Source organism: Urocampus carinirostris, chromosome 7 (genome assembly GCF_059441175.1).
Source record: "Urocampus carinirostris isolate Australia breed hairy pipefish chromosome 7, RoL_Ucar_1.0, whole genome shotgun sequence".
Lineage (NCBI taxonomy): Eukaryota > Metazoa > Chordata > Actinopteri > Syngnathiformes > Syngnathidae > Urocampus > Urocampus carinirostris.
The window spans coordinates 16380042-16871852 of NC_142355.1; the positions used below are offsets into that span (position 1 = coordinate 16380042).

The following is a 491811-nucleotide window of genomic DNA, read 5'->3' on the forward strand; positions in this document are numbered from 1 at the left end:
CAAGAAATGTGCATTACATGAGCCTCATCTAGAGGGAGCTGACGTATATGCCACAGGTAGCCAAAAGGCTTGCTGGGCAAGAATTTTGAGGAAAATTCTTTGAATCTCTGTAGTTTGTATTCATCCTTGTGTTTTTGGTTGCACTATACAGTACAGCGACAGCTAGTGGTCAAATAATACACATTAAAAACCGTCCCCTGAACACTTTCTTTTTTATTATATTTATTAGGTTACAAAAGCAGATCCGCCCAAAATAGTGTGAAAATCAAAGAACAGCACCATGATTGGCCGATAGTGACAATCACGTAAACAGTGGGTAATAAACAACAAATAACAGTGAGGCATATCTATCAACCAGGACATTTTTGCCGTAAAAAGTAAGTTTTTATGCATTTTACGCCATTTAAAGCATAGAAGAAAATCTGTACAAAAAAAAATCTGATTTGCTTATTATGGGTACAATCCAGTGTGCATCGAATATCAAAAAAACGGCAAATTAAATGAGTTTGTTGCAGTGGCCTCCATTCTGTGTCACTTTCTCATCTTAAACTAATGATGGATCAGTCATGAACATTACGTCTCAAAGATCTGGCTCTTTGACATGAACGATAATACCTGGCTCCCCATTAACGAAGAGCTGGCTACCTTTGAGATGCTCTCCCTCTCTTTTACTCTCTCTGTCCCTCTCTAAAAGCCCCCCGTGACTGGTCAATATGATTGGCTTATTTCTGTGTCTGTCTGCTTTGCGCATTGAGGAAAGGAGGGATTGGCGACATTCTTGAGTTTAATGCGGAGGAAAAAAAAATAAAGTATGGTATGCAAAAAAAATAAACAAGTCAAAGCAGAAAAATGAGCCAAATTTGGACTTTAGCAATATTGTTGGCTCCAAAGCAGCGTGCTTTGTTTATCAATGGAAGAAGAAGTCAAATCAGTCCTTCAAAGCTTAGACACATTGTAGATGGCAATCTTCACTAAAAGACAGTTGACCTTTTCTTTTATTCACACATTTTAATTGATAGTTTTTTTGTTTGTTTTTTTGTCGGGGGTTCCGTGTTTAAATTGGTTAAATTTTTCATTTTTATTTCATAGTTTACTTATAGCATAGTTGATATTTACATTTTGGGACAGACAACTCGCTCGCTCATTCACACCTAGGGACAATTTGGACCGGTCAATCCACCTGAAATGCATGTCTTTGGAATGTGGGAGGAAACCCGAGTGCCCGGAGGAAACCCACACAAGCACGGGGAGAACATACAAACTCCGCACAGGAGGTTCCCAAGACCTTAGAACTGTGCCTGCACACGCGCAAACCACTGCGCCACCGTGCTGCCCACATGTGTGGTCTAATAGTCAAAATAATGAAATGGCATCCTATGCAATCTCCTTTGCAAGAGTCCAATATTAAAAAAATAATAAATTTATCAGACGCCAAGTGACAAAATGGCCGCCCATAGAGATCGTTATTCAGTTTTGGATGACGATAGACTGTACATGGAACGAGAGGAGTTTGCCCTTAAAAGTGTTGAAATGTGTGTGTGGATGGCAGTTGGTCCATCACTCAGCCGTTACCAGCTTGCTTCTCAGAACAAACATATTCCCTGTTGTTGGTGGGCACCAGTCATAGGGGTTGGGTGGTTAAACATCACCGCCGCCACTTGCTCGGCATTGGCATTAATCTGGCATGGAAGGACGAGAGACCTGACAAGCCTGCCACAAAAATAAGAGGCATTGAGAGGCCTGTCCGGGTCGGACAAACGCATTCCCAAAGTCAAAAAGAGCAGTCGCTCAGTCAGCCGGCGCGTACTCACGCAGCTCGGGCCTGTCAGCTCCTATCGTGCGGGCCTGCCCGACCCAACATAGAAGGAAGTGAATGGCAACTGGAAGCCGAAGAGCCGATTTAGATGATAGAACATGAGCGCCCGCTGAGTCTTGCGCCCCCGCCAATCTCGTCCGCGTGCGAGCACGTCGCCCTCGGGTGCTGGAGATTTCGGCCCTCAGAGACAAACGTTCATCCCTTTTGACATCGGCTGCGAATGAACAAGTGTGACAGGGACGTGATGGGGGAGGGCGGTCATGATGGTGGGGGTCTCCGACAGACATTAAAGATGTTTTGTTTTTGCAAGGCCAACTGAAAAAGTCGGCGAAAATGCTGAGTGGAGGTCCTGCTTGAGTGACATGCGTTGTGACTTTTTTAAGAGGGGGCTAACAATGTGTTTTTTGGGGGTGAAATTGACTTTGGAATTGTGCACAGTATTCAGGTTGCCCACGAAAGCACTTTGCCCTCAGGACAAGTACAAACTATTACTTTGCTCGCTTTTTGTCTAAGTTTGCGGTTAGTTTTACTACCCAGAGCCGTAAAGAGATTAATTTCAAAAACAAGGCAATACAGATGCTGCCCTACTTACTAACAAAATTGTGTCGTAACTTAAATTTGTTAGTAATTTTCTTCGGTGCTATATTTTGTATGTTTAAGGTTTATATAAGTATGTTTAAGGTTTGTATACGTCACCTGTATTGTTTTGTATTAAAAAAAAAAAATCATAAAAAAATATGCTCTATAAAGATAAATAAAGTTGAGTTTAACCTACTTTTGGAAGATAAACTTCAACAGTTAGGCGACTTCCTCCTCCGTGGTAAAAAGTGGCCTGAAAAAGGCGATCCAACCGTTTTCTCAACCGCATCATGCTTTCTTATTCCACTTTCATTTCAAAAGAAACGGCTCGCCTCTTCCTTACACTTTAAACCAACCACATTGATTGTATGCACTAGATATTTAAACAATAAAAACGTCAAAGTTCATAGCACGCTAGAGTTACAGTACACGTAGCATGTTTACACGCAATTCAGGAAGTAGAAGCAGGATTTTTTGTTCAGGGGCGATGCCGGGTGACCATTCACAGCGCCACACGGCGGAAAGAAGCACTATTCCGAAAAAGTGGCAACCAACACAAAATCTAACTTACAGCAACGTCCGGATATTTTATGACATCCCAAAAAATGTTTGCATCGACCGTTTTTTTTTGTAAGTCGAATGGTCCTAAGTAGGGAAGCGTCTGTAATCAGCTTTTTCTTTTGATTGATTCGTCACTTTTATTCTGACAAGACACTTTGGCATGATCCGATTTTTTCTTCTTTCCCTACCCACTTTGTCTTGTTTATCTGTCTCCTCCCCCATCCACTTCTTTGGTGAGGGCAATGCAAGGATTTTTCTAAAATTTAGGAATTAACTTCCTGCTCACCACGTCATCACTTCTAGCGGGAATTGTTCTTTCCTTTTGTTTTCAAAACACCAACATTGGACCTGGTTACATCAGTCGTGTTTGATTTGACAAAGAAATAAATATACTGCCCAACGAGTACTGCGCTTGTTTGTTCTTCCTTGCCCTTACTGAACGACATTTCCTGTACCCCAGTAGGGGTCTAAACATGGGTAAAGTTTCACATTAGGACATTGAAGGGTTTAAAACTGAGGTTTCAAGGTGGGTCACTCTTTTATATAAAGACTATGGTTTTGAATTAGGGTTTTGTCTCAGCTAAAACTATAAATTAGGATTTTGAGCCAGGGTTAGGACTTTACGTAAGGGTACTAGTTTAAAGAACAGTTTAAAGCAGTTTAAAGGGTTTTGGATTAGCCTTTATAAACCAGGATAGGGTTTGAAAGTAGGGTTTGATTAAGGGTTTTGATTAGCGAATTAGGGTTTCGGATTTATAGTAGGGATTTAAACAACAATTATAGTTTGGTGGTATATTCAGAACAATATTTAGGATCTCAAATTACTTCGTAAAGCCATTGGGTACGGTTATATGCACGTGAATTATATGACTGGGATCAGATTTCAGATTTTTAGACCAAGAGGAATGAAAAACCCAGTAAACATGTGCGTTGGTAAATGATCAAAAAATGTAATTCGAAAGGACTAACACTTTCATACACACTATTTGCAGTCGGACTAAGACCATAATAAGATCATGGTGGGCTTTTAAGTCTTCAAATCACCGGAATAACGTGTATCGTTTGAATGAAATTGAAATATTGTTTTTAACGTATCATTAGGTTTTCATATGACGCTCTTCAGTCTCTGTTAGGGTTCTGAATAATGGTTATTGTTGTAAGCTCGCGTTTCAAGTATAAGTTTGAAAACCTGAGTCAGGGTTAAAAAGGTTTTTGGGTTTTATAGTCAGGTTCAAAGCCTCGTTTGGGTTTTCTGAGCAAGGTTCTAAAATACAGATTCAAGTGCCACAGTTAGAGTCTTAACTTTTATGTGTGTGGGCTTCAGACAAAGCTTAGGATTTCCACTGAAAGTATAGGATGAGATTTAAAAAAAAGCCTGCTGCCTTGGTAAGTGAATGAAGTGCTCTCTAACTTGTTGACCGCCTACACTATTTATGTGCTTTATTACACTCAGTCAGAGCCAGGGCCACATTTGCACTTGTTGTGTTTATCTTGATGTCACCTTTGCATACACACATACGAGGAGATTTCATTATTAACAAAGACTGAAACAGGTGCTAAACTTCCCCACCTCCCATTAATTATTGCTCTTTAATTTCCACACGTGCACGCACACAAACAGGCAGGCCGATTCAAAGCCATAAAGCTTTCGGCGGCAGCAGCTGATGCATGGCAGCATGTTGACACACACTAACCGTGATATATAAGAGTGGATGAATCTCTAATTAAGCTTTGGCAGGGCCCCGCACACTTCCCTCACAGCGGCACACTTCATTATCTGCCCCAAAACAAACTGCGCTGTCGTAGACACGCACCAAGCGGTGGTTTCGCAAAAAAAAAAATCACTTCAGAAAATTGCATCTGTTTGCTCAGCAGTATTTATTTGTGCATTTATTTATCTACTGTTGACAAGCCCTTTGTGTTAAAACTTTTAGTTTCAGGTTAAACATTTTAGACCATAGGTGAATTCCAATAATAATGATAACAAGAGACCACCAGACCAAACTCATTGATTTGCATATATAAATTAATAAATAAGTACCGTATTTTCCGCACTATAAGGCGCACCGGGTTATAGGGCGCACCCCGAAAAAATAGTTTTTGGTCCTATATTTGACATACATAAGACGCACCAGATTATAAGGCGCTACAATGGGAACGTCGACAAAACAGTCAGATAGTTCAGTCAAACTTATTACCCCCTTAACATTCCGAAAGCTTGCAAAGAAACAAATACGTGTCGTAGACACGGGTGGATGCGGTGTCCGTACGATGTCACTCAAATGCATCGTTCCAAATATCATTTCGAAGGTTAAAGTCTTGGGATTCAAGAAATGACAACCATTCCTTAGTTTCTATTTTCTTTTTCGCTCACAACTTTACTGTGCATATGACAATAAACACTTGGAATTGAGTTTAATTTAAAAAAAGACCCATCACAGAAACATCGACATCACTCTGAAACTACTACTGGGAAAATATAAAGCCGGAGTAGCTCACCGAAGTCGTTGCGTTCAATAATAATGTGCAACCATGGTCCTCTTATATCCGTGAGTGTAGTAAATCCAGGAGATATTATTATAATATTTTCAAATACAGAATGGTAAAACATGTTTTCTTTATGCCGTAGACAACCAGACTTGCTATTTACATTCATCTTTTTCGGCCAATTGCAGGCTTTGTTTTGCCCCTTAGCCTATACAAGCCTGTAAATGATAAAAATGATCCGCCCCCTTTACCTCCGAATAACTTTAGCCAATAGTGATCGATTCAAATGATGATTGACACATCTTTTTCGGCCAATTGCAAGCTTTGTTTTGCCTCTTAGCCTATACGAGCCTGTAAATGATAAAAAGGATCCGCCCCCTTTACCTCCGAATAACTTTAGCCAATAGTGATCGATTCAACTGATGATTGACACATCTTTTTCGGCCAATTGCAGGCTTTGTTTTGCCCCTTAGGCTATACGAGCCTGTAAATGATAAAAAGGATCCGCCTCCTTTACCTCCGAATAACTTTAGCCAATAGTGATTGATTCAAATGATGATTGACACATTGGTTAGCCAATGAAACGCCGGTACATAAATCCCAGCATACACAGCGGACTGCTCGCGTTTGGGGGAAAATCTAGTCGGCGGCTGCTTGGATTAGTTGCAAGACTTTGCAACTTAATATTGATCCATAAATAAGGCGCATGGTCAGCTTTTGAAAAAAATAAAGGCTTTTAGGTGCGCCTTATAGTGCGGAAAATACGGTAATAACTAAATTGCCGACTACAGACCGTACGAAATTAAAAGCTGGATGCACATATTCAGGGAAGATGCTCAACTTTTATTTTTGGAAAAACCGCACTGGATTTAAATCACAGACGTAAACAGCCATACAATTTAACTCATTCACTTCCATTTCTTAAATTTTAAGAACATTAGCGGGGAAACGTCTCAAATTATTTCCCCCCCATTTTATTAACACTCCACTTATTGAAACATAAATATTTTGTTTGTTTGTTTGTACATGATTCAATTGTTTGTTTGTTTGTACATGATTCAAATTGAATCGTTTCTTGTACATGATTCAATTGTTTGTTTGTTTGTACATGATTCAAATTGAATCGTTTCTCCGGCGCCGTCACGAATGGCAGCCACTCTAGCAGCTCCTGTGTTATTTTCGATTGTTCTCAGCTGCTGGAAAAGTGAATTTCCCTTCGGGGATGAATAAATATCTATCTATCTATCTATCTATCTATCTATCTATCTATCTATCTATCTATCTATCTATCTATCTATCTATCTATCTATCTATCTATCTATCTATCTATCTATCTATCTATCTATCTATCTATCTATCTATCTATCTATCTATCTATCTATCTATCTATCTATCTATCTATCTATCTATCTATCTATCTATCTATCTATCTATCTATCTATCTATCTATCTATCTATCTATCTATCTATCTATCTATCATACAGAATAGAAACACATTGTAACACGACTAAGAGAATTGTTTGCGATAATAATGATAACAATAGACCACCAGATCAAACTCATTGATTTGCATATATAAATGACTAAATAAGTAATAAATAAATTTCCGACTACAGACCTCACGAAATTAAAAGCTGGATGCACATATCTAGGGAAGATGCTCAACTTTTATTTTGGGAAAAAATGCACTGGATTTAAATCAGACTGAAACAGCCATACAATTTAACTCATTCACTTCCATTTCTTACATTTTAAAAACATTAGCAGGGAAACGTCTCATACAGAAAAGAAACACATTGTAACACGACTCAGAGAATTGTTTGTGAACTGTGCTGTCAATCTTAATCAACTAGCACAGCAGTCAATGATAATTGAATTTGCATTAACTTATATGTAGGAGTACGACAAAATTATATTGAAAGCAAAACTCAATGTACTGTACTGACTAAAATTCTGAAGCCCGTACGATCACAACAGCCTCTTAACATGCCGAGCCATTCTTCTGATCTTAAGTTCTCCGATCCCTTGAACACATGACAAAATCTCAGATTTTGAAGATACATTTTTGGAACATGAAGTTCAAAGATTTTCTGCAATTTAATCGAAGATGTTTGAACTTTCAGGTATATTTTTAACGTGTTAATTTTGCAAAAACCTTCCACATATTCATTCATAAAAGTACTTTGAAAATCAAAAAATGCAACATGCTTTGTAACCTGGAGTTGACCAATGTGCAAATGTGAGAGGATTATGAAACAACCACAGTTGGTGACAAAGAAGGGGTTATGGGACGGGTCAAGAATCTTGACCTGTGATGATAGTTCTGGTGACAGATGCCATGTCAATTTTTTAATGGTTGTCTTTTAATAAGCTGTGAGTCACTGTAAACACACACACTGGATCACTGTCACTCGTCTCTGACGCAACCCGCCAACCTATCTGTCAATCAGCTCGACCACTGCATCTCTACTTAAAGGGGTAGTGTGTATTATTTGGCCACTTTGGCACTGTATCGTTTTGTGCAACCAAAATCAAGTGCTGAAAAGCGCAAGGGAGAATAAAAATTACAGAGACTCGAAGTCTCCAACCCGAAACACTTTTCTTCTTATGTTTTTGTCAAACCTTTCACCAAGGTTTTGTTTTTTTGGGTACCTGTAGCAGCAAGATGTAGGACAATTATGTTAGCTCCCTCAAGTGAGGCTCATGTCAAATGAATGCAAATTTCTTGACCTACGAGTATTTAAAATAAAATCTTGTTTATATAATGGTTCATGTTTTTTTTGCTTATTGTATTATTTTTTCAATATAATTTATGAATGAAGTGACTTAACCACTTAGGAGGTGCTAAATTACTCTCACTGTCCATTCTAGGCATGTTAAATAGACTATTCCAAAATATGTGCAACCACATAATCTCATCTCATCTCATTAGCCGTACCGCTTATCCTCATTAGGGTCCCGGGGGGGCTGGAGCCCATCCCAGCCATCACCGGGCAGTGGGCAGGGGACACCCTGAACTGGTTGCCAGCCAGTCGCAGGCAACCACATAATGTATTTCTGATTTACCAAAGTCTGTTTACTAACAAAGCAAAAATTCAAATATGCTTTGTCAATTTTTCAGGTTTCTATGTTTTTAACTATGGCACATGTGTCAAACTCATGGCCCGCGGGTCGAAAGTGGCTCGCTACATCATTTTATGTGGCCCGCAAGAGCTTAACATTTATTTGACCAAAGACTACATTTCCAGCAATGCTTGTTGACCACAATTTCAACATAGTGACGATTCAGGTACAGCTCCACTTCACGGAAATGTCAATCAGAGGGATTAAGAAATAAATGATCACACAAAATGTTGATCAAGATTTTGTCATATTGATATATTTAGTTTGTGACATATAATATATGTGTTGCGATATTCTTTAACAGGACTAATTTTGTGTGTAAGAGATAAATTGATTGTTAATTTAAATGAAGGAGTGGTTACAATTATTTTACCAATCAATTTCATTTAGGACATTGTGTGTGAAAATGAGTTTTGGACGCCTAAACTAAGGGTTTTAACTTAGGGTGAATGTTTATTTTGGGGGAACCCGTTACCTAAATAATGTCGGTAAAATGCAATATTGCTGACATCCCAAAACAAAGCACACAATGCTATTTTTTTTTTAAATATAATGGGTTTATGACAGCTGATGTCATGTCCAGCATGGTCGCCGTGGCGACCTGCTGGCCCCGCCCCCTTGGCACCGGCTGTAGCAGATTTTTCTAATTTGCGTGTGTGCTTCTTAAGGGCGGGTTTTGGGGATTGCCGGTTGCGGGTTCATTGCATTACTTTGCATTATTCTGTTCTGTTTGACTTCAGGAAACCTGTACTTGCCCATTCTGAGTAAAAGCCTGTTTTGTGAGTATTCCTAGTCTGAGTTCCTGTTTGCCTGTAAGCCTGTTTTTGTTTTTTGTCCCTGAGTGTTGGACGACTTTTATTTGCTTAATAAAAGTAACTAATCGTTAATGCGAATGAGCTCACCCTTCCTGCCTCCTGCCTCCAATCTGGTCCGATCCTCTGACAGAATGAACCCGCCAAGTCGTGAACTCAGCGAACGATCCCAACACAATTTGGGGAGAGCTGGAGGACGCTGTTTGGCAAGCCCCCAGTGAGGTCACCATTTTTTTCTGACACCTGTCTTCTTGTCTTTTTGTGTAGTTTGTTCATTTTCATGAAAACAAGCATATGGACTAACAAACAAAAACCTTGCGAGTTTTAGGATTCAAACTGTAGATGGAGTGAGCTTCGGTTCCTCAATTTGGAGTACAGTGAGTCTGAAAATAAATATGCCCATATTTTTTATAATTCCTGATTGGGAAACAAGTTCTGATTCCAAACAAGTCATCAAACATGTGATTGGGCCCAGTGTCCTATCATGTGATAAGGGCCCGGTCACACAGCCGTTTGCGTCTGTATCGCGGGTAAAATTTTGCGTTTTTTTTTTTTTGCCAGTGGTTGCCCGCGATGGAAAATGCGCAAAATTGGCCAACCCGCTGTTCATCGGTGGTATGCCCGCAAAACAGACGCCGGCGACTGTTCCGCTTCCTCATCGCGTCATTTCCGCGTCATTTTCTCGTGTGGACCACGGGTATAAAAGCTCCCGAGCCGGCGTTATGCCGAGAAATGTATCCCCTCGCTACTACGACCACTTTTACCTCGTTTTATCTCACTTTTATTTCACTTTTAGGGAATTTAATGGCGAACATATAACCAAAACCACTTCGTCTTGCATTTGTTGGGAATGTAATACAACTTAAACCATTCCGTCTTTGTATTTGTTGTGAATGTAATCGAACGGTAATGCACGCCGTATACAAATCACTTTTGAGCAGGTAACATGTTTATTTTGCCTTTTTCTATTCAAATCGCTCGTATTGAAACTGTTATGCACTCTACCATATAGCTTATTTCTGCATAATAAGCTTTACGGTAGAGTGCATAACAGATCTCAAAAGTGATTTATATACGGTGTGCATTAGCGTTCGATTACGTTCACAACAAAAACAAAGACGGAATGGTTTATGTTGTATTACATTCCCAACAAATGCAAGACGAAGTGGATTTGGTTATATGTTCGCCATTACATTCCCTAAAAGTGAGATAAAACGAGGTAAAAGTGGTTGTAGTAGCGAGGGGATGCAAATCTCGACAGGGATGCATTTCTCGGCATAACACCGGGCTGTAGAAATCATAACCGCTCAAGACACAGTCCCGTGAAGATCAAGATTTCAAGCTATGGCACCGAAGAAGCCAATATGTTATTATTGTAATAGTTTTTCATTTTTATTTTATTATCTTGTTATGAAATGAAAAGAAATGTCAAGAAATAAAAATGGATTAAGAAGAGGTCACTACGGTGACAGGGATCCATGTCCACCCCTTGACGTCTCGAGCACAACTGACGTGTGCTCGGCAAATCGCGCTGTATATACGCGGAGAAAGGCGTTTGAAAGTCACACGCGTAACACGCTAATTTCACGTAATAACACCGCGATACAGGCGCAGAACATGCTATGACCGTGCTCCACCCACGATTACCCGCTGAAATTTCGCATCCTACCCATGTGTAACCACGCCCTGGCCGCGGCCAGAGCACGTCGTTCCGCGTCATTTCCGCGTCATTAGCTCGTGTGCCGCCCGCGGTTAACACGTGGTCTAAAGTTTTGAGCAGCTGCCAACCGCGTGTGAATTTCCGACCGCGTGTAAAGCACTGCTGTATCTCGTCTGTATGGCGATCTCAAAGCGTCCAACAGCGTCTGCGTCACAGGCAGAAATTTTTGGCCGTGATTCAGACGCAAACGGCTGTGTAACCGGGCCCTTAGATGAAGAAATCACTATTTTCATTGAATAGTTCAATGCAGTAAAACAACACATGTAGATATATCATGAATGTATTTCATCACTGGCATATATATCTTTTATCTTATGTACAGAAAAGTAAAGCTCTTATGGGATGAATATGATTTTTTTACAAGGAATGAACAAAACAAATTAATTAAAAACTGTTTTAATGTAAAGTGTAAATTTATCACAATTTAAATTAATGACATTTATTTTAAATGTATTTTCAATTCACTGAAAAGTCAAAAAAAGCAAAGAAGCATTCAACATTTTCCCCAATTTATAAGAACTGTGTTAGTGATGCAACTGTTAACATTAAACAAGTCAAAAGAAAAACAAAATCTGCAATACAGCATTTTTCAACTCATCATATATTTACTTTACCTCCACATGCATGTTAATGCAGTCAGGTTTTTTTGTTTTTCCACTACTTGGCTCCAGGCCTATTCTCTCACAACCCTGATCTTTATTTTACATCATTGTTTGACCACCCCAACTGTACTGAATCGACACAGTATAACAAACCAGAAGGAGGACTAGCAAGGAACCACGGAGGGAGGGGCTTCCTTAAGAAAAGCTAAATGCTGAGTCTTGCTAATTTCCAGCCAAAGAAAGCGTCTCTCCAAAGAATTACCTCTTAATTAGCTCTTAATTAGCATAATTATGTGCGCTAACAGTGTCTCAACAGAATAGCGGTTGTCAGGAGGCTTGAGCCATCTGTAAGGGCAGAGGATTAATACATCATCTTTTTACACGCTATCTCAAAGTGCTCTTCATTAATCAGTGTTGCCATTATAGTGCAGAATGTTGCCGTTTCGTATTAAGCGCCATAAGAAAGCTACCGTCAAAGCCGCCAGGGCTCTAATTGGGCCTCTCGTGAGTCTTGAACACTTGACGGGAACCAGCGTCGGGCGTTACGCGTTACGATTAACTTTTACTTTTCTCTGTAACGAGCACTGTAATGCATTATTAATAACTTTTTGTAGCTCAACTGCCATTGCAACATGGTGCGTTACTCTGCTACATTTTTTTAAAAGCAGACCACAGATCACAATGTATTTAATCATTACTTTTTCGCTCTAGAAGTAGTTGTCTGGTCACAAGGTTTTGAAAGGGTGGAAGTGCTTCTATGTACGTACAAATACAACTAAGTACAGTTACGGTAACGCCATCTCAAGTACAGAGTACGAGGATGCATAATTTCTCCCTACTCTTATTCTGATATTGTCTGTACCGTAAATATTCACATCCAAGCTGTATTTACAACTGTAAAATAAAATACTAAAATCAAGGGTTAGTCAGTTTATACGCACATATTTGGTTGTGTCAACAGTACTGAATTGTAGGCAGTGAGTGGGGAGGTTGCGTGGCCTATACAGGAATAACAAAATCAATGGGGCAAATGTGAAAGCCGCTACTTTTTTCCCAAACTTTCAACCCTGCGGCTTATTCAGTGATGCGGCCAATTTATGTAATTTTTCTAACGGCCGCCAGCGGCGCTCGAGTACAAAAGGTAAGACTTAGACTGCAACTTCTAAGCTTGTGCACAAATTAAATTAGCGTAGACATATCCTTGTCATGCAAATTGCAAAAAGAAAGGTACATGACGCAACTTTCAAGCTAAACGCAATCGAGCAGTCCGATATAGAAGGAAACAGAGCTACCGCACACAATCTTTACTTTGCGAGCGTGATGCTAGCGTGTTATTGAATTAGGGTGCGTGGGACAAAGTCTCTTTCCCATACTGAAGAAAGACGACTTTAATGATGTCAGTTATAAGGAGGAAGATGAGAGGGGGGGGATTTTTTAAGGGTTATTGTTCTATTTTCTTTATTAATTATCCATTATCCGTTATCGGTCAGTTCATAATACGCTACAAAGCCAAGGAGCCGGTACTCTTACTCTCAGCCAAAAGGCGAAGCTAAGGTCCTAACCTTAAAGCCTTGCTGCGATCATTGCGAATGCACCGTTCCCAGAGGTACTGCAATACCAGGCTTACAACAAGTACGGTATGTTTTTTTAACAGAGCTGTTTACTGTATTGCGAGCGTGTTGCTAGTAGTGTTTTGCTACCCTTCACAGGCACGGTTTGAATGAAAGTTATAATATTATTGTTAAAGCTTTGAAAACTCTCTCGGTGTACCGTCTTTCTTTGTAAATATGTGTAGCCATGTATAATATGTATTTGCAACTGTATATTTTTGAAATGTATTTATTTTAGAAACGTATTCTGATATGTTTTGTAGGAGCAAATGAGAAGGAAGGGGTGGGGCAAGTGGAGTAAAGGTAAGACGTGTGTGTGGACGCGGCAGACAATAGTGGATGTATATTTTTCCCACCCTTACCTTTGGAAGTATACACTTTTTTCCTTGGATTACTTTCAACTGGCACCTGGAGTCTGCAGGTCCGCATTAAATCTTTAGTACCGGTATCATTTCCCGTTCATTTAGCCGGCTGTGTTTTTTGGACTGTATTGGGCATGGGCTAATTTCGTGTTTTTATTACGTTTTTCAATAAGGGCGCATGCGGCTAATATACAGGTGCGGCTTGTGTATGTATAAAATCGGTTTTCCTCCCGAAATGTGGTGGGTGCGGCGGTTGCGGCTTATAATCAGGTGCACTCTATAGTCCGGAACTTACGGTAGTTTATAGTTAAATAGTGTGGGAATTAACAGCATGCTTGTCAAAAAAACAGTACAATTAAAAAGGAAAAGGACATTTTCGAGGATTTGAACCCGAGACATAAAATGGATTTGGAATGTCTCAGCTGTGTTAGTTCTCAAAATGGCACCAGCTAAGAAATATGAAGGGTTCACCGCTTCCACAGGTTGGCGTAGTCAAGTCAAGTTAAGTCAAGTCATATTTATTTGTATAGCCCTTAATCACAAAGAGTCTCAAAGGGCTGCTCAGACTACAGATTATTGCGAACCACAGACTATTATTACACCATCCCCCGATCCAAATCCTACATGAGGGCAAGGAAAAACTCCAAAACCTCAACTTGAGGAAAATGAAGCAACCTTGAGAAGGGACCGCAATGGATGTTGCAATAATAAATAATGAACAGATATCGTCAACATAAAATATAGGCTATTTATATGCTATAGAATAGAAGTGTGTTTTAAGCTTAGATTTACACATTTCCACTGTACGCATTTTCTTCTATTGCTTTTATTATGTGGCTATTTTTAAGCAGTTTTTGGGGGCTGGCTTCAATGTGAGTGTATACAGCAATTGTAACTAGATTTTTTTTTAGAGAAGGGGCCTCCAAACCCTTTTTAATCTGAAAGCAACTTTTTGTTACAAATTAGCGCAAAGGACATCCAGTTTTTATGCATTTGTATAATAACAAATTATCATGTTATTACTGTGCTGTTACTATGTTCTCTATCTTCTGACAGATTTCAACCAATTTTCCACGGGTCTGAGTGTTCACAGCGGTGAGCAACGCTTGAAACAAGAGTGCGCAACAGCAATCCCAAGTGTGGCAACTAAGTCATTATCAAACATGTCCAAAACTTGAACACGTTTCATTTTGCTGAGTTCCCAGCAATGCAAAAAAAAAAATTCACTTTTGAATGAATTGACTAATGTATTATTGCAAAGGTTGTACGGCCTACAAACGTCATTTGTTTTTACAATTCTTTCACAAGATTTCCATTTCTTTTTTTTCCTGCTATCTTTTGTCGCATAATACTAACATTTTTGGGGGCTTATTTAGACAGTTACACGATACACAACTGTATTTAATCACATTTTTGAGTGGAACTACAATGTTGGCAACAAGATTGACCTGGTATAATTGGAAATTATTTGAATGCAACACAAACTTTTTCTTCTTTTTCCCTGTTTTTTTCTTTTTTTTATTCCTTTAAAAAAATCTCATTGTGTTTATTTTTTCCTGTTACTTTTTTTATTTTTTGTCAAGTCTAATCGTTTTTATTTAATTGTGTATTTCTCTGTCTTCTATGTTACAAATAATCCTGATGTGCTTGACTTGTATTACAACTCGTTTTTCTGCTGTTTTGTACCGAAAGCTATGACATCGTTTGTAATTGCTATCTATGGGCGAACTTTGAACCGGAAACGTATGTGTGACGTCATTGATACTTTCTGCGCATGCGCACGTTTTGAACAAAACCGGGTTGCACCACGAGAAACACGTGAGACGCTAAAACTTTTTTGAATTCGTCTACCACTGCGCAGTTAATAAATTCTAAAACTACATTTTGCCTCTCTTATTGATCACTTGGGGTTAACCTACGAAAATATTAACCCTAACATTTTTGGTACCGAAACCCGGGACGATAAGTAGTATTTTGAAGTTGAAAACGAAAAAAAAAAAAACCAATCCAGTTTACCACGTGGTCTAGAACAAAGGAAACTTTTTTTCGAGATCAACTTCGAAGTCAGCGGCATCGTCAACGAACCAGGATCAAGTGATCGGTAAGAGATGCATTTTAATATAAAAATTTGGAATAATTCTAAGAACGAAGCCATTTTTATAGAAAGATAAAATAGAATATGACCCAGAAGAGTGATCGTAGTGTTAGACGGGCGCCATATGTGGGCTTGAGAAGCCATTACAAACCTTAGCTAAGTAAATACCCATAAGGCATCAGAATAAAATACGAAGTATTTTAAATACTCAAACTTTTTGTTTGAGACGGAATGGATGATTGCCTCGGGACGGGAAATGTCAATGCTAACCCATGTTTGGGACGATATGGAAAAAAGAGAAAAAATAAAAATGTTAAAAAAAAAAAATACGGAGGAGGGGTACAGAAACGACCCTCCAACTTTTTTCCATGGTCGCTTTGTCGGAAACAAAGGACCAGATCCCTCTGTGGTCATATAAAATAAAGTTTAAGTAAACTGCATGGCTTAATTAAAAAGTGTACACGGTTTAAAATTAAATTAATTTTTTTGTGTGGGCCCACTCTGTCTTGTCAAATGTTTTATGTTTGTTCAATGTGTAAATGTTTGTAGTCTTTCCTGTATTCTTTTTTTTCTTGTTTTATGTTTGTTTGTACTGTTTTTTTAATCGGCCCACGTAACTGAAAAGAAAAGAAAAATGGAAAAATACGAAGAAAAGTGCCGCAAACGAGAAAGCGCGCGCATTTTCAAAAGAAAAAAAAAAGGGAAGCGAAGCGCACATTGCAACGAGAGAAACGTCGTTTTTTAACAGTAAGACCGTTTAAAATATGTTGTTTTTGGGTGGAACCGAGAGAGCACTGCGTTAGGAATCGAAAACGTTCGTTTTTTGGGAAATCGGCGTTTGACGCTAAGGGTGTTCAACATAACGCCTGCGGGCTTAAGGGGTTCCAAAAAATATTTTTTTTTCGGTCCGAATTTTTTTTTTGTTTTTTCAATTGGAAAACGATAAATTTAGGTGTGCTAAGTTTAGAAAACTTATGTTTGAGTTATTTTAGATGCGTTAAAAGAAGTTAATGCCAGAATAACACTTACCAAAGATACAATAACAAAAATAAAGATAGAATATTCCGGTTTTCAGTTCTAAATTAGAAAATTAAGGACTGTAAAGACGGGGGAAGTTATTGCCAAATTAATACAAAACTAAAAAAAAAAAATTTTTTTTATTCGATGAATTTTTTCTTTTTATAAAACCAGGGTTGTTGTATTTTTGTTTTTCTCTTTTTAGTTAAAGGAAGAAAATGGGTCAGACCAATAGAGATAAAAGGTGTTTTGTACAAAATTATCGAAATAGAGCGAATAATTATTTTCAATGAATATGGAGAGAAAATTCATTGAGGGGAATAAAAATGATAAAATGACTCGTAGATCAATACACGTCATTTTTATCATTTAGGCTGGTAACCTGAAAAGGGTGTTAGAAAGGGCAGAAGAAAAAAGTGTTATGTAGGGAATGTATTGTTGGCAAAGCATGTAAGGAAGTTGTTAGATGGGGCGGCAGTGGCTCAGGAGGTAGAGGACTCGTCTTGGGATCAAGAGATCGCAGTTCGAATCCTGGCTCCTCCGTGTTACATGTCGAAATGTACTTGGGTAAGACACTGAACCCCTAGTACCCCCAATAAGCAGGTTAGCGCCTTTCATGGCTGCACGGCCGCTATTGGGAAATGTGAAGCACAATGTAAAGCGCTTTGGGAAGTCTTGACTTTAAAAGCGCTATATAAATGCATTTCATTTCATTAGATGGACAGTAAAAGTTCGAAGTTCTGAAAAAAGGTTTTAAAGGAAGTAGGCACGAAGATTAGATTGAAGGCTGAATTAGTTCACGAAAAGATGAGGAAAGGAAGAGACACAAGATGTGGACTGATCAGAGCGAGAAAAGAAGGATATTGCAAGTAGATAAGAGTTGGTAAAAGGAAGTGAAAAAAAAAAAAGGGTAAAGAAAGTGAATCGTTAAGGGAAAGAGCAAGTGGAATACAAGTAAGAGGAAGAAGGAATGTAAAAGGGAAAAGTTATTTAAAGAAAAAAATAATTCGCTGAAAATTGGATATGAAAAACTTGAGACAAAAGTATGAAAAACATCACATTAGTGTTTTTGGAGTTCCTCACAGTCTTGAAAAACACTATATATATGCAAACCATTTATAATAAGAATATACCTTTACCGACATAGTTACAAAATGGGTTAACATATTGTGACTGACAATGAGAATTGGCATTACACTCCATCTACAAAGTAAGATAAAGGAGCAGAGAAGGTAAGGTTATAGTTATAATTGATACAATATTTACACAAAAATTAATTGCGTGTAAGACGTTACATGCAGTTGAGGTTTGTGTAATATGCATTTGGTGAATAGTCATCATAGTGTAAAAAATTTGTCAGCATTGTGCAAAACATGTGACAGTATTATTATAGATAAGCTATACAAATTAACGGAAAATATTTGAAGGATGAAAATCTATTTGAAGGCAAATGAACATAGATATGCTATCGAACACTACACTATTTCGTTGCCATAATGGGAATTATTATAGACTAGAATATTGTTGGGGAACTATCGTGAAAACACTGCAAAGTATCTAAGGTAAAGTTTGATTTTACAGTAAAAGTGTTGCACTAACAAGGTTTTGAGTTCTAGAATTTTGGTTCTTGTCTCATTTGGACTCAACAACTCGCTGAGGAGAAAATGGGAGGAAGAGCGATCAGCGAAAGGTAGCACTATTAACGATGATGAAGATATTACATGTGATGAAAATGGTAAGTGAAAAATTTTTATGATATAAAGGAATATGTCATCAATAAAGGTGTTACAGGTGAGAACCAGAAAAGTTTTGTGTTCATATTCGGCCGGTATGAACGATAACTATGAAGCGTAGATCTCATCCTATCAGGTACACCGCTTGTCCTCAATGGGGTATCAAGAATGTTGGAGTCCATCACAGCGACCGTCGAGCAGCGATTGGAGGGCACCCTGAACTGGTTGCAAGCCAATTGCAGGGCACACAAAGATAGACAATTCACTAGCTTATTCACACGTAGGGAAGCTTTGGACCAGCCAGTCCACATGAAATGCATGTTTTTGAATGAGGTAAGTAATCCGGATAGCCGGACTGAAATAATGAGATCATGCAGGCTCCACACCAGAGCCCTGTGGCTGACTTGGAACACACACACCTGTTCCCAGGTCCTTAGTAATGCAGCACACGTGCTGGCCAATGCGCCACCGTGCTACACACACATATATTATATATATATGAAACAATTTTAATACTGAACTATCAATAATGATAATATAATAGGGATTTTGAATTCCCTGTACTAGCTTGTTAAAAGATTTATAGATCTTGGGAGAGATCTAATAACCCTGAAATTTAGTGATACGAAGATCGAACTTATGAATCGGTGACAACAGGGGTCAGCAATAAATGATTGGTGAAAAATTAATGCCATTGATTGCGAAAAACTAATGGAATGGTAGCTGTACGTACGTAGTGTGGTTGCACAGCAGCTTTTTATTGGTCGGGACAAAATCGGGCTTGTTGATTGGCTCGCGTTTTGCCTCAAGCACGTACGTCGTGGATGAACATACGCACACGTTGTACACCACTACTACTACGCTGTATGGATTGTAATCTTCGCACGGTTATGGGACCGAAGGAAAAAAAATGGTTAGATTAGATTAGAGGGATCAGTTTGTTCGGCCATATTGACACGGCTAGTATGCCATTAAATTACTAATTAATGGCTAGAAATCCAATAAATACCCATTAATTGGCCTTGCCGAAAAAGAAAAAAAACCAAAAAATTAATTTTAATTTTTTCGCACTTGGATATTGATTTTTTTTCCAAAAATCAATTGCTGATGACCCCTGGGTGACAAATATAGTAGATATCTGCGTATTCTTTCAGTTTTGATCATCGAACTATTAATTTATTTTCTGCATTTGTTGATGGTAATTGTAAATAACAGGCTTGTCTTCTTTTTTTTTCCACTTTTCTGCTTTCTGTGCTCTCTTTAACATCTTAGTAGTACATAATTGGTGACATCAATCATCAAACCAAATGAGCCGTAAAAGCAAGCTCTCTTTGATGCATTGAACAAGGAAAAAAGCCGTTTGTCTAATAAAAAGACTGACCTTCGCGCGACAAGAATTACCAACAACAATGACGTAATCTCGAAGCGATGAGATCTCGTTAGCTAAGATCGGCGTGCAGGAAAATAAAACTCGTATAACAAAAACTCGTACAGAAAATAACAAAATAACGATTAGGTTTTAATGCGATAAATCTTTGTTAAAGAGTAACTAAACTAAATGATAATGACAATTTAAAGGGAAAAAAGTTGCGTCCCCAGCATAAATGACGTGGGGAAATGAAAACAATGAGTGTTTAATACAAGATAACTATACAGAATAGTTTAAAAAGAATATTTGAGTAACCGAACTAATCACTTTTTGTTGAAGATGCGAATAGCAAAGGGTAATAACTTTAAGACATGTAGTTTTGCTCCTGATAAAGCAGGGACGAAAAAAACAATGAAGATGACTGAAAAAAAAAAACGTCCATAATTTTAGTGTTCATCTTCTCGTTCGTAAATGGACAAATTCAAAAGAGGCGTAATATGTAGAGGTTATTTCCTTAGTTATTCTCGTATTCAATAATAGATTACTCTGAATAGGTCATTTGAACCATTTCAAATAATCAAAATTTTGAAAGTTTGAAAATGACGACAAATTAACACAAAAAAGAATTGGAGACTAGAAATCATAACGTAGCTGAAGCTATTTCAGTCACTGAATCTATTTTTTTTCTTTTAAACAGGAAAAAGAGAAACAAGTAGCAATAGTTGGACCATATCGTTAATTTGTTTAGCTTTAATCACCTCGAAAGGATACTTAGAACGAAGACTAGTGCGTAGAAACGAAGATTGTTGCGCAAAATAAAAGATAATGAATAAACAAAATAGATACACTCAACAAGATAATTCATAAGGGACAAGTATGTATGGCTCTATATTGGATCAATAACAAAAGATTGATTATGATTACAGAGAGAACAAAATACAATTAGAAAACTTATGACATTAAGTTCGATTTGGCATTTTTGAGAAATTTTTTTTTTTCAGATCTTTTGAGATTTTTGATATTTAGTGTGAGAATTTGGAATTTTGACAAATTTAGCCCAAAGGAAATTGGGAGGACAATTGATTACACACTGAATTTTTTTAGAATGAGTATTACAATTGACAAATGTGTAACAAATGCTGACTTTTGGTTAAGTTAAAAGGAAACGGTTTCTATGGAAGAGCATTTTTAGAACACAATGAGAAACTGATCAATTTTGAAGAGGATAACGGATTAGTTGATTTCGAGACAATTCGGGCTAAATTAAGAATAATTGCATGGGAAATAAATGGATAGAAATTAATTAAACCAAGATAATGTCTACGAGTACTTAAATTTAGAGAAAAATTTAAGACATTGAATAATGCGGCCAATTTATTAAAAAATCCCACTACATAAGCACAATGGAATTAACGAGACTCTTAAGTGTCTGAATTCCACCAAAAGACTCTTTTTGAAAGTCCATTTACTCTTCAAAGGACATACCACCCTGTCAAAAAGAAATCATGGACAAAAATCATTTGCTGAAAGAGCCAAAGACATCAGTCATGCATTATCTGCGCCGCTTATCAACAGCGAGGCCAAGGGAGTGAGATGGAGCACATCCCAACTACGCTCAACAACGACATCATGGGAGTGTTGGGGGCACATCCCAGCTGCTTTTCAGACAGCTAACAGGAGATTCCTGCAGTCGTTGCCAGTGGAACTGACAGAAAAGTCAATAAAGTCATTTTGTGTTTGACATGGACACATTTTTGAAAAACTATTTTTGATGGGCCAAAAGCAACATTCAACTGGTGAATGAAATGTGGAATAAGCAAATCAAAAGACTGAAAGACAACAACATTCAAGAACACGTCTGCTTGAAGTTTTATAGAGTCTTGTTAATACAAAGTGTAAATGTATTTGAGGAAGATTGATAAATTAATCTTGCAAATTTATAAATGTGTCTGATTTCACTCCTATTCAAAGATTGTGAACTTAGGTTTTAACTCAGGGGGGAAGAATTGAGACATTCAGTAAAAAATAAGTTAAAACCTCGTTTTTTCCGAAATTGACGAAAAATTGTCTTCTGAATATGCTCTCCATATAACGTTTTTTTGAGATTCAAATTACGAAATTTGGACGAATAGAAAAATATTACACAAAAGAAATGTTGTAATATAACAAATTTACAATGTTTATCAAATTGATCAACAAAAATCGATTTAAATAACCATACACCATTAGAAAATCGCCCACATTGAGAACATTTTGGGATGGTATTTTTCATTTTTGGCAAAATCATTCACTTTGAGTGTGAATTACCTGCTTTCTTTGCAAAATACTGTTATTTTGAACCAATTTACTTACTGAAAAGATAATACATAGGTTATGATTTTTACAAAAGGCAAAACAAAGAGTGAATCATAACAATAAAAACGTCTTTTCTTGGGTTAAATTGATAATTTAACAATCTATCCTGGTCATCTGCCTCGAGGGGAATGGCCAACAGCAAAATAACACATTGAAAATCAAAAGAAAATGCAAATAAAAGGTGCATACAAATTTTTTTCTCAAATGTGATCAATCTACAAAAGAGAACACTCAAATCAAGGTAAATGATTCTGACAAGGATGATGGTTAGACTGATTCAGTGACTAGATTTAGTGAAAAAGCAAAATTTGAAATTTAGACCTGACAATTTAAAAAATAAATTGTTTATCTTCGAGTTAGCATTTTGGGATAGAACGCTCAAAATGGATAGGGCATCTTATAGTGGGGATTTTGATTTCACTTAAAATAAATATAAAGACAACTTGAGAAAATATACAAATCTATAAATGAATTTTTTTTAATTAGCTTTGAGCCATGAAGTCTCAAGAGGGGGGGGGAAGAAATAAGAATAGTACATTCTATTAATAAAAATTTTTTTAATTAAGTCCTGACTATCCTTTTTCCTATCTATAGCTTTCCCGGAATATTCAGTTCTATGATATTCATTATGCTTCTCTCATCCATACAGGGGATGGTGACCCCTGCTGAACAGATGACTGAGTTCTGTCTGCCCAGGGAGCTTCGAACCTAACTTTTCTTCCCAAGGGCAGCTGTCAGGACTCTGGGGAGTGTTCCAGCACTCGCGCCATCAACTGTGTCTCCACACACGTCCGCCTCGACGCAGGAGGCTGTTGTCATCTCAGGGAAGAAGCTAACTTGCCAGATCCGAAAAGAGGAGCAATCCAATGTGGACAACTGGATGGTGTCATCTCATCTACAAGCGACACATCATCACGCCAGGAGGTCATCACCATGACGACGGAACTCTGAGGACCCGGCGCTCAAAGGACAGAGAAAATGCCCCCCGTGCCAAAGCCCCCCTCGGGTCCCATCCCCCTTCACAGACCCCTCCAAGCAGGGTCCACTCGAGCGCCTGAGCCAGCAGGCCTTTGTCATCGAGTTCTTCAACGATAACCCTCACCAAACCGGAGCGACGCAAAGGTGGTGATCGCCCGGCGTCTATTCATGGCCATGTGGCCCCGACCCAGCAGGTCACCGTGCCGCTCAAAGGCCCCGGGGGCCATGGAGTCATCCAGAGATCCAGTTCTCTAAAATGGGAACATGCTGGTGCTGAGACCTCTCGCTCAACTTCAGCCATCTATGTTCGTCCTTTCGGCAGTGTCGGAAAGAAGTCCTACCGTTAAAGACCATATACATTTTGCTAGTAATAAAAGGTGTGGGGATCCTTATGGTGCCCATGCTGATGATAAACTGCATCAAAAGCTGCCAATAGTGCCCTAATCTATTCTTCCGAAAGAATAGGCATTATATTCTATAATGATATCTAGAGAAATGGTCGTAAAAGTACCAAAATGAGAATTCTAACATCTAAGGGAGGAAATAAGATAAGGTTCAATTTCTTCTTGCGTAACGTTGAAAATTTTGGACTTTGCGGACTGCTTTGTTTTATTGGTATCAGTTCCCATACACCGAATTTTAATGGACTTAGACAGCATTGTCTAAAAGAACTCATCCCTACCAACAAAGGGAAACCTCTCTATTGCACACGCGAAGATCTGAGTGGGTAAGCTAATCGAGTCCCGCTCACCAAGTCATTCAGGCCCTGTGAAGACCAACGCACAGGCAGGGTTTTTTGTTTTGTGTTTTTTGTATTATGGTTTTTGTTCGTTTTATCTGTGATTCTTATAGTTAACTATCGCGCATTACTACGTTTTCTAGCATAAGAAACACTCTCGACCTCACGAAAATGAGGTGGGAGGAGGGGAATTTTTCTCCTTTACGAAGGTTTTTCGCCCCTCCACGAAACTACTAACCTGTCGTTTTTCTTAATGATGTGTTAACTTGAAAATCTATGGTATTATCACTGATATCCTTCGAAATCCACAACAGGGGGGAAATGTCAAGTCTAATCGTTTTTATTTAATTGTGTATTTCTCTGTCTTCTATGTTACAAATAATCCTGATGTGCTTGACTTGTATTACAACTCGTTTTTCTGCTGTTTTGTACCGAAAGCTATGACATCGTTTGTAATTGCTATCTATGGGCGAACTTTGAACCGGAAACGTATGTGTGACGTCATTGATACTTTCTGCGCATGCGCACGTTTTGAACAAAACCGGGTTGCACCACGAGAAACACGTGAGACGCTAAAACTTTTTTGAATTCGTCTACCACTGCGCAGTTAATAAATTCTAAAACTACATTTTGCCTCTCTTATTGATCACTTGGGGTTAACCTACGAAAATATTAACCCTAACATTTTTGTTCTCTATTTACTTTTTTTTCTTTATTTCCTTTTTTCTGGCTTTTTTCAGATTTTTTCCTTATTTTTTCTCTTCCTTTTGTTTCTTTTTTTTCTCAGCTTTTCACGACTTTTTCATTTTGGTATATTTTTCATTTTTGTTCTATTCCCCCTTCCTTTAAGTCATTTTATGCATAATTTTACATAATAATTGGTCATATCGGGATGAAAGAAGCAAAAACAACCTGAAGAGCCGTTTAGAACCAGAAAGAGCCGGTTCCTTTTAGTGAGCCGAGCTGAAGAAGTCGGTTCTCGAAAAACTCTACTGACTTTACTCAACTTCGTTCTACTTCGACCTTGACTTCAAAATACCGCATTTAGAACACAACGTCAGGGGAACCCTTGTATTTTTACCTTCATGCACTGTAACTTTGACTTAATTAGCTTTTTAATTAGTAATTTCGAGCCCGGATTTTTGTGAGCTGGCTAGATTTTCTTGTGCGCGGAAAAGCTCTGGGTAGTGCGCAATTGCGCACACACGCAGCTTAGAGGGAACATTGCGCTGGATAGATTTTCTTGCGCGCTGAGAACGTGCAGGCAGTGCGAGATTGCGCGCGCGCTCAGCTTAGAGGGAACATTGATTTCAACTGTGTTTCACAGCTAATTAGCTAAAGTCTTATCGCGCACTATTGAGATTCCCATGCTGCTCATCAAAATTAATTATCAGATTTTCCGTATTAATTTGTGTATAACACACACCCCTAATTTTTAATGAGCTATCGGGATACAAATTTAGTTTTTCTTTTTCTCTGCTCAAACTAAACATTGTAAGTGACAAAGGTTGAATACGTGCAGCCATGATTAAAATCATTTATTGGCAACTTCAAATATGTTCAAAATAACCCGATAAAAGTTACAATGTATCTATTTGATGTCCTTTAAAGTCAAATTCATCATCCAACCGAGAGAGTTTTTTCAATTGTCATGCTTTCTTTCTGTTTTCTCCATTCCCTCTGATACCGTGAATGAAAGTGGTGTGATAATGAGATGTTTTTATATATTGTACTCTGTATCATGGCTTAGTGGTTAAAGCTCTATCACTGCCGCAACCAGGGTTCGATTCCTGTTGCACTCACTGTTTTATGATTATGGTCAGCGAAAAAATTGCACTAATTTGGTAATACACCACTCTAAAACTTATACACAAATAAACACGGCAGTTCAAAATTGATTGCACTTGTGCCAAAAGTTAAGCTTTTTGGCAATCACGCTCAAAGCTGTTCTTGTTTCTTCTCGTACTTTCATTCCATGTGAACAATCAATGTCTTGACGGATAATAAGCATGGCACATCTCACCTTCCCCAATTGGGAGGCCTGACACAATCGTTGTTGGCCGCTGCCATCTCCATCCTGCACACAAATCTACACACAAATCCCTGCTGGCATACACAAAGGTGTGGTCCGGTCACATACACACCCCTCAGTGGCGATCTATAAGAGCCCGGAGCCTTGGCCGACCTTGAGACATGCCACTTTGGCCTTGCCAAAAGCGTTTTTGTGCATGTGTGCATGTCTGTACATTTGTATGTTTGTTTATGTGACACACGTCACTCCGATTTCACAGCATTCTTAAATGCAACACTTAAAAAGTAAATATGTTTTTTCAGATTTGAAGAAATTACACACGCATACACACACGCACACACACACACACACGTTGGCGGCTCTCAAGGGCATTAGCATTATCGATGAGCTCACCCCATCACCTCAGACATGGGCTCTTAAAAGAGAATAATTTCATGCAAATGAGATATTGATGAGTTAATGATTAATTGGCCGCCCGGCCGTGTTAATATGCAATAGCTGTCGCGTAATATGCATTTCTAATGACTCTGTCTCGGCGTGTTCAAACAAATAGGCTACTTTGATCACCGGGCTTTTTCACCATGTTCGCTCCTCGAGAGGAGGCTTCAGCCCGGGGGGCCCGTCTAAGCTGGAAGAGGGAACGGGAAACTTATGATATGCAGATGTGTGCTTATTATAACTTTGATGAATGATAAAACACTGTTTGTGTAATTACAATGTTTTAAAAGGGCTCTTTCAGGTGGGTCAGGGCCATACCTAGTGGCCACGATCCACCAAATGATCCATCAAACGAATTACAACTGAAGGCAAACATTTTAGAGATGATTTGTTCATGTAGGAGTGAGTGTGTCTCTCTTGTAAACCATTTTATCTGTCTGAAAGTTTTTTTATCCCAAGTGTGTGACTGCAAACCTTCTTTTACTTGTTTCACAGTCCACTGATATTTTTCAAATTATTATCGTGGTGTTCTAATATTGAAACGGGTCACTGCCTACATTTAGTCATGATTGTATGATTTATTTCATTTATAACGTCTTTATCTATTTCCATCTGTTTTCTGCACCATTTATCCTCCTTTTTTCAGCCTCTGGACCGCCATTTTAGTGTAAGAATACTGGTAGCCATTTTGTCCTTGCGCTCAAGAACTGTCCGTAGCAATTGTCTGTGACTCACTTGTACCCAAAATATTCTGAAAATAAAACATTCGAAGAATCTACTCATTGCACCAGGAATCGTCTTGGAGTTGTGCGGAAAAACAATTCAGACACGGTTCGGTTAAGGGAAAGTCAGCGTGTATGGCAGGGGGTCGGGAACCTATGGCTCGCGAGCCATATATGGCTCTTTCTATGAGTACCTGTGGCTCGGAGACAAATTTGATTGCATGCAAATTTTCTCCATCTTGTCCAAAATGTAAGCTACTAATCCTGTTCAGGTACACACAAAGCCAAACCAAAGCTGATATTCAAGCAGTGCTTGGCAGAATATATAGGGCACGTTTTTTACTACAATTTACAGTCAAGGTGTCACACGAAAAAAAAAAAAAAAAAAAAAAAAAAAAATCGTTCTGGCTGTACATCGCTAAAGAATCCGTTATATAAAACCTCACTATATTATCTCTCTTCAGTGTTCAGCTACCTTATGATGAATCCACAGAACACACTGTAAATACGCCAAAACACCGGAAGAGAACTTAAAGTTTTTTGATTGGGTGAGTGGGAGGGATGGGTGGAGCTATGCAAAAAGTGCAAGCACTCCCTCCCATCTCTCGCCCTACGCCGTCTGCACCATAGATAAGCACATCAGGCTCCCTGTTTACAGAATGTTGTGACGTTTTTACAAAATAACTGCTTGCATCTGGTTTTGAAACCAATATGTATGAAAAAAAAAGGGTCAAAATGAGTTTAACCGATCTTGAGTAATTGCAAGAAAGACAAGTTTAAAGTGGTATGTTTGTTGATTTTGGGACACGGGTTTTGGCATTATTCTCTTTTCATTATTTTTATCAAATCATCAAAAATAAATGTGCTGAAGACTAAGCTTTTGTCTAGGGCGCGGGTTTAGCAATTTAGTAAATTTGTCTCATAATATATGGTGTGGCTCGTTCCCAAAATAAAATTAATATATTTTGCTTTTATGGCTCTTTGAGTCAAAAAGGTTCCCGACCCCTGGTGTATGGCAACAGTATCTGGAACACCAGAGACATCGTTATTAGGCGGGCGAAATGTCAGAACCAGAACAGGCAGTAGACCCAAACGTGTAATGTTTCACACAAAGTTTTATTGAGTAATCGGGAAGTCAGGCACGGAGAAATAAACAACAGCGATCGGGTGCTCGCTGGGCAGCAGATGCAGGAAGCCCTTGAGACCAGAGTTTAGTCGGAGGACGGAAACAAGTCGAGCAGCCGGGACAGGAGATTGTTGCCTGGTTGGAGGACGGAAAGAAGTCGGGCAGCTGGGACAGGAGATAGGAGCGTGGCTGGAGAACGGAATCAAGTGAGGTAACCGGAGACGATCGGGAAGCCAGAGACGGACAAGCAGGAAACAGGACAGGATGGAACAGACAGGAGCCAGAGTCAAAAAGTGCTTGCCTTGCATGTGCGGAGGTTCGCTGACGTACTGACAAGGAGTGAATGAGAGTGATGTGTTTAAATAGGAGGGAAACCAATCAGGAAATGAGCAGTAGCTGGGGCTAAAAGAGTGGGTACAGGTGAGGGCAATGGGCAAATCATGACACGAAAGTTCAGTGATCCAGTAAACCCAAGCAGCGAAGGCAACAGTCCAAGAACTTTGTCTGGTGGCAGTAATGAAAGGGCATGCAAGAGTTCGATACACTGGAATAACAAAGAGCTGAGACAAGAGTGCTTGGGACCCGACGAGCATGAAGACAAACTAGCACAGAGCCAAGGAGAGTGTTTAAATAGCGACGAGGGAGTGTCTCGATCGGCGGGGAAACTTTCCTGTACTTTTTATAACCCACATTCTCACTACCCAGAGTTAAACAACTGAATCAAAATCATAAATACAACCCTAACTGAAATTACCCAGAAAGTGGATAAAGTCGCAATAACACAGCTATTGTATAATTATCCGTATTAAAATGCCTGGCGGTTGGTCCTAGGCTGCATGTAGCCCAAGAGGCTTAACTGAATAGGACTAGCAAAAAAGTTACTCCAACCCAAAATGAATATATCCAAACCACAAACTGAATCTTAATTTACCAAATCCTAAACGAGACCACTGTCAGAATTTTAGAACAGCAATCAACGTGGATCTTTTTTTCTTAGATATCTTTTGCTTCTCTTTTTCATCCTACTTTCTTCAATATTTTCCCAAGAAAAGTGACATTTAATTCTATAATATAAAAGGCAAGATTTTTTTGAGTATTTCCTAAAATTTAACTTAGCCAAAAACTTATAAATGTTCATTGCAAGCAGAAAAAAATAAAAATAAAAACCTACTCCCCCAAAATTGTTGCATCATATTGCCTACTTTGCACTATGCTTATTGTGTGTGCATTTTGAAAAACACTCATCCTAAGTTGACACAAACAAGAAGAATGAAGAAACATGAGCGCAGCAATAAGTTTCATAGCTGTGATAAATCCTTCGCTCACAGAATGCACTTTCTTTCCTGCATTGGCTACTTTTTTATTTGATATTTGCAACAATGAATAAACGGACAAACATGGGCCCATTTGAGGATGTTTTGATAAAGAACTTTTGGCAGGAGCCGATTTGTTTCTCTTTTGTGATTCGGTTTACTTTCGGACGGATGGACAGGCAGACGTTAAACGGCATTGAGAATTACAGCCTGAGAGTAGTGTGGTTACATCAACAAGATGAATGTGGAAACAATCTCCAAAAGCATTTGAAACATTTTTACGAGCCGGTGCTGAAAAGCCGACATTAATGGAAATATGGGCCTGAAAGCGGAGCCCATTTCCAGTGGTAACCAGAAAACGGGGCTGGAAATGGCTTGATGGATGGAACACGAGACTCGAAGAAACGTCCGAGTCGTAATAACAGAACGGCAGTGCTGCAAAACGAGTGCTTCTTGGGTGCCGGAGGCTTGGCAAAGCTCTTTTTGTATGTGATCCGGATACAGATGCTGAAAATTATTACTGATAACTGACTGCTAAATGTCCCTTCTGATTACCAGAGTTCTGAACAAGATTAAACTGAGTGCTGTCTAGTACTATTGGTTAAATAGCAGGCATGTATCGATAGCCAAACGTCACAGTAAGAAATCAAAATAAGATAACTAACACATTATTGTGGGAAGATTAGTGACATAAAACAGCTAACAATGTATGAAAAATGTACAAGACATTATTAATCCCTCGCTATAGCGCGGTTCACCTTCCGCAATCTCGCTGCTTCACAGGTTTTCATCATGCATTGTGTTCTGCATTCTGATTGGCTGAACAATCCCTAAGAAAGTGGGTATTGGTGAAACAATAATCAATAAATGCTTACAGGTATAATATACAGTTTTGCTAAATGCATGCTTTGTCCTGTAAAAAGGGTTTGTTCTTTGGTTTGGTATCATACCCTTGTATGGTATTCTATGGTATTTTATAATAGATATTATACATATTAATTTTTGTCTTTTAGGAACGTAAACCCCGGGTTGAACAAGTGTTCACTCTATTGTTAGTAGCTGTGTTCTGGGTATTATATATAAAAACACAAAAAATCTATTTGATAGAAACATAATTGATTGAATTTATAATCACATTAAAAAACAGCAACTTCTACCCCATTTTCAGGACATTTTCCCAATTTTAAGTATGACCTCTCTAATTTAAGTGTATTTGCACACGTTTTGTTTATGCACATGTTCACCAGTAAATATAATCAGGAGCCTTTTCATGTTTATACTTTATCATGTTCATATTTTCATGTAATAAATATTATGAACAATAATAAAAATGATGTAAAAATGGGGGACCTAACACGTATAACTAGTAAACTTGTGATAATATTTAAAACAATCACTTGTTCTTTAAGTACCATTTTTTATCAAACATTTTTTCACGATATTTTTAACTTTTTTAATTTAGTGTAATAAAATACATTCCCTAAAAATGCCTATTGCGTTTAACTTACTGACCCTTTGCACGTGACGTCACGTTGTTTCCTCTGGCTGAATGAGAACTTTGATGGACGGCAGGAAGCACTTGAGCGCACAGGAGTTGAATAGATACAGTAGTTAAATTGAAAAAAAATACCAATAACCACGACAAAAGAAAAGAATCCCCACTCTACCATGGTGATTTATTCCTGTGCGGTGGGCAAGCTTCTGAGCCCGATTTGGAATTTTATTCCTTTTGATGTAGACAGATAACGGCAATGTTTATCTGCAGTCAAACGGAGGGATTGGTGTTGCACTGAGACTCAATACTGGCAGGCTGGCTGCCCTTGAGTTTTCTAAGATTTGCAGCAAACCTTTTTTTACATGGTACGTTTGATGTGTTTTCCAGCGATCTTAATTTAAGTGGGTACAAGTCATGTCAAAGACAGTTAATATAACAAGTTAGTTAGTGTTGATTAGCTAACTTATCATATTGTTAGTGCCTTACTGTTCCCATTTCTTACTATGAGCTGCTTTTATTGTGATTAACTAGGAATTCAAAACAGTAATTTTCGGAATATCACATGTAATTAAAACTGTTATGTGCTCTATCATAAAGCTTATTACGCTGAAATAAACTGTCAAATTACCAACGGCTAAAATGCGAGAACTTTTAGAAAAAAAAAACTGCCATTTTTCCAAAATAAATATTTTCCACATGCTCAAAAGTGATTTCTATACAATTTAAAAATGCCCTGTGCTTTATTGTTATATTACCGACCCCAAAAATTTAGATAAGGGGTCAATTAAGTAAGGTTTGCACGAGGGAGACATTTTATGCTGGGTGTGTATTATAACAAAGCGCAGCAACGCATTCCAGCTACGAAGAACTGGTAAGCATCCAGACTTTTATAAGCTTTTAGATCAGCATTGATGAATGTGGATACTCCATTTACAATGTAGTAGTACAGATCGTGTGTACTGCAGTCAGGCAGACTGGAATTTGTTTAGATGTGAAAGAAAAAGAGAGTATGGCTCTGTAGCTAGCGTATCTAATGTTATCTTCAGTTTCTCTAAACATCTCCCTTTGTGCTTTCTGACAAGGTGAGCCACTTCATCTGACAGCTGCAGAATTTTCGTTTGACTAGTCATTGCCAATGTTGTTACATCGTATAGCCGTTTTTGTTGTTGTCTACTGTTTACTGCCCTCGTCCACTGTTTACAACGGGCTACTACCGTCCGTCTGTCAGGACCAGAACAGGAAACAAAACCCACTCATGTAACGTTACTCACAGTTTTATTGGGGAAAAGAGAAAGGAGCGCACACTCGATCCGGGGATCTTTGGTCACGGGGAGTAGGTTGCTCAGCCGCGGAAGTGGGACTTCGGTGGCGAGTGATGGCGGTGCCGGGAACGGAAAAAGTCGAAATCAAACAGATTGTGGTGGGAGAAAAACAAGAGCAAAAACACAGGACAGGCAAAAAAAAAGGGCGTGGTGTGTAAAAACGGAGATTCGCAGACGGACCGACAAAAGGCGACAGTCAGGACAGCATTTAAATACTGACAGGGAACCAATCCGTCAACGAGCTTTAGCTGGCGCCCACGGGCGGGGCCAATTGGGCGCCATAGCAACCATGACAGAAGCTGGCGCCACACGGCGGGGGCAAATTGGGCGCCATGGTAACCGTGACACGTCATGGTGTTGTCACGTGGCTAAGTCACGTGGTTACGTCACGTGTGTGCAAAAAGGTCAGTAGTGAATAATCTTACTCAATTTATAACTACATTTTTTTACTACACTATTACTATATTTATATATTTTTACTACCAAGGTTAAAAAAAAACTCACAATATGTAAAACATTCTTCCAACTAACTCATTTGACAGTTTTTCTTATTTTAAGTGTTATTTTACTTAAAATATGTGATACAAATAAAGTTGTAATATCACTAATTTTTTTTTATTTTATTTCAATAGAAAAACATTTTTAATTTTTTATTAAAAAAAAATCCTGATGGAGCAAGAACTTATACAAGATAAAAAAATACCACAGTTTAACATAATTAGTTAACAGTAATTGTATATTCAAAAAGTAATGATAAATAAAAATGGAACAATACAGACCTGAACAATCCCTCGCCAAGTTAGGAATGCTTGACTTAAGTTTCTATACTCCGCCATCCCACAAATTCCAATTTACAATCCTCACTTCAAAACAGATTTATGTCAGATCTCAGGGTTCCAATATTTTTAAAAACAAGTCTCAACAAAGAACTACTAGAAGAAAAATTTGATAACCAAGTTTATTTCTTTCACCGCTGGTGTTGCACGCACATCACAATTAACTAATTTGCTTGCATTAACGGTTTTAGACAAAAAATATTTATTTCAACTGGGCTTTTAGCGAAAATATTTTCTCAAATATCTATTGGACCTCAAAATGTTGTGCCGCACGTACATAAATCCTTCCTCCAAGTCTGGCATGCTTTTAAGTGCAATGTTCATGCATGTGCCGGTCAGGTCTGATCAAGGTAAAGATCCATTAGGTTAGTATGCAAATGTATGTATGCAAGGGCCATTGATTGGGGTGAGTGGGGCTGTTTTTAAGGCGCACTGATGCTGATGAGCAGGGAAGGCTTGGCGTGACCTGTCTGGGTTGAAGTCAATATAGTGTCACGTTACTGCACAACTCAATCACTTACAATCTAGAGTGGGACAGGTAATAATGTCATTTCCTGTTGTGAGTGCCCACAACTACACCAATGTGAATGTGACCTCTACAAACCAGTAGGAGGGCGGAAATCTCATGGTTAAGATTTCTCTTTCAAGAGTTTGACGTCTATGTAGAACTGGGTTCTATTCTGAATGAGATAAACATCCATCCATCCATTATCTGCACCGCTTATCCTCAGTAAGGTTACTGGTGCCGATCTCAGCCATTTTCAGGCAGTGGGCATGGGACACCCTAAACTAGTTGCCAGCCAGTCGCAGGGTGCACAGAGGCGGACAACTAACTCCTTCATTCACACCAAGGGACAATTTGGATTGGCCAATTAACATGATATGCATATTTTTGTAATGCGGGAGGAAACCGGAGTGCCCGGAGGGAACCCAGGAAGGCACGGGGAGAACATGCAAACCCCACACAGGAGGATTCGATCCCATGACCTCAGATCTGTGCCGCCGAGATAATTCAGAAGTGAAAGCGGAATAGGAAGTTGTGCTACAAATGCAGGACTGTTTTACATGATGTCCTGGGCTACTCAATTCACTCTAAAAAACATATTGTTCGAAAATAACACAATTTAAATCAATCATATATAGTTTATAGTAAATGTTTTCCACACATAGAAAAAATGCCCACATAGGTAGTTTAATCTATGATCTGTTTATTTTGTTCCAAGCAGATTTAAAACGGCTTTTGGAAAAATTAACTCCAACATTCAAGTCATATTAAAATGAACTTGCCCAAAAACATCAATCAATTTAAAACCAATCTATTATTGTGTTAAAGTGTCCAAAAATATCTCTTAGTGCAAAAATCTACATACCCTTGTCCAATCTCACGAGAGGGGTGACCAACAGAAAGACAAACACATGCAAAAACAAAAAAAATAATAAAAGGGAAAAAGTAGCAAAAAACACACACAAAACATTTTTGGACCGTGGCCAACCCAAATGCCCAAACTCCCAAACAAGTTAAGCACCTCGGCACCTAAGTTGGTCATGCTTTCGTCCCTCCAGATGAAACAGGACACAAGAAAGCGACCATGTCACTCGGATCAGGGTGACACACAGCACACTCTTCTGTTCAACAGCAGGGCCCGATAGCTTTCACTGGTTTACCCCTGCCGCATCATACAGGTGCCTTGCCCATCACTTATAACACATCTAGATACCCCACCATCCTTTTACAACACCTCTCCACTCATTCCTGTCACCAACAATGCAAAAATGATCAAGTTAAAATGTAGTCTTTTGTTCAAAATAACTACCAAAAACATTTTCATTATTTAAAACAAACGTAAAAAAAATGTGTTAAAAAAACACATAAATAATTCGATTTTTTCTTCGAACTATTCTACAAAACCTGTTTGTTGTTTTGAAACAAACTAAAAATGTTCAGTTCAATTTAAATGAAAAAGGTTGTTTTTTACAAAATAACAAAAAGTAAAATTAAAAACCCCCCACAAAAAACTTATCTTTGTTTAAAAATAAATGATTCCTTTAAAAAATATTTTGGGTCAAAATCTGAGTGTTTTTGTTGAAAATAATCATTTTAAACCCGCATCATTTGATTTCACAAACAACCCCAAATTGTAAATTGTTTCGGAAAGTGTTATAATTGAGTCTTTTGTTTAAAATACCCAGCAGTAGAGAGCGAACATACCGAGAAGGAGAACTCAAAGAGGAGGATTGAGACAGAGACCTACCTCTAAGTTACATTACTTTGGCATTCATAACAGTGAACAAAGGTTAGAATGGGTAGACTCGTTCACCACCAGTCCCAAAATCTATCCGTCTGTCTGTCTATCTACCGGTATCTACCAAAACATATCACCCAAGAACACACTCATATTCTTCAAACATTCATTCCACTTCACTCTTAACAACCTGACACATAACATTAAGCCCCAAAGAACAAAAAGAAGTGAGTTGCCGTGCCATGCAACCCTTCATCAGCAGAGAGGTCTAACAGCATACAATGGTTTACCCCCACCGTATCATATGGTTCGATCCCACTTCGGAGCCCCCCTCTGGCCCAAGCAGGCCACCCAGGAGCCCAGGTTAGCCAGTTCGAGGTAAGTCGGTTATTTTTTAATTATTCTTCGCCATTCACATCTGTCCTAGCACACACCGTTGCATGAAAAATAGTCCAAAAATAGATCCTTTGATTAGATTGCAAAAATGTTCCATGGCTTGTTTCCTTCAGGTGTCAGTAACATCTTCCATATTGGGCCCAATGACTTGACCCAACTTGCTGCCCTCTTTTGATTGACATTTCCTATATCTCTGTCAAAGTGTCACATACGGCACTGACCTGATTTTAACGATTCCAACTCTGACTCCGCGATGAGTCGAAACTCTCTGAGGACGGGTTGCTCATATGTGCACGCCGTGCCAGAGTGCATTATGGGCAGGGGTTCTTAAAGCATGTACCGTGATAGCACCTGACAGCTCCCGCACCCCTCTGTGCTGTGCGCGGGCCTTTATGGCTTCATTCGGAGTGACAGCGTAGATTAGGGGTGTAATCCTCGTCGAGCAACATGGAATCTACTATGAGCGCTTGGCTTCGTTACACACAAACACACAAAAAACATGCACACACATGAGACCTGCGAGTCATTGAAACAGAGACAAAAAACAAGTTTGTTAGTAGCTGATTGAGAAAATGTTTTCTTTGAACAGTTTCCTGTTAGAGTATACTTGCAGTGGAACCATTCGACCTTCTTCTTGATGTGACCTTATTTTTGGGGTAAAAATTAACAACAACTTTTGAAGTGTTTTCAGACCAGGAGTCTCAAGCTCAATTTGCTTGGGGGCCAAGGGTTTGTAAGTCAAAATAAACCAACACTGGAATCAAACATATATTTGAGCATGCAGAATCAAATGAACTATACTGTATGAATTAATGTTAAAAGTGTTTAGAAGGGGCAAAGATAAGCTTTGACTTTTTCTTATAAGTCCTTTTTTCTTTCTGTTTTGGATGAACAGGGGAAAAAGGGTCCATCAATCAATCAAATGTCACACAAATTTGAATAAAAACTATAAATTGAATATCAACAATAAATTATTTTCTTATCATCCCCTAAAACTTTTTACATAAGCTTGTGTAAATGCTTAGAACTCAACAATTTCAGCTAAAAACAGAGAACATAGAATTTAAAAAGTTAATACAGTAATCCCTCGGTTATCGCGGTTAATGAGGACCAAGACTACCCGCGAAAACTAAAAATCCGCGAAGTAGTGGCGCCCCTTCAAAAATGCTTAAAAAAAACGTATACAGGTATACAGTATACCCCCCTGTATACAGTACACTATATAGAGTTTGGGTAGAGAGAGAGAGAGAGTGAAATTCATGTTATAACAAAAAAAAAATCTGTAAAATATGTATGTACACGGAATAGGACTGCGGCAAAACCACTACGAACCATTCAGTATGATTGTATTAACCGCTCTCAACCACGCAGTTTATTTCGCTTGAAAATAAAAACAGTGAAAATGTGATATTTGATGAGTGTTTGTGAAGCGTTTTGGGAAACAACAGTTAAAAAAATGGACTGTGCTCATTTTAATGAAAGTGAAAGACAAAACAAAACCGGCTTAAAGGCAATCAAAATTACAAACTAGGCATTTACTCAGAACAAACAGGCATGAACAGGTTTTCCTCAAGGTTAAGCAATGGTCTGGCAACGGGCAGTCCCAAAAGGCCAAAAGGAGCGTTTAAGTACTCCACAAGCAATCAATTCAATGCGTCTCAGCCGGTGTCAAGGGGCGGGGCCAGCTGGGTGCCATGACGACCGTGCAGGACATGACACAATCGAAACTCATTGGATGCAACGGGAATCGAACCTGAGCCGCACCTGTGGGAGCATTGATTCCACAAGTGATATAGATGATATATGAAAAGGACTTCATATATCACTATTTTGACGGTGTCGAGGGACAAAGGTTAGAAAATTGAGAAAACAGAAAGTGGTCCTGAAATATATAAATAAACTCAAAATAGCACGATGGGGGAAACAACTCTTTGGTGTATCTGATGATGAATCAGGCTTCGAAGGACAATAAATGAATACCATTGTCACTTACAATGCTTAATTTAGCTAAGAAAAAGAAGCATACATTATACACAGATAAATACAGCATTATTAGAGCACGAATATTTTTGAATAACATGATTTGTTTCAAATAACAACCAAGACATACTGACTCCAAATATTTAGTTTTGTTTCTGCGTAATGAACTAGTTAACATTATGTACTCAAAGAAAGTTGACTGTATTTGTCTTTTTTTAACCCCAAAAGAAATATCTGAGGTGGCAGAAAAATAATAGCGGTGTTTTCGCTGTTCCCGGATGTGTCGAGGAAAAACACTTAGAGGGACGCTTTGATCTGGCTTTTAATTAGCTCGCATTCCCCTCTAGTATTCTTCTTTTCTGTATTTGCAAGAAAGCGCGGGAACAGTGCTCACAAAGAGGGCCCTCTTATGCCGATATCAGCGTTTTCTTAACTTTACCTCTCGACTTCTTTTTTTCCTTTCTTTTATTTTCCAAGTGTCTTTTGTGTCGGTGCCCCTGTCGTTCTCCGCAGCAGTGATAAACTCATCATGTTTCCGGATCAATATTAATTTCACAGTCTTGCGAATCAATGACGGCAGGGAGGAAGAGGCTCCTTTGCATGGAGTGCTTCTCTCTCGTCTGCTGCCAATCTTGGTGATGAGAGGCGACAGGAAGGGCCACGCCGGAGCCGGCGGGGAGGCCTCAAACTTTCTCATTAGGGCCCCTCAGCAAGAACCTCTCACTTTGCCCCGGTGTGTGAATGCATGGGCCGGTTTTTCGGAAGGTTTGAATATTTTCGCTAAAATTGAACAGTGAGTGTTATACATACGAGCAAACACTTTTTTATTAATGTATAACACACACTCGTGTATAACACGCACCTCTATTTTTCATTAAAAATATGTATAAAATGTTTTCACTTTTATCTCGGCTCAAACTAAGCATTGTAAGTGATAATGTCAAAAACCGGAACAGCATCAGGACCCAAACGCGTGACGTTCTCACACAAGCTTTTTATTTTACGGAAAATGGGGAGTCATGCACGTAAGGCAGCAGTCTGGCGAGAAATGATAGGAAGCCAGTGGCCGACGAGATCGATACCAATTGCCCAAGTTGATATTGGACAGATGAGGTCGATACCGGAGAGGACGGGACAGACAGGATAGATAATTAAACAGTATATTGAAAAAAAACAGGACAAACTAGACAGGAACGAAAACTAAAGAGAATAATAAACAGGACAATAATAGATGGGAACGAGACTTGAAACCGATATCAAACAAGACAAAAATAAACGGGAACAATACCGGACAGGGAATGCCAACAGGAAAACAGGACCGAGTCAAAACCCACGTTTTGCGGGGCAGAGGTGCGTTGACGGACTGACAAAGGAAAAATGAGAGCACTGAGCTTAAAAAGACGGAAAGCCAATCCGTCAATTAGCCGCAGCTGGCGCCACACGGGCGGGTCCAATTGGGTGCCATGGCAACCGGGACGGATAAACGTTGAATACCTGCAGCCAAGCAAAAAGTAATTTATTGACAACGGTGAACACAATATCAAACTAAAAAAAATAAAATAAGCATTCAATATCCTGTCTGATTATTAACAAATACACCTAGGAGTAGTTTCCCTCATTGTGCTTTCCTGGTTTCATTTTAATGTTCAGGACAACTTCTGTTCCCTCTTATTTGTCTCTGGTACAGTGAATTTTGGCTAGATGCTCCATTTTTGAGAATCTCAGGATGATCAGCAACTTTGAGCACGAAAGAGGTGTCTATTTCAGGACATTACCGCTTTGCAGTCCGAGCTGGAATCAACGCATACCAATATTTATTTAAAAAATATGGATAGAGTGAATTGAAATTTTATTTCAATTGGTAATTGGTAATTACTCTAAACAGCAATGCTTAACTCACGTTTTAGTGTGGGCGAGCCAAGGAAAGAAATGAAGGGGTGCCTCGCCTCTTCCCACACGCCATTGATAATTACCATATTTATTATGGAACATCCACGCAAGTGATTTGGATATTAGCACTAAAAATAAACGTGTCTTGTCCAGAATGCAGGAACACAGAATGTAGAATTGTTTATTTAAAGCAGGGTTTAGAGGACAGGGAATCCAGAGGCAGCAGTTGTGGTTGAAAAGGAGGCAAGGGTTTGGTGGACTGGGCACAAACAAAGCTATGTCAAGAAGGCTTGGACTTTGGTCAAAAAGGCTATGAACTAGCACCAAGCCCCAAAACAGGAGTGCTTAAATAGTAAGCAGGAGAGGTGATTTGGAAGCAACCAGGGCAAGTGACCCAAGGTGTGAGTGGAAGAAAACCATACCTGACATCCAGACTGTGACATCATGTGATGTAGTTGTATTAAATGTTTTGCAATTGTGGTCAGCAATATTTTTTACTCATCAGACACTGACCAAATACCGTAATATAATTCAGCAAGACCTCATGCATAATTGTGTATATCTTTTTTAATTAAAAAAAATCCACATTCTGGCATATTTTCAAGTGGGAATGTTGTAACCTTTGCTAGCAGTATTTAATTGATTAAAACCATCATGGTTAGCACAGAAGGATACAAATCTCAAGTCCTAGCCACTAGACCAACCACATTTTAGATGATATATAAAAAGGAATTCGTTATCACACTTTTTTTCATAAATCAGATACGAGAGTTCTCGGTTGGTTTGGAGACATTGACAGGGTGGATGAGGAGCGAATGTTGAAGAGGATCTACAGAGCAGAAGTAAATGGAAGGAGACCAAGAGGAAGGCTGGGATTGACGTGGATGGATGGTGTCATGAGTGCAATGCAGGAAGGAAGTCTAAATATATTGAAAGCTAGAGCTCTTGTTGGTGACAGTAATGAGTGGAGAGGTGTTGTGAAAGGGATGTTTAGACATGTTCTAAGGGATGGGCAGGGCACCTGCATGATGCGGCAGGGGTAAACCAGTGAAATTTGTCGGGCTCTGCTGTTGAACAGAAGAGTGTGCTGTGTCACCCTGACCCGAGTGACATGGCCGCTTTCTTGTGTCTCGTTTCATCTGGAGGTACGAAGGCATGACCAACTCGGGTGCCGAGGTGCTTAACTTGTTTGGGTGTTTGGGCATTTGGGTTGGCCATAATCCAAAATTTTTGTGTGAATGTTTTTCGCTACTTTTCCCCTTTTTTTCTTTTCTTTGTTTTTGTATATGTGTTTGTCTTGCTGTCGGTCCCCTTTCTCAAGGGATATGACCAGCATAGATAGATAGATAGATAGAGAGATAGATAGATGATAGATAAGAGATAGATAGATAGATAGATAGATAGATAGATAGATAGATAGATAGATAGATAGATAGATAGATAGATAGATAGATAGATAGATAGATAGATAGATAGATAGATAGATAGATAGATAGATAGATAGATAGATAGATAGATAGATAGATAGATAGATAGATAGATAGATAGATAGATAGATAGATAGATAGACAGATAAGAATGTTAGAGAATGAAGAAAATAAAGTAGTCCTGAAAGATAAAAGATAACGCAAAAATTCACATTTGTGTATCTGATAATGTATAGGACTTTGAAGGACATTAGATATATATAGTATAAATATTACGTTAGTATTGTATTCAGTTTATATTATGAATACAATTTTTTACTCATGGGTGCACGTACTTAACAATGTTTGTCACTTACAATGCTTAGAAATTAAAACAAATTTGATACAGATTTTTAACACAAAAGTGGGGCTGCACAATATACATGAGTGCGCATTACACACCAAAAAATATGGTAATGATAAATGACAAATGTTCACGATGTGAATGTACATGTTAATTGCTTGATAATATTTTGTTCACTGCACCTAAATCACAAATCTTTGTTTTTCAAAGACACTATTGAGCCCAGGCATGCACATGGATGGCTTTTTGTGACATTGCGTCACAACGAACAGCATCTTTTCAGTTCACTGTCGGCACGCTCACCTTGCTCACCAATGTTCACAAAATACGTCAAGTAGCTAACTTACGGGTAACCGCTACGTGCACCGAGCCCAATTTGCAGGACACGTGCGCATATAAGAAGCAGGAAGAGAACGTGACGAGGTAGACAGGTGAAATGATGGCAGTGTGAGCAAGACAGGGAAAACCAAATCCAAGAATAGTGGTGCATAGTAGACTTTTCAGAAACTGAATACTCCCTCGGGATGCATTTCGACACCCCCCAGAAAGCCCTTGGTTTGGCGCTGCCACAGATACCGCCACAGCCTCGGTGACTGCCGAGCCGTCAACAAATTAGGAACCGCTATTGTTGCGGTGACAACAAGGCTCGGCGCTCACCACAGGGAGAAGAGCGCTGACGGAATTCCAGAATTCTCCTAATCATGAACGGCTGTCAGGTATAGCACCTGTCCTGACACCCCTGCTTAAAACCTGTCTCCCAGGCATAAGATAATTACAAGTGCCAGCAGAGGAAACTGAGCGAAGAGAATGGACTCTTTCTGTGTGAGGACTGAGGAGATGGAGCCAGGGAGGTTTTTTTTTCAAGACAAGTTGCCATTGAAGTGGCAAGAGAGTGTTCAAAGGCAGAAATGGAGTGTGGGGAGGTGTCTGGGGTGTCCCCCCGCACCCCTTTAAGCCACACCGAGGGGGCTGAGGAATGGATGGGTGGTCCCCAGGTAGCGCTGCAGGGGACAGGTGAGGGACTGAGCTGTCAATGGACCCACATTCATACCATCCCACACAGACACAGACTTCTGAGTGGGCCAGTGTTGCATGGAGCGACTTAACCACTAGCAGTCTGTGGAGAAGCTGTTTCAGTTCTTCCTGTTTTTAACCCTTGTGAAAGTTGCCCCAAAGTTTGAGAAGTTTAGTCAAATAACGGCTCGAAGAAGTTACGATGAACGGAATGAGATTTTTTTTTTTAGCATTGCAGTCTGTTACGATCTGGAAAGTCCCCTTCCACCAGAGGGCCCCAACTGGCTTTGGAACTGTCCACAGGTGTGTCCAATCTGCACACACCTTTACCTAACTCTTTATACACAACTGTTTGGACCCCATACCATGTTTGGGTTGTGTCATTTTCATTTCTCCATCTCTGTTTTCATGCAATTTTCATTTCCGTCTCTGTTTCTGGTTTTCTTTGTCACTTGAGTCCTTGCAAGTTCCAGGTTTGCTTTTTGTTTCTGGTTACTTGTTTGATCATTTTGGTAGTTGCTAATTTCCCACTTGTTCATTTGGTACCCTGATGTTGGTTTTGTTAATAAATATCGTCCTTGTGTGTGGAGATTGGACACACCTGTGGTCAGTTCCAAAGCCTGTTGGGGCCCTGTGTTGGAAGGAGGCTTACTAGACCCTAACAGAGTCTGCAATACATACTCTTTGAGAGTTAAAGTTCCCCAAACACCAATATTTCTCGTAAAAATAAATGTTTAATCTCATTAATCAGTGTCCCTTATCTGAGTGCCTATCATAGCTGCAGTCTAAATGGGAAAAACGCATGGACATATTAGCTAGCAAAGACACGTAGCATGAAACAAGAATAAAATAACTGTTTATTATGTGACATTAATTTTATCATCACCATGTGATGTTGGTTGTAAAATTAATGTAGGTCACAGTCAATGAATCTGATTATATTTATGTGAGTGGCAATGAGTATCCTGACTGGAAGTATTGACTGAACTATTACAAAAATAAAAGCACAATTTAATGGTTTAAACTGCAAAAGAAGCCAGTGTGCTCAATATTGGTCACTACTGCTCACAACTTGTCATGTTCGGGTTGTCTGGTCTGTACCGCTCCCCCGAGTAGTTCCCTTAACAAGTAAACAGAGAAAGGCGGTGCGCTAAGGCTAGCACGAGGCAACTCGTGCTTTCGTTCGGTTACAGCTTGACATTTCTCAAGCGGCGGCGGGCTTTCGTTCAAACGAACGCTCCTGTCACAGCGGCCACGGGAGGCCTGAATTATTCAAATTATCCTAATTCCTCCCGGCTGGCTTTTCGGCACTCTGCCACTCATCATTTGTCTTTTCATTGTTGCCAATTTACAGGCCATCCCTCCCATTAATGATGCCAACTGCTCTAAAACGGAGGACTCGGGCGGCTGGGTTTTTTTTACAAGCTGCTGTCTCTGTTATAAACGTATGATTTACACACTTTCCGCCGCACGCTCGGATTGTTAAACAGGCTTTGTTTTATGAAATTTTTAAACGTACATATGTGGCTTTATTTGCCTGTCGCTAGTAAGCATATTTTGGGAGGGGAGCTTTGAAATATATCTACATCTGCTTCCTGTGCAGGCGGGCATAAAAGCCCTGGATTGACTTTCCGCATTTACCGATGGGATCGTTTTCTTTTTACGCTCAGCAAGTGGTAGCAAAACACTTTTCTTGAGGTATTGACGGAGTGCGAAGAACAATAAAGATGAAAACATCGGTGATGACGCCGCAGAATGGAACTTGCCCTTTTAACGACTTACCTCCAGACATAATGCGTGCGTTGCAGTCATAAACATTTAAAGTTGGTAAATGGTCCGTTGCCGTGTGTCAGTCGCCGTAATGAATAGCAGGAAGTGGCGATTTTCCTTCTCTTGCATATTGTGAATTGATTGTTTTCTTTTTAAGTGGATGCTGTCATAAGGGCCACAATGTGTTTAGCTTATATAGCTATAATTATCATTATTATTATTATTATTTTTAAATAACAGGGGTCACCGACATTTTTTGAAGCTGAGAGCACAAAGGACTACACGATTGATGAATATTTCTAAAATGACAACTTATTATGTGATTGCTATGTTCTTACTTTTTTCTTACCAGGTTTTAGTTAAAATAGACTACTGGACTGTCTCAGAAAATTAGAATATTGTGATAAAGTTCTTTATTTTCTGTAATGCAATTAAAAAAACAAAAATGTCATACATTCTGGATTCATTACACATCAACTGAACTATTACAAGCCTTTTATTATTTGAATATTGCTGAATTTGGCTTACAGCTGAAAAAAACTCAAAAATCCTATCTCAAAATATTAGAATACTTCCTCAGACTAAGTAAAAAAAAAAATTTTTAACAGCAAAACTAAATCAAACATTTGAAAATGTCCATTGATGCACTCAGTACTTGGTTGGGAATCCTTTTGCACGGATTACTGCATCAATCCGGCGTGGCATGGAGGCAATCAGCCTGTGGCATTGCTGAGGTGTTATTGATGCCCAGGATGCTTCGATAGCGGCCTTCAGCTCATTTGCATTTGTAGGTCTGGTGTCTTTCATCTTCTTCTTAACTATACAGTGGCTCAGGAGGTAAAGCGCTCGTCTTGGGATCAAGAGATCGCAGTTCGAATCCCGGCTCCTCCGTGTTACATGTCAAAATGTCCTTGGGTAAGACACTGAACCCCTAATACCCCCAATAAGCAGGTTAGCGCCTTACATGGCTGCACGGCCGCTATTGGGAAATGTGAAGCACATTGTAAAGCGCTTTGGGAAGTCTTGACTTGAAAAGCGCTATATAAATGCAAATCATTTCATTTCATTTCATTTCATTTCATTACCCCACAAATTCTCGATGGGGTTCAGGTCAGGGGAATTAGCAGGCCAATCAAGGACAGTGATGCCATGGTCAGTGCAGCAGTTACTGGTGGTTTTGGCACTGTGGGCAGGTGCCAGATCATGCTGGAAAATGAAATCCTCATCTCCATAGAGCTTTTCAGCAGATGGAAGCATGTAGTGCTCTAAAATCTTTTGGTACACAGTTGCATTTACTCTGGACTTGATGAAACACAGTGGACCAACACCAGCAGCTGACATGGCTCCCCAAACCATTGCTGACTGTGGGAACTTCACACTGGATTTCAAGCAACTTGGATTTTGCTCCTCTCCAGCCTTTCTCCAGACTCTGGCGCCTTGACTTCCAAATGAAATGCAAAACTTGCTTTCGTCTGAAAAGAGGACTTTGGACCACTCTGCAACTGTCCAGTGCTTCTTCTCCATAGCCCAAGTCAGACGCTTCTTTCGTTGTCTTGAGTTCAGAAGTGGCTTGACCATGGGAATACGGCTATTGTAGCCCATTTCCCGGGCACGTCTGTGAACTGTGGCTTTTGATACCTGGACTCCAGCTTCAGCCCACTGTCTTTGAAGCTCCCTCAAATTCTGGAAGCGGCTCTTCTTCACAATTTTGTTAAGGCTGCGGTCATCTTTTTTGGTTGTGCAGCGTTTCCGGCCACATTTTTCCCTTCCAACAGACTTTTTGTGGATATGCTTTGAAACTGCACTCTGTGAACAGCCTGCTCTTTGAGAAATTTCTTTTTGTGTCTTACCCTCCTGATGGAGGGTATCAATGATGGTCCTCTGGACAGCAGTCAGATCAGCAGTCTTCCCCATACTTGTGATTTAGTTTACTGAACCAAGCTGAGTGTTTTTAAGGCTCAGGAAACCCTCGCAAGGTGTTTCGAGTTAATTAGATGATTCAGGTGATTAGTTGAATAGCCTACTTGTATACTTTTTCATGATATTCTAATATTTTGAGATAGGATTTTTGAGTTTTCTTAAGCTTTAAGCCAAATTCAGCAATATTAAAATAATAAAAGGCTTGAAATAGTTCAGTTGATGTGTAATGAATCCAGAATGTATGACACTTTTGTTTTTTTAATTGCATTACAGAAAATAAAGAACTTTATCACAATATTCTAATTTTCTGAGACAGTCCAGTAAGTCAACCAGTAAAACATCATGACAGTTAGAAATCAAACGTCTTGGAAATTCCCAGTGACCCATCCCTGGTGAGCTATTTTTACAATTCTTTTGCTGGCTTCTCAGGTGTTCTTAGGGGTAATCTGGTGCCCCGAATACCACAATGGAGACCCCTGTTACAGACAATATGCTTATTATTTCATACAATGCAAGAACCCAAGTAAAGAAATTCAGGGGAAAATATATAAAAATAAGAAAAAACAAAAATATTGATTAAATTGTGGTCATTCTAAGATAATTCCACTCGTTTTAAAAGTTATTTTTCTCATTTTTTTCCCTTTCTAATTTTCTGAACAGTATGGAATAGTAAATGTTGAGAGACAAAAAAATAGGAAAAATATCAACAAAACAAGAGTAACGTTTTCTCAATGTTTTTCTCATATTTTCGCAGTTTACTAACATTGGATTACAATAATTAATAAATTAGAGTTACAATTTTGTTATTTTAGGAACACATAGAAATCTATATAATATATAAATAAAATCTTCACCATTAGCAGATTTTTCTTTTACATTTTTTTAAATTTAAACATACCTTGTTTTCTTGTTGAATAAGAAAATTAATCTGTAAAAGCACAAATGTGTAGCTGAAAACAAAAGATAGGCTCAATCAAATATTTTTTCATCTAATTATTTAAAGTCGATACCGAGTCTGCCATCCACTGTATCAGACAATGTTGTTCTTTCTAAAAAATTGTTTACGTTGTACTGTATATTAACCCATTTTTCTAAAAAATCACTACAAATAATCTTTAAAGGTGTTGTCGGGAATCTGCAACTCTGTTACTCTCTGTTGTCATCCCCTGGCTTAAAGTCATGATCGCAGCCTAAGTCAGCTTTATACACACACACACACATATATATATATATATATATATATATATATATATATATATATATATATATATATATATATATATATATATATATATATATATATATATATATAATGGGCTAGGATGATTAGGCAAACCAAGGTTTTGGGTTGCCGTTACAATTGTATTTGAAGCAGACCTTCTCTTACTTTCACCATTTTCATGGTACACTAACAAAAAACTGCTATGTTGAGCACAAAGTCACTATCCATCCCAAACCCCCAAGCGTTGCTACCAGTGAGATCAAAAAATGATAAAAAAGGCACAGATACCTAATAGAGAAAATATTTTAGTCTCAACCTTTTAAGGACACCTCAGACAACGTACTTCACCTGTAAAATAAGTTTAATTTTCCGTCAATGGGATACAATTGTTCAATTAAACTTTTTTCCTAACAAAAGATTGAATCTGTTATAATAGCAACCTTTAAAAAATACATGATTAAAAATAGAAAATAAAAATAGTGGTCTGAGTGCTTTAAATGAAATAGAATCCATTTACCTTTTAAACATACCGAGTGCTAAACCATCCTTATTTTTGCATCCAAGTCACTGTTTTCATTCTTATATGGGTTTAATCATAATCAGCATTGCAGACGTATGGACACAATAATAGAAGAGAGAGACAGACATTTATCAATCACCAGGAGAGGAAGTGAGCGCGAACAGCTCGGACAAACAGTGATGGAACCACCGGACTATCTTTAATGAGGAATCCCATATGAAGGTCTGGATTAACTGTATTTAAGCCCCCATCAAACAGACAATAACAGAGCAGTCTAATCCCCACGTCCCTCACCTCCTTTTCCCTAGATTAGCTCCTGGCCTTGCAGTCGGCCTGTCGGGTTCTCCTCCACAATGACCTCTGCTGGAGTTTAGAAGCGGCTCCATCACAGCTTCTCAAAGGCTGTCATGACAAGTGACAAGACTGGGGATGAGTTTAGTAAGACATATACAATATTTTCCAAACTATAATGCGCACCCGAAACAACCAACTGTCCAGATATATGAAAGTGCGCCTTATACACTGCTAAATACCGTGGATTAGATTTGAAATCCATGCTGTATATAGATTTTACAGTATACTACTATTGGTACAATGATTGATCCATCGACAAATATCACTGACCAAAAAATGCAAAACATTGTATTCGACGGGAATCGAACTTAGGTCGCGGAGGGTTGAGCACAGACACTTAGTCAATAGCTGACCAGTGATACAATTCTCATAGGAAAAGGGATTACACTGTATCTCATATTCACGTTATTCGGTGGCCTTGGGGGTAGGGCGCCCGCCCCGAGACTGGGAGGTTGCTGGTTCAAGCCTTGGCCGAGTCATACCTAAGACTTACAACATTGGCACCCATTGCCTCCCTGCTTAGCGCTCGGCATTAAGGGTTGGAATTGGGGGGTTGGGTCACCTAATGACTCCCAATGCATCAGTTGGGTTGAGCGAGGGGGCTGGGAATCCTCTGTATCAATCTCCCAGAAAGAGTCAGAAATGTGAATGTGTTCTTGACTCTAGCCACCTCCCACTAGGGGGATATGGCTCCAGTATGTATACATTATTTTGACAGCGTTGTCCTAAAAGATATACATAAACGCAAAGTCTGATTCATCCTCACATAAACCAAAGAGTTGTTTTCTTCCTCGTGTTTTTTTTTGCATTTAATTATATCTTTCAGGATGACTTTCTGTTTTTCCATTCTCTAACATTTTTTTCTGGCACCTTGATTAAAAAAAACTATGATGATGAGATAATGTATAATACTTTCTCATACGTCATCTGTGTCACTAGTGGTCGGGTTTCTGCGCTCTCACCCCTGCGACCCAGGGTTTGATTGCTGTTGTATGAAATGTTTTGCGAAATTGATTTGCGTCATTTTTCAATTGATTAATTATTGCTCAAGCATATACTGTAGTAAGATGGTAACTCTTCCTGTAGTGTTAATTCAATGCACCCTATAGTCCATTGCATCTTATATGTATGAAAAATATATGACAATGTATTTTTAGGCTGCACCTTATTATTCTTATAAGCCTTATAATGTGGAAAATATGGTATTTTTAATAGACATATGGATATACGTTATACCCAGAGCTGTTTCAAGACTGACCCAACATCATACCCAGTATGGAAATTGAACAGGAAAGGTACCGCTTGACTTTGAAGCCCTCAATTGTACTACAAACCCAGTAATTAGTACGTGAGATAGGCCTTTGTAATTACCGCTAAGTGTGAGCACCCAGGAGTAAACAAATATGTTCATCAAGCAAATGAGGGATTAACAGGTATATGCTCACTTCGCTCCTTAACCCAACTGAATCACCGGGGGGAACCAGGCCGGTGAACTGAAAAAATAAGTACAGTAATCCCTCGTTTTTTTGCAGCGATTCTGTTCTACTTTCAAAAAAGGACCTGCAATAGTCAAAGCCTGCAACGTACAAAACTTTTGTATTCCTTTTATTAAATATTCTGTTGTGCACTGAACACAGAAGAATTATTACTCTGTTATTACTCTCTTGATACACTCTTCAAGCACATTTGTTTTATTATATACATATTATATTATACTATACACTATGTATATAAATATATATGCATGCAACAAGTAAAAATGTGAAATAAGGAGGCAAGTGCTTATTCATTTTTATTTAATTTATTAAATGTCAGACGTTTTTCAAAGTTTTGGGTCTCAGGCAAAGTTGGAGGATTCCATAGTGTTTCTTTGTCGCTTTTATTTTGAATTACCCTCAAACCTAGCGAATCATGTCCTGTATCAAACACGCGATACACCTGCTCTGCGGGGCTTCATACGTCACCATGTATTCTATTAAAACATTCATCAACTCTTGGTTCACAACTACTTGTTCACAGTCTTGTTCATCACAGTGTTACCGAACCCTTGCCTGCCCTTCTGGTTCTTGATTACTGCCTGCTGGATTCTTAGATCTCCACCATAGCCTGCTGGATCACCTGCCTCTCGGACCACTACTTCTGCCTCTGGTGTTGTAGATACTGTAGCCTAGATACCTGACTTCTCTCGTACCAAACCCTGTCCGTTTTCTGTGTTGTGCTTCTTCACCCCCTGAGCGGGACCCTGAAAGGATTTTATTGGTCATGATAACCGTCGGTCAATCCGTCATCTTTTCGCCAATTCGTGTGGGCATCCACTCATCTGTCAGTCTGGCATTTATATCCATTTATCCGCGTCTGTCCATTTATCCCTCCAGCTGTCAGTCAACTGTCCGACCACACGTCAATCATCTATACGTCCCTACACAAATTACTCTGTCCATCCAATCACTCATTCATTCATCCATCTGCTCACCTACACATAGATCCATCAGGATGTGCCTTCTCATCCATCCATCCATCCATCCATCCATCCATCCATCCATCCATCCATCCATCCATCCATCCATCCATCCATCCATCCGGTGTACCCATTTTTGTGGCATACTGTACATGTTAAAAGTCCATTCTGACATTCAACCATGCTTCCTTTCCTTAAGCCAATAGCTGAAAGAAACTAAATGAGGATTGGGCAAAATTTTTTGAGTGATGGGCCACATTTTGTTAAAACAAATGGCAGAGAGGCCAAGCCAAGAGGAAAAAAATATGGATTGATTTACTGGGTCTCTCTGCAATCCATAAGATATTAGATTTTTCTCATACTTATTTATTGAATAAATATACATCAAGACATCTCCATATACATATTTACTTTTGATTATTTATTTTTGATTGATAATTAATACACCATCTCATCAAATTTTAATTGAAAGTTAAGCGTTATTTTATGCTAACTTTAAAACTAAATTTACTAACATGCATAAAAATGTCAATATGCATAAGTGTTGTTTGTAATGGCATTTGATAATTACCTTGAATAATGAAATCAATTTCGAGAAAACAAAGCATATGCAGGAAAAATAGATTATTTGTACCCTGGTACAGTAAACATTATTGTGAAAAAATGTTTTTTATGGACAGGCACACAGACAAGCTCTGGGGACAAGAGTGGCACAAAAAACTAGCAAGAGTGGCACAAAAAACTAGCTTATCAAAGTAATACTTATATATATATATATATATATATATATATATATATATATATATATATATATATATATATATATATATATATATATATAAAAACTAGCTTATCAAAGTAATACTTATATATATATATACGATTACACCTATTACTGGGCAGCACGGCGACGCAGTGGTTAGCGCGTGAGCGGCACAGTTCTAAGGTCTTGGGTGGGTTCAAATCTAGCTACCGGACTTACTGTGCAGAGTTTGTATGTTCTCCCCGTGCTTGCGTGGGTTTCCTCCGGGCACTCCGGTTTCCTCCCACATTCCAAAGACAAGCATTTCAGGTGGATTGGCTGGTCCAAATTGTCCTTAGGTGTGAATGAGCGAGCGAGTTGTCTGTCCCTGTGTTCCCTGCGATTGGCTGGCAACCAGTTCAGGGTGTCCACTGCCCGATGATTGCTCGGATGGGCTCCAGCACCCCCGCGACCCTACTGGGGATAAGCGGTGCAGTTAATGAGATAATGAGACACCTATTACTACTCTTCTATTGTTCACATAAAAAACAGTAACTTTTTAAAGTTAATACTTAGGTTTCGAATATGACTCACCAGTCATTGTGATTCCAGGATATTTGAAATCTAACTGGTGAAGGTGAATAGACATTTTGAAGTCTTGCCGCGTGTTCCTTCCCTGGATTAGGCCTAGAATTAGGACTTAGAAAAAATAGAGCTGGAGAGAAGCAATGCAGTTGAGGACATTTATTAATATAGTTTCAAAATAAAGATAAAACGGATGAACCTAACAACTAAAATGAATGATGTGATCTCAAAGCAATGCTGTGATGTTCAAATAATAAACTGAATATAGCTGAAAAACGTATGTTAAAGTGACAACATACTCAGTGACCTATTCTCATAATCTAACACTGGCAGGACGTTATAGTGGTATACTGATCCTGTTTTATCTCAACTTTTAATAATTACGACTCATTAATAACATAGTAACAACATAATAATAACATGTAAACTTGTCATTTTAGAACTATAACAATTAATGCTCATTAGGAAAAAGGAGCTTTCAGCTTCAAAAAGGTTAGTGACCCTTCTCCAAATTTATTTTTTAACATCATCATCATGAAACAGACAAAAGCGGACAACAGGATTGTATGATAGGTGTCACCAACTTCTTCATTGACTTGAAAGCTATTGTGTCCTGTAAACAAGTTTCCTTTTGCTGATGGAGTCTATGTGTTGCAAATTTGGGACCTTCATTTTGATCCAAACCTCCGCTGACCATCTCCTCAATGGTTTGAGCTGTGATTTCTCTCCCAATTAAAGCGAACGTGATTGAAGACTGACCTGTTTTAAGTACAGCCTCAGGGTCCAAGAGTTGTTATTTTTTCTGCAGTGCTAGACCAAACACTTTAGCCGGATGTTCAAACCTGTGACATCCCCTCTGGCCACAAGCATCAGAGTCTGCTGACCTGTTCACCGGCATTGATGGTGTACCTGAGCATCGGAGGTGAAATATGAGGCCTTTGTAGTGACCTCTATTTTACTTCACTCTTCTACCACTAGAAAATATTCTACATGAACTCCATCCAAGTACGTTTCTAAGGGTGGGCGGATCGATACAAATATTGATATTATCGATACTGGGCGAGTACTTGAATTGGATCGATACTTTTGTACTAAGATAGTACAATTAGAACGATAATGTTAGCAGTGTGTGGGCAGCATGGAGGCGCAGTGGTTAGCGCGTGTGCAGCACAGTTCTGAGGTCATGAGATCGAATCTCCTGTGTGGGGTTTGCATGTTCTGCATGCGCTCATTAAATGGCTGCGTTTATGTATTGACTATTGTGATTTTTGTTGTAAAAATGTTGTTTTTGGGGTATTTTATTTTGTATACTTATAATGGTTTACAGGGATTACATTTACATACAGGTTTACATTACAAGGTTTACACTTTGCACTATTGTAATAAACGCTCACAAAAAAAAATTAAGGGTACACAATTTGCAGGACTCCCAAAAGCAGACATTGATGTAAGACTGACGATGAATTAAACCACTTTTCTTTGAGTCTTTTTTAATATAATATGTTGTTTTTAATGAAAGGAACAATAAAAAATATATATATTGATAATAATAACAATAATAAAAACAATAATAATAACAACAACAATGATAATAATAATAATAATAATAATAACAATAATAATAATAATAATAATCATAATAATAAAATCAATAATATTTATTTTATATACATATTATAAAAATAAACAAATGTATAGTAACTTGTAAAAGTAATAATGATGACAAGTGTTTGGAAAATGACTGAATGATAACAATAATAATTATAGCAACAACAACAATAATAATAATAATAATAATAATAATAATAATAAAAAAGGTATTTTATTTAGATTTTAGTCTACTATATGGGGAAAAAGTTCTTTGATAACCAGGACTTGGCTCCCTTAGGTCCATCCTCGCTATTGGGTGTAATGAGAAAGAGCGCTAGAGTAGACTAAAATAAATGTGCGGACTTCAAAATACAAACTATTTCACATTCATTGAAATTATCATATGATAAATAATAGTTTATCCCATGTGACCGCTCAAAACCCCTCCTGTGTTTTTTTTCGCCTCAAAACAAAACTATGTATATTTAATTTTCATTGTAGCATGCCTCAAAAGTCCCTCCAGTGTAAAGTACTTTCAGCTGACCTATTGTGGTATTTTTTTCTACATCATGTCAAAAAGTAGTAATGTGTTACATCAGCCCCAATCATTTCAGAATTCTCTAAATGGTCCAACTGGAGCAAGCTTGTGGCGCGTACACCGCAATTCTCTAATGTTGTACCGTTGCCAAAAACAGTAAAGCAGCCCCCTGTTGATATCAGTTATTAATATTTAACAGTGCACTATTAAAGTTTAAGGCGGTTGAGATGGAGCTTGGGCGGGGGATAGAAGAGGCTACTTCATGATCACTGGCCATGCAGCACTCTAAAACACGTGCACTAAAGCAGCCCCTGACAGTGTTACTGTGTGGATTTAGAGTGGCGGGGGCAATAGTGCATGAGACCACGCAGGTGTGTGTGTTTTTGTGTCCGCGTCTGTGTGCATGTGTTTGTGGGAGTACAGCAATGACGACAACGAAGCCTAACAGCTTAATCGCACGGCTCCAGGATTCTGTTGTACACTATTGGTTCAAAAATTGTCCAGAAAAAAAGACCCAACATGGCGTTCAGTCTAAGGGGTGGTGAGTGTTATTTAGCGCTCTGAGTGGTGAAAAAAAATCATTTGTTAACGGAAATATACATAAATATATCCCTCGCTGTATTACGGTTTAATTTTCGCAGTATTGATAGTTAACTGAATTTCATTGGGCACTGCGTTCTGATTGGCTAAACAGTCAACCCGCCCCTTTTCTGCCTGTGTCTGGCATTCCATCAATAATATTACCTTCTAAGTTGTACACGAACGTAAAGTGGCTTGACCAACCAATGCGCAAATCTTTTTCAATGTCGATATTCTCAAAAAGCCATCTGTCAACAAAATGCTGTGGACTCAAAAAAAGTACCAAAAGAGGGATCGCCCACAAAGTTGGACTTCTCCACATGCTAGGAAGGTAAAAGCATTTTTGCGCCACATTTTTGTTTTCTCAGTCACGTCGACAAGATGGCAACAAAATATAATCGGAAGTAAAGTGGATAGTTTTGAAACGCTCAGAATTCTTAATTAATTTTTGATATGGCCTGACAAAGAAGACTGCCAAAATATAATGAAAATATGTCGTCACACAGGGCAGCACGGCGGCGCAGTGGTTAGCGCTTGTGCGGCACAGTTCATGTCATGGGAACCTGTCGTGGGTTCAAATCCAGCTCCAGACTTCCTGTGTGGAGTTTGTATGTTCTCCCCGTGCTTGCGTGGGTTTCCTCCGGGCACTCCGGTTTCCTCCCACGTTCCAAAAAACATGCATTTCAGGTGAATTGGCCGGTCCAAATTGTCCATAGGTGTGAATGAGCGAGTGAGTTGTCTGTCCCCGTGTGCCCTGCGATTGGCTGGCAACCAGTTCAGGGTGTCCCCTGCCCACTGCCCGGAGATGGCTGGGATGGGCTCCAGCCCCCCCGCGACCCTAATGAGGATAAGCGGTACGGCTGATGAGATGAGATGAGATGTCGTCACACCTAATAGCAATTCGGACCGGTCAATTAACCTGACATGCATGTTTCTTTTGGAATCTGGGAGGAAACTGGAGTGCCCGGAGGAAACCCACGCAGACACGGGGAGAACAATCATACTCCACAAAGGGAGGCTGCGGTAGCTGGACTTGAAAACTGAACCCCTGCACCGTGGAGCTGCGTACAAACCACCCAGCCGCCATGATGCCCCAAAGTGGTAAGTATGAAATTAAAAACAAAATAAATGGTTATACAAATATAATGATAAAATACATACAATTATGGTCGCAAACGAACCATTTGAGGAAATGGACCTGAGGGAGGCTAACCCACACTGATGGAAATAGCAGCAGATGGCCTCAGGAAGGTATTTTCAGCCATCAAACCACACACAACCTAAATATAATAATGACATACTTCAATCCTACAAAATAATGTCAAAATATAATAAGCTAGGGACGCCATAACCTGCGGGCTCTACCGTACCTGAAAAAATAATAACAACACTACTTGTTGTGAGCAAGTTAGTTATCATTGTCATTATTATAAAGTAACAAGTTGTGTTTTGAGCACCGGTTGGGGAATAAGATAACGTTTTTGTCACTTCCACATTGTTTTTTTCTGACATTTTGAGGGAAATAAGTCAAATCAAGGTTAGGATAGAAAGAAACGTTGCTGCGTTTGAGGAACTAAAATAAAAGTCGGCTGGCTGAATGTGAGCATGAAAAATAAAGTGGCCTGCCCGCTGACCTATATCATCCATTATGTGTGGCGATTATAAGAATAGATCTGCCTTATGGCTGGCCATTGAAACAGAAAACAATAGCTCACTGTCAAGGTGTGTTGTAACTAAGGGCTGACCAGCTTTATTACACAACTGCACTCCCAATTGCTTACATGCCACCCGCCATCAGGTTTTAGTTTTATTACTGTAAATTCCTGATGACAGAGTGCACCTGATTAAAAGCCATGAATGCAAACTAAAGGAAAATACTCAGCTTTGTTTCTGTACAAGTAGCACAGGATTTTTAAGCTGCAGGCTTTAACTTCCATGAAAAAGTACTCATTCACGTCCCTTTCTCATATTAAAAAAAAATAACGCGGCTACCCTAAACTATAGCGTATGTTTGTAACAAAAACGTAACTCATCGCCGGCCGCGAGGAACCAAGAGCTCAGGCGGGACTCGCCCTCCCGCTTGAAAGTAAAAAAAAAAACAATGGGAGTAGTGGTATTTCACTGGCGAACACACACGCCCACCCTCCCACTTACATTATCCCCCTCATATCCATTCACAGTGCCAGACTAGAGTCAAGCTCAAGGACTGTAATCACCAAAATACCTTTGTTGTTTATGTGTAATACTAATCTAAAAAGAGATCATGAAAACACAACACTAGTTACTAAATAAGAAGTGGTAAAAGATAATTTTTGGCTGACAATTATAAGACTTGACAACAGCCTAATATGACAGCACAGTTTTCTGCCTGTTAGAAAAATATACCGGACAATTAGTCATCTTTTAGCAGAATTAAAAAAGCTTACACTACTTTTTAGAAAGATTCCAAGCATTTATGTTTGATGATTTGTTTTTAATGTAGTATCAGCAATATTTGACAGCATATTCAAGGGGGACCCTGCCCATTGTGAAAAGTCAGCTGGGATCGGCCCAGCACCCCTGCTGTGACCATCAGCTGCTGTGATGATCGGCTCAGAATAAGGATGGATAGCAATATTTGGTCTTCTTTCTATCACTTTGTGCACGGGAGATGGGAGAGCTTTGGATCAGTTGCATGGCTCTGCATGTGTTTAGGCTAGTGCGATTATTTAGTACAGTACATTGGACTTCGTTTTATGAATGTCTTGTAGCACTCCTGCGTTTATGTTAATGCCAATTTAAATAAAATTGGCTCCTGCGCTAGTTGATTAAGAATGACAGTTGCGGATAAAGTCTTCAAATGAGTGTCTCAATTGCGGATCAATGTGTTACTTACCTGTTCTCAACATTTCCCCGCTGATACTGCAAACCCTCTTCTCTTGGCTGTGGTTTCGCTAAACGGTGGGTAGGGACGTTGGAAATCTCCTTCATCCATTTATGCGTGTCACTATTTCAATGACGAAGCTAACAAAGAGAGTCATAGTTACTCCCGCAGTTTACCTGCGCTTTATTTTTATTTTTGTACTTTAACATTTAAAGCACTGGGCAGAAATCACATAATATCAACACCCGCCCTTCAGCACTCCCGATGGTTTGTTTTAGTGTAACATTTAAGGCCAGCTGCCAGAACCTGGCGCCGCAGACTCCAGGCTCTCACGGGACAAGACTTTCGCGACCGTCTGCCTTACGAAGAAAAAAAGAAAGAATAAGCTGCAACGATTATACGCCACAGTGTTTAACATTTAGAAAAGTTAGCAGCCTGCAGTCTGGAATTTAGGGTGGTCATTAATCTGCATCCTTTTAAAGTTCATCTCACCTTAACAAATGAATACAGATTTCCTATGAGAGGTCCCAACTTCAATTAAAAATCAAAAATGTTGCGACCTGGTCAATGATCTTGTATCACAGGCTCGTTCTTTTCTCATTCAAATGAAAGAAAGTCGTGTCCCTTCCAAAACTGCTTTATGTCATTGTGCTTCGCATGCATTATGCATTAATGCAAATTAAAATGTCCTGCCTTTGGAATATAGAAGAGAACCCAAATCTTACCTAAAATTTGTCTTTTAATGAAATTCCAACCTCAACCCAAATGCAAATATTGTGTAATTCTGTCCAGGAATTAAACTTGGTTGAACTGCTGTATCTTAATAGCTGATCTCAGGCCAGCACGGCTCCTATTAAGTTCGTCAGTCGCAGCGCTCCAACGCAATCACAGCTTTGCTTTCTCTTGCGTGGATTTTTCTGGTCTACAGCTTGAAATTCACTCACATACTCAGCGCACTGCATGCTGCAACATGTTTCTGTGTTCATAATGAATTATGCTTAGTTCCTTACAACTAATGATTTGTCTTAAGTATCGTTATTAAAAAATTCCACTACATGGGTGTTGAATGCTCTTTCCGTTATTTGAAACAGATAATGCAAACGGTTTTGGGGTAGAGATGTGAGATTATCAATAACATATTTTAATATCAGATACATTTCTAGTGGTGTTCAATGGTTTCACTTCGAGACACTTAATAATGTATATTTTTTACTTATATCAATAGCTGAAAATGTAATGCTTCTCTGGACCGATACTGTAAACAGATCTTATATTCTGTGTGTGTATTTTCATATAAATATGTATATTTTTGTATCATAAACACCATACAGTGAACCCTTCTCTATCGTGGGGGTTTTGTTAAAAATAAAAAAACGTGTTAAGTGAAATCCGTGAAGTTAAAATCTTTATTTCTTTACAATTAATTCAAATTAAATACTGTAAAATACATTAAACCAGTGAACACAACATTTTACAGACTCAAGCCTCTGTTTACCACATAAAAGTATTGCCTGAGGGTGGGCATTCCATTTGCCTCTAGGGTTGTAGGGACACCATTTTTTGTGATGTGTGTTGGGCAAGTACAGCCTAGTCTTGCCTATTAAGGATATCAGAATGTAAAACACAATAAAAAATCAAAATCCGTAAAGTAAAGCGAGATTGTGAAAGGTGCACCGCGTTATAGAAAGGGATAATTGTCTACTGCAAATGTACTTTTGGCAGAAAAAAATATTTAATGTAGTATTTTTTATTATTCTATTATGTTTTAAAAACGTTTTTCCAAGATAATAAAAAAATAATACTTAAAATATGTAATATTGTCTGATGTTGCAGACGATTTCAGTTTTTTTTGCTTGTTTTCACGTAATAATTTACAAATTTTAATAAAAAAAGAGAGAAATGATCTGGTAAGTGCATTTTCATTTAATTTTACTTATTCTAATTTTTAGTCTTTTACGATCGAAAGGTTTTTTTTAAACCCCGCACAATTAATGTTTCTTGTCTTTATTATTATACAGTTGACAGCAAAATTACATGGCTCTTGTAAACAGGTTTCGAAATAATAGTGTCAGCTCAGAATATTATTGAGAGTATACAAGGGAAAGTGGCTTCATGCTGTCCACTGCCAACATTTGCAAACATAGCAATCATACAAGTCTTTCTCCCAGCGGGGCTGCCGTAAAGCCCGACCCTTCTTACGCTTAGTCATGCTTCCTTGTCTTAGCTTTCGGGAGACTTTCGTTTTACTTTTTATCCCCCTCTCTCCACTGCGCTCCTCATCGATGTTGAATGTTGTTTCATGGGGTCATTTGTGGGTCTGCTACACTTTGTGTCTACACTATATATTTATACTATGTGCTATATTCAAAGTGCGGATGGTAAATGCAAACAAAATAATTTGCCTGTGAGAGGACCACTTCCCCCAGTGTAGTATAAGTGTAGTTACACTTTAGTCTAAGACAATAAAAAAAAATTCCGAAGATCAAACGCTATACGCCCCCCACTATTTGAGAACCTCTGGTTTAGGTGAATGTGTAACATTTGTGGACTAGTATTTCAAGGCTGGAATCAGTTTTTAGTATTTCCATCGTTTCAGTCATTTTCAGATGAGACATTAAAATATCCACGGCATTTATGTTACAATAAGGATCCATGTGACATGAGTGGAATATTTTGCAGGCGCACAGCATTTCCTTATCAGCTCATTTGTATGAGAGAAGAAGAGCTTCTAGCACAGACATGTAAAGACGACTAAAGCTTCACTAATGAACGTATCGCTCCTATCAAGATGTGTGTGCGTACCTGTTGCGACGGTGTGTGTGAATCACCTCGACACAACACAGCTTGTAATATTTTGAATATCCTGTAGGACGAGACTCAAATAATTGCAAAAGTAGCAAAAAATGTTGATGAAACTCTTTATTGTATTTAATATGAAATAAAAACGTGATTATGGAGATATTATGGACTATGCAGGTGTTCCTAATATTTCGGCTGGTGAGAAACCAGTGGTGCTTTCACTCCATTTCAGCTCCAAGTGACTGGAGGTAACAGCCAGTGATAACTAGTAATTACATCCATTTAAAATGTGCATTATTTTACCTCTGCATTAAATAAACTAGTGAGGCAGAAAATTGTCCAGTTTTATCCTCTCTCTTATAAACACACATTTTCTTACAGAAGAGCCACTTAGATTTCTTTTCCCCATCCTTCAGCGCGGCTAAATATTCCCTCGGAGTTTTCCCATATTAATTGTGAAAGTGGTGGACGGACGATGAACAAAAAGTAGACGGACAAACTGTCGGATGTCACAGTCAAGTACTCCGGTGCGGAATTAATCTCTCTTCTTCATTGCAGGGCAGCGTGTACCATTGAACTTTGATAGAGGATTCATCATTTCGAACTAAGACGACTTAAAAAATATTATTTCCACCTTTTGCCACAAAGGGGACAAGATTTGCCGGTTGAAAATACATTTGAATGGACACCTGGTTCCTATTCAACAGGGGAACCTGCTCCTAATTCGAGTCGGGGGTCTCGTCCCTTTACCGAAGGTGTGCGCTTATTGTGTGTGAGTGGCACAAAGGCCGATAGGAGTCTTTAGAAAAGAGCAAAGCTCCTGGCAGATTAGACACCATTAGCATTTAAGGTACTGTCATAAATTCCTGCCCAAAGTGGAGGGGCGAGGCGGGACAAATGAAGCAGGATTAATAGGGCCCCCCGAGTCCCACTGATAGCGAGGATTGGGAGGCAGGGTCACCTTGGGGGGAAGAGGGTGCCAAATGAGGGTTAAGAAAAAAGGTAAGACGGACTCAGACATGGGAAAGACGCATGGAAATATCAAGCAGAGTTGGAATTGGATCAGGGACAGGACAAGCGTCATAGTTGAAAGGTGAGAGACTTGAAGGGAAGACCCGAGGAGGTCCTGCTCAAACCTGACCTATAGTCAAGTAGTGAGGTCATCAGTAGAATGAGGTCAAACCTTGCACCTGATATAAGGGTTTCATGGTTCACTGGTTTCCCTAAAGTGCTTTTTTATTTCTATTTTTCTCAGCACTTAGTGGAGTAAAATCAACTATCGGCCAAGCACTGGTGCAAATATCCACCTTCATTCACTTCAAGTGACCAACACTTATAATACTGGGATACTGCTTCTGTACGAAAATTGCACTTACCCTGTCCTTCTATAAGAACTCTGATACTCTCTGGTCTTAACCCAAATGGTCTCCAGTTAGTGTTTATCTGCCGAAGGTCTACCTGGCAAATGAGTCCAGACAGCCATAATGAGATCCAGTAAACGTCGGCCTTTCTACGTGGCGGCGTAGCTTGTCAGCAGGCTCCTTGTATTGCACTGTACAGAGTTACAGTAAAAGGATCCATCTGTCAGAGCTTAAGGAGTTTTCCAACACTACATTGACCTTGAGTGCTCAACATTGATTTCCAGTACAGCTTCTCGAACGGTGCTGCAAACCCTGCCGAGCACCGCAGGACCCTGATTGGGAACAGATTTCCCAAATTCTGATAGCGCACCACCTGCCCAGGATGATGGATAGTCCTCCCGGAGCCCATCAATTCTCACCTGCCGCCGAGGAGGTGACACCTGGGCCAGATTTATCATCATATACGACATCAGGCCGGGCAGCCAATTGGGAAGGGTCGTGCTAAATGTTAGCCCCGCCCTCCAGGTCGTCCATTCTATTCAAATATGAGTGTAAGTTTGAGTTGTGACAAGTGGGGGTGAAGGATCATGAAATGACTGGCTAGATGCGTAAAGATCCACAAACAAATCAAATGAACTGATATTGGATTCTTCCCACTAGTTCAAGAGTACGTAAGTACTAAGCATTAAAAAGGACAGTTTCTTCAGTATTGGCCTAAATAGAACACATAGGTCAATACTTAAGTTAGTTTGTCATAACTCAAGCAGTCATACAGTACTCATTGAAACAAACTCTTGTATGAATCTTCTATGTAGCTTGTGTTTAGTAATTCGTGGCTGCTGACGTCTTGTGTTTTCTTCTTCATGGCCACTTTCTTTTCAAATTTTATTCTTACCCTTTTCTTCGCACCATCAGTTAGAGTTTTCATATGACGAGAAGTGAATCATTCTTAAAATGAAAACACGTACAAGTCATGAATCTTGTTTATTCCTTCAATTTTCAAAAAACCTTGAATGGAAACACCTACAAGTCAAAAATCTTTGTACTGGGGGAAAACTTATTAAAAAAACACACTTTTCACATGGTCACACTTGAGAAACATTCTTGAGTCATTCAAAACGGACATTTTACACACTTGAATATTCATCCATCCATTTTCTGCACCTTTTATCATAACTAGGGTCATGGGGGACACTTGAATATGTACTTCTAAATATGCAGTGTTTCCAGTACTGGGCATTGTTGCACACAAGTTTGCATTTGGGGCACCATAGACTTATTATATGCAGAACAGCAATTCACCTGTTAATGATTTTTCTTTATAAACAGTTGTAAAAATCAAATAAATGTAAAAATCTTATCTTGGCCATGTATTTTTGCGACCTCTTGCATGGGACACTCTAGGCCAGAGGTTGTCAAAAAGGTCCTCAGGGGGGTCGCATGTCTGGCATTTTTAGAGTTATCAGGACATGCAGGATACGCGGCCCTCAAGGACCGGGATGCCCACCTCTGATTCAGGCAGTCGCCTTGCTTGGTTACTACCAACAACTAAGGACTCCCTGCAGAGTATTTGGATGCATTAAATAATAGCATGTTTGTTATTTTCTCACTATTGCGTTGCACAGAACTATAAATAATCTGGCGAACATGAATGAGTTAATCCAATTAATACCATCCCTGTTTTCTGCTGGTAATTTTACGATGAACTGAAAACTATGGTTATTTAAAGCAATGCTTGAGCATCTATTGCTCAATTCCACCATCAAAATTAGTGGGTTTCATCAAACATGGAGGCTAACTCGTTGAGCATTGCAACAAAAGGACCTGACAGCATGAGGATTTTTTTAAATATAGTGTTTCCTTTCTACCACAGTCGTCTCCTTACCCTCTTCTTTTACTCTTTCAGTCCTCCTCCCTCTCTGAAATTCTTCCAGCCCTTACTTGGCGGAGCGACAGCGGTTTCTCCGAGGCTCACCAGGCGCAGTAGTTTAGCCCAGTGTAATCCAGCCAACCCTATTTCATTAGCCACGCGGACTAAAGAGCTTAACGCCACATCCCCAGTAGTGGGAGTGGGAGCACAACACAAACTCCTCAGAAAACACAGCAGCTCATCCAGCGTTTAGGATTCCTCTCTCTCCCCCAAGCCTCGCCTTTCCATCTCGCAAAGCAGCCCGGGATGGATTAGAGATGGCATCAATGGGATGAGACGTATTACCAATCGATTTAGACGGAGCGGGGCATTGTTATCCTGAGTGGAAAACTTTGGATCTGGCCAACGTTCGCGCGCCAAACGCAGCTGATTTGGAGATGAAGTCGCGGGAATGACTCGTCCGCTTTCTCCCCCTTTGCTTCTGCGTGCATTTAATCACCAAAGTCATTGAGGACCGTTTTGCAGTCTGTCTGTATTGTCTTGGATAAACATGTCGGGTTTAAGAGGCTGCAAAGTAGCTTTCTTCTGATCTGGGTGAAAGGAGGATAAACATGCAGATTGCGAGAAACCTGATCAGTCTTAATGGTGGTGGTTTAGGCTTTTGTCTTAAATTGATGCCTTCTCCCCTGCACCAAAAACACTATTCTACTGATTAGATGGTGAGCCACAAAAATAAAGCAGGCCTGGGATGTTTAGTGAAGTTGCTGTTAAATAATATAAATGATAAACCTGATGATCGGAAGGCAAGTTTGAAATAGTTGATTATTTGTACAGGTTTAATAAATTCAATCTGCAAAAAGAGGCTAAGGGGGGTTGGTGGGGGTGTAAGGTGGTGGGACAACCTGTCAGCAAAGGGCAGAAGGTGCAAGGGACACGCTAAGAGGATGCCGCCATATTTCTTCATGAGGGGTCGACAGTGACAGAGGAGCGACAAAATGAATGAGCTGTCAAAAGAAATGAGAACAAATAGTTGCTGTGTTCCGTAAAGCGCGGGCCCTTCAAGCAACACTAAGCCGTTTTTACTGTTAACACTTTTTGTATATTAAAAATATCCGCTCTGAAAGGAAGTTTGAGGTTTAACACAATAAACTAGATATGTGTCTTAACCTCAGGTCTCAGTGTTAAAGTACTGCATTTTTGATGCTTAAGTCCTCCAAAAAGAAAAATCTTTGAGTTGACTTACTCTGCAAGAGCACAATCATCTTTTGAATCAGGGGTGTTGGACATAGCAATTATCTGACCAATACACACTTTTTGGTCTCAAACGACATACATCTGAAACCTTTGTTTTTCGTTTTTCAACAGGCATTTTTTTCCGTGGACTTTATCTTGTAAAATAAAATGTGCGCCAAATTTGGGGTTCATCACTTTTATGAGCCCGATAATAAGTGCCTTGTTCCTTTCTTTGTTACAGATAGAACCAGATCCTGGATAAAGATGGACAGTGTGTAGAACCAGTGCTTTTTTGCATTGAGAAGAGACAGCTGAGGATGTTTGGGCATCTGCTTTTTAGTGCACCCTGGACCTTCTATGAATGGATGTTCTGGGCATGATCCACAGATAAGAGGTCTTGAGGATTACCCAGGACACGCTGGAGACAGTATGTCCCTCGAATGGCCTAGAAGTTCTTCTGGATCCCACTGGCTCTGAAAAAGGAAGTCTGAATGTATAGATGCATTGATTTATGGCTGGTTCTATGGATGAATGGATGTATGTAAGGAGGTATGGATGTATGGATATATGTATGGATGGGTGGGCCTTATTTAAAGATTTATATGTGTCTCACAATCTTATTTATTATGAATGACTCAAAAGGGCTCAGGTCAATGGATAAATCGGTACACAGTGTCCATTACCTGTACGACAACAGTCTTCATTTTAAACAATATTTTTTGGGGGTAGTCATCTTTTGGCTATCTATCTAAAACCCTCTGCATATACTGTTTTTTTAAAAGTACCTCTAACCAGGAATGCTCAAAATACATTGTGCTGTAAGAGGTATAATGTAATTTCGAAGCCACACTTGGCTCTCATTTTCTATTCGCGTGTTTTCTATAATGCCAGATTTCACCAACTGGACCTGCCTCTGCCTCATCATTAGCAGCAGCCCCATGTTGAGGAGAGAGTAACCTGAACTATGCGTCCCGAGGGCCCATTCTTTTACTTCCTGCTGTAGGAATAAGCGGCCTATTGATTAGTTATCAGGCTGTAATTGGGCTGCGATCTCCCTCGCCCTCAGATATCCTCTTGATATATGACACTCCTGACAACTGGAGAGGCGGGCGGTGAGTGGGTGGCGTCCGCCCGCCTGCCAACACTTTACTCAACAAAATGTCTTCCTGACCACACAGCGCTGCTTGTACCCAGGTTTCCTTTTTGAGGAAGGCTTTTCGGACATACTGCCAAGCAAAGATCAATCAATCTTTCAAATTATACAACCAACAAGGAGTCTACGGGGACCTTCGTCTCTCTGTAAAAGTTTGACTGGCTGCAATTTTTCTCATTGGAATAAACTCTGAAATAGCAATTAGACTTTTAAGATGAAAACGGTGCGGCTTACTGAGGAAGAAACTTATATAAGCCGACCGTAAGTACACCATTCGCATGTGGATAATTGCCTGTGAGGGATTTCAATACAAATTGAGGCTCAGGAAGCGGATAAGCAACAGGAAGGGTGTCTCTGCTCCTTGTGTAAGCATCCACATGTACTGTGAGTGTGCAAAGAAGCGTGACTAACTCTTACTAAGTCTGTTTGTGATTTTTTTTTTCTTTTTACCAAAAGCCACAAAATACTTTGCACTCCTTTTTCACGTTAGGGTTTGGTTACTCCCTGTGTTGCACGTCTTCCCTTCAGTATGGAACTGTTCAAATCCTCAACGTTGAGAGGTTTTAATTGTGTGGCAGCTTCATTAAAGAATGCAAGTGGAAGCGAACAGCCCCCTGGGTTCTCCAGTTAGATCCAACGTGCCTAACCCCTTCTTGAACGGCTGGATTAACACCAATCTCCCAGTTACTTGACTTACTACCACTCCGCGTCACATTTGATAAACATTTCGTTTCTATGCTTGATATTGCCTTTAATAAACGCACGGCTGTCACACGACCCCTGTTCATCATCGTTTGACATCCAAAAGACAGGACAGCGCCTGCTATCGGGCGTTAATCTATTAAGTAGAATCTTTTTGTAAGGAGTGCTCTCAAATATGCAGAGAATACCTGCATTCCACCAAGAAAACAGGGTAAACACATTTCTATGAGGTAAGTTTTGCTTTTTGTGGGCATTGTGTTCCAAAAAGGACCCATGGTAGTTGAAACCCAAGATGTACAAAAATAAATTTATTTATAAGATACTCTTTTATACATTGAAACAAAAGAACAAACCTCATTTAAAGGGTCAATAATTTGTTTGAAAAATAAAATGACTGTACTTTATTCATTCATTTTTTAAAGTAACTTCTGTTCTGTCAAGTCACATCATTTTTATTTGTATAGCCCTTAATCACAAAGAGTCTCAAAGGGCTGCACAGGTTATTGCACGGACTATTATTTCAGACTATTATTACACCATCCCCTGATCTAGAACTAACATGAGGGCAAGGAAAAACTCAAAAACCCTCAACATGAGAAAAATGAAGGAACCTTGAGAAGGGACCGCACATATGGTATCCCCCTTTCAGAATTACCAGACAGCAAAGGATATTGCAATTACAAATAATACAGAGATATTGTCCACAAAAAGTATAGGTTATTCATATGCTATAGAGTAGAAGTGTGTTTTTGTACCAGCTGAAGACTCTTGATTCTGGACTTCGGGAGACCGGAGAGTAGTGCATTGCAGTAATCGAGACAAGAGGTAACAAACGCGTGAATTATAATCTCCGCATCCGACTGAGACAGCTGTCAAATTATAATTTTAAAGATAATCTTGCTGCTATACATTATTGCCCTATACATGTGGATGTTATGGGGAAATAGAAAATGTGGCATACAAACGCTTTCACCTCCCTTTATAATGTCGAGAAGTCCAACTTTATCGTCTATAGAAAGCATCTTTCTCTGCCTTGTGTGTCTCTTTCAATGGGTCCAGAGTGTTTTGTTGACATGATATCTTTGAGGGGAAACTAAACTGAAAAAGATTGGCACAAACGTAATATAGGTTCGTCAAGCTGTTTTACGCACATGTGGAACTTTATTGACACACAGGAAGACACACGCAGAGAACGGGCGTCGAAATAATAATAGGAATGCAGAACACAATGTACGATTAAAATCCTCCAAGTAGCAAAAAAGGCAAAACCTGGGATTACTGTAAAGACATTTTTGTATATTGTTTCTGATTGGGCCCATAAGAACTTGCACTGCATGTAAACCTTTGTAAATTTGTATGTACTAAAGCAGTGGTTGGGAACATATGGCTCCCGAGCTGAATAGGCTAAGAAAAAAATTCAATGCATGCAATTATGGTCGGATTATATTCACGAGAGTCCAATAAATCCAACAGCGTAAAATATTTACTCCAAAACACACAATTTTGCCTATGAATAAAAACCAAAAATCCGCCTAAAAGTATTCTTGCATTGCTTGAAGATTCTTGTTGTAATACGTCTGTTTTGCTTCATGACTCCCCTTTTAAAATAAACAGATTTATCAGATGAATTCCGGTATAACTGTTAGCTTCTGATCTTTTGAGTGTCACCACTCCTGGCCAATTGTAAGCTTTTTTTTACGGTCGTCAGCCTGCATTAAAAAAAAAGGTCACGACCAATTCGGTTTAAAAAATCTTTAACCAATAGTGAATTATTGAAATGTGGATTGACACAATGGTTGGCCATTGAAATGAAATTAAATAATTGTACACAATCTTACGAGCTCTATTGAAATCAACCCGGTATCCGTTCTTGAGCACAATTTAAAAAAAATGTAAAACCATTCACAACTCTTTTACAATGTCTAAAATTTGGCCAAGAATGCAAAGTTTTTATGACACCTTTTGGAAACACTAAGACCTACGATTAAAAAAATGTGTAAAATACAGGGAGGTTGTAGACTGGATTGCTTTAATTGTGACCAAATTTTAGCAGATACAAAATCATACTTACTCTCAAATATCCCTGACGGAGAGAGACTGTTCACAAACTCTACATCGTCATATGAATGTCTGTCTCGTGGACCTTGGGTTTCATATTGGATTTATTTCTGGTGCTGGCATGCTGGGTGACGCATGTTGGGGGTTGTTAATGAGGCCGATAATGGAGCCAGACAAAGATTAGCTCAGCTCACTCGCTCTTAATTGATCTTCGCTTGTGCTTGTTTGTGTTCGCTAACTGGCAATGTCGAGTCCACAAAAAATGCATTCCGTTTTATTTTCAGGAAATGTTAAATCATTTGGCCTTTTTTTTTGGTACAAAATCAGCAAAATCTGTTTTGAAATACAACAGCCATGCTTAAACAATGACACATTTTTCACATGTCGGTGATGTTTACCTCCTGTGAAGGACAATAAGCAGATGTGAAGATGAGAGTTTGACACATGCAAGTCTGCTAAGAAACATGGACCTACAGTATAAAGCCGGTGTGACTTAACCAAAAGTGCTGCGAAATTCTACTCATGACAGACTTACCTATAAATATGGTGTGGATAGTCCAGTGAATGCAACCATGTAAAATGTTTACACCAAAACACACGATAATGTCGAAAGATTGTCATGGACCGGGGCAGGAAACAGGAAGGAGAACCCAATAGCGTAACGTACTCACAATTTATTAGGGAGAGGAGGAATGCGTGCACACTCGATCCGGGGATCGATGGTCGCGGAAGAGGATTAAAATCCAAACAAAAGAGTGGTCAAAGTCAAACAAATCGGGCCAAAAATAGAACAGGCTCAAACGCAGGCAAATTCACAGAACTAGGCGTTACACAGAGTTTAACAGGAGTCTTGCAGAAGTATCACAGACGCTCAGAAAACTAACGGCTCAAAGGACCGCGTTTAAATACTCCCAAGGAACAATCAGTCAACGCGTCTCAGCCGGTGTCCATGGGCCGGGCCAATTGGGCACCGAGGCAACCGCGAAAGAACCCGGCGCCACCCGGCTGGGACCAGCTGGGCGCCATGGCAACCGTGACACGGATAAAAAAAATCTGCCTAAAAGCATTACTGCTTCGTTAGACAATCCTTGTTGTAATACTTCTGTTTAGCTCCATAACTTCTTGATTGACTTCTGGAATGAGAAGTCAAACATTTATAACTCTATCGAAATGTCTAAAAATTCATGGTTACAAGTTTTTAAGGCTGTAACAGACCTTCTCCAAATGGTCACTTCCGTGTAACGCCTAGAAGTAACAATAGAAATATGTGTAAAGTACAACATTTAGTTTTTCAGATTGTGATCAAATTTGACAAGGTGCAAGGTATTTTCTCACCTGTTTTGCAGCTACGATGCCCATATTACACTTATCTGAAGGCTTTTGATTGAAAAAAAAGAACAGTAATCATAAGACAGTAAAAACTTTGTATTTATTTGTGTTTTAACTCAGATTACTCAATTTTAGTAGCACTTTTAGAGATTATTTTAGTTTAGGAAAATGTGTCCTTGAAAAGCTGAAAGTTACATAGTTTACACATTAGGTATGTGTTAACAATGGCCAACTGAGTTTATAGGCATGTTTTTTTGTGTAACTTCTGCCAAAGCTGTTCGGGGTGGTACACATTAGGTAAGAGGAATGGGGAGTGTGTGGAGTGCTGGTCCCGAGTTTTCTTTTGTATGTACTCTAAAATTTGTGTGATAAAGCTGATCTGATTACAAGCCACACCCAGTACAGTTTAAAAAAAGCAAAAAATATTTTGTACATATATAAGCCGCACCTGACCATTATCCGAATGTGTCCACATTGAAACATGACATATTTACAAAGAAAGCTGGTACACAGAAAGAGTTTTAATAATATACCATACCTCAGTGATTTTCAACCACTGTGCCGCGACACACTAGTGTACCGTGAGAGATTGTCAGGGTTGCCGTGAGAAATTATCCTAAGTCACTTTTTAAATTTTAAATTTTATAAAGCATTTATGAATCATTTTCTGCAAATATTATGTTGTTGCCAAGTGTCTGTGCTGTAAAAACTGGGGGTATTATACATTATATTGTAATTAAACATACTGTTCAGTGTCATTTTATAACATTTTTGGTTAGTTGTGTGCCGCAAAATATTTCCAATGTAAAAAACAAACTGGCTCAAAAAAGGTTGAAAACACTGCCATACCTTAACCCATTAACGTTCCGACGGCCCTCCGGTGGGCCGCCGGACATTGGATTAAGAAATAAGTGTCGGTACAATGTCACAAGTCACTGAAATACGCCACATATCATTGAAAACCTTAAACTCTTGGGATTTGAGTTACGATGACTATTTCAACATATGAACATCAGTCTGAAACAAGATACCGGACAAATATAAAGCCGGCATAACTCACCATTTTGTCCCCTTGCCCTCTTCAACTTCTGTAAATGTTCGCCAAAACGGCTTTGTTGCATCTAGGACAATCCATAGATTTCAACTGTGGAAAATATTTACTCTAAAACACACGGTAATGCCGACAGATGAATAAGAATCCGCCTTAAACATTTTTGCTTTCATTCTTCTTGTAATCCGTTCGTTTTGCCACATTGTTTCTTTTTACAAGTAAACAGACTGGTAAAATGATTCCCAATATGGTAGTTAGCGCTTTCCTTTTCATTGACACCTTTTCCATGATGAGGGTCTGTTCATGCTAGTTTTATTAATGCACAAAGCATGAAGTTAATTTAAACTAGTGTCTTCCTCGACACGTATATTCCACCTGTCTCACTCTAACTCTTACTGCTCGGGCGCCCCTGTCAGCCGTTACAAAAATGCATAAATTATCTGCATCATTGCATAAGCTGCAGAGTTGAAAGACTGGAGGAAAAGTCCCGGCTTATAGTTCGGATTTTACTGTATTTCTCCGTTTATCCTGAAAATGGTGAAAGTAAGAAGAGGCCGTACTCAAGATCAGTTCAAATGCCTACCAAAACCCCAAGAAATGAATGTACTTGCACACAAAGTATGAATGAGCTTACAGAAGCTGAAAGACAACACAAACCGGGAGATTTCAGCCGCGAGTAAAAAAGTTCCAAATTCCGTACAGTTCCTGTGAAAAATTTTGCTTTGTTTTTTGATGTTACTTAGGATCAAGAATGAATGAACATTTTGTTAATTTAAGTCCCATTTTTGGTCTTAGTGAAAAATAAATCTTTACCCATTTTTTTATTACGTGGCTTGAGGAATACTTTTGCGATGTAGTAAAATGTGAGAAAATAGTACTTACAATTAGCAAAGTCTAATGCCTATTAGGCAATTTCTTTTTTTCATGCAGCTTATTTATCTTTCCTTTCAGAAATTAGATTTCTGTCCTCTGTATTAAATATCTACCTCACATTATGATAAAATTTGGGTTAAGCCTGGGGTCTCAAACTCGTGACCCAGGGGTCCATTGCGACCAGTGGTATCACAGTTATAGGCCTCTGACTTAATATGGAAGTATAAAGGTACAATGTGTATTAGTTAACACTTTGGAGTGGTAGAAAAAAACATTTAAAAATAGAATGTTTGTTTAAAAAATAAGCAAACATACATTAACTGCTATAAACATGCAATTTTTACAATTCTTGTCGGTCAAGAAATTTGCATTTATTTGAGATTTCATGAGCAACGCCCCCCCAAAAAAGGAAAAAAACTATAACCTTGCGAAAGGCTGGACAAAAACAAGAAAAAGACAAAATGATGTGGTTTGGTCACTTTGAGTCTTTTTATTCTTCCTTGTGCTTTTTAGCACCCGCTTTTGGTTCCACTACATGATAAGTTGGTATTTTAAAAATGCATATCACACTGCGTGCTCTTTGCACTAATTAGTTACAAAAAGTAGCTCTCATCTTGAAAAAGGTCGATGGCCCCTGCAGCAACATCTAGTGGTCAAATAATACACATTGTCCCTTTCATGTCAGCCAATGCAAGTTATGGATTCATTTATGACTGATTGATTATTTTATATTCACATTTATTCCTGAATATTCTTAAAATATTTTTGGAACTTATTTTGATCCAGCATGGCGGGGTAGTGGTTAGCACGTGTGCGGCACAGTTCTGAGGTCATGAGATCAAACCTCCTGTGTGGAGTTTGCATGTTCTCTCCGTGCTTGCATGGATCTCCCTCGGGCACTCCGGTTTCCTCCCATTTTCCAAAAACATGCATATTTGGTTAATTAGCCCGTCTAAATTGTCCCTAGGTGTGAATGAGCGAGTGAATTGTCTGTCCCTGTGTGCCCTGTGACTGTCTGGCAACCAATTCAGGGTGTCCCCTGCCCACTGCCCGAAGATAGCTGGGATGGGCTCCAGCACCCCCGCAACCCTACTGAGGATAAGCGGTGCAGATAATGGACAGATGGATGGAACTAATTTTGTGAAGAAAATTGTATAAATAACATTTGAGGATGGGCAGCACGGCGGCGCAGTGGTTAGCGCGTGTGCGGCACAGTTCTGAGTTCTTTGAACCCGTGTGGAGTTTGCATGTTCTCCCTGTGCTTGTGTGGGTTTCCTCCGGGCACTCCGGTTTCCTCCCATTTTCCAAAAACATGCATGTTTAGTTAATTAGCCGGTCTAAATTGTCCCTAGGTGTGAATGAGCGGGCAAATTGTCTGTCCCTGTGTGCCCTGTGACTGGCTGACAACCAGTTCAGGGTGTCCCCTGCCCACTGCTTGAAGATAGCTGGGATGGGCTCCAGCACCCCCGCTACCCTACTGAGGATAAGCGGTTCAGATAATGGATGGATGGATATTTGAGGACAGTGGAATGTTTTTCTTGTGGTAAATGCGATTTTGCCCAACATCAACCAGACCTTAGTTCTGAAGCCCTCAAGTCAATTGAATATAAGACCACTGGACAACCGAGAAAGTAATAAAAATGAGTTATCTTTCTCTTGAAACTTTCATAATTTACTGGAATTAACACAAGTATGTAATGCATGTCTGAGTCGAGAACATCAATTCATTTTTGATATTATTTGCTAGAGTCTTTTTCTGAAATTGTCCTGGCTTTAGAACAGTCAGCCCCATGTTGTTCACCGTAGTAAATCCAACAGCCGCCTGCATACTTCCACATTCTATTACAAAAGACACATTTAGTTAAGACCCTCGCTCATTCTGCACGCCGCTAATTAAATGTGTCTCAGATGAGCCCGCTGAGCCCACTTGTCTGCGTGTCCCCCCGCCCTCCACCCCCGGCCCTCATTTGGAGTGCCACCAGAGTTTAATATACGGCATTAAGCGGCGGATTGAGAATTAATATGGAGCCAACCTCCCTGTCAGAGCGCAACGAGCGATTAGAAGACATAATCTACGTCGCGCAGAAATCCTTTAGTTTTGTCGGGCGGGGCTCGCATTTAAAAAGTCTGTTTTCTGACTTGCGTGAGCTTCCCCCAAAATGCAGAGCATTCAGAAAAATTGAGCAACTTGGTGCCAAAATGTTCAATATTTAATAACGTCGTGTTTACCTTGACACATTGCTCTCTAATAAGTCCCAATTTTATTTTACTTTTTTTGCAGCGTTAGTGTGGCTCCAGACTCCTGCAAACAAGGTAGGTAACCGTGCACCTTGAGGGGAAGCCTGCAGGCAAACAGAAGCAATAAAGGCAAGGAGGCCAGCAAATGTGGCACTTACGAGGAAGCTTTTAATGGATGTAACAATTAGGAACGTCACCGTTGCACTAAATCACAGCGAGGTCCAGGAGTAGGGTCATCATTATCAGTGTTCTCCTGGAAGGTCAAGCTAAGTCTCATTAGCGCGCACCTACACACACACACACACACACAGACGTGGTGGGTTCAAAGTTGCGCACCAGAAATAGTTGGACAAGTCTTCAAAGTCAGGAAGCTCCAACCGCCATTTCCTGTCTGCTTACTTTTCCATTTTAACCGACAACAGCTCAAGATTCAGATTTGATGAGTCGGCAGGAATAATAAATCGGCCGGGACACTTTACGGCACTTCTAATGTTGTGATACTTCATCTTTTAATGCGATACGAAAGCGGTCGAGCCAAATATCGACCATGCGCCTTCAACACTGACAAGAGTGCAAAGAATAAACACGTCTCTGGTTTTATATTTTGTCGGGGCTCATTAGTACTGGAATCTTAGATGTATCTTCAACATCATGTGATTATATATTTACGCTACTGAGAAATACTTGGGTGAAATTTCTAATTGATACCGAAAATTTAAAGGGACATCTGTATTATTTAATGCCGACTAGGGGTAAAAAAAAACACATGCACATGCATTTTAGTTTTTTTTTTCTTCAGTACATAAAAACTAGAATAGATAAATACGTGTTGTTCTATTTGCAGACAAGTTTGCTCATTGTATGTATATTTTTCCCCTATTTTACAATATTTTACTCAGTTTATGAATACATTCTTTTACAGACAGAAATTGAAAACATTGAAAAAAAAAGTATTGAAATTGGGCACATTAAGAAAAATTCTACCTTAGATGAGCAACATATCTACAAACATAACAAAAAAGAATAAGTATTAAGTATCAGGAAATATTTTTGTCTCATTTGAGAAAAGGGTTAGCTTTTTTTTTTTCTGGAATTTCTTAGTGTGCATGAGAAAAATATGAATTGGGTAAAAAAAACATTGCATCAACAAAATTGTCTGAAGACTGAACAAGAACGTTTTACTTGGATTGGTAATTTGGTTTTAGTTTTTTTCCTGTTTTTTTAAATTACCCTAGTTTTTAAGGAAAAATAGGAAAGTTAGGAAACAAAATGTGTCACAAAGAACCCATTAATCTTCTTGTAAAGGCACATTGTGTATTATTTAGTGCCTCCTTGTGGCTAAAAACTTCAATAAAAAAAACAATATTGATTTAAAACAAATGCAAAAATACATGAACTATCGTACAAACGTGAATTTTTCAAAGTACTTATGGGTCAGGAGCTGACAAGTTTGCCCGACATCTTGCTGCTAAGGGTAGCCGAAAAATCCCAAATACTTCAGATGGACTGGGCAAAAAACACTCTTATGTAAAATGGTAAGGTTTGGTCACTTTTCGTCTCTGCGGTTTGTTTTCTTCCTTGTGCTTTGTAGCACTTGTTTTTGGTTGAACCACGATACGGGGACATCTAGTGTTCAAATAATACACAACGTCTCTTTGACATAAGTGCAGCCCATGCATATTTTGTAATATTTTTTTTACTTATAGAATGGTTTATTTGCATATGGATTTTTAACGGGACACAGTGTAATATTTAGCCCACCTAGTGATAAATGTCATTCATTAAAAAAACGATATGAATAATAAGCAAAAATAGTCAAGTCAAGTCATGTTCGTTTGAATAGCCCGTAATCACGAGTTTCAAAGGGCTGCACAGACCACAGATTATTGCAAACTACAGACTATTATGACACCATCCCCTGATTTAAAACCTACATGAGGGCAAGGAAACTCTCCAAAGCCTCAACATGAGTAAAAGGAAGAAACTTTGAGAAGGGACCGCACATGAGGTAATCCTTAAACTATCATATATATGTAGGTATCATTTAATATATTCTTAATTATATTTTTTTGTGAGGCACAGTTTCACCTGCCTTGCCTGACTTCATGTCACTGCTAGAAATATGCAATGATGTCTAATAAGTTTCAACTCTAGTAGACAGACAAAATAAAGAGAAAAGGCATCAATGGATTTTGAACTCGCAAGGACAGTGAGAGAACCCTTCAGATAAGGAATTTCAAACTGTCCAAAGGGTCTCCCCTGGGCCCTCTCTTTTAATTAATGGCCAAGGTTACTGAAAAAAAGGTTGTGCGAATCAAAGGACACCAACATGAGTGGCCGATAGCGACAATGATATAATAGTCAAAACAATGAACAGCAATGAATAATATTTGTCGGTAAAACGAACTGGTATCTTGTGAAATCTCCTTTACAGGTGTGCAATATATATATAAAAAAAAACAGAATCCATTTATTAATATCCTCTCACTGAAAAATCATATTTACATTGAGCTTTCCTATTAAGGTCTCTGACTGAGTGGTGCCCAATTTAAGGTAAAATTTGGCCGATTTTAATCATAGCTCTCATCGTGTAAAGACAGTTTCAGGTTTGTTCAAACCCACTAAACGAACCTGTCAAGTACTTGTTCAAACATTTATATAAATAAGCGCAAAGTACAAATCTGTGGGTAAAAACTGCTAGCTTAGAGGAGCACACAGCGCTCTGCATACTCGTACAAGGCTCATTCACCTTTACGGCTTGTTAATAAACAAGTGAACGGGACACTACATTGTGCCATTAGGTTCTAATGACTAAATATAAACACATAAAATACAGTATGTGTGGCCTTGTTTCTATTACCGGGGTGGATTTACATCGCGCCATCAGATGGGACGCCTTATCTGTTTAATATTTATTCCGAGGCGACCCTGTCGTACGCTCTGATGAATAAAACACGATGTTTATCCTCCCCTGTTTAACGTTAAATCCTCATGAACAGTCACAGGGACCAGGAGAATATTTACTTGCGTGGGGACACCGGGGAGTTGGATTATCTGCAGGCGGCTTTGTAGTTTTCTGAAGCGTCCCCTCCCTCTGCACAGCATGTTCTGCGGAGAGCGCTCTTATGTTTACTCTCCGGCCCCTCTGTGTATCGGATTCCTTATTGTTTGCTCTCGGGATGCGCTGTGGGAGTTGACACAGGAAGATAGTGGCTTTAATATGAGGCTGTTTTCATCACATGCTCCAAGTGAAGATCTTTTCAATGGCATGAAAGGGAAATGACAGTCCATCAAATTGTTTTGGAAAATGTGTATAGTGGTGACCAGAATTTTAGCTTCCTTGAATGTATTGTTGTGTATTGTTACCCAATGCAACATCTATTGCAGCCTGGTCATCCTGGGAGGAGGAATTGCCTCTTGTGTGCCTGCTTCCCAAGGTTTCTTGTTTTCTTCATGCTTAAGTTTTTTGAGTTTTTCCTTGCCTGCATGCTGGTTTCAGATCAAGGGAGGGTGTAACTGGGGCATATGCAGTCCTTTGAGACATTTTGTGATTAAAATTGTTAAAATAAACGTGATTTGACCTGACTTGACTGAGAAATCATTAGTTTATTCTCTTCTTAATACGGGACACCTGCAAAGGAGATTCCCAAGGATACCAGTTCGTTATTTTCACTAAGATTCCTCACGGTTGCTCATTGTTTTGCCGTTATGCACTGTTACATCAGTGTCTTTCAAATGGGGGGTCAAAAGTGAGCTAAAAGTGGGTCCTAGACAGACCTCTTTTAGGTGAGTCACGGGCCTTTGCTCTGGTAAAATAATGCTAAGAAGAAAAAGAAAAGTAGCCCCCATCCCATTTTTAACGTTCACTTTTCTGCCCTCCACACACAGCAATAATTGTAAGAGGGTATACATTCATTTAAGACAAATAAAAAACAAAGAGAGAGCCGCCAAACGTGACATGCATTTGTTCTCTCAGCCCCCGGTCTAAGCAAAAGTCGACTGGGGATAATGGATTGAGGCCAGTGGAGTTCATTCTAGACAGGCCGCAATGGCATGCTTCAACGTCCACAACCGGAAAAATACGCTCTGCCTGCCCCTGATCTCAGCACTAGGCGTCTGGGGATAATGGCAAAAATGACAAAAGCGCATTTGACCGGTGGCAGCTCGCAGGAACATGGGATTGGGAATAATGAACTGCAGCCACACAAGTGCAATTCGTTTTAGGCGGGAATAACGGCATAAAAGGGCCAGTCCCAACAAAATTGCGCTCTGCCAGTCCCCACTCGCAGCCATATGCTATTGAAGATACTAAATGGCAGCCACAAAAGTGCAGTTCACTTTTTTGTGGACGGAAAAGCAGAATGAGTCAGTTGTTGCCCTTTTTCATTTCATGTTCACGCATATTGAGTCTGTTAAAAATGACTGAAGCAACTGAAGTGAGGTATTTTTGGATTTCATGAAAATTCCAATGGGCAGCACGGCGGCGCAGTGGTTACCGCGTGTCACAGTTCTAAGGTCTTGGGAACCTCCTGTATGGGTTCAAGTCCAGCTACCGGACTTTCTGTGCGGAGTTTGTATGTTCTCCCCGTGCTTGCGTGGGTTTCCTCCGGGCACTCCGGTTTCCTCCCACATTCTAAAGACATGCATTTCAGGTGGATTGGCCGGTCCAAATTGTCCCTGGGTGTGAATGAGCGAGCGAGTTGTCTGTCCCTGTGTGTCCTGCGATTGGCTGGCAACCAGTTCAGGGTGTCCCCTGCCCACTGCCCGATGATTGCTGGGATAGGCTCCAGCACCCCCGCGACCCTACTGAGGATAAGCGGTGCAGCTAATGAGATGAGATGAGATGAGATGAAAAATCCAGCTAATTGAACATTAAAATGAATACTATTGCTTGAAGTCATTTTGGTTTTGTTGTCTAAAGATACTTGAAACTATACAGAATTCTACCTTCTCTGGTTTAAACTGCACAATCCGATCATTCAATACATTTGAGAAGTGGACATTGAGGGTGGGATGGTGGTTCCTGAAAACAGACCAGTTGAGAACCACTGGTTTACATCATTATCACTATTAGCCAGTCATTTTGCTGTCCTTGATAGTCACACCAGAGGTCACAAACTCAATGTTTTCAGAATTTCTTGAGCCCTTTATTTTTCTAATGACTGTTCCTTGTACTTGTCAGAAAAAAAAACATTCACACACATGACCAGTTTCTTCTGAAATGCACTTTATTTTGGAAGATGCAAAACACATAACAATTTAACTTCATATTTAAAGGCTGGGGTAGAGATTTGAACCTTTACCCTCAGAAGTGAAGCAGTCTCCACCCTCAACAAGCATGCAAATGATGAAAATATATGCCCAGGGACTTATTTTGTTTTTTTCTGTTGCTGCTAAATGTTTTTACACTACTTTACATTGCACTATTGTTAGGATGCACTATTTTGTTATTGCACTATGTTTATAACTTTGGCCAGTCTCCAGGCATTATGTTAGAAATACTTGTGCCTATTTAGCCATACATTCTTTTAACTTTTTTTCCTCCTAAAGGTCCCTTTTATAGGTTTACCCTGGAGATTCTAATGTCCTCACATAAAATGTCTCACCACATTGACAATAAAGACAATTCAGATAAATCCCAATTACATAGTTACATGTTCTTTGTATTATTAAAACATTTTCCCATTTTAAAGTCTTTATTTTTCGTTTTTCTCCACTACATATCAAGGTCTTGCTTATAGGCAAAATATATCAAGTTTGTCAGCGCCCGTGACAATGACTCATTTGTACCAAGAGGCGGCGACATTGGTTTCTAAGAGCTATAACGCAGTTCGACCGGGGCGCACACCTCTTTGCCTCTGCTCTGCTTTTTGTTTGCCAATGTGTCCTGTAATTTGAGTTTCTGGAACTGAAATAAACCTTGTGATTTGGTATTTAACTTTTCTTCAACTGAGTCTTCTATTGAAGTGTTGGCAAGATTCAAGATGGTCTTCATTGACATTCACTTTAAAATGCCAAAGACATTTTCTTTGCAACCCCGGTGTAAACTGTTTGTAAAACAAGTTTAAAAAAAGATACAATAAAACAAAATACGTCTTTTCTTAAAATACACTACTATGTACATATACTCCGTGCATATAAATGTGTGGTTGAGTTTTGTGCGTTAACTTCCAGATGCAAGGTGAAATATTAGACATAAATATTAAAAGTGTCACTTTATGTCAGTTTTGCAGACTTTCATGCTCTGAAGAGAACCTGCAGGTTAGAAAAAGCTTTCCTCAATTTTAGTTGATGACGTCACGCTGTTTATAAAAGGACCAGGGATTCAAAATTCGAGATAAAAACAAAACAAAAAAATATCTATCACTCCCTGGGTGGAGTTTTCTTTTTCCCTCCACCCTTCTAGCATTCACGTTGGTCTCCTCTCCTGCTCCTCCTCCTCCAGTGGCGGGCAACGGGACGCATACGTGCGCCTCCTCAAATTGGTGCGCTAATCCTAAAAGGAGCCATGAAGTGTTAAATGGCAGAAAGCGGCAGCGAAGCATTCACATTTACGCACGCCGGGAGAGAGGCAGGGAACACCGCTGCTGCTCCACCGAAGGGGTGGCCAAACAAGGAAGAAAGGAAAAAAAACACACCCTCAAAACTTGCAAAGAAAAGCGTCTTTCCGCGCAAGTAGTGCGAGGAGCGCTGTGCGAGTTCGCACTTTTCTTTTTCATTTCTCCGCTTGAAATAAATAAAGAAATCAAGCTGGCTCAGTGCGTGTCTCAACAGCATACTTTGACAGGTGCTCCTCACCCTCTTTGGAGGACTGTCAACAGTAGCAAGAGGATGGCATCAGAGCTGGCAATGAGCAACTCCGACCTGCCCACCAGTCCCCTGGCCATGGAATATGTTAATGACTTCGATCTGATGAAGTTTGAAGTGAAAAAGGAGCCGCTGGAGCCCGATCGCAGCATCAGCCAGTGCAGCCGCCTGGTCGCCGGGGGATCGTTGTCTTCCACCCCGATGAGCACGCCCTGCAGCTCGGTCCCCCCTTCTCCAAGCTTCTCGGCGCCCAGTCCGGGATCGGGGAGCAGTGAGCAGAAAGCGCATTTGGAGGATTTCTACTGGATGAGCGGCTACCAACAGCAGCTCAACCCCGAAGCTCTGGGCTTTAGCCCGGAGGACGCTGTGGAGGCGCTGATCAGCAGCAGCCACCCGCTCCAGGGCTTCGACGGTTATGGCAGAGGGCAGCAGTTCGCAGGGGGCGCGGCACCGGCGGGTGCCATGGCCGGGGAGGAGATGGGTTCAGCGGCTGCGGTGGTGTCCGCGGTCATCGCTGCTGCAGCCGCGCAAACCGGTGCGCCACACCACCACCACCATCACCACCACCACGCGGGGGCACACCACCCGTCCTCCGCGTCCCAGTCCGGCGGCGGCGGAGGCACAGGAGGGAACAATACCAGCACCTCCAACAACAACCACCACCACCATCACCACCACCACCTGCGCCTGGACGATCGCTTCTCGGACGAGCAGCTGGTAACCATGTCGGTACGGGAGCTCAACCGGCAGCTCCGCGGGGTCAGCAAGGAGGAGGTCATCCGTCTTAAGCAGAAGAGGAGGACGCTAAAGAACCGAGGCTATGCCCAGTCGTGCCGCTACAAGCGAGTGCAGCAGAGGCATGTCCTGGAGGGCGAGAAGACGCAACTCATCCAGCAGGTGGACCACCTTAAGCAGGAGATCTCCCGGCTGGCCAGGGAGAGGGACGCCTACAAGGAGAAGTACGAGAAGCTCATCACCACCGGCTTCAGAGAAAACGGGGGCTCCGCCAGTGACCACAACCCCTCGTCCCCGGAGTTTTTCATGTGAGTCTCCGGCCGCAAACAAACTTTAAAAAAAAGTTTTTTTTTCCTTTTTAACAATGCGCGCGTGCGGTTGGTTTGTGCGTAAAATTGCGCATAGTTTGTGGACTTTGGAATTTGTTTTGGCTAATAATGATCATCATCGCCTGTCATCCGTCATACAGACGCTTGGCTTTTATTCATTTTCCTGCTTTTTGTTTTATTTTCCCATTTTAACAACAGCCATGAAAACATCCAAACCATAATGCGCACGTTTTTACCTGCAAAAAGGAACTGTAAAGTCACATCAACCACGTGTGGTTGGTTTTTGCGTAAAACTGCACATGAGAAAGTTGGTGGACTTTGGAATTGGAAGCTTTTGAATTGTAATGATCACACCACTTGTCAAATGTTATGCAGACTTTTAGCTTTTATTATTTTACCTGCTTTCTGTGTCATTTTTCTCATTTTAACAACCCCCGAGAAAACATCCACACTAGTCCGCAAGTTCGGAGCATTATGCGGTTCACGGTTCACTTAAGAATGGGTGATGTGGTGTGTCTCGTGCAAGTACAACCTGGCGGCGCCCATCCCTCTCCAGGCCGGTTTTCGGGTAGGGGTTTGGTAACTGCAAAGTCACGCATGCTGATCATTGTATTTTTCTTTTCTTGTTTTCTTTTTTTAATGTGGATGTTTTCATCGCCCTTTATGGAATCTGGACGATATCCATGCGTTTTCTGGACCCATTTGACGATGACAATGAAATAATTTAAGAGGTGTTTTTTCCATGTGATGATCATCACTGTTTGTCATCTGTCACGCAGACGATTCCTGCTTTGTTTTTTTAAATTCTTTCTCGTGTTAACAACCTTAAACTAATGCACAAGTTTGAAACATTTATGTGAAGAAAAACAAAACAACAACTGAAAAGTCATGCATGCTGGTCATGTATTTTTACTTTTGTTATTTTTTATGTACGTTCTCGTCGCACTTCATGGAAACTGGACGATGTCCACGCGTCTTCTGGACCCCGAAACACATTTTTCGCGTCCCATTTGATGATGACATTGAAATAAATCAAGTGCTATATGCAGGAATGCGTCGACGGCGCCTCATTCTTTATTTGTTTTAAATAATCGAAGGGATTTAGGGCAACAGGTGGGCGGAATTGTTTCAAAACGATTTTTAAAAATGTGTTTCCAGCGCAGAATTACTTTTGTACCCTTTGTAAAACAATCCGTGATGCGCTTCAAGTGTGCATTAGTCATTTGATGTCCTCTTTGTGGCCTCGGTGTACTATGGCGACAACACACATTGAAAATGAACTTTAATAAATGCACAATTCATTCAAATATTCTCTCCTGAAGATTTTATTTTAAGTTCTTTGATTTGAAATGAGGAAAAGTGTGTATGCAGGGTGGGACTGTACCACTACGTTGTGTTGTTTTGTCTGGTGGGTTCAGTAAGAAGAAATAACAAACATAAATATTACAAATGATATGATTGAAAATTTAAAGGGAAGTAAAATCCGCATCCAAGAGGAAAAGGCCGCGTGCATTTTGCGCACAAATTCAGCACCGTGAAACAAGCGTTGTGTGTCTTATATTTGAGTCATTTTACATTTTATTTTGTGCGAGCTAATTTTCTAGGAATCTGTGTGGAGACCTTTTTAAGGCGCAGTTGTTAAAATTATTTTATTTTAATATCTTAAAAAGGGTGTCCTTCACTTGTTGCACACAGATATCTAAAACATTTCTCGATGATCCAAAACACAATATTGCACTAAATGAATACGGGTGTTATTTCTGGTCCGAGCTAAAGCTGCGTTGTGCGTTTGTGATCCTCTTAATGATTGATTTCTGAGTACGCTTGCACGTTTTACCTCGACTTTACGTCCACTTGATGCGTTTTCTGTGTTCACAGACGTGGAGAAAATTATTCAAAAAACCCGATTTAGTTTGGATCCGATGCAAATTTATATTTATGTATATGTTAAATGTAAATTAATTAAAAAAAACCTATAATATAAAATCTCCGGAACAAATAACGAAAAGCAAATAGTTTTCTATTGCCTATACCACACCTAACGATATTTGTTTTTAAAATTGGGGTTATTTTGGTATAATACACTCTTCATTGGGGGGGAACGACGCCCATAAACGCTACACGAGACGTTCAAAGTCGTCACACCTGCAGACTAACACAGCTTAAAAATGACAAAGCTGTTGCACGAGGTTACCATGCATGCAGAATGTGTAGGTGTGTTCTTCAAATGTGTGCACTCATGAACGTTGCATGATGGCGAAAACCTTTGAACGCACAGCTTTTGCGAACATTTATTTTTGCTCCATCTCCCACCGCACACACGCTTGCACGCTTGGTGACCTGCAACCTCAGGTGATGCTTTTTGTCAAGAAGCCATGAAGCGTTTTTGAGTGGAAAATCCTGAAAAATGATGTTTGCGAAATACTTTTAGCAAAGTGTGTTTCCACAAATTTCAAGCTCCTCCTATCTTTTTAGATCTAAATCATTTTCATTTAACGTATTTATTCGTGTATAACGTCCACTCCTATTTGTTTTAATGACAAATCTGTATACAATTTTGCTCCTCTTTTTCTTAACTCTAACTGAGCAGTGTAAATCACAAATTATCGCCAGGGGACTCAATCCTGGATTACAGCGCTCACTGCCGATTCTGAACCACTGGACCACTAAGTTTATAGATGACACTAGAAAAACCTTTGGACTTTATCTCATCATCACACTATTTTGAATCAATACCACGATGCTAAATTTGTGAACCCATGATTAAAATCATTCATTGACACTGGTTCGGACTTTGAGAGACATTAAAAAAATAACACTGGGAAATAATTTTGTTTTTTGTTCATAGTTTACATTGTCAATTAATTACATTAATCATGGCCACACGTTTTCAACATGGTGCGGTAAAGATAGATAGAAGCTGAAGTCTATTCCTATGTAATCTATAACCCTAGTAGTAATAAAATACGGCACTCACCGCTGCGATTCGGGTTCGATTTCCGTTGCATCAAATGTTGTGCAAATGTAGTCAGCGATATTTTTCAAAAGAATAATAATTGCCCAAGTACGGCAATGTACTGATGTAAAACCTTGTGCATTACCCAAAATTTTGAGTTATTTTTGGAATAAAAATAAATGTTGATATACATGAATACATATGTTAAACACACTAAAACTTGGACATTCCTTTGCTTCTACCATGCACCGGTTTACTAACAATGCTGATTCTGAGTGTGTTTGGGTATCGGTCTATAGTTCACTTCCTGTGATAAAGAAGCGGCAAGCGGGCACAGGAAGAAAAACACACAACGACACCAGCATCAAGTGCATCGTCCGCATTTTTAATCCCCTCGATATGAAGACAAATTCCATTCTCCTCCTTGCCACGTATCGACTCGTCGCTCACGTTGCAGTCCACCCTGTGATGAAGTTATTAAAAATAATGCAGTTGTCCCCTCTCACCGCACTTTTCAGGTCAACTATGGGAAATCACTTTGAAACATATCAGTATCGACACGTCAATGATGGCGGTGTTGCTAACTTCCATGCTTCAGACTTGACAGCAGCAAAATTCAACCATTTTTCGGATTGCACGCTGACCAGTTGTCTGTGTCTTTGATTGACCTTGCGGGGGACAAGCGAGCTCTCAGTGCATTGTAAAGCTTGTTCCGTGTATAAGTTAGATCATCCCAAACATTTTCACCAAGTACATGTCGTTGTTGTCCATGGTGGAAAGAGTTTTGCATAGTTGTACTTTTTTTTAAATATAGTTTAGCAGTTTTTATGCACAGTACAACAACAACCAACCAAAAAAAAAACATTTGCATTCAATCATATGCCCAAAGGGAGTAGGCCAAAACAGAATATATTTTGAAAGGTTTCTTTCAATATCTTTGGAAGTAAAAACAATCAAACTGATTCTCTTCTTCTGTTTTTACATTCCAAAAATAACCCATGATAAACAAAATCCTGCACAATTTTCAATGTTTTCAAAGCTCATCTTATAATTGTATATTAAATTGTATTTACTATATATTTAGGGACACAAGTACGTAAATTCGTCTGATGTTGCCTATCAAGGGTTGTTTTTGGGACGTAACTTGTGCGAAAAACTGGGGATTGCTATAATTACACAGAATCTAAATATTGATTAAAATGCAATACATATTCAAAGAAACATTTTAAAATAGATCTTTTTTATATACTGTTGATGCCTTCTTGTCACAAGGAAGCGTCAGCCCAAAGGTTCGCACGGTAAATGTCGTAGTTATCGTCTACAGTCAAGAGTTTTGCATATTTTTACTCTTTTTTTTCTGCATGAATGTCGATACACCCGACCCGTTGTAGCGAGCCGATGCAGCCGCAGCCAACAGAGGGCGCCGCCATTTTACCAATGTTATAAGTCTTAGGTATGACTCGGCCGAGGCGCGAACCAGCGACCTCCCAGTCTCAAAGCAGGCGCCCTACCATCTAGGCTACTGAGCTGGTTTTTAAGGTCTACCATGTTTGGTGAACAGTACAAGAACATCAACAACAAAAAAGTGACCAAAAAACCCATTTGCATGCAATCATCTGCACAAGCGGAGTAGGTCGAAGCAGGACCTTTTAAATTTGACCCACGTTACCATTTATCTTACAGGACAGACTCACCCAGAGCAAGAATTAAACTTAAACTATCATTAGATATAATTCTTTGGGATTTATATTAATTAGGAACAGTCATCATTTTAATCATTTAATAAATTAATACATCTTTGAGTGGTATAGTGGCTCCACAAAGTTGAGCAAACATATTGAACTTTAAAGTTGTAGAATCGCCTTAGATGATGTGTCTCTGATCTGTAAAAAAGACAAGACCCGTTGACTATTTTCGGGTGCTTGATTCTTATTTTTACTTTGAATACTGATTGAGGTTTTACCATATAATCCACGTTTAACATTTTAAAAACAGTGTGTATGTTCAGTGTAACTGGGATTGAGTGGCTTTCTTATAAATATAAGTACATGTCTTTAAGGTGTGTCTATATGTATTCCCCTAATGACAATACAATTAAGTATACATAATTTTTCTTTCTTCCTGGGAATAAAAGCAGATTCGCTATGTCAAAACCTCCGATATTTTATCATAATCACTCAAAACCTTTACGTTCAAAGCGATTTGTTTTGATTCTCGAGTTCAAGTAACGATGTAAGTCTCCGCCAATTATTTGAAACATGACAATTACGTCTTTACTGTAATTTTCAGGACAAATTTTTATGTGAGATGAGCGGATTATTTTTGATAGTCTGAATGCAATTTGATGATAACATAAACTCTCCAAAAGTTAACCTGAAGTTTTGTTCTGTCCCTAAAAAGTCTGTTTTTCTGAACCAGAATAATCCCACTGAGACAATGACCGAAGTTCTCAGCGATAGTCGTGTCATAAAAACAACAGTCTTGGGCATGTGTGTGTTTGGTACACCACTGCTGTAAAAAAATAGAGCATTTTAGATCAGATTTATGTTTTGGGTGCAAGAAGTACTTAGTCCTCACTTTATTGTTTACTCAAATGAATGCCTAAAAATGCACAAAAATCTACTTGCATGCAAATTTACAGTTCAAATGTTTTGATAGTCAAAGTAATCGAAACATACTCTTCTGACTATAAGCTGCTACATTTTTTCTTCGGTTTTCAAATATGTGCCTTATACAAAGATGCATTTGTATAATGCAAGTTTAAATTGATGGTCAAATGATCGTATTTTCTCTTGGATCTCTAATCTGGCAAAATCTTTGCTGTATTAAAAGATACTGAAAATAATCTTTTCGGATTTTTAGATATGTGCACATTAACAGTTCTAAATCTTTCTGTACAAGCAGTAAAGATACATTATTCATCATCAATATTGGTGTGCAGCTTGATTCTATTGTTTTCTCAGTTTCTTTTTTAATATAAAACGGGTGAGGCTTATACAAAACTGCAGTATATAGTTCAGGAAATACGGTACCAGAATACTGTTTACTAACTTATACTTGCTTTAGTGAATATATATTTAATTGTCATTATTTCTCTGGCTCCTGTAAAAACTGCGCTTACGTGCCTCGTGTTACTCGGTTTTGCTATAAAGTTTAATTTTAGCTAGGTTTCAACTAGCAACACATTTCATGCAGGCAGTACTGGTAGTTAATATTTTCTTCTATTTATGACGTTTTGCCCCGCTTTGTGATGGTCACACATCACATGCATCCGTACATATTTTGAAAAACAGAGTGAACATACAGTAGTAACAGAAAAATACCTTCAGAAAAGTTTAAAGTACCAAAAGTATGTACTAAAATACTTTGTTAGATATTACCCAACTGGTTATTCACTATGATTCGGCCTATTCAATTTTTTTGCTCATCATACAGTCCGTAGTTCTTTTCTAAGACCAACGCGTCGGAAAAAAAAAAAAACACAGGGAAGTGGTGGTGGTGATGTGTGGACCGGGCGGTGAGGTTTGTTTCTGGTGATGCAGAGTCAAATTTTAATATGAATTAACCTGCAGTATATCTTATTCTTCATTTCATTGGCAGAGCAAAAAAGCAATAATTAAAATGTAGCATTAAAAACCAAAACATTTTATTGTCTTACTTTAACTTATACATTCTGTTTTATTTGCTGCTTCTTGAATAAAAAAAAACAATAAATAGGCAAAACTCCATTGTGAAAAAAAATTCATACCACAAGAAAAAAAATATTGGATGCCTTGACTTGCTATTTACTTGCTACTCTCTTGCTATATTGCAGTTTACTTTTCCTGGTTTTGCTACTTTGCGGATCTTTATTCTGCATTGTGTTCTTCGTTTTGATTGGCCGTATTCTGCGTTCTGCATTCTGATTGGCTAACCAGTCACTCTGCCTCTTCCCTACTAATTTAAACACTTACGTAGAACAGCTTGCCGACTTTGCATTATATTGTAAGTTGTAAGTTTGAAGCATATTCACAAAAAAAAAAAAAATTGCCACACCTGTGGTGTTCTCTCTTTCTCTCGCTCTCTCTCAAGCAAAAGCGAGAGATCAGGGGCTGAAAGAGAAAGAGAGACAGCTCATGTGCGTCAATTTTATTCAAATAAGGCCTACTGTCCTTTTAAACATTCGTATTAAGACGGTGTCCTGAAAATATGATCCCTCGGGCCTCAATTGTCCCCCAAGCTGCGAGTTTGAGTCCCCTGAATTAGCATTCAATGACTCGTGAGGTCTCCATTGACTCGCAGGCCAGCGAATGTACTTAGTGTTTTGGACCGCACGTAGCGAACATGAAGGAAGGAAGGAGGCGGGGCGTCAAGCGTTTGCCTACACGGATGGCGCCGGAGGCCAGCCGGAGCCTTTTGCATGTTTCTAGCTGCATCTCAATGAAGCCGAAGCGCCCATTTGTGTGTCTCCCTGCCAGTCAAACAGACATTGATCTGAAAAGCGAAGCAAGGTGACCCGCCCGCGATGTTGTGCAGGTTTTCAAACGGTCCCCTCTCGCCCTCCCTTTCCCCCTTCCTTCATTTGCACATGGGAAAGGCCTTGACCCCACACGCTGCTGCCTTGTTGCACGCGGGCCCGCCGCCCTACCTATCAATCCGTGTGTGCGGACGTTTGGAGAAAATACAAACATGCAGAGCAGGTGTGAAGGAAAGGCAAATATTCTATGCAGCTTTATCTCACAGGAATATTAACTATTTTACTCACACCCTGAGACTCTTAAGACGTCAAACCTTTATTTCCACTCATTTTTACGCATGTATAACCCTACTCGTGCATACCATGCCCCAACTTTTGATTAGAAATTGGTATATATTTTTGTTGTACTTTTTCTTGGCTCAAACTAAGCATTTTAAATCACTATTCCGCAGTGTTTTCGATACCAAAGACTGCTCTAATGTCTGAGGATATTCTAGCAGCCCATTCCAATAATAACATCCATGCATCCATTATCTGGACCGCTTATCCTCAGGGTCGCGGGGGTGCTGGAGCCCATGCCAGCTATCTTCGGGCAGTGGGCAGGGGACACCCTGAACTGGTTGCCAGCCAGTCGCAGGACACACAGGGACAGACAATTTACTCGCTCATTCACACCTAGGGACAATTTGGACAAGCCAATTTACCTGACATGCATGTTTTTGGAATGTTGGAGGAAACCGGAGTGCCCGGAGGAAACCCACGCAAGCCCGGGGAGAACATGCAAACTCCACACAGGAAGGTTCGATCTCATGACCTCAGAACTGTGCCGCACACGCGCTAACTACTGCGCCGCTGTGCTGCCCTTTGATAACCTAATGATAACAAAAATATAAATAATAATAATGAGCCTAAATCCCCCATGTAATCACGAGACCACTAGACATGTAGATGATAATTTGGTTTTATTTCGTTGTCTCACTATTTTTAGTCACTCTCCAGGAAGATAAACTGCTCACGATGAAGGAACAAACTCCTTGGTGTATCCTGACAACTAATCAGAATTTGAAGGTCAATAAATAAATACATTGTCAATTTTAATTTGGTTTTGTGTTCATAGCTTACGTTGTCAATAAATGATTTTAATCATTGCCCCATGTGTTAACAAACGTGGTACTGGGTAAAAATAGAGTGATGATGAGATACTAACACAAGCCTTTTCCCATGTCATCAACATCCCTAGTAGTTGAGTGGTTCAAATTTGACGCACTCACCAACGATTCCTGGTTCGATTCCCGTTGCATCGAATTTCAGCTCGATCGGCTACTTTGAGCTTGAAAGAGACATCGTATGCAGAACGTTTCCTTTTCACTGCCCGGGTTGCTGTCCATCGAGACCCAATACAGTAATACCTTGCTGTATCACGGTTTACTTACCGCAAATTTGTTACGTTGTGTATTTTCATCATGCCATTCTGATAGGCTTAACACACGACTTTCTGTAGCCAACAAAATGGACTTCTCCACATGCTAAACTTGCTCGCAGGCCACATCTGGGTCTATGGGGCTCCGTATTGGCCTCCTGCTTTCTCAAAAATGTTTGATAATCTAAAAATGTTTTGTTTCTGTAGAACAGAACCAGAAAGTAAATGCAGTTTTCCAAAATTCACGCATGGGATATCATGTCAAGTATAGTGGAATTGTCTATTCCCTGTGCCGCTTATCCTCACTAGGGTTGCGGGGTGCTGGAGCCCACCCCAGTTATCTTCAGGCAGACCTCAAACTGGTTACCAGCCAATTATCCCTAAAAAATGTACACTGACTTTCCTTTCTGAATATATATAATTTATTCTGTTATTTCCTGTTTTGAACTTCCTTTGTAAATTCCAACTTTCTTTTTAAACACTGTATACCAAGGCTGCAAGAGAATTTCATTGGCATTTTATTTCGATGACAAGAAAGAATATCTTAAATCTTTTTCCATACAGCAATAAAACGCAAAGATTAATTCTCAAGAGTTAATTTGACTGCACAGAAGTTATCGGTAAAAAACTAAAACAAAACAAAAAATTACAAAGTACAGTACTTTTATTTGTTGAACAAATACTTGATCTGGAAAATTGGATTTGTTCTTGAATAAGACAAAAAATAATTAAATAATTAAATAAATTATACGAACACAAGTTTCTTCTTCTTGGGTTTTGACTGCTGCAGGGCGTTTTCAGAACGTAACCCTAGCGGAAAACATGGGTGTCCAAACTTTTCAGAAAGTTGCCCAGATTTGATAGGCTGAAAATGTTTGAGGACCTACCATTTAGTCTAACATTCTTTGATAGTATTTAATAAATTCAGCCTCCGGGAAAGGTTTACAATGCCCTGCTATCAGCGTCGCTACCTCATAGCCCGCCTTTGTAGCATTTTCATTCGACTCTAAGGGCCATGTGAAAAAGCACTGCTGTGCTGTAAAAACAGCTTCCAGTTGCTTTACCTTTTCACAGTGTCTGTTTCCCGTTTGCTTACTGTAGACAGCATGTTTTGTCTTGCAGTGCTTCTTGATATTATGTTCCTTGAAAACAGCCGTAATCACTTGGCAAATTAGTCAGATGCAATTGTTTTGGATTTTGGTGAAAAATACTCGAAATTCTAATTGTCCTGAAAGTGACGTCCCTCACACTTAACTTTCCTTTATTTATGTCACCATGATGGTAATAGGGTGGGTTAACATTCTCACAGAAAACCAACCGCAAGCTGGCCGAAAAGCCACTGCCATCATCTGGTGAAATTGTGAAATTTTTTGGGGGTACAAATTGATATTTTTAATGCGACCTACATTACTGATGGGCCACATATAATTAATTTTATGACAGATGCGGTGGGCCAGTAAAAATTTGATCATGGGCTGTAACTGGCCTCGGGCCGGATGTTGGACATGGTGCCGTATATCATTAAAAATACGAAGAAGACTGAATTGATAATTTATAACTATGAGATCAGGGGTCTCTAACTGTTTTCAAGCCAAAAGCTACTTTTCGTATTAATTATCGCAAAGGGCACCAAGTTTTATGTGGATTTATAAAATAATTTACTATGTTATTTGTTATTACTATGTTGCTACTATGTTATTACCTGGTTAAATATTAGCAGTAGGGTTAAATTGACTCGGTTAACCACTTTTAGCAGAAAATCACAATAACCCAGCACTGGTGAACTATTTTTTATAACAGGTCCGCTGGAACCTCAGTTTTTCTTAGGGGTCACCCTTTTGCCCACGGGCCCTACAATGGAGACCCCTGCTCTAGATACTGGTATTTGCGCCAAACAGGAGTGCTTAATTCACGTTATAGCTTGGGCGAGGCGACGAAGGAAATAAGAAAAGTGCTTTGCCTTTGCGCACAAATCCTCGCAAATTCAACTGAACTCTCATTTGCCGTCGTTTGATGTGATACTTTGCTCTTTAATCTCATTTCCTGTCTCTTCTACATTGCAGGACGTCAAGAAAATTCCTCCATCTGTGATAGAGAATTTGGACTTCATCGTCCCTTTACCCTCAGTTAGAGGTAACTTAATTTAAAGAATGAATACTGTGAACTACATGCTATTGCAGGGGATGGCAAACTACGGCCCACAGGCCAAATATGGCCCGTCAGGCTTTTTCCCCTTCAAATGAAAATGTTAAAGAAAATGATGATACTATTGTGTTGAATGGAAACAATACGATTGATTGACTGTGTCCCCAACCTTAAAATAACTGTCTACATTGTGTTACTTGTTTATCATCTGTGATATTCAAAATTTTGAAATATAATGCTAAACATTTATTGATTTTTTTGTATTGCATACCTGTCAACCTCCACGGCTCGATGCCCTTACAAACTGTCATATTTTCCCTTACAATATACCAAACAATCTTACACCATATTTTTTTTCAAACGTTTTTATTTATGTAGTTTAACATGTTATATTGTACATGTGTTTCGTTATATCATATATATTGTTAATTAACATTTTGTTGTGAGATACTGAGTTGCTCGAGATGAATGAGGTTTATTATAAAAAAAAGTTCAAACATTAAATAGCTTGGGCGTTCACTGTAGAAGGAAAAAATACAGGCAAATATAATTAAGTAGAATAATACATTTTCTTATTCAAATTATTAATTCATTTTCTGCATTAAATTATTGTTGGTAATATACTGATTAAAGGGATAACCACAAACCTGTCTTTTTTCATTTTTTCCTTTTATAATTCCTTTTTTAACGTTTTTTTTAACTTCTTTATACAACATAGTACTGTAATTCGTAATATAATGCATCAAAGCAAGTGAGCCGGCTCTCTTTAATGAGTTGAGCCAAAAAAGCCGGTTCTCTAGAAAGAGACGGACTTCCTTTCACTACACAACTACCACATAAAATCCGAGGCAGCAGACGCATGTACACAGTAGCATCAAACCGCTCGCTTCGTTTGCAATGGAAAAAAAAAGATACCGAGATAGAGGCCAGCTACCGCGGCGAACTCGATTGATTTGCCGTTTCGTGATAGTAGGTGTATACCGGATGGTACCCATCATTGACAAATTTGCGTTTTTCCGTACAGATTTTCTTGTACGTCGTACACTTCTTAAAATGCATAACAGACGTACTTCGTATGGCAAAAATGTACATGTTGACAGGTATTTTATTGTCTTTGCTATCAACGTTGTATGCAGAGATTGAAGAAATTAAACATGTAACAAGTATTTCAAAGACAAAAAAAAGTATATAAAACTTATCAGGATAAAAGGAAACACATATAAATATTTACAAGGTAGTGGTTAGAGACTGGACTAAATTAGACCACATACTTATCGTGCAATATTCAAAGAATCAGAGAAAATAGTGTATTGTAACAACGGTGCTAAAAAAACAGAACTTCTGAGTTAGCTGTACTGCATTTGGAGTTTTTTAATGCATATTATCAAATTGAGTGCTTTAAGAATTGACATAATGTTAAAAAACAATGACAATTTGTATAAAATCGATATATTTGGTACCACTGTGGTTTAGAGTGTCCCCAAGACTCAAATAGCTGTCTTCATTGTTGTTTTATTTTGCTTTTTTTTGTCATTGGTTTTATTTATTAAGATATTCATCAAATAGAATAAAGAAAATAACACAACTTCTAAGGTTACGATATTGCATTTTGAGTTTTTCAATGCATATTTTGTGCAAATTCTGTGCTCTAAAAACGGCTATACATTATTACTTTGTTCCAGGTTGATCAAATGGTTTATTTATAGACCAAAGAAAATAAATGTAACATGTCCTTGTACATGTCTAAATCTTTGGTGATTCATAGATGCATATTGCCACTGCTATACCAGAATGACTTTTTTCTCCCTATTTTTGACATTTTATTTTTATTTTTAACCGAGTGTTACGAGCAAGAAAAACAAATTAGCCCCAAAATACTGATAGCCCTATCTTGAATGTTTCCCTCCGGTATTGCAGAGGTATCGGATTCAAGACCGTATCATTAGATACAAAAATCTAATTGCCCTGTGCTATTGCATATAGTAATGTAATTGTTCTTTATATATCAACAACACATTTAAATATAAAATGTAAATGGTCTGCATTTATATCGCGTTTTCCAAGTCAATGAAGACCTTCTTTACAATGTGCTTCACACTTTCCCATTTACACACACTAACTAACCAATAGCAGCAGCAGCCATGCAAGGCAAGTACCTGCTCATCAGGGACAATGGGGATTCAGTATCTTGCCCTTCGACATATAACTCGGAGGAGCCGGGAAATTGAACCCAAAACTGGTCAATTGAGTGCAATACATTTAATGCAATGCAAATTTTTGACATCAGACTCCCCGAGCATTTTGCACTTTCTCAGCGGGTGACCACACCCTTTCCTCTTTCACTGACATGAAGCGCTTGATTGACAGGAGGGGGTCTGACATACGCGGAGCTCAAGGGGGATGAGGCCGGGAACTTTTCACTTCATGTGCTGACCTCGTGAACCTCCTTCACCCCACTGGGTCGCCTCAGAGGAGGCAGCCACGCTGTGTTTATTTTTGTTATATTTATAAAGTGGATCTGACGTGCATGGCAGATAGAGGGGCTGAGTGATTCGAGCAATCGGAACTGGTTTTAAACACGTCGGAGAGCCCACCTATAGCTAGTCAAGTCGAGTCAAGTCATGTTAATTTGTATGGCCCCTAATCACAAGGACTCTCAAAGGGTTTCCGGACCAAAGATCTATTATGACGCCATCCCCTGATCTAAAACCTACATGAGGGGAGGGAAAAACTCAAAAACCTCAACATGAGTAAAATGAGAAACCTTGAGAAAGGACCGCACATTTTCGCTCTCTCTATTTCTCGATTTATTTTCTTCCGTTTCTATTTCGTTCTCTTTATTTTCTCTCTGACTTTTCTCATTTTCCTGCATTCTCTCTTTCTCTATGTCTTTGTCTTTGTCTTTCTCATTTTTGTTTCTCTTTTGCTCTCTCACTCCTTCCTTTTCTCTTTTTCTCTACGCCCCTTTCTAATAGTTTCCTCTCTTCCAATGGATTTTACAATCCCTTGTTTATAGCAGGGCTTAGGTTCCAAAATGAAACTGTGATAGCCGAAATCTTATTATACACCAAAATACTTTAGTATACACTGAAACAGGGGCGGCAGTAGCTCAGGAGGTAGAGCGCTCGTCTTGGGATCAAGAGATCGCAGTTCGAATCCCGGCTCCTCCGTGTTACATGTCGAAGTGTCCTTGGGTAAGACACTGAACCCCGAATGCCCCCAATAAGCATGTTGGCAGCCTTGCATGGCTGCATGGCCGCTATTGGTGTGTGAGTGTGGGTGAATGGGTAAATGTAAAGCGCTTTGGGAAGACTTCATCGACTTAAAAGCGCTATATAAATGCAGATCATAAACAAAAAAAACAAAAACACAAAAACATCTGTTTGGTCGTGAAACCGTGAAAAATTATAGATCCATATGTGTTTGGCTTCACATTAAATCATATAACTATTGTAGTACCAAAAATGAGCTGATGGAGGTAGCACAAAACTGCAACAACAAGCAACTTGGGAGCTGCGTGCGGCTCTTTGGTGCTCCTCAGTGGCTTCTTGGCACTTTAAAATGAAAACTGTTTGATTATGAAAAATTATGAAAAATTGAAAATGTTTTTTGTAGTGGGACAAACATAACACAAAACTTCTTAAGGTTTTCCAATGAACATAGATGTATACAGTATATGTATACAATGTGCATTGCCTTCCTTTTAAGGCGTATTTAAAGGTTTTTATGTTTTGCAGCCCCAAACATATGTTGTTGTTTGCTTTTTTGGCTACAATATGGTTCTTTTGGCATTTTGGGTTGGCAACCCCATTCCCCAGAAGAGTATTTGATTTTATATTTGTTTATAAATTGATTAATTTCATCAAATTGGTTTTGGAACATTCACAATTAAGGCACTAAATTTGATTTTTGGTAGTATTAGTTTAGTATTTTATATCTTCTATTTTTTTTATATCTGTAGTGTTTTTTTAGTAGTAATTATCTACATTTTGTATCGTAGTATTTTGGTAGAATTTCCATAGTAGTATATTTGTAGTATTTCTGTAGTATTTTTTTACATTATAAATGCAGTTGCATTTTGGTAGTATAACTAAAGTTGTATTTGTGTGGCATTTCTGTAATAGGAAATTTGTAGTGTTTCTGTAGAAGGATTTTTTTCCTGTAGTAGAATTTTGTATTATACGAGTACTGTAGTAGGGTTTCTATAATATTTCATTTTCACCTATGGCAAAACACATCTTTGCACTTTTGTTTTCACTTATCCAAAATGTTTTTTTTTTTTTGCACACGTGTAAGCCCATTATCCACCGTTCTTACTTTAAAACCGAATCTGAAATAGAAAAACAGGTGAGTATAAACACCCTGTAGTATTATAGTACAGTTTTTAAATTAATTATTATTCTCTTTTGTGCATGATGTTTTATCTTTTTTGGTAATATGTTGATTGAAGCCAAAAGAGTAATTTTATTGAGCTGGGCTGGAAAAAGAGCTGGAATTCCTATCACTAGTGAAGGGTCATCCAGAAAAACCAAAGTATTTTTAGAGGGGAAATCAAATCTAAAATACTGTCCGATTGTCGGATCAGTTGGGGTCGTAAATATTTCGCCGGTATGAGATTTACAAAAGCCGCAAGACTGTCATTTTCCCCTTGACCACAGAGAAGGAGGATCTTATTTTGGTCTATTTTTGGTCTGACGCACAACTCTTGGGTCAGTCCGATTGGGGGACAGTAGGGAGAATGAAGGAGGTCAGACAGACCGGCAGAGAAACCAGAGGCAGTCGGTGACCTTCTGCTTCTGTAAAAATCGAAGGTTTTATTTAAAGGCTTGGTCAATGTGCTGGATGCTGAAGAAGGTATCAGCCTTGCAGCCGGCCGACTCATCAGCACTGCTGTAATACAACTCTTGCTCAAAAATGCAAGCACACAAACACACACAGACGCACACAGTGGACACATAAGGTTTTACAGAGCAGCTGAGAGGCTGGACGCAGGAAATTACAGGATCAGCACAAACTAAGTTTACAGTGCAGCAGGAAGAAGACTTGGCTCTTCCCTGATCAACACAATATACTCCGTCAGTCTTAAAAGGTTTTTGTGGCAACGGATTAGCTATGGGCGTAACACTGAAGACATTTTTTTGTGGGTATGAAATACAGTAAGCCTGTTTTGTGTCATTTTACTTGAGGGTCAGATTTCAAACTCAAATTCTCTCTTAAATTATTTTTAAAATCTGAAAATATTGCTATTTGTTGCTTTTTTCTTTTACTTTTGTCACATTTCTTGGCAAAAACAAGAGACATTTTCACTCATTAAATCAGGGGTGTCAAAGTCAAATGGGCAGACGGACAAATAATATAATTTAGTACGAGCCAAAGGCCGGAATGATTGATTGTTGAAAATGAAAGAAGCCTTTACTGTTAGTTGCTAATGTTGTGCTTGTCACAGCTAATGACTCCTTAAAGAAATGCTAGACCATACTAAAGTTAACAGCTGACCGCTAAAGCTAATATGTGCTGTTCAACCAATAATCAAAGAAAAATGATAGTTAAAATAAGAAAAATGATTTATTTTTATTGCATTTTTTTTCAATTTCCCAATGGTTTAATTAAACAATACAATGCTTGTTGTTAATGCTAGATACAGCTTGACCAAAGCTAATGCTTGATCAAGAAAAATAATTGCTAGTGTTCCGCAACAATGTTAGCAATCTACAAGGACGTTGTCATCTCCTACAAGTGACTGAGACAATCTAGATCTGAAATGGACAAGTCAAGATAGAACTAAAACTAAATGCTTTTATTTTTATTCACAAAGATATTTTAATTTTTGATGTACAAAACTTGTAATACCGTGTAGGCAATTTGAAATGCTTAAAAATGTATAAAACAAGGGGAAAACATATAAGGTCACAGCTATGAACCCCTTTTCTATTCGCTTTTTTCTTTCCAACAGAGCTCCCCTCTCATACTACCTAAGAAACTGAAACTTATATCTCAGATCCCCACATTTTGTGTTGTAGCAGGACAATTACACAATGTGGAAAAAACTCTACCGGCCTGAAAAAAGCTATTGTGTTCTTTTGAGAAACGAGCTGCTATAATTAGCGTGCAGCAGACAGAGCACATCATCATTCAGCGTGTTCACGTTTTGCATGCGACAGCATGGTCAGGTTAGGGGCCAGGGAAGCGGCGAGGGACGGAATGTGGGATAGCCGGCTCCGACATTTACCTGAATCAGCACTTTCGGGTCTGCTGGGTTGCAGACGGGTCACACTAATGCCAAATGTAAACAAATGCAAATATTTATTCAAAGAATAGAAACCTTAAGACATTGTTAAAGTGGCATTGAGTTTGGTTGTTTTTTTCCTGCCAGTGGTAAATTAAATAAATTAATTTAAAAAGTCAAGTCAGATTAAATTGTATATTCCTTTATCACGAAAAGTCTCAAAGGGCTGTACAGAGCACAACAACAACCAAATAACTACTATAATATAGCATTAGCTATTTGAAATATTTTTGTGGGAACGGGAATATTTTAGTGTGGCAAAAAAACGCTGCGATGAACGGATCCTAAGGAAAATTTTGGAGAACGGCGGATTCCAGACCTTGGGGGACCTGAGGAAGCAGTGGGCTGAGTTTGAAGCGTGTCTGTTTGTGATTGATATATATCATGAAAAAAGCTAATGCTAAAGCGGAAGTGATGAGCTCTTACAATAACATTAGTTAGTATGGCTCTAAAACTGCCCTTTTTGTTTTAAAAGTTAATTTAAGGCATGTTGGTTGTATTGTATTGTATTTATTTAGGCTATTGTAAAGGGCTAAATCAGTATAGTAGAAACCTTTATTATTTTTTACAGTTATTAATCAATGAAAATAAATGTGCGTATTGTTTACTGTTCTTAGTAAAAGGGGGAACAAAACGACAAATCATATTTAATTTGCATTGTAGCCAATAGATGATTGTGCCACTAATTAAATGCAGTTGAAAAAAATAAAATACACAAAAATATTTAAAGAGATGGTACGGTTTGGTCACTAAGTTTCTTTCATCTGTATTATTCTTCGTGCTTTTTAGTTCTCCTTTTTGGTTGCACTACACAGCAACAACTTGCAGTCAAATAAAACACACTATCCTTTGAAAAACTTATACATTGAAGGTGAGGCACAAAACCTTTTTACATGCTCAAACTTGTTGTACGAATGAAATTATTGTTTAATCTGGGAATGAGTTATTGTGTAGTGCGATTCCCAAGGACATTTTTTAATATTAATGTGCACTGTAAGAAGTGTTGGTTCCTGGGAAATCGTGTTTTATTTTCACGTTTTGTTTTAATATTAGGCGGGACGGCGGCTGAGGTAGTTAGCGGGTCTCGGCACAGTTCCGAGGTCATTTTTTAATGAACTATTTATAGGAACACAAAGCTCACCTAGAGAGAGAGAGCTGACATCTTTTTGATATGGGTACCCCCCCCCCCAAAAAAAAAAAAAACCTTGTGAAAGGCAAGAAGTGAGAAGAAAAATTGTACTGTTTGGTCACTAGCTGTAGTTTGTAATCTTTCTTGTGCTTTGTCGCACTCATTTTTGCTTGGACTACTCAATACAGAGACATCCACTTGTCGAATATTACACAGCGTTCCTTTAATGTGATCTGTGTATTTACATGGAAAATCAATTATTTAAATAATAAACTAATCATTCTCAACTCTCAGTAATATTATAATTATAACACAGTGACAACAAATAATTAAAATATTGGCAGTTGTTGATTTAGAAAATATGTAGTAAGATTTTTGGCCAAAACTTTAGCGAACACTTTTTAGTTTGAAGCGACGTTTAAGTGAAAACATTGCGTTTCTTGCCTCCTTTATATGTAAAAGCTCCTCATTATTAAGCCTGTACCGAGTTGTTCTTGTTAGTGTTCGACATTTATTTAACTATCAGCAGTTTTAAAGATACACAAGACACAAGCAGAACAACTGTGTGTATATATTGTAATCATTTTTTAAGCGCTTTTTCTTCTTTTGAAAGCTGCGCCCTGGAGCCACACCTCCAAACATCGGCTTCTCTTTTCAACTTATGTTAATATACAACCATCTCTCCGAGGTTTTCACTTGTTTGCCCCGATTGTGTTGTTTTATTCAAACGTAATTAGTTGTAAAGATGTTACCACCTCGTGTGTGTGTGTGCCTGTGAGCCACTGCTGTCCTCGGGTTGCGACAGGGCCCTCGCAGCATGATTGCGTGTTGAAAGTGGTGCGATCTCATGTTTTCTTCACGTATTGCTGGGGGTTTTCAGCCTGCGGCCTTCCTCCCGCCTGGAGCATCCTACTTGCACAATTCGGTCCCCTTGCGTCACTACAGCAGCTCATGATATCCAACATGTTTTATATGTAGGAGAGGGGTCTCAAACTCAATTTACCATATTTTCCTCACTATAATGCGGTCCAGATCATAAACATAGCCCAAAAAAGTCTTTTGTCATATATTTTTCATATATGAGACACACTGGATTTCAAGGTTCATGAATTAAACAGCAGTAAGAGATACCTTACCTATTTCTGTATAACCTTTGTAGATTTTATATACTTTCATTATATATTAGTGCAGTAATTAATCAGTCAAAACATGTCAATAACAAAGATCGCTACACATTGCATCCAACGGGAATCAAACCTAAACCACAGTACTGAGAGGGCTGAAACCTAACCACTAATCCACAAGTACAGATAAGTGGCACACTAATGGTAGAGATATACTACAAGGCATTCGATTTTATTTCATTCTGACTACTCATGGTGCTAGAAATGAATTTTAGAGAATGAAGAAAACAAGAAATCGTCCTGATACAGGTAAATTAAAAAAAAGCACGATGACGGAAACAACTCTTCAGTTTATCGGATTACAAATAGGACTTTGCATTTATTTATGTATTTTAAGACAACTTTCTCCGTTCTCTAACATTCATTTCAGGCACTGTAAATAAAGGTCTGATCATGAAATAAAACCTACCGGTAATTTATTTTCATATATTATCTCTATCCCTGGTGCTCTTATGGTCATAATACACAGGTTGGATTGTCGATGAATGCACTGTTTTGCGATTCTGGTCAGCTCTGTTTTTGATTGATCAATCGTTGCACAAATATGGCGATGTACTGTAAAACCTCACGAAGTATGGCACCCGAATAAATACTGTATACATTTCCAATTGTATCCACATATAAGGCGCACTTTTAAATTTCTGGTCAATTTGGGGTTTTGAGGTGTCCCTTTTAGTTCGAATAATACAGAACTGGGGGGCTGACAGAGCTAGGGTCTGGAGGTGGCTGGGCCGGATCACACATTAAATTGTTCTTAAATATATTAAAATATATTAGGAATAATTGTGAAAATAAACCGATTATCCAGTAACAAATAAATCAATAATTTCTGTGGGCTCCACTTCCCATATTTTCCGCATCTCTTTTCATCAGTGTGTCAATAAACGGTTTTAAGGTAGTATAATACTACCATATTTGCGCAATAATTGATTAACCACAAAACATTGTATGCAAAAGAAATCAAACTCAAATGGCGGAGGTGATAATATCGAATGGTAACCACTTGACCACCAGTGATATAGAAAATATATCAAAGGCTTTCGCAATTGTCTCATTGTCACACTATTTTTACAAAAAAAAAAAACGAATGTTAGAAAAAAGAAAGCGCTCATAAATATATAAATAATTGCAAATCAACATCAAGGTCCAAAAAAAGAAGCATACACATACAAAAAGAGCATGAAAATACATAAGATTAAATAACAGCAAGAGAAAAATCAATGCGTAATGTCAAAAAAGAAAGGTAAATGGAGATTTTCACAATACAAATGATTGTGATGGTTGTGTTTCTTTTTCAATCTTATTGAGAAAACAAAAAAATCCAGTTTATATGTTATGTTTTCCCTTTCCCCCAAAACGTATGTGTATATACTTGGGATCATGTGATTACACAGATACCTCGTCTAATTGAATTCCATTGCAATGCTGCTGAGATGTTAACACGGGACAATGCTAACAGTTCCGGGGATGTGTTTTTCACAGCAGAAAACGAGCACTAAGCTCACTCCTGTAACATGATTTATTCAAAGCGCCAAACTGTGTCTTGTGTAGGCCCTAAAGGATTCCATTTTTATGGCCGTCAGCAGCAGTACTTCTCATACACACACATGCAGATTATCTATTGGGGTGACGCCTTTGGGCAGACACAGCGCGAGCGTCTTCTCTCACGTCTCGTCTTAACCGTCTCGCAATGTTCGGACACCACCCCCCCTCAGATGCACTGGCAACGACCTTTAATAGCGCATTTTTCCCGGGCCAGGGCCGAAACGGGATGCATCTTCTCCTTGTTAGCTTGATATATAACAGGGTTGCTTTGAAAGTGCTGAATTTAAGATTTGGGCCTCTATTTTCAGTCAGATGATAATACCTTGTTGTGGCTGGGGTAGGCAGCTAGCTAATACAGACATATAAATAAAAACGAAGGCGGCTCACAAGGGTAGGAAACACTCTCTTTTACCAACCCTTAACCTACACAATCCGTTCCATCACATTCTAATGAGAGCCATACGGCATATGGGAGGAAGGAAAAAAAACCTGAACAAAAAGTACAGTCTTATTAACTCACGGCTGGAGGAATAATAGAAGTCCTTTGGGGGAACAGCGCAGGCAACATATTGGCGACGAGGATGACTTGGATCGGAATTTCACAACCCCCTGCTTTGCTTGAAACCCCGGGTGAGCCTACGATGTTGTACTCCACGTGGATTCAGATGTTCGAAAATTACCTGCTAGCATTGACTGCTAACGAAATGCCGGACAAACGAAAGCGCGCACTACTGCTGCACTGTTTAGGCACAGAAGGGCAGAGAATTTTTCTTTCCCTTCCTGACACTGGCACTTCTTACAAATCCGCCTGTGATGCGCTAGAAATTTTCTTTGTACCGAAGATTAATGTCGTTGCTCAGCGTACCAAGTTCCGTCAGCGTGCTCAGAGACCGGGCGAGACCACTGCTCAGTTCATTGCCGCATTGAGGGAATTAATTGCTAACTGTGACTTTGGCACGTTTGCTGATGATATGATCAGGGATCAATTCATTGAGAAGATGTCCTCTTCGAGAATCAGAGAGCGCTTGCTGCTGGAAACGGACTTAAAGCTTGACAAAGCGATCGCTATTGCTACACAAGTCGAATCTGCTATTTCAGAAGCTAATGCTATTACTCATGTGCACGTGTCCGACACTCCTGTGAAGTTTGTGCAACAAAGAGATAAAAGGAATCAGAGCAGTACACATACACAGCGCTCGAGAGATAAAAGGAATCAACACAAAACCTGCTACCGTTGTGGATCCAACTCTCATCTAGCAAATGACCCCAAATGCCCTGCTAAAAATGCAAAATGCAACCAATGTGGAAAAATTGGACATTTTAGTAAAGTGTGCCGCAGCGCAATTCCTACTCGATCAGTAAGAGAAGTTACTGTCCCAGAACTTACTGTGTGTCATGTAGCCCCTACAGCTGCAGTCCCAAAGCGCCTTACGTGTACAGTTGCTCTCCATGCGAATGATGAACAGTCAATTACTACTGACCTGCTTGTGGACACTGGTTCAGCAGTTTCAATTCTGCCAGAGAGAATTTACAGACAGTCATTCATGCACTTGCCTCTCTCAAAGCCTACTGTGCGTCTGGTGACCTACATGAAGAAGCCAATTCCAGTGTTGGGCTGTCTTCAACTTACTGCTACATACTGCAACCAGAGTGCACATACTGACTTCTACATAGTTCCTGACGGTACTCCACTACTGGGAATGGACCTGTTCACTGCACTTCGCCTCCACATACAAGATGGGCAGATTGCAACACCTGCCGCATCGGAGATGAGTTACACTGTCAACACTACAAATGCTCTAGGCGTTGCTACAGGTTTTATACACAAAGTTAAAGTGCGGTGGCTGGACCCTTTTGAGCTACCACTGTCAGTGGCTTGGTGAACCTTGAGTGTCCTTTCGCAATGATTCCAGGTTTGCGGATGCGAACCGCAGAGCCAATCTGGAAGCTGGGTGATTTTGCACCGCGACGTTTGTCGGTGTATCGTTTGGACTTCCGTTGTTTGTTTTGTATGTTTTGTAGCATGTTGCCTTTGTCAGCAGTGGGACGCATGGAGTGAAGACCTGTGATGTGAAGCTTTGTATTCAGTGGTCTACCATGCAACAGTTCAGCGGGGGATACTGAAGTCACAGCATGTGGTGTGGCTCTGTAAGTCTGTAAAAACTCAGTGAAGAAGGCTTTCAGTGGTTTACCTTCGATGTTGGCTGTTTGTAGACAGTCCTTGAAGACTCTGTTGAAACGCTCAATTTCACCGTTGGCTTGGGGGTAGTACACAGAGCTGCGACGGTGTGTGATGTTCCTGTCACTAAGGAATGCTTCAAACTCGGTCGACACGAACTGAGGGCCATTGTCAGTAACAATTTCCTGTGGATTACCTTCTCTGCTAAACACAATGGAAAGAAAAGTCATAACAGAGGCAGAAGTAACATTTGAGCAGAAGGCAATCTCAGGCCATCGGCTGTAATAGTCAATGAGGGTGATGGCGAAGCGGCAATCAGCAGGCGCAGAGTGAATAGGACCAACAATGTCCACCGCAACTTTTTCCCAGGCAGCAGTTGGGGTAGGCACAGGCTGTAATGGTGCAGTACGCGTGGTTGCGGTTTTGTCATGCTGCAAGCAGGTGGTGCATGATTTGATGGCGAGCTCAACGTGAGAATCCATTCCAGGCCACCAGTACAAGTCTCTCAGTCTTTGTTTTGTGCGAACTATCCCTTGGTGTGTAGCATGAGCAAGTTGGATCATTTTTCCCTGTAGCTGTTGTGGTATCACAACACGATGAGTGCCACGCACAATGACACTGTTCTGCAAGGCAAGCTCATTTTGCACACGGAAGTATGGCACGATGAGGGGGTCAAGGCCTTTTGCAGTACGAGGCCATCCCTTCTGCATGTACTGTCGCACCTTCTGTAGCACTGGACATTCCTCACATGCACTGGAGAGCTCATCAGCAGTGACTGCAGCAAAATCAGGAGACACAGCAGCCACCATCTCCAACTCCATCTCCTCGTGGTCGTCTGTGATGGGTAGAGGCAAACGTGACAAGCAATCTGCAGTAACATTCTCATGTCCCGGTTTGTATTCGATTGTGTAGTTAAAACACAGCAGTCGGGCAGACCAGCGAGCTACCCTCATACCTGCACGTCCAAGGCCTTTGGATGTGAGTAGAGTGGTCAAAGGGCTATGATCAGTCCGTAAAGTGAAGTGATGGCCCCAGAGGTAAGTACGCCACTTTTCAGTCGCCCAGACGCATGCCAAAGCCTCTTTTTCGACTGTTGAGTAATTTCGCTCGCATGCAGTCAGCGTCCTGGAAGCAAATGCAATGGTCTGCTCTATGTCACCTTTCATTTGTGTCAACGCAGCACCGATGCCATAGTCTGATGCATCTGTTGTCACGACAGTTGGCAGGGAAGGGTCGAACAAGGCGAGTGCAGAGCTAGTAGCGATGATCTCCTTCACTTTGGAAAAGTTTGCTTGCACCTCTTCAGACCAGTGAAATGTAGCAGACTGTCTGAGTAGAGCACGGAGGGGTTCCACAAGCATGGCGTAGTTGGGGATGAACTTTGAGTACCACGCAGTCAGGCCTAGGAAAGATCGCAGAGATTGAGCGTCGTGTGGAGGTGGAGCTTCAACCACAGCCCGTACATGGCCAGGATCTGGATGTATACCAGAGGCAGAGATGAGATGCCCAAGGAAGGACAACTCTGTTTTCCTGAAGTGGCATTTTGCAGCATTGAGCTTCAGCCCACTCTCCTGTAAACGTTTGAGGACATCGTTCAATCTGGCGTCATGTATTTCAGGCGTCTCCCCACTAACAATGATGTCGTCCAAATAGCACTGTACACCCTTTTGACCAGCCAGGATCTGAGACATCATGCGTTGAAAGGCACTGGGTGCTGATGCCAGGCCGAAAGGCACTCGTGTGAAACGAAACAGTCCATCTTGTGTTATAAACGCTGTAAGATCTCTGCTGCTTGGATGTAGCTGCACTTGGTGGTATGCATTTTGTAGGTCAATCGTGGAAAACATTGTAGCGCCACGGAGCTCAGTGAACACTTCCTCAATGTGTGGCAGCGGATGACTGTCGATCACCACAGCCTTGTTTGGTTCACGTAAGTCCACACACACACGAAGGCCACCTGTTTTCTTGCTCACGACCACCAGAGGCGACACCCAGGCAGACGCGTCGACTCTCTCGATGATGCCATCATTTTCCAGTTTTTCCAGCTCCTCTGACACCTTGTCACGCACGGCATATGGGAGTCTGCGTAGCTTTTGCTGGACTGGAGGGACGTCTGCACGCACTTTAACTTTGTGTATAAAACCTGTAGCAACGCCTAGAGCATTTGTAGTGTTGACAGTGTAACTCATCTCCGATGCGGCAGGTGTTGCAATCTGCCCATCTTGTATGTGGAGGCGAAGTGCAGTGAACAGGTCCATTCCCAGTAGTGGAGTACTGTCAGGAACTATGTAGAAGTCAGTATGTGCACTCTGGTTGCAGTATGTAGCAGTAAGTTGAAGACAGCCCAACACTGGAATTGGCTTCTTCATGTAGGTCACCAGACGCACAGTAGGCTTTGAGAGAGGCAAGTGCATGAATGACTGTCTGTAAATTCTCTCTGGCAGAATTGAAACTGCTGAACCAGTGTCCACAAGCAGGTCAGTAGTAATTGACTGTTCATCATTCGCATGGAGAGCAACTGTACACGTAAGGCGCTTTGGGACTGCAGCTGTAGGGGCTACATGACACACAGTAAGTTCTGGGACAGTAACTTCTCTTACTGATCGAGTAGGAATTGCGCTGCGGCACACTTTACTAAAATGTCCAATTTTCCCACATTGGTTGCATTTTGCATTTTTAGCAGGGCATTTGGGGTCATTTGCTAGATGAGAGTTGGATCCACAACGGTAGCAGGTTTTGTGTTGATTCCTGTTATCTCTCGAGCGCTGTGTATGTGTACTGCTCTGATTCCTTTTATCTCTTTGTTGCACAAACTTCACAGGAGTGTCGGACACGTGCACATGAGTAATAGCATTAGCTTCTGAAATAGCAGATTCGACTTGTGTAGCAATAGCGATCGCTTTGTCAAGCTTTAAGTCCGTTTCCAGCAGCAAGCGCTCTCTGATTCTCGAAGAGGACATCTTCTCAATGAATTGATCCCTGATCATATCATCAGCAAACGTGCCAAAGTCACAGTTAGCAATTAATTCCCTCAATGCGGCAATGAACTGAGCAGTGGTCTCGCCCGGTCTCTGAGCACGCTGACGGAACTTGGTACGCTGAGCAACGACATTAATCTTCGGTACAAAGAAAATTTCTAGCGCATCACAGGCGGATTTGTAAGAAGTGCCAGTGTCAGGAAGGGAAAGGAAAATTCTCTGCCCTTCTGTGCCTAAACAGTGCAGCAGTAGTGCGCGCTTTCGTTTGTCCGGCATTTCGTTAGCAGTCAATGCTAGCAGGTAATTTTCGAACATCTGAATCCACGTGGAGTACAACATCGTAGGCTCACCCGGGGTTTCAAGCAAAGCAGGGGGTTGTGAAATTCCGATCCAAGTCATCCTCGTCGCCAATATGTTGTGTATGTAGTCGGGTTGCAGTCGGATTCAGAGACAGGCACGGACGGTACAGTCATAGAGTGTTTACTCAACTTCTTCTTCGGTAGTTCTCTAGCACAAGTACAAGGCTGCGCATAAGTATACAGTGACACCGCAGGAAGGGGAGTGTATTACACGACACCACAATGGAGTAGGCAGATTGGCAGGCAGGAACGGTTTGAACTGCAACGATCTGACAACTACGATTGTAAAGGCAAAACCTCACCAAGTTATGCGCAAGGTGTCCTTTAAGTTTCAGTTCAACAGCGGCACTGGGATTACATTGCTAAATTGATGCAGTGTACCAGAGGTCAAATCATGAAGTAGCTAGCGAATTATATTTTAGGGGAGATGAACATTGATCTCAAAAATTTGCGCCTGACTCTGTCCACAGTTTTAAAACCTATCTAATGAATTACCATGGTCCGCACTGATATCTAGCTTTTATATTTTGGCAGGGGGCACAAACTATCATATAACAAGCTGTGAAAGACCCATGGTCCCAGAGTTCGAGACCCCTGATCTACACCCTTGTGTGTAATTTCCCATCCCTAGAATTAGAATTAAACACAACTGACCACTATTAGAGGGATTCCCCCCATTTCAGAATAGCTGTTTGACAATAAATTGATGTTAGATTAAATTTTGACTTTTTGTCGTTGAGATTGTAGGGTACCCATGTAGACGATTTGATTCTCTCTCTGGTAAATTCAATAATCTGTGGTTTCCTTTGCATGACTGCGGTCTGTGTCGTTCTCATCCCAAATGTCATGCCGGCAGCGGAACAGTCTCGTCTTATAATTTTCTGCCCGTATTTATCACAGGCTGTCGTTTGGCAGTCACGTGAATGCGTGAACCACTAGTGAATGGCAATTAAGGCTGATAAATCACTCATTTACAGGAAGGGGGAGGAGGACAGAGGAAACGAGAGAGGAGTGCGAGACTGAGGAAGGCAAAGATTAATGAACATCTTTCAGTCCTTTGCAGATATTTTATTTGTTCGTTTACGCCGTCATGTGTGCAAGAGCAGAATGATGGGAGTAGCAGCTCTGCTTTACTGCTTTTGTGACACAGTAGGCTTTGCATGCATGCATGAACATTCATAGATATTAAAATGAGTTTGGCTGAAGCATCTCCCCCGACTATAAACAGGAGAGTAAAAACAGTCAGGGCACAGCATGAAGGGCAAGAATCAAATGCACCATCTTTTATTCTTTTTGTCAACGTCGTTCCGTCCCTTTTTCTACGTGACGCCCAGTGTTGGGCGCATTACTGAAATACAGTATTTTTTTTATAGTGAATTGTTTCTCGATTTTTAAAAGTAATTCCGTTACCCGCTCGATTACTGACACCCAAAAGTAGCACGTTACAGACGCTGCCCTACTTACGAACAATATAGGTTCCGGAAGATCGTTCGTAAATTGAATTTGTTCGTAAGTTGCTTCAGTGCTATATTTTGTATGTTTAAGGTTTGTATAAGTATCTTTAAGGCTTGTATAAGAAACCTGTATTGTTTTATACTAAAAAAACAAGCATTTCATCAAATATATATGATCTATAAAAATAAATAAGTGAAGTTTAACTTACTTTTGGGAGATGCGCTTCAAGAGGTCCTCCTCCGTGGTAAAAAGTGGCCGAAAAAAGCCTTCCGACCATTTTCTCAACGACATCAAGCTTCTTTATCCCACTTTCATTTCAAATGAAAAGGCTTGCCTCTTATTTACACTTTACACCAACCATATTGAATGGATGCACGAGATATTGAACAATAAAAATGTCAAAAGTTCTTGGCACGCTGGAGATAGTGTAGGCGTAGAATGTGAGGTGTGCATGAATGATGTCAGTAGGGCGACGAATGTCGAGAGAGTTGCTGCGAGAGTGTAAGGGAGTGCGAGAGTTTAGTTTTGGAGAGAGTTTGGTGTGTTTACAATAGACGGGTGGTGACGGTTGTCGCTCTCCAAAGAGGAGCAATCCATTACCAACACAAAACGACACGCTACATTGGTGGCAGAGGTGGGATTAAGAGCAGGTGAAGGAGAGATGTATAAATACGAACTAGGAAGAGGAAGCAGATTTTTTTACTTCAGGGCGGATGCTGGGTGAGCTCTCACAGTGCCACACGCCGGTAGTGGCGGAAAGAAGCACGACAGTAATGTCCTGTACTCGGAAAAAGGTGCACACAATACAAAATCCAACTTACAGCAATGTCCAACATGCCCCCAAAAATCTTCGTATCCACCAATTTACGTAAGTCGAATGGTCGTAAGTAAGGGAGCGTCTGTATCCTGAAAGTAACTTTCTAGTTACAGATTACTGTATACACTCGCTTCGAAACTGACCCCCGAAAAATGCTTTAAAATAGCCACATAATAAAATAAATGAAGGGAAATGTGTACACTGTTCACAAACCTGTGGAAGCAGTAAACCCTTCATTTTTCTTAGCATGTTCGATCTTGAGAGCTTGCAAACAAACACTTAGTTAAGACCCTCCAAATACATTTTGTCTCTGGGTTCCAAACCACTCAGAGAGCTCCTTCTCCATTTCTGTGTAAGTTTTCTTTTTTTATTGGGGCATGGTGTATAGCAAGACTAATTTTACAAATGAAAATTTCAAAATTCAGTACACTTATCCCATAAATTCTGTGCTCTTGTTTGCCAAATTGTACAAGCAACACCCCTTTCCTCACATGCTCACTACCATTCACTCTCTGTGACACTCAACCAAATATGTACGTATAATATGGCACCCTGATATCAGTATTTTATTTTGTAGTTGTTAAATCGGCTTAGATATATGTGCATACAGTAGGGGAAATATTTCATCAAGGAGAAATTCAGTGTCCTCTTACTGTGTCCTTGAAACTGCACCTTTGTAACTGCATTTTTTTACTGGCACATTAAAGGAAGTTATAATAGTTAGCGATTAGAGGATGTTGTCTGTTATGATGTGCTTTTAATGAATAAGAGTGTAACACACTATGTTGTAACGACAGTTGAGTTACACAATTATATGAATAAAGCGCAACAATATTTGTTTCAGAGAAAAGTTCCTGGAACGCATTCCTTTGTAGCGCGTTAGTCCCAACAATGCTTACACGGAACCAACACTTCACTAAACGTGTCATACAAGTCTGCTGTAGAACCATTGTTCCCCTTTGAGAGTTACATTAAATCTAGACATTGGAGATTCCAACAAGACAACCAAAATGACGCTAGGCTAACTGTTAGTTTAGGCAAAACATCTGCAAAGTCAGGCCGCAGAAAAAACGTACATCACCGCATTACGCGTGTAAACGCGTCCTTATCGACGTACGCCGCTCTACTGAAAATCGACTTCTCAGAGACAGATAGGCCAAAGGTCAAGTACAGGTTCGGCTGCTTTAGTCCACGAGAAGGTCGGAGGTCAGCATGAGAAGGTCAGAGGTGGGCTTGTGATCGGTTTATCGCCAATCGGGTCACCGGCGACAGCTTCATAGATCAAAACTCATTTGCATTCAACACATTTCAGCCCCCACCTCATTTGTTTGCATTCCTCCGCTGCAGTAACCACTCTCCTTTGAATAATTACGTGTTCTTTTCATGTTCTATTAGCACTCCTTTTCCCTTGTGCTGTTTTTCCAACTTCAAAGTGAAAGCTAAAATAGGGCGATCATTGCAATTTAATTACTACATATCCCTTTGTGAGTACGTTTGTTTGCATGGAGATCTGCTGGCCTTTGCAGTTTTTTTTTGGTCCCAGAATTTCCTTGCCCCGCATTCCCCAGTGTCGTCTCCTCCATGTATTTTTAGCGAGATGCCACGTAGTTTATTTGAATAGATAAGAAAGGCAATTCCCAAATAAGGGGGTATTTCCTGTCGCATCTCAGTCTCTTCATAATAACCCCCAGCAACACGCTGCATCCCCTTGACTCAAACACGCACAGTGTACAATATTGCAAAGTCGGCATTTTATTTCCCGCTCTCAGGGGTAAAAGGTTTTTCATAAATGAAAATAAATACTTTTCTTAATGTAGAGAAAGAAGAGGAGGTGGCAGAGATGTGATAGCTTAATGAATGCAAATGAGTTTTTTTATTTTCCGAGGGGTGTGTATAGTCACACTATAATGTCCAAGTTAGTGCTAAATTGAATTTATATCAAAAAACGGTATTACAATTAGGATTTACTATTATTGATAACAACCGAGTGAACATTGCTTACAATGAGATTAGACGTGGCACTGTGGGATAAACATGTTATAAAGACTTAAAAGAAAAAAAAAAGAGAAAAGCATGTTAGGATAAATTATTTAAGATAGCTACAATATAGTGCTTGGAGATGGGCCTAAATTGTGAATGCATCAGAAAAATACTGCAATGAAAAATAGTGTTGTGACATTTAGCATGAACATAATTCGTAAATAAGATACAAACAAGATACTATTTTACATTTGTTTGCGCTTGTTTAGGGTGGTGATGGCCCTGGGGAAGAAACTGTCTCTGAGCCTCCATCCATCCATTATCTGCACCGCTTATCCTCAGTAGGGTCACGGGGTTGCTGGGGCCCATCCCAGCTATCTTCGGGCAGTGGGCAGGGGACACCCTGAACTGATTGCCAGCCAGTCGCAGGGCACACAGGGACAGACAATTCGCTCGCTCATTCACACCTCGGGACAATGTGGACTGGCCAGTTAACCTATGCATGTTTTTGGAATGGGGGAGGAAACTGGAGTGCCTAGAGGAAACCCACGCAAGCACAGGGAGAACATGCAAAGTCCACTCAGGAGGTTCAATCTCATGACCTCAGAACTGTGCCGCACACGCGCTAACCACTGTGCCGCTGTCCTGCCCGTCTCTGAGCCTGTTAGTCCTTGATCAAAAGAACTTGTGCCTACCAGATGGCAACAGGTCAAAGACGTGGTGGCCGGGTTGAGAGGAATCGTTTACCATGTATTTAAACTGGGCAGAGAGCAAATAATGATTTTCTGGGCTGTGTTGTGATGACCCTGCAAGGTTTTTTTCTGTCTGCTGCCATGCTCCCAGTATACAACACTGTGATACATGCGGTAATCTCTCAATGTATGGTGGTTTACATTTAACGCTTTCGCTACTTCGAGGATTTTCATAGTGCATTGTGTTTCACATTCTGGGTGGCTAAACTATTGCCTCACCCCTTTTCTGCCTGTGTCTACCTGTCTGACAATAACATTGCGGTTTAAGTTGTACACGAACGCAAAATAGCTTGACCAACCTACATTACGTGCACGCAAATCTTTTTCACATTTGGGTTTCTCTGAAATCTGTCATGTCAACAACACGCTCTGGCAGAGGCCCCCCAAAGCAGAGAAAGATACTTTTTGTCTCCAAGAAAGTTGGACCTTTTCACATGCTAAAGTAAAGTAGAATTAAATTTGTACCCAATGTTTTTGCCTCTCAATCACATCCACAGTTTTGAAACATTCAGCATTTATTTTTAATAATTTTTTAATATGGCCTGTAAAACAAAAATGTCAAAAACATAATTATAATGTATCGTCACACTAATAACTAAAGTGCAAAACTTACTTTTTTGGCCCGAATTGAGATTTTTGCATGACTAAGATTCTCATAGAAAACTTCTTCATCTGCACAAGTAGTGCAATATAATAAAAAATATTATTTTTAAAATGGTAATTTGGAGGTTCAAAAGTAATTAAAAAAAAGAGGATTTTTTTTTTAATATGACATGCTTTTATTTGTTTTTTGAATGTTGTATACACGCCACATATTTGTCTGCAAATAATGTCCAAATGATGCCGAAAAATATAATCTGGAGTAAAGTGGATCAGTCTTCGAATTAATAGTGCAGTATAACAGCAAAATTCCTTCCAAAATAATAATTTGATAATACAGAAGTTGTTTGCAAGAAAATGGTACAGTACTTATATTTGTCAAACACCTTTTTGAGCCTGTAAATTGAGTATGATAGAGTTTTAGTAAAGAAATCAACCTAAATCAATTTTGACTATCACGGGACCCGCGAAAAATAATGGATTACTGCATATGCATTGTATTCCTTTGGACATATAGAAAAATAACCTCAATTAATAATTTGTTTTCGGTTAATTTTTTTCCCCTCATTCTAATGTTCCATTCTGCTGTTTTTGGATATGATTTGAAAGTGACCCCGCCTTGGTGTTGCATCCACACTAAGGTCACGTATGTTCTTACTTCTCTTTGTTCCCTCCCCACATTTCATTCAACAAAGCTCCGACAGCTCCATAACTATAACTCTCTTTTCCTCCTCCCTTTTGTGTCCTACTCTTTGGTCCGCCACTAAACGACTCTGTCAGAAATAAAGAGCACTTATCTTATCTGCTGCCTCCACTTGCCGCCGCCCGAGTCACGCCTCTCCGGTCGACGTGTTTCAGTGCGAGCATATTATTTTCTATGGACACTTTTTTTGATGGGATGCTTCAGATAGAGTGGCGCAGAGACTCTTGATATTGTCTTGTCTTTTTCACTTAATTGTCACAGACATCCATCCATTTTCTCGAGCCCCCGTCCTAGCATGTCCCTACAAACTTTGAGGCGGAACCTGGCATGTGGCGTCCATCAACGTGTCACAAAGGAGAAAAATGAAATGCTTGAAAAGTACTGCAATTGGGAGTTTATGTTACAAATTTGGTTGAACAAAGCCTTGACATTCAAACTTTTAATAAATACAACATATTGTGAAACCTTTGCTGTAGTTTGCAAAATTCTCCGCAGTTGAAATGGTGTCAGGTATGTGCTGAATCCCATTTAAATGACAACTTTTACAAAAAGAGTTGGACTACGGATATAAAAGAACTGCAAATAATGATTATGACATGTATTCAGAGAGAAAAATATAGTCATTTGTCGGCACCTAATGATATCAAGTCAAGTCATGGCCCTTAATCACAATGAGTCTCAAAAGGCTGCACAGACCACAGACTATTGCAAACTACGGATTGTTATGACACCATCCCCTGATCTAAAACCTCCGTGAGGGCGAGGAAAAACTCAAAAACCTCAACATGAGTAAAATGAAGAAACCGTGAGAAGGGACCGTACATGAGGTAATTCTTCTAGGATGACCGGGCTGCAGTAATTGTTGCAATAACAAACAATACACAGAAATTGTCAACATGAAATGTAGGTCATTCATAAGTTATAGAATATAAGTGTGTTTTAAGCCTGGATTTGAACAGTTCCACTGAGGTTGCTGATCGAATCTTAGAGGGCAGAGAATTTCGCAGCACCGGGGCCCTTATGAATAGAACCTGCGGATCTCTTATTGCCTCTTGGGATCACTAGCAGACCAGTATTTTCAGAGCGAAGGCTCTGGACAGGACCATACAGGGAAATCCAATTGATGCATGTTAAAGTTAGTCGGCCAATCACTGGAAGATGGAAAAATACTTGAACAATAACATGCTTTTAAGATAACAGTACTAGTACTAGTGTACTCGAGCACACTGGTAAAAAAAATCACTGACTTAGATGACTATCTAATGGAAGACCATTATCATTTTGATCGTCCTCATTTTTTCTTTCTCAGTGCCTAGCCATTATTGATTTTTTGAGGCCAATACCAACACTTATTTTTGACTGGGATTGCCAAACAATCAGCTTATTTACTTTAAAATTTCAAAATGCATGCACCACCTCTAATAGTGGTCAACTAGAAATGCACTGGCTTGGTTCTAGAATGGATTGTCTTGTGATCGTAGTTAAAAACTTTCTAAACACTTGATAGATACTCATTTTTTTGTTTGATCATTTGTTTGTCCCCAAAATACAAATCGCTGGCAAAATTTTCCTTTATTTGCTATTATTCATGTTCAGTCATCCTTTATTTTTGCCGGGGTTGCTTGTACTTGTACTGTACGGGTGCCACCAGGGTGTTCCTGTCCAAGACACACCACAGGAAATGGTACCCCTACAACCCTGGCCGTTAAGGGAAACCCACTTTATAAAAAAAAAAAAAAAAATATATATATATATATATATATATATAAATAACTTCTTTACTCTCATATTATCATTTCTAAGATGATATTATGCCTATACTGTGGATCCAGGACACTATCCACTGTTTTATAGAAGATATTTTGTCACAATTCGTTTTTTTTAATCCAATATGGTCCACGACTCATAAACTGTCCAGCCCTGGTTTAATTTGTATGCAAAAACAGACATCAGTTGGGCTCTAAAGCAGGGGTCTCCAAAGTGGTGGCCACAGGGAACAGGTAGACCTCTGAGCTCACCTAGCGGACTGGTTTTGAAATTATATTATCAGTCATTGGGATTTTCTAGGAAATCTGATTTCTAACTGGCATGATGTTTAGTCGTTGACTGAGCCCATTTTAACCTCTAATAATAACAATCAATAATAACATAGCAATAATATGGTCAGTACATAGTAATAATATGGTATCTAAGGAACACATATCAAACTGGTAGCCCTCCATGCTAATGAGTTACAGAAAGAAGCTCTCATCTTGAAAAGATTGGTGGCCTTTACCCAAAAGTGTGCTTTCCAACGAGTGCGGTGTGGACTTTTGATAATTCGGGTACATTTATTGGACTTTTCATTGCCTCACCTGCTTGAATTTCCACGCGCACTTAAAGGCGGCCCCTTTGTGTGAAGAAAAAACAAAAATGAGAGCAGAGGGAGGATGCGCTGGAGACGTGCAGATGAAAAGTGTGATAATTCTCTTGCTTCCCTGAGGCCTCTCCCAGCCCTGCGGGCCCCCTATAGGTCCCCTGGCACGTGCCAGAGCAGAAAGCCGGGGCCTGCTAATTGGCCCCTGTGATAACACCACCAGAGAAAAAAAATGGGGGAGAAAATACGCGAGTGGATGTTTGTGTTATAGAATCGCAACATATAAGTAATAATTTATAGGTTTGTAATACTCCTTTGAAGGGTGTTAGACTTGCAAGCAGTGATGAGTTTTCTCGCGATTGAAGTCGGAAAAGCCGCTGAAAGACAATTAAAAGCGTACGAGCGCCAGTTCAAAGCGCCGCTTCAGTCTGTAAACAGCTTGTTTCTCTCTAATTGTTTCATTATCTCCGTGTGCTTATTAAATGTAGCGTAATTGTTAATTACCAAGGCAGCTTCTGTAAAGGATTTGTCTTGAGTATCAAAACAAATTAATTAAACGCAACCGGCGCCATGATAGCAGCAGGTATGTGTGAGTTGGCTTACTCATCTTTCGAAGGCCTCGAATGAGATCTGCAGCTATGTATGGTGACGAAGATAGTACTCAGATACTTTGAAGACTGTCTTCATAGGTATCCTGTTAAACTTTGCCTTGATCCTTAAGTAAATGTATCCCATTTTCACTCACAGCCAGTATTGATACTAACACTTTACAAAAGACCGCATTACTGGAACGCAATAACTTTTCTCGGTATTGTATTTTAAATGCAATATTGTGATTTAACTTATTACTTATTAATAGGCGATTACGGATTATAAAGTCCTCTAAACGGCTTACTGTTCCTGCTTTGCTCTCGGTGTAACAAAGAACCCTCAATTTGCTAACCACTTTATTGAGGGTTTGCGTGTCTATATTTACCTGTAAATTACAACTGAATACTAATACCATGGTGCCATCACAAGAACATAGTAACCCTCATGTTGTGTTAGGAATTGGTACCACCCCCAGTTGTTAGCGGGTCGATGTTTACCCGGGTCTAACTCAGTCCTGAACACCAAAAAGATAGGAGCAATGCTCATTATAGTTAATACAAAATCCTTAAAAACATTATATGCATCCATTATTTATAATAAAAATATATTCCCATTGTAATTTAATTGAAACACTGGAGACCCTAATACAACAGAAGGGTTCATTTCTCCTCATGCAGATATTCTTCATACCCCATCTACTGTACTTGAATCCAAGCTGTATTTAAAAAAATAAACTAAAATATTGAAGTAAGGAGATCGGTTTATATGCTATTATCTTGTTGTGTGCCACCAGTAGCGAATAGTAGGCAACGCCTAGGAAATGGGGTGTGGCTTATACAGGAACCAGCAACAAGAAGAAACAAACCAACTGGAAATCAATGGGAAAACATAAGCACAGAGTTTACGGAAAATGAGTCCTGATTTGTCTTTTTTGGGGGTAAACTCATTTTTGTAATACACCATGCCTAGAGGGAAAAAGGTCTTAGACAGTACCCTGAAATGGAAAGGGAGAGTTGGAGTGGTTGAAGCCAGGAGACTAAATGGATTTGGAGTGTCTCACCTAAGTGTTCGTTTGCAAGCTCTCAGGTTTGAAATCCCACGCACACCTATATGTGGTCCTTTAAATTCTAACAGTCATGATGTTCAATGGTTGACTGTAATTTTTTTTTAACCTTTAATAATTATGACCTGGTAATCACATCACTATATCATAGTAATAACATAGTAATAAAAAAGTAATAAGAAATTAATACCATGTTATTTTAAAAATCAAACTGGTAGCCGTTTGTGTTAATCAGTGACAAAACATGCTTATTCTTGCAGGGCAACGTTTCTCTATATTATCATGTGGCCATTTAAAAGCAATTGCCATTTATGCGAGTATATGTGGTAATTTGGTACTAGATATTTACTTTCGAAGCCATCTGCTCCTTTTTCTGTGTCAGTAATCTAGGGTGTAGCTGAGTTGCTTTTAAAATAAAGTGACAAGTAACTGTTACAGATTACCATTTTTCAGTAACACGGTGAAGGATAAGAATCTCTTCTTTAACTGAGTCAAATTAAAACCAAAAGTTGCTCGGATCTGGTCTGATTATCTTGATAAGTGCAGCTCATTTAACAATCCCAGTGTGTTTCGGCTTTGACATTTCACAAAGCGTCTCACTTGTCTGGTCCCCATCGTTTCTCTTCTGGGAGGATACGGTGCACGCCAACAGCTGCATACCCCCCCTACCCGCCTACCTGCCGCCGCCTCAGCCATCACCGTCCCAACCCGAAGCTGACACGCACTGAATAGACTGTCACCGATGTTATATAGTACCTCCATAAAGGCCGCCATCAAACTGTTACTACCTCTTCAGGCTCGGTCCACTGCACCAACATCACAAACAAATCCGCGTTTTAAGGCGTCTGCGCACGTGATGTAGTGCACACACATAACCTACCCCCCTCTTTTTCTGATATGATCATACACGCCGGGTTACCTTGTGTGTGACTCCTGAATGGCTAATCTCACAAGGCCTTTCTTCATAAGGCTTGCTCAAATCCTTATGGGAAGTTTTTGTTTCAAGGTGGAGTGCGTTGTGTCCTTAAAAAGTTAAAAGTAGAATACGTGCCCTCTTAACTGCTTAACGTTCGCCTAAAATTTGCCTAAAATCCAAATCCAAGACATACCCAAAGTAAATTGAATGCTGCACTTGAACCCTTTGGGCAATATGGACAGTTATGAACTATTTTGAATTATAACCCACTGAGATGTTGTCTCAAACTAAAATAATCACTGCAAGTGCTATTAACATTCTTATCAGACTACATTTTACAACAAATGCCTGCAGGAGAGTGTAGCATAAGCATCTTAGCTGAAAAACAGCTGGGACAATAGCACTAAGCCTTGCCTGGTCCCAGGTAAAATTTGATTACAATTTGAAAAACCTGACATTGTATTTTATTCATAAAGAATTTCAAAGCGTTTCCAAAAGTGGCCAATAGGAGACCTGTTTACAGCCCTAAAAAAAACTAAAAAAAACAATTTAATTAATTCCCTGGAAAGTTTTGTTCACTTGGAGGAACTCATTAAGCCTGGAAAGTGAAAAAAAATGCAAACCAACATGTTTTCAATGATTTTTTTAATGATTTAAATGTCTTTCTGCTTATTATGTTTTTACCTGAATATGTTAACGTCACTGTTAGATGTGATATCTGTTATAAAAAAAGGAAATAAAGTGTCTTTAAACTTCTGCAAAAAAACCCAGGTGCTCTATTTGAATTTGGTATTCTTCGTATTGCCTTGAACAGTGCACCCGTATCTTTTATTTAAGAAAAATAATGACGGGATGGGTTTCCTCAACGTTCTCAGGTTGACCGACAGTTGTCTGTAAATACAGCTGCAGTGGGTACTTTGCAAGTGCCGCCTGGCCTTTGCAATATCCAGTGTCCATATTTAAAACTGCAAGTTATTTTTGTCTCACAGGACACATAAAATGATCTAGCAGGACACTCATGACCTGGTGTGCATCTGTGCATTCCACGGCTCTGCAGTGTTCAATTTCCTCTGTGATTGGATATCAAATTAGCTCACTGATTGGATATTGAAGGTGGGAAGATTGATGAGAGGATCCAGCGAAGCTTTCTTCTACAGACCCTATTACTCACACTTAAAAAACAAACACATACACACAAACGCGTGCACACTCACAGATAGTACATGAGTTTGTGCATTTGCATGGTTTTGCTTACAAACTTTTAACACGGCTTTCACTTTTCCAGCAAATAAAAATTCTGACATGGGACCCTTTCATTTCCACATTTTGGGACCGGAGCTTTGGTAGAGAAACTAAAACAAATAGTAATATTATTCCATTTTGGCGCAAAAGAACACATTTTTCATCGATAAAATCTCCATGATTACCGTATGTAAAAAACACTTTAAAAATGTACAGTTCTTGAGTCCAGTTTTAGTTTGTTAGCATTCAAATTGTAAATATAGGTTATAATGTAGCCTAAGTTAAAAGTTTACATTTGTTTCTAATTAAAGTGTCATGAATCATTTTTTTTTTTCTGGTGGTTTCAGCAAGTAGTACGAGTACGGTAAATATTTCTGGTGACTAATTAATTTTTTAATGAAATAAATGATATAAACAATTTTTTTCTTCAAATTTTATTAGATTTTTTTTTTAATTGATTAAAGTGTTTTGAATCAAAATAAATGTTTGTGGCAATCACGCCTAAAGATGTAGTATGAGTAAATACCTTCAGAAAGTCGTTTAGACGTTATTGTTTATTTCTTTTATTTTTGATTACATTTTTCTTCTAATTCAGTCATATTTATAGTTTGTTTTTCTTCTGACATCCTCTGCAAAAATATTTACCGGTAGAGCAGATGTTCTTTAGAATTATTTGAATTTTTTTCACATAATGCATAACTGGACAATTTCCTTTGGCACATCAGACACGATTCATGGCACGCTAGTCACTGGTGTCATGGCCTGCAGGCAAAATGTGGCCTGTCATATCAGTTTATGTGCCCTAAGAGACAATGCTGAGAGAAGTGCAATAGAAAAATAAGCTGCATCGTGTCAAACAATGACTTACAGTTTTCAATATGTCCACGGGATGTCGCCAAAGCCAGGTATTACTCGCAAAGCACCCACTGTAGCTGTATATGCTGACGACCATTTATCAATGAGAAAACCAATCTTGATGTTATTTAGCTTAACATACAAGTCAAGGACTACCTGCTTAAGACAATATGAAAAAAAAAATAAAGTAACTGGGTTTCATTGCAGAAAAACATAAGAAACTTGAATTCATTTCTCTAATAGATATGAACAGTTCCCGTATTTAGGTAAACATAAAACAAGTAGTAAGCAGAAAGACTTAGAAATCATTAAACCAATCATTTTAATAGTGTTTGCATGTTATTTTTATAACTTCTCAGTCTGCATGAATTTCCTTGTGTTAAATCATCTGTAATGGAAATGAATTCAATTGTTTATTTGTTTTAAAAAAACAAACAAAAAAAACACAGTTGATATACACTACACAAGATTAAATCTAAGTGAAGGAAAAAACATATTAGGAAAACCCTACCTCAATAATCGTTTTATAATCAAATCTTACCTCTGAATTATCCTTCAATTGTGAGCCTCCGTAAAGACCCCCAACCCTCCAGCGATTGCACACTTTTTATCCCATTCATTTACTAGTCCGGCCCCCATGAGAATGTTTTATTCTACTACAAGGCCCAGAGCCAAAATGAGTTTGAGACCCCTCCACTAGTGTGTCACATCACACGAGTTGAGAAACACTGCTCAAGGATACAAACTGTGTAATTTTTATCCTGAGAAGATACACTAAATAAAACAAAAAATCCATTTTCCATGAAAATGACCCCTGTTGCAAACAAAGAAACAGAAAACCGGTCCCGTGTGACCTGGATGGTGTACCGCAGAGGAAGTGGTGACCACCCCCCCCGAGAAAGTGCCGCATACAAATCTGAAGCGGATGTGTGAAAAGCTTTGCGCTGATTTATGCTGTGTTTCATCCCACAATAAAGATTATGGATGACGCTATTGATTTCGGCCCGGCAGTGGCCATGACTGGACTGGCCGGGAGAAAAGACAATTTGGCTCATTACTATTCACGGAAAGAAGGAAGCTTTTCCTGCGTGGTGCGTTTGTGTGCATGTGTCTTTGTGTGTCTACAACTTAGATCACCTTGTGCATTAGCGCCACGACTCTTCTCTCCTTTTGTGTTGAAGTTCCTTTTAGGCGAGTGACACGAGCAGTCAGAATGGAGGCATGAAAGTATCGACTCTGCTTTGATTGAAAACTCCAAAGCGTACATGGGCACATGGGACATAGTTAGAAGCCCATTGGCTAAAACAATAGGGACTCCTGATCAAACACGATTACTTTGATAATGTTAGGTACATTTATCTCACTCATTGCTCTTATGATTGTGTAATTTAGAACGGTGCTGGGAGTAAATTGTGGCAGATTTAATACATTGGTTCTTTGTCCTAAGCACAAACTAAGGTTTTGGAAATAGGAAGCAATATTCAACATAATCTTTGGGATTTGGATTCTAAGCAAGCATTTAAAATACAACTATTACAAGGTGCTGTATATTTAGATTACATATGTGAGCTGCAATAGCTTTAATGGTCTATAAAAAAATGGATCAAGAGTGCTTTGACCAAAAACTACATTTCCCACAATGCCAGTTGACTATGATACCTACGACGTGACGGATCGGTGCCACTACACTCCCGTGTTTTCGTATCAATGCCAAAAATTGAAATCAGGAAATGTACCAAAATGTCCCAAAATATTTTGTTATCTTTAGTTTATAACAACTGTACGTGAAGCTACATTTTTTTCAATGCAAATCTAATGTTTGTGACTCGAATAAGTAACATATTCAGAAGTATTTGACATCAACCTGCAATCAATTATTTTTTTGCATACTGTTACCATTAAATACCGGAAAATATGGTGGATATAATTAGAAATGCATAGTGACAATGAAATCATACTGCAGACCGTAACTGTTCTGCTTTTGAGAAACGTATAAAGTGGTCTTCGAGCGCATCCTGTGGTTAAAGTTGTAATTGTTTGTTGCTTAAGGGGGAAAAAAAGACAAGCACTGAACTTCGACAGCAGTTCAGAAGCCAAGTTTCAAATGCTCATTACAGATCCTCTTTTGTTGCTACTTCGGACAACAATTGTCCGTGTGCTTGATATGTCTTGTGATGACTACAATACGATTATTGTTTATGGTATTGTTTTGTAAAAGAATATAGTAAAAAAAATAAATCAGAATTATTGTTAAAGGGTGCTACATATGGTAACTGTTCTGCCTTAGAGAAACATAGTGTTATTCAAGTGCCTTCCTACAATACAATGTTAATTGTTGTTAACTAAAACAAATTTTAGCTGTAAAACCAGATGTTATAATAATGATGTACTATATTTTATGTGAAATACACTATTCTAATTTAAATGCATGTACATATTTTCAAGCAACCATAGCTATTGCTGTAGTTTTAATTAAATGCACCATATAGTTCAGTGCACTTTATATATGAAGAAAGTGCCTAATAATCTGGTGCGCCTTATCATGTGAAAAGAAGGATAAACTATCTTTTTTTCTCTACCTATTACGAAAATTGAATATATATTTTCAGTATAGCTGGTTGAATATAGCCAAATGACGCATGTATTATCATTTGTTACCATGCACTACCAGTCACCTCAGAAAGCAGACAATTGCAAAACCCAGCAGAAAAAAAAAGCATCACAATGCACGGCTCATAAGACTTTGGCTATTATTAGCTGCAATATTAACAAAATGCTTTTTTTTGCCGCCAATTTTTAGAGGACAATGGTGCCAAAGTCTGCTCCTTTTAATTAATAATCTCCCCTTTTTTCCAGCGGTTTTGTCACAGCAACATCAACAACACACCCACAAATACTTTTCAGTTCTCACACACACGAGTTTGTTTTGGGTGGAAACAGGAAGTATGGGAAAAGAAGAAGCGGGTAATATCAGCAGGCTATCTATCCTCTATTCCACTGGTGCAAAGCCAATCCTCTTTGGAAATAACAAATGCATAAAGGAGCCACAACACAAATATATCTGCCTGGCTCAGATAGATAGGGCTATGCTAGACTTTAATACCCTTATGTAAACCAGTAACAATCAAGCCCTAACACACACCCCCACATCACCACTAAGGGGACAATAAGGAACAAGCTCTCTCTCTCTCTCTCTCTCTCTCTCTCTCTCTCTCTCTCTCTCTCTCTCTCTCTCTCTCTCTCTCTCTCTCTCTCTCTCTCTCTCTCTCTCTCTCTCTCTCTCTCGGATATGAACGCTAATGACTGAATTGTGTGTTTGGGTTTGTTCGCATAAGCTTGTGTGTGTATGTGTTAGCAGTTGAACTGTTTTTTCCAGCAGATATCGAACAACGTGCTTGTTCAGATTGTCGAGCTCGTAGAACTTTTTAGGTGTGGTCCATGGCCGGACCCCAGGTACTTAGGCCTTGCCCCTCATTTTGTCCCACCCAGCCTCTGATTTGTCTTAAGACAGGGTTGTCAAAGTCATTTTAGCTCGGGAATACAATGTAGAAAAAACATTTTCACACGGGCCGGACTGGTGAATTAATGGCATAAAAAGGGTGCCTGAGCTAGAGGGCTGGATGTCTTTTTGTAAGCTCACAATGAAATTATGATTCAGGGATGTAAGAGTTGATATTAAAACAATAGCTTTATTTGTTTCCCTCACCATGTTTTTTTTGTTCACTATAATGTAATCCCTTGTAGTGCAACTGCATTTGACAAACAGCAACAAACAATAAACAAAAAGCAAAACAACAATTACATTCATCCATCCTTCCATCCCTCCGTCCATCCATCCATCTATCCATCCATCTGTCCATCCATTCATCCATTCATCCATTCATCCATCCATCCATCCATCCTTCCATCCATCCATCCATCCATCCATCCATCCATCCATCCATCCATCCATCCATCCATCCATCCATCCATCCATCCATCCATCCATCCATCCCAGTTGACTTCAGGCTGTGGGAAGGGGACACCCAGAGCTGGTTGCCAGCCAATCACAGGGCACACAGACAGACAGACAACTCACTTTGTCATTCACACTGAGGGACAATTTTGACCAGCCAATTAACTTGACATGCGTGTTTTTGGAATGTGGGAGGAAACCGGAGTGCACAGGGAGAACATGCAAACTGCACAGGAAGGCTCGAAGCTGGATTTGATCCCATGACCTCAGCACTGTGCCGCGGATGCCCTAACCACAAATGCACCGTGCTGCCCAATTGAATTCATTTTCACTCTAAATTAATGAACTCGGGGAAACTCATCTAGACTGGAAAGCTTTGCACAAAGAAAAAAAATATAGAAACTGTATCATATAAAAAAAGGGTTTCATTGTCTTACCATAATTTATAGATGTAGACTATGCAATGCTCCTTTTGACGAAAACCATCAGTAGATAGGTACTCCCCCATTATGAAATTAAGTGGATGCAGATGGAAAAAAGTGACTTGTTTGACTTGCTGTTAGCTTGCTAATACCGTCACTCTTCCTGTTGTTTGGTCCTGAAGTGTGCACCACGTGAGAATTCTTGGTGTCACTATTTCTCTTTTCCATGAGGCAAATGAACTGTGTGTCTCACTCTTTTTGCAGATGCTCAAATTGGTAGAGGTAAGATCAGGCAAAAAAAAATCCAGCCCGACCCAAACCTGTAATGGTTGCCATGGCGCCCAATTGGCCCCCACCGTGTTGCGCCAGCTTCTGTCACAGTTGCCATGGCGCCCAATTGGCCCCGCCCGAGGGCGCCAGCTGAAACTCGTTGACAAATTGGCTCCCTGTCAATATTTAAACGCTGTCCTGTCAGTAGCCTTTTGTAGGTGCATCTGCAAAACTTTGTTTTGACACGTCAAGCCCTTTTTCACCAGTCCTGAGTTTGTGCTCTTGTTTTCCTTCCGGCCATCGATCTGTTTTTCCCCGTTCTTGACTCGGCTTTTGCTTGCCACGGAAATACCGCTTCCGCATCTGAGCAACCTACTCCCTGCGACCAACGATCTCCGGATCGAGTGTGGGCTCCTTTCTCCTTTCCCCAATAAAACTGTAACGTTACGCGAGTGGGTCCTGTTTCCTTTTCTGGTCCTGACAAAACCAGGCTAAGACCGATGACCTTGATTTGAGAGACCGAGACAGAAGAAAACCAGAGCTATTATATTTTAATGTGAGGCCTCTGGAGGAGAGCTGATTTTGGCCGACTCCGACCCCTAGTAGCGCACCCGTTTCTTTAAATGAGCACGCCACCAACTGCGTCGGTGAGCCCGCCTATGAGCGTGGTACTGTGCGCTCGGATGCGGGGTGCGCTGCATGAGAAGGGGACATAATCCATTGCGCGGATGCTCCATAAAAAATGAAAAGAAACAAAGAACAATGAATGGTGGATAATAACAAATGAAAAAGAGAGTAGCCCGGCCCCAACCCAAACGTAATGATTGACATTTTAAGGCCTGACCCGACCAGCATCTTTGGTCAAGCTCGGGCCGGGCAAGGGCTTAATATCTTACCTCTAGCACAGTAATGAGTTATATACTTATTGCAGTCAGAATATTCATATTATATTGTGGAAATTCGGCGATTCTGAAAAGGTCATCCAACAATTCAATGATAAAAAACTTTAACACTGATTGAATATAACTGTTAAATACATTTTACATTTCAATTCACTGCACCGCACGTCACTGCCTCAGTCTATTACGAAGCCCTCTATGACGAAGCCTCATAGTTCACTAAGATCAATTTTGATCACACTTAAAAAACCTTTATCCTATAGCATGGTGCTACATTAGAGGTGAAGCGGCATTAAAACAGGCCCCAAATCCACTGAAGAAACGCAATGCCGCAGTGCAATCTTTGCCCTATACGACCCTTGCTTGGAAGACATCAAATATTTATACGACATTATCCGCCATCATATAGCCTGTAAGTAAAGCAAACATTCCCAGAGACTTTCTATTGCATTAGCCAATTGTTGCTACAGATTTATCGTCTTTTATCCGCCACGTTTCTTGAGGATCACTCAACTGGTCGCGCCGAGAGCCCGCCGGGTAAACGATCGTAAACCACACGTGCCATCACAAATACTATTCTGAGATCCCGCCTGGGGAGTTGGTGACAGTTTTTTTGATCCGCAGACTGAAAAGGGCGGAGTGCGAGGAAGTACCAAGAGTGAGCCTTAATTCTACGCGGCAGACACTTGAATGGCTGCTGTTGTTCCGAGGGCTGTTTTATGGAGCAGAAACAGCCGGCTGCCGTGTGTTGTTTTCCCCGTGATTGATTGTGCAGGCCCCGGGGCTGTTCGCAAGCGCGACGCGTTTTGTTTGAGTATTTACTGGAATGTTGGGAGGATAAAACTCAGCCGACGCGTGGCGGCAGACTGAGAGTAAGGCGGCAAAAACCCACACACGGAGATAAATAGGGACGCTCGAGGAGGGCGGTGGGGCGAGGATAATGTCGACAACACAAGGACGTGCTTACGCAACCAGGAATTGATACTGTAGCGCCAGATGAGTTTGTCACCTTATTTGGCCAATGAATAACGTTTTAACACATTTAATTGAGTAACAACTTGTGCTTGTGAGTTTTGGACTGTGCCGTATGCGTCGAGTTTTGGACTGTGCCGGTATGCGTCGATAACTTACAGCAAGGACATGGACCGAGCCATAATGTTTAGTTGATTTTTGCATTTGGGAGATGGAATAAGAGCTCTCTTTGTCCACTCCAGGCATCGGCCCGGTATTGCAGTACCTCCGGGAACGGTGCATTCGCACTGATCACTGCTTGGCCTTGTGGCTAGGACCTTGACTCAGCCTCTTGGCTGGTAGCAAGTGTCTCGGCCTCTTGGCTTTGTAGTGTATTCTGATTTGACCGATAACAGATAATGGATAATTGATAAAGAATATAGAACAATAAACCTCTACAGAACCCCTGTTAGAATTAAACATGTGTCTTGTGGTATGCATCTTGAGCACAAAATGAGCAGTACCATATTTTGTAGTGTTTTGCCCAGGCTTGGGGAATAACAGAATACATGTAACGGCATTACGTAATCAAGATACAAACATTTGTATTGTTAAAGTTACATAAAAAAGACGTAATCAAGTTACTACTACATTAAATTAAAATTAAGATTACTTTGCAGGATTACAATTGTATCTAAAACTATGTGTACATAAATATGTTTAATATAACTTCATATTATTCATTTTAAATCCACATTTTTTAAATTAAAAGTTTCGATATATTTTATATTTTGTTTGATTTTTGTCAGGACCAGAACGGAAACAGGACCCACTGGCGTAACGTTTCTCACAAGTTTTATTAGAAGAAAGGGAAAGGGTTGCACCCACGATCCGGGAATTGCTGGACGCGGGAAGCAGGTCGCTCCGAACGCGGAAGTGGATCTTTCGTAGCGACTGATGGCAATTTCAGGGGCAGAAAACTGGTCAGTAGCCGTGACTGGGAGAGCAAGATGTGGTCGGGATCGGAAACAAGTCATATGACGGGACGGGAGAGCAAACGCGGTCAAGATCCAAATCGGATTGTTATTCGGGGCGGGAGAGCAGACGTGGTCAAGATCAAAACAGGCCGTAGCGGTAGACAAACAGAAACAAAAACGGGGCAGGCGCGAGTCAGGGTCGATTTTTTTTTTTTTTTTTTTTACATCTAATATTGTTCTTCCAACTTTTAAAAATCTCTGTCATTACCTATATTTTATGTTTATAATGTTTGTGCATTGTCGGTACAGTCCTTTAAGATTTCTTCTGATTAAGGGCTTTACAAATATACACGACTTGAAATTACTTATACATCATTTGCTGAATTGTGTCTATCATCATTTCAATCATCTATACTAGAGAGACAAATAGAGATGAAGCTTAAACACAACATGCACATGGACCATATAAAGGCCCTTGTCAGATAGCCCAAATTGCATATTTGTCAAACTATGTTGCAGGTATGTATATATTGTACTTCTCCTTCAATATGCTGTACAACTCATTTTGTTCAATTGGCGTGAGCCTGCAGTTTTGTGAGGGCAGCTCTGTTGCGCTAGTGATGCGTTTGGGGACATTTAGTAAACATGATCTATTGTCTTCTTTTTGTATTTTGCAATTAATTGATGCTTAAATCAAAATACTATCACTATATTATTAAATGGTGAGGATATTTTACTTTAGTTTGACCTAAAAATTGTCGAATGAAACACACCCCTAAAAATATAAAGTAAGACCTGTCAAAAGCATTGACATGCACATCTTTCTTGCGTCCTCTCCAACCTCTGACTCAGCGCTAAGTAGATCAAGTGGTTGAGGTGTCTCGCTTGACTGGGGACACAACTTGATCTCACCTGTGTTCCTTTTTGGACAAGCTCAACTGTGTGGGGCTGTCAGGGGTGAGTAGGATGAGCCTTCCATTATCCTGATGGAGAACAGCCACGACCTTCAGTTCGTGTCTTTTACGCTTTCATTCATATTTTTTCCACGTCGGCCTCACTACAGAAGTCGTCGCTCGTCTTAGAAGTGACGACGTGTGTGTCCGTACTCACTGAATACTTCATTAGGTACAACTTTGCCATCTATCCATCCATCCATTTCCTTGAGTGCTTGTCCTCATTAACGTGAAGTGTAGCCAATCCCAGCTGAGACTTGTGTTAGGAGCCTAGCATCTGGTGCATGTCAGTCCCAACGCCTGGCAGTGATCGACTTGACGCAGATCTTTTGTTCTGTGTCTGAATTTTGCCCAATGTATTCATTTGACTTTGGATACGTTGTGAGAGGAAAACTTTGCATATGAAACCCCTGAGGAAAAATGAAGTCTGACTTGCCAAATGATGTTGTACTCACTTTAAAGAAGCGGGACAGAATTTTGACAGAACTTTTTTACTCCTGCTTGTGTAATCATTGTAGCCTCTGCCAGATACTTCATGATACGAGTGCAAGTATGTGCATTTTTTAGACACGCTCTAAAAAATAACTCTTGCCTTTTCATCTTTCTGGGGCACAGTGGAAAAAACATAAGGGCTCTTTGAACTCAGTTGGGCATTGCTGACACATACTTAAAAGAGAAAATTTTTAACTTTAAATTTTTATGGACACCTTAGCGAAACCGCCCCACCTTTAGGACAGTCAAGGGTGAATAGATTCAACATTTCAGTTAGTTTGATCGAGCTGTTTCCTGCATGTTATTTTCGAAACACCCCAAAATGTTAAAATAAGTCTACCTTTTATAACACAAAAATTGGCAAGTCTAAGACAAAACCAACCTCATTCATTTTTTTAAATTTCAACCAAAAGTAAAAAAAGTTTGATAATGACAAAAAAAACAAACAATGCCTTTTCATGGTTTATCTATATCACTGGTGTTTCAGTGGTTAGGATTGTGTGCTGTCACAGCCGGTACCAAGGTTCAATACAAGTTCCATCCATTGTTTTGCAATTGTACATAGCAATAGATTTAGACTTGCACAAATACAGTACGATCTTGTGTACACCTAAAGTTTGAATACTTTTTTTTAGATTAGAAAAGGACGTCATACACAAATATCTATCTATCTATCTATCTATCTATCTATCTACCTACCCTGGTCATATCCCTCAAGAGGGGTGACCGACAGCAAGACTAACACATACACAAAAACAAATAAAATAAAAAGGGAAAAAGTAGCATGAAACACACGAACGCGCAAACACCCAAACAACACCCAAACACCTCGGCACCCAAATTGGTCATGCTTTTGTCCCTCCAGATGAAACGGGACACGAGAAAGCGGCCAGGTTGACACAACACACTCTTTTGTTCACTTGTTTACCACTGCCGCATCATACATATGCCCTGCCCATTCCTTAGGACGTGTCCAAACATCCCATTATCCTTCAACAACACCTCTCCACTCATTCCTATCACCAACAAGAGTTTGAGCTTCCACGAGATTTAGACATCTTTCCTCATGTCCACTCATAACACCATCCTTCCACGTCCATCGCGGCCTTCCTCTTGGTCTCCTTCCATACTGTTCCAGACTGTTCAGGACGGGTTCTTGAGTTCATTTGGTTGAAGTCTGCACCAGCATCCACAATCTATGCGGTCCAAATTGAGTGGGAGTCCGTAGGAGAGGAAACAAGAGGCGGATGATGTTAGCCAGATTTACTTCGATGCACGGATTAAAAGAAGCTCAGTACGTGATTACCAGAATTGTCTTCTTAAACAGCGTTAAGCTTCAAAATCTGCTGCCAAATGTGGAAATTTGGGGCACATGTGTTTCGGGGTTCCAAAATGTTCACACATAAAAAAGCAATGAACTTCACACACAGGCTTTTTTTCTGTGGGCGTTTTCTATTCTATGAGATGAATGGCAAATTCTTTTCAATTCAATTTTTCTAAGTTTGCCCTCTGCTTGCTCCACTTCCCACTCCATCCTTAAACTGTCACCATCCATGCTGGTGTGTGTGTTTAGCAAACATGTGTATGTGTGTGTGTTTCTGATTCTCCCTTTTCACCGTCAATCTGATTTGTTGTACAGCACATTCTCATTGGCTAATAAAGGTCATGACATTGATCAGGATTGGCGAGGGCATGCAAATGAGGTACAACTTCACAAAGATACCCGCTGATGACGCCGCGTATATAAACAGACTTAAAAACAATTGAATGAAATTGTCCTTATTGCCATTGATATTGCATGCAACCAGATTAGGCATAGCATTCCAGGGTAAACATTTAACATAGAGAAATAAGATTAGGTCAGGTTAAATAAGCAAACATATTTAGAAAGTAGTGCTTAGAGACTGGCCCAAGTTATAATAATAGTGCAATTGTAACAGTAGAGCATTAAAAAGTGGCGCATAAGCATTTAAGAGCAACAAACACAATTTAGCAGTAAAGTAACATCTTAATAATATTTATCTTTTTTTCATAACATTTATTATAGTTTCTGTTATTTTTGCCATTGTATCATTTTTATTATTGTTTTGTATACTTGTATATTGCATATATTTTAAATGGAAACAGCCTCTACTTTTACTAATACTGATACAAAAAATAGCTTCTGGCAGCATGTGTTAGAGCAGGGGGTGGCAAACCTGGTCCCCAAGAGCCGCATGTCCTGCATGTTTTTGGAGTTTCTCTGTTCAAATACAGGTGAGTCCAATCACCTGGGTTTTTATCAAGCTCCCACACAGCTTGCAAACAATCTTAAAATTTGCATCGCCTGAGTTGGAGAAGAGAAACCTCCAAAACATGCAGGACATGCGACTCTTAAAGACTGGGTTGGCCACCCCTGTGTTAGAGTGTCACACTGAAATCTGGCCCAGGGGTAAGATTAAACCAAATGTAAAAAAAGAAAGGTCCACAAATGAAGAGGAAGTACATGAGAGGCTGTTGTATTTCTCGGCCCCAATAGAAACTGAGAGCAAGTTAGGAAATTTCTTCCCTTTCCCAGGCTGGCCGTTGCCGATAGTGACACCCATAGCAACTCCTCTCCCACCTTTCTGTGTTGGGGTTACAGATATCAGTCTATTGTAATTTGAGGCTGCTTTGGTGATCTGATTAAGGTTATTTTTCTGGTTAGAATACTCAAAATACAATCATTAGGCAAAATTCTGAAGACAAATGTTTTGTCATCTTTCATCATTTTGAGAAATAAATGGACCAGTCATTCCTTTATTAGATATTTTTTGTGTTCTGTGAAATTCAGCGGGAGGGAATCTTGAAAGTTGCCATGATCCCTGCAACAAAAATGTAGAAAAGTATGAAAGGACCATAACTGCAAATAATAAAAACTAAGTAATGATATTGTTATGTACTGAAGTGGGAAATGGCTAAAAAAGGGCTGGCAAAAGTTAGCATTAACGCTACAGTTATTGCAAACAGTGCTGACTTGATGGATGGCAATTACAGCCAAACCATTTAGGACTTTCTCTACCACTTCTTCTCGCTCTTAATTGCTTTTGAGCTCTTCCAGTTGATGTTCCAGCTGCCCAGAAATCCAAGTATGAGCTCTTGTATATTAGCTTTATCCTACCAACAAGTAAAAGGGTCACTATCGCTTTTTAACTGGCTGCATCATCCCTCTCTCGTTCTCTCGCTCTCTCAGATAAGCGAGGTGAGCAACACCAGCTGCACCGCTGCGTTTTAGGTCCATCACCTTTGGCAACAGAGCTTGTCTCGTGTCTTTTGGCCCTAAATCAGCTGTCTATCTCCATGTGTGAAAGCTCTCTCCTCCTCCACCACTCCATTACTCACCCCATCCGTCTCGTCTCTCTCTCTTGCACTCCCTCGCTTGCTCGCTTTCGCATAACTCTTTAGGGTTTTCACCATAGCTAACTTGCTTTTTCCACCCTTCATTTTTATGTGAGCGTTTATGGTTATGCTCTGTCTTTTCTTTTTTCATTTCCGTGTACGCCTCTTTCTGCTATTTGCTAAACTTTTACATCCATATCTAGGACAGGTGAGATTGACCCCCAACAGACGTGAACCATGTTTATTTCATTTGGGATTTTCTGAAGCATATTTTGTGCTAATGAAGTTGTGTCATCATTTTAACAAGACTGCAAGTGATATCTCTCGGGATGGTGTGGACGCACAATGCCTAATCACGGATAAGTATAATAAGATGGTAGTCCTTTTTAAGAGCAGGGTTTGGTACACAGATATGCAGGCAACGAGGCAACAGTATCCAAAACACCAGATGCAAACAAACGCGATCCAATAAACGAGCGAGGCCCTGTGATCCAATCAATGAACCAGACCTACCAGCATTTGTACAAGTCAGCTCTGAAAATACTATTCTAAGGTATTGTCCAACACACGCCACTGTTAAACAACACACATATTTTACTCAGATAATTTGTTGGTCCCTTTTAATTAATCCAAGCAGTAAAGGTGACACAAATTCATCGGGTGATACTTGTAACGTGGGAGAACACTGAAAACCCATTAGAAGCTGAAAGAGAGACAACAGACAGAGAAACAAAACCCAGTGTGCAGGATTGGATACGTTTTTTTTTTACAAAACTGACAGATTACATCGTGTTTCATTGAGACTATCATGAATTATGTGATCTTGAATCAAGCTTTCTTTAGTTTTGCCCAGGTCACAGTCTTGGTTAGCATTTTTGTAAATGTTCTAGACCAAGCTCCATCTTTTTGGGTACTGCATCTTCAGCTCATGGTGAAAAAAATGTGGACTGTGGTATATATTAATATATAGGCCAATTTTAGAACTATAAATATGTGTACATACTGAAACAAGAGGGTCGGCTTATTCGTGAATAAAACATTACAAGTACAAGGGGGCATAAGACAGGCATAGGCACCCAAGCCACCCAATGGCAAATGGCCCCCACGTTGTCCTTAAGCTTCCCCTTCGCTCCATCTCTTCCTCCTGTTCCCGATTGTGTTTGAGGGGATCACATCTCATTTTAATTTGATTTAGTGCATTTTATTGGCTTTTTTACCCCAAAAAATAGGTCCCAAGAAAGTAAAAAAATCATATTTTTACCTTTATCACCTATACAATAATCTTTATTAACTACATATCTAAATAACTATCATTTTTTAAGTACACTCTTTATTAAAATTTTGTTTAAGCATTTATTTAATATGTGGCTAGATTAAAAAAAGTTTTAGAGGGTCGGCTTATATGTGCTGCAGGTTTACAGTATAAGCAACTATATAGGGCACATTCTCGACTCCCGATAAACAGAATAATTGACTAGATGTTAAATGTAAAAACTGCATTTTTTGGGGGGGGTAAATTCTACAAATATGAGCTGAGTTATATACCGTAAATTCCGGACTATAGAGCGCACCTGATTATAAGCCGCACCCAACACATTTTAGGAGGAAAACCGATTTTGTATTTACACAAGGGGGGGGGGTTCTGTGACTGATTATGCATTCAACCTTTTTGAGGATACGTCTTGAATCTTTTCGCCCAGTGGAAATGTTTCACGTCATTTGGGGAGGCTCAATGTCGAAGAAAAGCTTAAGGGGAGAACTGACTCTTACTTGTGACAAAGAAGGGTCAACAGTGTATAAAAAAGGTCCACTTAGAATCATGTTTCTTTGAATACCTTGGGAAGTAAAAAGTCAAACTGATTCTTTTCTTTTTATTTTTGCATTTCAATCAAGGTTTAGATTGTGTGTAAATACATGAAAGTGGAGAGCTGGCGGATAAAAAGAAAGCAAACAAAGCGAGTCTTTGCCCCTCTCAATCACGTTGCGATGGAGATACAGAGAAATCTCAAAGCGCCAGCGCGCTTCTTCTAATGCCGCCAGCCAAACAGAAGGTGTTCCTAACCCGCATATCTCTATTTTTTTCCAGCGCTATTGCGCTCAGCGGAAAGTTTGGCGTTAATTCGCATCCCCGTTATTAGACTTTCCGCCCACGCTGATATGCAACCGTGTTTATCTCCGCTGGTGAACATAATGAGCTCAAAGACCGAAGATGCTCCCAAGAGTGAAGCTTTATCGTTGCTTCTCCGCTCTGCCGCTATTTTGTCTATCATGCTCCAGTGTGCAACTTCTCCCCTTCCCCCTGGTTTGGTTTTTCCACAATAAATATGGCGGTTAAACTGAGCTTTACTTTGAGTCGATCATGATTGGGGAAACCAAGTACAACTATTTAGAAAAAACAAAACAAAACAAAAAAACGGTTTTTATTCATTAAGCACCATGCACATAAAAATCTATTGAAATGGGGAGTAGCGATATAAGGTATTTTGCAGTGATATGTGGTGAGGTTTTGGTCTGGTGAGGCACAGACGAATTTACAAATTAATGGACCTACATCGTATTCATTATTTGATTGGCAGAGTAAGGAAGTAATATGTAATAGTATAAGATATTTTTTTAGTGTTGTTGTCTTGGAACTATTGGCAATACATGTTTAAAACAATTATCCAAATCAATATACTCCTTAGCTTATTTTACAATCAGGAACCAAACATTTACTGTGAACTTTAAACGTTTTTTAATTAAAAAATAGTATAAGTATTGATGAGTTCGATGGAGTAAAATAAAAAAATACAAATATAAATGCAAAACGAAATACCTTTAAATCCTATATTAATTTGTTTTACTTTAATATATGGAGATTTGGGCTTGCCAAACTTTTTTAATTTCAGAGCTACTGTTTTGTTTTTGAAATGCATCTCTAAAATAACAATTTAGGTTATAGCTCTGTCATGAATATGGTATTATTATGTTATTACCAGGTTTTGATTATTAAAAGTACGATTTAAATTAGCCAAGTCACAAAATCCTTGGATTTAAAAACACAGATCATGTCTATGATTTCTCATGCTAGGTAGAAATTAAAATTTCCTAGAAAATAATAAAATTACTGTTGAGCTGTTTTCTGAACCAGTGAACAGGCGACTCAGGTTCTCCTGATCGAGAGTAGTTTTATTTTCAAATTATGTTTTTACATTCATTTAAGTGGTTTGCAAATCATACTCATTTTAGCTTTTATAAATGCAGGCAGGCTGAGGTCTTCTTTGTGGGAAATAAGAAACATTTTAAAAGAAGGGGCAATTATTTATTCCCCTTTTATACATCAAAATGATTTTAATTTTTGTCCTAGTTTTCATTAAATGTGAAGAAAAAAATCCATTCAACATTCAAAGTTTAGAGGAAAAAAGTGATGAACAAATTTTGGCGCCTTCCTCTGAAATAGTTCTTATTTCCTATTATGCTATTAAACGTATTATGAGTAGGGGAATACAAAATATACAAAGTAAAAAATATTGAGTTACGTTTGGGGCAGTAATGCACCCATATGATGGTGCCAACTGGCATTAAACTTGAAGAAGAAGAAGGAGATATGTTTTTTTCACAAGACAGTCACTATATGCTATTTGATGAGCTGGCTCACATTGCACAGTGTCTGCATGCTAATGCTAACAAAGTGCAAGTCCATACGTCATTGGCTGCCGACGCCTGTGTCCTCTGGTGGCAGGCATCTGCACAAACAGGAAATTCCATGACATCAGCAATATTTCCAGTCTCTATCGAGCCAACAGATTATACAATGAACAATCCTTCGCATCGCTAACGCCGCCTTTTACAATAATGGCCCATAAATTAATACAGTCTGCTCAGCAGTAAATACTATTATGCTGCTCATGTTTACTTAGGCCTGTGTATAAATGGCCCAATCGGTGCGTGATTATGGCCAGGCTGCTGCCATTTACTGTCCCGTTTGTCAATCAGAGGGGACACGGTGGGAACCTCTGCATGTTAATGAAGAATGTCAAGGCCTATTGCCATCTATCCAGCTATCTAGCTATCTATCCTACCCAGCAAAACGGTTCTAAAAACATTAAAAACACATTGAAATGACAGTACGGTTCTGTTTATTGAGAAACTCATTTGGAATGGAAATTGAAAGTTGACAAAAATTCTTTAGATTACTTTTTTAGGCATATAAATGGCTAAACACGTCCCATGTAAAGTTCTCTGCTTTTTGAATGAACCCAATGTCCAAAATATAAGGTGCTGGGTTAGATCTACTGTATATTTAACATATGTAATATTAAAATGTGTAATTATATGGGCGTGCCAAACCTTTTAAAGTTCAGAGCTACTTTTTTTGTGATTGAAATGCATCTCTAAAATAGCAGTTAAGGTTATAACTTGAAATGTAAATGAAATGTGCAATTGATTATACAGTCATTATTGTTTTCATTATTGTTGTTATTGTCTTCATTTATGATCTTTTATTTTTTACGTCACGTATATCTCCTTAACCAACTTAGTCATAATTTGTGCACTTCATAAGTATTCACATAATTGAGTGTAGTTATTTACTTTTTTGATATAATCACGACTTCTCAATATATCTATTTATTCAGTCTGTGCGTTAGATCAAGTGGTGTTTATAGTTTGCAGTTGGAGGAGTCCTTCATAACTTACAAAAAATGGGATGTGTGGAATACAAAGTTTTCGATTTGGCATAGCCTGCCCTCCTGCTATAAAAGTGACCGTCATCCACTTCAATATCACATATGTGAAACCCGTCCAGTCTTGTTCTGTGCATCAAATTGCCTGCAGTATTTTGTTTCATTAAAATCTCAGCGAAACTGCTCAACTTTACTGCTTGCATCTATCTATCTATCTATCTATCTATCTATCTATCTATCTATCTATCTATCTATCTATCTATCTATCTATCTATCTATCTATCTATCTATCTATCTATCTATCTATCTATCTATCTATCTATCTATCTATCTATCTATCTATCTATCTATCTATCTATCTATCTATCTATCTATCTATCTATCTATCTATCTATCTATCTATCTATCTATCTATCTATCTATCTATCTATCTATCTATCGATCGATCGATCTATCTATCTATCTATCTATCTATCTATCTATCTATCTATCTATCTATCTATCTATCTATCTATCTATCTATCTATCTATCTATCTATCTATCTATCTATCTATCTATCTATCTATCTATCTATCTATCTATCTATCTATCTATCTATCTATCTATCTATCTATCTATCTATCTATCTATCTATCCATCCATCTGTCCGTCCGCCCATTTGCCTACCTGTCTGTCTGTCTATCTGTCTATCCCTTTCTTTCTCTCTTTTTCTCCCGACCAACAAAACAACCAAACTAACTACCTAAAGACCGACCGATCTAAAGACCGACCTACCTACTCACCTAAAGACCAACTGAGAGACAGCCCTAGCTACCTACCTACCTACCTACCTACCTACCTACCTACCTACCTACCTACCTACTTACCTACTTACCTACTTACCTACTTACCTACTTACCTACCTTTCCTACCTCCCACACCCTGTCAATTTTCTCCCTACTTCTCTTTTTCTCTCTCTATTTCACTCTCTCTTTCTATTGATCATTTTATTAAATGGCCGGCTATTTTTTTCAGCTAGAAATTGAACTAGCTAGTTGCCTGAGCACGATGGCATGTAAAAATCATTAAAATGTATATACAAACAGCCAGAACTGCTCCCTGCTGACAACTAGATGTATAAACAAGCAATGAAATGGTAGGTATATGAAAAGGAGAGATTTGTCAAAACATGTCGCTCAAACTCAAGAAAATTTGAGCTAAAGACGAAAGCCCGGCCTCACATTTGACTCTTTTGCCCCAGATCTACAAAAGATCCGATCCCTGGGCTTATTAAGGTGTAATTCACCTCTATGTCTGTGTTATCTGGGCCTTGTATTATCACCTGATCATTTCCACACAGCGGAGGGCAAGGTGAGTAGGGGTCCGGGTGTGTGGTGGGGTTCGTGGATGGTGGTCTCTATTCCCTATGAAATGTACACGAGGGTTGATTCCGGCGGTGTTAATGGCTTTTTAAATGTCAGGAAAAGACGGGGAATGATAAAAGAGAGATGTGTTATCCACTGTCTTCATGATCAGCGGCGCCACCGCCTTCACCTCGCCCGCCTTCGTGTTTCAAGGTGTTGTGTGTGCGTGCGTGGAGCAGAGGGCCAACTTGCGGTCGAGCTGATGTCAGCGTGATTTATGGACCAATCAGATGAGCTGTGAGGGAGGAAGAAGAGAAAGTGGGAGTGGGCAGACAAGACCGTTTGTCGCTTTATTGTTGTGTTGTGTCTGACTGAGGCAGCAAAGAAGAAATATTCTGCATATACATTTACCAACAGTACATATTCCTTTATATTGACAAGTATTTGCATGTTAGAAATTAAGCACTTTGACTTTTAGACGAGAATTTATTTTAGGATAGGGTTGAAAGTTAAATATTTTCTCTATTAAGTATGCAACTATTAAGTGTTCAACTGAGTTCAAGGAACCCTGCTTTCTTTTTCACTACGCCTATTGCTTTTATCATACTTTTAGCAAAGCTGTTCAGGCCGAAACACATTGAGTAGGAGGAATAGGGGATTGGGGGAATTCTGGGGAGTTACATCATGGTCGTCACCACATGTGTTTTGTTTGTATTTGTTGTTGTATGACTGAGGATACATCATTTGCTCTAAATTAGCTCGAAAGGCAACATTACGCACTAGAAAATACTAAAATCATCCACACCGAGCTATAATGGCATCAAGTTAACCTGTGAAGTTGTGTACAGCTTAACTGTTTTCAGTAGAAAAACAATCATTTAGTGAATAATGATACGCATTCCTCGAATAGTCAAGTGCTGTACACACAACCTGCAAAGCACGGCGGATGAGTGGTTAGCGCGTCCGAGGCACAGTTCTGAGGTCATGGGATCAAACCTTCCTGTGTGGAGTTTGCATGTTCTCCCCAAGCTTGTGTGGGTATCCTCCGGGCACTCCGGTTTCCTCCCACATTCCAAAAACTTGCTTATCAGGTTAATTTGCTGGTCCAAATTGTCCCTGGGTGTGAATGCGCAAGTATACCATTCGCGCTCTTGTTTTTCAAATTTACGGCTACAGAAAAGAAGAGTCATGGTGGGCAAAACCATCTTAAAATTTGGGAGGGTAAAATTACCCCAGATGGGAAAACTCTTCTCATCTGTCTCTGTGTGCCCTGCAACTGGCTGGCAACCAGTTCAGGGTGTCGCCTGCCCACTGCCCGAAGATAGCCGGGATGGGCTCTAGCACCCCCGCGACCCTGCTGAGGATAAGCGGTGCAGGTAATGGATCGATGGATGGATGTTACTTTTGGTGCACACCAGCGTCAACAAAAAAAAAAAAGACGACAAAAATAATGTTTTTTTTAAACAAGAATAGCAAAAACCGTATTTTTTTGTCAGAACATACACATGAATTACCCAAAGTTATTTCCAACTGGCCTTGTAACTCAGTATCAACCCTGCTAGTTGCCCATACGTATACACAGTTACCCAAAATACGCTTATTTACCAGATCAATGCACGTTTGTTTGGGCAGTGCGGTCTTTGTGTTGCATTCATTATGATTCAAATCCCTCCTTTGGTGTCATTTTTGTGGCCTCGCATTCTTGTCCACATTACCAGTTAGATTTTAGTTTTCAGTCAACAAGCACATACTGCAATAATAACACAAGCCAGAGGTGGCAGCCACGACTAAAAAAGTTCCAAAACCCATAAAGCTCATTTAATTAAAGTATTACGCATTTAGCATATAACAGTACTTACATGTAGTATTAATCCATAACCAAAAGCAACTGATAATAATTCAAGAGTCATTAAAGTAGTTGTATAATTGCTAACTTGTATTTTCCTGCTTGACTATATTATACTGCCCTCTATAATAATCTATAATTACGGTATTCTATCCTCATCTGCCTTTATCCACAAATTAAACTGCTAACATTTATATTGTGAATTTTTTCTTGAGTGGTTTCTACAGAATAAACTAACAGCAAATTGTTAATAGCAAAATAAAATCATAAAATATAAAGGCAAAAGTAGATTTTTCTTTTAATTGGTTTGAGTTATGGTTGTTTCTACAGAAACAATCTAAGGTCATAAAAAATGAGCAAAAATTCTATTTTTTTAGGTTTGGATTGAATTTTAAATTGAATTTGTGATATTTTTTGTTGTTGCTGAAGTTATCAAATTCCATGATTTTTTTAAGATCAAATATTCATAACAATTAAATGAGATTGAATTGGATTGTCTTTTATTGTGGTTATTATTAAAATCTTATTTATTTTTATTTCTTTCATTATTTATTTTCTTATCTTAATAATTAAATTTGGGTTCTATAAATAAGAAAAAAAAACAATATGTACTGTAATCCCTTGCTATACCACAGTTTACCTTCTAAGGTTCTGCTACTTTTTTACGGATTTCCATTCTGGGATGTCACTGGAAAATAGAAAAGAAAAAAAAAATTTTTGTGCAAAAGGTGTTTGATAGTTAAAACAAATCCATTATATATTTTGGTATCAATCAAAATCCTGCCAAAGTTAAAAAACATTTTTGGGATGTCCCACATTCACTTGTGAGCCTTTTTTCCTTGATGGAAATTGAAACAAATACTTCTGGAAATGAAACGTTTGCAGAACTTTCTTTTAGCTTCCCGCGTCACGTTAAGAGGGTCCGAAACACGTCAGTCGAACTTTGTAGAAATAATTTGAGCGCCCATCTGCACGTTTGTTTTCTATGATGGTGCTCTCGACGGGGGTCGAGTGATGTCACAGCAGACTGCATTTTAATGGAGAAGGGAGCAATTAGAGGGGGTGCGGGGCGAGAGGTGCAAAGGTTGACGCGCAAGAAAGCGCACACACACGCGCACAGTCTCATTAAGAAAGACGAGTTAATTAATTGCAGGGTGATTCACGGTTCCCGTAATTAATCTGGTAGGTATGAGGGTGTTTTATGGTGCGCACATTCACACTAGAAACATGGCTGCCCTTGCACAGAAATCACTTAAACGAACTGTGGTGTTAACATATTTGCAGTGGAGGTTACAGCACGACACTTACGTGTTAGGAAGGAAAATGTTCCTGGAACTCAGTTACATTTCTCTTTATCAAGTACTGTTACGCGTTCAGTTGAATTTTGTAACTCAACTGTCGTCACAACATGGTGCGATCATTACCTCTTCTCCCTTTGCTCACGATGTACTAAACAACTCACAGTACCGGCAACGCATGGATTGTGTGGGCATATTTACCCATAAAGTACTACTTAATACAGTTACGGTGGCATCATTTCAAGCACAGAGAGTGTATAGTTTCTCCTAATTGAGATATTCTCCCTACCGTACATACTTACATCGAAGCCGTATATACAAGTATAAAATACAATTCTGAAATCAGAAGGACAATTCATATGCGCATATTCAGTTGTGTGTTACCAGTAGCGAATGGTAGCAGCATGTGGGGAAGGAATTTTTGTCTTTTTATTTGTAAAATAATTTTTGTAATACACCCCATACGAAGAGGAGAAATAAAATAAAATGTATTGGACAGTACTCAGAAATAAAGAAGGAAATTGTTTTTATCTTTTTCAACCACCCCCTTCTACATCTTCCTCTGCATCCAGTGTTATGTCTCTCCGTGAATTTCAATGTTTTGTTTAAAGAATTGTGTCTAATCCCTATTCTTGTTATCACTCTTCTTTTTTTAAGCCTTGCTTCTCTAACGTTCTTTTTTTTTTTTTTTTAATTTTATAAGGGTGTTATCGTCTGCACTCTCCGTCCCACATTTTCTGTCATTTATTATTTACTCTTCTCTGAACAACATATTTTGTTTCTGTTTTACTAATGATTACTTGCATTTCAACCCCATTAGCTCTCAGTGACCTTTTTTTGTCAACTTGTCTGCCCTTTAATTCCCTTACACCCCTACTTGCCATGGCACACAACAGATTATAATCTGCCCCCATTTGTATTCTTGTGGTGGTGTTCACAATCTGGCATAGAATAGACTGCCTACTACTGGAATGAAATGAACTGATGCAGAATCTGAAATTCTTAGCGCGTATTGATGTGCTTTTATTTGTACCCACTTTACTGCGGCCAGCATGCACACCTAGTCCATCAATTGTTCTTTTACCTATACCCACTCCTTTTCCTGGCACTGTCATCCCAAATCCTGAAGCACTTCCTGTCCGGATTTTTGAGGCTGTTTAAGAACTTTCACAAATTATACTTTTGGATTTTAACATAGCTAAACATTTTATTTTTTTCTGTTATTTTTTTCTTCCAAAGATGTTGCAACAATCATCACTTCAAGAAAAGAACAACTTAAAAGGGATGACTTATAAGTCTTATAAGACACCCGTCCCCAAAATAACTTTGGATGCTTCTGCTATCTTCTATCAATCATATAAACATATTATCATATCCTAAATCATTATAACAACGATTTGTTTATCCATTTAAAAAAATCTTACATTGTTTGAATCAAAATAAATATAGCACAGTACAGAATTTGTTTTCTTTTCCCATCCCTCTCTTCTTTACTCTCTAACAACAATATAATGTGTAAAACCTGACAAAAATCCAAAGCCATAGCACAAGGGAGTGAAGAAAAAAAGATTCTGGAGCAATTGTGAGAAGCATCCTTTATTGTGGGACTCCGGAAGAAGACTCCGTCCCCTTTTTAATTTCCAGTAGAGACATGTCCACTTTTGGACACACTCATCACCCCACAGCCTTTTCTAGATGGGTTTCTGTCAGACATATCCAGAGTCCTTTTGTGGACAGTCTTATGGTATTTTTTTTGCCTACTTTTGCAAAATGATCACTGGTGTTTTCCTCATTCTCCCAGCTGCTCTGTAGTACCTCTCTCATTGGGTAATGAATTGTATTTTCTTTCAAATGTACCCATGAAAAAATGAAATGATCTGCATTTATATAGCGCTTTTCAAGTCAATGACTTCCCAAATCGCTTTACAATGTGCTCCACATTTCCCAATAGCGGCCTTGCAGCCATGTAAGGCGCTAACCTGCTTATTAGGGTATTCGGGGTTCAGTGTCTTACCCAAGGACACTTCGACATGTAACACGGACAAGTCGGGATTCGAACTGGGATCCCTTGATCCCAAAACGAGCGCTCTACCTCCTGAGCTACTGCCGCCCATAAGTTGGTGACCCTACAATTGACGTTTCTTTTTGCTTCTTCTTAGCATTTTTGGTTCTTCTCACCACTAGCTTTAAGCTGCATGGTCTTGCAAGTGGCATCAGAAAGTCATAGTACCATTTTACTTTTTTGAATTTTTATTTTATTTGCAATACAAGTTTTCGATACAAATCTCCCCAAATGTATCCTGCTTTATAATTCTCCTTTTATGCCTCCCTTGCCCATAATGCTTTGCACCGGTGGGAGTGTCGCATTCGGAGATTGAAGTAAAAAAAAGATGAATGAGCGATGAGGTGGCGGCATAAATCCCCACCTGTTAGCTGCCTGCCACCTTGTTCCGTTTCCCTCCATCCCTCACTTCCTCTCTTCACTGACACGCAATGAGATATTGCTATGATTTCTCCATGTTTGCATATATGATCTTAAATTATTCCAATCCGATGCCATAAGGCTTATTTACAAGGCAGCTCTGGTCGTCCGCCAGTGAGCCCATTTAGTGCATTGTGGGGGGATAGAGAGAGAAAGAGAGGGAGAAAGAGAAAGAGAGGGAGAGAGAGAGAGAGAGAAAGAGAGAGACTGCAACCACATCCACAACAGTAATGTGGAGCCGCAAGTGGTCGCAGTGTTTCTCGATAAGGACATTATGAGCGCGCAGTTTATTGTGCTGTTTGCAAATAACACCTTAATCAAATGCGTCAATCATAACTTCTGCCAAGCATGTGACTGACAAGTCAGTAGAGAGTAGCTGAATGAAAAAGCAATACTAAGCCCTCAGTATGGGGTACAACTCGATTATTCGGAGATTATGTATTGGATTTGGGATATTATCCAATTCCATGATTTAAAGACATGACATGGATCACATCAATTATTATGTTCTACTCAGTGAGAGTTTTGTGAAAAAGGTGGTCAAAATTGAAGCCAAGATGACAAGTTCTGCACTTTGTAAATCCTTTTTTTTTTTACAAATAACTTTTGTACTGTCAAATGATAGTTAAAAATAATCTTGCTACTATATTGCAATATTGATTGGTCATCTGAAAAATGATTAGTTGACCGACTTGGGCACTTTTGCAGATAAAGCAGCTTCTTTGGAAACGTGGCATAGGCAAATATCTCAATTTGGCCAAAAGGTGAGTTATGCACTCATGCTTTTAGTATGAAGGTATATTATAATTATTATTGTTGGCAATAGAAAGCATCTTCCTCTGCCTTTACGTGTTTTTGTGGTAGTGATGTGTCATTCCCAAACAGCTTTATCAGCCGCCTCCCCACCTACCGGGAGCCGGCTCCCTTCAAGACACTTTTTTAAAATCGTTCTTGTTTTTTTTCTATTGAAAGCTTAGGTGATCGGTCAATATACGTGGTGAGTGCTATAGGAAGGTCATAAAAAGTTAAAAAGAAACGCTTCCGAGCAGGAAATTTAGCCAAATTTTGACTTAAATGAATGACACTCGTTTGTTTTCCAGGCGTTCTGTGTAGTTTCACTGTACGTTGTTTAAAAGTTAAACTGTAAACGGTTAAAAGTAATTTTTTTCATAATGTATGGCACTGAAGAGTTAATAATTTGCATTCCTTGTCAGAGATTCCGTGTTAGTTGACTTTAATGTTACATAACATAAAAAGTTGAATGTTTATTTTAATGTTTTAAAGTTTATTTTTAAGGGAGAACCATAGAGGGAAATGGACTGATTTACAAGTCAGAATACTTTTAGGCAGCCATTTTTTTTAATCTTTCGCCATATTTGTGTGTTTCAAAGTAAATATTTTACTCGGTTGGATTAATTGTATGTAACCAGACCATGTTTGTCTATGATTGTTTCATGAATGGAATATCACAGCTCTTTTGGGTGAGTTAAACCAGCTTGATAATTTTCGTGTATCTTGTTTTAGACTGATTGTGATGTTTCGTTGATGAGTACATTTGGAAATGGTCATCATCGCTTTCCAATTATATGTGGCATGACGTATTTCAGTGACTGGTGACAGTCGCAACGTTAAGGGGTTAAATGAGCGTAAAGTTTTCTGTGAAAAAGTGATGGTCATTATGCCATGGCATAATAATATGTTGTTCAAATGAATGATTAGTTCATTTTGTGCTCAATACAATCTAACTGATCTTACTGAGACGAGCTGAAAAAGCTGGTTCACTAAAAAGAGCTAGGGATCCCATCACTATTTTGTGGGTCCAAAGCCCTTTGTTGACATGATAGCTTTTAGAAAAACTTGAAATTGAAAAAGATTTGTGCTTGAATGTAGGTTTGTCAATGTGTCTACATACATATACAACTTGGGACGCAAAGTTATTGATGCACAAGCAGACACAGGCAGAACAGGGGCTGGGCAACTATGTAGACAGTCACAATGCAGAACACAAGTTGCAAAACAGCAAAAAATAAACCACAATACACAGAGGGATTACTGTACTGGCATATTCATATTGAAATACACACACTGACATGCACATATGTGCACATGCTCTTTTCAGCCCAGCGGCGGCCTTAACCAGACGTGTTATGTCCTCGTCGATCCCTTATATGCACATGACAGATGTATTCACATAACAGTTTTGATAGCTATTGATTGGCACGTCCCGAGTCAGTTAAGAAGCGGAGAAAAATGAGATCCTGGAATCAACAAGAAGAGGACGATAGGCTTTTTTGCAACGGCTCACAGACTGGGGCACAAACAAGCCGATTGAAAATGTGTGTGGGTGCGCGAACATGTGTGTGTGTATGACCTTGGCGTGGCCCGGTGGTAAAGTGGGACATGAGGCGAGTCGGCGTGTGAGCAGCCAAGCGTTGGGGGCCCGGCAGATTAGCAGACTTTATTACAGCCACCAAGCGCCGGCCTGACAAATACTCTTATTTCATTCGGCCCTCTTTTACCTCGGCCTCGCTCTTTCTCATTTCCTCACTCACCTTTTATTTACCACCCCCTCTCGCCCATTCCGTACTCCCAAAACTCCGCCACTTCCTCACCCTTTCACCCATACCCGTGTTTCTCCGAGCACCTTAGCACCTCGCTCACGGACTTGGGTCAATTTCCGCACTTTCTCATTGTATCCCTCCTCCGTTCCACAACCTCTATGCTCCCCCTTCCCCCTCTTTTCCCGGCTCCCACTCTATGTTGTGATGAATCTGTGGACAGGGGCTAATAATTGTACTTCAGCCCAAGTGCTCATTTTTCTTAGTGTTTGAAAGGCCTGACAGGCAGGAGCTCTTTTTTTGACTCCCCCCTCCACACACACACATTCTCCCCGCCCCTTTCAAGCACTCTACAAGCAACCCCTTTGCCATCATGGCCTTCCGCCCCGCCTCATGCCGTCCCTTTTTCGCTTTTCTTCCCAATTGTCGGGGAAAATAACTCAGGGTTTACAAGGTCATGCTGTCTCCTGTGGAGGACACTATGGGGATTTGAGGATTTCCTCAACAGAGCCGTGACTTCTGTACGTCAAATAAATGAATGCAAACACTTGCGGGTTTATAGCTGGTGTGGGAAGACCAGCGGTGGGGAGAAAGGTGAACAGCTCGAATGCTAAAGTGACAAATTGTAAGGCTTTGGAAGGTTCTGCTTTATTTTTTGTTGCTTTAAGTGTTCTCCTGATCAATCAAAGAAGTGCTGTCACAAGTACAATCGTAAAATCACTTTGGGATAAAGCTTTAAACTGGCTTCACCATTAAAGTTGAAGTACCTTTAAAGCTTTACCTTACTGGTTAAAGTTGCTTTATAGCATGGGTCTAAAACTCAATTGACTGGGGGCCCGCTGGAGTTAAGGTCTGGGTGAGGTTAAATACATATATATATATATATATATATATATATATATATATATATATATATATATATATATATATATATATATATATTTATAAAAAACAATAAAGATATGTAATAGTAGGAAAATCGTTCTGTAACAAAAGAAATAAAACAATACAGAATATAATAAAGACTTAAATATATATATTGAAAAATCAAATGAACAAACTCACTCAAAGTCACGTGCATTGTGCATCCTCCACACCACTGAATCCCTTTTTTTTTGCATTGTTAATTTAGGTGAAATATTTTGCAAACAGATTGCAAAAAAAGGGATTAATCTTATCAGTTTCTTTGTTAAAACGTATATTGCCTGCAATGGGCCGAGCTAGAAAGTCGATAGCCAATCCTAGGCAAAAGTAAAGCAATCTTAGAACGTTAGCGTGTAATTTTTAAGCCCTGCTAAATTAATTAGCAAGGAGGTATCATCCATATCAAACTCACTCAGGCCCCTTGAATAAAAAAAACCTGTTAAGGTGGTCAGCGAAAAACGTCGTGCTGGCCGCAAATGGCCAGCGGGCCGAGAGTTTGAGATCCCCACTTTAGAGTCTTAACTGAAGAGTTAAAGAAGCTTTCGCTTTATAGTTAAAGCGGTTTCAAAGCCTAAATTTTAAATCAAGCTGCGTTGCTTTGACTCAAGAGTTACACTCAACAGTTAAAACTTACAAACTTAACTGAAGAGTTAGTGGTGCTTTATAGCTTTGAGTAAATGTTTGATTTGATTTAAAGGGTCAGGGTGTATTATTTGAAACCACTAGATGTCACTGTATTGTGTCATGCAACCAAAATATGAGTACTAAAAGATTACGGAGACTCAAAGAGACCAAAAAGCACCTATTTTAAAATAATGCTTTATTAAAGAAACTCTTGTTTTTGTCCAGCTTTTCAGAGGTTTTTGGTTCTTTGGGCACCCGTAGCAGCAAGGCTCTTGTTATGTTGAACAAATGCAAATTTTCAAACCCACGTGAATTTTTGTTTATATGTCAGTTTATGTATTTTAGTTAATTTGTTAAATCACTTTTGTTTATCTTTTAATGAAAAACATGTTATTCTTGCCAATAGGAGACACTAAATAATACACACAACAAAGATAAAGTGATCACAATTGGTTTGATGCCATTCAGTGACATGTAGTCAGGGGATGCATGAGAGGATGAGACTAACTTATCACCTTGGGAATTGAAAATTAAAATTATATTCATTAGTTCTATTTATTCAGTTTTAAAAGCATTTTCATTTATCTTCACAATTTTTAGATTTTCCTCTTCACAAATTGCTGAATTTGTACTTTGTATCATGAATATTATTAATACAATTTGTATGTCATGCATTACTGTGCTGAGCGTCTGCAGGTGCAGATTGAGGCACACAATTCTCTTGCCTCATGGCAGAGACCAATGATTATTATTTGGCGCACACCTCACCCCAAGACAATATAATTCATGATAGTATTAGCAAGTTGATAGCAAGTCGCATGGACTTTCTTCAAATCAAGTTAGTTATCTAATGATACTTTTCATTCAAAAGGAACAGCTCATAGACCTCATTTATTAGTTAATGCAAGATAATAAAACTTTGTTTTCTATGCTAGAGTTTATATTACTTTCTTGATCTGCCACTCTAAAGATGAATAAGATATAGGTTTGTTTATACAGTGGCTTGCGAAACTAGTTGGCCCTCTTGATCTTTGTAACCTTTTGCCACAATTTCAGACTTCAAACAAAAAGATACTGTAAATACAAACACAACTATTCAACAGGAGCTGTATTTAAAACAAGAGGCGGCAAGCAGACCAGAGAGAACACAAACTAATTAACTATATGTGTGAAAAGGGGGGCTAGCAACGTGACAAACGGCGGGCCATTTCCGTGTCGTCTGTGCGCGAGGCTTAAATGCACAAAGCGTTCGGCTGGGTGATGATGCCTTGCTGTGCTTTTTAGCTCAGTGGCAGTGCAAAGTGTGAAAGGGAAAACATAAGTATGATCATTAGAAGGTACTTGTCTTTACAGACAAAACAAAATCATGGTCCTCGTTATAATTTGTTAAAGCTTTCATAAATAAAGAGTTGTGCGTGTTACTGAGAAACAGTGAATCATGTTTTGACAATGTATGTGTATTGTTTGTTAATGGTACATCCATTGCAACCTGGTCATCCTTTTTATTTTATATTTTATTTTATATTTTATTCATCCATCCAACCATTATCTGCACCGCTTATCCTCAGTGGGGTCGCGGGGGTGCTGCAGCACATCCCAGCCATCTTCGGGCAGTGGGCAGGGAACACCCTGAACTGGTTGCCAGCCAATCGCAGGGCACACAGGGACAGACAACTCGCTCGCTCATTTACACCTAGGGACAATTTGGACCGGCCAATTAACCTGACATGCATGTTCTTGGAATGTGGGAGGAAACCTGAGTGCCCGGAGGAAACCCACGCAAGCACAGGGAGAACCTGCAAACTCTGCACAGGAAGGTCGGTAGCTGGATTTGAACCCATGACCTCAGAACTGTGCCGCATACGCGCTAACCACCACGCCGCCGTGCTGCCCTTTTATATTTTATATTATACTTTAATTATTTCATATTTTATTTTTATTTTCATTGTTTGTTAATGAAGGCGCCACGGCGGCGCAGTGGTTAGCGCGTGTGCGGCACGGTTCTGAGGTCATGAGATCGAACCTCCTGTGGGGAGTTTGCCTATTCTCCCCGTGCTTGCGCGGTTTTCCTCCGGGCACTCCGGTTTCCTCCCACATTCCAAAAACATGTCAGGTTAATTGGCCGCTCCAAATTGTCCCTCGGTATGAACGAGCGAGCGAATTCTCTGTACCTGTGTGCCCTGCGACTGGCTGGCAACCGGTTCAGGGTGTCCCCTACCCACTGCCCGAGGATAGCTGGGATGGGTTCCAGCACCCCCGCAACCCTACTGAGGATAAGCGGTGCAGATAATGGATGGATGGATGGATGGATGATTTAAAAGAAAAAAAAAATTCAAAAAAAATTATTTAACTAGAAAACTCACAGTTGCAATAGACATTTTCAATATTCTAACAGCTGTAAGTTATAATAAGCAATATTAAAATAGACTTGCAATATTGAAGTTGATATGTGTTGGATGCATATTGTTTGACTTTTTAAGTTTTTTGTTAAAATATGAAAACTAAATTCCTATCACAATATTATAATTTCTGTGACAGTTCTGTTGACGTTCACTCATAATTCATATAGGTATTGGAAATTTTGTAGTGAGGAGTGTCTCGGAAAGCATATCTACAGACCAGATAATAGCTATTCCTTGCTGATTAGCATAACTGCAAAATTAATTTCATTTTCAAAAATCACATGCACTTTAAATTGCATTCTTTATGTCTGTTGAAATAGATGAATGAATAAATAAATAGCAGCATGATGAGAGGATTATACAGTAGCTCTTGATGAAAATGTATCAGCAGTTTTAATCACAAACACACAAGAGGTGGGAAAAGAGAAGGGTGGGCGAGCGAGGGGGGAGGAAGAAAGGCAGGGACTTTATTACCGGCTGTAGTTAGATGGTAAATTTCCTCCTGGCAGATATTTATTGAGTTAGTCGAGTCTAGAGAGAGCTTTAACATTGATTGTGATCATTAAATATATCCGCCGCAAATGGCGGGACGGCGTTTCCTTCAGTCAATGGAGCCGACAGGGGCCCGAACAAAAGCATAATCAAATCAATCCTCTCATAATTATTCCTTGAGAGGTGAAATTAATCACGAGGAGAAATAAAAACAATAATGGAAAATGAAACGGTCGCTCGTAAACAATTACGGACCAAATAGAAATGAACTCGGTGAAGGGGAGAAAAGAAATTAGGGAAAACGCCACTGTTGGTTTTTGCTTCGTGGTGCCTATATTATGTTCTACACAAAAGTGCTAGTGTGAGAGTGTAATCTCAACCGCGGGTTTCTTAATATGCTACAAGACGTTTCATATATGTACTTTAACGCAGTCAAAGTCAAATTTGCTATTTAGAATAAAAAAAAAAGAAAATATAGACAAAAGTAGCTGTCCTTTGATTAACTCAATCATACACTTGTACAAAAGCGAGCTAGCCTAAAGGGACACTGCGTCGTAGTGCCTCCTAGCCCCAAAACATTATGAAGATTGCCTCGGAAAGTGTTTTCATAGAGCGCTATTGCTAGCTGATTAGCATAACTGCAAAAGTAGTTTCATTTCCCAAGATTACATGCACCTTAACGTCATAAGTTAAAATAATTTCCTTTATGCTTTGTGAAAGGGAAAACAATCCTGTTTATTTAGTTTTACATCTCTAAACCTAAATAATAGCGATACATCATGATTGTTTTTTTGTTTACATACTGTGTGTACGAGGAATTAATAATTTTCGGGGGGTATTCTTTGTACATTCATACCATATACAACAAAACAAATCCCATACTCAAAATACATCTCATCTCATCTCATTAGCTGCACCGCTTATCCTCAGTAGGGTCGCGGGGATGCTGGAGCCCATCCCAGCAATCATCGGGCAGTGGGCAGGGGACACCCTAAACTGGTTGCCAGCCAATCGCAGGGCACACAGGGACAGACAACTCATTCGCTCATTCACACCTAGGGACAATTTGGACCTGAAACGCATGTTTTTGGAATGTGGGAGGAAACCGGAGTGCCCGGAGGAAACCCACGCAAGCACGGGGAGAACATACAAACTCCGCACAGGAAGTCTGGAGCTGGATTTGAACCCACGACAGGTTCCCATGACATGAACTGTGCCGCACAAGCGCTAACCACTGCGCCGCCATGCTGCCCCACTCAAAATACATACATACATTTAATAAATATTTCCATTAAAATGAGGAAATTATTTCTTAATAGGACAAAATGATCTGGTCTACATTAGATGATTTTCACTTGTTGTTTTTCAATCGTATCTGTCTCCCAAAATTGTTATGATAACTATTGGGAATCTGTATTGCAAATAATTTATAATACTGCCCCCTGGTGGCCAATGAAAAGACACCAAAGGGAGTAGCACAATGCCCATTTAATATAAGACAGTAGTTTTGATGTTAATATTCATTTTTGTACAGAATTCCCACTGTATACTGTTTTCCTGTCAAAAATATTAAAGCGTTTTTGTGTATCAAGGGACTGCAACACATTATTTGCATCCCCTTTCAATCCAGATATACAAAAAGCTTGGAAACCTTGGACCGGTGGGGGTGGGGAGGAGTTCAAATGATCAAGGTCCCCCACCTCACTACTCCCCTGCTAAGAGGAAGTGTAGCATATTGATCAGCTATCAGGACCATTCCGATACGAGCTGATCGATGAAACTTGTTGTGGAAGCCAGGCAGGCTCCTCCCTCTGCACTCAAGGAACTCGTCTCCGTTCGTTTGATACGAGGGGGGCTCCCGGGGGTCTGGTTCGATTTTCGAATGCCTTGAGGCGTACAGGAGGATGTTTTTTGTGGAGAACATCAGTTGCACCGAAAAATGAAGTTATTTTTCTTCCTCTGCTTGTTTGTTAACATCAGGGTTGTGAGATGAGTAAAACAAGCACTGGACCTGAGATAAGAGGTTTTATCATAACTGAATATTTCAGGCACAAATGACCAAAACACAATGCCTTGCAGGATTTAGTGTGCTGTCAAATTGCCTGACAATTACCTGTATACTGTAAGGGCGGGCCATGACAGAAAACAATTTTAGAGATAGTGGAAAAAAAAGTGCAAACAATTGGGACTAGTATCTGGCTAAAAGAGGCGAGAGTACAAGAGTTGGAGGACATTTTGATTTGTTGGCTGTATTGTTTTGAACAATTTTTCAGGAGGACAAAAAGGATTTTACCCTTATTTTTATATCTGCCAAAATCTGATACCTCAGCAATACATGAGGAAAAACACATATTGTAGGCAGGCGGTCACCAACTTTCTTGAACCTGAGAGCTATTGTTTTGTTAGTGATTAGCTCGAAGGGCTGCCACTTTAAAATGCATTTCTAAAATAGACTTATTTTATTACTATGTCGGTACAAAGTTATTATGTTATTACCAGGTTGCAACTTTTAAAAGTAGGGTCAAAAACTTTTTTTCAAGACACTGATCACGTTATTTATTTCTCGTGCCAGTTAGAAATCAAATATCCTAGTAAATCTCTATTATCCATCACTGGTTACAGGCTCGAGACCCCGGCTGTAGACGTAAGCAATGTTTTTTCATACCATCGCTGTTTTAAAAAAAAAAAAAACAATCTTGTCTTTTTGTCTTAGCATTCTATTCATGCAAGATAATAAATGACAAAATTGACACATTTTTGAGAATAGCAGCAACAAATAAACATGCAGACATGTACATTTTATTTTCATATATCTATACATGTAACTATACATCTATACATATAACTATATATATATATATATATATATATATATATAACTATATATATATATATATATATATATATATATATATATATATATATTAAAATACATCCTACGGCGCCTGATTTAAAAAAAAAAAAGCGGCAGGTATTGAAAAATGAAGCCAGTGTTTTGAAAGTTCGGGCTAGTGGGAACAAAAGTGGCACAAAATCCACATGCTTTTTGGTCGTAGAAGACAACTACTTTAGAATAATTTTCTAAATACTATCATCATATTTGTAGACCTGCGATTGGCTGGCAACCAGTTCAGGGTGTCCCCAGCCCACTGCCCGGAGATAGCTGGGATGGGCTCTAGCACCCCCGCGACCCTACTGAGGATAAGCGGTGCAGATAATGGATGGATGGATGGATATTTGTAGACATTTGCGGGCCACATTGTTTGCCCACCGCTGCAGTGATAGTTACGGTGCAATTCAGCACCACGGACAGCTACTTTAAGAGTTCAGTAGTTTGAATCCATCAAAAACCGTTTTTCTTTTTTTGGGTGCAACTACACAAAATAGACAGTGAAGGAAAAGTAAACACGTGTGCTAAGTCACCTGTACGGTGGAGTGCACCCTTGATAGGGGCAGAGGGTGGGTGGGGGTTCGTTTGGGTCAGGACACTCCTGTTATCGCCTTCCTTCTGTGAGTACAAGCGTAGCATGTGTCCAAACATGTGTTCTTTTTATTAAGGAATTATAACTTTAATAACAATAAAAAAGGGACTGTGTGCGCATCTGTGAGATCATCTGTCTCATCTGTTCCCTTTTTATTATACATTTTCATATTTTTGTATTGTCCCTCTGTGAACACTGATAAATAATTAGTTTTTTCAAAGTCGTTATATAGAATAACACTATTTAGTGTAAATGTTTTATTGCTGTACAAGAAATAGTGTTGGCCTCCTCATTGTTTGTTTACTACCAATAAAATAAAAAAATCCCCCGGATACAAAATGCTAAACATGCTTTCCTTTAAAAGCGAAACACACACAGCAGGAAAAATACAAACTTAATATTTTCATTGTGTCTTTATTCAAATTTCTATTTTGTCTCTCTTTTCTTTTGCAGATTTATCTCCAGTGTAAAGTTCAACTGACAGCACCCGGACTGCCGTGAAGCACAAGGTCCCAAAAAGCAACCCAACTAACGGACGGCCTGACTTTGACCCTTTTTGACCTCAGTCGCCCCGCCCAATCCCTGCCACTTAATATATAAAAAAAAAAAAAACACACACATAAAAAGAGCCGAGAAAGAAAATAAACAGAAAAAACATATCCAAAATTCCTTTTTCACAAGAAAAGCCTAGAAATTGAAATAAAGTCATACCGGAGAGTACTTTATAAATAGTTTGATTCATATGTATGAATTAAAAAAAAATGGAGGAAAAGAGATGTCCACACCCCTTTAGCACATGTGCACGCATCAGGATGTTGTATATATTGTAAAGACAAATAAAAAGGAATATTATTAAAAAAAAGAAAAAGGACATAAAAATGACAAGAGTGGAATTATAATATATAGAATCATACTTCTTTGTGTGTTAGTAAACCCGTGAGTTTTTGGATAAAAAAATATCAGGGCCACATTGAAAATAAAATGTATATAATTATTATTACTATTATTTCATTAGAGGATATTACAAGAAAAATAAATAATGTGGGGACAAAATTAAAATTTGCTTTAAATTTTGTGTGAAAAACCTTACCCATGTTCAATTTGTTTTCAATCTTGTATCTTGCGTTTATAAAACTACAAAAACATTCCCTTTTTAAAAAAATGTCTGTATTTCCTTTACAAAATTGCCAATTTTACTTTATAATGCACTTTGCTTTCATAATGATACATTTTTCCTGTTTTTATTAAGTATTCAGGATTGTTTTATTTACTAATTAATTTTAATATGAACTCTCACACTATGATATTTAGCTTGTGGTATTAATTTTTGCCAGAAATAGCCCAAATTAAATGTCTTAAAAGTGCGACTAAAATAATGTTCTTGTATTGCATGTTTATATTGGAGCAGGGGAAAGATTGGGCCTTAAAAATCCAGCAAGACCCAACCCAGACATGTGGTTATTTAAGCCCGACCCAGCCCGAGCTCGACCAATGAACTTGATTTGCAGGACTGGAAATGTTATACTTTATTTGTGAGGACTAAATAGGAAAGGTGGTTTATTAAATTGAAGCCTGTTTTTGTTAAAAAATCCCAGTTAAACATTTTTATATTTACATCTTTTAGATATCTGTGTGTGCAGAGATTACTATAACCGACAATTTTCTATCATTGCCAGATTTTTTTAAGTGATGACAAGACAATATAAAGGTCGTATGTCATTTTAATGGGTTAAAAATTGGGTCATGAACCACAGTAGTGCTGCCTTCAGAATCTAGCACGGCACTTTATCAGAGAAAAGGATGAGAGACAAAGATAAACAATTACTGGTTGATTAAAAACTAGTCAGCAAAAGAGAAGACCGGCCCGACCCGAATGTAATGATTGACAGTTCAAGCTAAAATTCGGGTCAGGTTTGGCTCTGAGTCGGGCTTCGGGTTAAGAATTTACCAATGCATTGAAGTTGGCTTTTTTTTTTGCATTTTTACCCCATTACAAAATTAAAATAAATATAATAATCTTACGAATGTCATACATTTGATTTGAATGCAACAAATAATATTTAATCAGAAAAGGACTTCTTCACTCTCTTCACTCTCTTACATTCCATGGAAAGTAAGACTCAGACTTTAAGTCTCAAAATTCATTTTCGGGGGGTTGCTTTTCGATGTGGCCCTAATATTACTTCGAATATTTGTGATACAGATTTTTTTTTTTTAAAGAAAAATTCAGAAAAAAGAACCACAACCCAAGTGTAAATCTCCCCTCTTTCTGCCTAGTCGTGAACATGTTAAACCCCCTCCCAACACACTCATTGTATCATATCCACACATACTGCAGCGCTTTTAGGCAGCTTTATCAAACAAGTCCCCCTCCCGAACCAAGAGTGACCCGCAGATCCTCAGATGGCCCGGACCTGGCTGGAACTGGCACCTTGCACGGCCAAGCGCTCGCTGAGCTCCCACAAACTGGCGGCAGCTTCGGGGTCCTGCGCCTGGGCGGAAGGCTCGCAGCGGAAGCAGTTGTTGAAGTACATTCCCCCCAGGCCTTCCAGCTCCGGGGCCACAGCGCAGTAAATGCTGGTGGCGGCACCTTGTTGCTGCAGAAAGAAGGAGCAGACCCACACGTGAACTCTTGTGGCAGAGGCCTCTCATGTACATATATTTATACACATATATTTATTTATCTATGTCTCTCTGGGTGTTGATGGGACCATGCGAACAAGAACTCTAATGATGGAAGTTTATGTGTACAGTGAACCGTACGCACATTTTTTTCGGAAGCTGTTTTTTTGTGATGTTTCATACAAGAACGTTGCTTTTGTGCCATCTTGTGGCAGCTCGCCAATCCATTTAATTTGGCGATTTGTGGTTATGTCTTGTCACTGAATCTGATGTTGTAAATACATTACCGTTAAAAAGTTTGGGGTCACTCAATTGTGTGTTTTTTCATGGAAAAGTTACACTTTTATTCATCAAATGAGTTGTCATATGCATGTGTTATTTTGTCCGTATTAATCTCTTCCTTTTGTCGGCCAGTCCCAAATTTGGCATTTCCTTTGCAAATTTGTCTTGAAGTCCAGCATTTTGGAGTCACTTCTTCACTGTAGATTTTAAAATGGTGTTTTGCAGTTCAGGACCTGTAAGGAGTCTTCTTCTCAGACTAAACTCCAAATGTCTTTCTCTTTTTCTTGGCTGTTCTGCGATTTCTCTTTTTACTCTTGTTGAGGAGTTTTTGGAGAGTAGTACACACTGTTGTAAGAGATCTTCAGTGTCTTGGCAATCTCTCACATAGAATAGCCTTTATTTCTCAGAACAAGAATAGCCTGTAGAGTTTTAAAAAATCCATGCTCTATATACTTATCCATCTCAAAGGAATGTCAGTGTTATAGCTTCAATAACCAGCTAAATGGCTCTTAGCTTTGCTAACATAATGGCACAAGGGTTTTCTAATCATCGATTAACCTTCTAACACAAGTAAAAAACACAAAGTACGATAAGAACACTGGAGTGCTGGTTACTGGAAATGGGTCTCTATACGCCGTTGTAGATATTCCGTTAAAAAACTAACATATGTACTTAGTCATATACCACGTAGACAATGTATGGAGTATATTTTTGACTAGTTTCATGTTATCTTCATTGAAAAAGAAATTTCTAAGCGCCCCAAACTTTGGAACGGTACTACATGTATATTTTTCACGAATAATTAACACACGGTAACATCATAATTCTGAGGTTCCACATTCTCAGCTCAGCTAAAATATCTCCCCTAGCTTGCAGGTTTCGTCCAGGTATTCTGCTTCATTCATATGTTCCACACAAACATCGGTGTTGTGCCACCAAAGATTTGTTTATCGTGTGAAAGCGAGTGCGAATGTTTCAAAGGAGGGCCTGTGATTGGCCGGCTTCCAGTCCAAGGTGTACTTCTAATTATGTCACTCCGCGTACGATGAGACCAACTCGATTCAAATGTTTATCTAGGTTCTTGAACAGTGTTACTCCACATTTTGTGAGCCATAGCACACTTTGTGAAATCTTGAGGCACGTAGCCCTTTGATAGTGTTATAGTTTTTCTTTTGGAGCATGTATTAATATTAAAGATTTCGGGCAGAAATGAGGTAAAGGACACTGGCTTGTAGGGTGCAAAGACCAAAATGGCTGAAAATAACTTTGATAGTAAATCAACATGATTGGTTAATAGTAACAACAACTTATACAGTGAAAAATAGTCAAAACAATGAACAACAGTGAGAAATAATAGTCCAAATAAAGACAATCTCCTATGCAGATGTCTAATATTAAAAACACAATAAACTTATTAGGTACACTAATGTGGGACGCTACATTAGTTGAAAAACAATGGTTCCAAAAAATGTTCGGATGCAAAATGTGACAAATAGGGCTCTGGAATGGAGCCTTGTGGGATGCCACAGTTTAGTGGAGCTGTATGAGATAAATACTGGTCTCACTGAACATTGAATACCGAATGAAATACAATATTGAAACGTGCTAAGTATATGCGATTGCACTTTATCCATTGTAATTATTTGTTTTGCAATCCTTTTTCGTAATCACAATTATTCTGGCGGAAGACCAGTCTAGGTTAAAGCCCACTTCATTACCAATGACAACCAAGCTGGACAGTTAAATACCAATGAGAAGACATTAAAAACGGATAGATGGAAATAATACAGTTTAAGTTGTTGAAAAGGAATGTGAGTTGAAATGTGTACACACTTTACACAAAGTCTCTTTTCATCAGTAAGTCTTTCAAGCCAAGTTTGCAAGCATCAAAACCTAAAGTGAAGACGGAAAGTCGTCGTTTATGCTTTAGCTGGTCACTCGCTGCCTAATTACAAGGGATATTCAAGTCTGATCTGTGACATTTTAAAACCAGGATGTCAGACGGTATTACACACGTTAGCCAACACATTCCATAAAACGGAATAAATGAAATCAAAGGAATGAAAAGCTGTTGGGACGGCTTTCACCAATGCGGAGGCTGGATGCGTGAAATGTTTTCGATTTGAAAGCAGTAAGAGTCAAATGAGGGAAGCAATTTGGCAATGAGAAGTGCAGATTTCAACTTGCTCTTCTAGATTGCAGTATACTCAGATGTAATACTTGAACCATCACAAAACCTCAAATGAAATGAACGTATTTTTCCAAATCAAACTGATAATGCCATTTTACTAAATAGAACATGGGCGTTATTTCATGATTTAGTCCGCCTGATTAAACTATTAAAAATAAATTGGACTTTTACCTCCTGCTGTACTTAATGTGTTATTGTCAGCAAATATTCATTGAATTTTTTAACTTTTTCTCGCAATTTTTATGATAATAATTTTTTAGTTAATTTTTGTTGGAAGTACTGCAATCATGTATAATGCACATTTACTTAAACCAAAACAAAAAAACGTAAAGTTTGGGTGCAAGTCATATACAAAGTTTTACCGTATATTTCCATAGTGATACAATGATTGATGAATCGGAAATGATCACTGACGCCAATCGCAAAACATTGGATGCAACGGGAATTGAATCCAGGTCACGGCGGTGAAAGCACCAAATCCTTACCACTAGTCCAGTATTGATAAAGATGACATAGAAAAAGGCATTCGACTTTATCTCATTATCACACCATTTTCATCCACGGTACCAGGGACGAATAATGAAGCATTGAGAAAATAGAAAATTGTATTAAAATACATAAATAAACAGAAAATAAGCATGATCAAGAGAAATAACACTTTGGTGTACTTGATGATGATTTAAGACAATAAATAAATACATTGCAAATTTTATGTTGGTATTATGTTCATATTTTACGAAGTCAATAAAATAATTTAATCATGGCTGCACGTATTCAACAAAGTGTGTTACTTACAATGCTTTTTTTGAGCTGAGAAAAAGTGAAACAAAATTTCGTTACAATTTTTAATCAAAAGTTTACACGAAGAAATACAGTATGTTACGATATATTTAATATATAAAACAAATCTACAATAATGTCTCAGATAGATTTACATCCAAACACATGGCCCGCACACACAAGACAACTGTATGAACACAGCTGTGCTTACATACGCGAAATGCTAATAGAAAAAAATAAGAAAGATTCCAAGATTTGTCATCAAGGAAGCTGCAAGCTAGTGCTGGAAGTAAACTTGGGCGACGGTGTTTGAAGAAAAAGCCCGGCGCCTGATGCTAACCTGCCAGCCGGCCGATAACTGGAGCCCGGCGTGGCGTCTCATGTATCAAAGGCGCAACAAATGCCAAGCAGTGTCTCTCTGAGCTGGAAGGTTCACACAGATGCTCCCCGCCTCCGCTAGCTTCTACGTTGCATGACTTTGAGTCCAGCTACTAAACACTGGCCACACAAGAAGATGGAAATTAGGGAAACTTGCTGATGCTTTTCTCTGGCTTTGAATCCAGGGATAGACAAAGTAGTCTTTTATCTGACATATCAAGACTCATTCAATATTTGATCAAAACATTTAGCTGTATTTACCAATAAGACATTTGTTAATTAGCATGTATTACTAAATATGTGTTTTCTGTTTAAAATCATACATCACTGAAAAGTCCACCCATTTACAGAAGTCTAAATGTCGATCTATTTCTGTATGTAAAATGAGAAAAAACAAAAAAATAAAACAAAAAAAGTCAAAAATTAAAACAATGTTAACATCACATGTCAGAAAAGGAGTAGGTAGACGCATAATGTGCCAGCCGAGGTCACAATAACCAACAATTTTCCATTATTGACGGATAGTTTTAAGAGTTGACAGGAAAATGTTAAACCCGTCCATCATTTTGACGGCTTGAAAATCGGGCCATAAACCAAAGCAGCAGTACGTCCTTTAGATTCTAGCACAGCATTTTGAGAGAGAGAGAGGCAGCAAAAAGAACAATAACGGCCGGACAAATATGTTTTTGTTTGTTTCATTTCTTTGTTTTTTTTTGTTTTTTTTTTTGTATCCATACATCGTTTTAGAATTTTTTTTTTGAAATATATATTCATTTAAAAACGTCAGAGAGAGAGAAGCCCCGTCTGACATTTTAGGTTAATCTCGGGCCAGGCTCGGATTTAGTCTTAAGGTCTTGGTGAGGTGAGCTATTTGGGAGGGGTCTTAAATTCACTTTATTTATTGGCCGCCACTGCTTAGTTCTAGTTGAAGTTGGGCTAAGAAAAGTTCTAATAAAATCATTCTACTGTTCTCAAATACCTCTAAAAAATTCTGCATGATATGAGACCAAAAAGTAAGAAAACATTAAGAGTTATTATGAAAATAAACCAATCAATAAGTAATAAATAAATGCAATCCAAAGTTCGCATTAGCCTGCACTTATTCTACATGAAAGGTACAGTGAGTACTTTTTGACCACTAGATGTCACTGTATTTTCTATATTGGAACTGAAAAAGAGTGTGAAAAGGTGTCAAAAATAATGCAAACTAGAGACTAAAGATGAGCAAACAGCAATATTTTCTCATAATTTTTTGCGGTGAGGTTTTGTGTTTTTTCAGGAATGTTTTTATCAGGATTCTTTTTGGAACATCCGGTTTGGCCCAATCTTTATCAAGACTCTAGCTCCAGCAGCCCCTAAGTAAATTAAGTTGGAAAAGCCCTGCTTTAATGAAATACAGTATGTATGTTTTAAAGCAGGTGGTGATATAAAAAAAAACAGCAAACAGTGTGACATACACAATAATAATATTAATCAAAATACAAATTTAGAGAAAGTTAAATTAGGTTCTCTCGATAAAATGTAAGTTCACCTAGGAACAAAAAGACATTTAAGTACCGTACATAGTTAACATTTAAAAATCACCCTTCCCCCAATTCCATCTCAAATGTTTCCACAAACCGCGTGAGCCAAAAGCGTGTGCCATGAAGCCGATAGGCCACCACGGGTCCATTCTTCTTCTTCCTCTTAATGTGATATTAATGATAATGCGGGAACCACTCGCAAGCTACGTTAATCAACTGAACTAACTTCATTACCCGATTTGAACTGCTGTGCAATTGGCAATTTACGAGAAGCTTTGAGAGAAGGTAAACAACCCAGACTCTTGATTGTTTCAAGTCATTGTTGCGGTGGTTGGAATCGGAACCAAAACGTTGAATTTTCAATATTCAGAACATGAAATAACACTTATCCAAATTCAACTGCATCTCTCTGGGACTCAATCTGAGATGTGATCCGAGTCTTCCAAGGACAAAGGCGGCGAAGATTTAGGTCCAAGTTAGCAAGGAGATGCCATCCATTCCGGACAACATTTGATTAAACGCCGCATATGCAATGTTAAGGAAGAAACTCAACTTTGTTTTCGTACAAGCCGCACCAGGTTTTAAGTCATAAATAGGAACTCCCTCACGTCCATTTCCTAAATTTAGAAATCAGCAGCGTCTATAATGAAAACACAATGTGCCACAATAAAGATTCGTTTGCGGACTTACCTGGCATTGACGTATATGCAGGAGTCAAATCATTATACATAAATGCTTGGAATCATTCTAACAAGTAATCAAGTCAAGTCATGTTTATTTATGACACCCTTAATCACACGGAGTCTCCAAGGGCTGCACAGACCACAGATTATTGCAAACTACAGACTATTATGACACCATCCCCTGATCTAAAACCTATATAAGGGCAAGGAAAAACTCAAAAGCCTCAAAATGAGAAGAAATCTTGAGAAGGGACCGCACATGAGGTAAACCCCCTTCCAGGATGACCAGGCTGCAACAGATGTTACAATATCAAATAAAACATTGATATTACGGGCTAAGTGAATAATTTCAGTCTGGCAGCAGGTGACCAATTATCTGGTATATTTGTCCTATTGGGCCCAAAACTGACTTCATATTAGGCTGTTATCAGTCCGATAACTGTCAGCCTGATAATTATCGTTAAGTCAAGTCACATTTCTTTGTATAGCCCTCAGTCCCAAAAAATCTCAAAGGACTACACAGGCCCGATTTAAAACAACCCGACTTGAACTGCTGAGATCTGTACTCTCATTTGTTAGTAAGTAGTATCAGTATGTATAATGACTTTTATTTAATGTAGTAGTAGCAATACTTGGCCCCTTCACTAACACTTTTTTAATGTGCGCAAGGGATGGGAGAGCTTCGTATCTGCTGCATCACTTCATAATTACATACTGTTGGTGGGGACAAAACAATAATTGCTCGATATTGGTGTGTACACATCACCTCAATCTATGCCAAATCTACCCCCGTGCAAGTGAGAAAAAAAGCCCCTTGTACAGGAAAAATGAGCAAAACTCTTTAACAAGCGTATTCAAAAGCAAGTATCTGGATATCTGCGTAATTGTGTGTGTGTAAGCTGTATTTTTTTATTTATTTTTTTTTGCCGTGCTCTCTTGTGTCACTACTAGCATGTGAACCCCCCTCCACAATTGTCTTTTTTCCATCTGTAGCAATGCCATTGACCTGGATGTAAATAAAACCGAGACTGTAGAGCAGTCTGTGTTTGTACATAGAAGTTGACTTCATGTATATTTCAAATGATAACAATAATTATCATACTGGCTATGCATGTTGAATACCTAGCAATTATTTCAGGTACTTTTATAAATTCCCCAAATTCTTAAATGGCATGTCCATGAAAAGAAAAAAAAAGTGGGAAAAAAGTAGAAAACAGAAAATATAAGATAAAAAAAATAGATATTGTCAGGCCATAATCTCTATTCTAGGACATTGTGTGTGTACAAGTCTTCCTGTTTTCTTCCTCCTGTGGGTGCTGGTGTGTTCCCGCTCACTATGTATTTCCGGGGCTGAACGGGGTTGGGGGCCAAAGACAAAAGGGGGGCCCAAATGTTGGATGGGAAGGGTCACGTGAGCATACGTTTAGGATTGCGGACAATGTTGCTCACATCCATTCAATTGGGATGCCGTTTGGATTGTGCTTCTAGGTATACAAACTGGTTTTGTTTTCTATGTATTTTATTTTTCTTCTCCCCCGAACTGTGGTGTTTAAACATAGATGGAGGTGTCTGATTTTTAATCTGTGCTAAAGATATTTTACATTTAATAAATAACCATTGAAATCATACATGAGTGTTTTTTCTGAAATGATTATTGAATATAAACTTGGACTGGGGAGTGTTTTCATTGCAAACGATTTTTACATGTGTTGAGTGTGGATAAGTTTAAAACAAATCATCAATTGGAAAAATACCATCTTCCACATTTTGGTTTAAGCAATGGATGAATAAAGCATTCATCCATCGATCCATTATCTGCACCGCTTATCCTCAGTAGGGTCGCGGGGGTGCTGGAGCCCATCCCAGCTATCCTCGGGCAGTGGGTACGGGACACCCTGAACTCGTTCCCCGCCAGGCCCAGGGCACACAGGGACAGACAATTCGCTCGCTTATTCACACCTAGGGACAATTTGGACCGACCAATTAACCTAACATGCATGTTATTGGAATGTGGGAGGAAACCGGAGTGCCGGGAGGAAACCCACACAAGCACGGGGAGAACACGCAAACTCCACACAGGAGGTTCGATCTCATGACCTCAGAACTGTGCCGCATTATTATAAAATACGTTCTGAATATTGATTTCAAATCACTGATTTAATCAACTGTTTTAATGTAATGAATTATTATTACAAAAGTAAAATTTGTCCACTGAGTAATTGTACCACTCTGTAAATAATGTGATTAGGTCAAACAGAGAAAACAAAATGCACCGTAAAAGTTCACTTTAGCAACTATACTGTAATCAATATGAGAAAAAAGTCCAGTTTGAAAATTGAGTAAAATTTACCGGTAATTAAGCGAACTAAATTACATTTTCACGTGCTAATTGTAACCTTGAATGATAGTTTTCCATAAAATATATAATATACACTTGCATATAACCCAAATTTAGATAAATAAAATTAACTTCTGAAAAAATCAAAACATTGAAAGTAAACCAAAAATAGACATATTTGTGTGGTTTGAAGCCCAGAAAAAAATGGACATGGAGTGTCATTTTGCAAACTGTCAATACAAAAAAATCTGAAGAGCTTCACTGCTTCCACAGGTTGGCGTGCAATTTTTTTCTATTTGTTTTAGTATGTAGCTGTTTTACAGCTTTTTTAGGTGTTGACTTATATATGATGTAGAGCACTTAAAATAAGAAACCTAAAATAGGCAATAATGTAATGTAAAAAATATAGAGGATGGATATTAGCACCTGTACATGAATACATGCATTTCAGAAGTGGGGCCTTGTGGTTAAACATCGAACTCAGTTTATCTGCATCTCAGTTTACTTTTTGCTTATTTTGCAACAATTAATAATAAGCAAAGACAAGTGGCTATTTTTTTCCCAAATGAGAGGGCGTTAGAGAAAGTAGTGTGTAGAAAAACTGTACAAAGATTGTACTACGAAATTGTGATTTCAAAGTGGAAATATGTGAAAATGCTTACCAAATTACAACTGAGCAGCATTCTGGAGCAGATTGTGATGGAGCAAAAAGTGTCTTTAAAATAAATGTTGGTGTGTGTTTTGCTGTAACCTTTGCAAGCTGACAGCTCAGTTCAGCTGTAGCAAGACCTTTGGCTGACAACCACCCCCCCACTTATATAAACAAGTTGTCCCTCCATTCAGCTTGGTCAGTGGAGCAAGAGGTGAGCAGATTAGAACCTTTCTTGCACTCGTGCAAACACAGCGCCGCTCTCACACCACCGAACTGCATTTAAGATGTGAGAAGTGAGTACTAACTTCAGGTAATCATTTTTTTTGCAATAACTATGAACTTCAGTGACTAGAAAAATAAAGAAAGGAAACATACATCAACACAGCCCAATAGAACATTGGCTGCTCGCACCTGTGTAATAATATAAACCCGAACGCAATGATTGACATTTCGGGCCGGGGCTTAGGCATATAATCTTACCTCTATTTTGAGTACTGTTTATTAGTTAAAATTGATCAAAATCATCTCGGCTGACGAATAAAATCGAGATATTATTTTTCTGCTGTATCACTCAACCTTATTTCCAAGAGTCTGTATCTTTATTTTAGCACAGGCTTCTCCCTGCGTCCCACAGGCAGAGGTAGTCTGAGTTCCACTGCAGAGCTGTATCAGCTTTGCTAAATGCGTAGTCCAAATAAAAGGTCAACTTTTAATAGAAACAGAACAAATCACCAACCGCACTGAAGCAGTCGACGCGAGCGCCCAACCTTTACAGGAGCAGGTAATCGGACTGATCCTCGCAAATTGACCATCACGGCTCTCCCCGGTGATTAAGCCCCTGCTGGTCATCGGTGGGTGCTAAACTCTAATTCATAGCCTCCATTAGCTCGCTGGATGTGGCTAATACTCACCCACAGGCATTGTGTTCCCCTCGGGGGGCATTAGGGACAGGATGGAGACTGTGGCCCTTCCTCCCCCCTGCCACTCATCATATTGCCAGCTCGGGCTTTTCTTTTTCTCCATCAGACAAAGTCAATCCAACGGTATAATTTATGGACTACCCACTCAGTGCTAAGATAAGTTAAGTATTATCCACTAGACTTACCCTGAAATAGATTACTAGGATAGGAGAGACTGATGGATGATTTATAAGTTCTATGAATTGACCGATACAGACCAGCTAATACAGACTGATACAAAAAAAATAATAATACAAAAATTCCCCTTACTAATGGACAAAGCAAGACTGAACAAGTCTGGAGATACGATGAAACGACCTGAGAAAACTAGTGAGACCAACCAATGGACTGATGGGACAACTTGGACCAACAAGTCAAGACCGACTTATGAATCGGGGGAATACTATCAGCAGTGTTGAGCGATACTGGGAATTCTAGGTATCAAACCAATCCAAGTCAATACATTGATCAATTCTCATCCAATACCGAAACTTTTTGCTTTGAAATGTCATGATCATTGAATAAATGAAACTTCTCTCCTAATGATAAACACAGCACAAAAATCTTAGGCACTAAAATTTTTGGATTTTTTTTTAATTAAATGACAACATTTATCACTTTAAAATTTATCAAAAACTACATATACTTATATATAAATAGTTCAATAATAATTGTTCTAAAACAAAAAAGAGTCAAATAAAGCATCAATGTGACAAAAATATAAATACTGTATAACAATGTCAACTTGAGAACTAAAATAACTTTCATTTCACAATATTTTCAAATAAAGTCAGTAATGCAAATAAAGTTTAAATTGTCTCTCATTGAACAGGTTGCCAAAGTTGCCACAATGGATTAACAGTAGCATGTTAATATTTTGGTTGCAGCTCTTCGCTCTCTGCAGGTTGACTTTTTTATTCATGTGTTTAGGTAAATCTGCGGTGTTGCAACAGTAGCAGATCATTTTACTACACAATATAATTGCGTCATTGGCCTTTTCTGTATTTGATAAAACAGTCCACACCACGCTGTGCTTTCTGTTTGCTTCTGTCATTTTGAGCTTTTGGTAAGGGAGAGCACAAAGATCTAGCCCTCTTGTCTGCCTAACAGGCAGGATCCAAAAGCAGGCCAGGTAAGGAGAGGAGCTAAAAGTGTGCCTGTCAGTCACATATAATGCTGGGTGGGAAAGAGAATAACTGTGTTACAAACGTAAAAAAGTCACGATTTGAGAAAATTGGTGGAGGAATGAAGTATCGATCCAAGGACAATAGTACCAATCAAATACAAGTACTTGCTTAGTATCCATTATATTGATATTTGGAACGATCCGTCCATTTTTTCCCAAAAGACCAGGACAGGGTGACCAGTATTTTACTACACAACACACTGTGAAACTGACTGTGAAAAGCCTACTGACCCACAAAATGGTTATCATCTGACTATCCAAGCAGGCCTGACAACTGACGGAATAGAACAGAGCCGAAACTGACACAGGCAAATTTATCAAACGGAGCGGATAAACTTAACAAGACAAGACTAACAACCAAAACGACAATTAAAGAAAAACCTGTGTACTGAAAGATTGGCCTCGAGACGAATGGGTGCCACAAGCCTGTACTTGCCCAAGACTAACCACAGGAAATTGTGCCCCGATGACCCTAGTGGTTAAGGGATCCAAACAAACAAACAAACAAACTGAAAGACTAAGGCCCCGGCTCAATAGTTCGAACAAATAAGAGAATAACGTAATAGTGAGGTCAAACGATTGACAAGCCAATCAACTGGGGCCAACTTACCAGTAGCCTGACTACCTGAGATGCAGTGAGTCTAATTGGGATGAACAGCAGGGTTCCAGACATCAAGACAAAATGACGGACACCTGACATAATAATAATCCAGGCGAAGGAACTGGGATTGGCAAACTGATCAACAGAAACAGGCATTCACATTATGTAATAATATACCCACACTATTACAGAAATACTTCTCCTTGAAGAAAGTGTTGTTTTTCCATTAATAGATGTTTGCAATTTATTGTATTTTAATCCAGTTATACCTAAACAAATTTCAGTTCCACTGTATGAAAAATCCTTTTTTTTTGTTGGGTGGGGGGTAAAGTTAGCCTACTGTTGCTAGGATATAAACTTTAAGTTACTGGTGGTGGCTAAATAATACAACATTCTTCAATTAGTTTTCACATTATGTGTATTTTTAAATCAAGGAAATGTATCTGGAAAATGCAAGGTTAAAGACAGAGCCATAAGAAAATATTGCTTTAGTTATCTGATAGTATTAGTATAAAAATATGAGGAATTGAATAGGTTCAATAAGGTAATTACATGCATCATTTTAAAAATGTTCAATATTTCAATCAGTCTAGCTAGCCCTTGGCTTGTAGTCACATATTTATTTGGCCTTTCGTCCATTTAACTTCGATACCCCTGGAATAGACAGTGGTAAATCCAACCCATCTCTTAAGAGAAAACTTAGTTTAAACTCTTATATTTTCTCAAATGAAATTGGAAACTATAGAGAGAGGGCAGTAGTGCACCCTGCTTGTTCCCCCTTTTAAGCCGCAAATGACACCAACAGAGTGGAAGCCGGCTGCTTACATGGAACGTCTGCATCGATGGCAAAAAAGGTGAAGGTGAGGAAAGCTCAAAGTTAAGAAGAGGCGCTATGGGACCAGGCCCGGCACGGAGGAGACAGGGGGGCGGGGATATGACTCGCTAGGCTATAGGACGTGAAGCATCCAAGGGGAAAATGACAGCCAGCCCGAAGGACTTGCGCAGCCACTGTGAAACAATCTCATTTTTATCCGGCGACGACAGGACTTCCGAAGTGATCTGCACAACCTAATTATTTTGGCCTAATAAAAGCAACATATGCTAAGACAATAAAAAGCCTTATTGGACAGCTATTCATTAAAGGGGAGCAGTAAAAGGTGCAGGGACTCGGGTGCAGGGATTACCTTTTTAAAAGGGCTTTTCTTCTCGGTAAGGCGTGAGAACAGCCGTACGGGAGCGCGGCCCGTCATAAAACACGTGAATTATACATGAACGCGCCCGTCTGCTTTATTGGATGTGATGCGCTCACCTGATTGACTTTCTTGGATACAGTACCATGGATGGAGAACACTTTCCAAGACTGGCGTGCACCACTAGACGGCACTCTTTTTGAGCAGAATTTAACATTTCTTAGTCACTCTGGGACTTTGTGTGATGCAAAGGCAGGTTCAGATTTGGAAGGGGCAATTCTGAGTTGTAGAAAAATCAGAGTTGGGGCAAGTAATATATTGCTTCAAACCCTGAAATAATAATAGAATTCAGAATACAGTGGAACCTCGGTTTTCGAACGCCTCTCAGTTCGAACAAATCGGTTCTCGACCCAAAATTTCGAGAAATTCTTGCTTCAATTTTCGTTAAAAAAATTGGGGTTCGAACGCCGGTATGCTAGGGTGCGATGCTGAGCGGCGTACGGGTGTAGATCGTGTAGATTTCCCCCACCCCTCGTGAAGAACTGTTATGACGTGCGCGCGCACTTGTTTTCGCTTTTAATATCGGTGAACGGAGTGTTTTAGCCCCTAATTATGCCTCGGAAGAAGGTCGGTGCAAGCAGCAAAGTTGCTACAGGTGAAAAAAAGAAGGCTAGTGCGTGCAACTATTGCATTTAAGAAAGAAATAATATCAAAATATGAAGAAGGTGTGCGAGTTTCCCTTCTTTCAAGGGAATAGAGCATGGCTTCTGCAGACCTTCACAAAGGTAAGAAATCCTATTCATAATTCTTTTCTTTATCCTTTAACCGCTCACCACTTTTTGTGGAGACCCGGATGCTAAATGGCATGTAAACGACTTGATTTTTTTAGTTGTACACGTTCATGTTAGGGTAATCTTTCGTACGGAAGATTACGCTAACGCGAACGTACGATTAGCCTGGGTTAGCTTCATGTTTACGTTCATGGTAAGCATTCAGGGTGTTGGAACGGATTAAAACGATTTTACATTACTTTTAATGGGAAAAACGATTTTCGGTGATCGGACAAATCGGTTTTCGAACAGGGTTCTGGAACGGATTTTGGTCGAGAACCGAGGTTCCACTGTATATGAAAATATACCTGGTCACAACAATATATACCTGTGGTAGCCATTCTTTTTTATGCTGAAAGCTACTGTGCTTCTGTGGTATTGATTGGCCCGAAATACAACCATTTTTTTCTAAAACAACTAAAATAAAGACTTGCGCGCATGTAATGTAGATATGTCAATCCATTTTACGTAAGTGTACAACTTAAATTTCACAATAAAATGGGTTTTCCCAGGATCGAGTATTAGTGTGTCAGACACATGCCGTTGCCCGTCAATGCCAAGATCCAGTATATCTCTGAAGAGCGGGATGACTCTACACTGAAAAACACTGCGACCAGATGATGAAGGTGATGTACCTGAGTCGGAACTAGAAGCTTCTCCAGCTACTGGTAACTGTGGAAACCAGTACTATCTGTTTTAAGTGGGGGAACAAACCCTTAACCGAAAAACTGAGAAATAGTTCCTCCAGGACAGCCACGTTATTGACACATAGGAAGACATAGGCAAAAAAGGTGCGAGTGCCTTTTTAGCCAATTAGAATGCAGAACACAAGACACGATGAAAAGTAGTGAAACCGCGAAAAGTAATCGCATTTTTTGAAATAAGCATAACTATCTGCCAAAGGGGGCCTTAAAAAAAGATATATGACAACTAAAAATTAAGTTATAATCACATAATAACACAATTAATTTTCATTTCAGTTTCCGGGTTGTATTTAGTTTTAGCGCAAGCTCCACTGCGGCTCCCGTTTATGGCGGCTAATCCCAGTCGTCCTCCCTCCGCTTTCTCCTCCTTCAGTCACCAAGTGGAGGTCAGCAGAGGGGTGTTCTGTTTTAAATAAGGAGGCAGCACCGGCCCATTAAACTCTGATAGTAATGATATTAATTTGGCAGGAAGGTGTCATTTTCACAGGAGAGCAACTAGCTGAAGAAGTGTCGTTCCGTGCGTGCAACGTTGTGGGCGTGCACGCGTGTACGCACACGCATGCAAACGGTGAGAACGTGTCACAGCAGAGCGGCTAGCAGTAACATTATGAGAGAGTGTGAGAGATGTGCTAATGGCGCAGATTAGTATGCCCTTGGTCACCACGGCCACGGTGGAGTGACTGGAGCGGTGACTTATTGCTGACGTGGAAAACCTGCACGGGCCCGCGGGCTAATTCTGGATCGCTGAACTCTGCTTTCAAAGCGGCTTGTAGAGGACAGTGAAAGCAGCATAGGTTATCATTGCCTGCCCTCTCTCCTCCCTGATGGACATCTGCTCCACTCAGAGCTAAGCAAACAGAATGAGGAGCAGCTTCCTAACAAGAGCTGTTACTATGCTGAACCCTCATCTACAGCTTATATATCATTGAATTATTGCTGTTTTATTCTTTTGCACATTTTTACCTTTGTAATTTATTTTGCTTGTATTAAAAGGGGAATCCCTCAAATTGTGTTAGACTTGTATAATAGACAGTTGTGGCAAGCGCCCTCTTCTATGCGGCAGCGTGTTGGGGAGGCAGCGTCAAGAAGAAGGATGCCTCTCGTCTCAATAAACTGCCGAGGAAAGCGAGCTCTGTTGTGGGCATAGAGCTGGACAGCCTGACAACAGTACCTGAGAGACGGGCGCTGGAAAAGCTGCGGTCAATCATGGACAATCCATCGCATCCACTACACAGCATTATCTCCAGACAGAAGAGCAGTTTCAGCGACAGACTGCTGTCACTGTCTTGTACTACGGACAGACTGAAGAGATCTTTTCTTCCTCATGCCATGAGGCTCTTTAACATTACCCGGCAGAGTAAAAGCCCACATTAAACCACACCCCCTACATTGCATATTACCGAATTTTATTGCAATATATATTCTGTGTAGCACTACTTAGATATTCTATATAACACGCTACAGTGGGCATTTGCACGTCACATTGGGTATTTGTATATTGTATTCTTTTTGATTTATTATTGTATTGTTCTCAGCTCAGGGATGCTGCTGGAAATGTGAATTTCCGTGCGGGGATGAATAAAGTATCTATCTATCTATCTATCTATCTAATGGCCATGCATTCATTCATAAAAAAGGGGCAGACTCTAAAAATGCAACTCAACATACAAATCATCCCTTGCTCCATTCCGACTCATACTGCTACTCCTACGGTTTTGGGTCAATGTTGCGCCTTAAGCATGTAATTTTTATTCATAAAATAGATACCGTAAATTCCGGACTATAGAGCGCACCTGATTATAAGCCACACCCACCACATTTTAGGAGGAAAACCGATTTTGTACTTACACAGCCCGCACCTGTTTATAAGCCGCATGCGCCCACACTAAAACATGTAACACATTCACAAAATTAGCCCAAACCTGGCTTTGAGTCCCGCGATTGTAACTGATTATAAAGTACACACTCCACAAACCACAGCCGGCAAAATGAACAGAAAATGATACCGGTACTTAAGATTTGATGCAGCCCTGCAGAGTCCGGGTACCCGTTGAAACTAATCCAAGGAAAAAAAGTCTATATTTTCAAAGGTAAGGGTGAGAAAAATATATATCCACTATTGTCCGCCGCGACAACAGGTCTCACTCACCTTTACCCCACTTCCCGTCAGCCCACGTTTACTCCGCCCCTCTTTTTTAATTCACAAAACAAATCAGATTAAGTGTCTCGAATAAATACGTTACAAAAATATACAGGTGCAAATACATATTATACATCGGTTACACATATTTACAAAGAAAGACGGTACACCGAGAGAGTTTTCAAAGCTTTAATTATAATATAATAACTTTCATCCCAAACCGTGCCTGTGAAGTGTAGCAAAACGCTACTAGGAACACGCTCGCAATACAGTAAACGGGTTTGTAAAAAAAAAAAACATACCGTACTTGTAGAAGCCACGGTAAAATGTCCTCATCTTCCTCCTTATAACTGTCGTCATCAAAGTCGTCTTCCCCAGTATGGGAAAGAGCCTTTGTCATATAGACGTCGTCCCACGCTCCCTTATTCAAAAACACGCTAGCAACACGCTCGCAAAGTGAAGTTTACGTGCAGTAGCTCTGTTTCCTTCTTTTTCGGACTGCTTTTAGCTTGAAAGTTACGTCATGTGCCTTTCTTTTTGCAATTTGCATGATAAAGATATGTCTACGCTAATTTAATTTGTGCACAAGCTAAGAAGTCGCAGTCTTCCTCGGCGCATATAGTCCACCGGTCTAAATCTTACCTTTTGTACTCGAGCGCCGTTGCCGGCTGTTAGAAAAATGACATAAATTGGCCGCATCACTGAATAAGCCGCAGGGTTGAAGGTTTGGGAAAAAAGTAGCGGCTTATAGTCCGGAATTTACGGTATATATTTTCCTTTATGCAGGGCCAAGGTATCAGATTGAGATTCTGTATCGCCAGATACGAAAATAAAATTGAATCAATCCTTTTTGCCATCTGACTCAGCCGCTGTGTAAATGTTTTACTCAACGTGGCCGCGACTCAAAAAGTTTTGCCCACCCCCATTTTACACTAAAGCGTGACGGTGTGACCCCGTTTTGCCACTCTTGACCGGGAGAATGCGCACCGGCATAAATTAACGGTGATGCGGCATGCTTTAATTATGCCGCTGTCAGAACGGCCTCGCTGCTCAAATTCATTTTAATAAAGCTCGTCTCCAAGGTTACCGACCACAGGGGGGTAGGGAAAAAAGGTGGGTTCACCTTTGGTGTCAGCCCCTATAGATCACTACAGTGTATATATATATATATATATATATATATATATATATATATATATATGATTGAGATTTATTATCCTGACATACAATTTGAATACAATGTATTTGATTGGCCTTGATCTCTAACACAGAATTAGATTTGAATTCTAATTTGGTGGACACATGCAAATAATACATATAGTTAAGTAAAACAAGCACTTGTTGTTGATATTTATTTTTTATTGTGTATTTTAGTTTATTTGAAGAAAAGTACTTGTCACCCAAAAAAAATACAAAAAGGATGATACATCTGTGTTGTAGCTAGAATACTTGGTCTCCTCCCTATCATGTCAAATGTGCAAGGGATGGGAGAGCTTAAGACCGGTAGCATGGTTCAGATTTTGTACAGGCTATTGTAATTGTATGGGCTTCTGAATTTTAGTAGGTACAGTGCATTTGTGTTTTTTGTTGCACTCCTGGGTATATCTTTATGCCAATGCAATTAATATTGACTGCTGCGCTAGTTAATTAAGACTGACAATTGTGGACACGGTCGACACTATGTAACTTTTTTGTACTAGATATTTTCCAACTGTTTTTATTAAAAGTGTAATAATTGGACATCAAATTATTACTGTTTAAGCCTGTGGTTTAAAATCTGATGTGTGTTGTACTAAAATAAGGTTGACTTTCTTCCCTAAATATGCGCATGAGGCAGTTAATCTGGTGTGCTCAGCATTCTGGAATTCAGAGTAATTCATTTATGGGAAAATATGATCACTAGGATATGGTGAAAAATGATTTACATACTGTATAAGGCCAATCGAATGCAGGGGTACGTAAAAAGGGGATATGAGAAAATAAGGGGTACAAATGATAGCAGAAGTTTGTACAAGGGTAGCAAGAGGGTTTTAAGGAGAGGGTGAGGTTGTGTCTCTCTTGGGCAGATGGTGGTGTGTGTTCTCATTTGTATTGCTTGACTATGTGTGAGAAGACCAAACCTCTGGGTCAGAGCTACTGCAATGAAACATGTCCGCCATTAGCACAGATTGGAAAATAAACCTTGGACACTTGAGGTGGAAGAGGCCTAAGCAATTTTAGGAGCAGTAATTTATATTTACCACCCAAAACGGAATTGCTGCCTTGTTAAATAGATTAATTCATTTCAATACACGATTCAGTTGTGAGTGTGTTACTACTTTAGAAATGAGATCAAATGGCTTAACAATTAATAACATTCATGATGACTTCATCACAATGTGAATGGAGTGAGTTCCTGTTTTATAATGAAAATCCAAAGTTGGATTTGACGAAATCACAAACAAATCTCAAAATGTCCAACCAAGAAATAAAGAAATAGGTGGATTTGGTGTTAATACATTGCATTGTTTTGTCCAATTAGATTTCATCATGTGTATTTATGTCAAACTCGAGAAAGGACAAAATATATACCCGGATGGTTTCTTGGACCAATTTCATTTTGAACTGAAACTCACAGGGGTGGTAAGGTGGCCCTTGAGGATGTCAGCCAAGTGTAATTCGCTAATTGGTACCGGCAAGAGTAATATACTGTGATAACTCAGTACCCAAACAACTCTGTAAAAGAACAAATCAGTATTCGACCCGGAGGTTTATAAAAAAAAAAAAAAAACATTCTTCAGTAGTCGAATGTAAACTCGTAACCTGATCAAACGTATGGTCGAGTGAGATGAGCGACCATCTTGGCTACGCTAGCCTGATCAGGTAGCATAATTTCAAAATAGATAGTCATTAATTGGATACATACAGTTTGGTAATTATGAAATTGACTTTACTGTATTATTTTTTCCAAACAAGGGTCATAGAAAACATAATAATTGTATTGTTATTATATTTTTATTAATATCTGTGTTTAAGAGAAAGCAAATTATTTTCAACATTTGAGTATATTAAAACACTAGCAGTAAAACTATTTTAAGTGACATATAATCCGTTTTAATGTTAAAACATAACTACTTAAATGAACACAAAAATTGTGCTGTTAGGTCATTTCAAGTCTCCATTGTTTGTATTTTTTGTTGTGCTTTTTAGCACTCCTTTTTGGTTACGTGACACAGTATTAGAACATATAATGATCAATAACACACATTATTCCTTTACCTAACATGAATATAAAACTGAAACAACCCTAACTGAGGGCCAATTTTTTCAGCATCCCTAATTTCAAAATTCCAAACAAGACCTTAAATCTAAGGGAGGTTCATCTTTTTAAAGTTTAAGCCGTCACCTGCCTCGCTCTCTCTGTACGCTTCCCTCAGACGCTCTATCCATCAAAGAGAACATTTAGTTAATTGAATGATTAATAAATTCAGCCAGGTCACACTATTTCACCATGCTGCTGGCTTTGGATAGGAATGTCTGTCAAACGACTGACGTCGTATATCAACAATGTGGACTTTAAAAGCAACAGGAAGAAGTAATGGGGGCTTGTAAAATCTGACAGTGAAAGGCAAAACCTGTTTCGATCAAAGCAGGGCTCCCCTTTTTATATCAGTTTTAAGGAATCCACATAGATAGGTATATAAAGAAAATAAAACCCCCCAAAAAATTTAAATATTGAGCATTTGAAATAAATACACCGGAATGAATCGCTTCTGGCTTCATGCTTTTAACGGACGACTAAAGGGCAGCCAAAATGGGTATCCGACACCACGAGTACCAATAACTTAAAAGACATTGGTATCAGCACCGATACTGATATTAGTCCTCATCCATCTCTTATTTTTTCTATCCTTAAGTGTTACTAGAGGGCCTCCGAAATTAGTAGTGGACACCACGCTGAGTACCAATTACTTAAATAAGGTTGGCGTCAGCAGCCACTCCAGCAGCTCCCGTGTTATTTTCGATTGTTCTCGATTGTTCTCAGCTCAGGGATGCTGCTGGAAATGTGAATTTCCCTTCGGGGATGAACAAAGTATCTATCTATCTATCTATCTATCTATCTATCTATCTAATGATCCTGTCACAAGCCAGAAACAGAGACAAGACCCAATAGCGTTCGTTAAACTCAGTTTTATTGAAATAGAGAGCAGTGCTTGCTTCCACGATCCAATGATCGTCGGACACGGGTGACTGATGGCAGGAACGCGGAAGTGGCACTTCTGTGTCAAGCGAGTATAACCGTAGGCAGCAGGAATACAGATCACTAGCTAGAGAAAGGGCGGTATCAAGTCCAGAAAAGAGGTCCGAAACAGGTATCGGGCAGGAAACAGGGCAAAACAGGTTGTTGGTCGGGATGGCAGAACAGGACAGAAACGGGTCCAGAAACGGTCCAGAAACAGGTCGGCAACAGGTATCAGGCAGGAAAAAACAAGACAGGAAAATGTCGGAAGGTATAAGCTTGCCTAGCTGGGAGCATAGGTTCGCAAACGGTCTGTCGGCTTCCTCTTTTTAAAAAGAGTTTTTGAACCAATCAGCGCTCGGGGCTGTTGGCGCCAAATGGGCAGTCGCAGGTGCCCTGAATCAGCAATCATGACAGATCATGGTATCACAACTTGCCCGTTATTTATATTATGTTAAAGGATGGATGTCAAACTCAGTTTGGCTCTGGGGCAGGATCTGTTCTGAAGCGGGCCAGATCAGACAAAGAATGTCGACTCCAATTTTGTTGTTGTGTTTTTCATGCGTCATCATTAAACATCAATTAGTAACCGACTTTACATATCATAGACAAGGTAAATTTTCTAAAAAAAAAATAAATAAATAAAATTATTTAGAAATAATGGGGAAATATTTTCACCTTTGGCATTCAATGGGTTAACTGGTTAATATTAACAGTTGAGTGAAAGCAGTTTTACACCTGAACCAACTCATCACACTATCAAAACTATACACAGCCCACTAGCGGCCGGTGAGAGCGTTTGGTTTGGATTAGTTAAAAAAAAATTAGAACTTCTGATAGAATTTACCTAAAGACTTGCTTCTTATTTGACATAATGAGAAATGAATGGCAGGCCGGATTCAATGATTCAACATTCTGGATCCAGCCCACGGGTTCTATGTTTGACATAGCTTTATTAAGTTAGTAAAGGGCCTTCCAGACTCTATCGGCCACCACCATGATTACCAATACTTTAAAAGAGGTTGGTATGAGACCCGATATCGATACTGGTATTGGTTCTTGCCTATCCCTGGTAGCTTGGCCCCACCCCCTCGCTCAAAATGGGCAAAGACATTCTGAGAAAATGACGAATTTCCAAAAGTTATTTTTTTACTTACGGAAATTTAGGTGTCTATATTTATTTGGTCACAATATTTGCCCAGACTCAGACTGGTGTGTTAAATTCTACTTGTTCCTCCCTCATTCTCATGCTTTGCTTGTTTTTCCAGGCCTTCCCTTTTTACTTTTCCTCTGTTCTTGTTAATGACAATAATTCAAAACATGAGCATCAGTGTTTTTCAACCACATTGCCTAGAAACACAAGTGTGCCGTGAGAAATTTTGTAGTGTGCCGCGGGAAATTTCCCAATTTTATCTTTCATAGTATCTTTGCTTTCCTTCTTAGATCATCCATATCTCTAGGTGGCAGCAGATACATAACTACAGCAATATTATTTAACATGTATTACCTCGGTCATGGTGACCACAAATAAGATAAACTTATAAGGTCAGTTTAGACAACTTTAACTTATTTCAAAAAAGAAGAAGTCCTTTTTAAACATGTTTAACAAATGGCAAGCCTAAGTGTGCCTTGGCTCAAAACATGTTAAAACACAGTGCAATAAGTGGATTCTTTTTAAGTAATTGTGATTTTTATCTAAGTTTATATCTCAGAAAATAAAATATTTGAATCGTCTCACAATCACATATTTTCCAATTGTGGCATTTCACTATGGCTAAAAGAAAGCTATTTATTGGATAAACGTAAAAAGGCAACAGAGTAGCAGTGAATCTTTTAGCGCTAACAAGTCCTTCAAATGATAGTGTCCTAACACTTGCGCTTAGCGACAGCAACCTTTCCTCCTTTAATAAAGACGAGCATTGACAGGACAAGTTGCTCAACATAAACCTTTCCTTCACCTCCTGCCGCCCCCTTTCCCCAAATCCAGTTAGACGAGAACACCATCGCCTTGTAACCGTCCCCGCGTCCTACCTCGTCCGCCTACACGGCCGTCTAATCAGAGGTGTCAGGCCGTGCCGGTCCCTGACGTTTGTCCGCCTTTCATCCGGCACCTTCAAACGGCATGAACGCGCTTTCATAACGCCGGGTGAGTGACGGTTTGCTCCGGAATTTGGAGACGGCAGCCGGATTGGGTCGGGCACTTTGTTCTCTTCAAACGCATGACCAGGCAATGCAGGGAATTCCCCCCAAAACGTTGTTTACTGTATTTTCGGGACCACAAGCAGCTACTTTTTTGTACATTTTAAACACTGCAGTTTACCTCAAGATGCAGCTTAATATTTTATTTTTTCTCGAGGTGGTAGCTCCCCCCCGTCCCTGCGGCACGGTGTGTACTGGCAAGTCCCCTCGGCCAGCGCCAAGCAGCTGGCTTAGAACTAGTACGGACCAGGGAAAATGACTGTCTAATTAAAACAAAGCATTGCAAGGGCCCACGGTAGGTGATGATGTGATTTCTGCCCAGAGCGCTGAATGTCAAAGAGAAAAAATTCAAGGAATCACAGGTAGGCAGCGGAGGTAACTTTGTAAAGAAAAGTATTACATTGTGCGATTAAGACACTTGCTTGCAGCTGTCAATATAAATCATCTTGCGCGGGAGTCACTATTAATTAAACTGCCATTCTGGCATTAACATATATGCAGGAGGGCAACACAAACGTTCTAAAAATAAAAGTCATTGTATTTTAGTGAAAGAAGCCCGTACAATCACAACAGCCTGTACACATACTGAGCCATGCGACTGATCATAAGCTCTCCCGTCCCTTGCGCCAAATGTATAAAGAGGAGACCAAGTATTATTACTACTACTACAACATAAAAAAATAATCATACATGTGAACACGACATACTAACTTAGGAGAGATAGGTTCACAAAATATCATCAGGCTGCTTCCTATGACGTCACCGTTTTCAGCCTGATGGGAAAAATACAACCCGTTAGTTAGTTCCCTGCGGCCACACTAACATATTCAATTATCCAACACTACTTGTTAAAAATATTCCAAGCATTTCTGTATAATCTTTTTAATGTAGTATTAGCAATACTTGGTCTCCTCTTTATCACATTCTCATGAGTGCAAGGGGTGGGAGAGCTTAAGATCAGTCACATGTCTACAGGCTGTTGTGGTTGTAGGGGTTTCTTCATTTAATCAGTACAGTAAATTAAGTTGTGTTTCTTCCTATGTATATAAATGCCAATTCAATAAAAAATTGAGTGCTGCGCTAGTTGATTAAGAATGACAGCTGCGGAAGAGGTCTGCAAAGAGTGGCTTACTCAGGGCACTCTGAGTTACTTTTCTGTACTAGACATTTCCCCGCTGATTTAAAAAAAAATAAGAACATGAATGAGTTCATTTGTATAGCTGTTTAAGCCTGCGCCTTTAATCTAGAGCGCTCTGTAGTCCGTAATTTACAGTATATCATAATTTTCAAGCTGAAATAAGTTCCAGTTAACACTTTTTTTCTCTTATGCTCCACGCCAATTTTAGGCTGATATGAAACACACAAAAACACATTGGGGGGGCTTTTGAGGACGGATGGCACCTGCATACTGTAGGAGGGGGCACACAAATAGGATTGTTGTGTGTGTGTACGTGTAGCAATTGCGTCCATAAATCGGATTGTGTAGGAAGCGGGGTGACTTAAATGGGATTGTAATGCAGCAGTGAGGATGGAGAAATAGGATATGGGGGTAAGAGCTGTGTTCTCACTAGTTCCAATTCCCCCCAGCAACATACAGATTCTTTGGGACTAGTCCTGCAGCTTGAAGGTGTGTGCGTGCATTTGTGTGCATTAAGTCCATTAACGTGGAGGCTAATCTCGAGGCGCCAGTCTCCCCAGGCAGCGGATGACCTCCCCCCCCCCTACCAGGTTCAAGCGTGTTTGTCCTCCCTCCCGCTTTTGACCGTGTTCAGTATTACGCCCCCTTTCCTCATTTAACCGAACCCAACCTGTCGTTTTGTTACCTATGCCAAGGTGGTGATACTTGGAAATGTTTTTAAAATGATTTGATAGGTGGGTAATGTTCTTTGGAACAAGCTCATGAACTATAATGTTAATAAAAAAAATTAGGTTCAGGCCAATGCTCCTGCTGTGGTCAGGGAAAGGTATTAGCTCACACAAATCAAAGCACTGAAGGGGCCAAAGGTGCCTTAGGGAGGTACGGATTTATCAATCTACATTTGCCCTTTTCCCATTGAGCCAGGTCCACGGTGAAATCGCCTGATTCCGTGCCGCTGGTGGAAGATTTTCAGAGGCGCTCCTCAAAGTTATTCCTTAATAGAGGAGCAATACGTGCATATCATTGGCTACGTTTACTTGCAGGGAATAGACCAACTGAGATCAGAAGTTGGATTTGGAGCAATCAAATTAATTATTTCCATGACAGAGGAACATCCACAGACACATGGCATTTGCACATATTCTGAGAAAAAAGTGCGAGAAACCTCCCAGATGTCGTTTCTGCGTTTAAAATGAAATAAAGGATGATGTAATTGGTGTTGCTCACAAAAATCAACAAAATACCGCACTTGTTTTATTCCTAGCTGCAAAAGTGTGCTCCATTGCTGCATGCTTACACTGTATATGGACGGATACAACTGTGGCTTCCACTTTATATGAATGTATAAACATGTAGCATTTCTGCCAGAAAATCAAACAAAACTTTCCCTGAAAAAAATCAGGCTTTTTATCCAGCAAACCATTTGTCTCTGTACTGAAAGTACACAGTTCTTTGTATCACAGAAAATATGCCAGATGAGGGAAAGCGTATTTGCACAAGAACCTGCAAAAGCAAGCGGACTGCTGAATTGCCTATACATTGAGGAGTAATCGGAAACTGGACGGACAAACCCAACCATTTTAATCTGACATGAATGACCTATATTTTCTTTTGACAATCTCTGTGTATTATTTGTCACCATAACATCCATTGCAGCCTGGTCATCCTGGAAAGAGGGATTACCTCATGTGCGATCGTCTCTCAAGGTTTCTTCATTTTCATCATGCTGAGGTATTTGAGTTTTTCCTTGCCCTCATGTAGGTTTTAGATCAGGGGATGGTGTAATAATAGTCTGTACTTTGCAATAGTCCGTGCAGCCCTTTGAGACTCCTTGTGATTAAGGGTGATACAAATAAGCATGACTTGACTTGACTATTCACATTTGGATTAAGACCTTAATTTCTTGTCTACATGGCTTTAGAAAACCAGAATACTGGCAATAGTCTTACTGTTATCTGATTGGCTTACTGTATTTGCAGGTGTTGTATTTTAATACCCTGCACTGGTCTGGTCCTTTTAGACACCATTTAACCCAAACATAGACATCTGAAATTGGTCTGTGTCCACCACAACCAAGATGGAGAAAACAAGGTCCAAAAATAGTTGTTTACCTTGTCTAAAGGGGCGGCAGTAGCTCAGGAGGTAGTGCGATCGTTTTAGGATTAAGGGATCCCAGTTCGAATCCCGGCTTGTCCGTGTTACATGTCGAAGTGTCCTTGGGTAAGACACTGAACCCCCAATACCCCCAATAAGCAGGTTAGCGCCTTACATGGCTGCACAGATCACGGCCGCTATTGGGAAATATGAAGCACAATGTAAAGCGCTTTGGGAAGTCATTGACTTGAAAAGCGCTATATAAATGCAGATCATTTCATTTCATCATAAAATTGGGGTGAAATTCAAAATAGACTACATTGTTTTGTTTTATAGTATTTTCATGAATTTAAAGATAACGCAAAACCGACGTTTCGGGTCATTCTTTTTCTGGATAAGTGATCATGTCTTTCCATAGTATCTATTTATTTCAACACAATGTTATATGTTTTCCTCTACCCCAAAGAGTCAAAATAAAACTTGAAACAACCCTGAAAAAAATAATGTAAAATTCAAACAATTTGGGTGGTATAAAATAAAAACCATCAACAACTAAGATCTATTTAGCACACCTTTCTGAATGTTTAAATGACCTTGGATTTAGCCTTTTTATACAAAATCAAATCTTTTTGGTTGGTTTTGTACAATATAACTGAAAGTCAAATTGGCGCAAAAGGTATTTTTGTCTTCATTTTTCTGGCCCTTATTTAAAGAAAGTACACTCACTTTATTTCAAAGCATAAATTGTGGCTAGAGGAACATGAATACATTCCTGATCAGCTTCAAAGAAAGACGTGTGAACCCTACGATCCCGAACAATGCTTTTGCATCATTTACATTCAAAACGGCACCCTGGCAAAACAACACCACCGCCTCGTCATTGTTATCAGTTTAAATGTGTTGAACATTTTCTAATAGGGGCCCTGAATTATGATGCTTTGATTTGTCTTCATAATTTACAAGATCTCTCGTGTGATTCATTGATCAATTACTCAAAGAGCTACCACTGTCCAAACATTTATCCCACTCTTTAAACACGCCGTTTGGAAGTAAATCCATCACGGGATCCTTGAAGTGCGTTTTTAGCGTGCGATATGTTTTAATTCGGCATAAGCAGACAGCGCTGGGGCCCGGGCAGGTTAGTCCCTATCAGCGCGTGTTTATCTTAATTCCCCTCAGTCTCTTTAAGTCCGCCATCCATTACCTGTCTGCGGAGGTGGAAGCATGCAAGCGAGGGCAGAAGCAGGGAATGCACCATTTAAAACACGGCGTTGTGTGTATTTGCGTTGCTTAGTGACCGTGAAAAATCGCAAGTTTGCAACCACCGATATGCTTTAAGAGCAGGATGCTTTAGGCGGGGGCGGCCCGCCGTGACCTTGGCGATGTAAACAACTGAGGCGCTGCATCAAACTTCCTGCTTATCATATCACCAGTTGAGCTGCACGTTTGGTACACAATCTTGGATTGCTTGGCTTTGACCGAACGATGTTCCGCTCAATCTAGTTTCTTGCTACCTTTAAACTATGATACTAGCCTTTGACGCTATTAAGTGCTAAGGCTAAATTTAAGACCTGAAATGTATCGTTCTAAACCAGGGAGGTCAAACTCATTGTTCCTCAGTGGGCCACACGGTAAGAAAAAACATTAATAAATATCAAAAAGTATAGAAAAGTATGGAGAAGTAAAACATAAAAAGTATGAAAAGTTACTATAAAGTACAGAAAAGAATGGAAAATGTACAAAAACGGAAAAAAAAGTATGAACAATTGCTCAGAAGTACTGGAAAGTATGAAAAAGAACTGAAAAGTATGATGTCCTAAAAAGTACAAAAAGTATCACCCCAAAACGTTCTAAAAGTATCAAAACAAACAAAGATTTTGAAAAATAATTCATGAAAAGTACTCAAAAGTACTGTAAAGTATGGCAAAAGTACAACTATTAAAAATTATGAAAATGTAGTCAAAAGATTAGAACAAATATGAAAACTTAAAGTATAAAAAAATTTAAATTATGAAATAGAACTGACAATATATGAAAACATATATATGTATGAAAACATATATATATATATATATATATATATATATATATATATATATATGTATGAAAACATATATATATATATATATATATATATATATATACATATATTTATTTGCCCAACCTTTAACACGTTTTTTGGGTTTTGGGGTAACCTTAGCAAGAAGCGGGACAATGATGTAAGCTCCGGGCTTAAGTTGTAAGTTGGGCTAATGTTATTTAAAATAAATAAAAATTTCTCAATCTACGAGTAATTTATTTTTACTTGTTATTCTAATTAACATTGTTACATTAAAAGAATAGTTGTTTTTTTTACAACACTAGAATGCGTTAAATAATATACAATATAATTAAAGGCTCTTATGATATCTTTAATTTTAGGTTCCTGATTGGTAAATGGCCACCAAAGGGCAGTCAAATCTGTTATTGGCTACCAATATCTGACAAAAAGTTGGTATCCTTACAAATACCTGGTATTGATACATGTCAGTTTAAAATAATGACAAAAAAACTCTGAATTTTCATTAAATATGTAAATGTACCAGTAGCCAATGCAAGGACAATTATAATGCCCCCCTCACATATACACACATAGTAAATGATGTTTTTTTTCGGGGCAGGTGGGTGTTTGACCCCCCCGAGCACTGTTTATCTTTTGGGTCACGTCCCGCTTTCCGAGTGCTGACCACTGACCTCGGCCTGTCAGCCGGCAGAAAGAAGCCCAGGGCTGACAGCTCCCAAAGCCCACTGACCCTCAATGTAAGAAAGGGAGAAAGAGGGGGATTGCATGAAGCTGTTGACATCAATTGGAAGGGGGCGATGACACTTTACCTGTAATAACCCCCCACAACCCACGAAGGAAATACAAACATGAAAATGGCTTCGTCTAGAGGTTACAAAAACCTATTTCTGATCATCTGACAGCTGCTGGCTTCTTCATGTGTGACAAGATGACATTATAACCATCCATCATATCTATTGACATGATCTACAACTGTTTTTATCAAATAATAAGCCATGGCACACGACAGGTAACATTCGACTTATGACTTGCTCGACTTAGATCCACCCATACTTCAACCACGGCTGGCGGACAATCATCCAGCAGATCTCACTTTTTTATCCAATGTATGGCACCACAGTATACACAGCTCGGTAGCCTACATGGTAGGGCGCCCGCTTCAAGACTGGGAGGTCGCTGGTTCAAGACTCGGCCGAGTCATACATAAGACTTACAAAATTGGTACTCATTGTCTCCCTGCTTCGCGCTCAGCATTAAGGGTTGGAATTGGGGGGTTTGGTCACCTAATGACTCCCAACACAGCAGTTGGGTCTAAAATGGCGGTGCCCTGTTTGGCTGCGGCTGCATCGGCTCGCTACAGTTTAACTGTAAGGGTCAGGTGTATCGACATTTCGTTCCGTGTGCATGGTTACAAAGAATGACCATAAAAGTAAAATCTATTCTATTCTATTCTATAAAGCAAAAAAAAAAAAAAAGTACTGCACTATACTTGCTTTTGTCAAACACATACTTGAGTCTGTAAATATGGTTTGTTCTTGGGTTTCAATTTGTAATAGAATATTAAATAAATGAATTTAAAAAAGCTTTCTACTTCGCAGGTTGTGACTATCACAGGTCTTTTTTGGAATGCAACCATCGCGAAAAACGAGGGATTCCTGTTCTAATTTTTCTATACATGTTACAAGTTAAAGGTTCAACATTGGAATTTCTGTGTTATTACTACTTATTACGAGTTATTGTATTCCATAATTAATTTAATTTCTTTTGTATTGTCATTCTTTGTAACAATGTACACAGAACGAAATGTCGATACACCTGACCCGTTGTAGCGAGTCGATGCAGCCACAGCCAACAGAGGGCGCCGCCATTATACCAATTAGGTATGTCTCGGCCGAGGCGCGAACCAGCGACCTCCCAGTCTCAAAGCGGGCACACTACCATCTATGCTGCAGCTGTCTGCCCTCTCCAACACCTCTGTGTGTGGCACTCTGTCCCTCCACGTGATGCCAAGAATCTTCTGAAGACAACTTACAGTGAGAGTCTACAGGCTTCTTAAAGTGGCACCTAGATAGTCAATGCCTCACATACTCGCATACTGATCTGGCATCTCCATTGTGACACAACACAGATTTAGGTGGCTGGAGCACGTTATGCGAATGCCCAGCTACAGCCTACGATGTGGAATCCTCTATAATCTGTTACACCTTGGCCAACGCACTTCTGGTGGGCCGAAGAAGTGGTTCAAAGACCATATGAAGAACTTTCTGGAGCGATGCCAGATGAACCCTTCTTCATTGGAGGAACTTGGTTCTGCCGAGAGCTCTGGCGCTTTCACTGCTCATATGGAGTGCACTGTATGGAGGAACAGCACAAGCAACACCGTGCAGCAAAGCGGGAAAAGAGGAATGCTCGCCAGCCCCCAATTAGCCCCCCCCCCACCCCCGCCCTCCTATGTTTCCCCTAGCATCTCCTCCAAATGTTCCGTCTTAAACCGCACCTTTGAATACAAGATTGGACTCGTCAAACACCAGCAGACTTACAAATAAAAGAAGCTGTTCATCATCAAGTCGATGGATAATCAAGAGAGAGAGAGACGAGTGAGTGAGTGACAGTTAACTCATCAAAATTCATCTAAGAAATTGGTCGACTCTAAAAGTTCATCCTCAGGAGCCATGATGAATGGACTTTTACTTGGTCTGTAACAAGTAAAGCTTTACCAAGAGTCAATTTAAAAAAAAAATACCCAAAATGTTTTCATAGGAAATCCAACTCATTACACAAATGACACAATATGGTGACAGCAACTCGAAGGGAAGTCAAGGTCCTCAATTTGGGGGCTAGCTACACACCCTCGGCTGCAAACACAGCAGACTGTCGGCTCTTCCTTTCCAAGTTCATGCACCGCTGATCTAAGTACATAATGAAGTGTGACATATCAAGCCAAGTCGCTAATGGGCTGTGAAGTCATTACCCAACTCAACACTCACACTCATGCGCACGAGTTGAAAAAAAAATGAAAAAAAAACCTTTGCTAGTGTGTCAATGTTGCAGTAGTAGTGTAAAACAGAAAATACCTCGCAGGAATGTGACTGACATGTTGGACACTTATCACCAACTGAGTGAGTCAAAATAGACATCTGAAAAACACGTATCACAAGTCCTCTGATGTATGTCCAATCAATTACAACAATGTGTATTCTTACTTTATGGAGTAACTAAAGTGGTTAAGAAAATGTAACAGTATGTATAGATGGATGAATTTGTACTGCGATGTCTGTAATTTGGGCAGCACTGTCGCGCAGTGCTTAGCGCGTGTGCGGCACAGTTCTGAGATCATGACATCGAACCTTCCTGTGTGGAGTTTGCATGTTCTCCCCGTGTTTGCGTGGGTTTTTTGCGGCCACTCCAGTTCCCTCCCACATTCCAAAAACATGCATTGTCCCTAGGTGTGAATAAGCGAGTGAATTGTCTGTCTCTGTGTGCCCTGCGACTGGCTGGAAACCAGTTCAGGGTGTCCCCTGCCCACTGCCAGAAGATAGCGGGGATGGGCTCCAGCACCCTCGCGGCCCTACTGAGGATAAACAGTGCAGATAATGGATGGATGGATGTTTGTAATTTGTAATTGTTTAAGGTGAAAATAGGCAATTACTCAACAACATGCCAGCTGGAAATCAAATTTCCTAGAAAATGACCCGTGTTTGTTTTTCAGAACCAGTCCGTAGGCTACAAAGGTGGTCTTGCTGGGCACCATGTTAAAGACCCCTGTTAGTTTCCCAACTTTTTATTACTTCAGCCAGGAAAAAATGCATTCTTATTTTTGTTTTGTTAAACTTTTCTTTACATTTTTACTATGTTCAGTAGCATTTTAGATTAAATTATTTGTCTTCAAAGTCAAGTCTGGCTTCTATCACCCAGTTTAATGGGTTCGGTCAATAAAGAAAGAATACATAATTGAGTAAGCAGCAAATAAAATGTGCAAAAACTTTTTGGGACACCTTGTATAAACGTCACATAATGAAAGTTTATGAATGAGTGTGGAATAAACTACAAGGCTCCATTCTGACAAACTGCAAGCCTTGTTAACTCCTACAGTCCGAGCAACTTTTGGGACAAGCTTTTCCATTTTCTGAAGTTATACAATTCAAGCTATTCCACAGCTATGAGATTCAGTTGGTTCATAAGAACAGAAAAGAGAAAACAAGCCGAGCACTAAAAGCTTGTCAGTCCCTCTTAATTATTGTAATTACTGAGCTCAAGCTTCAATGCGAAGGCTTGAGCGTTCCCCTGGCAAAACAACACAAGCTCCTTTACACACACACACACAAACACACACATTTAACTGCTGCATTGCCTTGAAACCTCTCATCCCTCCTCGTTTGGGCTCCCCTCCACCACCAGGATCCCCCCACTCTTCCCATCACAACAGACCCTTCTGCTTCGTCTCACCACAGTCACTCCTCTCCTCCACCCCGTCGCTCCTTCCAACTGGATTAAAAGTACTTTTCATTACCCGTGTGGGAGATATGGCACTTAAAAATCACCCCATTATCATTTTTCACCCGGCAAACAGCGCACACTCTCTCCCGGAGACGTAATTACCACGCCCTGTCATAGCCAGGGAGATGGAAGCTGCTGATTCCCAGCCGAGCCCGGCGTGTGTTTATAAGGAGCCAGGCTGCCCGCTTCCCTTATTGATATTAAAAACGCTGCATAAACGAGCATTTAAAACGGCTGTCAGAAGAGTGGCAAGAGAAGATCCGGTCCAATCAGAAAGTGCGGCGCTGAGTGTCAAATCCTGTCGCCTCCTCGCCACCTTCAAATGGTTGGAATAACCCCAGCTTGGTCGGGACAGCTGAGTGATAGTGTAACCGCCATTTAAAGCAAGTTATAAGTAAACAAAGAAAATTATAATTCATCATATACCATATATATTTGTGTATACCTTGCTTTTTTTCAACTAAATTTGGGTGCAAGTTATACACTATGTTTTACAGTTTGCCGTATTTGCGTAATGATTGATAAGCCGAAAAATATCACTGACTGTGAGGACCAGAACGGAGACAGGACCCACTCGCGTAACGTTTCTCACAGTTTTATTGGGAAGAAGGGAAAGGGGTGCAGACATGATCCGGAGATCGCTGGTCGCGAGGAGTAGGTTGGTCAGACGCGGAAGTGGGACTTCCGTGGCGAGCAATGGCGGTGTCGGGAACAAAAAAATTGGGTCAGTAACCGGGATAGAAGAGCAAAAATGTGGTCGTTATCAGAAAATTGGTCGTTATTCAGGACGGGAGAACAGACGTAGTCAAGATCGAAACAGGTCGTAATTGGGGACGGGAGAGCAGACGTGGTGGAGATCAAACAGATCGTAGCGTGAGAAAAACAGGAGCTAAAACACAGATTCGCAGATGGACCGACCAAAGGGGACTGACAGGACGGAGTTTAGATACTGACAGGGAGCCAATCTGTCAACAAGCTGCACCTGGCGCCACACGGGTGGGGCCAATTGGGCGCCAAGGCAACCATGACAACTGACCACAGTTGCAAAACACTCGATGTATTGGTCGCGGTACAGAGAGCACTAAATCTTAACAACCAGACCACTGGGAAAATAGATGACAAAGTATTCATGTTTTATATCATGATCACACTATTTTTACTTATAGTACGAGAAGAAATGTTGGAGAATGGAGTAAACAAGAGTCGTCAAGAAATATATAAATAATGCAAAAAAGCGAGTCAAACAACTTTTGGTGTGTCTGATGATGAATTTGTCTTTGAAGGATATTATATGAATACATCGTACATTTTATGTTGGTATTGTGTTCATAGTTTAAGTTATCAATAAATGATTCAAATCATGGCCGCGCGTATTCAACACTTTTGTCATTTACAATTCTTAACTTGAGAAAAAGTAAGACAAAATTAATTATCAATTTTAATTCAAAAATTAGGTGTGCGCATTATACAAAAGTGTGTGTTAAACAAGGATAAATATGTCAACTATACTTTTTAATGAAATTTAAGGGCGGCACAGCGGCTGAGTGGTTAGGTTGCAGCCCCACGGTGCGGAGGTTCAGGGTTCAAGTCCAGCTATCGCAGCCTCCATGCGTGGAGTTTGCATGCTTGCGTGGGCACCTCTGTGCACCCCGGTTTCCTCTCACATTCCCAAAATCATGCATGTCAGGTTAATTGGCCGGTCCAAATTTTCCCTCGGTATGAATGAGCGAGTGAATTGTCTGTCCCTGCATGCCCTGTGACCGGCTGGCAACGAGTTCAGGGTGTCTCTGTCCCTGCCCACTGCTCAGAGACAGCTGGGATGGGCTCCAGCACCCCCGCGACCCAACTGAGGATAAGAAGTGCAGATAACGGATGGATGGAAATTGTTTTAATTCACAAACAATGATTTGTAATTCCCCGTTCAATTGTCTGAAAAAAAAACAAAAAAACATCAGAGTGTGTACCGTTAGCACGTCATTGCTTGCTGAACATGCACTCCAGGAGGACAAACGCTAAGAATATCGTAGGAATGCTTTAAAAAACAAATCTTTCATTTCCAAATAGCCATCGTTTTGACTCCACCGGTGACGGTGTTTCCCGAAGGACAAAAAAACTGAACTACACGGGTTATACACTTATGAAAGATACAGGAATGGAGGTTTGTATTAAATAACTGGGGAAAGAGGGGGTGTCATAAATGCCCCCTCAACATCACATGTTACAATGACTCTGACATTTTTTCCTGTATGGGGCCCTCAGACGAAAATAATTAGACAGTTCTGATTCAAATGATAATAGGATTAAAACTGATCACTGACAGCAATTTGAAAATGTCGGGGTTACAACAAGTCCATTTAGCCATGCTAGATGTCAACAGAATATATGACCTTCCATGCATGGTTTTCATCAAGAGCAATATAATGCAACTTTACAATACCCTGCACACTAATAATGACATTCCTCACCAAGACATCAGTGCATTGCTGCCCCTCCACACCCCAACCGTTAAAACCCTCTGACACGGAGCCCGCTTTTGAACTGTCATGTTTCAGACGGGTATGTACGGTTTCGCCTGCAAATAATGCAGTGCCAAACGAGGGACCTGCATGATTAACTGGGTGGCTGTTTGATCACATTTGACTAATTTGTGGCATAAATCTTCAGGCTGGCGGACCCTTCTAGACGCCATTAGTCCTGACACTGAAACTGACACACCCTGACACACAGAATATCACACACCACACACACTACTGGTATTTTATTGTCACTGCATGCTCACTTGGTCTGAAGTGGACAGTTTCCCGCACCATTGGAATATTCTGATACACACTTACTAGGGAATCTGTGCTAGGAAGCTGATTCAATATTTATCTGGATTGAGATCCAATGCAAAAATGTACATATTCACAAGCAGAACTTTTCAATACAATTCGGTTCAGTTTGTAAGCAATACAAGGCTATTCAAATCCATATCTTTTACGCATTTTTCTTCTTCATCTGGGATTTTCTTTGCCCCCCTGCTAAGATGTTGTTAAGTGTGCTACAGTGTTATTTTAATCATAAAGAATGACGAAACTGATTGTTGAACCATAGAGGTACTACTGGCGGATTTTGTATTAATTCGGTTTGAGTTCCAGGGTTATGTAGGGTTACTTTAACTGGATTACTTTCAATTACTTTTGGATTACTCCAAAACCAAATATGCTAATAAAAGACAAAAGAAACCAAATATGAATAAAATTATGACTCACAACTCGTGGTAAGCTTTCTCTCCTAGCTTTGATCTCTTTGATCTCCGGCAAAACTAACATAAAATGCAACAGAAACAAAATGGAAATAGATCCAAACAGCTTGCCAACATCATTTTTGCCTTTCCATGTATTCCGTTACTCCCCAAGCCTGCACAAAATTTTGTAATTTGATTCATTTTAGTTTCTTTTGTCTTTTATTAGCATATTTGGTATTGGAGTAATCCAAAAGTAATTGAAACTAATCCAGTTAAAGTAACCCTACCCAACCCTGGGTTTAACATTGTTGTTAAAGATGTGCTACTCGTGTTCACAAACCGATAGCCGGTTCTTCTGAAATTAGATTTTATACATTGAAGTAAAGTTTATTATTTTCTTATTTTGTCTTCTAGACAATCATTGCAATTATTTCAAACTTTGTAACACAGTAAAATAAAGTAAAATTCCATTCCAAGATTCAAGACGTAAGCTAAAATGATACAACTAGCTTTTAAAAGTTTTTAAGGTAACAAAACAATTCTTAAGACAACAAAATCAACATTGCACAGATCTTAAACACCAAATAAAACGGGCAAATTGCAACCAAGGCCAGGCGGGAATGGTAAACCAAGATCAGCAATTACGGAGGGCTTTCTTGCTAGCAGTTCCTGAATACACGTGTCATGTGACCAAGCTAAATCAATAACCAATTAGTAATCAAAAAATGGAAGTCCAACAATACAAAGCCCAGAATTGTATTTTAAGCAATGACAAAAATATTAACTATGATAAGCCACGATAAATATTTATTCCCAACAATTTCCATTTACAGATGTCTTCTCTATTAAACTAATTTAAAATGACCGCATACTAAAATAAATACATATCCAAGATATCAATAAAACATGTCCCTTAATAACAATATTTATTTCAATGTATTTATTATAAATATGAATTTACCGGTAATACAACTAAAAATAAAACTATTTTAAATGATTTACCATACTTTTAAGCTGTGCTTCGATGGCAGACACAGGTACACCATTTTCATATTTTGCAATGATTCCCTCATTAAATCAAATATTATTTGTAATGTTATTTGCAAATAGCATGTGTAAAGCACGTATCAGGCAATGAATTGAAACATTCAGTGTACACTAAGGAAACAAAATACCCTCCTCTTTTCCCACCCAACAATGATGAACACCAAATACAAAGACACAAACAATGAATAAAATTAATTAAAAACAACAACATAATAATAAAAAAAATACCATTATAGCAAGGCACAAATGAACCATGTGAGGAAAGCGAACTAAGGGAGGCTCATCCACACTGAAAAGAATGGTAGCAGATGGCCGCAGGAGGATTTTAAGCCATCAAACAACAGCCCCCCACATGAGGATACAACTTACATAATTACAACAACTACTGTACAGAATTAAGACATAAAAATGTGAAGTATATCAGAGTAAAAGGTCAAAAGTAAAATAAATCAAACTAATTGAAAATGATCAATTAAAAAAAAAACAGGTCATGAGTCTCCTCTTGAAAAATATAATTATTGGACTTGATCGTTGTTGTCACTGCTTTCCACATTTCCTTATGACTTACTTTCTTGGGAGCCATATTTATTTGCAAAAAAAGGCGGCAAAACGCACTCGATCACGATGAAATGAGATGTGTTCCCTCACTGACATAATCAGCGCTGGTTGACTTGACAGAAAAAAAGATCGGGTCGAGGCAATTCCGTGGGTCATTGGTTGGTTGTTTTGTTCTATTGTGCCGTTATTCTGCTTTCATATAAGATTTTACAGTCTAAACTGTATATGGTAATGAAAATATATCCGGATATCTCAAATAACTTTGTAAGAACTTCCACGGTGAATAGTTTGCGGCTCATTCCGCAGGGTGCCCGAGAGGTGCAAGCGACGCTTTGTGAGTGTGCAAAAAAGGCAGGTGGACCAGATTATAATGCTAAGCAAACATGAGCTCCGAGGCCTAATTATGACACAGGGGAGGCGGCGGCGAGAGAGAGATTGACTACTTTGCAGTGCCGGCGCGGATGCTGAAGGCAGCAAGAAGCAGTCGGGTCATTTGTAAACAGGTAACAAAGCAGGCCAGGTGTGCAAGCATATGTAGCAATGAGGCGAGGGAAGTCAGAGGAGAGCAAAAAGAGAGTGGGAGGAGTACAGGGAGGATCTAATTAGACTGCCCCGCGCCAAACTGCTAAAACGGCCAACTGGGCACAGAGATTTATGACGGGGTTAAATTAGCTTGTCGGCGAGGGTTGCTAGTACCGCCCACACCTGCTCATTGTCACAACAATATTGCAGGAGGATGGCGGTTTATGCAACGTTACAATGTTTAAAAGGTAGGTTTTACCAAGTATGAAACACAAATTTGTCATTAACATAGTGTTCATGCATTACAATTTGTGAAGAAAAAGGTGTCAAGTATTCCATAGGTCGGCAACCACCAGGCCACGGGGAGCAGATTGCACTAAAACCTTTATCTTATTGTACACCAAAAACTATGTATTTGAAGGAAACCAGGGACAACTTCTTCAACACGGAATTTACTGTATTTTCCATACTATAAAGCGCACCAGATAATAAACCGCACCCCCAAAAATGTATCCTTTGTTAAATATTTTTCATAATTAAGGTGCGTTGGTGCACGGTGGCCAGGCAGTTAGCGCGCAGCTTCAAAATGCGGAGGTGAGAGATCAATTCCAGCTACTGCAACCACCCAGTTTGGAGTTTGCATGTTCTCCCTGTGCCTGCATGGGTTTTCTCCGGGCACTCTGGTTTCCTCCCACATACCCATGCGTGTCAGATTAATTGGCTGGTCCAAATTGTCCCTAGGTGTGAGTAAGTGTGTGAACTGTTGTTTGTTTCTGTGTGCCCTGCGACTGGCTGGCAACCAGTTAAGAGTCTCCCCTGCACACTGCCCAATGATAGCTGGTATGGGCAACAGCACCCCTCATGACCCTACTGAGGATAAGCGTTACTGTATTTTCCATACTATAAAGCGCACCAGAAGCCGGAGTGCCCGGAGGAAACCGGTGTCCCCGGAGGAAACCTACGCAAGCACAGGGAGAACATGCAAACTCCACACAGGAAGGTTCGATCTCATGACCTCAGAACTGTGCCGCACACGCGCTAACCACTGCCTGGCCGTGCACTAAAATCATTTTAGCATCAAAGACTTAACATGTTATTCACAAGAAGGAACTTGAAGACCACTCTATGTGTTTCTCAAAGGCAAAACTGTTAGTGTGTGCAGTATAACTTCACAACAATTCAAACAAGAGTACTGGTATGTAATTTTGTTTAAAATGTTCCCATTGAATAAAATCCTCATCCAAATAATTTCATACTTACGGAAAATTATTGTCCAAAGCAAAAAAAAAAGAAAAAAGGATTTGCAATGAGTGTTGGAAAGTTAGTGTCTACACTGCCGTCAAAGGTCTGCGCTTATCTTTTGTCTCCTTTTGGCAACAAACATTTCATAAATTGACCACAAGAAGGCACTCGAAGACCACCCTTAATGTTTCTCACAGGCAGAACAGTTACTGTATGTAGTATCATATGATTGTAACTATGCATTTCTAATATGCACAAAGTGGCACACCCGATGAAAAGGAACACTAAGATTTCTGGGAAATTGGGGTTTTTAAGTGCTCCCCTTTTTGGGGAAAATAAGGTAGTTTTATCGGTATTAGTATTTCTCTACACCATTTATTAATTTGCAAAAGGTAGAGTAGTCTTATTTTGTCTCTCCTTTCAACTCAATGGTGCATTTTCGGCCTAGTGCATTAAGAATTAAAGAAAATAAGGTAAAACGAGGAAAGGAAATTACGAGCTTGGCCAGGAAACAAATTAAACCCGTAAGTCAAGCTATTGCCATATTGTTTTATGTTTTAGTCAAGTGAGTGATTGGGGATGATGCCGGAGAGCGTTTAGCATTAATCAATGAACCTGTGGACAGAAGGCTTCCAGAGCAAGGAGCCTTTGCCTCAATTTGCATCTGTATCCTTGATCAAATCTGCAAGGTAAACAGCTTTAAAACCAGATGGGGGATATTAAACTTGCAGATTGAGCCCGACCCTCCGCCGCACCCCCTCCACTGCCGTCATTCCCTCCACTGGCTCTTTCCCTCCCCGGGCTCGTCTGGAGCTTGGGGCCAGGCTTCGGGTTGCGCGTTTTCAATCCGTCTGCCTAGAACAAGGACGGGGCACGGCGAGGCAGCCCAGAGCAGCCATACTTTCACGGTCCCTTTCCATTTAAATATCCGACTGACAGGGAACATGGTGCCATTAAGGCGTCCCGAGAGCCGGGCACAGGAATAGGAAATGGACAGATAAAACCTCCCTGGGGAGGAAAGGAAGGTGAGGCAAGGGCCAAGGAGCCTCCAAAAGCCTTTAACAAAAGGACAAGCTCTTTGGACAGTTCCGGAACATTGTCCAGACAAAAGACATCTTGCATTATTGATCCCATAAGATCCTTGATCTGAACCTTAATCTAGAAATAAATGCACACTCTCCATACCAACTGTTTCATTGATAAGAATAAGGAACTCTGGTGGTGATTTAGCTTTCGAATGTTTCCAACCTCGACCAAACTAACTGAGTCAGACAGCGTGAGGGTAGCTGAGTCTTGAAGGGTTCAAACCTCGCGGGTTTCTTAAAAACTGCTCTCGCGATTTATGATGACCTAAAAAAATAGTACAGGTACAGTGGAACCTCGGTTCTCGACAATAATCCGTTCCAGAACCCTGTTCGAAAACCGATTTGTTCGATCACCGAAAATCGTTTTCCCATTAAAAGTAATGTAAAATCGTTTTAATCCGTTTCGACACCCTGAATGTTTACCATGAACGTAAACATGAAGCTAACCCAGGCTAATCGTACGTTCGCGTTAGCGTAATCTTCCGCACGAAAGATTACGCTAACATGAACGTGTAAAAATAAAAAAATCAGGTCGTTTACACGTCATTTAGCACCCCGGTCTCCACAAAAAGTGGTGAGCGGTTAAAGGATAAAGAAAAGAATTATGAATAGGACCTTTGTGGTGGTCTGCAGAAGCCATGCTCTATTCCCTCGAAAGAAGGAAAACTCGCACACCTTCTTCATTTCGCTATTATTTCTTTCTTAAATGCTATAGTTGTACGCACTACTCTTCTTTTTTCACCTGTAGCAACTTTGCTGCTTGCACCGACCTTCTTCGGAGGCATAATTAGGGGCTAAAACACTCCGTTCACCGATATTAAAAGCAAAAGCGAAAAGAAGTGCGCGCGCACGTCATAACAGTTCTTCACAAAGGGTGGGGGCAATCTACATCAGCATCGCACCCTAGCGTACCGGCGTTCGAACTCCGATTTTTTGAACGAAAAGGGAAGCAAGAATTTCTCGAAATTTTTGGTCGAGAACCGATTTGTTCGAACTGAGAGGCGTTCGAAAACCGAGGTTCCACTGTACAAGCAGCGAGTGTAAAGTTAAAATTTAATAAAAGGGCTTCACTTCTAAAGCTCTTCTTGGTTGGTTTAAAATGTTTAAGCAGATAACTTGTATTTTTAACAATAGAAGTATTGTTCGACTTATACACTTATACGTTGTCCGAAACAGTTAAGAAGACGCGCACAAGTGAGAACTGACAGAAATGGCAATGAAGTAACTAAAATTAAACAAGTTGTATATTGTATCATTTCCTAAGTATGAGAGAGAGCATAATTAAACACGGAGGTCACAGTTCAAAATTCACCAGAACTCACCATGCCCGATACGGAGGAGGTTGTTTGACTGGACATGAAAAAAGGGCAGGTATGATAAAAGGCTGCCAAATGATAAATAGTGTTTGCCCAGTAAATAAAGGCAAATACTTTGTTTTGCATCACGTGTTTATTGCGATGACACTGGTCTTTTTGAGAAGAATATTCTGGCTAATATGTACAGTACAAAGGAGGTAACACAAATGCCATCACATGACACACCAAAGGTATGTAAATGAGTTTATAACAAGGTATTAATAACCTTATTAACACATTTATATAATCAGTATTATATACTGTACATATCCATGTTTATGACTAAGCTACTTGTTAGATGCACACTGCATTGAAAAAAAAGCTCAAGCTTAATGCGTTTACCGTTATTTCTTATGGGAAACATAAATTCACATCTTGACTTCAACCTCAAACTTGGAATGAATTAAGTTTGAAAGCTAAGGCACCACTTTACTTAACTTAGTTTTACCTAATAGGTGATGATTCAGTTTGATACAGTGTGGCTCAGTTGCCAAATGTCTGATGCAATTCCTTTTTCATGTCATTTCACATACATTTAAACGGAGTTGTCTTCATTGTAATATGGGTTACTTTCATGATATAGCTATGCCTCCTAAAAAGTATATTCATCTCGACATATTTCCAAAGGAAAATGTTCGATTCCATATGAATTTGATTCCCCTGAAATATTTACAAAAAACACAAAAACGCTTGTGTTTTTGTTAGACCCATCACAAAAAAAGGAGCATTGCCAGGTGGTTAGGAAGATAGAAATAAAAGGGCCAGACACCATAAAGGTTCATTTTTCCGAGGATAAATTCAACTTCTTGATCATCACTCCTTGCCAGGAGCAACATTGCCAGGCCCTATCAGGTTCAAGGTGCCGCCTTCCTCTTTAGAGAGCTCATTTGCATCCCGCCGGCTAACAACCAGTGAGGGCATATTCTGAAGGCCTGCAAATCCAATCGGATCGCTCTTCTGTGAAGCCAAAATCGTCACAGACACCAGATTCAGCGGGAGGCGCATCGCGCAGCATCAGACGGATGTTTCCGCTGAGTGGTTGCGACAAAGTCCGGGGCAAGTCGGGTTCACAAGACTTCAGACTGGTTAGCTCGATATGACGTCCAGGTGCAGCGGAGACTAATGCTAAATTTTCCCGTGTTATGACTTGTGCCCTGAGAATGCCATAAGTACATATTGGCCAAGATATGTGAATTGCAGGTTTGGGAGATTCAGTTTTTATATCACACACACCTGCTGAGTCAACTATGTGACCAAGAAGCAGTAGCACACATTCCAGAAGACTTTACAATCCCGTGTTTCCCATACATAGAACAACTGGCGGGCCAACAGAATTTATTTGGTCCCACCAGTTTTCTAAACTTGTATTATCTAAATGTCGTAACTTGTTCTTAAAAATTGCTCTGAATATTCACAAATGTAATATCACCCAGAGTGACTCAGTCAAAAATGTAGGTGTCACATTTGACCCCAATCGGTCCTTCCAAACACACGTTAAGAATATTACCAGAACAGACTTTTCCTATTTTCGCAACAATACTAAAATTCGCCCTATGCTGTCTCAGTCCAATGTGGAGACTATAATTGATGCGTTCGTTTCCTCCCGTCTTGATTACTGTAATGCACTACTCTCTGGTCTCCCGAAGTCCAAAACCAAGAGCCTGCAGATGGTACAAAATGCTGCAGCGAGGCTTTTAACTAAGACAAGAAAGTTTGACCACATTACCCCGATTTTAGCTAACTTGCATTGGCTCCCTATTAGCTTAAGATGTGACTTTAAGGTTCTGTTGGTATTATACAAAATCACGCATGGACTTGCTCCCTCATATCTTTCAGATCTAATTTACCCCTCTGTTGCAGTCTGGAGCCTTCGCTTTGAAAATGCTGGTCTACTAGTGATCCCAAGAGCCAAGAAGAGAACCGCAGGTTCGAGAGCATTCTCCAGTCGGGCCCCGGTGCTGTACAATGCTCGCACCCTCAGATTCGATCTGCAACCTCAGTGGAACTGTTCAAATCTAGGCTTAAAACACACTTCTATTCTATGGCTTATGGATGACCTATATTTCATGTCGACAATATCTTTGTATTATTTGTTATTGCAACATCCATTGCAGCCTAGTCATCCTGGAAGAGGGATTATCCTCATGTTCGGTCTCTTCTCAAGGTTTCTTCATTTTCCTCATGTTGAGGTTTTTGAGTATTTCCTTGCCCTCATGTAGGTTTTAGATCAGGGGATGGTGTAATAATAGTTTGCAATCATCTGTGGTCTGTACAGCCCCTTTGAGCCTCCTTGTGATTAAGGGCTATACAAATAAACATGGCCCGAATATTATTGAGAGGGGTTTTAAAATATATATAAATACAAAGTTAATCAAAATAACTCTTAAAATGAGCAAACGCTCCAAAATAATAAATCTCTGTCAGTCAGAAGAAATTTTGATCCGTTAGCCCCTCCCCTCCTTGATGACATTCGGTTGTGGCTGTGTTTGTCCCACTCCTCCTGCACTGTGATAAGACAACTGTGACATTGACGAGAGTCTCAAAGTTTTTTTTTCTCTCGGCGCCAGAAAAAAAGGTTTAGTATCAAGCATTCCGTGCAGAAAATCTGCCCAGTGCATCGTCGCACTGACGGCGTTCTCAACAAAGCAAAAAATAAATAAATAAAAAAAAAAAATAATGCAGCATTGCCACTCCAAACAGTTAGAAGAACTTGCTAAGAGCAGAACACACTTTGGTGGACACGGGCCCTAATTGCAGTAACTAATTGCTAATTACAATGACCATCGACTTCCATCCTGTCTCAGAAAAATCACAAAAGCAGTGGTACTGATAGCTAATACTGTTTTTACTGAACCACCTATACGAGTATTTCTTTTAATTCAATTCAGAACTCATATCAGTGATTTGGTCTGTTTACTTGGTGATAAGACACCTTAAAATAGTACAGCATGGGAACAACACTAGTTATTTTGAATCTATTTAGATGACGAGCAGATTCATTTTGCATTAAGCTTTTGTCTCACTTACGATGCTTCATTGGTGTGACTTGTTTGTTGTGCCATTGCCTTTCATAGCTAGTGTATTTATAATTCAATAGTTTACAAGAGCACACATACACCATAGATCTAGCAATAGATTGATGCATTTAAAATTAAAACACACAAAATGTTCTTCTAGGAAACTCCCCTTGACTGTGCACACAACAGGATCTCAAAAAACTCTATGAGAAACACAGCATTTTTTAATCAATGTCACAAATTTTACAAAAGTTTATGATAGACTGAATAAAGGAATACTAGAAAAAGAAAGTACTTTAATCTTTCAACCTGAAGTTCAGCTGTGTTCCTTTGTTGACCAAATAAGATGACCTGCTGTCTGTTTCGGCCTTAGCCACAATTAAGACCAAGAGTTAGGGGTCAGGCAGTGCCAGGCAGGCGTGCTGGGGGTGCTGAGTTGGATTCTTAATGGCCTGCCTCACCTACAAGAGGCAATGGATCTCACCTATCCCCGGTCTGTTTTCTGTTACATTTATGTGTGTGTTTGTGTGTGTATTACATCCATTTGATAAGCTTGGAGTAGTGGTAGTAGCAGTCCAGCGAGGGACCAAAGGCCCCCTGTTGTCCTGATTAGTCATTTATCAGGCCTGGCAGTCCCGACCGACCATAATAACTCTTCTCCCCGCACCCCTCCAAGGCAACCTTCTATTACTGCATCCAGCCCTACCTACCGTGATGCTCTCCTTACCCCCAGGTGAGCAAAACCAGCTCGTCCCTGACCCACTCTTGCCTCTGTTGTTTCAAAGCGGAGGTTGCCTTTGCTTTTTTGTCAAGGCCGATATATATTTTAGGGAATCCCTGAAGGAGCTGAATTCGGAATTTCGTGACTGAGTAATAGGTTTTTTTTTTCAATATTGGACATGTGTAAAGATCATTGTCACTATTCATCAATCATGTTGCTGTTCTTTGATATCCAAACCCTTTATGGTGGATCTACTTTTGCAACCTAAGAGAGTTAATAAAAATAAAGGGCTCGTGGTTGGAATTTCTTACCCGAAGGCTTGCTCCCCTGCTCTACGTGCGAGATCAGAATTCATTAATGTCTTCTCTCCTTATTGTACTAAACATTAAACTTATTGCAAAAAAAAAATAATTTGTGTTTTTTTTTCATTTAAAGTTACAGTAACTTATTTTTAGTGTAAGGCAGTGCTTTTTCATTATTTTGTGTGACACTTCTCTCTTCGCCTGTCTCTGCATCGGTTTTAAATATTTTTTCATGGGATCACTTGAGGGCCTGCTCAACTTTGTATCTACACGTCATACTCAATGTTTACAATGAGTGCTGTTTGAACTGTGTGGAGGCTAAATTTAAACTAAACACTCTGCCAATGAGCATGTCACTGCTCCCTAGTGTAGTGGAGGTGCAATTGCACTTTATTCTGAGAAAGGTTAAAAAAAAAGAGTCAAATTTGCCGGAACCCCCCTTGACAGAACCTCGTGTCACCGAAAGGGGTCCAACCCACTATTAAAGAACAACTGGTGTTCAGTAAGTACTTGCGCATCAATAATCTCTTGTGCTCCCTCACCTTTCATGCACCACAAATCCACCAACATTACTTTAGTAACCACCGAATCCCTCCATGCTTATAATAAACGGACATTTTGTTTTGTTATCTAATTTATCTTATTACTGTAACTGTATCCTCCATTACTATTTGAATGTGTGTTTAGTGATCAGGGAGATGTGTTTCAATACCTATTGATTTAACCTTGGTGTTTTTGGAAATCTGGTAACAGATTAGCTTGTTTTCAGGGATTGCTTATTGGAACCATTCACCCGAGATACAAGCAATTCTGCATACCAGCTCTGACCGGGAAAAAAATCATTTTGCATGTAGAGTAGCCACTCTATATATACAATAGGTAGACGGTAAGCCAAAGCTATCGTAACCCCGTTACCTACAACCATTAGTCAAAAGAAGTCATGTTTATTTGTCTAGCCCTTAATCTCAAGAAGTCTCAAAGGGCTCCACAGATCAATGACTGGTACATATTACAGACTAACATTAAATTTAATTTCATTTTTTGACTGAAATGTTGTTGTCACTGTTTATGTGGAATGGTGTATTATTTTTAAGAAAAAGCATGACAAACCCTTTATAGGGGGTGAATTTAAATAATAGGTTTCTGTTGTGTGTAAAAACATTTCATGGCAAAAGGATATTTACAGTAACTGCAAATAAACATGTATTCATTTTTATTTTCTGCTCTCAAAATTTGAACACAACCACAGCGAAATCTGCTTCCATTGTGCAAGAAAGAACAAATAAGAGTTGTGGGCTGAAGATTTTGAATTACTTCATGTCAAGTAAAGAAGTAATACTTCATGCTAGCTGGTACTTCATGCTAGTCAAAAAGCTGTCCTTAGAGGTTTAGTGAAATTAAGCTATTTAGCAGTCGAAGAAAGGGAAGGGAATGGCGTGATGTGAAAATAATGACTGAAGAGGACTTTCTTGTCAAATGGGAGCAACAACCCTTTTAACTCTTCTCCCCCCTCAACTCCGAAACGATTCCACACCCTGCATGTCAACAAGAAGGGATTATAGCACGGCAAACATATTGAGGAGTCCAAAATGAGCAAACGCTCCAAAACCTGACTTCCTTCAGTTGGGAGAAATATGAAAGGATGTTGGGGGTACGTAATCTGGAATATGCAGACTGACGGAGACAAACACATTAAAGGCCTGTCCTGCATTCCTCATGCCTCTTTTTGCTTTCCTCCGATCGCCCTCGTTTTCACATTTATTCTTTAACCTCCTTCACCCAGAGCTCACCCTGGAAGAGGTTGCAAGATAACAGAATTACCGACTTATTAAATGGAAAAACTAACCTAAAAAGCAGTGAAATTGGAGATTTGAAAAAAAAGGTGATTGATAATGTTGTGGAGTGGGGTACACGCAGCAATAACCAAGTCAATATTTGTCCCGCGATTCAATTTAAAGTCGTAAAAATCAGACATCTTATTGAAGATGTTTCTCAAACGTGTTCCTGGTTATTTTAGGCTGAGGTACACACAAACCAACACAAACTCACAATACATTCAATTTTAATCTATTTTTTCCAAACTTCTGATTCATTTTTGAATAACTCAGGTTTTAGACTACTCAAATATTGTACATAGAGCAAAAACCTACCCTTTCGAAGTATGTCGTTTTTGTTGATGTTTCTTGACGATAATTCAATTTTGAGCATGGGTCAGAAAGGAGAATACAAATATAGAGCCGATTTCTGCACTTACAATGTTGGTAAACTCAACGCGTGTGGATTGTACGACTCAGATAAAATAAATGTGTTTTAGTTCCGAAAAAGAAAACTGGTCAACCTATTCTCAATGAAAATTCTGTATGTTCTATATTATAAGTTTTATATGATTTTTAGGATGGAAGAGGTTTTCAGCTAGATGCTAATTTTTGTGTATGAAAAAGACATAGCCTAGGGGAAAACAACAATGTTTTGTGTAAAATTAAACAGAACCATTTTTGCAGACTCCATTTTGTTTGCTTTTTTGTTTGGGCTAAACTCATGAAATATGTGTGATGCAAAGCTACCAAATATTGAAAATGTTTTTTCAGAGAATTGAGATTCTACATAGTTTTCAAAAATCATTTGAAAGCCCCATTTTTAGGTGAAAGTGGTTCTTAGACACTGAAAAAACAAACAATACGCGACTATTAATCACTTAAGTCTACAATTTTGTTATTAATTTAACTGTTTATCTTTTTAATAACCAAAGTATTCTGTGATTTAAGTGTATATAGTAATGGAGAACTGATGTTTCATAAAGTATTAAGAGTATAGAGTACCATCTATAGGAGTAAAAATGAACCAATGTTCATTTTTGTATTTTTTCTGTAGTTTTCACACAGAATGCCTGTTTTGTAATTTGGTTTGGATGGTGTTATGAGTGCACTGCAGGAAAGAGGTCTAAATATAATGGAAGCTAGAGCTCTTGTTGGTGATAGGAAGGAGTGGAGAGGTGTTGTGAAAGGATAGTGGGATTGTGGACGCGTTCTTAAGGATGGGCTGGGCACCCGTATGATGCGGCAGGGGTAAACCAGTGAAAGTTTTCGGGCCCTGCTGTTGGACAAAAGAGTGTGTTGTGTCACCCTGACCCGAGTGACATGGCCGCTTTATGGTGTCCCATTTCATCTGGAGGGACGAAAGCATGACCAACTTAGGTGCCGAGGTGCTTAACTTCTTTGGGCAATTGGGCAATTGGGCAGGAAGGAAGGAAGGAAGGAAGGAAGGAAGGAAGGAAGGAAGGAAGGGAGGGAGGAAGGAAGGAAGGAAGGAAGGAAGGAAGGAAGGAAGAAAGGAAGGAAGGAAGGAAGGAAGGAAGGAAGGAAGGAAGGAAGGAAGGAAGGAAGGAAGGAAGGAAGGAAGGAAGGAAGGAAGGAAGGAGGGAAGGAGGGAAGGAAGGAAGAAAGGAGGAAAGGAAGAAAGGAAGGAAGGAAGTTTTCACACAGAATGCCTGTTTTGTAATTTTCTATAATCTTCAGTAGAACACTATGTAGTATTTGGTAGATCTGATGATGAAGCAGATGAATGCAATTGATCAGTCTGGTGGTTAGGATTTGGCGCTCTTACTGTCGTGAAATGTATTTGATCCCCAATGCCACCATTGTTATGCAATTATGGTCAGCAATGAACATCAACTGATCAATACCTGCTCGTATATGATAATACACCAGTATACATTTCAAATGTTTTCCGTACATAAGGCACACGTTTGAATATCTGGCCAGTTTGGGGTTTTTTGGTGCGCATCATAGTCCTGAAATGACAGTCATAAGAATAACTTCTGAATTTCCGAAAGGTTTGTACACCTTTTTATGACCAAATTTACTTTTAACGGACTCGAGTGTGACGCTAGAGGGCAATGACGCTTCACAGGACAATGCCATACAAACTAATGCCAGCTGTTGTTACACACGTGGGAAGAAGAAATGCAATGGGAAAGCGAAACCACCAGAGAGCAGTGTCGGCGTCACTTTTAAGTTGACCTGTTTTATTTTACACGTGCAATGGGTGGTTTATTAAGTCAGATTGCCGCAAAACATGGCGGCAATTTCAATCACTTCTCTCAAAATGCAACCACTTTTCAAATCTTGAAAACACAACGTTAAAATTGATACATTTTTAAGGATTTCAAGCAATACGAACCCTGTGAAATAATGAAATATTTTTGCATGGGAATTAATTGAAATTATTTTAATGAAATGAGATTAACGTTGAAAAATGCTGCAGATACGACCTACAGTATTTGGTTGTCATATGATTCAGCTGAGGTGCACTGCTGTGTTTTTCCGTGCACGTGAGTGTGTGCGTTGACTGGTGCACTGTTTGTACTGTCAGCCGGCGGAAAAATTATTCCTGGCGGTGACAGCATCGGGGCAGATCAGTGCACACTTACAGAACAACTCACCTGAGGAAAAACTCCCCTCCTTTACTAAGGCCTGGCCTCTTTCTCTTTCTTTACCCATTTAATTCTTCCTTCACTCACTCTCTTCTCGCTTCTCTGACCCAGACACCGTACCCCCTCAGCTACTCCTCTTGCCAGGTCTGTCTCTTTTTGTACAGCGCTTTGTGTAAAGATAACCCTGTAGGGGCCACACGAACACACATACAGATTATGTTTACATGCAAGTAATAGTTCAATTGGGATCAGAATTTGGATTTTTGGAGCCTACCAAATGAAATTTTTCAGTTAGTGGTCCCCAATTTTTTTTTGTACCATGTCTTTCAAGATGTTCACGGTCCAGCCCAAGGACAGCATCAAATATGGTTGTGTTTTTTTTCAAAATAATCATAACTACAATGATAATATTAATAAAAATAACAACATTAACTCATTCAACGCCAGACATTTCAAATGTGAAGAGCCGGTGCCAGCCATTATTCGCCAGTTTGACTCATTTTTGCAGGCCTACACAACATTTGTCCTGTAGGTTTATAGGCATAGGACATATCCAAGAAGGCTTAAAACGCTCATCTTTGATTGGGATAAAAATGTTTCTCGCTTTTACAATTGTTCGGTAAACAACAGTTGAACTTTTTTGAAGATACTCATTTCCAAGAGAACTGAGAAAAATGGCTTTTTATGAAAAGATGCATTTTGAGCAGAACTTCCACGTCGGTGCTTTTATTTGCATCTCTGATATTTAAACAATGCTTTCTATAAAAAAAAAAACTAGGGCATTTTGCTTACAAAATAACATTTTAGTGCAAGAACACTGCATGAGCTTAGCAAGACCCTTTCAGACCCTGACGTTTCCGTTGACGTGGTCACACGATTTTGGTCACTCAGGGGCCACACACCCACTCCCAACTGCTGGGATAGAGGAAGAAAAGAAATATTGAGAATTTGAAGCTCCTCGATGTGTGAACCAAACTTTTATCAATGCCATTCGTGCCATCTAGTGGGGATTTCTCATACTGAAAGCATTCCCAGAGGTTTGATACTTACTGATCAGCTGCGCCTAGGCCTTTATAATATATTCTAAAATAAAACATAAAAAACATATTTTTTACATTTCACGCAGTCAGGGACAATGCTTCTGAAAAAGTATTTAAACGTGATGGCAATGAATGAGTTAGTAATAATACCCAACAGAAATATACTGTGTAGTAATGTGATATATTTGGGTGTCCTCGTAACATCATACTAAAATCAAATGCCATTTGTATTTGTATGTAGAGCTGCTTTGTTTTATTCTTTAATTATTATTTAATACTCGGTGAACAGCAACCTTGGGTGTCCTTAAAGGCGTTTTAAAATACAATTTATTATTGTTATTGTTGTTTATTATTGTTAATATTGTTATACACAAATAACAGACTCAATTGTTGTAGTCACTGTTTTCCACTTTCTTTAATCAGTAACGTTTTTATGATCTATTATGTGTTGCAAAAAAAGGCAGTAAAACGCACTGGATCACAATAAAATTAATTGTGGTGCCTCTCAAACACAATGCGGATGGCACAGGTTGACTTTAGTGAAAGAAAAGATCAGGCAATGGGTGAGCATGAGGTTACGGCAAGGCCATGGGACATTAGGTGTCTTGGGTTGCTCCATTTGTTTTATGCCTTCTAGGTACATTCAATTTCCCCCCTCACAGCAAAAATACCACAGTTGTGTCCACCCTTATATAGTGTAAGTCTATGTTTCTGGCGAGCCGCATAAAACACAACTTGTCGACAGACAACGAAGCAAACCATTGGAGCGAGTAGCAATGAAGCAGTCTTTTGTGTTTTTTTATGTTTTTTTATTTAATATCAAAAGTTAAACGCAGAAACAACATCTATTAGTGCAATAATGCCGCTCGCTCTTTGCATTGTATACAGGGTTATTTGTTTGTGTTAAGTCTTGTCAACAATTCATTTGGATTGTACCCAAAATCCCAATCCTGATCCCGGCCTGACTCTTCCCTGTATGTAAATGTAGTCAAAGACAGGATTAATCACAATGTTGTGTGGACACATGCATCAACAGCAGCGTAAGAGAAGGGCAGGAAAAAGCTCTATTTTCTGCTACTGTGTGCTAATAGATGAGCGCTCCGTTTCCCGCGTTTCCTTTCATAAATCTACTTTCTACTTCGTCATTGCTCTTTCCTCCCAAGTGCAGGATTCCCTCAGTTTGACACGTGTGTATGCTTGTGTGTCGACAGGTCGGTGGAGAAAGAGGGAATTAAGGGAGCTCGGTCCACAGTCGGGGTAATGATGTAGGGACAAGCTGGAGGAGCTCCCAGGAAAACCTCACTCTCCTGAGGTGCCTTTCGCTCTGATTTTGGACCGGAGTGCTTTCGCTCGAGACACACACATACAAGCGCACGCACATACGAACACGGAGACATTGAAACACCTGGCGGATACAGAAAAAGTAAAGAATGATGGATGAAAAAAATCTCTGCTTCATGAACTGCTGCTTATTTTACGTAATAAAAAAATATTACAATGTACCCAAGAGATGTTTTGTTTGTTTCACAACTGAGGAAGCAAATTGAAATAAGGATGGTACAGACCACATTTGTTTTAGGCAAATACAGATACCGCAATCTTAAGGTATTCAAAAAACATAAAATGTACCTTCTGTAAAAAAAAAAAAAAACACTGACATTTTAAGAGTGATATAATTAAACCTCAACACAATTTTCTCCTTAATATTGCTTTTATTTAGTTTTTCTATAATTTCATGTCCTGACGGTTAATGGCTATTATGAAGCAGCCGGTACTGGCATGGGCTAGCAAGGAAAGTACCATTACCTTAAAAAATGCTAGAATTGGCACATACTATAACTGGTATGTGTACTGAAATTTTTGTTATTTTCAAATAATGCTTGAGCTTGATGGAGAGCATACCTTTCCTTCCACTAAGTGTTCGGAAAAACATCCGGGTCGCATGAAAGAAGGATAAAAAAAATCTCTGGAGGAGCAGTTCAATTGAAATTTTGATTACAATACAAAATAAAATAAAACTGAATATTATGGGCTACAGAAGCTTTGAAGGTTTGACAATTGTGATCTCAAGATGGCTGACAACCAAAGTAGCGAAACACAAAAAATAGTGTAAAAATCCTAAAACACCAGATTCACACAAGTTCTTTATCTGACTAAATTGTGCTGGTGGTTCCATAAGACTTAAGACATCCCTCTCAACTGTTACTCAGAACCCCATTTGGAACAATGTAGAGGCTGTATAATGACTGGATATATCGTGGCAACAAGTAAATAATACAAGAACATTTGAATAGTTGGATGATCATAAGACGCATGAATTACCAGTATATTATCAACTTGATTAAAATATTGATGTAATGATTTAAAGTACTAAAACTCATAAATTGATGACAACATGTAGTGACACATTTCAATATTCTAAAAACCAGACATGGGACCAAGTCACACATGTGCAAGTCTCAAGTAAGTCTCAAGTCTTCACCTTCAAGTCCCAAGTAAGTCCCAAGTATTTTTTTCTTGGGCAAGTCAAGTCACAAGTCAAGTCCCGAGTCTTAGATTGCCAAGTCCAAGTCAAGTCACAAGTCATAAAAACAGCGACTCGAGTCGACTCGAGTCCAAGTCACTAAGTCTCAAGTCCCCATGTCTGCTAAAAACCCACAAAGCTCTTTTTGTTTCAATGTTATTCTAGCATAGATATATAATTTGCCGGTATCGTTGGGCTTAAAATTTGTCAAGAAAGGATGGTTTTGTGCAGGGGAATGTGATAAAGGCAGAGTGTCTACTAGCCAAGGTGGTCAAAATGTATTTAAATAGTTCAGTGTAACTGTATATATATATTCCCCACCCAATTTTGAATTTTAGCTTAGTGTATTTTAAACTCTGGAGTGACTTTCAGTCAGGAAAATACAGTACTAGTAAATGATGGGTAAACAATCATATTTAAACTATTCCGCTTTCTGAGTGTTATGCATGTATGGTCGATGTACACTGCAACGGTCATTACTGACGTTGGCAGATTGGTTCTGTGTGGTTGGTTGGCGCTTAGATGTAGAAGGAAAGTGGGGGTCACCATTCTTAAGTAAGCACAAATATCTACGCATAACACTTTCTGAAAGCAAAACAAAGCCTAACAGAGATGGCAAGACAGCGGAGGAGGCTTCCTGGTTTCTTATTTATGTCTTATTATAGCTACAGCGGCACCCGGCCGCAGACACACTCACCGGGGACGGGATGATGAACTACTCGACAAGACAGGTCGCTCACTCCAGGGACGACAGACTCGTCCTACACTTCAGCACTTCCGTACTTCCCGCACCAGCTTGTTGCTATCAAATCTTTTTCTCCCTGCGCACTCCCACTCAAATATTCAGTCAGACAAAAGGTGACCGCAACGAGACGTCCTACAGGTCATTTCCATTGGCAAAGGTTCTGTTTAATAATTGAGCGGTACCATTTTTGACACGGAGATAGAAATGTGGTAGCTTGAGGCTCGATCCAGACGGATGCAGTGGGATGATTGGTCAACAAATAGTTAAAGGAGCTGTATGGAATTTAAATGTTTAATTTAATGCTTAATCTCGTGACTTTTGTAATCATTGCAGCCTCTATAAATCTTCTTATGTTGCACGTGCAAGTACATTAATTTTTTTAGACATACAGTGGAACCTCGGTTTTCGAACGCCTCTCAGTTCGGACAAATCGGTGTCCGACCAAAAATTTCGAGAAATTCTTGCTTCGCTGTTCGGTCAAAAAATCGGAATTCGAATGCCGGTAATGAGTGAGTGTGTACACTAGGGTGCGATGCTGAGCGGCGTACAGGTGTTTTAGCCCCTTATTATGCCTCCGAAGAAAGTGCGTACAACTATTGCATTTAAGAAAGAAATAATAGCCAAATATGAAGAGGTGTGCGAGCGGCTTCTGCTGACCACCACAAAGGTAAGAAATCCTATTCATAAGATTACGATAACGCAAACGTACGATTAGCCTGGGTTAGCTTTAAGTTTACGTTAAACATTCAGGGTGTTGGAACGGAGCCCAACATTGAGGGTGTTGGAACGGAGCCCTCTTTCCAATGAACCGCTCACCACTTGTTGTGGAAACCCGGGTGCTAAATGACTTGTAAACTACCTGATTTTTTTATTTTTACACGTTCATGTTAGGGGAATCTTTCGTGCGGAAGATTACGATAACGCGAACGTACGATTAGCTTGGGTTAGCTTTATGTTTACGTTAAACATTCAAGGCAAACATTCAGTGTGTTGGAACGGATTAAAACGATTGACGTTATTTTTAATGGGAAAAATGATTTCGGTGATCAAACAAATCGGTTTTCGGACAGGGTTCTGGAACGGATTATGGTCGAGAACCGAGGTTCCACTCTACTGTTTTTTTTTTTTCATCTGTCTCGGGGTTTGGGGTGCCCTTTGGACTGTACTTCAAACAGGCATTCTCATATATATTTACAATTTTTATGCCACTCTTAAAAAAAAAAAAAATCGCAGTGAAGAGCATGAAGTTTTTAATTTTTACAGCACTCCCTCCTACCCCCAATTCTGCTGCTCGCCGTGTTCCACCACAAACAGCTTGGCTAAATGTAAGATTAAAGCAGATAGGCACTCAGTGAGAATTGACTTATGGTTAAGCCCTGTCCTCAAATCTGATGAGCCAATCGCAGTGCACGTAACCAACCCAATACAGTCGGAGACTCTCTGCTCTCCCGTCCATTAAAATGCATTGCAGTTAGTCAGTTTTTGTTCACTTTTTTTGTCTTACATTTTAAACTTTGAAAGGCTCAATGGTCATGAGGTACATACAAAATATGATATGAGGTATCCTGAGAGGCTGGGCGATAGGGTGTTGGTGGTCGTCCACAGCACCAACTCAACGTGGATAAAGTTAATAAGGATGTCTATATCTGTTCTAAAGTAAGTCAACATTGTATTTGGCGCAACATATTATCACTCTGCTGGAGAGAAATACAAAGTTATTTATAGCATTAACATTTATAACGTTAGGTTGATGTTAGCTAAGTACATCCCGTCACTTTGTTTACTGGGAGTTCAATGGCCCGTTTTGTGATTGTTATTGTATTTTGGTAGTCATACGTGGCTGAAGAAAATCTTACTAGGCAAGCATAGACTTTTCAACTAGATTAAGATTAATAACGATAGTAGCAAAAACAGAGCCCATTTTAAAGGTTATTTAGTTGATGATATATCACATGTCTTACCCTGCAGTGCATAAACAATGCTGATCGTCTATCTTGTTGTTTAGGACAGTGAAAAAAATGTATGACGTTTATCACGTTCAAATTGTGACCTGTATATTTTTTTCGGAAGCTGAAGCTTTTCATCGATCTCAACAATAAAATTATTTATACAACCTTTCAATGCATAGTTCAGGGCTCTATAGTGACATTGAGATTACAAGTGATATTTCTGGGCCTTAAATGCATTGTCTCTTGCTAAATGCCGCCTATTGAGACACTCGCCATATCGTTCCTCATATAATGTTTGTCTGAATCAGTAAAGGGGGAGGGGCTTAGCTATCAGGCCATCGTTAACACATACTTAATAGAGAAGATATTGTACATAAGGACCCCTCAAACAATGCACACCATCTTGCAAAAATAATAATGCATATTCACTCGTCGTTTTATTTCCAAAAAATAAAGTACCCTTTTTTAACATACTGTTCCTGCAGTGAAAAAAAAAAAAAATAAACAACAGAAAAAAACACATTTTGTTGATACTGTGCAAAAACAGCTAGGACATATTGAATTTATTGCAGTTTTATGTGTGAAGAAAACTTGCATTGTTTTCTTTCATTGCCATTTAAAGGGACAATGCGTATGGACAATGTGCCCACTAGTGGTTAAAAAACAAAAACATATTAAATTATTTGAATAATAGGCAAATATGCATGAATTATTAAATAAACAAGCTTTTTTTTATATCCGTAAATTGAGAAATTGAAATTACATATACATAAAATGAATCTCACCTGGAGGAAGCTGTACACCATTATGCCCTTGTGGGTTAAAAAATAAAAATTAAAAAATTGCAATTGTCAACGTTTGGTGGCATTGAGTCTCCGTAGTTTACATTATTCCCAGTGCTTTTGAGCACTTGTTTTTGGCTGTACTGGACTATAGAGCAACTTCTAATGGTCATAGATAAACACTGTCTTTTTAAAACAAGGACTACACAGAAAACGTTAAGGCGCTAGGGCCATCACAACCCTAAACACGCACACCCTATCTTGCCTTTGTATGAAAAAATCGGTCATCATATCTTATTTATCGCCTATTTTAGGAATTTTGCTGCTGATAAATGTCATCGCACTATTTTTTATTGAACTATTGTCACGGTGCACTCACAACTCTGGCTGTTCTTAAAACACTACCAAAAAAATATTTTTGCCTATTTATCCTGATATTCTTTTATTTAAATTTTCTCTTTTAGGTCTTAATTACATGTTTATCCTGTAGTGCCATATCTGATATTATTGTAGACAATGTTCACTATCTTGTCATAAATAACAATAAAGACCATTTTGATTCCAATATATTACATCTCAACTATACTTGCATAAAACGTTCTTGTTTGAGATGAAATGACAGAAAATGTTGAACTCCTCCCCCGGCCTATCCTATCACAGTTTCTAATTCTCCGGCATCTGCCGTGAGCTGACCTGCAGAAGTGCACGCGAATGTGCTCATTACTTGACTTAATGAGAAGACGGCACCACTGAGACGAGGACATGGACTTGACGGGAAGAGGAAATAAAGTGTCCCACGTTTGCTCTTCGTGCCACAGAGCTTGTAACGAAGCTGTAGTTGTTTTAAAGGAATTACCCTCACACCGACATGTTCTTCCTGTAAGTAAACCTTGTGTGCGTGCGTGTGTGTGTGCCTGGTTGGGGAAAATGAATGTCTATGAGCACAACACAATCCATCATATGATGAAAGCAGAGGTCATTTAGGAAATGATAGCAAGTAAGATATAGGCTTCTCCTTCCACTTCCAACACGCGTGTAAGAGGCCATCAGTTCATTGCATGGCCAAACCTTTCTTCTAATATTCTCTTTGACTTTGGTCCTTTGCTAAGAAAGACCACACACTTGAAGTCCAGATGTTGGTGTCAATTTAGCAGCAGAAAGTCATGTTCTGTTTTTGGTATTACGTAGGAGTGGTAGGTTAAAACAAACATGAATTAGGTCTTTGAGGCGGATTGTGAGCAAAAGAGTCTACATCAGTGGGGCGCATGGTCAAGCCAGGTCATGTCAAGTCATTTTAATTTGTATAGTCCTTAATCACAAAGAGTCTCAAAGGGCTGCACAGACCATAGACTATTGAAAACTACTATTATTACACCATCCCCTGATCTAAAACCTACATGAGGGCAAGGAAAAACTCAAAAACCTCACCATGAAAAAAATGAAGAAACCTTGAGAAAGGACCGCACATGTGGTAATCCCCCTTCCAGGATGACCAGGCTGCAATGGATGTTGCGATAACAAACAAAAACCTAAAAACTAAAATATAAAATAATTAAAGTATAATAGAAAATAAAACATAAAAAGGATGACCAGGTTGCAGTGGATGTAGCATTAACAACAAATAACACACATATTGTCAACCTGAAATACAGGTCATTCATAAGCTATATAATATAAGTGTGTTTTAAGCCTGGATTCCAACATTTCCACTAAGGTGATCAAATCTCAGAGGTCTCGTGAAACAGTGCTTGTGTGCTGTTAAAACAGCCTCCAGTTTCTTCACCTTTTTACATCGCTTGTTTCCAGTTAGCTTTTTGTAGTCGGCATCTTTCTTCGGTGGTGCGTCATGATATTATATTATTTGAAAACAACCACAGTCTCTTGGCAAATTAGGCTAACACAATTTTTTGGGATTTTGGTTAAAACATGTTTCATTTCCACTTGTCCTGGAAGCAGCGGCCCTCACAGTCACCATTCCTTTTTTTATTTATAGTCGCCATGTCAGGAATAAGGTGGCTTAAAATTCTCACAGAAAGCCCACGGAAAAATGGCCAAAGGGCTACTGCTATCATATGGTGAAATGGTGATTTTTATTTTATTTTTTTAAATTGTACATACTGTAGTCAACATTATTGGTGGGACACACATTATTAAATTTATGACAGAGTCCGGGGGCCAGTAAAAATTTAATCACGGGCCAATCTGGCCCCCGGGGCGGACTTTGGATATGTTTGATCTGAATTATATTTTACATTTGATTTTACATTATCAAGAGAGACATAGAAAAGGAGAGAGGAAAAAGAGAGGGGGACACTGAGTGAGAGGAAAAGAGAAACAAATGAGAGGGATAAAAGAAAGAGAGTGACAAAGACATCAAAGCAAAGAAAGAGAAATACAAAGGAGAGCAGAGAGAGAGAGAGAGAGAGAGAGAGAGAGAGAGAGAGAGAGAGAGAGAGAGAGAGAGAGAGAGAGAGAGAGAGAGAGAGAGAGAGAGAGAGAAAGAGAGGATGAAAACATGGATACAATTATTGGAGTCTATCATTTTTGCTTTCGGTTAAAAAACAGCACTTTATCATCAATATAGAACTGTTTTGAATCAGTGCATACTCTTTATCTATATTCTCTGATAATTATTATAATTTAATTGATTGAGTTTTTATATTACAATAGTTGGTGTAAAAATGATTTTTATGTATTCATATCGATCTTTCTGCAGCGCTTAATTATTTCACTTTCCAAATGGAGATTTTTTTCATGAACATACACATTAATTCCTTTCTCATCCTCGTTGACAGATTAATCACACGCGTCAATTATTGACAATAACCTCAATGTACAATGCAAACATCCGTCACTCTGTTCTAAATCATTTCAGCCTTCTAACAGAAACAATCATATTTCCATTGATTACCAATCAACACAAGGACGTATTGATAATGTGCAAACACAAACATGCACACGCATGCACACTAACATGGAATTCAACATTCAAGTCAAGCTTCATGTTGTTTTTCAAGTCGTTCACATTTTGAAATATGGTTCATTTAATTTATGATACCATTAGGTTTTTTTGGGGTTTTTTTTTTAATCGTGTGTACCTTAAGTTGGCCTTCATGTTTCCATTGCTTGTGCCCAGCACATATTTGTTCCAACTAGCAGCTAGCTCGGCCAATGTGGCTACCAGGTCTAAAATAGAATATAATGTATTGTCATTAAAACATCTCCAATGTGCAATGATATTAAAAAGTGACATGATGGTGCAACATAATTTACAATAACATAAAATAGAGATACAATGCCACATTACTAAATAGGTTAAGGGTAATAGTATAAAAATAAACAATATTACAAAAAATACAATCAAATAAATAACTGAAACATCCGTTGTTGTTAATCCCCATTTATAGGAGCTAGAGTCATCGATGCCGATATTAGCAGTGAGCTTCATCAACATGGTTGTTAAAATTGACGGAAATAAAATACGGTTATTAGTAGGGATGCTCGATAACTGTTCTGCATATCTGATAAAATGCTGCATTCGCATTTAAGAGCGCCATTTTAAAGTTCAACGTGGTTCATTCTTTTCAACTCACAATATCTTAACTGCTCAAAGCACTATCCAAAATAAATCTAATTAAATATACAAATGCTGATGCATAGTGGAGAAACTATATAAAGTAAACATAACCTTTGGCCAATTACTGCCATGGACATCTCTCATAGTGGTGTACGTGAGCATCATTTATGGTGGCGATGACTTTCTAGAGGAGTACTGAAAAAAGTGAAAAAATAAAGTAATACGTTGCGTCCTGATAACTATCGGTGCTTAACTAATTGTTATCACTCGCGAGCAAAGCGAATTATGTATAAGGGCACATAGCTCGACAGCCTGACAACAGTAGCTGAGAGACTGGCACTGAAAAAGCTGCGGTTAATCATGGACAACTCATCACATCCACTACACAGCATTATATCCAGACAGAAGAGCAGTTCAGCGACAGACTGCTGTCACTGTCTTGTGCCACGGAAAGAGATATTTTCTTCCTCATGCCATGAGGCTCTTTAACTCCACCCAGCGGAGTAAAGGCCCACATTAAACAACACCCCCTACATTGCATATTACCGTACTTTTATTGCAGTGTGTATTTTATGTAGCACTATTTAAATACTCTATACAACACGCTACAGTGGGTATTAGCCCGTCACATTGGGTATTTGTATATTGTATTCCTTTTGCTTTATTATTGTATTGTTCTCAGCGAAGGGATGCTGCTGGAAATGTGAATTTCCCTGCAGGGATGAATAAAGTATCTATCTATCTATCTATCTATCTATCAAGTATGTATATCTGTTTGTCTGTCTGTAAAAAAATGGGGGGAGGAGTTTAGATGTGACCACCATCTTTCACAGGCAGTCAGCAATCAAGTAGGTCACTCTAGGTGTGAAAATTCCCCAAAAAACTGGCTCAGCACTTTTGATTTTGTTGCTATTTACCAAAAAGACATTCCACTCTTCCAGACCAGAACATCATTCAATTTTGACAGAATGTCTGCAGACAGTTAGATGTAGACGTAAGATCTTAGGCCAGAGCCAGAACCGAAATTCAGGTTCGGGCTGGGCCGTGCCGGGCTTCTCTCTCCCTGCCTTTATTTTTTACACCAGTCATTGTTCTTTCTTTCATTTTCTTTGTTTTAAGGTCTTACTGCTGTTGGGGTCTATGTTCCAATTTCCAACCCGTCTAAATGATGGACAGCCTTAAATGATTTAATCAACTCTTAAGGAATTCCGTCATTGATGGGGAAAATAGTTAATGTAATCTCAACTGAAACAGAAATATGAAATATGTAAATGTTTATACAGTCTCAGGTTTTTGTGTTGCGTGGTGGAAGATCCGCGGGATGGATTCTTGCGCAGCAAAGCCAGCGTTGCCATCCTCGGCACGCTCAAAGGCAGCACTGTCGGACCCAGAGAAGTGGGTTGAATATCAACACCATCTTTTACAGGGAGTCAGGTAGGTTATCCCAGATGTGAAAACTGCCCAAAAAACGGACTCTGTTTTTTTGGTTTTGCTGACTCAGCAACTTTCCCGGAAAGACATTCTGCACTCTCAAGTCAGGGCAATTTAGGCCAGGATTATAATATTTTACGAGCATTTAAACAGGTCACTCTAGAGGTAAATAACGCCGCCAAAAAGGGAAATGCTTCTCAAAAATGGTTTTACATCTCGATGCGAGTGCTGCTCTAATGGGTCACAGCCATTTTTGTTTCTGTTATGGATTTGTTAAGGTTTGATTTGATTAGATTTTTTACGTAACGTCGTCTTTGGCATGAAATTTGACATGACATGAAAAAAATACAATTTTATTTTACCCATCAACATGGTGCTACAAGTAAACAAACTGTGGCGTTTACAGACAAACAAAGGGTGACCTTAAAGTGTTGAGCACCTGTCGTTGCCTGACAGAGTGCGAGGCGGACGGACGAGGTTTTTATCTGCGTGACAGAGTGAAGGATGCACGGCCACGTTCCACTCGGATGCTCTTGTCCTTTTAGTAAATCAGACCTCACTGTTGTCACCTGCTTCAGCCGCGGTCACACATCATTGCTGTCACTCTTACATGATGTCGACCACACACACACACAGAAACAGGCACACACAAAGTGTAGTTTCCCCACACTTAAGGCGATGATATGAAGACAAACCGAATGCTAGGAGTGAATGGACTCTGTGTTGTTTTTGGAGGACCAAGACAATACAGTAATCTCTCGCTGTATCGCGGTTTACTTTTCGCAGTTTTACTTATTTGGGGAGTTGTATTTGGCATTCTGATTAGCTAATCAGTCATCCCGCCCCGTTTCTGCCTGTGTCTGGCTGTACATCAACATTATTAAGGTTGTTATTGTTGCTATTGATATATCATAACTAATATTATTATATTATTACTATTGTTGTTATTATCATTGGTGTATTTAATAGGGAAGATGAAGGGGTAGGGAATATAAGCATCTGCTTCTTACTACCCCTTTTCGAACATATTATGAAACATTACTTTTTTGTTGAGTTATTGTTTTTGTTCTGTTTTTATTTTAATGTTCGAAATAAAGTTTTCATTCATTCATCCATTCATTCATTCAAGGTCCAGGATGTATTTGTATTTTTCAATTTCGAGCTTCTCTAAAGGCCATCATGTCAACAAAATGCTTCGGACCCACAAAAGCACCAAAAGGTAGAGGAAGATGCTTTCTATCGCCCACAAAGTTGAATTCCTTCAAATGCTAAAGGAAGATAAAAACATTTTCACGCCCCATTTTTGTTTTCTCAATAACGTCCATATGATGGCCACAAAATATAATTACGTATACAGTAATAATGGGCAGCAAGGTGGCGCAGTGGTTAGCGTGTGCGGCATAGTTCTGAGGTCATGAGATCGCACCTTCCTGTGTGGAGTTTGGATGTTCTCCCCGTGCTTGCGTGGTTTACCTCCGGCCACTGCGGTTTCCTCCCACATTCCAAAAACATAAATGTCAGGTTAATTAGGCGGTCCAAATTGTCCCTATGTGTGAATGAACGAGTAACCTGTCTGTCTCTGTGTGCCCCGAGATTGCCTGGCATCCAGTTCAGGGTGTCCCCTGCCCGCTGCCCAAACACAGCTGGGATGTTGTGTATGTTGTCTCAACAAATGTTATTCAAACAACTGGAGGAGCTTTTCACCTATTGGTTGATTGATGCACAAATAAATTCAAAGGCCTTCCTCAGTTAGTAGGCAGCCACTAAGCAGCCATCACTATCAACCAAATATAACCATATTTCTACATATGGCCGGATGGATGCTCCATTTTCTAGAAGTGTATAGACTGAATGTAGGTGCCGTGTCTATAATCACCTGGCCTTGTACTGTTTTGCATTTAATGTGGGATAAAATATTCTCTATCAGTCAAGAAATATGGAAGTTATAGACTAAAATTGGTACAGTTGTCCCATTTACACAAAAAAGACAACGCTTGAAAGAATGACTTCAATTGTAGTGACTGTATTCTCCTGCATCAGACATTAATAATCAATCCACATAATCACAAAGACGGGAGAAGGTAAAAAGATCGATAGAGATCGCTCCTGCAAGACGTATCGCTTTACGAATGATTTTCCACCTCTCGCGTACTTTACGCACTTCCCCTTACGCGTCTATAAAGAAGACGAGGAGGATGGAGATACTCGGTTGCTGTTGCGCTACATCACCGGCTGTCATGACATCACCGCCTGTTCGCAAAAGCTGTTGGAGCATTTATTCAATATCCTTGAGAACAGTCCATAAATTGCACTTATTATTGTGCCTTTTCTTTTCCCTAGGAAGACAGTTCAGTGTATGAGTACCAAAAAATAAGTCTTCGCTTAGTATCATGCTGCTTTGGCTCTAAATAAACCTCTGTCCAAATAATACACTAAAATCAAGTAAATGTTTTTATCCCAGTAAACCAAGAACAGGCTCTTTGGCAGCAGTAGAACAGTAAACAAAACTCATATTACGTGCATTTTGTGAAGTACATTCAGTGGTTGTCTGAGAAGTCTTACAAAAGAACTTATTCTCAACAGTTTGACAAATGACGTTTGTCGTTTTTAACATTTTAAAGATTGGCATCAGTTCTTTAAACTCCCTGCATTACATTTTAATTACGTTTGTCAGGCACAGTATGGCATAAATCTCTAGCTCTATGTTGTAGCAAAATATACACGTCTAAAATGTGTAATGCATGTCATCAAAACTGTAACGGTTGGATGCCACTTGAGCCAGACTTTTCAGAAAGTCTCGTTTAACTGTCTAACTATTCTCGTTAAATGTTCATGCATCACTGAGAAACTGCCATGATACACAAAGTCTACTTAGCAAACTTTACAAGTAGTCTTTTTATTTACCATATGTAGGTTCCCATGCTCCCAAACCTGAGAACTTTTGGTACACATACTTTATTTTGACACGGTTATTTCTGTATGTTACCACTTGCGCATGGGCAACTCTCATCAGAGATTTTAATGATGTAAGAAGCCTCACCCTGTTGGATAATTGTGTCTGGCGACAATGGAATTTATTGTCGACTATTCCAATTTTTTATTTTTTTTCATTAACAACGTCGACTAATCGGAGCAGCCTTACCCAGATGTTAATACAAAGACGTGGAGGAAGAAAAATAGTCCTCCTTCGGCAACATTTTTTGATGAGTTTGTTGGGAGAATTAAGATGAGAATTGACTTATGAACAACACACTACTACAGCAAAGTCCCCTGATGACATCGCCATCTGAATTGAGCCTTGAAGAGAGCAATCGGTGTGGTGAAGGTATTGAATTTAGCATCCTGCAGGACACCAAATCACAGACGCCCACCCGCCTTCATCAAGCCCTGCAGGCTCCTCCTCTTCCCCTGGGCTGGCTTCTGTGATTGGAATGAGAGCTAATGGTCCTGAAAGAAGGAGAGGAGCCACTTTTCCACCCTTATCTCTTAACTCCCCCCACACAAATGTATATACACACACTTGCATGCAAAGTGCATGATGCGAAAAAATAATATTGGTTTAATTGTGAAAAAACATCAAAAGAACAAGAAAGGGAATGCGCGGCGCAAGACTCTTTCCCGAGAAAAAAGCGTAAAATGGACGAGGATGTCGACGTTAAAGGGATACAAAGTCATTTAATAGGAAGCTTAAAATAGTCATAAATATTGAATTAATCATTTATAATAGATCTTAAAGTAAGTGCGCTCCTTGAAGTATTAGATGTGCTGGTGGGGCGGAGGAGGGGGCGCTGCCTGATAAGAGACAGAAAATGATAAAATAAAAAGAAACCCCGGAGACATTTCCTCATTCCTTGCGCTAACGTCTCTTCACTAACGCAGATGAATATTCATCTTTAACACAGACAAGAAAGCATTAAAACAGCCAAAGTTAATGTCCACTTAGCATTCTTATTTATCTTCTACATTGGCCAAGATATTCCCTATATTGAATTCACAGTGCAGCACGGTGCCCTAGTGGGAAACATATTTGCTTCAGCGTAGGGAAGTTTCACTTTTGGCTTTTAACTTTTTTAATTTACTGGCATTGAAGCGGACAGTGTGTTTTATTTAGCGCATCCAAGTGGTAGATAAAATACTTCATTCAGTTAAAAAACAATATTAATTGAGTGACTATGCCTGTCTTACACCTTTGTGTTCATTTTTTTATAAGCGGAGGAAAGTGATGAGAAACAAGAGTATCTGTATGGATGTTAGGAGCGGACTGTATGAGAGTGTGATTGTGCAGAGAATTGGAGCCTGAACGCAGATTTGAGAGGGAAATTAAATGTTTTTGTGATGAATTGTTTGAGGAGTATGTTAGGAGTGACAAGATTGGATAGATTAATAAATGAAATTGTGAGAGACAGGACTGGAGTAGTAGTGGAACTAAGCAAGCGAGTGGATAAGAGAGTACTCGGTTGGTTTGGACACATGGAGAGGATAGATGAGGAGCGAATGTTGATCTACAGAGCATAAGTATATAGAAGGAGACCGAGAGGAAGGCCGCGATTGACGTGGATGGATGGCGTTATGAGTGCACTGCAGGAAAAAGGTCTAAATGTAGTGGAAGCTAGAGCTCTTGTTGGTGATAGGAATGAATGGAAAGGTGTTGTGAAAGGATAGTGGGATGTTTAGACGTGTTCTAAGGGATGGGCAGGGCACCTGTATGATGCGGCAGGGGTAAACCAGTGAAAGCTGTCGGGCCCTGCTGTTGAACAGAGTGTGTTGTGTCAGTCTGACCCGAGTGACATAGCCGCTTTTGTTGTGTCCCGTTTTATCTGGAGGGACGATAGCATGACCAACTTGGGTGCCGAGGTGCCTAACTTGTTTGGGTGTTTGGACATTTGGGTTGGCCATGGTCCAAAAAAAATTGTGTGTGTTTTTTTTGCTATTTTTCCCCTTTTAATTTTCTTTGTTATTGTATGTGTTGTCTTGCTGTCGGTCACCCCTCTTGGTGGATACGACCAAGGTAGATAGATAGATAGATTGTTATAAGGACATAAAAGCTGATCCAGCGATTTCAGCATTGTATTTTAAAGTTCTAAATGTGGCTTATTTGTGAGTATTTACAGTATGTTTTTTTTAACATTTAATGTGTTTATTCAAACATTATAATTATTTCAACTTTTTTTATGTAACGGGCCGGATTAAAAAAGCTTATCTGGCTGAGTATAGTCCATTGAATCAGTTATGGCAATTTTCAATGGACAAAACGTAACCTAACTCCGATTTTTTTAGTTGATGTCAATCAGCAGTGCAGGCGTCAATTATTTTTTGTCCTCTGTTCCTCGAGGGTCACGCGGTGAAGTTAAGGACATTGAGGGCTTCTCTCATCTTCTCATCGTTGCTTCTCCTGCTGACTCTGCATCCTGCGCCTGGAAGCGAGCCGGTGACCCAAAACTATTCACTTACTTCCCCAGGAAGCCCCTCTATGCGCATGGTCGTGCAGGCTTGAGATAAAGAGGGAATTAAGGCTGAGCTGGCACCTTCACAGATAGTACACAGCGGTGTGGATGTGTCGAGGAGAGAGAAGTGTTCAATCTGGGCTGTCACCAGGGTTATTTTTTTCTTTATTTTTTGTTGAGGAATATCATTCAGTAGCAAGAAAAATAGTGTTGCGTGTGGAAATATACTCGGACAGGGATGAGCAGTCGGGATTTCCCCCCAAAAATCAATACAAGTATACCAGAACCTCAGCTGACTTGGACAGAGGATTAAATAAATATTGAAACACAGAACAGGAACATAATACAGTATTATTTGTAGTATCATTTTAGTATTCATGACACTCTGTCAAATTGCATATTGTTAAGTTTATTCTGTTTTTAATACTGGAAACCTGCACAGGTCATTGCATAGGAAGCCAGTTTTATAGTTGGACTATTATTCCTCACTACTATTTGTTGTTTTTACTACTACTATGTACTGTTTACATAATTGTCAGATTGGCCAATAATGTTGCTGTTCTTTGAATTCCACACCCTTTGGAGATGACCTGCCTTTGAAACCTTGGAGATTTAATCCAAATAAAGGGCTAAGGAGAGGGCTTTCAGAACAGATTTGGAATTTGGCATTGTGAGAGTTTCTTGTACAGCCTTCTCCAGTTCTCCTTGTGAGTTAAACATTTATTGAGGTCTTCTCTCCTTATTTTAACTGGCTACCATAACTATAAACTTCCATCCATCCATCCATCCATTATCTGCACCGCTTATCCTCAGTAGAATCGCGGGGTTGCTGGAGCCCATCCCAGCTATCTTCGGGCAGTGGGCAGGGAACACCCTGAACTTGTTGCCAGCCAGTCGCAGGGCACACAGGGACGGACAATTCGCCCGCTCATTCACACATAAGGACAATTTGGACCAGCCAATTAACATGACATGCATGTTTTTGGAATGTGGGAGGAAACCGGAGTGCCCGGTGGAGACCCACGCAAGCACGGGGAGAACATGCAAACTCCACACGGGAGCCTGTATTTCCTCTCACTATGTGATAATAAAAATGGTTTATTTATTTTCAGTTTTCATTTAATCAATATTATTAATGAATTAAAGTGTAATACTGTGGGGAATATATATATATATATATATATATATATATATATATATATATATATAAAAAGAAAAAAAAAAATATATATATATATATATATATATATATATATATAAAATCTTACTACATTTCAATGAGGTTTTAATATACAAGATATTGTTTAGTGGTGGACTAAAATCAACACCCGATTTATTTTACGGCTAATTGCACTTGTGTCTGTAGTAGGTACCCATATTGGCTGCCCTCTGGTGGCTGTTTAGGGATCAGGAAAATATTTCAAGAATAGTAAACTGCTATTTTTTCATGCAATTTTAAAGGAATACATTGCTTGGATTTATTCAGCATGTGTAGATATGAGTAGGCACCTGAAATATGTGTACTATATTTAGTATGAGTCAGAAATTGGTATTTTTACTAAGAATAGATTGACGTTGCCAATGTCGCAATATGACTTACAGTATTTAAACATGGATAACAGAGTGTTTTTTAACCTAAAAAATTAACTCAAAGTTTGGGTGTGCGTTACACATGAGGTTTTTTCAACAATGATTGATAATTTGATGAATATAGCTGAACACAATCGCGAAACATTGGAAGCAACAGGAACAGAACCCGGATTGCGACAGAGAGTTTGCCAAATCCTCATCAGAAGATGACATATGACAATGCATTATATTTTATCTTGTTATCACACACTTTTAATTCACAGTACCAGAGACAAATGTTAGATGAAAGGGAAACAGAAGGTTGTCCTGGAAGATATAAAGGCAGACAAAAGCACTATCAGGGAAGCAACTCTCACATTAAATAAATATATTGTAAACTTTATGAGGGTATCGTGTTCATAGTTTATTTTGTTCATGAATGATTTGAATCATGGCAGCACTTATTCAACAACTGTTGTCACTTACAATTCTTAGTTTGATCTAAGAAAATGTTAAACAAAATGTAATACCGATTTTAATCAAAAATTAGGGGAGAGCGTTCTACATGGATAAATACAAACATTTGTGTTGTCTTTGTCAGATATTAGCATTGGATGTTGGGTCAATATCAGTCCCTTACTGAATGATTGAACGGCTGGATCACTGAATGGCTAGATGGATGGATGGATGGATAAATGGATAAATAAATGAATTGATGGATGAATAGCTAGATGGATGGCTATCTAACTGTATAGTATATAAGCTGGATGGCTGCATAGCTGGACGGACGACTGGTGGACAGACAGACACAAAATAATTGTATTGTTCCTATTTTTTTACCAAAACAGCCAGGCACTAACCACCATGATTGTATTTTATCTGTATTTCTCTTTACATATTTTAGTACAATGTAGTGCTCGTAGCATACATGTTTTATAACTTATATATACTTATATAACTGACAATCAAGAGACAGATTAAGGTTTATGTACAAGTAATCTATTCCAAACACCAATCCCCATCTTCTTCGGATAAAATTCAATATCTGACAATACATACGTTGCTATCTGTATTGTATCAGAAGTTTTTTTTTTTTTAATGACAACGAAAACCTGTTGCGCCCATGACCTCACGTCAAGAAACTTGTATGTAACACGAGGCAAAATGAAGAATATCTATTTGAGGTGGTGGGCTCCTTTCAGCTCATCGATATGACCGAGTGCCACGGGGCCCGGGGGGCCACTGGGGGGTTAATAAGGCAGCGGGGATAATACAAGCGTTGGCAGCAAATTGTGTCGCGAAGGCGCACACACAGCGGGGGAGAAGGACACCGACTGCTCAGTATGCAGCCGTGACATTGTCCACATCTGATACGGGACATTAGCCCCAACTCCTTCCATACACGGCTGCCCTTCACTTTATATTACTTTATGTTAATAGAAAAATATTACATACAGCGTCGTTTGTCTTTGTTAGCGTGCCACCCCGGACGCTGATTTAAATGCATGTGTTTACCTCTTACAGACAGGTGAAGACAGGGGGCAGGGCAGGTGACTGACTATGTGGGTGTCTGCGTGTTTTTGTGCAAGTGTGTGTTTGTTTGTATGATGAGATGGTACACACATACGCACCTCATTCTGATTTATTGATCCGGCCCACCCCCTTCCTGGGACTCAACTGGGACACACACAGATTTTTAAATTGTCCAACAGTTTCGCTTGGTGTCTAAATTGGGCTGGTTTTTTTTTTAAGAAAAATAATACTTGAATTTGTACAATTCTCTGTTAAAGGATATGGCATGATATTTTGCACGTGAATTATTGAATTATATTCTTCTTTTACAAGAAATCCTGATAGACAATTGCTACTATTATCTTCTTTTAGGTGTCTATAGTAGCGTGTGAACAAGAGTACCATAGTGCGAGTGAGAGAGTAAAGCAGTATGAATGAGTATAGTTGTGTTTGTGCATGGTTATGACGGTCTGTATGATATTATAGTTGTGCATGTGTGAGAGTTATGTTAAACATGAGAGCAAGTAAAAGTGTAGCGTACATGTTTTATAACGTTGATATAAAGGAGGTAGAGCGCCCGTCTTGGGATCAAGGGATCCCAGTTCGAATCCCGGCTCGTCCGTGTTACATGTCGAAGTGTCCTTGGGTAAGACACTGAACCCCTAATACCCCCAATAAGCAGGTTAGCGTCTTACATGGCTGCAATACAAGGCCCCTATTGGTAAATGTGGAGCACATTGTAAAGCGCTTTGGGAAGTCATTGACTTGAAAAGCGCTATATAAATGCAGATCATTTCATTTCATTTCAAATGGCTTCTCATTTAAAAGGCTTTAAATCAAAATATACATTCCTCTAATAATAACAATACAGTGAAATGAAATCCTGGATTCAAATGCAGTAGAATTATAACCTAACCACAGAGGTTAATTCCATCTGGACCATCTCACCTCAAAAGATTCGAGGTCACAGAGCCCTGCCCATCTTTACGTTCGCGTCTCATCTTGTGTGTGTTGGCTATTCGCACATTCTTCCGGAGTCGTCATGAGGACTGCCATCAATCCATAAGTCAATGGATCAATGTTGAGCCGCGACAGAGCCTGAAAGCTCTCAGCCATATCGACCTGTCATTTCAAACCGCAATGATCAGTGGTCTTTTCATGCAAAACGTCACCCAGACATCCGTCAAAGCCACACTTCCACGATATCAACTCCCATCGCAGCGATTATTTTGACCAACACTGGTGGTTGTTGGGCACGTATACATCACATCGGAGGTTGCGAAGGGGGCCGTGGAGCCGAGCCATCGATCTACCCTGAGAATAAATGTGCCACCATTGTCATGCATGTAAACAGGCTGGCTTTGCTCTGGACCATTCTGCAGTCTGTCATGTCTAATCTCGTATCGGACACTGTTAAAAGACTGGTGTCACTCTATCGGCTAAACGAACGGAGGTGTGTTATACAAGTGAGCGTGGTCTTACTATATATTGCTCAATCCACTTTACGGCTTATTATGAGGGTGCAGATTGATTATAGGCCTCGACACAGTCTTTAATTATAGAGGCGAGCGACACAGTTATTACAGACTGGCATGGTGACATCATGTAGCGTAGGCTAGTAACTGAGCTTATGACATTTGCTTAACAAGAGGAGCTAAGAAGGGTCAAGGCATAAAGAAGATTTGAAGACTTAGGATCATGGGGTGTGATATTCCATGCAATGCAAACACATTCGAGGAATAATATCATCATGTACAGATTTTAATCTAATCAGGATGTAGAATAGTTTGATATGTTTTCTTGACAACTACTATCTTGTGTAATTTAATTTTCAGTCTGATAAAAGCACTGATCATGCAAGTCTCATCAGATATTATAAGAGGATTTACAGTACATAATGTATCCAGTAAAAAGGAAGAAAATTACTCAATATACTAGCCAGATAATTTCGTATATAAGATTTTACAAAAATAAATAAGCCAAATCGATTAAATGTCTGCTCCTCGGTGAGCCAAAGTCACATGTACACATCAATTGTCCTTGAAAAAATAATCTAGAATTAAATCACAAACCCCAAGAGAGATTTCCCAAACCTAGGGTAAATTCATAAACAAATAAGAAAGCTTGATGCGGTTGAGAAAATGGTTGGATCGCTTTTTCTCGGCCGCTTTCTAACACGGGGAAGGACCTCTTGAAGCTCTTAATCCGAAAGTAGGTTACACTTAACTTTATTTATCTTTACAGAACATATTATTTTATGAAATGTTTATATTTTAGAACAAAAAAGGTTACTTATAAAAGCCTTAAACATACTTTTAGAAACCTTAAACATACAAAACATAGCACTGAAGCAACTTACGAAGAAATTCAGTTTACGAATGATTGCCTGGAATCTCGTTAGTAAGTAGGGCAGCGTCTGTATTGCCTGCTTGACACAAGATTGACCTGCGATTGATACTTTAAATCGCAAGCCACTCATTGCCGGCGGTGAACAAAAGCTCAAACACGGCACCACAATTCAGTCTTTTTATTAGAAGTGTCACTGGATTAACGGTCAAACATTTGCACCTTTGAGAGATTCGCGCTCACGTCCCGTCTCATTTAGACTCTCACGAGCCGCTCTGTGCAAACAGGAAGACGATAGAGGATGTTGCACACAGAGGAGGAGGGCACAGCTCATTATTTTCAATTAGGGTCAAGTTGGGAGCACTTGGCTGGTGAAAATTGGCGGGGGGAGTTATGTGGGACGATGGCCATTTGCAGCTATCCCAACAAAGGGAGAACGCATGCTACCATATTAATCATTTAGAGCAGCCATATTCAAAGTCCGGCCCGAGGGCCAATTACAGCTTATGTTCAAATTTTTACTGGTCCGTGGCCTCCGTCATAAAATTAATAAAATGTGGCCTTACAGTAATGTCGAACGCAGCATAACATATTTTTTACAAAAAACAAAAACAAAAAAAAAAACACCCTTTTACCCGATGATGGCAGTAGCCATTCGGTCACCTTGCCTTGGCTTTCTGTGAGAAGTTTGTCCCACTCCATTTCCGACATGGCGACTGTAGATTTAAAAAAGAAGGTTGAATACGAGGGCTGCAGCTTCCAGGAAAATTGGAGTATTTTTTTTTTTAACAAAAACAAGTGCGTCTGACGCATCTGCCAAGAGACTATGGCTGTGTTTACAGATAGTAATACCAAGAGGCAATGCCAGACAAAACATGCTGACTCCAAAAAGCGAACTGGAGATGAGCACTGTGAAAAGGTGAAACAACTCAAAGCTGTTTTAACGGCATAGCAGCGCTTTTTTACAAGACCCTGCAAGTTAAACAAAAATGCTACAAAAGCAAGATACGAGGTTGCAACGCTGACCGCCTAGCACTGCAAACCTTTCATGGAGGGCAAATTTATTAAAGACTGTTCAACAAATGCAAGACTGAATAGTCAGCCCCACCAACTTTTATATTACTACATCTGGTCTCTTTTCTAAAATATTCTGATACGCCTGATTCAGATTAAAAGCAAAAATGTTGGAATTGCTTGGAAGAAAAGCGCACAATGGAGCAGCAAAATAAATTGAGCTTGCTCTTCTGTCTGACACTTTTGTCCCTGCAGTAGGATATCTGCCGTCCTCAACTGTTATGTTATGCTTATGACCGATGCAGATGATTGATTTTGATGGAATACAATGCTTTGAATGAAAGAATGAATAAATTAAACTTTATTTCGAACATGATAAAAACAAAAAAAACCAAGAAAGTCAAAAGAACAAAACCCCAAAAAATTTTTAGTGCACATGTCCAAAAAAGAATAGGAAAAAGCATTTGTTTAGTCAATCCTACCCCTTTCAACATCCTTAATAACTGTGTTTTACAGCTAGAACTCTTGTGTATTTCCATGTAACAAACGCCTCATCAATGTACTCATTTATATTGGTTCTGTGGATGCACAGTCACTTCATCATTATCCCCATTATCATCATCACCACCACATCACTATTTTTACCATCATTATTATCAACATTGCTGCCTCCATACATTTCAGCATACCAAACAATAAGAGTATCATTTATTATAATAATAACTCACATGCATGCTCATGGTGACAACAGACTAGTTTGTGGTGTGTGTTGTCCATCTTTCTACCTGTTGCTATAGGGGGTCCTCCCCCAGGCAACAGGACTACCTATTGCTATGTGTCCTGATCTGACCTAGATTTACTCCTCTCTGTACTTTGACAATATCGTTTTGGACATTGTTTGAGCTCATCCTGTAATTTATTCCAAAGTTTCAATCCACATACAGACACACACGGATGCACTTTTCCTAGTGGTTCTCACCATTTGGATCTCAAAGTTACTACATCCCCTCAAGTTATAGCTTCCTTCTTCTAGTGTGAAAGATGTTTGGATATTCTCCAAGTGCATCTTTGTTCACATTGAATAGTAGTTTTGGAGTGGAAAACTTCTCTAGATCAAACAGTTTTAATAATTTGGACAGTAGAAATAGAATATTGGTATGTTCACAATATCATGCCTCGGTATAATTCTTATTGCACGTTTTTGGAGTATAAAAGGGGATGGGGTGAACTTTTATAATTATTTCCCCAAACTTCTACACTGTATGTCAATAAATATGGCAAAACTAGAGAACAAATATAATAAATACAGTGCACTATAGTTTTAAAATAATGTGGCTTTATTAATAATTAAAATGCTTTTAGATACCTTAGTTTGTATGTGTCTGATGTGTGATTTCCAATTCAATTTACTGTCTATTGTAATTCCTAAGAATTTAATTTCTGAAATCCTTTAAATTTGATATCTGCTGATTTGCAGATTGGAAATGACCTGACAAGAGGTCTCAAACGATCCATTTCTGTCATGTTTGCACATCCAGGTAGACTTAAGATCTTTATTAAACTGTGATTTATAAAAATGATAATAAATGTCTTAAAAAAAACCAAACATGTAGTAGTTTTCTGAGAAACAACTACACCTTAAACATCTCCAAAAAGACCCACTAAAGCAAATTAATTGTCAATCAACTCAATGCTAATTCAGTTAATGAAATACAGATTTTGATCAAACTTGGTCGAAAGGTAATAAGGGAGAGAATTAGAGACCCCGAAAAGCTCAAATCATGAGGGATATGCAAGTCTTAAATAATTTTCTCCCCTATACGAGATCCTCTGTGAGCGCTCTTCTAAATCTGATAATCCACTTTTGCGGATAAATTCAAGCCCGGTGTCCCAAGAGTCCAGATTAAGATAAAGATATTGCTCAGGCAAGAAATCGTTCTTGTATTTACTCACGATGGGCAGCTACTGCTTCAACTTTATAATAGTTAATCTATAACATTTAATAATAATATCTAAATACAGCTCGGTGGCTTTAGGGGTAGGGCGCCCGCCCCGAGACTGGGAGGTTGCTGGTTCAAGCCTCGGCTGGGTCATACCTAAGACTTACAACATTGGTACTCATTGCCTCCCTGCTTGGCGCTCGGCATTAGGGGTTGGAATTGGGGGGTTTGGTCTTTTTTTTTTTTTTCTTTAGTGGACTAATAATAAAATTGTAAATAGAACGTAATAATGTATTCCACTTAAAATGTGTCTCCTTACAGAAGTTACTTAAGATCATTGAGGTTTATTTTGAGCGTCATTTTTTTTAACAATGGTTTCAAAAGGTGTGAGCAGATATATTTTGCCAAAATATCACTAAATACAACAAACAAGAATGATACAGATGTATTTGTATATGTATTTGTCACGGTTGCCATGGCGCCCAATTGGCCCCGCCGGTGTGGCGCCAACTGCGGCTGGTTGACAGATTGGCTTCTCTGCTATTTAAACCCAGTACTGCCACTTTCTTTTGGTCAGTCCGACTGCGAATCTCCAAATATACTAGGCAAGCCTTTTTCGACCCTGACTCCCGCCTGTCCCGTTTTTGCTCCCGTTTGTCTCCGGCTACGACCTGTTTTGATCCTGACCATGTCTGCTCTTCCGTCCCGGCTTACGACCCCTTTTGTCCCCGACTACGTCTACTCTCCCGTTCTGGCTTACGACTCGTTTCTGACCCCGACCACGTCTTGCTCCTATTCATAATTCTTTTCTTTATCCTTTAACCGCTCACCACTTTTTGTGGAGACCCGGGTGCTAAATGACGTGTAAACGATCTGATTTTTTTATTTTTACACGTTCATGTTAGCGTAATCTTTCGTACGGAAGACTACCCTAACGCGAACATACGATTAGCCTGGGTTAGCTTCATGTTTACGTTCATGGTAAACATTCAGGGTGTTGGAACGGATTAAAACAATTTTACATTACTTTTAATGGGAAAAACGATTTCGGTGATCGAACAAATCGGTTTTCGAACAGGGTTCTGGAACGGATTATGGTCGACAACCGAGGTTCCACTGTAGTTACATAACGTGGAGTGTGCATTATCTCAGAAAATACTATATATATATATATATATATATATATATATATATATATATATATATATATATATATATATATATATATGTACACATATTATGCCAAAAAAAGGGTTGTTTTCTCACATTTCGTATGGTTTAGAATTTCGAAATCCCTTTAAAGGTAGAATAGCACTATAGCGCTCTGGTACACTGTATTTCACTCCCAGCTTTATAACGTTAAAAAAGTGGATTTTATCTCAGATATACTTGTGAAAAGAGCCACACCTGGCTCACGAGCCATATGTTAGTGACCCCTGATATAAACAGACGATTAGGATTGGAACCAAACCCCGGTTGGTCCTGCGGGAAACAAACACCCGCATATTCTACCAGTCACATCGCGGGAGCGGAGTGCGGAGAGACGGTGGCGAGAGAGCGCAAGAAGTGCTTTAGCGTAATAGGAGGAAATGTTGCCGTTTCATGCGGAATTGATGAAGTCTAGTCAGAGCGTTCGCTTCTCTCCCCTGGAGCGTCCCTGGCCGCCTAAATGAAAGGAGCCGCCGGTCGATAGAGCTGCCGGGGAGGCCCTACCGCCCGCTCAGGAACTCACAAGAGAGGCGCGCTAGCCGAGTACAAGGCGGTCCTGATCCCAATTAGCATGCTGATGCTATTTGTTCACATGACATTTATGGTCACAGGCCGCTACAGGGAGATTCAATAGAGGAGCTGCATGTGAAATTCTGCCATAACTTCATTTAACAATAGTCTTTCCTTACTATATTCAATTTCCTTTGCCTATTGTGGTTTTATTGTATGCATGAAACAGTGGGGGATACGGAGTAAGCCCTGCACAAATGTTTAGATGACTTTTTTATTCAATAAATGAAAACCTTTCTTTGGAGACAAAATCTAAATGACTGAAAAGCAGGATATACTTGGGCTTTCTTGATATGTTTCAGACGCAACCAGAATTTTATCAACTGTAATTACTATAAACTATAAACCACACCCAATACATTCTGAAGCCATGTTAATTTGTACAGCTCTAAATGAAAAGAAGTCTTAAGGGCAGCGCAGACAACTATTACAACTTCCCCTGTTCTGAAACCGCCATGAGGGCAAGGACAAACTCAGAAAGAAGCAACCTTGAGGGGCTGCACATGAAAATCCCCCTCGAGTATGAGGACAACATCACCCATGAGCTAGAGAATATAAGTTTGTCTTCAGCATAAATTTAAACACTCCCACTGAGGTTTGAGGGGGGTATCTCAGAGGCAAATAACACACACAAAAATCTTTGGACCATGGCCAACTCAAATGCCCAAACACCCAAACAAGTTAAGCACCTAGACACCCAAGTTGGTCATGCTTTTGTCCCACCAGATCAAACGGGACACAGGCCATGTCACTCAGGTCAGGGTGTTCAACAGCAGGGCCCGGCAGCTTTCACTGGTTTACCCCTGCCGCATCATACAGTTGCCCTGCCCATCCCTTATAACACGTCCAAACATCCTACTATCCTTTCACAACTGTTTTAAATATATTAATAATATAATGGGGCAGCAGTAGCTCAGGAGGTAGAGCGCTCGTCTTGGGATCAAGAGATCGCAGTTCGAAGTGTCCTTGGGTAAGACACTGAACCCCTATTGCCCCCAATAAGCAGGTTGGCGCCTTGCATGGCTGCACGGCCGCTATTGGTGTGTGAGTGTGGGTGAATGGGTAAATGTGAAGCACATTGTAAAGCACTTTGGGAAGTCTTTATTGACTTGAAAAGCGCTATATAAATACAGATCATTTCATTTCATTTCAAGGGGGAAATAAATCCCAAAATGTTTAAATTGAATGAGAGAGATATTTAACACTGAATAAATATAACTGTTTTTAATATTTTTATTTCTAGATTTACATGACAGGTGAGGCTGTTCCTCCCCTGACACATACTAGCAATAAAAAAAGGTTTGTACATATGAGTGGGCTCATTATTCATCTTCATGATTATAATATTTAAGTCTCATTCTTTTGCAATATCTTTATTTCACACCCTTTTCTCCAGGAATACTTGTTCAAAGCTATCGCTTCCCGCGGTGATCAAGCTCGCCCTCTAAAGTTAGATGAGAGCGTCGGGCAAATGATGTAAGAGGTCTTACATGTAATAAAGTCGGCGTTGAGGCTGATGTAAACGCTTGTTCCAATAAAGGCGGCGGCGCAACGGCAGATGTAAAGTGCTTGTTATAATCAGCCTCAAAACTGGTGTCTGCCCGCACGTTTTTCGCACGTTGGAGCGGATGCACATGAAAGCGGAAGATGGGGAATAGGAAATGGGGGGTCACCTCTGCAGCCTGATTACAAACTGGAATATTGAAGAGCATCACGCACACAAAGCAGAAATATCGCAGTTGAGATACGAAAAATCTGATTAAAAAGTTCCAAGTGATATCGAATTGTGTGTAAATCACAACAATGACAAGGCAAACCTATTATTATTCACTTTGTTCCTTTTAAGTAGATTTTTCTTATTATATTTTTGTGTTAATTTAAAGTTTTTTTTTTAATGTTTCTCTATTTCATTTTAACTGTTATTTTCGAATGTAACTATTGCTATACATTGTTGTTTTTAAACAGAAGACCAATAATACTTAAATAACAAAAACAACTATTGGTTGAATGTGGCAGACAGCCTTTAGCATTTTAAACTTTACTTATTTTATTTTAAATTGTTTTTTTAGTTTTTTATGGTTTAAACATGTGTTTCTGTTTCATTTTAAACGTTACTATTCTAATGTAATTTTATTTTCAAATAATTTCTTTTGGCAAGAAAAATAATAACATTCTATGATTGGCAGACAACCTCATTTTAAATGAAATTTTACATTTTTTTAACTTTTTGTCAAATAATTGAATAATATTGAATTAAAAAAAACACACACACGCACACACACACACACACACACACACACACACACACACACACACACACACACACACACACACATATATATATATATATATATATATGGCAGCACGGCGGCACAGTGGTTAACGCGTGTGCGGCACAGTTCTGAGGTTATGAGATCAAACAGTCTGTGTGGAGTTTGCATGTTCTCCCCGTGCTTGTGTGGGTTTCCTTAAAATAAATTGCTTGTTATAAAGATCTATATTGTTTAATTATATTTTTACCACTGGGAGGTCCCAAATTAAACCTTTAAATTCTAAAATAAAAATAAAGAATGGCACTCCGGTTTCCTCCCACATTCCAAAAACATGCATGTTATGTTGATTGGCTGGTCCAAATTGTTGCTGGGTGTGAATGAGCGAGCAAATTGTCTGTCCCTGTGTGCCCTGCGACTGGCTGGCAACCAGTTCAGGGTGTCCCCTGCCCACTGCCCGAAGACAGCAGGGATGGGCTCCAGCACCCCTGCGATCCTACTGAGGCTAAGCGGTGCAGATAATGGATGGATATATATATATATATATATATACATATATATATATAATGTGCATTCCATGAAGTACATTCAGTTGTCAACTGCAAAGTCAGAAACAAAAGTACCTAACAATTTCAAAAAGTATCAAATCAAATGGTTATGCAAACTGACACTTATCATTTGTTGTATTTTAACAACTGGCGTTTAGATTGAACGCATTTACTTTTAAATACAATTGTCAAGACCGGTCTGACATAACGAATGTTACTGAAATATTACCGAGGCAGGCCAGACACTGTTTCGTTTAACTGTCTGACCTATTTCCTCTAAATGTTTGTGCATTACCTATATACTGCCAGGATCCGCAGGGTCTTCTTTGCATATTTTGCAAGTAGAATTTTTATTTGCCATATATGGGCTAAAAAGCTCTCTAAAATAAGTTTTGTTACGTGCACTTGATTCGTACGCCGTCATTTTTGCATGTTAATGCTCAAGACAGACACTATTATGATGAGGGACTCTCAGCAGAGATTATAATCATGTAAAGTACCTCACGCTGTTGGAAAAACATGTCTGCTGAGAATAGTCGACAGTGGAATTTATTGTCGACTATTTTTATTGGTGATTTTTGTCGAGGACGTCGACTAATCTTTGCAGCCCTGACATGCAGAAAAAGAACGACATGTATAAACAACCCCAATGTGACCTCAAGAGGAGTATGCTTAAAATTAAAGTACTGTCCAGCTGTTAAGTAAGGGGAAAATAATGACAGTAAAAATAAAAGCTTTCTCAAGGAGCCACTTGAAAGGGAACAAAAAGGTATGTACCTTAACATATAAGAACTAGTGTTGCTGCAACAATTGAACAGGTTCTTATGTCACCCGCTACCTCAAGTGCCTTGATGTTCCTAATGTACGCCTCATGTAAGTGCGTCTCAAAAGGCGGCTAAGTTACGCTCTTCTCTCAGCCTGATAAGCGCCTGCCTTCAATTACACAAAGTGAATGTAGCCGGGCTCTAATCTGCATGTTGGCGGAAGGATAACGAGGTTCTTTCTGTGACCGCTGTATGAGGCCTCGTGTACAAAAGATAGGGATCACTGAGCACCGTTACCGGGTCGGCAGTAGTTCTCACCAGTATGAGGCGATTGGAAAATCGCTGCAAATGAAAGGCTACTACTTGACATTTAATGTATAACTATTAGGTGATTTTTGACTATAAAAAGCCACTAGAGCCATGAGTGGCTGATACGTTCGGGCCAGCCCAATATGATCCATTGTAAAAGGACATCATTTAACCCGGTGTTTCTTAAATAGTGGGCCACACCCCCCCCTAGGGTGCAAGGCTGCATCAATAGGGGTGCCCTTTTTCATCTTTCTTGGGCTTTGGGTTGGCATTTGAACTGTATTTGGACTGTATTTGAAGCAGGCCTTTTCTTAAGTTCACCATTTTCACGCTACACTAACAAAAACACAAAAAAATGCAGGGATGAGCATGACGTCACTCTACCGAATGTGTTCCCTGAGATTCGATCTGCAACCTCAGTGGAAATGTTTAAATTGAAGCTTAAAACACCCTTCTATTCTATAGCATATGAATAACCTATATTCAGGGTTGGGTAGGGTTACTTTAACTTGATTACTTTCAATTACTTTTGGACTACTCCAATACCAAATATGCTAATAAAAGACAAAAGAAACTAAATATGAATTACTAAATTTTGTGCAGGCTTGGCGAGTAACGGAATACATGGAACGGCAAAAATGATGTTGGCAAGCTGTTTGGATTTATTTTCATTTTGTTTCTGTCGGTAGTACACGGTAACACCATAATGTTTGAGGTTATAACTCCTCGAGTCAGAATCAAGTCTAGCGTGTTCCCATTTTTATGGGTTGGCAAATCAACCAGTTGATTAAAGCCAAATGCATCAATTAGAGACCTAAACGCAATAGTAAGTGAATTGAGTGGGGAGTTCATATGAATGTTAAAGTCTCCCATAATTATAATTTTGTCTGCATAGGTTACAAGTTCAGACAAAAGTTCAGCAAATTCGTCTAAGAAAGTTGTGTATGGCCCAGGTGCACGATAGATAGTTATTACATAAATTGACAATAGAGAGGACCGCATCACAAGAGCCTCAAACGCCTTGTAATTATTAGAGGTACGTGGATTAAATTTTAGCGTTTTTTCAGAAATGAGCGCGACACCGCCACCCTTTTTTGACGTGCGTGCTACATGGCTACTCTCGTAGTCTGGGGGAGAAGCATAATTTAGTGCTAAGTACTCATCCGGGCGTAACCAAGTTTCACAAAGACCCATACAGTTAAGTTTATAATCACGAATAATGTTATCAACAAGTAAAGCTTTTGGAGCAAGCGATCTAATATTTAACAGACCAAATTTCAGCTTTGCTGAATCATTTGACTTAGCTGAACTCTTTGTAGTCTTTGTCGAAATCTTCAAAAGCTGCCGCTCTTGTGGCTTTTCGTGTGGGTTGTCCGGCGAGGGATGAATGGTGGAATTAGTTACATCCTCGCGTCCTTCCTCACGTCCATCTTCCTGCTTAGACTTCGCACGCTTCACACATCTGCCTGCACGGCAACCACGCTTCTGTTTTCTTTCCTTACGGCGCCGTCGTCGTTTATTAAGCGGAATAGCCGTCCACAAGGATGCCGGGTCTCTTTTAAGTTCGCTCGGTATATCATAGGCGTTATAAAAAGTGCCCGAAAAGTCGAAATTTAGACGCCCACCCAACCGAATAAGTTCGTCCCTACTGTAAGTATTTTTGGCCACACATGTGTCCAAAAGTGAAAGCAAAAAAGACAAGAGAACGGCAATAAATAGAAGATTAGCTGGACAACGAGCCGCAAGCATGTATCCATGCGCCGCCATGTTGAAATCACGTCCTAAAAGACGCACGCCTTGGTTTACTGATGAAACTAGAACCCTTAAACAAGAATGCAGGAAATTGGAAAGAAAATGGCGCGCTACCAAGCATGAGGTTTTCCATCAAACCTGGTGTGACAGCTTGTTAAAGTATAAAGCGGCCCTTGCCTCTGCCAAATCGGCCTACCTTTCGAAGGTGATTGCGTCTCAAAAGAACAACCCCAAAGCCCTTTTTGACACTGTAGCATCGCTTACAAGGCAACAGACTATTGCAGATAGTTCGACACACTCTGCTCAGGACTTAATGGTCTTCTTTACTAAGAAGATTCAATGCATACAGGAAGAAATTGCTAAAGAAATTATTAATACCACACATATTAAAGGACTGAAATTTACAGATGCACGACAGGGTGGCTGCCTTGGGAAAATGGCCGGTTTTAGTGAACTGTCACTTGATGATCTCAAACAGGTGGTAAATGCGGCCAAACCGACAACTTGCCAGTTCGACCCGCTCCCAGGTTCACTTATTAAAAGTCTTTTTGGCGTCCTTGGACCTTCAGTTCTAAATATTATAAACATATCACTCTCCTCAGGTGTAGTTCCAGCAGCTTTTAAGTCCGCCGTTATTAAACCCACACTGAAACGACCCAACCTTGATCCAGAAATATTAAGTAATTACAGACCTGTGTCAAACCTACCTTTCCTCTCTAAAGTACTCGAAAAAGTAGTGGCACAGCAGCTGAATGCTTTCATATCCGAGAATAACCTTTTTGAATCCATGCAATCAGGATTCAGGGCTAACCACTCTACTGAGACAGCTCTGATCAAGGTAACAAATGATCTCCTAATGTCAATGGATTCTGGCGCTTCATCACTTTTGCTGCTGCTGGATCTTAGTGCTGCTTTTGACACAGTGCACCACAATATCCTACTAGAACGGTTGGAAAAATGGATTGGTCTCTCAGGAACCGTCCTCTCGTGGTTCAGATCCTACCTCAGATAGGACGCACTGTGTTAAATATGGTGAAATGACAACTGAGCCCTTTAATGTTACCTGCGGTGTTCCGCAGGGTTCAGTGCTTGGCCCCCTTCTTTTCAACATTTACATGCTTCCATTAGGTGACATTATTCGCAAGTACAACATCAGCTTCCACTGCTACGCAGACGACACTCAACTCTATCTTCCGTTGGAGGAATCTTCCACACTAAACTGTGGAAATTTGGAGGCCTGCCTCACTGAGATAAAAGAGTGGATGTCACTCAATTTCTTGCGTCTTAACTCTGAAAAGACCGAAATGTTAGTCATTGGTCCATCTAAATGCCGTGACTTATTCTCAAAAACTGCTGTGAACATTGACAAATGTCACATCACACAGAGTGACTCAGTTAAAAATTTAGGTGTCATATTTGACCCTGATCTAACCTTTGAGATTACTAAATTACTAGAACCGCTTTCTTCCATCTTCGTAACATTGCCAAAAATCCGTTCAATACTGTCTCAGTCTGATGCGGAAACTATAATTCATGCATTTGTTACCTCCCGTCTCGATTATTGTAATGCACTACTCTCCGGTCTCCCGAAGTCCAGAATCAAGTCTCTTCAGCTAGTACAAAATGCCGCAGCGAGGCTTTAAACTAGGACAAAAAAGTACGATCACATAACACCGATTTTGGCTAACTTGCACTGGCTTCCAGTGAGCCAAAGATGTGACTTCAAGGTTCTCTTAGTATTGTACAAAATCATACATGGACTAGCTCCCTCTTATCTTTCAGATCTGATCTGCCCCTATGTCCCGGTCCGAAGCCTACGATCTGAGAGTGCCGGTCTTCTGGTGATCCCGAGAGCAAAGAAGTGTTCTGCTGGATCGAGAGCGTTCTCCATCCGGGCACCGGTGCTGTGGAATGCTCTTCCCCCTGAGATCCGATCTGCAACCTCAGTGGAAATGTTTAAATCTAAACTTAAAACTCACTTCTACTCCATTGCATATGAATAATAACCTACTCTTCTTGTCGGCTGAAAAATAGTCTGTGTAACATAGTGTACTAATCTGTGAAGCCCTTAGAGACTTATTGTGATTAAGGGCTATACAAATAAAAATGACTTGACTTGACTTGACATGTTAGTTTTGCAGGAGATCAAGGAGATCAAAGCCAGGAGAGAAAGCTTACCACGTGGTGTGAGTCACAATTTTATTCATATTTAGTTTCTTTTGTCTTTTATTAGCATATTTGGTATTGGAGTTATCCAAAAGTCATTGAAAGTAATCCAGTTAAAGTAACCCTACCCAACCCTGCCTATATTTTATGTTGACAATATCAGGGGATGGTAACATAATAGTCTGTAGTTTGCAATAGTGTTTGATCTGTACAGCCCTTTGAGACTCTTTGTGATTAAAGGCTATACAATTAAACATGACTTGACTTGACTTCTACCCCAGACAGCTCTTATAAAGATAAAATATATAAGCATAAGGGCACAGTGGCGAAAAAATGCTTTTTGAACTCATTGGTCATTGTTAACACATACTTAATAGATAAAATATTCCGCTTTTAACTTTTTTTAAGAACACCTCAAATGACCAACAGCACCTTTAATACATTAAAAAGTCAATTCAGATGTAATCACAATTCCCATTTTCTAAAATGGGTTCATTAATAAGGTTGATCTAATTTGGGCTCGTTCAACGATGTTTCTAATCATTTGTGTTGACTTATTTGACCTGGCTTGCAGCGCCTAGGAAAAATAAGACGAAGCAGGAATGGAATCCATCTCACAGCAGTGACATATCTACAGTTTGAGATCAAACCAACCCCCTCCCTCATTCCAAATGTTATAACAGGCAACACAAATAACACCCTGTGACAAGATGACTCTCTTGCCGAACTTACAGACTAAATGCTGAATGGCCTTTTTCTGCCCTTATTTCCGAGGCTTGAAGGCGAGCTCATACAGTGTATTGATCCAAAGACAAGCTGCCTTGACTGATGACTGGGAGGAAATGCTGGCATTCAGGGCATCTTTGTGAGCTTACTTGCGTGAGGGGAGAAGGGGGAAAAGGGGGGGACGAGGCGGTTATTAGTGTGATGAAGCCGTACAGGAAATCAATGGCGTATTGAAAGGAGAAAAATGCCCGGCCCACGGGTGGCTGCACACCGAGGCCTTCGTGGGAACACACTTAAAAAGTAGACAAATAGTAGGGAATGGCGTCCAGTGTTTGGAGTAATGTGTTACAAAGGGACGCATTCCTGGAACACAATTACTTTCCTCGGTAACGAGTACTGTAATGCGTTATTATTGTATTTTTTTAAAACAACTGACGTAACATCATGACTCGTTATTCTGAGACTTTTGAAAAACATCACGGATCACAATGTTTACTGTTCTTTATCCATTCCTTCTTTACTCTTGAAGTAGCATACGACCTTGAATGCATCAGAAACAAAACACATTTAAAAGGGTTGGCATGTTTACATGTACGCACAAATTACAACCAAATACAGTTATGGTGGCGCCATCTCAGGCACAAAGTAAGAGAGAGCGTAATTTCGCCCTGGTGATATTCTCCCTACCGTATGTACAGACGCTCTCCTACTTACGACCATTCGACTTATGATAAAGGGTAGATACAATCATTTTTTCAGGATGCCGAAAAGTATCCGGACATTGCTGTAAGTTAGATTTTGTATTGTGCACCTTCTTCCAAATTCAGGACAGTACATTAGTGCTTCTTTCCACCGCTACCGGCATGTGGCGCTGTGAAAGGTCACCCAGCATTCACCCGGTAGAAAAAAAAAAATCTGCTTCCTCTTACTAGTTCGTGTCTTAACATTCTATACGGTCTGTACTGTGTCTATACTATCTCCAGCACGCTAGGAACTTTGACATTTTTATTGTTTAGTATCTCGTGCATCCATTCAATATGGTTGGTGTAAAGTATAAAGAAGAGGCGAGCCATTTCTTTTGAAACAAAAGTGGAATAAAAAGGCTTGATGTGGTTGAGAAAATGGTTGGATCGCTTTTTTTCAGGCACTCTCTAGCACGGAAGAGGACCTCTTGAAGCTTGTCTTCCAAAAGCAAGTCACACTTAACTTTATTTATCTTTATAGAGCATATTATTTTATTAATTTGTTTAAAAAAAACAGTATACGTTACTTATACAATCCTTAAATATACTTATATAAACCTTAAACATACATTCCAAACATAATATAGCAGTGAAGCAACTTGTGAATAAATTCAACTTACGAACGATCGTCTGTAAGTAGGACAGTATTTGTACTCCAAGCCTTATTTACAACTTTAAAATGAAAAAAAATAAAAACTGAACAGGAGGTGTCAAATTTTATGTGCATATTTGGTTACATCCCGCGTGGCTTATACAGGAACAAAAGAATCAATGGGACAAATGTGAGCAAATCATTTAGGGTAGAAAAGTGCTGAATTTTGGTATTTTTATTTGTAAAGTTATTTTCTAATACACCATGCCCAAGGACATGATCCAAAAATGGAGAAGTTAATCTTTGAATGGTTTAAAGACAAGAGACAAAATGGATAGGTTGTATTTTGGCTGTGTTAGTTTCAAACTCTCACGACTACACAAGCCAAGAAATATAAATAGTTCACCGCTTCTGGAGGTTGGTATACACGTTGTTTTCTATTCTTTTATTATGTGGCTTTTAAGCAGTTTCAGGGGATTGGCTACAATGTATACAGACATTTGCAATTAGACGGTAACTTTCAGAGTATCACGCTCCTTTTTAAATGAAGTAACTGGTAACAACTAACAGTGTGGCAGGTAAGTCAGTTGTTGTTTGCCGATAAAACAGCGCTTGTGGCTGATTCTGAGGAAACATTGAGAAGGTTGTTAACGGAGTTTGGAAGAGTATGTGATAGGCGTAAGTTATGTGTCAATGTTGGGAAGAGTAAGGTGATGAAGTGTTCACGAGATGGAGTGGGCATGACGTTAGAAATCAGGTTGCATGGACAGGTGCTGGAAGAAATTGAAAGCTTTAGGTACTTGGGTTGTGATGTGGCTGCAGTTGGTGGAATAGAGTGTGAGGTATTGCACAGAGTGAATCAAGGAAGCAAGGTTTTGGGTGTTCTGAGGAGAGTGATGAACAACAAGAGTATGAGTATGGATGTTAAGAGGGGACTGTATGAGAGTGTGATTGTGCCGACTGTGTTGTATGGTGCAGAGACTTGGAGCCTGAACGCAGATTTAAGAAGGAAGTTGAATGTTTTTGAGATGAAGTGTTTGAGGACTATGTTAGGAGTGACAATATTGGATAGACTGAGAAATTAAATTGTGATAGACAGAACTGGAGTAGTCGTGGAACTGAGCAAGCGTGTTGATAAGAGAGTACTCGGTTGGTTTGGACACAAGGAGAGGATGGATGAGGAGTGAATGTTGAAGAGGATCTACAGAGCAGAAGTCAATGGACGGAGACCGGGAGGAAGGCCGCAATTGACGTGGATGGATGGTGTTAGAAAGGAGTGGAGAGGTGTTGTGAAAAGATAGTGGGATTGTGGACGCGTTCTTAAGGATGGGCTGGGCATCCGTATGATGCGGCAGGGGTAAACCAGTGAAAGCTGTCGGGCCCTGCTGTTGAACAAAATTGTGACCCGAGTGACATGGCCACTTTCTGGTGTCCCATTTCATTTGGAGGGACGAAAGCATGACCAACTTGGGTGCCGAGGTGCCTAACTTGTTTGGGTGTTTGGGCAATTGGGTTGGCCATGATCCAAAAATGTTTGTGTGGGTTTTTTTGCTATTTATTTTCCTTTTATTTTCTTTGTTATTGTATGTGTGTGTCTTGCTGTCGGTCACCCCTCTTGAGGGATATGACCAAGGTAGATAGATAGATTGATAGATAGAACTAGTAACTAATTACTTTTTTTAAGTAACACACCCAACACTGCCAGGGGCAAAGATAAAAATAAAATGAAACAAAACAAAGTCAAGTTAGGAACGAGGGCCAATTAGAAGAAGGGCCGAAGCGGGCAGTGCAAATTTAAAGAGTCTCTCCCAGTTTTGTTTGAGATATTTTATGCATGTTTACGCCTGGGTGTAGGTTTCGCCGCCGTGTTCTGTACTTTAAAAGGCGCAGTGTGCAGGCCGAGTAAATAATGCATGGAAGGGGCCGGGAGGAGAGGAGGGGCCCTGGTAGATAAGGCCGCTCGGGCTGAAACGTCAGGCAAAAAAAAAAAAAAAAAAAATTCAATCCCAGCGCTCCAAGATACACGCGTCGGTCCGTCTCTTGATCTACACTCGGACCACATTAATTGTTAATAGAGCTTGGGCCCTCGTTGCTTACTAAAGATTATTCCACTGTTTATTCGGATCAATAGAGTGATGCCAGACCCATAGGGCCCCTATGGAGTTGTTGGGGGACCATTGAAGCCAAAACCGGGGACCGTGTCATTTTCTTTTTTGGCTGTGGCTTGGGTAGTATTAAATTCAGAATAAATTGGTGTTAAATTTTTATAATTTTCACACTTTTTATGAGGGCCAAATGCAATTAGGATCCACAGAAAATATATCAGTAAAATTATGTCAAATACCAATCCAAAATGTTTGTCAGCGTGTAAAAGGACAGCATGTACAAGAGGCAGAACAACTTAATTCATTAAAAGAACGATATTGATTTAAATAATAACCAAAAATACAAGTGCATTACTTAAATACTCGAGCATCACAGAGAGGGAACTGACTTAATTGTCCACCTTTTTGCTGTTAATGGTACCCTAAAAAACCTTGGAAAAATCTGGGCAATGAATTTACAAGAAAAATGGTGCGATTTGGTCACTTTAAGTCGCCGTAGTTTTTATTTTTCCTTGAGCTTTTTAGCATTCATTTGAGGTTGCACGACAAAATACAGTTACATCTACTGGTCAAAAATACAAACCGTACCTTTTAAAGATTTTTTTTTTTTCAGAAATGTTTAAGGGCTGTTTTTTTTTCGGAGAATGTACTTCGAATAACTGGATAAAATGAACACATGTTATTTATTTCGATAAATGTTTAATGTTATTCGGGTATTGAGTATTTTGCATTGTAATTGATGCACAATAAAGAAGATCAAATACATAATCTTGGGCAGTTGCTTTTTTTAAGGATTATTTTTCTTTCGATGAAAAAAACATTTGTAAAATATAGAAACATATTTTTCTTTTTATTTCAGTAATATTTTGGGCGATTTTCTTTTTTTAAATGAACAAAATCATCTGGTAACAGCTATTTTTGGTTGTTTTCTCATTTGAGAATTTTTTTAAATTAAATAATAAAGTTGAATAATAATAAATTCATTAAATTAATAATAATGTAAAATAGTTTTTATTCAAGTTCTTTATGAATTATTCTGTATTTTATAAACTATTTCAAAATCCTAAATAATTTGTAATTCGTTTGATGTTGTGTGTATCTTTCTGAAAAAGGGATATCCTGAATTGTCATCCAATATGGGACATGTCTTTCAATAAAATATTCTGCAAAGCTGCCATATAATGCAATACAACGCATTAGATCACAATAAAATGAGATGTGGTCCCGCTAAAACACTATCGGGACAGCACCAATTAACTGGACAAAAAGCAGTGTAATGTGTATAATTATACATATATATTCCTAGGGCATTCTGACACACTATGACTTTAAATAAAAGCAGTACAAGGCATTAAACAAACATGTTTAGGAATTTGCAGAAGGGATGTTAATTCCACTGACCAATTGGTAGACAGAGGTGCTCCAGAAGACCATCAGTCAGCAGCCCTAAGCTACTCAGCAGCTATTAAAATGGTAATCTATACCTCAAGTCTGTATGTCTCTGGGTGTGCATGTGAGAAAGACAACACAGTGTAAGCCTGTAACACTCATTAACAGAGACACACAATTATGTGGTCGCACACTTATGTTTGTGTTCAAGCGGCATATGATGTTCACAGAGTAATTAATCATAAAAGGCAGAGAAGGAGGAGGAGATGAGGGGAAAGGCTGAGTGGGGGGATGCAAAAACATTATGAGTCTGGCTAATTGTCTAATTTTTCTACAGAGAGCCCCCAACAAGGAATTGGAAAATAAACTGGGTTGGCTGGTGAAGCTAAGCAAAACTCTTTAAAAGACGGAAACATGTTCATTGAAGCACTTTCTATTGCCTCTGCTAATTGACTGACTAGGAGGGGCCCGAATGATATTTAAGCACATGTGCACCCCTAACAATCGTCAAGGAGGATTAGTTGCCATTGTTTAATTGTTCGTTTTTAAAATAAATAAAAAGTTGAATGATGATGGGAGGACAGTTACTGGAACATAACCAACTAGGACACACATAAACGCACAACATGTAAATGTGGCAACAATTGCACATGCTGCAAATCGCGTGGCTTTAGAACAACAGGAAAGGAAAAAAGAAAAAAAAACAATCAGCGCGGATCAGAGGAATTAGTGCCGGGGCTGGATTTACAACAAGTCTTCAATTCCAATTTACAGCCCCCATTTGATTTTATTGACTGTCTGTTTCCATATACAGTATTCCATCAATTTTCACTGTTATTCATTCCATAACCATCCGTATTGTCGTATCTAGGCATATAAGCCTACATTGCATATAAGCTGACCACAAAGTATAAATAAAAGGTTTACTTGAACAACAATACTTATTTGAATGTGTGGATCAGGGGTCACCAATCTTTTTTAAGGTTGGAGCTTTTGTTAATGAATGGCGCAAAAGGCTACAGGTTTGAGTTATCATTATCATGTTATTACCAGTTTTTAATTATCAAAAGCAGGGATGAAATAAGCTCAGCAAACCACTGTAACATGATGCCAGTTGCAAATCAAATTTTCCTAGGATATCACAATAACCCATCACTGGTGAACAATGGTTGGCTTCCATGTTCATGACTCTTGTTGTAGATAATAAATACCAGTAATAAAGATAAAAAGATGGGATCGGGCGAGAGGGGAGCATGACGGCACTGCTGTGGTCTGTATCTATTTTGTGTTATGTGCATGTAAGCAGACTCCCTAAAATTAGTATTGCATTTTTGGGTTTTAAAATTTGGCTTTTATGCAAGTATAAGTGGTGAGTGAAATACTGCAAGCTGAGAACCATTTATACTGTAGAGCACTGGTACTCAACTGGTCTAACTTCAGGACCCACAATCGCACCCTAATGACAAGCGACGACCCAAATCAAGAAAAAAAAATCCACTACTCGCATTTATTGAATGAAAATCTTTGGCAGTTTAAACCGGAGAGTAGAATATATTCACATTAAAAACATGACCAGCGAAATAAAAATAAAAAAACTTCCCTTTAATTCCCAATTAGCTGTATTTTTAATGAAATCCAAAACGCTTTCTTTCACTGGCTTTGCTTTCAAAAAATTATAAGCCATATATCATATATTCTCCGCTGTATCTTTGTTTGGCCATGCTCGCCATTAATTTATTGGTCTTTTTCTGCGGTGTTAAATAGTGGGTGTCAACTCGCAGTTACAGGGAATCATTGCCATCTATTGTTCAGGAGTTTGAATGACACTCAGTTTTTCTTTTTTTCATTAGAATGTCTCTGCCAAAACCAGCGACCCACTGTAAATTTGTTGACAACCCACTTTAGGGTTTTGACCCACCAGTTAAAAAACACTACTATCGATTATACTAGTTAACAGTGTGATGCATTACAAAATCATTTTTTGTACCCATTACTGCGCAAGTACGGTTTTCCTCATCTGTGATGTGTTGATGCCACAAAGTATTGAGGAATTGTAGTACATAGTGAAATTATACACAAACACCGGCTTACTCGTTGAAAATAGGAAAATAAGTATTGGTTGAGTTCTTCTAGACATTTTCAATTTCGTAATTCTCTGACAGCAAACATGCCACAGTTGTATCCAATCATATCTATTGTAAATCCATGCTTCTGACAAGCCACGCGAGCATATCTTTTAAACACAGACAAAGACAAAGCAATGGAAAGTGGATGCATGAAACCCAGTCATGGTTATAATGGGTGATTGATCTGGTTGATATAGTCCTTTATTTAATCTAAACTCTGTAAATGGCCTATTTTTAAAATGATGTTGCTCATTCTTGACACCCCGAGTTGATCGTCCCCCGTCAACTTGTTTTTAAGCGTAGGAGAAGTTAAAACTTGTTTTCAGTGTTGAAAACCTTCACATTTTTTGTTGAGTGTCAACAAAGTGAATGCTCCGTTTTAGCGTTGAAGGTGATGCTTGTTTTTAGGTTTACTCAACGCTCAATGTATCACAACACACACATGTGAAACTATATGTATTTTAAATGTAAGGTCACTTTGGAGTAAACTTCACAGGAAAAATAAATAATGGTCCAGAAAACATGGTATTACGACATCCGATCTATAAATTAAAACTGCAACAGAAGACACCTGATAAAAATCCGATTTGTATCAACGTCTGGAATAGGCCTGATTCAAACCCAAAGCTATCTAATCCCATGCAATGTTTGCCTTTGGAGCAACATGACATACATCCTACTTTAACTACGAGGAACAAATCCAGCCTTAATCCTCTAATGCTGCAGGACAAATGAGACCGGAGCCTTTGGAGTGACAAATCAGCCAACTTGTTAGCCTCCCGCTCACCCGTGCACGCTTCTGCTCACGGTAGCACTTTACTTTCAATCTATCAGCGGGATAAAGTAACGCGGTTAAAAAGTGCGAAAACATTTCCGAGTCACCCGCACTACTTGGGTAAAAAGCTTTGTAACTCCGCCTCCCCTACTAAAATTAATTGCGTCTTACTGAGGACATTGAGTGCACATGACAGTGAAAGTCAAAGAGGTAGGAGAGCATCGCCCCGGTCCTCTTTTGTTCGGTAAATGACTAAATATTTAATGTTCCGGGGCTCTTAAGATTAAAGGTAACATGTTGTCAGTAATAGCGGAGGGACTTCAAAGGGTGTAAATTATGCATTTCTTCCTTTAGCGGAGAAATCAAAGCAGGTAATGAAGATTAAAGTTTGCGCGGCCACATTCTCTGCGCTCTCCGCGAAGGTTAATCTATTCCGAGTGCAGGTTATCTGATTAAAGAATCATTGTGTTCGTTTTATCGGTTCCAGTCAAAGCGCCCAATGGCGGACGTTACGGACGTCGTGACAAGGTGCTGAAACCGTCGAAAAGTGGAAATGGGAAAAGTGGTGTCACTCAAAACTCCTTCACACATATCTGTCAACTTTAAGGGATGAAAACTGGTCTTAAAAATGCAGAATGAATGAAGATATCGTGCAATTGAGCATCAGGGCTATAGGGTGGATATTGATACAGGTTTAATTTAATTACGTTTTTTTAACTTGAATTCATTATATTCTCATCTCATCTCATCAGCCGTACCGCATATCCTCATTAGGGTCGCGGGGGGCTGGAGCCCATCCCAGCCATCTCCGGGCTGTGGGCAGGGGACACCCTGAACTGGTTGCCAGCCAATCGCAGGGCACACAGGGACAGATAACTCATTCGCTCATTCACACCTATGGACAATTTGGACCGGCCAATTCACCTGAAATGCATGTTTTTGGAGGAGTGCCCGGAGGAAATCCACGCAAGCACGGGGAGAACATACAAACTCCGCACAGGAAGTCTGGAGCTGGATTTGAACCCACGACAGGTTCCCATGACATGAACTGTGCCGCACAAGCGCTAACCACTGCGCCGCCGTGCTGCCTCATTATATTCTTATTTATTTAAAAGATCATGATAACTATTTAAAGGGAACTGTCGTGTCCAGCATGGTCGCCATGGCGACCGGCTGGCCCCGCCCCCTGGGCACCGGCTGTAGTAGATCAGCTAATTTGCGTGTGTGCTACTTAAGGTTGGGTTGTGGGTTTTTGCGGGTGCTGGTTCATTACATTTTCTGTTCTGCATTTATCTGTTGCACATTGCACATTGCTCTCTGCACTATGGTAATTACAGCGTTATTGTTACAGTGTTAATGTTACTGTGTACCTGACTTGTTAACCTGACTGCCCATTTTGCACATCTGGTTAGCTACTCTTCTTGCACTATCGGCACTATGGTAAAATACTATACGTAGCCAATTACAATACAACTTTATTTATATCTGTACATTCAAGGAAACTGTGGGGGTCAGATGCATCGACATTTCGTTCTGTATACACGTGTACTAGAATGACAATAAAGTAGATCTGAATCTGAATCTGAATCTGAATCTGTTCTGTTTGTCCTTGAGGAAACCTGTGTTTGCACATTCTGAGTTAAAGCCTGTTTTGTTAGTATTCCTAGTCCGAGTTCCTGTTTGCCTGTAAAGCCTGTTTTTGTTTGTTTTGTCCCTGAGAGTTGGACGACTTTTATTTTGCTAAATAAAAGTTCTGATCGTCAACGCAAATGAGTTCTCCCTTCCTGCCTCCTGCCTCTGTTCTGGTCCGGTCTTGTGACAGGAACTATGTAATATTTGACCGCAAAATGTGTTTTTCTAGTGCAACCAAAAACAAGTGCTACATAACAAGGAATGATAAAAACTACAGACTCAAAGTGAACAAACCGCAACATTTTTCTTCTTTTCTGCCCACCCTTTCACCAGGTTTTTGTTTTTTCGGGGGTATCTGTAGCAGCAAAATGGCAATCAAGTCAACTCCCTCTAGGTGGGCCTCATGTTATGTATGAAAAACAAAATTGCTTGTTATAAAGATCAATATTGTTTAATGATATTTTTACCACTGGGAGGTCCCAAATTAAACCTTTAAATTCTCAATAAAAATAAAGTATGGCACTCCGGTTTCCTCCCACGTTCCAAAAACATGCATGTCAGGTTAATTGGCCGGTCCTTATTGTCCCTAGGTGTCAATGACAGAGTGAGTTATCTGTCTCTGTGTACCCTGCGACTGGCTGGCAACCGGTTCAGGGTATCCCCTGCCCACTGCCAGACGACAGCTGTGATGGGCTGCAGCTACTCCCGTGACCCTAATGAGGATAAGGAGTGAATATAATGGATAGACATTATTAAATCAATTTATGGGTTTAGGAAGTGAGACATCATTAGTTAATGTTCAGTGATTTATCAATCATAGCGCAGTTGGACGGATACACTTACAGTACATACTATACATTATAGGTAAGAAGGGGCCTAAAATAATCAGACAGATTAACATGATTTGATATACGAGCCCAAAATAAACCCGAAGCTTTAATTTTCCGCCAAAGTAAACACGAAGCTTTACTATGTGCGTTTCGGCTGAACTACGCAGCTTGGGGTTTACTTAGGGCCAAGTCCCTCAAATCAAGTGTGCACTGCAAGTGCAGCGCTTAAATAAACGGTTTGGCCCCGAAGTGCGCATCTCCGCGGTGCATAGCGGACAAAAGTGAAACTGAACAAAATGAAATTCATTATATTAAAAGGTGCAAATAGTGAAAGATTTGACCAAAAAGAAGAAAGAAAGTTTGTAAAGCTTGTAAGCAGAAATGACATCTGACGTGAGGGTAGTGGAAGAAGGAAGCCGTGCGTCTTTTACCCCAACACAGAGGATGGATATTTCTTTGGATTTAGTGATTTTAAGTTCAAATGATAGTTTGTTAAACATTTTCTTTATCTAAAGAATTACTTGAGTAAAAGTAAGTGCATGCTTTGCAGATCCTCCACAAAGGAAAAAAAAACAGGAGGGAGAAGCCTGACCGGCCCGACTTAATGGTTGAAATTTTAAGCCAGAATCCGGCCTGGATTTCAGGCCAGGTTTGGGCCCAGGCCCAAGATCTTACCTCTACTATGCATTCACATCGCCAGTAAGTGAGAATTGAACTCTTAACTCACGTTTCCTCGAAACTCCTCTGCATTGTGATGTATGAGAAGAATATTTTCGCACAGTATTTGACGTGTTGTCAAAATGTCGAATTGATGATTGCCCTCAGGGCTACACATTCGCCACATCTGCCCATTCTAGAAATTGACATTACCAAAGTGTTTTTTTGGGAGAGCAGACGAAAGTCGCTTGGCCTCATTTCACACTTGACTTCTGAGCAGCTAAAATCTATTAAGCCATCCTGCTATGCACCTTTGACGGACCCCCGATAGAAGTGTCGGGCCAATTAGCCTAGCAAGGAGTGCTAATGGTGGCATTCCATTAAGTTCAATTGTCGCTCTAATGCCCATTTGAAAGAAGTCAAACTAGGGCCGGCGCTACGTCACCGAGGCTAACGGTAACACAGTAAAGCGCAGGTCAAAGTGACTTGGCGAAATTTATTTTCGAGTGGACAATTCATAGATGTTTGACATTTTAAGTGCTTGCATAAAAAGAGTCGAATCTCCGTAGTTGGGCCAAACCGATTAAACGGCCAACAAATAAGTTTGTTTTCTTTAAAAAATATCAAACGTTAATGAAGAACACTTACGTTTCCAACACTGAGAAATATCCCAGGATGCATCGTACTGTTTGCCAAAAAGAAGCACAAGTGATTTTTGTGGTTTTAAATCATTTTTGTATAATTAAATGGCACAAGGAGTTTACTGTCAAATTAGATAATCACACACGAGGTACAGTGGGGTAAAGAAATACTGTGTCAACCACCAATTGAGCAAGTTTTCTTACTTGAAAGAAAGCCTTGTAATTGGTGACATGGGTAAACCTCAACCATGGCACACAGAATGTGGGGGAAAAAAACAAAATCACACTCTTTGATTTTTACTTAATTTATTTCCAAATAAGAATGGAAAATAAGCATTTGGTTTCTGGCTGTCAGAGAGAGAGAACTCCATCTAACAAGGCTCCGCTTGTTACTTGTATTTATGGCAACTGCTGTAACGCATCATTGGTATAAAAGACACCTGTAAACAACCTCAAGCACTCACACTCCAAACTCAACTTTGCCTAAGACCAAAGAACTCTCAAAGGACACTAGAGAGAAAATTATAGACCTGCACCAGGCTGGGAAGACTAGTTCTGCAAAACGCATGGTGTCAATCCCAGAACCTCACGGGAGGACCTAGTAAATGACGTACAAGGAGCTGGGACGACAGTAAAAAGGTTACTATCAGTAACACAATGCGCTGCCAGGGACTCAAATCCCCCAACTAAAGCCAGTGGACGTGCAGACCTATCTGCAATTCGCTAGACAGCATTTGGAAGATCTGGAATCTAGATGACTGCAAGAATTGGTAGAAACACAGGTTCTCGTGTTTGGGGGAGAAATAATACTGGATTGCATCCGAAGAACACAATACCCACCGTGAAGAATTTGGGTGGAAATAACATGCTTTAGGGCTGTTTTTCTGAAAAGAGACCAGGACGACTAATCTGTGTAAAGAAACCAATGAATAGGGCCATGTATCAAGAAATTTTGAATGAAAATCTTCTATTAAGGGCATGACAGTGCTCCCAAACACACAGTCAGGACAACGAAGGTGTGGCTTCAAGGTCCTGTCGAGGCCTAGCTAATCCCCAGATCTCAACCACATAGAAAATCTGGGGAGGAAGTTGAAAGTCCGTTTTACCCAACAACAGCCCTAAAACATCAACGCTTTAAAAGAGATTTCCAAGGAGGAATTGGCCATAATACCAGCAACAATGCATGAAAAAATTGAGATGAGTTAGAGAAAATGTTTGTCCTCAGTTATTGACAACCAACATTACATATCAAAGTATTGAGATTAACATTTGGTATCTACCAAATACATATTTTCCATCATTGTTTGCTAAAAAAAAATTTAAAAAACAATGTGTTTTTCTGGTTTTTTTTTTCACATTCTGTCTCTCATGGTTGAGGTTCACCCATGTTGACAATTACAAGTCTCTCAAAGCTTTCCAGGTGGGAGAACCTGCACATTCAGTGGTTGATGAAATACATATTGGCCCCACTGTATGTAAATACAAAATGTGCTCTTTTTTTTAAAGAATTATTAATTATTTTGTCAATTCAAGTTACCTGCTAAATACCAACAGTAGATGAGTAGATTTAAATTCATTTATTGATTGGGTAAAAATATAATTTAATATGCTGGGCCTGTTATTAAAGAAAAAAAACCTCAGGATATAAGTGACAAAATGGGAGAAAAAATAATTTCACACGGCATGTTTTTAATTTTGAATATCTGTCGATCAATTGCTAATCTGTATTTTCTTTTCCAAAAATCTGTATCAACCTAATTTCACTAAGGCGGTACTCCGAAGTGCCTGCTGGCCCATCAAGTGTGAAATTAAACAACTAAGTACGGTCTTAAAGTTAGCAGTGGAACTAATTGTTTGAACTACTGTATTGCTTGATTCTTATTTTATGAAGAGCCTGTCCATAGATTTGAATTGTGAAGTGGGTTAGGGGGGAAAGGGGTTGGGTGCTATCATTTTCAAATCATTTTTCTCCTTTTCCAGACCATTTGCTGTGAGGATCAATAGCAGCATTTCCTCTTTCGTTCTTGGCGGCTGCAAACGAACCCGACAACAACTTACTAGTAAAAGCAGTGTTCCTGCGTCTCGGATGCAAAGCCAACAAAGCTCTTTGGAATTCTATTGGAATCAGATTCCCTTTTAACTGGCCATAGACGTATTGATCAGCACGATAGAACACACTCTTTCAAATGAAGAGGAGCTTGTGTCGGAGGAGAAAGACGAGAGAGGTGGGGGTAAATAAGATCTTCGTTGCAACTCGCAGTCTGCAGTCAGTAGGGAATCTTTAATCCAGTGATGAGTCTCGGTACTTGTGTGAACTTTGTTGCTTCTGTTTTATAAAAAGAAAGAAGTGTTTTCCAAATATTGACACAGCCCAACCGTGGGAGTTGCAACGAGGGACTGACTGATGTTCACAGATCAAAACTATCAAAAAAGAGAAGACTCTTCTTTCACAAAAAATAATCCAGGAGTCAAATAAAGTAGTTAGAATTGTCCTAAATGTCCAACCATCCATCTATCCATTATCAGCACCGCTTATCATCAGTAGGGTCGCGGGGGTTCTGGAGCCCATCCCAGGCGTCTTCGGGCAGCGGGCAGGGGACACCGTGAACTGGTTGCCAGCCAGTCGCAGGGCACACAGGGACAGAAAACTCTCTCGCTCATTCACAGCTAGGGACAATTTGGACTGGCCAATTAATCTGACATGCATGTTTTTGGAATGTAAGAGGAAAGCGGAGTGCCTGGAGAAAACCCGCGCAAGCACGGGGAGAACATGTAAACTCCGCAAAGGAAAGCTGGTCGCGGGATTTGAACCCATGACCCCAGAAGCACTCATCCGCCGTGCTGCCCTGTCCTATATGTCATTGAGAAAACCATATTCAACATTAATACCTACAAAATTTGAAGATATTCTTATGGAGATATATTTTCTTTTTCATGTACTTTATTGAGATGGTGTCAGAAAAAATACATATATACCGGTTGCATTAAAAAATGGGTACTCATATCTTATTTAATCAATTATTATCAATTATTATTAGTTTTTGTAACTGGTAAATGTTACTGCAACACTTTTCCATCGTGATATTGTGACGAAACATTGTTTTCATTGCACTCATATAACAATTTAGACCAGTCTCCAATCACTACCTTGTAAATATGTTTGCCTGATTATCCTGAAATTCTTTTATCCTATTGTTCCTCTTTTCAGTCTTTATTACGCATCTATCCCAGGGTGCCATGTCTTATCTTGTTGCAAACAATGTTCACTATGTTGTTATCAATGAAAATAAAGACTATTCTATTCTGGAAAATAACTATCTCACATAATGTATTCAAAATTATGGTATGGCCACAAGAGGGGTATTTCATACACAAAATGAATGACGATACTAACACATGTTCACAGCCCAGATATGGACACACACAAATTCCATTACACAAAGCATATGCACTGGCAGTCGTCAAAGGGTCCCTCCACTCTAAACGCTTTCCATGCGACAGCTGAATTAAATCCAAAACATATTAGGTCCAAAATCAATTCCCTAGGTTGTGTGCCCATCCCCTTGCACAAGGCCCGCTCTTCACTCTCTCCATCCCACAGCACACAGCCCTGCACTGATGATAAATATTCATTTTTTTTACAGCGGTGGTAAAAAAAGCTGCGATGGGCAAAATGAGAGCGCCTGACCAACAAACACGGACCGGAGCACATGCACCACACAAATATCAAGTATACATTCTGTGATCCTTAACATGTATTATTCACAGAGGAGTAAACTTTGTGTGCTTTTAAAACTTATGGATCATAAAATACAACAAAACAACATGAATCCTTTCAACCCCACCTCAAAAGACACACCAGGTTTTGCTGTCATTTGCTTTTAATCAATAAAAATACTAGGTCACACCAATGTTCCCTCTAATTTTCCACAGGTCTGAGCGTTCACACAAATTCGGTGAGCAACGCTTGAAACAACAGTGAGCAACCATATTCCCAAGTGTGGCAAGATAATTACTGTAATTAGCAAACATGTCCAAAACTTCAAGGAAGGAAGGAAGTTACATTTTGCTGAGTTTCCGGCAATGCAAAATTACTTTTCTCTTTTGAATGAATTGACTCATTTACTATTGCAAAGGTTGTACGGCCTACAAACATCGTTTGTTCTTACAATTCTTTCACAAGATATCCATTTCTTTATATTTCCTGATATATTTTGTCGCATAATATTAACATTTTTGGGGGCTTATTTAGTCGGTTGTAAAATAGAGAACTGTACTTAATCACATTTTTTAGTGGTAGTACAATGTTGGCAACAAGATTGACTTGATATAATTGGAAATTATTTGAATGCAACACAAACTTTTCCTTCTTTTTTCCGTGTTTTCTTTCTACTTTTTTTAAAATTCCTTTAAAAAAATCTCATTGTGTTTATTTTTTCCGAGCTGTTACTTTTTTCTTTTTGTTCTATTCCCCCCTTCCTTTAAGTCATTTTGTGCATAATTTTACATAATATTTGGTCATGTTGGGATTAAAGAAGCAAAAACAACCTGAAGAGACGTTTAGGACCCGAAATAGCCAGTTCCCTTTAGTGAGCCGAGCCGAAGAAGCCGGTTCACGACAAACTCTACTAACTTTACTCAACTTCGTTCTACTTCGACTCGACCTCAAAATACCGCATTTAGGACACAACGTCAGGGGAACCCGTGTATTTTTACCTTCATGCACTGTAACTTTGACTCAAATCGCTTCTTAATTAGTAATTTTGAGCCCTCATTTATGTGCGCTGGCTAGATTTTCTTGTGCGCTGAAAATGTGCGAGCAGTGCGCAATTTCGCACGCGCGCAGCTTAGAGGGAACACTGGGTCACACTATAATTATCAGGCCATAGTTATCGGCCAAAAACATGCATGACAATGAGCCAGGGTTTTGAAAGGTCAAGTCAAGTCATGTTTTTTTGTGACGCCCTTAATGACCAGGAGTCTCAAAGGGCTGCACAGATCGAAGTTTATTGCAAACTACAGACTATTATGGCACCATCCCCTGATCTAAAACCTACATGAGGGCAAGGGAAAACTCAAAAACCTCAACATGAGGAAAATGAAGAAACCGCACATGAGGTAATCCCCTTTCCAGGATGACCAGGCTGCAATGCAATTTTGCATTAACAAACATTAAAATGATATAAAAACTGTTTGCAATGCAATACTATTCAGAATCTTTGAAATTTATATTTACTTCACTGTTTTTAGGGGGTAGTACATGTTTTTATTACTATTTACAAAAAAAAAATGAAATAAATCATCAATTCAGCTTAATCTAAGTTTTGACCTTGATATTTTAGATTAATTAAATGTAACATATCAAATTCTAAAGAATCTAAATCAAATCAAATGTAATTATTGTGAATGGGAATGGAAAGGTTTAGCATTCCATGGAGGTTAGACCCCTTCTATAAAAACATTCAACTGCATTTGCAACTGTTTTAAAATAATCTCAGGTAGGAAAACAAATGTAAAGAACTGTGAACCCAGCCGGAATGTGCTCACATGGCTTATGTGACGACCACCCTATAAAATCAATTGGAACTTGGAAAATTTGCTTTAGCCCACTTCCCCACTCTCTTTGGGGCGTAGTGGTCCATCAAAACAATAGAACACGGGTTAATACATGCACTACTGGTTACCAAAGGGGTGCAACATGCATCCAGTATTTATTTAAAACAAACACAAAAATGTGCACTATTTCAAACAAACAACATATACACAAGCATAAATATTTATATACTCTCCAAACCAATGAATTTACAATTCATTATCCTTTCAGGTGACGATTGAAAGAGTTCTTATGTGCGGTGTTTTAAATTAAAATGGCTGTTTTCGGAAAAATGTCCAAAACCAAAAACGAAAGCTGTTTAGTGTTGCTTAAATACGCTGTGTATTTGGCCCTAGTGATTATACAGAAGCAATGGAAATACATTTTGCAGTACTTCAGAGCTGTTAACAACTGCTGTCATGCTCGTTCACTCCTGGTCAAACCGTCAGCGAACCTCAGCACTTTTGACTCTGGCTCCCGTTTCCCTGTTTCCTGTATTGATCCCCGATCCAAGCTCTGTTCTCCTGTTCTGGCTACCCGTATCCTGCCTGATTCCGTTTCCTGTATCGATCCCCGATACCTGGCTTCCCAGTCGTCCCGGCTACCCGACTTGTTCCTATCCATGACCACGCTCTGTCTCCGGTCCCGGCTGCATGACTTTTTCCGTCTCTCGTCCCTATATACGATCACCTTCCTTTCTCCGGTCCCGGCTACCCGACTCATTGCAAAAATGTCAGACAAACAAACTAGCAATACGACAATAGGCACTGTCGGTTCGAATTTCGATTTCCGGGGAAGAACAAAATCATGCCAAAGTGCTGTAAAATCCGTCCACTTGCCTCACTTCATGACAGACTAAAAAAATAAATTATTGAGAAGCTCTGGGAAAAAAAAGTGTTTGAAGAGTCAGACTCTTTTTTCTGGTACTCACCACGTTGCATCAGGGGCCACGGAGGGACGGGTAATGAAGGGAGGTCGGGAAGTTTTTCATGAAAATCTGACCGCGTAAGCACTTGGGGCAAAAAGACGATGTTTAATTTGGGTTTGTGGGAAAACGGGGAAAAAAGTTTTTCTCAGCGCGACACAATAACGTCACACTTCAGCGAGCAAACAGGTCACGGCGGCTTTTTTTGTGCGTCAGCCAACAATAATGCTCCTGTCGCCTGTAAATAAAATCGTTTTCTTGGTATTTACATGGGAGAATCCAATTATTGGGTGAGTCCACCCGAAACTTGACTTTTAAGATACTTGTAAGGAATTTGGTAATCTTACAAAATCACACGCGAGGAAATAAGAATAGGAATGAATCTAATGCAGACGGTAAACGGTTAACTGGAAAAAAAAACTCAACACTTCTGAGAGCATAAGTAATATGAAAATCAGCCACTTTAAATACTTTACTAGCATACAATTAGGTTAGAAAATATAAAAAAGGGGGGATCAAAAAATATAATAATTTACAAATAATGTTTTCTTGATTAACTTAACTAAAAACACAAATAAAATATTAATTTAGCAAAATTATCATTCTGGAAAAAAAAATAAACATTTTTAATCGGGTATTTTCTAATTAGAGTAGGGTACATTATCATAGTATTGTTGTTGTTACTGTACACAAGAATTATTACCTGAAAATTACCTAAAATTCTCTTTAAAAATAATTATCAAAGAGAATAATGTTATTCCTTATACTTTATCAAAAAATATTGCTTTGTCAATTGAAGTTTCACTTTTCTTATTAAACTAAAGAAACAAGATACAGATAAAATGAAAGGGTGAGACTGTATTATTTATTTATTCTATCTATGTATTTTTGCTGTGCAATTAATATATATAAAACCTAACGTGGCAAAACAATTACCACACATACTTTTTTTAACCACTGTATTCGTTCGAGTATAGTTGAGTAAAAACATGTTGTGCTTTTTTATTTTTTTTACCTAAACAATAACTCAAAGTGCAGGAGGTTGCTGGTTCGAGCCTAAGATGGGTCATACCTAAGACTTACAACATTGGTACCCATTGCCTCCCTGCTTAGCGCTCAGCATTAGGGGTTGAAATTGGGGGGTTTGGTCACCTAAAGACTCCCGAAAAGATGTTGCAACACATCAGGTGGGTTGAGCAAGGGGGCTGGGAATGCCCTCCTCTGCATTAATCTCCCAGAAAGAGTCAAAATGTGAATGCAACTCTAGCCACCTCCCACTAGGGGGATATGGCACCTATATTTTATCTATCTATCTATCTATCTATCTATATATATGTATATATAACCCAGGTCACAGCAGTGAGAGTCCCAAATCCTAAGCACTAAAACACTTGTGATATAAATGACATACACAAAAGCATTACATTTTATCTCATCATCACCCTATTTTCATTCAGGATACCAGAGATGAATGTTAGAGAAAACAGAAAGATATAAACGCAAAAAAAAGCACAAGGGAAATTAGAGATAAGTGTTTGTTTAAAAAAATACGCTTTATACACAAATAAGTAATGTATAAATTCCCTCACTCATCGTCTTCCATTTTCTTACATTTCTGTAAAAGCTCCAAAGAGCCACTAAGATTGTGTTAAAGAGCTCCATGTGGTCTAGAGCTGCAGGTTGCAGACCCCCAGGTTAGTATAATATGAGAAGGCACAAAATAATTTGCTCAAATGTTTGACCACATTTGGAGAATGTGGTCAAGGTTCCTTCACCTTAAGGCAAGTTAAATTCAAGACATTTTTATTGGTTTTTATGGCTTTTGAGATCAAATTCAAGACCAAATCGACAAAAAACAACCACAATGTAAACAAACAAACAAAAAACACAAAGAGTTTTTGCACACATTACATTGTGTCTCATACATGTTACCTAGCACAGGTTTGAGCCATGGTGAAAAATGTTTGTCAGACAGCCACTTTCCCATGGTCCAAAGTAAACGCCCAAAGTTGCTGTGTATTACGGGTAGACCTAAGACACGTGTTTGCTTTGAAAAGCCCAGACTTTTGAAAACTGGATTCAAAATATTTGAACGCCAATTAAGGCCTTATTTTTAGAATAATAAATTAAATGTATTTTAAGACTTTTCAAGGATCCGCGGGAACCCTGTTGGTTGGATTGGTGGTGGTAAGACAACCTTTGACCATTCTCCACCATACACAGACCTCATTCCACCTCAGTAAAACCTGAATGGGGGACACAATTGATTCTTTTTTTAACTCCCTGCTCCATTTTCCCACCACGCCTGACACAGGGAGAGGATTTTTTTGCTCATCTGCCCTTCCTTGTGTACTTCATATCAGGGGCGAAGACTTATAGAAAAGGGAAGGCAAAAAAAAAAATAGGGAGGGAGGGGATCTTTATCAGAAAGCGAATTAACGCTCAAAGTGCTCCATTTGGAAGGTATATAAGGCCAATCCATTAAAAGGGCCTTCAGAAAAGAGCCGGCACGGAGGACACCTTGAGAACGAACAGAAGACCTTGCTGAAACAGCACTCTACGCATCGAGAGGGTGCGTGTGTCGAGGTGTGCGTGTGTGGCTTCATAATCACCTGATAAATAAGCTTTGTTGCCTCAAGAAGACAGATATCAGATGAACAAACTGCAAGTCTAATTAGTCGCAGCAAAAAAGAAACTGTACGAGCCATGTGTGTAAACCATTACAATTAGTCTTAACTGCTTCATCTTAATTATGGCAACCCGATATGTTTACTTGATATTTTACAAAGCAAAAGTTGAAGAGCCTGCATTTGCAGGGACCCACTGAACGCAACACATGATGATAATCAGGGAACCGGCTGATCGGCAAATCTATAAAGTGAAATTGACCATTGATGACATAAAGCCATAATGGGGCGCCCTTTCGTTGGGTGTCATTGACAGTGTTAGGACTAAGGACGCTCCCCTACTTACATAGATATTAACAATTTTTTCAGGATTTCAAAAAATATCCGGACATTGCTGTAAGTTAGATTTTGAATTGTGCACCTTTTTCCAGTACAGGACAGTACTGTGGTGCTTATTTCCTCCACTACCGGCGTGTGGCGCTGTGAGAGCTCACTCAGCATCCATCCCGAAGAAGAAATCTGGCTTTGTCTTCCTGCCACAGTCCCAGTTCATTTGTAAACATACTGTACTGTATCTCCAGCGCGCTAAGAACGTTGACATTTTTATCGTTTAATATCTCTTGCATCCATTCAATATGGTGGGTGTAAAGTGTAAGGAAGAGGCGAGCCATTTCATTTGAAATGAAAGTAAAATAAGGAAGCTTGATGCGGTTGTGATCGCTTTTTTATGCCACTTTTTACCACAGAGGAGTAAGTAGCCTAACTCGTGAAGTCCATCTTCCAAAAGTAAGTTAAACTTCACTTTATTTATCTTTATAGAGCATATTATTCTATTAAATATTATTTTTCAGTACAAAACAGTACAGGTTACTTCTACAAGCCTTAAACATTAATATATAAACCTTAAACATAATTACATAAACCCTAAACATACATTCCATACAAAATATAGCAATGAAGCAACTTACAAACAAATTCAACTTACGAATGATTTTCCGGAACATATCTTGTTTGTAAGTAGGGGAGTGTCTGTAATGCATTACTTCCTGGAACACAACTACTTTGTTCGATAATGCGTTAATACAATTTTGTATAGCCCCACTCGTCACTACCTTGTGCATTATTACGTTCCATAGCTACTTCATAAATTTTCTTTTGAGTACTCGTTTCACTTACGTTGTCTCATACATTCTTCGATACTATAGATTAAATACCTGAAGGGTGTTTATATTTACCTACAAAATACAATTGAATACCGTTATGATGGTTCTGTCTCAATCATCCTGTATGAGGACACTGAATATTGCCTCATATAGAAATTATCACTAGAGCATGGCTGATACAAAAGTAACTGAATTACTTTTTGAATTAAGTAACCCGTAACTGGAACTAACACTGGCCATTTACAGTTATGCACCTTCGAGGACCTTTGTGATTGAAATAGGCAGTGCTAAAACCTGATCCATTTCTGCTGTAGAAATCGAGCCAGTCAGTTACTGTACTGGCTAACTCCGGCAAATTGTATATTTTCACGTACATCCCCACTTCACATACAAGAACCTCTATATCTGCTACAAAATGGCTACATAATACTCAAAATATCAACAAAACATGTACCTAAACTACAATAATTATTTAAAGGTGTGGATAAGAAACATGAACATACTGGTAATAGGTGCTGTGATTTACGATCTGGTGTCAATATTGTCACACTCATCACTCAAGAGCAGAGGGACGTTGGCGACCAGATGATGAAGGTGATGTATCCAAGTCAGATCAGGAGGCTTCTTCATCTACTCTACTGGTATCCATTAAAACCGGTACTATCTGTTTCATTTGTGGGAGCTAACCCCTACCCAAAAAACGGCCTGGAGAGGGATGGGTGCCAGCAAGCTGTACTTTCCCAAGACACTCAGCAGGAAGGGGTATCCCAATGACCCAGTCGGTTAGAGGATGTGCGAATAAAGATATGAATGAAACAATTTTTAACCTTTTATTGTACCTCTGAGCAGCACTTTGATGGCAGACGATCATAATTACATTTCTAGTTTATAGTTCAAGTCATGTTTATTTGCATAGCCCTTAATCACAAAAGTCTCAAAAGGCTGCAGGGATCAATGACTGGTACAGACAGCAGACTATTATTCTACATGAATTTTTTGACTCGAACATTGATGTTGCTGTTTTCGACATTTCCTTATCATTAACTTTCCCGGGAAGCATTACAATCCACAAAAATGGCAATAACACGCACAAAATGTGATGTGGTACCTGCTGGGTCTCGCAAACCTAAACTCTGTAGACCCACCGGCATTTTGGCCAAATTGCTCAATAAATAACCTCAATTAAACACAAAATTTGTAGGCTAATCTGCTTTCATGGCTCTCAAATGGTTTATTTGTTATAGTAACTGCTTAACATAGGCTAACTTAACACTCCATAGTTTGATGCTCAATTTTGATTTTAGGGGTGAAAAACAATGATTTGGTGAGATCGTTTATATTACCAACTAACTTGTATGCGACTTGATCTTCCTGTGTGAACGCGCCACAACTGTCACACATGCACACACATGACGTCAAAGGCAATGCACTCATGTTTGCAGAAGTCCTCATGGATGTTAACAGAGGAGCAAAAATATTAACTAAATCAAAAACCTTTACCCAAGAAAGAAGAAAATGATAGGATTTGAATGTAATTATTATTATCTACCACTAGAGGATACTATCGCTTGAGGAAATTAACCCGAACAATGCAATGCCGGCCGTTCCGTTAGTAACAAAAAAAATCACCTTCCACGAATGTGTGATTTAATTACACCCCGTATTTTTGGCCGCCATGGTTGTTGATTTTTCTGCTTCCTCCCTCCTGGTTAAACAGTGATGTTTGACGCCTATTAATGATTTTGAGGCCGCATGAATGTCTCTACACAGCAAACACATTCAAAAATATCGGATATATATCGGCTTGAGGACCAAGTATGAAGGTGGCCGGGGTCTGGACAGACTTTAACAGATGGTATTCATGCCGCGCCTGTGCAAAAAAAAATAAAATCAGATTTTCCTGCAGTGTGAACCAAGCATTGGTTTATTGTTCTTTGGAAATCTAAGTCAACCAGCGTCAGCGAATGTAGTGTGTCCGACTTTTGGAGTTTCCGCTCGAACGGCCCTAGGAGCATCAACACACACACACAAACACACCATTAATCTTCAGCAGACACTGTCCTCTGCAACCTGACATAGGTGAGGGAGGGGGGGTAGTCTGCGGTCAAAGTTCACACGAGTGTCCCCTGATGAATAAAGGGGTGGAGGGGACCACCCCACACTCACTATATGTGAAGCCATTGCGTATTAGTGCGAGGTAGATCGAAAATTCATGCGACAGCAGAAGGCGACGATGAAGAGCCCGGCAGGTGGACTTTAACTGCTTGCGCCAAGTCTTGTTTTTCTAAACGTGAAGACGAAGTGAAAAAAAAAAATCGGCAATCTGTTGTTTGGGCTTTAATGTCGCCAGATGTGTCTCCCTTCCTTCCTCTCGCCACGAAAATACACATATAATCTAACTTTATTAGCCCCTTTCCTAAATCATTTCATGAGCGTCCACCGATAAACGAAGGTGATCCTTTTCGATTCTCGCAAACCGTTTATTCCGTATGGGAAATGTTGACGTTTATTAAACGCCGTCTTTCCCGAAGTGACTTAGAGAAAAGCGAGCTAGCGTAAGGTGTTTATTTTGACGAGCTCCCATATGCGTCTGACAGTTGCTGTGCGATGCTTTACGAGCACGTGAACCAAAACGGAGATTGATGTGCATTTCCTTTATGCAAATGTCAACATATGTGCGGAGGTTTTCCGTTCGAGCCAGAGTTTAGTCCAAAGCTATACTGTTTTCAAGGTGCTTTCCACATATTTATCATAGAAACTTTTTTTAATGCCGACTGTTACCCTCTCTTAGTTTTCAGAATTATTTTCAGTTTTTATTGCAATAAAAGGAAACATAATGATAATGACAACTAATTCACTAGAAAACGAAACATCTGCAAACAAATGTTCCGCACGACTAAGAGATTACGAAATCAATAAACACTTGAGCAATATTTGTAACGAACAAACTGACTACCTCACTAGCTTGGAATTAACTCTTTATGTGCAAATAGCTAAATGAATGAATATAGATAGACAGACGGACGGACGGACGGACGGACGGACGGACGGACGGACGGACGGACGGACGGACGGACGGACAGACAGACAGACAGACAGACAGACAGACAGACAGACAGACAGACAGACAGACAGACAGACAGACAGACAGATGGATAACACTGTTTTTATGTTTTTTCTTATTTAAAAAAATACCACTTTTTTGAGAAAATAAGAAAATAATAAATCACAATTATGACATATGATAGATGATATGTCACCTAAAAGTAAAAAAAAAAGTCACAACTTAGTAAAAAATAAATAAAATTAGAAACATTCTCTTCCGTTGTCGTAATAAGGGGACTATATTTCTATATTTAGGACTGTACAATCATTTTTATTATTTAAAAACAGAAAAAAATTCAAAATACTGAAAATTACAAAAAAAATAAATTCTATCTATCTATCTACCTTGGTCATATCCCTCAAGAGCGGTGACCGACAGCAAGACAAACACAGACAATAAAAAAGAAAATAAAAGGGAAAAAAATAGCAAAAAAAAACACACACAAAAATTTTTGGACCATGGCCAACTCAATTGCCCAAAAACCCAAACAAGTGAGGCATCTCGGCACCCTAATTGGTCATACTTTCGTCCCTCCAGATGAAACAGGACACCAGAAAGCAGCCATGTCACTCGGGTCAGGGTGACACAACACACTTTTTTGTTCAACAGCAGGGCCCGACAGCTTTCACTGGTTTACCCCTGCCGCATCATACGGGTGCCCAGCCCATCCTTAAGAACGCGTCCACAATGCCACTATCCTTTCAAAACACCTCTCCACTCCTTTCTATCACCAACAAGAGCTCTAGCTTCAAAAAAAAAAAAGGACAGCAAAAAAATGAAAAAATGCATATTAAAGTTAGCAAATGTGCCTAGCTCTGGCTGTGTAATAATGAAACAACTAATTGACAGACAAAAGCAAGGTAATGTATTAAATTGGAAATGCAATGAAAATTAGGTTTCAAAAACGTTTATTTTTTCAAAATGATTTAATAAATTGACATACAAAATAATGACTTCCCTGGATTCTATTAAAACATTCCACAAGACCAGGAGATTCCAAATATGGTGCCCACAGGCTAACCCTAACCTGAAAGACCATTTGAGTACCTTGCGCACATATTCCCGAATTATATCATGGGTTTTCTAGTAAATTAAATTTCTAACTAGCTTGATGTTTCATGATTGGCTGAGCCCATTTCTAAATATAACAATTACAACTTGGTAATAACATTGTAAAAACAAGGTAACAACATGTTATTTTAGAAACGCATCTCAAAGTAGTAGACCTTTGAGGTGTAGCGTTTTACGCTAATCAGGAACTGAAAGTAACTCTCAGTTTTTAAAGGTTTGGTGACTTCTGCACGATACTTTTGGACATATATATATATATATATATATATACAGTGCATCCGGAAAGTATTCACAGCGCTTCACTTTTTCCACATTTGTTATGTTACAGCCTTATTCCAAATTGTATTAATTTAATCTCTTATCCCCAAATTCTACACAAAATACTCCATTATGACAATGTGAAAACGTTTTTATTTACTTTTTTTGAATTTATTAAAAGTAGAAAACTAAGAAATCACATTTACATAAGTATTCACAGCCTTTGCTTAATACTTTGTTGATCCACCTTTGGCAGCAAATACAGCCTAAAGTCTTTTTGAATATGATCCCACAAGTTTAGCACACCTATCTTTAGGCAGTTTTGCCCATTCTTCTTTGCAATAAGTCTCAAGCTCAATCAGGTTGGATGGGAGACGTTTGTGCACAGCCATTTTCAGATCTCTCCAGAGATGTTCGATCGGATTTAAGTCTGGACTCTGGCTGGGCCACTCCAGGACATTCACGGAGTGGTTCTGAAGCCAATCTTTTGAGATCTTGGCTGTGTGCTCTGGGTCGTTGTCCTGCTGAAAAATGAACCTTCGCCCCAGCCTGAGGTCAAGAGCGCTCTGGAGCAGGTTTTCATTCAGGATATCTCTATATATTGCTGCAATCATTTTCCCTTCTATCCTGACTAGTCTGCCAGTTCCTGCTACTGAAAAACATCCCTACAGCATGATGCTGCCACCACCATGCTTCACATGGTATTGGCCTGGTGATGAGCGGTGCCTGGTTTCCTCCAAAAATGGCGCCTGGCATTCACACCAAAGAGTTCAATCTTTTGTCTCATTAGACTTTTGTTTCTCATGGTCTGAGAGTCATTCAGGTGCTTTTTGGCAAATTCCAGACGGGCTTCCATGTTCCTTTTACTAAGGAGTGGCTTTCGTCTGGCCACTCTACCATACAGGCCTGATTGGTGAATTGCTGCAGAGATGGTTGTCCTTCTGGAAGGCTCTCCTCTCTCCACAGAGGAACGCTGGAGCTCTGACAGGGTGACCATCGGGTTCTTGGTCACCTCCCTGACTAAGGCCCTTCTTCCCTGATCGCTCAGTTTAGGAGGCCGGCCAGCTCTAGGAAGAGTCCTGGTGGTTCCAAATGTCCTTCATTTACGAATGATGGAGGCCACTGTGCTCATTGGGACCTTCAAAGCAGCAGATTTTTTTTCTGTATCCTTACCCAGATTTGTGCCTCAAGACAATCCTGTCTCGCAGGTCTACAGACAGTTCTTTTGACTTCATGCCTGGTGTTTGTGCTCTGACACGCACACTCAACTGTGGGACCTTATATAGACAGGTGTGTGCCTTTCCAAATCATGTCTAATCAACTGAATTTACTGCAGGTGGACTCCAATTAAGCTGTAGAAATATCTCAAGGATGATCATTGGAAAAAAGATGCACCTGAGCTCAATTTGAGCTTCATGGCAAAGGCTGTGAATACTTATGTAAATGTGATTTCTTAGTTTTCTATTTTAAAAAAAAACTTTTTCACATCGTCATAATGGGGTATTTTGTGTAGAATTTTGAGATAAGAGATTCAATTAATACAATTTGGAATGAGGCTGTAACATAACAAAATGTGGAAAAAGTGAAGCGCTGTGAATACTTTCCGGATGCACTGTATATATATATATATATATATATATATATATATATATATATATATATATATATATATATATATATATATATATATGATTTATTTAATTGTGTGATGAAACAATCTCGAGGTGAGTTGCTATTTAACTGCAAAACCTTGGTGAAATGAAAGTCCATTTGCGTATTAGCAACCCAAAAAAAAACCCGGTTAGGCTAGAAAGTATAACGCTGTGAATTTTTGTAACCTTATTTCAATTTGATGATGGAAGAAAGGAGTAGAACTACTCCCCTAAGAGTTTACCTGCCTCCCACCTCTCCTCCCAGAGGGAAAACCCCTTTGTCTGGAGTGCCAACCAAAAATAGCGTCTCGACTAGAGATGGTCGACACCACATTTTTTAAGACTGATACCACTAGTGATATTTAAATATTGAATAGTAATTAAATTTGAAACCACATAGCGATACTGTTAGTATACCTGCACAAAAATAATGACAGTTTATACTGACAAGCTAAATGGAAATGAGACTCCATTTAACTTTGACTTAATCAGATCATGGCTAATCGTAGCAGTGCTGACTGGAAATGTTTCTGGAATTTATTTAAAGGTGTAAATTATTTAAAACACCCTGAACTGGTTGCCAGCAGGTCGCAGGGTACACAGAGACAGACAACTCACTCTCTCATTCACATCTAGGGACTATTTGGAATGGCGGCAGTGGCTCAGGAGGTAGAGCGCTTGTCTTGGGATCAAGAGATCGCAGTTCGAATCCCGGCTCCTCCGTGTTACATGTCGAAGTGTCCTTGGGTACGACACTGAACCCCTAATACCCCCAATAAGCAGGTTAGCGCCTTGGGAAATGTGAAGCACAATGTAAAGCACTTTGGAAAGTCTTGACTTGAAAAGCGCTATATAAATGCAGATCATTTCATTTCATAATTACCTGACATGCATCTTTTTGGAATGTGGGAGGACACCAAAGTGCTCAGAGGAGACCCACTTAAGCACGTGGAGAACATGCAAACTCCGCACAAAAAGGCTGGTAGCTAGATTTGATCCCATGACTTCGTGATGTGCCGCAGAAGCACTAACTACTCAGCCGCCGTGATGCCTGTCATGGTATCCGTGTTTCTTTAATTTCAGGTTCCATGATTATTAAAAGGCCACTTGAAGGCAGACAATACTAGTATTTCAAGTACAGATACTTAAAAAAAAGCTAGTATGGCCAACGATACTGATACCTGGAAAGGATTCTTTTCTGTTCATGATAGCGAGTTCAACTTCATCAATATGTGACCCACTCCCATTTATCAAAGACACAAATTTGAACACAACCGAAGCAAAGGCCGCGTCGATCCCATCGGTAATCTGTTGGTATCTGGTCTTCTGTGCAGCCGCTCATTTCTAATGCATGAGCTAGCTGGAGAAACCACGACGGGCGCTAGTGGACGGCGCAACACTTTCATATTCTAATAAGCTCGGCGTTAATACACACATACGCAGAAAAGGCCAGAATTGCATTTCCGAAACGCTCTCTATCAAAGGGGCACAGAGTAAACACAGAGTCCGTCTTTCTTTAAACTCGGAAAAAAAATGGACACACACGGAGGCACGTCCACATTAACACACACACGGAAAGCTCAGAGGGATTACAGTCTGCTGACAACAGCAGTCGATTACGCGCGAAGACGGACATGAAACGCGCGGAAAGTTCTTAGAGAAACTTCTCACTTGCACGGAGATGTGTGGAAACTCAAAAGCGCCTCACTCTGTTTGGGAAATCATCCGACTATTTGGTCTGCGTGTTTCATTAATGTGGGAAATTTAAGTTTATGTGAGTAGTCATGAATGTGGTTGGATCCAGAAGGACGGTCACTGAAGAGATGACTCTGTCCCGTCTTTGGTGAAAGTGCATGATGGAGAAGATATGACAGTCAATCATATGAAGAACAAATTGTGCCATATGAATATTTTTTTTTTTTTTTGGTGTATTTCATCATGTGTTTTGGCATGGTTTTGTCGGGTTTTTGTGAGGTATTTTATCCTGTTCTTTGTCATGTATTTCGTTGTGTATTTCTTCATGTAATTTGTCGTGTATTTCGTCGTGTATTTCGTCGTCTGTACTGTCTCGTGTTTTGTCATGTATTTTGTCGTGTATCGTGCTATGTATTTTTTTGTGTTTTTCGGCATGTATTTTGTTTTGTTTTTTGTTGTGTTTTTTGTCAGGGAATTTTGTCTATTTTTTATGATGTGTTATGTCGTATATTTTGTGGTGTATTTGTCATGTATTTCGTCGTGTATTTACTCATGTACTATGTCGTGTACTTCGTCGTGTGTTTTGTCATGTATTTTGTCATATTTTTGTCGTTTTTTTTTGTCGTGTATGGCGCCATGTATTTAGTTGTGTATCTTTTTTGTATTTTGTCATGTTTTGTGTCGTGTATTTTGTCATAATATTTGGAAATTTGTTTATCATGTATATTATTGTGCATTTTTTTGGGCCATGTATTTTGTCATGTATTTTTTGTTTTTCTTTTTCCAATAATTAATTGATCATGCATTTTAGAGTGTTTAATCGTCATGTATTTTGTGTTTTTCTTTTCTCAGTAATTAAGTAGTGATGTATTTTGTCGTGCTTTTGTCAGGGAATTTCCTCTATTTTTTTATCATGAATTTTGTCATGTATTTAGTTGAATTCAAAGCACAAATCCGGGACAAATTCTACGGCAATATACACAGATAAATACACAAAGAAATACATGACAAAATACCGGTACATGACAAAGTACATGAGAAAATACACAACAAAATACGAGACAAATTACACGAGAAAATACATGAACAGATAAATACATAAATAAATAACCAAGTAAATGACAAAATGCATAAATATAAGAATACATTGTATTAATGTCATATACCTAGATATCGTGTGATTTATTTATGTGTTTATTTATTTATATGACAAATATTTGTAGATATTTATCCGTTTATACCTTTCGTTATACAAAAGGCAGAATCTCCATGCAGTAATGCACTCTAAAGAGTAATGCAAGTATGTATGCATTGATTAAATGACAGTTTCCATTCAGGTGTACTATTAAAGCTGGTCTTCTTTTCTCGTTTCTTCCTTTGACCCCTGCCCCACCCATGGAATAATATCCAATAATGAGAGAGGTGGCCGACCCGAGGGGAGGTACAGGACGAGCTCCCCATTAGATGACGGGCGATCCGTGTTATTAATTTGAGCAGCCGACATGGAGGAGGAATATATAATTGCATTTAAATGTTGCATATTCTGAGCACTTTCTTGTCTTGCTTGCAAATCCCTCGAGCATTATTTACATTTGTTAAAAAGTAGTAGATTCGGTAATCAAATTGAATTTTTAAAAAAGTCTGCATATTTGAATTGTTTTATATAAGGACATTGTTTTCTTCTTTATTTTGGTATTTCGTGAGAGTAATGCTAAGGGAAGAGAAAATGTTATTGCCTGAACCATAATTGAGACCTGCTTTTAGGCAGTCTAAAATCGAGTCCAATGTAGGTTATCAATATGCCTAATTTGTGGGAAAAGTGAAAAATAATACCGGAAAATTCCCACAGACCCCCCAAATTCACAAACATGGCAAACTCGACTTATTCTTGCCTGGTTGAAATCCACCACCTGAACCAAAATGTAGACTTGCTTTCGGGAAGTCTAAAATCCAGTATACTGTAGGTTATCGCTATGTCAGACGTGGGGGAAAAAGTGGAAACAAAATATGCCAGAGATTCTCACAGGCACACTAGACCTCCCGAATTCACAGACATTAAAAACTACTTTTGTTGACTGGATAATATCCACCAGCTGTCATCTGAACCCAAATTTAGACCTGCTTCAGGCAGTCTAAAATTCAGTCAAGTCACACTTATTTGTATAGCTCTTAATCAGAAAATGTCTAAAAGGACTGCACAGGTTACATTTGCTTCATCCCCTGATCTTAAACCAACATGTGGGCAAGGAAAAACTCAATACCTCAGCATGAAGGCATTAGAAACCTTGAGAAGGGGCCACTCATGATGCAATCCCCTTTCCAGGATGACCAGGGTGCAATAGATTTAGCATTGGGTAACATGCAGTCTACTGTAGGTCATCCATATGTCAGATGTGGGAAAAGCTAAATAAATATATATAATATAAATTCCCAAAAGGCACCGCAGACCTCCCAAGTTTATCAATATAGTAAACCAGACTTCTTTTTGACTACATAAAATCAACCAAACCTTAATTTACCACTTGAGCAAAATCCAGTCTACTGCAGGTCATCAAAAAGTCAGATGAGCAGGAAAAATGAAAAAAAATATATACCAGAATTGTTCACAAATCAAAACAGACTTCCAGAGTTCACAAACATAACTGACTAGATTTTGTTGTGCCTGAATTAAATTATCTGATAAGTTTAAGCTTTAGTAGACACCCAAAATAAGGAAAATGAACCACTAAAGAAGACATCAATACATAAAACACACACAGCTCGTTTTAGGTCCCATATTTTTGATTTATTGTGAAGGGTTTTCAAAGACGTTTGGACCGCATCGTGTGGTCTCTGAAGTTGTTGGCAGGTGAGTGGCCAGTTTCGAAAGGGGGGCTGACCCATCAAAAACAGTATTTCCTTGTAGGGGACCACGGTTATATATAAGGTTTTTGCGTACACAGGCGGTAGAATGAGCTGACCTTTGGGGCCTGTTGTACATGGGTACTTCTGATCAAAAGTTTAAGTTTAGGTGAATGACCCTCAAGGGCACTCAACCAGGGGAGTTATAAGATTAGGACTCTCAGATATTAGGTAGAAGACTTCAGCTGACCCCCTAGGTTGCTGTGACTGTCCTAGCTTTGCACTTTCTTGTCAACAAGCATTCTGGCACACATTATCCCACTCTAAGGACAGAAATGATACGTTTAAACTTTGGGAGACATCAATGGATTTTGAACAAAGGGGCCAGTTACAGTTTGTGATCAAATTATTACTGGCCTTCGTCCTCTGTCATAAAATTAATAATATGTAATATTCTGCCAGTAATGTTGACCGCAGTATAAAATCAATTTGGACCCCAAAAAATTCACTATTCCACCAGATGATGGCAGTAGCCCTTTTTCGACATGGTAACTGTAAATAATACCGTAAAAAAAGAGAGTTGACTATGAGAAAGTGGAAATTTGAGTATTTTTTTGCCAAAATCCAAAACAAATACATCTGCCTAGTTTCCAAGGAGATTGTGGCTGTTTTCAAAGAATATAATATCAAGAGGCACTGCCTGACCAAACATGCTGAATACAAAAAGCTTACTGGAAACAAATGCTGTAAAAAGGTGAAGCAACAGGAAGCTGTTTTAACATCACAGCAGCGCTTTTTCACAAAACGGTATCTGTGTATTGTTTGTTGCTGCCCTTACAACATCCATTTCAGCCTGGTCATTCTGTGAAAGGGACTGCATCATGTGTGGCCCCTTCTCAAGGTTTCTTTATTTCCTCACACTGAGGTTTTGAGTTTTCCCTGCCTCCATGTAGGTTTTAGATCAGGGGATCGTGTAATCGTAGTCTGTACAGTCCTTTGAGACTTCTTGTGATTGAGGGCTATACAAATGAACAAGACTTGACTTGAACAAGCAGAGAGAACAGGAGAGGACCAAAACCTCAGATAAGGAATTCCAATCAAGCCTAAAAGACCTCCCCTGAGCCCTTTCTTTGTAATCAATCACCTAGGTTACAAAAGCAGATCCACCCTAATGGGTATAGAAATCAAAGCAATATGATGGGCCAATCGAGACAAGAAGGTAAACGGTGCAAAATAGTCAAAACCGGTCAATATATTGGATGTGAAGGAAAAGTAAAGAAAAACTACCAGAAAACCCAAAAGGCTACAACAGGGTCAGCCAAGTTCTCCAACACAGCAGACGAGACAATTTTACCCTGACACAATTGGGCCAAATGTGTTAATATGAACATAATTGTGTTATTGTTCATGTGATTTATAATGGTCAAAGCAAAATCAGGTCAGGTGATTGCAACCATTGCAAGCTATCGCTGTCATCCATGTGTCGAATTCCAACCGTCTTTTTGTCATTCTGTTGGGCTCAAGGACCAGAATAGAACTCAGAGCTGCGTTGTTTACGTCAAACACAATACCTCCTCGGTCTGGAAGGGGGGAGGAAAGACATAAGCATCTGTTTTTGTTTGCATTTGATTCCAAAACATCAAATTGAATCAATCTTTTAATACGCCGCCTTGTATACACACAGCAGAGGAACTGCTTGAATAAATATCAAGAATGAAAATGGATTTCTCCTCGTTGACTATTATCTGTGAGGTTTATTTATGAATACCCACCCGGCATCCCCAAAAAAAAAGAAAGAAAGACATGAGGAAAATGGAGAGAAAATAAAATACAGATAATGCGTTAAGGCTTTTTTTCCCTTTCCCCCATTTTAAGTGAAATAATACATATTGGGATTTACATCACATTTACATTTTTATCAAAATCAAGTCGGTCACCGGGTGTTCCCGGTGCCGGTTGCTAGGGCGTAAATAAGAAGTGTAACATTGCGCTAACACAGGGGTTCGGGTACCTTTTTGACTCAGAGAGTAATAAAAGGAAAATATTATGATTTTATTTCGTGAAAGAGCCTCGGCATATATTTTGAGACAAACTTCAACAAAACCGCTAAATCCGCTCCCCAGACAAAAGCTTATTCTTCAGCTCATTTGATTTCACTGAGCGACATTTGATGATTAGAATATATGAAATAAGAATAATGACAGCGCAACACTTTCAAAACTTGTCTCCCTCCCGAAAGTGCTTAAGATTGTTGAGGCTCCTTTTGACCTTCATTGTTTTCATAACTAATGGTTTCAAAACAAGATGCAAGCAGTTATTTTGTTAAAACGTCACCAAATTCTGCAAACGAGGATCCTGACGCGAATACTTTTGGCGCAGACGGCGCAGGGCATGAGACAGGAGGCAGTGCTTGCCCTCTTTGCATAGCTCCACCCATCCCTACCGCTCACCTAATCAAATTGCTATGGTGCGGTCCTGGCCTACTTACAGTTTGTTATGTGAGTTTTCATTGTAAAGTGTCTCAACAGTAAACACAGATTAATTTAATGAGCTTCCATTTAAGAATTGCTTACCAATGTACAGCTAACACAGGTTTTTGGTGTAAAACCTTGAAGGTAAACTGTAGTTAGAACTGTGCCCTATATTTACTGGACAGTACCGCAATGACCTTCAGCGTTGATTCATCTTCGCATGCACCAAGATAGACTCTGCTCACCCATATTTGGAGCGACATGTATAGTATATCCACTGAAACAATTTTGTCCCTGATCCATACATACTCATGATAAGGTGCTAGCCTGTGCTAGTGTGTGCTAGTGTATCAGCCTGTGATTGATAAACATGAGTTACCGTCCATAAACAGATGGGTTCTGACTACAATGCAAAAGCGTGTTTTTTTTTCCCTATGAACGCTTCTTCAAATTTGTGTCTTTGAATGAACAAGATCTTGTAATGGGTTTAAGTGTTGTTTTTGAGTCGTGTTTTATTTTACGAATCTGAGGAGATTGAGAAAATCTCATTACCTCATCTCATTAGCTGCACCGCTTATCCTCAGTAGGGTCGCGGGGGTGCTGGAGCCCATCCCAGCAATCATCGGGTAGTGCCGCAGGGGACACCCTGAACTGGTTGCCAGCCAATTGCAGGGCACACAGGGACAGACAACTCGCTCGCTCATTCACACCTAGGGACAATTTGGACCGGCCAATCCACCTGAAATGCATGTCTTTGGAATGTGGGAGGAAACCGGAGTGCCCGGAGAAAACCCACGCAAGCACGGGGAGAACATACAAACTCCGCACAGGGAGGCTGGTAGCTGGATTTGAACCCACACAGGATGTTCCAAAGACCTTAGAACTGTGCCGCACACGCGCTAACCACTGCGCCGCCGTGCTGCCCTGACATTGAGAAAATATTTAACCTAAATACCTTTCTCGAGATGAGCAATATACAGAGTATTATTTAACTTATTTTTTCCTCATTTATCCGTAATTTTAATTAATGCATAACTAAAGAATAATACTGTAATACCTTGCGCTTTGTACTTACAAGCCTCAATGCATAACAGGTTAAACAATATTCCGTGATCCATTATCCATGATTGCATGTTGTCGCGTCGGGGGCAGGATTTCAGGATTGGCAGTCTTTTTTTTTTGCTGTTTTGTCCGGGGAAAAAAAAACTACACTCTGTAACCCCGATCCATTTCCCCTATCGCATGATAACGCAAGTGGTTACTGGCAAATGGCACTAAAATGAAATGCCACGGTCCGTTATTCCTGGTTTACTATTGGTGAAGGCATGTTTTTCCCGTTTTGGGCAGCTAAGGATGCAACTGTGACCCGCCCAAGATGAACTGCACTGGTTTGGCTGCAATCCACCATCTTCAGTCGACTTTTACAGTAAGTAGGCGCAAGTGAGCAAGTTTGTGTCTGTGGCCGTCTTTTTATCCTTGCGGCAAAAACCCTTTATCCCCAATCAGTTTTTTTGCATGTCGTGGGGGTTCTGGGGTCCGTTAACTGAAAAAATGAGGAATTACAGTACTGAGACATATTACAAATTAAAATATAAAAACAACGGAAAAAAACATTCTTGTGTGAGTAACTTCACGTTCTACTTTTTTTAGAGAAGCATTCCATTAAAATATATTGATTTAATGTGAAATACAAGAAAAGATCAAATCTGCGTTTATTTGTATTTTAATTGGTCAAAAAATATGTTCTTATTTTACATGGCATGAGGCTTACCTAAAGGAAATCAACATGATTGTCTGCCATTTGTGGCTGCAGGTACCCCAAAAAACTCAAAACCTTCTGAAAGGCTGGGCAAAAAAATTAGAAGAAAAATGGTACGGTTTGGTCACTTTTAGTCTCTGTAGTTTGCACAGGGTTCAAACACCTTTTTAATGGCCAAATTATAGCACTTTTTAAGGACTTTTTTTTAAAATTATAATCAAAAACTGTTATATTCTGTAACAAAAAAAACAACCCTTTTTACAGGCTCAGGCATTTGTCTGAAAGCCAATTTTCCAATTTCTCCAGTACATTTAAAAGAAGAAATTCGGTCTAAAGTCATATATTTTTGAGACCCACACATTTGTCAGTGATTTACATACGGAAATTTATCAAGAAATACGAGTAAAGATTCTGAGTAAATCGTAAATATATTTGTTTTTGAGACAAATGTCCTCCCAACATAGGTGTGGGGTAAAAGTTACGATATGTAGCTTACATTTTCAGTTGCAGGAACTTCTTCCCATTACACTTTACCACTGGGAAACACGACCTTCATTTTTTTGCATGGCCCATCATGGATAATTTAATCCTTGCATTAATACACATTTCATAGTCCTCTGTTATGGTGTAACATGTCCTGTCGGGCTCGCCCCATAGGGGGCAATGACGCTTTAAAGGACAATGCCATACAAGCTATTATTAATCATGAGGGAAAAACCTTTTTATGGCAGCGAAACCACCAGAGAGCAGCGTCTGAATCATTTTTAAGCACATTTGTTAAGACACATGGTAACAATTCCAAACATTAACAAATTTTTACTTTAGCATCCTTGAAAACACACCTTCAAAATTAAAGCATTTACAAGGATTTCAAGCACCCGTACTAACCCTGTGTGTATTCTCCTTGTGCTTTCTAGCACTCATTTAGGATTGCACTACACAATACTGCAACAACTAGTGGTCAAGTGTTGCACACCGTCCCTTTAAACCCAGCTCTAGGCAAATAATTGCAGAACACATAATACATGATCTTTTTTTTGGGGGGGGGGGGTTCTTTTCATAATCAATGAGGTATGTGGGGGGTTCCGTTAATCAATGAGTATGTGTGTGTGTTTAAAGATCACCTTTGAGCGTGAAGATGCTGTTGTCAACAAACCCCGCGTGTCTGTAATCCTCATCTCAGATTTTACGAGACAACCTCCAACCCGAGAAGATCCGATACGACTTTCTAGTCTGTGCACGATCTACCGTGTGCATGTGTGTGTGCACGCGAGCTAGACGGGTTTATAGGAGTCATTTATCCTGCTCAGCGGGCTAGTGTAGTGTGGAATGGTGGCCTGAGTGCCAGGCGTAGCTTATTGTTGTGTAGCCTTTATGGGCTACATTAAGTACAGCTGAGTGAGGGTGCTGGGAAGGAGGACATACAGTACAATACCCCGAGCTCACACATGTCATACACACCCAGATTAACTGCGTCCCCGGGCGGCCCCCTACATGTTCTCCCAGAAGAGACAGGAGCCAAGCAACCTGCCCGGTGTAGGAATGGAAGATTTTCAAGTAAAACGAGCATCGATGATAAAACTGACATTCTTTAAGATGTAAACTGCGATTAACATCATGAATGAATTTTTGCTCAGCTTTATGCTGACTCAACAATTAACTTTAATGTTTTGTTTTTTTAATGTAGAAAACATGTGACAATGTGAAACTGGTTTTAAGCGGACAAACCACACATGCCTGTCATGAAAACATAGTTTTTAGTACACATATGCAGTAGTTGTCAAGACCAGAACGGAAACAGGACCCAATTGTGTAGCGTTTAGCACAAGTTTTAATGAGGGAAAGAGGAAGGGCCGTGCCCACGATCCGGTGTTCGCTGTACGCGGGTAGCAAGTTGCTCTCGTACTCGGATTGTGATCCGAACACGGAAGTGGATCTTCCGTAGCGAGCGATAGCGTTGTCAGGGATGGAAAAACTGGTCGGTAGGCGGGACTGGGAGAGCAAGGCGTGGTCGGGGTCGGAAACGAGTCGTAAGCCAGAACGGGAGAGTAGATGTAGTCGGGGACAAAAAGAGGTCGTAAGCCGGGACGAGAGAGCAGACGTGGATAGGATCAAAACAGGTCGTAGCCGGAGACAGACGGGAGCAAAAGCGGAACAGGTGGGAGTCAAGGTCGAAAAAGGCTTGCCTAGCATACACTGAGGTTCGCAGACGGACTGACCGCAGGGGACTGACAGGACTGGGTTCAAATAGTAACAGGAAGCTGATCAGAACCCGCCGCGGTTGTCGCCAAATGGGCAGGCACCGGTGATTCCCATCAGTAATCATGACACTAGTCCCTTACTGTTTACCTCACAGTTGACTTTTGACAGATTTGCATTGTGAATTGTGTTCTGCATTTTGATTGGATAAACAGTCAACCGCGCTCATTAGTTATTTGTAAAAAGATAAATGAAAAAAAAATAATACAGTACTTTTAATTCTCAGACAAATGCTTGAGCCTGTAAAATGGGTTCTTCTTTGGTTACAGAGTATAATAGAAAAAAAAAGTTTGCCTATCATGGGTTCTTTTTGGAACGTAATTTTGAAAATTCAAGAGATTGCTGTATTGTGTTTTACAACAATATTTAAAACAATTTAGTATTGATGGGTGAGTACAATTCCAGGTATCGGTCCTGATACTAGGCCTAAGGTATCGGTGCCTGTGGTAGTAAATAAAACCAGTATTGGATGCCATCCAGTGGCTATTTAACCAGGAACCTGAAATTAAAGAAATGGCAAATTGGCATTTAATAAATGCAATAATATGAACAGGATTTAAACCCATCCATTGTTTACGTTCCCTTTCTTTCGTTTTCTTTTATACAAAACCAGAAATGTGTACTAAAAACAATAATATGACATAGGTATGACGTACACATTAAGTTTCCCAAATTGTCCCCACACATCAGGGTCCAGTTGTTTTCCCCCGTATATTCGGTGGAAGTGAATGTCCTTAAGCGAACCAGAAATTAACTCTAAATGTAATCAAAAAAAGAAAACAAATACGGTAGTTTGGAGAAAAGGAAAAAAACCAAACCAGTCAAATAAGCCAGCAACTGAGCAATTATCGAGGTATAAAAAAAATGACTAAAATAAATTTGCAAATAGATAGACAAATAGATAGACAGATAGACAGATAGATAGATAGATAGATAGATAGATATAGATAGATAGATAGATAGATAGATAGATAGATAGATAGATAGATAGATAGATAGATAGATAGATAGATAGATAGATAGATAGATAGATAGATAGATACTTTACTCATCCCTGCAGGGAAATTCACATTTCCAGCAGCATCCCTTCGCTGAGAACAATAAAATAATAAAGTAAAAGGAATACAATATACAAATACCCAATATGACGTGCTAATACCCACTGTAGCGTGTTGTATAGAGTATTTAAATAGTGCTACATAAAATACACACTGCAATAAAAGTCCGGTAATATACAATGTAGGGGGTGTGGTTTAATGTGGGCCTTTACTCCGCCGGGTGGAGTTAAAGAGCCTCAAATAAATACGATATACAACTTCAGCATTCAACACCATCATCCCACAACATCTGGTAGACAAAATGAGACTCCTGGGTTTCAACACCCCCCTGCGGAACTGGCTGCTGGACTTCCTCAGTGACAGACCCCAATCAGTGCGGATAGGTCAGAACATCTCAGATGTCATCTACCTCAGCACGGGCTCCCCCCAAGGCTTTGTCCTGAGCCCCTTGCTGTTCACCTTGATGACACACGACTGCGTCCCTAGGTCCGCCACAAACCACATCGTGAAGTATGCTGACGACACAACAGTGGTGGGCCTCATCAGGGACGACAACGACCTGGCCTACAGAGAGGAGGTGGAGCAGTTGGTGGGCTGGTGCAGGGACAACAGCCTGGTCCTGAATGTTGACAAAACTAAAGAGATCATTGTCGACTTTAGGAAAAACCAGCCGAACCATGCCCCACTTTGCATCAACAACAAGGCTGTGGAGGTTGTCAGCAGTATCAAGTTCCTAGGGGTGCACATTACAAACAAACTCACCTGGTCCGTGAACACTGCATCACTGGTTAAGAGGGCACAGCAGCGCCTGTACTTCCTGCGAAGGATGAGGAGAGCCCACCTGCCCCGACCTTCCCTCATCGCATTCTACAGGGGCACCATAGAGAGTATCCTGACCAGCTGTATCTCTGCGTGGTGTGGAGGCTGCAGCGCTACCGACTGGGGTAGTGTGAGGAGGGTAACGAGGACAGCAGAGAAAATAATCGGGACTACACTTCCCTCCATTCAGGACATTGGCCAGAAGCGCTGCCTATCCCATGCTAAGAACATTATCGGGGACCCCTCTCACCCCCATCATGGACTGTTCACTCTGCTAGCCTCTGGGAAGAGGTACTGCAGTGTGCGGTGCAGGACCACCAGGTTCCGCAGTAGTCTAGTCCCCCTGGCCATTAGACTGTTAAATGGTCAATCTAACATATAGTTAACCTAAATCTAAACGGCTGCTAATCTGACTTTTTGCACTACTGGCAGTTCTTTATAGCTTGCCACTCCTTGCACATTTGCTCTCTGCACTATTGTACTTACAGCGTTATTGTTACAGTGTTAATGTTACTGTTTACCTGACTTGTTAACCTGACTGCCCATTTTGCACATCTGGTTAGCTACTCCTCTTGCACTATCGGCACTATGGTAAAATACTATACGTAGCCATAATACAATACAACTTTTACTTATATCCGTACATTCAAGGAAACTGTGCGGGTTAGATGTATCGACATTTCGTTCTGTATACATGTGTACTAGAATGACAATAAAGTAGATCTGAATCTGAATCTGAATCTGAACTGATATCAATATGTTGTTTTGGATTGGTATTAATGACTCCTTAAGATTTGGGTATCGGTGTCAGTCAGAAAAAGATGCTGTTTTGAACAACCGTTGAAGAGCTTGAGTAAAATCTGAGGAGCAATGTATAATCGTGGTGGCTTAACTTAGAGGAAAATGTATTGTTGACTAGCTCCCTCAAAAATGAGGAACAATAAAATAAATATGGCCATAGAGTTGCCACGTTTGATTCTCTCACTTCTACACACAAGAAGATGCAGTTTTCCACAAGCATGACTGCCTTTTCTTTATTATTTTTGAAAGCTTCATAAGCTCTTCAGATGTGTTTTCCATTATATTGCCTAATGCCCTCCGCGCTCCCTCCTGGCTTTTACATGATGAGGTGGCTGACATGCTCCGCAAACGCGCCATCCATTACCATATGTACACTGGATGAGACCTAACTTATACTGGCGCATGTTTGGTATGCCCTGTGGAGGTGGGAAAATTCACACACTTGCTCGTACAATAGGATGTTACAAAAAATGTCCCCATCATGAACCAAAAGATGCCGCTTGTGTTAACAACGGGACGCTTTGAAAGTAAATAAAAACGGGAGGATGCTGAATGGTGGGGGGTGCAGGAGTAAAATGGGGGGGCGGAAGGAGGTGTCCCCGCTCCCTACGCTGGGGCAGCGCACGGTCTCTAATTGCCCCTCTAGGTGCCTGTGAGCCAGGGTAAACACACACGGAGATGATTAATAGCCGAGGGTCAGGGCAGAGAGCAAACAGCCGCCGATGCTCACACTTTGCTGTCGTGTGGCCGACAATCGAAGCGCGCCGAGACACTCCGATGAAAATGCAAACACATGCAGAAATACGCAAACACCTAGACACACACTTGCACACAACCTGAGACGGATCCACACAAGCACACATTCGACAAAAAATATTTTTTACCCCACTTAAAGAAAATGTAATTCATTTTAAGCATTTAAAGTCAAGTCAAGTCATTTTTATTTGTATAGCCCATAATCACAAAGAGTCTTATTGCACAGACTATTATTTCAGACTATTATTACACCATCCCCTGATCTGGAACCAACATTTAGGGCAAACTTTAACACTTATTATATATTTTAATTTGTTTCTCTTCTCTCATATGGCAGATGGCAGAGTATTTTTTCTCATTTTAAGTATTGTTTTTGTTAGTTTCTATTTAAAAAATAATTCTTAAAATCTGAAATAGTATTTTTAAATATTATTCTACTAAAAATGGCAATGTTTTAACTTCCATTTTCAAGTAAATGTCGAAAATGAAATTAAAAGTACCTTTTGGTTCTTATTTGACATCTGTATTGCCTTGACATTGTACTATATATATATATATATATATATATATATATATATATATATATATATATATATATATATATGTATATATATATATACACAGTAAGACCTCGGTTATCGCGGTTAATGGGGACCAAAACCACCCGCAATAAGTGAAAATCCGCGAAGTAGCGGCGCACCTTCAAAAAAAACAAACAAACATATATTTATTTATTTCTTTTTAATTATTATTTTTTAGACCCGGTTAATGGGGAACAAAACCACCCGCAAAAAGTGAAGATCTGCGAAGTAGCTACGAGCCTTCAAAAAGAAAAAAAAAAAAAATCTCATCTCATCATCTGCACCGCTTATCCTTATTAGGGTCGCGGGGGGGGCTGGAGCCCATCCCAGCCATCTCCGGGCAGTGGGCAGGGGACACCCTGAACTGGTTGCCAGCTAATCGCAGCTGCAAATCACAGTTCTCGCAGCTAGCTGCGTTCTTCATCGAAGCACGAGCCGAGTGATCCACCGCTAAGAGTCGTACAGCTGGGCGATTTTACGTCCGCCCGGGACGATCGGAGACAAATTCACGACAGGGTTTTTACCGCGGGTGCCGATCGGTCACTCCAGCAAGCGAGCCCCTAACCCGCAGCGCGGGTACTTTCGGGCGCGATACGCACGACACCGACACAGTTACGGGGGTCCTGCGCACGTCCGCCGCCTTTCGCCCTCCGCGCGCGGACCGCCGCCTTTCGCCCACCGCGCGCGGACGGCCGCCTGTCGTCGCGCCGCGCTTCTGGGGTCGTCGGACGAGCGGGCTCCCCACAGTTACGGCGGTAGCCCGATCACGCCCGCCGCCTTTTCTTGCGTCGCACCGTGTGACGCCGCGTTCGCCGAACTCGCTCCGTCGCGCGGCCCGGGAGTGACACACCGCGAAGCTCTGAAGCCGCGAACGTCGAACCGCGAAGTAGCGAGGTCCCACTGTATGTATATATATATATATATATATATATATATATATATATATATATATATATATATATATATATATATATAATATTGCAGTAAGTATATATCCCGCTAGTCGGAGGGGGGCTAGAGTCGAGAACACACTCACATTATTGATTCTAGGAGATTAATACAGAGGAAGGGGTTCCCAGCCCCCTGGCTCAACCTAACCTGTCGTTAGGAGTCATTATATGACCAAACCCACCAATTCCCTAATAACAACCTCAGTGACGAGAGCTAAGCAGGGAGGCAACGGGTACCAATGTTGTAAGTCTCGAACCAGCGACCTCCCAGTCTTGGCGCGGGCACCCTACCACGAAGGCTACATAGCTGATGTTTTCAAATTTGAGAAAATTGGAACAAATCTTAATATTTGATATAGTTGTGTGACATCTCTAATATAGTTGAGAGTTAAACACATTTTAGTTGAATTGTTTACCTTTCCCACAGAAATCCTTCAGATGTTTCTTTCCCACCAATCAATCAGCTTTTTTATCTTTAAAGCAGAGCAGGGTGACATGCGCACAAGTGCTTTGGCTGTGCCAAGAGGCGCACACATGGAATTCAAGTTGACAGCACTTGATTTTGAGACAACAAGGTACAAAGCAGGACAATCCTTCCGCAAAGCAATGCAAAAGATTTGTCATGCGTGTGATGCACCACAATGTGCCATTCCAGTGTCATAGAGGCTGCAGTCAGTGTTTTTCAGGCAATATCATTATCATTATTATTCTTATTATAAATGGACTTTGGCGCCACTCAATACAATGTTTCACTTTGCATACATTTGACTCCAGGCTAATTAAGAGAAAAATACATAAATTCCTGGAAATGCATTGAATTACACCGAGTTTATGATAAGTAAAAGATTATGAATTATAATGTCTATATGTCCAAATAATGTACATAGCATGCTTTGTTTATAGTATGCGCTTGGCTCCTAGATGCAATAACATATTAATCGCAGCACAATGCCATTTTGAACATTCACATGTTTTCACAACCCGTGGGAAACTTGAGTGTTATATTTAAACGCTCTTTCTCCGATTGAAAATCCAAAAAGGATGAAAATGTGCATAATAATTACCTGCATGCCAAGAAGGTTAAGGATTATTTTGCTTGTTCTACTAAACAAATATTTTTTACATAAAAGATTATTGCCAGATTAATAGAAAATAAGAAAAGATATATATTTTAAATTAAGATACATTTTCTCACACCAAGGTGGGTGTTACGGTTCTGTCACTTGCCCACTAATTGCCCTCACCCGCGCTTACTATTTCAGGCCCAGCTGCCACTCGTTCCCGAATTAGCCCTCTCCCAATTTAAGCAAGTCATTCTCGTTCACTCCTTGTCAGTCCGTCAGCGAACCTCAGCGCATGCAAAGCAAGCACTTTTGACTCTGGTTCCCGTTTTGATCCCGACCCATTCCTGTATCCTACGTGATTCCGTCCCCTGTTTCCTGTATCGATCCCCGATCCACGCTCCATTCTCCTGTCTCGGCTACCTGTATCCTGCCTGATTCCGTCCCCTGTTTCCTGTATCGATCCCCGATCCATGCTCCGTTCTCCTTTGAGGATACTCGTATCCTGCCTGATTCCGTCCCCTGTTGCCTGTATCGATCCCCGACCACGCTTTAATCTCCCGTCCTGGCTACCTGACTTGTTCCGATCCACGATCACGCTTCGTTCTCCTGTCCCAGCTACTCGACTTGTCCGGTCCACGACCACGCTCTGCTCTCCGGCCCCGCCCGTTCACCTCGCCATCTGTCATCGGCCGCGGGGGGTTCCTGTTCCACCTGTCCACCGAGCAACAGATCGCTGTTTTTTTTTCCTCTCGCCTTCACTTCCCCTATCTCTTAATAAAGCATTGTGTGAAACATTACGCATTTGGGTCCACTGATAGTTCCGGTCGTGACAGTGGGCAGACAATTTTTGTTTATCTCATTCATTTTAATACAAAATGCATTATAAATTAAATTAAATAGGAAACAAATATAAAACCCTGTCGTGTAGGGCAGCACGGCGGCGCAGTGGTTAGCGCTTGTGCGGCACAGTTCATGTCATGGGAACCTGTCGTGGGTTCAAATCCAGCTCCAGACTTTCTGTGCGGAGTTTGTATGTTCTCCCCGTGCTTGCGTGGGTTTCCTCCGGGCACTCCGGTTTCCTCCCACATTCCAAAAACATGCATTTCAGGTGAATTGGCCGGTCCAAATTGTCCCTAGGTGTGAATGAGCGAATGAGTTGTCTGTCCCCGTGTGCCCTGCAACTGGCTGGCAACCAGTTCAGGGTGTCCCCTGCCCACTGCCCGAAGATGGCTGGGATGGGCTCCAGCCCCCCCGCGACCCAACTGAGGATAAGCGGTACGGCTAATGAGATGAGATGAGACAAATATATACTTTAAATATGTTTTTAAGGCATAAGAATATTGTTTTCACACAATCACAAATCATCGGGCAGTGGGCAGGGGACTGCCCGATGATTGCTGGGATGGGCTCCAGCACCCCCGCGACCCTACTGAGGATAAGCGGTGCAGCTAATGAGATGGGAGATGAGATATATATATATATATATATATATATATATATATATATATGCACATCTCTGATTTGTATATTACTGGAACAAATTGGCCTTGGCCTTAAATATGTCAGATTAATGTGTAACTTCACAAGATGCTTTTCCTTATGGTTTAACAACATATACAGACCTTTGTTCATAATATTTACTTAGGAATTTCTCTCAATATATATACGGACCACCCTATTAGATTTCTGAACCATAATGGATACGGGGCATCTTTTAAATATGTCTGATTGATGTGAAACGTCCCACAAAGCATTTTCTCACAATTTCACACCATATTCAGGCCTTAGCTGACAAAAAATCAAAAGTTCAAAGATAAGGTCCACCCTTATATACACTTATATTACATATAGTAGTAGTATTTGCTTTATACCCTTTTGTTACTAATGTTTCACATGTACATATAGTTTTAGTGTTTTTACATGGTGTAGCGGGACTTAAAACGCATGAGCTCATAACCACAGGTTTCTATCCACTACCATACGAGAATTTCACTGGGTTATTCCCACATCAGCACAGATTCCCATCGTATTCCGGGGTCTACTCTTTTGAGAGGGAACCAAAACTAAACCAAAAACACTGCAGTGAGCTACACTCAGGTGGTCTCCTAACAGATTGCTCAGAGATGCCCATCTTCATACCTGCCTACTTTCTCTTATCTATTTCCAAGACAACACACACAGAGGAAGGGCAATCTGAAAGGAGTCAGTTCGGGCGGCCCTTCATTTTTCATGCAAACGGTAATTTAGTGAGACTGCCTATTGATTGAGCGCCGCTTGTCTCCCAAACAATGCCACTTCAATCAGCGGCCCCTGGGTGGGTGGGGGTGGGGGTTAGCGGTCTCGCAAGTGGGACGGGGAAGGAGGAAGGGCTGCCGATAGCTGCAGTGACTTATTTGAGAGATGGATAAAAAGCAGATACGCTCCCCCTCCCATACCCCCCGCCCCTCTGCTGATTAATGACAGTGGCCAAAGCAGCCCTGGACTATGCATCATGATTTAACCACCCACACACCTACAACACACACATAAAAACAGCATACATGTGCGCTGAGCATTTAAACACTTGCTGCACAGTACAATGTCGAGGCAATACAGATGCCAAATAAGAACCAAAAGGTACATTGAATTTCATTTTCAACATTAACTTGAAAACCAGCCTAATCTCAGAAAATGGTTCAATTATTGTAACTCAATTCTTGCAGAGTTCACACTTTATGTTGTGGATCTTGTTGGAGCTATGAAGGTTGCAGGCTAGCATTATTTTATCATAAAGTCAACCGTGTTTATTGTGAAAGCAGTGTTTCACCAAATATAGGAATGTTTTAGCGGGTCGCCAGAGTTTAACTGGCCCTAATAGTCTTATCAACTTCTATTCTTGAAAATATGATAATACTATACTACTACTGTACTAGATAGATAGATAGATAGATAGATAGATAGATAGATAGATAGATAGATAGATAGATAGATAGATAGATAGATAGATAGATAGATAGATAGATAGATAGATAGATAGATAGATAGATAGATAGATAGATAGATAGATAGATAGATAGATAGATAGATAGATAGATAGATGGATAGATAGGTGGATAAATAGGTGGATAGATAGGTGGATAGATAGGTAGACGGACAGAAGATTTCACATTACAGTGGAACCTCTGTTTTCGAACGCCTCTCAGTTCGAACAAATCGGTTCTCGACCCAAAAGTTCGAGAAATTCTTGCTTCGCTTTTCGTTCAAAAAATCAGAGTTCGAACGCCGGTACGCTAGGGGCGATGCTGATCGGCGTACGGGTGTAGATTGCCCCCACCCCTCGTGAAGAACTGTTGTCACGTGAGCGTGCACTCCTTTTTGCTTTCATTTTTGATATCGGTGAACGGAGTGTTTTAACCCCTAATTATGCCTCGGAAGAAGGTCGGTGCAAGCAGCAAAGTTGCTACAGGTGAAAAAAGGAGAGTAGTGCGTACAACTATTGCATTTAAGAAAGAAATAATAGCAAAATATGAAGAAAATGTGCGAGTTTCCCTTCTTTCGAGGGAATAGAGCATGGCTTCTACAAACCACCACAAAGGTAAGAAATCCTATTCATAAATATTTTCTTTATCCTTAAACCGTTCACCACTTGTTGTGGAGACCCGGGTGCTAAATGAAGTTTAAACGACCTGATTTTTTTATTTTTACACGTTCATGTTAGCGTAATCTTTCGTATGGAAGATTACGCTAACGCAAACGTACGATTAGCCTGGGTTAGCTTCATGTCTACGTTCATGGTAAGATACAGGGTGTTGGAACGGATTAAAACGATTTTACATTACTTTTAATGGGAAAAACAATTTTCAGTGATTAAACAAATCGGTTTTCAAACAGGGTTCTGGAACGGATTATGGTCCAAAACCGAGGTTCCACTGTATGATTGATCGCAAATGCAATGGGATTTATTTGTTCTATGTGTCTGTCAGTCAGCTTCTCCCAAAAGCATTCGGTTAATGCAGTGTTTGTCCCCCTCCGCCTCCACTGATTTTAGACGGCTCGGTAAAACGCAAAATTGACGAATTTTGCGTTTTCCCAGGATGAACATTTTTCAACTGTAGCTGACCAGAAAAAAAGTTTTAGCGCCGAGCATTCCGCCCAAGAAACATGCCTAGCGCCTCGTTGCACCGGTGTTTTCAACAGAGTGAAAGAATGCAGCACTGCCATTGAAGGCATTCATTCATTCATTCATCATCAGCACCACTTATCCTGAGTAGAATTGCGAGGGTGCTGGAGCCCATCTGAGCTCTCCTCGGGCAGTCGGCAGGGGACACCCTGAACTGGTTGCCAGCGAGTAGCAGGGCACACAGAGACAACTCACTCGTTCACACCTAGGGACAATTTGGACCAGCCGATTATCCTGAAATGCATGCTTTTGGAAAGTGGAAACCGGAGAGCTCGGGGTAAGCCCACGCAATCAAGGGGAGAACATGCAAACTCCACACTGGAAGGTTTGATCCCATGACTCAGAACTGTACCGCGGACGCGCTGACCACTCATGGTGCTACTCCATTGCAAGCACATGGAAAAAAAATCCCTCAACAATCTGAGTATTACATTTAAAACAATTTATACTCATTTACTTGATCTGGTCTCTTCACTCGACAATACAATACCTTAAAATATTACAACACCAGCATCGGAATAAAAAAAAAATTGTAATCTATCTGACGAACAGATTTTGTTTTTTGCCTTAAACTCCTGTCTCGTTTACCATGCTTTGTGGGTTTAACTTTTTGTGTTTTTCAAAACCAGTGCATGATTCAAAAGTTTACAAGGGCACACATTAATCACAGACCTAACATCTATATCAATGTCCAAAATTTTGTTCAAGAAGGGCAGGCCCCCAGACCCCCTTAGACCAGGATCGAAGAAAATTCTAATGGGACCACTGGAAAGGAATTCAATTATAACATGCACATAAATTAAAACAAAAAGTTCGATCCAATCCCCTCGAATAGCCAGACAATTCAAAAGGGTGCACTAAAGTCAGGTAATACTTTCCCAAGTTGAGTGCACCAAACCGATCAACCAACATACGCTTACATTGACTTGGGGTCCATTAGCTTTGCTAGACGCGGCAGTGGCGCATCTCAGCCCCTCCCTGCGGCTGCTAAAATATTCATCAGACTCCCTGAGAGCATGTCTGCTAATAGTTATACATGGGGCAGGAGAAAGAAGCCAGAGGGAGGGGAGGGGGACAGCGAAGAGGAGGAGGAGAAATTGGGAAGATGAGCGATGCTCCCTGTGTGCATGTCAGCTAATAGTCAAACATGAAGCGCGCCAGGAGGGAGGCGAGCAAGTAGAAGAGAAAGAAGAAGTGATGAGAGGAATTGTTCAAACGGGTGATGCTCAAACTGGGGTCCGGAGGCCCTTAGGGGTTCAAGGGGCTTTGTTTTAAGGTCTGCAGATTTGATAACATATTGTGTTATATCAACGTACATAGCTGCATGGAAAAACTGAAATGTTTGTATTAGGGTTTAAATATTTTCGAAAAAATTATTTTAAAGTCAAAGAGGACGATATCATGGGTAAAAAAAGTTGTACCGCCCTCTCAAAAAATAAAAACCATGACCCACTGGGGATCAATATGCATAGTTATTACGTGTATTTATGTTTTCACTATATTTTGAAATTATTAATGCAAGAAAATTAATATGAATTCCTCTCTCACTTATTAAATTACATGTTTAGTTATTTGTTTATGAAAAGTTAAAAAGCATTACAGTATAATTTCATATTATTTCCCTTTTTTTAAATAGTGTATATTCTGGAATGAGCAGCGTAACATGACCATATCTTTCATTGTTATTCACTCATTTTATATTATCCATATATTATTTATCTTTACAACAAGAAAGACAGGCTAAAGCAAATTGAATTCATACCTCAGGGTTTTCATAGTTGTCGTAAAAACAATTTTTGGTGGGTAATAATATGAAGATTTGTCACAGACCAGAACGGACACAGGACTCAATAGCGTACGTTTCTCAGTTTTTATTTGAAAAGAGAGGGAGAGTAAGGCTTGCTTGATTGCTTGATCCGAGGACTGATGGAAAACAGGAGCGAGCGAAGCAGGAGTGACACTTTTGGTCGGACGAAGACAGGCGGGAGTAGTAAGTTGTTTGGCTGGGCTGGAGATCAAAGGCGAGGTCGAGTTCGTAATCGGGGTCATAGGCAGGAGGTAGGCAGATAACGAGGCAAAACGGGTCAGGTAACAGGAGGCAGGCAGAACGGGTGTAATCAGGTACAGAAACGGGTCAGTAACGAAGATCAGGCAGGAAAAAGGTTTAGCAGAAACGGAGTCGGACGGGAATGCTCACTGAGTGGAATACAACAGTTCGCAACGATCTGACAATCACTGAGAGGAAGCCGGGGGTTTAAAAAGGGAATGTCCACCAATCAGCTGTCTGGGCTGTTGGCGCCAATCAAGCTGCTGCAGGTGCTCCAAATTGGCAATCACGACAAGATTTAGGTCTTATTTTATAAAGTTTAATTGAAGGGAAGAAGTTGTATATTCAAGTAAAGTAACTTTTTTTTGTTGTCATTAATTTTTCTCTTGCAAAATTTTAACCTCATTGTCATATTACTACCACATGTTAACACAGAATAAAACACATGGAATTGGCCACTACGACTGTACGTTATGTTTCGTTTTCTTCAAAGAGATGCTTTTGGTTTTCTGGACCGCCCTTTTAAAACAAGGGTGTTTGGCTGCCATTTTCTCTTTCCTTAGGTTTCATTTTAACTCATGGACCTCCCAGTACAAAAGTTACTGTCAGCCATTTTGACATGATTTCTGTTATGATTTGTCCATTGCTCTCACCTGAGCCCACTTGTTTAGCCCCAGCTGCTGCTTGTTTCCTGATTGGTTCCCCTCCTATTTAAACACATCACTCTCATTTACTCCTTGTCAGTCCATCTGTGAACCTCAGCGCATGCAAGGCAAGCACTTTTTGACTCTGGCTTCCGTTTTGATCTCGACCTGTTTCCTGTATCGATTCCAGTTCCAAGCTCCATTCTCCTGTCCCGGTTACCCGTATCCTGATTCTGTTTCCTGTACCGATCCCCGATCCAAGCTCCGTTCTCCTGTCCCAGTTACCCGTATCCTGATTCAGTTTCCTGTATCGCTCCCCGATCCAAGTTCCATTATCCTTTACCGGATACCCTTATCCTGATTCTGTTTCCTGTATCGATCCCGATCCAAGCTCCGTTCTCCTGTCCCAGTTACCCGTATCCTGATTCTATTTCCTGTATCGCTCCCCGATCCAAGTTCCATTATCCTTTCCCGGCTACCCTTATCCTGATTCTGTTTTCTGTATCGATCCCCGATCCCTGACTTTCCGCTCGTCCCGGCTACCCGACTTGTTCCGATCTGCGACCACACTTTGTTCGGGAGGGCTTCCCGCTCCTACTGGCCAGCGAGCACCAGATCGCTGTCTTTTTATTCTTGGCCTGACTTCCCCGATCCTTTGATAAACCATTGTGTGAAATGTTATGCATTTGGGTCCCCTGCTTGTACCAGTCGTGACAGATTTCCTACTGACATGAGTCCGACCGACCTATCATCTCGTAACCCGGATATAAAAAAATAACGTGAAGGATGAAAAGTTGTTCCTCTTCATTTTTTTTTCCATAACCAGGTAAATTTATTAAATACATACCATGCTAACGCTGATATTTTTAACTGTATAAATGATTGATCTCTAAATATAATAATTTCAAAATGTTTTAGCAAATTTGTACAATTTGGTCTGTCTTTCCTCAGCGCATGATTTTAACACTTCCAAAATCTCCCAGCTCGAAGATGTAATGGATCCATTTATATAGGACTGTTTTGCAAAAAACAATTGATCACTTGGTAGAGAAGGAACCGATCAGCCACAAAGAGGGTGCACATTGATTTCCACCTTCTCAGCTGCTTGGTCAGCTCAATGTTTTATCTGTTGCATCACTCATGGCTCAAAGACTTTTGAGAACCCGTTTGGGACAGAGATTTTCTCCGAGAAAAATTTCTATCGGGGCCCAAAAACTTCTACAACTGCTTCTTTTAAAAACAGAAGAACACGCCAAACCAAATGAAGAGAGATGAAGCAAAACAGCGAAAGATGGCGAGGAGATGGAATAAAGATGCGTTCTTTTTCATTTGTCTCTGTCAAATCGCATTCCGATTGATTAAAAGCTTCTCTTGTAATTGTCACATCTCACAAGGACCATCTGCGTGGGTGAGTCTGTTCCAACCGACAACCATCAACCAGCGTAACAGTTGTCACTTCAATGGCCGCCAAACACACTGCATCAATCATACAAACATCATTAATGTGCTTTTGGATTTACAAAACCAAAGCTTGGGTGGGCTCCTTCCATCTATCTTTGCATCTTAGCAAGATGTAGCGCACGTTGAGCTTAATACAGAGCCTACCGACATTCTTTTCTCTGGTCATTAAAATGAGAAACGGCCTGTGGTACAGGAGCTGTTCAAATACCATTAAGAAATGGAGACAAATGCAGTGGGATCCCAGCTCGCTACTGCAACCTCGCTACACTAAATCAGACAATGACGAATATTACCGTGATGAAGGCGTGTGCGAATGTGAACGTGCGTGTAAAGTGAGGCACGCTCAAACAGGGCAAACAAACGGCAACGCAGGGTCGAGCGCTGAGAAAGAAAAGAAGGCCCGACGGTGGATTCATGAGTAATTATCCTAATTAATTGTTTCCTGATCACACGTACAGATATACGGCTGATGATTACCTTCAAGAGATGATTAAATGATAGCGTAACGTCGCAGTAGAATATCAGGGCAAAGAATTAATGAGAGTTTGTACTGAGGAGTCAAGTGGAAATGAAGCGCCAATTAAAGATCGAATTAACTTTGATTTAATCAGCTCGTGGCTAATTGTCAGCACCCCAGATGATAAGTTCCCAGTATTTTTTCTCAGGTGTAAAATTATTCAAAATGTATGAGTGAGTTCTAATGCTAATTTGATCATTTTCTACATTGATATCATGTTAAATATACTTGTTTTTGATGTTTAAAAAATAAGGACTGGTGTAAAGCTGGCATTTGTGTTATTTTCCACTGAGTTGTTTTGTTTTTGTCATAGCCAGCAGTGGTCAACCCCTTTGTAATATAAACAATTGTCATCAGTTTTGTAAATCCATAAAAGCATTTCTCTGTACGCACAAGCCCAGAATGTTCTTTTATCTGTTTTTATGGTAAGATGGTCTGCATTTAAATAGCGCTTTTCAAGTCAATGAAGACCTCCCAAAGCGCTTTACTATGTGCTTCACACTTACCCATTCACACACACACTCACACACCAATAGCGGCCATGCAGCCATGCAAGGCGCTGACTTGCTTATTGGGGGCATTAGGGACATTTCGACATATAACACGTGGAGGCAGGAATCGAACCTGCGATCTCTTGATCTCAAGACGAGCGCTATCTGTTTTATTGTAATAAAAACCTCAAAGGAACTGCTCAACTCCAGCACTTCTTTTACCAGTAGAGTCGCACAATCACAATGTTAAACTACATGATGAATGCTGTCTTCCTTTGATATGCAAAGAAGTACCAATACTGAAATAAGTTTTTCACCCCCAAATACTTAGGGTTGATCCCAAAGCTGATGCGGAAAAGCTTCTTCTCATGACCAGTTGATTGCATTACTTAGCCTAATGTAAACCAATCAACGGAGCTAACCTCGCAAGGGGGAGTCGATGCTCATTTAAAAGTGCATCGATTAACAGTTGTGATTATTGATCATGCGGCGAGGCCCCGGACACGACTGACGGATTTGATGGATCGTGATCTCGATGTGAAGATGGAGAAGCAACAAGGTATGCTAATCTAAAACACAAAGATACTGATTTTTGAAGAATACAGCTGTTTACAGTTGAGACTTTCTAACTCGTCAATATTTTTGACATTACAAGTAAACTTTTGCTGTATCGTGGTTTACTTATTGCAGTTTTCGCTACTTCGGGGCTTGTGTTCTGCATTCTGATTGCCTTAACAGTCGTCCCGCACCTTTGTGTCTACACATATGTAAAACAGCTTGACGAACATACGTTATGTATGCTCAAACCTTTTGTCAAGTTCAATTTTCCCTTAAAGCCAAAGTCAACAAAATGCTCTGGATCCACAGAAACATCGGCAGACAAAACGGTAGAAGAAAATACTTTCTATCTCCAACAAAGTTGAACTTTTTCTCCCGCTAAACTTGCCCTGCATCAAATGTTGGTGCTTGCGCTCCAAACTGTTCCCTGGTGCTTTTTAAAAAATGTTTAATAATAGAAAAAAAAATAAACATCCACATGACGCCGACAGAGAGTGAGAAGTAAAGTGGATCGTGTCCTTAATCAATACAGTTGTGCAATATTGCGGCAAGAATAATCCAAAAGTTGTAATTTGACAGTACAAGTTATTTGTAAAAAGAAAACAAAGAGAGGGTAAATTACTTGTATCTGTTAAATAAATACTTGAGCCTGTAATTTGTGTTTGTGTTTTGTTTCAATGTATACAAGAGCACTGGTTCTTAACTAGTCTGACTTGAGGACCCATAATTTCCAAATCAAGAAAAGATTTCCACTTCTCAAATGTATCCTATGAAAGGATTTTGCAGTTTGAATCAGAGATAGTAACCTATATTCAATTTAAAAAAAAAAAAAAAGCAACAACAAGAAAATGTTCAGGTAGCGCATATACTCGCATATAAGCCTGCATTGCATAAAAGTGGCCCCCTAAAACTGCTTTAAAATAACCACATACAACATAAATTCAAGATACAAAAAAGAAGTGTGCACCTAAACATCAATTATTTAATTATTGTCATGATTACTGATGCGAGGCACCTGTGCCCGCTCCTTTGGCACGAACTGCCTCGGACTCCGATTGGCTCCCTGTCACTGTTTAAACCCTCGTCTATCTGTCACCTGTTGTCAGTCCGTCCGCAAACCCTGACTCACTCCTGTTTTGTCTCCCGTCTGTTTCCCGGCTTCGACCCATTTTCTGATCTCGACCACGTTTTTTGCTCTGCTGTCCCGGCTACTGACTTGATTTTTTTCGCTCCAGACACCGCCATCACTCGCCACAGAAGTACCACTTCCGCCTTTAGAGCAACCTGCTCCCTGCGACCAGCAATCACCGGATCGTGTGTGCAATCCTTTTCCTTCTTACCAATAAAACTGAGAGAAACGTACGCGAGTGGGTCCTGTCTCTGTTCTGGTCTTGACAATTATGTAGTTAATAATGCTATTATACTGGTAAACGACTTAAAATATAAAAAAATATTCAGCTATTTGCTGTACTATTCACTGAATAAAATGAGATGTGATCCCTACCAAGTGTGCAAATTGAGTTAACCTGTGAAAAAGATTGAGCAGGGCATTATTGCAATCTACTATTAATGAGTGTATTTGACCCTCTTTCTATCTTCTTCGCAAAGGCCCACCACACACTGAAAACGGGTCTGCGGGCCATTTTCTGGTCCCCGACCCACCACTTGAGACACATTGTAATAGAGTATTTAATAGATGAATAAATAAAGGTTTCTACTTGGTGTGTTTTGACTACTGCAGCTCCTTTTTGGAACGCAACCCACCTGAGGAACGAGGGATTACTGTGTCGGTCAATTCTTGGTTAGGAATGAATATTGTTGGAGAGTTTAAACTTGAAGAGATGATTTAGAGGATCATCATATTATCTGAACATCCCTGTTAGCCTCTTTGAATATTTGCCCTTAACCCCCATCTAATTCCGTTTGCCGCCTGCAACTGTGCCGGTCGCGCCTGCGAAGGAGATAGTAAGCGGTAATATTCAATTATTGTATGCACGGCGTCGCCATGCCGCCCCAAATTGATTTCTTTCAGAACGGGCGGCGTATTCCGGCGGCGACACCAACGCACGCCATGTTTTCCCCGTTGAGCAGGTCCCACGCAAATTACTCCCCCATCTGCTTTCCTTCCCCTTTCGCCGCCGCAGTTATCGTGGCCGCCGCTGGCCCGGCTCCCGCGCACCGACGTTTAATCTCGCTTTAATCTCTTAACATTGTAATGGGAAATGGTTTTGTGTTTTACTATTAGATTGGAGACGGCACTACTGCAGGACTTTGGCGTGTTAGGAGTGGGAGGTGTTTTTCCATTCTTTGTGATTTTCGTTTTCCTTCTTGAATTATCTTGCAGAGAATTCCTATCAGTGTTGTTGCCTGGTACAAACTGAAGCAGGCTATTTGTACTGAGAGTGGACATAAAAGGAGAACAGAGAAGGTAAATTAGGGATTAAAATGAGAAGAGGGTGAACATAAATGGTGTCGACTAATCCAGTTTAGCAAGCATAAAGAGATTTACGTGGCATGTGTTTCTTTTACTTACCTTTTGGAATAGATATTTTGGTAAACATAGTTTGGGGAGCAGATGTCCAAGTATGAACTATACAGAAAAGCAACAGTTTGACCCATTTCCAATACAGTTACCCTCGTTACGTTCAAAAGAGGTCTGACAATAGTAATGGCTGCGAAGTCTCATCTCATCTCATCTCATTAGCCGTACCGCTTATCCTCATTAGGGTCGCGGGGGGGGCTGGAGCCCATCCCAGCCATCTCCAGGCAGTGGGCAGGGGACACCCTGAACTGGTTGCCAATCAATCGCAGGGCACACAGGGACAGACAACTCATTCGCTCATTCACACCTAGGGACAATTTGGACCGGCCAATTCACCTGAAATGTATGTTTTTGGAACGTGGGAGGAAACCGGAGTGCCCGGAAGAAACCCACGCAAGCACGGGGAGAACATACAAACTCCGCACAGGAAGTCTGGAGCTGGATTTGAACCCACGACAGGTTCCCATGACATGAACTGTGCCGCACAAGCGCTAACCACTGCGCCGCCGTGCTGCCTGCGAAGTAGAAACCTTTATTCATTTTTTTTTAAATAATCATTACACATTGAAACCAAAGAACAAACACAATTTACAGGCTCAAGCATTTGTTTGAAGGTGGTGTGCGTAAATTCAAATTATTCTATTGGCTGAACTCATCATTGCAGCCTCTGTCTTGGTCAGATGCGGAGATTAAAATTAATGCGTTTGTTACCTCCCATCTTGATTACAGTAATGCACTACTCTCCGGTCTCCCGAAGTCCAAAATCAAAAGCCTTCAGCTCGTACAAAATGCTGCAGCAAGGCAAGAAAGTTTAATCACATTACCCCTATTTTAGCTAACCTGGATTGGCTCCATCCATCCATCGTTATCTGCACCGCTTATCCTCAGTAGGGTCGCGGGGGTGCTGGAGCTTATCCCAGCCATCTCCGGGCAGTGGGCAGGAGACACCCTGAACTGGTTGCCAGTCAGTCGCAGGGCACACAGAGACAGACAAGTCACTCGCTCATTCACACCTAGGGACAATTTAGACCAGCCAATTAACCTGACATGCATGTCTTTGGAATGTGGGGGGAACCGGAGTTCCTGTAGGAAACCCACGCAAGCACGGGGAGAACATGAGAACTCCGCACAGGAAGGTTGGTAGCTGGATTTGAACCCATGACCTCAGAACTGTGCCGCCGTGCTGCCGCTTGCATTGGCTCCCTGTTAGTTCAAGATGTGATTTTAAGGTTCTGTTGATAGTATACAAAATCATGCATGGACTTTCGCCATCATATCTTTCAGATTTAATTTTTTCCTATGTTCCGGTCAAGAGCCTCCGCTCTGAAAATGCTGGTCTACTAGTGATCCCAAGAGCCAAGAAGAGATCCGCAGGTTCGAGAGTGTTCTCCATTTGGGCCCCAGTTCTGTGGAATGCTCTTCCCCCTGAGATTTGACATGCAACTTCAGTGACTCCGTTTAAATCTAGGCTTAAAACACATATGAATAACCTATATTTTATGTTGACAATATCTGTGTAATACTTGTTATTGCAACATCCATTGCAGCCTGGTCATCCTGAGAGGGTGATTACCTCATGTGCGGTCCCTTCTCAAGGTTCCTTCATTTTCCTCATGTCAAGGTTTTTGAGTTTTTCCTTTCCCTCGTGTAGGTTTTAGATCAGGGGATGGTGTAATAATAGTCTGTGGTTTGCAATAATCTGTGGTCTGTACAGCCTTTTGAGACTCTTTGTGATTAAGGACTATACAAATAAACATGAGTTGTTAAACTCCTCTATGGAGAGTTTACGTTCTTTTCCTTTTTAGACTTGCACAAATAAACTCTTCTTTTTTCATCTTTCTGGGGATTTGAATCGGCATTTGGACTGTATTTGAAACATTCCGTCTCCTACTTCCACCATTTTAATCCTAAAATAAAAAAAGGCAGCGGGCACGTGCGTGAAATTTCTTCCCTTCATCCCCCTGCCTCTTTCCGTCCATTAAAATGGAACAGCGAGGGTAGAAGTAGAATAAAAGCAAGATCAAGTTCTTCTTTAATGAATGAAGTTTTTCACTAGGAAGCATTAATTAATACACTATGACCCTTTAAGAATAACATGACCTATTATTGTTTTCTTCTTTAGTTAACAAAATGACCTATGCTTGGCAAAATATATCAAATATGAGACTTAATTTGGATTTAAAAAAGCTGCCTCGAATTACACCAAGTAAGTCCTAAAAATCCAGCCCAGTTTGACCTGGCCTGAAGGTATATACGCCCGAACCTGCCCAAACCCAACCGATTGATCTGAGGGAACGAGTTCGAAGTAATCCCAAAGCTTTACTTTTGCGTTGAAGTAAACCTTAAGTTTTACTTAGGCACCGTGCATACTTTGGCGCCAAAGTGTGCGTTTCAGCTGAAGTACACAGCTTTTGGTTTTGTTCGGGCCGAGTCCCTCAAATCAAGTGTGCACTCGGAGAGCAGCACCAAAATGCACATTTGGCAAGAAGCAGAAATGGCGTCTGACGTAAGGGACGTAGAGTTGGAAAGAGGAAGCGGCACATCTTTTACCAGGACACCGAGGATGGAAATTTATTTGGATTTTGTGATTTGGAGTTCAACTAATAGTTTGGTAGCATGTTCTTTATGATAGTGTTATCTGAATAACATAACTTCAGCGTTGACATGTACCGTTGAAGTGTGTTAATCAAATAAAAGTACTGTTACTTCAGAAAAATAGGACTCAAGTAAGAGTAAAAAGTAATCATCTAAATAATTACTTGAGTAAAAGTAAGTGCATGCTGTAAAGATCATCCACGAAGAAAGAAAAAAACATCAGAGAGAAGCCCAGCCTGACTTAATGATTTACATTATAAGACCAAACCTGGCCCGGATTTCGAGCCCGGGTCCAGGATCTTACCTCTACTCCGAGTCATGAGTAGAGCAATTCTGAACCAAACAGTTTTTAAGAGTGAATGGGAATTGAAAATCCAAACAAGTTCCACTGGAGCTTCTCGAGTGCACACAGCTGTGAAGGTTTCCTCATTTCAGCTTACAACTTCTTTATAAAAAACTTTGAAGTTGTCAGCAAAGAGAACAAGTGCACCCAATCAATACATCATATGGTTGCGGTCTTTTTTTTTTTCTTTTTTGTCAGGAGTCTGACCCAGCGTAGATTCAAACCCCTTTCCTCTACAGTCATGTATAGCAAGCATTGATTTTCCCATAAAAGCAATGCATTTTCTTTTGATGTAGGTCCACTTATTAGGTTTTAGAGTGAAGCAGAATTGACAATGTTTGATGCTTCAAAGTCAATATTGGCTGCATATGATAAACCTGTAGATAATTAGCATAGTTCAAGAAAACCTAATTTGAATGGCATTTAATGGCACGTCTAAATTTCGAGTAAGCGGTACGGAGTAATTTGGAGGCAATGATAAACAATTTAGAGGTGCCCGGTTTGTTTGCATAATAAATATAAACTATTCCCCCCAGTTGCAAGAACACATAGAAGTGTAAAATGAGATTATCCGTATCCCGTTTGTGGATAGTGTTAGTCAAGGTTGAATCAATAGTGTTTTGAAATCAAGGTTTGTGAGAAATGTATTGGTTCTTTTCTGGTAATTTACTGTGGAGGTTAAGTCGAACTACAATTCAAAATTCAAAATTAAGTAAAATAAAAACATACACACGTCACAATGGAGTACACAATACATCAGACTGACAATGTTCTGGACTTGAGACAAAGGCAAGCAGATGCTCGTTGTATTTTAAGTAGATGCTCATTTTTGGAATTGAAAGTGTTAGAATGCAATGCGTAGCAGCCTGGCAACAAGTAAGACAATTTGGAGAGCCAGTCGGCAAAGCAATATACCTCAAAACTCAATATCTATATACCATCTCACCATTGTTATGGATTTAAGACCGGCTGTAAGTCGGAATGACCAATTTTATGTTGCTTTTTTGAGGCTTATGTGGGAAACGATGTGAATAACTTCAGGAAAAATGAGCCGACATTTAAAACAAAGATTATCCTAATATTTGGTCTGGAGGACAACGCTAGCTTTACACAAATAAATACAAGCTAGTTCTAAAAGCAGGTGAGAAAGCTTTTTTTGTTTTGAGATTAGAAGACAGCAATGTAAGTTGCTGGCATCGAAAGAGACAAAAACAAATTGATGGGTACTCAAAGCAACACAGAGCACAATACATTCAAATGTGCGTCTGTTAAATCATAAAGTTTGTCATGATGGCATACACATCACAGGATAACCTTACAAAGAAAGTGTGAATTTTAGTCCAGAAAATACAGTCTGTCTTCAAACAGTAATACAAGAAAAATAAATAAGTACTGTGTGTGTTTTTTCTTCGCGATCAGGTGCAAAGCTCTGTCCCTGTGAATACATGAGCTGGTGTTAAAAGTAAATACAGGAAAACACACACATACACAACATGCACCTAAAGAGGCTAGCGTGCCCCCCACATGAAAAGCCTCCCTCTCCCCTATTCTAATTAAAGGGACCTCTCTGCCCTGGGCCTGCGTGCGATATTGACACTTAGCTCCGTACAATAAACTTTATTGGCAAGCCCTGCTTGATTACAGCACTAAACTAGAATAACAAGGAATATGGGAGGAGAGGACGTGGATTACGTGCTAAATAGAGATTAGCCGCCCCGTTCAAATATCTGCTGAACTTGCAAAATGAAACAGACAGTTGGACGGAAGTGCCACGAAGTAATAAAAACAATAAAAAACAGCATGAAGTGAAATACAGTAAAGGTGGGAAAGCTGAGCAGGGAGGGGGAACAGAGGAGATATATATATGGAAGGAAAGAGGGATAGATTTCCCGTCATTACTGATCTATGGAAAATCCTATCTATTTCCAGATATACCGTTAATGGCAGGCAGGCCGCGTTTAAAATCGTTGCTGTCCTGAACTCTGCTATCGGCTGCTGCTCCATTTAATATTCATCCTCGGAAGGTCGGTGAGGGAGGTGGAACTTTGGTGTCGGCTACCGTTATGTTTAGAGGCATTCATGGATGCAATACATGTTATCAAAATCTAAACTACTCTCTAAAAAAAAGTCACTTTTGGCCATATGGCACAGATGTACGTTTAAGAGCTCAAACAGACCTGATAAGTGTAATGTGTTTTTAATAGGACACCTACAAAGGAGATTGCATAGGGTGCCTCACTGTTGTTTGATGTTTCAACCATCGTGCGCCATTTACATTATTGTCATTATTGGCTAATCATGTTTCTTTTATTTCATTTCCATACCCTTTAGGGTAGATGTGCTTTGGTAAAGTAGCAGATTCAATAAAAGGAAAGAGCTCTGGGGACGGATTTTAGAACAGGTTGGAATTTCTTGTCTGAGGTTTGGGTACGCCCCTGTTATAAGGAGCTCATAAGGAACTTAACTTACAAGTTGTAATAAGATCAAAATCCATTGATGTCCTTCTTGTTTTGGGTTTCTTCTAAACTTAACAAGGTTGGGTGTGTATTGTTTATCTTTTGTACAAACTATTGGAAATTGGCAGTTCACTTCATAAACTCTCTCAAACTATCTTATGAATTCATCCATTTAATTAAATGTAGAGAGATATTATAATAAGAGTCCCTGAACTAAAGAAATACATGATTTTGGTAATGCTCAGTTAGGAACAAAATGCTTACTGTTATCACCAATATGGTAGTACCTTTTAATCTGTGGGAGCATTTTTGAAGTGTCTTTAGAACACAAATTCACGATCTTGATTTTGTCACCCAAAACACACCTTTTGTACCATAGTGGACAATACAAAACAATACATTTTTAAGATTAATGGTGAAGTGACATATTTATACTTAAAAATAGTCAGGAACCAATCACAGCCCTGTTTTAAGGTATTGGAGCTTGCAATGGCTGATATCGGTATTGGTCCCCCTTTAGTATATCTAATATGAGGATCAATATGTTATAAGAATGGACAATTACGTTATTTGTGTGTGTGTCGGGGGGTGTTCCTACATGTTAAAAGAGTACATCCTTGTTTATTGCCTGGGTTAGGTTTTACATTTATTATGCAATTAAATACTCAGTATACATTGAAACCAAATAAGAAAACACATATTACATGCTTAACCATTTGATTAACAGAAAAAAAAGTACTAAAAAACATTTGTAAGTTATAAGAACGACTGATCTTAAAACTAATCATTTTCATTATCAGGTAAAGAAGAATCAGAGAGACTGCTTAGCCGATCAAAATGCAGAACACAATGCATGATGCAAACTAGTGAAGTAGAAAGACCGTGAACCAAGTTATAGTAGGGTTTAAGATACTTGATCTTAGTAAAAGTCTGGGGGGAAGTGATATCGAACATCCTGAGTATTTTTGTACAGAAAAGTCTTCTAAGGGCAAAAACCAAAAACTTATCATGCTACTTGTAAGCAGCCCAGAAAAAAACACTTGAATGGGGCCATCAAATTGCATTCAGGAATCAATTAGGGCATTTAGCAAAGGAGGTTACACTGTTCAATCACTATAGTGCTTGGATACTTTGTCCCAAAATAGGATTATATAAAAAAATGTACTCTTTGCCAAATATTAAGGGATGTATACTCAGGCTAATGATATACAAATAAATAGACTTATTGCAGTTCCACAAAAGTCTATAGTTACATACCTGTTATAAAAATACAATAAGGTCGCAGATTTTTTTCCTAATGACATGGTCATTATATATATATATATATATATATATATATATATATATATATATATATATATATATATATATATATATATATGTTTTATTATTGCATTTAATTTGTTTATATACAAAAATAAAGAGCGTTGGTAGTGGAAACACATAACTCCAAAGCTGTCTTCTCTTAACAGGGTTCCCACATGTTCCAGTTGAACTACAATGACCCCTACTGGCCAGAAGTGGTCCTCATCTCATTTTCAGATTTGTTGAAAAGACACTAATCAACAAAAAAGTGAGGGGGGGGAAGCAAGGTTGACAGACACTAACCCTGAAATTATGTGTTTTGTTTTATACTATCCATGTCAGATTCTCCTGCTTTATGAGTTTTCATCAGGAATTGGGCAATGGTGTGATGTGACATATTTACCCTACTGACCCTATGACCACCAAGACATCATTACAAGTAAAGAATGCCTAAGTATACGTAAATTTAAATTTACCTCTTATGGCCCATACAATAGTACATGTTCACAATGTGTTTTACTAAACAAGTGAGCGAGTTATAACATGCCTGATGGATTGCCATTGTAAAAGAGACAGTGTGTCATTTTTGTCCAGTAGATACTCGTGTATTTTGCAGCGCAACTGAAAATGAATGCGAAGTAAAACGAATAATACAAACTACAGAGACTTAAAGTGACCATCCCGGAACATCTTTTTCCAATTTATTTTGTCCTGAGCTTCACAAGGTGCTTGGGAGTACTCAGTATAAGCAATGTCAGGGTATTTGGTACAAGCAATGTCAGCTCCCTCGTGGTGTGCCTTGTGTTATGTAAATTCAATCTGAAATTACCTGCCTCCGATTAACACACAACTGCAGTAATACAAAAATACTGAATAAATACTACAAAAATATTACTATGCAAATACATGTACTACAAAAAATACAATAAAATACAACAGATATTCAACAGAAATACAACTACAGCAGTGCTACAAAATACTGCTGATGGATATACTTAAAAAATAATTCTAAAGAAATACAACAACAAAAATACACGTCAGTTATACCACAACATAAAATTACTACGACCAAAATATTATGACAGAAACGCTAAAAAATGTTTACGATGGAAATACTACAAAATACTACTCAGAAATACTAAAAAAATACTGCTGCGGAAATTTCACAGAATAAAACTACAGTAATGCTACAATGTAATGGAAGATCTTATGGAAATCCAACTGTACAAATACTACAAAAAGACTAAAAAAAAACACAAACATCTTCAGAAATACAACGTACATTCGACTATGGAAAAAATGCAAACATAATACTACACATGTAGTACAAGAATACTACGGAAATAGTCCGAGAATTGGACAGCAAAAACAAAAAGGCAAAAAATCAAAATAAATACAAATACAAATACGGTAATACCACAAAACAAAATATATGATTAAGTGCTCAAAACAGTGCCCAAATATATTATTTTCCTTTCATTGTTAAAGTTTCAAAACCAAGTTGATTAAAGTTATATATTCAAAAAGAAATGGAAAAAAAAACATACATAATATATACAGTCCTTAATGTGTATTTATTCATAAATAAAACACTTAGATACATCTTATTTAACCTAATTCTGCCCGATAATCCAAATAGTAGCCCACCTCTGATCTAGAGCAGTAACATGCTTTGGGGCTCACCTTGAAGAACCAGTGACCCCCCACATGCCTTTATTGCGTCTCCAATTAGAAGAGAGCAGAAGGAGAAAGAGAGAAGGAAAAAGCAGGGGAAAGATGTTCGTATTTCATAACTGTGATTCCATAAAGAGCACTGACCCACGTGGCGTTCAGTAACGTTCCCTGCGCCAGACCGAGGAAGGATAACCACTGAAGAAAAAAAAAAATCTGATAAGTAAAATGGGGAATGGCACTGAAACCATTTTCTCCCTGTGAAACATTGTTGAAATCTAATCCAGCCACGACCTCAAAAAATTAAATAATATTTTATTAAAACTCATGACATATAATAATGTATGAAAAAGAGAACGTTTCCCATTTTTTCAGAATTTAAATGGTCATTGGGATTCACGGGATATAACACAGAGCAAATGTTACACAAAGTTTACATTTTTCAATTTAAATGCACAAACTCAGTTGCAGTTTTTTTAATTACAAAAATGAATATCGCAGCTGATTCTGAAACATTTTACAGTGGTACCAGATGTGAAATTTACGTTGTGAACAATTACAGAGCCAATTTGTTTCCCTTTATTTTCTTTAGGGAGGTAAATGGTATCTTCACAGATAATGCAGGATCAAAAAGTTATAAACTTATAGAGAGGAAAAGAAAAAAATGTATTCCAATACTGGTGATATTAATCCAGGGGTGGGCAAACTACAGCCCACGGCCAGAGGCGGCCCATGAGGATTTTCAGTCTGGCTCACCAATAGAAAATAGTAATGATGATGATATTATGTATGTAATGATAAATAAAGTGCTACAAATAGAAAAAAATGATGTTGTGCCAATTTGGTGTCCTTTTTTCTGTCTCCGTCTCATGTGTACGTCAACATTCAAATAGCTTTTTACAGTGTTCTGTACTTGTTTTGTTTTTTTTAAGCATGTATCTATTCTATTTATAATACACCCAGCACTACTGTTGATTAATTGGGTTTAATGAGGTGTATAAATGCAGATACACCTGATTATGTTTTTTTATTTGGATCTTTAAAAAAAAAAAAACATAAATACATTTGGAATACCAGAATGGAGGCAAAGCATTGCGTTGCCAGGTGAAAAGAACATTATCAAATTTAAACCGAGGAAAAAATAAAATGTTCTGAATAGCCTTATTGCATTCAAATTTTAAATGCATATTATCAAATTGTGGGTTTTAAAAATGAATATATTATTTGGCTTTATTTCAGTGTGGTTCAAAACCAATTGGATTAAGTTAATCCATTTATAAACAAATATGAAATTAAACCTTACATGTGCAGTTAAATATCTGCATGTACCTGTATATTAATTCACAGATGAAAATGTGCAAAAAATGGAAAGGTTCGTATTGTCTTTTTTACTGATGTATTATCGAAGTATCATTTTAGAGACTATCGGTTGATACGAGGCAGCACAGTGGTAAGCGCGTGTGCGACAGAGTTTCGAGGTCATGGGTTCAAATCCAGCTACCACCCTTCCAGTGCGGAGTTTGCACGTTCTCCCCGTGCTTGCGTGGGTTCCCTCCTGGCACTCCAGTTTCCTCCCACATTCCAAAAACATGCATGTCAGGTTAACTGGCCGGTCCAAATTGTCCCTAGGTGTGAATGAGCGAGTGAAATGTCTGTCTCTGTGTGCCCTATGACTGGCTGGCAACCAGTTCAAGGTGTCCCCTTCCCACTGCCCGAAGAAAGCTGCAGAAAGCACCCCCGCGACCCTACTGAGGATAAGCGGTTCAGATAATGGATGGATAGATAGATGGATGCTTTATTCAGCCATTGCTTAAAGCAAAATGTGGAAGAGGGTTTCCTCTCTTAATGGTTTCCTGGTTCTCTCTGCAACTGGTGTTGTGAATACACCCATGCTGCTGCTGCTTGCTTCTGTTATGATTTATCAATTGCGCACCCCTGTGTTAGTGTGACACAGGGCTTCAGTATTTCCATAAAATAGGTAGCGCTGTCGAGCCTTTCTTACTACATACCAAACAGGCCAGGACTCTTTAAACCCTTAAAAATGAAATGTAGTGGGGAAAACACAGTTATTTCATGATTATTTACAGTACATAAAGCACAGCATTGATCCTAGCAAATAAAAAACTTGTCAAGTTCTTCATCTTCCCAAGTCACGATTACTTTAACAAATGCAAGTAAGAACAGATTCCGGTTCGCTTTTTTTTTTCTCCCCAGGCTCCAATTGATCCCACTCTGTCTTCATGATCATGTCAGCAATACATCCGATCCATCAGCGCTGCAGCGAGACGGATACGATACGACAGAAACACGGAGAAAAATAAGAGGCTGGTGTCTCCAGCGCTGAGCTGTCATTGATCCCGTCGCCGTCTTTTCCGATACGCTATGGACTTCGCATGGACTTATGCCTTCTTAAGGACAACTGGGACTGCTGGCACAATGCTTCAAAAGAACATTTTGTTTATATGCTCAATAGCGTTAACGTCAATGGAATTATCTGATCGTTAATTTGCTGCCCGGCACAAACTTAATGTGGAGCGGGCGGCTTAGGTCCAATAAGGACATCCGTTTGCCATCACTCAACTCTCACCACATACGTCAATGGAGCTGGGCCTTCGAAAGACATTTCTCACACACGGATTCGCATACATTCGATAATCCTGGAGAGAGACGAGGAAAAAAAAGGGAACTTATTATCTTTACACGTACATCGTGTAATATTTGACCACTAGGTGTCTCTCTATCGCATAATGCGACCAAAAATGAGCCCTACAAAGCCTACAAGAAGCCATCGACCAAATTTTAGCTTGCTCCCTTTAATTCAACTAGCCTTGTTAGCCTAGCCTCGTCAGGATGTCACTCCTGTATTCCCTGAAGTATTGAAGTAAGTTACTCATATTTGTTTCCAATTCATTTATCGCTAGATAAAATAAAAGGCTTGTGTGAGAAACATCACGCGTTTGGGTCCTGATCCAGTTCCGGTTTATGACAATTAAATCTTAATTTTTTTTCCCTCTTTATATGTTTAGATTTGATGCTAAATCTTCCTGAAATTATCTTCTGGTGGATTCACCGTTGAAAAGACATTGATTGAAAACAAGACCAGCTGTTTAGGAAACCTGTGAGTTACTCCAAGCTGCTGTGTTCGAGAAAAAACACTCACACAGTTTACCTGAGATGTATTACAAAAACAAAGACAAAATATATTAACATGTTTATGTGTTCATAAGAAACACTATTTTTGAGTCTGCATGTAACTGTGTCATTCAATGCCCTAACACTAATTTGACCAGAAATAGAACATTGTAACTTTTGTAAATCTCAACAGAACGGCAAAACAGACAAAATGAATGAAAGAATCAATGAATGTCCTTAATTGCAATTATACAAGTACAGCGAAATGTAAAGTCTTCTCTTTTTAGTATAATCAAAATAAATTAAAAATGTATAAAATGATTAAAAAAAAACTTAAAAACAGAATACAGTGGAACCTCGGTTTTCGACAATAATCCGTTCCAGAACCCTGTTCGAAAACCGATTTGTTCGATCACGGAAATCGTTTTTCCCATTACAAATAATGTCAATCGTTTTAATCCATTCCAACACCCTGAATGTTTACCTTGAATGTTTAACGTAAACATGAGGCTAACCCAGGCTAATCGTACGTTTGCGTTATCGTAATCTTCCGTGCGAAAAATTACGCTAACATGAACGTGTAAAAATTAAAAAATTAGCTTGTTTACAAGTCATTTAGCACCCGGGTCTCCACAACAAGTGGTGAGCGGTTCATTGGAAAGGGGGCTGCGTTACAACACCCTGAATGTTGGGCTCCGTTCCAACACCCTGAATGTTTAACGTAAACATAAAGCTAACCCAGGCTAATCGTACGTTCGCGTTATCGTAATCTTCCGTATGAAAGATTACGCTAACATGAACGTGTAAAAATAAAAAAAAAGGATAAAGAAAAGAATTATGAATAGGATTTCTTACCTCTGTGGTGGTCAGCAGAAGGCACAGGTGGACAGTGGGGAGAGGGATGCAGGAGGAAGGAAAATTTTTGTTTGGAAGGATGTTCTTTACTCTTAAAATACCGATCTAATGAAACTTGCTTCTGCCTTCTCACTCCCTTAGCCACATCACTAGATTTCACAGCCTCCTTATTCTTTAGTATCGTACTGATCGTAGATTTAGCCATGCTGTATTCCCTAGCAAGATCAGACACTCGCACACCTCCTTCATATTTTGCTATTATTTCTTTCTTAAATGCAATAGTTGTACGCACTACTTTTCTTTTTTCACCTGTAGCAACTTTGCTGTTTGCACTGACTTTCTTCGGATGCATAATTAGGGGCTAAAACACTTCGTACACCTATATTAAAAGCGAAAGCAAAACGAAGCACGTCCGCACGCGATAACAGTTGGCCAGGAAAAGAACGATCTACACCCGTACGCCGCTCAGCATCGCACCCTAGCGTACGAACTCACGCATTACCGGCGTTCGAACTCCGATTTTTTGACCGAACAGCGAAGCAAGAATTTCTTGAAATTTTGGGTCGGACTACGATTTGTTTCGAACTGAGAGGCGTTCGAAAACCGAGGTTCCCGTGTGTGGTAATGATAAATATAAATGTGTATATTCACATTGGCTGTTGTAGATTATATCGTGCTAACTGACACTGTAGACCAATAACTCAACATTTCACCCACCCTCCAATATCTTTGAGGCAAAAGAAAGAAAGTTGGTAGGAAATACCATAACAAGACAAATTTAGTCACTATACTGTTTGACCAAGATTTTAGCAAATCGGTTCACTTTTATGAATCCACCACTGTTTAGAAAGGTGTGGTTATGTGACTCTCCACCAGCAATTATTATTGTGCACAAAAGGCTTGGATAGGATGGTCATGACTCCATTATATCAGATGCCAAAATGTTAAAAAGACAAACAAATTATACGCAGTTATTTTTGAGTAAAAGGTCAATATAAATTGAGCTTCAAATGCTATGTTCCTGTGGGTCAGGTCCTCACACTATGCTCCAACTTTATATTGGTATATTTATTGTATCTTCATTCTATTCAATCTGACCATTAGACCATCCAATTTCATATATTTTGGGAACTTCTGGAACCTTTTCTTCCGTCTGGACTCAGGATTCTGGCCAAACGTCATATTTAGCAATTGTCGTGAAATTACTAATTTATCATTTAACACTCTTGGAAAGGAGATTCTTGTGTTTGAATAACCCATTATGCTATGGCCCGTTGTTGTTGTTTTTTTTTTACAGTTTTTGACAGAATACAAGATGTGCCAAGTTACTTTAGTTCTTTGTATGTACAGCGCTGAATTGAAAAATGAAGACATGTGCTATTTGAGGCATATGGACTGGTGTGGCTCCATAAAAATAAAAAATAAAAACTATTTTTCAAGGCAGAAGTTATGAAAATGATTACTGGAGTCCAGAAAACAGGTTGTGTTATATTAATTTCATGAAATGTTTGATATAATCTTTAACACGCGCATGCATGGAACAAATCAAGCACATGGAACAGTTGGTGGTAGCCTTTCCTACACCAGCTTGCGTTATTTTGGAATGACAAAAGATATCCGCTTAACGTGAATGCTCAAAGGTTCTTTCTTGAGATATTGTCTGAGTCCAAGTGTGATCGTAAAGATCTATAGCTCTGGGTTGCATGTGATGCAGAAATTAGGACATGGGGAAGCCACTCCCAGCTATTCCAATACCAAATATAATTGATTATTTCATCCAGGTGGCACGCAAATCTCAATCCAGAGAATGTTTGCTAAACATGCGAGTGAGCCCCGCAGCAAGACTCAAGGGATCCGGAGGTTCAAGGGTCAAGTACAGTCAAAGCAGGTAAGCAATTGCCTGAGCCGCTCTAAGTGTAATGACTAATCAATGGTGGAATGCATTAGCCTAATCTAATGGGCCAGGTGGGAGAGGACAACGGTAGACGCATGAAACACGTGATTGAGCACAACATGCAACGGTGACGCAATCAATAACACATAAGAGTGCCCGGACCCCGAGAGGGGACCCCGCTACCAACGCGTTCATTCCGTATGCCTGTGTTAAAATATGGATACTTGGGTGGTCAGGCGAGGACAGCAAAGGAACCGGCCTGTTTTGGTCTGATTGATTGGATTATGAAATGAAATGAGGGAAATCAAAGGAGGTTTTGTTTTTCAATCAGCTGCACCCTCTTCTATTGTTTTTCCCCATCTGCCCCCAAGGAAGAATATAATGATGGAAAACTGGAAATAAATGGTAATGAGCATGTTCTAAGCCAGAATAAATATCAGATATCACTCTGCTATCAGCCTAAAAACATTATCAGATTGTATCCAAAAGCTTTTATATAGACTCACATACAAGTAGTCTATTACAGTTTTTGTGACAACTGATCTATCCAGCAGTGTTTGGTGCGTGATCAAAAACAAGTGTTCGTCTGTCAATGGATAGCCCATATCTGAAATAAGTAAAGATAAAATCAAAGTTGATTAACGCTAACATAAGTCAACTTCAGGAACCAAAATTGTCAAAATTCATCCTCTGTACCCAGCACAAGCGACAAAAAAAAAATCATTATTTATTCTTAGGTTAGATACAATTGGAATGAGGTGACTAAATATCTAGATAGGAATGGAGAGTAAGAGGGTAAGAGAGTAAGAGAGTAAGAGAGTAAGAGAGTAAGAGAGAGAGAGAGAGAGAGAGAGAGAGAGAGAGAGAGAGAGAGAGAGAGAAAGAGTGAGAGGGAGAATGAGAAGGAGAGGGAGAGTGAGAGGGAGAATGAGAGCGAGAGCACAAGAGATAGAGATAGATAAGTATATCAATAAACATTCTCTTGGGGGCCAGACTAGAAGATTAGAAAGAAAGAAAGAAGAGAAAAAGAAAGAAAGAGAGAGAGAAAGAAACAGAGAAAGAGAGATAGAAAGAAATAAAGAAAGGAATAGAGAAAAAAGAGAGAGATAAAGAAATAGAGAAAGAATTAGAGAGGGAATGAGGGAGAAAGAGAGAGATAGAGCAAGCTAGAGCGGGAGGCAGAGGGACTGAGAGAGTGCGAGAGGATTACAAGCACAGCGATTGTGAGATGCACCTGGCTTTGGCAATATCAAATTTAAACCTGCAGCTTATTTTTGTCTTGCGCTTTCTAAGCGTTGTCCCGCGAGCCGGATTCAATCCCTTTGCGGGCCTGAACCGGCCCACGGGCCGCCTGTTTGTCACCTCTGGTTTATTGGATCAGTTGATTGATTGAGATTGTTCGAGAGAGAGAATGACAGCTAGAATGTCAGAGAGATAGAGAGAGAGAGAGAGAGAGATCAGTATAGATTGGTAGATCTAAAGTGAGAAATGGTTTAATAGATCAGTTGATTGACCGAGATTGTTAGAGAGAGAGAGAGAGAGAGAGAGAGAGAGAGAGAGAGAGATAAGTATATCAATAAATAGATTGATCACTAGGTATAAAAATATAAGATATAGATATAAAATGAATCAGTTGATTGATTGAGATTGTTTGAGACAGAGAGAGAGAGGGGGATGAAAGAGTGAAAGGGAGAATGAGAGAGAGAGCGAGAGATAGAGAGATAAAGAGAGAGAGAAAGGGAGAGTGAGAGGGGGAATGAGAGCGAGAGCGCGAGAGATAGAGATAGATAAGTATATCAATAAATAGATTGAAAGATCACTAGATATAAAATGAAAAATGTTTTAATGAATCAGTTGATTGATTGAGATTGTTTGAGACGGAGAGAGAGAGAGAGAGAGAAAGAGAGAGAGAGGGAGAATGGGAGGGAGAGCGAGAGGTAGAGAGAGAGAGGGGGGGAATGGGAGGGAGAGCGAGAGGTAGAGAGAGAGAGAGAGAGGTAGAGAGAGAAAGAGATAAAGGGATAGAGAGAGAGAGAGAGAGAGAGAGAGAGAGAGAGAGAGAGAGAGAGAGAGAGAGAGAGAGAGGCAGAGAGAGAGATGAGAATTAAGGGACAGGAGCCTTTCAGAGTAGAGGACAGGCATGGGTCAATACTTGGTGGCGCATACTGCTGACACCGCATCAAACACGCACACCCCCAAAACGTGACCACACGTGCACATACACAAATAAAGTGACATGCACGTTCATGTACACAAATAAAGTGACGTGCACGTTCATGTACACAAATAAAGTGCCGACAGACAGTCAATCAAAGACAGTAATGAAGTGTGGGCGTGCTAATACACGTTTGGCGCAGTATGACCATGCAAATAAATCACAGGCATAATGACAACCAGGATACAGAATTATACAGAATGATTTTATTTTACAGTCTAATTTCCCCTGCTCCTTAAAACATTGCCTCCGGATGTAGAGTGGCAAATCCCAACAATTGCATTTAGGATTTTAAGGAGCAATTACAGTGGAACCTCGGTTTTCGAACGCCTCTCAGTTCGAACAAATCGGAGTCCGACCAAAAATTTCGAGAAATTCTTGCTTCGCTGTTCAGTCAAAAAATCGGAGTTCGAACGCCGGTAATGCATGAGTGCGTGTAGATCGCTCTTTTCCTGACCAACTGTCATCGCGTGCGGACGTGCTTCGTTTGGCTTCCGCTTTTAATATAGGTGTACGAAGGGTTTTAGCCACTAATTATGCCTCGAAGAAAGTCAGTGCAAGCAGCAAAGTTGCTACAGGTGAAAAAAGAAAAGTAGTGCGTACAACTATTGCATTTAAGAAAGAAATAATAGCAAAATATGAAGGAGGTGTGCGAGTGTCTGATCTTGCCTGCGCCTTCTGCTGACCACCACAAAGGTAAGAGATCCTATTCATAATTCTTTTCTTTATCCTTTTTTTTATTTTTACACGTTCATGTTAGCGTAATCTTTCGTACGGAAGATTACGTTAACGCGAACGTACGATTAGCCTGGGTTACATTTATGTTTGCGTTAAACATTCAAGGTAAACATTCAGGGTGTTGGAACGGAGCCCAACATTTAGGGTGTTGGAACGGAGCCCCCTTTCCAATGAACTGCTCACCACTTGTTGTGGGTGCTAAATGACTTGTAAACGACCTGATTTTTTAATTTTTACACGTTCATGTTAGCGTAATCTTTCGTACGGAAGATTACGTTAACGCGAACGTACGATTAGCCTGGGTTACATTTATGTTTGCGTTAAACATTCGAGGTAAACATTCAGGGTGTTGGAACGGAGCCCCCTTTCCAATGAACTGCTCACAACTTGACCACTTGTTGTGGGTGCTAAATGACTTGTAAACGACCTGATTTTTTTATTTTTACACGTTCATGTTAGCGTAATCTTTCGTACGGAAGATTACGTTCGCCTGGGTAAGCTTTATGTTTACGTTAAACATTTAAGGTAAACATTCAGGGTGTTGGAACGGATTAAAACGATTTACATTATTTCTAATGGGAAAAATGATTTCGGTGATCGAACAAATCGGTTTTCGAACAGGGTTCTGGAACGGATTATGGTCGAGAACCGAGGTTCCACTGTATGTCAAAAGGGTGTCCCGATGAATTTTTCTTGCTTTCATTACGGTACACATATAGCAGACCGGATACAAAATACTGAAATCTATTTTTGGTCGAGCAGATAAGCTGATGGATGACATGGGAAGAATGAAAGAGTAAAAGGTCAAAGGTAGCTAGCAGCTGCTAGCATTAGAGCTGTAGTTGCTTTTGCTGTACAAAGTGCTTCTCAAGCAGTTGAAACAACTACAACAATTAAAGAATATATATAATTTTTGTGTGTTCCTATTAGAAGTAAGAGCTTAACCCGACCCGGTTTCATTTCAAGGCTCAGTTTAAAATGCCAATCGTTATGTTTAGGCTTGGGCCAGTCATGGCCAGGCTTCTCTCTCGCTGACTTTTTTTATCCACCCGTCATTGTTTATTTTTCTTCGTCTTACCGACAAACTGCTGTTGTGGTTTAGGTGTTGCGCGGTAGAGGATTTTCACAATGTATTCAGTCCCGCTCTCGCACAGCCCGCTCAGCGAAGAAAGTCAGACCCAAAGAAGTGGGCAAGCGGAGATAGGGGTTGGTGGGTGATAGTCGACTAAACTCACCCCTCCTCCTCATGAGTCCTCACAGATAAAATATGAAAATTCAGGTTTTCTCCGGGCTCGATCCCTCAAACCAAGGGCTATTGGGTGTACAAGAGGGTGTTATGGGGTGCATTATCAGAGTGTTGTGCCTAGCGGGGGCCTCCTTTCCATCTTCGAAACGAATTAGCGCACTGTGTCTTTATTGAGTGAGGCACGCCGTTTAAGTGAAACTGATGAGAGATGCATGAGCGGCGAGGACTGGCCTATAAGTATGTAGCAAGGGTCACAGGTTAATCCTTATCGATCGGATCCTGCCTGAGCATGGAGCCGCGCGGGAAGACAATGAGAGGGCCGTCGTTGTGGCACCCGAATCAGCCGGCGCGATTGAGAAGGGTAAAGACAAAAAAACGAAGTATCAGTTTTGTCTAAATAGGCAGTTAAACAGCTTCATCTCGGACAGATCGCACAAAGTGACCTTTTAGGCTCTAATGAGATATGATCTTCTCTTCCACGCAGAGGTGGGTAGTAACGCTTTACATTTACTCAGTTACATTTATTTGAGTAGGATTAGGACATTTTGTACAGCTAAGAGTGTTTTTAAATGACTAAACTTTTTATTTTTTACTTGAGTAGATTTGTAGAGAAGAAAGTGTACTTTTACTCCTCTACCTGATGTGTTGTTCGCCGGTTTCCAGGGATTATGTGTTGTTGACTGAGTATTAAAAAAAAGGCTACTATTCTTTTTATTTATTGTATTTTATATCAGTGAACATTTAATAATTTGATTTATGTTTCCTGTCTTTTAATTTAATGTGTGTTTTATTTTTGTATTTAATAGATGTTTTTGTTGTCGTACTAAAAAGTCAATATTGTAAGGGAAATTATGGTTTAAATGTGCCTTTTATACTCATATATTCTTTATATACGTTTATGTTTTTATGTAATAATTAAAATAGGTGTGTCATTTTACGATTTTAAGTTCTGTTTAGAGCAAAGCACCTTCAACGTCAAAAGAATAAGTTCCCAGGCACCAAAAATACGTGTCTCTAATTTAAAAAATAACACTTTAAAGGCCACTAACAGTTTTTCAGGCTACTCCTCTTGCCTCTTGGGCCTTCTAACTATTTATCGAGATGCCCTTCATTTTTAGTGCCAGGAAGCTCACTCGAGAGCTTGCCTCCCTAAATTTACAGATATGCATTGTGTTACAAAGTTTCATTATCCTTGTTGCTCATTTATTATACTCGGACGCAATCTAGGGACCAACATTATACGCTGCATTTAAACATGTAATTCCTGTCTAAACCATTCAGATTTGTTTCCTGTGTTCATAAAATCCTGTTTAAACCAATCAGATGTGTTGCTTCATACTTGTGTTTTCCAATAAATGAGCCTCCTGCCAAAGGCCAAACATGATTATTCCGTGAGTGGATCTTGGAACCACGCGCTTCCGATAGAACTGTGACCACAAACCTAAATCTCTGACCCCAAGTGTGTTCTTTTCTTTATTCTACTACAATCTCAAGTTTTAACCCTGACAAACATTTTCAATTGACATTTTGTTGGATGTTTTTCAGAGATTGTGAGATGCTTGAAGTTTACATCAAAGTTGCTCGGTATAAAAAAGTTCAAAGTTTAACTGAGTTAAACAACAGTTGTACCTGAGTAAAAAAAAAGAAATGCAATTATAATTAAGTAGAATAAAGGATTTTTTCATAATTTGTTGATTCATTTTGGGCATAATGTTACGTTATTGGTAATATACTGATTAAGGGGACCCACCCAAAACCTGTCTTTTTGGTTCTCTCTTTTTTTTCCTCAGCTTTTTTCTTCTTATTTTCACACAGTCTGAAACACACACAAATTTTATGGACTAGCATTTTGTTCTGCTTTTAGATCCCGTTTGAAAAAAAGTATTGGGACTTTAAATGTGCTAATTGTGCATAATTTATTTTTTTGATTTTTACTATTATTTTTGTTGTTATTATTTTCAAAGTACTTGAATTTCCCTTGATTGTTTTAGTCACATTTTAAATTAAAGGTAATTAATTTTTGATTGGGTGGACTTTAATGATCTGATTGAGTGCTTGTTTTGTTCTGTTTTGTTGCTAACCAATTAGCCTTTCCTACAGTTAATGAGTATATGAGTAGTTTTTACACAAGGTACTTTTTTACCTTTACTCAAGTAATTATTCTGATGATTACTTTTTACTTTGTCTAGAGTCATACTTTTCTGAAGTAACAATACTTTTACCTAAGTAACAAATTTGACTACTCTACCCATCATTGCCTTCATGGACGAGATGATGGGGAGTGCCATCCCTCGTTTAAAGGGGAGATATCAAGGTAAATGGGCATTTTAATCTATTGTATACAAATAGTTCTCTGAGCAGCCTGTAACCCATCAAGTGTGAAATTAAACAATCCATTTTTTTGTTTTCTGCCTGATGTCGAAAATAAGCCCGGTTGCGGGTTGCCTTTTCAGTTGTCATCTAAATTATTATGGCCATTATGTAAGAGTTTGATTTTCCAGACTCCGAGCCTCGGTGCCCATCACAAGATCAACAGGTTGGGCGAGTCATTGACTATGTTTACATGCAGATATGAGTGCGACTGGGATCAGAATTCGGATTTTTGGAGCGATCCAACAGAATCATTTACATGCCAAGATACAATCTAATAACCTTTTCTTTGCTGTTTGCGAGCAAACAGATCGGGGGGGAACTTCTGACATTAAAGGTGGGGTGCATCGTTTGAGGTGTCCTTTAAAAAGTTGAAGATTTTCTCTATTAACCCTCAGGCTACATGTTTACGTTTCTTTGTAATTGTTTTAAATATTTTATCTTTAAATTAAAGCCTGATGCTAAATACTATATGTTTTTAGATAGTTCTGATGTCGCTGAACATTTTTAGTGGTTTAAAGTAAAAAGCATAAAATACTTTGCTTCCACAAGGGTTTTAAGGATGAGTTAACAATGACCCACTAAGTTCAAAAAGCCTTTGGGCTTTTTTTCACATGCCTTTCTGCTTCCATATTACTCTTAGAAAAGCTGTTTGGGGCAGAACACATTAGGTAAGAGGATATGCTTTGTCAGCATCTGGTTTTGTTCGTAATAAGCAATTGAAGTTAGATTGCCCTTTGCCTGTGTTGCTGCATCAATTGTGCCCAAAAATCGGTGTATACCACCGAAAATACTACTGCTATTTCGAGATAGATTCCATCCGTTATCCCGTCTGTGGAAGTTTCCAATATGTGTAAGCGTGAATCTATCACATTTTGGGACAGTTATACTATTGCATAACATTTTAAATTTGTCAAAAATGTCCAGAAGAGAATGGAGAAAAATTGGTTTGAATTTCATCCCTAGCGGCAATGCTGACCCCTGTTTGCGTGGAGGCAGTCTCAGCATGTTGGATGATAAGCTACAATAATGTTGTCATCCGGCTCCATTTGTAAATGAGCCCTTCAATGTCGCATCCCCGCGATAGAGGGGTAAAATACTGCACTAATAAGAAACAACTATTAATAATGAGCCTCACCTCTTACCCAATCAGTCCTTTTGCCTTCGTCTCTATCTTTTTCTCCCTCCATCCTCCTCCTCCTCTCAGGCTGCCTCTAATCCTATCATGCGGGCAATAAGTGTATGCACCATGAGCACATTTAATTTCTGCGGTTGGTTTTCAGCGAGCCTAGAGGTGAGCCTTAATAAGGATCAATGGCACTTTATCTGGGACAGCACCCACTTCACAGCATGCAAATTACACAAGCAAGCCTTACGAAAAAAGGAAAAAAAAAGAAATGGATTTAATTAAAAAATGTAGAACCACGGGCTCTGGAAATTCAATTAAAGGATTTATGCAAAGGTTGGCTAGCTTTTTGTGTTGCAGTTCCTGCTTATATAATGAGCTTTTCATATTAAAAATCAATAGGTAATCTGGGCTAGGGCATCGGCTGCTTATGTACATTTTTTTAAATCAATTTGAAAAATAGTCCATCAGCTTGGTGTCACAACAAAGCTCAGAGGGGGAAAGTGGCGATAGAGCATTGCCAGAATTGACGGGGATTCAAGCTCTCTTTAGAGAGCCAGTTCTTTTGGCTCGGCTTACAAAAATGAGGCCGCTATTTCAGCTCCCAAATAGCACTTGCTTTGATCCAAATATTACCAATTATTACGTAAAAGTATGCACAAAATAACATAAAAGGCGTGAAAATAAAGCAAAAAAGACCCCACAAAACAAAAGAATAAAATGAAACAAAAGGTAATGAAAGGAAGAAAAAAGCAAAAGAAATACAAAGGTAGAAAGTAGAGAACAAATGGGAAAAAATATTGTGAAAAGTATGAAAAGAGTAGGAAAAATAGTTAAAGTGAGTGAAAATAGGGAAAATCTAGGACCAAGTGCTAAAAACTATGGGAAAACGTACTGAAACATTAAAAAACAGACAACCGTTTGTAAAAAGTACAGTAGACCAGTGTTCCCTCCAAGCTGCGCGCGTGCACAATTCCGCACTGCTCGCACATTCTCAGCGCACAAGAAAATCTAGCCCGCGCACAAAAATCAGGGCTCAAAATTACTAATTAAGAAGCGACTTAAGTCAAATTCCAGTGCATGAAGGTAAAAATACACGGGTTTCCCTGACGTTGAGTCCTAAATGCAGTATTTTGAAGTCGAGTCGAAGTAGAAAGAAGTTGAGTAAAGTTAGTAGAGTTCGTCGAGAACCGGCTTCTTCGGCTCAGCTCACTAAAAGGAACCGGCTCTTTCGGGTCCTAAACAGCTCTTCAGGTTGTTTTTGCTTCTTTAATCCCAACATGACCAAATATTATGTAAAATTATGCACAACATGACTTAAAGGAAGGGGGGAATAGAACAAAAAAGAAAAAAATACCCAAATGAAAAAGTAGTGAAAAGCTGAGAAAAAAAGAAACAAAAGGAAGAGAAAAAAAAGAAGGAAAAATTTAGAAAAAAGCAAGAAAAAAAGAACATATGGCTTATAGAGTAGAGGAGGGGTCATAGGCGGTGTCGGGGTGGTCGAAAAGGGACCCCAAAGGTGTGAACTGAAATAAGTAGGGGATTGAAAAAAGGCGCTTAGGTCAGTTTGAGTCTTCCTCTGGCCTTCTCTGATTTCCACTCTTAGAGATGGAGTCCCTTGGCAAACAAGAGCCTGACGATCTCTGACCCGAGGCTTCTGGGTAATTTAGCAAAGCCATGACGCCAAGTCTGCGAGGACCAAAACAGGCCCGGCTGGGGAGATGTCTTAATGGTCTCCCCAATGTGTCTGAGAGAGTTGATGAAGGCTCCAAGACTTTCATTAAAAAAACTGATTTAAAAAAAAAGTATTAAATGTTTTCTGACAAGAGGTAAAAAAAAATCCTATTGAAATTGACATTTTAACTTGTTGGTGAAAACTAAAAATAATAGCAAAATTAATATTATTTAAAATAAATGTTTTAAGGATGTTTTACTATATTTTAAACTTTATTTTCTGATTGAATAAAACAAAAGAATTGGGGAAATGAGCAAAAAAAATCAGTAAGGCTAATTTAGCTCATTTTAATTATTATTTTTCACCAAGATTCGAAGCAAATCGGCAGATAATTTAGATCGTTTAAGGTATTATTATTATTATATTTTATTTTTAAATTATTTATTCTTTAAATCCATTTTAAATAATCATACATTAAAGTAAAAGTATTATCTTTAGAAAAAAATATCAATAACCACAGACAATGCTGATTATTATAAGAACTATTTCATACTAAGAATATATATTTCATAAATAGAGAAAAATAGTACATTAAAATAAGCAAATTTATGTGAACAATTTTAAGCCTTTTAACCACCGTATGTATACCATTTATATAGTAAGTAATAATAATCTGTAATGTCGGACTATATTTCAGTGTCCTGGCCCAATAATAGTTATAGCAACAATAAAAAATAAATTAAAAAAAGCTGACATCCACAAATGTGATCACGAGACCACTACAGACGTAGGTGACAGAAGAAAAAGCAATAAATTTTATATCATCATCGCGCTATTTTTACTTATGGTACCAAATTGTCAAATGCTGTTTTGGCTGCACTATTTCCCATTATGTCCCGCTTTTTATCATACAACATGGAAAAATAGTGTGTCGATGAGATACAATTGTTAAGCCAACCACAATCCTAATGGTCTAGTGTTTCGGTTTTGGCACTCTCACCGCCAAGATCTCAGTTTGATTCCCCGTTGCATCCAGTGTTGAGCAAATGCGATTAGCGATATTTGATGACTAATAGATCATTGCTTTATTACGGTGATATACTACCGTAAAACCTGCTGTATGTATAACACACACCAAAATGAGTGTATAAAGGGAAAAATATGGTGCAGAGGCCCCTCGGTACTTTGCGCCTCAGTTATTGCTGGTTCATTCCTTCATTGGTTTTTAAGTTGAATTGATTTTGTCTTTACTGTCATTGATATCAGTTGGTGCATTGTGTTCTGTTAGACAGCACGCCGCGGGGACAGATTAGGGCGGGCACTCTGTGATAGGCTGGTGTGTCAAACCGCCGGGCTGGGTGTGCACAGTCAATGTCTCTGATTTAAAACAAACTGGGAAGTACCTTGACCACTAGCTTTTAAGCGATTGTTAGATAAAAAATATATATATATATCATCAATTTTATTTTTCCCAGACGTAGCAGAAAAACACAACAAAATTGTGATCACCAGCGGGTGCTTCGTGGATTATTATCGGGTTCCAGAAGCGAAACGGGTTGCGTCTGGGAAAAGGCAAGAGCGATGCTGCTGGTTCGGCTTACTGCTGACGACTAGGCTAGCAACTTTTCAAAGCCACTGCTGTGTACCTTGCCAATGCCAGGTCCTTTAGCCGTGAAACCACTAAATTCGGGATGGTTTTATTTTAATCATCACAGAGATCTGTCTCCATTCAATGACACCCAATGCTAGCGCGCAGCTAGCCAGACGCTCTCTAAATTGCTTTGTACACTGAAAGAAGCCCTCCAATTTTGTTTTATTTTCGTATAAGAATAAAACCATTAACTCAACTGCAATTATGTGTTGTGCGTTATTATTTGTAGATCCATATTTGTTCTTTTGTTACCTTCGTACACTTTCATTTGGTAATGACGTCATCTCGAGGTAAATTTAACACTTTGGGGGCTCTTATGAAGGTGTGATGCGACTTTGCGATTTTTTACTTTTCGCTGGTGGTTCTGGTTCCTATTAACCACGAAAACTGAGAAATTAGAATAGAAAAACAAGGCTTTTTTTTCCTGTGCAGCCCACTACCAAGAAACCCACTGGGTTAGTACTGTTTGAGGACCAGTGGTTGCCATCCGCTGCGCTACGGTTCCCAAAAATGGCATCTTTTTCACTAGAGCCAAGATCACGCCTTTTTCACACTCATGTTGTGGAAGCACGCCCTTGCACGAACGGGTACGGAGCGGGCGTGGGGGAGTTACGGGTGGGGGTTATGGGGCTTATCCACTGACCGCATACAGTAGCAGACTGTCAGCATTTGATTGGTTCTTTATTGATCCAGACACGCTTTCCATCACATCAACTCATCCACAATAAACCATTTACACAGTTTCCTTGTGCAATGGAGCACATAAGCAGGCCTCAGGCCATCTCTGCTCACCCACTGCGACTGGTGCGTGCGTGCGTGTGTGTGTTTTCTTTAATGAAATGCTATCTCAGCGGACAATAATCCCTGTAACAGGATTGGGCAGGAACACACATGTCAATAAAGCCAAATGGGATTGTGCGCTTTTATCAATCCCCGCAAAATCTTTCCGTTCACGAGTCTTCTCGCACAAGGTAGAGTAAAAGCCCAGGGAGAAAAAGACTGGGTGAGGCTACCTTCACATAAACACCCTCAAAAAAGTTTGTTGAAGAGGCGGGAAACAGTTCCTAATTATATTACGGCGGAGCATCAAGCACAGCTTCTGCTAGCTGAGTGCAAAACTATTATAAAAAACGCGAACAGATGGAAAAAAATATATTTTCCGTCCAAAGGTATGTGCCCAAAATATTGTCGCCTTTCAGCGGTACCCCCGAAAAAAAAATCACTTTTTTTAAACAATGTTGAATCATCAATGAAAATAAACCATTTCAACAGCTAAATAATTTTATTTTATAAAGTCCTCAATTGAACAAAAGGAGCAACACAGCAAAATGTATGGTTAATTAACTAGTAATAAGACCAACACATAAGACAATTTCCGCAGTTAGCCAGCACAGCAATCAACCACTACATGCAGAGTCTTGGAATCATAGTTAGTGAGAAAATTACCCTATTTTCTAAACAATATGAAACTTCTGATTATAGCCCACCTTCAAAAATTCTGTTTTGTGAGATATTTTTCTTGTTAATTTATTAGGCAAACCAATCTATATGGCACATCAAATTGAAACGACTGTGATGGCTAAGGTAACTTTAAAAAAATGGAAACTTATTTTATAAAACACAAGTTATCATTATGAAATATTGTTTCACGACTAAAATAGATTAAAAAAAATTAGGTGTGCATTATTGTCTAAAAAATACAGAACATTTTTCATTGGGAAATTCACTCTTGAGTTTATGTTGCACCAGCCTAAAACCGCAATTATGTACAATAAATACATACATAGGTCACAATGAAGTACTTGCAACATATGACAGTTGTGAACTGATGCAATTTTTTTTCAGCAGATTCTCATATTTTAACTCACTGTGTGGCACATAATACCGCAGCAACCTGGCAACCCATACGACAATTGGGGCAGCGGCAATCTCCTACTAGACTCTGTAACTAAACACAATCCTACCCTTGTAATAATTTTTCGACCGGTTGGTCAAAACCGATCTCGGTCGTAACCCGGATGTTACCTGTATGCATTATCGGTAAAGTGTATGTAAAGAGTTGAATTGAACTCCGAAACCTTTTTTAACATCGTCACTATAATTGTGTAAGACTGAAAAACAGACAGCACAGTGTCTGAGTGGTAAGCGGAGGTCATGGGATCAAATCCAGCTACCAGCTTTCCTGTGCGGAGTTTGCATGTTCCCTCCGGGCGCTCCGGTTTCCTCCCACATTCCAAAAACATGCATGTTAGGTTAATTGGCTGGTCCAAATTGTCCCTAGGTATGAATGAGCGAGTGAGTTGTCTGTCCCTGTGTGCCCTGCGACTGGCTTGCAACCAGTTCAAGGTGTCTCCTGCCCATTGCCCGAGGATACCTGGGCTAGGCTCCAGCACCCCAGCGACCCTACTGAGGATAAGCGGTGTAGATAAAGCAGGGATAGATGGATAAAAAACTAAAACTGTCCTCCGGGACCGTGGACGACTTATTGACGTCGCCTGGTCAAAAGTTCAGCTTGTGCATATGTAAAAAGGTGGCTTGGTGCCCGAGGCGGACTCCAGGGTGAAATAATCACAACCAAGAAGTGGCAAAAGCCCTGGACAGCCACTGTCCGGCACTCACAGTGCAGACTCCTTTTTTTTAGCATGACGGCGCTGGATGCCATCTCAAGTTACAGCGGCACAGTGGACTTACGGTTGGGTTATAGGCTGGATAAGAAATAGGCCAGATCCCAGCTGCTCTGAGCCTGAGGGTACATCGATCTTCAGGGGGCAATCAGTTTGTCAACAAAATGTCATCGGGTCCGTGTTAGAGCATGGCAACTTCACAAAAGGTTACAGGCTGAATCATAACTGCAGATATTGTCATAATGAAACAGGCGATCATTGTCATATAGTCTACATTAACCGTGTAAGACCCAAAAATAGAAAGACATATAATTATGTTTTTTAACCACTTAGATGAGGGGTCTCAATTTCACAGCCCGGTGGCCAATTGTGCCCCCAAGTATTAAGGTTGAAGGTCTCTGCCTTAATATTAAAGGTAAAGTGATCGCATTGACGACTAGATGGTGCTGTATTCTGTCGTACATCCAAAATCGAGTGCTAAAAATAAGAATATGGACGATAGAAACTCAAAGTGTTCAAACTACAACAATAGTTCAATCTTAAAGGGACAGTCTTTGATTTTGGGCCACTAATGTCCCTTTATTCTGTCATGCAACTTTTTTTTGTTTTTTGTCTAGCCTTTTGGCAGGTTTTCGTTTTGTTATTTCGGACACTCGTAGCACCAAGATGGCCGACATTTACTTCATCTCCCTTTAAATATGGCTCAAGTAATATATAAAAAAATCTTGACCGGAGAGTATTTAAGAAAATGCATATTTACATAATAATTCAAGTATTTTTTCTAATTATTTAAATCAATATTCTTTTTATATTTTTTAACATTAGGAGGCATTAAATAATATACAATGTCCCTTTAAGTACAGCCCCAGCAGACTGTGGATTTTTCTATTCCTTACAGAGTTGTTTATTTCAGAATACAGGGTTTGTACACCTTTTTAATGGCACAATTCTAGAACTAAAGATCGTTTAAAGTTCTCATTTCGACAGTTCCATTAAAAGAAAAAAATAATTTTGTGTGAATCATATTGTTTGCAGAGCCACAAATATATCTGTGGTTTCTTTCATGTGCATTTATCATGAAAAAATAATTTTAGATCTTGAGGAAATCTAGGATATATTTGTTTTGAGACAAATCTTTCTCTAATTAGGTGTTGGGCAAAGATGATGCTAAGTAATATGAAGCTTGCATTATCAGTAGGAGGATGTTTTAACTATTTACCGAAGGAAAACGCTACTTTAATTATTTCCATGGTTAATGATCAATATCCGTAATTGATATCCTTGCGGTAATACACATTTGACAGTACGCTGTTCAGACGTAGTATTCACCTGTCCTCTTGGGCGCGACCAGCTGCAGTTACCGTATTTTCCGCACTATAAGTCGCACCTAAAAGCCTTATTTTTTTTCAAAAGCTGACCATGTGCCTTATAATACAGTGCGCCTTATTTATGGATCAATATTAATTCGCAAAGTCTTGCAACTAACTTGCAGCCGCCAACTAGATTTTCCCCCGAACGTCAAGTAGTCCGCGGTGTATGCTGGGATTTATTTACCGGCGTTTCATTGGCTAACCAATGTGTCAATCATCATTTGAATCGATCACTATTGGCTAAAGTTATTCGGAGGTCAAGGGGCGGATCCTTTTTATCATTTATAGGCTGGCATTGGCTTAAACGGCAAAACAAAGCCTGCATTGGCCAAAAAAGATTTGTCAATCATCAGTTGAATCGATCCCTATTGGCTAAAGTTATTCGGAGGTCAAGGGGCGGATCCTTATCATTTACAGTCTGGCATTGGCTTGAACGGCAAAGCAAAGCCTGCAATTGGCCAAAAAAGATGTGTCAATCATCAGTTGAATCGATCACTATTGGCTAAAGTTATTCGGAGTTCAAGGGGCGGATCCTTATCATTTACAGTCTGGCATTGGCTTGAACGGCAAAGCAAAGCCTGCAATTGGCCAAAAAAGATGTGTCAATCATCAGTTGAATCGATCACTATTGGCTAAAGTTATTCGGAGTTCAAGGGGCGGATCCTTATCATTTACAGTCTGGCATTGGCTTGAACGGCAAAGCAAAGCCTGCAATTGGCCAAAAAAGATGTGTCAATCATCAGTTGAATCGATCACTATTGGCTAAAGTTATTCGGAGGTCAAGGGGCGGATCCTTATCATTTACAGTCTGGCATTGGCTTAAACGGCAAAGCAAAGCTTGCAATTGGCCAAAAAAGATGTGTCAATCATCAGTTGAATCGATCTCTATTGGCTAAAGTTATTCGGAGGTCAAGAGGCGGATCCTTTTTATCATTTACAGGCTGGCATTGGCTTAAACGGCAAAACAAAGCCTGCAATTGGCCGAAAAAGATGAATGTGTATAGCACGTGGTTTGACGGCATACAGAAAGCATTTTTTACTATACTGTATTTGTATTTTTATTCTCCTGGATTTACTACACTCACGGATATAAGAGGACCACGGCTGCACATTATTATGAACACAACGACTTCGGTGAGCTACTCCAGCTATATATCTTGTTTCAGACTGAACTCGATGTTTCTGTGATAAGCGGTGCAGATAATGGATGGAATGGAGTGTCTATTTTCAAATTAAACTCAATTCCAAGTGTTAATTGTCATATGCACAGTAAAGTTGCGAGCGAAAAAGAAAATAGAAACTAAGGAAAGGTTGGCATTTCTTGAATCCCAAGACTTGTGACATCATACGGACACCGCATCCGCACGTGTTCTCGACACGTATTTGCGACTTTGCAAGCTTTGGGAATAATAAGGGGGTAATAAGTTGGACTGAACTATCTGACTGTTTTGTCCACGTTCCCATTATAGCGCCTTATAATCCGGTGCGTCTTATGTATGTCAAAAATAGGACCAAAAACTATTTTTTCGGGGTGCGCCCTATAACCCGGTGAAGAATAATTGCAATGGCAAGACGAAGCCACCAGAGAGCAATGTCGATGTCATTTTTAAGCAGACTTGTTGAGGAACATGGAAACAACTTCAAGCATTTGCAAGAACTTCACTCAAAATTCAAGGACTTTTCATTGCTTGAAAACACAACATTATAATTCAAGCGTTTTCAACGATACCAAGCACCTGCACAAACCCTGATAGTAATACTTTATGTTGTTGTTTTTTTAGATCTGCTATTGTGTAGGCAATTTTTTTTTAAAATGCTTCTTGAGAACAGTGGAATATTTTATGTTTAACCAGATCATCCTATGTGGAAAACATTATTTGTCCCAAACTTACCTGGACCTGAGCTCTGGCAGCCCCCAAGTAAAATGACTTTGAGACCCCAGTGTTATATGTTGTAGGAGGCATTTGGAGATGAAAATGAAATTTGAATGAAAATAACTATTATTTTGTTGGAACTTTTATGAGAACATGTTTATGCTTACTTATTTACTGTATATCCATCGATTATCTGTACCCAGTCGCAGCACACACAGAGACAAACAACACACCCGCTCATTAACACCAGTGGGCCAGGCTTCTATACAAATTTACCACGGAGAATGAGTCCCAACAATACCACTCAATGACTGCTAGTGTTAATGTAAAAAAAAATGCAACCGCAGAAAAATACATTTCTATACTTATAATACTTTTAGCAGTGTCTGAAACTCATGACAAGAAGTTACCGGACACCAGGGCACACAACTCTGAAAAGTTGCCTGCCCAGCCATAAAGTTGCCATCCCCATTTTTCACAACTTGAAACACAATAAGACGACTAATCGAAAGAAAAACCCATTGTTGCAAAGTATTAAGGATTGATAATCAGAATATATAACAGAACAGCACTTTAAAATTAAGTTTATTATAAATCTACTTATGGGGCAGCACGGCGGGATAGTGGTTAGCGCATGTGCGGCACAGTTCAAGTCATGGGAACCTCCTGCGTGGGTTCAAATCTCCCCGTGCTTGCGTGGGTTTCCTCCGGGCACTCCGGTTTCCTCCCACATTCCAAAAACATGCATTTCAGGTGAATTGGCCGGTCCAAATTGTCCCTAGGTGCGAATGAGCGAGTGAGTTGTCTGTCCCTGTGTGCCCTGTGATTGGCTGGCAACCAGTTCAGGGTGTCCCCTGCCTACTGCCCGATGATTGCTGGGATGGGCTCCAGCACCCCCGCGACCCTACTGAGGATAAGCGGTGCAGCTAATGAGATGAGATGAGATGAGACGAGATATATCTACTTATAAGATTCATTGCATGTATATGACATCGCTGTTTTCCATCTGCCATCAGTACGTGCCTGTATTTACTCATCTTCATTCATGCAATGTTTGCGTTGCGTCGTCTGCTACAAGCCACGTGAACTCCTCTTTCCACGATGCTTCCAATGTACATTTACGTTTTGTAGCATCATACATTTTGTTAGCTTCTTTTGAATATTTCTTCCGGGGCTGAGGTTTTGGCTTGATTCCTGGCCATTTCTCATTTTTTCTTATGTTCTCTGTGCGTCTACTTTGGAAAATGATATGCAAATGTACTCCCTTATAAATATGGGAAAGTCTGGAATCATGAAGTTATTCGATGCAGGCTTCTGATTGGTGCCGAGTATGCAAATTGTCAAACTAACCAAAATTCCGAAATTTCCAAACTGGACAAAGATTTCGAAATCGGAATAAAGCAATTGTTTGATTTGAAAAAATATTTTTCTTTTTTTTTTCTTAAAAATGTTGTCGGCCACCCGTGCGGAGACGTTTTGTAAGTTGTATGCCCGACGTGAAAGATGCACACCCTGGGCGTCCGGGCAGACGTTATTTCAGACACTGCTTTTAGGAAAACAAAAAAATGTTGTAATTTTACAACGCTTAAAGGGTTAATAATATATTTGAACACTCCCAAATAACTACCAGCAAACACCTCAGCTCTTGCAACCGTCACAAAACTTTGTAGGGATCGAATAACTCAATTGAAATCCATCAATCAAATTGTAAGCATCAATCGCAAATCAAGAGCGCTGCGATAACGTCCCAGCCTTCATCTCTTAACATACTAGCAGGCGCATGCAAACCAGATCATTTAATACTGATAATGTGCGCCAAGGACACAGGGAAAACTCCCACTCCAAACACGCTGAATTAAAGAAACAGGGGCTCATGGGCCATCTCTGATAAGCAGATCAAGGCGCAGGGAGGGGAACATGATGTTAGCGCCAGATAGTTCGAATGATTAAAATGTCACGCCGCTTTATAGATGCTTTTCTCAGCTCAGCAAAACGGGATCAGCGATGGAGCATCGGTGGAGGAGTGGGATGAGCTCTCCGCTAATAGACAAGTTTCTTTTTTGCTTAAGGAAGTCACAAAACAAGAAAGTTGACAGCTTCCAGATAGGTTATGTGCATGGAAAGGATATATTTTAAAGAAGATGTCCTACTATTGAGATCCTGTGCTGTTTTGAGTATGAAAGCTCATACAAAAGTTACACCCCGGATTAAGGTAACCAATGATCTTCTACTGGCAATGGACTTCGGCGCTTCATCACTGTTGCTGTTGCTGTTGTTGTTGTTGTTAAATCGCTTCAAGTCGTCTAAAGATGATCTTTAGGAACGACATGGAACGCTTCGGTTGTGTTACGAGTTCCGCGAATTGGCCGCTCCGAAAGCGGATGAGGTCAGCTTTGGGTAACTTGTACCGAAGCTGTTGCTGTTGCTGGACCTTAGTGCTGCCTTTGACACTGTGGACCATAATATATTTTTTTTCTATGCACAACTTCATCTTAGTTTTGTGAACGTTTATTGTAAAAAAAAAGTTTAATACGAGCTGATATACTACATTGATTGAAAATTGTAACCATGATTTGCAAAAGGTTCCTCAATCTCCCAGTGTAGTCTGATTACATTTACCGAATAGGAAATTATGACATTGAACAAATAAAATAAGTAACACTGGCTGCTCGGGTACAAAAAGGGGTTTAATAAGTGTCTATTCTCTCGTATGCATTGGTATTGAACATATGTTATAATTTTTCTTTCAATTCCATAATGTTCCTTTTGCGCTGATGACCGTCTCATCTATTTTCACATGACAGGAAATATTATATCGTTAAGAATGAAAAAAAATAAAGAAGTAAAAAGATAAAAATTATTAAATAGTTTTCATTTGACTCTAGAGAAAGTTAGAGTCCGAAATATATAGTAGCCGAGTTCAGATCTTCAAAAAGCCTTGACTTGATAATCAGCAAAATGGTTAGAAGTAATTTGTCAAGAAACTCAAAGTTCAAGAAATAATATTCCAGATAATTCTAAAGGGGGATTGTCGCTGTCATTGCCCTCACTTGGCCCCGCCGTTTGGTGCCAGCTACGGCTCGTTGCCTGATTGGCTTCCCTCCTATTTAAACTTAGTTCTCTCAATCACTCTGCACTTGCAAGATTTTAGTTTTGACTCTGTCCGGTATCCTGCTCGTGTACCCAGTATCCGGTATCGATCCCGCCTCTCTCGTCCTGTCCGGTATCTTGCTCCAGTGTCAGGTATCGACCCCATCTATCACGTCCTGTCCGGTATCTTGCTCCAGTCTCCATTATATGATATCAATCTCGTCTGTCTCCTCCTGCCTGGTATCCTGCACCAGTCTCCAGTATCCGATATCGATCTCGTCTGTCTCCTCCTGCCCGGTATCTTACTCCATTCTCCAGTATTTGATATCGATCCCGCCTGTCTCGTCCGGTCCGGTATCTTCCACCAATCTCCAGTAGCCGGTATTGACCCCGTCTGTCTCATTCTGTCCGGTATCTTGCTCCAGCCTCCAGTATCCGGTATCGATCCCGTCTGTCACCTCCTGCCCGGTATCTTGCTCCAGTCTCCAGTATCCGATATCGATCCCGTCCGTCATGTCCTGTCCAGTATCTTGCTCCAGTCTTCGGTATCCAGTATCGATCCCGTTTGTCTCATCCTGTCCAGTATCTTGCTCCAGTATCCGGTATCGATCCCATCTGTCCCGTCCTGTATCGATCCCATCTGTTCTGTCTGGCCTCGATTTCGTCTGCCTCCGACTTCTCTGTCTCACTTCTTCAGCCCAGCGATCGCCGCATCCCTGGCGTTTGTGTTCACGCGCATGGCTGCCCCATTCCCGTGAAATAAAGCTTGTGTGAAAACGTTACGCGTCTGGGTCCTCCGTCTGTGTGGGTTCTGACAGTTTCTAGAATGTTTGAAGTACAACAAACCACATTCCTGTAAAAAAACATCATATGCTCGGCTTTGAAATTCTTATCATTGTTGCTAATAATCGACTCAGTTGATAATGTTTACAACTAGGGGTGGCCAGGTAAATGCTTATTGAGTAACACAATATTTTTCTTAGAATTTGTCAAGAATCTCATACAATTAGTAGAACTAAGACTCTAGTAATTGTAAAGGGAGGTTGTCGCTGTAATCTTTTTCTGAATGTTTTGAATATCTTAAGTACAACTTGCCAGTTTCCTCTCAAAAAGTAAAATCGATATTTTAGAAATATGTGTAGAACGATCCGTGACACATTAGATCCGCATAAAACAAAGTGGTCCAACGTTTTTTTTACTGTACATCATCCCACCCGTGCTGCTATAAATCAAAGCTATGTTTTAAATGAGAGGCAAGAACACGCATGGGGACTCTCCGTGATTGTTTTTTCAACTCCACATTTTGCTTATGTTTGCATCCCTGAACAATCTCGGCGGATCCCGCAAGTGTACGCGTGCAATTAAAGCGATAGCATCTTCATAGCCTCGCAACCAATAACGGAAATAATATCACTGTTTTATTAAGCCCTTAATGTGGAGGGGGGCAAACTGTGAGGAGCAGAGGGTTTTAAAGAGAGTACACTTCCAGGGGTCTTATCAAGGCCAGATTTAAATAAAAGCAAAGGCTCGTCTTAAGGGTTTGCCAGGGTGCATGTGAGAAGTGTGTGCATGTGTGTGTGTGTGGCCTTTATCAGACACAAGTTTTGGCTAATTGCTGTGTCAGCACACCCCGAATTTTAATTACTAGCCCTACCTTTGCCCTTTAATATTTACTAACATCTACACACCGTTTAATTAGGCTGGTGTGGGGTAAGTCCGGAATCAGAATTAGCATGCGCTCCATTAATTGCTTTTAAAGACAAACCCACTTAGACACAGCGGGAACACACAATTTGACGTCTACTTAAGTTCAATAAAACACTATCAGCCATTTTTTTTTAATTAAAATAATAAGATTTTGGTCAAGGCCAGCAACGGTATGATTTGTTTCCTGAGGTATACAATGCTAACAATAAGAAAAACGTAATATAACAAAATCTGCTGTTTTCACAACAGCGTGAAAGGTTTAAACACAAAAAGTAGTATTTATTTTCTATGTGTCACGCAAAGTTGTGCAGTTTTCTCCCCAAAGTAAGCAAGAAATCCAGACATAATATACAACAATACTCACATGCATATATTATTTATCCTCTTCTGGGTACACATCATTGTAAATTACTGTATATCTGTATACATCATAGTGCCCCCTGGTGGCCCAGGACAACACTAATGGGAAGCCAGGTAAAGTGGAAGAACCCTTGGTTTTCCTTCCTTTCTATTCCATGCTCTCCAAGTACTATCATAAAACAGTACTGTCTTTTTCTAGACTATGAGGCCCAATGGATTATAATACACTAGTGATTTTCTCTTTTTGAAATTCCCAGAAACAGATCGCATTATGAAGCACAAAAAGTTTTTAAAAATGTCTCAATCTTAAGTCCTTTTCAAATCCCAATTTGTGTGTGCAAATGTTTGTGTTTGTGTGTGTGTGGGGGGGGTGGCTTACAGGCTCCGAAACAGGTGAACAATTTTCAAGGGGAATTACCAAAGTTGTACTCTAGGCCTCCGCCAGTATCTTTAGCAATGTTTTGTGCATCCTCAATAAATACCAACAAAATCAATTAACATATGCTTTCATGTGGTCTCTCACGTCCTCTGGTGGCCAAATTGGGTACTGCAACTTCTGACTAATGACTACTCCAAGCAGCTGGTTATAATCTTCTATCGGAACCAACACTTTGATTGATGCGAATGATTCTTGTCAACACATTTTAACAAAACACAGCCCGCAACGCGGATCTGCTCATCTGGGAGAAACTCAAACAAAAAAATAGATGCATCTTGATTTGTTTTGAAAAAAAGTTACAAATATTTCAAAAAAAGGCTGTTTATGCTCAGTACTGCAACACACAGAAAATGACAAAGGCTATCCATGCAACCAATTTTTGTACAAAACAAAAAAGTAGAAAGCTTAATCTGTCCTTGAAAAGGTGTAGAAGTGTATTTGGTGTAAAAGTGTATTTATATTGGCACTAGATGGCTTGCTGTTGCTGCTTCGGTACTCTGTCGCCACCCTGCAATCGTCGCAGGACACAACAGCGAGGACCCTTGCGCTTTTTGGAAAGCAAATCCACACAAGAAACACTCACTTCGATATTGTCTGGCCCCTTATTTACTCCGGAACCAAACTCTGCTCTGACCTCAAAACATAATTCCCGGGCTTCTGAGGGGTACACTAACCTTGAAACCCCCATCAGAAGAAAGTGGTGCTTCTAAAGAACAGACCCTGACTTTAAGTGAACAAGCCGCGATTTCTACAATTTATATTTTCCTCTCAATGACAACTTGTGTGAACATAACGTCTTGACTGTATTCCCATTTTCTGTCATAACAAAGCTCTTAATTAAGTCAAGTCACGTTTATCTGTACAGCCCTTAATTACAAGGAGTCTCAAAGGGGCTGCACAGAACACAGATTATTGCAAACCACAGACTATTATTTCACCATCCCCTGATCTAAAACCTACATGAGGGCAAGAAAAACTCAAAAACCTCAACATGAGGAAAATGAAGAAACCTTAAGAAGGGACCGCACATGAGGTAATCCCCCTTTCAAGATGAAAAGGCTGTAATGGATGTCGCAATAACAAATAATACACAGATATTGTCAACATGAAATATCGGTCATACATAAGCTATAGAATATAAGGCATCAGAAAATATACAATAATCGCTTCTCCTGGTGGGCTAGGGGTACATGCTAGTTCATAGTGTCAGTACTCTGGATTGTGTAGAGAAAGAACACATTTGCAGTAACCCAGTGATGACCGTACACAGGATCAACAAGGGGTAAGGGGTAAAGTCACCCCTGAGTTAAATAAACAGGTATAAGAGTAAAACACAATAGGGAATATCTCTATGAGAAAAGCAGACCTTCTTCCTCACAATGGGAACACGCTGCCCCTCGCTACCCTTTTCCTCTACTGCATCTCACAAACGGCACAAGACAAATAAAACGCTGACTAAGTTGTACAACAGCCAAAGAAACACAAATGGAGCACGTGAGGTGAACTTCAGCACAGGAACGTTGAGAAAGAGCGACTGACATCCGGTACCCGATTTTCACAAAGTGTTGTTTCATTTGGCTCACTCTGGGAAAGATTTCATTAGAAGTAAACAAATGCCAAGTGGTCAAATTTATTGAGAGAGAAGAACGTAAGCTTAATGTTCTCATCTCTCATCTCATTAGCCGTACCGCTTATCCTCAGTTGGGTCGCGGGGGGGCTGGAGCCCATCCCAGCCATCTTCGGGCAGTGGGCAGGGGACACCCTGAACTGGTTGCCAGCCAGTCGCAGGGCACACGGGGACAGACAACTCATTCGCTCATTCACACCTAGGGACAATTTGGACCGGCCATTTCACCTGAAATGCATGTTTTTGGAATGTGGGAGGAAACCGGAGTGCCCGGAGGAAACCCACGCAAGCACGGGGAGAACATACAAACTCCGCACAGAAAGTCTGGAGCTGGATTTGAACCCACGACAGGTTCCCATGACATGAACTGTGCCGCACAAGCGCTAACCACTGCGCCGCCGTGCTGAATAATGTAAACGATTAGTAAAAATACAAGATTAGTGTATATATTTGTTCCTAATTTATTAATTCTAATACCACAGATGAATATATTTATAAATCTAAAATGTATTGATGAAATGTATACATTATGTATAAACTAATTTAAAACTCATTTCAAAATTGTTAGTGATTTTCAAAAAAAAATTACAAAAAAAGTGTTGTATATTAGCATTATCTAGTTTTCACATTATTATTTTTTTTATGTATAAAGTTCCATAATGGTATTATTTGTTTTCCAACATCCTTGACAAGTCCTTACATACATTTTCAATTAAAAAAAAAAAACATATTTTTTAGAATTATCATTTACACATGTATTAGTACAGTCCTTTTTTGGGGCGAAAGTGCATTGGATGTTTCTTGACCCTATTATTGATTGCGCTCACCTTAAACAATGTTTGTGATCCCTGGTGTTAATTGATATGTGATTGTCAGGATGACTGGTTCGGAGTAGCTTGCCTGCTTGCTTGGGATGGATGGGCAGAAAGTTTTAATTCAATTTTTTTCAAAATGTGTTAAATATTTTATTGTTTTGTAACATTTTCATGCAATGGTAATGTTTGGATTTGTTTGTAGACCAAGTGCCAGCATTAAGAACCGCAAATGGCCCTTCGGGCTGGAGTTTGATAACCTTCCAAGTAAATCATTTAATGTTTGTTTTGCAGCTTTTCGAAAAATAAAAACTGTTCATAATGTGCTTGTTTTCATGGGAAAAATAATCGGGGAATGATGAGGGAATAAGTAACTCTATTTTTACTATGAGACACCTGAGAAGAAGTTTGCTAAGAATTCCAGGGTTATTTGTTATTTTGATTATGATTGCGCAGAATTGTTTATTATTTTGTCTCACTTTTGTTTGTTGTTTTGAATGTTTTTTCATATTGTTACCATTGCTGTTTTGATTATTATGCGCCGTTCTCATGATTGTCACCATTGGCTAATCTTGTCGATGTTCTTTGATTTCCAGTCTTTAGGGCTGATCTGCTTTTTAGGGAAATGGTTAAGTACAGGTTGGAAATTTGGTTATTTGACGGTTTTGTATGTCATCTCCTGTTCTCCTTGCACAATCCATCAATGTCTTCTCTCTTTGATTTGGGTATATACTAAACGATAAACTTGTAAATGCCCCTGACTGAACTGCCCCTTTGTGGACCAAATGAAACTCAAATTAAAGAAACTTGGTAACACTGTTTTAGTTCCTACCATTGACTTGGTGAACGGTCTAGCCAGGGTGAACAGGAAGGTCATGAGCCACCAGCTTCGATGAATGGCCGTGTACATCATGTTGCCGGGGTGCACGGCGTTGGACGTCACCCCATGTGGCAAAAGGCGGCGGTGCAACTCGTTGCTGAACAGAACGTTACACAGCTTGGCTCGGTTGTAGGCCAGCATGGACCAGTAGTCCTTCCGAGGGGGCGACAACCGCGCCAGGTCCACTTTACCGCACGAGTCTAACAAGTCGGTGAACCTGAAAGATAGATGAAAGCGGGGTTGTTAAGAATCCGGGCAAAATCCGTCGGCAGATGTGACGCGCGGGCCGCAACACAAATCAAAAGACACGACACGGTGTTCCTTAATTGCCTGTGACGCAGCTGTTAAAATCCAGATGTTTTAACACGCTTCCCCGACCATCGCCCGACTTGGCAAAGCACACACTTCCTACATATTAATATCCGGCATTAGAAGACAACCAATCAAAACATCACATGTTTTCCCGGCGACTTTACAAGCTGGCTGCCGGCTCGTTGTTTACCGTCGGCCTGCACAACATCCTTGCTTGGTTAAATTACAACATCTGCAGGCTTTTTCATTTCATGTGCTGCGACTTCATAACTCCTCGCGTCGGCTTGATAAATCAGTTGCCAGACCGGGAATATTCAAACTTTTTTTCCCTTACCAATCTCTTCGTCGCAGTTGCAAAGTAGACAAAGTTGAACCTCTATTTTATTTTGAGATGGGGATTTAAAATTAATAGATACAGTATATTATGCACCAAATTTTCCAGGCTACAATTCGCAGTTTTTTTTTTAAAGTTTGGCCAGGAGTGAGACTTAGACTTTTGTGCGACATAATTACATACTTTCACATGTTATTTCACAGTAAACCTCAGGTGTGAAATTATCAACACATTATTATAAAATTTTACATGTTACTTTGACACAAAACCAAATGTGTGAAATTATTAACACTTTATTATAGTGTTATTTTCACACTAAACTTTATGTAGGAAAATTTGAACAAATTTGAACACCGTATCACATGTTATTTTCCCAATCAATCACAAGAAAGCTCTCTAGGCCTGTGTTGATAATATCAATATGCCGGTAATTTATAAAAACAACTGAGAAGGCCTAAACAAAAATTGCACCAAAAAAAAAAAAATCATATTCTGCATCACATCTCCATGGCCTAGATTTTTCTTTCCAGCTTTTCTGTGAAAGTCCATGTCTCGCAAGCAGAAGATGGATGTAACAAGCGCTTGCATGAGTCTTATCTTTGATTTCACTGTTCTACAAAATGGCCTTGTCCCTCTAGATGGGTTTAAGTCATTGGACCAATACAAAATGGGAAAATGCAGAGGTTTTTATTTAAAAAAGTGTATATTTTTTAGGTGGTTATTGAATTTGATTAGTTGTAGAATAATGCTAAACATCTTCGCTCTTCAGTTTGTTCAAACTGATGACGGGATAATAAATAACGAATTAAAGGACTAGAAGGCGCAGCTTAAAATTTGCCAGAGATAAACGAGTGAACCTTACAATCCAGTGTGCCTTATGAAAAAGAAAATATGTGCATTTATGTTTTCTACAATGCCAATTTGAAATTAAGTTCAAATAATGTTATCCGATAAATAGATAGACTCATAAATAGAATAATAAAATGTCTAAGAATGTTGCATCTATAGTTGTCCGAGCTCAGGGTGATTTATTCGTACAGCGGAACTACGGAAGCAGCGCTGCAGCTCACATCTATCAGAGGTTATTTCATTAAGGATATCATCTCTCCTTGTATGAAACAGATCTGATGCAGCTGGAGGACAGAGTCAAACCATACTGGGGCCAATTCCACAGTAAGCTCCGTGTGTTGGAAACTGATAAAGTGTCCAGTCATTACACGAGAGTTCATCTCTCCCCAAACCTGGACCCTCGCAGGTCAGTACTTTGGCTGTGTTGGAGGGGCTTAGGGAATACAATATGCCGGCGGGTCAGAGGTCGCAAACGATGCATGTGAGGGGAGGTTAAGTGAATAAACGGCAGATCTCTGGAAAGTGGTAAATGGAGCAAACAAAAATGAGAGCGGATGACTTCAGTGGAGGTAATATACTACTGAAATGAGTTGGGGAGTAGAGAAGATGTCATAGGAGATATTTTCTATGGGCAAGGTTGGAAAGTACCAAATGCTCTCTTTGAAGAAGCTAGCTGCAAAGCACTGAGGAAAAAGGTGTGATTTCCCATTACTACTTATCCCACATATCAATGTATCGCACAATCAAATGGTATCATTTCCAAATCCCAAAACATGTATTATTGTAGATCGTGGGGTATCCAACATGGTGCCCACGGGCATTTCGTTGCCCCCTAAGGACAGCTGGCGTGCCCGCGGACCTGTTGTGAGTATAGCTCACCAGTGCTGGATCATTGTGATTTTGAAGTAACATTATCTTTTTAATTGGTTAACCGAATCTGTTTAATATATTTTCATTAATTAGCCTGTAAAAACATAGTAACAACATAGTGATAATGTGATTTTAGAAATTCAAATAAATAAATGCCAGTACATGGGCTTAAAAACAATCTATTATCAAGCAATTAAGAGAACAGAATAATAATTAATTCGTGTATTAAACTCATTTATTCCTTTACATTTTTATTGATTTATTTTACAGGACATACAAAAAACTAAATTACAATTCAAGGATTTTATAAAGCAAATGAGCAAAAATATGCAGGTTGTTTTCGGTATCTATCTGGCTATTTTTTTTAGCTTTATACCTAGCTATCCTCCAAGCTTTTTTACGATTGAGCTAGATTTTAAATTTTTTTGCAAGCTATCTAGCAAACATTGTACATTTTTGCAAGTTATCAAGCAAACATTCCCCCTCCATTCTAGCTACCTACGTCGCTTTATTAACGTTCTAGTTTGATATTTAGTAGCTTTTTTTCTGTTTTAGCTAGCTACTATATGTAGCTCCCGTTTAGTTTTTTTAGTTTTTTACCTTTTTATCTTTCTAGTTTCCTATCAAGCCGCCTCTTTAAGCTACTTAGCAAGCCATCTAGCTAAGTATGTATTTTAGAAACAAATATCAAACTGGGTGCCTTATTGGTAACACAAATTAGGTCATAGCTTGAAAAAGGTTGGAGAACCCTGTTATAGATAAGTCTTCTAGGTTAGCGTTTTTTTGAGTGTGCTGTGATACCTTGTCCAGTGTGCCAGAGTAAATCATATCTTTTTAAAAAAGGATGTCGTTATTCAGTACGTATCTTTTTTCCAGTGATAAGCCGAATAACTGTCTCTTTCGTCCATATCAGTTGGTGGCAGCAGATCATTATTGTTTAATATTGTAGTTATCTGCTCATGAGGTAGTGCCGTGTATTTAATAACTTATTTTATTTGATGAAGGTGTTTAAGATTTAACTGCAAAAAGAAAAAAATGATTTTTAAAAATAAATGTGCACATATTTCCATTCGGTTTTAATTTTACGGATACATATATACCATTGAATGTACTAAATCTAATTTGTGTTTCACTGCAGGATACTTTTTGGATATTTTAATTATCAATTTTATTAGTATTGTTATTATTATTACTTTTTTTTTTTTTTTTTTTTTAAACCTAAGAAACATGTTTTGAAAAATTCTCATTAAATAAAGAAAAAAAAACATTATTTCCGTGACCACAGATAAAAAAAAAATCATTACAATTTAGGGAACATGAAAAATAAGGTTTATTATAAAAAAAAACGTGAAACTGGTGCCAGAAATTCATCTTTAAATATGTTTAATATACGGTGTGTCTTGTGAATCAAAATCAATATAAAATGATTAAAAAGCATAGCTTTAAAACAAGTAATAACAAAATGGTGTGGGTCTTCACGCTTTACTTTGGAGAGTGAATAAATAATAGCTATAACTTAACCTAATGATTTTATTATTGTTACAGTTAGATTAAAACCACAACAAATAATAAAAGACCAGTGCATTAAGTAGAGTTATATTATCGAACAATCTTGACGATGAAAACTGTAAGACACATTTTTAAACATTATCTAAAAAATGAAAATATAGTTGAACTGTTAATTTGTCATGTATAATGTTTAAAAAAAACGTTTCCCTTTTTTCTTTGTGATCTTGTAAAGGTAAAGGTGAAAATCAGCGAGGGGTTCAGCCTATTAGGTTTTGGTCTGAATTTAGTTTTAAAGATTATTCTGTGGTTTAATGTACAAATAAATTGTGACTAATCATTCAAGCAACATTGTGATTACCAGATCTAATTATTACGATTTTTATATCACCCAATTTTAAATAATCTGTTGATTAAAAGAGGGTTTGACATTAAAATGTTTAGTTTATTTCATTAATTAATCATTTAATGACTGAGTATTTATATAACGCTTTTAAGACTGGTACGATATGTTTAGAATAAAACCTGAGATCAATCAAAAAATGTGATGAAAAATATATACAGACTATTATTATTAACAGTAGGCCAGTCACTGATATTTGTAACTGTATTTAATTGCTGTAAAGCAGGGGTGTCAAACTCATTTTAACTCAGGGGCCACACGATAGAACAAAGAAAGACAGAAAGAGAGAGAGAAAAGAGAGAGAGAGAGAGAACATGAGAAGCAAAATAGATAGAAAGAGAAAAGTGAGTGAGGGGGAAAGAAAAGAAAAGATTAAATTTGATATAGACAGATAGAGGCATGTGCAGGGTATCAGATAGAGAACTACTTAAATGTGGGGTATGGTGTTTGAAGTTCCCTTGAAAAAGTTTAAAGATAAATATTTTCTTTTTTAGGTATGTGCGTCAAAAAGCCCTAGAGCTTTCTTCTACCTTTCCTACCTGCTTTTATTTTACTTTTAGCAAAGATGTTCGGGGTGGAACACATTAGCTAGGGGGGAGGAGAGGGGTAAAGAGTGATTTAATGCTCTCCCAGGTGCCGGTAAATAAGTGTAGCATAATAACGTTAAAAGAAAGAAAATGTCTGTTTCAAGTACAGTCCAAATGCCAACCAGAAACCAAAGATGAAAAGAACAGTTAATTCAAGCATGTCTAAAAATGCAGTGACCTGCACGCATATCATGAACACACCAATGAAGGCTGTAATGATGACACAGCTAGGTGAAGGCAGCAGCGAGTAAAAACTGTCCAAATTCCGTACAACTCCTTTAGATATTAGATTGAATCTGAAGCGAAATATGTGGGCGGATTGGGAAAAAAATGGTGTCATCTTAACGATGCACGATGGATTCAAAACATCAAGTGTAAATAGTACAATTCATTATCCAAACAAGTGCAGGCTTACCGCTGCAGCCTTGCAATAGCACTTTAAGCAAAAAACTGATACATCAGACTTGATGTGTATTGTCGAGCAAGACAGCCTTACTCACTGGAAAACTAATTTCCCGCCACACGCCGTCAAGATGAATTAAACATATCATCAACATGATGGATGGACTTCACGGACAAAATTTACTCCTGACCCTTCCTACCATCTTTCTGTCTCTCTTTTTCCCGTTTCTGCTTCCGGGAGTTGGTCTGTCCCGTCTCGTTCCTTTGCTGTCATAAACCTGACAAGCATGATGTCTTGCTGCGATCTGCGAGCCCTGAACTGGCGTATGCAGGGGCTGCTCGCCAATCGATCCGGTTTTTCAGTCACTCTGTCAGATGGGCCTGAGCCCAATTGATTGATCGGAGTGACCTGCGACCAAAGGAACATGTGCGTACTTGTTCTAGTGGATCACGCAGCTGCACTCTTATGAGTTATATCCTGTGCTTCGATGAGCAGCGGCATGCAACGTGTGCAGGGTACATTTTTAAATCAAATCAAAATGTATTTGTAAAGCACTCTTCAGCCAAGTGTTTGGCGGCGGGGTAGAAGATCGACACAAAGTCCGAGACCAGTCGAAAAAGGGTGGCATGCTCCTTCCGGGTCGGGGATGAGATCCTACCCCAAGTGGAGGAGTTCGAGTATCTCTGGTTCTTGTTCACGAGAAAGGTTGGGATGGAACAGGATCTGTGCACAGTCTGCTGTCATTGTCATGCAGACCCTATACCAGTTTTGTCGTGTTGTAGTAGGATCAGAGATGAAAGGCAAAGCTCTCGATTTACCGGTCATTCTACGGTCCTACCCTTACCTATGGTCATAAACTGTGAGTCATGACCGAAAGAACAAGATCCCAGATACAAATGAAATGAGTTTCCTCCACAGGGTGACTGGGATCTCCCTTAGAGATAGGGTGAGAAGCTCGATAATCTGGTAGGGACTCAGTGCAGAGCCACTGCTTCTCTGAATTAGATGGAACCAGCTGAGGTTGCTTGGGCATCTGATAAGGATCCCTCCCGGATGCATTCCTCAGGAAGTGTGTCGGGCATGTGTCACTGGCAGGAGGCCCCTGGGACCAACCAGGACACGTTGGAGAGACTACATCTCTGGGCTGAGGTTTTGAGTTGTTCCTTGCCCGCATGTTGGTTTAAGATCAGGTAATTGAGTAATTGTAATCCTGTGCAGTCCTTTGAGACATTTTTGTGATAAGGGGCTGTATAAATAAATGTGACTTGACTTGACGTGACTGTCTCACCTGATGGCTGAAATTGAAAAACAATGTTTCTATTACAAAGTTCCAACCTGATGAGGGTGCAAAAACGCTAATACGTGTATTGGACATATTATTTCTTAGTTTTCTCCCTTTTTCTATGCACAACCTCTTACCTGTGTGACTCGGACGAAACCACCACCACACGGGCCGGAGCTGAGCGACGAAGCAGATCCTGCAGGCACTGGACCAACAAAAAGTGACCCAGATGACAGATCTGGAAGGTGGACTCCAGTCCGTCTTCGGTCAAAATCCAAGGCTGAGTGCACACTGCCGCATTACACACTAAAATGTGTAATGGCCTGCAAGAAAAAACATTTTTTCAAAGGGATATTAAGAAAAAGGTGTTAATAAAAATGTGGTGAAAATATTAAATGGATGAACCCCATTGATTTGAAAGCAAAAAGATATTCTTGTATTTTTTAATTAGATCATCTGTTCTCAAATGGGGGTATGTGTTTCCCTGGGGGTACATGAAAGCACTCCATGGGGTATGTAATATTTAATACTACATTTTTAAAGAAGCAACCATAATGAAATAATTTAAAACATAGTCATGGTGTCATCATGTCGAAAATGTCTAAAACTAGTTGGGTTAACAAACGAAATGAAATATGGGTGGAGTTGTTCAAAATTTGTCACAATCATCTGAATTGGGAACACCTGTGCTCAGATTTTGGCGACAACAGCCAGGACAGCTGATTGGCGCACCCTGTCCATTTAACTCCTCAGCTTCTGGAATCAAGTTGTCTGATTGTACTCACGCTACCTGTTGCCTTCAGCTCAGTAAGCCCGTACCTCTGACTCTTTGCCTGTTTTCTTCTGATTGATCTCCGTTGCCGACCCGTTTCTGTAATTGCCTACGACCTGCCCTGCCCGTCTGACTCCTGAACTCTTTTCCGAATACAACGACGCCCTTCTTCTCCAGCCCCGGCCAACAACACTACGATTACGCCAGTCCGCGACCATTCCCGCCAAGCCTTCACCCGCCTGTCAAGTTCCGTCAATCCGCCAACCAACGGATCGAAGAATCCCACCTTGTCATTTCCTTCCTTTCAATAAAACCAAGTAACGAGCGGAAGTGATCTCAGTCTTCCTTTCGTCCTGTCTGACAAAATTAGGGTTTGTATCTACAAAACAAACCCCAGAAATGGGTTCATTTTTGTTGTCTAAAATAACAAATAATTCATTCAAACACTAAATATTGGGGTATTTGATTCAATAAAGATAATTTTGTATTAAACCTAAAATATAAGGTAGTTTGTTTATATAAAAAAGGTGGATTCTTGGTGATTCTGCTTAAACAAACCCAAATATTGTGTCGTTCTGTTTTTAATTTCACTATTGTGTTGTTTATAATAACTTGAGAAATGTGTTAATCCAACAAACCATTTTTTTATTGTTTTTGATGAAATTGATAAAAGTAGTGCATTCAGTCAATCAGGTCTGCAAGGGATTGAATCCGGCCCGTGAGACAATGCTCATAGAAGCACAAGAGGAAAACGAGATGCAGGTTGAAATATGTCCACTAGATATTGCCAAAGCCAGGTGCCTGTCACAAAGACGCTGCAGTTGTATTTATATTTCTCTGTCTCTTTCTGTCTCTTGCTCTCTGTCTCTCTATCGCTCATTCTCCCTCTCTCCCTCTCTCTTCATCAATTTTTCTCTCAATCTCTGTCTTTCTATCTTTCACTCTCTGTGTTTCGCTTTTTTTCTCTTTCTTTGTTTCTTTTTGTCCCTTTCTCCCTGTCTTTTTACCTTCTTTCGCTCTTTCCTTTTTCCTTTTCTCTATTTTCTCTCTTTCTCTTGCACTGTTGCTTTCCCCTTCTCTCTTTCTCCCCTTCTCTCTTTCCTTCCTCTCTTTCTCTCTTTCTATTTTTCTTTGGATTTATTTCTCTCTCTTTCTTTCCCCCTCACTCACTTTTCTCTTTTTATGTATTTTGCTTCTCATGTTCTCTCTCTCTCTCTTTTCTCTCTCTCTTTCTGTCTTTCTTTGTCCAACCATCTCTCTTTTTCTCTCCCTCTGTCTCTCTTTCTTTTTCTCTAATCTACTGGTCCAGCCCCCGAGAGAATGTTTGTTCTATCGTGTGGCCCCCGAGTTAAAATGAGTTTGACACCCCTGCTTTACAGCAATTAAATACAGTTACAAATATCAGTGACTGGCCTACTGTTAATAATAATAGTCTGTATCGGCCCTGGAAAAACAATACTGGTCGCTCCTTAGTATATATCAGGGTTGGCGAACAAGTTTGACACAAAGAGACGAAATTTTTAACTGTGAATTTGAAGAGCCACACCACGCACTGACCTGCCATGACAGACAGACACACACAAACACACACAAACATATTATTTCCCATAACACACTCCTTTCCTTACAATAAAAGAAGTATTGTTCTTGTATTGATTTCAAGGAAAGTGTCCACCCTCAATACAAACAAAAAAAACTAAACATGAAACAAGGCAAAGAGCCACATTCTTATTGGCCAAGAGCCGCATGCGGCTCTAGAGCCACGTGTTGGCCACCCCTGGTATGTATAGATGCTTGTGCATGTGTGTGCTTGTGAGTGAGCGACCGGACGTGCAAGTATTGATATTATATGTATAGGTCTTTATAATTATAATAATTATTCAAGACATAGAGCCATTCACATTAAAAATGAACGGAATCAGTCCACACAATGAAACTATTTTATCACACAAGAGCGCTGGGGCCTAATAAAAGAACATATGCTTTTGTGCGCACACGCACGCACAGACACACACAATCAATTCATCTGCATGCTTGGACTCAAAGAGCACAAGATTGGCCGGCGCAGTAAGAGATGCTTGTCGGTGACAGCGTCGCTCCAGCGAGCCCGAAGCCCCAGTAACACAGACCGACAATCCAAACACACCCCACCAATTTTTAATTTCTTCCATTAGAATTAATTATGAGGCCGGAGGCAATTTGTGTACCCTGTGTTTAAGACAGCCTACTGGATTAATTAAAAACTGGATGCTGGAAAATGAGTGTGCGAATTGTTATGCTCCCGCTATAATGAGCCGTCCCGTGCTATTACATAGAGGTGTACAGTAGCGATCACCTTCAGGCCTCCCGAACACGCAAGGTTCATTAAAGAGCACAAACCTCGTCAACTTCCAGAACGCTCGCCTCAGCATTTCCGCGGCGGGGCGTACTTGCGGCGCGTGCTCAAATATAATAAGGTGAGGAGACACGGAATGAGCAACAGCCTCCGGAGACAAAGACAACGGACGCACGGCTGCCGTCGCTTCACGTGCTCGTCGCATCTGGGAATGTTTTAGTTATCTGTTGTGTACGGTTAAAACAAACGATCATTTTAATATTTGATTAATCTGTGTACAGACGCTGCCCTACTTACGAACAAGATCCGGACGATCGTTAGGAAGTAAGTTGCTTCAGTGCTATATTTTCAATGTTTAAGGTTTGTATAGGTATGTTTAAGGCTTGGATAAGTAACCTGTATTGTTTTGTACTGAAAACTAAACATTTAATAAAATAATATGCTCTATAAAGTTCAATAAAGGGAAGCTTAACTTACTTTTTGAAAATGGGCTTCCTCCGTGATAAAAAGTGGCCAAAAAAAGCGATCGAACCATTTTCTCAACCGCATCAAGCTTTCTTATTCCACTTTCATTTCAAAAGAAACAGCTGGCCTTATTTCTTTACACTTCACATCAAGCATATTGAATTGCATGAGATATTAAACAATTAAAATGTTAAAGTTCTTAGCACACTGGAGATACAGGTATGTTTACACACGACCTGCGACTGTGACAGGTAGCTGCGAAAAGAAGCACTAGAGTACAGTGGGACTCTGCTACTTTGCGGTTCCACGTTCGCGGGTCTAAAAAAAAAAAATAATAATAATAATTATATATATATATATATATATATATATATATATATACAAATAAGATTTAATGTGAAGATTAGGGTGGTCCTTAATGGGGGTCGAAATTTTTTTGGGGGAAATATTGGGCTCTGACCCCCCGCATATGTTCTTATATCGATAAAAACACACTGTGTGCAATTTTGAACAATTTGGATAATATTTAGAGGTAGCTCAACGACTTTGAAATTTCCCAAAATGGTAAAATTTTGGCAATTTTCGAGAAAAAACGGAAATCTTATAATTGTAACACAAGAAAAGTTACAAGTAAATATAACAATATTGTATTTATTTTTACCTCAACAGCCACCACCCTTTCGAGGTTTCATTCACTGTGCGTGATCGGCATTTCCAAATAACATCCAAATTTGGGCGTCAATAAAATGAACTAAATTTGCAACTTCACCAACACAGATCATGTGCATTATGCAAAACAGTGTGAAAACAAATCTTACAGTTTGATGTGCATACAGTACAAAAACAATATGATAAGTGAAAATAGAACCAAGCCAACACCAAACAGTCTACCGAGTAATAGTCGAATAATAATTTCCAAATCACCAGTTCAGAGTTCACATAAAACAGGCCGATTGTCTTTGGAAAAACAATGCGTTTGCTCTCAGTTCAGCAATTACCTCAACGAATCATTAAGTTTATCATTGTAACGTAGCCTATCATCAAATGTTGTGTATGTTCACAAAGTGTTCATTTCTGTTTCACGATGGTCTGTTTTTGAGTATTCGGGAACCTTTTGCGATGTTCTGCAACCACCAGTAACAGGTACTGTAATTGTTCTTCATTGTGGGTGAGACGACCATTGAAGTTTTGAATCAGTGCGACGCCTCGCTCTGCGTGGTCATTGATGACAGACAATGCTTTCACCTTGTCACATGCCTCTCTATAATCAATGCGGCCATTCCATGTGGTCGGTTCTGCATCCAAGAAGCTGGTGGAGATCTCGAGAAGCTGCAGCAGCTTGATGGTATTAGTGGTTGCAAAATCTGCGAGTTTCTTGTCATTGACGCACTTCAGATCCACCTGGCCTTTAACTTCTGGTTCTTCCACTCCTGGGGTTGACTTCATGGCACTCGAGATGTCAGTTTTCGTTTCATGCGATACGTCGGGATCAAAAAGGGACAAGCCAACAAGGACTTCAGAAAGATACCAGAGATGAGTTGCAAACTTTTTGCTTGTCGCTTGAGAGATGGCTTTGTTGATGTTCCCATAGTTCACCAGGTCCTTTAGAAAAGCGAGATCATAGCGAGGAGCACTGGCTGCCACAGGACACAGGAACCAAGCCTTAACATCCTAACATCCATCTTAACAATATCCTAGCATAGAAAAGACACACGTCACGAAGACCTTTTTCCTCACGGGCAGTCAGTCGGAACTGGTGTCGAAACATCCACACCTTGAATGAATATATGACCTTGGCCATCCATCTCGCCTGATGCATCGCCCCTGGTGCCATAAACTTCACTTCTCGCTCAGGTATGCCTCCGAGATAGACAAGGACAAGCTCGAGCAACTCCCGGTAGTCGTCTCTTGGTTGGTTCGCTTGAAGGGTTTCAGAAATGAAACCGTTGAGGCTGTCTCTAACATCTGCGATGTTCTGTCTGGTGTACTCATCACTGTTTGCATTCTGAAAGTCACTGGAGTCGATGAAGCTCCATTGCGTTTTAAATCGCTTGAAGATTTGGATTTCTGGACTAGAAGACGATCCCATGCACGTCCAAAATGCACAACCTGCAATAAGCTCCATGACATGGTGACGGCATCCCAAGTGCATCAGGTCACGGCCAAGCATCTGCTCCAAAAGCACGCAAGCTCCGGATTGGCGACCGGTGTTGGAACTGGTTGTGTCGAAGCACATGCCCTTCACCTGATCAGATATACCCCACTGATTTAAGGTGTCTGTCACAGCACGAGCCTGTTCCTGTCCCGTGCCAGATCCAAGTTTCGGTACAGCCAAGAGTTGTGAAATTCCAGGTCCAGACACTAAAACTGGTAGCCGATCTACCTTCTCGGAGCCAGTCAAATCACGAAGAAGTTTACCATCCCAGTGAACAACCAGTTGAGCTTTTGGATCAAAGGCATGCTTAATAGCTGTGGCCTGTGTTTTTCTGTGTTCATGCCGCTGTCGCCGAATTGAGCTTCGATTTAAAGAGAATTCTGAGAGATCATGTCCCAAACTCTTTGCTGTCTCACTGACAAGAAGCATTGCTTTCCTATCGGAAATACCGGTTCGATCCAGACTAGACGACAGCTCTGGGGAGATGATTTGCTTTCTGCCTCTTTTAGATTGGTTGGTATCGGAAGTTGAGCTACTGCAGGCAATGCTGTCTGGAGAAAAGTTGCCAGACTCCTCCTCATCCGAAGTTTCACTGCTGCCCTCCAATGTCACTGATTGACTCATCGCCTCAATTTCTTGATCGGATCTACGCTTTCTGGTTTCCTCTTTATATTGTCTCTTCTGTGTGGCTTTTTCTTTTTTCTCAAGGACCTTGTCTACCGATGTCATCGAGCCACGTCGTCCATCTTCTCTCTGTGCCAAAAGAAACTCGCAGTCTTCCTCCATCTTAATTAGAGTCAAGGCTTCAGCATGTGCCACATCAAACAGGTTGTTGAAGTTGGCTTTGAACGCATTCTCCTTTTTTCTCTGTGTCTCTGTTTCACGAGTTGAATTCTTTTTCAGTCCCTGCCACTCAGCAAATAGTTTCTCAACTTTTTTCACCATGTCTTGTGTGTGACGTACAGGAATCCGTGCTCTGAGCCAGAAAGATGTCAATTTCTCTACAGTGGCTGTTGCTGCAACTCTGATAGTCTCTTTGCATTCGATGTGTTGATACAAAAAATAACCCAAAACTTGTTGAATCGAAGGTAGTTTACACCCTGTTATATCCTCTTCATGAGGCAGAAGATATTTTTTTGATCTCTTCGATGAAGCCATCTTGATTTTTGTGACACGTTTGACAATCAGAACTCGATGTGGTGAATATCTGAAACCACTAAGGCACTGTGATACTAATCGATAATAGAAAGCCAGTCAAAACGAATGCCACAATAATCCCAATCCATTTTGTGACAATTGTTCTCCTTGAAATCCGAAAGACAGTCAAAATTATTTACTGGTGTGGTCAGATAAGTATTTCGTTGACATGTATTTATGCAGTTTTATTATTGAACAATTATTTATTGTGCCAGTAACTTTGTACACTAGGTCTGATATAATGTGCGAAAAATCCTTATTTTTCATACCAAAATTTCAGAGGCCTTGAGCGACCTCTAAATATCCTTTGATTTTGATGAAACTTTGCCTAATTACGTTTTGTATATATTGGAACATATTCAAGGGGTCAGAGCATGAAATTTTAAAAGTCGAAAAATAAGGACCACCCTAGTGAAGATGGCATGTGAAATGATATAAATATCTATCAATAATTTCACACTTAAGTGGTACCTCCGGCCAAACTATAGAAAAACTGACTTGGGGTAGATTCACAGTGCAGAGCTCGTTTTTCTGAAAGCATTAACATTTCCAACAAAATGCGACTTGTAATGGACTTGCTCTTCCTGTCACCTATGCGCATATGACTACATGTGACGTCACACGCAATGCACTCATGTTTGAGGAAGTACTCATGGATGTTAACAGCGAAGTGTTGTCCCCCCAAATATTAATTACATCTAAAACATTGATGGCCTCCATTGAATACTGTCTGTGTGGTGGGATTTGAATGTAGATATTGTTAACTACCACTAGAAGATATTATTGCTTTAAGAATGAACTCGAGCAACTTGCTAGCTGTTCCGGGAGTTACAAAGACAAGTGTTCATCTTCCATGAATGTGTGATTTTATGACACACCATGTTTTCGCCTGCCTCGGTTGTTGATTTATTCGCCCTCTCCCGCCAGGTTGAAACAGAATAGTGACATCTGCCGCCTAATGATAACGTGCAGGCCGCATAAATGCGTCTCGACCAAAAAGATCGCATACGTATCATATTTCGTACCACATATGAAAGTGCCCTGGGTCTGGTGTGAAAAACGCAGATATGTGCCTTTCAAAAGAACTTTAACAGAATGGATACAGTTCCCGTCAGTATAAAAAAAAATAGATTTCCTTGTAATGTGAACCTAGATTTACAGTCCGGGAAAAATAGGGTAATATCTGTTAAAATTGAAGCTGAAGCTTAATGTAGTTACTGACAGCCCAAATAAAGAAAACGTTTAGCAGGAAACATGATGACTTTTCATGAATGATCCACATCAAATGAACCCAGTAGGACACCTGTTGTGTGCCTGGCACAAATTTGGTTCTTAAAAGCCGCCATCAGCAAGGTCCGGTGGTGTGAAGCGAACTGTGCGCTTGTAATGCGAGAGGCCTGTTAATCCAACTGCCCACCCGTTAGTCCCGCTCTCATAAGTGCGCCTCTAATGAAGGCCTTTAATAGGCCTGCTGCCGCCCGAGGCACGGTCCCGATCCCCACATTAAATAGCCTCGCACAACATGGCTAGTGCCGCATCGTGCAATCTCAGCGCTGCTCAAACGAGGGTGTTAACTACCAAACGGGGAGGCATCCGTTTATATATTTACTTTGGATAACCCCCCTGGGTACAACCCCTGACCTCTGTGATAATGTGGGCCGAAGCGGAGGATATTGCCGTTGTGTGCACCAGAGCCGGGCGGAGACTATTAGCCATTACTAATACAAGCGAGTGTTATTGTAGACACACACCGTAGTCAGATCTCATGTGACATATTTTCTTAAATTGTTGATAAAAAATTATTATAATATTGGTCAGCCTGAACCTTGGGTTATTATTTGTTTTAATTATTTACTGTTCCTAAGTTCAAATTGATGATTTAGAGTTAGATGGATCTGGCCTGAAGTATGATACTTTACAGATCTTTGATGTGCATTGTGATCGGCATTCTGATTGGCTAAACAGTCAATCCGTCTTTTCTCTTCCTATGCATCACTAACATTGCTGTTAAATATGCAGACGCATGCAAAACAGCTTTTACTTTACATATGTGCAAATTATTTTGCAATTTCTTGTTTTGTGAACTTCGGCGAGTAGCTCAACAATATGACCCTAAATGAGCTGTTAATTACCTTTCTCAAACAAAATGGATGGTAACATGTCAATGGATGTTTTTTGCCAAGAAGTAAAAAGGAGCGGAAACAAATGCCTTGTACCATGTTCTTCTCATTAAAAATCAAAAATGCACCGTGGACTTTGGAAGAAGAAAACGTTGAAGAGGTCAGTCAGGATGCAGCGGCTCATTCAAATATGCATTGAAATCCACTGCGAGGGTTAGAGTGAAACCCCACCCAACCTTTGTGCAATGGTATGCCCCACCGGCAGTGTCAGAGTGGTGACATCATGTCACAGATTACTTGAGTTAACTCTACATTTCTTTGCCTCATTATTATTATTATTACAGCTCATGCACACAAAAACATACACTTGAGTCACTATTTGTTCAACTGGACTTTTTTTTTTTTTACTTTTTCCTGTTCAATCCAATTAGTAGCTCAAGTTGTGATATGCAGCGCTTTTGATTGTATAAAAATTGTTAAAAAAAAATAAAAAAGGTATTACTTTGCAGATTTTGCCACTCTGCAGGGATTACTGTAAATCCTGCATTTATATAGTGCTTTTCAAGTCAATGAAGACCTACCAGAGCGCTTTACAATGTGCTTTACAGTTTCCTTTTCACACAAACTAACTAAATGGTAGCAGCGTCAGCCATGCAAGGCAACTATCTGCTCATCGTAGGAACCTGCGGCCTCTCGATCCCGACGAGAACTCAGCTCCTGAGCTACTGCCACAGTTATTCGTGAATTCTGCACAGGTTTGTAGACTGAATATTTGTGTACTCCAAGTACACTACTAAAAATATGTTATGTGTGAGTTATGGAACTGAAAGAAAATCAACAATAAGAGTTATTCTACCATTAGTACAGTTGCATAGTAGCTACTGTACATACATGTGTACCTTCATATACATTATTGATGCATTAGTAATAGAAGTATTTATACGATATATGACTTAAGATAAAAAAACTCAATTAGTATCCAAAAATGACTGACAACCCTCCTACTTCACCGAATGTCCTGTGCGTAGAATTCCTAATTTCTGTTCTGTTACAGGGTAATACGTCTGCAATGACACCAGGATGAATGTGTCCAAGAACAAATGGCACGTGTTAATTATGTTGAAATTGTATTAGGGGCACTCTGTCAGTGGCGCTCTCCGTCAATTACGTCGCCGCCAAATTGCCCTGCATTGAACAATATCAATATCCAGGTAATTTCATTTCAAAGGACAGGCAATTAAAGCGGAATCGGGGTCAATGGAACACAAAGCAGCGTGAAAGCCACTGACTAAAGCACTTAAAAGCAAGGGAGTGAGAAACGAGAGAGGAGGGAAAGGGAGAGGGAGGGAAAAAAACTCTGATTACATTTCACCTGTCAATGACACACTACACAAGTATTATTGTGCTGGTGGAGTGTATTGTGAGTGTATATGAGAGGCTGTTTGAGAAGTAATTCATACTTGTTCTCTCATTGAATATCATACACAAGCACAGCCATACTCTCATAGAGATACAGTCATACACCAAGCACAAACACTATCTGAATCTGAATCATACTCTCAGACACACTACCTTCTCACAAAAACTACTATACTCTTATGCAAACTTTATTAATCTCTCATGCACACACACTATACTCTCACACATACCACTATACTTCCAAGGACATACTGCAAGACTCTCTTGCACTTATTACTAAACTCTCATACACATACTACTATACTCTCTCATATTATTATACTCTCATACAAACACTACTATGCTATCACACACATAAAAATATACTCTCGCACGTACACTAATTTATTATCCCACACATACTACTATACCGGGAGCAACTCTAGTTTGGCGTCAAACTGTACACAAAGATCAGTGGGCATTGCCATGGTTACCAAAAGTACCCAAAGTAAAACAACACTGTGAGGCAGACATGGGGACTTGAGACTTAGTGACTTGGACTCGAGTCGACTCGAGTCGCTGTTTTTATGACTTGTGACTTGACTTGGACTTGGCAATCTAAGACTCGGGACTTGACTTGTGACTTGACTTGCCCAAGAAAAAAATACTTGGGACTTACTTGGGACTTGAAGGTGAAGACTTGAGACTTACTTGAGACTTGCACATGTGTGACTTGGTCCCATGTCTGCTGTGAGGTGATCATTATACTCAGTGTGAAAAACTATATGAATAGCTATTTTAATCGTGTGTGAGAAAGAATAGTATTGCGTGAGAGAGTATAATAGTGTGTGAAAGTCTATAGGAGTGTGTGTGTGGAGGAGTGCGTGTGAGACAGTCGATAGAAGTTTTTGCACGGCAGTAAAGTAGTATGTGTGTGAGAGTATAGTAGAATGTTTGTGCAAAAAATGTAGGGTGTGTGTGAGAGAATTGCAATATGGTTGCGAGAGAATAGTAACAAACGGCCTCTCCTAAGTGTACGCGAGCATGCACGCACCGTTTTTCTGTTTGCGTGCGTTCTGCCGGAAGACATACGCGCAGTAATAGAGTGGCGGCCGACTCAGACAGCTGCCCAGTGCCATTCACAGCTCACAGCTCCCAGCCTCCACTCTGCTGCGTTCGCCTTGTGATGAGAATTAATGTACTCTGACGTCCCCCGGGAAGCCATCCCCCACGACACCCCACCCCAACCGCACCACTAATGAAGAAATACAACCTTGCCAAAATAGTGAGGTAGGGAGTCAGACTGACAGACTGAGAGGTGACAAAAGAGATACTTAGCGTACAAACAAATTGTGTGGTAATAACCACCCCACTGTATCCCCTTTGACAAAAAAATGCATTTTCAGTATTTGTAAAACATGTAATATATTGTTTTGTTATGTGCTTTAACAGGGGGAACATTGGTATAAGATTACCTGCCAATAGCATTTACATAAAAACTACAAATAGGATGGTATTGCGCAAGGAAGAAATTATATTGGCAACTGATTATTGGAACAGTCCGAATGACTTGTTTGCATCAGTGGTCAGCAAACAACGGGCCGCGGACGGTACCAGGCTGTTGGTCATTTGGTACCAAGCCGCACGAAAAGAAAGAAAAAGTTTTGTGTTTATACCATATTTATTTGTGTATATACGTATATGCTTAACCCAGAAAGTTTTTCAGTAGTATATTATCGTATCTAAGCATTGTATGATTAGTCGACAAATGCCGCTGACCACTTTTGTTCAGCATTGGATGCATCGGAAATGGAACCCGGAAAGCGGTGGTGAGTGTGCCAGATCCTAACCACTGGGGCTGTAAATGACAAAGAAAAAGGCATTCGATTATACCTCATCAATTACTATTTTTACAACGTTGTAACATTAAATTATGGGAAGGAGTTCAGCCAAAATACAACTGTACAGTGTGCTGCCATGGGTAAAAATATAGTGGGATGATAAGATAAAATAGAATGTTTTTTCCCAAGCCATCTGGATTCCTAGTAGATTCAGTCTTGTTCTTATTATTTTCATGGTTACCATTATTATTACTATTGTTTATAGTGGGCCGGGCCGACATTAAATCAGTTTGTGGGATAGAAAAGTTGACTAACCACTGGTTTCCATGATTGGCATTTGCGAGTATTTCAATTAGAAGGACTAAGCGAGAGCAATGTCATTGGGCAAACAGACCTTTTCACATTTATTTTTGACAAAAAAGAACAGATTATTTCATTAAGTCACCAAAATCCTTTGGGTTGATACACCCTGTGCCTGCGTGGGTTTCTTCCGGGCACTCCGGTTTCCGCCCACATTCCAAAGACATGCATGTCAAGGTAATTGCCTGGTTCAAATTGTCCCTAAATGTGAATGAGCGAGTGAGTTGTCTGTCTCTGAGTTCAAGGTGTCCTTTGCCCACTGCACTGAAGATGGCTGCATGGGCTCCAACACCCCAGGCGACCCTAGAGAGGATAGGCTGCACAGAAAATGGATGGATGGATGGACGAAATGATACAAGTGTGATATTTTTGCCATGGGGGCAGAAAATAAAACTGAATATCCTGGATAAATCAACTAATAAACATGACGCAAGTAAATCGGACTTTGCGTGCATCATTTGTCTCTTTACTCGATGTCTACAGTTCCTTTCCGCAGCAAAAATATCCTTGACGAGAAAAAAATGCATGGGCACAAGCAAACAGACCATAAATACACATGCACAAGTAATGGGAAAATGAACGGACTAACTTAAACATTTCAATCAGAATATTTGCAGTCAGACTAAGATCTTTATAGAATGTATGTGTGCATTGACATGGCTTTACATGATTGGAATATGAGTAATAGTCTGATTTCAATGCATGCAAACGTAGTCATTGACATTGACTCAACCAAAATGATACTTAACACAGTGCACTTAACATATTTAACAAAGCAAACTGGTTTTAGATTTGTGAAACGCTTACATCCACCGTAGGTTATTTTAGGTGAAATTTGATTTTAAGTCAGAATGCTTTGTCTCTGAAGGAAATAAAACTCTCAAAATCACTTATTTAAAGCAGCATATCTGACCACTACTTTCCACCAGCTTCACATGAACATATACCATGATACACACATTTAGGCCAGGAGCGCATTGTTACAGTTCCACCTCTATTTCCATGATCGACATGATCGAAATGATTCGATAAATATTCAAGTACATGTGTTTCTCTGGTATATTCCCTGTCTTTTTACTCAGCAGATGCTTCAAAAAAGCAGTCAATGGTGAACTTATATTAAATATAAATCTATGTTTGCAGACAATACTTATGTCGAAAATAGCTTCAAAACTAAATGGAGCAAGAAGGATTAACGCTTGATTACAGAGGTCCTCATGTAATATACAAGCATACAACAGACTTAGTGGTCGTATTCAGTTTTGTATTTGTATGGGGCTCACTCATTATTTTTATATTCAATTAAATCATTGAACATCAAACAAATATTTGATTCTCCTGACACGGATACCACACCAACAAAAGTACAGAGTGTATCAAAAAATGTACCCTTTGAATATTAATACTTAATTAGTCGAATGAATATACATATTTCCCTGTACTAACTCACAAGCCGATAATTTGTATATAAAAAGAGAAATAAATAGTTATCTGCTGGAGACTGTTACCCAAGATATATTTTGGAGTGTTTGGCAGGAGCTGGATTACCGACTTGATGTGCGCCGTGTCTCAGGCAGTGCGCACATTGAACATTTGTGAAAGTGTTCACTTAATCCACTTGCTTTTGAATTTCTCATTCAGATTTGGAAGAATAAATCTGATGATCTTTAACATCAATACTTTTCAATTGAATTTCCCCTAATCAAGTACACATAAATTCTCAAATGTTTTAAACAATAAATAGTGCCTTTTAACTATTCCAGTTGGACTTTATACGTATCCCCCCCGTATAAACGGGGATTCATCGCAAGAGAGAAAACAATTCTATTATGTGGACATTTGAGATTATAGGAAGGTTGAAGCTTGGGTAAGACTGGGCAGAGGGCAAATGATAACAGAGGGGAAACCTCTGTGAGGTTTGGCTCGGCCCCAAGACTCATGTATTGGATGGTCATACCCCGCCTCCGGGCTGCCACAGGCCACGGCTGCTGTGCCTCGCCCCAAGGGACTCCCCGCCTCAACACTATGGCCGACATGCACGCATGTATATACATAAACACACAAGTGCTGCCTCAAGAGACATGCAAGTGGTTGAGCTCTATTGACGACAAAATACACAAGCCTCGAAATAGCGCTCAAGTGACCGGACAACGAGACACATGCTGACCACCACAGAATAAGAACCATCAAGTCAACAGGGCCAATGTCAGTCAGGACTAAGTATATGGACAAAAACATACACGCTGACCCCTTCCAGTACTACGCTCCCTCAGGCACAGTCTGGATGTCCTTTATTAGAAGAAGTGTGGTCTAGAAAAGCAGACTGATGGCCAAAGCCAGATAAACGGAAGTTAAAATGTGTTTACTGCCAAAAAGAACATGTGAAATAATACTTATAGTCTCTTGGTCAAATACCAAAAGAAGTTATTGCTTTGACAGGATTTCCAACTCATATTAACATCAAAGATCCATTCTAGCTAGACTGCTGTAGACAGTGATCAATGTCAAAGATTAATTAAATCAGTAGTAATTGCTTTGACATGATTTTTTACTTCATATAACCATACTAGCTAGACTGCAATAGACGGCTAAAGATATGAAGGATTTATTTTAGCTAGGCTGCCATAGATGGCTATGTATGTCAAAAATCAAGTATAGCTAAGTTGCCATGGATTGCTCTTGATACCAAAGATCCATTAGCACTAGGCTGCTAGAGACAACTGTAGATGTGAGAGATCCATTCTAGCAAAGGATGCCATGGAGTCAGACTGATATAGAGATCAATGATTCTTTTCAACGAGACTGGCAGTAAATGAGTGAAATAATTCAATACATTTTATGTTCATGTGCCCCATCAAAGAGAAACATAATATTGTATGTACTCACAGATTTTTGGCTTTGAAAGAATCTGCAAATTCTCGGACACTACGAAGAGAGGCCAGGTCGCACATCATGGCTTCCACTCGGGCTTTGTGCTGCAGGGAAAAACATAACAAAATACATGTGTTGAATTAGGGTGGTTGACTGGTTAACATGTCTGCTTTACAGTTCAGCGGTCATGAGTTCAATTCCAGCTACCAACCTACCTGTGTGTAGTTTGTTTGTTCTCATTTACACGTTTTCAGAGTGTGTTCCTGATTGTTAAATGACCAGGAGACAGTAGCAGATATTGGTATTTGTTACAATTGTGAAACGGATACTGATAAAGTTTATGTGAAGTTTTGCCCCATTTGCCTAAACTCCAAACGGGCAACGACTGCAGGAACGTGGGTTGTGTTTAAAAACATTGGATGCCAGGTATATTCAAGTACTGTAGTTGCATTCAGGTTTCATTCAGGTTGAATACTTTATAAGGAGATAAATAAAACTTAGCTATTGATCATGTTTAAGATAAATAAGGTATCGAACACAAACTTAGCAAACCACTATGTTTATGAAACAAAACCACAGAAGCAAAGCTAATCTAAAAGGGTCAATCCCATTACTCCCTCCTTCCCATCAATTGTACCCCTTCTTCTTGCAAAGCACGTTTAAACTGAGGGTATAAAAGTCTGAATCCGTTATGCCCCCTCCACATTTCAGACCAGTTTTTATGCCAGGGGTCACCAAACTTTTTAAAGCTAAGAGCTATTTTTTGTTACTAGGTACACAAAGGGCTACCATTTTTTTTGCGTTTCTCAAAGAACAGCTCAAAGTAGCTTATAACTATGTTGTAACTATGTTAATAACAATTTACTTGGATGAAGAAGGGTTATATAGACTTAGTCAACCTTTTACCATAAAATTACAATGAGCCAGCTCTGGTGAGCTGGTTTCAGAACCGGTCTGTGGGCTACTCAGCTCTCCTTAGGGGAATACCTGTTGCCCGCGAGCACCACATTGGAGACCCCTGGTTTATTTGGTGTTGTGTAATGAAGTGTAAAATACTACATATGGTCCCCCGGACAAGAAAAAGCTCAGAAACGCGGGAGGTAGTCGTGAGAAAGATGAGGAAGAATAAAGAGTGAAGCAAAGTACTCGTCTGGCAGCACACTTATTCCTTTTGCAAGTCAAACACGACAGTTTATTATTTTATCTGTCACAATGTCACTGTTAAAAAACAAGTGAGATTAAATGAAAAAACGAAAAATAAAATGGGTACTAAAAATTGTCACATGTTAAAACAAACACAGCTCAAAGTGATGATGATGTAAGAAGGAAGTATGTTCTTAGGTCCTAGAGGAATTGTTCCCTTGACCTAACCGAACAGATAAACAAGATTAAGTAGGTAGGAGAAAGAGCAAGTAATGGGATTAAGCCAGAATTAGCTGGCTATGTGGTGCCAAAACTAAACTAGGTTGGCAGACCATATTGTGCTGATGCTATGATATTTTAAACAGGCTGATACAGGCCATTTTAGCATAAGAAGTGATCGCAACAAGGCTTTAGGGCTAGGACCTTAGCTTAGCCTTTTGGCTGAGAGTAAGTGTCCTGGCTCCTAGGCTTTGTAGCATATAATGAACTGACCGATAACGGATAATGGATAATGAATAACGAATAACGAAGATAGATCAATAACCCTTAAAAACCCCAAAACCCCCATTTCCTTATAAGAAAAATGTCAAGAATTGAAATTAGTTTTACAGTAAGAAAGCCTCCCATCATAAACAGTTTTTTTGACTTATTCTATCATGCGAAGGAAAGTTTCCAAAACTCTCTGAAGCTTGAAATCCTGGACGGTGTTGTCCCCAGTGTCCCTGAGGATGACTGTTGACATTACAAGAGCTATTGACGGCAGAAAGGGCGTTCTGTGAAGCGGCGAGCATGAGCCGCGGTGAGAGGTTAAGAGAACCGGCTTGATAGAAATGCGTTTCTTCAGGCATTTTACAGGCAATGTAACCACCATGGGATGTATTTATACAAGCAAACACACACACCGAACTTAATGCCGTGACTCAGGGGTGCAAAAAACCCACAATGGTGTTTTATATTGTTTTATATACATAATAGTGTGATTACACTATTACCTCCGCCTGAATTATTCTCTTGCTGCTACACTCTACCGTTACGTGGATGATATTACAAAGCTTTAAGTGTTGGTTGTGTTCATTATAATGGGATTATAAGAGTGAGGGGAGATAAATTTTTTTCCACCAAAGACACTTTTTGCAAAAGGGCTTTAACTTATGACTATTTTGATAGTCGACTAGTCACTGACTATTGAAACTATGAGTCAAATAATTGGATCAAAAGGATTTCTTTCTTAAATGTAGAATTAAGTTGATTATGTGGAAGGATGATAAACACAAGAAAAATTGTCCAATAAAAATACATATTTTATTGATAATACTGCTGATTATAAAATAAAAATGCCCTTTCTGAAATCAATAAGGAACAGTGCTCGGTCCGTAGAAATGCATAAACCTCTGTCCATTTTTTTAGGGTCAGGCAAATGAAGAATTATATCAAGTAAATATTGTTTATCCCTGTAAGGACAGGCTCATTACCAGTAAATAAAACAAATACTATGTGCATTTTGTGACGTACATTCAGTGGTCAACTGCAAAGTCTGTAAAAAAAAATTTGGAAAAAAAAAAAAATATTCTCAACAGGTTGAAAGGGTAAGTTGAACTCAAGGGATATTTTAATGTTCAGGAAGGAAATGAAAATGTCATCTGAGTCACAGCTAAGTCAAAAACATAAAACAGATTATTTGCAACCATACACAAGAGACAACCAAAACATTTTCTGATGAAACTTAAGTGCTCTTTTATAGCTAAATATACACCTAAAGAAATTACAGTGCCATCAAAGCAGTATTAGCTTGAACGTTACTTGAATCTTACAACTGTGAGTCAGACTCCATTTTGTACAACTGTATAATAATAATAATAATAATTTCCTTTGTATTGTCATTCTTTGTATGTTGTGCTTTTTAAATGTTGGTGTGTCACCGAGCTACTAACCTAATACACAAGGTCTTTCTTGCAAAATTTGAATGTAGGGTTTTTATTTGCCATATCAGTGTCTGAAATAACATCTGCCCGGACGCCCGGGGCGTGCATCTTTTACGTCGGGCGTACAACTTACAAAACGTCTCTGCATATCATTTTTTCTAAGTAGACGCACAGAGAACACAAGAAAAGTGGAGAAGTGGTTAGGAATTGTTAAGATTTGTCAATTTAATAGCGCTCTTACTTGTGGTATTGCGGTAAAACGTTTTCCATTGTGTTACGTCATTACGCACGCACCATTTTTCATTTTGCTAATTGTTGACCGCCATGTTGTATTGAATGGAGCCGTGTGGTTGTTTGCTTGCTGTTGAGGAATAAATATGCTTAGAGGCTGAACCACAATGTCCTGCTTATCTTCTCACGTATGAGGAAACTACACACTCTGACATATCCTTACAAGGAATCAAGCCAAAACGTGAGCCCAGAACAAAGATTCATAAGAAGCTGACAAAATTCATGACGCTACAAAACGTAAACATACATTAAAAGCATTGTGGAAAGAGGAGTTCACGTGGCTAGTATCAGACGACGCAACGCAAAAATTGCATGAATGAAGATGAGTAAATACAGGTACATACTGATGGCGGATGGAAAACAGCAATGTCATAAACATGCAATGAATGTTATAAGTAGATTTATAATAAAGTTAATTTTAAAGAGTTGTTCTGTTTTATATTCTGATTATCAATCCTTAATACTTTGCAACAATGGGTTTTTCTTTCGATTAGTCGTCTTATTGTGTTTCAAGTAAAAAATGGGGCAGGCAACTTTATTGCTGGTCAGGCAACTTTTCAGAGTTGTCTGCCATGGTGTCGGGTAACTTTTTGTCATGAGTTCCAGACACTGGCCATATCCAGGCTAAAATGTTCCTAAACTAGAAGTTTTGGTACGCGTAGATAACGTTGAAGCCCCCATTTCTGTTTATGTTACTCCTCGAGAGAGATGCTATTGCGCAAGAGCAGCCCACAGTAGAGACAAAACTTATGTAGAGATGTCTCACTTTGTTGGAAAAACGTGTATGGTGACAATAGTAAACAATGCAATTCATTGTCAACAATTTCTATTATTAATTTTGTCGACAATGTCAACTAACCGTTGCAGCCCTATTTCACACAGTTCACAAGAGAAGAAGTGTGATTCAATCGAGCATGAGAGATAAATCGAGTGGGGAAATGAAGAATATTCAGGTTGAAACAAGGTCACGGCGGGCCGCAGTAAGATCGTTAAGAGGTCAGCGTGAGAGGGAAGTTGACCAGCAGAGAAAATGAGCAAAAAACATCAGTTGGACGGAAAAAACGGAGCGAGAGAGATTGAGAGATAGGAGATAAGTGGGGGCTTGAAGTGGGGTCCACTGGAGCAAATCCAGCAGGGAGAAGGTGAGCGATCCAGCCCGCCACCCCCTCCTGTAGATTGAAGTCTTGCGAAGAAAATAAAGTTTATCGCCTGGAAAGAAGTGGAAAGGGGGGGGCATGTAAAAAGCATTAAAGCCATGGAGGTGAACAATTAGACAGATGGCCGGCTTTTGGAAGGAGGATGGGAAAAATGGAGGGAAAAGCATCAGAGGAATGGCAATCTTTTTTTATGAGGAGCCTGGCAACTTTTGGCCTCTGCAAGGGCAAGAGGACAGTGAGAGGCGTCACTCCAGTGTAATTGCTGACTGTGCAGACTTGACTAACGTAGGACAGGGGGGTACATGCACGTTTTGATAATCAAGGCGGGATCGGAGCGGTTTTACAAAGGCCGGGTGTTGTTTTGAGCGACTGTTTTGTATTTTGGAATAGTGTTAAATAGAGTTAAAAAGCGTTTTGGAGGGGAAAAATTCCATTGGCAGATCATGCATTTTAATTGGCCTATTTTTTTCTTATTTTGTCATGAAAAAAATGTTAAAATACACTAAAATAAAAATAAAAATATTTAAAGTGAAGTGCAATAACAAGTTAAAATATCATACAAATTTGTATTTCACTGAAAGGAGATACAAAAAATATGTGAAAATAAGAAAAACGTCATAATCCTTAAAAATATTTTTACAAATGTTTGGGTGTGAGTGGGTCTATCTCTTAACCACTAGTATCACAGGGGCACCATTTCCTGTGGCGTGATTTGGGCAAGTACAGCCTGGTGGCGCCCATCCAAACATATGTTCCCACCCGGTTTTGAACCGGGGACCTTTCGCGTGTTAGGCAACATTGAAAAAAATTTGCCTATTTAAAAAAACAAAAAAAACAAAAAAAACATTATTTTCAACTTGAAAAAAAATAACATATTAGGGTTGTTATTTTACTAGAATAACATGATAGTAAAATAAAAAAAGTATAAGACCCTAATGCCTTAAATAAGCAGGTAGGCGCCTTGCATGGCTAACTCCCTATTGGTGTGTGAGTGTGTGTATGATTGGGTAAGTGTGAAGCACATTGTAAAGCGCTTTGGGAGGTCTTCATTGACTTGAAAATTGCTATATAAATGCAGACCATTTAAAATGAACAAGAGATTTTTACATGTAGAATCAAATAAAAACAATAATTTAAATGTATCCAAAACAGAAAATGGCACATAAGTAATTGTTAAACAAATCTATATGTTTTTATTTAATGATTTCAAGAATTACTACTGTTCGAAGCATACTCAAAATGAGTATTTTTTATATTTTAATCCATGTATTTATCAAAGCCTAACTATTTTAGCGAGACTTCATTAATCTTGATCTCATGAGCTGACTACCGGGAAACTTCTTGGTGAGCGATCCCGGCTTTATAGTTATCAATATCTTGTTTTAGACTGATCGTGAGGTTTCTGTGATGAGAACATCTCCGGGTGGGCTGTCAGATTGATGAGGGGTTAAACCAGGGGTGTCAAACAGGTGGCGGACTGATCAAGCCCGCTTAGGGATTGAATCAAGCCCAAGAGATAACGCTGAGGGAAGCGCAAGATAAAAACGAGCTGCAGGTTGAAATATGTCCACTGTAGTTAGTTAGTTAGTTAGTTAGTTAGTTAGTTAGTTATTTAGCTCTCTCTCTCTATCTATCTCTATCTCTCTCTCTCTCTCTCTCCCTCTCTCTCTCAATCTACTAGTCCGGCCCCCAAGAGAATGTTTGTTCTATCGTGTGGCCCCCGATTTAAAATGAGTTTGACACCCCTGGATTAAACTCATATTACCTGCTATATGTTGTGTCTGTTTTTCTGTCTCTGAGTAATCTTTAAATAAATTTGATGACAATGAATGATGAAAAGAGTAGAAAAATAACATCACTCTACAAAACACCAGACAAATAATTGAAAGTCTATCATACCATTCTTATATGTATTAGCAATCAATCTTGCCATTGTTTTCAGCAAACTTTCAGTGGAATTCCTAAGGTAGAATTTTTGTGTGGGAATGTGAGGCAGGGTTGTCGAGATTGGTGGCTGCGGCGGGGGGGCAGGGATTTCTCTCCTGAAAGTGACAGCAGTGATCACTGCTGAGTAGATAGGGGATTGAGGGGGGGGTGAAAAGCGGGGGTAAAAAACTAATACAATTATAACTGGGGCCATCCAATCCAATAAAATGAAGAGGTATTAGAGCAAGGGGAGACCCGTCCTGTTCAATAAGACACTGGACCACTCTAGTAACTCCGGAAAAAAAACACGGGCGCACACTTAGTTGACCCCTTAAACAGCACGCCAGCCAACCCTAATGGACGCAAGCAAGTGGAACCGCCAAATAATACACTGCCTTAATGCACTCGGCTCAATCTCATCGCTTAATCCTCCTCGGGCACTCCCACTCATACTTTAACCCACGTTTCCATCTTGCATCACCTCTTGGCCACCTTCAGGGATCACCTATAGAGATGCACACTTAAGAAATCAAAAACAGCCCTCCCTCTGCTCAAAGCTTACAAATTGTGAATGTGCATGACTCATCTGCAATATGTGACATAAAACCATTAAAGAAAGAAAAACTTTAAACATAGTGTGTATCGTTTGATGTGTCCTTAAAAAGTTAAAAGTTCAATATTTTCTCTATTAAGTATTTGTTAACAATGCCCAACCGAGTGCCACTGAGAGCCCTTTTGCTTGATTTCCACCGCGCCTATCTGCTTTTATCAGAGCTGTTCAGGGTGGAAAACAACAGGTTTTAGGAAAGGGGGTTGGAGGGAACGCTGGAGAGAGACGTCATGCTTGTACTGACGGGTTTTTATTTTGTTTCTGTTTGTCAATACAGCATGAAAATGGATAAAGTAAGCGAAGGCCTGCTTCTAATAGAGTCCAAAGGCCAACCCAAACTCAGAAAAGAAGAGTTTATTGGCATGTGTTAATGTATGTACTTCTTTGCCCAACCTGAATGAGCTGACAAAGGTTGAAATGATGATTTCCAAGCAAGGAGATGGAGGCAGAGAGTTAAAAAAGTTTTACATTCCGTTCACCTCGTATAAAGGCGGGGAGTGTCAATTGAGGTGTTCTTTAAAAAAGTTAATAGTAGAATATTCTCTCTCTTAAGTATGTTTTAAGAATGTCCAACTGAATTTAAAGAGTCCTTATGATTATTTGCTAACGCGCCTATCTACTTTGATTATACTTTCAGCAAAGCTGTCCTGGGAGGCACAACACATTAGCGAAGAGAAAAGGTGAGTGATGTTATGCTCGTCATCTCAGTGTTTTGTTAGTGTAGGATAAAAATGATAAAAGTAAGAACATTTGATTAAGAAAAGGCCTGTTTCAAATACACTCCAAACACCAACCCAAACCCCAAAAAGATGAAAAAAAATGAGATCATTTGAGCGCATCTAAGAAATGCTCGTAAGGATGCTGCCCTACTTACAAACAAGATTCAGACGATTCATTCAAGGTTCAGACGATTGTTTGTAAGTTTCATTTGTTTGTAAGTGTCTTAAGTGCTATATTTTGTATGATTTATGTTTATATAAGTATGTTAAGGCTTGTATAAGTAACCTGTATTGTTTTACACTAAAATGTAAACATTTCATAAAATAATATGCACTATAAAGACAAATAAAATTGAGTTAATTTACTTTTGGAAGATGGGCTTCAATAGGTCATTCTCTGTGGTAGAAAGTGGAGGAAAAAAATCAATCCAACCATTTTGTTGAATGCATCAACCTTCCTTATTCTATTTTGATCTTAAAAGAAACTGCCCGCCTCTTCTTTACACTTTACACCAACCATATTAAATGGATACACGAGACCTCAAAGTTCTTAGCGCGCTGCGCATTCTGTACAGTATGTTTACACACGAACTAGGGAGAGGAAGCGGATTTCTTCTTTGGGGTGGATGCTAGGTGACCTCTCACAGAACCACACTCCGGGAGCAGCAGAAAAAAGCGCTTCAGTATTGTCCTGTACTCGGAAAAAGGTGCACACAATACAAAATCTAACTTACAGTAATGTCCGGATATTTTTTGACATCCCGAAATGTTTTTTCGTATCTACCGTCTTTCGTAAGTGGAATGGTCGTAAGTAGGGGAGCGTCTGTATTCATGAATGAGCTGACTGAGGCTATGAGATGACTGTAGAAAGTAACATATTTTCAAATTCTGTACGGCACCTTTAAGAAGATGCATCTGTTCTGCACCTGGGCCATTTGGCATACTGTTCCACAACGGGACAATGTTTTTGTGTTGTCGAGTTGTATTTTAATGTAAAAAGTACCAGAAATAATTCTCACCGAGTTTCATTTACAAAAAGTGAGTGTTCACATTTTCGCCCAAAAAAAAAAAAAAAGAAATTCTCAAGACTTAATCACATGAGACATTTCCTTCTGTCAGACCCATGCGTAATGTTGAGCAGATTTTGAGAACAAACATTTAAATGAATCCTTTTTCACAAGGCATAACTGGCTATAAATGACTTTCTTTTTGTTTAACCTGTATGGAATGAGGTCAGGATTGTGCAAATTGTAAAACATTTTAGAAAAGCAAACCCGAGATTGTGCTTTTATTTAAAAGAAACTCATAAGATGTTTTGCCCACCCCCAATTATCATGCATGGTAAAGTCTTAACATATTAAATCCAAAATATACCACATTTAATTGTGAAAGTATACAGAATTCATCGTTTTTTTCCCCGTTTTGTATCGACCAAAATAACACAAGTTATCCCCAGTGGTTTTTGATCTGGTATCAGTATCGTCATGTGTGCCAGAACACTTTGGACCCAAAGTCCACTGCATAGTGCGGCCTATTTATTAGGCATAGAAGGACACTTTACACAGACAACAATGGCAACCAAACGATGAAGGTGCTGTACCTTAGTCAGAATAGGCTTCTCCAGCTATTAGTATCATGAAACTATCGGTTTCACGTGGGGTAGCAACCTCTAACCCTTAAAAACACACCACAGAAACTGGTGCCCCAAGGTGGTTAAGTGATCAGTAAACCAAAACCCTATACGGTGAAGTCGATTTGTGAATGGATTTATATAACTGATTTTTAGATTCAACACGAAAAAATTGTGCTTACATACCCCAATTCAAATAGCTAATGATAAACAAAAGAAAATTAGGAATATTTATTGACTTAAAACACAGAACATCAATATATAAATGTTAAAAGAGAAGGTAATACTGCTTATTAAAATGTTCAACCAGAGCACTAACAAAATCATTTTCTATAAAAACCATCAATGAATAGTCTTCCGAGAGGCCCTCCATAAAAACAATCTACCATATTACCATCATAAAAACCCATCATAGACAAATTCATTGTGTTGCCCTCGATAAAAATTGCCAACCACTGGTCCACTGTGCTGCTCACCATAAAAACCATCAACGAGTAGTCCAGCATGCTCCCCACCTGATCATCTATTCCCCACTGTTCTATATACCAGTGGGGTGTACACATAGTGTTATATTGAAATGTGTCACTGTGTATATACAGTCATGATTGGTGATGTCTTTATTCATTACATCTTTATTATTTCAGTCCTTTATATTGTTTTTAATTCATTAAGTCATTCTTAACTTCATTATTTATTCATTCAGTTGTAATTATTTGCTTCTGTATTATCTCAGCTGGGTTTTATTTTGTAGGCAGAACATGTGCTCATCAAATTTGGTCTTGTTAGAACCGGTTTGGACAAAGACTACTTGTTGTAGGGAATTTACACTTCAGATTACTTTTTTCATTTAGATTTCCCAACGTTTCGGACATTGGGGATGTCCTCCCAGTATAAAAGTAATTGTCCGCCATATTGGCCGCACTCTTGTTTTGTGTCACATATGTGCCCTGAAAATTCCGTAATAAATACCAGCTCCCGTGCATGTTTTACCCTCCTCACAACCTGGATCTAAACAGTAACATGTTTTGTTCATATCAAAACTATTGCAAATGAATGACTGTGTTGTGTAAAAATTGCTGATGTTCTAAATGGCACGATGCTGTCATTGCTAATCGATTAAAGCTCAGAGCAAAAATTGTTCCAGACATAAAGTGGGAAACATACATTTTGAAGATCTAAACAGTGTTTGCTTAATGTGTAGATGGCCGTGGGGAAAAACATCTTTAAACCTGTTAGTTCTTGTTTTAAGGGACCTGTGTCGTCGCTCTTGGCCGGAGTGAAGGTTTCTTTGTAATGCCGTAGGCTCTTTTGCAGTATGACAAGCTGGCGATGTCGACCAGATAAGGCAAAGAGCAGGTGATGACTTTCTGGGCTATGTTGCTGACTCTGTGTGAGGTTTTCCTGTCTGCCGATGAAGTGAAGATTATTTTGTTTCACTACATGAGATTACAGTCACCATCTGTGAATATAATAACTGTTTTTTTAATGAATTGAATCTACACAAATAGAAAAATAATATGTACATTTAGTTATGAGTACTTGCCTTCCAAAATGTATGCATATGACACTACCTGGGGTATTTAGTCACTGCGTTATGTTTCCACCTCAAAACTTATGATAGAGTGGAATCATACAGTGAAGGAAATAAGTATTTGAACACTGTGCAATTTTGCTATATCTCCCACTAAGAAATCATGGAGGGGTCTGAAATTTTCATCGTAGGTGCATGTCTACTGTAAGAGAGGTAAACTAAAAAGAAAAATCCAGAAATCACAATGCATGATTTTTTAACGATGAATTCATGTGATATAGGTGCAAATAAGTATTTGAACAACAGATAAAATGAATGTTAATATTTGTTACATTAGCCTTTGTTTGCTATTATAGAGGTCAAACGTTTCCTGCAGTTTTTTACCAGGTTTGCATGCACTGCAAGATGGATCTTGGCCCACTCCTTCACACAGATCTTCTTTAGATCAGTCAGGTTTCTGAGCTGTCGCTGAGAAACACGTAGATGGGCTCCCTCCAAAGATTTTTGATTGGGTTCAGGTCTGGAGACAGGAAGGGCCGTGCTATAACCATGATATGCTTCTTACGGAGCCACTCCTTGGTTTTCCTGGCTGTGGGTCGTTGTCGTTTTGGAAGACCCAGCCACGACCCATCTTTAATGCTCTAACTGAGGGAAGGAGGTTCTTCCCAGAAATCTCACAATACACTTTAATGCAGTGCACTCGTCCTGTCCCAAGTGCAGAAAAACACCCCCAAAGCGTGATGCTACCACCGATATGGTCCAGAGTAGGGATGGTGTTCTTCAGATTGTACTCTTCATTCTTCTTCCTCCAAACATGCATAGTGAATTTAAGACCAACAAGTTCTATTTTGGTCTCATCTGACCACAAAACTTTCTCCCATGACTCCTCTGTATCATCCAAATGGCCATATGCAAACTTAAGACGGGCCTTGACATTTGCTGGTTTAAGAGGGGAACCTTTTGTGCCATGCATGATTTCAAACAATGACGTCTTAGTGTATTACTGACAGTAACCTTGGAAACGGTGGTCCGAGCTCTTTTCAGGTCATTGACCAACTCCTGTTGTGTAGTTTCCGGCTGATTCCTCACCTTTCTTAGAATCAATGAAAGCCCACAAGATGATACTTTGCGTAGGGTTCGACTCCAATTGAGATTGACTATCATGTTTTGCTTCCTCCATTTTCTAATGATTGCTCCAACAGTGGACATTTTTTTCACCAAGCTGCTTGGCAATTCCTCCGTAGCCCTTTCTGGCCTTGTGAAGGTGGACAATTTTGTCTCAGGTATCTTTGGAGAGCTCTTTGGTCTTTGCCATGTTAGAAATTAAAGTCATGGTGATTTTATGGGGTGGACAGGGGGCTTTATAAAGCTAACAACTTCAAAGAGGTGCATCTGATTTAGGATAATACATGGAGTGCAGGTGGATATCTAATGGGCAGACTAACAGGTCTTTCAGGGTCAGAATTCTAGATGATACACAGGTGTACAAATACATATTTGCAGCTGTATTACACAAATTGTTAAAAAAAAAAATCATGCATTGTGATTTCTGTTTTTTTTCTTTTTAGTTTATCTCTCTCACAGTGGACATGCACCTACGATGAAAATCTCAGACCCCTCCATGATTTCCAAGTGGGAGAAATAGCAAAATAGCAGGGTGTTCAAATACATATTTTCTTCACTGTATCTTAAACACTACGAAAAGCTTAATGTTGATAAAACTGACAGCTAAATTAAATCACTTCTTTTTCCAAGCAGGTGCAGAGGTAAGGTGCCGTCCTGGCAGTGAAAGTGAACGAGCAGGAAGACAGCGTGTGAAGAGGGCACCTTATAAAAGCAATTAGAGAAACTAATTCGGGCCTCCCTCTTCTTGCTCCAGAGATTAGGGGAAAAGGAAAAAAGTCCTCGGAGAGTGGGGCAGCACCAGATCTCCCGCGACCTTGTCCGCGTCACGCCACGGTAAATTGGTCATCGGCGCTTAAGAACGTATTTTATCATGGATGTGTATTTTTAGCCAACAGACCATGTGGAAAGGCAAAGGTAACCCATAGATCATGTTGTCAAAATGATGACATTTATTCATAAACGTTACGCTAAATATTACAATTCCAGTCACATTTCCACACGTATATGGGACGGAAGTCATTTTAATTCAGTCGAGCAATCTGAATGAGTGTATCTTTTTTTTTTTAACCCAAATGTTTGGTTAATATATATCCGAAATGGAGGCATCTGATTTAAATGGAATGGAAAGCTATAGGTTAAAATGTTTGAGAGAGCTTGAGTAGCAGATAATGATTAAAAAAAAAATCAAATGTACCTCATTGCCATAAAATAGTTGCTTATTTTATGTGAGGTTTTTTTTGCATTTTAAGAAATTTTAAATTGTTAAACTAGTGAACTAAAAAAAATTAAAACATATTTAAAACAAGCAAATGGACTACAATGGCAGATGGAAATTTTTCACATTTTCAAAATGAATTTTGTGATCTTGTCAATTTCTTTTGTTTGTTTTTTGTAATGAAATGTCTATAACATCTGCAGTTTACTGCCTAACAGACTTCTTTAACCCATATGCATAACATTTTGTTTATTTTAGTGTTATTCATTCATTTTCCAGCCGCTTATCCTAACTAATGTCACAGGAGCAGCAACATGCCATCAGGGGAGGCAGGTGAGGCAGTTCTTCACCTTTCACCATCGAAATATAGAAAAAAATGTATATTGTATGATAACATTTATCCAGTGGTAAAGTTCTTTCTCATTTAAAGGTGGGGTGTGTTTTAAGATGTCCTGAAAAAGTTGAAAGTTAAATATTTCCTCTATTAATTATGTGTTAGTAATGCCCAACTGAGTTCAAAGAGCCCTTATGTTTTTGTTTTGTTTTTTATCCCCACAGCGCTTACCTTATTTTATCTCACTTTTAGTGAAGCTGTTCTTTGTGGAACACATTAGGTAGAAATAAAGGGGTAGGGGTCTGGAGAGTCACATCATTCCTGTGCCTTTTTTTTAATATGTTCATGTTGCATGAAAATGGTGAAAGTAAGAAGCGTCTACTCCAAGTAAAGTTGAAACGCCAACCCAGACTGCAAGGAATATGAAAAAAATAATGTATTCTATTTATAAGAAATGTATATATTTATTTATTTATGAGAAATGCATGTATTGTATGTATGTATGGAGTGTGGGGAGAACGTGCAGACTCCACAAAGAGGGACCTGGCAGCTGGAAATAATCCCAGGACCTCTGAACTGTAGGGCAGATTTCCCTAAAAGGTCAGGCACCGTGCTATCCATTTCAGTATAATTTTTCATTTTTAATTTTTCTGACCTTGTTTCTATAATTAAATAAGAAACATATTTTTTCCTTCATTGCTGATAGTCCTTTATTCCATTTCAAAACATATGTTCAACTAGGGCAGCACGGCGGCGCAGTGGTTAGCGCTTGTGCGGCACAGTTCATGTCATGGGAACCTGTTGTGGGTTCAAATCCAGCTCCAGACTTTCTGTGCGGAGTTTGTATGTTCTCCCCGTGCTTGCGTGGGTTTCCTCCGGGCACTCCGGTTTCCTCCCACATTCCAAAGACATGCATTTCAGGTGAATTGGCCGGTCCAAATTGTCCCTAGGTGTGAATGAGCGAATTAGTTGTCTGTCCCTGTGTGCCCTGCGATTGGCTGGCAACCAGTTCAGGGTGTCCCCTGCCCACTGCCTGGAGATGGCTGGGATGGGCTCCAGCCCCCCCGCGACCCTAATGAGGATAAGCGGTACGGCTAATGAGATGAGATGAGATGTTCAACTAATAAACTACGGCCAAAGTCAAGTTACATTTATTTGTGTAGCCCGTAATCACCAGATGTCTCAAAGCACTGCACAAGTCACAATTACACCATCCCCATATCTGAAACCGGCATGTAGGCAAGCAAAACCTAAAAACCTCATCATGAGGGAAATAAGAAACCGTGAGACGGTGTCAGAATCTAGGTAATCCCCTCTCAGGATGACCACTTATCTAAAATGAAAGGGACAAAATTCCTGATGGGATAAGGTTAATTTTTCCAGCGTAGCTGTATACTGAAAAAGACAAAGCATTCAGAAAAATCTATAATGTAAAATATTCAGGCCCTGGAATGGATGCATTGCATTTCAATCATTTTGATATGCAAAACTTTGCTTGTAACAGAGAAGCACAGCTTGCTAGACACCCCAGCAAAAGGTCTTAAACTGACCTACAACATATGACACTCAAACCGCTAACACAGATGGATGCACAGGACCAAAAAACACAAACCCACACAAACAAACCCACACACACAGCAATTAATAAGGAGGCAGGTCTCTGGTGAGCAAAAGAAAAGTGCTTGATCAGCACATGCAAGCAGAATATGCAATTTCCTTCTGTTAAGTCAGTATTAAATTGATTTCTTCTTTCTCAGACACAAGCTTAGTTTTTTTTTTCCCTCTGCCCCGCCCCGTCTTAATGAAAGCGGGATAATCTACAGGTTTTCCCCCTCCCCTTTCCTGAAATCAAGTTACAAATCAAGCAGTTGCAGCACGGGACGGATACGGCAAAGGTGAAGGAAGGACGCTTGGCGATATTCCAGATGAGAAGCGTGGACGCGCTGATGTGCTCAAATTGAGAGGGCACCCCTCACTTCATCAACCAAACACGCACACACAAAAAGTGCGTCCAAGGCCCGTCTGCAAGTCTTTACATATACTGTAAATTCTGAACTACAAGCCGCTATTTTTTCCAACAATTTAAACACTGCGGCTTTAAATACAATGTGTATCTGTAGTATCTTTCGGTTTAAATAGCTAAACAACACTTCAGAAAACGTCACGCACACAAATAAACATACAGAGTGGTGACATAACATTTCTTCTAAAGAATTAGTCCACCCACATATCAAGTTCTCAATCTATACATCCAAATTAAACAGCAGTGAAAGTTATGTATCAAGGACACTTAACTTCGGTTTCCATATGATTGCATCTATGTCAAGTCAAGAGGTAAAATTGAGCCTAAAAAAATCCAGCATGACCGACCAGCGTGTATACAAGCTCGAACCAGCCAGAACCCGAACCGATTACCTTGATTTGAGGGAAAGAGGAGTAAACCCCAAGCTGCATTTGTGTAATTCGGCGCCAAATTGTGCGGTTTGGCACTAAAATGCAGCGCCTAAGTGTGTTACTCAAGCAAAAGTACTTTTACTTCAGAACACTATTATTCAAGTAGAAGTAAAAAGTAGTCATCCAAATAATCACTTGAGTAAAAGTAAGAGCGCCGAACAATTATGCATGCTCTGGAGATCCTTCACGAAGAAAAAAATACATAAAAGAAAGAAAAATAGATAAAAGAAAAACAGCGAGAAAAGCCCGGCCCAGCCTCACTGATGATTGATATTTTATGCCCGAACCTGGCCCAAGATCTTACCTCCGTCAGGTGGCTAGAGTGTCCTTTAATCCTCCAGGAACGTTAACAAGCTACTACAATTTAGTCCATTAACGCAGGACCTTGCAATGACAAAAAAAAAAAAAAAACACACGTTTGTGTTGTGCAAACCTCATTCTCATTTTCTTTTAGCACAATAATGAATATATGGTATATGGTATATGGAGTGAAAACATCACTCCAAACCCATCCTAACAAACCTAACTTTGACCCGGAAAGCCTATGCAATTAGGCCAGTGTCAAATCTACCATTTCACGCAAAATTACTTGAAAAGGTTGTTGCACAGCAGCTGAAGGACCGTATCTCTGAAAATATATTTGAATCTGTCCAGTTAGCATTCAGGGCAAATAACTTTACTGAGACAGCAATGGTTAAAGTAACAAATGATCTCCTCTTAGCAATAAGTTCCGGGGCCTTGTCAAAGCTGCTGCTGCTGCTGGATCTCAGAGCTGCTTTTGATACTGTGGACTACAACATATAGTTTGCTCGTCTGGAAAAAAGAATTGGTATCTCAGGAACCGTACTCTCATGGTTTAGGTCAAACCTGTCGGACAGGACGCAAAGTGTTAACTATGGCAATCTGACCTTTGAATATTTTTATGTCACCTGTGGTGTTCCAAAGGGCTCTGTGCTTGGCCCCTTTCGTTTTAGTATTAATAAGCTTCTGCTTGGTAATATTTTCTGCAAGCATAATAGTAGTTTCCATTGCTGTGCATATGACACTCGACTGTATCTGCCACTGGAGACAACCGCTCCGTTATGTTGAAATTTAAAGGCCTGCCTTACTGAGATACAAAGACGGATGCCAATTAATTATTTTACCTTAAGCCAGAAAAAACGAGAGGTTTAGTGTTGGTCCAGCTCATTGTCTTGACTTGTTCTCATACACTACTCTAAACCTTGACAAATGTAATATCACCCATAGTGACTTGGTCAAAAATCTAGGTGTTGTATTAGATCCCAATCTGTCGTTTTAGTTTCATGAGGAAAATATAACTAGAATAGGTTTTTTCCCATCCCCGCAACATTGCGAAGATTTGCCCGATGCTGTCGCCATCAAATGCAGAGATTATAATTAATGTGTTTTTTACTTCTCAGCTTGAAAACTGTAATGTTCTCCTCACTATGTCTAGCATCAAACGTTTTCAGCTGGTTCAAAATGCATATTACTGTATTTTTATAGCAGTGTGTATTGGCGAGAAAGGGTTCTGACAGACAAGCTGAAAGAGGGTGTCGCCATATGCAGGCAATACACAAAGAGGTAAGTATTAGTTTCAGGAGCGAGCAGCAGCAAGTCAACTGCAGGAGAGAGAGTGGGAAAGGTGAGATGGCACAACATTCATTTGGACAGGTAACTTAAAATTAGTTTTATCTGGTTATATCAGTATCAGAAATATTTTATTAACACTCCACTTATTGAAACATGAATATTTTGTTTGTTTGTTTGTTTGTACATGATTCAATTGTTTGTTTGTTTGTAAATGATTCAAATTGAATCTTTTCTTCCGGCGCCGTCACGAATGGCAGCCACTCCAGCAGCTCCCGTGTTATTTTCGATTGTTCTCGATTGTTCTCAGCTCAGGGATGCTGCTGGAAATGTGAATTTCCCTTCGGGGATGAACAAAGTATCTATCTATCTATCTATCTATCTATCTATCTAAAATGCGGCAGCGCGACTTTTGACTAAGACAGGAACATTTGACCATATCACTCTTATTTTAGCTAATTTGCACAGGCTCCCGGGCCGCTTAAGGTGTGACTTTAAGGCTGTCTTACTAGCATACAAATGTTTGCATAGACTTGCATAGACCGCTCTTATCACTCTGATTTGATTTCTCACTATTTTCTTGCAAGGAACCTCTGCGTAGAAAACGCTACTTTACTTGTGACTCCAAGAGCCAAGAAGAAATCTGCAGGCTCGAAAGCATTCTTCATCCGGGCCCCGGTGCTCTGGAAAGCTTTGCCTCTGGAAATAAGATCTGCTATCACTATGTTTTGTGTATTGTTATCCAATGCAACAGCTTTTGCAACCTAGTTATCCTGGTAGGGGGATTAGCACTTGTGAGGTTTCTTTTTTTCCTCATGTTGAGGTTTTGAGTTTTTCCTTGCCTTTATTCGGTTTCAGATCAAGGGATAGTGCAATGGTGACCTGTGCAGTCGTTGAAGACATTTTGTGATTAAGGGCTATACAAATAAACGTGATTTGACTTGATGGTAGTCTGTAGTATGTACAGCGCTTTGAGGCTTCTTGTTATTAAGGGCTATAGAAATAAACATGACTTGATTTGAATCTCCAACACTCCCCCATTCCTCCTACTTAACAGCTCACCAAAAGATAGGAAAAAAAGCATATAGGAGTGGTGGAATAAAAAGCATAAGGGCTCTTTGAACTAAGTTGGGCATTGTTAATCAAATAAAAGAGAAAATATTAAACTTTTGTCTCTTTTAAGAACTCTCCAAAATATGCACCCCAACCTTAAACCTGCAGTTTAAAATCCGATGAGGCTTGTACAAAGATAAAATTAAGTTTTGTTCTTAAATTTACCAATGCGATTTTTAATCAGGTGCTCTATGGAGTCCAGAATTGACAGTACACTCACTTTATAGTCGCTTATGTTTATAATTTTCGTACCATTGTTTCACTGGACAATGACTAGTGTGTGGTGTGCCACAAAACATAATAATGATGCGAAAATACAGTTTCATCCCATTTCCAGAAACTTATGCTCACTTTAATATTGTTTCTTATTTGAAGATAGTAGAAAAATATATGATCTGTTTTTTTGTTGATTATAACAGGAAGATCAGCTTTACATAAAATGTTTTTGTTTCATTGTAGATATGTTGTAATATATATATAATGTTTTTCTTCTTTTCTTTTTTTGCCCAAAACAAAATTATAAAATATCTACAATCATGAAACAAAATTACATAGCACAATGAAGTTTGAACGCTTACTGAGCACTACAAAAAGGTTATTCATGTATTGAAAGAATGATAACCAAGAATAAAAAGGGAAACAAATAACGCAATTTCAGTTTAATATATAATCAATGGTATCCATTGACAAGTAGGCACTTTTTTCGTCAAAATGCAGAGCAGCAACTTTTGCTATAAAAAGAAAAAAGTACATCATATCATAACACTTAACGATGATGGATTTTTAACGCTGATGCATTCATGCGCAAGCAGAATCGCAACATTATAGCTGGTCGAAGATGGATTCATTTACGCATTTTATATCCCGCTGCAACATTTAATTTAGTGTACAACAAAGTCTTATAGTTTTATACTCTCATTGTCATTTATCTTAACTTTAATGACTAAAGTGAAGGGGGCATGGGTAAATGAGTAAAGTTTTATTCCAAGTTGGATGAACTTCACTTCTAATTGCTATTTTTGGTGTGTGTGTGTGTGTGTGTGTATATTTCGAATGGAATTATCTAGAACAAGGTAGTCTTACAACAGTCCTTTGAGACTCTTCGTGATTTAGGGCTATACAAATAAAAATGACTTGACTTGACTTAACCCCTTTTATAAGTGCCCCTCAGCATTTGAAGAGATGTATACTTCATCCGAAAAAAATGTGATTTGTAAAAAGTGTTTTAGACATGAAAAAATGCTAATTCACATTTCACTTAATTTATCCCGTTCTCATTGAAAACTATTTGGTATTTGGTCAAAAAAACAAAGCAAAACAAAAACAAGGATTCAGTAGCCTATTGAATTACAGTAAAAACAAATAAACAAGTAAATAAATAAAAATGACGATGCAGTTTTTTTTTTGCAAAATAATACAAGAAAAATACAAAAAATATTTTTAAAATACCAAAAAGTCTTGCTGACAGATTGTCCCAAAAAGTTCAGTAAAAGTCTGAGGACACTATGTCTTCCAGAAGGAGGATAGACAGGCCTTGAGAGAGTGAGGCATGTTGAAGAAGAGTGAGACAAAATCTGAGGAACGCAAAGGACAGGGCGGTCATCATAAATGCAGCGTTGGCTTTTCCGACACGTGCAGACAACAACCGCGGAGAGCCTGAGGCAAATTGATACGCACAAACATGCGCATAAAGGACAATTCATTTAAACACCAACACAAAGTCATTATATAAAATTTTTAAAAACTTAAAAAAAAAAGGCTCAAGTATTTGTTTAAAAAATACAAGTACTATACTTTATATTTTTTTACAGGTAACTTCTGTACTGTCAACCTTGTCGCCAACATGTGGGTGTTATGGAAAACTGCATTTACATTTCAGTCAGCAACCCCAAAAAGCCATATTAGACCAAAAAAGAAAAAGAAAAAAAAACCTGTCTGGAGCCGCAAATAATTAAAGGTCATGTCAAGTCATGTTTGTTTGCATTGCCCTTAATCATAAGACATCTCAAAGCCTTATAAAAGCCTTTTGAAAAGGAAACACATACTTTATATATCTGCATTAATTGGAAAACGTTGAAAATGTGTTGCAATTGCCTTTTTACAGACACCATATATTTTTCTACTATCAAACACTTTTGAAAAAGCGCCGGAGGGCCACTAGGTAGCACCAAAGCGCCGCATGTGCCTCCAGAGCAAGTTTAGCGGGTCGAGAAGTCCGGGAGTGTTTGTGATAGAAAGCATCTTTCTACCTTTTTGCCCCAGACATTGGTGCGTTTGTGGGTCCAGAGTGTTCTGTTTATATGATGACTTTTAGAAAAACGTAAAAATAAAAAAGACATATATACATATGTGTAAAACTGAGACCGCATCCACATTGATGAGCAGGCAGACAAAAGCAGAAGAAAGGGCGGGTCAACTGTGGAGCCATTCAAAAAGTAGAACACAATGCGGGATGAAAATGTGTGAAGTAACAACAGCTCAGTTAACCACGATCCAGCAAGGGATTACTGTAATTTGTGTTAACAATCGGTTTGTCTGTCTGAGTTTTATTGCAGGTAAATCGAATAAGACAAATATTTTGGCTGCTCACCTGCCAAAATCATCAAAAACAATTATAAGAGCAAATGTTGTTTTTTTTTTTTGGGGCAGGTAAAATTGATTTTGAATATTTTTATCAATTTCAACAAGGAAAGTTTAATTGAACTCACTTGGTTAAGAGTGAGCATCAAGGTCACAGAACAAATTAAGTCAAGGTACCTCTGTACTTAACTTTCAGTACTCGCTTTTCATTTTCTCCTCACTCATCTCCCCCTCCGGACTTTGCGTTCTCTATCTGCAGCACATTCGCAGACAGTGCATATTTTCCAGCACGTCTTCAGTGTAACCGACACGCCTAACAAGCAGCGCTTTAATGCAATTCCCATATATCACCGCGGTATATTTGAGAGCTCTCAGAATCAACGCTGGCAATTACACATGTAGAGAATCTGCATATTCTTGGTGAACATTGCTTGCAGACCCAGAAGTTGATTATTTGCCACTTACGCTGGTTTTACAAGTGTTCGATTCCGATTTCAAATTTTTAGAATGGTGTCTGTTATTATTCAATTAAATTTTTCGCTTTTGTAAAAAAAACATGCTCAAAGCTGGCAACATTAAACATAAAAATTACCAACCTTAGAAACTTGGTTTCTCTATTGTTTCTTTTTTTTCATTGTTCTTTTTCCACATAGAAGGAAACATAATAATTTTAGATAATCTGTTCAATGGTTAATGGTACAATTATTTCCGCTTGTCACTTCTGGGTAAACAGTTTTATATAATAATAATAATAATAATAATAATAAAAATAATATAAAAACAAAAAGAAGAAGTTAACTTTCCTGGAGGGCACTTTTAGTGAGATCAGTGGGCCAGAAGAGCTAACACCACTTGTCTACATGTGCACACCACTGCCCTGCAAGGTTTGCAAGGGATTCACAGATAGATTAAATGAAAAGTGGAGGAATCTGATGTCTAAAGTAACAAATACCACTAAGTATTGTTTAAGGATAAATAAGTACTGTTTATATTTGAAAATATTTAAATATTTCTGTCTGGTCACCTATGACTGACCCTGGCACCAACAACCTATTAAAACTATTTATTTTGCATACAATATTAAACACCATCCGATTTGTGTCACTTGAAGAATACAGTGCAAGTCGAGCCTTACATAATACCTCCTCGACGTTGTTAATTTGCACATCGTCTCTAACTTTATGTTTCAGACTGTCAGCGATTAAGCTTCACTGTCGCCAATGCAAAGAGATCTTTTCAATTGCAACAATAACCTAATTACAAGATGCAAAGTCATTACTTTCATTTTGGTCTCGTCTTTGTGGCTGGAGGGCAGCTAAATTACCGAACACACTCACAGGGAAAACTGCATTTACTCATGTGTATTACTTTTTGTTGAACACACAGCCGAGATAGATGCCGATGTGCCGAGTTGGTTACCTAAAGCTCCTTTTTTTGTCTCATCTTTATGAAAACACAAGCAGAACTTAATGGAGTATGAAAAGATTTTGGCAATTAAGAAGCATAGAGGCCTTTGATGTTTGTGAGTGTATAAAAGGCCTTTTGATGAAGAAACGGAGCATCCGCAGGCGATTGCAGTGCGTTTTGATTAAAGGCTCTTTTGTTTGGCAATAGCATAAACTGCTTACTAGTTTTTACTGTCATAATAGTTTAGCCTAGAATACAGTAGCTTGGGTCTTTTTATCTTTATGCCTCAGAAAAAATGTCCAAACTTGCAAAACCAAGAAACAGAACAAGATCCGCCTAATCAATTAATCAATAGTCCTCTTTACAAGGCTGTTCAAAGGGAAAATAATCTGTTTTCCATCTGTGTAATACAGACACTGAACGGGTGAGTCGAGCTGTTTAGCTAAGAGTTTTGAGTAATCTTGTGGAACAGCAACTTAGACGTGTGAGGTTTAACATTATATCAATAGAAGCAATGTCAGAATTGGAATCGGAATAACCTTTATTGCTGAATTGTGGTGGAATAAATTGCAAGTTTACTCACACCACAGAAGCAACTGTACATCATTCAATTCTTAAAACATATTTTTTCAGACTTCTTTTTTAAGCCTAATGAAAATATCTTCTCAGGGAACAGCTTATGTTTTACAGTACAAGTATATGTATCTGCATTAGCAGGACAATAGAAGCTTGCTTTCAGCTGCTTAAAGTGATCAGTGGTCGGGAGCTGCAGTTCCCAATTGGGCCGCCAACGAGTGTAAAATAACCCACGAAATCGGACCATGCGAAAGCAGATCTTTATCGATTGTGTTTATTTGGTGCCTTGGACTAAAACCTACTATAGCCACTCGCAAAGGCTTAAAGTAAAACAGTGTACATTTTCCCAAAAATCGGTTCAGCTTTTTCAGTTAAGCCACATACCAACACACACACACACACAGATAGACAGATCAGGATTTATAATTTGGTTTGGATTTAGATCTATTTGATTTTGATTAGTTAGATATAATAGATAGATTGATTAGATTAAGATATATTTAGATAGTTATATTTATTAGGGATGCTATGAAATTAAAATTTGGGGCTGAAACCAAAAACTGAAAATGTACAAAAGTTGGCCGAAATACAAAATTAAAACCTTCAAAAACAACATGTTAGCTTTTCAAACTAATTGCCTTCTAACTATAACATTTATTGTCTGTAAGTCGTATAAAAAGTCTCATTTAAATCCTAAGAATGTCTTCATTTAACTCAAGGGATTACATCCCTCCCAGTTGTGGGTGACTGTTTGAGACATATTTTAATAATAATATTCTGCTCATGTACGTCTAATTGATTGTCACTGGAAGAAAACAAGATGGTGAACAATGTAACAATGTATGCATCAAGTGACCTCCACTAAGGTCCTGGGTCAGTTCGCCGCAGCTCACTGACGAGGATGCAGCCTGCCTGAGAACAAATGACGCCTTGTAAACAAATTGAGTTAAAGCTCTAATTCATGCAGTCTGATTTGATTTTCCACACTTCCAGGAGTCCTTGACTAAAGGGAGGCATGGGCACCTCGAAGTGGAAGCGTACCTCGTCCTCAGTTTTCCCCAAGAAGACAACCGCCAGTCCCATGTTGGCTCCACCGATCACTTAACCAAATTCAAAATGCTGATCACCTGAAGAGATTGGCCGCTGGCATACCATAGATGGTCGCCGGGCTAAACATAATTAGGTGGTCTAAATCGAGCATAAATAGAGCATCAATGATGATTCCTTGCCTAGGCAAAGACTAAGGTGCATCATATGGCGGACCTGTATCGCATAAATTGAAACCAAGAAACTGATTACTAATAGGTTATAAACAAATGTGATCTAAAAATAAATGTTTGGAGGGGGGCACTACTGGGAGTCTTGGATTCACGACACATTCGACTTAAGTTCTATCAATTTACCTATGCCTGTGCCACATCTGCTCATTTTTTCCTGAGCACATGTTGTTTGTTGGCACACAATCTGCTCAAAATGCAAGCTTGGTCATAAAATGTTTCTGCTTTATTTATATAAAAACTAAAAGAAACTCCTGTATTATTTTAGACTTTGTATTTTTATTATTATTATGTGTGTGTGTAGGTTGGGTTTGAAGAGCGGAAACGTTTTGTGTTTTGTTCTATGTTGGAAACAAGCGTCATTATTTTCTACGCTGAAAATGAACGTCTTCTTCGTTGGTGTAAATTGGCAGCTTATTTTTTTCAATTCTAAAAGAATGAAATCAGAGGTTCTACGCAAACAACATTATTAAAATATTTATTTAAATCAACGGCAAACAACATGAATTGTACTCCAGAGCAAGTTATGTTTGGTTTTAAGCAACTTATAGCCCCAAAATGATCAGTTAATTTGTGTTTTAAATGCAAAGTGTCGTTTGTGTTTTGCATGGTGTTTCGACACAGAATTCAACTTAACTGAAATCTTACTTTTGGAATTCATCTCCAGTGTAAAAACATTTCTCTACCGTAAATTGTACAGTGATTTTAAATAGGCAAGGCTGAAGGATGATTCAAAATGGTAAAATCTTGGATGAAATTGAAGCTTTTTTTGTTGCAATGACTGAGTGCAAAGACACGGATATTTGAAGAACCAAAACCGAAGACAAATGACACAAGATTAATTTTTGAACAGTTGAAACCAAAACAGGATGAGTCAGGACAAATATTTGGTTAAGACCCGTATAATGATGTTATGCTCTTAGGGTCATGGGGACAATCCCAACTAATTGGAAAAAAAAACTGTTTTTCTAATTTGTTAAATTGAATGATTTCATCTCAGAAAATCTCCAAATAGAATTCAGGTGAGATAGTTGTAATAGGTAAGATGGAAAACATTTACTAAACCTGGAAAATCCTAGACTGAAACAATGTTTCAAGTGGTCTTCATCCCATATCTGCATCCCCTCTGCTTGCTCCATAATTCCATCAGGGTAATCCCAGATCATTGCCTCCCAACACTAACAGTACCCTAAACGAGGGAGGCAAAAGTTTGCTCCCCTCTATCAGTGTATTACCAGGAAACAACAGGCCCTCTCCTCATTAAGTTATAGATATAAATGCTCCAAAGCATGAAATTACCCCCGAGCCTCCCTCTCCAAATAACCTGGTTTGCAAACAAATGATCCGAGCACAAGCAGTAAAAGGCAGATTATTAAAATAATAGCAGGGATTTAAATTTGCATCCACTGAACAATTCAGCTAAGGACTTCGCAATTACTCCTCCCCCTTTTCTCTCTCCCGCGATGATATCACCCTTTTTAGTTCCAATACCTGATATGTTATTGTGTTCAATTATTTACGCTCAGAAAAGAGGAACTGTGAGGCTAGTTGTGGTTTTGATATATTTGTGATCTTGCACAATAAATAGGTGTCAATCAGGCAACATAATTTATCATTGTGGCCCAGTCTCAAAAATGAAACTATAGATTCATAAGTATCTCAGACTAAAGTAGCCTCAAGACTTTGAGAAGTCAAAACCAAAGTTAAGAAGTCGTCTCTGTAATGAAAACTAAGGCTATGAGAGGTAAGACGATTCAGAACTAATACCAGTGCAAAAGAATTGAAACATGAAACTTAAGTACACAAGAACAGCTCAATAAAGGGGGTTTACTCAGGAAAAAAGGACAATGTTTTGTCATATTAATGAAGTATGAAAATATCCCACTGGACTGAGTGAAGATAAAAGAGTGTACAAAAAGCAGTCCAATTTTTGAATGCAATGGGAGATTGGTAAAGGCAGGTGAGGAATTAGATCAATGGATTTTGCAACTCTGCATTATCACCTGAGTTATAGTCTCCATCTGCATCCCAATCAGCTGATTTGGGGAGTCAACCATTCTCATTCTCCCACCACAGCCACTGCAGGTAATCAGAAAGATTTAATGGCACCAACAAGCCCTCTGTGCCCACAGCTCATCCCCTGCCCGTGTCTAGCTAAGGGCCTGTGGGCACATCTTAACACATGAGAATGACAGCACTTAGGAAAAAGCAGAGTCGAAAAAGGACGAGCAGTTGGAGCGGACCATAAAAAGGTCGCAAAACAAAGCACCAAAGCGATGGTAATGGATGTGACAGAAAAGGTGTCTGCATCTGTGTTAAATAACTGCTTCATTAAAGCCAGAAAGGAAAGAAAACCCCAAACTTGTAACCTTAGACCAGACCATTTTATCCCACGCATGTTGATGTTTGCATAGACAATCTTCTACAGTTTCTAAGACAATACTGTCACAAATATATAATCAACACAGCCACAGTTTGTGGATAGCAAATTCATCTCCGTATCGTAACCTCTCTAGTTAGCGCTGTTTTGTTTCTCAGGTGTCACTCTATTGATATTGTGCGCTGTCCAGGTTTTGCTCAAATTCGTGTAAACACCTAGTATAATCGTCCTCAGTATTCGAGAAAAAACTCTGAAATACTGATTTAACATTGGTAAATCAAAAAGCTTGGGTAAATTGAAGAAACTAAGAAAATTTCAAAAACTCACCCTAATCCCAGTAAAGAGCAACAATATAGCTTTACTTTAGAGCAAGTTAGAGCAATTTTTTGTCGGAATAAAGCAGTAGATTATACATCAAAAAATTACTCTTATATAATAAAATTATAAAAATACCAGTACGTCTTTTTTTTCCCAGAGCAGATATGTCGTAGAGTGCTTACAATGATGGTACGACGCTACACTAAAAAAAGCAGATTAATTTGATAATTTCATACATGATTGTGTTTATTTTACTAGAAGAAAAGTAACTAATAGGGTGTAACTTTTAAACATTCTACTTCCTGGCTGAAATCATCGTTGCAGCTCTTTTTGTTTCGCGTGCAAGTACAGTGAAGAAAATAAGTATTTGAACACCCTGCTATTTTGCTATTTCTCCCACTTAGAAATCATGGAGGGGTCTGAAATGTTCATCGTAGTTGCATGTCCACTGTGAGAGAGATAAACTAAAAAGAAAAATCCAGAATGTGATTATACATGGTGTTCAAATACTTATTTTCTTCATTGTATGTGAAATTATTAGATGCGCTCGAATAAACTTTTCTTGTTTCATCTTTTTTTGTCGTTTGGTTTGGCATTTGGACTGTATCTGAAACAGTCCTTTTCTTACTTCACTTTCATCCTGGAACAAAAGAAAACTGTATGAAATTATCCCCCCTAGTCACGTCAATGATGCTATTCAAGGGCAAGAGAAATTAAGTGAAAAAACTAGAGAACTAGAAACAAAAGAAGAACAATAAAAATAATAAAGGGTAAACAATGAAGAAGGATAAAAACAGGAAAAAGTCAAGTTTTTGACCCCCTTCAATTGCTCTTGTGTTACATTTAAGTAATGTGCAAATATATCAAGTCAATACTTTTGCAAACATTGTACTTCCACTAAAAAGTGTACTTAAAGTGTGTTCAAAATCAAACATCTCATGTAATAGTTGTTAAAACTACTGACATGTGTGGGCAATTCAACCTTTCCACTATTATATTAGCCAGTTCATTAAAATTTCAAAAACGATTTATTGTTGCCAGAAACAAAAATTTTTAAACTGTATTTGATCTCGGGCTTTGACATGTTTGATAATGATTTTAATGCAACACACAGGATTCAAGTGACTCACTGTTGTTCTAAGAGATGCTCACAGACTTTGTGTGATAAGATCTGTGGAAGGTTAAAGTGAACATTGGTTGTATGTACTTGAATATTTAACACAAGTACTGGCCAAGTGTTGTCCAATATCGGGGTTAGCGTGCCAAGCCTCTGCACTAGGACAATGTTTTATAAAATATTTTATCATATTTTTATTAGGGCTAATACGATGGTTGTCTTACAAAAAATGGTTTGCTTATTCAATTAGGTGAAATTAGTAAAGGGACCCCTCATGTTGTGGTCAGAGTGCAGACTAGCCCGTCCCTGTTTGAATGGCTGAGTTGAACAAAAAAATGTAATGCAATTTCACTTATGATTTAGTGTGCTGTGGTAATCAGAACTGGTCTCACACGGAGCAATTTTTGGGGTGTGTTCTCCTAAGTTGTGGACATAATGTAAAACAAAACATTTGGCAAAGTTTTTGTTTGTGTGTGTGTTAGTTAAGTGTTTTGAGCGCATAGTTATATAGTGAAAACTGTAAGCATTCTTCTCTATCCAAGGCATTTTTATAAATGTTACCAAAGGCTAGCAGAATCTGTAAGACAGATTGATCAATTTAGCACCTACTATTTAGGATTGTAGTAAATCGGACCCAAAGAGGCTAATTGAAGAGATCTGGACACACCAGAGGCCTAATCAACTGCAAAGCCACTCTCACTCTCACTGTAATCACACTCCTGTCCTCTACCGTGGACCACTGCACAATTACAGCATGACACTTAAAGAATGACAGATGCAAGACTGAAAAACACACATTGGCTGAAAACAGAGAAGCTTCAAGTAATTCGATGAAAAGCCTCTAAACAAAGGAGAAACAGGACAACGGAAACGCACAGGAACTAAAAGCTGACTTTCACCTATCAGAATCAAATATTGGTGGTGAGAGGGGAAACGTAAAGACGGGGCTACATTAATCAAAATGTTCACTTAGTGGGCAGCCATATGGCAGATCAGCATGCCGACAGAGCAAACTTGCTGATCCTCTGTAACTGAGTGCAATTAATTCTGTTGGCTGGAATCATTTCGCTCACACACATGAAGGAAAGCGAGTTTGAAAGGAAGAACAGAGGAGGTCTTGTTATGACTCTTTACTCTTCCTTAGCGACCCGGCTCGCTTTGAAGCTTCAGAATCAAACTGTTGTGATGAATGAGGTAGAATCAAGGTATCACCTTTGGCAATCAAGGGGTGGATATTAGAAAGTGTGAAGGGGAAGGGGGAGGACTACACTTGGGACACTTGGGCACGCGTAGATGATCTTAAACTTGAGCTTCCCCGTCATTCACCTTCTTCTTGATTTCTTTCCTGCATTGTCTGACCGTAGTTTCTTCTTTAGAGGAGCTCGTTCGTTCGTTTTGCATAGATGTCAAGTACTTCCTGAATTGAGGCTTACATCCCATATATTGTTCGATGGCCCATGTTTTTATACCAAATTGTAAGTAGTCGTAGATACCAATACCATTTGTTAATAAAATGCTCTTCCCTATGCAAAAAATGACTAATTTTTTTTTCCTTAATGTTGCATTTGTTTAATGGTAATTTATCACTCTTTTAAATGAGGTATATTCTTTGATCGCAAACGCTTTCCCAATTAACTACTGTATAGGCCTTGAATGATCGCGTCTTATGTTTGACACAATGGAAGATTATTTTTCTTCTTGAGTGAAGGTTATTTTGGAAGAAACAAATCTCACCAGGAAGTAAGATGCCTTCTTTACAAAAAATAGAATTTTCCAAAATAAAGCACTCATTAGTATTCTGTTCTGAACTTGTACTGCTTTCAAAGACCATTCATAGAAAATGGCATCTGTTTTCCCGTTTAGTTGCAGATTTGTTACCTTAAAAATGTCTTTAAACCTATGGTTTTCAAAGACTGATTGTCGTCCTATAAAACTCACAGTAAAAGATCCCAAAAATTAAATGTAAAACAGATATGCATCCAGCCTTTTCATGAGATGAAAGGTGCTGCTGGTTTGAGCCCAATGTTATGCTACAGTTTTCGCAAACAGTTGACTGGAGCAAAACCATAAGTTTATTTTTTCAGCGAGGATTTGGATTTTTAAAATGGTCAAAAGTTCCGTAAAGTTGATTCATTCAGAAATGTCTCATTTAATTTTAGGTTCTGGATTGTTAAATGGCTACCAGAAACAGTCAATACTGGTATCAGCTACCGTCGTGAGCGCTAATCTTGCTTCTTCAAAATTGGCTGGAATGAGAACCAATATGATACCTGCTGTGAGTACTTGACCTTTGCTAACATATAATATTGATTTTCAATAAACCGAAAAAGTACGATTGTCAAAAAAAATCCAACTGCTTGTCACAAAAACCAGGAGTGAGCTACAAGAGAAGGAGAGATGTGTGATTTTTAGCCTTTGATTATCAGCTTCTACTTTACCATTTGCATACCATACAACAGTTTTGGAAGCAGCGTGAACAGGGAAGCGGATCCCATAAACGTAGACACAGAAAAAAGGATTGTAGAAAATGATTTGTGGATTGTTTACTAGGATCTTCCAATATCAAAGACATAAAAGCTATACTATCTCACAAAGACGCGATTCAAATAAACAAAAGATGAATTCAATAAGAAAGAGGATATAATGTGGCACAAACTAGCTCTAACTAAACAAAACATGAAAAAGTGTGGGATTTGTCACAATACCAACTGGTTCTAACTAAACAAAACCCAGAAGAAAGAAGATGCAGGCAACAAACACACACGTGAATACAACTGCAGAATGTTCCAGAGCAGAACATGAAATGAGGACGGCTCAAGAAACATTTCAACACATGGACAAAACAAGAGTGCTATGACAACAAGAATATGAAATATAATGCAGGCACACTAACTAAATCTTCACTAAACAAAAAACAAGAAAGAAAGAAAACACAGAAATATGTTGGAACAATAACTACATCTAGCTGAACAAACTATGGAAGAAAGACAACACAGGACACTTAGTCACACGTTGATAGGACAATAATGGGAGTATCATGACTACAAAAAGTATCAAAAACAACGCCATGACCTAATGTATTCCCGAAAACTATTGGTAACTTTATATCTTAATGGTAATCAGTAATATTATGGTCATCTTGTGAGGAAAATCTCACAGTCTAATACTTGACCAAAAACAAACTATGAATGCCCCTTACGGTTTTATGTAAAATGAGTGTGTCCCAAGGCTCTTAACACCAGCTCATTGCCATTAACCGCAGCCGTAAAACTGACTCCTGCAAATGAGTTGTGGATGTCCATCTCTTCCCCGCAAACATGCAGCATTTGCCCTATCTGCCCACGCACACACACCGTCCCACAGGCCTAGTCACCAAAGCACCCCTACCAATATCATAAATGAGTGGCAAACCTTCATTAGGGCAGCAAAACCCCTCCGCCCCTCTAATCAGGGTGCTTGGCTTGTTCTCATTGGGACGGTTCTTTACGGCCCAAAGGGGGGTTTTCTTAATGAGGAGGTGTGCGCATCTCCATTTCCTGTCTAGCCAGGTCTGCAGTTCCTGTATTTGGCCTCTTTTATAATCACAAAGCTTTTTAATGAGCTCTATTCATCTTGGCCACATATCAAACTATGTGTGGACACGCAACACAATCACAAAATAAACAAAAGCAACTAAATGAAACAGTGATGTGGATAATTATCCAAATTTTTTAAAAAAAGAAAAAGATAAATTATTTAGACACTCAAGGAGATGTATCAGAGAATGCCTTTTTGTTCACTTCATGTCACGGAATATTGTGTTTTCAGACTATTCTAACACAGAAATAACCAAACAAAATATTTGTGATCTATCACCTAAACTTTTTTGTACCTTATTTACTTTTTTTCTTGGGTTTTTCTATCTTAGTTTTCTCTTGTATGTCTTTAATACGTGTGTATCATGTGGTACCTTGTCTAACCCATTACAAAATGTTCACCACATTGTCATCAAAAACAATAAAGACCATTCAATTTCTAATAGTCAGGTTTTAGTGAAATTTACAATTTTCTTAACTGCAGAAAACAGGCTGTTGGTGTCTGAAGATACTCATTTTAAGATCGCAGTGACTTTTCTGCTATTAGCTTTAACGACGACTCAATCATTCTCAACATTTGTTTTTCTTATAAAAACTACGACCACCATTTCTAAAAATACAATCTAGACCAGTGGTCCGCAACCTTTTCTGTACCACGGACTCGTCTATACAACATTCTCGCGGCTCAGCCCAATAATAACATTAGTAATGATAACAAAAATAAAAGAATAGTAAGCATAAATCCACTATGTAATTACCAGACCACTAGAGCTCGAGACAACATAGGAAAACGCATTAGATTTGATCTCATCATCACACTTTTTTTACTCATAATGCTCAATTACAACTTTGTACAATGTGGCACAGTGAGTTAAAGTAGTGTGATGATAAGATAAAATGTAAGGCCTTTTCCTAAGTCAACTACATTCCTAGTGGTTAGGATTCTGTGCTCTCACTGCTACGATATGGGTTTGATTCTCGTTGCATGCAAAGATGAACAAATGTTATATTATTATTATTAAAGCTTTGAAAACTCTCTCGGTGTACCGTCTTTCTTTGTAAATATGTGTAACCCATGTATAATATGTATTTGCAACTGTATATTTTTGTAATGTATTTATTTGTATTTATTTTAGACACTTATTCTGATATGTTTTGCACGGGTGAATTAAAAAGGAGGGGCGGAACAAACGAGAGGTGCAGAGTTTAAGTGGGGACCGCTAAAGGTGGAGGGACAGACAAGGAAAGAAGAGGGGGTAAAAAGTTGGTTAAGGAAAAAGGAGTTGCGTGAGTAAATGTGTTCATCTGATATATTTTTCCCACCCTTACCTTTGGAAATATACACGTTTTTCTTTGGATTACTTTCAACGGGACCCGGACTCTGCAGGTCTGCATCAAACCTTAATTACCGGTATCATTTTCCGTTCATTTTGCCGGCTGTGATTTTTGGACTGTGGACCCTAATGAAGGACATTTAGTTTCAATCGCGGGACTTGAAGTCGGGCTTGGGTTAATTTTGTGTTTGTGTTATAGTTTTAAAGGTGGGCGCATGCGGCTTATATACAGGTGCGGCTTGTGTATGAACAAAATCGGTTTTCCTCTTAAAATGTGGTGGGTGCGGCTTTTAATCAGGTGCGCTCTATAATCCGGAATTTACGGTATTTTAGTGCGCCCCATTACCAAAAGACCCGAGTCCCTTTACTGGTCCGCAGCCCGGTGGTTGCTAACCACTGCCCTAGACAAATAACAATATTCATCACAAGTATAAAAGTTGCCGGTGTAATATTATAAACACTTAAAATAAATAAATCACAACATTGATAAAAATGCATTTCAAAAAATAGACCATGTTATTATGTCAAGTCATGTTTTATTGCATAGTCCTTAATCACAAAGAGTCTCACTCAAATGGCTGCACAGACCAATGATTTTTGCAAACCACAGACTATTATAACACCATCCCCTGGTCTAAAACCAACATGAGGGCAAGGAAAAACTCAAAAACCTCAACATGAGGAAAATGAAGAAACCTTGAGAAGGGACCACACATGAGGTAATCCCCCTTCCAGGATGACCAGGCTGCAATTGATGTTGCAATAACAGATAAAACACAGATATTTTCAACATAAAATATAGGTCATTCATATATGCTATAGAATAGGAGTGTTTTAAGCCTAGATTTAAATATTTCCACTGAGGTTGCAGATCGAATCTCAGAGGGAAGAGCATCCCACAGCACCGGGGCCCGAATGGAGAATGCTCTCAAGAGAGGATTATTCAAAAAACACCATAATTCTCCTATCTACTGGCTAGGATAAAAAAAATACATTTTAGTGCTGAAACTTAACACTTCCACTTTGAAAAAAAGTATAAATAAATGCAAGAATCAAATGTTGATGACGACATTTTTTGTCTGGGTCAGAAAGAAGTTTACGAGATAAGATTTGTAATAAGTGGCAAGGATCATTTGTATTATAATGCTTTTAATGTTGGCTATATTTTAGAATAATCTTATACTGGGTGTTAAAAAGGGCTCACAGCTTTTTCTGACAGCTGACTAAAATAACATCCATATTCACACTCTGCCCTTCTGATTGTCTCCGTCCTAATACTTCCTTCCTTCTCTCAATCATCCACTTTTCACTCGCAGGCCTTGTTGACAAGAACCTGGAGCACCAGCGCTCCCCTGTGGTCCTCTCCACGTGTCAGGGCAGTAAGGCTATACGGCTCACATCCATCACTGTCAACACGTCGGGATTTATGGGCAACGGAGTCCGAACCTGATCGCTCGGAATCAGTCTCACTAAAGTCGACCCCCGGGCGGCTGTGCGGTGTAATGGATGCCCTCGCAACATCGCTTCCTATCTGCTCGCTCAGCCCATCACTCCCTTCTCTCCCTGCATTACCTCGCTTGGCTCCTCTCATGGTCATCCATTCAATTCAGGAGATTTGGTTACGCAAATTAATGAAGCAAACTCAATTGCAGGAAGTATCCAAATGTTCACGCAGCCAAATACTCTCAGACAGACATTGGGTTCATCATTTATGATATGTGTGTGTGTGCACTTTTAGTTGGGATAATGCATCATGGGAAAATATGAACATGCAGTACGAACCTTCGCAGGAGAGACAGGGGATACGTATACCCTTTTTTCCTGCTTCTGACGGAGACAGACCAGCATTTCGATTAGGGATGCATAATAACAGTTATTTCCAACCGATACAGATATTATCCTGCTTCTGGACACTGATCCAAAATAAAATTATACAACTAGTCTTTAAATTAGTAATTTTGGAGAGGTTAAACTCTAATATCCAAAAATGTTTAAAAAGCCATATTAGACCCCAAAAAAAAAAAAAAACACTATGTTTGGAACCGCAAATAATAAGCTGTATATATATATATATATATATATATATATATATATATATATAAGGTCGTGCATTTGCATATCCATTTCCTAAGTAGAGAACACAAGAAAAATGGATAAGTGGGTAGGAATAAAGCCAAAACCTCTGCCCCAGAAGAAATATTCAAAAGAAGCTAACAAAATTTATGAGGCTACAAAATGTAAACGTACATGAATAGCATCGTGGAAAGAGGAGTTCACGTGGCTTGTTGCAGACGACGCAACGCAAACATTGCATGAATGAAGATGAGTCAATACAGGTACATACTGATGGCAGATGGAAAACAGCAATGTCATATACAAGCAATGAATGTTATAAGTAGATTTATACTAAACATAATTTTAAAGTGTTGTTCTGTTATGTATTTTGATTATCAATCCTTAATTGCAACAATGTTTTTTGTTTTTTTTCGATTAGTCGTCTTATTGTTTTTCAAGTTGTGAAAAATGGGGCAGGCAACTTTATGGCTGGTCAGGCCCTGGTGTCCGGGAACATTTTGTCATGAGTTTCAGACACTGCTTATAGTCTGAAAAACACGGTAAATATTGTCTGCATTTAAATCTTATCAACCCAATTTTGCGGTATGTAAAGTATGTCTGGAAAGTACGGTCATGATTTTGATGGGCTACACATTTCCTTTCAAGCTGCCACACAAGACGCAAGGTAAACACAAAGACACACGCGTACACAAAATCATGCCACGCAGATTTCTCAACTGAAACATATTAGCTGATATGACCCCATTGCTGCCGAAGAAGTCCAGCTCCTAATAAAAGCTTAACGCTATAAAGGAAAGAACAATGAAGCAGCTCCAGCACCATGGAGCCTCCCACAACACATACAAGACATACTCGCAGGGATTGAACCTGGCCACAGGTCAGGTTGGCCTGATGTGCTCTGTGGTTCAAACGAGCACAGGCCGCTTGAACCCTTAATATGCTCCGCTCTCCCCTGGTACCACTTGTTGGGGTTTTAGTGCAGGAGAAATAACTCGTGCTGCAGCCACAAGCACACTAAAACACAATGCTAGTGAACTCTAAAAATTGAATGGCTCAAGACAACAGCAGTTAAGAAAATAATAATATAAGGAATACACTGGTATGACCTACATCGGGGGTCTCAAACTCAATTTTCTTGAAGGCCGCCGGAGCTAAGGACAGCGTAAAATTGGGCCAAGTTAGGTTTTCCGCAAAAAAGTATGTGGAAAAACATTCCACCGTTCTTAAATATGTTTTTTTAATTCCTTATATGAAATAAGATCTAGTAACTAACAGTATTGAGAAGTAATATGAAAATAATGCAATAAATTACTGTAAAATTAATCGAGAATACCCCAGAACTGCACTTGAAAGGACAGTGTGTATGATTCAGTGCCACCTGCTCTTTTCTTATTTCCTTTCCTTTTTTCTCACCTCCCTTGACTATTTTTCTCTTTTTCCTCAAGTCCTTCTATTCTTTTTTTATATTCTTCTTTTGCTTTCCCCTTTTTCGCTCCTTTTTTCTTCCTCTTTTTCCTTCCGTCCTATTTTTTTCCTTTTTTTACTTTCTTATAATGTTTACCTTTTCTTCCCTTATCATTCCTTTTCCTTTCTCTTTCTTTTGTTTTTTTCCTTTTTTTCAATTTTTTCTTTTCTCATCATTTTTCACTTTTTGTTTTAAAAGTCCCTATTCTTTTTAATTTCTTAGTTTTTTTTTATTTTTCTCTATGTCCTAGTATGAGACCCCTGGCCTAAATCAATGAGCCAACAGAGCATTTTTATTTTATTTTATGAAAACATTACGATTTTATTTAGAATTATATATATATACATATAATATTATAACAATATTATACTAATATTAAAATTAATTGAGTTATAGAAAATTAGTTATAGAAAATTGATTATCAAATTGTTTATAGAGAGAGACAGAGACAGAGAGAAATGCCATAAAAAGATAAATCCTCATCCCCACTCCAGCAGTAGGTGATGTCAAACTAAAATGAACCCAACATCCTCTCTACTCTGCAAGTCAAATGCAAGCAGGGAGATAATCGCTGATACGACGCTGGAGAGAATGAAACTAATAAAAAGGCAGCGTATCAATGTATCGCGCCTAAGCGATCGTCACGTGAGGGCAAGTACGCCACAACTCTGCTGTTCTCTAAATGAATCCCCCTTCACCTCATGCTTGATTTATGGACCTGTATATAAAAAAAAAACTTGTTTTTAATCTACTGCTGCCTGAATCTACACCTCTAATGAAATGTGGATCTGTGTGTGTGTGTGTGTGTGTGTGTGTGTGCGCGTGCCTGAGTTTGTGTGTTTGATAATGATGTATGGAGGCCGAGGTCGGATTCTTTGAGCATGAATTTACTCTCTGATAAATATGCATTCAGTCGCGCTGGGTGATGAAGCTGTATACTGATGTTAATGCCGTGTCAAAGCTCATATAAACACTCATGCGCACATATTTACATACAGGCACACAGGCCAGGACCTTCTTGTTTGCCTGTTCAAGGCACAATGATTATGTGTGTGTTGGGTGTTGCTTGGAGTCTTCGATAGCACTGTATACAGCACACCAATTTTGTAACAGCATAACCAATTTTCAAAGCATCGAACTTCACATAAGGAAAAATTATTTAAAAGTGAGGATTTTTGATGTTGTGAAACCTTTAATAAAGTCAAGTAACAATTATGTGTATAGCCTTTTATCACAGATTCTCAAAGGAATGCACAGGCCCACAAGTATGGCAGTTACAATATCCCCTGATCTAAAACCTGAAGTCAAGAGAAAAATCAAAAACCCAAGCATGAGGGGAAATGAGAAACCTTAAGAATGGACCACCCATGAGGTAAATGTCCTACCAGGAAAACCAGGCTGCAATATATGTTGAATGGGCACCAATACATAGAACATAGTCAACATCAACAATAAACATAAGTAATGACGGAATGACAGCATGACTTGAGCCTTTCGGTATATCAGCATTACTCAACACTCTGAGTGATAATGAATTTAAAATAGATAAAAAGAAAACGTTTTTGGAGGAGTAATTTTAATTGTGGTGTTTGTAGTGCAACCACGTTAGTAAAGTGTAATAGAATTTACAGGTTGAAACAGAACAGCCGGGTCCTTCTCCTTGGGCCTTGTTTCATCCCCAAAGGCAAAGACAATATCAGTCTAGCTTGATTTGCTCATGCGGGAGGCGCAACCCCACACACTTATGCTTCCCCAATTAGCTGCTCTCAAAGTTTGAAGTAGATTAACATTATCAGAACACATCTTATGGTCCACCCCTATATAGGGAATTTGCCAAGCAGGATCAGACATCTGCATATTATGTGACATTGGGGTCTTTCGACACCCAGAAAATGCCAAAAACATGAATGCTTATTGTAATACTAGTAAACGAGATAATGCCCTCGCAACATCGATGGCAGCCTGGTCATCGTAGAAGGGGAATTACCGGCTGTGCGACCCCTTCTTAAGATTTTTTTGATTTTCCTCATTAGGGATTATTTTTGAGTTGTTTTCTTACTCTCATGTAGGTTTCAGATCAGAGGATCTGTTGAAGTTGGCGTGTCCATTACAAGTGATGACCCCCTGCCTGGCACTAATGTGTTTAAGGGTGCACAACAAGTCTGAAGCAAACGCTCAGTGACAAGCCGAGCTTGCAGTCATTTCCGCTCATTCCAACTTCAACATGCAGACACACACACTCATTAGGGCTATGACCAACCTCGCGAGCCATGAAAGACAACATAACGAGCAGTGACATATGTCAAACATCCGAGACGTTTGGGCTGGTAAAGTCATCATTCCATTGTTGTTTTAGACCCATCGCCTTTCAAGTCTCAAAACAGGGATCATAAAGGAAAAATGTTAAAGCAATTTACCAGACACTTTGAGTCTGTTTGTTGGTTTGGCACACATCAAGCATCTTGCTACAGAAATTCTCAAAGGCCTCCGCTTGTGAATTAAAACATGTCAGTCGGTCGTCAGAGTTTAGCACTTCTGAGACTTCAAATAAATCCTGCTCCTCTGGCATTAAGAGGAAAAGTGTGAGAGAGATCCAAGCAACCTCTCACCTCCACTAGTCGCTATCGTCCCAGGGCTACGAGCCCGGCCCTCAGAGGGGTGAGGGATGAGAACCTGTCAGGTTCAAACAACAAAGAGGTTCTGCCTTACACATCCCTTTTCAACCTGTTCTCTCTCGGTGGCAGTGACATCATTTAAATCATTTAAATCTTCCCCAACATGACCCATGGCGAGTGACCCGTCACTGGGAAAGGCCCGCGCCGAACTGCTTACCCTGCAAAAAATACGAGCCGGATAACTATGTGATTTATTCAAAATTATTCCTCGGCGGCGCTCTTTCACACAGTGCGTTTGACCGTAGTTCACTTGATAGTTCAACGCGATCCACGCAATTAAAGGCAGGCCACACCTCTCTGGGAGACCGAGCACCTGCTTAGAACGGACTGACATGAGGGGAGCTAAACGGCGCAGGATAGCAAGGCAAGCAAGTTTAGGATTCATTTAGGTTAGCCCTATCTCCCTGGTCACTTTATTAGCAGGCAGCAAGAGGGATGCATGTCCCACAGCTATGCAAAATGCATAATCAAGCATTTAAATATGAAAAAGGCATGGAGGAGGAAATGTGTGGACGAGTAAGACCTACAAGAGAGCAGGGTAATGTATTTCTCTTGTCTTTCATCTGGCCTACCGAGCATTTACATTATCATGAGTCCCGGCAATATCTGTTGAATTATTTTATCAGCCTATTGATAAACAGACGCTCCCCTACTTACAAACATTCGACTTACGCAAAACGGTGGATAGTATCATTTTTTTCGGGATGTCGAAAAAGATCCGGTATGCCTTATGTTAGATTTTGTATTGTGTGCACCTTTTTCCGAGAAGAGGACAGTCCGGTAGTGCGTCTTTCTGCCCCGTGGCGCTGTGAGAGGTCACCCAGAGTCAACCCCCAGGAAAAAATATGGATTCAACTTCCTGGTTCGTGTGTAATCATAAGTTCGTGCACTGTATCAATAGCACGCAATAAACTTTGATGTTTTTATTGTTTAAAATCTCATGCATCCATTCAATATGGTTGGTGTGAAGTGTAAAGAAGAGGCAAGCTGTTTCTTTTGAAATAAAAGTCGAATAAGAAAGCTTAATACGGTTGAGAAAATGTTTGGAATGCTTTTTTTCGGCCACTTTTTACTACGGAGGAGGAAGTCGCCTAACTCTTCCAAAAGTAAGTTAAACCTAACCTTATTTATCTTTATAGAGCATATTTTATGAAATGTTTATTTTTGTACAAAACAATACAGGTTACTTATAAAAGCCTTAAACATACTTGTATGAACCAAAAACATACAAAATATAGCACTGAAGCAACTTATGAACAAATTAAACTAGGAACGATCGTCCGGAACCTTACTCGTTCGGAGGACAGGCAGCGTCTGTACCGTACAATTCAGACTATAATTTGCGACATTTTTCCCAAGCTTTCAACACTGCTGCTTATGCAATGATGAGGCTAATTTATGCATTTTTTCCGAACAGCTGCCAGGGGCGCCCGAGCAGTTAAGGTAAAAGTGAGACACGTGGAATATACCTGTCGATGAAAACGCAAGTTGAATGTAACTTTGCGCTTTGTGCATGAATAAAACTATCATGAATAGACCCTCATCATGGAAAAGGTGTCAATCAAAGGGGAGCGCTAACTACCCTATTGGGAATCATTTTACGAGTCTGTTTATTTGTAAACAGAAAAAAAGGTGGCGAAGCGAATTAATTATAAGAAGCAACCTCCAACGAAGCAGAAATCTTTAATGCGGAATTCTTTCGGCATTATCGTTAGTTTTGGAATAAATATCTAACTCGATTCGATTCAATGGAATGTCCATGATGTAATGAGGCCATTTTTGCTGACATTCAAAGAATTTGAAGACGGCCAGAGGACGTATTAGTGAGTCACCTCGGCTTTATAGTTTTCAGGTACAGTATCTTGTTTCACACTGAAAGTTATGTTTCTCCGATACATATATTCTGATAGGGTCCTCATCGATTGAATCCCATGAATTCAGGCTGTCAAGTGATTAGTGGCATGACGTATTTCAGTGACTGGTGACATCGTACAGACAGGTGTTTGTTTATCAAAAGTCCAACGGCCTACCGGCGGTCCGGCGGAACATTAGGGGTTAATGTACCATATATTATTAAAACTCTTTCTGTGTACTGTCTTTCTTTCTAAATATCTCATGTTCCAATGTGGCTTATAGTCAGGTGTGGCTTAAGTTTGCACAAAATGTTTTTTCCTTAAAAAAAAGTACTGGGTGCGGCTTATAATCAGGTGCGCTATCTAGTCCGAATTTTACGGTATATATTTTATTTAGCTCATCACACAAAGTAACTGGTTGACCGGTTTCATTTAAATACAATGAAAAAAAAACTACTACACTGTTAATTGTTCTAGTTTACTACTTTATTGGTATTACATTTGAATCATATAATCAAAACACTAAGATATGATTCATTAATTAATATAGAAGTGTTAAACATATTTTAGCCTTCATTTGGGGCAAACTATGGTAAATAATGCATAGCAATTTCAATTTAGTTTTTAGTTTTATTCATCCGTTCATTCATTCATTTATCCATTCATTCATTAACTGCACTGCTTATCCACAGTAGAGTTGCGGGGGTGCTGGAGCCCATACCAGCTATCTTCAGGCAGTGGGCGGGGGACAACCTGAACTGGTTGCCAGCCAGTCGCAGGGCACATAGAGAGACAACTCACTCGCTCACTCACGCCTAGGGACAATTTGGACCGGCCAATTAACCTGAAATGCATGTTTTTGGAATGTGGGAGGAAACTGAAGTGCCCGGAGGAAACCCACGCAAGCACGGGGAGAACATGCAAACTCCACACAGTAAAGTTCAATATCATGACCTCAGAACTGTGTAATTTGGCAGTTTTGATTTTTACTTTCAAAGAAATAAATATAAAGAAATCTAAATACATTGGAGGAACAAAGTAATACAACACGATAGAAGTAAAAACAATAACATAAATATTTTAATTTTTAAATAAAACATTTTTCACAAAATAATTGGTTTCTTCAAACAGGGTTCATTCACTTTTTTCATAACCAAATTCAAAATGCATTTATGAAGACATAGATTTAGAGTAAATTGTGAATATATATGTGGATCTGAACAATATATGTGTAAATATTTGCGATAAATGTACCCAAATATAGGTGTTGGATAAAATTCTGGTAATATGTAGCTTACATTTTCAGTTGCAGGAAGTACTTTCAACTACAATTTACCAGTAGGAAACACTATTTATTGGTAATCCTTGCACCAATACACATTTAATTTTGCCCCACTTAGGTGTAGCATACACCTGTCCTCTTGGGTGCAACACATAGGCGGCAATGACGCTTCATAGGAGAATTCCCTACAAACTAATACCAACTCCCGTAAATCCTGAGGGAAGAAATGCAATGGCAAAGGGAAGCCAACAGAGAGTAGTCTCGGCATATTTTTAAGCAGAGCTGTTCATAAATATGGCAAGCATTTCGAAGCACTTCACTCAAAATTCAAGCACTTTTCAGTCTTGAAAATCAGAGTTCGAAAAATGCTACTGATCTATCAACTGCTTATTCTGTAAGAGACAATAATTTAATGGGAAAAAACTAAAACTTCATTATGACTTTAACAATAGAATTCCCTACTTTATATGCACATAATGTCTGACCCTACTGTATGTTTTAAAATCAAATGTGGCCCTTGTGCAAAAAGTATACGCGAGTCGAATACCCACTTGCATAAACGTTGATGGAAAAAATATTTTATTCTCAACATGCTTCTTTAATAATCCCACAAACTGAATTGTAAAGAACCCCTTGGTGGTATATTACAGTAAATCCCACTGTTGCTCTTCGCACAAGCTTTTGCTGCAGGTTGGAGCCAAAGAGCTTTTCAAATTCCAATTTACATGCAGCAATTCCACCGTATATCCCTCCCATCTTTGCCGTGTCAAGACAATATAAATTGTACAATTGGGTGTGGGCAAGATAGCTTTGTATTCTCAGCTGACAGACACACAACACAGGGCAAAAAGCACATAAATAAATAACCAAGTACAACCCTGATGGAAAGGACTCCCTGGGGAAGCTGACGCATGCAACTTAGACAAGATAAGGTGACGGTACGACATAATACCAATATAGTCTGAGGACTTTTCAAAATAAGTAGAAGAATCACAGACGAATCATTTCAACTGGATTTAACTAAGCTTCCTTTATCAGTGATGCATCAGCAACACTACACAAATACTATTATAGTCTAGGCCTCCACATCCATGCTTGGTTGTAGAAGTCCCAGTCTTTGGCACAATGACCGAATGTGTAAATTATTGTTTAAGTTTCTTTCTCACAAGAAGTGTGGACTTAAGCAACTCTGAGACCTATTAATGCAAACAAATTACCAAAAACAGACTGATGAGGCCAAAGCCAAACTCTTTTTAATTGAAATGTTCCCATTAACTCTTGAAAAATATCTGTCACTCGTCAAAAATGGTCTTTAAATGTAACCTTTGCAGACAAAGACATCCATCCATCCATTATCTTCAACGCTTATCCTCAGTAGGGTCGCGGGGTTGCTGGAGCCCATTCCAGCCATCTTTGAGCAGTGGGCAGGGGACACCCTGAACGGGTTGCCAGCCAGTCGCAGGGCACACAGAGACAGAAAACTCACTTGCTCATTCACATCTAGGGACAGTTTGGACCGGACAATTAACCTGACAAGTATGTTTTTGGAATGTGGGAGGAAACCAGAGTGCCCAGAGGAAACGCACTCTTTATACATTTTCACCTGTCTCACGCTTACCTTTCTGCTAAAGTGCCCTCTCCAGCCAGATCAATGTACAAACCACAAAACTTTGAGAACAAAATTGCAACTAATAATCCACAATAATTGGTAAGATAAAGGCCAAGAGTACAAATAAAGATGAAACAATTCACATTTTCAACTTTTCCTGCTTTCAAATATGCAACAGCGGAATACGGCAACCAAAAGCTCAGCGTCCTTGGGACCCTGGAGGGAGCTACAGGCAACCAGGTCAGCATTTCCGATGTGTCACTTCCCGTCGGCCTCAGTGGGAAGAGTGTGGCGTGGCACACTGGCCAGCGGGGGAAATGCGGCCTGTCAGGCTGCCACGGGTGGTTATTTACAAAGCAAATAGACAAATACAGGCAAACGCGTACACATACAGAACATCAACTGGTACTCCTTTCTTCCTGCACACACGCTCAGGTTAAAGGGGTTAGTGAGGGTAACCTTACCTTAGGTTTCAAGTGATGGACTTATCTTAACCAGTCCTCTAACAATAAAGTCGATTTCAAGGAAAACTATTCTCAGAGTCACAGGTTAAATCAATTTACAGTTCACAGTTGTACATGACCAAGACTCCCCTTAATGTCAACTAAGAAAACATTAAAAAGGAAGTACATAATTAGGATCTGTTTACAATAACATGCTGTATGGGCTCAATGAATTAAAAACACGGCATTTTGATTAAGATTAGGTTTTAAAATGGGCCAAATGAGAACACCCAGCTGATTGAATCAATCTCAGTTTTACCGATTGTTGCACAATAAAGATAATTAGGCCTATCACAAATTACCTGCTTTCTAAAAAATAGCCAAGACTGGTTCTAAGAGTGACTGTGATGTCGTTTAGTTTTACAAATAAGAAACTTTCAACAAAAAAAGGTGAGTCATTGGGGAAGGGCTTAATCCACAGTGACCTTAAGCCAAATTATGCAACAATAGACATATTTTCACTGTATTCTGAAGTGATTTCTAATTCAAGGAAAATATGTGTATTTGTAGGTATCCTATGGTCAAACAGCATGTGTTCAGGTGAGCACCACAACAGTATTGCATTTTGTTCACTTTACAATAGTTGCAGAAGGCTGTGTTACTGTGCTGGACCGCAAATACCATTCTCAGAAAAGAGTATTGTAAATGCGTTATTATCCACAAAAAATAATCCATCTGATATTACAAAATGGTGTGTTATGCCTATGCCCTCTATGCCCTCTATTCTTTGGCAATTCCCTTGTTTGCCTCCGATGTATCGGACCACAACACCTAGAAGGATAAGCGTGTTTATATGTACCTAAAAAAAATCCACTGAATACAGCAGTGGTGGCGCTGTCTCAGGCACAGAGTATGAAAGTGCAAAAATTTCTCCCTACTGATATTCTCCTTAGCGTATAATTTACATCTAAGCTGTGATTACAATTATAAGAGAAAATACTGAGATCAGGGGATCTGTTTTTATCCACATCACTAGTAGTGAATAGTAGGCAGGGCTTTGGGCACGTGGCTCGTATAGGAACAACAAAATAAGTGGGGCAAACGTGAGCACAGAATCTATAGTAAAATTATTTTTGCAATACACCATGTCTGGAGAAAAAAAAATGTATTGGACATTACCCAGAAATGGAGAAGGAAATATTCAAGTGGTTTGAACACAAAAGACAAAATTAATATGAAGTACCTTGGTTGTGTTAGTTTGCAAACGCTCAAGATTGCACAAGCCAATAAATAGGAAGGTTTCAACGCTCGACACGTTGGTGTACACGTTATCTTTGATTTATTTTAATATGTGGCTATTTTTAAGCAGTTTTAGGGGATCTACTTCAATGTCAGTATATATGGTAATGTGTAACGACAGAGTTACTGTCAGAGTAATGCGCTACTCTTGGGTGTCAGTAATGTGGCGGGCAACACAATTGATTTTTGAACAAAGCAACAAGTAACTGGAACGAAATGTTGTTTTTTCAGTAACGCACTGAACACTGGTTACTTGGCATCGGTTACAAGAACCACAAGTCAAACAATCGGTCCATTGCTATTTTCCTTTTTGTAAGAATGTGCCAGCATGACTGTAGTCCGCCCCTCTGACCCGTGTTAATATTGCTGCTTGACATTGAAAGCACCGGACTTTCTCCCTGCAAGCAACCCCAGTAGACGGCAAGCTTTTGCCTAATTGGTTCCATAGCAGACTCTGACAGCACAAAACTCTCCACAGCGGCCACACCACAGCCATGTTAATAATACAGCACCTCTCACCCCACCCCTCTGCCCCGACCCATCTAATGTCCCACACACACTCAACAAAAACAAGCACAGCAATCAGTGACTGCCTTACTAATTAACACTCTAACAAAGAACCTCATTAGAATGCCTTGTCAATTGGCATAGTAGGAAGGACTGGGGGATTATTTTGGGGGGATAAAAATTACATTAGGAAATGTATGCATTTCGCATGCAAGTCAGGACTAAAAGGCCCAGCATGCAGTGACCCGCCCCTCGGGATTTTGTTTCAACCCTAGGAGAAAAGGGAAAGAGTCAAAGATGAGCAGACATTGGCAGACAATCAGGAAAACTGCATCAATGTCACTTGGTTGTGGTAAACTGGAGAAATGACATCATGAAGGAGCAGCAGAGGAAGGAAAAGGGGGTGTGTATGTAAAGTGTACAGGAAAAAAGTTGTCATTGTTTTTCCCACTGAGATGCTACCTGACAATTATAGTGTCAGTTAGGTTATATTATCGTCCCTTAATTAAACCATTATTGGTGGAAGCAATTTTTGAAATTGGCAGATTGAGTTTATTGGGTTTATTATTTAGGCGGCACGCCAGCTGGGTGGTTAGCACGCAGCCCCACAGTGCAGGTTCAGGGTTCAAGTCCAGCTACCGCAGCCTCCCCGTGTGGAGTTTACTGCGTGGGTTTCCTCCATGTTTCCTCCCACATTCCAAAGACATACATGTAAGGTTAACTGAGCGAGTGTGTCGTCTCTCTGTATACCCTGCAAATGGCTGGCAACCAGTTTAGGGTGTCCCGAAGATGGCTGGGATGGGCTCCAGCACCTCCGCGACCCTGTTGAGGATTAGCGGTGTAGATAATGGATGGATAATGGATCTGATGTTTGAGTTCCAGCAAACTCTGCACAGGAAAGCTGGTAATTGTATTTGAACCCCCAACCTCAGAATTGTGCTCAGCTGTCGTGCCGCTGGGCAATTTATTTCTTTGGAAAATACTTAGATTCAAACGTTTGCATGATTTAAATATTATTTACAATATTCCATAATGGTTTTTAAGGAAGTTCTCGATGCAAAAAAAGCACATTTTTTTTAATGTGATGATGATATCAAATCAAGCCTTTTCCTGGGTCATCTATGACCCTAGTGCCATCTATGACCCTAGTGGTTAGGATCCAGTGCCTTCACCACCACGACCTGGGTTTCGATATCCCGTTGCTTCCAATGCTGTGCAGATGTGGTCAGCAATATATTTTGAGTTATCAAACATTGCTCAAATAAAGTAATGAACCGTCTGAATTTCCAACATGTCTGTGACCAACAATGCTTAATTTGAGCTGAGAAAAAGTGAAACATGTCTCAATTTTTCATCAAACCCCCCCAAAATGAGCTCATCTACATCATATGACTACTTGAAAAAAAATCAAATGTAGCAGAACATCCTGTTAAGTGTACTTTTTTTGTTTCGGTGTGACTGTTCTCAAGAGTGCAGGCTAAGGGGCGTGGAAGGATAAGCCCTGTGACCCTGCTCTTCCTTACTGCCACTGTCTGTCCTGACCTCCCCATTATCTCGCCGTGACCCCCTCCCCCCATTATTATTCCGACTGTCAGAACACGGCGCTACGCTGCTTGCTCAACGGCGGCGAACGGCCGCTCAGGCCGCAGCGAGCGTGGAGGAAACGAAAGAGGCAGCTCAGAGTAATGGCTTAAGCATTGTGGTTAGAGGTGAGAGGTCCCCTGCAATCGGGACAACAGTTCCACTCCTGGCAACCGGAGCGGAACTCGGGAGGGACACCTGGAAGTAGATATGATGACCTTTTGTACGGCGGACCCCAAAATATACCCTCTTATCACGACGACCTTAGCGCAAGAGCATGGGAAGGCGAGCCAACTCCATCCATCATCTTAAAGATTAATCCTCCTCTCTATTCTGCAGCGGAATCTATTAATAATGTCAGCACAGGGACAAAGACTGATTCGGATATTGGGACTTTTATTCATCAACCTGTATATAGGGGGGGGGTTCCTTGCGAATACAGCAAGAGGACTTGGAGGACTCTGCAAATGCTGCTGGAATCTCCAAAATCCAAGGTCTTTAATGCCACTATTCAGAATTTGAATAATGCAATTAAATCAGAGCAAATCTGAAAATGTGATTTACCTAAATGGGGGTATGTAGCATTTACTAGTTAAACCTTGTGTTGTTCTCATTTTAAGGACGATTTGGTACTTTTTATACAGCTTACATGGAAATTTGAATAAAACATTTCATTATTTCTACTGCTGGGACCAATCTAGGATTTTTAATGCTGTTAAGACCAATCTAGGAACAGTCATAACATTTAAAGTAAAATCAAATAATATTTAGGAGGTTTTTTTGTTGGTTTTCAGCAACAAAGTCATTTTGACCCAAGGACAAGAGGAAGACTGAAAGGGCATAATATTGTTTTTCCTGGACCACACTTAAAGAAAGTCAATTTTAGACAGGATGAAATATTCATCATGCAAAATCAATATCAACAATTTAGTCATCGCTGACTATTTGATTTTCATAAGAAATGTATGGTTTTGTATTGCATTTCCATTTTTCCTGTTGCTAAAAGTTGATTGGATTAGGTTGGTCTTATGAGAAATGTATTCAGGAACTGCTAGCAAGTGACCATCCTTAATTTTCTAAAGCTGACAGCTGACAGTTAATGTTCAAGCCCTTAAAAAGACAATTTGCATTATTTGACCACTAGATGTCAATGCATTGTGTTCGCCTGCTAAAAAGCACAAGAAAAAAATACAAAGTATGGAGACTCAAAGTGACGAAAAAGCACAATTTTTCCTTATAGATTTTCCTTTCATAATGTTTTTGGTTTTCGGGTAACCGCAACAGCAATTTGGCGAACAATTATGTCAGCTCCCTCTAGATGAAGCTCATGTTAGGCAAAGTAAATGGAAATTTCTAGACCTATAAGTATCATTTAATATGCACATTTGTGAGATAGCTCATTCATGTTTTTTTGGTGATAATTCTTTAAAAATGATTTCAATGTTTTGTTACCACTAGAAGGAACTAAATATTACACACGGTCCCTTTGAAACAGATTTGGTTGTCAGTATCAAGTTTTTGTATATATTTGATAGCTGTACAATGTTTATTTCGTCATTTTTCAAATTATTTAATTTCCTCAAAAAATCTATCTTAAAGGCCAGTAGGTAGTGTTGGCTAATATGTTGATGCTAACTGGGTTAAAAATTGATCTTATAATAGTTTTAAGTTTTGCAAAGTATTCAATAATTAAAAATCAGTTTTAAAGGAAAGAGCCACCGAAATCTCAACTTTATACGTCTGAAAGCTCATTTCATCTGTTGAAATCAGACTGCTATGTGTGAAAAGAACAGAATAATACTACTTTACACTACATGTGTAACTCATGGCCTGCCCGCCACATCATTTTATGTATTCTGCTAAACAATGCTGAGAGAGGCACATGAGAAAATTGAGCTGCATCATGTCAAACAATGACTTGCAGTTTTCAATATGTCACACTGGAGGTCGCCAACACCAAGTGCCACACGCAAAGCACCCACTGTTGATGTATTTGTTGACTACCATTAGTCAACCAAAAAACATGTCATTGTACCTAAAATAAAGGTCGTAAGGCAATACAGTTCTTCAAAAAGAACCTGGGTGTCTTTGCAGGAGGCTGTCACTTTTAATCAATATGAAATCTGACAGCTTAGTCCCCATATTCAGGTAAACATTTTCAGACGAAACTAAAAAGCAGAAGGACATATAAATCATTAATTCAATCATTTAAATTTGTGTTTGTATGCTATTTTGTTGGACAGCACGGCGGCGCAGTGGTAAGCGCATGAGGTCAAGAGATGAGACCTCCTGTGTGGAGTTTGCATGTTCTCCCCGTGCTTGAGTGCGTTTCCTCCGGGCACTCCGGTTTCCTCCCACATTCCAAAAACATGAATGTTGGGTTAATTGGTCCAAATTGTCCCTAGGTGTGAATGAGCGGGCGAATTGTCTGTCCCTGTGTGCCCTGCGACTGGCTGGCAACCAGTTCAGGGTGTCTCCTGCCCACTGCCCAAAGATAGCTGGGGTAGACTCCAGCACCCCTGCGACCTTACTGAGGATAAGTGGTGCAGATAATGGATGGATGGATGGACGGGTGGATGCAACTTTTTTCACTTTCCAGTCTGCATGAGTTTCATCGATTTAAATTAATTAAATTGTCCATCCATTGTTCATCCGTCCATTTTCTTCCACAGGGGCCTCAGCAGGGAAGCCCAGACCTCTCTTCATCCAGCTCATCTGGCGGGATCCCGAAGCGTTTCCAGCCCAGCCGAGAGACATAGTCTCTCCAGCGTGGCCTAGGTCATCCCAGCGCCTTCTGCCGGTGGTACATGCCCGAAAAACCTCCCGAGGGAGGCGTTCAGGAGGCATCCTTATCTGATGCTTGAGCCATCTCAATCGGCTCCTCTCAATGCGGAGGAGCAAGAGCTTTACAGCAAGTCCCTCCCTGATGACCGGAGGAAACTCAAAACAAGCGGCTGAATTCAATTGTTTTTATTTTGTTTTGTTTTTTACAAATGCACGGTTCATAAACACTACAAATGATTAAATGTTGGTGTAGGAAAAACTATAGAAGAAAGAAAACCTCGATATTGGTTTTATAATTTTACATCCAACTTCCCTGAATGATTTAATTTTGAGCTTCCAAAAAGACGCTAATCTTTCTAGCTAAGGTGCAGATTTTATGCCATAAACAGGGATCAGAATGGAGATTTTCAATTTCAGCTGAAATAGCCAGCGTCCAGGAATAAACCAGGGCGGCAAGATAAGTTCAAATGCAGTTCAGTCCCTGCAGCTTGTGCGACAATGCGGCCAATTTTTCTAACGGCCGCCAGGGTGCGCCAGAGCAATAAAGGAAAGAGTGAGACAGTCGGATTTTGAATTTGTTTGCTACGCAAGAGAAAAAGTGAAAAAGTCGGAATGCCTTTGGGGTTCAAAAACAGCGGAAATCCGCGGATCCGCGGAAAATTCTGATCCCTGCATAAATTTAGGAGTTCGCCCTCCAAGATAATATTTTCTACCATCTGGACCCTGAGCTAAAATGAGTTTGACACCCTTGCTTTACACGGAAACTACGGCCTTGGGTCCCTAAGTTATGTCATTTATAAAACAAGCCACTATTGTACTTGGGTCCAAGAATTTGCTCCTTTCCTAGACACTGCACCCTAGCATTCTTGCACAGTGAAGTCAGCCCCAGGGGCATCGTTCAATTAGAGGTTGAGTTGAAATTAAACACTGGAAATCTACTCTTCCACTTCACACTTCCTTTCCTTTTCCATCCTTGCCTCCCACCGCTTTAGCTGGCTCGCCCTCCTCTTCCGCTGCCGCTCTCTGTAATCAAGCCAGCACTAATGGCTTATTTTTTCTGCTCCAGCAGCCGCATTTCACTTGTTTATTTACCTGCACTCATAAATCTGCGGACGAGTCGCAAGCGCAGCGATATTAAAGCAATAATCTCGGGTAATTATCAGATGCTCCCTCTCACCCTCTTGCCCCGCTACCCCGGACGCTTGTTCAAATCTCCTGAATAAAATTATTTCGATACCGGGGAGCGCACACACGAATGAAGCGTGAGGTATTTAAAATGTCTTGCTGTCATTCAAGCAACAGTTAAATAATTGATCGTTTTAGATGTCAGCAAAAATACTTCCGTAAATGAGATATGTTTAATCCTCTTGCGACTTGTGTCAGAAATTGAGGAATTACTTGTCGAGATCCAAGTAATCATATCGAAAAAAATATATAGAGGAAACAGTAGCTGCAAAAATATTATTTTTTTCATTTTTACTGAATGCGTCAATAAAGTTGGTCAATTAATCATTTACTTGCATTTCATTCCTTGTTATTTTAGATGGGTTGTTTTCTCAAATTAACAATATAAAAAAAAAAAAAAATACAATCCATTCAGTGCCATATTACATTTTCAGAAGCATTGTCCGTTAGTGCCAAATTGTAAAAAATATGTTGTTGTTTTTTTGTTTTATCTTAAAATGCTATTATATAGGCTTTGGCGCAGTTAGTAAGTATCAAGCCTCTGGGAATGAGTCCAGTACGAAAAAGCAGCGTTACAGGACAGAAGAGGCTTTGATCAGATATTTGTCCACACATCCAGCAAGCCCACCCTTTTTTGTGTTGCTTCCTGTATCCAGTGTAGGGCCAATAAGCCCAACACAACGACTTCTCTATTCTTCTTTTTCTTTTTTATGTTGGTCGCGGACCCGAAAGAGATTTCCCCTTTTTCTTTTCAACTGGACTATCGGACTACATACGTCTTGTTTGATCATGACCACATTTTCCCCTTTTATTTTTCCATTATTACAGACAGAACTGAACATTCACATTCCACCGCAGTTCAAATAACTCAGGCCATTGGAATGGGTGGGATGACTTTGCCCCCTGATGGACAGTTCCTGGATGTACCCAGGTCTCCCCACAGAGACCAAAAATCTGCAGTGAATTACAATAAAGTCTGATTTAATTAAAACATTCATGATTATGAACACATTTTCAACATGTTACCTTCCCTTCGGGGATGAACAAAGTATCTATCTATCTATCTATCTATCTATTATGTTTATGTATTGTAATGCTAGATGTAATTCACCCTTGTCATCTTGAAAGGGGGATTACCACTTGTGAGGTCCCTTCTCAAGGTTTCTCTTTTTCCTCACGCTGAGCCCGCATGTTGGTTTAAGATCAGTTAATTGTGTCATTGTAATCCTGTGCAGTCCTTTGAGACATTTTTGTGATTAAGGGCTATATAAATAAATGTGACTTGACTTGAAATGTGACATGAATACATCATGAGAATGATATCACGTGTTAATAATGTGTGTCAGGTTGGGATATTCATACTTCCAGCTATTCTGTTTTAATCTTACGTGAGGTTTATCCCCTGATTTATAAACTGGTTAACCCATGGAACCCACCGAGAAAGTGTGAGCTTTCCCCCAAATCACGCATCCGGGATGTGATTTGTAAACCCATGTCACTGGTCCTTTAAAAGCGAAAGGCGGACGGGATTCACTCTCTCTTTTTACCAGCAGGGCAACAAAGCGAAGTACCACAAAGTACACGAAGAATTGCTGTAACCGCACGTATTCTTGCACTGCAAGCTTGTTAGACCCGGACTGCCTTTTTTGCTGTGTATCGGCCAAGCTGTGAAACTTCAGGGCGTAAAATAACTCAAGAAGGTGACTGTTTCGATTTTCAAATGTCATGCTGTTTGGTTCTTTGGGCTGGGTAACTTTAACCAAATAGCGTATACGAATGGATATCCTAAATTAATCCAATCAAAATTGAAGTCCTATTAACTTTTGATAATATAGATTTTTCCTGAATCCCTTCCTCCGACCCACGTGACACTTGCCATCAGTTCAACACCCATTGAAAAAAAATCGCCGAAGCAGAGAGTGATGACATGTTGTGCAAGTCCGCGATCGACATGATTACAGAAATCGTGTGATCATGTCACCAGAAATGTCTAGAAAATTTCATGCATGCCATATGCAGTTCGGTGTTGTTGCATTTTTTTTTATTTTGCAGGCAAAGTGTGCCCTTGTGTTCATGGAGAGCATTCTATATATATTGGAATTAACACGTTGACGTGGATGGATGGTGTTATGAGTGCACTGCAGGAAAGAGGTCTAAATCTAGTGGAAGCTATAGCTCTTGTTGGTGATAGGAATGAGTGGAGAGGTGTTGTAAAAAAATAGTGGGATGTTTGGACGCGTTCTAAGGGATGGGCAGGGCACCTGTATGATGCGGCAGGGGTAAACCAGTGAAAGCTGTCGCGCCCTGCTGTTGAAAAAAAGAGTGTGTTGTGTCACCCTGACCCGAGTGACATGACCGCTTTCTTGTGTCCCGTTTTCATCTGGAGGGACGAAAGAATGACCAACTTGGGTGCCGAGGTGCTTAACTTGTTTGGGTGTTCGAGCATTTGGGTTGGCCATGGTACAAAAATGTTTGTGTGTTTTTTTTTTCCCTTTTATTGTTTTCTTTGTTTTTGTGTGTGTTTGTCTCGCTGTCGGTCACCCCTCTTGAAGGATATGACCAAGGTAGATAGATGGATAGATAACACAAAAGAAAAAAAGGAACCAAAATGAAAGTTCAGTTTGAAATATATCTGTTCACAAAAAGCTGTTTTTTTCTCAGATGTTTTCTTGGAAAGGAGTATTTTCACGAAACTTAGCAATGTTCAACTGTTGTTTTTGTTATTGCAACATCCATTGCACCCTGGTCATCCAGGAAGGGGGATTACCTCATGTGCAGTCGTTTCTCAAGGGTTCTTCATTTTCCATTATGTTGAGGTTTTTAAGTTTTTCCTTGCCCTCATGTAGGTTTTACATCAGGGCATGGTGTAATAATAGTCTTGAGGTTTGCAATAATCTGTGGCCTGTGCAGATCTCTGATACGCTTAAGGGCTATACAAATAAAATTGACTTGACTTGTTTTCTAAACAATGGTAAAAGCTAGAAACAAACCTTTTTTCTAATGAAAGATGAGGGTTGAAGCTTTCCTTTGATATGTTTTATGCCTATTTAGTTAAAAAACTTAATTTTCTGTAGGCATTCAAAATAGAGTCAAAATGGCCAAAAAATGGCTAACTATTCCCAATTAGAAAAACATTAAATGAGTTGAGACACTTGTTTTGACGTTTCTCACACAAACTTTTATTTTACGGGAAATGGGGCAGTCATGCATGTAACCCAAACGCCAGTTATTCGGCGATCATTGGGCGGAAGACGTAAGGCAGCAGTCTGGCGTAGAATGACAGGAAGCCATAGGCCGACTAGATCGATACCAATTATACGAACAGATATCGGACAGGAACAGACAGGATTGATATCAAACACTGGAGATCTAAATTAAACAGGACAAACCAGACGGGAACGAAACTGGAGATGGATATTAAACAGGAGAAAATAGACGGGAACAATACCGGACAGGAAACCCAAGCAGGAAACCGGACAGAGTCAAAACCCACGTCTTGCGGGTGCAGATGTTCGTTGACGGACTGACAAAGGGTGAGTGAAAGCACTGAGCTTAATTAGGAGGGAAGCCAATCAGTCAACGAGCCGTAGCTGGCACCAAACGGGCGGGGCCAATTGGGTGCCCCGGGCAACCGTGACAATACCAGCCTTTAAGGTAAGGCTATTTGCCATTCTAGCCATGTTAGATGATACATAATATATCAATTACATTTAATTGGCCATTTATAAATCAGGAATTACAGGAGTGTCACATTTCCATTAAATAGTGGCACTATTGAGAAATATTTTTAATAGGATTTAAAAGCTATTTCTTTAGATTTTTCAGTATATTTTTCACACTTATGAGTGTGGGCGCCATGGCAACCGTGACACAATATTGTTTTTTTAATTCTTATAATTACTACGAGGCCTAAATGATACACAATGTCCCTTCAAAGATTTTTGAAAACAAATTGAAATGTTCTTATTTGACAACCCCATGTTTCATTTCAGCATGAGAAAAATATTTAATTTCATTTAACAGAGGGGAATTATAGTTATAGTTAGAAAATTCAAATTACAAGTCTTTTAAATAATTTGAATCCATAAGTATCACACAAATCCATCCATCTATTATCTGCACCGCTTATCCTCAGTAGGGTTGCGGGGGTGCTCGAGCCCCACCCAGCTATCTTCAGGCAGTGGGCAGGGGACACCCTGAACTGGTTGCCAGCCAGTCGCAGGGCACACAGAGACAGACAACTCACTTGCTCATTCACACCTAGGGACAATTTAGACCGTCCAATTAACCTGACATGCATGTCTTTGGAATGTGGGAGGAAACCGGAGTTCCTGTAGGAAACCCACGCAAGCACAGGGAGAACATACAAACTCCGCACAGGAAGGTTCGATCTCACGACCTCAGAAGTGTGCCGCACACGCTCTAACCACTGCGCTGCCGTGCTGCCTTAAAAAACAAATAATTGATAATAAAAATATCATAGATTCTCAAAAATCTAATGAGGAGAGTGTATAGTTATAAAAGTTGACTCTTAAAAAGAAATGTTTGCACTAGCAGAAATGGTTTTGCCATGATAAATAATATGAAACATGAAATGAATGATATTAAATAATACATTGAAAATTAGGGACTTACCCATTCATCCTGTATGCTGCTGACGGCCTTGTTGGCCCGGGACAGGTTACGGCAGGCCAGAATGACTCGGGCACCATGCAGTGCAAAAGACCTGGCGGTTTCAAAGCCTGGCGGACAGAAAGGAAACATTTGATTTGATTATTTTATGAGATGCTTCAAAGGGGAAGATAAGTGATGCACAGAGGTTGGATCAAATGCAGGAGAAGGAAAAGCCAGTAAGAATCGCTATCAAGTTTTCATGTAATTTATTTCACAGAGTGAGCCCAGTGGTCTCGGCGCAGAGAGCTAATCATTTCTCTCAGAAGTGATGACACTGATTGAATCATTGTGGTTATAGTCTAGTTCCTCTTGCCCGAGAAGATAAAGTCGAGGATGTGACCCCGGGCTCTGAAGTAGGTATCACTCCACTCTTTATGTCGGCTTGTTATCAAACGAGGGGGTAGTCGCATATTAATTATGTGGGTAATTATACATTGACGGAGTTAATTATGACAAACATGTCCAATAATAGAGAGTCAAACGTACAATCAAACACAAAGTGAACCTTTAGAATGGTGACAGTTGGCGGCATCAAAGGCCTTCTGATAAGGCCACAGTTCCGAAATGGAATGCGGTCGACTGATAGCGGGAGAATTTATCAGTCCGAGACTACCACGCTGCGTGGCTCCAGCCAAATCGAACGCTACTGATAAAAGTGACAAAAACTAAAAGATATAAGGCAGAGAAGTTCATTTCCAAATTACAAGTCTTAAATGGGTCATTTCCAGCTGTAGGTTGGATTCATACTAGTGCAACTTTGACCATATACGGTAGTCACTCGTGTTTTTGCGGGGGTTGCATACCGGAAAGGTCCCGCAATAGGCAAAACCTTATTTATTTATGTATCAAACCAAAGAACAAACCGGATTTACAAGCCCAATTATTTGTTTAACAAATAAAAGTACTTTATATTTTTTTTTTACAAATAACTTCTGTACCATCAAATTACAATTAAAAATATATATTTATATATTATTCACCTTATTTCAAAAATGTTTTATTTAAGTACACTATCCACTTTACTGTGATAGTCATTGTTTTTGCTGCCACTTAGCGGTCAAAATGTTCTATGAGCGCATTGCCGCAATCCATTGATTAATTCAGATTACTGTGCTGTTTTCTTGTCATTTTAACGATGACGTCATTTTCAAATAAATTATATATAAATGGTGTCCGGATCTGTTTTTGAATTTCATAAAATTGTCCCCCTTGATAAGTACCACTACAACAGACAAATGCCATATGAGTTTATTTTGAAGTGACAGTGTGTTGTTTGACCACATCTGGTGGTCACTGTGTTGTGTTTTGCAACTGAGAACACCTCAGTTGGAACTGTTTAAATTTCGTATTGAAACACACTTATATTATTTAGCTTATGAATGACCTATATTTCATGTTGACAATATCCGTGTATTATTTGTTATAGGAACATCCATTGCAGCCTGGTCATCCTGGAATGGGGATTTCCTCATGTGCGGTCCCTTTTCAAGGTTTCTTCATTGACTTCATGCTGAGGTTTTGAGTTTTTCCTTGCCCTCATGTAGGTTTTAGATCAGGGGATGATGTAATAATAGTTTGTGGTTTGCAATAATCTGTGGTCTGTGCAGCCCTATGAGACTAATATACATATGAACATGACTTAAATAATTCACATAATATTTTGTCATGGTATAGCATAGTGGTCTTAGTATTTTGTCATGTGGACGTTAAGAATAACTGCATTTACTTTCCTGTCGGCAACCCAAAATGTTGAAAGAACCATATTAAACCAAAAAAAGATATATGTCTGGAGCTGCAAAAAAAGTAAAAGCCTTACACAAGACTTATAAAGAAGGAAACACATACTGTATCTGTTTATATGTATTGCAAAATTTAAACAACGTGTCTTATTTGCCCTTTCTCAGAGCAACTGAAGAGCGTCAAAGCACCACGTCTGGCTCCAAAGCAAGTTAAGAAGGTCGAGAAGTTTGTTGGCGATAGAAAGCATCTTCCTTTGGCTTTTTGCCATGGCCGCCACTGCTTTTGTCGCTCCAAAGCGTATTGTTGACATGATGACTCCGATAAAAACTTGAAGTTGAAAAAATTTGCATATACTGTAAATTCCGGACTATAAGCCGCTACTTTTTTCCCAAACTTTCAACCCTGCGGCTTATTCAGTGATGCGGCCAATTTATGTAATTTTTCTTACGGCCGCCAGCGGCGCTCGAGTGCAACAGGTAAGATTTAGACTGCAACTTCTTAGCTTGTGCACAAATTAAGTTAGCGTAGACATATCCTCATCATGTAAATTGCAAAGAGAAAGGCACAGAAGGAACCAGAGCTACCGCACGTGAACTTTACTTTGCGAGCGTGAAGCTAGCGTGTTTTTGAATAAGGGAGCATGGGACGACGTCTCTATGACAAAGTCTCTTACCCATACTGAAGGAAGACGACTTTGATGACGTCAATTATAAGGAGGAAGATGAGGACGGTTTACCTTGCTCATTACAAGTACGGTATATTTTTTTAACAGAGTTGTTTACTGTGTTGCGAGCGTGTTGCTGGTAGCGTTGTGCTACCCTTCACAGGCACGGTTTGGGATGAAAGTTATAATATTATTATTAAAGCTTTGAAAACTCTCTCGGTGTACCGTCTTTCTTTGTAAATATGTGTAACCATGTATAATATGTATTTGCAACTGTATATTTTTGTAATGTATTTATTTTAGAAACCTATTCTGATATGTTTTGTACGAGCAAATGAGAAAGAAGGGGCGGGGCAAACGCGGGCTGACGGGAAGTGGAGTAAAGGTGAGACGTGTTTGTGGACGCGGCCGACAATAGTGGATATATATTTTTCCCCCCCTTACCTTTGGAAATATACACTTTTTTCCTTGGATTACTTTCAACGGGCACCCGGACTCTGCAGGTCTGCATTAAGTCTTAAGTACCGGTATCATTTCCGTTCATTCTGCCGGCTGTGTTTTTTGGACCGTATCGGGAATGGGTTAATTTCGTGTTTGTATTGCGTTTTTTCAATATGGGCGCATGCGGCTAATATACAGGTGTGGCTTGTTTATGTACAAAATCGGTTTTCCTCCCGAAATGTGGTGGGTGCGGCTTATAATCAGGTGCGCTCTATAGTCCGGAATTTACGGTACATAATGTAGGTTCGTCAAGCTGTTTTACGTATGTGTACAACTCAGACCGCAACGTCACTGACGTGCAGGCAGACACAAGCAGAAACGAGGACCAATCAGATGCAGAACACAAAGCACTATGAAATTCCATGAAGTAGCAAAATGGCCATAAGTAAACCACAATACAGCAGTGGTGTCTGTATTTTTTTTTTTTTCTTTTTTTTTTTTTGGTGTTGACTGCAAGTCTTGAAAGTGCTGGGGCAATTTCCGCTGCCACTAACAAACTGACTCAAATTCTCCCAGCAAACTCCTTTGATTGACAAAAAAATGTGGATGTGGTAAAGACGCTCCACCGCCAGGCAGGACAGTATCATAGGGCGGATTAATATGAACTGTAATTAGATTATAGGTCTTAATCTGATTTTCATTGAGGGCAAAACTGGGAGGCCTAATTGTGAAGAGAGTGTTAAAGACCAGTATCCATTAAAAACCAAAATTGGAACCGGATTGGAAGGCAACCGCGCGCTGACAAGTGAAGCATGGAATTAAATTATATGACTCGTTATTAGGTGAAATGGAGGGGACTGCGGTGGAGAACAGCAATCATTCTGCCTGCGGGAAATGGGGAAAATAAAAACAACAGCACGGGGGAGAAATAGTGAAGTGACACAGACACAGATTAAATACATAATTTGAATGGGCAGACAGGAAACGTGTATATAAACTCTCTGAAGAATGATATTTGGAACACTTTTGGTCAAACACTCAGTCTTTTTACGCAAAACCCCTAAAGTTATATTTAATCGCATTTATAGTTAAAACATTATACAATATATAGGTTGTTTTTATTTGGGACCGGAATTGTCCACTCCTCACTGTAAACTGGTTCAACACAATGTGTATTTTAAAAAGCTTAAAACAAAGGCTTAAGATGAGATTTAGGGCCAAAAGTGGCTGTCATTAGTAAATAGGCCAAAACCTCTAAGAAACACTTTATGTGGCATTATAGTTTCCAATTACAAAAAAAACTAAGTCTAAACACCACACAACAAAATAAATGCTTTTTATATTGTCAAATAATTGTGCTCATATAACGTATTTTTTTCTTTTATGATTGTTGGTCTTGTTCTTTGAATACAATTTAGAAAAAAAAATAGTTTAAATAAGCAAATATCATCATATTTTTTTCTAATCTTGAAAGGAAAAAATCCTAAAATGTGCTAAAACTTGCTTTATGATACAATTTTGCTTAATCTAATAATAAAATTCCCTTTTAACTGTAAAAACATCTTAAACTACACAAATGCAATTTAAAATAAGACAATATTTCTGTCAATACCGTAAAATTTTAATCTTTGTAGTGCAAAGGGTGATTAACTGTTGCAATGAAAATCTGGCATTATTTGATTTTACTGGTAAATGGGTACAAATGAAAAATGTTGATGATCAGTATTTTATGTATTTTCTATCATAAAAATGCTGGTTTTATGTATACAGTGTTTAAGGTATTTCCCTTTTAAATTCACTTTGTTGTTTTCTTTCTCAAAATCACCGTTTTTACATGTTCTGAATGTTCTAAACAATGAGTATGTAACGTATAACTGAGATAAGCGTCTGCAGATGCAGAGTGAGACACGCAATTATTTTGCCTCATGACAGAGGGCGATTCTGATAAGGCGTACATCTCATTCCTGAAAAAAATAGTGATAGTATAAGCTAGCTTTTCTTCATAATGAATGATTACCTATTTATCTATTATTATTCAAAAATGGAAGTACAGAGACTTACTTTATTAGTTAAGATATGACAATAAAACATGTTTTCTATGCTATATTTTATAAAATGGCTTGTTGTTATTCAAATCAAATATTGAAACGCACAGCATGTCACTGCCGCAAACAGATATGGATAATCAGCCCTCATTAGGTTTTAAGTGTGTAAAGTTGGATATATGCAGTGTTCATTTTACCTCTGAAAATTGATGGGTGCCGGGGACTCGCATGCTTAAAAATCTATGGGTCCCAACAGAGATCTATGGGTCTTCAAAATTTAGTGTGCTCCATGCCCTTACAAATTGTCGTAATTTCCCTTACAAAATACAAAAAAATCTTTTTTTTTTCAAACATGTTTATCTATGTAGTTTAACATGTTATATTGTACATCTCATCTCATCTCATTAGCTACACCGCTTATCCTCAGTAGGGTCGCGGGGGTGCTGGAGCCCATCCCAGCAATCATCGGGCAGTATGTGTTTCCTTATATCATATACTGGACTGTCTCAGAAAATTAGAATATTGTGATAAAGTTCTTTATTTTCTGTAATGCAATTAAAAAAACAAAAATGTCATACATTCTGGATTCATTGCACATCAACTGAACTATTTCAAGCCTTTTATTATTTGAATATTGCTGATTTTGGCTTACAGCTGAAAAAAACTCAAAAATCCTATCTCAAAATATTAGAATACTTCCTCAGACCAAGTAAAAAAAATAATTTTATAACAGCAAAACTAAATCAAACATTTGAAAATGTCCATTGATGCACTCAGTACTTGGTTGGGAATCCTTTTGCACGGATTACTGCATCAATCCGGCGTGGCATGGAGGCAATCAGCCTGTGGCATTGCTGAGGTGTTATTGATGCCCAGGATGCTTCGATAGCGGCCTTCAGTTCATTTGCATTTGCAGGTCTGGTGTCTTTCATCTTCTTCTTAACTATACCCCACAAATTCTCGATGGGGTTCAGGTCAGGGGAATTAGCAGGCCAATCAAGGACAGTGATGCCATGGTCAGTGCACCAGTTACTGGTGGTTTTGGCACTGTGGGCAGGTGCCAGATCATGCTGGAAAATGAAATCCTCATCTCCATAGAGCTTTTCAGCAGATGGAAGCATGTAGTGCTCTAAAATCTCTTGGTACACAGTTGCATTTACTCTGGACTTGATGAAACACAGTGGACCAACACCAGCAGCTGACATGGCTCCCCAAACCATTGCTGACTGTGGGAACTTCACACTGGATTTCAAGCAACTTGGATTTTGCTCTTCTCCAGCCTTTCTCCAGACTCTGGCGCCTTGACTTCCAAATGAAATGCAAAACTTGCTTTTGTCTGAAAAGAGGACTTTGGACCACTCTGCAACTGTCCAGTGCTTCTTCTCCATAGCCCAAGTCAGACGCTTCTTCCGTTGTCTTGAGTTCAGAAGTGGCTTGACCATGGGAATACGGCTATTGTAGCCCATTTCCCGGACACGTCTGTGAACTGTGGCTTTTGATACCTGGACTCCAGCTTCAGCCCACTGTCTTTGAAGCTCCCTCAAATTCTGGAAGCGGCTCTTCTTCACAATTTTGTTAAGGCTGCGGTCATCTCTCTTGGTTGTGCAGCGTTTCCGGCCACATTTTTCCCTTCCAACAGACTTTTTGTGGATATGCTTTGAAACTGCACTCTGAACAGCCTGCTCTTTGAGAAATTTATTTTTGTGTCTTACCCTCCTGACGGAGGGTATCAATGATGGTCCTCTGGACAGCAGTCAGATCAGCAGTGATTTAGTTTACTGAACCAAGCTGAGTGTTTTTAAGGCTCAGGAAACCCTCGCAAGGTGTTTCGAGTTAATTAGATGATTCAGGTGATTAGTTGAATAGCCTACTTGTATACTTTTTCATGATATTCTAATATTTTGAGATAGGATTTTTGAGTTTTCTTAAGCTGTAAGCCAAATTCAGCAATATTAAAATAATAAAAGGCTTGAAATAGTTCAGTTGATGTGTAATGAATCCAGAATGTATGACATTTTTGTTTTTTTAATTGCATTACAGAAAATAAAGAACTTTATCACAATATTCTAATTTTCTGAGACAGTCCAGTATATTGTTAATGAACATTTTGTTGTGAGACACTGAGTTGCTTGACATGAATGAGGTTTATTATAAAAAAAAATTCAAAAATGAAGTCGCTTGGATGTTCACTGTAGAAGGAAAAAATACATGCAAATATAATTAAGTAGAATAATCTCATCTCATCTCATTAGCTGTACCGCTTATCCTTATTAGGGTCGCGGGGTAAGTAGAATAGTACATTTTCTTATTCAAATTATTAATTCATTTTCTGCATTAAATTATTGTTGGTAATATACTGATTAAAAGGGATCACCACAAACCTTTTTTTTTTCATTTTCTCCTTTTATACTTCCTTTTTTTCTTAACTTCTTTACACGACATAATAATTCGTAATATAATGCATCAAAGCAAGTGAGCTGTTTGAGAGCCGGCTCTTTAATGAGTTGAGCCGAAAAAGCCGGTTCTCTAAAAAGAGACAGACTACACAACTCAAACTCGAGATCGGCGTGCAGACAAAAACTCGAACCACGAGACCAAAACAACATCTGCTGGATCTGCCTGATGAAAAGTTTGTAGTGCGGTAAATCTTTGTTTAAAAAAAATGTAATCGGGTAATAATGACAATTTTGTGTCAAAAAAGTTGCGTCCCGGGGACGCACGTTGATTTGACACAATGCGTCCCCAGCAAAAATAATGCGTCTAGGACGCAGGGACGCGGGTAAACGAGAACACTAATATATGTGATGATCCAACTTTACGCTCAGTTATTTCCAGGAGTAATCTATACATTTGGCAGCACTTTGAATGATGTCTATGGAAGAATACTTACAGTGGCTTGCGAAACTATTTGGCCTCCTTGAACTTTGTGACCTTTTGCCACATTTCAGACTTCAAACATAAAGATATAAAACTGTAATTTCTTGTGAAGCATCAACAATAAGTGGGACACAATCATGAAGTGGAACACACTTTATTGGATATTTTACACTTTTTGAACAAATAAAAAAACGAAAAAGTTGGTGTGCAAAATTATTCAGCCCCATTGAGTTAATACTTTGTAGCGCCACCTTTTACATTACAGCTGCAAGTCGCTTAGGGCAGGGGTGTCAAAGTCATTTGAACTCGGGGGCCACGCGATAGAACAAACATTCTGTCGGGGGCCGGACAAGTAGATTAAAGAGAAAGAAAAAGAGAAAGAAATAAGAGAAAGAGGGAGGGAAAAGGAGAGAGGGTGGGACAAAGAAAGAAAAAGACAAGAGGGAAAGAGCGTTAGAAACAAAAGATAAAAAGTTGTGAGAGAGGGGGAAAGAAATTGAGCGGAAGAAAGAAATCCAAAGAGAAATATAAAGAAAGAAGGAGAGAAAAGAGAAATCAAAGCGCGAAGGGTATTAAGAGAGAAAGAGAGAAAAGGAAAAAAGGAAGTAAGAGCAAGAGGTTAAAAGACACAGAGAGAGGAGACAGAGGGCAACAAAGGATGAGAAAAAGAGAGACACTGAGAGTGAAAGAGACAGAGTGGGAGAAAAGGTGTGGGAGAGAGAGAGAGAGAGAGAGAGAGAGAGAGAGAGAGAGAGAGAGAGAGAGAAATTCAAAGAGAAATAGAAAGACAGAAGGAGAGAAAAGAGAAAACAAAGCGTGAAGGGTATGAAGAGAGAAAGAGAAAAGAGAGAAAAGGAAAAAAGGAAGTAAGAGCAAAAGAGGTTAAAAGACACAGAGAGAGAAAGAGACAGAGTGGGAGTAAAGGGGTGGAAGAGAGAGAGAAATAAATAAATAAATAAATACAAGTTAAGTGTCTTTGTGAGAGGCACCTGGCTTTGGCAACATCAAGTGGACATATTTCAACCTGCAGCTTGTTTTTTTTCTTGCGCTTCTCCGAGTGTTGTCTCGCGGGCCGGATTCAATCCCTGAGCGGGCCTGATTTGGCCCGCGGGCCGCCTCTTTGACACCTGTGGCTTAGGGTATGTCTCTATCAGCTTTGCACGTCGAGAAACTGATATTTTTGCCCATTCCTCCTTGCAAAACAGCTCGAGCTCAGTGAGGTTTGGATGGAAAGCATTTGTGAACAGCAGTTTTCAGTTCTTTCCACAGATTCTCAATTGGATTGAGGTCTGGACTTTGACTTGGCCATTCTAACACCTTCATGTGTTTTTGGGGAACCATTCCATTGTACCTTTTTCTTTATGTTTTGCATCATTGTCTTGTTGGAAGACAAATCTCCGTACCAGTCTCAGGTCTTTAGCGGACTTCATTAGGTCTTCTTCCAGAATGGTCCTGTATTTGGCTCCATCCATCTTCCCATCAATTTTAACCATCTTCCCTGTCCCTGCTGAAGAAATACAGGCCAAAACCATGATGCTGCCACCACCATGTTTGACTGTGGGGATGGTGTGTTGAGGGTGACGAACTGTGCTGCTTTTACGCTAAACATAACGTCTTGTATTGTTGCCGAAAAGTTTGATTTTGGTCTCATCTGACCAGATCATCTTCTTCCACATGCTTGTTGTGTCTCCCAGGTGGCTTGTGGCAAACTTTAAACAACACTTTTTATGGATATCTTTAAGAAATTGCTTCCTTCTAACACTCTTCCATAAAGGCCAGATTTGTGCAGTATATGACTGATTGTTGTCCTATGGACAGATTCTCCCACCTCAGCCGTAGACCACTACAGTTCATCCAGAATGGTCATGGGCCTCTTGGCTGTATCTCTGATCAGTTTTCTCCTTTGAAAGTTTAGGGGGATGGCCCGATCTTGGTAGATTTTCAGTGGTCTGAAACTCCTTCCATTTCAATATTATTGCTTGCACAGTGCTCCTTGGGATGTTTAAAGCTTGGTAAATCTGTTTGTATCCAAATCCAGCTTTAAACTTCTCCACAACAGTATCTCGGACCTGCCTGGTGTGTTCCTCGTTCTTTATGATGCTCTCTGCGATTTAAACAGACCTCTGAGACTATCAAAGTGCAGCTGCACTTATACAGAGACTTGATTACACACAGGTGGATTCAATTTATCATCTAGTCATTTAGATCAACATTGAATCATTCAGAGATCCTCACTGAACTTCTGGACAGAGTTTGCTGCACTGAAAGAAAAGGGGAGAATAATTTTGCACACCCAGTTTTTCGGTTTTTATTTGTTAAAAAAGTTTTAAATATCCAATAAAGAGTGTTCCACTTCATGATTGTGTCCCACTTATTGTTGATGCTTCACAAGAAATTACAGTTTTATATCTTGATGTTTGAAGTCTGAAATGTGGCATAAGGTCACAAAGTTCAAGGGGCCAAATAGTTTCGCAAGCCACTGTATTAACGGATGCTTCTCTTTTAAATTGATATTTTTCCTTGTTAGAGTACAAAAGACCCCACAGAAAAAGTTGAAGATAAAACAAGTTAAAGGGAAATGTGTGTTGTTTTTTTTTTTTTAACCCAACCTCGAAAAGGCATCCTTTCAAACACAAGCTATGGCTGCTGGTAAAAACCGACGCCTTCCCCCTCACTTGTTGTGTGTACACACCATGAAAGTGAAATTAAGGAACGCCAGTGTTTTCCATAATGGAGAACAAATTAGAATATGGCAGCAACAACGGGCGGCGTCAATGGAACTGTGTATTTGCGGTGACAAATAACAAGGGCTCGACATTAATTGTGAAATAACAAGGGAGCATGTCCCACTATAACGGAGACTGTGCAGTAGAGAGGGCGATGCTCAAATGAGTTCACGGTCAGATGTACAACAATATGAGCCTGTTTGGCCATTGTACTTTGATGATGAAACATGACAAAAGGTCACACGAGCACCGTTTTCTCATTTTTGCTATGATAGGTCGCCAAAGGCTGTTTTATAAAATGCGCTATTCTGCCAACCTGTTGAATAGCACTACAGGTTGCCTCATGAGGGGAATTAAAGAAGTAATGTACTGAAAATGAGTGAAGATTAAACTATGCATTAGTCAAACTGGAGCCATTGACCAGTGCAGGGACTTCCAACATCTGTGCCCGAAACAAATCCATATAACTTAGAGGTGAGGTGCATCGTTTGAGGTGGTTCCTTAATAATTCAAAAGTTCCATATTTTATGTGTTAACAATGCCACACTAAATTTAGAGAGCACTTATGTTTTATATGCCACCATGCCTATCTGCGTTTATCTTACTTTTTAGCAAAGTTGTTCGTCGTGGAACACATTAGGTAAGAGGAATGGGGGAAGGGAAAGCGCTGCAGAGTGATGTCATGCTAATCCCAGAGTTACTTTTATTTGATTACTTTGTTCTTTTTTTGTTAGTGTAGCATGAAAATAGTAAAAGTAAGAAAAGGCCTGCTTCAGTCTTAACGCCATACCGAACCCCAACAAAGATAAAAAAAAGAACTTATTCAAGCATAATAAATGCACAGACTTGCACAGAATTCATGAACGAGCTGATGGAGGCTGCATTGAAGAGACAAGCCAAGCCAAGCTTAAAACTCACTTCTACTCTATAGCATACGAATAACCTACTCTTCTCGTTGGCTCCAGAGCAGGAGAATGTATAATAATATTCTGAAAAATAGTCTGTGTAATAATCTGTGAAGCCCTTTGAGACTCTTCGTGATTTAGGGCTATACAAATAAAAATGACTTGACTTGACTTGAGAAGGCGGCAGATATAGAAAAAAAACATTCCAATTTCCTTCCAGGCCTTTAATATTTTGATCAGCAATTAATTACAACAAATCATAGTCTCATACGATTAAAAATGTATTGACTAATTGACGGATAACAAATATAAGTTCAATAAAATATCAAAGAATTATTTTTCAGTAAAATGCCAAAACTATCCCTCAAAAAATGAAATTGCAGCTCTGTCTTTGAAAATGTTTGTTTTTCTGAAGAAGAAAAAAAGAAACCACAAAACAATCTACATAAAGAAAAGAGCGACACAATTGAGCTTTTATTTTTTCCATTTTAAAGTCAATCATGTCAAAGGAGAGATAATTGTGATTGATTCTAGTATTATTTTTTTTGTTTAGGTAATAATATTCTGTATTTATTTTTTATTTTATTTTTCTCTTACTCACGATATTTTTAAAGTTATTTAAAAGAGCAAAATGGTCTGTCATCTGCCATTTCAAATATGTTTATGCGTTTTAAGTATTGTTTCTTTAATTTTACGAGGGGTGGCACGGCGGATGACTGGTTAGCGCATCTATGGCACAGTTCGTAGGTCATGGGATCAAACTTTCTTGTGTGGAGTTTGCATGTTCTCCCGGTGCTTGCATGGGTTTCCGCTGGGCACTCCAGTTTCCTCCCACACTCAAAAAATATTAATGTCAGGCTAATTGGCCGGTTCAAATAGTCTTAAGGTGTGGAAGAGTTTGTGAGTTGTCTGTCCCCTGTGTGCCCTGCGACTGGCTGGCAACCAGTTCAGGGTGTCCCCTGCCCACTGCCTGAAGATAGCTGGGATGGGCTCCAGCACCTCCGTGACCCTAGTGAGGATAAAGGATAAATAGTGCAGATAATGGATGGATGGATTTGACTAGATAAAAGCCTAAAACATATAGCTAAGATAATGAGTGAAAACAAGCAACATAGATCTTTCTATATGGAAAGAATATATTTTCTCCCAGTAGAGTGTTTTGCAATGCATGAAAGTCATGGATTAAACAAAATAAAACTCAACTTCCTTCACTATAAAATTAATAAACCTTTAGTTTAAATGAATGAGAAGTCCCTAAACCGAAGTCCTAAATTCCATTTTGTCTCATTTGATTTTAGCATAGCAAACATGTCCTTTGCTTTGAAAAGATCTGCTGATAGTAGAACACGGACGAGAACCCACCGTAAAAATGACAATATTGACAACCGTTTTATAACAAATGCATTCTTTTTCATCACGAGCCTAAAATACACAAGCAGAGTTATGTACACGATCAGGCGGACTACTGCCTTTAACAAAGCATACTTGACAATGTACTAATCAGAAAATGAAAAAGTACCACTACTGTTAAAAATGTGTTTTACTATAATGCATAAAAGAATGGTGTAAAATGTCTATTAGGCAACGAATGCTCTTCATGGTACATTAGGATTGTGGCCCTTCAGATATCCCCCCCAATAATGAGTGTGATTTAGTGATTTCACGCTTTGTTTGTCCTCCCTGGCCCGCCACCCCCTCCTCTGGATCCCCCTCCTCTTACATAGGTGTATTGGCTCAGAGTAATGAGATCATTACCAACCTCGTCAGTGAGCGGCTATATTTGGCGAACACTGGCGCCGCCATCCCACTCTTGATCTGCATCCAAAGAGGCATTTAACTAAAATAAGCTATGTTGTACAACTAGACAAACACAAGTCAATTGAGATCATTACAAGACCTTTGGGTGAGCGCATCACGTTTTCGCATTCCTCTCTCTGCAGCAGGGGTTTCAAGCACGCGACACAGAGTGTTCCAACTGCAGCCAGCGGGGTTGATAGTTTGTGGCCCGAGTATTTAAAAATAATAATAATTAAAATTTTGTTCTCAAATTATATTGTTGTGTGGTTTTGGTATTTATTGGTGTAGTTTTCGGTCTTATTTTGTTCGTTTTTCAGTCAAATTTTGTTTTTATGTTCGTTTATAGGTTTGTCCTTCGGTCATTTTTTTTATTGCTTTTTTGGTCAGATTTCAGTCATTTCTTTGTTCATTTTCACATGTTTGAGTAACATGTACTCCACTACTTTTCAGTACTTCTACATAATTTTCAGCACTTTTTCATGATTTTCAGTACTTTTTCATACTATTTAGTTCTGTTCTGTACTAGTACTTGTTCACACTTTTCACTAGCTTTGTACTGTTTTCATGCTATTCAGTTCCATTCTTTTGAAGTAGATTAGGGTAAAATAGAGTAAAAATGGAGTACAGTCTATAGAATAGAGTCGAATAGAGTAGAGTAAAATAGAGTAGAATAGAAAAGAACGGAATATAACAGAATAAAGTACACTAGAATAGAATAAAATAGAATAGAATAGAATAGAAAAAAATAAAATAAAATAAAATAGTCATTGATATCAACATGGTAAAACATTGTATGCAACAAGATTGTACATTGGAGTGCCATGTCCAGTTTTCACATTTTTAGATTTGATGTTTGTGTTTGTTTTTTGGTACTTTTCACTTTTGGGTCATTTTCCAGGCATTTTTTGGTAGCTTTTCCTTATAAAGTTATTTATTCTATCATGTTTTAGTCGTTTTGTGGTCATTTTTCTAGCAGCAAGGTGTAGGGAAGATAAGCAATGTTCAGAACAGTTATGTTCACTGTTCCATAAATTTCTAGAGTGTTTAAGGTTATAGAACTCTTAATACAGGCAATTGAACCAAAAGAAAATAACGTTTTCTTTTCTAGTCAGCAAGTGTAGGTTGTTTCTTCAGTTTTTTATATCTCCTGTATCATTATTATTATATTTATAAATTCCTGATTGATTTCCTCATTAATTTTTAATATATTTTTTGTTTTTTGTAAAAATCTGAGCTTTGCTTGTTGAAATCCCGATGCAGCCTAGCCTCACCCAGACTGTTTCCAGAGGACCCTAGGTAAATTGAGTTTGAGATCCCTGCTCTACGGAGAGCTGGAAGCGCAATACATTAATAGACCACAGTTACAGGCAGCATCTCTTTGTGCATAAAGATTTCTCTCAATTATGAATTGCTGCCATTTTCAACAGTAAGACAAATTATCAAGTGACTTGGCATATACATGGTCACTTCTAAGCTAAGGAATACATGTAATAAATAGTTGACAGTTTATGACACAATTAAGTTCTCTATTTCCCTTGGACTATGGTATTTAATTTTATGTGATCAACTACTTTTACACATTAAAATACTCAGACCTTCACATGAGTCTACGGTTTAATGATACATTTTCAGGGTTCATCAAGACTGTTGGAGCAAAATGCAGTTAGTGCTTGCATTTCATTTTAATTAAACAAGAACCTTAGTTTATGGCTGAAACCTAATAAATGAAAGAAGAAAAGTTTCAGTAATCCCACCACCACCCCCACATTTCCAACTAGTGCAGTGGATGTGCAATTACACTTGTTACTGGTACACTTGGAAAGAGAAAAAGGGTTCTTGAGGCAACCTAAATTAAAAATAATGTTTTTTTAAAAAGGAATTAAATGTTATCCTAGAGGAAGGATAACTGTACTTGATTTAGGAATTAAATTATGATTGAAAACAAAATAACTGAACCGTGCATTTTAATTTGAAACCAAAATAATGAAGAGTATGAGCTTAGATCACATCCTCAAATTCAAAATATCACATGCAAACGAACTTTGAAATGTGACTCCATATCGACCCCAGCCCTTTGAGACCCTTGTGATTAAAGGGTTTATAATTAAGTTGACTTGACATCACAACTCAAAGCACGGTAATAATTACAATTAAAGCCAAACAATTACAAACTACCAAGTGACAATCAACAATGGGTTTGAAAATATCTCAAATCACCTTAGTACTGAGAACACTATGGTGGTAGTGGTTCACTATCCCAAAATGGGGATGAACACCAACTACTTTGGAGGCACCACCATTCTTGCAGACTTTTAAGATCCCATTTAATTCCTCTCCATTAGCCCATGAGAAGAAAGATGTCGCCCCAAAAGTGGGATGTATGGTTCGTAATTACTGCACCAAAGTTGGGCTGTTCCAGACCACAGCACAGAAGTGCTTCTATTACTCTTTTCTGCCCTCTCTAGTCCAAAGTCAACCCCTCTGACCTCAATTTGACCCTCTGTGTCAACCTTCTGGAATAAGAAAATTCCAAGCACAATTTCTCATCATTACCTGCCCATGACTACTTTTAACATAAATTTGCCAGGAACATCAAAATTGTGGAATATATTCGTTTTTGGGATGTCTAGGTGGATGGACGAATAGGTGGATGGATGAATAGGTGGATGGATGGATAGGTGGATGGATGGATGGATGGGTGGATGGACAGGCGCACAGAGAAAGACACAGACACTCACTAGAAATGATCTGCCCCTGCACTGAAAAGAACCAAACTTTTATTCCCAACTTTAGAGCCAAAAAAGATCAAACCTGTCAAAAACTGAACATTTTTAGAGTCATTACTTGGAAATCACTCATGTGGTCATTTTTACAACCTTGACACATTCTTGAAAGTGAGGCAAAACAATTTTTGCTTGTGAAAATTACCACTACAATTGCAGTACTTTACGATGACACGCAACTAGCTGGCCTTGAGGGTAGGGCGCTCGCCCCGAGACTGGGAGGTTGCTGGTTCAAGCCTCAGCCCCAGGTCATTCCTAAGACTTATAACATTGGTACCCATTGCCTCCCTGCTTGGCGCACGGCATTAGGGGTTGGAATTGGGCGGTTTGGTCACCTAATGACTCCCAACACATCAGTTGGGTAAAAAAAGGACCCATGAGAATCTCATTGTAAGAATGTGGTACCATTAGAACTGAAAACTGAAACTGAAAACACAATATACACCACCATACTTGATTAACATTTCAGGGGTCTCTTTTGTGCAAATGGTATGGTCATTCATTAGATAAGGCTACACAATTAATCAAATAATCTTATAATGTGTCATTTTTAATTTTAAAGTTTGCTGTTCTGAATTTGAGGGGAAGAATTTAGGAGATTACTTGAACGAGTTAAGATTGGTGATTGTTGTTGAACAATAACTACTTATTCATTAAACTGGGACTTATTTGGGTAAATGCCACATTTATGTGTAGATGTTTTTGGGGGTGTTTTGCACCTGCGATGGTTATTAGATTTCCATCAAAATTGATTGAACACATAGGTCATATTTTATAAACAAAACTAAAGAGTTCTTGAGCCCTCCTTGGTTAAATCAGTAATTTATCGTTTTGGAAAATGTCTCAAAGGCATTTTTTTATCCATTCATTCATTTCTTTAAACAAAAGTGTTTCAGGAACAGTACAGTATACTCAACTAAAATTTGAATCCGGTCTGAAAATACTGGTCTACTAGTGATCCCAAGAGCCAAGAAGAAATCCGCAGTTTCGAGAGCGTTCTCCATTCGGGCCCCAGTGCTGTGGAATGCGCTTCCCCCTGAGTTTTGATCTGCAACCTCAGTGGAACTGTTTAAATCTAGGCTCACAACACACTTCTATTCTATAGCATGTGAATAACCTATATTTTATCTTGACAATATCTGTGTATTATTTGTTATTGCAACATCCATTGCAGCCTGGTCATCCTGGAAGGGGGATTACCTCATGTGCGGTCCCTACTCAAGGTTTCTTCATTTTCCTCATGTAGAGGTTTTTTTGAGTATTTCCTTGCCCTCATGTAGGTTTTAGATCAGGGGATGGTGTAATAATATTCGCTGGTTTGTAATAATCTGTGGTCTGTGCAGCCCCTTTGAGACTCTTTGTGATTAAGGGCTATACAAATGAACATCACTTGACTTGAATCTTCCACACTGATAAATCAAGTTTTTTATTTTCACCAAACCCTTTAACAAAGTTTTCTCGTGGTATTAACTGCAGTAAAGTTGAGTATTGTGGCATGCATGTGTTGAAACCACTCATTTCTGCTCTGTCAGAATGGCCTTTAACATCTCTAAACTGGCATAATAATTGGACTAACCAAGCAGAACTGCTCATTACTTGGCTAATAAACACAATTTATCAGAAAGTCAGAGTAGAAAGATCTTGATTTCCTCACATGCTTAGAGTCAGACACACACACCACAAATACGCTATTCAATCATAATGCTGAATGTGAACACAGATAAACTGCGGATGCCATCTAAGCCACAGGCAGCCACTCTGAGATGCTCCAGGACACACAAAATAAGACACAGACACGCCACTCTTACTGGGAACATCTACTTTCTTCCGTTATGAATAATGCATTCCCCTCTTTACGCGTGCTCTGCTTCAATGCACGGCCGCACCAGTCTTTGAGGGGGGTCCTCATTCATAAACAGTGGCGCGGTAAATACCAGGGCTTTGCAGGCAATTTAATGGTAGTTATGCTTAACAAATCTGCTTCAATCTAATGATCAGCCACAAAGCCAGACTGCCGTTGTCTTTAATCTGTGCACCGCGACTCCCTGAATATGCTTACACATCTCTCCATCCAGAGAGAAGAGGGCGCCTAATCCTCTGCCATACAGCCTTGAGATCAACACAAACACGGGCCACACAAAACAATATTAGTCTTTCATGAATACCATTCCAAAAAGTGAACGGACGTGCAAACATTATGAAGCGCTTCCCCCCCAAATCCGTTATCATTTTCCCTTCATAGACTGAAGTTACTGCATTGATCCAGCATGTAACAGGCGCGTGACAGGGAAAAACATGAATTTAGATTGAATAAAATAGTGGCTCAAAGTGTTTACACCAAGCAAACCCCCTTAGCCCTTTCTCAAGGTTTCTTATTTTTCCCATGCTGAGGTTTTTGAGTTTTTCCTTGCCCGCATTCAAGTTTCAGACCAGGGGATGTTGTAATTGTAGCCTGTGCAGTCCTTTGACACATTTTGTGATTAAGGGCTACAAAAATAAAGAAGACTTGATTTAAAGCAGAACAGGAAAAATACTACCTAAAATTGACACAATAGTGACCAAAATATAATACAGTATTAAATGATGGAAATGTGCGGCACAAATTAAATAAAATAGTAATTAATAAAAATTAATAATGAATCAATTCAGCTAAGAGACCAGGATTTTCGATGAAAGTACTAACCTGAAATCAAAGGAATGGTAACTATCCATTCCGTAAAAATATAATTTTAAAAATTGGTTAAAAAAAAAAAAAATCTTTTAAATCTAGTTTTTTTTAGCAGAGATTTTTGGCTGTTCCAAATTGTCCCAAGGTATGAATGAGCGAGTGAGTCGACCCTACTGAGGATAAGGGGTGCAGATAACGGATGAATGGATAGATTTCATTATGTAGAGATTTTTCAGATTGCGAAAATGTTTTCGTAGTAGCATTTAGGAAAACCATTTAAGTCGAATGTGGCTCTTGGACGGGAAAAAAAAGCACAGAAAAAACTGATGTTATGGGAATTGTCCAGCAGATGGCACTAATGCACTATAAAAACAAGGAAAATTAAACATTGCCGATTCAAAAGTGATGAGCTTTGCTCAATTTTCTTTCCAGATATTCTTAGTTTTCATAGAAAATGCGTAATTCATAATGTTCTGTAAACTGCTATAGTAAACCACAGATGATTCGTAGTATTTGGTAGCGATGTAACTTTAGTTTATAACGATTGATTATGTAACACTACAAAGAGCCAACCTGTTATACCAAAAGTAAATATTTGTTTGAGAAAAATTACTCCTTAAGAGCATTCCTGTCAGTAGAATCGCAGTGTTGTAAATCACTGCCTGCTGGTATGCGGCATAGTTTTTGTACACTCACGTTGACCCGACTTATTTGTGTCACCAGCCAGTTACACACAAAATCCAAAAAGGTTAAAATGGGACTCTGTAGAGTACACAAAACTCTTTTCAAGCCAAACAATTCTGAAGATAAATAGTATTTTAAAGGCTGCATTTTGTGAGGAAGGTTTAAATGTTAAAAAATATCACATCAACAGAACTTGACCATAATTTGGCATAGTTGACAATGGGAAAACATTTTATTCTTGAGCATGATTATTAAAAGTAATATAATCACTAGAAGGATATAAAGTTGCTTCTGCCACACTTATTCATCAAGCTTCCCTGCCCAAAGGACCATGCAGAAGGAGGAGGATCCCTGTAAATTCCCCCCATTTGTTTCAGTCTGTGTTTATTTTAGTTGTTATGACCATGCAAAGCCGCATGTTGCTGACCCCCAGATTAGACAGTGAATATGTAGAGATCCAAAAAGTTGATATTTATTCCTTCCCCATTCTTTGGAAAATGTAATCAAGTAAGGGGTTATTTTTTTCCCTTTTATTTTAACACATTTTTAAAAAATGCATTGTTTTTTTTCTCTCTCCTCATCATTAAAACGCCCATGCACGAAACAAATATACCCAATAGTACATTATGCTATCGAACAGCATTGGGCAAACGAGGGTGCAGCCCGTGAGGCTTTTTAATCCGGCCTGCCAGAGAAAAATTGTAAAAATGAAATACATATGATGTTAAAAAAAAACTACTACTGATAAAAATAGTTGGTTATGTGTCACTCTTGGCAAACAGGCTCAGAAACAGCTTTTCCCCACGCCCATCACAGCCCTAAACAAACGCACAAAACTGAAAAAATATCTTGTGACAAGTTAGGGTTTTGTTTTTCTATGTGTTGAAACTGCGAAAAATCCTATATACTATTGCAGGAAACTGTGAGGTATATATACACATATAATGTGTGTGTGTGTGTTTGTGTGTTTATATTATTTTAATTTTCAATTGCTGCTAAATGTTATTGCACTTATTGCACTATTGTTACAGTACATTATTCCTCCTCATTGCATTACTACTACAGCTTGGGCCAATTCTTCTAAGCACTATGTTGCAATTACTGTTTTGCCTAATCAACCTGATAGTCTTTTATTTATTTTCTCTTCAAAGTTTTTAATTTGCATGTTTTACCCTGGAGTGCCATGTCAAATCTACAATGCTTCACAATGTCGATATCAATGACAATAAAGACAATTCAATTCAGAACATTAACTGGAAAAAAAGCAAATTATCAACTCGTCTGTGCTTAAAATTAACCATACAATAAAGGAACTTCTAACTACTTACAATTCAACTTTTAACACATTTAGACTGAAACTACAAAGAACCCCTATAAAACAAGCACCAAAATAGAAATTCAAATGAGTAATTATCATTCAAATGAGTCAAACTGTGGCCTTTTCCTGCTTTGACGCTTTGTTTTTTTGTTCTCCGTATTGCACTCTTCAAGACAACACCACACATATTGACATACGCCTTTCTGATTGGTTAGGAGTCAGCACATGTCGTGCCCTTAAAAGAGCCGGCTCGTAGAGCCATAACAGTCGTGAATGACACATCACTATATTTTGAGATTTATATAACAAATTTGATTTAACGAATCCATCCATAGCCAAATATAAAATAAAATATAACATGCAGGTGTAGATGTCTGCATGTATATTTATCCAAACATGCAACTAAGAACAATCGGATAGGTCTACATTATATTTTTTTCTCATGTATTGTCGAGGAATCAGATTCAAGACTATCATATAATACAGATAAATCAAATCAATCAGTCCTTAAAAAGTATGTCCACCCCTGCTATACAATTATGCTCAATTCACACATGTGTTGTTCTAAGTTGCATCATAATAAACAAAATAAATATGGTTTTATTCCGCACACTCCCTTGAAAAAACACAAATATGTCTTTCCTCAAAAGTGTATTCCTTTTTGGTATGATTGCCCCACAGAGCCCTGGCCAGCAAATAAGTAAAGTTTATTTGATGGGAAGGGAATTAGGACTGTAGCAGGAGCACGTAATGGGGATGGATAGGAGGGCTTGGGCCCGGGTCAAAGCCACTTAGAAATCGTTGAGGAGGTACAAGCACGGGTCTATAAGAGTGAGAAAACCTTTAAAGGCAGGAGGGAGAGAAGGGCTCTGGAGAAGGAGAAAACAAAGTGAGATCATTCATTTCCATTATTGCGATTAAAAACACCTTTCAGGTTTGTAGTGCTTTTTAATTTACATGGCAAAGCGAAGTGAGGAAGACTAATGCATGTGGGGGCACCACCGTAATCACCTCAGCAAGACGGAGCGAATTAGCGTCTCTAAAGTCTACTACACTATGAGATGCTGTTTGAGAAGTAAATCATGCTTGCTCTCATATATAATATCTACTCTCACACATGCAGACTATACTCTCATTCAGACACAATCATACCCATGCAAAATCACTACTCTTTCATACATACTACACTCACAAACACAATACTATGCTCTCCCACGCATACTACTGTACTCTCATACACATACTGCTATACGCTCTCACATAAATTACTATACTCTCATACACACACGACAATACTCTTATATACGCACTACAATAATCTCTCACACATACTGTACCATTGTACTCTTATTCACACACAATGCCGGAGTGACTAATCTGGAAGAACGGGATACTTCCTGAAGGGCCAGCTCATGTCAAAGTCAAGTTTGGGTTGGCTGGATGAGAAAAACAATTTCAACGTGTATCTGTCACTTGCACTATCTAACCTTATTTGTGCATTCATTCTCTAGTCACCTATTTGGCCACATTCAGCAAAACAGATCAGGTGAGTTTACCCTCCGGGGGAATTACCCGCTCCCAAATTTTAAGTTGGTTTGGCCCATCAACACTTTTCTTTTCTGTACTGATAAAATGAACACAAAATTGCGCAAATTATATCAAGTCAAGTAAGATCGGGACAAAAAGGTGCTAGGTGGAGCCCAAAAAGCTAGGAAAAAAAGAAAGAGAAATGTGTTAAAAGGACTGTTTTCGTTCATTTCACGCATCTTGCACTTTTTGCCTTTCATCTGTGTGACCCCAGGTGTGTGTTGTGCTTCGTGTTTGCAGAATTTAGCAGCTAACTGCATTTAACGTAGGTCCTTCCACTCAAATAAGCTCGTAGTTATTGGAATCCCGTCTCTTTTTAGAATAGGCTCTTTTGGCTTGGATCACTAAAAACAGCTGTCTCTTTTGGCGCCTAAAAGCATCTCCAGATTGTTTTTATTGTTTTTATCCAAATATTAAAGATGGTTATGTAATATTATGCACAAAATGACTTTAAATGGGACAATTATAGCTAAAAAAAAAAAAAAAGGAAAAAAGACAACAATGAAAAAAAAAAAAAAAACGGAAGAAAAATGTTAAATAAAGGCCAAAAGATAAGAAAGAAAAAAAGGAAAAATAAAGAAGAAAAATGCTAGACCGATCAAAAAAATACAAGGAAAATGAAAAAAAGGAAGGGGAAATAAACATGAAAAATGAGACAAGGAGAAAAATGCTCGGAAAAAAAGAAGAATAAATGGAAAAGAAAAAAAAAAGTTCCACTCACAATATAACCTCCTCACAGATGCCTACCATGTCATTGGGCTGGCATATAATTTCCTGTTAATCCTTTCCTGTACTCAGGTTGTATGTGAGTGAACATCTCTGCTTTAAATTTTGTTAAAATTAGGCCAAGAGGCTCACTGTCTCAGGAACATTAGGAGGCCCTCATGCTGATGTACACAGAAAAAAATGATCATGTCCATAGACAATGTCATTAACATCAACAAAGTTGCATAGACCAGTGCCTTGCTTAGGAGGAGTTGATGTTTTAAATAGACTACTTCAAATGTGTGTAGTCAAGCTACTTCATAAATTAGAAGGGTTTAGTGCAAAACCTAACAATCAGTTGGGAAGGCAAATGGAATTTTGATTTCAAATTACTGATAGATGAAAACATATTTATCTATGTACACCATTTCAGAATATTTCTATAATTTTCCTTTGAATTAAAATGGTAAGTTTTTTTCTATTTACCTATCAACTTATCCCTGAATTTCTTCACAATAAAAAAAGCACCAAAAGATCTTGCTGCAGTTCCATTCATTCAAATTCCTCCTCCATAGCTAAGTGGGTCGACTTCGGGTAGAAGAAGAGGCCCACTGTTCACAGAGAAATATACTCTTTCACATATATTTCTATACTCTCATACACACAACATCAAACTCTCATACATATGTGCGAGAGTACAGTAGTATGTGTGACAGCATTGAGACATATAGAGAGTACAGTAGTGTGTGTGAGAAATCATAGTACTGTGTGTACAAGATTATACAAGTGTATGTGAGAGTATTGTAATATATATGATAGACTATAGCATGTGTATGACAGCTTAGTGGTCTGTTTACTATCATGAGCACTGCAATACTCTTACTGGCATAGTATAGTAGTGAGAGTATAATAGTATAAAAGTGTGTGAGTAAAGTAGTATACATGTGAGAGAGTATAGTAGTGTGTGACAGAGGGTATAGTAGAGTTGGTCGTGGGTATGACTATGTCTGCATGAGAGTATAGTTGTGCATGTGTGAGAATATGATGTTAAAAGTGAGAGAATGTATGATTTACTTCTCAAACAGCCTTCCATACAGCACTGTTTCAAGGCCGGCCACAAAATCTGACATTTCACGCATAAATAAAATGTTTTTTCTCTCTTCTTGATCTTCCATGTGCATTAAGAAACTAAATTAAAGACATAAAATGTAAATGTGCTAATTAAATAATATCCTTTCATTCCTAATAAAAATGTCACATTTCCCGATGGAGAAATACAGACTCAAGTAAATGGAAATAGCCTTGACACTTGGATTAAAACACTATTGATGCCATTAAAATGCTAAGTGGGTCCAGCCAATTGGCATAACCACATTTCACTGGTGGAATGTCAAAGGAGCACCCAACTAGAAGCAATTACTTTTAGAGTATTGTTAATTACGAGGTACTGCATATTTAATACGTGGTTGAGTAAAACAAAGGTTATGTTAATATGGGTATAATAAGTATTTAAAATGTCGCTGCCTTGTAAGCACAATGTTTGATAATTCTCTGGAGGAAAAAGCTATTTCTTGGCACCATTCAGAGAAGATTATATGGGCACAAAATGCACAAAAAAAGGGAATACAGATTGTGCTTCTCATTATGATGTTTTAAAAGCAAAATTGGGAATCTGTGGAGCAATTAAGACTGTTTAAAAGCTTAGTAGCAACGGAAGAGTGGAGCTCTTGCGCACTCTAGTGGAGAAAAACTATACCACAGAGTCTTCAATCACTCACTATGACCATGTTTTTGAGGGTAATTGTTTTCTTTTCGGGTGTAGAATTTACTCAAAGTTATCAAAGAGACCAAATTACCGGAATTCAGTAAAGAAATATAAAAAATTTAAAAAGCAATACATTAAAAATTGTTTTGTTTTGGGAAATAATGAAAAGTTCTCAACACAAGTTACTGTGAACAAAAAAATCATGGTAAAGTCAAGTCATGTTTTCCTTGTATAGCCCTTTAATCACAAGGAGTCTCAAAGGGCAGCACAGACCACAGATTATTGTAAACTGCAGACAACAATATCCCCTAATCTAAAACCTACATGAGGGCAAGGAAAAACTCAAAACCTCAACGAGGCTTCGTGTGATCAAGCAAAAGCCAGGTAAAGTATTTGCTGCTGCCATTAGATTAATATTCATTTTAATGAGCTATTCTGCCTTTGCACCTCAAAAAATGCACTTAATATTTGTTGTATTTACTGTTCTACTGCTGCTCATAAGCCAGTTTTTGGTTGACAGGTATTAAAAAATATATTTACTCGATCTAAATTTATTATTTGCCCGTCCATAGATGTTTTTCAATGAAAAACAACGGTGATCAGATAATGAAGGCGTTGTATTTGAGTCAGATCAAGAGACTTACACAAATACAATAGCCACACAAAAAAGGTGCTTTTATTGTGAACTGTGCGTAGGCCCATTTAAGTACAAGATGTCATGATTGATAGTTGTTGTTTTTTATTTTGTTTTTTTTTTAGTTTTTTACACTTGACTTTCTGTTTTGGTTTACTTGATTTGTACTGGTTAGAGATCATGTGACATTTAAGTTGAGGTTTAGAATTAAGTATATTGATATGCTTTGTTTTTTGGTTTCAGACAAAAAATGGCTTTTCACAGTAGTCTGACAACTGTATAACCACTTGATCCTACAATAGAAAGTAGTAAGAAGAAAAATTGCCAAGGTTTTTTTGCTTACATCATCTAATTTAGGCAGAGTAAGCCATCACTTTGATTTATATTGAGCTTTCAACATGAGAAAGAAGGCACAAGTCCTTGATTTTATTATATTTAACTGGATATGCACAATAGATAAAGTATGAAAAATGAATGTTTTTTAATTGTATTAAATTATACAGAGTATCACAGTAATCTGCCTAATGGGGAAAAAAGGGCCTGATAATTAGTCACTTGGAGCCACGCTATAATATTCAATTAGCCGATGCTACTCGTTGAAAATGATCGAGGCATTTATTTTCCTCATTAGAATGTTTTGATTTTTTTATATAGAACTTGGTCGTGTCTCATCTCTACCTCCACGTAGTTAGCGTGAGGTCTTGGAGAACTTGCCCATTATTGTTATTATTAACCAAAAAAGTAAGTATTGATTGAAGTATTGATTGAAGTCAAGCACTAGTCTCTCAACAATATTTTTTGGAGACATGTTAAACCTATCTATCTATCTATCTACCTTGGTCATATCCCTTAAAAGGGGTGACCGACAGCAAGACAAACACATACAATAACAAAGAAAATAAAAAAGGGAAAGAAAGAAATAGCAAAAAACACACACAAACATTTTTGGACCATGGCCAACCCAAATGCCCAAACACCCAAACAAGTTAGGCACTTCGGCACCTAAGTTGGTCATGTCTTCGTCCCTCCAGATGAAACGGGACACAAGAAGGCGGCCATGTCGCTCGGGTCAGGGTGACACAACACACTCTTTTGTTCAACAGCAGGGCCCGACAGCTTTCTCTGGTTTACCCCTGCCGCATCATACAGGTGCCCTGCCAAACCCTTAGAACGCGTCCAAACACCCCACTATCCTTTTACAACACCGCTCCACTCATTCCTATCACCAACAAAAGCTCTAGCTTCCAGACCTGTTTCCTGCAGTGCACTCATAACACCATCCACGTCAATCGCGGCCTTCCTCCCGGTCTCCTTCCATTTACTTCTGCTCTGTAGATCCTCTACAACATTCGCTCCTCATCCATCCTCTCCATGTGTCCAAACCAACCCAGTACTGTCATCAACACGCTTGCTCAATTCCACGACAACCCCAGTTCTGTTTCTCACAATTTTATTTCTCAATCTATCTAATCTTGTCACGCCTAACATACTCCTCAAACACTTCATCTCAAAAACATTTAATGTCCTTCTCAAATCTGCATTCAAGCTCTAATTCTCTGCACCATACAACACAGTCTGGTCAACTTCCATTTACTTCTGCTACGTAGATCCTCTTCAAAATTCGCTCCTCATCCATCCTCTCCATGTCTCCAAACCAACCGAGTACTGTCTTATCCACACGCTTGCTCAGTTCCACTACTACTCCAGTTCTGTCTCTCACTAAAGGTGTTAAACCAAATGTGTATAATGTAATTGTACACAAAAATAACAACACATATATAAATAATTGTATTTTTAATAATATAGCATCCAGATTAAAAAAATGAAAAAGTCATCAGTAATCGTTCTCCAGAGACAGGAGTTTATTGGTGATCAGTATTGGTAAGAAAAACAGTTATTCTCATCCCTAGTTTGTATTCATGCATCCATCAATCAATTATCTGCACTGCCTATCCTCAGTAGGGTCATGGGGCAGCTGGAGCCCATCCCAAATATCTTAGGACAGTGGGCAGGGGACACCCTGAACTGGTTGCCAGCCACAGAGACAGACAGACCAGTCACTCGCTTATTCACACCAAGGGACGATTTGGACCGGCATATTAACCTAACATGCATGTTTTTGGAATGTGGGAGGAAACCGTAGTGCCCGGAGAAAAACCACGCAAGCACGCCGAGAAAACGCAAACTCCACACAGGAAAGTTTGATCCCATGACCTTAGAACTGTGCCGCACACGCGCTAACCACGGCGCTGCCGTGCTGCCCTAGTTTGTATTTATATTGTATATAAAAATAATCATTTGATATTCATTCCATCCATCGATTCATACATCCATTATCTGCACCGCTTAGCCTCAGTAGGGTCACTTGGGAGCTGGAGCCCATCCCAGCTATCTTCGGGCAGTGGGCAGGGGACACCCTGAACCGGTTGCCAGCCACACACAGAGACAGACAACTCACTTGCGAATTCACACCTAGGGACAATTTGGACCAGCCAATTCACCTGATATGCATGTTTTTGGAATGTGGGAGGAAACCAAAGTGCCTGGAGGAAACCCACACAAGCACAGGGAGAACATGCAAACTCCGCACAGCAAGGTTCAATCTCGTGACCTCAGAACTGTGCCGCACATGCGCTAACTGCTGCGCTGCCGTGCAGCGATATTTAATCCTTTCATCATAAACATGAGTTTAATTATTCTGAAAATTCTGAAACACAATCAAAGGAGGAAAGAGATTAAGTATTCGAAAATGGGAATATACTTTTTTAATCAGTGTGGTTCATTATTGATGACGGAGATCATTCAATTAGTTTATGTTGACAGTGGTAATACTTAAATTGAAACAAAAGACACATTTGCATGCGACTGCATATCATTTTTATACAATCCATTTGTTAATGTGAGCCCAGACAGATAAATGGGGAAAACATCAAGTATAGGGAGGCAATTAAGATCAGAAGCTCCATTGTTCTACCAAGGTCCCAAGGTAACTGTAAATCTACTATAGTGCCCCATCTCATAATGTACATACAGCAATTAGACAGCCCTGCAGCACTTACTTCCTACAAAGCATTTAAATGTAAAGGCAATTGAGCATTTTATGTTGATTTGATTTCCCAGGAGCTGTCGTTATCCGTCTCAAATGCAGCACAATGCTTGAAAGAGAAGGCCGACACTTTCCTCTATTCTGTGAGTTTAAATGGTGCAAAAAAATTGTATCGGCTGGAAAGGTATTCAATGGTAACTTACCACTGAACTGGTTAAGTTTCGCATTTGTTGTGATTAACTATGACATCCAATTCAACTCAGCTAATGAACTCCAATATTGTCATGTTGCGCATTAACTGGGTGATTTGTTGGGTGTTATGTCTTACACTTTGGAGGCTAATGTTGATGGATGCCGGCTGTGGAGTCAATTATTTTATACAGTGATACAACAATGCCACCTTGTGGTGTTTTACTGGAAACACTTCAATTGGTTATTATTTTGTCAAAACATACTTAGAATTAGCAAAACTATCTGTCATCATCCGTTTACCTAATTTTAATGGAGTTTTTTATAAATAGTAAAAGGAAAACTTAAATATTTTTTAATCTCTCTTTAGCAGAAAAGGAATTGAATATGTTTTCTTTGTTCCACTCCCTTTTCAGGCATTCTTTAATGATTTGAGTTATTTACATGTGTACACAAATAATATAACTGCCTGAGATGAATGAATAAATGATATTAATGAATTAAATATTTTGAAATTTAAAAAAACACAAATGTGCAAAAGGCTCATCTAATCCTAATTGAACAAGAAATAATTCTTGCAGCGCAGCAGTCAGTAATCAGAAGAGCATGTATACCCTTTTTTAACTGTAAAGAGAAAAATACTAAAAGTTTCATACAAACAAGATTTTAAATACTAATGGGTGAAAAAAATCATATTTGTTTTAAGTAACAAAAGGCTCACCTGGAGGCAGCTAAAATAAACATCTGCGATCTTGCTGTTATGGGTAACCAAAAGAAATTCATTAAAAAGAAAGTGTTGCTTTTTGGTCACTTTAAGTCTCTATAGTTTGTTTTATTCCATGTGATTTTTTTAGAACTTTTGTCTGTTGCACAACACAATGCAAATGTCATCTTATTATTTTTAATATTCTTAATATTCTATGAGACAGTTGTGGCAAGCGCCCTCTTCTATGCGACAGCGTGTTGGGGAGTCAGCGTCAAGAAGAAGGATGCCTCTCGTCTCAATAAACTGGCTAGGAAAGCGAGCTCTGTTGTGGGCAAAGAGCTGGACAGCCTAACAACAGTAGCTGAAAGACGGGCACTGGAAAAGCTGCGGTCAATCATGGACAATCCATCGCATCCACTACACAGCATTATCTCCAGACAGAAGAGCAGTTTCAGCGACAGACTGCTGTCACTGTCTTGTACTACGGACAGACTGAAGAGACCTTTTCTTCCTCATGCCATGAGGCTCTTTAACTCTACCCAGCAGAGTAAAAGCCCACAGTAAACCACACCACCTACATTGCATATTACCGAATCTTATTCCAATATGTATTCTGTGTAGCACTATTTAGTTATTCTATATAACACGCTACAGTGGGCATTTGCACGTCACACTGGGTATTTGTATATTGTATTCTTTTTGCTTTATTATTGTATTGTTCTCAGCTCAGGGATGCTGCTGGAAATGTGAAATTTCCCTTCGGGGATGAATAAAGTATCTATCTATCTATCTATCTTATGAAAATATGTTTACTCTTGACAGAATTACCCAAAAAGTGCATACGTATTAGTATTTAGGGGTAAAATTGAAGGAGAGAAAGCATTTAATTAATGAGAAATTAATATTTTGGAAGGGAAAAAATGGTATAGAGTACTTGAACTCACCAATGCCGGAGTTTCCACCAGTAATCAAAACAACCTTGTCAGATAGATCTCGACCTTGAAGAATCTCCAGAGCTGCAGAATTGCCATCATAGCGTTTTGGCTTCACCATCATATCTTCTACAGTAAACACTTGGCGGGGATCGAAATAAGTGCTCCTCTTATTGATGTGACTGGCAGTAGAAATAATATGATTTCAAATTAGCATTCTGTGATTTTACAATTGTAGACATACAATTATATTATGTAAACCGCATGCTGAAATATGATCAATTTACTTACTCAACATAAACGATTTGACCATTTTCGTTGGTGTTTTGCTCCCAGCCATATGGCAAATCTGTTAAGTACAGAAAACATGTGATTTCTAAGGGTGAAAATGTATTGTGTGTTTTCTCTTTTTCTCTCAAAAGCACATAAATCATCAAACCTCCGGCACATCGTTTCTTCTTCCCAGTCTTGGGATGTTCCCACTGTGTCCTCATCTCATCATGGCTTTTGGCAAACGCACACAAAAACAATTGATAATATTATTTATGAAAATGTCACGGGTACATTTATAAAGTCTTATTTAGTTGCACAAAAATACTTCCAATTACACTTTACAAAACACATTTTAACAGGTGCCCATGACTAACTTGCAAGGATCCACTCACTTTGCATAGTAGACCCAGCCATCCTTGGTCGATCTTTCCTCCCACCCAGGAGGTAACTCGTCATCACTGTCAGTGTCATCCATGCCACCATATTTAAGAGCTGCCATACCAAAAAACGCCTAAAGCTGGAGAATGTGTATCCCAAAAATCTAATAAGAAATACTATCTACCATACCAAGCACCTAGTGTGCTAAATAAGTCGTTGAACAGAACAGCGCTGTACGATACTTCCGCAACAACAACATGACGTCACCCGCAGTGGCTTATGGGACGTTGAGTCTTCAACGCGTCAAAATGACGAACAAAATTAGAACTTTATTTTAAAGAGCCAGAGTTTTTATTTCTTCACATTCCTGACTATATCTTAGTATACAATATCATGTTTGCATAATACATGCATTTTAATGGTGTGTGTAATTAATAGAATCAATTGTGTTAATTTGCCATCTCAAAAATCCACAATTTGATCATTTGCTGCATTGTGAACTTATGGGAAAGCATTTAGGAGTGTTGAAGTTTTGTTAAATCTATTAACTCTTTCCTGTGAGAAAATTTAGCACATGGTGTATTTTTTAATCCCTCCTTTGAAAATGTGTTCTTGATTTGTTTTGTTTTTTGTTAAAACGATAAATGTGCAGAGTTACTGATTTATTTGTGGCCATTTCACCAATCCCTGTGTTAAAATATGACATCGCGTCTATAAAGAAAATTTATCCTGTTATCGGATAATTATTAAGTAGTAATTGTACATTATTTTATTTGTTTGTTTATTTATTTATTTATTATCTATTCATGTATTTATTTTATGGAAAATTGCTTTAAATTATTTTCTCTTGCTTCAGAATCTGATTCGGTGGTTACCAATTTGGCCAGCAGGTAGTGCAGTTTCCCACTCAAACGAATTTGAAAAAGCCTCATGTTGTGTCTAGTATTTATCATGAAGGAAGCAATACTCTAAAAAATATATAATTTTGGGTGATTTAAATGTGAAGCCCATAGAAACATGGGAGGTACAAGAGGCAGTGAAAGAAATAAAAGGGGGGAAGGTGCCTGGGTTGGATAGTTGTACTGCTGAATGCCTGAAAAAAGGTGGCACGGCTATGATTGACTGGTTAGTACGCTTGTTGAATGTATGTTTTTTAAGTGGTGTGGTTCCTGTTGATTGGTGTAGTACATGTGTGGTGCCATTGTATAAGGGTAAAGGTGATAAGTATGAAAGTAGCAATTCGAGCGGTATCAGTTTGTTATCCATGCCGAGTAAGCTGTACGGAAGAGTCTTGATTAAGAGAGTGAGAGGAAGAACGGGTGAGGTGGTGATGGAGGAACAGAGTGGTTTCAGGAAAGGAAGAGGATGTGTGGATCAGGTGTTTGGAGTACGACAAGTGTGTGAGAAATATTTTGCAAAAGGTAAGGATGTTTTTGGCCATCATGGACTTGGAAAAGGCGTATGACAGCTCATCCTAATGGAACCCTTGACAATAGTTTAGACTTTGCATAGACATAAGACACGTGTCCCCACCATGAATTGTTTTGTCTCCACCAATTTAATGTGATCGCTTAAAAAATATATATATCGGCCGACCAAAGTTTTGTTCACCTAGCAGTGCAGCAAGGGTTAAATCACATTTGGTGCTAAAGTGCTGATGCATAGTACCAATGTGATTGGCTGTGCCTTTCTCCTTTTTCATGTTAGACTTATTTTTGGTTATAATTTTGCCTCCCACCATGCCAAGACCAAATTTACGTCCTTGATCCAGGATAATTAGACGCCAGTCAGGAGACATCATTTGTTTCTGAATTTTAGGCCAAGACTTGAGTCTCTAAGAATATTTTCTTACCCAATTTCAGACCTTGCTGTACCTGGCAAGGTTCCTCAGACGGTACTCCGCTTTAAAATGATAGAATTATTTTTAGTCCCTTCAGCATGTCCACGGTAATGCCCGAGATTAACGGGAGTACCATAACAGCCGTCCAGAACCATTTTGGTCTGTTTCTTTGGAGAAATTTCCACACAAGATTAGTGAATCTCACTGTGTCTCCAGGAATAAAAACACTATACTTTTGTCAAAATGTTTATGTGCACACCAAAAAAAAAACTAATTTATATTTAGTCCCACAAAAAGCTGGAATATTGTCAGAATCAAATGACCACCTCTTTGAATGACTTGGAAAACTTTGTACTGCTGCTCGAAATGCATTACAGCCTGTTTTAACCAGTTAAATGACTACCAATGATCCCTAATTTTGTAAAACAGAACCGGACAGTCTCAATGTGTCAATTACTTTCTTAGTAAACTATGAAAGGTTATCACATTTCATAATATCCAGCTTTTGCAGATAACTGTACTGTCGTCCATAATTGGATGTAGGGATGATAAGGTTACACCTGGGCCGGCCTCGTTTGTGGTAAGGATGAGGCGGCATACAGGAAAAAAGTGGAGAGGCTGACAAAATGGTGTTTGAAATGTAAATTCATATTGAACGCAACCAAATCCAAGGAAGTCATACAAGATTTTACTAGGCCAAGCACGGACCCAGCTCCACTCATCACCAATGGAGATTGTGCAGAGGTAATCCACTCCTTCAAACTCCTGGCCGTGCACATCTGTGATGACCTCTCCTCGTCTGCAAACACCAGAGCTGTGGTAGGGAAGGCCCAGCAGCAACTCCAATTTCTGAGCGTGCTCAGAAAAGGAAACATGGAACAGAAGCTACTGGTGTCTTTTTACAGAGCCCAAACGAGGAGCATTCTGGCATACGGCATCATGGTGTGGTATGCTTGAAGCACTACTGCAGACCGAAAAAAAGTATACAGAGAGTCATTAACACAGCCCAGAAAGTCATTGGCTGCTCTCTGTTCAGTCTGGAGGATATTGCCAGCTTACAATACCGGAGCACAGTCAATAACATAATAAAGAACTCCTCTCACCCTGGCTACTATCTCTTTGACCTGCTGCTTTTCAAAAGGACTAAAAGGCTCAAAGAGAGTTTCTACGTCAAGGCACTGGGCAGGGGACACCCTGATTTCTTTGTCAGCCATTCTTCCTTGTAATTTTTTGCCTACTTATCCTAACATTCTTTCAGCTTATTTTTTTGCTCAAGTCAAGTCATGTTTATTTGTAAAGCCCTTAATCACAAAGGGTCTCAAAGGGCTGCACAGACCACAGATTATTGCAAACCACGGACAATTATTACACCATCCCCTGATCTAAAACCTACACAAGGGCAAGGAAAAACTCAAAAACTTTAACATGAGGGAAATGAAAATATAGAGGATCGTGAGCACTGAGATCCCCGCCCCTTGATCTTGCATCTTATTATTCGTGTTATATATTTTTCTTTTTGTCTTTTTTTTTACTTATTTCTATCAAGTCTTTATTATATGTTATTTCTCGAGTGCCACGTCTAATCTTGCTGTAAACAACCAGGTTCGGGTAGGGTTACTTTAACTTGATTACTTTCAATTACTTTTGGATTACTCCAATACCAAATGTGCTAATAGAAGACAAAATCAACTAAATATGAATAAAATTACAAAATTTTGTGCAGGCTTGGAATACATGGAACGGCAAAAATGATGTTGGCAAGCTGTTTGGATTTATTTTCATTTTGTTTCTGTCGCATTTTATGTTAGTTTTGCCGGAGATCAAAGAGATCAAAGCCAGGAGAGAAAGCTTACCACGTGTTGTGAGTCATAATTGTATTCATATTTAGTTTCTTTTGTCCTTTATTAGCATATTTGGTATTGGAGTAATCCAAAAGTAATTGAAAGTAATCAAGTTAAAGTAACCCTACCCAACCCTGTAAACAACGTTCACTATGTTGTTACAAATGACAATAAATACAATTGTAATATTCTTTGCATTGAGACTTTGAAAATTAGGAGTAATAATGTTTAAGACGCATGGTAAATATGAATAGATTCTAAAGCTTAATTACGAAATGACTCACTAATACCACACGGTTTAGTGAAGTCCTCAATGCGCATGCCCGTAAAGGGGGCGGGACCAGGATGTGGGCCGACCTCTACTGTTGAGTGTGTGCGTTTACGTTGTGTGTGTAGTTGTGTGTGTCAGTCTCCTGCACAAACACGGACTCACGGCGTGATGAGACGTGCTACCTAACGGGGATGTTTCTTTTTCTATGAAAACTTTTTGTGTCTTTCCCAATTTATTTTACACATTCGCACTGCTTCGATGCCATATTCCGCCCCATGGGACGCACCATTAGCTGGCCGAGGAAAAACGACTCGCTTTCTGCCGAAGAGTGTCCGCTTCCCCTCCCCTTCGATGAAGCGCTGCGATGCCCTCTGATTTTGTCTCTCTCCTCAGCTCGGACCTCGACCTAAATTCCCCCAAATCTCTCTACTCCAAAGGTGAGCTTTTGTGAAATAAACGCAATGCGAACTGGGTTAGTAGCTGGTTTTAATCTTAGCTAATGCCCCACACCCCTTCCACCGTTAGCTCGCCCCCGTTAAGCTTCTAGCTAGCTGCGGTTAGCTTTTCTCACCGTTAGCCACTTAGCCGAGCTAGCCGATTTAGTTAGCCGCCAATTGGCTGGCTCGCTGACTGCTACCTGAGTGCTTGAAGGTGCCTCGTGCACATGCGCGTAGGAGACTGATGTGCCGTTTTTTCTCTCCCATTTTGCCTATTTAACGTTTATTTTAGTACCGGCGAATTATTCCCAGATCGTCAAAATCAGTGTAAAGGATTATTCTAAGGTTTTGCTTCTTGTTATGTTTTGGTCGTCTCAAGACTAGACAGTCTCTTCTCAATCGCTAGCATGGAGCTAATCTTGCATTCTCTGCACAGTTTATCCCGTGGTTGATAGTGGAAGGCAAAATAAAACATGACAAATGCAGTGCAGACCTTTTAAAAGTGGGAATCAGAGAACGTACGTGTGCTTGAAACACCTTAAAATGCTTGGATATTAATGTTCTGTTTTCAAGGATTAATGGGTGTTTGGATTTTAGATTTAAGTGCTTGTAAATACTTGAAATCGTTTCCATGTTCAACAACAAGTCTGCTTTAGAATAACACTCACTCGCGGCATTATTTTGCCATTGCATTTATTCTTCCTTTGTGATTAACAGCAGCCGACTTTAGTTTGTACGACATTGTTCTATTAAACGCTATTGCCCCCCCTATGGATCACACCTAAGAGCACAGGTGCATGTTACACCGAAACAGGGCACTATGAAATGTGTATTAATAATGTGTGGCTAGAGGTAACCAAAACATTTAAGCAAAGGGGCACACTAACTCTTGCGAAAATGTCCTGTTGGTAAAAACTAGCCAGACCCAGCAGATCCCTAGTGAAAACACATCCAAGATATATTTTAAGGACCTGAAAAACTTAACAGCAGATCGAGCAATTAATAAACACAATTAACCTCTTTAGTTTAATTGTCATAAAGAGGGTCACACAGGGAAGATTACAAACAATGGCGTCCAATTACCACTTTTTACTTTTGGATACAATACTCGATATTCCATATCAGAGTTCATTGTTGATGTCGTATAGTTTTTCTGTCTTCATTTCAATTGTTAGCAATCGTTCAATAGTTTTCGCTATTATGCTGTCTTGCTTATCGTAAATGTTCCCGTATGAGTGGCGAGCTAAAGGTCAAAATTCAGTTTTTGTCCAACTTTTTGCTCTGGAATTCTATCCAGTAAAGGGATTGGTGATAGCATGACATCATAAATCATTGTTTGTTGCACTTAATTAGTGACAGGAATGTCAAATTCATTTCTCATGTAACTGGCTGCCCTGTTTATCAATCTGGTAATGGGATGGAAATTATGGGCTGATATTTTATTAAGTCATGCAGTGATTGACCAGAATGACCTCAGGAATTGACCAGGAGACAGCAATTGACATTATGAGCATACCTGCTCTATTTATTTTGCATGCAACATTAAGATTTTGCTCGATAGAAGAATAGGAGTGGAAACCAGAGTGGATTTATTTTATATCATGACAAATATCAGACTAGATATAGGAGAGTTAACATTTATCTAAATTCAATATTGTTTTGGGGCTCATCTTGAACAAATCAGATTGGGGTAGCCTTTCCTTAAAATTGTATTATATTTTATAATGCAGAATTAACATCAGCAAAAAAAAGTGAAGATAAATAATGCCATGAGTTCAATTTATGATTTTCTGCCCTAGAAACACACAGGAATCAAACAAATCTGAATAAACATATCAGTACATGTACAGCTCAGCATTCATTGTGTTTCTGGTGAGGCCTGACTCAAATCTTGAGTATCCCAGTCACAGGTTCAGATTTCACAATGTGTTGCCACTCTATAGTGCTGGCTAGAATCTATCTCCTTGACACCCGACAGTTGTTGCCATGGGGGCCACCTAAATGCCACCATTAATTCCCGGCAAAGCCCCTACTAAATGCTGTGGATGAGTCCTAACAGCTGCAGTTTGATTTCAATGGTGTGTATGGGAGGGATTGCTTTATCAACTTTCATTGAGCTCAACACACATATGATTTGCTTAAATTTCAATACATAAATTCACCCCAAGACCACCTAATGAAATGTTTCCACATTTCGTGCATGTTGATATTGACCCTTTGCACAAACTTGACGACACTGCGACGAACACTAGTAGCCTGTTGGGGACAAGGGCAAACAGTAGACAACAACAACAACAAAAAAAGCTATACTATTCAACACCGTTGACAATGACTAGTCAAACGAATATTGTGCAGTTGCCCGATAAAGCACAAAAAGTTCTATTTAGAAAAATGGAGGATAGCTTCAGCAATGCCCGCTGGCGAGCATCCTGACATATTGAGACATCTAAACAAGTAATCCACTCTGCCCGACTTCAGTCCACACGATCTGTACCACTAAATTGTAAACGGAGTATCCCCATACAACAGGTTTGATCTAAAAGCTTATGAAAGTCTGGATGCTTACCAGTTCTCTGTAGCTTGTACATGTTGCCGTGCTTCGTTTTGCTGACCAATCACCTCCGGCATGAAATTTCCCCTGACTTTGAATCTAAATTTTTGGGCAATGTAATAGAACAGTAAAACTCGGGGCATTTGCTATTTGTATACAAATCACTTTTGAGCATGTTGAAAATGTTTATTTTTGCAAAAGGATGTTTTATTTTCCAAACGTTCGTCTCTCATTTTCTCAGCTGATAATTTGCAAATCATTTCGGCTTACCAAGATTTAAGGTAGAGCACATAACACTTTTCAAAACGTGATATTTGGAAGATTACTGTTTTGAATCCCTGGTTTTATCACAATAAAAGCAGCCCATTTATGTAGTAAGAAATGGTAATACGCTAGCATAGCTGGTTAGCATGATATATTTACAAAGAAAGACTGAAAGAGTTTTTATAATCTACAGTACATTAACCACTTAGCGTTCCGACGGAATGCTGGACTTTTAATAAACAAATACCTGTTTGTACGATGTCACCAGTCATTGAAACACGTCACGTCAGACATCATTGGAAAGCTTAAACTTTTGGGATTCAAGATGTGATAACTATTTGAAAATGTACTCATCAGATCAGTCTGAAATAAGATACCCAACAACTATTAAGCCGACGTAACTCACCTTTACGTCCCTTTGCCCTCTTTAACTTAATTGAATGTCCGCAAAAATGGCTTTGTTACATCAAGGACAATCTATAGACGCCAAACGTGTAAAATATTTAATCAAAAACACACAATAATACAAACGGATAAATAGAAATCCGCTTTAAACATCTCTTCTTTGTTGGATGTTGCTACTTGTAATCTGTTCGTTTTGCCACATTTTTAAAAAAATTAACAGACTCATAAAAGTAATCCCAATATGGTAGTTAGTCAATTAACACCTTCTGCATGTTAAGGGTCTGTTCATGCTTGTTTCATTCACGCACAAAGCACGAAGATGAATCGACACATACATATTCCACCTGTCCCACTTTTACTGCTCGGCCTTCACTAGCAGCTGTTAGAAAAAGCATAAATTAGTTCCAATATTGCATAAGCTTGGGACAAAGTTATGGGTTATAGTCCGAATTTTACTGTAAATATTAGCAAGACTTCATGAACAGTTAGCAGGCTTTTCCGTATTTATTTTTGTGTTCAGATTTTACACACTTGTGCTTGACATCATGGAACAGGTATTGCCAGAGAAATTTGGAAACTGCCTTTAACAGTTTGTGGCCATATTTGTATGCGGGACACGGTTTCTCCGTTTTTTCAAATCACAATTTGCCAAATATTATTTTTTCCATTCTGACTGCTGGAGTAAACATGTTGTCCCACGGATTGCTGTAGTTATCTGTGGTGGACCAGCACTTTCTACTTCGGAAAACACAAGACTGATCCATTTTTTGGGCATTACTTTAAAATTTATATTTAAAACACCACTACACAGTCCACACATGTGAGGAATGACCAATTGTTCGAACTTAGAGGAATCTAATCTTGATAAATTATGACGTTCTTTACTTCAGTGTTTTTCAACAAGTATGCTGGGACTATACAAATAAATATGACCTGACTTGACACTAGTGTGCCAGTTTATACAGCACTTGAAGTCATTTTGGTTTACCTGATAATTTTGTTTTTCGAAAAAGAAAAAAAAGGTGAATACTGTAATTTCTACTACCCCTGCTTTAAACTGCACAATTATTTTTTAGGATACATTTGAGAAGTGGAAGTGATTTGGTCGCAGTTTGTCGTAAAGGTAGAGTGGTGGGTCTTGAAGTCAAACCAGTTGAGAACAGTGCCTTAGCATATTGAAATAAGAAAAACAGACTCAAGGGGATGTGAATGTCACCCTTTTGTCCTGCTTTGCTTTTTACTTTAGATTCCAACACACGACCTAATTGCATTGCGTAGTTCACGCGTCTAATTTTAGCAGCAAAAGTGAAACACTCATGCAGTAGAGCGCTGTTAATAAGCGGAAAGACCATGGGGGCTTTAACACAACTGAAATAAAACTCCTGTTGAACTTGACCCTGATTTTCCATTGTCCGCTGTCTATCAACATGCCTGTGCCCTAGCATGTGTGGTAGTAATACAACGCAAATGTACTTCTTCCTCTTTCTTGTTCACAGGAAAAGCTATTACAACTCACAAATAAGAATAGAATACAGTATATTGTGAATAATGTTATTCTTTTTAAATTTCTTTATTTACTCATGAGTATATCTGACCGATGCATCTCCTGTTTCTTACCTGCACCACTATCAATTGGAGAATTGAGATAGAGTTGCTGTGTTTTGGTGCAGTTCTTTCACTGCATATTTCCAATACACTAAAAAGTAGCCCAAAACTAGCCTATTTCAACTTGCATTGCCCAACCTCACCAACCCACCCCTTTTAAACAAAGCCAGCTGCAAAGAGTTAAAATGGAACAATGACCTTGCTGCTTGACAAAAATCTTTTTGGCATGTGCAATATCAGCTGCACGTGCCTCGAAAGTGAGGTCAGTTAATTTCTTCTGAAGTTATGCCTTCCACTTGGCATTAGCTTATTCTGACCCACCTTTATCTACACTTCTATTGATATCTTCTGAGAGCTAAAAAAAAAACAATTACTGAAACGACACATTTCACCGACCATACTAGTTGACAAAAATGTTAGTCAAACCATTCAGTAGCTGATGGATGATCTACCTGTCTCTTCAAAAAGTTGTTTGAACTGGATATTAAAAAATAAGAAATCTGATTTCACTGACAAAAGATTTTATAAACAGTTAAGTGACATTGATGCAGACTCCTTCGTGTCAAATCCTTCCAGGCTGCGTGAATAAGAGATCTTAAATGTTTCTTGGCACACGTTGCTTGCACATTCATTCTCAAGTGCCATGCGCTCCAGTCAAACCAACGCAATGACATGGATTAATCCAGTGTTGACACATCATATCACATGTCGTCCACGCTGCCTTTCTCACAGGACTCGTAATACAGGTCAGATGTAAAAGCAGCAGCAATAATTTTGCTCTTTTAATTACTTTATTGAAAGACGACTCATATCTATATGTTTTTTTCTCATTTGTTTGATCTCTACTGTCATTTTTACCTTTACACTAGGCAAAGACCCAGGATCGTCAAACTGAGTTTGTTGGCTTATCTTGACCCTTGAACAATGATTTGTTGTTTTCAAACAAAAAATCTGTTCTGGCTGTGACCTTCAAAATGTTTTCTTGGGTGGGTGAGGGGAAGATTTTCTAATTCAAGAAGACTCTTGTTTGATTTTTTTGAATTTTGGCTGTAGGGCTGCAAGATCAACCCCTTAACGTTCAGAAAACTCTTCAGATTCAAGATATGATAACCATTTCATAATATACTCATCACAGAAGCATCACGATCAGTCTCAAGTAAGATACCCGAAAACTATTAAGCCGACATAGCTGCCCAATAGCCCCACCTGGGTGTCGCCTATTCATACGATTCCCCGCAAATATGGTGTGATTACATTCACGAATGTCCAGTAAGTCCAAATGTGTAAAATATTTACTCCAATACACATGATAATGCCGACATAAAAAAAAATCAGCCAATAATCATTTCTGTATTGTTTGACTATCTTCGGTTTGTCCGCTATTTGGCTTCATTACTCCCCTTTAAAATTAATCAAGCTTGTCAGATGAAGTCCGATTTCGCCTATACCCTTTGATTGACACCACTTTTTGCCAATTGCACGCCTTTTTCACGGTCCTTAGCCTGTGAAAACTTATGGGAGCCTGTTTAAAAAAAGAATGTCATGACCAATTTGGCTTCAAAAATATTTAGTTAACTGTGACCAATTCAAATTGGTTAGCAAATGAATTCTCAATGTTAATATTTACATATTTACAGTGCATAAGAGCCAAAGGTAAATGTGCGCAAAGCCAATCTAGGTTCATATTACGCACCATTTTTACGCGCAAGTCTGCACAATCATAGATTCACTCCCAGAAAGAGAGGTCAAACATTTACAACTTTTTCACAATGTCTAAAAATTGGACAAAGTAAAATACACAGATGCAAAGTTTTAGGCCTGTGAACGCCTAGACCTACTATTAGAAAAATGTGTAAAATACAATGTTTTTTCAGATTGTGATTCAATTTCACAATGTACTAAGTAAGGCTCCAAGCTATTGTTTCACCTGTTTACCAGCTAAGATGACCATGCTACACTCATCTGAAGGCATTTGACTGCAAGAAAAATTCAGGCGAAAACAAAAAAATTCTATTTCTGTGTGTTCCAACTCAGATCACTCAATGTTAGTAGCATTTGCTGTGATTGTTTCAATTTGGAACACAACTTCAAAGTCTTACCTAAAGAGACCAAAACTGTCCATATTCTCCAAAGGGTTCAAGAACAGCATTCAATTTACTTGAGGTACATCTTAGATTGGGATTTTAGGCAAATAGTACTGGAACGGTAAGGGGTTAGCCGAAATCTAATCGATATTGCGATGGGACATAGTGCGATTGTGTAATCGCAAGACACTGCATTTTCTTTTCAAGGATTTATTGTTCTACCTTGTTATTTGAGTGATGGAGCATTTGGCCAACCAGAATTGTCACAGTTCTGGTTTTAACAGTGCCGGCCAATCAGAGCCAGGTTTTAATGGCCCTAGCCAATAAAGGCGAAGCAAGATTTGCAAGTTGTACACTACACACCCACGTGTGAGCCTCATGTGAGCAGACAGCAGCCCTAACAAAGCTCCCTAGGAGAGGGCGCTGTTTACTTGAGTTCAAACCATGTCAGTAGTATTAATCCTTGGATTCATAAGTGGGGTCAAAAATGACCCCATGGGTTGTTGTTCTCTAAATTATTTAAATATAGAAGTTGTAATATTGTCATATTCCAGGTACTACTCATAAAACATGTTAATGACATGATGCCATTAATATTTCCCCCCCCCACAAATTTTTGACCCCACTCATTGAAGAGTGTATGCACTGTTAAGTCAAGCAGCTACTCACCAAAGAAATAAAAGTAGCACAGAAAATTGTCTTTTTATAATGTAAATGTTCTGCATTTATATAGAATTGAAAATCTTATTGAAATTGTGATAATGGTCTGAAAATCGCGATTTGTTTCCCCCCCCCAAATTGTGCAGCCCGAGTTGGCAGTCAAAACTTTGGAATCCAAAACAATTGTATTGAGAAACTTTAATTTCCTGCTGGCAATAACTTAATTCCCTCTGGAAACAAGTTCGGAACGCTGAGACGACTCTTGTTTAACTGTATTAGCTTGAGATGAACAAGTCCAGTGCCTTGTTGTTTTTACTGTTATTGTGTCAATTTGTCTGGTAAAAGGTGTCAACTTAATATTAAGGATGTTTACTTTGATTTGTGTTGCTAATGTCTTTGAAAATCCTGGGTCTTTTACTTTCAACTATAACAATGTCTGTGATGGGAGAGCATGAGTTGACGACCACTGCATATACCCGCGCCACCGATGCACAGCTGAAATACCCATGGCAGAGTTTTGATACACTCCATTCTCCTAGCAACCAGACTAGTTGACCACATATGTGGGCCACTGAGCGCGTTTTATGCCAGGGGCGCCATGCTGCGGTAAAATAGGTTTCTAGGAATCACATTGCTATCATGTGTCCAGGAATGCCTTTCTGGGTTTCAACTCCCTATAGTGTTTCCCTGGTGGATGATCCTATTAGTCATTGAATGAAATTTGTTATTTCAGTTCATCAGAAGAATTTGCTGATGTTGTAAATGTCATGGCCATGGTTAGAGTCCAATATTTCCTTTGGAAATGAATGCAGGAGGTGTCAATACCATCAAACTTTTGCATACTGGACTGTTCTCTTTCCTTTTTATAGATTTGTTCTCATGAATCTACAATCTGCTAAATGTATTGATTTTCAACAGTTTTTAATAAACAACTGAGCCTTAATCCCATTAATCCTCTTTTAACTACCCACATCTTATTGTTCTTTATCTCCTTCAGTTTATTTGGTTAGGGCAAAGGTACGATTTCTCTTGGGTTTAGGGATGTACTTCCTGCTACCGCGTCATCACTTTGAGCGGTGTTTGTTTTGCAACAATTGTTCATTCTCATTTGCTTTTTCTTTTAATTTCATTCACTTCACAATAGTAACATTGAAACTTGTTACAACAATAAACATTACTGTTTACAATAGAATGGCTTTTATTGTCATTTATAACGATGTGAAACATTGTATCCAATGAGATTAGACTTGGCACTCCAGGGCAAAATATATAATACAGACTTTAAAAAGAAACTAGATAAAAGACTTAACAAGATGAATAGGCAAAGAAAATAGTACAACGTAGTTCTTAAAAAAAACCCAAACGTAACCAAACTAGAGAGATGCCAACAGAAAATTACTGCGCTTTACTCTTTATTCCTCCTCATTTTCCCAGCAACCACTTTTCCTTCACCTCTATGCTTTTTTTCACATTCCAAAACGCAACATAAACAACCATAATTGGTTCATTCCTTCCATGATTGCTTACAGCTGGTTGGTAATGCCAAGGCTAGAGAGAGGCTGGGGAGTTCCAAAGATGAATTAGTAAAATGGTGCTTATGCCCTTTACTCTTCCAAATAAGTCTAAGCTTGCGGGATACTCTTTGGGGGGTGAACAAGCAAGAATAAAATTGAGTACCTCAGGTGAGATTTGGGCTTGTTGAAATTCTTGTGGTTAAGGGATCCAACCAATAAATAAATCAAACCAACCAACCAACAGTTCTGTAAAGGCCGGGCCAGAAATTCTAGATCTCGCACAAGGAGCACTTTGACATGGCAGGGATTAGTGTGTTTTGTTAAAATTATGGATGGGTTCACACTCCAGAGCTTATGTGTGAATGCCACAATTGGCCCGCATGCGCAGAAGAGCATACGTGACACACACTCAATTCGCTAATTGTTTTCCGGAAGTACTCATTGATGCTAACGCCGTCATGTATCTAGCAACTTGAACGTTATTGTACTACCGAGTTGCTTTTCCAAATATGAATTCAATCCAAAACCTCACTTTTGCTCTGTTGAATGCTATCCAAGTTTTTGACCGCCATGGTTGTTGATTTATTATCTTCCTCCCGCCTCATTGAACGCATGATAAAGACCTGCAGATCGAATTAATGTGTCTTGTCCCAGTGTTCTCGTTTGCCCGCGTCCCTGCGTCCTAGACGCATCATTTTTGCTGGGGACGCATATTGTCAAATCAACGTGCGTCCCCGGGACGCAACTTTTTTGACACAAAATTGTCATTACTACCCGATTACTTTTTTCTTTTTTTTTTTTTTTTTTTAACAAAGATTTACCGCACTCCAAACTTTTCGTCAGGCAGATCCGCTGTTGTTGTTTTGATCTCGCGATTCGAGTTTTCGTCTGCACGCCGATCTCGGCAAACAAGATCTCGTTGCTTTGATATTACGTCATTGTTGTGGTGGTTGTCGTCGAGTGAAAGAAGTATGCCTCCGAAGTTGTTAGTATTAGGTGAAAATCAACACAAAATTGGTAATTTCTTCAGTGTCAGTAATAAATCGAAACATAATGCAGAAAGTGATAACAACGGCAATAATTCCATCACGAAAAAACAACGGAGAAATTCTTCGATAGATCGCGGAGGCAAGAAAAACACGTGTGTTGAAGCGAACGATTCGACGAAAGAAAATAAACAAAAGAATACTCCTAGCAAGAAAAGGACTTTTCTGCCATAATGGACTAAATTATATTCCTGGTTACGCTATGAGGAGGATGATAATGGATTGGACCTTGAGAAGGCATTACAACTGTGGCGGGACAGCAAACCACGAAGAATATAGGAATTGAAAAATCTGAAGTGATAACTACTTTGTATTACCAATTAACTGTGATGATTAAAACTGAAAAATATAGATTAATATAATTATTTCATCAATATTATTTTGTATAATGTACAATATTGTTGTGAACTGAAAAAGTCTTGAAGTGATCACGGATTTGTATTACCAATAAACTGTGATGATTAAAACTGAATGAATATATAGATTTTTATTATATATTTGTCACCGATTTACAATTTCAACCTCGATAACACTAAATTTTGGGGACCCATAGATCTCTGTTGGGACCCATAGATTTTTGAGCATGCGAGTCCCTGGAACCCATCACTTTTCAGAGGTAAAATAAACGTTGTTGTCTGTTTACAATCCAAAATATCAGATATGTAAAAAGGCGGCTGCGTGCTGTTTGGACTGATTTTAACAAATCAGATTCAGGTAGCATCCATGCATAAAAATCTGATTTCCCTGTTGAACTTGACCCTGAATTTCCCTGCAATGTGAACCTAGCTTAAGTTCCATCTGCTAAATTCCCAAATGCTTTTTCCCTTCTTGTCCCTTTCTGTAGTAAGTTTTGCACTGGAACCCTTCTATTCCCAGGGTTGTATGATCTCTTAAGTATTAATTTAGTCACTGCGGCATATTTTTTTCAATATTAAATACCATTAAAACAATTAGTCAAATATTTGGATAATTATTATTTGTTTTCTTAAATTTATTAAGAAGTTGATTTAATTATCTGGACAATGATTGAAAAATACATCTTATTGAACATACTATGCATTCATACAAAAATCAAATAAATATGCTTCATTTATAACCAACAAGGTGAAGTGGGTGGTCAGTAGAGACATAAATCCATGAAAAAAAGCGTTCAATTTTTAGGGCAGGCAAATAAATACAATAATAAAATCAAGTTAACACTTTTTTATCCCTGTAAACCAGGAATTGGCTCATTGGCAGTAGTAAATAAAACAACTACTGTGTATTTTGTGAAGTAAGTTCAGTGGTCAACTGCAAAGTATGTAACAAAAGAACTTAACATTTCTCAACAGTTTGAAATGAAATGGCTTTAACTACTGACATTTGTATGTTTTAATATTTTAACAACTGGGGTTTGTTCTTTGGACTGCATATATTTAATTTCAAATACGTTTGTCAGGCACAGCATGGCACAAGACTCTATTTTATATTAAATGTAACCGTATAAAATATAAACAGAGCTTGAATGTTACTTGAATATTACCTAGGCGAGTCAGACTCTGTTCATTTTTTCCGACATGTTCATGCGTCACTGAGCTACTGGCATGAACCGCAAGGTGTGCTTTGCAAACTGTGCAAGTAGTCTTTATTCACCCTATCCAGGTTAAAATGCTTTCGTTTGGAAGTTTGGTCCATGTACTTGATGTTGACGCTGCAACTTATGTACTTTTATGTGACCACTCGGAACGGAAATGCTTTTGCACATGAACTATTTTCATCATAGGTTATATTCATGTAAAGATGCCTCACTCTGATAGGAAAAATGTGTCTGGAAACAAGAGTCGACAATGGTATTCCTTCTCGATTATCTCTATATTTGATTTTGTCGACCACATCGACTAATCTTTGCAGCCCTTATGTTATAACATTTTGTATCTGCTTCATATCCTATTTCAGAGTCTGTATATGACCTCCTCCCCAAAGAGCTCCAGCTTCAGCAGTCACCCACCGAGACCAGCTCAACCACCATGAGCCAGAAGAGCGGGGGAGAGGCGGGGCCTCCTCCGTTAGCAGCTTTAGCATCAGGTGAGCCACCGAATCAGCAGACAAATGCTATGCTCTGGGATCCGGTTCCAATTCCCTTATTGTTCTCCTGTAATCATGGGAAAACAGGAACATTTAGGTCCCCGAATGGCGGTATAAGGGCTATCAAAGCCTTTCAAAGTTTGCCAAGAAAACATAATCTGTGACTTTATGATGCTGCACCCTCTTGAACTTGTTTTGTAGTCATAGCAGCAGAGTCATGGAACACTGATAGCTTGTATTGAAGATGCCATACTCATCCATACTGTGACCGCAATGTATCCATGTTGGTCTTAGCTATACAGCTTGGCAAAATTGAATGATTAAAACTCACACCTATAGACATTAAACCATAGTATAAGTCAGGGTGATACAAAATTATTTGCAACCTAAACACAATTTGATAAAATGCTACTTTGTAAAGCCAAAAGCTTTGATTCAAATGGTCATTAATACACTAAGAGCTGAGTTGGAGGATAGGAACATTTTAGAGGGGGTGATAAGGTGGCAGTGAAATGTTACAACTGTAACTAAAGCTATAGGATTTAATTTTAGCCTAGGTGAAAACATGTTGGCCTAGAGAGGGATGGGCACCACCAGGCTGTACATGCCCAAGAGACGCACTACAGGAAATGGTGCCCCTACTACCCTAGTGGTTAAGGTGATCCAACCTTCCATCCTCTAATGTGGTCCAGCATATTCTGGCTTTGTAGTTTAATTGACTTTAAACATACTACAGCTTCAAATTTACGATTAACCAGTGGTCAAGTGTTTCTGTCAGTATGCTTTCCTCCCTGCAAAAATAAAGACTCCACTATGTTTATCCATGTGAAAGAACCATTTAGAGAGTGTTTGGGTCTTTTCTTGATTAAAATGCCTGTTTAATTAAAACTGACTCGTTTGAAATAGTATTTAACATTATTTAAATATATGAGCAGCGCTATGACCAGTTTTTGGTGACTGCTTTACCTTTGGTACCACCTGAGTCCATCTTGATCATAAACATACAACCAAATCAAAAGCTTTGTCTCATCAAATCTGCTTCCTCTTTGTCTTTGACTACACAAACCGCATTGTGTAGTGCATTTTATCACGCTGCAATCTAAAAATAGCGTTTTTATGGTGTGCTTATAAAGCAAACAACATATTCAGCTTCATGCTGATTTATTTATTTAACTATACTTGGTTTTCTATACACATCTTATTGAGACAACTACAATAAAAATGATTAAATTTGTTTTTTGTTACACAGGTTTAATTAAGGCAAGTTTGTAATTGCACCCATGATGCATCTGTCAAGATCCTGTAACAGTTGTTTAGTCAGATGTGCTTGCAAGAACTGAAGCATGACGTCCCTTCCTTTTGATTAATCCCAAACTTTTAAAAGTCAGCACTCAATTGAAGGATTGGTCCTTCAATCCTCCAATGGTGACAATCATGTGGTGACGAACTAGATAAAAGGGTAGGTGCTACCCGAAAGTATAGGTTTTCTCAGCAACATTATACCCCATTTGTATACAAAAATATAATAGTTGAGTCTGAATAAAACACTTCTGTCTAGAGGCAAACAATGTGTCACTATTCCTTTCAACAAAAACTTCAGATTATTTGTCCTGTTTTCTCATTACCACTGCAAATCTTAGTCCAAAGATGTGATTTAAAACACTTGTCTGAAAACTCAATGGAAATTCCACATACTTGGTGTTGATTCTTTTAAATGACCAGATTTCACTGAATTGCACTTTAAATGCAAGTTATATTGCAAATGCAAAATATAGTTGTTATATTATATCGTTTATTTTATAAAATCATATTTCTTTTAAATACCAAAATAATTTTATGCAGAGTCTTGGTTAACCTTAAGGCCTTTCCCCTTACACACAAGAGAAAGACGCTAATTTGAAATTAGGCTATAAAGTTTATTTACACTGACATACATCCCTATTATATATCCTTATTTATATCTCTCATAACACCTAAGGGGCTGGTAGATAAATTATATTTCCTTGTTTATGTTCATTGTGTAAGTAAATAGTTCACTCGCAGGTTGGAAAAAAAAACCCTAGGTACCTTAGTTCATAAAAACCAAACTACTTAAGTGGGGACATCCAAGGGGGTTTTCAATCTTGCTTGTGGCTGTTCTGCTTTTGTCGTACTCCGTCCTTCCTTCTCAGCCATGACATTTCAAGAGTCCGTCCTGGTTTTTGGTGAAAGCCTTCCCGTCGATCCTAGAAAAGGGCCTAAGGCCGTTGCCCTACTAAAATTCATTCTCGCTAAATGTATTTGATGGCCCACACTCTATGCATCATTTTAGCTATCTTAAGCAAATGACATGATGTGAATAATTATTGTACACTGACAGAATCTCTAACAGCCCTTGTTTGTCATTTCACTCACCTTTTGCTGCACGTATCCCACTGATGCTTGTGCTTGATGTTTTCTGTCTCAAGGCTTTTTTGAGCATTTGAAAATAAACATTTGGGTCATTCACTCTTACAGTGCAGTGAGACATCAATGCGGCAGCATCTGGCATCGCAGATCAGGACACCGGTCATTGCCGTAAATAATGTTTATTCCAACCACAATATTAGATGTGCCAATGTGCTATTTCTTAGTTACCGCCGGTTTTCACAAAATATTTGCAAATGTTTCTAAGCGCAATGAATGGTGTTTATGCTATACGGTATACTTTTATAGTCTAGTTTATTTTGACTATATTTTAGAAAAAGCTAAAGGTACAAGTTTAAAACTTTCAAGTCATTGGAGTTATGATTGGAAAGAAGCTGCCCTTTTTAATATAAAAATAAATATATGCATCATAATAAATAAATCAAAAAGAAATCCTAATCATTGGATTGGGAAAATTAACATGGTCTGACCTTGCATTGTGGTCCAGGAGAACCACCTGGCATTCAGCTCAAAATGGGAAAAAATTTAGCCGGGAATTGCCTTTCAGAGCAAACAGATCGACAGTGTTATTGAGATAGCTGCACTGTTAATGATTTTGTTTTCTATCTTGACCCTTAACAGTGCTGATCGGAAGCATGAGATGCAGTAAAGTCCCTCTGAGGATCAGGAACCTAATGAATGCTTCAAAACATCCCAAAGCAGTGCTCCCACCACAATTTGAAGATATTCAATTTACTGATTGACAGAGTCTTGATTGATCAGCTCTCTTGTTGCTCATTGGCTGTCTCGTTTTTATTGCAGGAAGTTCCCTCTGAGGCAGGGAGTGTCTGCATATAAAATGGTCTGCAGTTCACTGCTCCATAGGTCAGAGGCTTGTTTATTCTGTCTCTATGGCTACGCTCAGTCCCAACAAAATCTTCCAATTGGCATGCGCAAAATACTTTTGACTACTGAATGCACATTGCACTACGTATAAGATAACCCCAGCAACCCTGGCAAATTTTATTTGACTTCACATTACCGGCTTGCAAATTGGGCTACAGCTGAAAGTTTTGGGTTTTTTTTTGTTTTTGTTTTTTGTTTTTGGGCGAGATTTTACATTTCTTTCTGGCAATGTGTATGTGCAAATTTGTAGTTTGCTTTTGTTTTTGTAAACAAAGCATGTCAGTTTTGTCACATTGATTTCTGGGAGAAAGGGTTTTCTAGGAATCAAAACATTGTGGGACTAATAGGATCCTTCTCAACTTTAACTTCAGAATTTGTGATCAATGCTTGACAGATCTCGCATGCACAGTGAGGGCATAGGACCCATAACATTCTAGAAATTACAGTTGGGAAGATGGGAAACTAATTTAAAATTCCTGCACAAATTCAGCTGCTTGAGAGTGGGACTGCTTGAGTAGGACTGCTGGCCTGCTCTGTGCCCAATGTCCTTGCTGACTTATTTCTCTCATGCTGCTGCAGATGCTCCGTCGGCCATCTCCAACCCCTCCACTGACTCCCCCTTGGCCATGGGAGCCCCAAGCTCTGTTGGCCCATCTTCCTCCGACCATCCCAAGGCTCCGCATCATCTTCAATCAGCAGGAGGGGATGGAGCTTCAGTGTCAGAAGTGCAGGCCATGGACGCAGGAGCTGTCCCAGCTACTGGCAGAAGCAACAGTGGAGCAAGCATGACAGCAGGAGATCCTGCATCAGGGGTCTTGCCAGGGATGGGATGTCAGCAACCTCAAAATACCCCATCAAAACGAAGGCCTGTCTTGAGCATATCCCCGCCACCTGAGGATCTTTTTGATGAGAGTCAGATGTCCTGCTTGGAAGAACCTGCCGTAATCAGCGTACCCGGTCCAGACTCCGAGCAGAGTAGTAGCATGTGGGCTGATGACTCTGTTTCCAACTTCAGTTTGGTCAGCTCCTTCTCCTACAACGACAACACAGAGGTGCCGCGCAAGTCGAGAAAACGAACCCCTCGCCAGCGACCGGGCCCTAAGCCCTCCCCTCCAGAAGATAGCATGGATGTGTTTGATGCTGACAGTGCTAAGGCGCCTCACTTTGTCCTGTCCCAGCTTGGTTCAGACAAAAGTAGTTCAATTAACAGGTGAGTATTAGTGATCGAGGAAAAGTGGATTTGGAGAGGTATTTAAATATCCATCCATCCATTATCTTTCCATCCGCTTATCCTCAGCCGTGTCGCTGGGGAGCTGAAGCCCATCCCAGCCATCCTTAGACAGTGGGCAGGGGACACCCTGAACTGGTTTCTAGCCAGTCGCAGGGCACACAGAGACAGACAAGTCACTCGCTCATTTACACCTAGGGACAATTTGAACCGGCTAATTAAACTGACATGCATGTTTTTTTGAATGTGGGAGGAAACCGGAGTGCCCGGAGGAAACCCACGCAAGCACGGGGAGAACATGCAAACTCCACACAGGAGGTTTGATCTCATGACCTCAGAACTGTGCTGCACACGCGCTAACCACTGCGCCGCCGTGCTGGTATTTAAATATGTGTTACACAAATGCAAGTGTTGAAAATAGTTAATTTCAAGATTGCCTGATTTAGCTCACAATTAATCACCAATTGGTTGCATATTTGACTTTTTACATACCGTAAGTCGACAGTATGAAGTGTTTTGTAGGTTTATTATTGTTAAGGAATTTGTCGTAAGAAGCAAAGACGAGATGAATAGGGCAGCTATCATACTGAAAAAATGAAGCTGTTTTTCAACCGTTCTTTTTTTTTTTTATTGATTCTATTGTATTTGAAATTTATAAATTGTGTATTGTTGTTCCGATGCCGATACTGTAGTAATTTAACAATATTGTATCGACGAGTAAACAGACCAAATCACCCATATGAGTTCTTAATTTATTTAAATGTAATGTTGGTAAATGACCGTATAAAATATCAGTACCTGTGCTTTTGTGATTGCTGCTATGACAGAATACCAGTTCCTCTTCGATGGTTTACAGGAGGTTATTGCATACTCGTCAACCTCAGCCAATTGCTCCCATTAATGATTGCAATTCCCTTGTTAAGCAATAAAAAACCTTTCAAACTCAACACAGCACCTATTTATTCACAGCAAGTGAATAAATATCACCATGCAGTACAAAAAAAAACATTTTAAAAACACGTACATAAATTGTGATACAGTTTAAAAGAATTTAAAAAAGGTAAAATAAAATAAAATGTTTAAATTGACAGGTATTTGTAGTGATGAGAATTATTATGCTAGCCTTTATTTGTTCACTCTGCAGTAAACTTTAAACAAATGTAACCTTGTTTATACTAAGCAATTTGGGTTTACTTAGTAGCCAGCCAATCCCCCAACTTCTTTCCATTTAACCATATCATTAGCTGTTTTTTTTATACGTTTGCCTCTCTGTTACTTTTCAAATGAAAAATTACTTTATAGCCAGCTTTTTCCCCAACTTTCCTTGCAACTTCAGCACCTCTGAAGCTGGATATTAAATAGACCACATTAGGTATTTCCCGCACATTCACTATTGTCAGTTTTGCTTTAAACTATTTACCGTATTAATTAAACAGCTGGAAGTGCATTGATGACCGGCTCTCCACACCCCATATTCTTTATTCGGTCATTACAATACTTTCACAAAACTGAGCTATTATTCATTCCAGTACCTCGACCACTGGCATATCTAGAGCTGTCTGTAACCCAAGGAAAGGGGTACCCAAACAATAAAAGCATTACTTACAACTCGTGGTACCATTAGAGTTATGACTGTGGTAATTCAGTTATATATTTTGTTGCAGCTCTCATGAACCTGGGACAGCAGTCAAGGGAGGATTGCTCTCTACACAGTTCCCTCAGAAAAGCAATGGGAAGGAGCTAAAAATGTTGGTTCAGCCTGAGACCCAGCACAGAGCTCGATATCTGACTGAGGGGAGCCGGGGTTCGGTCAAAGATGGCACACAACAAGGATTCCCAACTATTAAGGTTTGGCAGAAGAAGTTGCCTCATGTTTATTGACATTGCAATCTTTCAACAGCATTAAAGGAATAAGTCCCTCAAATTTTCCATGGATCTGTGCATTCCCATAAATGCACAGGGTGCACACTGATCAACATTAAAGGCGCACATGGAAGCCAAACCAGTATGACACCTGTCCTAAAGAAAAACGTATCATAAGTCACTTAAAGTGCTGAAGAAAGTCGATGGTTCACCTCTCAGGTTTAAAAGCGTTTGAGTTGTACACATGCAAAGCTTCTTCAGTGTTCAAGAATGCCAGGCGAACACAGGCCCATCACCAATTTAGTGACAATTTGTATTTCTAGTGTCCCGTGTCTCCTAATTTGAAGCTAAAATAATATATTGTTGTTTCAGTGCTTTTCACATTGGCACACTAAAGAAATGCGGAGGTTTTCAATACAAGATATTCTAAAACTGAATATAACACAAAAACGCTTTTCCTCTAAAATGTAGTTCATTTATTGAACACTTTGAAATTGTTTTTTCTACATGCAAAGAAATGATTACAGAAACAGCAATGTAACTGTTTTGAAATGGATATTACGCTATGGTATTCAAAAAAGGATACAAGAGGACTTTCTTCTGATAGCCCACAGTGCTTTGTTGCCCAGGAGTTTTTGTCTTACACTGAACGTGTGTAACTCGAAACTCGGGCATGTATCCATAATGTAGAACCCACTGAAGAAAACACTTAAAAAGACTGCAACATTGCAGAGCTGTAAACATTTACTACTGTTTTGTAGCTGTCCATTGACTGATGTACAGATATTGAGATTGTCAGTAGCAACCTTAAATGTTCTGCAAAAGTTCACCCTGAAAACTAATGTAATTAATCAAGGTTTTTTTCCTCCACTTAATTGTTATTCCTAGTTGGAGGGTGTCAGTGAGCCAGTGGTGCTGCAGGTCTTTGTAGCGAATGACGCAGGCAGAGTGAAGCCTCACGGTTTCTACCAGGCATGCAGAGTGACCGGTCGCAACACCACTGCTTGTTCTGAAGTGGACATTGAGGGCACCACTGTTATCGAGATCCCTCTGGAGCCCAGCAATGACATGACACTTGCGTAGGAATTATTTTTTTTTACCCTCATAATCAAGCATATATTTTTCAATTTGTAAGGATTTCTATTAATATTGCAAGAAGCTTTGATTAATCTGTGTTGTTCGGTCATAGGGTGGATTGTGTAGGAATTCTGAAGCTTCGCAATGCTGACGTGGAAGCACGTATTGGAGTGGCCAGATCTAAAAAGAAAAGCACTCGAGCTCGTCTGGCATTCAGAGTCAACATCCCCCAGGCGGATGGATCATTCCTTACCCTTCAAGTTCCCTCATCACCTATTCTCTGCAGTAAGTATAGAACCATGTTGATCACAAATAAATGTTTTGAGTAAATGAAACTACTGATTGACACATAAACCAAAGTGAGGGGGTTGCATTTGAACCATAGCCAAAGTGTATTTGAATTGTATCAAATACACAAAGTTTCCAACTAAGTTCTGTTGTGACATGGCTAAACATATTTGGTTGCATTGTATGTGATGTATGTAAGGCCAAAAAGATCACGCATCAATCCTAAGTCTCTATGATCCTTTTCCAGCCCAACCTGCAGGAGTACCAGAGATTCTTAAAAAGAGTCTCCACAGTTGCTCAGTGAGAGGGGGAGAGGAAGTATTTATAATCGGAAAAAACTTCCTCAAAGGAACCAAAGTTGTTTTTCAAGAAAATATTGCAGGTATATTTTGTCATTACTCAGGGTTTTTCCAATTAACCTCTGGAAAGCAAAAAATAATGTTCTGTTTTTCTAGATGATAATTCCTGGCAAGCTGAGGCAACTATTGACATGGACCTTTTCCATCAGGTAAATAAAACTCAATAGCCTGAAATTTGGATGGTATGATATACTGTAGATAGCAAGGCAGTTCACCTTAATTCATTTTCCCCAGAACCATTTGATTGTGACAGTTCCTCCTTTTCACAACCAATCTGTAACCGGGCCAGTTTCTGTGGGAATTTTTGTGATGACCAATGCTGGTAAATCACATGAAGCCCAACCTTTTGCCTACACGCCCGTCTCAGGTAATCATAAACAATTACTTCATTTGTATTATTTGTTTTACTTGGCTAACAACAACATTGTGATGCAGCAATAGTGCAGCGTAAGTGTGGTTTTGGGTTTAAAACATTCCCATAATCATTATGACTAGAAAGAATATCCACTGTGTTATAAAGTGTTTCCCCCAGTCATTATGGTAATGTAATTTTGTCTTACACTTTTCATCAGCTGATAATACAGATGTTCGAACAGTAAAAATCGAGGAGCCTTCTTCCTTCAACACATGCATTTTTGATGGTTCTTCTGACCAAAATGACTGCTCTGGTCAACCTTTGAAAAAGCAAGAAGACACACCAATGGAAGTATCTAGCAATTCCCAGCCCGCAACTATGTTCAAGGTTAGAATTGATGTTCAGTAATAAACAACTGTGATTATTGTACTTTTTCCTAATCAATGTTTTCTTATTTCTTATTAAAACCATAGCAATCCCCGGATCCAATTGTTTCACCGCAGCAGACAATTGAGCTCAGCTCCAGCCCCCATTCAACCAGAGAGTCCTTCCAGAGTTCAATCCCCCTACAGCCTGAGGATGTTGAGCTTCCCCAGGCACCTTCTGTCTTTCCTAGCCTAGAATCTCTCAACTCGATACAAAAGAATGACATTACCACAACAGCATCCTTTCCACTGTCGGGAGATCCAACAATCCCCCCAGTAACACCAGAAGTCCCCCAACAGTTCCTTAGAGATCCTCAGGAAAGCCTGTCCACTGAAGCTTCTAACAGTGGTGCAATTGTAGTTGTAGCAATGTCACAAATAGCAGCACCTTCTACGCCCCAGTCACAGCAGTCACAGGTTCCCTTATTTGCACAGGAGGGCGTAGTCCAGCTGGAGAGAGCTGTAAGAGAACTCCAGGCTGGAGCTAACACCACACTCCAGCAGGCTATAGAGGCAGCTGTAGCCCAGCAGCAGCAGCAGCAGCAACAACAACAACAATTAAATTCTGTGCTCTACAGCCCTACCTCTGCCGACTCACTTCAACAGCATGTCCAGGAAAACATGAACAGCCTTAGGTTGGGAGCTGCTGAAAATTCATTGTTACCACAGCAACAGCTGCAGATACAGCAGCAACAGCAAATACAACAACAGCAGCAGCAACAACAGCAAATACAGCAACAGCAAATACAACAGCAGCAGCAACAAATACAACAACAACAGCAGCAGCAGCAGCAACAAATACAACAACAACAACAGCAGCAGCAGCAACTTCAACAGTTTCAACAGCAGCAAATACTTGGTAACCTTCAACAGCAACATCATATTCAGCAGCAACAACAACAAGTCCTTGGAAACATGCAAATTCATCAACAGCTTCTACTCCAGCCACAAGACCAACAACAACACATTCTAGAAAACATTCAACAACAACAACAGTTGCAACAGAATCAGCAACAAGTTATCAACAACATCCAGCTTCAGGATCAACAACAAAATCAAATGCTGAGCAATTTACAACAGCATCAGCTACAACAGCAACAAAGCCAAGCACTGAGTAACCTGCAGCAACAGCAGATGCAAGAACAACAAGTTTTAGAGAACCTGCAGCAGCAACTTCAGGCTGAGTTGCTCCAGCCTCCGATCCATTCCAATCCACAAGTACAGCAACCCGTCTCTCTCCTTCAGCAACCTACCGAGATGCTTACCATTCAAACCAACTTCCCAACACAGGCCCCATCCCATACATCACCTCCACAGCAGCTTTTCCAGTCCCCCAGGCCTATTGGGGAGACACAAGAGTCCCAACAACAGGTTCAAAACTCCCTGCTCCAGAATACTCTCACAGTGTTGACCACTGATCAGTCAACCGGGTCAGCAATGTTCCTGTCACCAAATTCTCAGTCACAACAGCAGCAGCAGTTGGCATTTATCTCTAACATGGAGACATCCACCAGTCATCCCCAGCCTGTTGCCATGTTTCACAACCAGCCTCAAGCTCAGCTTTCACAAATGCAGCAGCACAGCACTCCCATGGAACAACAGCAATCACCGCATCAGAATCAACAACAGTCACCACAACTCAACATTAGTCAACAGTTCCAAAGCATACCCAACCATTCTCAGCCCAACCCTCTTCCCCAGAGTCAGCTCTCTCAGCAACAGCAAACAGGGCTGCTCCTCTGTACAACAGATTTAAATCCCCAGACTATTCTTTTCAGCACCCAGACCCAAGAATCAACCGCAATGGCCAGCATCCCAGTTGGACTTTCCCAACCAGAAAGTGCCGAACCCATGTCCTTTCAGGATCAGAGTTCCTTAGGTAACAACTCGACACAAACTCAGAACCAACAGGGCAGCATTTTCCAGGAACAGCAACCCATGCAAGTTGGCGCAAGTTCTGCTTGTCCACCAAACAGTCAACCTGTGGAGTTGTTCTTGCCCAGCCTGCAGAGTACACTTGGATCACAGGATCTCAATAATCAGGCTGCAACCCCTGCCACAACCATCTTTGTGGTTCAGGGTGGTGTTGGCGTGGTGGACAGCCCTGGGCAGCAGCCTCCCGAACAGCTTTTCCAGACAAATGTGGGTGAAAACGTAGCCCAGCATGGACCAGCCAACTTGTTTGTGTTTGGCATCCAGAATGGTGAGTTGGTTTCAGTAGTTTTACCATCTGTTTTGTCAATTACTTAATCTTGTTCTAGCTAAACACAGGCTTTCATCCCATATGGTTTGGGAACGTGTGGCTGGCAAGCCAGGTGTGGCTTTTTATAAGTACGTCTGGCTAAGAGATAAAATTCACTAATTGCACGCATTGAGGCCTCGTGTGCAATACTGTATTTCTACCAGTACCAATAATATTGCTGTAGTGATTTTTTTAAAGATTGAAAGAGAAAATGTCATTAGGATTTTTGTCGCGTCTGTCTCAATAAGCTGCATCAGAATACACAAGCTAGTGTGGCGTCCGCCTTTTACCATTTTTTTTCAAGCGGAAGTTTTCGTAGTAATGAAAAAAATGACAAATGTTCAATGATGTGCATAAGAACTTTTAAGACGAATATTTGTAGACTTCAAAGATGTCAAAGAGTCGGATCTGTAAAACAGAATGGAGGATGAAGAACGACCACTTGATTCCCCATGTTAAAACTGCAATGTCCCACAGCTGACTATATACTCCTGTGTCCTTTCTCGTTTGGGTTACATTTTACGTAAATCTCTTTCAACACCTTCTGTCAAAACCATTATCGACGACAAAAATGATGGTAAAATGAACCTCGAAGATCTCAAGAAGGTGCAGGAGACAAGTTTTAGGTGGGACTTTTTTTTATATGGGACACAGGCTCTGCCATGAATATAATTTAATATATTTTATGAAATCACCAAACATCCCACAGTGAAATCAAATAAACTGAAGAATTAGCTTTTGCCTGGAGATCGTGTTTGGTGGCTTGCGTGAATTTTGTCCTAAAATATCTGGTTTGGCTCTTAATTCGGTTTCATTGCTCTTTGTGTTTAAAAAGGGTCCCGACCCCTGCCTTATAACTTTCATAGATTGACTCTGTCCACTTAAATCAGTTATATGAGTTGATATGTTTTTTTACTGTGCCTTTCCTGTACTAGTTTTGAGGTTATTAGGAGTGTAAAGGAATGTTTGGGCTAGAGCAAAGGAAGCACTTTTAATCAGCAGTGATACATGGGAAAAGTAGCGTTGTTTTTATGCATTTGACGTGTGTGTATTTTATCAATAAAACGAATTTCTACTTTGTTTTCCTCCTAAGACACTCCCCAGCTGCTCAACTCGTCCATCTCAACACTGACAATTCAGAACCAGGCGCAAAACACGGGCCACATGCAGCCTCTCATGGAGCAGCCCATGGCCCAGGCGGCATCCTCCATGCATGGCTGCTTACAGGCACAGATGCAGAGCAGTCTGCAGAATGCCATGCAGGCCAACACCCAGGTGACTTTGCAACCTGTTTTACAGGCCAGCATTGACGCAAGCCTGCCAACTCCAATGCAGACCAATGTTGAGATCCAGAGCAGCTTACAGAACACAATGCAGAGCTCCCTATCAGCCCCATCCGACATGGGTAAAATTGAGGATTTGCTGGAAAGTCTGCAAAAGCGGTGACCTGTGTGGACCACCTGGAGAGAAGGTAGCCACGTTCTCCTAAAGTTGACAAGACTGGCTGAGCAAGGTGTTTTGTGCCAATGCCGCAAAACTTAGTTAAGTATATTTAAGAAACAAATTCCCCCTTTTACCTTAAAAACAAAACGAAATGATGAGCTTGTATAAGTCATTTTTATTAACTATTTATCATAAATTATAGCCTTTGTATATCCATTGTCCTTGAATTGATGATCTGCCTTTTGTTATTACCCCTCTTGCAGGATCAGAGAGGCCTGTAATAACTGCTTTAGTCGTTTAAAAAATGCAGTGTTTTGTTTAAGAGTGTTTAAATACTGCGGGCCTAAGAGAGGGGGTAAACCAACCGGGTTTTCGGAAAGAAAAACTGGAAGGAAGAATGTCAGTTGGTGAACTACAGTACCTGAACAGTTGGCATGCAGAGTTGTTGCAGCAGTCAGACTTGGATTAAAACATTTGATTGTTGACAAATGTTGGGCTGAATCTCATTTATGGAGTGTAGAACGTCTAGGAAAAAAATCCAATTTTTGTTGGAACGGTACTGTTTGAAGAGCACCTAGTTTGCTTTTTTCCTCAATTACTTCCTTAGTAAGCTCTGGGTGTAAATGTGCTAAAGTTCATTAGAAAGGAAGGCGCTTCAAAAATATAATATCCATTAACTGTTACAGTGAACTTCAAAATAGTCTAAAGGAGCATTTTATCAAATATGTATAGGATGTAATCTCATTGTAATGAGCTCAAAACCAATTGACTTTACCCGTGCTTTCTTTTTTTTTCTCAATGAAAAATAACTAGCTTGAACATAACCTGTAGCAGTAAGCAAGATCCGTTTGTTCTGAATTTCTTAATGTTTTTTTGCTGACGTAACCAAGATTTTTAGTGCTTTTGTTCTGCTGCATGATGATTCTATACGAAATTGCACAGTAGGTATTAAGGCAGGATTATATTGGTGGAGCGGTCACTTTTAAAACTGAAGACATTTAAAACAGTGTACGTTTATATGAAGCATTTTTACTGTATTAGCGGTTTCAGCCACTAAAGTGTATATCAATTAAATAATCTACTTTGACAAATGATAATTTCCTTCCTAATAGTCTTTTAAATACAACTGTAATTCTATAGATTTATTCACAGCTGAGCCTATTTATTCAAACAGTGTATTTATTGGCGCCTGTTTACGAATATGAGACTGAATTAAGTCTTGGGGAAGCGAAAAGCTCACATGCTGTTTTCCAAAAATATTTTAGCAGTTGTGCCTGTCATTTAAAGCCATTTGATTTTTATTTTTATTTATCAATAGTGCATTCATACCATATCAATACTAGTCCACCAGCTAATTGCTAACGCAAAAGGAACATGCATTGCATCATATTTATAAACCATAAGGATCACAGACGGAACCAACGGCATCGTTATCCCGTGAAACATTCAGCAACAAAATTGTAAAATGAAACTAAAATGTTTCCTTAAACCATTGTCTGCTATCTTATTGATAAGGCACAATACAGAGACCCCTAGCTACTTCACGCTTCAGTTATCATTGGATCACACCTTTTGCGAGGGAAATTTTTCCTTTTAAAAATCATCAGATTTAAAAAAAAAACAACAACACCGCATATGATTCCCACGAAAGAACATTCAAGATTCGTACTGTGTACTGTGACACCTGCTCTGCGTTCTTTTGCATCTCGCTGAGAAGAGTTTGTGTCCCGCTCCTAATGTCATGAAGTCTAAACGATGTATCTTTCGCTCTCTCGTTGGCTTTCAGTCGGCCGTAAGGCTTTTGATCCAGGCGCACCCAAAGAAAAACAAAAAACATCAAGAAATATAAAATACGTACTGGGTTTCAATTTGTTCTCTCTCTTTCCCTTTTCCATGAAAACTGAGGGATCTCTGTATTGTTCTGAACTCCTAATGGAGTATTCAAACCTGAAGGAAATTGATGTCAATGTTATAGTAATTACAAACTTCAACCAGTATCTTTTAAGAATATATATATTAAAAGTTTGCAGTATAGCGGAGCTGAACTCAATTGTAATGCAGTCTGGTGGGGGTTCTCAGTAAAGGTCAAAAGTGTTATGAAGCACAAGTTTCGTTTATACGTACTCAAGTTTAACACTCCAGAATGAGATTGAACCCGGTCAAATACTGTGACTTCTTTCGGTGTTTTCAAACAACTATGAAACTTGTCGTATATTTTGTTTTGTTTTGGTCTTTTCAACTCTGTGTGGATAGAAACTTTACACTTTTGAGTGTTGTGTGGTTTTATAGTCATTTTATCTTAAGCACTTTATAACCTCCTCTGTGTAAGCAGCTAATCCTTACATTTGTTCATACATCTCTCCTAAACGTAGAGTAAACATGCTGAAAAACGGTCGGGGGGTTGGAGGGGGCAATTGTAGTATGACAAATTTGAGCATTTTCTCAGTAGTTTGCACGTCTGGGCCATCTATGTATTGAAAGGTTTGATTTATTCCATCTTAATTACAATAGAAATTATAATTCTACCAAACTTCTTTATTCAGGCCGAACTAAGTCATTTGGTAGGATTACAAAAAGTATATATTGCAAAATGAGTCCTTTTTCTTTTAATTTAATGGATTTTGCTCTAAATAATTTCCAAATCTGACTCCACCCCAAATAGGGTTGGGTTGTTTTTGCTTTAAAACAACGTATTCAATCAAATATTCAAGTAAAATGAACATCAATATAAATGGACTGACTTTATCATAGTTTACCATGTCTTTGAACTTGAAATAAATGACTTGATATTCAACTAAAAATAACTCTGAAAACAAGAATTTGTAGTCACAATCTGAGTAGATTCATGTATTTCCCCTTTTTTCCATGTGACCTATTTTTAATCCCTGGGAACAAAATATGAAATGCATTCTAGCAAGTTTTTTTTCACATTAGTACTTCTCTCCCAATTTTGCCATAACAAGAAAAAAGGTATTCTTGACTGCATAATCCAAATGATTTATGTCAACATAATGTACTTTTTGTAAAAGTATGCCTTTCTTTTTCACCTCAGATTTTTTTTCCAAAAATATTTGCCAGAAATACTACAGACGCTGCCCGACCTACGAACGAGTTAGGTTCGGAAGATTGTTCGTAAGTTGAGTTATTTCGTAAGGTGCTTCAGTGCTATATTTTGTATGTTTAAGGCTTGTATAAGTAGCCTGTATTGTTTTATACTAAAAAAATGAACATTTCATTAAATAATATGCTCTATAAAGATAAATAAAGTGAGGTTTTACTTACTCGTGGGACTAGCGCGTCAAGAGGTCCTCCTCCGTGGTAAAAAGTGGCATAAAAAAGCGTTCCGACCATCTTCTCAACCGCATCAAGCTTTCTTATTCTACTTTCGTTTCAAATAAAACGTCTCGCCTCTTCTTTACACTTTACACCAACCATATTGAATGGATGGACGAGATAATAAACAATAAAAACGTCAAAGTTCGTAGCGCTCTAGCGATACAGTACACGTTATGATTACACACGAACCATGAAGTAGAAGCCGGATTTCCTCTGGCAAAGAATAACCACAGTACCGTCGTCTACTCAGAAACAGGTGCATACAATACAAAATATAACTTAAAGCAAAGTCCGGATATTTTTCGACATCCCGAAATTTTTTTTCGTATGTACCATTGTTCGTAACTCGAATGTTCGTAAGTAGGGGAGCGTCTGTACTTAAATAGTATTTGTATGATACTCTTAGATCAAATGCCCCCATCCGCATGGTCTGGGTTTTACTCGGTGGTCCAAGTCCCATGTGTACATATTTCTTGGCCATTCCTTCACAACCGGTGTCAATTGAATCCGTATAATTTGTTTGCATTCGTTTTTGTATTCTTCCCACACACACGCATACAGAATATCAACATGAAGTTTTATCGTTTTCTTTCATATTTCCGACCTTGTGTTTGTGGAAGTTTTAAGGCAGAAGTGAATTTGGCACTATCCACAGGGTTTTGTGAACAAATGGCGTCAATTTAAGTTCTGTTGTGCCATGTTCGGGCATTGTTTCATAGCGTTTCTTTTCATTTGGTTGTGGCTTTGAAACCGTGGTCAAACTAAAGCTTTTGAGTTCAAACTCTTTTTTTTTTTTTTTGTTTTGAAACGTCTTTGACATGTTTACTTACGCATTTCTACTCGCAGCTCCCGTGTGTGCAGAGAATTACAGTCGGAGGTACTTTCGGGACACTTCAGCCAATTTGATCATTCAAACATGTACTGCTGCTGTAAATACTTAAGCATATCTCCAACGATAAAAAGAAAAAAATCCTGCCGGCTTATTTGTTTACATCTCTCATCTTTACTCTAGTCCTGTCGCTGTTTGTGATCCATTGTAAAGCGAATTATCTTTTGTAGACTTTTGTATCCATGTATCAAAGTGTAGAGTATTTTTGTAACCTAAAGACAAGCGGTTTGATTCTCACAGAATAGTATCAGTCCCGGCATGTCGTTTGAAAGATGGCACAGAGAGTGCTCAAAATAAGTCCAGATCGACCTGTTTCCTTTTTGTTTCATGAATCTTTTCTTACAAGGGATCCTTGTTTTTCGACTGATGTTCATGTGGCAAAGATGTGGCCTGAATCTGTATTGCGATGTGAACACTTGGAGCCCAAATCGAAAAACAGTAAGGGATAAAACAGGAAATGACCCCAAAACATGTAAATAATTGACTTAAGGAGAGTGAAAAATAATGGGAAAATGTATTTGGAGGGGGAAGATGTATTCCACTCAATGCTGTAGAGGGCCGATCCTGCCATATATACAATTACAGTCCCATGAAAAGGTATTTGCCCCCCTTCCTGATTTTTTTTTTTTGCATATTTATCACTCACAAAAGCTCCCAGATCATCAGACCAATTTCAATATCACATAGAGACAATACAAATGAATGCTAAATGCAGTTTTGAAAAACCTTATGTGGTAAGAGTAATTGCTCGCTAAACCTAATAGCGAGTTGGACCACTTTTGGAGCGATAACAGACGGCAAACGTTTACAATAACTGGAAATGAGTCTGTAACAATGCAGTGGAGGATTTTTGGCCCACTCTTCTTTGGAAAATTGTTTCAAATCTGCCATATTGGAGTGTTTTCTAGCATAAACGTCCTGTTTAAGGTCACACCGCAGCATCTCAGATTTGAATCTGGACTTCCATTTGGCCACTCCAGAACTTGTGTTTTTTTTTTTTTTTTTTTCATATTCAGAGGTAGACTTGCTGGTGTGTTTTGAATTGTTGCCTTGGTCCATGATCCAAGAGCTCTTAAGTTTGAGGGCATGAACTGATGGCCTGACATTCTCCTTCAGGATCCTCTGGTAAACACTAGGATTCAATATTCCGTCAACCACAGCAATTTTTCCTGGACCTGAGGCAGCAAAGCAGCCCCATTATTGGTGTCTATTCATTATGTAGCATAAATTGGTATCCATTCATACATTTATTTATACATATGGCAGGATTGGTCCTTCATACAATGCCAGCAAACTAAATCTTTCCCAAGAAAGACTTCTTGAACCAAAAAGAATGTAAGAAAGATGGGATAAAATGTTTGAACGAGTAAAAAGGGTGCTAGCTTGTTATTTGGGTTGAGTTTGTCGTGAACCCTGGATCCTGTAGATAACAACCCAGTGTCACTTGATAGTCTGGTGGTATTTTTTTACTCCCATACATTCTTGGTCACACTTTTTTTTTTAAACTCATCCAGTAAACTGATAGCCAAGTTGCACTTGTAGGTGGCATTTTCAAGCATTCCATTCCTCCTGATGTTAGGAGGAACAATAGAGCACATTTGAAAGAGTATGCTTCTTGAAGCCATACTAAAAAGACGTGGAGCGAGTCGGGCTTCGGTTTCATGAATGTAATTGTTTTACCTCATACTGTGTGCACATCAGACCAATTTGGCGAGGACATTTTGCGACTAGCGTGTACATTTCCCTTTTATTCTTATCGGTCCTGAAGAAGACACTTGACTGAAGTGAAGCTGGAGAGCACACAAATATTTTTACACACACTTTTGTCCTTCACTGGTGTGTGAATGAATCTCAGTGTTGATTTCAGTATGTTGAATTGAAATGGGGGCACTTGCAACAGAACTTTGTGTGCCTTGATTAAAGAAACAAATCAAAATCTCTGCTGTTTGCTCTTGAACGTCCTTCTCCACCCTTATCTGTTGCATACCATAAATTCCAAACCACAGAGTGCACCTGATTTCTTACATTTTTAAAAATCAGCGGGGAAATGTCTAGCACAGAAAAGTGACGCGTCGTCTACCGATTAAGTCACTCGTTTGCGGACTGCGTGCGCATCTGTCAATCTTAATCAAATAGCGTAGCAGTCCAAACTAATTATATTGGGATTAACATACACGATTGGGTCAAAACACGATGTACTGTACTAAAATTCAGAAACTGGTTGGATTTTTTTTTTTTTTTTAATGGAGAGTTGCATGATCTTAAGCTCTCCCATCTCCTGCGCACATGAGAACGTGGAAGAGAGGAGAACAAGTATTGCTATCCGTCCAACCATTATCTGCACCGCTTATCCTCATTAGTAGTGCTACTTCTGCAATTAAAAATCATGTCAGCTAAGGAAATAATTTAGTAATATTTATGACTAATTATCGGGTATATTTTTCTTTTCAGGCAGAAAACTGTGCTGGATATTAGGTTTTTTTCTGTCAATTAACTATCAGCCCAAATATTATCGTGTAGCCCTTTTAGTTAGTAACTACTGTCGCGTATGTTTTTTTTTTTTTTTTATGTAGTGGTAACAATACTTGGTCCCCTCTCTCTCACTTGGTCATGTGCGCAAGGGATGGGAAAGCTTAAGATTACTTCCATGGCTCAGCATGTGTAGAGGGTATTGTGACTGTACAGGCTTATGAATTTTAATCAGTATAGTGAGTAAATTGAGTTTTGTTTTGAGAATTTTCTTGGCGCAGTCCGTTTAGGTTTATACCAATTTTAATACTATTTACAGCTGATGACAGTCTGCAAACGAGCCTTTTTAACCCCAGACGATGTGTCACTTGAACTAGACATTTCCCTACTGATTCTGCCTAAATCGTGATCCTACTTCATAGGGACAGTGGGAACCTTGTTCATCCATTCGTGCGTATTACTAATTAGATGATGTGGAATTGGGCTATGCAAAGGAGATATAGTTACTCCCACTGTGCTTTGTTTAATTAATTCACTTTGACATTTAGAGCACTGAGCAGAAATCCAATTGCATCATCACCAGCCACGGGTTTTGTTTTGATTGAACAGTTGGATTAACCTGGTCCGCACCAGTTCTAAGCCATCTGAAAAAAAGTAATTGCTTGTAGTCTACAATTAACGGTAATTTAAAACTACAGCTCACCTTTTTTTTTTTTTTTAAAGATCCGTTGCATGATATCATTCTGTTTTGGGAAGCCTCATGACCTTTTCAAAAAAGGGACGAAATAGCGACTAATTTTACTTTTCAAGTATGTTTTATGTGTTTCCATGCGTTCTCACGTTTACTCTGCTGTTGCTGTGAAATGCAGAAAAAGAAAAGTTACTGTCCATTAACAGTGGCACAAAATTTACATTGTTCTCATAAAGAGCTTGCCCTCAATTTGCTTTCTCACACTTAGTTGTGTGCGTGTGTGTTAAGTCAATCTTTAGCCTTACAACCCTGCATTTAGGGATAATGGTGAAAAAAAAACAAAAAAACATCAGTGTGTGTGTGTGTGTGTCTTATCATTCATTGGCATTATGTACTTTGCCTTGGTCTGGACATTTGTATACTCTTCAGTTTGTATCTGTAATCCTGCTGCTACATTAAATTAATTAATAAAAATGAATAAATAACAAGTCTAAGGTTTTTGTGTGTTTTTTCGATATTTCGATTTTCTGTATTGAATATTATAGTCGATACAGACGCCACCCTACTTACGAACGAATTATGTTCCAGACGATAGTTCGTAAGTTGAATTTGTGCGTAAGTGCTATATTTTGTATGTTTAAGGCTTGTATAAGTAACCTGTATTGTTTTGTACGAAAAAATAAATAAAATTTCATAAACTAATATGCTCTATAAAATTGAGTTACTTTTGGGAGATGCGCTTCAAGAGGTCCTCCGTATTAGTGGCCAAAAAAACTGATCCGACCATTTTCTCAACCGCATCAAGCTTTTTTATCCCACTTTCATTTCTAAAGCAACGGCTCGCCTCTTCTTTACACCCACCATATGGAATGGATGCAAGAGATATCAAACTAAAAATGTTCTTAACGCACAGTAGATACAGCATAGAATGTTTACACACGAACTAGGTAGAAGCGGATTTATTTTTCGGGGTGGATGCTGGGTGACCTCTCACAGCCCCACCCCCTGCCGATATAGCAGCAGAAAGAAGCACTACAATAATGTCCTGTACTCGGGGGGCAAAAAAGTGCACACATTACAAATTCTAACTTACAGCAATGTCCGGATATTTTTCGACATCCCGAAGTTTGTTTTTTACCGTTTTTCATAAGTCGAATAGTCGTAAGTAGGGGAGCCTCTGTATATTACCTACTGTTTGGAAACTACATTTGTGTGCCAAGGAATACAATCATTGCCTTATTGGCAATTAGTTTTGCTTTTTTTTAACATTCCTATTTCACTATTTAACTTGTTTTTCTAGTAATATAAAATACTTAAAATGAGATTGTAATGAAAATATTCTTATAATCTGCCCTACCAGCTGATTTTTACCCTTATTTATTTCAAAAAAAATTAGAATCTTAAGTGTTTTCTTTTCATTTGACTGTATTACGGCATTACAATTCAATTATATTTTAAACTATTCTTTCTGGCAGTTTAAGAATAATAATCATTCCATTTATCCAATTCTTTGAAAATGAGTCAAGATTCAAAGCTTCAAAATCACAAGGAACCCATTTCAAAATCTTGTAAAATCATTACAAGAACGGTTACAATTAATGACATTTGGATTTAATGATCACAAGATAAGCGTACAAAAACACTTGAATGCTTCTGCTTAAAACTTCATGGTAAAAATGATTTGGTTTTGGGTTGATACTTGTGGTCGAGAAAGAAAATTGTTTTTTTTAGGGCAAAACCTGAGGTGAGTAGAGTAGCCTAAAATTGTACTCAAGTAAAAGTACTGCTACTTCAGAATAATACTAAAGTTAAAAAAAGTAGTCATCCAAATAATTACTTAAATGTAAAATAGTACTTGGTGAAAAAACTACTCAAGTACTGAGTAACTGTCACAAAGTTTTTTTTCCAAACAGAGTTCCCGAATGTTTGATCTTACATTACACAGTCCAGCGTTTTTCCGAATTGCTCAGTCCACAATTAGTAGATTTGGGAGTCCACAATTGAAAGGATTTGGGAGTGCAGTCAATAAACATGCCCGATTAAAGTCTCCGTTGGGGTAGTGCAAGCTGATGTTTAGCAGCGGGCAGGAGATATAGCGCTATGCTAACGTTAGCATCTGGTGAAAATGTTAGCGGTGGAAAGTATACAGCAAACACAAAGACCACAGTTAACTCTCCCGGTACATAGCTAGAAACTCCATATCGAGTGAGCATTGAGTATCAATGGTTCGACTATTATTGTAGCGCGTAGTCTCCAACCCCTGTTTTTACCGGAGTTCTCGTCTCGTTCGAGCCGGTGATGTAGTGCGGCGTCGGGAAAGCCAAGACTCCGTGATGGCAAAAAAAAGTCCTCCAATTCCGGACGTTGTTTGTGGCGATCCGCAGCTCAATTCACTCATTGTGGACGGATGGATCTGGCGTTGGTTGAACATGCTTGGGAGCGCTGGTCTGTGTGGTCGCCTTCTTAGCTTAGCTCAGCCTTTGCTCCGTCGTTGTCATTGTCGGCAGGCGGCAAATCTTCCAGGGAGATCCGGTGGTCTCTGTATATCCCTCGGGATGTAGTGGATATTATTGTAAGTGCGAAGGGAGTCGAAGGGAAAATAAGAGGGATCAGGAGACACTGAAAAACAAAAGACGAACTGGA

The 491811-nt window shown here is 39.3% G+C and overlaps 4 protein-coding genes and 1 pseudogene across 8 annotated transcripts; 3 read left to right on the plus strand and 2 right to left on the minus strand.

Annotated features, from left to right (window-relative positions):
* The first annotated feature begins 80872 nt into the window (after window positions 1-80872).
* On the plus strand, window positions 80873-166661 carry LOC148362481 (transcription factor Maf-like). 2 transcript variants are annotated; one of them, XM_088339913.1, is made up of 3 exons: window positions 80873-82194; window positions 93111-93180; window positions 157028-166661. In XM_088339913.1, the coding sequence occupies exons 1-2, from the start codon at window positions 81176-81178 to the stop codon at window positions 93136-93138; spliced, it is 1047 nt and encodes a 348-aa protein (XP_088196039.1). In that variant the 5' UTR covers window positions 80873-81175; the 3' UTR covers window positions 93139-93180; window positions 157028-166661. The 2 variants fall into 2 exon arrangements, with proteins under 2 accessions (XP_088196039.1, XP_088196040.1); XM_088339914.1 differs by lacking the exons at window positions 93111-93180; window positions 157028-166661 and having other exon boundaries at window positions 80873-82198.
* On the plus strand, window positions 128851-128987 carry LOC148362482 (U2 spliceosomal RNA; annotated as a pseudogene).
* wwox (WW domain containing oxidoreductase) lies at window positions 156969-452886 on the minus strand. 3 transcript variants are annotated; one of them, XM_088339909.1, is made up of 9 exons: window positions 452645-452886; window positions 452419-452483; window positions 452271-452328; window positions 451992-452161; window positions 421729-421835; window positions 365025-365113; window positions 349633-349818; window positions 342902-343166; window positions 156969-159171 (listed from the first exon to the last, which is right to left on the minus strand). In XM_088339909.1, the coding sequence occupies exons 1-9, from the start codon at window positions 452749-452751 to the stop codon at window positions 158974-158976; spliced, it is 1245 nt and encodes a 414-aa protein (XP_088196035.1). In that variant the 5' UTR covers window positions 452752-452886; the 3' UTR covers window positions 156969-158973. The 3 variants fall into 3 exon arrangements, with proteins under 3 accessions (XP_088196035.1, XP_088196037.1, XP_088196036.1); XM_088339911.1 differs by lacking the exon at window positions 156969-159171 and adding an exon at window positions 219542-219575; XM_088339910.1 differs by lacking the exon at window positions 156969-159171 and adding an exon at window positions 269078-269204.
* LOC148362484 (uncharacterized) lies at window positions 354136-356167 on the minus strand. The gene is given in 2 exon segments (XM_088340024.1): window positions 354136-354735; window positions 354737-356167. Coding segments are annotated over 2 exon segments (2031 nt in total).
* Window positions 452887-456692: 3806 nt separating the features above from the next.
* nfat5a (nuclear factor of activated T cells 5a) lies at window positions 456693-483403 on the plus strand. Of its 2 annotated transcripts, XM_088339907.1 has the most exons (12): window positions 456693-457019; window positions 469084-469212; window positions 473083-473713; window positions 475396-475579; window positions 476483-476673; window positions 476784-476956; window positions 477207-477341; window positions 477415-477467; window positions 477553-477685; window positions 477891-478060; window positions 478147-480301; window positions 481434-483403. In XM_088339907.1, exons 1-12 carry the CDS (start codon window positions 456947-456949, stop codon window positions 481784-481786), a joined length of 4380 nt encoding a protein of 1459 aa, XP_088196033.1. In that variant the 5' UTR covers window positions 456693-456946; the 3' UTR covers window positions 481787-483403. The 2 variants fall into 2 exon arrangements, with proteins under 2 accessions (XP_088196033.1, XP_088196034.1); XM_088339908.1 differs by lacking the exons at window positions 456693-457019; window positions 469084-469212 and adding an exon at window positions 472337-472482.
* The last annotated feature ends 8408 nt before the right edge of the window (window positions 483404-491811 follow it).

Excerpts from the sequence above, each read along its gene's own strand:
- LOC148362481 (XM_088339913.1), top strand. The coding sequence starts at position 81,176 with ATGGCATCAGAGCTGGCAATGAGCAACTCCGACCTGCCCACCAGTCCC. Across the intron at positions 82,195-93,110 it reads TCGTCCCCGGAGTTTTTCAT|GACGTCAAGAAAATTCCTCC; the intron begins GTGAGTCTCCGG and ends TCTACATTGCAG.
- wwox (XM_088339909.1), bottom strand. The coding sequence starts at position 452,751 with ATGGCAGCTCTTAAATATGGTGGCATGGATGACACTGACAGTGATGAC. Across the intron at positions 343,167-349,632 it reads GTTTCGTCCGAGTCACACAG|GTTCACCGACTTGTTAGACT; the intron begins GTAAGAGGTTGT and ends TCTATCTTTCAG. Across the intron at positions 159,172-342,901 it reads GACCGTTCACCAAGTCAATG|CAACAAGGTGCCGCCACCAG; the intron begins GTAGGAACTAAA and ends TTCTTTCTGCAG.
- nfat5a (XM_088339907.1), top strand. The coding sequence starts at position 456,947 with ATGCCCTCTGATTTTGTCTCTCTCCTCAGCTCGGACCTCGACCTAAAT. Across the intron at positions 478,061-478,146 it reads AGCCCGCAACTATGTTCAAG|CAATCCCCGGATCCAATTGT; the intron begins GTTAGAATTGAT and ends TTAAAACCATAG. Across the intron at positions 480,302-481,433 it reads TGTGTTTGGCATCCAGAATG|ACACTCCCCAGCTGCTCAAC; the intron begins GTGAGTTGGTTT and ends TTTCCTCCTAAG.